Source organism: Oreochromis aureus, linkage group 22, assembly GCF_013358895.1.
Source record: "Oreochromis aureus strain Israel breed Guangdong linkage group 22, ZZ_aureus, whole genome shotgun sequence".
In the NCBI taxonomy this organism is placed as follows: domain Eukaryota; kingdom Metazoa; phylum Chordata; class Actinopteri; order Cichliformes; family Cichlidae; genus Oreochromis; species Oreochromis aureus.
In genome coordinates, this window is record NC_052962.1 from 31,469,205 (window position 1) to 32,037,710 (window position 568,506).

General features: G+C 39.8%; 12 protein-coding genes, 7 long non-coding RNA genes and 3 pseudogenes across 29 annotated transcripts; 18 read left to right on the forward strand and 4 right to left on the reverse strand.

The window, feature by feature from the left end:
• Positions 1 to 9,601: 9,601 nt before the first annotated feature.
• LOC116315411 (class I histocompatibility antigen, F10 alpha chain-like) lies at positions 9,602 to 13,601 on the forward strand. Its single transcript, XM_039605750.1, has 7 exons — positions 9,602 to 9,659; positions 10,663 to 10,923; positions 11,314 to 11,592; positions 12,037 to 12,339; positions 13,069 to 13,164; positions 13,388 to 13,405; positions 13,533 to 13,601. Exons 1-7 carry the CDS (start codon positions 9,602 to 9,604, stop codon positions 13,565 to 13,567), a joined length of 1,050 nt encoding a protein of 349 aa, XP_039461684.1. The 3' UTR covers positions 13,568 to 13,601.
• Positions 13,602 to 32,736: 19,135 nt separating this feature from the next.
• On the forward strand, positions 32,737 to 44,447 carry LOC116315410 (H-2 class I histocompatibility antigen, Q9 alpha chain-like). 2 transcript variants are annotated; one of them, XM_039605657.1, is made up of 9 exons: positions 32,737 to 32,874; positions 33,852 to 34,112; positions 35,232 to 35,510; positions 35,890 to 36,192; positions 36,901 to 36,987; positions 40,307 to 40,357; positions 40,953 to 41,025; positions 42,936 to 42,972; positions 43,147 to 44,447. In XM_039605657.1, the coding sequence occupies exons 1-8, from the start codon at positions 32,817 to 32,819 to the stop codon at positions 42,958 to 42,960; spliced, it is 1,137 nt and encodes a 378-aa protein (XP_039461591.1). In that variant the 5' UTR covers positions 32,737 to 32,816; the 3' UTR covers positions 42,961 to 42,972; positions 43,147 to 44,447. The 2 variants fall into 2 exon arrangements, with proteins under 2 accessions (XP_039461591.1, XP_039461592.1); XM_039605658.1 differs by having other exon boundaries at positions 40,953 to 41,021.
• A 19,587-nt stretch (positions 44,448 to 64,034) lies between these two features.
• LOC116315412 lies at positions 64,035 to 100,772 on the forward strand (annotated as a pseudogene).
• On the forward strand, positions 87,519 to 93,620 carry LOC120435669. Its single transcript, XR_005609814.1, has 4 exons — positions 87,519 to 87,558; positions 88,262 to 88,320; positions 92,838 to 92,872; positions 93,388 to 93,620. It is a non-coding gene; the product is annotated as an uncharacterized LOC120435669 (long non-coding RNA).
• Positions 100,773 to 104,160: 3,388 nt separating the features above from the next.
• On the forward strand, positions 104,161 to 120,753 carry LOC116329369 (class I histocompatibility antigen, F10 alpha chain-like). Of its 2 annotated transcripts, XR_005609811.1 has the most exons (9): positions 104,161 to 104,323; positions 107,538 to 107,798; positions 116,523 to 116,795; positions 117,551 to 117,853; positions 118,336 to 118,431; positions 119,248 to 119,265; positions 119,436 to 119,504; positions 119,831 to 119,952; positions 120,732 to 120,753. XR_005609811.1 is itself a non-coding variant. In XM_039605492.1 (8 exons), the coding sequence occupies exons 1-7, from the start codon at positions 104,257 to 104,259 to the stop codon at positions 119,480 to 119,482; spliced, it is 1,065 nt and encodes a 354-aa protein (XP_039461426.1). In that variant the 5' UTR covers positions 104,161 to 104,256; the 3' UTR covers positions 119,483 to 119,504; positions 119,831 to 120,250. The 2 variants fall into 2 exon arrangements, 1 of the variants encoding a protein (XP_039461426.1); XM_039605492.1 differs by lacking the exon at positions 120,732 to 120,753 and having other exon boundaries at positions 119,831 to 120,250.
• Positions 120,754 to 163,378: 42,625 nt separating this feature from the next.
• On the forward strand, positions 163,379 to 178,279 carry LOC120435542 (class I histocompatibility antigen, F10 alpha chain-like). The gene is made up of 10 exons (XM_039605325.1): positions 163,379 to 163,565; positions 166,502 to 166,780; positions 168,908 to 169,048; positions 174,116 to 174,211; positions 174,811 to 175,128; positions 175,745 to 175,840; positions 176,695 to 176,712; positions 176,883 to 176,951; positions 177,276 to 177,396; positions 178,173 to 178,279. Exons 1-8 carry the CDS (start codon positions 163,379 to 163,381, stop codon positions 176,927 to 176,929), a joined length of 1,182 nt encoding a protein of 393 aa, XP_039461259.1. The 3' UTR covers positions 176,930 to 176,951; positions 177,276 to 177,396; positions 178,173 to 178,279.
• A 3,856-nt stretch (positions 178,280 to 182,135) lies between these two features.
• Positions 182,136 to 184,293, forward strand: LOC120435666 (annotated as a pseudogene).
• Positions 184,294 to 187,220: 2,927 nt separating this feature from the next.
• Positions 187,221 to 188,861, reverse strand: LOC120435673. The gene is made up of 3 exons (XR_005609819.1): positions 188,773 to 188,861; positions 188,623 to 188,672; positions 187,221 to 187,903 (listed from the first exon to the last, which is right to left on the reverse strand). It is a non-coding gene; the product is annotated as an uncharacterized LOC120435673 (long non-coding RNA).
• A 2,989-nt stretch (positions 188,862 to 191,850) lies between these two features.
• LOC116309268 (class I histocompatibility antigen, F10 alpha chain-like) lies at positions 191,851 to 455,740 on the forward strand. Of its 2 annotated transcripts, XM_039605493.1 has the most exons (8): positions 191,851 to 191,981; positions 193,003 to 193,263; positions 195,589 to 195,858; positions 227,055 to 227,357; positions 454,982 to 455,089; positions 455,326 to 455,343; positions 455,487 to 455,538; positions 455,711 to 455,740. In XM_039605493.1, the coding sequence occupies exons 1-7, from the start codon at positions 191,957 to 191,959 to the stop codon at positions 455,504 to 455,506; spliced, it is 1,005 nt and encodes a 334-aa protein (XP_039461427.1). In that variant the 5' UTR covers positions 191,851 to 191,956; the 3' UTR covers positions 455,507 to 455,538; positions 455,711 to 455,740. The 2 variants fall into 2 exon arrangements, with proteins under 2 accessions (XP_039461427.1, XP_039461428.1); XM_039605494.1 differs by lacking the exons at positions 227,055 to 227,357; positions 454,982 to 455,089; positions 455,326 to 455,343; positions 455,487 to 455,538; positions 455,711 to 455,740 and adding an exon at positions 196,891 to 197,234.
• On the forward strand, positions 197,841 to 199,237 carry LOC120435668. The gene is made up of 3 exons (XR_005609813.1): positions 197,841 to 197,975; positions 198,137 to 198,211; positions 198,649 to 199,237. It is a non-coding gene; the product is annotated as an uncharacterized LOC120435668 (long non-coding RNA).
• Positions 228,381 to 229,493, forward strand: LOC120435671. The gene is made up of 3 exons (XR_005609816.1): positions 228,381 to 228,435; positions 228,988 to 229,022; positions 229,191 to 229,493. It is a non-coding gene; the product is annotated as an uncharacterized LOC120435671 (long non-coding RNA).
• LOC116314860 (class I histocompatibility antigen, F10 alpha chain-like) lies at positions 232,682 to 239,760 on the forward strand. The gene is made up of 7 exons (XM_039605497.1): positions 232,682 to 232,787; positions 233,853 to 234,113; positions 235,937 to 236,215; positions 236,342 to 236,644; positions 237,270 to 237,365; positions 238,026 to 238,043; positions 238,170 to 239,760. Exons 1-7 carry the CDS (start codon positions 232,730 to 232,732, stop codon positions 238,217 to 238,219), a joined length of 1,065 nt encoding a protein of 354 aa, XP_039461431.1. The 5' UTR covers positions 232,682 to 232,729; the 3' UTR covers positions 238,220 to 239,760.
• LOC120435672 lies at positions 241,855 to 244,250 on the reverse strand. 2 transcript variants are annotated; one of them, XR_005609818.1, is made up of 4 exons: positions 244,199 to 244,250; positions 243,909 to 243,963; positions 243,769 to 243,818; positions 241,855 to 242,429 (listed from the first exon to the last, which is right to left on the reverse strand). It is a non-coding gene; the product is annotated as an uncharacterized LOC120435672 (long non-coding RNA). The 2 variants fall into 2 exon arrangements; XR_005609817.1 differs by having other exon boundaries at positions 243,909 to 244,244.
• Positions 244,333 to 379,815, forward strand: LOC116330502 (major histocompatibility complex class I-related gene protein-like). Of its 3 annotated transcripts, XM_039605490.1 has the most exons (8): positions 244,333 to 244,456; positions 246,009 to 246,269; positions 250,801 to 251,070; positions 252,172 to 252,489; positions 253,119 to 253,214; positions 254,068 to 254,085; positions 254,257 to 254,325; positions 254,654 to 254,748. In XM_039605490.1, the coding sequence occupies exons 1-7, from the start codon at positions 244,396 to 244,398 to the stop codon at positions 254,301 to 254,303; spliced, it is 1,071 nt and encodes a 356-aa protein (XP_039461424.1). In that variant the 5' UTR covers positions 244,333 to 244,395; the 3' UTR covers positions 254,304 to 254,325; positions 254,654 to 254,748. The 3 variants fall into 3 exon arrangements, with proteins under 3 accessions (XP_039461424.1, XP_039461425.1, XP_031608711.2); XM_039605491.1 differs by lacking the exons at positions 252,172 to 252,489; positions 253,119 to 253,214; positions 254,068 to 254,085; positions 254,257 to 254,325; positions 254,654 to 254,748 and adding exons at positions 376,719 to 377,021; positions 378,981 to 379,076; positions 379,303 to 379,320; positions 379,449 to 379,767; XM_031752851.2 differs by lacking the exons at positions 244,333 to 244,456; positions 246,009 to 246,269; positions 250,801 to 251,070; ... (3 more) ...; positions 254,257 to 254,325; positions 254,654 to 254,748 and adding exons at positions 349,804 to 350,034; positions 373,048 to 373,314; positions 375,672 to 375,950; ... (2 more) ...; positions 379,303 to 379,320; positions 379,449 to 379,815.
• On the forward strand, positions 268,274 to 273,434 carry LOC116334973 (class I histocompatibility antigen, F10 alpha chain-like). 2 transcript variants are annotated; one of them, XM_039605495.1, is made up of 8 exons: positions 268,274 to 269,406; positions 269,794 to 270,096; positions 270,579 to 270,719; positions 270,979 to 270,996; positions 271,191 to 271,235; positions 271,936 to 271,983; positions 272,559 to 272,593; positions 272,754 to 273,434. In XM_039605495.1, exons 2-7 carry the CDS (start codon positions 269,880 to 269,882, stop codon positions 272,561 to 272,563), a joined length of 474 nt encoding a protein of 157 aa, XP_039461429.1. In that variant the 5' UTR covers positions 268,274 to 269,406; positions 269,794 to 269,879; the 3' UTR covers positions 272,564 to 272,593; positions 272,754 to 273,434. The 2 variants fall into 2 exon arrangements, with proteins under 2 accessions (XP_039461429.1, XP_039461430.1); XM_039605496.1 differs by lacking the exon at positions 270,979 to 270,996 and having other exon boundaries at positions 268,277 to 269,406.
• LOC120432707 (class I histocompatibility antigen, F10 alpha chain-like) lies at positions 292,434 to 474,194 on the forward strand. 3 transcript variants are annotated; one of them, XM_039605488.1, is made up of 11 exons: positions 463,227 to 463,355; positions 466,957 to 466,976; positions 467,983 to 468,243; positions 469,765 to 470,043; positions 470,437 to 470,739; positions 471,215 to 471,355; positions 471,621 to 471,638; positions 472,402 to 472,446; positions 473,158 to 473,221; positions 473,794 to 473,823; positions 473,983 to 474,194. In XM_039605488.1, exons 1-10 carry the CDS (start codon positions 463,324 to 463,326, stop codon positions 473,807 to 473,809), a joined length of 1,179 nt encoding a protein of 392 aa, XP_039461422.1. In that variant the 5' UTR covers positions 463,227 to 463,323; the 3' UTR covers positions 473,810 to 473,823; positions 473,983 to 474,194. The 3 variants fall into 3 exon arrangements, with proteins under 3 accessions (XP_039461421.1, XP_039461423.1, XP_039461422.1); XM_039605487.1 differs by lacking the exons at positions 463,227 to 463,355; positions 466,957 to 466,976; positions 467,983 to 468,243; ... (1 more) ...; positions 470,437 to 470,739; positions 471,215 to 471,355 and adding exons at positions 292,434 to 292,583; positions 293,630 to 293,890; positions 295,425 to 295,703; positions 296,092 to 296,394; positions 296,888 to 297,028 and having other exon boundaries at positions 473,983 to 474,193; XM_039605489.1 differs by lacking the exons at positions 463,227 to 463,355; positions 466,957 to 466,976 and adding an exon at positions 429,502 to 429,571 and having other exon boundaries at positions 473,158 to 473,217; positions 473,789 to 473,823; positions 473,983 to 474,193.
• Positions 360,422 to 376,802, reverse strand: LOC120435670. The gene is made up of 4 exons (XR_005609815.1): positions 376,768 to 376,802; positions 375,600 to 375,603; positions 375,409 to 375,411; positions 360,422 to 360,431 (listed from the first exon to the last, which is right to left on the reverse strand). It is a non-coding gene; the product is annotated as an uncharacterized LOC120435670 (long non-coding RNA).
• Positions 474,195 to 481,013: 6,819 nt separating the features above from the next.
• On the forward strand, positions 481,014 to 492,890 carry LOC120435697 (class I histocompatibility antigen, F10 alpha chain-like). The gene is made up of 8 exons (XM_039605596.1): positions 481,014 to 481,135; positions 486,480 to 486,740; positions 489,054 to 489,332; positions 490,083 to 490,385; positions 490,878 to 490,973; positions 491,734 to 491,751; positions 491,923 to 491,991; positions 492,317 to 492,890. Exons 1-7 carry the CDS (start codon positions 481,084 to 481,086, stop codon positions 491,967 to 491,969), a joined length of 1,056 nt encoding a protein of 351 aa, XP_039461530.1. The 5' UTR covers positions 481,014 to 481,083; the 3' UTR covers positions 491,970 to 491,991; positions 492,317 to 492,890.
• Positions 484,190 to 485,989, reverse strand: LOC120435698. 2 transcript variants are annotated; one of them, XR_005609846.1, is made up of 3 exons: positions 485,947 to 485,989; positions 485,399 to 485,567; positions 484,190 to 484,915 (listed from the first exon to the last, which is right to left on the reverse strand). It is a non-coding gene; the product is annotated as an uncharacterized LOC120435698 (long non-coding RNA). The 2 variants fall into 2 exon arrangements; XR_005609847.1 differs by lacking the exon at positions 485,947 to 485,989 and adding an exon at positions 485,670 to 485,736.
• Positions 492,891 to 495,805: 2,915 nt separating the features above from the next.
• LOC120435543 (DLA class I histocompatibility antigen, A9/A9 alpha chain-like) lies at positions 495,806 to 499,882 on the forward strand. Its single transcript, XM_039605326.1, has 5 exons — positions 495,806 to 495,812; positions 496,451 to 496,717; positions 497,701 to 497,979; positions 498,339 to 498,641; positions 499,707 to 499,882. Exons 1-5 carry the CDS (start codon positions 495,806 to 495,808, stop codon positions 499,880 to 499,882), a joined length of 1,032 nt encoding a protein of 343 aa, XP_039461260.1.
• A 9,611-nt stretch (positions 499,883 to 509,493) lies between these two features.
• On the forward strand, positions 509,494 to 512,274 carry LOC120435544 (annotated as a pseudogene).
• A 17,883-nt stretch (positions 512,275 to 530,157) lies between these two features.
• Positions 530,158 to 553,006, forward strand: LOC116317719 (major histocompatibility complex class I-related gene protein-like). The gene is made up of 8 exons (XM_039605382.1): positions 530,158 to 530,306; positions 531,157 to 531,423; positions 549,303 to 549,581; positions 549,837 to 550,139; positions 551,217 to 551,339; positions 551,511 to 551,528; positions 551,688 to 551,734; positions 552,264 to 553,006. The coding sequence occupies exons 1-8, from the start codon at positions 530,255 to 530,257 to the stop codon at positions 552,303 to 552,305; spliced, it is 1,131 nt and encodes a 376-aa protein (XP_039461316.1). The 5' UTR covers positions 530,158 to 530,254; the 3' UTR covers positions 552,306 to 553,006.
• The last annotated feature ends 15,500 nt before the right edge of the window (positions 553,007 to 568,506 follow it).

Here is a 568,506-nt window from a genome sequence, read left to right on the forward strand (position 1 = left end):
GTTGGAGATTGGCCTATAATTAGCTAAGACTGCTGGGTCTAGAGATGGCTTTTTAAGTAAAGGTTTAACTACAGCCAGCTTGAAGGCCTGTGGTACATAGCCGATTATTAGAGATAGATTGATCATATTTAAGATTGAAGAATTAATTAATGGCAGGACTTCTTTGAGCAGTTTTGTAGGAATGGGGTCTAAAAGACACGTTGATGGTTTGGAGGAAGTAATTATTGAAGTTAACTCAGAAAGATCGATTGGAGAAAAGAGTCTAACTTAACATCAATGGTACTAAAAGTAGCTGTAGATAATATTACATCTGTGGGATGATTATTGGTAATTTTTTCTCTAATGATAAAAATTTTATTTCTGAAGAAGTTCATGAAGTCATTACTAGTTAACGTTAAAGGGATTGTTGGCTCAGTAGAGCTCTGACTGTTTGTCAGCCTGGCTACAGTGCTGAAGAGAAACCTGGGGTTGTTCTTATTTTCTTCAATCAGTGACAAATAGTAAGATGTTCTGGCTTTATGGAGGGCTTTCTTATAAAGCAGCAAACTATTTCTCCAGGCTAAATGATGATCCTCTAAATTTGTGACACGCCATTTCCTCTCCAGCTTATGAGTTATCTGCTTTAGGCTACGTGTTTGAGAATTATACCACGGAGTCAGGTACTTCTGATTTGAGGCCTTAGTTTTCACAGGAGCTACAGTATCCAGAGTCGTGCGTAGTGAGGAGGTAAAATTATTAACAAGATAATCGACCTCTGTTGGAGTAGTGTTCAGATAGCTGCTCTGCTCTATGTTGGTACAGGGCATTGAAGATAATAACAGTGGGTGGATTATATTCTTAAACTTAGTTACAGCACTTTCAGAAAGACATCTACTTTGATAAAGTCTACTCTCCACTGCTGTGTAATCAATCATTGTAAATGTAAATGTTATCAGGAAATGATCAGACAGCAGAGGGTTTTCAGGAAACACTGTTAAATGTTCAGTTTCTATGCCATATGTTAAAACAAGATCTAGAGTGTGATTAAAGTGGTGGGTGGGTTCTTTTACATTTTGAGAGAAGCCAATTGAGTCTAATAACAGATTAAATGCAGTGTTGAGGCTGTCATTTTAGCATCTACATGGATGTTAAAATCACCCACAATAATTATTTTATCTGAGCTGAGCACTAAATCAGATAAAAAGTCTGAGAAATCAGAGAGAAACTCTGTGTAAGGCCCAGGTGGACGATAGATGATAACAAGTAAGACTGGTTTCTGAGTTTTACAGCTGGGTTGGACAAGGCTAAGCATCAGGCTTTCAAATGAATTAAAAGTCTATCTTGGTCTTTCGTTAATTAATAGACTGGTGTGAAAAATTGCTGCCACACCCCCCTCGGCCTGTGCTTCGAGGTTTCTGGTAGTTAGAATGACTCGGGGTGTTGATTCATTTAAACTAACATAATCATCCTGCTGCAACCAGGTTTCTGTAAGGCAGAGTAAATCGATTTGTTGGTCAATTATTAAGTCATGTACTAACAGAGACTTGGAGGAGAGACCTAATATTTAATAATCCACATTTCACTGTTTTACTCTTTGGTTCAGATGTGGATTCTGTATTGTTCTTTCTTTGTGATTTTTTATGTTTAAGTTTTTTATTGCTGGTTTTTGGTTTGTTTTTTGTCTGTTTGGGAGCTGACACAGTCTCAATGCAGATGGGTTTTTGGGGGGTAGCAGGAGGAGAGAAGCTGCAGAGAGGCGTGTAAGACTGCAACTCTGCTTCCTGGTCCCAACTCTGGATAGTCATATTTGGGGGTTTAATAAATTGGTCCATATTTCTAGAAATGAGAGCTGCTCCATCCAAAGTGGGATGGATGCCGTCTCTCCTAACAAGACCAGGTTTCCTCCAGAAGGTTTGCCAATTATCTATGAAGCCCACATCGTTTCTGGGACACCACTCAGACAGCCAGCAATTTAAGGAGAACATGCGGCTAAACATGTCACTCCTGGTCTGATTGGGGAGGGACCAGAGAAAACTACAGAGTCCGACATTGTTTTGGCAAAGTTACACACCGATTCAATATTGATTTTAGTGACCTCCGATTGGCGTAACGGGTGTCATTACTGCCGACGTGAATTATGATCTTACTGTATTTACGTTTACCCTTAGCCAGCAGTTTTAAATTTCCTTCAATGTCGCCTGCTCTGGCCCTTGGAAGACAATTGACTATGGTTGCCGGTGTCTCTAGCTTCACATGTCTGAGAACAGAATCACCAATTACCAGAGTTTGACCCCGGGGCGGTGTGTCGCCAAGTGGGGAAAAACAGTTAGACACATGAACAGGTTGGTGGTGTACCTGGGGCTTCTGTTTAAGACTATGCTTCCTCCTCACCGTCACCCAACCACCCTCGTTCCCCAGCTGCTTGGGGTCTGCCGGGGAGAGCTAGCGGGGCCTCACGCTATCGTCGGCTGCACCAGCTACAGGGGCCTGGCTAGCTACGGGTGAATGAAGGGTGCGGCCGAGTCTCCAATTCAGTAATCCTGGCCTCCAGAGCTGCAAATATGCTACATTTGTTACAGGTATCATTACTGCTAAAGGAGGCCGAGGAGTAACTAAACATCTGACACAATGAGCAGGAAAGTGCAACAGGGACAGGTGAAGTAGCCATGGTGCTAACGAGTCGGCTACTGAGCTAAGCTAAGCTAGCGAAACAGTAAAGAGACAGTGAGTGAATACTTTGGCTATAAATTAGGTAGTGAGTACACAGAAAGGGTGAGTCAGATGAAGCACGTTAAGATTATACTATGAAAAAGGGATGTATCAAAAGATTTCAATTAAATTGCTAAGCAGAAAAGCTACTCAGAAACACCACTGTGTTTGAGCAGGAACAGGAAGTGATACTCTACCACAAAGCGAGCGAAAAGGTGGTGACGGCGAGGCTGTGATGGCTTGGACATGTGCATACCTCCACATTGGTGACCCCTGTAGCGAACATGCTCGACGACGAAGCCAGCTCCGGCCTGGAAGCATCGGCTGTCGCCGGACTTTCACCTCCGCCGATGGCTGCGTTTGCTGTGGCGATTAAATTGCCGGATTTTTGGCTTCACGATCCTCCTTCATGGTTCGTGCACGTAGAAGCTCAGCTTGCTCTTCGTGGAGTTTCAGCCGACGATACTAAATACCACCATGTGGTGGCCTCACTTGACCCGCTGTCAACCCGCGCGTGATGACTCTCCTCCGGGACCCCCAGCCCAAGGGCATCGCCGCCCTCAAGGCGCTGCTGCTGCGGCGTTACCCCCTCTGATGCTGAGCGGGCCGAGAAACTCCTTTCCCTCGCGGGCCTGGGCGACGGCACCGCTCTCGAGCTCATGGAGAGCATGCTGTCCTTGCTGGGTGCGGATGACGGAGGATTTCTCTTCACCCACCTCTTTCTCCGACAGCTGCCGGCTCCGGCACGCGCTGGCCTTGCCAACTCCCCCACTATTAGCCACGAAGGATTACCGCTCCCTTGCGGAAGAGGCGGATCGCATCCTCCTGGCTACCAGGAGTTTCGGCGTCCAGGCGATTGTTCAAGACTCACCAGCGTTTTCCCCCGGCCCCTCACCGATGCTCCAGGGGCCCCCCGACTCGTCCACGGTGGCCGGAATCGCTGCACTTCGGCACGGCGGCACGGCAGCACCGCGGAAAAGGGCTTTGCTTTTATCACCAGCGTTTTGGACCGAAGGCACGGCGCTGTCTTCCGCCTTGCAGTTTCCAGACCCAGGAAGCGGGCATGTCAGCGCTCTGTAGCAGCCGCGACCGCTGGCAACAAGGAAAGGCTGCTTTTCTTAGAGGACTCACGCTCGAGGCGTTTCCTGGTGGACTCCGCCTCACAGAAGAGCCTTCTTCCCCGGCTGGCTCGGACAGGCTAGCTGAGGGCTGCGGGCCATTGCTAACAGCGGCTAATGGCTCTCCCATCAAAACCTTCGGTGAAAGGTTGGTGACTGTTTGCTTTCATGACCGTGACTTTCAGTGGAACTTTGTTGTTGCTGCTAGCTCTGTGCCTATAATAGGCGTTGATTTTCTTTGTGCTCACGGACTGCTGGTTGATGTTGCCAACAGACATTTAATTGATGCTGTGTCATTTTCCTCATTACCCTGTTTGACTCGGGGTGCTCAGCCCGTGGTGCATGCTAACTCAGTAGATTCGGGTGACGTTTTTCAGTGTTTGCTTTCTGAGTTTCCCTCACTCACTGTCCCCACTTTCTCGAGCACTGTGACGAAGCATGGGGTGGAGCATTACATAACTACAGTAGGGCCCCGGTGTTGTGCAGCATGGCTCGCCTCGACCCTGCCAAACTGGCTGTAGCTCGGGAGGAATTTGCCACCATGGAGCGTCTGGGCATCGTGCAGCGTTCGAATAGTGCCTGGGCTTCCCCGTTACACATGGTCCCTAAATCTGATGGTCGGTGGCGACCTTGTGGGGATTTCCGCCGTCTTAATAATGTCACAGAGAACGATCGTTATCCCATTCCCCACATCCAAGATTTTTCCGCCCATCTTGCGGGGACCTCGGTTTTTTCAAAGATCGATTTGATACGGGGATATCACCAGGTTCCCGTGCGCGCGGAGGATGTCCCCAAAACCGCCGTAATTACACCTTTCGGCCTTTTCGAGTTTCTGCGCATGCCGTTTGGCCTGAAAGGTGCCGCCCAAACCTTCCAGCGGTTGATGGACTCGGTCTTTTGCGCTGGCTGCCCTTTGTGTTTGTATATCTTGATGATATACTGGTGGCCAGCAGCTCGAAGGAGCAGCACATGTTCCATCTGCGCCAGGTTTTTCAGCGTTTGGCGGAGCATGGACTGATTATTAATCCATCTAAATGCCAGTTTGGGTTGCGGTTCTCGATTTCCTTGGGCACCGTATTTCCGCCGGTAGCGGTTCCGTTGCCTGACAAAGTCCGAGCTGTTTGAATTTCCGCGTCCACGAATGTTAAGGCACTGCAGGAATTTTTGGGGATGGTGAATTTTACAACCGTTTTCTCCCCAGAGCGGCACATCTGCTGAAGCCCCTTTATGGGGCGTTAAAAGGTAAGAAGGCTAATGACTCCGTTGACTGGTTTCCGGAAAGCATCCAAGCGTTTTCTGATGCTAAGTCAGCGTTAGCTAATACTGCCCTTCTGGCCCACCCATCCCCCTCAGCGCCGATTGCGTTGACCACCGATGCATTGGACATAGCGGTGGGTGCGGTGCTGGAACAGCGAATCTTGGGTGTCTGGCAACCGCTCGCCTTTTTCAGCCGTACGCTGCGTGACAGTGAACGCAATTACAGCGTTTTTGACAGGGAGCTGCTGGCGCTCCACCTGGCGACTCGGCATTTCCGTTTTTTTCTCGAGGGTCGTCACTTTATCGCATACGTGGACCACAAACCCTTGACGTTTGCCATGTCCAAGGTTTCTGATCCATGGAGTGCACGCCAGCAGCGCCAGTTGGCAGCCATTTCTGAGTTTACCACAGACATTCGGCACGTGGCTGGTAAATCCAATCATGTGGCTGACTGTTTGTCCCGTGCGCTGGTTTCTCCCGTCTTTCTCGGCATAGACTACTCCGCCATGGCTGCCGATCAGAGCGGTGACCCGGACATCCTCGCGCTTAAATCCACCCAGACGGGCCTCATACTGGAGGACAGACCCGTGCAGGACGGTGGTCCCTCCTGGTCTGTGACGTTTCCACCGCCGCCTCGCCCAGTGGTTCCCGTTTCCTGGCGTCGTCAAGTTTTTGACTCGGTACATGCTCTCTCTCATCCGGGGTCCGGGCCTCTGTTAAACTGGTCAGCTCTAAATTTGTTTGGCCAGGCCTTCGCCAAATCTGTTAAGGAATGGGCGTCGGCGTGCATTCCCTGCCAGCGTGCGAAGGTTCATAAACACACCAAGGCGCCCCTGGAGCAGTTCTTCATACCCGCAAACGTTTCGATCATGTGCATGTCGATCTGGTGGGTCCTCTGCCGCAGTCGCAAGGTTTTACGCACCTTTTGACTGTTGTTGACCGGACCACCAGGTGGCGGAGGCGGTCCCCTGGCATCCACTACCGCAGCAGTGGTGGCCAAGGCGTTTTGTCAACCGGGGTCTCGTGTTTCGCCCACCCGTGGACATTACGTCAGACAGAGGCCCCCAGTTCATTTCCGAGCTTTGGTCGGCCATGGCTGATGGACTGGGGCTAAAGTCCACCGCACAACTGCATACAACCCGCAAGCTAATGGGATGTGCGAACGGTTCCACCGGTCGCTTAAGGCTGCTTTTCGCGCCTCCTTACAGGATGGCAATTGGGTTGACCGCCTCCCGTGGGTTTTGCTTGGGCTGCGCTCTGCGGTTAAGGAGGATCTCGGCGCTTCCCCAGCTGAGCTAGTGTTTGGTCAGCCCCTCCGCGTGCCTGGAGAATTCTTGCCCGAGAATCCTCCTCCTGCTTCGATCCATCGGTGCTACCTCTCAACCCGCTTTTGCACTCGCTTGGGTTCCTGGTCCGGTGCACCATTGCGTGCCTGACACTTTTGTTCGAAGACTTTAGAGACTGCTAAGTTTGTTTTTTGTCAGGCATGATGCCCACAGGACACCGCTATGCCGCTGTATGACGGCCCATTCAGGGTTATCGAACCGGGCCAGAAACATTTTGTTTTGGATTTTGGGGGTAGAAGGGAGACTGTGTGTGTTGACCAGTGTTGGGGAGTAACGGAATACATGTACCGCCGTTACGTATTTAGAATACAAAATATGAGTAACTGTATTCCGTTACAGTTACCGTTTAAAAGGTGGTATTCAGAATACAGTTACTTTGTTGAAATAAATGGATTACACGGCGGTACTTCCCTGTTTCATATTGTCGCGGGTCAGGACTGTTTGGGTTTGTTTGACAGCTACGTAATGTTGTTCCAGGCGGCAGCGTTACGGTTGCCATGGTTACAGGGTGACGCGCTCTCTCTCTGCGTGTTTCCTGGGTGAGAGAGAGCGCTTTTTTGTTGTTGTTGTTGTGCTAAGCTAAAAGGCAGAATGCTACAGGCATGGCCCTAAAGAATGTAGCATCATGGGCAGTGTAGTGTTGCAGCGAGAATGGACTGCCATACACGTTATGTGTCTGTGAGCGAGGGAGGGAGAGAAAGGAAAAGTCCGAGCTGTTACGGAGCAAAAACGGGAGCTGGAAGCATGTAAATATAATAATAACCACTGCAGCCAAGAAGAGTGCCTGACGAGCCCAGTTGTAAGTAAGCTATTAAGACTCAACTGTACACTGTGTTCGTGTTTTCCTCCGGAAAAAATAAGTTCCGTTGGAGCACCCTTTCAACGCTCTCTGTCTCTGGCAAGCAAAGTTGACCCAGACAACAAAGTAAAGCTAGTTTTCGGCTACCAGCCCGACACGGAACCCACCGTATTAGCCAGAGGTCCCTTTACTACTGTTCGGAGCCGCGGACCTTCAGTAACAGTAATAAATCACAGCAATAGTACATTCACGTAGTTGTAAACAGCACGATAATATATTAAGTAATCCAAAGTATTCAGAATACGTTACTCTCATTGAGTAACGTAACGGAATATGTTACAGAATACATTTTGGGGCATGTATTCAGTATTCTGTAATGGAATACATTTTAAAAGTAACCTTCCCAACACTGGTGTTGACAGACTTAAACCTGCACATGTTCTTCCGGGCAGTAATGTAGTGCCGGCCCAGGCCCCTCGCCGTGGCCGCCCTCCTTCGTTGGGGTTGACAGACTCTGGTTTTCCCCCCAGGACTGCCCCCGGACCGCGGGCGTTTGAGCCTCCTTCTGCCTTTCCTGCTCACCTTCACCAGCCCCGTTCACAGGATTGACCTTCCTCTGCCTGTTCTCTCCCTCCCAGGTTCAGTTGTTCGGGCCGTTTGCTTAGGCCCAGGGTTCTGGACTGAATAGAGACCTAACTGTGTGTTCGGGGGGTATGTGTGGCGGACTGCCAGGCGGCTCCGCTCACACCCAAGTGGAAGGAAGTGCTGGGGTGGAGATTTTGGCGCTTACTGTATGTGAGGTTCAGAGAGTCGGTTAATAAAGTTGGAGTGAGACACTGAGACCTCTCCTGTCGTTATTACATACCTCCACAACGTCAGTGACGTTGATTTATAATGAAAAAACCTTATAAATTAGCAAAAAAACCTTAATAAAAAAGGTTTTCAAAAAGCGACTCGGCGTGTAATCTTTAATGAGCACGATAAATGTTTTGCCTCACATTAAAGTTGTCCTATAAAAAAAAAAAGGTAATAGCGTGATTATCCAAAGCGGATGGTAAAATGACTGCATGTAGAAGTTGGACAAAATATGTTAAAGCTGTAGCCGAGTGAATGAAATGTTTTTTTTTTTTTTTTTTTTTTTTAAATGCTAACTATGAAAAGGATCCGAGCAGATTTTATACAGCCAGTTCAGTCAGCCAGCCTCTCTACCCAGCATACATCCAACACGCTCTCACTACGTGTTGTTCTGGTACTTTTAGGGAATATGTTCATACAGTACATTGTGTTAATAAATGCAACAGTTTTTTAAATGTTTGTTTGGGTTTAGCAAATCAATATTGAAATCTACACAAATATTTTTTACGACCTATTTCTGTTACTGTTTCCTCCATCCAGTCTTTAAGGGTCTCAATATTACTACGTGGAGCTGTATAAATACAGCTGATGATTACATTTTTACTTTTTTTCTTTATAGATTTCAACTTTTATTCATTATTATACATTATCAATGACTGTCGTAATATTACCCACCACCTTAAAATTTCAAAGTTTTGTCCACATACAAGGCCACTCCTCCTCCACCTTTGTTTAACGACTTATATATACCTGAATTATTAACCCTTCAGGTCAAAGTCCATTCTTTTATAAATATTAATCCAAGTTTCAGATAAGGAAATGACACTGAATGGATGTGACAACTGGTTTAGATATTCCTTGATATGATAAAATTAGACATCTACTGTTAAAGTGGATAATTGATAATTTACTCTCAGTTTTAATCCCCTGGTTGTGATGCTCATTTGTATAGTAGCAGCAGTTGTTACTGATAGAAAAGAAATTGTTGTCTGGATCTATTTCATATTCTAAGTCCTGTGTATTGTGATCAATATAGTTAAATGTTTTCAGTTCCAGTTAATCATATTCTGCAATTGTCTGACTGATGCAGCTGTCCCCCCCCCAGATGTAGCTGAGCTGTTCCTTTCACTGTATTTCATAAGGGATTATGTGGTTGTTTGTTACCTTTTTATTTTTAGGGATGCTGTGATGAAGTTTAGACCCCTCAAAATAAGGTCCATAGACCATAACCACTACATTAAAACTGCTGCTTAATACGTCGTAAAGCATTGCGTCAACCACCGAAGGAGAGGAGGAGGAGGAGGAGGAGGAAGGAACTGTGACATACTCAAGGGCTCAATGTGAAGACTAAAGAAGAAAAACGGACATTACAAAGAATAACAATGTGTGGTTTTTTGTTTGTTTGTTTGTTGATGTTTTTTTTTTAGAGAAAACAACTGAGGACTTTTTCTTCATTACCAAAGGAAAGACGTTTGGATTATGACGAAATTAAAATACGTACCTGACCTTTTTGTTTCTTCTTCTCAGTTCTACATAAAATGAAAATAAAGAGGATTATATTTCTATTTCTCAGCTACGCAGTGTCTGTGGCTGGAGGTGAGAACCATCTTAACTGTACTTCACAGATGTGTAGACTGAACATTAGAAAACAGTGAAAAACAGCCAACTGTTGGGTTGTATATTTAGAGCAAAGCTTACTGCTGTCAAACCAGCGTCCAGTTCGAGAAGTGCGGTCTAGTGTTTCATATCAAAAGACGCTACTTCAACGGTACTGTATATTTACGTTGTATTTAGAGCTTATTTTACAAATATATGTTGTTTAATTTGACATATCTAATCACTGATAAATCAGCTGGGGCCCACTTTTACTTTTTGGTGACCGTGAAGTTACGTCAGGATGACGTACGTTAAATGTGAAACAAATGCAAATAGAGGTAACATAGTTGTATTAACAGGGGGATGATTTATAGAACTGGGATTTTAATTTCGTAGAATTATGATAAATTATGATAAATATTTTTAAACATATAGATGTTAATAATAACTGTATGTCTGACGTCCGAAGTCCAAAGGTTCATTCAGATTGTCCGTCCGGTTAAGAGATCATTTACATAGAGACATCCAAAACTTCAGGCTACACATTACACTAAGATAATATTCTGAACATAAAGATCAACATAAAGGTCAGAATTTATTTAAAAATTCATAATGACAAAAACATAAATGCCTCCTACTTTGAGAATTATAGAGGCTAGTTATTTACCTTTAAGGATGTATTTCTGATTGCATAAACTGTAGGTACAAAAATAAGAAAAATTAGGAATTTCTTTCGTTTTAATTTAGGAATTTGAATAAATGTATACTGCTTTATGTGTAAAATTACCTGAACTTAACTGAATATTAAGTTGCTGTTTGTTTGTCAATCAAAAATGTTTTTCTAAATAAGCTATAATTAAATAATACGTTTTTTTTCAGCATTATATACTTTATTAGAGTAATTGATTATCTACTATGTACTGCTGTAAAAATATTTGAAACTTAAAAAAAAAACATTTAAAGAATTACGATTTCAAAATGTAACATATTAACTGTTTTCCAGTGAGTAACTCTCTGCAGTATTTTTACACTGGATCTTCCGAGGTACCAAACTTCCCAGAGTTTGTGGTTGTTGGGATGGTTAATGATGTTCAGATGATGCACTATGACAGCAGCATCAGCAGAGCTGTGCCCAAACAGGACTGGATGAAAAAAATCACAGATGCACAGTACTGGGACACTGAGACTGAAGGGTTCAATAATACCCGGCAGTTATTCAGAGACAACATTGAAATTGCACAGTGGCGCTTCATCCAAACTGGAGGTTTGTTTATGATTAATCTTTTTCATATTCCTTGTTATCCATCACCAAATTTGTATCCATTACCATAGTTTTATTTATTTACCAGAAGATATAACACACATGAGTCTGAGCCGATTAGACAGAAATCCTGTTTCAAAAGTCATAAGATCAATGAAATAAATCTTTGATGTTAATGGAACCTTTTAAAAGGTTGTATTAGTTTGTTTCAAACTGCTCTTGCATCTTTTGCTTAATTTGTATTTATGTATATTTTGTGATTTTATTATGTGGCTGTCTACCTTAATCTGACTCTGACAAATAGATAAATAGAGATGAAGTGACATTTTACCTCCACTGTCTCAGTGTATGTTTCCCATGATGATTTCCTGATTCTGTCTCTTTCTTTCTCAGGTGTCCACATAGTCCAGCTGTTTTATGGCTGTGAGTGGGATGATGAGGTTGGAAACATTACAGGATATCATCGGTACGGCTATGATGGAGAAGATTTCATAGTTTTTGATCTGAAGACAGAGACATGGATTGCTCCAAAAGAACAGGCTTTCATCACAAAACTCAACTGGGATCGTGATGCTGATGGGAACACAGAGATAAAAAACTACTTAACTCAGGAGTGTGTTGACTGGCTGAAGAAATATGTGAACTATGGTCGCTATACTCTAATGAGAACAGGTAGAATAATCCCGTTTTGTTTCATGGCACTACTTGTCCAAAAACTGGAAAAAAATGTTTTGTTAATTTGCAAATTTTAGGACACAGACATACAAAACAAACAAAAGCAAATCAAACTTTTCAACCGACCAGATTAGTATCCCAGACATTTAGATAAATTAATTTTAAAAAGTGTTCCTTTAACAGAAGGAAGACAAGAAAACCTTCATCATCCTTCATTCAGTTTTTATGTTCAGCCACTTTTATATAAATAGTGTGCAACTATGGTTTTATGGTGTTGGTGTTGCAGAGTATCTTCTTTAATGAAAATGTGAGCAGTGCCAGAAATTAAAGATATGAATAGAACAACGAATTAGCTTTTAACTGTATGTATTATGTAAAATCTAATCTAATCTAATCTAATCTAATATAAAGACAAGCAGTAACATTTTGCTCTCCCTCCAGATCTTCCTTCAGTGTCTCTCTTGCAGAAGACTCCCTCCTCTCCAGTCAGCTGCCACGCTACAGGTTTCTATCCTAACACAGGCAAGATAGTCTGGAGGAAAGATGGAGAGGAGCTTCATGAAGGTGTAAACAAAGGAGAGATCCTCACCAACAATGATGGGACCTTCCAGATGAGTGCTGATCTGGATCTTTCAGCCATTGCATCTGATGATTGGAAGAGGTACGACTGTGTGTTTCAGCTCTCTGGTGTGAACAAGGACATCATCACCAAAGTGGACAAAGCAGTGATCAAGACCAATGAAAGTAAGATTGGAAGCAGAAGTGATAAGTGTGGGAAACAAACATTTAGTTTATCAAATGAGTTTACTTAATGTTGCTTTATGGTTAGTTTATTTTGCTCTTTAGATCAGTATTACAGAAATATATGTCTCATTTAGGGATCATTGTGTTTTGCTAAAACATATGTACTGTTTTCAATTTAAAGTTTTTAAAGCTCTTTAAAATGATTATTGTTTTCAATCCTAATTTTTTATGTTCACTTTCCACTGCTTTCGTATCTTTGGTGAATACATGAATACTAAATGTCAGGCTTTATTTCAGATTCTATAACTTTGCTAATTTGCCAGTGCATTTTAAAAACTTCTAGACAGTTTTAGACAGTGAAAGAATTATTCACAAAGTACAACTGTATGTACTGACTCTTTAATAAATCAGACTCAAATGTATTTTCCTAGAATGCTCATAGGTGAAAAAAAATCTACATTTACTTTATAGGAATTCTCTTTGTTCTCATATATAGTGTAATAGCAACAAACAACTTAACAAAACAAGGATAAATAAGCACACAGAACACTGCACTCCAATGCTTGGCGAAGTAAGGATTCAATTCATGAATTAATTAAGTACAATAACAAGACAGCACACATTGACTATTACAGGCAAAACTGATTGTCTGTTGTTTCTCAGACTGATGTTCCTGTCTAACCTGGTTTATCTGTTCAGTTTGTGATTTGTTTGATTTTTGAATTACAGGTAATTCTCTCTCCATGATCATCCCTGTCATTGTTGCAGTGGTTGTTCTTGTTGCCACTGCCATTATTGCATTTATTATCTACAAAAAGAGGATAGGTGAGAGACCAAAGCAGACATCTTGTCTTTATTACTTCAGTGTTGATGATTTTTTTTCATGTTACAAAAATGGAACAAACTTAAAATTCCAGCAAAAAGAAAAATCTGTTCTGATCAGCAGCACTTCAAACCTTAGAGCTGTAATTTTTTGAAAATATGAAATAACAGTATCAGAAAGAAATCTTAGGAAAATTAGATTTATTTTTACTTTCTTTCATTACAGACAAACGGCCTCCATGTCGTAAGTAAAACATGTTTCTGTGAGATGTAGATTGAAACTTTTCAGGACTCTTTCCTCAGTTTAAGCTGTTTGTAAAAGTGTAAGATAAGCTCAGGATGTGGACTAATGATGTTTTTCTCACCTACAGCTGTAGAGAACCATGAAGTCCATGAAGTCATTTAAGCTTCCTAAAGCTTAAATGACAGACATCCCTGCACACAGTGAGCTACTTCATACTAAATAGAGCTATGTTAAATATGTTCTATATGTGACAATTTATTTAATTCAATAAAACTTCTTTGAGTCTGTGGAGTTGTAAAAACACCCATTTCTTAGTGGTAAAATATTTTTTATTCTCAGTTACTAAAAGTCATTTTCAAGAGAGGCACAGATGAATGATCTGAATGAAAATCAATGAAAACAAAAGTTTGTTCACCAAAATCAAAGTAGGTAAATACTATTAGTGAATTGTAACCATTTAAAAATTCAACAATACTGTAAATATATTACTTTTCAGAACCAAAGTTGTTAAACATTGTTTTCCATTTTGTGTCATCTTGTTTATTTTTGTCTCTTTGGGTTTATGGAAATACCTGAAACAAGGAGCAGTGCCACCTCATTCTTCCAGATTGAATGTAAATCAATTACAGTATAAAATGGGAATCTGGTTTCAGATCCTTCCAAATTTAAATTGAAAAGAAATAATCTAAATGTCAGTTAGCAAATATTTAACAGATATAGTGTAAATGGCAACATTAAATTATTTTGAGAACTCTTAATTTAAAAAAAGAAGAAGATTTTTTTTAATATAAATAAAACAAAGATGACTGCTTGGAGGGAAGTAAGACATTGTCCGGGTGATCAAAGCAATACAGCAGTCTCCAAACAATTACAGATGAAGATTATGTTCATCTTAAACAAATCCAACATTTTTAAAGTTTAGTATTTCTCTGTTTTTCAGTACGCTAATGAAAATTCTTAAATACTACCTGCTCATATTTCTTGAATGTTCTGTCTTGTGTAAACATTAGAAATTAAACAGATGCTTATAGCAGTTCACAGCAATTTTAGAGAGTGAAACACATTTGACCTTCCTACATTCTTACTTATATTTATGTCAACAACATCAGGCAAATGTTTATCAGTTCAAAAATCAATAGTCAGTTAGTAATCAACAAATTTCTACAAAAAGAATCAATTCAACCACAAAGAAAACACCACACTGCATATGGCCAATAAAATAGCAATTCAAAATCAACAAATCTACACATTAACTGAAAAGAGCTCTCCTCTGAATAAATACAGTAATAGACCAATCAGATAAGTGCCTAAGACTTGCAGCTGAGCATATTTTTTTGGTTTGTATTTTTGTTATTGACCTTATATGAAAGCATTATAATTTCATACAGGTGGTGCACACTTTCATTGTCTTTGTCAGGTGTCTTGCTGTAGCATTTTCAGAGGGAGAAACGTTTCATCACTCATCAAAGTGACTTCTTCAGTCTCAACTGACTGCAGGTTTCCCCAATCTTATAAACAGTACATCTGCACAATAACTGAAACTACCCCACTGAATGAACAATGGGCTGTGAGGTCAGTTCCTTGATCATTAATATGCAAGTTGTCATGACCATTGATAAACAACCACTGATCAAAGACCACTGATCAACGGCCATGAGTACCATTCACAGAGAGTTGGGGAATGGCTGCAATCACAGCGTTGTAAGATGGTGAAAGATGTACCCTTAGGCCCCCTCCTTGATTCATAGATGACCTCAAAGCCCAATGTTCATTCAGCCCATTGTGCATCATTGTTCTGGCTAACAAAATCTTCTACAAAAAAAAAGCAGCTATGTTAGAAATTGCAACATTCATTAAAATCAAAACAAATTTCATTTGTACTCTGAAACAAACTTTTTTAAATTGTTAAAGGAATCTTGTAAAAATTGATGATTTTACAAGTTTCTGTAGATGGATAAATCTACAGTATGCTTAAATGTTTAAATATTCAATGATTATGATCAGTCTATGACAGAGAAGACTTTATAGTACTACATGCAAATACTAATAACTCAAAAACAACAGGCCTTTGAAACTAAAACGAACAGTGACAGAAACAAAGCTTTGTTAGAGCAGCTACATCACCCAGGAGTGGCTAAAGTATTTGAATAGGAGTTATCTACTAAAAACATGTTAGATTAGATGCTGATGTACATTCATTTTGCAGATCTGCCCTTTGTTCTCTCTGTTGTAGTGATGGGATTTCCGGCTCTTTTTAGAGAACTGGCACTAAAAAGAGCCGGCTCTTTCGGCTCCCAACCGGCTCTTCAGGTTGTTTTGTTGCTTTAATTAATTTATTATTAACAACAATAAAAATTATGCACAAAAGGAATTACTAATGTAAAAAAAACGGTGGTTTTATTTATATATGTTTACATATAAATATATACGGTGGCCCCTGACAAAGCACGTACAAACTCCAAAACACATTTCTAGCGTTAACTGAACTTCCAAAACAGAGCTACCTAGATCAGTTAAATTACACAATTGAAAGCATGTGTGTATTGTTTGTGTATTTATACACAAGCACTCATATATATTCGAATAATTTAAAAAAATGTTCATTTACCTCTTACTACCACACACCAAATCCGGTCGTTGGTACTTCCTGGCTTGTGTAGCCACTAGGTAACAAAAGCTCAACACTGCGCCTAGCATTCTGGAGCACTTCTGTTCTGTTTTGTACGTGCGTCAGAGTTTTTATGTGTTTTGGAGTTTGTACGTGCTTTGTCTCTAGGGGCCACCGTAAATATACTTTTATTTATTCACTCCACATATAAATAAATCATATAATACAAAAAACAACTATTTACATTTCAACTTTTAACTATTTAAATTTTGAGCTTTTTCCTTTCACAAATTTAAAGTGAAACAACACAAGACACTGCAAACCACAACACAATTAAATATAAATTAAAATATGAAAACAAAAAGAAGATGCACGTTCTCTGTCATATGGGCCTGCATGAATTTCTGAATCCTTTATCATCCGCAACTGAAAATAGTTGTGGATGATTACTATACCTTTCAAATGTGATGTTGTTGTCCCTGGCTCTCTTTCTCTCTCTTTCCCTCCGGCTCTGTTCCTGTGCTACTGAGAGTGTAACTGCGGGGTACTTCCAGGGCGCAGGGCAAGATGGCGGACTGAGCAGTCGCATCTGTCTGAACTCCTCACTAAAGTCCCGATTTTTTAATCTTGAAGTTATATAATCCACTACTTTGAGTTATATTGACGACGTTTCAGCCCGAACATGAAGAAAAACAACAACACGAAACCTCCGGCAGTGAAAAACCTCCCTTTCACAACCCAGAGAAACAGCAAGCATGACTACTCAGCCCCGATGAAAACGGCTAATTCCAGCAGCAACAAGAGGGACAGAGTGTTAACAACCCCTGATAATACTCCTGAGAAACCACATATGGAGAAAAAAGCAAAAGGTACGGCTAATGATAACGACTCCAACACATCCACTGACAGTACTGAAAGCTATTGAGAGTCTTGGAAAACGTGGTGATGGTCGCATGGACGAAGTTAGCAAACAAATTCAACAACATAGCACCATGCTGGCTTCCATCGCTAAATCACTGCAGTTTAATTCAGAGGAGCTGCAAGAATGCAAAAAGAAAATAAAACACCTGGAAAATGAGATTGAATCACTCCTAAAAAAGATAATGATGACATTAAAGATCGTGTATTGAGCCAGGAAAGATACAAAAGAAGATGGTGTCTCTGTATCAAAGGGAAAAAGGAGAAAATAAATGAAAATATCAGAGAAGAAGTGGTGGAACTTCTAGGAAGGATTGCTCCGGACCTAAAGATGAAGATGGAAGAAGCGGTTGATGTTGTCTACAGAGTGGGAAGAGCGGCGGAGAATAAGCATCGACAAATCATTATTCTGTTTGTGAGACGTGCCGTGAGAGATGACATCTGGAGGCGAACAAAGGCTTCTCCTGTGTGCAAAGAAGAAGGCATCCGCTTTGCTGAAGACCTGACCCCGGAGGACTGGAGATCCAGACAAGCATTGTGGCCAAAAATCGACCAGGCTCGGAAGGAAGGCAAGGCTGCGGGCTTCAGGGGCCCTTTTGGTTTCATAGAAGGCAAACGCATCAGGGAAGAGACTCCAGGTACGGGCTGAAATCTGACTGCGAAAGCAATATACAGTGGAACATTTCGGATGATGGGACTTTTGCCTCAAGACTTTCCTACTCCACCTCCTAAACTTCCTCTTTAAAGCTGTTCATGTGTTCCGTGTTCCAATTGAAAGCTAACATTTCTTTTTTTAACAGGCAAAATGTTTTTTTCTCCAGGAAACTCATTCTGAGGAATCTGATGTGAAGTTTTGGTCACAACAATGGGGAGATAAATTTTTTTTTAGTCATGGTACAAACAGGTCGGCTGGGGTTGCTATTTGTTTCAACAGATGTCCTGGTAGGTTTTTGTGCAACATGGCAGACAAAGGTGGACATTGGGTTGCCTGTGTGTTAAATACTGATAATACTCTGATTATTTTGGTTAATGTTTATGGATACAACAATGATCAAGAAAATAAGAACCTGCTGCATCAAATTTCTACAGTTATAAAGGAACTTAATACCAAATTCCCCACTGATTATATAGTAGTTGGAGGTGATTTCAATGTGACTCCCGATGAATGGTTGGATAGATGGCCTTCAAAATTTTCGAGAGAACATAAAAACCCAATATTTGAAAATTTCGCTAATGATACTAAATTAATAGATGTATGGAGATTGTTAAACAAAGATGTCAAACAATTCCCCTGGCACAAACCTAATGGTCAAAGCAGGTCACGTATTGTCTGTGAAGGTTCTCAGTCATCCAGGTCATCGTAGTCAAAGGAGCTTCTAAAGGATCAGGGGTCCTTTTGTCCCTTTTTTGGGGGGGACACTCCCACTGGGTTTAAATCTGGGACTCTCCGCCATTTGACCTTAGAACTGAAGAAGCTTCTCGGATGAGAGGTGAAACGTCTTCAAGCAACGTAAAGAAGTCCAGATGCTTTTCTTTGCAAGCTCCTTTGACCAGGTCACGTATTGATTATTGGTTGGTATCCAACTCAATTTTACAATATGTTAAGGAAACAGTCATCTCTAATGGTCCCTTAAGTGACCATGACTTATTCTAAGACTACAAAGCAAAGACCAAAACAACACATTTAAGGATTATTGGAAATTTAACTCTCAGATGCTGAGAAATGAGGAGTATTGTAATTCTATTAAAAAATTAATTTTAGATATCCAGAATGATGAAGCCATCAATACACCGATACTCAAATGGGAATATCTTAAATTTAGAATCAGAAAAACCTCAATCGCATTCAGTAAAAAGTTAAACAGACAAAGGAAAGAAGAGGAATCAAATGTAGTAAAAGAACTTATGAATCTTTATGGCAAATTGAATTGGACTGAGGAAGAAAAAGGAAAAATCATCTTTAAAGATTATAACAAATCTGAGATCTCGTTGATCAGAACCAAATATTTAAAATTTCCAATCCCCCCCAAATTTAAAGAACTCCATTTTAAAACTACAAAAACTTTTACCCCTCCAATGAATTTATGAGAGACAGATTTAAATTTGTGTTAGACGACTGTTATATTTGTAAAACAACTTCGGAAACAACAGAGCGCATGTTTTATGGGTGTGAGATAGTCCAGAATTTATGGAAATCTCTCCATGTCCTAATATTGTCCCAGTATGGAAATATTGATTTTTGGTCTTTTCAAAATATTCAAATTGGTGTAATCCTTAAGGACAAAAATAGTGAGTTTTTAGTTAACAATCTCATTATTATAACAAAGTATTACATTCATAAATGCCGATATGCTAAATCCCCCCCTTCATGGCCTGCTCTTAAAAACGAACTCTCCCTGTTCCGTGATCCTCTTAAGCTAATAAATAAGCCCCAAGCAATCAAATTGCATAGATTTTTAGAAGAGTTTGATTTTTCTTAGCCCCTTATTCAAGTTATGTGTCTTGTTTATGGAACCTCACTTTTAGAGATTTTATGATCCCCCTTGTCTCCTTTATTTCTGTTCCTTGTTTTTAATTCTTTTTTATTTTTATTTATTTATTTATTTTATTTTTGTATTGGTTATTCATCTTTTATATTATTATTATTATTATTATGTAGATGTGTGTGTATAAATGTGTATGTATGCATATGTATATGCATATGTATATATGTATGTATGTGTATGTGTATATATATGCGTATGTATGTTTACTTTCAATTATTGTCAATTTCATTGTGGTGTACCAATTGCACTGTGGCAATGATGTGTATTCCTCTGATTGGGAGAAAAGAAAAAGGAGGTGTGATTCTGTTCTGAATGATTCAATATGTCGCTTGTCTCTTTGAGATTGTCATTGTTATTGTTCTAAATAAAGTTCATTAAAAAAAAAAAGAAGAAAAAAGATGGCAACCGGAAGGAGTGTGTTTGGAGGCGTGGTCCCGCTCCTGAAATTCAGATACATAATCTCCAATAGTCAAATTTCAGATTGTCTCAGATTGAGATTTGAAATCACCTGATTAGTGCAAATGATTCTTTAACTGAATCTGATGATAAGCTTTACTTTGCCTTTGGTTTGGTGTCCTGGGATTGACTCTAGTCCTCTGTAGCAATATAGAAATTGTGTTGGAGATTTTTCTCTCTGATCTGTCCACTGATTATCTCAGCTGTCAATATGCTGGGTCTGAAGTGTCTATTTACTCTGAAGGAATTTGTAAAACTGAAAGTGCTGCAGCTTTTCAGCTACAGCCTACACACATCAACAACAACAACAGGACCTAATTCATTCTGTTTTAAGCCATCGAGGTGTGATTGCGGATGCCGCTCAGGTACGTCCACCTCCCCCGTAGCCGCGCCGCAGACCACGCCCCGCCATAGCTCTGCAGTCAAAACAGGCTCACTGCAGCCACTAAGAATAGAATAGAATAGAATAGAATTCAACTTTATTGTCATTGCACATGTCACAGGTACAGGGCAACGAAATGCAGTTTGCATCCATCCAGAAAGTGCTTTAGTCGTGATATAGATATATTACAATATAAATTAGCAATAATAGAGATGTGTAAGTATATTACAGAAATGGGTCTATTATGGTATGTTATAATGTACACAGTGTGAAGTATGTTATGAATATTCTATAACTATAAGTATGTACAGGCTGTAGTGAGTACAAGCTATGTACAGGCTATGAACAGGATATAAATATAAAATAAAAACTATACAGAAATCTGAGATATACAGTTATACAGAATGTGAACTATGTAAGTTATAAACAGTTGTGGGATTAAAAATTATCGTATGTACAGAATGATTATCTACACAGAACTATACAGTAGTGGTAAAGTGCTAGTGGTTGTGGGTGTATGTACAGTATGTTCAGTCAATGAGTTTAACGTGGGTCAGATGTCAGGAGGCAGAGTTCAGGAGTCTGACAGCTGTGGGGAAGAAGCTGTTCCGGTACCTGGTGGTCTTAGTCCGGAGGCTCCTGTAGCGCCTCCCAGAGGGCAGGAGGGTGAAGAGTCCATGTGATGGGTGACTGGGGTCTCTGATGATTTTCCCAGCCCTTTTCAGACACGCTTCCTGTAGATGTCCTTTATGGCAGGAAGTGGTGCTCCGGCGATGCGCTGGGCAGTTTTCACGACCCTATGCAACGCCCTTCCGGTCCGAGGCAGAGCAGTTCCTGTACCAGACTGTTATACAGTTGGTCAGGATGCTCTCGATGGTGCAGCGGTAGAAGTTCACCAGGATGTCTGAGGACAGGTGGTTCTTCCTCAGAGTCCTCAAGAAGAAGAGGCGCTGGTGAGCCTTCTTGACCAGCTTGGAGCAGTTGGTCGTCCAGGTGAGATCTTCAGAGATGTGGACTCCCAGGAACTTGAAGCTGCTCACACGCCCACAGCCGTCCCCTTAATGTGGATGGGTGGATGTGGGTCAGCATTCCTCCTGTAGTCCACGATGAGCTCCTTAGTCTTCTCGGTGTTAAGCAGCAGGTTGTTTGTGTCGCACCACTCAGCCAGACGATCCACCTCCTCCCTGTAGGCGGCCTCGTCGTTGTCACTGATGAGGCCAATCACCGTGGTGTCATCTGCAAACTTAATGATGGTGTTGGAACCATCAGCAGGTCTGCAGTCGTCGGGTGAAGAGGGAGTAGAGGAAAGGGCTCATCACACAGCCTTGTGGTACACCGGTGTTCATTGTGATTGTTGATGAGCAGCGGTTATCCAGTCGGACATGTTGGGGCGGTTGGTCAGGAAGTCCAGTAACCATTTGCAGATGAGGGAACTGATGCCCAGGTCTGTCAGTTTCCTGATGAGTTGTGAGGGGTGGATTGTGTTGAATGCTGAACTGAAGTCTATAAACAGCATTCTGGCGTAGGTGTTGTTGTTGTCCAGGTGTGAGAGGACAGAGTGCAGTGCGATGGAGACTGCATCCTCTGTGCTCCTGTTCTGGCGGTATGCAAATTGGTGGGGTCCAGGGTGGGGGAGACAGGATTTGAAGTGTGCTAAGACCAGCTGCTCTAAGCACTTAGTGATGATGGGGTGAGGGCTACTGGGCGGTAGTCATTGAGGCTAGATGGGTTGGAGTTTTTGGGTATCGGGACGATGGAGGTGGATTTGAAGCAGGCGGTACCACAGCGTGGGCCAAGGACAGGTTGAATATGTCTGTGAGCACTCCTGCAAGCTCCCAGAACACGCTCTGAGAACACGCCGGGGATACCATCAGGACCTGCAGCCTTGTGGACATTGATCCTGCTCAGCACCGCTCCTACATCGGTGGGGAGAGAGTCAGAGGTTGGTGGTCTGGCGTCATGTCTGTTATGGTTGTGGTTGTGGGTTCCCTCGCTCAAAACGAGCATAAAAGTTGTTGAGCTCGTTGAGGAAGGAGGCATCAGAGGATGTGGGGAGGGTTTGGTGGTCCTGTAGTCTGTAATGGTCTGGAGTCCTTGCCACATGCGTCGGGGTTGGAGTTGGAGAAGTGTTCTTCTACCTTCTTTTTGTAATGGTGTTTGGCTTTTTTGATGCCCTTCTTTAGATTAGCCCTGGCTGTACTGTAGGCGTGTGCATCTCCTGACCTAAAGGCGGTGTTGCGGGCCTTCAGGAGGAGACGAACATCCCGGTTCATCCAAGGCTTCTGGTTGGGGTACATGGTGATCCGTTTCTGGGTGGTGACACTGTCTGTGGTTTTGGAGATGTAATCCAGTACAGATGAGGCGTACTGGTCCAGGTCTGTGTGGGTGAACATATTCCAGTCTGTGTTTTTAAATCTTTTAAATCTGTGTGTGAATAGCAGATAGAGTGAATAGCATGTAACACTCACTAAATTATATATTTTTCATCTCTGTTCACAAGTTTTTTTTTAATAAGACTAAGACTGAACTTTATTTTTCCATGTTTGGCAATGTTCACATTCTGTTTAACTTGTTGCTTTTTTGAAGAAGTGGTGCAGACTAATGAAGCAGTCTAGTGACAAAAGTTACAAATACAGGGAGTGCAGAATTATTAGGCAAATGAGTATTTTGTCCACATCATCCTCTTCATGCATGTTGTCTTACTCCAAGCTGTATAGGCTCGAAAGGCTACTACCAATTAAGCATATTAGGTGATGTGCATCTCTGTAATGAGAAGGGGTGTGGTCTAATGACATCAACACCCTATATCAGGTGTGCATAATTATTAGGCAACTTCCTTTCCTTTGGCAAAATGGGTCAAAAGAAGGACTTGACAGGCTCAGAAAAGTCAAAAATAGTGAGATATCTTGCAGAGGGATGCAGCAGTCTTAAAATTGCAAAGCTTCTGAAGCGTGATCATCGAACAATCAAGCGTTTCATTCAAAATAGTCAACAGGGTCGCAAGAAGCGTGTGGAAAAACCAAGGCGCAAAATAACTGCCCATGAACTGAGAAAAGTCAAGCGTGCAGCTGCCAAGATGCCACTTGCCACCAGTTTGGCCATATTTCAGAGCTGCAACATCACTGGAGTGCCCAAAAGCACAAGGTGTGCAATACTCAGAGACATGGCCAAGGTAAGAAAGGCTGAAAGACGACCACCACTGAACAAGACACACAAGCTGAAACATCAAGACTGGGCCAAGAAATATCTCAAGACTGATTTTTCTAAGGTTTTATGGACTGATGAAATGAGAGTGAGTCTTGATGGGCCAGATGGATGGGCCCGTGGCTGGATTGGTAAAGGGCAGAGAGCTCCAGTCCCACTCAGATGCCAGCAAGGTGGAGGTGGAGTGCTGGTTTGGGCTGGTATCATCAAAGATGAGCTTGTGGGGCCTTTTCGGGTTGAGGATGGAGTCAAGCTCAACTCCCAGTTCTACTGCCAGTTTCTGGAAGACACCTTCTTCAAGCAGTGGTACAGGAAGAAGTCTGCATCCTTCAAGAAAAACATGATTTTCATGCAGGACAATGCTCCATCACACGCGTCCAAGTACTCCACAGCGTGGCTGGCAAGAAAGGGTATAAAAGAAGAAAAACTAATGACATGGCCTCCTTGTTCACCTGATCTGAACCCCATTGAGAACCTGTGGTCCATCATCAAATGTGAGATTTACAAGGAGGGAAAACAGTACACCTCTCTGAACAGTGTCTGGGAGGCTGTAGTTGCTGCTGCACATAATGTTGATGGTGAACAGATCAAAACACTGACAGAATCCATGGATGGCAGGCTTTTGAGTGTCCTTGCAAAGAAAAGGTGGCTATATTGGTCGCTGATTTGTTTTTGTTTTGTTTTGAATGTCAGAAATGTATATTTGTGAATGTGGAGATGTTATATTGGTTTCACTGGTAAAAATAAATAATTGAAATGGGTATATATTTGTTTTTGTTACTTTGCCTAATAATTATGCACAGTAATAGTCACCTGCACACACAGATATCCCCTAAAATAGCTAAAACTAAAAACAAACTGAAAACTACTTCCACAAACATTCAGCTTTGATATTAATGAGTTTTTGGGTTCATTGAGAACATGGTTGTTGTTCAATAATAAAATTATTCCTCAAAAATACAACTTGCCTAATAATTCTGCACTCCCTATAGTTGTTTGAAATGAAAGTTGTTTGTTAAAAAAATAACTTAAGGATTCATTGTGAATGAGTTTATTATCTAAATCAGGCGCGTCCAAAGTTTTAATTGGCCCGCAAGTAATCTTATAAATAGAATATGGCCCGCACTTCAACTTTTGCTTGAGTTTATTGCACTTCTTAGTTTTAACACCAGGGGAGCTACTGTTGATCAAGGCAGTTGCTCCACCAAAAGGACAATCACAGAAGAAATTTACCCCAAGTTACTAAACATGGCAGAACCAAAGAAGCGAAAGGTAGAAAGTGAGTGCAGAAAATTTCAGACAAGGTGGGAGAGTGAATATTTCTTCAAAGAATTCAAGGGGACGTGTGTCTGTTTGATCTGCACTGAAACTGTGGCAGTTATGAAAGACCATAATGTACGACGTCATTATGAAACCAAACATCAGGCCTATGCATCCTAGACTGGTGCTGAGCAAGAGCAGAAATTAAAGCAAATGGTAGCTATCGTGCAGGGTCAGCAACAGTATTTTTTTTTTCGTGCTCAAATTGTCCAGAAAAAGGCTCCAATAGCAGCTATGAGGTCGCCCAACTCATCGCAAGACATGGCAAGCCTTTTTCAGATGGCGACCTCATAAAACACGGCCTCGTTAAAGTCACCGAAATACACCGCTGTGCACAGCGCACGCACACGCAAAGTCAGCTGATCTCATCTGATGCAGATTTGCTCCTTGATCAAGTGACATTTGTCCAGATTTTTGGCACGAGTGGTGATCAGCACCACAGCTGGATGGCCTGATTTACATACCCAGCGCAGCTGATACTCACCAGAATAATTGACTAAAATTATATGCACTCCTGTTATTAAGTCCAGTTCAGTCTATTAATGTTGATAATCGTTTCAAACGAACGTTAATAGATGTGTTGCTAAGCCTAATAACTTAAATAACAAGCTTGAAATGTACCCGTCCCATTTTCCCCTTTATTGTTTTTTCTCTGTGCTGTAAATCTTCTGTCCAAGAGGAAATCTGCTGCTGTTCTGAGAATGAGCTACCAAAGCTTTTTCTGAATAAATCAATAAAGATCCATTTATGGAAAACTGTGATGAAGGCAGTTTTGTCTTTAATTATATTCAACAATATAACATATTTGACCACTTTTAAGTGATTTTTAATACAGTAAAGTTAAGGTTATATACCTAATTTCTAGTAAGTGGCCCAGCCCCTCCTATATTTTTATGTATGTGGCCCTCAGCGAAAAAAGTTTAGACACCCCTGATCTAAATAAAGTTGCAGCTAGGCTTTTCTGTCATTGTTTTGTTTATATGGGGCGTGAAAATATTTCTTCTTGCCATGTGGGGAATGATGTAAAAAGTTTGAGAACCACTACATTAAAGAAACTAATGAACATATTAGTTAGTTTACTTTAGAAGCTACTAACATCTTGGTACTTTCTACCAGAAAATGTGGTTGTGTGGTTTTTAGCCAACATGTGACTGGTGCAGGCTGACCCTTTGTACATCAGAATCAGAATAAGAATACTTTATTAATCCTAAGGAAATTATGTGGTTACAGTTGCTCCAGGACAATAAGTGTTTCATCTTGTTCTCTTTATAAACTCCACAAGATGCTTGGTTGAACTTTCCCTCCTCCCAGATAAACTTTATTAAACTCTTAATAAACAGTCATGAGTCTCTTCTTTTCACCAACTCAGCTTGCAGCTGGAACAGAACTTAGACATGACATTTCTTTGTTGGTCACCATTTTCTTCAGAAATAAGAATTTCTTCCTTCCACTTAACTTTTTAGCTTTCTTTCCATTTTCTTTTATTATTATTTTTTATTTATTTGTTTTTCATTGTTTTTCCCAACAAGTAAACAGATCACAAACCTATAACTCAAAATATTACCACAGATGTTTTTTTTCTAACCAGTAAACAAATCACAACATATAACTCAAAATATTATCACAGATATGTCTTTAAGGCTTATCCACCCCTTCACTCACAGATTACCCCTTAATTGCATACATAGTCCTTCAGATATCCAGGTCGTTCTACTACCCGTCCTGACCTGGTAATGTTGTTTTGTGTGTTCTCTTTGAAATCTTCATTGCTCTACAAATATCTAGACATCTGTCTAATGTGAGGTTCTCTTCTCTGAGCAACCTTTCCCTCCAACCAGAGCTTTTAGTGCCACAGACGATCCTGTCTCTGATCAGTGAGTCTTTTAATTGTCCAAAGTTGCAGGTGCTCGCCAGCATTCTCAGGTCCATAACATATTTGTCAATATTTTCTCCAGGAGCCTGATTGCGTGCAAAAAATCTATATCTCTCGACAGTTTCATTAACTTTGGGATTACAGTGTTCGTCCATTTTTCTCATCAGCTCACTTACTGTTACTCTTGCCTCAGATCCGATCAGCGTTCCCTGCTGCCCCGTTCCCCGATCAGATAGTAAAACAGCTTTACTCTCGCCTTTTCCTCAGCATCCGGCAGAGCTAGTTCCGTGTAGAGTGTAAACTAGTGGTGGGCGGATCGATCCAAATTTCGATAGTATCGATCCCAAGTCGGCATCGGTATCGGATTGATACTAGCCTGGTGAGATCGATTCTTTACTTTCAGTCCTACTTGTTTACAACGCTGTGCTTTCGGCAAAAACGAAACAACCAGGTCGCTGGACTCACCGCTCCTGTGTCAGCGGAGAGCAGGCACACTTTGGTCCCTCTCCCCCACTCTTATTTTTCGGTGTTGCGCTGACACGTCACGTGACTTAGACACTTTGGGGGTTGTTAAGTTGTTTGCATATTAATTATATATATATATTTTTTTTGTTTTTGTTGTTGAGAATTTTAATTGTAATTTTTGTATTATAGTTTATCAACAGTATTTGTTTTAATTTGTTTACTGGTTTGCGTGCACTTAAGATTAAAAAAAATAAAATAAAAAGATCGCCACCACGGCAGACCCGATGGCATTTTCATGCTTCGCAGCATCATTTATTCTTACAATAATCACACGGTTGCTGTAACAGTACATTCAACGTCTTCAGCTCTCCCGCTGGCAGCCGTACACATCACCACCACCAAACCTGCAGCGGCATCGCAGAACACGCCCTGCCACATACCCCCCTCGCCCGCTTCACCTCACCCCATGAGCAGGCGAGGGAATCGGCCCGGACCATCGGCGCCCCATGCCCCAGCCCAGCGACGGGGAAGTGTCCACTCTGGCGGTCGCCCGCGCCTCCAGCGGAAGCCCCGGAGCTGGCCTGATGGCCACCCATATGGCAAGCAGCTGTCACGATCCTGGGTCTTATGACCCAGTGTTTTGAGTTTTAGTTTATGTTGATGTTTATAGTATATGGTTAAGCTCATTAGGTTTTCTAGTTCATTTGTTATTAGATTCCCCTTGTGTCTTCCAACCCCTGTTAAGTCTCCCTTGCCCTTCATGTGTTTCATGTCTGTTATGTTGTCAAGTTCATGTAGTCATGTCTACGTTTCATTATGTTTCCTCTTTTATTTTCTAAGAGGTTCGGTTTTGTTTTACTCTTTTCCCTGTGGCGTTGTTATGTCCATGTTGTGTCTACTGTGCCTTTTTGTCCCACGTTTCAGGTCCCTATGTTCTGTCTCTTCAGTTGCTGTTAAGTTTGCATGTCTAGAGTTCAGTCAGTGTGTTTCCTGTTTTACTTTGAAGGTCCGTGTCTCATGTGAGTGATTCTAGTTTTGCTTCCCTTGTCTCGTCCAGCCTGATTACTCCCAGCTGTTTCTCCATGTGTTCCCACTTCCCTCATTATCCTCCTGTGTGTATTTAGTCCGTGTGCTTTCAGTCAGTCCTTGTCAGGTCGTCTGCTCATCCACATCTCAACTTCAGGTATCCATGTTCATGTTTAAGGTTTTTCATGTTTAGTTTTAGTTCTCCCAGTTTAGGTTATTGTTTAGTTTCACCAATGCCCTTTTGTTTGTACCTTTTTGCTAGTGTGAGTACAAGAAAATAATTATTAGAATGTAATGTGTTAAATTTGTTTAGATCACAGTAATAAGGAAGGATTGGTCTGTGTTTTAGTTTGGCTTAGCTGTAGGCTTGAGTGTGTGTAATTGTTTAGAGGAAAGGAATTTATTGACACTGGGGTCTGCTGTCATAAAAGGAGACAGGAAGCTACAGTTGGGGTTGCTGATGCTGATGCTTGTACCTTTAATAAAAACTCATAATGGCCATAACTTAGAAGTAGGCTTGCAGGAGACTCTCCACCTTATCTGTAAATGTAAGACAACAAGAGACCAATGGCCCAGTGGATGCAGAGTGGGGGTCTCAGTGTTTGTAATATGTTAACTCTGTTTTCTATGTTGTGTAGAGGAATTTGGTTTAACCTGGGTGAGGAGATTACTTTTATGACCCCCAGGAAGTCACGTATACAGAGACACACACAAACAGTGCTTTGACTGTTATGACGCACTCACACCTACATGCGCATTCACTCACACTGACATGCACATTCACTCACATGCACAGACATATACACAGGTACGCGTACACAGTCATTCACGTGCACTCACATAGACATACGGGTATGCGCGCACACACAGGCACTCACGTGCTCGTGCACATAGACACAGACACAGAGTTTGCAGCACATTGTGGGGGGTTTTACGATGGGGTCGCTCCTATAAAGCTGCCTGGAACTAACAAAGGGGTGAAGATTGTTTCAGAGGGACACCGGCCTCGTCTTCCCTTCTAGAAGTGCATGCTTAAATAAAGATGAATAAAGATTTTGTAAAATAACTACTGAAGTTCCGGTGCCGTTTCTGGATCCCTCGACGAATCAAAGAACCGGGGCGAAACTGATTTCGTAACACTAGCCACAATAAACGGCTTGTTTTTTTGTTAAATCCACGTCACGTTCAGTTTTTGGTCTGCGTCTGAGTCCTCTTTTGCAAACACATACAGTCTGCCCCAGCCAGACTGTGACAGCAGCGGCGGCGCAGCAGGCGTGGAAGTGAGCTGGGGCTCACAGGCAGCTGGGCAGACAGCCGGCATGCAGGACCATGCAGCCTGCGTGCCGAAGCAGACAGCATGCCGCCCTCAGGCGTGGCAGGACCCCCGCGCAACTCGACCTCCGTCTCCAGCTTGGCAGGTCCCGCTGGCGTGCCAGCCTCCGGCTCACCCCGAGCCGCGCGCTGTCCACCCTTACAGTGATCACACGGTTGCTGTAACAGTAGCCTACATTCAACGGCTGCAGCCCTCCTGCTGCCAGCTGTACACATCAACACCAAAAACAACAACAGCACAAGCAGCGCACAGGTTTTAAGCCGGCGAGGCATCATTGTAGATGCAGTGAAGGCGAGTCCATCTCACCTGCAGCGGCATGGCAGACCACGAGCCACCACAATAATAAAACATTTTTTATTTAATTATAAATAAATTATTTCTCCTAATTATGTCCTGGGTTTTAACTAATTAATAATACCAAAGGAAACATCACAAAAAACACTTAAGGTCATGAAAATTAATTGTGATTTAGCAATTCAATGAGGCATCCACCTTATTTATTGAAAAGTATCGTATCGGTACTGGTATCGGCGATACTGGCCCGAATTTACTTGGTATCGGATCGATACCAAAATATGCAGTATCGATATGCAGTACAATATGCAGTACACCACTAGTGTAAACTCTTCTTTCCATGTTTTCCATGCTTTAGACAGGTTCACTGAATCCATACTCCACTGTGCGGGTGGCTTCAATCCACCCATCATAGCTGCCGCTGCTCTCCTTGTCAGCGTCTCACCTGTTGTCCTGAGCCGTTAGCACCTCCGAGGCTAAGCCTAGCTGTACGAGTTCATACTGTCTGCTCGATCTGTTTTCACCAAAGCGCGGTGTGGATCGTTCGAGACCCGGCTGCCACCATGTTTCATCTTGTTCTCTTTATAAACTCCACAAGATGCTCAGTTGAACTTTCCTTCCTCCGAGGTAAACTTTATCAAACTCTTAATAAACAGTCATGTGTCTCTTCTTTTCATCTTCCGGTGTTACACTCCCTAGACTACGGGCGGAACCCTTAAGTATATACAGTTCCCATTGCTACAATAAAAACAGTAACAGACTAAACTAAATAAAATAATACAATATATTACAATTATATTACAAATTATAATAAATAGCTCTAATATATACAAATAACTCAATTATAAATATGCAGAATATTACAGAGATTGAATATATATGATTGACTGTAAACTGTAAAATTTTGTTATTTTCACTGCAAAAGTGTGCAATTGTTTCACTGTGTACTTCCATTAGATGGAAGAGTTGTACAGAGAGATCTCCACAGGCAGGAATGATTTCCTGTGTCATTCAGTGGTGCATTATGAGTAAATTCAGTCTCACACTGAACGTGCTCCTGTCTCTGGCCAGCAGATCATGGAGTGGGTGGAAGGTATTGCCCAGCATTGTCTTTATCTTGGACAACATCTGCTTCGCTGACACCACCTTAAGGGAGTCCAGCTTCATCCCCACAACATTACTGGCCTTCCAGATCAGTTTATTTAGTTTGCTGGCATCTGCAAGCCTCAACCTGCTGTCACTGTCAAGATGTCACTGTCCACAACAGACTCCACAAAATCCTGATCATTGTCTGACAGATGTTGAAAGACCTCAGCCGCTTCAGAAAATAGACTACTCTGGCCCTTCCTGCAGAGTGCAGTGGTGTTTTTAACCCAGTTCAGTTCATTATCAGGTATTTATAGTCCTCCACAATGTTCAATTTGATACCCTGGATTGAAACAATGTACTAAATCAATTATCTGCTGACCTGGTGATAGGCCAAACAGATCAAACCTGTGACTCAGGCTTAGCTGTCCCACCTCTATCTCTGGACTTCCATACTCCTGACACTGAATGTGCTCCAATGATATCTGAAGAAGTAGGTGAGTTGTTTTACGTCAAACGTGTGTAATTGCAGGTGGCCCCTTGGGAAGAGAATTCTTTCCTACACACTATATATTTTATAATAATAACACAATTATTATAACTCACATAAAACAAAGCATAACTGTTGATAGCTGTGCATATATTTTGCACACTGCCTATGACTGTTGCAGGTGGTGAGAGTTTTCACTGAGCTACTGATACCTATTTGAGTTCCACTCAGTCTCAGGACAAACATATTTTTGTAATAAAAAAACATAGACAAAACAACATATTACACAAGAACATTACCCAAATGCCTATCTAAATAGATGCATTTTCAGCTGTTTTTAAAAAGAAGCCACAGAGTTCATGGTGCGTAGAGGGGGAGGTAAACTGTTCCACAGTATTGGTGCTAGGGTTTGTTTTCAAATAGGTCCGTGGAATAGTCAGAAGACCACTATCAGTGGATCGAAGGATCCGGTTTGGAGACTAAGGGTGAAGAAGGTTGATGATGTAAGTGGGGGTCTCTCCTCATAAAGACATAAACGTATGAGTGAGGATTTTAAACTCATATCTGTACCCAACCAGAAAACCAGCGCAAGAACTTTAACAAGGGAGTGATATGAGAGAATTTATGACTGTGGGTTAAAAGCCTTGCTGTGGCATTTTGGACTGCTTGAAGGTGATTTAAAGAAGCCTTGGACAGACAGGACAAGAGTGTGTTACAATAATCTAATTGGCGGGAGATGAAGGCATGAACAAGCATGTCCAGCTCACCTTTGGTGACAATAGTCCTAAGTTTGGCAATATTTTAAATGAAAAAAGTGAATTTAAATTATATTTGCCAACAATTAATTGTATAAATTAAAACAGTATTTTTTTATACCCTTCTACTACTAATGCATCTACTTTAAATTTACTTCAGTCTAAAAAGTTAACAACTTTGTATCTATTGTAAGGTATCAATCACTGTAAAAATAAAATAAAATTTAAAAAATTCTAATAATAGTTACTCTTCTCATCCTCCATAGAACACGTCTCATTAATATTAAATCTATTTATTTAAGCAGAATATTGATATACGTCCATATAATGTTATAGATTTAGTGTTTGCAATGTTAAAGTGGTAGGACCCAAAGTGATATTTTTTTCACATGGCCCCAAGTCTCTGGAAGCCCCCCTGTACATAGGACAACACTAGCAAAATGTACTTTCAGACGCCTTGTGGGTAAATTCAACCTGGATTTAAGTGACGCTGTGCGCTGCGTAAATTGTTATTGGCTCTTACTGGGGGTTGACACGTTTGAGGCGTTTCTTTCAGTTGGTCGGCGATTGTAGTGTTGGATGTGTCGTTTTTCGCTTTACAGCGTTTATTTTTCCCATTAGCAGTTTACCGCGGCTTCTCGAGCGACAGAAGAAAATGAAGACATTTCTTTGTCTGACTGTGGTATTCCTTGGATTATCCAGGGCAGCAGCTGGTGAGTTATTTATTAATTTATTATTATTATTTTTAAGGCTATGATTAAAGAAAAACAGCTCTGTCGTTCCCCAGGGTATGTGCAGTCTGCTCTGGTCAAAAGTTTGATTTATCGACTGTAAGATTTCAGGAATTTGACGATTACAATATATTTTATATGGACAAATATATTGTAGATGTTTGTAAGTAGCTTTGCATATCTTTTTTCACGGATACAATAAATGTACTCCAGCAGGAACTTAACTGCTTAATTTGACATTCACATTGTATTGTTATAATCACAAATACTTTTAAAATTGAATATGGGCAACTAAGAGCATGCCTGAACTTCAAATTTCGTTATGAGAAACAAAAGGCCATACCTGACCTGAAGGTGAGTCAAGGCACCAGTGTTTATAAAATACAAATAACTCATGCAGATCATTAAGCAGGAACATTTCTTTCTTTCTTTCTTTCTTTCTTTCTTTCTTTCTTTCTTTCTTTCTTTCTTTCTTTTCTTTTTTTTAACTTTATCTGATGTCTTGACAGGAATGCAAGCTTAAGTTAGAAACAAGTTTTTAGTCCGTTTTACATTCACTAGCCACTACTAGTTTACTAAAATAGTGATGGTTATTATAATGATTTACCAATTCTTTATTTTTCGGATGTATACATGTAATTAATTTAGATATTCCCATATCCTCCAATCTTCCTATAGCTTTGTATCACAGTATTGAGTATAAGTATAAGTTTAAAATGAGTTGCCTACAAAGTTAAGTGGTATTAGGAATACTTGCACAAACTGTTATAAAGGCCTTTCAAATACAATTTTTTGTATAAATATAAATAAATAAACATAGTATTTAATGTATAAGTGAGTACAAACTTTAAAGTTTATTAAAAGTAACAAAATTACTGTTTTCTCCAGTTGTTTGCAGTTGGCTGAGTCCCTCTCATGTGTTATTCAAAGAACTGGTGAAGTGCATTTTTGTCTTGCAGTTACACATTCACTACAATACTTCTACACAGCATCATCAGGAATTCCAAGTTTTCCAGAGTTTGTGACTGTGGGCATGGTGGATGGACAGCCATTCACATACTATGACAGTAACATAAGAAAAGAGATTCCCAAGCAGGACTGGATGGCAAAGGCTGAAGGACCTAAGTACTGGGACAGTCAAACGCTGGCGTCCATTGGTGATGAGCAGACCTTCAAAGCCAGCATCAACATTGTGAAGCAGCGCTTCAACCAGACTGGAGGTGAGTAATGAACAGTTATTCAGGAACATTTGACACACAGGACATCATTGCATACAGTCTCTCTTCATCATATTTTTGTCACCTGATATTTATCTTATCTTTAAATGACAGTAAATCAGATTTTCAGTTTATTTTGATTGCTTTTCGGTCCTATAGTTCACATTAAAAGACAAATTAAAAGTCTTAAAAAACCTAGAATTATAATTAAGGAAATTAAGGTCTTAAAATATATTAAATTTCCCATGACTTTGCCAAAGGTATTAAGTTCACAGGTGGTATTTTTAAGACTGTTGAGGGAAAAAAAACCCTTTATTAATTTATATCAGTCTCATAAAAATGTGTTTCATGATCTTAGCCCAACTCCAAACTCCGGCCTTACCTCGCAGCCCTTTTATTAACTTCAGTGGTTACACAAACATCTCATTAATCATGCGACAGATAAAACACCCACATGTAACATGTGTCGTGTGTGTCTGCAACAGTGAACATGTGATGTGTGTGTGTGTGTGTGCACATATGATGTGATCAGTGATATGTGAGTGTATGTGTCTGTGTAGAAAACAGAGGTGAGCATTCATGCTAAAGATCTAATCACCTTGCACAATGACAACCATATTGATCCACAATTCTCTAACAGTAATCTTCTATTAGCAGCTCCTCCTTGACAGCAGTATGTAGCAGATCCGAGCACTCAGCATAATCAATAGACATAAATGATTAGCTGCAGCTTTAAATAAGGAGAACTACAGATTAGGCTAGATTAACCCATACCACATTCATACCGCAGTGTGTTTGTGTAATAATAAACAAAAAAGCCACCTGATATTAAGGTGGAAAAAAAATAAAGAATAAACAAAAACATAATAATATACTTAATCTGTAAATTAAGTATATTATGTCCTGTCCTGAAACCCTCCTTCTGTGAAAGTTGTGGTGAGATGATGAACTGTCTAATTTTTCTATTCCAAGTCTCTATTTCTAAAGTCCACAGTGTGATATCCTACAGTGGGTTCAGGTCAGGTGGCTTAGTCTCTGTTGATTTGTATTTCTCTGTGTTTATATGAGACGATGCTGGATCTTTCTCTGGTTCACTGTTGTCTTCGTCTGTTTTTCTTTCAGGTGTTCACGTTGTCCAGATGATGTACGGCTGTGAATGGGATGATGAGACGAACGAGGTGGATGGATATGAGCACTATGGTTATGATGGAGAAGACTTTGTAACATTTCACCTCAAGACACAGACCTGGGTCGCTCCAAAACAAAAAGCTGTCATGACCAAACACAAGTGGGACAATGACAAAGCTTTTTCAGCCAAAGTGAAGAACTATCACACTCAGATTTGTCCTGCGTGGGTGAAGAAGTATCTGAACTATGGGAGGAGCTCTTTAATGAGAACAGGTACGATCACATGACCAGACTAAGTGTCTAACTTTTTATTAAGTAATACAACTTTTTTTATGACCAAAACAGTTTAGTGTATTTTCTCTCTTCCTCTCTGTCTGCTAATCTCATGTGTTTTTCTTCAATAATCACCATTTATTTCTTTTAAAACCTTCAGCACAGCACTTTATGTGTTTCCCCCTCTCTTCACATATCTCTTCTTATTTCTTTATTTGACTCTGTACTACCCTTCATTTTTTTAATGTATAATAACGTACATACATGGTATGTGCATTAGTGTGCGTGTCTAAGGCATTCAGACTACATCAAACAGAAATGATAAGTTAGCATACTGTAAATACAGAAACACTGAACTGTGTTTCTCTTCATTCTCCAGTTCTTCCCTCAGTGTCTCTCCTCCAGAAGTCTTCCTCCTCTGCCATCAGCTGCCACGCTACAGGTTTCTATCCTGACAGAGTCGAGATGTTCTGGAAAAAAGACGGAGTGGAGTTTCATGAGGGTGTGCACAAAGGAGAGATCCTCACCAACAATGATGGGACCTTCCAGATGAGTGTTGATCTGGATCTGAGATCTGTTCCAGCTGAAGACTGGAGGAGGTACGACTGTGTGTTTCAGTTCTCTGGTGTGAACGAGGACATTATCACCACACTGGACAAAACAGTGATCAGGACAAATGAAGGTAAGAATATAATCAGAAATTATGAAAATGTCAAACCCAGCTATCAGTGGTACTGTGGTTAATATCTGTTGCTGAATACATTTTCTTTTTTTTGTTTTACAACACATTGGACCTCCTGTAAGAACTCATCATACGACACAGATCATATATAAATAATCTAAAAGAAAAAAAAAAACACAAACGCAAACTCTTTTTATTTTTATTACTAATCCACCATGGTTTACGTTCGTGGCACTGACACTTTCAATTTATTTTTTTTAAATAATATTTTTAGTGACACTGATAGTTTGCTGATTATTACATGCCAATGCAACAGTATGCTAGCTAACATGATGATGTCATAATAACCATAATCATAAACACATTCAGGGGCCTACAATGTACCTGTGTGCCAAGTTTGGTTGCTTTGGAGAAGTTGACAGAAACAAAAGAAACACACAGAGATTTCATGTATTATAGTAAGATTCACTGTTCACAGTTTTGTGAATGAAACTTTCCTACAAACCAAGCAGAACGTGATCCAGTTTGGGAGGTTTAAAAAGTTAGAGAACTTAAGGACTTTATCTTTGTTTTTAAAGCAAATTTAACATTTTTATCAGTCATTCAACAAAAATTGTATTTTTTTGTTTTTTACAAAGCTGTAATTTTAAATAAAGAATCAGTCATTTGCTGTTCTTCTTTGTGATTTTTTTGTTTGTTTGCTTTTAGCTTCGGCAGCAGTGCCCAGTACCATGATCATCGCCATTGCCATTGGCATTCTTCTTGCTGCCATTGCACTCGCAAGTAGAAAAACTGGTGAGACAATCAAAATGTCCAAACATAATTTTAGTAATTTTAGTATTTTTAGCCCAAGCGCATGGCTTGGGCTCTGGAACTAGTCTCCTGGAGAGGGGCTGGACTCTGTCTCAGTCTGGAGTTGCCCCTGGTGAGAGGCGGCGGGCTGGGGTGGGTATTCTAATATCCCCCCGGCTTGCTGCCGGTACGTTGGGGTTTTTCCCGGTGGATGAGAGGGTTTGTTCCCTGCGCCTCAGGGTCAGGGAACGGGTCCTGACTGTCATCTGCGCTTATGCGCCGAGTGGCAGTTCAGAGTACCCAGCCTTCTTAGAGTCCCTGGGGGGTGCTGGAAGGTGCCCCACCTGGAGACTCTGTTGTCCTACTGGGAGACTTCAATGCTCACGTGGGTAACGACAGCGAGACCTGGAGGGGCGTGATTGGGAGGAACGGCCTCCCTGATCTGAACCCGAGTGGTGTTTTGTTACTGGACTTCTGTGCAAATCACAGTTTGGCCATAACGAACACCTTGTTCGAACATAAGAGTGTCCATAAGTGCACGTGGCACCAGGATGCTCTAGGCCGCAGGTCGATGATCGATTTTGTAATCGTATCACCAGACCTGCGACCATATGTTCTGGACACTCGGGTAAAGAGAGGGCTGAGCGTGTCAACTGATCACCACCTGGTGGTGAGTTGGATCAGGTGGCGGGGAGGACGCTGGACAGACCCGGTGCACCTAAACGCGTAGTGAGGGTGTGCTGGGAACGTCTAGCAGAGGCCCCAGTCCGCGAGATCTTCAACGCACACCTCCGGCAGAGCTTCAACAACATTCCGAGGGAGACTGGGGACATTGAGTCCGAATGGACCATGTTCAGCGTCTCCATTGCCGAAGCTGCTGCATTGAGCTGCGGCCGCAAGGTGGTTGGTGCCTGCCGTGGTGGTAATCCCCGAACCAAATGGTGGACACCAGAGGTGAAGGGAGCCACCAGGCTGAAGAAGGAGTCCCTATCGGGCTTGGTTAGCCTGTGGGACTCCAGAGGCAGCTGACAGGTATCGACAGGCCAAGCGGAATGCGGCTCGGGCAGTGGCTGAAGCAAAAACTCGGGTGTGGGAGGAGTTCGGAGAGACCATGGAAAAAGACTTTCGGACTGCCTCGAAGAGATTCTGGCAAACCGTCAGGCGCCTCAGGAGGGGAAAGCGGTGCTCTACCTGCACTGTGTATAGTGCTGGCGGTGCGCTGCTGACGTCGACTGAGAAAATTGTCAGACGGTGGAAGGAGTACTTGAGGACCTCCTTAATCCCACTGACACGTCTTCCGAGGAGGAAGCAGAGTCTGGGGATGAGGGAATGACCCGCCAATTTCTGGGGTCGAGGTCACTGAGGCAGTTAAACAACTCCTCGGTGGCAGAGCCCCTGGTGTTGATGAGGTCCGCCCCGAGTTCCTGAAGGCTCTGGACGTTGTAGGGCTGTCCTGGTTGACACGCCTCTACAATGTTGCGTGGAGATCAGGGGCAGTACCCCTGGACTGGCAGACCGGGGTGGTGGTCCCCATCTTTAAGAAGGGAGACCGGAGGGTGTGTTCCAACTACAGGGGGATCACACTCCTCAGCCTCCCTGGGAAAGTCTATGCCAGGGTGCTGGAAAGGAGAGTTCGTCCGTTAGTCGAACCTCGGATACAGGAGGAACAATGCGGTTTTCGTCCTGGTCGCGGAACACTGGACCAGCTCTTTATCCTCTCGAGGATACTTGAGGGTGCATGGGAGTTTGCCCAACCAGTCTACATGTGTTTTGTGGACTTGGAGAAGGCATTCGACCGTGTCCCTCGGGTGTCCTGTGGGAGGTGTTGCGGGAGTATGGGGTGTCTGGCCCACTGTTACGGGCCATTCGATCCCTATACAACCGTTGCAAGAGTTTGGTTCGCATTGCCGGCAATAAGTCGGACTTGTTTCCGGTGGGCGATGGGCTCCGCCAGGGCTGCCCTTTGTCACCGATTCTGTTCATAATTTTTATGGACAGGATTTCTAAAGGCGCAGCCAAGTGGCGGAGGGCTTTCACTTCGGTGGCCTCAGAATCTCATCTCTGCTTTTTGCGGATGATGTGGTTCTGATGGCTTCATCAGTGGGGCCTCCAGCTCGCACTGGAACGGTTCGCAGCCGAGTGTGAAGCAGCGGAATGAGGATCAGCACCTCCAAATCTGAGGCCATGGTTCTCAGCCGGGAAAAGGGTGGAGTGCCCACTCCGGGTCGGGATGAGTTCCTGCCCCAAGTGGAGGAGTTCAAGTATCTCGGGGTCTTGTTCGCGAGTGATGGGAGAAGGGAGCCGGAGATCGACAGACGGATTGGTGCTGCGGCTGCAGTGATGCGGACGCTGCACCGGTCCGTCGTGGTGAAGAGGGAGCTGAGTGTAAAAGCGAAGCTCTCAATTTACCGGTCGATCTACGTCCCGACCCTCACCTATGGCCACGAGCTGTGGGTAGTGACCGAAAAGAACGAGATCGCGGGTACAAGCGGCAGAAATGAGCTTCCTCCGAAGGGTGGCTGGCCTCTCCCTTAGAGATAGGGTGAGAAGTTCGGCCATCCGGGAGGGGCTCAGAGTAGAGCCGCTGCTCCTCCACATCGAAAGGAGCCAGTTGAGGTGGTTCGGGCATCTGACAAGGATGCCCCTGGGCGCCTCCTGGGTGAGGTGTTCGGGCATGTCCCACGAGGAGGCCCAGGGGCAGACCCAGGGCGCGCTGGAGAGATTATATCTCTCGGCTGGCCTGGGAACGCCTTGGTGTTCCCCGGATGAGCTGGAGGAGGTGGCTGGGAGAGGGAGGTCTGGGCTTCTCTGCTTAGGCTGCTGCCCCGCATGACCCGACTTCGGATAAAGCGGATGAGGATGGATGGATGGATGGATAGTGTTTTTCCAGATTGCAAATTAAAACAAGCTTCAGGTTCAAGTACAACAGTGATGTTTAAACCCCTAGTGTCATGATAATATAACATTGTTATCACAGTGATAACAATGTTAAATCAATAGTACCAATAGTAAATAAAGTCAAAAGGTAAAGTAACATAGAGGGCATTGTAAACTAGTTTGAGTTAGGGGTGTCTAGATCAATGTTCTTGTATTTACAGCTATAGCTAATCCCTGACATTTCTTTTTCTTTTTTTTTTACAGCTAAATTTTCTAAACCTTTTAAGTAAATTTTACACTTCGACGTTTTGAGCAGAATCCTGTTCAATGCATGGAAACAAAGCAGATGACTGGCAGTGTGTTGAGGAATTAACATCAGCATCACTAAAGAGCAGCTCAGCTGGGTGTTGAATTTTAGATGTTTTGATTTTTCTTTTTTTTGTAGACATGAAAACTCCACCTGAAAATGATCCTGAGAGAAAAAGGAGCCCTTCAGGTCTGTCTGTAATTGGATTGGATGTTTTGTTTATGTAGTGGTTTTATTTTTTACATTTTGTTAACATCAAAGTAGAATGTTAGCTATTCAAACCATGTCTTCATATAGTTGGTATAAATAGTTGCTGTACACAGTTACACAGCACTAAACAGAAAAAAAATTAGAGCATCAGTCCTAAAAAACAAGTACCTTGGACACAGAAACCGGCCCACTATGTTCAGCAATATTCTACAGTAACAAACTAAATCTGGTAATCACTGCACGTGCCGCTACTTTAATTCATTTGCCTGCAAATGTTTATTAGTCTCTCAGCTGGAGCCTTTCCCTGAACTCCTCAGAATCTTCATTTATTCTGCTGTTTTGGCCATTAAAGTGATTAGTAAACATTTTTAGGAAGAATGATAAATCTTCTTGTTTGAAAGGATTTCACAATTTCCTTGGAAAACATTCAAGAATCGAATCAAAGCAACTGAGAAAACTTTGATTCTCTGTGTTCATTTTGTTTGTATTTAATAATGTCATCAACATCAGCAGATCATATCATTTTTTTTCTTTTAGCTGAACATTTTTAATCATTTGTATTTTTCCTCCTCAGATTCAGATTCAGCAACTTCTTCAGATGGTTCTTATACAGATATAACCAGCACAACTCAACTGGTGACAAGTAGGTACAGGCTCTCTACAACACTATATATACATATAGCCATATTTGTGTGGAACTGCATGCTTTTAATGACTGATCTCATGCTTTTGCATCTTATATTTTGAATTATTAAAAACATTTCTACACTGTTAAGCTAGTCTGACTCACCAGCTGTAGACATTAGGTATAAAGCTGCCATCGCCCATGTATTACATATGATGTTTCTTCTCCTCTGATCCACTGTTTTCAAAATGCCCATATCTAAATGAAACAACAACATCCTCAGAGGTAATGATATACAATACCAGTCAAAATTTTGGACACATCTTCCCATTTAATTGTTTTTCTTTATTTTCATGACTATTTACATTGTAGATTCTCACTGAAGGCGTCAAAACTATGAATGAATACATATGGAATTATGTAGTAAACAAAAAAGTGTGAAATAACTCAAAACAAAACAAAATATCCACCCTTTGCTTTGATTCCTGCTTTGCACACTCTTGGCATGCTCTCGATGAGCTTCATGAGGTCGTCACCTGAAATGGCTTTCCAACACTCTTCTAGGAGTTCCCAGAGATGCTGAGCACCTGTTGGCCCTTTTGCCTTCACTCTGCGCTCCATCTCATCCCAAACCATCTCAATTGGGTTTAGGTCAGGTGACTGTGGAGGCCAGGCCATCTGGCGCAGCACTCCATCACTCTCCTTGTTGGTCAAATAGCCCTTACACAGCCTGGAGGTGTGTTTGGGGTCATTGTCCTGTTGAAAAATAAAATGATGGTCCAACTAAATGCACACCGGATTGGACATATGTCGCTGCAGGATGCTGTGGTAGCCACGCTGGTTCAGTGTGCCTTCAATTTTGAATAAATCCCCAACAGTGTCACAGCAAAGCACCATCACAACTTTACACCTCCTCCTCCATGCTTCACGGTGGGAACCATGCATCTCCTTAGCAGCAGAGATGACTCTTGGTCTTCCTTTCCTGGGAAGGTCCTCGTGTGAGACAGTTTCATTGTAGCACTTGATGGTTTTTTTGACTGCACTTAGGGACACATTTCAAAGTTTTAACAATTTTCCAGACTGACTGACAGTTAGTTCTTAAAGTAATGATGGACTGTCGTTTCTCTGTACTTAGCTGATTGGTTCTTACCATAATATGAATTCTAACAGTTGTTAAATAGGGCTGTCAGCTGTGTACCAACCTGACTTCTGCACAACACAGGGCTCTCAACCCCATTAAGAAGGCAAGAAATTCCACAAATGACCCTGACAAGGCACACGTGTGAAGTGAAAATCATTTCAGGTGACTACATCATGAAGCTCACTGAGAGAAGGCCAAGGGTTTGCAGCACTGTCAACAAAGCAAAGGGTTGCTACTTTGAGGAATCAAAAATATAAAACATATTTAGAGTTATTTATCATTTTTTCTTTGCTACATAATTCCATACATCTTGCTTCGTATATCTGATGTCTTCAGTATGTATCTACAATGTAGAAAGTAGTAAAAATCAAGAAAAACCATTAAATGAGAAGGTGTGTCCAAACCTTTGACTGGCAGTGTACATACTGAACATAGCAACCCTTAGCAAAGATTTAGATGCAGTAAAACAGACCTGTTGGTTATTTTAAGCTAACTATCCATTTGCATGTGCTAGTTCAATTATGTGGTTAGTGCCTCTCCAGTTGCTGTTTCTTGTCTTGGTAAGAAACAGTGGCACAAAGTATGTGACCACAATCATAGCTGCCACTAAAATCTTATATATGATGAATAATGATACCATCTAATTGGTTTTTACTGGGGAATAGCAACTGTAGTGATTTTAAATTGTATAGCTAGTGACATTATAGACTAGGAACGTTTGTGTGGACATCTCTTGTGTATTTTATCAGCATGAGATTTTTACCTGTACTTTGTTGGGTTTTTTTCTTTAGAGTAATTCTGCCAAAGAGAGTGTAATCTGGAACAAAGGTAACTGATGTCTCTGAACACATCACATGTACCACATCCAGTCATATTTGTGTTGTACAGACTGCTTTCAAAGAAATCCTTAATTTTGTGCAGTTTTAACACTGAGTGCATTTGCTGATACATTTTGAATTTTTCATTCACTTCCTATTAATAAATACATTTTGGTCTGAACAGGAGACAGTTTGAATGGGTGGACTAATTTCACTTCATGAGGATTCTGCATCACTGAACTCCTGAGAAAATATTTCTCTGTAATGGAAGTGGACAGTTTTTATTCCAGCCATGACTCAACTTGTCACTGAAACATGCACAAAACACACCAAAAAAACACAACTAAACCAAATATAGAATTTTATGTCACAGAAAAGAAGTGATGTAATTTTCCTGTGAGAAAAATTAATTCTAGCCAAGCCGACTTTATTTATAAAGCACTTTAAAACAGCAAGTCTAGAACAAATTACTTAACATTAATAAAAAATAAAAATAAATGTATTACATATTTGTATAAATTGATTAAAAAATATAGTAATAAAATAAATAAATAAAAATATATAAATACAAACAGAAAAATACAGAATAAGTACAATTAGAATACATTTAAAAGTAAAAATAATTTTAGAATGTAGGTCTTTTGCACAATCATTATGCATTGCCTTTCTTAAAGATGGTCCTGAAAAAGAAAGGTTATATATGTAATTCTTCAGTGTTGGGTCTGAGTGTGTATATTACCATTATTTCTTTTCCATATCAGGTAGTTCTGCATGTTTGATTTGGCAGTTTTGTTTTTGATTTGGAATTGAAGAAGCAACCTTTTGCTTGCTAGCTCAATAAGTTAACCACTATACCTTTGGAGGCATCATTGTTCAAGGTCAGTAAGTTGTCAATAAGTTTAATATTATGAATTAGTTATTTGATTTGCTTTACTATGCTTTGAATTAACTGCAGATGAGTTCATTTACACTCACATTACATTCACTGATTTTTTTTTAAATATAAGCACCAGTATGAGGATTCTTGAAATGCTGAGTTTTCAAGACTTATCAGAGTTTTCAAATCTGTGATAAATAATTTTTCTTGTCTTTAATAAAAGTATGGATATCTTGGAAAGGTGTATAAATAAGTTATTACAAAAAAGCAGCACTTAATTATTGCCACATCTATGTTTTGTCCCACTCCTGGTGTATGTGACAGTGATAAAGTCATAAGTTCAGTGATAAATATTATGTATATAGTAAAAAGACGTGCATATTTTATGTGTATATATTTTTTACTGTTTGTTCCATTAGATGGTTAATGCTGCCATCAAAGTTATAGTGTGTGTGTGTGTGTGTTTGCCCTTTGTAGTGTTTATTGTAAAGATTGTTTTATATTGTATGATGATGTTTCAGATCAGGTGTGTTTTGATTTGATGGACTCAGGATATGAATAATAATTTTTGTTATACTACTAAATGCAAACTTTGATTTGTACCTGTACTTGTACTAAATAAATATTTAATAATATAATGCATGTCTCCTCATTTGTGACTGGACAGTCATATCAATGTAGTACAATTACAGTCGAAATACACATCTTAGATATGCTTTTACTTTAAAGAGAGCAAGGAAGACACCATCCTCCCTATTCTGGTATTTTAAAGAGTACTTAGCGGAAATATTAAGCAACCTAACTAATAGGGTTGCCAACTCCCAACAAAAAAAAAAAAAAGGGAACCACCCCCCACCCTCCACCTCATAATGCTTACTTGACGTAATCGACTTTAATTTAATGCACGTGTAAAAAAACAAAAAAAAATGCACAGAAATCAATAATTTTTCTACAATAATTAAATGGATTCAACATCTTTCGTCACCAGAATTGCAGACTGCAGATGGTATCTTCCCAAAGGAAAAAGTACTATAGCTTACTACGGTATATATTAAGATTCAGATAATTATTTATTAAAAGCTAGACATTTTAAATGAGAATAAGAAAGAAAAGTATGTCTTTGTGCCCCCTTTTCCCTGTTAATGCCCTATCTGCCCCCCTGGCTAAACTTTGCTAGATCCGCCCCTGCACAGTTACCAGCCGTCATCTACGTAGAAAAGGATCCTGGTGTAGAAAGTAATATTAAATAAATTCTAACAACAGCTTATCAAGCTTAAACGTGCTGCTGTTGTTTATCCGCTGGTTTCCTCTTTCTGGCGCAAAGTGGGAGATAAACAAGAGAGACGGGAGTCGCGACAGAAAAGCCGATCAGTTGATCATTGATCAGTTTCATGATTGAAGTAGCAGCAGGAGAGGGGGGGAGAGAGAAGAGGCAGTCGCTCCATATATCGGTTGTTAAGCTTAACGTGGGAATGCTTTACAAACATTCAGAGATGCTTGCTTTACTTCTCTGGGATAGCTTTCTCCGAGATGAAATGCTGGTTTGGAAGCACGTAGCGAGGCTCCAAATGCTCAACCAGGTCTCGCACGCCACAGCCGCTCTATCACGTGACACATACTCCTCTGACGTGCTAAGGTTATGAGCTGGGTTATGCTATGTCGCAAGTTTTGTGAGGTGCTTTTGTGATATTTAATGGATCGGATTACATTTTTTATTTCTCTCCGATATCCGATCCAGTAATTTAGGTCAGTATGGATCGATACAGATACGTAATATCAGATTGGTCCATCTCTACTAATAACCCTCAAATACCTCAACGTGGGACTTGTTATAAAAAGGAGGTTCAACAAACTTAGGCTACGTCCACACGTACACGGGTATTTTTGAAAACGGAGATTTTCCGTTTTCGTTTTAAAAAATAATCCCATCCACACGTAAACACAAAAATGAAGGAAAACGCTGCTAGGAACATGCCAAAGCAACAGGTGGCGATATATTCCTAACCGTGTAGAAATGTTGGCCAATCAGAAGTCTAGAAGCCTGGGTGGGAAATAGTAAACAAAGATGGGGCAAAGGTGCAAACGCATAGAAAAATCTGCGTTTTCAAAAATACCCGGGTACGTGTGGACGTAGCCTTAGAGTCTAACTTTAAAAATTTGTGTTCGAGCTTTAAGGCCACAATTCACCATGGCAACAAATAAAAAGCAGAGCCTCAGTTTTAATATAGTAGACCAAGACAGCTCTATTTGAAAAAAGAGAATAATTTTAATCAGCTTGCTCCACTCAGACATCATTTACCCAACCTACATTTTTAGTAACAGAATAAACTGGAATGTGAACAAATTTTACATTTGATCTTTAAATCCCTTTGTAACCTGTGAGTAGGGTTGCCAGCTTTTTAACTATCAAATAAGGGACACTGTGGTGTGCCAGAAGTACAATGCCAGCTGGGCGTAGTATAAATATGGACTGTATGGATTTAAAATGTTGCAGTAAAATGTTGGTATTCAGTTTAATCAATAACTCATCTATAACAATAGAGAAAACTACAGCAAATGATAACAGAAATCGGATGGGCATTTTCTTTGAAAAATAAGCAAAAAAGATTCATTAAATCCTGAATTGATTTTTAAATATAAATGTATTTTGCCAGAAACCCCAGAATCTCAGGTTAAAGCTCAAAAAAAGTATTTCAGCGACCACCAAACAGCTAAAACTGCAAATGAGAGCAGGTAAACTGATTCTGCATAAAGATGTAAACACAAAGTGTGGATCGTCCTTTCTGATGTTTTTTTTTTTTTAAATATCTAAAGTAAAATGGCTGCTATGAGGCTAACTAGGATCCCTTTGGACCTTGCCCTGCAAATGATCCAGGACGGATGGGATGAAGAGCCCATCGGAGGCACTGACTCAGTATCTGACATCTCAGGACCCAGACCCCCCTCCACTGAACAAGGCCAGTCAGATACAGAGGAGTCCTCTGAAGAGGAAATGGATATTGAGTCTAACAGAATGAGCCCCTTTTACTGCTCTAGCCACTATATTCTGAATAGTCCGCCAGGGCTTGCACCTGGGTTTAGTACTGTCTCCCCAATAGATGCATGGAAACTCTTCATCTCTGATAACAGAAGAGGTGCTGACATGCACAAACATGGAGGCACAAAGAGTAGCCACAGACAAGGGAAAAATGTAATCAAACATAAGCTCCTGGCCTTCATCTGATTGACCATTCTTGCAGGAAGTGAGAAGAACTGGGATGTACCAGTCTGTGTTTTTTTGGGAGTCCTCTGCATAACCCATTGTACAAGGCCACTATGTCAATTCGAAGATTTGAAGATATTCACCGTTTCTTCCACTTTGATGACAAGAGGACCAGAGCCTACCGACTGAAAACAAACCACATGGCAGCTTTCCGTTACATATGGGGCCTGTTCCTGGTCAACTCCAGGCAGAAATTCATCCTCAGTGATTGTGTTACAGTGGATGAACAACCTGTGCCTTTCAGAGGGAAGACCCAGCTTCTGCAGTATATGCAGAGCAAGCATACAAAAGTGATACAAGGGACACAAAAACTGCATTTTCTTAAAATTAATGAAAAAATAAATAAAAATGCAAATGGCCTCATGTCACAAACATGTTTTATGAGGAATACCTGGAATATGAAAATATTACAACTCTTCGTTTTAAAGATTTTGAAGAATAAAAACCGAGTTTGTTGCAAAATGCATTAATTTTATTTGGGGTCATTTTTGAACCCACTCGTGGAAGAGTGTAGGTATTGGTAGGTTGTGCATCCAAGGGTTAAAATGGATTCTTCCTCAAAAATCCCGTACTACACGTGGAATGTTGTCAATATTAAGCTCTATTTACGATCCATTGGGATTACTTGCACCAGTCCTGCTGCCTGCCAAAATGAGCTTTGCAAAAGGAAATTGGGATGGGATGAACCAATACCCCAAAACATGTTGCAAAAGTAGAAAAGTTGGCTCAGTGATTTGCAAATGCTTTCTCCTTTCAAGGTTAAAAGGTGTATACAACCAAGAGAGTTTGGACCTCTCACACGTGCACAACGACACCATTTTTCAGATGCCGATGAATCTGGATATGGGACTGTGTCATATCTGCGCATCGATTCATGGAACATTCTTTACGGGCAAGGCAAGGGTAACACCTCTAAAACCTGTCACTATTCGACGTCTGGAACTTACATCTGCTGTAGTTGCCGTCTGAGTGGACCTTATGTTAAGGGCTCAGTTGAGAATGAAACTCGAGCAATCTGTATTTTGGACAGATAGTACATCTGTACTCAAATACATAATGAATGAGGATAAACGTTTCCTTACCTTTTTGGCAAACAGAGTCTCATTCATTGCAACTGCGACTAAACGATCACAATGGAGATATGTAAGCTCAAAGGAAAATCCAGCAGATGATGCTACAAGAGGGCTCAAGGCTGATAACATTGTTCATAGCAGCCGCTGGATCGAAGGACCAAGCTTTCTGCAGAAGCCAGAAAGTGATTGGCCGACCAATCTAATGGAATGCTCCTTAGAACCAGAGGACCCTGAAGTCAAACGTGAGGCCGCACTGAATGTTACTCAAGTAAAAGACTTGCCTGATGCTACATGTCAATTGATAGTGTCACGGTTCTGGGTCAGTTTCGACCCAGTATTTTGAGTTTTGATTGTTAGTTTATTTTTGAATGATTGTTGTGGTTTTGGGTGCTACGAGTATTATTATTATGATGATGATTATTATTAGAGTTCTATGTTTCTGTTTATTTGTGTTTAGGATTTGTGTTCTCATGTTTTGTGTGGGTTTAGTTCCATGTGTCATTTTCTGTCTGTCTCTCAGTGTCGAGTCTGCGTCTTTGTGTAGTGTTCTTGTTTCCTGTTTTATTGTGAAGGTCTGCGTCTCATGTGAGTGTGTTCAGTTTTACCTCTGTCTCGTCTTGCTGATTACTCCCAGCTGTGTTCCCCACCTGTGTGTAATCTCCCTGTGTTTCTCTGGGTGTATTTAAGTCGCGTCTTCTGTCTTTGTAGTTGCTGGTCCGTCTGTGTATCCACCCTGCTTCATTCTGTGTGTTTCCCTGCTTCTACCATCGTCTGCCTCTGCTCGCCCTCTTTCATGTTCGCGTTCTGGTTTCTGCGCTGTAGTTTAGTTGTTTTCCAGTATAGTTTAGTTTGTCTTCGTTTGCCATTTTCCCTTTGCCGTTTATTCAATAAACCACCCTCACACCTGTACAAGTGCCTGTGTTTGGATCCTCCTTTATTTTCCACACGGCTCATCTCACACGCCGTGACAGATAGCGCACTTCTCATACTGGAGAAGGCTCAAGGTTGCTGTTGCTTGGTTCCTTAGACTGAAGGCAATCCTTCGTTCAATGAGAGATAAGAAAAGAAGACCGCAACCTAACTCAGATAATCAAATTTGTAAAGGTACTACAAAGGAGAAAGTAAAGAAAATGCAACTGTATGGTCTATCCTCAAAAGATCTTCTGGAAGCGGAGCTTGCCATTATCAGATTTTGCCAGCAACAAAGATTTGGAGAGGAGATTGCTATGTTGTCAAGTGGGAAAGGTTCCGTGAGCAGGCACAGCTCAATTTACAGATTAGATCCTTATCTTGATGATGAAGGCCTCTTAAGAGTTGGGGGACGACTGACAAAGGGCTCCTTGCCAGAAGAAATGAAGCATCCCTTTGTTCTTGCAAAAGATCAACATGTAGCAAGTCTCATCCTAAAACACATTCATCAACAGCTTGCTCATAGTGGTATTAACCACACCTTATCCACACTAAGGAGAAAATACTGGATCACAAAGGCCAACTCAGCTGTAGGGAAGGTTATCGCAGAATGACATTTTTGCAGAAAATAACATGGAAAAGCCTTGGAGCAAAAGATGGCAGATCTACCCAAGGAAACAATTTTGCCAGATAACCCACCATTCACCAATGTCGGAGTTGATTATTTTGGACCTATTGAAGTGAAAAGAGGACAAGGTACAGCTAAACGTTATGGAGTCATTTTCACCTGTTTAGCCAGCCGAGCAGTGCACTTGGAAGTGGCTAACTCTCTAAGCACAGATGCCTGCATTAATGCTTTGCGCCGTTTTGTGAGTCGGAGAGGTCAAGTCACTCACATCCAATCAGATAATGGAACCAACTTTGTTGGAGCAGACAGAGAGTTAAGGGAGGCTCTTGAGTCACTGAAACATACCCAAATAGTACATCTCAGATCTTTTTTGGAAACGATGGATATGCGAATACCTGCCTTTGTTACATGAGAGACAGAAATGGAACCAAAAGAAGAAGAATCTAAAACCTGGAGATATAGTCGTTATAATGAATTCCTCTGCACCATGAGGTTCCTGGCCACTTATCCAGGGCCGGGTCTCGGGGGCAGCAGCCCAAGCAGAGAAGCCCAGACCTCCCTCTCCCCAGCCACCTCCACCAGCTTGGAGATACTTAAACTCTTACACTTGGGGCAAGAACTCGTCCCTGACCCGGAGTGGGCACTTCACCCTTTTCTGGCTGAGGACCATGGCCTCAGATTTGGAGGTGCTGATTCTCATTCAAACCGCTTCACACTCGGCTGTGAACCATTCCAAAGTGAGCTGGAGGCCACCACCCAATGAAGCCAACAGAACCACATCATCCGCAAAAAAGCAGAGATGAGATTCTGAGACCACCCAAGTGAAAGCCTTCTGCCACTTGGCTACGCCTAGAAATTCTGTCCATAAAAATTACGAACAGAATCGGTGACAAAGGGCAGCCCTGGCGGAGCACATCACCCACCAGGAACGAGTCAGACTTATTGCCGGCTATGCGGACCAAGCTCTTGCAATGCTTGTATAAGGACTGAATGGCCCGTAGCAATGGGACAGACACCCCATACTCCCGGAGCACCCCCCACAGGACCCCCCGAGGGACACGGTCGAATGCCTTCTCCAAGTCCACAAAACACATGTAGAGTGGTTGGGCAAACTCCCACGCACCCTTAAGTATCCTTGAGAGGATAAAGAGCTGATTCAGTGTTCCACGACCAGGAAGAAAACCGCATTTTCCCTCCTATATCCGAGGTTTGACTAGTGGACGGACTCTCCTTTCCAGCACCCTGGCATAGACCTTATCAGGGAGGCTGAGGAATGTGATTCCCCTGTAATTGGAACACACCCTCTGGTGTCCTTTCTTAAAGATGGGAACCACCAACCCGGTCTGCCAATCCAGGGGTACTGCCCCTGATCTCCATGCAGTATTATAGAGGCGTGTCAACCAAGACAGCCCTACAACATCCAGAGCCTTCTGGAACTCAGGGTGGACCTCATCCACCCCAGGGGCTCTGCCACCAAGGAGTTGTTTAACTGCCTCAGTGGCCTTGCTCCCTGAGATTGGCGGGTCATCCCCTTCGTCCCCAGACTCTGCTTCCTCCATGGAAGACGTGCCAGTGGGATTAATGAGGTCCTCGAAGTATTCCTTCCACCGCCCGACAATTTTCTCAGTTGAAGTTCCCAGCACACCCTCGCTATACGCTTAGGCGCGCCAGGTCTGGCCAGCGTCCTCCCCATGTTCAGGCTGAAGTCCCGCACTTTGTTTACGTAGTTTTTCACATAATTTTGAAGTAAATTATTATATTAATATTTACAGTTCAATTTTTTCGTTTGTATGCAATCGATTTGGCACCACTCTCCTTTGTCTCTTGCGTTTAACGGTTTGTCATATTTTATTTACCTTTGTTCTGTTAGATTGTTACAATGACACCATCAAAATGATAAAGTGTGTGTATAAAGAAATGCTAGATCATAAGTTGTGCCTTTTGTTTATATAAAGGTTCTTTTATCGTGTATGATGGATGTTTCTGTTCAGATGTATTTTGAATTACTGAATCACAGTGAGTCTTTCTAATACTTTTTAGTTCAAAGCTTTTTGTAATATCACTGAATGCCAAATTAAAATGTATCTATGCATGCACAACTACATAAAATATCCAGTTTAATATAAACACATATGTCTCCTCATCTGTGGCAGTAATATAAATGTAGTCTGATTATATTCTCTTAAGGGACTCAAAAAAGCTCCAAGTACATGTGTTAGATATAATTTTACAACAACAACAATACGGACTTATTAAGTTGAGCAAACATTTGCCACTCTATGGGCTTTTAAAATATTTTTTTAACATTAAAATTATGAAAATGATCTGTCTGATCGATAATCAAAGAGCATGATGATGATGGACAGCTCATCAAAAATTATTATTTTCTGCACTTATCTAAATTGTTTCTAAACTTGGTAATGTTTTTTTTTAAGTCAGAAATTAATTTGTCAGGTATTGAGTACTGTCAGTGAGTCCAGCTCACACACTGAAAATGGGGACAAGGTGAGGCAGTAACTTCAAACATAGAAATTTACATAATTATAAGAACAAGTTTATCAGGAAGTCAGCAGGGTAAAAATTTGTATGGATGAATGGAAGTATGTGTGGAAAACAGAGAAAACCCAAAGATCATGTTGAATTTTAGCAACATTAAAGCTAGAAAGGCTTAACTGTGTTTGACTGTACAGTGGAATTCATCCCCAATTGAGGAACATGTGTGTTTGTAACAAATGTCTGTCAAAGGCAGTGAAAAAAAAGGAACACCTATTACACTAAAAACAGTATGAAAGTGTAAATCGGCGTTTGAATGGTCGCCTGTCTCTCTATTTTAGCTCTGTAACAGATTGGTGACCTGTCCAGGGTTTACCCGACCTCTCTCTCTACAAAGCTAATCTATACTGTTGACACATTCAAATACAAACTAACAAACCATCCAGTTTCCAGGCACAGGACCATTTAAAGAGTTATTTACATGAATATTTCAGTAATCTATCTAAACAAGAGTATAAATGAGCTACTCCAAGGCAATCTGAGCAGTCAACAAAGATACTCCCTACTCACACCCTCCCACACAGCCAGATCTGAGATGTTTTTCAGCATAGTTTTGAGAGGATAACCTATTTAAAGTAATTTTAAATAAGGAATCTGTGTGCACATTTCAAAATTTAATCTAAACAGATTACGGTCAGATTGTCTGCTGCATTTAAAAAGTCACTTTAAAAACATGTTGTTCTGTTTTAGAATTTTTAACGTAATTAGCCTCAAATATTTACCTTATCTCCAACTGTGACAGATTTTTACATCACTAAACAAATTAAACATGACACATGACTGAACATTGATGAGTGTGTTCTGTGTCTAAAGCCTTAAACAGATGAGTTGTATGGTATTTATGGCATATTTATGGTAGTTGTATGGTAAACGTTTCAGAGGAACTGCCTGGCTGTTTGACAGCTGCATTACTATCCATAGAATCACGCAGTTAGCAGCATATAGATTTCATTTTGAGCTGATCATATGTACATAATCACCATCACTGTCCTTACATTTGACACATGGTTGAAAAGTGTTCACAGCAAACAAACGTCTCACTGGGATTTCAGTGTTTGTAAAAATTAAAACTACTGCAAATTCATTTGTTCTGTTTTTGTATGGTCATTAATGGTTATTATCACAAACTGTCGACTTAAGAACAAAAAAATCAATTATTTTTTCACAATGTTGATTAAGTAAATTGAAATTATGGGAAAATAACCTTGAATTTTCACTTACAGATGGCAGAAAAAAAATGTTGGCATAATTTAGCTTTGACAGCGACGTTATGAATGAGGAAATGAAATGGAGTGTCAGTCACGCAGTTCAGTTGCGGCAAGAAGGGAGGAGTCAGAGGGAGTTAGTTTAAGAAAATCTGTCCGCTAGCAAGTTTATGACATAAAGTCTGTTACCACTGTAACTAACTCAGTTTTCCCTCATCTCAGAGTTGTTAGCTAAATCTGCTTACTGGAGTACAGCCCACATGAGGTATATTTCTTCATACATTAAAATATCTCCCACATGATGTACGTGCAAAACGTAAACCTGCAAAAACCACACTTGAAAATGTACATGCCCCCCTAAAACAGCTATCTTCTGAGACGACAACTTTTGGCCAATAATTTCTCGATAATGGCAAAGCTACAGTAATTACCAAGCCCGTTTATTTTCTCTTCTCGTTTTTGTTTCACGTTATAAATGAGGGCGATTATTCAGCTGCTCCTCTTCTGCTGCGCCGTGTCTGTGTCTGCAGGTAGGTGTAGCAGGCGTTGGGTGCTGAAGCAGAAAACAGGGTTGTTTAGGCTTCACAGCGAGGTCTTGGCCTAATGTTTCTCAAAGAATAAGAGCAGAGCTTTAGTTTATTACATATTCATTAAGTAACCACGTACTGGATATCTACTGTGTATTTATAGCTTGCTTTGCAAATAAATTTTACCCAAAGTCTCCAAACATTCACAATAGTCTGTACTTTTTGATGTATTTCCACAGGAGAAACATGATGTAGCCCACCTGGTGTAATCTAAAAACAAATGTAGCTCAAATCAAATGATTGTATAAACTACATATATGTTTATTTATCCTCATTACCTTTCTGACCTGTTAAGCACTACTTTTTCTGCCTGCTCACTTCGATCTTCTTCTATCCAGCTTGTTGTGCCTTCCTTCCGCCTCACCACCATGGGAAGCAGAGCTTTTAGCTGCTCTGCTCCCAGGCTGTGGAACTCTCTACCCCCAGATATAAGAAACACTGGTTCTCTCCCCAGTTTAAATCTCAACTCAAAACCCATCTGTTCAAATCTGCATATTCACTGTGAACCCACTGTTTGTTAATTTTATCTTGTGCTTTAGTTTTATTGTTCTTCATTGTGTCATTGTTCTATTATGTGTTTTATCCTATTGTACAGTGTCCTTCGGTGTCTTGAAAGGCACTTTATAAATAAAATGTATTATTATTATAAGGGATTTTGAAAATTTAGTTATAGCCTAAATACTTTGACTCATGTGGAAAAGAAACAGCTTCTGTGTTTCTGTAAATGTTGCTACTGAAACTTTGCAATCCTGGACAAAAACACTCAAACTGAGCTGTTTCCAGTCGTGTTTTAAGTTTTGTTTATATTTATATTTCATACTGAGCTATTAGGAAGAAAGTGCTTATTTTCAGCTTTATATTGTTTATTGGAGTAATTAATTATCTACTGTGTATTGTGTATATACAAAATATTTGAAACATTGGATTTTAAATTGTTAATAACTTTTTTCCAGTCACTCACACTCTGCAGTATTAATACATTGGATCTTCTGAGGTTCCAAACCTCCCAGAGTTTGTGGTTGTTGGGATGGTCGATGACGTTCAGATGGTTCACTATAACAGCAACACCAGGAGAGCTGTGCCCAAACAGGACTGGATGAGCGAAGTCACAGAAGATGATCCACAGTACTGGGACACAGAGACTGAAAGGTTCAGTAATGCTGAGCAGGTGTTCAGAAACAACACTGAAATTGCAAATTGATTTAGTTTTATGCCACGTCTTCTCCAAATTTTGGGAGGGAATATTTAAGTAATGCAGGACAAATTTTAATTAGCTAATTTTGAAAATAGAAGGGAAATTATTTTGTACCAGCTTAATGTGGCTAGAGGCACAGACAGCTATGTTACATTTTTGTAATTATAAAGTGAAATATAATATTTAAATGCATTTAAGAAATATGCAGAAGTAGATGATAGAATACAACTCATCTTAAATCTGTGTTTTGTGAGTAAGAAATGTCTCTTTTATAATATTTTCCTAAATACGGAGAAATATTCTAATGGCTATTATAACATTTTCTTGAGCACAAGCTTGTGGTTGAGTGTTTTTTTTTTTTTTTTTTTTTTTTTTTATGGTTGCACATGATATTCTGTTTTTATCTTTGAAGTTTGAATTTTCTTTGACAACCTGGTCAACTGATGTTGTATTTGAAATTTATTCTGGTTTTATGCACAATGGGTGTGGAAAATTGAAAATATGAAAAAAGGTTATTTTGTTAAATGTAATCATAATACCAGCATGGTACATAATAATAATAATAATAATTATTATTACTATTTAAAAAGAGAATCAGTAAAATTTCTCTGTCTCTCCAGTTCTTCCCTCAGTGTCTCTCCTCCAGAAGTCTTTATCCTCTCCAGTCAGCTGCCACGCTACAGGTTTCTATCCTGACAGAGCCGAGATGGAGTGGAGATTCATGAGGGTGTAGAGAAAGGAGAGATCTTTCCCAACAATGATGGGACCTTCCAGATGAGTGTTGATCTGGACCTCAGATCTGTTATAGCTGAAGACTGGATGAGAATTTACTGTGTTTTAGCTCTTCGGTGTAAATGAGGACATCGTCACCGAACTGGAGATCGCAATGATTAAGACCAGTGAAAGTAAGACTTAATTCTTACTGGTCTGATTCACAAGCTGTAGACTTTGGGTATAAGCCAGTTATCACCCTCAATGTTTTCTCCCCATCTGTCCACTATTTCCACATTCCCATTTTCAAAATGGTCAAAGTTTTATGAATTAAAATTTCCCTCAAGCAGAGCAGAACAGGAAACCCTCTATTATCTCATTCCTCTCAGCAACAGATGGTTTCAACAGGCAAAAAACTGAAACCTTATCCAGTTTAAGAGCAGTAAATCTCATTAGAAAAACTTCATAAGTAAACCTTTCAAAAGAGGGTGGAAATTTAAAGATAACAGTATAAATTTTATTTGACAATTTTCTATTTACTTTTATTTTTTTTATGTGGTAAATATGAACATTTTTATAGCAAATGTCATTTAAAAAAGCAAAAATTTGGCATAACAGAAAACTTTTAAACCAATAATCAATCATTTATGACGCTTCTTTTGAAAAAAGTGAAAAAAATGAAGACGTTTGTCTTTTTCTTTTTTAAAGCCTTACAGCTCATGGTCATGATCATCCTTATTGTCTTTGGAGCATTCCTCTTTGCTGTAACTGGACTCATTATTTATGGAAAGACAACAGGTGAGACAAAAAAGTTCATGGTTTGTGGTAGGACTTGACTTAAGCGGTCAAAGAAGTGCAGGAGACTGATGCTGTCCAGTGTAGCAAGTGATTTATTTACCATTTTGTGACCCAAATAATATTTACAAAAAATAAATAAGAAACTCAACTCCAAATTAACTCAGTTCAAATAAACATAACTGAACTTAAATCAACAGAAATTAAGGTCAAACTGCACACAGCTACACTGACCTAAACCTTTCTTCCCAAACACCTGAGTTCTTCTGCTTAAATAGTCCACTTAACCAAACGATTTCTCCTCTGGACTATTCCATTCAGTAGGTAGGTAAGATGAACATAATTATATTCAAACCTCTACTACTCTTTACTGGCAAATAAACTCTATGGTGTAATCAATACATATTACAACAATAAATCTATTTCTTCATAAACCCTCTAAAATCATCTTAAATTACAAGAGTTCTTCCCCTCCTGCACTTGGTCTCTTCCTGTGACCTCAGATGAACCCAGAAGGTATAAAGCAGGAAGTAAAACTACATTTCCTCCTTTTGTTGCTAGAAGACAGGTAGGTAAGGTAAGTTCTAAGCAATACAAATTAACAGTTGAAGTAACATGTTAACTTAGCAAACTTGTAGGGACTGATTTAAACCAAGATGTTATATTATATAATCTGTAAAAGTGCAAAACATAAACAAACCCGGGATAGTAGATGTTTGCCTATTGCAGATTACATGTGAAATATGGTTAAATCAAAACAAGAATGTTAACTAAGAATATGGACAAACTGTGTTCTCACCCACTTTGTCACATGGTTTAAGCATTTTACTTATTTGTCCAGATTCCAAATTGAAATAAGCTTCAGGTTGAGACACAGCAACATCAGAAGCAACAGTTATGTTTAGAGCACCAGTGTCATGATAATATAATTATTTATAAGGTCAAAGGTAACTAGTAGTGTGGAAAGGATTGGGTAATCAGTATTCTTGTATTCAGAACTGACATGTGTTTTCTTGTTTTTACAGCCAAATGTCCTCAAACTTGTAAGTACATTTTAAATTTCTTTGAACACCTGACTTAATTTAATGACTTTGTGATACTGAAATTTATAATAATGAGTAAATCTCAATTCAGGGTGAAGTCTTTTACCCTGAAAATACCTTCACACTACACTGTGTGCACAATTATTACGCAAGTGAGTATATATATTTTATGTACTAAACCACATCACAGTACTGGACAAGACCTACTTTCAGGATTTACAGTTTTCGAAACACTGTGAAATTGAGGCACACAATGATGGGACCCGCTGGTAAAGTTTCTGGGCTGCCTTTCATAACAGCCATCTCTCAAGATTTTCTCCACTTAAAGCAATGCAGGGATTGTAACATCTGGTCCGTTTACTGAATTTTGGCCATATCATAATTTTTATGCATATTTTCCAACTTCAAGCTGTATAAACTTAAGTGCTTATTGGATTTAAGCATATCAGGTGATGTGTATTTGGCCTAAGGAGATTAACACACTATATAAAGGTGTGCATAATTTTTAGGCAGCTTCTCTTCCTCACTCTTTCAGAGGGATGCAGCACTCTTGAAATTGCGACGCTATTGGGGCCTGACCACAGAACCATCAATCGTTTTATTGCAAATAGGGTCGCAAGAAACGTTTTGAGAAAAAAAGACTCAAATTTGCTGCCAAAGATTTGAGAAGAATCAAACATGAAGCTACCAGGAACCCATTATCCTCCAGCGCTGCCATATTCCAGAACTGCAACCTACCCGGAGTGTCCAGAAGTACAAGGTGTTCAGTGCTCAGAGACATGGCCAAGGTAAGGAAGGATGAAACTTGACCACAACTGAACAAAACACACAAGTTGAAACGTCAAGACGGGCCAAGAAATATCTGAAGACAGATTTTTCAAAGGTTTTATGGACTGATGAGATGAGAGTGACTCTTGATGGACCAGATGGATGGGCCCGTGGCTGGATCAGTAACGAACACAGAGCTCCACTTCAACTCAGACAGCAGCAAGGTGGAGGTGGGGTACTGGTATGGGCTGCTATTATTAAAGATGAGCTAGTTGGACCTTTTCGGGTTGAAGATGGCCTCGAAATCAACTCCAAAACCTCCTGCCAGTTTTTACAAGACACTTTCTTCAAGCAGTGGTAGAGGAAAAAGTCTGCATCTTTCAAGAAGACCGTGATTTTTATGCAGGACAATGCTCCATCACATGCATTGAAGTACTGGCTGCATGGCTAGCCAGTAAAGGCTTTAAGGATGAAAAAATAATGACATGGCCCCCTTCCTCACCTGACCTAAACCCTACGGAGAACCTGTGGGCCCTGCTTAAACGGGAGATTTACAATGTAGGGAAACAGTACACCTCTCTGAACAGTGTCAGGTAGGCTGTGGTTGCTGCTGCACAAAAAGTTGATCGTCATCAGATCAAGAAACTGACAGACTCCATGAATGCAAGGCTTGTGACAGATATTGAAAAGAAGGTTGGCTATGTTGGTCATTAATTATTTTTTTTTGACATGTCAAAAATGTTTATATGTCAATTTTGAGTTGTTTTATTATCTGTCACTCATCACCTCCACTGGGATAGCTAACCTGTAAAAGACAGAAACTTAACCAAACGCATTTTTCAAAAGTTTTAATGCCCCTCAATAAGTCAGACATGAAAAATACATGAACAACAGTCGTGGTCTTTTACTGTTTCTCCCCAGGTTCAAAGACTTCTTCTGATCACCCTTCTAAAGAAAATATAAACAGCAAATCACAAACTATTAAAATTAAGTGTACTTGATCTCTGCTCAGACATTAGCTGTTAACATTACATATAGCCATCTTTCTAAGAATGCTTTTGCATTCTTTTTTCTGTTATATATTTATTAAAAATATTTCTGCATTTTTCACTGGAACTGGTTTGTCTCACCAGCTCTAGACTTCAGGGACACCTCCAGCTGCCAGTTCTTATCTTGCTAAGAAGTACTGGCATAAAGCTCAGGCATTACAGCAGTCACAGTCATGGCTTTAAAGTGAATCCTGTATATCATTATATATGCTACATATTACTAGTGATCAAATACCTGTATCTTTTTATTTATTTATCTTGTCCAGTTTTTTATTTTTAGTTCTTTATCTGAATGTTTTTCTTTTTTTTCTTTAGTGTCCGAGACACCTCGGAATTCTGCTGAAGATATTATCTGTGACAACGGTAAGTGGTACAAGCACTGCATTCAGTCAGGTTTGTGCTGTACTGAGTGCTTTTAAAATGAGCATTAATTATGTGCACGATGAACCAGTTTTACCAGCAGGTTTCACTCATTCCATGATTTATTTTATATTTTCAAAGCCCTCCTCATGAATAAATATTACATTTTTATCTGAACAAAAGACAGAATAAGTTTGAGAACTTTACCAAGGACTCTTCAACATTGCATCTCTGAGAAAAAGTTTCTGCTGCAACAGAATTTAACACGTTACAATTTTTCTTCACTGATTTGACCCAGTATTTTGTGTATTATTATTATTATTATTATTATTATTATTATTATTATTATTATTATTATTATTATTATTATTATTCTGTGATTTCTCCGTTGTATATGACCTTTGGTGTTTTGATTTCTGTTTTTGTATTCTAGTTCTTAGGTTTTGTTCTGGTGCCCTTCTGTTTAGTAGGTTTAGTTCTGTGCCCACTCTGTTTTCTGTTTTACTTTGGTCAATGTATTCTGTTTTGCTTCCTCCCCATCTCATCTTTGTAATTAGTGTCAGCCATGTCTCCCAGGTGTTTGCTCTTTGCCCGTTCCCCTTCTGTATTTAGTGTTTGCGTGTGGTCCTGTTCGTCGTCGCGTCGTCCCTCATACTTGCCTCTGTGTTCTGTTTCAAGCTCAGTTTCTAGCCTTCCCAGTTTAGTTTCTGTTTTGTCTTATGCCAGCAATAAAGCTGAGGTCTTTGAGTTCTAAGTTCTTCCTCCACGAGTTTGCATTTGGGTCCTATTCCTGCCTTCACACAGCCGCTCCATGACAGTTCTTCCATTAGGAGCATCACACCCAGCACTCTTAATGCAGTTCTCAAATCAGTGACGTATTTCCTCATCCACAGCAGACCTTCTCATTGTTTTTGTAAACACCACTTTTGTGTTAATAAATTTTCCATATGAATGTCACAGCTCATCAAAGCAGTTTGTACTTTTGTCAGTCAAAACTGCAGATTTCTCACTTACCTTGATACTGTTAAGCACTGAATCTTGTCTTTTCAATCAGATTAATTCAAACTTTTTGTATGAACCATATGCATTATGTGTAAAAGAACAAGTCCAGTTACACACTGTCAGTGGTTTTAGTGAAATTGGCCTTCAGTTGAAAGTAGATAGAAATACATGCTCACATGGAGTATTGCCAATGGTCTCTCATGGTACTGCTAATTACACGGAAGCATATATTATGCTAATGTGCTGAAAATGGAGCAAGGAGAAGGTGTCATTTACAAGGACCAGGCTATATTTTTGTCATATTTTAAACATTTTGGCACGGTTAGAGCCTTTTGCAAACAAAATGTGGCACTTTTACCATTATCCAACATTGCATTGCTACATTGCTAAAGTTTTTCTGATGCTAATCATTAATCGTTTCATTTCGCCTTTTTAAACATAAACACGAAACCTAACAGAGTCATCATGTGGTTTCTCAGAAAGAAGCAAGATGGATGTGCTGTTTGGTCCAGTGGTGGAGCTCTAACACTGTGAATGATCAGACTTACTGAGTCTTTCCACTGAAGCTTCAACTTATGTCATTTCTTTGTTGTTTGTAAGTCACATCAGAAGAGCATCAGCTGGGTGTGTCACAGTGACAACACACACCAGCATGTATCTGTGTGAGGTTGATGCGGTGTGGGACTATGTTTAGGAAGTCCACAAAGAAACACAACCTGATATTTTAGAAATGTGTCATTTTTATAACCTCTCAAAATAAAAACAGGAAATACATCAGAGCTCTGTCTGATTTTAGGTGGATTCATTTGTTCTGATGTGAAAAATGTGCCATTTTTTAGAAGTACAGAATAATTCTTCACACTTTAAAGACAAATTAAAAGATAAAGAGGAAAATATTAAATTTAAAAGCCGTGATGTTGCTTGAGGCTAAATGGGATCACTCACTTTGCTCATTTGGTTCTTTCACATTTCACTTTCTCTGAATTCATCTTAAAAACCTGCTAATTTTCTCTGCATAATTAAAGCTCTAATTCATCATCATCATGTTATAACACTGAAAACAACCTCTGTAATCTGGTTACACTGGCTACTTTGCTGCTTTTCTGAGATAAAATATGAGAATCTCTGAATATTTACCAACTCTAAATATTGGGCACATTTCTCTGGCTCTGACCGTTTCCTCCTGGCACTGCAGCGTTAGTGTCTAACCTTAGCCACGTTATTAAGTGTATACATTTTTCATCACTACATGTTTTCCATTGGTCTGTCAACAGCAATATCCTAGAAATAAAATTCTTTTCTTTTTTGCTTTGGTGTAATTATTTGACAGTTTTATTGACTTTTCTTTTCTAAAACATATTACAAGCTTATGAAATTCAACTCACTGTTAGAAGCATATTACCCTCATCCAGGGGCGGTCCTAGCCTGTTTGGTGCCGTGGGCGAACACACACACGCACACACACACCATATTAAGGATTGTACATTAACATATGTTATTGTGGAAAACTGTTGTAGGAACCTTACTGAATTTAACAAGATAAATATTTTATATAGAGAGACAGAGAGAGTATGCAAAGTGCTAACAAACAGCCATTATAATTCATCATACTATGAGAATAGCAGACAAATCAGAAATACACCTCTTCCAATTAATGGCTAATTAGTATTATGCTGAACACAGTCCAAAAGATTCAACAAGCCACATCAGTGTCTACTGTCTGTCTACTGTTTACTATTATAGTGCCTAACAAAGGTAAACAGAAGTTTTCCCAATCCCGTATGAATCCCTCATGAATGTTATCTTGTTTCAGGATACATAATACCTGCCATTATCCAAAGACACATCTGCTTACCTTTATCTTTTGTTCGTTTCTCCTCTTCTTTTCTCTTTTTTTCTTAACCGAGGACCTGATGGCTTTGACCTTTTCTTGTCCATTCTTCCATCAGTAATTTTGCCCTCCAGTATCAACACCCACAACATAAACCAATAGACTAATAGACACACACCTTGTTACTGCAGATTTGTCAGCTGCACGTGCGTGATCCACCACATCTCAAAGATACGCTTTTGGACTGAGATCTGATGACTGAGGCTATTTGAGTATAGTGTTTGTCACTGTCATGTTCAAGAAAACAATTTGAGATGATGTGAGCAGTATTGTTTTTTCTCTGTTGTCCACCTATGGTGAACCCATATGAACTGTACCCTCAAGTTTCATGTTCTGGGTTGATAGTAGTAGCACCCAGTGTTACCATCTGTTTTGTTGTGGTTGGATTTATTTTGGCCATTTTTTTCAAAGTGGATAGGACAGTGCATAAAGTGAGAGGAAAGTGGGAAAAGAATGATGACATGCAGAAAGTAGTCTGGGACAGAGTTGAAACTATTTATGTTTAAATAATGCCAAACACTTAAACACATAATTGAATTACTTTGTTTTACATATTTGGCACATTTTAGAAAAAAATCAGGGTAAGTGAAATATGTGGACATGAAATGTTGCTGCAAAAAGAGAATCACCCAGCTGTCTTATATACTTATAGAATGTTTTCATCATTTTCCCCCTTACAGGCGCCCCTCGCCACACATATCGATTTAAAATGAATACCAATCACTCCACTGAGAAACTTAACGAGGTTTTATCCACTGGAGGGAGCTCATGCCACAACCATTCAGTGAAACTGGGTGAAATCATATTTGATATGTACTCTTAATCAGTTGCACAAGGACAAATTTTAAAATTTGTTTTGTGCCTTTAAAGATGCTTTAACCTCACAGAGCCCAGAGGCAATCTGTACCAGACAGCTAACCCCAGATTAAAAATACATAACTAAAGTATACATTGTATACCCAGCATAACATGAACTGGACCTGTCATAACATAAAAAATACTAAAGATCAGATGAACCTAACTTTGACCCTTCCCTTCATCATAAACTGGTTCATATGAAGATATTTTACTTTCAGTTTCGTTGATAACCCTAAAGGATGCGTTTACCCCAGATTTAAGTGACGTTTACTCTCAGAGTGAATTCTTATGGGCTCAGATGGAGCCCAGTGGTGACGTCTCTCCTGGTTCTCCTCCTTTTCTCCTATTTTAGCTTTAGCTTTTTCTGGACAACTGAAACATAAAGTCTGTTAAAGATTTGCATGTTTTAAGGTCACAATGAAGGTCATCATCCTTCTTCTCCTGGGGATACAGGGAGCAGCGGCAGGTCAGTTTGACTGACGATTTCTGTCGAAAAAACTGTTTGACGAGTCCCGTCTTTAAATCGTTCGTGACGCATTTTTTAAGCGTTGTGTCTCTGCTGTCTCTCCAAACGGTCTAACAAATAAAACATCAGGGAGGAGGTCTGATGCTGATCTGGTGACAATAATCAAAACTGTTATTTTAAAAACTGAGAACCATTTTAATTTTCATGAGGAATTAAAACATTTTCACACAACAGCTGATCATTAAAGTTCACTAAAGTTCATTTAACACAAGTATCAGTAAAAAACTTAGAAGTTTAATTAGTTGTTCAGCATCAACTGTATATGAAGAGCCACATGCCATTCGATGGAGTTTATTGTGAATACTTTCTGTATGACAAACATGCGCACGCATATCATAACTAACGAGTTACACCCGGATGTGAAGTTCACTGTTTTTCTGATGCTATTGCCCATTAACAGCGCAATGAGGTGACTTTTGCTGTGAGGTGTATAAATAAAATTGAATCGAATTCAAGTGAACTAAATTGAGATACAAATGAAATAATTATTTCTTTATAATTTAATACAGTTTATGTATGTAAAGTGACAATACACTTTACATACCAGCATGAGCTAATTGTTGTTATCACTGCTGAATGATCAATGAGAAGCTGCAGGTGAGAAATGCCAGAAAGTTTTGCAATTTAAAGACGCTCAACCTCAACCAGTGAGCGCTAATGAGAAGGGTTTTACACTCACAATATGCCTTGGTCACTAACACTAACAGATAAATCCATGTACTCATCTGCAAATTTAATTAATGAATAAAAGATAAAATCCAAAATACTTAAGATAATATTCTCCGAATATCAGTTACTTAACATTAGCTTTTTATTGATAATTATCAATCAAAGATATTGGAAGTAAAGCTTTCTGTAACAATTTTAAGCTTTAACAAAATCTATGAGAAATAAAATAAACAAAGAAGAAGAAGCATCGATATTGATATTTAGAAAACCCAACACTGAAATTGTGAAAAAACAACTACAAAAAAAACAAAGTCTGGACAGTCACATCAAAAGAATTAAATCAGTTCATATAATTTGTAATATAAAAAATGGAAATAGAAAAGAGAACAACTCACTTTAGAAGTCATGCTGCTTGATTCAGAAGAAACTTAATCGAGTTTATGGTTAATTCAGCAGCTAACAAAAGCAAAACAGATTAAAAATAATGTGTACTTTCTTTAACAGTGAAAATGAAAATATAGTCAAATTAAAGTTATAATGAGTTCAAATGATCCACCCATTTGCTTCCGCTTATCCTTTTCAGGGTTGCAGGGGACGCTGGAGCCTATCCCAGCTGTCATAGGGCGAGAGGCGGGGTACACCCTGGACAGGTCGCTAGGTCGCAGGGCTAACACACAGAGACAGACACAACACATTCACACCTATGGGCAATGTGGATTAATTAAAATTAATCTGGCCCCACTAAGTGCATGTCTTTGGACGGTGGGAGGAAGCTAGAGTATCAGGGGAGAACATGCAAACTCCACACAGAAAGACCCCGACCTGATGGGGAATTGAACTCAGGACTTTCTTGCTGTGTGGCAACAGTGCTAACCACCATACCACCATGCTGCCCTGAGTTCAAACCATTAATCATGAAAACTGAATTAAACTAAACTGAAGGATAAACACCAGTTTTAAAACTTCGTTTTGTGAAAATCAGGTTCAAACTAGAATCTGTTACAAAACACAAAATTACAACAAACACTGAATATCTATTCATAAATCTATTTTTCGTTTATTGAAGGGACAGCAGGATTATTACAGGATGTCTTTAACGTGCTGTAGTTTTTCTTATTGTGTTATTTTAAAAAAATAATGTGATTTATAAATCTGTGTTCCTGAGATCTCACAGCATTAACTGTTTCTTACAGTGACCCACTCTCTGAAGTATTTCTACACTGGATCCTCTCAAGTCCCAAACTTCCCAGAGTTTGTGACTGTTGGGATGGTTGATGATGTTCAGATTAATTATTATGACAGCAACACGGAGAGAGAGGTGCCCAAACAGGACTGGGTGAACGATGCAGTAGACCCTCAGTTCTGGGAGAGGAACACTGATATCTCCAGGGCTTCCCAGCAGACGTCCAAAGCCAACATTGAGATTGCAAAGGACCGCTTCAACCAAACTGAAGGTTTGTTCATGTTTCATTTTTTTAATGATACACTTGCTCTTAATGTTTTCAGTGTGTTTTGTTTTCAGTAGTAACAGGTTTGTATACAAATGAAAATGTTTCATTCAGATTACAGATTACAATTATTAACATAATAATTCATAATGAATGTAGAACTACAGTCTGGGAAGCTTTAATTTAATTCAAACAGCTTTAAGGATCATGTTTGTATGAACTGATATAATTTGTCAGTTAACTGGTTAGTTGATCAAAATAATTAAGATAAATTTGCGATATTTGCAGTTTTCTGTTTATATTTAGGATTTTTTTTGTCTCTGAAACCTTGATGATTGTTTTTGATACAATTTCTCAATAATTGATTAATAAGAAAATAATCTCCAGAAAATCAGCAGGATCTGAATAATCAGTCTGAGGTTTGAATATTTTACAATTATTGTGAAGTAGTATTTGACTTTTATTAAAAACAATCCTGGACTGAAAGTCTCCTTCAGTGGAAGCTTCTAGAAAAACCTCCGGACAGTTTGGTGTGTAGTTTCTCACAGTTAGAGGATTTTGTTAGAAGGATAACTGGTTGCAGTTTCAGAGGATGGACACTTAATACCCAGGATCAGGATAAGTGAACCATGTACAAAGGTTAACAAACAAAGTTCAAAGAGGGAGGCGCGAAGGACAAACTGCATGTTTAGTCCTAAGCAGCAGCCACTAAGTGAACGATTTCCATCCTTTTGCAGCCACAGGTGAGTACAATCAACCACTCATTGCTTCTTGGAGCATCACAGGATCCCAGGCAGCCAATTGTCTTTGAGGGTTGACACACTGCAATCTGCATACAGGAGGGCTGGCACGAGTCTCCAGCTAGCCAGTCAGTGAGTACTGACACTCTTGGATTTGCTTGAAGAGAAAAGGGTCCCTCAGTTGCTCCGAGGCACAGGGCCGTAACATGTGTGTTGGTCTTTATGGAGGCTGTTTTTCTTTGATAAAGAGAGTATGTAGAAATGTTTCCCCAGTGTTTATCTCCCTAAGATGCTCACACTGTTCAGTGATGATTATCTGTAAGTGGCTTCCATTGAGCCAAAAACAACAGATGTTAAAATCCTCTCTTAATAAATGACCATGGATCAGTGTTTTCTTGTAAAGATGTTGTCAATTCTTAATCTATGCTGTGTTCTACAATTGTTCCTAATGTAAAGGTTTTTTTTCTGTCAGGTGTTCACATTTTCCAGCAGATGTACGGCTGTGAATGGGATGATGAAACTGGTGAAGTGAACGGATATGAGCAGTTTGGTTATGACGGAGAGGATTTTATAAGCTTTGACCTGAAGACAATGTCATGGGTCGCTCCTGTACCACAGGCTGTCATCACCAAATACAAGTGGGACATGAACAGATTTTACACACAGGCAAAGAACTACCTCACCCAGATTTGTCCTGAGTGGCTGAAGAAGTATGTGAACTATGGGAGGAGCTCTCTGATGAAAACAGGTGAAATCATATAACATGCTGTTTTTTGGCCAGAACAATCTTAATATGTTCCTTTTTCTGACCATTAAAACATAAAAGCATTGACACCCCCGCCCCATCAAAAAAACATCACAGTTAAATTTTCTCTTTCTCTCATTTCCATTCACACATTGACATTTGCCTCTTTCTACCTTTCTCCTGATTTCTCTGTCACTCCTACATATTAATTACAATTGTTTGTTTTTTTTAATCATATTTTCCTTTTGCCCCAATTTTCTCTGGACCAATTTATCCACCATCTACACGCTGACATTTATAACCAGTCTCTCCCAGCCTCCATTTCTTTATCATACATACACATGCTAATAGGCTTTTTAAAAGGCTTAACTAAGGCATTGAAATTACATTACATCCCACAGGAATTACATTAGTATGTACATAATAGTAATATAGCATCTATCTTTCTCTTCTCTCCTTAGTTCTTCCTTCAGTGTCTCTCCTCCAGAAGACTCCCTCCTCTCTGGTCACCTGCCACGCTACAGGTTTCTATCCTAACAGAGCTGAATTGGTTTGGAGGAAAGATGGAGTGGAGCTTCATGAGGGGGTGGAGAAAGGAGAGATCCTCCCCAACAATGATGAGAACTTTCAGATGAGTGTTTATCTGGATGTCTCATCAGTCACACCTGAAGACTGGCAGAGGTTCGACTGTGTGTTTCAGCTCTCTGGTGTGAACGAGGACATCGTCACCAAACTGGACAAAGCAGTGATCAAAACCAACAAGGGTAAAAGTGATGAAGGTAGGAAAGGAATTTAGTTTACTGTAAAAATGGTGCAGTTCATGTGGTTTTATTTGAGTTTGATGAAAAGTTTAATTCTTCCCCCGTTGTATACAGATTTATTAAATTTTTCATACTGATACTGATTTGTTAATTTCTTAATAAATATTAACATTTAAAGTTTTGAGCGCTCTGATTTAAATTATTGTCCACTTTGCTGTCTATCTTTTTTTCGTATTCTTATTTAATCACCAAACTGAAGTTTGTCTCTTTTAACGTGTTTCATTTGTTCAGGTTATGATTTATTTGTTGTTGTGTCATCTACAGGAAATTTCCTCGCCAGGATCTTCGCGACCATGAAACGATGGTTCTCGCAGTGATTGCTGTAATTGGTTTCATTGACTACAATTAGAGAACAGGTGAGAGACAAAAACAGAAATCCCTTTAACTCGATGGTTTATCCAAAACAGAATAAGCTCCACAAGGCCCAGAGTCACAGTTCCAGAAGAATAGGCGCTGCATGACAATGTGAGAAAAGATACGATGTATAACATTTTATAAATGTAACTGAAATTATTTTTTTTTTGTAATTGAGAAAAACGTCCCCCATCTCATGAGTAAAACTTGTTTCTATTCTGTTTTCTCTGATCCCTTATGCCCTGTGTAGAATAAAATGTTTTCTGTATTTTATGTTAAATAACTTTTTCAGGATCATTCTTGAGAAAATGTCAGATCAGAGCAGGATGTGGACTAACAGTGTGTTTGTGATGTGACTTCCTGAGTCTCTAGAGCAAATGATTCCTAAAGCCTAAATGACAAACAGCCCTGCAAACAGTGAGATTACTACATTTACTATTTTACTTCTTTTTTGTGCTTCAAAATCACAAGATGATTGCTTGATTGAACTGGGAATGTTAATATATCTTATTTTGTCTTTTTAGGTTTATGGACAAATTTTGCACTGAAACAAGAAGCATCAACAAGCCTCATTTTCCCCCATAAACTGTGACCTCATTAGTTATTCATCATTCACATCATAAAATGAAGTGTTAAGATCTAGTTATGTTGTTGATTTTTTATGACATATATACCTGTATACACTGGACATATACTCACATATATACTATGTAATCACATATATTTCTATAGACCATACACACCTATACTGTAGTGTTTTATATATTGGAATCACTGTGTTAAGCATTTAACCTACATGCTCAAAATCACAAGACCCATAAATTGAGGTCAAATATTATCTACATTTATATTAATAAAGTTTGTGTATGAGCGTTGTATGAGCTGTTATATGAGCACATGTTGATCAATACTGTTTGAAATGTTATAATTGGGATCAATAAGTAACCTCTGATAGTGTTATGGCCAACCCCATCCAAACATAGGGTTAATTCAACTTGGCACTGCTGAGGATGCACCTGGGACTCTTTTCTCCCAAAGTTGTGAAAAACCTTTCTTTATCAAATATAGTGGCCCACCTCTGGCAAAAAAAACAGAGTTTGCCAAGATTGTCAGGATGATTAACTGTTATCTGTGAGATTTGTAGACTTTTGGACTCACTCTGGCCATAAAACTGACAAAGGGACCCAATTAAAAATGATGGATGCTGGGAATAGGGCTCGGAAAAGTTATGGAGTAGCCCAGAAGGTTAAGTGACACAAGTGTCGGAGATTAAAAAAGCTACAAAGTGCAAGTGGGTTTGACAACTGCTTGGGGGGAAAGGATTGACAAACATATTACATCAATAATTGGGGTAATATTGATATTTATAGAGTTAAGAAAGTACTTATTAGTTTAAAATTAATACGGTCCAAGTAAAAAACATGGAATGGAAAGTCACCAAACAGCAGGAAGAGGGATCACTGATCCCATATAAAGGAAGGTTAGATATGCCCCGGGCAGCTTTTTTTCCTAGCTGTCATTGTATGTGTCTCTGCTGTTTGTGCTTAAAGGCTCTACACCCTGGGGTTCGCTTTGCTGGCTTGCTATATGTTGTTGTCCGGTATTGTACTGTTTTGCTGTGCGTATAACACTGTTTAATAAACTCAGTTTTAAGAATTCTACTCTTTTCCAGAGGATCTAAATTGATGAAATGGTGCAAGTTAAGGTGGTTTTATTTCATGGCTGCCATCAAAGATGAGTTTTGACCTGCTTGATTTTGTTAATCAACCTACTGTTAAAAAGATTGAATTGTGCCATAAAGATGGCCTTTTAGGTGTTGCTGCTCACTATAAACTTTTGGTACCAAAATATGGTGTAAAAAGGGACATTAAGCAGGCATTGCTGGAGGGCTTAATTGAGTTGGGTATCTTAATTAGCCCTACTATGACTGAGGTCCCCTCTCAAGACTCTTTCTGCTTATCCTGTTTTTTCCAGATAGAACGGAAGAACAAGCTATAATTGCTACACCTCCGGGTGCCCAAGTCAAGCCAGATGTAGCTCCACAAAACTCTGTCTCGCTTTAAGCCTTTCTCTCCAGAACCCTAGAAATCTAGCAGTGATGCAAAGCTTAAGGTTCACTTACTTCATTTACAGATGGAGGCCCAGGAGAAGGAGAAGGTGCAAAAAGCAGATTATGATATCCGACTACAGATCCGTAGGCTTGAGATAGAAGCTGAAAAGGAAATAAGGTTAAAGCAGCTTCAAGTAGAAGCATTGAAGATATCCTCAGGGCAGAAGACGCATGCTACTTGAAGAAACCCCAAAAGTCTGACAAAAATTTTGAAGTGAGCAAAAACATTGCATTAGTACCTGCCTTTTTGAGTCTGAGGTAGAGTCATATTTTAATGCTTTTGAAAAGATGGCTACTGCTATGAACTGGCCAATAGACATGAAGTATTTTACTTCAGTGTAAATTAGTGGGCAAAGCTCAGGAGGTGGTAGCTTTACTTTCCTTAGAGCAGAGTATGAAATGTGAAGTGTTGAAAGAAACAATTGTACATTCCTATGAACTGGTACCTGAGGCCTACAGGCAGAAATTTAGGAATCACAAGAAGTCTAGCAGCCAAACATGCATTGATCGAGCGTTAAAAAGCGCCACTCTCAGCGGAGTAGAAGACATATTATTGACAGAAGCGGCCCGATTTAGGGGACGAAGAAACAGAGAGTTGGATGCACGACGTTCATAAATTCCACTCACCGCGGGGATGAAGGGCCAAACAACAGGAGAGTCTGGATGAACACTCCTGAGGTAGCGCCGTCTCATAGATCCAGGCACAGTGAGTCCCTGCTTCCAGAACAGTCTGAGTTTTACCTGGACACCTGCTCTTTTCCCTCTCCTCTTCCGTGACTTGCGCGGACACAGAAAGGCGCCACTGATGACACCTAACGAAGATCCAGACACCGGTGTCGGCAGCGGAGGATGGAAAATACCGCAGGAGGATGAGGCATCTTGACTTATCATAGAGGATCGGATGGATAATAGCGTCAGGCGGTCATACGCAAAGTGCAAACAGCAACTCTCCTCACAAACAAAAGGGGTGGGACTGATTAAAGCTACAGATAATGGAATGACATTGCAGCCTGACTATCACCACCCTGATCCCTGTTTCAAACCCTTCATCCTTGAGTGAGTAGTTTCACTGACTGGGAATCCGAAAGGTTAGCAGCCAGTAAAAATACTGAGACACAGGGGCCTCTCAGTCCATCATTAGAGAAGAGATCTTACCATTTTCAGAGGAGTCATTCTGCCAATCTAGCGTCATTGTCCAGGGAGTAGAACACAGATTCATATCTGCCTCTTTGCACACGGTTCACATCCATTCTTCCTTAGTTAGTGGGATTATTAAAGTTGCTGTTCATTCTGCATTGCCTATGAAAGGTATTAACTTCATCCTAGGTAATGACCTTGCTGGAGGCAAAGTCATGCCCATTCCTGAAGTGTTAGACAGACCGGAGCTGAATCTGGAGTCTACCTCAGCCCATGACCAGCCTGAATTCTCCCAGCTTGTGTAGTTACAAGGGCTCAATCAAAGTAATGTCCTGACTTGGCTGATTTCTTTGAGGTCAGATCTCTCTAGTGATGCTGTCACATTTAAGTCTGGATCTAAGGGTCAGGCCAAAGTTCCACCTGCTGATAAATCACAACCAGCCCTGCATTGCACTGCGGTCGTGAGTTCTCAGAATCGGCTCTTTGACCACAAGAATGACAACACCACGGAACATAAGTTTGGATAACATCATAGAAAGCTCACGGCTCTCCAACGGGAGATTGAGAGACCAGTGTTGGACTGTTAGAACAGCTTTGAAATTCTTATGAGTTGTTCGCACTAAAGTAAAAACCATCATCACTTCATGCGGAGACCCCTTCGGCGCCAGCTGCGGTCTCGAGGCTGGAGCTGAACAAAAACACCCTGATAATGACTGTGTTGAGACTGTTCTTCCCATCCTATGCAAGGCCACCTGGGTTGGCTGGAAGACTGTTTACTTAGCCTGGCAGGGCGAAGGACACTGTCTCAGCTGAACTCTGGACACATACACACACACACAGAGACATATATACACATGCAGACATACACTCATCCCACCTCCCCCTCCAAACGCCTTCGACGCTTATTCCCCTCCGATTCTGACGGTGGATCAAGGAGACCAGCGCCCAGGCTGCAGGCCCGGATGCACTGTCTACATTGGATGTCTCTCACCCTTTACCCATCCCTGTTGATTGTCATGTGTTTCTTTGGTGTATTAAGAGTTTTTTTTCATGTGCTATGTGCAGAGGTGTTTTTGTCTGTTCTCAAACTGATCTCCTGTTGGAGCTCAGTCTGGGGGAGTTATTTTTTCTCCTTATCTTTCCTCATGTTGTGCTTTTCCATGTTATACCCTCTGACCTGTCTCCCCATGTGATGTTTGTGTAATGTATGTATGGTTGGACGGGTAAGACAGCGCTGGCACGGCTGGCAGCCTTAACCCAATTTCCCTCGGGATGAATAAAGTATAATCAATCACTCATTCAATCAATCAATCATTTGCCAGTCTCCCGAGAAGAATTAATTACAGCACAGAAAAATGACGTAACCCTGTCAAAGTGTCACTGTCCTCAGTCAGCAGGATGCCAAGAAGAATGTCCTGACAGGACATTTGGGGATTAACAAAACATAAAGCAGAATTCTGAAACATTTCTTCTGTTAGTCTGGTGACGATAATTTTTAAGGTATGTCAACCATTAAACAGAAGAATACTATAAATGCTATGTAAACGGTTGTTGTCAGTGTAAATGCTTGTTTAGCTGTGTTCATCCAAATGATGAACCTTGGCCTCTGGCCAGATATTATCTGCAGCTCTCAGTGAGATAAAGCACGATAGAAACTGGATGAATGGGCGATTAAATCATTGTGATGAATCTAGTTAGATTTGTCAGTAATGCTATTTTTACATTTCGCTTAAATCTATAAATTGTTTCCAGAACACACATATTGTGTAACCATACAAAATTAGACATCAGTGTGACCCATCATTGTTCACAATGGGTCTATCTATCTATCTATCTATCTATCTATCTATCTATCTATCTATCTATCTATCTATCTATCTATCTATCTATCTATCTATCTATCTATCTATCTATCTATCTATCTATCTATCTTTTTTTTTAAATTCATGATCTGTTATGATCTTTAGTTTGATGTCAGATTTTAGTTTAAGTAATTCTGAAGGTTTTTGTCTGATGTTTTATGTATTTTGGGACTTTATGGGGATTTTCCATTTAGAAATTAAGCAGTGATGCTCAAATCATCTCTGGTGTTGGGTTTGGTCAGTAATATTAGTAAAAATATAACAGAGTACATCCAAAGAGGACTCCTCCAGGCTGGAGAAGCTTATCAGGTGGGCTGGCTCTGTGGTTGGCATGAAGCTTGACTCTGGTGACAGTGGCCAAGAAGAAGTCTGGACAAACTGCATCATAGACGATGTCAGCCACCCTCTGCATACTGTCTTCAACACACAGACATGATGCTCCTGCCCAGGAGTAGAACCAGCACACCCCGAGCTATCAGGAGGAGGGGAGAGGTGGACAATGTCAACACAAACTAAATAAACTGACACTTTGTCACTGTTTACACTTTTATTACTAGACTACTATGGTAAATGGTAAATGGCCTGTATTTATATAGCGCTTTTAATAGTCCCTAAGGACCCCAAAGCGCTTTACATAACAAGTCATTCACCCATTCACACACACATTCACTACTAGATTTCAATAAAATAATAGTGATGATTTTCTTTGTGCTTTTAAGTGGGAAAAAAGCACATTTTCTCAATTTTGTTTTGCAGCTGTCTTTAACAAGATGGAGTATTTGGTCAAATGGTATAGATTCTTTTATACTATTATTGCCTAGTGTTTTTCTTTTTTTTTTCTTTTTTTAAACTTTGCCTTCTTTACCATACGCTTGAAGTAGAACATCAATAATTCAAATAGTATTCAAAACCACAGTTGCATTCCATGTCTACCCATTATTTCACACTGGATGAAGCCAGTCTCAGTGTAATGTCTTTTGTCCTCTGAAGAAGAAAAAACCTAAAAACTGAAATCTGCCTGACAATTGATGATGGGGAAGTTGTCAGGCTAATGTTGGCTAAGTTGCTTGGAAAGAAAAGCGCCTGGACTTCTTTAAGTTGCTTGAAGACGTTTCACCTCTCATCCGAGAAGCCTCTTTAGTTCTAAGATCAAATAGTGGAGAGTCCCAGATTTTAAGCATGGGGGGCAGTGAACCTGCTAGTTTTTGTTTTTTCTGAAATTTTTGTTTCTGTTTGCCAAGTAAAATAACTTAAGCATCTAAAAATAATACTTTTCTTGCTCTGTTTACCAGCAATTTGGAAATACTAAAAGAATTTTTTTTAAAGGGGGCTTAATTCTGTTCTCATTTGTACTCACATCACAGTGAAATACAAGGTGACACCATATCTAATTACCAATACATTTCAAATAGTTGTCAACTGTTGCATGTAACTTTAAAGAATAAACTCTGCCATTCTTGCAAATAGTGATCAATCTCTGAGATCCACAGCCAGTAAAAAGTGCACTCCTGTCTTCAGCACACATGAAACAACACCATCAGAATAATTCATCGTATTTGTTTCTTACTGATAGCTCTAGGACAACATACCGTGCCCAAACTTGACACAGAGATAGAGGACTGTGAGAAACAAGCTACTAAAAAGTGTAATGGATTTAATGAATAGGTTTAAACTAAAAGTCTGTTGTCTTCTTCAGGTATCGGGGGAGCAAGACAGCAGGTGGAAGTCACAAGAGATGTCTTTTTGCAGATAAGAATAGTTATCTGATGGACATCATCCTCTGGGCCCCTAACAGAAAATGCAAGTCAAAGTTAATACCATAGGATTTACACTTCTTCTGGTGTCACGCAGTCACCCATCCTCATCTTCTTCTTGAGTAGAGTGAGGGCTAAAAGTGAGATTTGGCAGGTGGGGGAACCTTCAGATTGGTTGGTGTGGCTCAGTGTGAGGAAATGAATCAAAACTCACAATAATTTCTCTTTTGAGCTCTAGTAGATTTTCTCCATGTACAGGCTGTGATCAGCTGACTTTTGCTGTTGCTCTGAGGTTTACTGCTTTGTATGAATTTAGCCATCTTGGCTTATATCTATTTGTTACTAGTAACTAGTATAAAGGTTGAATTCAGTGAATGAATCTGAGCATCATCAGTTTAAATTCAAATTAATCTCTGCTTAACATGATGTAACATACAGTGGCTTGCAAAAGTATTTGCCCCCTTGAACTTTTCCACATTTTGTCACATTACAGCCACAAACATGAATCAGTTTTATTGAAATTCCACGTGAAAGACCAATACAAAGTGGTGTACACGTGAGAAGTGGAACGAAAATCATACATGATTCCAAACTTTTTTTTTTAACAAATAAATAACTGAAAAGTGGGGTGTGCGTAATTATTCAGCCCCCTGAGTCAATACTTTGTAGAAGCACCTTTTGCTGCAATTACAGCTGCCAGTCTTTTAGGGTATGTCTCTACCAGCTTTGACATCTACAGACTGAAGTCCTTGCCCATTCTTCTTTGCAAAACAGCTCCAGCTCAGTCAGATTAGAGGGACAGCGTTTGTGAACAGCAGTTTTCAGATCTTGCCACAGATTCTCGATTGGATTTAGATCTGGACTTTGACTGGGCCATTCTAACACATGGATACGTTTTGTTTTAATCCATTCCATTGTTGCCCTGGCTTTAGGTTTAGGGTCGTTGTCCTGCTGGAAGGTGAACCTCCGCCCCAGTCTCAAGTCTTTTGCAGACTCCAAGAGGTTTTCTTCCAAGATTGCCCTGTATTTGGCCCCATCCATCTTCCCATCAACTCTGACCAGCTTCCCTGTCCCTGCTGAAGAGAAGCACCCCAGAGCATGATGCTGCCACCACCATATTTGACAGTGGGGATGGTGTGTTCAGAGTGATGTGCAGTGTTAGTTTTCTGCCACACATAGCGTTTTGCATTTTGGCCAAAAGTTCCATTTGGTCTCATCTGACCAGAGCACCTTCTTCCACATGTTTGCTGTGTCCCCCATATGGCTTGTGGCAAACTGCAAACGGGACTTCTTATGGTTTTCTGTTAACAATGGCTTTCTTCTTGCCACTCTTCCATAAAGGCCAACTTTGTGCAGTGCACGACTAATAGTTGTCCTATGGACAGATTCCCCACCTGAGCTGTAGATCTCTGCAGCTCGTCCAGAGTCACCATGGGCCTCTTGGCTGCATTTCTGATCAGCGCCTCCTTGTTCAGCCTGTGAGTTTAGGTGGACGGCCTTGTCTTGGTAGGTTTACAGTTGTGCCACACTCCTTCCACGAATGATTGCTTGAACAGTGCTCCGTGCGATGTTCAAGGCTTGGGAAATGTTTTTGTAGCCTAAGCCTGCTTTAAATTTCTCAATAACTTTTATCCCTGACCTGTCTGGTGTGTTCTTTGGACTTCATGGTGTTGTTGCTCCCAATATTCTCTTAGACAACCTCTGAGGCCGTCACAGACCAGCTGTATTTGTACTGACATTAGATTACACACAGGTGCACTCTATTTAGTCATTAGCACTCATCAGGCAATGTCTATGGGCAACTGACTGCACTCAGACCAAAGGGGGCTGAATAATTACGCACACCCCACTTTGCAGTTATTTATTTGTAAAAAATATTTGGAATCATGTATAATTTTCGTTCCACTTCTCACATGTACACCACTTTGTATTGGTCTTTCACAAAATTGATTCATGTTTGTGGCTGTAATGTGACAAAATGTGGAAAAGTTCAAGGGGGCCGAATACTTTTGCAAGCCACTGTATGTATATCATTTTCATGGTCATTAGAACCATTATTTAATGTAATACAGAGGGTTTACAACATGGTACAAAACACTGGTTACAGTGTTTTTTAGAAAACATCTAAAACGGCATACACAGAAATGTAAAAAATAAAATGAATAAATAAATAAATCATTAGACAGATGAAATAAAGGTTATAACAGAATAATGGGAAATGGAGAGCTTGGAAAAGAGAAACAGCTCACGATTGAAAGCACAGCAACTAGTGCCTCTAGTGTTTACTGATGATGGGACTGCTCACAGAAACAGCACCATTAAATCTGAAGAGTCCAGGTCTATGATCTCTGCTCAGTTCAGCCAAAGGCTGCGAAACTGATTGTGCCTCAATACAAACAGATAATAACCAAATGTTACAGCTCCATAATCCAAACTAGATCTTATCACTGATATATATGCACATACATTTTTTAAAATTAGCTTTTGTGATTCCCATTGTGTTTCCACCAGGTATTATATTTAAACTCTTTTTACATTTTCTTCTCAGTCCGATTAATGTGCTGTGTCCATGTAAGCTTTACATCAAAGTGCACTCCTAAAAATTTAAATGACATACAGATAAATGAAGCAATCTTTGCTTATATGTTTCCTGTTTAAATAAACCGTTTTGTTTTATTTTCCATGGAGAGCTGAAGTCCTCATGCAGTAGCCCATATTTGTACCTACTTAACTGCTTCTTGCAGCTGCTTTTTAACAGTCTGCACACTTCTTCCTCTCTTCCTGATGAATGTATCATCTGCAAAAGCCTATATGCCTAAAGGGATTTGATCAAAGGTATATTTAATCTTAATTAAAATTACTAATGGGTTAAATACTCTGCCTTGAGGAGTTCCATTCTCAACTACACAGCTTCTAGATTCTGCACCATTTATACAAAACCTTATTGATCTTTTGTCCAGAAAGTGTTATGTTACGGCTGTGTGCAGACAGGAAGAGGACCCAAAGTGCAGACTCCGGAGACAAAAAGGTGAACTCAAAACAGCTTTAATGCTGAACTCAAAAAGGGTAACAAAACATACCTGGGAAAATCAAAATAAACTTAAACCAGAGAACTGACAGAACACACAGCTAGGTAAACGGTAGAACGCGACAGAGAGCACAGGAAAACACAGGGCTTAAATACGCAGAGGGAGTAATCAGGGAACGGGCAACAGGAGGGAAACACAGCTGGGGCAAATCAGGACTAACGAGACAAAGAAGCATAAACTGAACACACTGAGAAAAGACAGAGACCTTCAAAGTAAAACAGGAAACACAACACAGACTGAACTTACAGACACAGACTGACTGGACACGGAATATAGCAACTAAGGATACACAGAGACGCCGAACTAGACAAGGGGATACAGCTGACAGGGGAGACAGAGCAACTAGAGATGACAGAGACATAAACCATAAGACAGAACTCAAAGAAACCAAAGACTAGAAATTATAACTAATATAACAAACTCAAAAACCCTGGGTCAACGACCCAGGCCTCCTAACAGTAAGTCTCTGACCCAATTAAACAATCTACCTTTTACACCCATTTTTTAAAGTTTAATAAATAATCATTCTTTCAGACCATGTCATAGGTTTTTGTTCTATATCCAAAAACACTGCTCTCTATTTTTTTATTCATCGGTGCTTTCCTTTTCACCTCTCATCAAAGAGTCTTTTTCAGTTTAAAAACAAGAGGTAGCTCATTCACAGTCCAGAGATAGCCTGTTTCTCTACAAGGAGCTCTGCTAGCAGATGGAGGCAGTTTAATGTTTTTAGTCTTCGCTGACTAAAACTAGTTTGTCCTGTAGCAGCCACCGTACTAGCATTATGCAACTGGATTGGGAGGGGTAAGAAAACACAACTTAGTTGACTGAAAGACAGTTAAAGACAAAGCTTACTTTTATATTCAGCAGTACTACAATCCCATTGCTAGATGGCGCCATCTGACAAACCAAACCCAGCAGCACATTGTGGAGAAACCTAGTCCTGCAGCAGAGCTTAATCATAGTCTTTGATACTTAGACAGGTTTATGTGCAGAATGAGTGGATTATTTATGAACAGTGGGATTATAACTTGAAGTGAGTTCATATGAGAGGCAGCAAGTTATGAGAAAGAGTCTGAGGGCAGAGGTCAGATGAGGACAAGAGAAACAGAAATAACAGAAAGTCTTAAAATCCAACATTATATTTAAATTTTTATATGTAAATACATAATATTCAGTCTGTAGCCCTTTGGTTTAGACAATAATACTTAAATATTGCCTCTTTATTTGTTTGTTTTTTTTAAATAAAATTCAACATTTCTGATTTTAGGAATTGATCGTTTCCTTATTTTATCATTGCAGCAACGTTGCAGAAAGAGAAGGACACACAGCTATTCCAGCTGATTTGGCTGGAGTAGGTTTCCAGATGAATTTGTGGGTGGATGAATAATTGTATCTGGATTACTTGGGGAAGTTATTTGTATATGAGTGTAAACATGAGCATAATTTAAATTACTTTTAAAATGGATTTAGTAAGCATGTGATTAAGTATAAATAACTTCCGAAAATATGTGATAATAGATGTGACACAAATATACATGATTTTGATTAGACAGCCTACAGTGACGTAGTGGTTAAAGACACAGAGCCCACAGACTACACACCACTAGCTCTTTGTTTCTGAGGTCATGAGGAGTTTCACTTTCCAAAGAAAACCTTAGTTCCCTTTTTTTGCCTGGTTACTGTTAAGATGCAGCCAGCTTTGAATTCCTATTGGTCAGAGAGGAGCTACTGCGCATGCCGCAGTTTCATTTTCACTGTGGCGGAGTCTAAACAATAAAGACATATTTTTTTTCCATCTTTGTTACAGTCAGGTGTATTACCACCACCCACTGAATTCTGCTGCTGACCCACATCTCAAAAATCCAAATCTTATTAATGAGGGCGAGAGAGAGATAAATAGAAATGTTTTTTCATTGGATGTTGTGGCAAATCCTACTCAAAAAACAAATGGGTGTGTCGTATCTCTTGTCCCAAATCAGGTGGAACAGGTTGCAAGCTAAATTTGTGGGTGGATGAATAATTGTATCTGGATTGCTCTGGAAACACAAGGTTAATTGCATAGTTGTGTAAACATGAGCATAATTGAAACTACTTTTAAAATGGCATTAGTAAGAATATGATTAAGTACAAATAACTGCAGAAAATATGTGATATCAGAGAGGAGACATGCGGACTCAGAGGCAGTAGTTTCATTTTTTGGCAAAATTAAAACAATAAACGGTTGTATTAATTTTTTTCTTCTTATAATGCGAGTATTGAATTGAAGATGAGGACGTTTATGATGCTGCTTCTTTACTGGGCAGCGTCTGTGTCTGCAGGTAAGCTTCATAAAAATGAAACTGTTCTTTAGAGATAGTGTTGCTCTCAGGTGGCTCATGTGTTACTGTAAATAGATTCTCGGCTTGTATATATTCAAGATTTAAGGTTTATTTTTATTTCGCAGGGTTGTATTTTTTTTCACAGAAATACACAGGCTTCAACAAAATGTTGCTTCTCACCAGCCTCTACAGTACAATGATCAGTAAAACCAAAACTAAAAAAATACAGTAATAACTAAAATAAGGATAAATAGCAATGAAGCCGCAGCTTGCAGAGACGCAGAGCAAACTCAAGTGTAAATTCAGCTAGCAGCAGTCCTCTCACAGAGAGGGATTAAATTAGATCAGATTAAGTGTGTGTTTATGGATTGTAGAGGGAGGGGCCAAAGTCCATTTATCAGTCTCACAGTTAGTGCAGAAAAGTCTTCCAGCATCCTGCTGGTTCTGCAGCTGATGCTCCGTCACCTCTTTCCAGATGCTGGAGGGAGAACAGGCCGTGAGAGGGCTGGTGGGGGTCCCTGATGTTTGTAGCTGTTTGCAGAAAGCCTACAAACATCAAAACCTAAATGAGTGTTGGTTTACAAATTATTTTTTGTTAAAATTAAATTTCTAATTGTAGAAGAAGAAAAATTTAAACTGCTCATAATGTTTTATGGTGTATTAGCAAAAAGGGAAAGAAACAGTTGAAATCTGCACAATACTAAAAAATTAATTCATTGGCAGCCTTTGGTCAATATATAATATAAGATGATCAGAAAAGATAAAACATTGATTCATAAATCTATTTTTGTATTTATAGAGGAGACACTATAGTTTCTTTATTTTGAAAATATGCTGATTTTTAAAGCCGTGTCTCACAACATTAAACATTTCTTCCAGTGAAGCACTCTCTGAAGTATTTCTACACTGCATCCTCTCAAGTTCCAAACTTCCCAGAGTTCGTGGTTGTTGGGATGGTTGATGAAGTTCAGATGGTTCAGTTTGACAGCAACACCATGAAAGCTGTGTCCAAACAGGACTGGATGAACAGAAATATAGATGAGCAGTACTGGGAGAGAGAGACTGGGGGCTTTGTAAGTGCCCAGCAGGTGTTCAAAGCCAACATTATTTTTTATTATTTTTTTTATTTATTTGTTCATTTCAGGCACAACAAAGTACATATATTAAACATAAAGTGCACAAAAACAAAAAACAATTTACCTGAAAAGGAGTGGGACGAAGAAAACTTATTAAATCCCACCCTTATACTCACTCATCAACAAAAACCAATAGCTTCCCACAGCTACGCCCATCATTGCAAACCAAACAACACATCAACAGCCCCGGGCATCTCAACGGCAGCTCACAAACAACAAATAGAACCTTCGTAACTGAATACAAAATATATTAGTTATAAATTGCGTTACCACAGGTAACAGGCAATAATAATTACATAGTAACAAACACACATCTACACACACATGTACATATATGTACATACATACACTTTTCTTTTCCTTTCTTTTTTTGGAATCCATACCAGCAATGGTAAGAGAACAAACATTACAGAGCACACCAAAACCATCATTGAGTATACTGTGACCAGACCAACTGTTTGTAGAGGAGTTTAAATTTATGAATATTTTTGCATTGTTTCAGTTGTAAACTCAGACTGTTCCAGATTTTCACACCACATACAGACACACAAAAACCTTTACGGGTTGTTCGAGTTCTGGGTAATTTAAATTCTCCGAAGCCTCTCACATTATAAGCCCTTTCTCGAATTTCAAATAAAGTTTGTAATTTTGCAGGTAGAAGTTTATTAAAGATTTTGTATAAGATTATAGATGTATTGTAATTAACCAGATCCTGGAATTTAAGTAACTTTGCCTGAAGAAAGAGTTTGTGAGTATGATCTAGATAACCAGCCTTGTGAATAATACGCAGTGCTCGTTTCTGTATACTGTGACTAATGGATTGGTTGTATTTTTATATGTGTTTCCCCACACTTCCACACAATATGTAAGATATGGAAGAACCAGGGTACAGTACAGAGTACGAAGTGCATCTTTATCAAGGTATGGTTTCACTTTGTTCAAAAACTGCGAGGCTTCTGGAAATTTTGGTTTTATGTGTCTGACGTGGGGTTTCCATGAAATTTTGTTATCAATTACGACTCCAAAAATTTGTTTTCACTCACATTATCAATTGGTACACCTTCAATAATAATTGGTAATTTATATTATATTTTAAATTACCAAAAACATTGCTTTAGTTTTATTTATATTTAATGATAATTTATTTATATCCATCCATTTTTTTTATTAATTTTAGCTCCCTGTTTACGGTCATTACAAGATCAGTATAATCATCGCTACTGAAAAATATGTTTGTATCATCTGCGAACAGTATGAGTTTAAGTACTTCAGAAACATCAAAAATATCATTTATGTATACATTGAAAAGTTTTGGTCCCAACACTGACCCTTTGGGGAACACCACATGTAATACCAAGTTTCTCTGAATGATAATGCTCTATGCTAACATATTGTTCCCGACCCGTTAGGTAACTTTTAACCAGTTACCAGCTTTCCTCGAATACCATATCTTTCCAATTTATCCAATAAAATTGAGTGATTGATTGTGTCGAAGGCCTTTTGAGATCAACAAAAATACCAACTGCATATTTATTTTTATCCAGTGCATTAGTAATTTCTTCTACTGCCTCAATTATCGCCATTGAAGTGGTTCTTATGCGTTCTGAAACCATACTGACCAACATGTATTATTTGATGTTTTTCAAGGAATTTTTCTAATCTTGAATTTCAAACTTTTTCTAAACTTTGAAATTGCAAAGCAGCGCTTCAACCAAACTGGAGGTTTGTTTATATTTTCTTGTTTTTTTTACTGATATTTGATGTTAATGTTTTCAGCGTTTATTTTAGTCGTAAACAGATTTGCATACATACACTTTAAAATACTTCATTCAGATTAAAAAGATTTAAATACAGGATGACTCACGATGAATGTAAAGGGCAGATGGAGGGCAGCTAGTGAATCAGGAAGCGCAGAGGATGAGTAAAGAAGACGTGAGGGCAGCTGTAAGAGGATGAAGAGTGAAAAGGCAGTTTGTCCAGATCACATCCCTGTGGAGTTATGAGGATGTTTAGGAGAGGGAGCAGTGGACTTTTTAACCAGACTGCTTAACGTCTGGGGAATGGGGAAGCAGCAGTATGGCTTCATGCTGAGAAAGAGCGCCACAGACGTGATGTGTTGCAAAGAAAGCACATGATAAGATGCCAAAAGGTGAACTGTGGTGCTGCACGAGAAAGTCAGGAATGACAGAGAAGTATGTGAGGGTGGTGCAGGACCTGTATCTGGACAGTAAGACACAGTTGTGTGTGGTTGGAGTGACAAATGGGTTCAAGGTGGGGGTGGGATTACATCATATATCTGCTCTGAGCCTCCTTCATGTTTGTAGTGGGGATGGACAGGTTAAGTGATGATTATTAATTTAAATACCTGGGTCAACCATCCAAAGTAGCAGGCAGTGCACAAGTAAGGTGCAGGGTGTCAGGGTGTGATCTGTTGCATAAAGACAGAAGCAAGAGTGAAAGGGAAGGTTTACAAGATGGTAGTGAGACCTGCTGCGATGCATTGTGTGGAGATGAAGACACCGAGTTGGAGGTAAAAGAGCTGATGATGATTTTATTGGGAGTGACCAAGTGGCAAGGCTGAGATGGTTTGGAAAGAGAAAGACCCTGGGGGAGGTTCATGGATGTAGAGAAGGAGGATCTGCTGTGGCGACTCTTAAAAAGAGTGACCGAAAGAGGAAGAAGAAGAAATAAAGAATTGTGAAGTCAAATGGCATTTTTCTCTCCTTCATTTAACATTTTGAAAACAGCGTTTGTACTGAGCTCACATCTTACATAGCTTGTCTTTCAGGATATTTATTATTATGTTTATTGAAACCAGTTGTAGCAACTCACTGCTGAACAGGCTTCTCTGTCCTGAAACCCTCCTTCTGTGGAAGCTGTGTTGAATCCACACTGTGCTGTCCTGCATCAGTGGGTTTAGGTCAGGTATTTTAGTCTCTGGTGACTGGTGTCTCTGTGTTAATGTGAAATAATGCTGGATCTCACTCTGACTCACTATCGCCTTCGTCTTTGTTCTTCTTTCAGGTGTTCACATTGTCCAGCGGATGTACGGCTGTGAATGGGACGATGTGACGAATGAGGTGGACGGATATGAGCAGTTTGGTTATGATGGAGAAGACTTCATAACATTTGACCTGCAGACAGAGACGTGGGTCGCTCCAAAACAACAGGCTGTGGTGACCAAACACAAGTGGGACAGTAACAAAGCTTTTTTAACCAGTGTGAAGAACTATTACACTCAGATTTGTCCTGAGTGGGTGAAGAAGTATCTGAACTATGGGAGGAGCTCTTTACTGAGAACAGGTACAATCACATGACCAGACTTAGAGTGATAATTTACCTCATTTTTATTAAGTATTACTACTTTTTTATGACCAACACAGTTAAGTTCAGTGTATTTTCTCTCTTCCTCTCTGTCTGCTAATCTCGTGTGGTTTTTTTTAACAATAATCAAAATTTATTTATTCGTTAAATTTCAGAACCATCACTTCAGCCTTTTACAATGTGTTTCCCCCCCTCTTCAAATATTTTTCTTATTTCTTTCTTTCGACTCTGTAATATCCTTCATTTTTTAAACAGACTTTACATGGTACTATATGTACATTAATATGTGTGTCTAAGGCATTCAAACAGACATAATAAGTTAGCATGCTGTTAATACAGAAACTGTGAACAGTGTTTTTCTTTACTCTCCAGTTCTTCCCTCAGTGTCTCTCCTCCAGAAGTCTTCCTCCTCTGCCATCAGCTGCCACGCTACAGGTTTCTACCCTGACAGAGCCGAGATGATGTGGAGGAAAGACGGAGAGGAGACTCATGAGGGTGTGGAGATAGGAGAGATCCTCACCAACAATGATGGGACCTTCCAGATGAGTGTTAACCTGGATCTGAGATCTGTTCCAGCTGAAGACTGGAGGAGGTACGACTGTGTGTTTCAGTTCTCTGGCATCAATGAAAACGTCACCACCACACTGGATAAAACAGCCATCAGGACAAATGAAGGTAAGAAAATAATCAGAAATGATGAAGATGTGTTGTTTGTATTGTTTTGTGTTTGAGCTGATGGGTGTCATAAAATATTGCCTTTATTTTCAAAATGTAATTTTACTCATTTTATAGCCACAATGGACCTCCTCATATGACACATCATATATAAACAGTCTAAAACAGAAAAAAACCCATTAACATAAATAATTTTAATTTATTACTAACTAATCAATCATGGTTTGCAGTTGCAGCACTGACACTTTAAATGTTTGGATTTTTTATAATATTAGTTTAGTATTAGTATAAGTCAAAGAAGTTAAAGACATTAAGGACACACATTTCAGTTTTGTCTTTATCTTTATTTTCATTCAACATTTTTTTATCAATCATTGAACAAATTTTGTTTTTACAAAACAATATTCAAAACAAATAAATCAGTCATTTACTGTTCTTCTTCTTTGTTTTTTTGTTTGTTTGTTTTTAGCCTCGACAGAAGTGCCCAACATCACGATCAGCCCCAGCTCCAGCCCCATTTCCATCCCCATCAGCGTACCCATTGTCACTGCTGCTCTTGTTCTTGCTGTCGTTGCACTAATTGGATTCATTATTTACAAAAAGAAAACTGGTGAGTGAACCAAAGTGTCCAAATATGATTTTAGTATTTTTAGTGTTTTACCAGGTTGCAAATTAAAACAAGCTTCAGGTCAGAGTGATGATACTGTAACAGTGTTATCATAGTGATAGAAGGAACCAATGGTAAATAAAGTAAAAGGTAAAGTAACATAGAGAGCACTGTAAAGCTAGTTAGTGGTGTAGGGATCAGTGTTTTTGTATTTACAGCTATGATGTCTGACATTTGATTCTTTGTTTTTATTTACAGCTAATTCTTCTGAACCTTGTAAGTAAATTTTCCATTTAGGCCTTTTGAGCAGATTTCTGTTCACATAAAAATCTGTTTCACTGAATGTGAATTAGAGACTAAAATTAAATACATGGAAACAAAGCAGTGTGTTGGAAATGAATGACAGCATCACTACAGAGCAGCTCAGCTGGTTTTGATATCTTGATTTTTCTTTTTTTCTTTTTTTCTAGACATGAAGACGTCACCTGAAAATGATCCTGAAAGGAGCCCTTCAGGTGTGTCTGTGTGTACTTGGATTGGAGGATTTGTTTGTGTCCTCATAAAAATTGTAATGTAGTGGCTTTATTTTTTAATATTTGTAAACATCAAAGTAGAACGTGTGTTCATATAGTCCGTTAAAATAGTTGCTGTTCATAGTTACACAGCACTAAACAGAACAAAGCAATTAAAGCATCAGTACTAAAAAACAAGTACCTTGGAAACATAGACGGCCCCACTATGTTCAGTAATATTCTACAGTAACAAACCAGCTCTGTGAATCACTGCAGGTCCTGTTGCTTTAATCTATAATCTTTAATCTGCTGTCTTGGTCGTTTTTCACCACCACACATCTTCGTTCTTCTTCTTCTTCCATGGCCAGGATGTTGCCCCAATAAACTTTTTACCTGAGCAGCTCCTCCATGTTCACTAACTGAGATTTCTGTTGTGCTCACATAAATACATTTTATATGCACTGCAGATTTTCCAAGATAGTTCTGAGCTACACAATGAAACAGTGCTAACATATTTTTCAAAGTTAAACTATTCAAGTGACAGAAACAGAACCATAAACCCTCCTGCAACTGAGAAAACTTTCCCCTCCTGTCTGTGTTTGTGTTCATGCTGTTTGTATTTAACACTATCATCAACATCAACAGATCATATGATTTGTTTCTTTTAGCTTCATATTTTTAATTATTCTGTATTTTTCCTCCTCAGATTCAAAATCTTCTTCAGATGGTTCTTCAGACATAACCTGCAAAACTGAGCTGATGACAGTAAGTACAGGTTCTCTGTGACACACAGTCTTAATCTCTGTGTGGTACTGCATGTTTTTACTCATGGATTTTTATACTTTGATGCATTTTGAATTATTAAAAACATTTCTGCAATGTTCGGCTGTTCTGACTCACTAGCTGTAGATTTCAGGTATAAACCTGCCATCACCATCATATCACACGCTTCTTCTCCTACAGTCGATTGTTTTGGATTTTAAATGCTCTTATCTAAATGAAACAACCAGTGCCGTAGCTCATAAACGCACATAACGCACACCGCGTAGGGCACCAAATGGCGGTAGGGCACCAAAAAAATCAGGGTCGTAAAAAAAAAAAAAAAAGTAAACCATATTAATACTATAAATATCATATGCATTAATATGGTTAAACAATACAAAAGCAACATAAAACAATTTTCCCGAGAAAAGGGGTGAATCTGCTTTGTGCCCTGTCTCCAGTCTCCTCCTGGTGCCCCCCACTCCCAGTGGTCTGTTCTATAATGCCTCAATTCGGTATTGGTAAACACCTGTTTGAACATGGCCTCGAAACGGCAACAGGAGTCGGGAGCGGAGAAAAGAAAGAAGAAGAGGAAGCGTGATGAAACTCAGGCGCCGCTTGCCGGTAAGGCAATGTTTAAATAATAATAATAAAAAGTTCATTATTGTAGCCCTTGCTTGCACGCTCATGTCCGTCAACTCTGTGATAGCTCCTGTTAGCAGTGTTCATACTGTGTTAACAAATGTTGCAAATGATTGATGTTGGGTAGTTTGTTTACGTTGTGGATATGAATATAGAATGGACTACTAAAAGCAACTCATCATGGTCACTCAATTGACGGTTTTCAGATAACGTTAGCAATCGTGAGACTAGCATTTCCCTCCTCAGGTTGCTAGCTGGCTAACGTCATGCATGCTACTGATTAACCTTAACTTTGGGATAGGTCAGTGATGCAGTCAAGTATTATTATCAGATTAGACAAGATTACTTTGTATGTTGCTGCATTTCAGGATATCTATAAAGACGCATATCTTATTTATGCGGCATAAATAAGATATAGGTTTCATATTACAGTGTAATATGAAACCTATATCTTCCAGTAATATAGATTTCCTACTTTGCGCATTTATATCAAATTATGTACAGCATGTTTATATTGCCATTTGCCATTATGAAAATCTATACATGTAAAATATAGTTAGTAATTTTTAAATGTACCAGTGACTTACTTAATTTATTAGTCTTATAATGCAATTTTTCGTAGGGCCTACTGTAGATTCAAAATTGTATTTCTGTAAAATCCCTGAATATTTTCTCTTGTATGCAGGGTCAATGCTTAAATATGTTCAAGGAGGATCTCAAGGACAGGATGAACCATCCAGTAGTAGTGCCATCCCTGGACATCAACCACCAGCCATTGTAGACCCTGCAACAATCCCTAGCCAAGAAGAACAAGAACCATCAACCACCAGTTCAGGTACAGTTCCATACACAAGTACCACTGAGAGTCCTGTCACTGAGAGACTATCAGAAAGTGACACTGTGGAGACATGTGTGCCCCCTTCAACCGATCCTGCTCTTTGGCCAGCTCACATTGTAGATGCTGATCGTGTTGAAATTGTGCTGGAGAGGTCCTTTTAATGTCAGCTCTGATTTTAATTTTCCAAAGGGGCCTGATGGAAGAGCATTTCACACTAGCCTTAAGTTCAAAATTCTTCCCAATGGAGAAAAGGTTCACGGAGCTGGTTAGTGTACTCACCGCAGAACAATGCTGTGTTCTGCTTTGCATGTAAGCTTTTCAGTGTGAAGGATATAAAGCTGAGTACAGAGGGCTTCAGTGACTGGTCGAACATCAACATCCGTTTGAGGGGTCATGAGTGTAGCCAAGACCACATACAGTGCATGCTTAAGTGGAGAGAACTGGACACACGGCTAAAGAAAAGCATGGCAATAGATCAACAGGAGTTGACCTTACTAGAGGCAGAAAGGAAAAAGTGGCGAGAGATTCTCAAACGATTACTCTCAATAACTCTCTCACTGGCTTCCAGAAATTTGTCTTTAGGGGCTCTTCTGACCGTCTTTATGAGCCGGACAATGGCAACTTCTTGAAGGAAGTAGAGCTTATGGCAACATATGACCTTGTAATGGCAAATCACTTGGCCAACATAAAAGATGAAGGTTCCCACACACATTACCTCAGCCCTGAGACACAGAACGAACTAATTCAGATTATCTCTTCAGAAACATTCCGCGCCATTGTGAAGCAAATCCAGTTGGCAAAATACTTCTCCATCATTCTTGACTGTACTCCAGATGTGAGTCACACTGAACAAATGTCAGTCATAGTACGCATTGTTTGTTTCCAAGCACAACCAGATATTAAAGAATACTTTCTTGGCTATATAAATGTGGAGCAAACAACTGGCCTTAACCTGTCCAATGTTGTCCTTGACAAGTTGAAGGAGCTTGGCATTCCATTTGAAAACTGTCGAGGACAGGCCTATGACAATGGGGCCAACATGAAGGGAAGAAGCAAGGTGTTCAGGCCAGACTGCTACAATTAAACCCGAGAGCATTGTTTGTGCCTTGTGGAGCTCACACGATGAATCTGGTCATAGCTGATGCTGCCAAGTCCTCTCCAGATGCAACTGGCTACTTTGGGTATTTGCAGAAGTTGTTCAATTTCTTTTCCAGTGCCACCCAGCGATGGGCCATTTTAACAAAACATGTGAAATTGACACTTAAATCTTGGAGTGACGTTAGATGGGAAAGCAGGCTTCAAAGTGTAACTGCTGTCCGAGTCAGACAAAAGAAGTGAGGGATGCTCTCCTGGAGGCCAGAGAAGCTGTAAGTGATGCAGTCGCAAAGGTGGAGGCTCAAGTGCTTGCTGAGGAAGTAGCCTCATTTCGATTTTGATTTGCTCCATCGTGTGGTGTGAACTTCTTACAATCACAAACCAGGTGAACAAGTTACTACAGTCCAGCTCCATGCAGCTCGATGTTGCTGTCAGGCTCATTGACACTGCCAAAAGTAACCTCTCTAAATACAGACAGTCTGGGTTTGATGAGGCTGTGTCAGCTGCCAAAGAACTCTGTGAGGCCCTGAACATAGAACCACAGTTGAAGGAGAAAAGGCTCAGGAGCACAAAAGGCAGTTTGCATATGAAGTTGTTGATGAGCCCTCCATGATGCCCTTAAAAGCTTGAGGTCACATTTTCAATTGTGTTGTGGACTCTGCTTTAATGTCCCTACAGGAGAGGTTTGAGACCATGAATCAAGTGAAGGAGAAATATGGAGTGCTGCTTGATTTCAGCAAAGTGAATGGGATGTCCAAGGAGGATTTAAAAAACACTGCACTGAAGTACAGAAGACACTGACAGATAAGGGAGTAGCTGACATTGATGGACCTGAGATGATGCAGGAAATCATCAACCTTCCTCAGCTGCCACCACAGACGTCTGCTTTGGAAATGCTGTCATTTTACATGACAATCAGCTTCAAGAGGTATATCCCAATCTGTGGATTGCTCTGCGTATTGCACTGACCCTGCCTGTCACAGTTGCCTCTGCTGAGCGAAGCTTTTCAAAGCTCAAACTCATTAAAACGCATGCCTGCGTTCATCAATGGGGCAGGAACGTTTAAGTGGTCTGGCTGTTATCAGCATCAATGGTGACGTGGCTCAGAAGCTATCATATGATGACCTTATAGCTGATTTTGCAACCAGAAAATGCAGGCGTGTGCCTCTCTAGGGCATACTCTGACAACTAATTGTAAAAATGTTTAACATAGTTACTTAAGGAATGTGGCTTTTGTGTTCAAATTCTTATTTTTCTTATTTAAGTTTCTTATTTAAATTCTATTGTGAAACTATTTGTAAATATATTAATAATAATACTATTATATTATATATATTATTTTTTTATAAAAAAATTACACATTATTGCCAGGCTCTTTGTTCTTGTTCCAATGTTCAATTTTTGTTTCAGTATTTATTTGTAACAGTATTTTTAACCTCCTTTAACCTTATTTATTTGTTTAACTGTCATGTTTGTTGTTATTTAATTAAACAAATTCCACTGAGAAATTCAAAAGTATTAATGTTTTGTTTTTTTTTTTTTCAGTGGCGGGGGGGGGCACCATAAAGCATTTGTGCTTAGGGCACCCAAATGGCTAGCAACGGCCCTGGAAACAACATCCTCAGAGGGAGCAACATACATGCTGAACATGGCAACCACTGGCAAAGATCTAGATATAACAAACTAGACATTTTTATGACAGTGCACATCGCTCCAGTTGCTGTTTCTTATCTTAGTAAGAATCAGTGGCTTCCACTAAAACCTCATATATGACGAATAACAAGGCCATATAACAGATTTTTACAGAGAAATAAGCAACTAGTTAAACTGTATCACTAGTGACATGATGGACGAAGAAAGTGTGTGTGGAGATGGTCATGGCCCAGTGTGTGTGACAGCTCTTCCATCCAGTTTTTGACCTGAATGTTGTTGCTTTTTTCTTTAGAGTAATTCTGACAAAGAGTGAAATCTGGAACAAAGGTAAGTGATGTCTCTGAACACATCACATGTACCACATCTTTGAGTTGTGCTGGATGCATTTAAGAAATCCTTCATTTTTCACACTGACTGCATTTGCTGATGCATGAAGAATTTTTCATTCACTCCTCGTTAATGAATGGTAAATGGTAAATGGCCTGTATTTATATAGCGCTTTCTAGTCCCGAAGGACCCCAAAGCGCTTTACATATCCAGTCATTCACCCATTCACACACACATTCACACACTGGCGATGGCAAGCTACGTTGTAGCCACAGCCACCCTGGGGCGCACTGACAGAGGCGAGGCTGCCGGACACTGGCGCCACCGGGCCCTCTGACCACCACCAGTAGGCAACGGGTGAAGTGTCTTGCCCAAGGACACAACGACCGAGACTGTCCGAGCCGGGGCTCGAACCGTAACCTTCCGATTACAAGGCGAACTCCCAACTCTTGAGCCACGATCGCCCGATAGCCACGATCGCCCGATAAATGAAAGCTGAATCTTTCTCTGAACAGGAGACACTTTGAACACTGGACTAACTTCACTTCATGAGGATTCTGCACCACTGAACTCCTGAGAAAACATTTCTGCTGTAATGGAAGTGGACTTTTTTTATTCCAGCCATGACCAACTTCTGACTGAAACATACACAAAAGACCTCAAACAACACAAAGGAACCACATTTTTACTTTTATGTCATAGAAAAAAAAGAGAATTACTGTTTTTCTGTGCAAAAAGTTACTTTTTAGCCAAAATCACTTTATTTATAAAGTGCATTAAAACAGCAAGTGCTGACCAAAATACTTAACATTAAGAACAGAATTTTAAAAAATTAAATAATTAATTCATTAATAACAACAACCACAACTATAACAATAATAACATAACAATAACATAAACACATGCAAATAAAACTACATAAATAAAAACACTGAAAAATAATAAAAAGAACAATTTAAATTTTTTAAGTATAATTTTATACTGTTGGTCTTTTTTATACAATAATAAGTAAGTAAAGATGATCCTGAAGAAGAAAAGCTACATCTGTAGGAATTATGTGTTTATTTTCCTCAGTGTTGGGTCTGAGTGTATTTTACCATTATTCAGTTTTAATGCTGCTTTTGGCCATTTTGTTGCTACAGCAGTTCTGTTTGATTTTAGTTTAACTCTGGATGACTTTCCTGACACAACCTCAAAGGGGATTTTCACCCAGAATTAAACCATCAACCTTTTGCTTACTAGGTCAGTATGCTAACCACTACACCTTTGGAGACATCATGGTTCAAGGTCAATAATGTGAAAATAATAGTTCTCTGAATTGCTTTGCTCTGCTTTGAATTGACTGCAGATCAGTTCATTTACAATCGCAGTTTGTTTTTTATAAGCACCAACATGAGGCATCTTGAAATACTAAGTATGTGAACAGTGAACAGTCATGACTTTAATGGTAACTGTCCTACGAATATAGTGCAGAGACATGAATGTGCATATTTTATTACTGCTTGTTCTGTTAGACGGTCAATGCTGCTGCCAAAATTATACATCAGGTTTACAGTGTGTGTGTGTGTGTGTGTGTGTGTGTGTGTGTGTGTGTGTGTGTGTGTGCCTCGTGGTGTTTATTGTAAAGATTTTTTTCTGTTGGATGTTTTAGATCAGCTGTGTTTTGATTTATGGAATCAGGGAAATGAGTCTTTGTTTTGTTAGACTACGATACTGTGTCTACATCTAAATAAAAGTTTAACATTGTGGTCGTGCATGATGTCGGCTATTCAGAGTGTGGACAGGAGTGTACAATAACATGAGTGCACAGAAACTTTGTGAAAAGTGAGTCATGCTCCAAACCTGAGACCAAAAATATTGAAATACTGAGTATGTAAAGATGGATGCATCACTACTTTCATGTTAAAGGTGCTGCTTTTATATTTTCTAACATGAAGTGGGATAAAACGTCAGTATCCTGCTGGGGTCAACTCAGAGGCCAGTTTAGAGCGCCCCTAAAAATAACTTTATTAATGGTAGTAATAACAGTGTATTTTAGTATTATTTTCTGTAATTGTCTTCAAATGTTAGATTTTCCTAACTCGTCTATTGACGACAGCACAGGATAGAATGAAAACAGGTTTTATATCCGGTGTTGTTGCTGTCATGATGTTACAGTCGCTCACACAGAGGCTGTTTGTCATTAATAACCTCATTAAGACTTTTGTGTCTGTGGCAGAAAGAAGATGCAGACGTAATTTCATGACACAAATCAGTGATGCAGATTTAAAACACACTTTAACTGAAATACAGCAAAAGAGCAAACTGTTCTGATAGTGCAGCTTAAATCACTGGGATATCGTGAGTTGCAGCCAAGGAGATGATGTACTTTATAATTTTAGTTTGTTAAAGATTTCTGTTCCAATTCTGGTTGAATTGGGCTTCAGCTCTAGATCCAAGTGACAGTAAGTCAAAATGATGTTACCTGTCAGTGTCCAGCATCAGTCTGTATTCAGTTTGAATATTACTATAAACTGATATGGATGAGTTTATGTCTTTTATTCACTGTAACATTTAACTTTTGAGAGAGGAGGACAGAGAGGGAGAGAGCAGGATGAAGACAGCAGAGAGCAAAAATAAACATGGACATGGGGTCAAATTCACCAAACATTATAAAGTTGTAGCTTCTGTTTTACCCACATTCACTGATAAAGATTTCACATAACGAAGCAGTGTGTTATGCTGTTATCAATTATGGATCCTAAACCTGCCCTTATCATAATAATAATAATGATCTTATAATAATTATTCTAAGATTATATATTTTTTTAATTTTCTAGTTCCTAGTTGAGTGAGGACGATGGAGAGAGAGAGGACAGAGAGGTTGTATAAGAATAGGAAGACTGAGGGAGCAGACAGTGAAGTCAGCTGAAAAACAAAAGTAGTTTTTCATGTATTTCATGGAGACTTTGTTTTCCAGTTGCACACGTAAAACCTGTCAGTGGACATTCTAAACAGAGCATATTGGTGTGAATGGCAGCATTTTACAGGATTCACTCTAAACATGGCTGAACAGGATGGCTGCCACTACAACAAGGTGATGGGCTACAAATCTGTTCTCCACTCATAAAACTGGACTACATGATGCCCTGTGCTGTGTTTGCATGACAAAGGGAGGGTTTGATGAATTCAGAAACTTTATTACGAAACAACTCTATTACCGGTTTGTCAATACATCAAATGGAAATGGTAAACTCAGTATGCTGTTATAAGCTGTGATATTTTATTTATTTATTTTATTTTTTAAATTCCTTAGAGCTTCCCTCAGTGTCTCTCCTCCAGAAGACTTCCTCCTCTCCAGTCACCTGCCACCTTGCAACTATGGTTCTGTGGTGGCAGATTTCTTTTCTCATGTATTAATCACATATTTAATTATATCACATTAGTTATAGTAATATCACTTTCTCACTTTACTATAGTAAGAGCACTCCTGTCGCCAGTTTGCATGCATGTGGAAAGTTAACACAGTGAGGCCAGTGAGATAGTGAGACTCCTTCTGCTTATCAGGGATGTAAATCCTTAGGTGACGGCCAAGCAGAAAATAAGGTCATAATTCTCTCTGTGAGGGAGAAGGTATAGCCCCCCCCCCATGAGAGGGGCCAACATGTAATAGTTTGTGGAATGTTCTTTTCTGTGTGTCTGTATATAAGATGTAAGGGCGGTGGGCAAAATTCAGAGATGGTCCTGGTGTTTCACTGGGATGCTCTCTCCACATTGCAATGTGTTTATTAAGCCCACTTCAAATCAAGCTCACTGGGTGTGTTGCAGGTTATTGTTAAAATTTTCCACAACAATTTGGCGTTGTCGGGCAGGATTCCTCCGGTGAGTTTCGCTGAACCACGGGCAAATTTGCCTCAGTTCCACCGTTTGTCATGGCCGTGGGGCATGTGGGCCCAGTATTCTTAGTTTTCATGTATTTTTGTATTTTGTTCCTTATTTAGGCCATGCTTCCTGGGTTGCTCTGTTACGTTGTTCCTTATGTGTTTTCCCCTTGTGACTCTTACCCCCTGTGTGCCCCTCTGTGTATCTGTGAGCCCTCGTCTCTCCTTGTGTTTTATTCCATGTTTTATTCCATGTTTTATTCCATGTTTTCCCCAGCCCGTTATGTCTGTGCTCTCCCCGTGCTCTCTCTCCTCCTGTCTGAACCTCTATGTACTTCCTGTTTTACTTTGACAGTCTCCCGTCAGTGTTGCGTTTACTCCTGCCGTGTCTTGTTATGATTATCAGTGTCACCTGTGTTCCCCGTGTGCTCCCACTCCCCTCGTTAACCCTCTGTGTATTTATGTCTGCGTCTCCCTCAGTTCTGTGTCACGTTCTCCCTCATTCATGGCCGTGTGTTTCTCTGTGTGCTAGTGTATTGTTTCCTGGTGTAGTTTCTTATCAGTTTGTTTTGCCGTTTCCCTCCAGCAATAAAGCTGTGTTTTGAGTTCATTCCTGCCTCTGTGAGCTTGCGTTTGGGTCCACTTCCTGCCTGCCACACAGCCGAATCATGACACCGTTCCCTTGTTTTCAAAAAGGGGGGAACTGGGGGGTGTGCTTCAGCGACTCACACATGCAGGAATTCTTAAAAGAACCAAAAGAGAAACTGCAAAGGATCTGCAACGGTGAGCTGTTTTGATTTGGGAGGATTTTCAATCGGACCGACAGGGAAAGCCTCGCTTCATTACTGCTGCAATTATTGGGTGCAGGTTCCTAGAAACTCAGTTTGGGTGTTCTTGTTGCAGTGGTAAGTGCAGGATCTTAGAAGCTCAACAAGTTGAGTCTTCTAGTGTATGGTGTTTTTTGTTTTTGTTTTTTTTTTTAGCACTTTTGCACCAGCGAAAAAAAGGCAGAAAGGCCGGACAGCGGACGCACTTGTTCGTAAAGTGGAAGCTGGGCCCAGCAAATAGGGGCGTCCCTACAGGTGGTCCGAGTGAAAACCCTTTTATTTTAGTTCTTTGGCCATAGTGTTTGGTCTGGTTAAAAACTCCAAGTGTGTGGAAGAAAGAGAAAAGAGGGTTGTTTTTTTTTATGGACGGACCTGTCATGGTCCTGGGTCAGTGATCCAGTGTTTTTGGTTGTTGTACTTTTACTTTTGATAGTTTTATGTATTATGACTGTGTTTTGGTTACCAGGGTTTAGTTGTGTTCCCTCTGTTTGGTGTTTTCCCTGCCTGTGTATCCCCTTTTGTGTAGTAAGGTCTCTGTGTTTAGTTTTCGTTTCTTAGTCTGTGTCTTTGCGTGTTTGTGTTCCTGTTTTACTTTGAAGGTCCCTGTCTGATGTCAGTGCGTTCTGTTTACGTTCCCCTGCCTCGCCAGCTGTGACTAAAAGTAGAGCAGGTCTGTCTCTGTAATCCAAACTGCGAACGCTCCTATAGTACTGAGGTTAAAGCTCGGCCTGCTACCACAAGTAAGCCTGTAGTGTGAAAAGGACGATAATATGATATGATGATGGCTTTCAGATTTGATGGGGCCTGATCAGGACTTTGGATGTTGTCTTATTATTTGGTTTTTGGTTTGTTATCATTTTTATTTTCACATGTCTGTTTTTAGTAGACAAAAAGTTGAATGGAGGAGTTTCTCTTTGCTTCCCTCCTATTGGTCAAATAAACTGTCAGTCACATCCTTCAGGCAGGTCTGAGATGTGACCACAGACCTCTGTTAGCATTCAGGCAGTAGCTTTCTAAAATAAGTTCCATCATTATGTCTGAAAATGTGGAAAAGTAAGAGCCCAGAAGCAGAGCAGTAACATACAGTATGGACAGGTGTCAGATTAAAGGAAAACAAGATAAAGTGAGTTAGAAAAGTGTTTGACTATCACCTGCTTTCAGAACAGTCTCAGGGTTTCTTTGTATTTATTTAACAAGTCTATGAAACTCTAACAGAGGGATGAAAACCATTTGTTTATATGTTCATAATTGGTGTTTTGATTAAAACATTTCATTTCTGAATAAAAACAAATTAGTAAATAAATAATTGTTACTCCTCAGTCCAGGGGTACAGGAGCACAACATAAGGATTAAGAAAACGGTGTTCCAGTCCCCAAAGCCATACCCAATAGCCAATTTACTGTTACAGGTGCTTTTATTGCAACCAAAAACTGAAAGCATTAACTCCGGGGTGAAAAAAGGCCAAAATAATAAACAAAACAAGCTATTCCAAAAAGGGATGTTCTACCTAAACCCTGCGTGAAACAAAAACCAAACAAAAGACCAGCACTACCCTTAACTCCCTAATTTAATAAACAAGAGATAAAGTACAGAAAACAATAAGGCAGTTCACCCCTCCTGCTTATTTACAAGTGGGAAAGAGTATCTACAACACTATATACAAACCCAACAGTTCACTGAAGACACACATGACAATTTGTCACTAAGGGTTTGGAGGCCAAGGACAGGTACATATACATACATATATTATGTATATAGGCATGCAGCCTGTAGTGCTATTTATATATGTCTATAGAAGTGCAGGTTAGATAAGGACTCAGAGTGTAGCATCTCAGTCTGTTTCTGTTTTCTCTCTGTAAAGTTTAAACTGTGTTGATGAGAGTTTGTTTTAATTAGTTTCCACTGAGCCAGTAAACAGCAGGAGAAACAGTAGATCCTCTGTTTCAGTGACTATTGATTGGTTGATGTGTCTGTATTGAGATGAGACTGTGCTGCAGCTTTGCTCTGGTTCACTGTAGTGTTTCTGTCTTTCAGGTGTGCATGTTTATCAGGAGATGTATGGCTGTGAATGGGACACTGAAATAAATAATGTGACTGGCTGTGATCAGCTGGGTTACGATGGCGAGGACTTTTTGGCGTTTGACCTTAAGACAGAGACGTGGATCGCTCCAAAGCAGCAGGTAGTCATCACTAAACAGAAGTACAACTCTGACAGAGCTCTCTCAGCCAGACAGAAGAACTACTTCACTCACATTTGTCCCGAGTGGCTGAAGAAGTATCTGAACTATTCAGGGAGCTCTCTGAGGAGAACAGGTGCAATAACACTGGATTTTAACTGGACTTGGAAAGACAATCAAACACCTATAGGCTGATGATGGCAACAAACATACAATTTGTAATAATACCAAATAACGAACACTTATATTTTTTCAACAGTTCTTCCCTCAGTCTCTCTCCTCCAGAAGTCTTCCTCCTCTCCAATCACCTGCCACGCTACAGGTTTCTATCCACACAAAGCCAAACTGTTCTGGAGGAAAGATGGGAAAGAGCTTCATGAGGGTGTGAACAGAGGAGAGATCCTGCCCAACAATGATCCAGATTTCTGCTGATCTGGATCTTTCATCAGTCAAACCTGAGGACTGGAGGAGCTACGATTGTGTGTTTCAGCTCTGTGGTGTGAATAAGGACATCATCACCAGACTGGACAGAGCAGTGATCAGAACCAATGAAGGTCAGTCTGCACTCAGAAGGGATGAAGGTCAGAAGCACACATTTAGTTTACTGTAATATAATAGTGCATAGTAAAGGGCAGTTCATGCAGTCTTATGTGTTAAAAATAGAATAACTTTGTCAGTTTATTTCACACTTAAAGTCTAGACTGGGACATGTTTCCCATCTTGAAATAATTATGTGAACCTGCTGAAAATAAAAGTGAGTTGTATTTCCAAACTAAGAACATAAAAGGGATTTAGGACTCTTTACCAAACACTAAACGCTGTTACGACTGGGATTGTAATCATATGCAAATTTGAGTGTGCAGGTGCTCCTCCGTGGTTGGTGCATCCAGGGTGGATGGCTCGCACCGATTGGCTGAGGACCGGGAGGCAGCGGATAAGAAGAGACCGCCAGGGACTGCCATTCATTCATCCTCGGCCCAACCCAACCGGCAGACCGTTCACTATCACTATGTTGATTTGATGTTAGAGCATGTAGGGGTGGACCGCCTTTTTGTTTGATCAGTTTTCTCCTGTTTCTGTTGGGCAGGGAGGAAAGTGGTTGTCGTTTGGTTTAGTTCTTTTGAGTAGGTAAGTTGTGTTTATTCTTGAGGCTACCTTTTGTTTATTGTTTTGGCCTTGGGTTCACCCTGAAGTTATGATATGCTCCCTTCCTTTGTTTAACTGCACTCACTGTAAATAAATCACTGTCACAAAATATTAAGTGTGTGACGTGCTGCTTTGGGTTGGACGGGGATGGATCACCCTTTATGTTGTGGTCTGGCCGCGCCTAGACGGGCCATAACATAATTGGGGGCTCGTTCCGTGTCTTTTCTCGCTTTTTGGTAAGTTGGGTTGGCGTGTCCAGTTCTGGTTAGCAGTTTTAGTTTTTTGTGAGAACGGGTTGCGGTCAGATATCTCAGGGATGGTTTCACTCACAAGGCAGGTCAACGATTTAGAGTTGAGTGACTGTCAGCCACTCAAGAAGGTGGATGATGATCCATAGGTGAGCAGGGCGGGGACTTGGAGTAAATCCCGCCCACAACAATTACACACAGACACAAACCTGCCAGAGTAATATCAAGGCAAGAGAATGACTGACTGGGCAGGACGAAGTTACTGTGTTGTGATTCCCGGTACTTTTAAGACTACATTACTACTGTCCTGTACTGCGTATAATTGAAGTTCATTTTCTGTTAATGTATCACAGAAAATGTCTAAATATTTTGGCCACGCAGTTTTACACAGTATTGGAGGAGTTATTTTATCGTGATTGCACCGACTTGTTCACAGACATTTCAAAATGAATAAAAGTTTTTATTGAGTTACAGGTTTTTTGCATGTTAACTATTGTCTTTTGGAAAACGCTTATTCAGGTTTGAAAACTTCAACTATGTTGTGAGAAAAGTGCCAAACTGAAAAGAAAGCTTTAACAATTATGTGTATATATATATATATATATATATATGACCCCCTCAGTGAGAGGGGTCAGCCACCTCCTGTACATGGATGACATCAAGCTGTATGCCAAGAGTGAACGAGACATCGATTCACTGATACACACTACCAGGCTATACAGCAATGACATTGGAATGTCGTTCGGACTGGAGAAGTGTAGTCGGATGGTAACGAAGAGAGGGAAGGTAGTCAGAACCGAGGGAATTGAACTACCAGAAGGCAACATTGCAGACATAGAGGACAGTTACAAGTACCTGGGGATCCCATGAGGCGAATGGGAACCATGAAGAGGCCGCTAGGAAAGCTGCAACCACCAAGTACCTGCGGAGGGTCAGGCAAGTCCTGAGGAGTCAGCTGAGCGGTAAGAACAAGATCCGGGCCATCAACACCCCACGCCCTGCCCGTGATCAGGTACCCTGCTGGGGTAATAGGCTGGCCAAAGGAGGACATAGAAGCCACTGACATAAAGACAAGAAAGCTCCTTACCATGCATGGAGGGTTTCACCCCAAGTCCAGCACCCTGAGGCTGTACGCTAAGCGGAAGGAAGGGGGCCGGGGACTGGTGAGTGTCAGCACCACAGTCCAGGATGAGACAAGAAACATCCACGAATACATCACGAAGATGGCCCCAACTGACAGCGTACTCAGTGAATACCTCAGGCAGCAGAAACCCAAGAAAGAGGAGGAAGGCGAGGAACCATCATGGAAGGACAGGCCCCTGCACGGTATGTACCACCGGCAGATAGAGGAGGTGGCTGATATCCAGAAATCCTACCAGTGGCTGGACAAAGCTGGACTGAAAGACAGCACAGAGGCACTAATCATGGCAGCACAAGAACAAGCTCTGAGTACAAGATCCATAGAGGCTGGGGTCTATCACACCAGGCAAGACCCCAGGTGCAGGCTGTGTAAAGATGCCCCAGAGACAATCCAGCACATAACAGCAGGGTGCAAGATGCTAGCAGGCAAGGCATACATGGAGCGCCATAACCAAGTGGCCGGCATAGTGTACAGGAACATCTGTGCGAGTATAACCTGGAAGTCCCGAGGTCAAAATGGGAGGCGCCCCCAAGGGTGGTGGAGAATGACCGAGCTAAGATCCTGTGGGACTTCCAGATGCAGACGGAGAAAATGGTGGTGGCTAACCAACCGGACATAGTGGTGGTAGACAAACAGAAGAAGGCGGCCGTAGTGATCGATGTAGCGGTTCGAATGACAGCAACATCAGAAAGAAGGAACACGAAGCTGGAGAAATACCAAGGGCTCAGAGAAGAGCTCGAGAGGATGTGGAGGGTGAAGGTAACGGTGGTCCCAGTGGTAATCGGAGCACTAGGTGCGGTGACTCCCAAGCTAGGCGAGTGGCTCCAGCAGATCCCGGGAACAACATCGGAGATCTCTGTCCAGAAGAGCGCAGTCCTGGGAACAGCTAAGATACTACTTGGGACCCTCAAGCTCCCAGGCCTCTGGTAGAGGACCCGAGCTTGAAGGATAAACCGCCCGCAGAGGCGTGCTGGAGTGTTTATATATATATATATATATATACATGGATTAGTCTCCATCCATATATACAGGTCGCCAGTCTGTCGCAGGGCCAACACAGAGACAGAGAAAACCATTTGCACTCACTTTTACTCACATTCACACCTCTGGGTAGTTTGAAGCCTAACCCCACTGCATGTCTTTGGACAGTGGGAGGAAATGGTAAATGGTAAATGGCCTGCATTTGTATAGCGCTTTACTCAGTCCCGAATAAGGACTCCAAAGCGCTTTACACTACATTCAGTCATTCACCCATTCACACACACATTCACACACTGGCAATGGCAAGCTACATTGTAGCCACAGCTGCCCTGGGGCGCACTGACAGAGGCGACTAGTGATCCTTAATTTTTTAGGGCTGTCATGGTTTTCAGTTGTATTTATACCCAAATATATAAATATATAGGTCCCACCACTTTAACATTGAAAATCATGCCAGCAGTAAAAAAAATTAAGCATCAATATTGTGCTTAGATAAACAATTTTTTTATTTTGTGTATGATTAATTAAATAACTGAAAGCATTTTCTGTTAAATTTTATTATTTTTAGTGATACGGTTATTAGATGTGATGTGATACTGAAAAATGTCACATTGGGTTATAGGGTAAAATTAAGTAAGCTAACCAACACTAGGAAAGTCAAGCAGCTTCTTTCATTTGGACTTTGCTGTGAGTTTAATTACCGTCTGTCTCTGTTCGTTTTTTGAAACCCAGACTTGACTCTTAACATCCCCTCTTAACGCTTCCCTTCATCATTCATATGAAGATATTTTACTTTCAGTTTCGTTGTTAACCCCAAAGGCTGCGTTTACCCCAGATTTAAGTGACGTTTACTGTCAGAGTAAATTCCTATTGGCTCAGATGGAGCCAATCGTTTTCTCCTATTTTATCTTTGATACTTGAGCTCGAAGCATGGAGGCGCTTTTTCTAGACAAGCGAGCAGACAAAGTCTGTTAAAGGTTTGAATGTATATGGTCACAATGTGAATGTTTATGGTCACAATGAAGGCCTTCATCTTCGTTTTTCTCCTGGGAATACAGGGGGCAGTGGCAGGTCAGTTTGACTGTTATATTTGTCTTTTTATATGTCCGATTTATGTAATTTGAAAGACAAATGGACGGACTGTTTGCTCCCCTGAAAGTTCCTGTACGCTGAACATTTGGTTGTAATGGATCCTAGTCAATGTTTAGAAACGATCATGTTATACAGGTAATTAAATCGTCTGTTTATCTCTTCAGTACCTAATAATAAACATTAAAGTTTAGATGAAGGCAAAGATTAAAACAAGGCGACTATTTGATGATTTCCCGGTTTTAACCGTTCGTGATGCATTTTTAAGCGTTGCGACTCTGCTGTGTCTCCAAACAGTCCAACAAATAAAACATCAGTGAGGAGGTCTGATGATAATCTGGTTCAATTCAATTCAATTCAATTTTATTTATATAGCGCCAAATCACAACAAAAGTCGCCTCAAGGCGCTTTATATTGTACAGTAGATCGCACAATAATAAATACAGAGAAAAACCCAACAATCATATGACCCCCTATGAGCAAGCACTTTGGCGACAGTGGGAAGGAAAAACTCCCTTTTAACAGGAAGAAACCTCCAGCAGAACCAGGCTCAGGGAGAGGCGGGGCAAAAAGAAAAGTGTTAAGCCTAATCTTGAAAGTAGAGATAGTGTCTGTCTCCCGAATCCAAATTGGAAGCTGGTTCCACAGAAAAGGGGCCTGAAAACCGAAGGCTCTGCCTCCCATTCTACTTTTAAATACTCTAGGGACAGCAAGTAAGCCTGCAGAGCGAGAGCGAAGTGCTCTAATAGGGTGATATGGTACTACAAGGTCATTAAGATAAGATGGGCCCTGATTATTTAAGACTTTGTATGTGAGGAGCAGGATTTTGAATTCAATTCTGGATTTAACAGGAAGCCAATGAAGGGAAGTCAAAACAGGAGAAATATGCTCTCTCTTTCTAGTCCCCGTCAGTACTCTTGCTGCAGCATTTTGGATTAACTGAAGACTTTTCAGTGAGTTTTTAGGACATCCTGATAATAACGAATTACAGTAGTCCAGCCTGGAAGTAATAAATGCATGAACTAGTTTTTCAGCATCACTCTGAGACAGGATATTTCTAATTTTAGAGATGTTGCGCAAATGGGAGAAAGCAGTCTTAAATATTTGTTTAATATGTGTGTTGAAGGACATGTCCTGGTCAAAAATACCATATTTCTAAGATTTTCAGGGCAGAGTACAATAACCTCAGTTTTATCTGAATTAAGAAGCAGAAAGTTAGCGGGGATCCAGGTCTTTATGTCTTGAAGACATTCCTGCAGTTTAACTAATTGGTGTGTGTTACCTGGCTTCATGGATAGATAGAGCTGCGTGTCATCTGCATAGCAGTGAAAATTTATGCTATGTCTTCTAATGATGCTGCCTAAGGGAAGCATGTATAATGTAAATAGAATTGGTCCTAGCACTGAAACCTGTGGAACTCCATAATTGACCTTAGTGTGTGAAGAGGACTCTTCATTTACTTGAACAGATTGCAGTCTATTATATAGATATGATAAAAACCACTGCAGTGCAGTACCTGTAATACCTACAGCATGTTCTAATCGCTCTAATAGGATATTATGGTCAACAGTATCGAACGCTGCACTGAGGTCTAGCAGGACAAGCACAGAGATGAGTCCACTGTCAGAGGCCATAAGAAGATCATTTGTAACCTTCACTAAAGCTGTTTCTGTGCTGTGATGAGCTCTGAAACCTGACTGAAACTCTTCAAATAAGCCATTCCTCTGCAGATGATCTGTTAGCTGATTTGAGGCCTTAGTTTTCACTGGAGCTACAGTATCCAGAGTCGTACGTAGTGAGGAGGTAAAATTATTAACAAGATAATCGACCTCTGTTGGAGTAGCGTTCAGATAGCTGCTCTGCTCTATGTTGGTACAGGGCACTGAAGATGATAATAGTGGGTGGATTATATTCTTAAACTTAGTTACAGCACTTTCAGAAAGACATCTACTTTGATAAAGTCTACTCTCCACTGCTGTGCAATCAATTATTGTAAATGTAAATGTTATCAGGAAATGATCAGACAGCAGAGGGTGGTGACAGTTATTAAAACGTTTATTTTAAAAACTAACTACCATTTTAATTTTCATGAGGGTTTAAAACATTTTCACACAACAGCTGCTCATTAAAGTTAACTAAAGTTCATTTTAGTATCTTTATAAATATTATTTTTTATTTTGTTATTATTTAAAAATTGTTCAGTTTATGAAGAGCCACATGTCATTTGATGTAGTGACTTTTGTTGTGAGGTGTATAAATAAAATAAAATAGAATTCAATTGAACTGAATTGAGATGCAAATTATATCATTTTTACTTAATAATATCAGATAGTTTATGTATGTAAAGTGCCAATACACTACACATACCATCATGAAATAATTTTATCACAATTGAATGATCAATAAGAAGCTGCAGGTGAGAAATACCAGAAAAGTTTCGCAATTTATAAACAACCTCCACCAGGGAGCGCTCATGAGAAGAGTTTTAAACTAACAAATATTGTTGACTTGATAACTGAAAACTCACCTGAAAACCTGATTACAGAATAAAACATAAAATAACAATTGCTAAGATAATATTCCCCAAATAATAGTTACCTAACATTAGCTTTGGTTTTATTGATAATATTATCGATCAGATATTGGAAGTAAAACTTTCTGTAGCAACAAAGCTAAAAAAAAAAATCTATAAAAATAATATAAACAAAGAAGAAGCATCGATATGCTTCAATCACAATTCATATAATTTGAAATATCAAAAATTGAAATGCAAAAGAGAACAACTCACTTCAGAAGTCACGCTGCGTAACAAAAGCAAAACAGATTAAAAATAATACGTATTTTGTTTAACAATGAAAACAAAATAAAAATATAGTTAAATTAAAACCTATAATGAGTTCAAACCATCAATCATGAAAACTGAATTAAACCAAACTGAAGGACAAACAACAGTTTTAAAACTTTCTGTGAATAATCAGGTTCAAACTAGAATTTGAAGTTTTGAAGAAAAGAGGATCAAAAACATTAACCACTGAATATCTATTCATAAATCTATTTTGTGTTTATTGAAGGGACAGCAGGATTATTACAGGATGTCTTTAATGTGCTGTAGTTTTTCTTATTGTGTTATTTAAAAAATAAAATAATTTAGAAGTCTGTGTTCCTGAGATCTCACAACATTAACTGTTTCTTACAGTGACCCACTCGCTGAAGTATTTCCTTACTGCGTCCTCTCAAGTCCCAAACTTCCCAGAGTTTGTCACTGTTGGGATGGTTGATGATGTTCAGGTTGATTATTATGACAGCAACACGGAGAAAGCTGTGCCCAAACAGGACTGGTTTGCCAGGAACACAGATCAGCAGTACTGGGAGGGGAACACTGATATCTCCAGGGTTCAGCAGCAGCTGTTCAAAGACAACATTGAAACTGCAAAGCAGCGCTTCAACCAAACTGGAGGTTTGTTCATGTTTATTTTTTTTACTAATATTTGTTTTACAATTATTGTGAACTAATATTTGACTTTTAATAAAAACAATCCTGGACTGGAACTCTCCTTCAGTGGAAGCTTCTAGAAAGACCTGAGGACAGTCTGGTGTGTAGTTTTCCTGCAGTTATACGATTTTTTTTTAGAACGATAGGAGGCTGCAGAGTTTCAGAGGATGGAAACTTAAACCCAGGATCAGGATCTGAGTTTGCTGCTCAGGATCCTGTGTTTGTCTCTTCCTGTAGCTCACAGGAAGTCGCTCCGTATCTCAGTTCAGACGTCCCTCACAAATAATCACATGTTGTAATAAATTATAGAAAAAGAAAATATGTCAGACACTAGTGGTGCAACGGATCACGGTTGAGCCGAAATCCGAACCGATCCCACTCCACGGTTCGGTACGCACGTGATCCGAAGATTCGAAAAAAAAAAAAAAGTATGTGTGTGGTGCGCGCGGTCAGTCTGTCAAGCGGTAGTTATGGTCAACGCTAGCGGTCCAAGTGAGGAGCAGAGGAGTTTGCGGCATTTAAGCAGCCCTTTGCTGCCCAGTCCGACCGGGCTAAAGCTATTACAAAAGCTACTGGGGTGTCTGTTGTGCAAAACAAGGAGTTTAAACTGTGATCAACGTGCTTGAGCCGCGCTATGATATCTCGTTGCGCGTCCACTTCAGTGACAAGATCGTTCCAAGCATGTATGAGCAGGAGAAGTTTAAAGTTATGGCTGAACTGTCCCAGGCATCTTCTGTTGCTCTAACTACAAATGGGTGGAGCTCCAGGGCAACGGAAAGCCACGTGACCGTGACCGCTCGTTATAGCACAGCGGAGTGGTAGATACAAAGCCCTGCACTGCCCTATAGATTACATTAGATTAGATGAAACTTTATTTATCCCTCGGGTGGGTTCAAACTGAAATTCAGTTTCCAGTAGCACAGCACCCACAGAAGTTGCAGAATGTGAGCAGAAATATGCCAAATATACACATATATAAATACAGAGAATACAAAAGGGATAAATAGAATAAATAGGAATAAGAATACAAGGGAACGGCACATTTTAAGTATTGTGAGTCTATTACACCGTTGGTTATTAACAAAACTATTGCACAGTGAAAAGGCACTACAGCTTACTTGTTCCCCCCTCCTCTGTCCCCGTTTCCCCTCCAGCGAGGAGTTAAACAGTTTGTTAGGGTGTGGGACAAAGGACTTTTTAAGTCTGCTGGTCCTTGACTTTGGGAGAAGCAACCTCTCACTGAACAGACTCCTCTGGTTGTTTATGGCTGTGTGCAGAGGATGCAGAGGCTGCAGAGGCTGCCCAGCATGGTCCATAATATCCATATTGCACCTTAATTTGTTTTTATATAAGTGCGTGGAATCAGTCTTCAGTTGAATGTTTTTAATAGGCAAAAAATACTTAAATAAGTAAACGGCGAGTGGAATTTATGTCTTTTTTTCTTAATTTTTGCTGATCCGAAAATTGATCCGATCCGTGACTTTAAAACCGTGATCCGATCCGAACCGTGAGATTTTTGATCCGTTGCACCACTATCAGACACCATCAACAGCATCTTAGGATGAAATAATTTATCATCTAGCTGAGATGTTAAATGTGCTCTGATAGAAATGCGGCGCTGAACGAACTGTATCAGGCCATCAGTGAGCAACAAACAACACACCCAGACGGTTTCATCATCCTCGCAGGAGACTTTAATCATGCTGATCTTAAAACTGTTCTCCCAAAGTTTCATCAGCATGTAAAAGTTTCATCAGCATGTACATTTTCCAACAAGGGGAGACAACACATTGGACCTGGTCTACACACAGGAAAAAGGAGCATACAAAGCCATCCCCTCCCCACATCGGCACCTCTGATCACCTCACTGTTATGCTAATGCCAGCATACAGACAGAGAGTGAAAGTCACCAAACCTGTTATGAAAGAGGTAAGAGTGTGGCCACAGGAGGCCACCTCTGCTCTTCAAGACTGCTTTGGGTCAACTGATTGGGATATATTCAAGGAAGCAGCCACCTACAATAACATCATAGACATTGAGGAGTACACAGACACGGTGAGCTCATACATCACCAAATGCATTGATGATGTTACACAAATGAAAAGTATCACAACTCGAGCCAACCGGAAGCCATGGCTAACAGGGGATGTCCACAGGCTGCTGAAGGCCAGAGACAAGGCCTTCAGAGCTGGGGATGAAATAGGCCTGAGAACAGCGAGCCAACCTGTCCCGTGGCATCAGGAAAGCGAAACAGGACTACACACACAAGATAACCTCCCACTTCAATGACAGCAAGGACGCACGAAGCCTATGGCAAGGCATCCAGGCTATTACAGACTACAAGCCTGCAGCGCGTAGCTGTGAGAGCGACACCACTCTGCTCAACAACCTGAACAGCTTCTTTGCACGATTTGAAGCACAGAACAACACACGCCCACAGAAAAAACACCACCACCTCCACACGACCAGCCTCTGTGCCTGTCTGCTGCCAGCATGAAGAGGACACTCATCACCATCAACGCCCGGAAAGCAGCGGGTCCAGATAACATCCCTGGTAGTGTGCTGCTGAAAGACTGCGCAGAGGAGCTGAAGGATGTCTTCACAGACATCTTTAACATCTCCCTGAGGCAAGCCACTGTCCCATCATGCTTCAAGACTGCCACCATCATACCTGTGCCAAAGAAACCATCCCCAGCCTGTTTCAACGACTACCGCCCCGTGGCACTGACACCCATTATCATGAAGTGCTTTGAGCGACTAGTCATGTCACACATCAAATCCACCCTGCCTCCCACCCTGGACCCATACCAGTTTGCATACAGAGCGAAACGATCCACAGAAGATGCAATCTGCTCTGCCCTCCACCCAGCCCTAACTCACCTGGACAAGAAAGACTCATATGTGAGAATGCTATTCATAGACTTCAGCTCAGCATTCAACACCATAATACCACAACAACTCATCTGTAAACTGGACAGACTGGGCCTCAGCACCTCCCTCTGCAACTGGCTGCTGGATTTCCTCAGCCAGAGGCCTCAAGCGGTGCGTGTGGGCAACAAGGTCTCAAACAGCATCACCCTGAGCACGGGGCTCCACAAGGCTGTGTGCTCAGTCCTCTGCTCTTCACCCTGCTGACACATGACTGCACACCAACCTACAGCTCCAACCACCTTGTGAAGTTTGCGGACGACACAACGCTGGTGGGGCTCATCACCAAGGGCGATGAGACCCACTACAGGAAAGAGGTTGAGCTCCTGACCACGTGGTGCAGAGACAACAACCTCCTGCTAAATGTTAGCAAGACCAAGGAGGTTATTGTCAACTTCCAGAGAGACCACACCTGTCACCCCCATTGACCATCGACGGCGCTGCGGTGGAGAGGGTGAGCAGCACCAAGTTCCTGGGGTGCACATCAGTGAGGACCTCTCCTGGACCACCAACACAGCATCACTGGCCAAGAAAGCACAACAGCGCCTCTACTTCCTGCGCAAACTCAAGCGGGCAAGTGCTCCACCACCCATCCTGACCACATTCTACAGAGGAACCATTGAAAGCATCCTTTCCAGCTGCATCACTGTGTGGGGCGGTAGCTGCACTGACTATAACAGAAAAGCTCTACAGCGCATTGTGAGAACAGCTGAGAGGATAGTTGGTGTACCACTCCCCTCCCTGCAAGACATCTACACCACCCGCCTCACCCGCCAAAGCCATCACAATTGTCAACGATGCAACCCACCCGCGCACTGCCTGTTCAGCCTCCTGCCCTCCGGAAAAGATACAGAAGTCTCCGCTCCCGCACTACCAGGCTCACCAACAGCTTCATCCACCAGGCTGTGAGACTGCTGAACTCTCTCTCCTCCCGGCTCCCAGCCAGCAGAACCACCAGACTGGCAGGAGTATGGGAAGACAGACTGGACCCTACCCCACACACACACACACACACACACTCCACAACAAGGAAACACTCTCCACATTCCTGACTGAAAACGACTACCTCTACATTACAACTGCACACACCTGCTGCTATATATTTTTAGTATTTTCTTTAGCACTATTTATATTATTTATATTACTATTACTGCTGCTACAGTCTTATGCTGCATTAAAACAAAAACACTTACCAACCACAACCTGGGACTACGTCAAGTAGACAAGTACACTACTTTCCAGGGCGCACTGTGGAACACTTTATTATATGTTATGTGTAGGTCCTGTCTTGTTATATCCTGTATGTACCTAAATGTTGTGCATCTGCACTTTATTGTTGTCTATGTCTACGCATGGGACAGTGTGAAACGTAATTTCAATTCCTTTGTATGGCAAGTACATCTGAAGAAATTGACAAATAAAACTGACTTTGACTTTGATGTCACAGTTTTGACAGCAGTTTTTCCCGATTCTTGGGCCGATCGTGGCTCAAGAGTTGGGAGTTCGCCTTGTAATCGGAAGGTTGCCGGTTCGAGCCCCGGTTTGGACAGTCTCGGTCGTTGTGTCTTTGGGCAAGACACTTCACCTGTTGCCTACTGGTGGTGGTCAGAGGGCCCGGTGGCGCCAGTGTCCGGCAGCCTCGCCTCTGTCAGTGTGCCCCAGGGTGGCTGTGGCTACAATGTAGCTGCCATCACCAGTGTGTGAATGGGTGGGTGAATGGGTGGATGACTGGATATGTAAAGCGCTTTGGGGTCCTTAGGGACCAGTAAAGCACTATATAAATACAGGCCATTTACCATTAAACACATAATAATAATAATAATGATGATGATGATGTTATATTTAATACAAAAAGTAGAATCAAACAGGGTTGACTTTGTAACAGGCTGAAAGTAGAGACGGCTCAATGACCCGTTCACTGTCCACGGCCCCTTTATGAATGAATTTAACTAAATGCATCAACCATTGTGAAAATGAAACAGACATTCAGCCTGTTTTCATGAGGAAATGTTTTCAGGATTATCTTTCATTAGCAGAGGTTCCATAAATAAATCGGGGACAAACTTAAAGCTACTCTGTGGAAAATAAATAAATATTTAACTTTTAGTTTTACTTCAATAGTACAACAGTTTGGTGAGAAGTAGGTAGACCAAAAATAAGAAACACAAACTAACAGACAGACGTTTAACACTGATTTTTGTCCTATTTAAAAATAAGACAGTAAATATGAGTTTCAGTCGATGTTTAATATTTTTGGTCCCAGAATTAAAATTTAATGGGTTTGTTTTTTACTAATAAACAACAATCTGAAAATATAATCAAGGAAAGTAAAGTGTTAAAATGTCTTTTTTTTTTACTAAAATAATAAAAATACAAATAAGAAAAATGTCTTATTTTTCCCATAAACTGGCTGAAGGTTGATTATTAAGGTGGTGTCGTTAAATTAGGACGCCATAAAATTCAGCAAGAACCCTTTCAGAAAGCCTCCCTATGAGCGGTGAAAAAACCCACGGGTTGTTTTGGTCATTAAACACAGCTTTGGTCACTCATCTACGCAACATTTACGAGCGGCGGAAAATAAGCGTTCTTGGCGGGTCACTGAGCTTGCTTTTTCTGGCGCTCAGTGACTAGTGATGTAATATTCAGGGTGGTATCAACAATACTGATACTTTGTACAAAAACTTAACGTGTTATTGTATTTGAAATTATAGCTTCATAATGATCACAGGACATCAGACTACTTGTTCTTATTGTTTAGTTATGAAGAATTATCATATAGTTTTGAGTTAATTGACGCTATTTGAACACGTATATCTTGTCATTTAACATGTATATACTTGCCTGGACATTTCAACAAAAACGTTCAACATTCACACTTTCAACCAAGTAAATACAGGAGCAGTATTGTCGATATCAGTTCCAATAATTTTAAATTATTCAGGCAGCTAATTGGGGGAGAGTAGTGAGCCAAAACCACTATATCACTGTGTTGTTACTTTCCACAATAATTAGTTGAAACAACAAAACACACTTTTCAGCTTTTCATGCTTTTTGAAACTCAGTTTTTTGGAGACCTATAATGTAAATTCTGTCTCTAAAGCACACAAAAAGGTCTGGACATTTTTCATAGTGCATGTTTGAGGTTTAATTTTCCAAAGAAATTGTTGGAGCTATTTAATTTTTATTTTTATTATTCTGAAATTTGTTGGGGTTTTGTTGTTGGTTTGATAATTGGACTTCTTTTGCCTGCGTACAACACATTACCACAGTGCAGCAGTGGCTTGTGAATTTTAAGCTGTAGGATGTTTGGTTGGACAAAGGGAATCCCCACTATAATAATTAACACAGTTCAGCGGCTACATACTGAACTTGAAGGATAAAAGCAAAGTATCAATCCAGTCATGCTAGTATTGATCCGTAACCAATACTAGTGTTGGTATCAATACTATTGATATTGGATCGATCCGCCCACCTCCATCAGTGACAGCTGTGAGCGTTTTCTTGACTCATGCAGGGCCTCCACATGTTTCTCCTCCACCTAATCTACACTCCAATCAAAGGAGTGCAGACAACACCAGCTCATCTCATATTCACTTTGTTGCCGCCTATAAGGAGGTGTTTTTGCGAGATTTCCATGGACATTCACGGCGTCCTGATTTAGAGCTGGGCGATAAGACCCAAAATTCATATCTCGATATTTTTTAGCTGGATGGCGATATAAGATATATCTCGATATTTTTTTAAAGCCATAAAGTAAGAACAAAAAGAGAGTTCTTAGTCAAAGCCGTGTCCCAGATGTCACACAGGCACTTTTATTAACATACAGCATAGATGTACATGAAAAAATTACTCAAAAATAAATTATGAGCATTTATTAAATAATGACGCTCTATAAATAAAAGAAAACTATGTTGTTTTGTGCATAACAAATAGCTCACAATTGTGCAGTCAAAATGTAAACTAAAAGACGCTGAGCATAATAACAGACAGATTTCACAGCTGCTCTGTTCCCAACTTCTATTGCGTGACTGACAGCCTGGAGTTTGAAATCCGCTTCGTAACCATGTCTCTGAACAGGTGCCATTTATGGTCCTTATACACACACAGTACCGTAATATTACGTTGAAGCACAGTACGTATTACTCCACGAGGCTCCTCGGTAGCCGTAATGCTCCGACATCCATCAAGCGGTGCAGCTCCGTAGCTTACCAAAGTCGAACTAAAACATTTTTTTAAACATTGCTGAGCGCCGTGTACCACATAAAATCGGTTCGCGGTCATCAAGCACAACCACAATTCATACAAAAGGCGCACAGTCAACTTTTGAGAAAATTAAAGGATTTCAGGCAGTGCGGTGGCTAGCTCGTTAACACGTTGACGCCGTCCAGCCCCACGCACGGGGCGATGCGCAGTAACTGGTTAACGGAGATTTGCCGTGTCCATCTTGTCGCTGCCTGCAGGTGAAGCGATGGGGAGGAGGGGGAGTTGTGTTCAGTGAAGGAGAGGCGAGGCCGAGTAACGTTGTGTAGAGACAAAAGAGAGGCAAACTTGCGGCTCCGCAACTATAATTATAACGTAACATAGACTATATCGATATAAAGGATATTGTTACTACTTATATCTCGTATAAAAATATATCGATATTTTTAAAAAACTCGATATATCGCCCAGCTCTATCCTGATTTATTGATTAGCAATTTTAATATAATTTATTAAACAAACGGGCTGGAAAAGTGTGGAATTTGAACCTAGATGGTGTGTAACTCCACATGTTCATATAAAGAAAATACCTGTGATGATGCACGAGGCGTTTCTCGTGGCTTTGAGAGCAGCGATGTTATAAAATCAGGAATGACTCCTCGTGTCGCTGTCACCTGTAGACTGGCTGCTCTCATCACAGCATCAGTGGCGCTCAGGTTCCTACTCAAAGACGCCCACAGATTTCTGTGCTACACATCCAATAATATCATTAACGTGAATGTTTTAATATTTTAAGTGCAAAATCTGATCTGGTCACAGTGCTGAAAAACACCAAAAGTGTCCCAGCATGGAGTCAAATTCAAAGTCTGAATTATTGTTTCAGTCCTCTGCTCTTAGTAAATGTAATAAAAATGACAACATGGTTTTAAAGTCTTAGAGGAACCTTTTTCACCTTTTTGTCAGGTCACAGCACAAGAAATTAACTGATTTATCAAAACTTATTTCTTGCATAGTCATCAATGATGACATGAAGCATTTGCTGGAGCCTGAAATACTGTAAGTAGAACTCCAGATTAGATTAATGTCACATGATCATATTAAACAGATACCTCTAGAAAAACCTCAGGACAGTCTGGTGTTTAGTTTCTCACAGGAAGGATTTTGGTGGACTGATGACGGCTGCAGAGTTTCAGAGGATGGAAAGTAAATCTAGAATCAGGATCTATGTCGGCTGCTCAGGACTCCAGCTTAGTGTGTTTGTCTGATCCTGCAGCTCACAGGAAGTTGCTCCACCTACAACAGCATAGATAAACTGTGCAGTGATATCTCTGCAGGCAGGACGTAGATGTGCTAACGGGAGAAAATAAATTCTGTTTTTTCCCAGTGTCTTTTTCTAAAATCTACATTGTTAATAATGATTTGTTTAAAAATCTTCCACTGAGACAAAAGCAGCCATAAATGTAGATCCTCTATATGTTGATCACGTCTCTGTGTCAGTATAAGACTTTAGTGCAGTCTCTCTCTGGTTCACTGCAGTCTTTGTCTCTGTGTTTCTGTCAGGTGTTCACATTGTCCAGCAGATGTACGGCTGTGAATGGGATGAAGAAACAGGTGAAGTGAATGGATATGAGCAATACGGCTATGATGGAGAGGACTTCATAAGCTTTGAACTGAAGACAGAGACGTGGGTCGCTCCTGTACATGAGGCTCTCATCACCAAACGGAAGTTGGATCATGCTCTGACTGTTCGGAAAAAGAACTACCTCACCCAGATTTGTCCTGAGTCGCTGAAGAAGTATGTGAACTATGGGAGGAGCTCTCTGATGAGGACAGGTAAAATCTATGACCAGAATTAGATTGTTAACCAAAAGTTATATGTCTCAGTTTATTACTTAATATGATATTAAATTAACCTTTTCATGCATGAATTATGAAAACCTCAATCAGGGCTTTTTTTTTCTTGAGTATTTTTATTCATCTTAAGGCATGAAAAAAAGATTTTTAAACTTCATTTTTTTAAACATGTACTTTTCATTTTCAAAGAGTATTTTTACATGTCCACTTAGTTGTACAACAAACATTTTGACTTATGAATTTGACAAATGAATAATTAATATACACTGTGTAAAAACTATAAGATAAAAATATATTTTAAAAATATTTTATCACAGTATAACAATATATGTAACAACTATAACAACTATAACCATGCAAGTCATGGAGTGACTCATCAGTGTCTAATGTAGTGGTTTATGTGCAAGTTTACCATCAACACTGACACAAATACAAGAAGACATGGTTTAAATAATAATAATAATCTTTTAAAGTTGCTCCTGGTCGTCATAGCAGATCATCTTCCACAGTTTTAGCTCTGATATACTCATTTCTAATCCTTCTCACTCCTTATGATAATTTTAATATCATCAGTTCTGTCTCCTGTATTTTTCTCAGTGCCACCATCCTCAGATATTAAATCACAGCAGGTCTCGTCATCCACGCCGTCTCGTCTGCACTGTGCACCTCTCCAGCTTAAATAAAAGTCATAGTAATAATACAGAAAGAATGAACTGTTTCTCTTTACTCCACAGTTCTTCCCTCAGTGTCTCTCCTCCAAAGGTCTTCCTCCTCTCTGGTCACCTGCCACGCTACAGGTTTCTATCCTAACAGAGCCAAGATGGTCTGGAAAAAAGATGGAGTGGAGTTTCATAAGGGTGTGAACAAAGGAGAGATTCTCACCAACAATGACGGGACCTTCCAGATGAGTGTTGACCTGGATGTCTCATCAGTCAAACCTGAAGACTGGCACAGATACAGATGTGTGTTTCAGCTCTCTGGTGTGAACGAGGACATCGTCACCAGACTGGACAAAGCCGTGATCAAGACCAATGAAAGTAAGTTTGGAATCAGGAACAGATGAGTGATAAACATGGGAATCACACACTTGAATTACTGCAATAGCCCTGTGGTTCATGTTGGATGAAAAAGTTTGTTTACTTTGATTTTCTTTCTGTCAGAATAATTTTAAGGCCTAAATCAGTTTAGACCAAGTTGTGTTTTTCCACCACATTTTTTCCTTGCTGAACATTGATGAATATAAAACATGTTCATGTGTGGCCACTGATTATCTGACTAATATACAGCTTTAGAAGATTAAATAGTTAATGGGGGAAAATGTATATTTTGAAACATTGCTATGTTCAAATTTATTGGCAATGTATTGAAATTAAATTTAATGGCAGAACTTTTATTGTTGGAATGAAAACAAACATTAGTGAGACAAATATGTAGTGACCATAAACAATGCTCTTGTACAAGATTGTTATCTGATTGGAAACTTTTTGTTCTCACCTTTTGTTTGTTCTGTGATCCACAGGAAGTTCCTTCTCCCTGATCATCACTGTTGTTGTTACTGTGGTTGTTCTTGCTGCCATCGCTGTGATCGCATTCATTATTTACAAAAAGAGGACAGGTGAGAAACAAACTTCCTGGATTTTTCTTGTATAATGCAACAACAATGATGACATAGTGCAAACAATAATAATGATAGTAAGAGTAATATGACTTAATTGAAGTCATTATTAACAGTTTTCAAAAGAAAACAAACAATGCACACAGGATTAAACAGGTAACAACCAAAAGCAGTGTAAGCTGAGTCTTCAGGTTAATATTAAAGTATTTTAACACTTTCTCTGCCAGCAGGATGATCAGACTCTTTTAAATCCTCAATATATTACAACAATATTCATTAATCATGCTTGTTGTGTTTCATAACTTGCCCTTCATTTCTCTGCATTATCCCACTTGTAGATTTTTGTCCAGTTACTTCACTTTTTCTTCTTGTCTGTTATTTACTTTTTTCTGCATCATTTTTCTTTCTGTCTTTGTGGTTTTTTTGTTTTTTGTTTTTGTTTTGTTTTTTTACACCTGAGCTACAGTTTGGTTGTCAAGGAACAAAATAACCACCAACTCAGTTATTGAAACCCAAACATTGTTTCTCTTTTCTTAACCATCAACTCTGCCAAACAAACACATCCTAAGGTACACCTTTACCTGCATTAGAAATGTGTACGTTCTCTACCTTCAGTCACAACATATCTATAAACACATTAGTGAGTAAGCCCAGTGTCTATGTTTTTAATTTTAAAAAATTAAATTAATGCTTTTGTCCAGATTACAAAATGAAAATATGAAATTATGTTTCCTGCCTTGTATAATACATGAAAAAAATTGTGTTAACATTTATAACAAATTATTAAAAAGATGCATTTTTTCCTTTTTATTTCAGAGAGACCTCCCCCATCTCGTAAGTTAAACTTTGTCCCTTTTCTCTAATCTCTTGTCCACACGAAATTAAAAAGGTTTCTGTACTTTAATCTAAACAGTCTTTCAGGGCTGTTTCCTGTTGTGTTCGATTGTTGTAAAAGTGACAGATGAGAGCAGGATGTGGACTAACATTGTGTTTCTGACCTACAGCTGCAGAGAACCGTGAAGTCCAGGAGCAAATGCTTCCTCAAGACTAAACCACAAACAGCTCTGCACACAGTGAGTTACTTCATATTTGTGTCTCATGTTTTAGCTTTCTTTTAAAACTAATGTAAAATAGTGGCTGTAGTAAAATCTCCTGTTTAAATAGAACCAAAAAAGTGCTTTAGTATAACTTTAAATCATATTAAGAGAGAGATGTTTTCAAAATAACGTTTCATGAAATGATTTAACAAAATTAAAACAAATGTGTTAATTCCATTCAGAAACATATGAAGTAAATACTCGATTGAATCAGAATTTTAGATCTTAATGAAACTGTAAATAGGTTTTTTGTGGATTTGAATAATCCTAACATTTATTTTATTTCTTTTTTATCTCTACAGAGAACCTGACAGAAGACGTGTCAGCTCGTTCTTCTCCATAAACTGGAATTCATTGAATTCGTTGATTGTTCACATCATAAAATCTGTTAAAAAAAGATCTAAAATCTAAAATATAGTTGCAGGTGGTTTGTGAGTCACACAAGAGCAGTTCCACTGCTGGTTCAGATAGAGGGAGAGGAGGTGGAGGCGGTACAAGTACAAGTACCTCGGGCTGTGGGTGGACAACAAGCTGGACTGGTCATGCAACACAGAGAACCTGTATAATAAAGCCCAAAGCCGACTGTACTTCCTGGGGAGGCTGAGGTCTTTTAACATCTGCAGGAAGCTCCTGAGGATGTTTTACCAGTCGGTGGTTGCTGGAGTACTTTTCTATGCTGTGGTGTGCAGGGGGAGCAGCACAGCAAAGAAGGATCATCCAGGCTGGAAAAACTGATCAGGAAGGCTGGCTCTGTGGTCGGCATGAAGCTGGACACTCTGGTGACAGCGGCAGAGAAAAGGACACTAGAGACATTGCTGGACATTATGGACAATCCTCTGCACACGGCCATAAACAACCAGAGAGGAGTTTAACTCTCCAGAGAGGAACTCCTCTCTGAGAGAGAGAGGAGGGAAACAGGAGGATAAAGGAGGGGAACAACTAAGCTGTAGTGCCTCTTCTCTTCACTGTGCAATACTTTTTGTTAATAGTCAACGGTGCAATAGACTTCAATACTTGAAATGTGCAGTTCCCTTGTATTCTTATTCCTATTTATTCTATTTATCCCTTTCGTTGTCTCTGTATTTATGGTATTCTGCTCACATTCTGTAACTTCTGTCGGTGCTGTGCTATTTGGAAACCGAATTTCCCAGAGGAACCCACCCGCGGGATTAATAAAGTTTTATCTTATCTTATCTCTTTTAGATGCTTATTAGTCAAGATTTAAGTTTGAAAATGAGTTGCCAAACATTACATCATTAACATATACATCATAATGGTGGAATTAAATTATTCTGAATATAAATTCAGTATATGAGGCAAAAAGAGAGTCTGTATAATTGTAACAAGCTTGAAAGTGAACATTCGGTATGATCACCTTTATTCTTTAACAAAGACTCTTGGGCAGCTTTCTCATCATTTCTTTTATGAGGTTTTATGAGGACATTAAAAGCTGATTTTTCTGTTCTATGTGAAGATATTACACAGAGACTATAGACCATAAACTATAGACAGTTTTTTAGGCACACTGCACATGATGCTAAGATATTCTGAGATGTAAGTTTTCAGCTAATACGTAGCTCTTTGGGAATAAGAAGAAACATTTTGAAAGACTTTCTAAAAGCCTGGAAAGTTATTGATAAAGACTAGTTTAAAATTAAAACAAAGTCTGGCTCTTTGAAAGGAAAATATAAAGAAATAAGAATAAGGGGCGACTCAAGAATTTAACACAATATTGAAATTTCCTCCTAACTTTAAACTGTGTATCTGTCTCTTGTATAATTTTGTATTGTTTAATAGAGTAGGCTATTGTTCTTTACATTATTTACAAGGACAGTTCACCCTGCAAATTCACCCCAGGGTGAGACCATGCAGTGCTCAGAGAAACTACATGATAAAGAGTAAATAAAATAAAGAGCTATACAAATCTACAGGTATCATTTAGCGTGTTATATGTTAAAGTTTATGAGTACAATTAGAGAAAGACTGAACAAATATGGTATGTTTGGTTAGTTGTCAGGTGAAAGTCTCCTCCTTTCTAAATTCCAGTGCAGATTAAATTTTAAAGTTTCAACAGAAAATACCAAAGTGGAAATGTTTGGCCTTAATGCACAGCACCATGTTGAGGAACAAATAAATAAACACAGCATATCAATTGTCAACATGGTGGTGGAGGAATGATGATGCAAGCTTGTTTTGCAGCCATGGGAACCAGACACGTTGCAGCACAGACAACTATATGTTCACAACCACATCGTGTCCGATTACGAACCACAATTTAACTTCTTTAGACTGTAGAAAGAAAAAAAACACTGAACCAAGGAAAAACCATATAATTAAATCAGGTGATTTGTGCTGACCACTGTACCTCTTTGCTTTCAAACTGGAAAATCACACAAATTTAATAATTTGTTTGTCTTTTGTCTGTGACTGTAAATTTGAGTTACCAGAAAAAGCAATTCATTTAAAAATAATCCTGATGGACAACAACGCAGGATATAATCCAAGCAGCAACGATCCTCCTGTAAGTAGGAAAAACTCCACCTGCTGATGTGACTGTCCAGCGTTTGGCTTGAAAATATTCTCAAAAGAAGTGTTAGCTTTATGTGACTATGCCATGAGGAAAGCATGAATCAAGCTTTATGTTATAACTGCCTGTAGAACAGCTGAAGCTGTTCTTAGATTTTACTGGTCTGTGTACAATCATACAAATTTAGCATTGCCAGCAGATTGTTGTCAGGTTTGTTCCTGGTAGGTATTGGTCTGCAGTGTAACGAAAAGTCAAACTATTATTATTTTTGAATAGCTGTAAAAGAGCTGTAATTTTTTAATATACAGTGGCTTGCAAAAGTATTCTGCCCCCTTGAACTTTTCCACATTTTGTCACATTACAGCCACAAACATGAATCAATTTTATTGGAATTCCACGTGAAAGACCAATACAAAGTGGTGAACACGTGAGAAGTGGAACGAAAATCATACATGATTCCAAACTTTTTTTTACAAATAAATAACTGCAAAGTGGGGTGTGCGTAATTATTCAGCCCCCTGAGTCAATACTTTGTAGAACCACCTTTTGCTGCAATTACAGCTGCCAGTCTTTTAGGGTATGTCTCTACCAGCTTTGCACATCTAGAGACTGAAATCCTTGCCCATTCTTCTTTGCAAAGCAGCTCCAGCTCAGTCAGATTAGATGGACAGCGTTTGTGAACAGCAGTTTTCAGATCTTGCCACAGATTCTCGATTGGATTTAGATCTGGACTTTGACTGGGCCATTCTAACACATGGATGTGTTTTGTTTTAAACCATCCCATTGTTGCCCTGGCTTTATGTTTAGGGTCGTTGTCCTGCTGGAAGGTGAACCTCCGCCCCAGTCTCAAGTCTTTTGCAGACTCCAAGAGGTTTTCTTCCAAGATTGCCCTGTATTTGGCTCCATCCAAGCTGCAGCACAGTCTCATATAAATACAGACACACATACAGTGGCTTGCACAAGTATTCGGCCCCCTTGAACTTTTCCACATTTTGTCACATTACAGCCACAAGCATGAATCAATTTTATTGGAATTCCATGTGAAAGATCAATACAAAGTGGTGAACACGTGAGAAGTGGAGCGAAAATTATACATGATTTCAAACATTTTTTTACAAATAAATAACTCCAAAGTGAGGTGTGCGTAATTATTCACAGTGAGTTCATACATTAAATGGACTTTTTCCTGGGTAGTGTAACAGCCTTCCAATGTATCGGAGGTCAAGGTTCATCAACTTGGGGTCAGCTGGCTGCCTGACTACACTGAATGAACAGATTTTCCCATTAATACATTTTGTCTTCCCTGATGACACGGACAAGATCCTGATGCCAGGAGTCATCAGGCTCAAGTTACTATTGAAGTGGTTCATGAAACATCATTTTCACACATGTGCATTTCACTGAAATAAATATGTGAAACAGTATAAACTTAATGAAGTGAATGCATGCCATCATCAAAGTTAAAGGCAGTTCAGTGAAACATTAGTGTGACTTTTGTTGGCCAGAAACTGTAAAGCTTTCATTAAATGTGTTCAGCTTTCCCCCTTTGTTATGATGATTTTTTGTTTATCTCGTTTTTTGTGTGTGATTTGATGTTAAAAAAATCACAAGGTACTTTTTATTTAGTTTTACAATTGTTGCTGTTTTATGTGAGTTTAGGTGAGATTTTTAAGAGAACAGGACAGATGTTTCACTTCTGTGGTTTGGATAAATATTAACACCAATAAGAATGTTTACAAAAACACCAAGCTGACAAAATTAGAACAAATAGTTTTGCTCTAACAGTATTGTGGGTAAATTCTCAATTTGCAGTTTACAATGTAAATATGCTGATTTGCAGAAATGAAAATGTTTTCTTGTTTTTTCTTTTTAAATTTCTGTGTAAATTTTGCGCTGAAACGAGGACTGTTACCTCGTGACCTCTAAACTGTGAATCATTGTTTTTCCATCATGCTTGTTGACTTTAATTTAAATTAAATATTTCCAGTATCAGTTGTATAAATGTAGATATACATAAAGAGAAACACACAGGTCCACCTACATGCATGACACTTACATACTCACAGGGTTTGGTGATTTATTTCCCTTAATGTAACATTTGTGGATTTTCACATTTTTAACTGGAGACTTTAAACCACCAAATTTATTAGAGTAAACTATTTTTTAACGTATAAATCTGATGATAAAGGTTACTTCGTCTCTGCCCTGGTGTGTGAGGACTGGCTCCACTCTTGTCTTATTTTATCTCAGTGACAACGCAGGACAGGAAATGGATGGATGGAGTTCTTTGTCACTGTGTTTAGTAGCTTTTCAATAATGCTGTGAACACATTTTTCATTCCTTTTGTTCCCTGTGTGCTCACTGACTTTGCCTCCTGTATTGTCTGGTTTTCCTTGTTTTTATTATTTTTTTCTACATTTTTTCTTATTTTGTTGGACAAATTCATCAGCTTTTTATATAAACCTGTTTAGTTTTCTTTCAAATGTCATTTCAAATATTTTGAGACTGAAGTGTGTTTTCAGCACTAATGAATGCTGATGAAATACTTCTCGTACTTCAGAACTTTAAGGGTGTTTTTCTGTCTCTTGTAAACAATTTTTAATATCTGGTGTTTGTTTATTAGATAAATGTAAGTATTGCTGTTAATTTATTTTCTGTTTGTTATGATGACTTTTTAATAAAATCCACAATATTCTTATTTTATGTCCTGTTGTGAATCCACATTGAGTTTATTCTTCCCATGTGACTGTAGCTACAGTTTCATGAATATTTGCTTCAATAATATAAACTATCTTATAAACTAAACTATAAACTATGTAACTAAAGGGGAGATCTGACTTTTCACATGAAAAAAATGATGGAAAAAATGTGATATCAGCTTAGATGAATCTCACTTGGTTTGGTGCAGTCTCTGAGGAGGTAACAGTTACCAGTAATGATCATTCTGGTTATGATGTCATAGCACTGACACAGATCACTCCAAAATAATGTGCCTTTAAAACTAAAATGAAGTGTAACGGAAACACAAAAAATGTTGTTAGAGCAGCTGCTTCACCTCTGTTGGAACTATGGGAACAGCTCTCTCCTAAAAACAGACTGGACGATGCTCTTTCATTTCTATCCTTTGTTCAACTTTTCTTATCTTAAATGCTGCTTTCACTTTAATTCATAAGCAGCTGTAATTTGTCTGTTCAAACACATTTCTATTGTGTTATACTATGTTTTTGGATCCATGTGTTTGATTTGGTTTTTGTGTCACCTTCAAGTCTAAACGTATTGATGTTTTCTGCGTAAAGAAAACGTGTGGACCACTAAACCATGAAGTAACTAGAACTTAAATATTAAAAGTACCAAGAAAAAAGGAAATGAAAAGAACAGCATCAGGTGTTCAAACATCTGCAGAGGTTTTAAATTTCTCTTCAGTCAAACAGTTTTCAGTGTTGAAGCTGCAGATATAAGCTGACAGGAGCTAACTTTTCTGTTTAAGAACATTGTTTGACTCTTTATCCTTTGTTTGTTTGGGTCTCACTTCTGAGAAGTACAGAGGTAACAGCGTGTTACATGAGAATGATAACAGTAGATAGCAGGCTGAGCTGAAAGTAGGTCCAACCTTAGACTTGTACTGAAGTACCTTAAAATGCTAACACATAACTACCACAGAAGACATGGATAAAAGAATATGATGCCTTCGACAATATAATTACATATAATCAATATAATATCACGACTCAATAACTACACAAATTTGTGATCACACAGTTATTGCTCTACCCTCCACAGAGCGCCACATGACAGAAATTCAGTGAATTCATTTTTGATATTTTTGTTTCCAATTCAACATGAGCCACAAAGAACAGATTTTATGATGCCATCAAAAACTGGTTCAATGTGTGAGTTTAAACCAGATATAACTGACGTTTGCTCTCAGGATGAATTCCTATTTGTTCTGATGGACCTTTGACACCTGAGCAGGAAGCACTGAGTCTCGTTTTGTGGACAATAAAACTAATAAAGTCTCTTAACAGTTTACATGTTGATGGTCTTGATGTTCCTGCTTCTCCCGGGAATACAGGAGGTGACGACAGGTTATCTAGGAATTTTATGTTTTTGTCTTTTTATTTGTGGCAGCCTTTTTCTGCATCATTTGATCCCCAGAGAATTGCAGCCTGTTTCAGCTGCAATAAATCCCTGTAGATTATAATTATATTATAACCTTAATGTACTTCTCATCTTATTTCCCGAACGGTCGCCAGTGTGGACTGATCTTCATGCTTTAACTGGTACAGATTTTACACTGAATATCCTTCCTGACACAAGCCTTCCATTTATTCCTGCTTGGACTGAAGGAGTAGACTTTCTCATGACTCCCTGAGTCTGGGTTTGTGTCTCCTCCTGGTCTTGAACTGGGGATTGTTCATGTGTGAGGTGAATACATAAATGCATAAAACAAACAAATCCTGCATTTCATGCTAATTCCCAATAATTAGCATTTAGCATTAGAAGATGAGAAATGATGTTTATATTTTGAACTTAGCTATTTTTTTAAATTGCTCATTGCACATCTTTTTATAAGTGAAGCTGCCATCTTTCTAAACGATCCAACAGCTGTAATTGACATCAGTCAGGGGGTCTGTTGGTAATTTAGTGGCTGTAACCAAAACTTTTTTTTTCGCCACAAAATACCATTTTCATTTTTATGAAGAGTTAAAACCTTTAACCGCTACAGCTTATCAAGTAAAATAATTATACACAAACCCACTCTTTGAAATATTTCTTTACTACGTCTTCTCAAGTCCAAGACTTCCCAGAGTTTGTGGTTGTTGGGATTGTCATGGTTTGCCAGGGCAAGCCGTGGGGATGTGGGGGAAAGGAGGACCCAGAACGCTGGACTCTTCACTGCAAGTGCTGCTGATCTGGGCTCATCGGGGGAGCCCAGATCAGGTGTGTGGCAAGGACTTTGGGTGTTGCCAGTCCCCTAGCAGGGCCACACCCACCAGGCCTGAAGGTGGCTGTGACTTGGCCACAGAAAACACATGCACACACACACACCTGCCTACATACAAATGTGGACAGAGAACAGTAGCAGTGCAGACACAAACACACACCAAATAATAATAATAATAATAGCGCACACTGCTCACGGACCCCGAGTCCCCAGAGCTGGGTCCGTGACTGGGATGACTGATGAAGTTCAGATGATTCGTTATGACAGCAGCATCAGGAGAGCTGAACCCAAACAGCAGTGGATGAACGATGCAGCAGATACACAGTACTGGGAGAGGAACACTGCGTTTTTTCCTCCATTAATAATTTAAAGAAGCGCTTCAACCAAACTGGAGGTTTGTTGATGTTTTTACTGACACATTCTGTTAATGTTTTTTTGTTTGTTTTTGCAGTACATTGAAAATTTGTCATTTAGATCACAGTCCGAACTCTTGTTTAGATGGTATTAACTTGCCTTGACCACAGTGGCTTAGTCTTGAACCAAATACTCAATTAGATGGTCAAAGGAAAATTAATCAACAGCAGGTTTGATGATTAAATCATGATGAAAGTATTTCATCCAACTAAACTCCAAATATTTACAGGTTCCTTTTTTTTGTACAATTTCTCAGTTAATCGATTAAACTCTCATGGACACTGGAAAGGATTGGACTCAAGAGTGTGAGACTTAAAGGTTCGGTGACATTGTGTTTATTTACGGTGAAGGCAAAACAGGGTTACAAACAAAAGGAATGATTGCTAGCGTGTCCAGGGTGCCAGCACAAACAGATCCACAGATAGTTTCTCTCGAGGGAAAACTCTCTTGGAAAGTCACTCAGACAAACTCAGGATTCCTGTGCTGTACTTCTGTCGTGACCTTGTCAGTTACCTGTTAGTTACTGTTCTCAGTACTTTAACTTGTTTGTTACCGTTCCTGTTGCCACCGATTTTCAGTCCACTTCAACAAGCAAATGTGTTTGTTTGTGAGAAGCTGCCAGGAACAAATTTCTCAAAAATACAATTTAAAATGAGTTGTCTCTTTGTTATGACACAATGCGGGTGGACCATGGGAGCAGAACACACAGACATGTTTTGGACTCAGTGCAGGGGGTTATACTTACAGTGACACAAACAACACAATTCTGGCGCCGCGAGGAAGTGCTCGAACGGTCTACAGAAAAAGGAGAGTAGAGATTAGTGTCAGTGTACGGGGAAGCAAAAGCAAGGATAATACGAGGGAGGTGAGAATTGGAGAGCTTACTTGTCATGACCTGATTACTAGCCCGGGCTGACAAGGAGCTGGTGTTCTGGGAATCTATCCTACCTCAAAAAACATCCTACCCGATGTTTCTGTGCAGACGCCGCGCATGCGCAGAAACACCAAACCCAAATTAACTTCTGCAGACAGGAAGATACTGCCAACACCGGGAGCGTGCTCGTCATCTCTGAGCATGACGTGAGGAGAGCCTTCAAGAGAGTGAACACCAGGAAAGCAGCAGGACCAGACGGCATCCCAGGTCGTATCCTCAGAGACTGCGCATACCAGCTAGCTCCTGTGTTCACTGAGATATTCAACATCTCTTTATCTCAGTCGGTGATCCCCACATGCTTCAAGGAGTCCATCATTGTTCCTGTCCCGAAGAAACCCCACCCTGCTTCTTTCAATGACTATCGCCCTGTAGCCCTCACCTCAGTAGTGATGAAGTGCTTTGAACGCCTGGTCAGAGACTTCATCATTTCTTCACTACCAGACACACTGGACCCACTACAGTTCGCTTATCGTCCAAATCGCTCCACAGACGATGCCATCTCTCATCTCCTCCACACATCACTCACTCACTTGGACACTAGAAGGGGAATTATGTTAAAATGCTCTTCGTCGACTACAGCTCTGCATTTAATACCATAATTCCCTCCACACTCACCACCAAGCTGGAGCACCTGGGACTCAGCTCATCTATGCGTCAGTGGATCTCCAACTTCCTAACTGGCAGACCACAGGCAGTTAGGATGGGCGGACATGTCTCAGCCTCCACCACTCTCAGCACTGGAGCCCCCAGGGGTGTGTTCTGAGCCCCTGCTGTACTCTTTGTACACATATGACTGTGTGTACTACCAGCTCCACCACCATCATCAAGTTTGCTGACGACACCGTCATGGTGGGCCTGATCTCTGACAACAACGAGACGGCCTACTTGAAGGAGGTTAGGAATCTGGAGACCTGGTGCCAGAGAAACAACCTCCTTCTAAACGTCAGTAAAACAAAGGAGTTGATAGTGGACTTCAGTACTAAGCAGGAGAGGAACTACCAGACCCCGTCATCAACGAGTGCCCAGTGGAGAGAGTGGACAGCTTCAAATACCTCGGAGTTCACATCACGCAGGACCTGTCATGGTCCTGTCACATCAGCACCGTAGTGAAAAAGGCCCGACAGCGTCTCTACCACCTCAGACGCTTGAGAGACTTCCGACTGCCCTCCAAGGTGCTCAGGAACTTTACTCATGCACCATAGAGAGCATCCTGACGGAAACATCTTAACCTGGTTTGGGAACAGCACCATGCAGGACAGACGAGCTCTACAGAGGGTTGTGCGATCAGCTGAGCGCACCATCCCGCTCCCGAGCTCCCTGACCTGCACTCAATCTACAGCAGGCGGTGCTGGACCAAGGCCAGGAAGATCGTGAAGGACCTCAGCCATCCCAACAATGGACTGTTCTCTCTGTTGAGGTCAGGGAAGCGATTCCGCTCCCTGAAGACCAACACAGAGAGACTGAGGAGGAGCTTCTTCCCGCAGGCGATACGGTCTCTCAACCACACCACCACACAGTACTGACCCACACATATGATTATTACACACACACACTGGACAGTCTGGACTTTGTTTACACTTAATCACTTTAAGCATATTTGCACTGCACAAGACACCTACAATGTGGTTTGCACAACACTGGACATTATATTTCTTCATTTCCATTTAATACTTGTAAAATGCTGCTGTTATTGTACATATATTTATATTTCTTCATACATTCTTATATATTTCTATTCTGTGTATTGTGTATTTTGCTGTACAGTTATTTTATTTTAAACTTTAATCCATATATATTTTATCCTATTCTTTTTCCCAGTTAAATTTGCCCTTCATTCTAATTTGTGTTGTACAGTTATTTTATTTTCAACAAACTCATATATATATTTTATTTTATTCCTTCCTAGTTAAATTTACCCTTTTTAATTTTTCATATTTATTTCCTATCTTATTCATAGCCTTTTCTTTTTTCTTTAGGTCACGAGCAGTTGTATAAGCATTTCACTGCATATCGTACTGTGTATGACTGTGTATGTGACAAATAAAATTTGAATTTGAATTTGAATTTCTTTTTCTCTCACCCATCCGGAATACTTCTTAAGGTTATGGTTATGGATAGGGTTATGTTTAAGGGTAGGGTTAGGTTTAGTCACAAGTCACCGTCAAATCATAATACGGGTAGGATGATTTGTCAAAGTAGGATGGTTTCCCAGAACACCGGCACACCTGCGAAACATCAGGCATCATCAGCTGGGGCTTTTAAGGAAATGCGGGCAGACGTCTGGTGTCGAAGTATTGTTTCACCTACGAGTGGTAACGTGCCAAATGTGCTATATGTTATATTTTCAGCCCAACAAATGTGTGAAGACCGTCCCTCACCTGCATTCCTTCTTACATCCTGCTTCGCCTCTCCGATCGTCAGCCCTGCTTCCTCGGAGGTTCATCTCCAACTGGACTCCAACTTTCCTCCTCTAACTGCGCCACAGCCAGCCCGCACTCAACCCGCTTCTAACATCCGGTGTTCTGGGAATCCATCCTACCTGACAAACCATCCTACCCATTGTTTTTGCGCATGCGCACAACACGAAATTAGGTGCCAAACCATCCTACCTTTATGAATATGAGCTAGAAGCATACGGACACTACCCGACTGAGCACAGCACTTACGCATGTGAGCGAGGGGGGAGAAGCTGCTGCCTGCGAGTTTGCTGTAGGAGAAGCGCAGCCAGGCAGACAGAGGAGAGCTTAAGTTTGACCAGGTACCAAAGCAAATCATTTATACTGTACAAATGATGTAAATATGACGGTGTATCACAAAAGATTGATATCAAACTGATCACTTGACCCATATTACGTTACTTGCTCTTCGATTGGATCAACAACGCTGTTTCTTTAGAGAGTCTTAGCTTACATGTGTGTTTATTTCATACTTTCAGTTGTTTCCCTCCACGGCTAAACAAACTCTCTAAATCGGTTTCAGTTATGTACTGATGAACACAACAATGGACATAAGGAGCTTCTTTCAAAGAAAAAACTCTGGTAGATGTTATTTTATAAATTTTGCTTTGGATGTTGTTCAGTATATTTCTATGCAAAACAAGAGGAATTTCAATACACAGCAGTATATTCACAGTTGAAACCAGATATTTACATACACTTCAGGGGAAAAATAACATTTTTTTAATGTTGAACATCAATTTAAAGTAAACTTGTTTTGGATAAATAAATATTGAAATATATTTTGAATTAGTTAAATGTCAAAATAAAGACAGACAGAGCTGTCTAGTTTTTTATCACTTTCATCAAATTTAGGAGTACATATATACTAAGTTTATTGTTTATTAATAAAAAAACTCCAGACGATTCCATTCTGAGCTTAAGAAGCTTCTGATAGGTTAGTAGAGTCCATGTGAGTAAATTGGTGGCACACCTGTGGATGCATATAAGGCAAAACACAGAGCCTGTTTCTGTGACATGTGAAAATCAAGAGATGTCAACCAAAACACCAGGAAAAGAATTGTGGAGCTCCATAAGTGTGGCTCAATTTTCAATACAATTTGGAGCCATTTACAATTAAGAAATACAGATAGTTTCTCTCTTTACTCTTAAAGTTAACAAATATGTTTTTATATTTATCAATCTAAAAAAACAAACATGTTTAATTGTAAAACATCAAATCAGACTAAAAGTGTTTGTGTTTTTATCTGAAGAGTATGTAAATATCTGGTTTCAACTGTATGTTTGATGATGTTGGTGTTTGGCTTGATTGTCAGCACAAAGAGGGAGAGAGAGGAACAGAGAGGGAGAGAGAGGAGCAGAGAGGGAGAGAGAGGAGCAGTGAGGGAGAGAGAGGAGAATGAGGACAGAACAGAGATGGAACAAGAGCAGGTGAGACACACATGTTAGTCAAATGGTTATTTGCCAAAACTCATCAGAACATGTATCTAGTACCTAGTGTTTCTTTTTAGGTTTGTTATTTTTCAAATTCTATATTTATTAAGTGATGCAGGCTTGTTTACACAACAAGGCTAAATAATTACATAAACTTTTCTGAATCTAAATACTGTACTTTGGTAGAATTAAAAAATAAGTGTAGTGCAGGTCTATGATGATTTTTAGTGCTACTATCATCTAGTTTTGATTCTGGTTCTGTTTTAGTTAAGTCCTAAGTAGTCCTGATTTTCAACTGTTGGAGTCCTGTTTTAATTTCGGGTTAGGTCTGTTACGAGTTCGAAATTGAGGATGAGAGTAAAACAATGATAGTCCAGAAGAGGTCGTTCAAACAATTGATTTTAATGAATGCACGCGTGGAGAGGTGCAAACTGCAAAACAGTTGTACATCTCTACCCAAAATACACTCTAGATTGCTTTTATAACATCAGGGTATTGTAACGCCCTTCTTGCGTTTACAAGCACATAATTTGCATGTACAGAACATTCATGTATTTTAAGAATTAAATGCAAACACAGAAGTTCCTCCTTGTGGCATACTCTTCCGAATATGGTGATCTAAGGCCTTTGAGGTCACCATGGACTGGACATCCTTCCGTCACCTGTAACTAGGCAAACTCAAATACCACACGAAGCTGAATACATTCAGGCCTTTGCTCAGCTACTATTTTACTGTAACAATATACTCAGCCTATGAGTTATGATACATATATTTAACTCAATCATTTTAAAGTAGTTATAACTGCACCTGTAATAAACATGTTAATATTTGATTATGATAACCCCTATAATATAAATTATAACATAATGCCAGCAGCTTCAATAAACACTTTGATGAATGATAATTCATGTAATGTTAAGGATGATGGTTATATACAATTCAGCAGTAAACTAATTTCTTTAAATATTACAATCCCCTCTCTTGACCTCTTGCCCACAAGAGGTCACTATACTGTGTCTTGTGTCACCGCTCGACCCACTCTGTCACCTCTACATCCATTAATGGCACCATGGGCGCCAAAACCACCATTCCCAAGTCCACTGTGTCGCTCTTACCCTCTCTAGTGGAAATCTTCTCCTGTAAGGGATAAAAACAAACAGCCTCTCTCTGCTACTCCTTACTAACCTACTGTGTTCATCTAAGGTTCCTGTCATTATTCAAAGTTGGTTCACAATATCATATCATGCAAAATGATAAACCCTACTGCCACGTCTGCTTTGTTAAGCTCTTCAGTTAGACTCTGTACCGGTTTGCCAATCTGTGTGTACATGCCTCTACACTTTTAATGTCTAAATTCACCTGTGTATGTATGTGCACTTGTATGTCAATCTACATCTATCTGTCAATCATTTTTCAGATATAAGGCGTTAATGTGAGAAATGTTTCCTGACTATTAACTCCTGATACTGTAGGGACTTTCCTGTTTGCCCAACCTCTTGGGTTTGGCCTTTTACACTTTTACTAAAGAAATTTTAACAGAGCCCAAAGAGATTTTTATTTTGCTCCTGTGCTTGACAGGATAAGGGAAGTTGTTTATTGTTTTGTTTTGAAATTTCCCCTTCTGTGTGTGTGTGTACATAAGTAAGGATATGATAATCAACATAAGATCCCTGGTTTGCAAATGATTTTCTGCCCCCGCTACAGGGCAACATCCTACATCATTTTGTGGTGAGTCTATGTTGGCTAGTTTAATACAGATATGTAACAGTTGCTTGATTGCATGGCCCACGGAGAGTTGCACAGTTTTAATGTATGTGGAGAGTTCAATACACATTTCTTGGCTAATTATTTTTAAAAATTATTTATTTTTCAATATTTTGAAACTATTGAGGTGCCATTTAAAATAATTATCAAAACTCCCTATCTCTACATATCTATATCAATATCAAGCGCATATCTACACTTAAACACACACTCAACCATTTCTCCTTCACTTGTTTAAAATACTCGTCCAGTCTCAGCACACACCAACAACAGATCTCTTCATGAGACCATCTTCAGGTTCATTTTCTAACTTGGTCCTCCTGACTTGAGTTCTTGTTTTTTCTACAGTTTTTCTATGGAAATCAACCCACTTTTTCACAGTTTAAACATAGGTTACTCACATTTCTAGCCTGATTGTTTTGAAATCAAACATTACATTTGATTTCACTTATATATTATCATGTTCTGGGCTCTATCCATTATATTAACTTTATTTAATCTCAATACTCTTTATGTGTGTGAGCAACACTTTTAGCTTTATTAAACACAACCTGAGTAAAATACACACCATCCCCCTGTCAGCCTAAATCTCCGCTAAAAAGCACACTTCAAAGTTTTCTATCTGGATTTACGCCTCTTTTGGCTTCAAGCATATACATAACATGCAAAGGTTACTGTTAATGCCCGTTAGACAAGTTTCCATTATCTACAACATTTTGTTTCACCCGGCTCACCTTCACACGTTTCCTGTTTACTTATTGCATATTTATCTTTAACACCTTTTACCTCAGTAGTTGCTAAGCAGAAACAAAGCCACATGTGGTCCACCTTTACCCTGTAAAATAAACCCCTGTCCTATTTGTGTCTGTAAGCATGTTTTGCATTCATTCCTGCAAGTTAGAAGCTGTAAAGTTGAAAGCTGCATCAAGTCCAGGCCTTTGGCCTGGCCTATATTTAAATCATGTGTGTTTGTAAGCGTGCATGCAATTAACCTGCTATGTTCTCATCTTCTCTCAACATGTATCACCTGGACACTCTCACCAGTAAAGCTTAAAACCCTTTTGGACGGAACATCAACTCTAAACAAGCACAGTTACGCATTGTGTATAAAATTAACTCAACCTGTAAATAGAGACATCACTGTTATGACAAACATATTCAATAATACTGTACAACACGTTATTAATACAGTCATCCTAAGGCAGATTATATGATAGCAATAAAAAATCTCTAAATCCCCAATCCCAACAGGTCCTGCTTTTAAATCTTCCCTGACTTTCCCTTCAAGTTCTGCTGTGTTAGTACAATAATTAGGTCCTCCTAATCCCATTAAATCTGCCATATTGATTCCTTCATGTGTAAATGTCAGATTTCGAGCATCTAAAACTTTACTCAGTCTCTGTTGTGCTAATGATGTCATAGTGAACGCCTGCAAGTTCACATAAGCCACCACACTATGTGTAGTCAGAACTTGTAGTGAGTGTTCTCTCCCTACATGTGCTGTTTCGTATATTATTTTGGCAACCCCTGCTGCATGCTGTGCGCATTTAGGGTGCCTTGCTTCTGTTGGACTCAACCTTATGCTAACCTACATAAGTACCTGTCTTAAGAGCGACCTCTGCACAGCTCAGACGCCAGTTGCAAGAGCTCTCTAACATTAGAATCATCATCTGTGACTTATATAGTGTTATTTCGGTACTTTATACTTCACACATTTTTGAATGTTGTTTATATGGGGAGTTCCTCTTTTTGTGTCTATATTTATTAATATGCGTTGTGCACTAAAACTTCCTGTTTTTCAGTCTGGCTGAGCACTTGTTTGTGAGTAAAAACTGGCCTCTACAAGCCTTCATTATTAAAGTACATAAGGCAACATAATGAGCCCATACACATTAAAATATTTCATATATACAAATAAAAACCCAACAATCTTGTGACCCCCTACTGAGCAAGCACCTTGGCAACAGTGGGAAACTCCATTTTAACAGGAAGAAACCTCCGGCAGAACCAGGCTCAGTTACGGGCAGCCCTCTGCTGCGACCGCTTGGCGTCAGCTAACAGAGACTTCTTTTAACAGAGAGACCTAATACTTAATAATCCACATTTCACTATTTTATTCTTCAGTTCAGATTTGGATTCTGTATTGTTCTTTATTTCTTATTCTTTATATTTACATTGTTTTTTGCCAGTCTTGGTTTGTTATTGTCTGTTTGGGAGCTGACATAGTCTCTATAAATAAGCTTCTTTTGGTGGAGTAGCATCAGGAGAGAAGCTCCAGAGAGGCATCTTCCATGTTAAACACTAAAATATAACAAAAGAGATCTCCTCAACGTGTTGTATATTTTTAATATTTCCTTATTATTTTGTCATAAAATAAATCAACCAAATAACTTAAGCTGTGTGACAGCACCTTGCGTTTACGCCGGGCTGTGAGCTGCCCTGAAGCTACACCCCCTTTTACCCCATTTAATTTCTCAATCTTAGTCTAAACTATTCCTGACCTTCTCCTTCTCTCATCTGATCATCTCAAGTACGTCCTGTACCAAATTTGCTTCCTCTTTTCAAGTCCCACATTTAATTACAAGCCCTATATGGCTGTCTCGACGTGTTTCCTGTCAACTTACAAAGATACCAGAGTTATTCTCAAAACTCAGAGCTGAAGTTCCCCTTTCTAAGTCTGTATGTTCTACAAGAGAGCAAGTCGGTAAACAAGTTTATCATCACAAAGGTTGTTAGGTAAAGGTCACGTAGACATTTGCTTAGTAACCCTAAAACATCACATTTCATGTAGCTAATCGCATATATTAACACCCCCCTTTTTTGTGACACATCTCATGTGTTACAAACTCAAAATCCTTCACTCAGGTTAGGCAATTAAAAGAAAAGTTTAGTCCTATCACATTATGTATAAATGCTCCGGAGCTTCAAACCTGTGTTTAAGGAATGAAATCAAATTAATCATCATGTCAAATCCTTTCTTGGCTCCATCCACAGCCTGCATCCTTGAAACGTCCTAGAAACAAAAGCCTGTGTGTTAACCAGAACATCACATTTCATACTCACATTCCCCACTTCATCCAACCTGTAATATAAAAGAAAACTTAAAACAGAACAGTTATCCGTCATGTGTCCAACCTTAGTCCAGTCTTTTGTCAGTTTCCAGTCGGTCCAACCTATGGTCTGCCTGGTCCATCCATTCACCTGTCCATTCCCACACATTCACTCACACGCATTAACATCAGGTAGTGGTAAACGTCCGCACAAATAATCACATTTTCCACTTTCAGTAAACTCAGTTAATTTATATACTCATTTATTTTCTTTTTAGTTGTTTCTAGGAAAATAGTTCTTTATACTTTTGGACTGGATTGGCTCGCTGCAATCCTTTTAGACAGGGACCCACAATCTGATCAGATCCCCCTTTTTGTTCTCCTGAGACTATTGTCAGCGCTGTTATTCATTCTTTTGCAGGCCTGCTTAGAACAAAAATGAGAAAAAAAGAGAGAGCTGAGTATTAGCTCATCAAAGTACAAAACAAAATCACCTGACAGGTTTTTCTTTATAAGTGCACTGTTACAAACCACCCTTAAACATGTCCATGTTTATTAAAACTCCCTCTTTAAAAATAAAACAACAACCTCAAAAATCTTCAACAATCTTAAATTTCACCCATTCAACACACTAAAAACCTCGCCAAAAGCTACACCGTTTCGTACACAACAATAACCCCGGTTAAGCATTTTACCAAACTCACATTCAACCTAACATATAAGCACGTTCTCACAATATGTCAACACTAATTTATAAACCTCTTAATCAAATTTTCAGCTTGTAACAGTCTACTTCTCCTCTAAGGCCTCAAGCACACACACAGCAACCTCCTCTGTCATCAGTCACATAAGCTCCCTAACTAATTTGCATACTGAGTCACATCTCAACAACTTAACTTGGCAAACGAAATACATGATTACACTTCATCACATTATTTAATTATTGTCAATTTCTTCCTATACTAATCCCTTGTTTTGATCAATCAGTGCAAGAGCACTCCTAAGTCACCCTTTTAAACTAGTTTAATCAGTTTATCCAACATTCACACCATTCTATCACTCATACAAGTAGCAAGCCAATCTTCATTGCGTATGTTTGTGTGTGCTATTTTGCATATATGGCTTCACAGTCTCACAGACACTTTCCCATTCTCCAGTTAAAGAATCAGTTTTCTCCGTCCCCCAATCACTAACCCAAATTTTACTTTCCCACCTTAAATCACAGCCCTCCTGATCTTCCGCCACCAGTTAGGGCTTGCTGTCAGGTTCCTGGACACTGTAAACAATTCAACCAGAAACTTGCCTTAACATATCCATTCATGTTAACCTGTAATTTCTTCAGACTCCTGCATCTGGAGAATTGGTCCTTGTCTGCTTTACTCCTGAAAATAACAAACTAAAACATTTTCATTATTATCACGGACGCCTAAACGACCCATTTCTCTTTTTCTAGTCAAAAATACCAATTATGTCATGTATGTAAGCGTGTTCTTCCTTGCGTTATGTGGTCATGTAAATGCAGTGTAAGCTGTTTTCTTCATTGCATGCCAGGTGATCATCTTAATTAAGTGTAAGCAGTTTCTTCATTGCATGAGTGTAAGCTGCTTCTTCATTGCATCCTTATGTATTCATTGCATTTTCATGTATTCATATTTAATTTATGCATCTTTTCGCTGAGCTCAACATTCAATCTCACTTCTGAATCGTTTCAAAAATAATCTCACATGTAACAATTTGTATATGTGTGTTTTCTATTCATTACTATAATTGTCAGTTATTTTGATTATCTTTACCTTTTGTATTGTTTACCTCTTTGTTGTGATGTGGTGGACATCCCTAAACTATCACGAGTTCAGGGTTCAATTTCAGTCCAATCATCTCCTATCTTCTCGCAGTCAAACTCGTCCAGCTTCATCTCTCACTGGTCCTTTTCCATTCACAGTGTCCTGTTCGGGCTTCAGAGCCCCAGCAAACACAGTCTGTTTCTTCTCTGTTTTTATCTTTCAGTATTTCCTCTTCCTTCAGTCTTATTTTCATTTGCTCTGTTTTCTTCTCCATTCATCTTTTCAGTCTTTTCTTCCAAGATTGCTCCAAGCTTGGCAAATATGACAGTCAGTGCCTTCAAGCAGACAAATCACGCTGTTCTTCACCAGCATGCATGTTGCATCACGTGCTTTCTTTCATGCTGCTGGACTCATCAGTCGTTGTCAGTGTTACTGCTTTCACTTGCACTGTCTTTTAGCTTCCGTTACTTCTTCACGTCCACGATGTTCTATCGGTCTTCATCAGGAAATTGACTGTCCTTTGCGTTTCTTCTCGGGGTCAAGGACAAAGTGAGAGCTCAAGCTGCACAATTTCGAGCCAAAGACTGGCTTATTTTCTCCCAATTCTGTTAATCTACTTTTCTGCTGCTGAACTCAAGGTTCCAATGTTGAGAGAGTCCACCTGTATTGGCACACTAAAGCATATAATTAGTATCATATTCATTTTATCTTAAAACCTCCTTTTTGCTTCATCTGCCCAGAGTTAAATCTCTCTCTCTACTCTGGGTGCACACTTGTCACCGTGAGCTTCCCTTTTATGGGCATGCATTTCCTGTCCCAGACACACACACGGTTTCCTGTTTCTACAGCTTCTGCAGAGACTTCCTTTTAATTTCACAGTCTACAAATAATCAGTAATTCTACTAAATCTTTATCTAAAAACAATATGCCTTCATTTCACTCACACACATTTTAATAGCGCTCTTTCACACATCAGGACAACTAACACTTCTCCACACACATCACCATTCTTTAGGTCAGTTTTGTAGCATCAGTCACACAATAATTTCTTGAGTGGGTGTACTAAGTGCATATACTTATGTGTTTTTAAACAGAAAAATAAACTCAACCTCTCATAACATCACTCAAAGTCAAATATCTTCATAGACCCAAAAGTAAGCATATTATTTCCCTAGTCAAAAGTCAAACCGTTACTGACACAGTAATTTTTAATCTAACAGCCTTTGTGTGTTGAAACTAAAAACAGGAAGGAACAGCGCCCAATTTAAACTGCGCATGTTGTCACTCAACAACACACACACAGAAAATGTAACTGTATATATTATCTCCAACTGAAACAAAACCCATCTAAAATCCTAAAACATCTTACTTGACACCCCAAAACACACATCGCTTACAGACATCTTTATTAATTAAATTATCTCAAATTCAATTTCAGTTCTCAGAACCCAGGTAACGGTCTTAAGTATCAACAGTTTATGTATCCTATCTCAAAACCCCGCAAAAAGTCATACAGTCATGGCAAGAAATAAAACTTTACTTACAATATTGTGATAAACAAAACCAGCGTCTTAAATACAGCCATCAGCACTGTCTAGCAGTCTCTATAAACTTCCTCATACTCTATGGACCTCTCAGCTGCCTTATTTGCATTCTCACACACACACACACAATCTAAAAATAATACCAGCCTGACTCACAGACTCAGACAAGTCTCTTAATATATTTACACAGACGTCCTATGATTACAACTGCACAGATTTTAGGCCTCTCATTTCAAAACCTACACAATTTAGACAATTTTTAAATTAACGGTCCGACCGATAAACTCCCTGAGTTTTTGTCATCAATTTAACCAGTCTCGGCCCGGCCGTGGTCACATATCTAAGACCCTACACAATTTAAAAGCGTCAACCAACTCAACCCCTGCCGAAAAGCTCTGTTTTGGGGACACTTCACATCCCAGGCTTCCCCGAAGTTTTAAGTTAAAAGTTACACGCCCGAAACCCGGTTTCTACTGACCAAAAAAGTGCAAACCACCGCCCCGGACGGTAAAGTGGTCCAACCACTAGCTATTTTGGAGGTTCCCAAGTTCTCCATGATCGCCAATCGGACTATCCCTTCCGAAGGAAAATCCCGAGCGTCCCCAGGAAATTTGGAGCGTCACCTCCGAGAAATGCACTTCCTAGAACTCCCAGAGTCCCGTTCTATAAAATTTAATTACTTTGAAGACACCCCACAAAACCACAAAACCAACTATATTGGTGTCCAAGCCCGGCTTTATATTCAATTGAGACCTTAATGTCACAAACTTCACCAATTACCTATTATTCTAAATTCTCTTTATTCTAAATCCTCTTTATTCTTTGCTTAGCAGTCCAACTGCTTTTCCTTTAATCAGTACTGTCACTTAACCTTACATTACCATTACTTCAACTTCAGTTCTCATGAGATTTTCACCAAAATCAAAACAGACCTTTACCAGTAATTTTCAGTGAGTAGACTTTCAATTTTGTCAGAGCCAATTCAGCACTGTTTGGAAATAATTCAACAGGTAGTGCCTTACCTTTGAATAAGCCGGCTTATGTCCACTCACTTCGACCACTGACTCGTGTCTGCCTGTTTGAGCACCTTGGACCCTCTCAGTCTCATTCTCCAACTTTTCTCCCTCAACCCCGGCCAATGCACCAAATGTTACGAGTTCGAAATTGAGGATGAGAGTAAAACAATGATAGTCCAGAAGAGGTCGTTCAAACAATTGATTTTAATGAATGCACGCTGCGTGGAGAGGTGCAAACTGCAAAACAGTTGTACATCTCACCCAAAATACACTCTAGATTGCTTTTATAACATCAGGGTATTGTAACGCCCCTTCTTGCGTTTACAAGCACATAATTTGCATGTACAGAACATTCATGTATTTTAAGAATTAAATGCAAACACAGAAGTTCCTCCTTGTGGCATACTCTTCCGAATATGGTGATCTCAGGCCTTTAAGGTCACCATGGACTGGACATCCTTCCGTCACCTGTAACTAGGCAAACTCAAATACCACACGAAGCTGAATACATTCAGGCCTTTGCTCAGCTACTATTTTACTGTAACAATATACTCAGCCTATGAGTTATGATACATATATTTAACTCAATCATTTTAAAGTAGTTATAACTGCACCTGTAATAAACATGTTAATATTTGATTATGATAACCCCTATAATATAAATTATAACATAATGCCAGCAGCTTCAATAAACACTTTGATGAATGATAATTCATGTAATGTTAAGGATGATGGTTATATACAATTCAGCAGTAAACTAATTTCTTTAAATATTACAGGTCTGGGTCTGGTTGAATTGGGGTTTAGTCCTCGTGTCTTGATACAGCCCTGATTTTGTTCTGCCTTGCTGCTTAATTAAAAAACTAGTTTAAGGTGTCCTGCCTATGTGATATATTTTTTTCCTATATGAAGTCATTCTTTTTTGAACAAAACTCAAAACACAGCCTAATACATCTTTCAGTCTTTCATCTTCAGTAAAAACATTGTACTTTTCCACTGTGTTTACCCATGTTTATGTCACCCTTTTTAACTGAGTAGTCAAAAATCAATCAAATCCACACTAATCTGTCATACAAAGTCAAGGAAAAACAATATTTCAGAATCTACTCTTGTTGGGTTCAGTTAGGATCGTAAGGAGACTGGCAGTGGTAACTCAACTTAAAGAAGGAAAAACCCTCCACTCAGAATGAGACACTGACAACAACTTAAAGGAAAAAAGTGATTTGAGTGCATTCAACATTTAAATGGTCCGACATAGACATGAACAAAACATTTAAATCAATTCAAACATGTAAATATCAACAATGTACAATGTATCACTTCAAGTGTCCATAAATGTATTAGATAGGCTGTCCATTCCAGTTTAGTGCACTTAGTGTTCAGTGTTCTCAGTAAGTGTTAATTGTCTTTAGTCACAGTTTTGCTTTTAGATGCATCAGTTTTTTGTGCTAAGTGGAATCAGATCTGACCCAAAAAAGGAAAAAGTAACAACATAAAGCGTCCTGAGATCTCAGTAAAAAAACGTTAATCCTTAAAAAAAAAATTGCAAATCGTTGTATCCTACCACCCTCCAAGGAAACAGGTGGCCTTCAGATTGAGAATGTCCTTTCTAGGCACCTCCAGTGGCATCCAGTCCTTAGATGGCACCACTCGGTCCTTGCAGCAGATTTCTACCACATAAAAAACCAGCCTGCACACAACGTGCAGAGCAATCACTTCACTTGTAAAATAAAACTTATTTCTCTAGTGTTATCCTTTTTTTCCACACATCACACATCTATACAGTTCTTATTGGCCAATAACAATTTATCAACGACAAAAATACATTTCACTGCAAATCATAACGCATGAAAAGTGTTTCACGTGGTGTGTTAGCTAAAACTTCACATGTAAGCGCGTTAGCCCAGGGAGCACATGTGGGTATGCTAGCATACCTTCCACAGGTTAACATAGCTAAGGAAGCTAAGGAATCGTTAGCAGGTGCTACGACAAACATCACATCTTCGACAAACATAGTATCCCGACTGGTTTTATACTCAAAAACTGGACTATGAATCACAACTTAATATACAACTGTGAGACTCACCAGGATATTCTTCAAAGAAAACAATTCCGTAGCGCAACACGTTACAGGACTGAATCTCCACACAGCTTTGTGCATCTAGCTCCGTGCAGGCGGATGCAGTGAAAGAAAGTCACCACGCACAGCGCTATGGTGCATTCACGGTACATGGGAAAACTCAGCACTTAACAAAACAGTAACACTTAAAATTAGAATAAAAATACAATACAATTGTCAATAAAATAACCATGGGTTACACTCTCCCCTCTAAAGCGGCATGAGTCCTTCATGCATCGTTGACCAACTGGGACCTGGTGGAGGTGACATGACAGTTTTAGAGAATGCAACACCTAAGGTTTGGAAAAAGGAGCTAATAGCCAAGGTCAGCGGCTCCCCTAACTCATCATAAGTGAACTTCTGAGGTGGGCGTCTTTCTCTGTCAGAGCGCCTCAACCTTACTGGTTCTGTAGCACCAGCATCGGTACTAGCAGTATCATCATTAATGACTGCAGGCTCTGGTGGAGTGAGATCTGCATCAGTCATGGTAGGTGTCAAGTCGGGTTCGGGAATGTCAATCACAACATGGTCTGAAGACCTAGCATCGGAAGGAACATAGTCCACACGACTTGTGTTAGAGACTTCAGGTTGCGTCAAGGTAGGTTTTCCAATATCAGGTAAGGACGTTTCCGGTACAACAGTGTCAGGGGATGATACAGGGGGATGACTGTCCATCTGCTGTTGGGCTTTAGGATGAGTTGACTCAGGTTGAAAGTAAGGGCCTTTTGTGATGATCTGTGGATTCCATGTGCCAATACATAATTCCTCTTCATCACTCATCTCATCACTGTACTCTCCTCCATTATCATTGTCATTGCCTTTTGTGCGGTTTGGTTTACTCCTGGTTCTCATTTTCCTTCGATTTCCATTTTGGGAGTCCGATCCAATCTGACCTTCAACAGGTAAGAACCCGCAAGGGAGAAGCAAATCCCTGTGTAATGTACGCTGGGGACCGTCTCCATTTTCCGGTCTGACAACATACACTGGGCTGTCTTTGACACGTTTGACAACAATGTGAATATTTTGTTCCCAACGGTTAGCGAGTTTGTGCTTCCCTCTAACGTTCACGTTCCTTACTAAAACTCTGTCACCTGGAAACAGTTCTGCAGCTTTGATCTTTTTATCAAACCTCATTTTATTTTTCTCACCCATCTTTTGTGAGTGTTCGCTGGCAAGGGTGTAACTCTCTTGGAGGTTTTGGCGAAGACTTTTAACATAGTCAGAGTAAGACTTTGGACTGGTTTTGCCCGGGTGAGTACCAAGGACAAGATCAACAGGCAACCTCGGCTGTCTGCCGAACATGAGTTCGTATGGACAGTACCCTGTTGTGTCATTTCGTGTACAGTTGTAGGCATGTGTTAATGGCCTAACAAAGTCTCTCCAATGGTACTTGTCTTTGTCCTCCAGCGTGCCTAACATGTCTAAGAGAGTCCTATTGTACCTTTCCACCGGGTTTCCCCGTGGATGATAGGGCGTCGTGCAATTTTACTTGTCCCAATCAATGTGCAGAGCTCTTTAACAAGCTTAGATTCAAAATCTCTACCTTGGTCACTAAGCAGACGGCTAGGGATACCATAGGGGATGATAAGGTGATCCCAAAGAGCCTTGGCTATGGTCTTAGCCTTTTGATCTTTTGTCAGGACCGCGACTGCAAACTTTGTGAAATGGTCTGTCAACACTAACACATTTCTGGTGTCCCGACTATCTGGCTCAATAGACAAGTAATCAATGCACACTAGCTCAAGGGGGTAAGTTGCCTGAATATTCTGTAGTGGAGCAGCCTTTTGGGGAAGGGCCTTTCTCATGAGACAACGTGAGCATTTCTTGCACTTCTCTTCAATGGAGTGAGCCATCCGTGGCCAGTAAAACCTTGCCCGAGCGAGATGTAAGGCACGCTCAAACCCGAGGTGACCAACCTCGTCATGTACACCTTTCAGGGCTCTGTCACGGTACTTTTGGGGCAGTACTAACTGGTACACAAGGGAATCTCTGTCATTGAATTTCCTGTAAAGCACGCCATTACTGAGCTCGAGTTTGTTCCATTGTTTCAGAAGGAGTTTAACATCTGACGATTCAAGATTTGTTTCTTTGGGGCTGGGTTTCAAGCCTCTTCCCAACAGGGCTATAACACGAGCGAGAGAAGGATCATCCTTTTGTGCAGCGCACCAATCAGCATCTGTCATTGAGGGTAAGATGTCTTCTCCATAAGCCTCAGTGACTGAGCTGGGGTCAATAGCAAGACTCTCGACAACTGAGAGGGTTTCTGAATGGCATGAAACTGAATGACGCTGACACAAAGCAGAAAACGTTTCATGGTCAAGATTGTTTGGCATGTTAATGAGACGTTCTTTCATGTCATCAATACGAGCTTTTTCTTTGACAAATGCCTCATCTTCACGAGGAGGCTCTGGGGGGCCGCCGAGACAACCCATCAGCATCTTTGTTTGCTTGACCTGCCCTGTACTTAATATTGAAATTGTAAGTAGACAAGGCAGCCAGCCACCTGTGTCCTGCCGCATCTAATTTCGCAGTTGTCAAAACATAAGTTAGCGGGTTATTGTCGGTGAGGACAGTGAAGCTAGAACCGTAAAGGTAGTCATTGAACTTTTCACACACAGCCCACTTGAGGGCTAAGAATTCAAGTTTGTGTGTGGGATAGTTCTGTTCACTCTTAGAAAGCCCCTGCTAGCGTGAGCAATTGCTCTCAGCCTCCCTCTTGCTCCTGATAGGCGCAGCTCCCAACCCATCCCGACAAGCATCCGTGTGCAATACATGGGGAGTTGTGGGTTGGCAAAAGCAAGGTGGTGCAGAAGTCAGTTTTTCGATTATTGTTCGGAAGGAGGTTTCACACTCATGAGTCCATTGTTCCCCGAGAGGCTGAGTGGGACTGTAAGAAAGTCTGGGCGGTTCTCTCTTGTAAATCTTGCCTCTCTTCTTCGGTGGCGGTAACCGGCAGTGAGACGATTCAACGGTTTGGCTATCTTGGAGTACCCTTCGACTAAACGCCTATAGTATCCAGCGAAGCCTAAAAACATTTGAGCTCTTTGAAATTAGATGGGCGCGCCAACTTTTCAGAGCAGAGATCTTTTCGGGATCGGTGTGGACTCCGTGAGCATCCACAACATGCCCTAAATACTTCACAGATGTTTTGAAGAAGTGGCATTTTCTGGGGATAATTTAAGACCGTAGTCTCTCAAGCGAGTAAGAACTTTCATTAGCCTGGATTCGTGCTCTTCTAATGTGTCTGAGAACACAATGAGGTCGTCTAAAAAGACAAGCACTTCAGTGAGGTGGAGATCACCCACACACTTCTCCATCAGGCGTTGGAAGGTGCTTGGGGCATTTGTAACACCCTGTGGCATCCTATTAAATTCATAGAAGCCAAGAGGACACACAAAGGCTGTCTTAGGCTTGTCCTCCTCGGCTACCTCCACCTGATAGTAACCGGACTTAAGGTCCATGACCGAAAACCATTTAGCTCCACTCAGAGCTGTGAATGTCTCCTCAATATTTGGCAGGGCATATGCATCTCGAATAGTTCTTAGATTTAGTTTACGGTAATCTATGCATAGCCTTATCGAGCCATTCTTTTTCCTTACCAATACAATTGGTGAGGCGAAAGGACTTTGTGACTCTCGAATGATGCCTGCATCCAGTAGTTCTCTCAGATGTTGTTTGACAGCTTCTCTGTCACTGGGGTGTATGGGCCTTGGCCGCTCTTTGAAAGGTGTTTCATTGTTCAATTTGATTTGGTGCTTCACAGCTGTGGTGTGGCCATGGGACATGTCATCGAGAGCAAAAACTTCAGGGATGGACCTCAGTTTTCCCAGAATTCGCTCTTTCCATTGCTCTGGGATGGGGAATCATCAAGGTTGAATGTGAGGTTGTCGCTGTCTGGTTCATTTCGACTTGGAGGATTCCGAGTTTGACTCGATGCTAGTGGGGAAACATGTTGGGCTGCACAAGCTTGAGCGACAATGCTATTTGACTGCAACGTAACAGCATGTTCACTAACATTGTGTACAATGACAGGTACTTTACTGCTGGAATTAAAAGGAATGTCTACTAAAGCCGATTCAAGAAGCAATCCACCTGGTAACTTGTATTTCTCAATGCGGCTCAAGGACAAAATTTGTGTTCGGTTGTTCTTTCTTAATCTCACATTTCCCATTAGGCATTGTTTGTGTCTTGCAGGATTGTCACTGCCCCTTTGCTATGCAACGTGACATGGCAGGAATGAGTATCATTTCTTTGTACTTGGGCAACATGTTGAAGGATCGTTGCAAACTGCTTAGAGTGCAGCTTACGAATGAACTTGGGACCATCCTGATGTACTAACTGTCCATAAACCCGTAAAAGCACATTTGTCCCTATCAACAGCGGAATTCTACTGTTAAAGTGACACTCAGGAACAACGAGGGCCAAAACAGCTAATTGTTGTTCTTTGCCTGCAATGCTTTCAGGAAATGTAATGCAAGTCTGAACATAACCCAAGTATGGCACGTTTTGCCCTCCTGCTCCTTCAATTTCAAGAAGAGCATGTATTGGCTGGATGGGAAGGTGGGAAAGGTGCATCTTGTGAAAAGACTCAGAAATGGTCGTAACCTGTGAGCCTGAGTCCATTATGGATTCACAGGGCACCCCGTCAGCAGTACTGACGCTGCACAGCGTGGGCCTATGAGACCTTGAGGCAAGAGGGAGTTAGGATCTAGGCTGTCTATGGGTTGAATGGGTTCTGTGATTTGCACTTCAGGACCACGAGCTAATGTCTCGGGACTGGGGAATCAAGGGTTTCAGCTCCTGGGTGTCCCACGACAGGAGCTGCCACTAGTTTAAAGCAAATGGGGCTGTGGCCTGTCGTGCAGCAAAATCAGCCTGTTTCTTTCTCAACTCTGCATGCTTTTCTCGGACAAGTGTGGGATTAGCGTCATTTGTGCAGCTTACTGCGATATGATTGTCTTCCCCACACTTAAAGCAAAACCATGCCCTAGGTGTGCCAGGGACTTTACCAAAAGCCTGTGGGTTTCTGGTGTTGACAGCTAGAGAATTTTTGGGCTCATATTTCTCAGGTTTGGTTGAATGTCTTTGGCTTTGGACAAGCATTTGGACTTGTTTGGTCAACTCGGCTATTTGACTTTCAAGCTTGGCAGTTTCATTCGGTTTTGGGTTCACAGATTTGGATTTAGTGCTTACAAGAGGTTCAGTACTTGGGGTGGTGATCCTTTGCCTTTGAGTTAAAGTTAACTGCTCAACTTGCTTTGTGAGCTCATTAACTTTCTGTTCGAGTTTCACAGCTTCACTGTCGGTTGGAGTAGGAGTCATGTAAGTGGCGCTTGGTCAAAGGTGGGCATACTAAAACTGAATGTGCATGTGCAGCAGCTTTTGTTGCACCCAAATGTTTCTTCATGCGGTCCAATTTGGCTGAACGACGCTCTTCCTCGGTTCTCAACATGAGGAGAAGCTCTGGAAACGAGGGTGGAAAGCTCTTTTTGCTTCAAGCTGGAGACTTATTATCAAGCTTTGGTCCCAGCAACCTCTAATGAATTGCTTAAGAAGCAGTTCATTTACATTTGCAGGAGGGGCCCCTCTAGAAATGACTCGTGTGAGAAGGCTGTGAAGACGGTTCAAGAAGGCAGATGGGTTTTCTCCGCTGTTTTGATTCGAGCCAAGGAAGGCAGTGAAAAGCTCTTCACCGTCCTCAACAACTCCAAAGGCTGAATCAAGCTGAGTGACATAAGCACTTGGTGATGCAGTGACCCCTAGAGGCTTTACAACTTCAGATGCAGGGCTAAGTAAGCTCTCAAGTATCTTCCTCACTTTGAGGGCATCAGTCAGAAAAGGGTCACTGAGTAGAAGATCGACTTGGGTACGCCATGTCTCATAGTCGACTTCACCGTTGGGCCGTGGAAGTCGGCCTGAGAAGGCACGTATCTTAGCATGAGCAGGGGTGCGTGACTTGGCTCATTACGAATAACATGTTCAACTACTACTTTCTGAATATGCGAAGGGTTGTAGATGCTCTCGTCTACATGTACTGGACCAGCAAAAGCGTCAGAACGTGGGCTGAAAGCACTTGTGGGTTCTACGGGTTCACTTGAATCAGTATTGGGAATGTTGTCAGCTGTCACATTAATGTTATGGTCAATGGGTGATGGTGTCTGAGTATGGGGTGTGGGGCTGGCCTGCAACTCACCTTGGAAAATGCTAAGGAAGCCTGCTCTCCCACTGCCCCCCATAAACTCAAGTTCCTTCAGGTATCTACGGGCCACTTCTTTGCCCATTTCTTCTTGGGTGATATCTCTGACGGTTTTGGAAACCCATTTCACTGTAGGGTCTACAGGGCTGACAACTTCCCCTAAGGTGGAAGGGTCTATCTTTAAGATGGCCTGTTCAGACTCGTACACTATAAGTGTTCTGCCTTCGGGCTGATGTGGCTCATCAGGGACCCTGATGATGTTAGAGATCTTACCATTGACTTCGAAAACATTAGTTATATCATGTTCACTACGGTGTCTTTCAACACCTGTAATAAGCAGGGTTTTCTGGCTATCAACTCTAAAGCGTTCACAAAGGTCAAGTGCCATTTTCAAAAATAAACGTATCACTCAGTGTGTCATATGAGTTGGAGGTAAAACCACTACGCCAATCTCCTGGCTGGCTCGCCACTAGTTGTCACCCTTTTTAACTGAGTAGTCAAAAATCAATCAAATCCACACTAATCTGTCATACAAAGTCAAGGAAAAACAATATTTCAGAATCTACTCTTGTTGGGTTCAGTTAGGATCGTAAGGAGACTGGCAGTGGTAACTCAACTTAAAGAAGGAAAAACCCTCCACTCAGAATGAGACACTGACAACAACTTAAAGGAAAAAAGTGATTTGAGTGCATTCAACATTTAAATGGTCCGACATAGACATGAACAAAACATTTAAATCAATTCAAACATGTAAATATCAACAATGTACAATGTATCACTTCAAGTGTCCATAAATGTATTAGATAGGCTGTCCATTCCAGTTTAGTGCACTTAGTGTTCAGTGTTCTCAGTAAGTGTTAATTGTCTTTAGTCACAGTTTTGCTTTTAGATGCATCAGTTTTTTGTGTTAAGTGGAATCACATCTGACCCAAAAAGGAAAAAAGTAACAACATAAAGCGTCCTGAGATCTCAGTAAAAACGTTAACCCTTAAAAAAAATTGCAAATCGTTGTATCCTACCACCCTCCAAGGAAACAGGTGGCCTTCAGATTGAGAATGTCCTTTCTAGGCACCTCCAGTGGCATCCAGTCCTTAGATGGCACCACTCGGTCCTTGCAGCAGATTTCTACTACAAAAAAACCAGCCTGCACACAACGTGCAGAGCAATCACTTCACTTGTAAAATAAAACTTATTTCTCTAGTGTTATCCTTTTTTTCCACACATCACACATCTATACAGTTCTTATTGGCCAATAACAATTTATCAACGACAAAAATACATTTCACTGCAAATCATGAAGCATGAAAAGTGCCTCACGTGGTGTATTAGCTAAAACTTCCCATGTAAGCGCGTTAGCCCAGGGAGCACATGTAGGTACGCTAGCATACCTTCCACAGGTTAACATAGCGAAGGAAGCTAAGGAATCGTTAGCAGGTGCTACGACAAACATCACATCTTCGACAAACATAGTATCCCGACTGGTTTTATACTCAAAAACTGGACTATGAATCACAACTTAATATACAACTGTGAGACTCACCAGGATATTCTTCAAAGAAAACAATTCCGTAGCGCAACACGTTACAGGACTGAATCTCCACACAGCTTTGTGCATCTAGCTCCGTGCAGGCGGATGCAGTGAAAGAAAGTCACCACGCACAGCGCTATGGTGCATTCACGGTACATGGGAAAACTCAGCACTTAACAAAACAGTAACACTTAAAATTAGAATAAAAATACAATACAATTGTCAATAAAATAACCATGGGTTACATTTAGCTTAACTATTTTCCTCTTTGGCAACTGTGGATAGTTCACTTCAAAGTTAGAAGTAACTAACTGTTTTTGCTGTCTATGTTTTACTTAGATTTTTCATCACGGTCATTTGCTTTAAACTTAATTATTTTAAAATTGTATGGGTCACAGGTCCAAGTCAAGTTTTAAATGCCAAAATAGAAATGTGCCTGTTTGATTGCTTTGTTTAAAAGTCAAATTCTGTAAATCAAATATTATTTAACTAGTGTGTTGTGCCAAGTCTGGTGGTGTTTAAATACTTTGTCTTGTTTTTGCAATTAAATAAACTTGTCTTTTTGTGTATGTATGTGTGTTTTTCAGCACCAGTCACTACTGAAACTGCAGCAGAGATCCAAGTGTAAAATGTCTTCTCTAAATTTAAAAGAAATAGCGCACCTGCAGGAGGAAACAAGAACTGTCTTAAGAGAAATTAGACAAGGACTTCCTGAAAGACAACAATTCTAAAGGTGAAGTTTGTCTTTTGCTTTGCTAATGAGGGCCCTACAACAAATTAGCCCCAGACACTTACAAATACCAGATACTGACAAAAGAAATTTCATTTTCAGATGCTCTTGTTGACTCTCATGTGTTTAAGACTAAACCTACCACTTAAACATGTTGCACACCTCTTTGATATTAGCTGGACAACTACATCCACTGTGTTTAACATTACTGTAAATGTACTGTACGCTCACCTCAGCCCATTGGTGCACTGGCCTAAAAGACATTGCATACATGACAGTATGTTGAGATGTTTGGTGACCGTGTGACAGTTATTAGTGACTGTTTCGTCGTTTTGTCTTTAATCTTTAATGAGGTGAGTCACCGAGTCACTCACTCTACATCACCATTGGACAGCAGAACTTAATTTGATTCGTCACACTCCGTTTTTGCACAAACAGCTTGAATCGTGTTGAATCACCTGCAACCGGAAAGCAAAAGTTTACATTTTGTCCAATCACACCTTTAATTACAGCTCAAATTAGCCTGACAGAGGTGGTTAAAAATGAAATGCGGCATTGTTATGTAACTTGTAATGGTGGTGCAATACGCAAACAGATTGATGACACTATGCCTCACTACTGTTTGTGTGATTTTGGCCTGTGTTCTTTATCCCTTTGCAGTTTGCTGAATCTCGAATCCTGGTGGAAATATTGTCCAGGAATACAAAGAAAAACAAACAGTCTGATCGACTGATGTGATTGCTGCAGACTGCTGTATTAGTATGTTTATGTAAGTAAAGGATCTGCAACTGGTTGAGAAAACACTCAAGAAAACACCAAGTTTGCTTTATCTACTCTTAACTCAGGGTGAAGGTATTCAGAGTTTGAACGAACGCTGCTGTTCTGGTACTGAAAACTGAGTTACTCATCTTAAGGCCTTTGCACAGCAGATGTGTCAAATATGTGCAAATATTTAATATGTAAAAAATATCTTGTGGGTTCACCCATTCTTAATGCAGCTATGCACACCAAATGCATAATTATGCAAGACAGATTTGTGGTTTTTATTTTTTCAGATCAGTTTCGGTTTTTCCACAAATCTAGTGGTGACACAATAAAAGCGTGCACGAAGGTGGAACATTTGACTGTTGTTGTGTCTGGAACAGCTCAAATCAGCTCTCTGAAATTACTTCTCTTCCTCCTCCCAACTCTGCTAACAAGAGCCCAAACTGTCCCTCCGATATCCTGAAATATGTCAGAAAGCAGTCGTCTTATTTATACAAATACTTCAATTCCTGAATTAAACCATGAAATTCTCACTGCTGCTGCCTAATATTGGGAATGAGATGTTTCTTCCTTTTTTTGTTTAGTAAAATCAGGATCAGCTGATCATTGCTTGATGTCATCTCCATTTTTTCAGTGTTTTATCACATGTGTTGAGTTTCTTACACAGCAATTACACATTGTAATAATCCCTGATGAGTGAGACAGCCTAAATTCAATATTACACACTTGCCAGGAGAAATTAGCACAACACCCTGCAGGATTGTACACAGGGGCTTGAGGTACTAGAGGAATTCATGGATAGACCACCATGGCGCCACCATGGAACAACACAGCTCACTGCCATTGCAGTAGACAGTGGACTACAGACTACCATCAACTACATAAGAAGAGGATGGCCCAATTACAGTTGTAATTAACCACTAAACATCAGAACTTACATGAAAGTGAAAAGTTAGCTATCAGAGACTGATGCCTTTTGTCTTACAAGGATGCGGGAGCATCATTCCAAGGACACAGAGAGCAGACATTTTAAATAAAATATGATGGGAAACAATGACTCATCGAGTGCAGAGATGTGACAAATTAATCAGTTTTGTGGCCAAGGTCCCGGTGGAGCTGATTACGTTAAAAGTGATTTAACTGCTGATACGTTATGTTTCATGTTAAGGAAACTGCTCTATAAGTTTTGTAAGTGACTTTGGTTTATAAAACCTCTTTATGTGATAACTTTACTTGCAAATTACATGAAGCTTATAGGTGAGTTCTGTGAGGAAGATCTGTAATCCCTCATCTGCCTGGTTTCCTGTGTGTTCAGGTGCTAATCAGTTCCTTACATTGGTTCCACTTTCCCACACTGTCAAACTCAATGCTGACATCATCGTACATCCAGCTTATTATCAGTGCTCACTTTAAAAGTCTGCATTCTGATGGTACAGTGGTGGCATCAGCACCAGAGAAATTAGCAGCTTGCACATCTGAAAATGGCAACTGTCAGTACTGAAAGGTATATACAGATGTTATAGCAACATATAGTCTCATCCTGAAGTGATATTTTTCATTGAAGACTTTGTTTATTTCAGCAAGACAATGGTAAACAACAAACTGGAGCTATTACAACAGCATTTGCTGTTACCAGGTTAGACTTGTATGAATTATACATGTATTAGTTTCATGTTCTGGGTTGTTAGTAGTTGTACGCAGTGTTATCTTGTTTTGTGTAGTTCATCTGTTTCACGGTTCAGTGTGTTGTTTGAGGATTTATTTCAGGCAATTTATTTTTATTTGGTAGGACAGTGCAGAACATGAGAGGAAAGTAGGACAAGAATGAAGACATGGAGAAAATAGTCTGGGACAGAGTTGAACTGATGTCCCTCCAGAAGGCCTTTGGTAGATGGGTCACCTCTTCTTTGTTTTTTATGTGGTGTCAAAGTCTTAATGTTCAGCTGAGTTTATAAATAACTTGAAGGTGTATACTGTAATAAGGTTATAAATAAATAAAATAATTTATATTTATAAACAATGTGTCTACAAGCGTTCTTGAATTTCACCACACAATGACCCACCCATTAACTTTATTTGGAAGATATATATCAACATCCTTAAAGTCTGACAAACAAACAAACAAGAAAACTCAGACTTTATTATGAAAACTGTTCTGTCTATGGACGGGGTTTTCCACCTACACAATCAAAAGTAAAGATTTGTCTTTTTTTGTTATTGCTGTTCAGTCTTGAGCTGGTGAGCATGACTCGCATCTAAAGATTCAAAGGTTTAGGCAATAAAACAACACCAAATTGATCAGAATGTTAATCCAGAGGGAGGGAAACACAGGAACACTCTGGGCATTCCTTAGGGATGGGACACCAGGGAAGACCTGTGCACAGGGAAACATACAATTAATTGCCAGAAGTCGTAGAGAACACGGTCAGATATCTCAGGGATGGTTTCACTCACAAGGCAGGTCAATGATTTAGAGTTGAGTGACTGTCAGCCACTGCCTCAAGAAGGTGGGTGATGATCCACAGGTGAGCAGGGCGGTGACTTGGAGTAAAGGCCGCCCACAATGATTACACACACACACAAATCCGCCAGAGCAATATTAAGGCAATGTAACCGAGGACAAGGTATGAGTAAACGGGGCAAAGAAATAAATTGATCATTTATTTATTACATTAATTAAACATACAAATTCCCCTTATTTCCAGACAGGACTTACAACACATCCTGCTGCTATCCCAGCTGCACCTGAGACTTACCACACTAACTGTGCTAATAGAACTACACTGCAACCCGTCACACCCCGCTTAGCGACACTGCAACCGTGACACGCACTGCAAACAATGCAGGTCTCAGCGCAGCTGGGAATCAGCGCTATGCATGGCCTGCAATCTGGGAGACAAAGGGAAGTGGCACAAACAATTTAACAAATAAAGCAAAAAAGGGAGGTTAGTCCGCCCTTATACAACTCACTCTCAATCAATAACCGCCTTTACGGCTGGACGGACTAACCAAAAGAAAATTACAAATCAATCAAAAGAACGAAAAAAGGACAGCAGAGACAGCACAGCTACAATATTGATCAGTTTCCCTGCGCGCAGTCGATCTAGGGCTTGATCAATTCTTCTATTAAAATTGGTGGTCACACGACAGTATACCCACTCGCACCCGAGTGAATTAATTGCCTCTGGTTTCTTCCACAGAAGAGCGCTGACTTCACCCCACACACCCACTACCTTTTCACAGCTCTTTCAGCCAATCACCTGGCAGAGAGCAACAAACTGCCAGGTGACAGCAAGATGATGACTGACTGGACAAAGGGGCAGGACGAAGTTACTGTGTTGTGATTCCGGCACATTTAAGACTACATTACTACTGTCCTGTACTGTGTATAATTTAAGTTTATTTTCTGTTAATGTATCTCACAAATGTGTAAATATTTTGACCACGCTGTTTACACAGTATTGAAGGAACTATTTTATCGTGATTGCACCGACTTGTTCACAGATATTTCAAAATGAATAAAGGTTTTTATCGAGTTACAGGATTTTTGCATGTTAAGTACTGTCTTTTGGAAAACGCTTATTCAGGTTTGAAAACTTGAGAAAATATTTTGTAAGAAAAGTGCCAAACTGAAAAGAAAGCTGTAACAATCGCGGAATTGGTCAGCAGGGGGCGCTGTAACACTGTTTATGTCTCTATAACATGGGAGTGAAGTGTCTCTCTCCCCCAGGTGTGACACGGTCTTCAGGTGTGGCCAATCACCTGCCAGGGCAAAATACGGCAGAAGGAAGCAGCCGAAGAGTGAACTGTCAAAAGTACTGAGTATGATGTCACTTATTTATGTGCGAGTGTTTAATAACGAAGAACATTAGAACATTACTGTTGGCCACATGTCGGCAAAGTTATGTGACATTAGTGATGTATATATATGTATATGTATATATATATATATATATATATATATATATATATATATATATATATATATATGTGTGTGTGTGTGTGTGTGAGAGAGAGAGAGAGAGAGAGCTCTGCCCTCCCAGGGTAAGTCTTCTCACTTATCCCACTTTAATGAACGGTAGCCGCTAAAAGTAGTTACTGTCGCTGCCCTTTTTTTTGTTTTTGTTTAGCGCGCCTGAGCTGAGAACACGGACAGGAAGGCGAGGACGCTGCCGGGTTTCCCCTTCTGCACCGCTTGCTTGTATTTTTAATTTTTAGTGACTTTTATACTGTGGCGGACGCAACTGGATTTTTAATGTTGTGTTTTATTGATTTCTATTGTGTTGTTCCCTGGCCAGGGTTGTTTTAATTCATTTTACATTTTAACTGTTTAACTACAATAAACTATATTTTAGACATACAGTTTTTTTGTGTGCATTCCTTCGCTGCTCCACTGCTCTGTCCGTTTTGAGGAAGGTTTCCTCCTTTAATAACACTGTGCAAAAATCACCTTCGCTCTGTTACAAATACATATAATATTAGACATATTATATTTGCATTACCACAGTTAGATGATTTTAGTCTCATGAACAACATGAGCTACTTGTTATTTACTAACTAATCTTAAAATGACTTCAGTACAGAAATTAAGCCCAACAATCATGCAGGGCCGTTGCTAGCCATTTGGGTGCCCTAAGCACAAATGCTTTATGGTGCCCCCGCCACACTGAAAAAAAAAAAAAAAAACATTAATACTTTTGAATTTCTCAGTGGAATTTGTTTAATTAAATAACAACAAACATGACAGTTAAACAAATAAATAAGGTTAAAGGAGGTTAAAAATACTGTTACAAATAAATACTGAAACAAAATTGAACATTGGAACAAGAACAAAGAGCCTGGCAATAATGTGTAATTTTTTTTATAAAAAATAATATATATAATATAATAGTATTATTATTAATATATTTACAAATAGTTTCACAATAGAATTTAAATAAGAAACTTAAATAAGAAAAATAAGAATTTGAACACAAAAGCCACATTCCTTAAGTAACTATGTTAAACATTTTTACAATTAGTTGTCAGAGTATGCCCTAGAGAGGCACACGCCTGCATTTTCTGGTTGCAAAATCAGCTATAAGGTCATCATATGATAGCTTCTGAGCCACGTCACCATTGATGCTGATAACAGCCAGACCACTTAAACGTTCCTGCCCCATTGATGAACGCAGGTACGTTTTAATGAGTTTGAGCTTTGAAAAGCTTCGCTCAGCAGAGGCAACTGTGACAGGCAGGGTCAGTGCAACACGCAGAGCAATCCACAGATTGGGATATACCTCTTGAAGCTGATTGTCATGTAAAATGACAGCATTTCCAAAGCAGACGTCTGTGGTGGCAGCTGAGGAAGGTTGATGATTTCCTGCATCATCTCAGGTCCATCAATGTCAGCTACTCCCTTATCTGTCAGTGTCTTCTGTACTTCAGTGCAGTGTTTTTAAATCCTCCTTGGACATCCCATTCACTTTGCTAAAATCAAGCAGCACTCCATATTTCTCCTTCACTTGATTCATGGTCTCAAACCTCTCCTGTAGGGACATTAAAGCAGAGTCCACAACACAATTGAAAAATGTGACCTCAAGCTTTTTAAGGGCATCATGGAGGGCTCATCAACAGCTTCATATGCAAACTGCCTTTTTGTGCTCCTGAGCCTTTTCTCCTTCAACTGTGGTTCTATGTTCAGGGCCTCACAGAGTTCTTTGGCAGCTGACACAGCCTCATCAAACCCAGACTGTCTGTATTTAGAGAGGTTACTTTTGGCAGTGTCAATGAGCCTGACAGCAACATCGAGCTGCATGGAGCTGGACTGTAGTAACTTGTTCACCTGGTTTGTGATTGTAAGAAGTTCACACCACACGATGGAGCAAATCAAAAATCGAAATGAGGCTACTTCCTCAGCAAGCACTTGAGCCTCCACCTTTGCGACTGCATCACTTACAGCTTCTCTGGCCTCCAGGAGAGCATCCCTCACTTCTTTTGTCTGACTCGGACAGCAGTTACACTTTGAAGCCTGCTTTCCCATCTAACGTCACTCCAAGATTTAACTGTCAATTTCACATGTTTTGTTAAAATGGCCCATCGCTGGGTGGCACTGGAAAAGAAATTGAACAACTTCTGCAAATACCCAAAGTAGCCAGTTGCATCTGGAGAGGACTTGGCAGCATCAGCTATGACCAGATTCATCGTGTAAGCTCCACAAGGCACAAACAATGCTCTCGGGTTTAATTGTAGCAGTCTGGCCTGAACACCTTGCTTCTTCCCCTTCATGTTGGCCCCATTGTCATAGGCCTGTCCTCGACAGTTTTCAAATGGAATGCCAAGCTCCTTCAACTTGTCAAGGACAACATTGGACAGGTTAAGGCCAGTTGTTTGCTCCACATTTATATAGCCAAGAAAGTATTCTTTAATATCTGGTTGTGCTTGAAACAAACAATGCGTACTATGACTGACATTTGTTCAGTGTGACTCACATCTGGAGTACAGTCAAGAATGATGGAGAAGTATTTTGCCAACTGGATTTGCTTCACAATGGCGCGGAATGTTTCTGAAGAGATAATCTGAATTAGTTCGTTCTGTGTCTCAGGGCTGAGGTATGTGTGTGGAACCTTCATCTTTTATGTTGGCCAAGTGATTTGCCATTACAAGGTCATATGTTGCCATAAGCTCTACTTCCTTCAAGAAGTTGCCATTGTCCGGCTCATAAAGACGGTCAGAAGAGCCCCTAAAGACAAATTTCTGGAAGCCAGTGAGAGAGTTATTGAGAGTAATCGTTTGAGAATCTCTGCCACTTTTTCCTTTCTGCCTCTAGTAAGGTCAACTCCTGTTGATCTATTGCCATGCTTTTCTTTAGCCGTGTGTCCAGTTCTCTCCACTTAAGCATGCACTGTATGTGGTCTTGGCTACACTCATGACCCCTCAAACGGATGTTGATGTTCGACCAGTCACTGAAGCCCTCTGTACTCAGCTTTATATCCTTCACACTGAAAAGCTTACATGCAAAGCAGAACACAGCATTGTTCTGCGGTGAGTACACTAACCAGCTCCGGTGAACCTTTTCTCCATTGGGAAGAATTTTGAACTTAAGGCTAGTGTGAAATGCTCTTCCATCAGGCCCCTTTGGAAAATTAAAATCAGAGCTGACATTAAAAGGACCTCTCCGCACAATTTCAACACGATCAGCATCTACAATGTGAGCTGGCCAAAGAGCAGGATCGGTTGAAGGGGCACACATGTCTCCACAGTGTCACTTTCTGATAGTCTCTCAGTGACAGGACTCTCAGTGGTACTTGTGTATGGAACTGTACCTGAACTGGTGGTTGATGGTTCTTGTTCTTCTTGGCTAGGGATTGTTGCAGGGTCTACAATGGCTGGTGGTTGATGTCCAGGGATGGCACTACTACTGGATGGTTCATCCTGTCCTTGAGATCCTCCTTGAACATATTTAAGCATTGACCCTGCATACAAGAGAAAATATTCAGGGATTTTACAGAAATACAATTTTGAATCTACAGTAGGCCTACGAAAAATTGCATTATAAGACTAATAAATTAAGTAAGTCACTGGTACATTTAAAATTACTAACTATATTTTACATGTATAGATTTTCATAATGGCAAATGGCAATATAAACATGCTGTACATAATTTGATATAAATGCGCAAGTAGGAAATCTATATTACTGGAAGATATAGGTTTCATATTACACTGTAATATGAAACCTATATCTTATTTATGCCGCATAAATAAGATATCGTCTTTATAGATATCCTGAAATGCAGCAACATACAAAGTAATCTTGTCTAATCTGATAATAATACTTGACTGCATCACTGACCTATCCCAAAGTTAAGGTTAATCAGTAGCATGCATGACGTTAGCCAGCTAGCAACCTGAGGAGGGAAATGCTAGTCTCACGATTGCTAACGTTATCTGAAAACCGTCAATTGAGTGACCATGATGAGTTGCTTTTAGTAGTCCATTCTATATTCATATCCACAACGTAAACAAACTACCCAACATCAATCATTTGCAACATTTGTTAACACAGTATGAACACTGCTAACAGGAGCTATCACAGAGTTGACGGACATGAGCGTGCAAGCAAGGGCTACAATAATGAACTTTTTATTATTATTATTTAAACATTGCCTTACCGGCAAGCGACGCCTGAGTTTCATCACGCTTCCTCTTCTTCTTTCTTTTCTCCGCTCCCGACTCCTGTTGCCGTTTCGAGGCCATGTTCAAACAGGTGTTTACCAATACCGAATTGAGGCATTATAGAACAGACCACTGGGAGTGGGGGGGGCACCAGGAGGAGACTGGAGACAGGGCACAAAGCAGATTCACCCCTTTTCTCGGAAAATTGTTTTATGTTGCTTTTGTATTGTTTAACCATATTAATGCATATGATATTTATAGTATTAATATGGTTTACTTTTTTTTTTTTACGACCCTGATTTTTTTTGGTGCCCTACCGCCATTTGGTGCCCTACGCGGTGTGCGTTATGTGCGTTTGCGGAGCTACGGCACTGGATGAAGGCAAAGATTAAAACAAGGCGACTTATGTCCCAAACTATTTGATGATTTCCGGGTTTAAACCGTTCGTGACGCATTTTAAGCGTTGTGGCTGTTGCTGTCTCTCCAAACAGTCCAACAAATAAAACATCAGTGAGGAGTTCTGATGATAATCTGGTGACAGTAATTAAAACGTTTATTTTAAAAACTAAGTACCATTTTAATTTTATGAAGGTTTAAAACATTTTCACACAGCAGCTGCTCATTAAAGTTAACTAAAGTTCATTTAAGTATCTTTATAAATATTATTTTCATTTTATTATTATTTAAAAATTATTTGTTCAGTACATGAAGAGCCACATGTCATTTGATGTAGTCTATTAAAAGTTGAAAGACTCCTGCTTTGTATTGTCTTCAGTATTATTCACCAGTGTTATGCTTGTGAATATTTTCTGTTTGACAAACATGCGCACACATATCATAACTAACGAGTAGTTACACCCGGATATGAAGTTCTCTGTTTTTCTGGTGTTATTGCTTAATTAACAGCGCAATGAGGTGACTTTTGTTGTGAGGTGTATAAATAAAATAAAATAGAATTCAATTCAATTCAATTGTGATGCAAATGAAATCATTATTATTTAATAATATCAGATGGTTTATGTATATAAAGTGCGAGTACACTACACATACCAGCATGAGCTAATGTTGTTTTCACTGCTGAATGATCAATAAGAAGCTGCAGGTGAGAAATACCAGAAAAGTTTCGATATTTATGAACAATCTCCTCCAGGGAGCGCTAATGAGAAGAGTTTTAAACTAACAAATATTTTTGACTTTTGATAACTGAAAACTCAACTGAAAACCTGATTACAGAATAAAAGATAAAATAACAATTGCTAACATAATATTCCCCAAATAATAGTTACCTAACATTAGCTTTGGTTTTATTGATAATATTATCGATCAAAGATATTGGAAGTAAAACTTTCTGGAACAATTTTAAGCTTAAAAAAATCTATAAAAATAATATAAACAAAGAAGAAGCATCGATATGCTTCAATCAATTCATATAATTTGATATATCAAAAATTGAAATGCAAAAGAAAACAACTCACTTTAGAAGTCACGCTGCGTAACAAAAGCAAAAGAGATTACAAATATTATGTATTTTGTTTAACAATGAAAACAAAATAAAAATATAGTTATATTAAAACCTATAATGAGTTCAAACCATCAATCATGAAAACTGAATTAAACCAAACTGAAGGATAAACACCAGTTTTAAAACTTTCTGTGAATAATCAGGTTCAAACTAGAATTAGAAGTTTTGTGTCACGACTTCGGCGGCAGCAGCCGCGTCATGTGTGGAAGGAGGACTCAAATGCAGCACTTATTCAGATGTGAGGGTGATTTATTAAGAATACCGAACATAAAGTGGGGATGGCAAAATAGAACCAAGGATGGAGTAAACTGGGAGAAACTAAACCATAGAGCAGCAAACCTGAACACGCAGGGGATTCACGAAGTAATGTAGAGTACGCAGGGTAACACAGAGGATGAACACAGACGACGCGACGAGGAACAGAGGCAACCACACACTATAAATACACAGAGGGACACTGGGAAATCACACACAGGTGGGAGACACAGCTGGACCTGATTAACCTGAAGAGACAGGGGAACACTAACACCAGGGACCAACAAAGGGAGCACAAACCCAGAAACCCAGTATCCAAAACCGCAAAACACAAACCATCCCAAAACAGCCCGAAAAAATAATCATGAAAATAATAACAATAAATACACCAAACACAAAATCATTGAGTCACAGACTCATGATCATGACATTTTGAAGAAAAGAGGATCAGAAAAATGACATTGAATACACTGAATATCTATTCAGAAATCTATTTTGTGTTTATTGAAGGGACAGCAGGATTATTACAGGATGTGATTAATGTGCTGTAGTTTTTCTTATTGTGTTATTAAAAAAATAAAATAATTTATAAATCTGTGTTCCTGAGATCTCACAACATTAACTGTTTCTTACAGTGACCCACTCGCTGAAGTATTTCTACACTGGATCCTCTCAAGTCCCAAACTTCCCAGAGTTTGTGGTTGTTGGGATGGTTGATGATGTTGAGATTGATTATTATGACAGCAACACGGAGAAAAAAGTGCCCAAACAGGACTGGATTGCCAAGAACACAGATCAGCAGTACTGGGAGAGAGGGACTGAAGTAAGAAAGGTTCACCAGCAGGTGTTCAAAGCCAACATTGACACTGCAAAGCAGCGCTTCAACCAAACTGGAGGTTTGTTCATGTTTTATTTTTACTGATATTTGCTGTTAATGTTTTCAGTGTGTTTTGTTTACAGTAGTAAACAGGTTTGCACACATTAAATGTTTCATTCAGATTACAGATTAAAATTATTAACATAATATTTCGTCATAAATGTAGAACTACAGTCTGGGAAACTTTAATTTAATTCAAACAGCTTTAATGATCATGTTTGTATGAACTGGCATAATTTAACTGTTTAGTTGATCAAAATAATCAAATAATAAAGATAAATTCATGATATTTGAAGTTTTTGGTTTATATTTAGGATTTTTTGCCTCTGAAACCTTGATGGTTGTTTTTGCTACAATTTCTTAATAATCGATTATTCAGAAATTAATATCCAGAAAATCAGCAGGATCTAAATAATCAGTCTGAGGTGTATTTGTTTTACAATTATTGTGAACTAATATTTGACTTTTAATAAAAACAATCCTGGACTGAAACTCTCCTTCAGTGGAAGCTTCTAGAAAGATCTCAGGACAGTCTGGTGTGTAGTTTTCCCGCAGTTATACGATTTTCTTTTAGAACGATAGGAGGCTGCAGAGTTTCAGAGGATGGAAACTTAAACCCAGGATCAGGATCTGTGTCTGCTGCTCAGGATCCATCTTAGTGTGTTTGTCTGTTCCTGTAGCTCACAGGAAGTCGCTCCGTGTCTCAGTTCAGACGTCCCTCACAAATAATCACATATTGTAATAAATTATAGAAAAAGAAAATATGTCAGACACCATCAACAGCATCTTAGGATGAAATAATTTATCATCTAGCTGAGATGATAAATGTGCTGTGATGTCACAGTTTTGACAGTGTTTTTTTTTCCAGATTCCATTAAACACATAATAATAATAATAATAATAATGATGATGATGATGTTATATTTAAACAAAAAGTAGAATCAAACAGGGTTGACTTTGTAACAGGCTGAAAGTAGAGACAGCTCAATGACCCGTTCACTGTCCACGGCCTCTTTATGAATGAATTTAACTAAATGCATCAACCATTGTGAAAATGAAACAGACATTCAGCCTGTTTTCATGAGGAAATGTTTTCAGGATTATCTTTCATTAGCAGAGGTTCCATAAATAAATCGGTGACAAACTTAAAGCTACTCTGTGGAAAATAAATAAATATTTAACTTTTAGTTTTATTTCAATAGTACAACAGTTTGGTGAGAAGTAGGTAGACCAAAAATAAGAAACACAAACTAACAGACAGACGTTTAACAGTTAACAGTTTCTCTAAATTTTACAATGATTTTTGTAATATTTGAAAACAAAACAGTAAATATGAGTTTCAGTCTATGTTTAATATTTTTGGTCCCAGATTTAAAATTTAATGTTTTGGTTTTTTTTTTACTAATAAACAACAACCTGAAAATATAATCAAGGAAAGTAAAGTGTTAAAATGTCTCAGTTTTCCCATAAACTGGATGAAGGTTGATTATTAAGGTGGTGTCGATAAAAAATCAGTTCCAATAATTTTAAGTTATTCAGGCAGCTGGGGGAGAGTAGTGTGACAATAAAATGCAACTTTTGAATTTGATAATTGGACGTCTTTTGCCTGCGTACCAAACATTACCACAGTGCAGCAGTGGCTTGTTAAGCTGTAGGATGTTTGGTTGGACAAAGGGAATCCCCACTACAGAAATAATTAACACAGTTCAGCGGGCTACATACTGAACTTGAAGGATAAAAGCAAAGTATCAATCCAGTCATGCTAGTATTGATCCGTAACCAATACTAGTGTTGGTATCAATACTATCGATATTTGGATCGATCCGCCCACCTCTATCAGTGACAGCTGTGAGCGTTTTCTTGACTCATGCAGGGCCTCCCCATGTTTCTCTGTCCAATCAAAGGAGTGCAGACAACACCAGCTCATCCCACATTCACTTTGTTGCCGCCTATAAGGAGGTGTTTTTGCGAGATTGTCATGGACATTCATGGCGTCCTGATTTATTGATTAAAGACAATACCTGTGATGATGCACCGAGGCGTTTCTCGTGGCTTTGAGAGCAGCGATGTTATAAAAGCAGGAATGACTCCTCGTGTCGCTCTCACCTGTAGACTGTCTGCTCTCACTACAGCATCAGGTTCCTACTCAAAGACGCCCACAGATCTCTGTGCTACACATCCAATAATATTATTAATGTGAATGTTTTAATATTTTTAGTGCAAAATCTGATCTGGAAACAGCACTAAAAACACCAAAGTGTCCCAGCATGGAGTCAAATTCAAGGTCTGAATTATTGTTTCAGTCCTCTGCTCTTAGTAAATGTAATAAAAATGACAACATGGTTGTAAAATCTTAGGGGAACCTTTTTCACCTTTTTGTCAGGTCACAGCACAAGAAATTAACTGATTTATCAAAAAGTATTTCTTGCATCGTCATCAATGATGACATGACGCATGAAACACTGTAAGTAGAACTCCAGATTAGATTAACATCACATGATCATATTAAACAGAGACACCTCTAGAAAAACCTCAGGACAGTCTGGTGTTTAGTTTCTCACAGGAAGGATTTTGTTGGACTGATAACGGCTGCAGAGTTTCAGTGGATGGAAACTTAAACCCAGAATCAGGATTTGTGTCGGCTGCTCAGGACTCCAGCTTAGTGTGTTTGTCTGTTCCTGCAGCTCACAGGAAGTTGCTCCACCTACAACAGGATAGATAAACTGTGCAGTGATATCTCTGCAGGCAGGACGTAGATGTGCTAACGGGAGAAAATGAATTCTGTTTTTTTCCCAGTCATTGTTAATGATGATTTGTGTTAAAAATCTTCCACTGAGACAAAAGCAGCCATAAATGTAGATCCTCTATATGTTGATCACGTCTCTGTGTCAGTATAAGACTTTACTGCAGTCTCTCTCTGGTTCACTGCAGTCTTTGTCTCTGTGTTTCTGTCAGGTGTTCACATTTACCAGACGATGTACGGCTGTGAATGGGATGATGAAACAGGTGAAGTGAATGGATATCGCCATTACGGCTATGATGGAGAGGACTTTTTAAGCTTTGACCTGAGGACAGAGACATGGGTCGCTCCAAAAGAACAGGCTGTCATCACCAAAAACAAGTGGGATCATAACTGGGCTCTGACTGCTCAGGAAAAGAACTACCTCAAGCAGGAGTGTCCTGAGTGGCTGAAGAAGTATGTGAACTATGGGAGGAGCTCTCTGATGAGGACAGGTAAAATCTATGACCAGAATTAGATTGTTAACCAAAAGTTATATGTCTCAGTTTATTACTTAATATGATATTAAATTAACCTTTTCATGCATATATATATATAATATATTTTAAAATATATATATGTATATATATATATATATATATATATATATATATATATATATATATTTAAAAATATATTATATATATATATATGCATGAAAAGGTTAATTTGAAAAGGTGTTAACATGAAAAGGTTAATTTAATATCATATATATATATATATATATATACATATACAGTATAACAATATATGTAACAATTATAACAACTATAACCCTGCAAGGCATGGAGTGACACATCAGTGTCCAATGTAGTGGTTTATGTGCAAGTTTACCATCAACACTGACACAAATACAAGAAAACAGCCTTTGAATAGTTGTCCACTGTAGTGACCACTATGTGTGAAAGGGTTAATATAATTGCACTTCGCATGACATTTTGACACATTTTTTTAAATTTAATTTAATTTTATAAACTACATCACATCAAAAGAAATTGGTATGGTTTAAATAATAATAATAATAATGTAAATAACCCTAAGTGCCTTTATTTAGTTCCTTGCACCTTATTTTGACACTCATCGTTGTTTTCTACTACTAACTTCCTGTTTGGGTGTAGAAGCTTTTATTTTGATGGGACGATTTCCTGTAAGACTGTTTTTGGCGCAGTTTTCAGCAGCAGTCGCGGGAATTTGAAATGTCATGGTGTAACGGAGTCTATGGAGATTTCTTTTGTTATTAGCAGCCCCTTGATAGAGGCACAAGGTATGGCAATGACATAAATAAGGACATGTTTAGATGTTTTTGTGACAGAGGCTACATTTGTTAAATGTTACGTTGAACGTATTTTTATGTTATAATGTTTACGATTGTAAGAGTGTGGTTTTTTTTTGCTTACACGCTGTTTCTATGTATACATCCCCAGCTCTTACGGTGAGATTGATGGTTTACTGCCATTAAACCTTCAAAACGTCATCAGTAAAGTGTCATCCTTCATTCGGGGGGGTTCGCTACAGTAAGAGCTTGCCTCCGGGAGAAGAGAGAGAGAGCTTCCTGCGATCGGAACGGTAACGGAACGGCGCGGAGCAGCAAGCTACAGCAACGGCCCGGTAACAAGCAATTGCTCTCAAAATGGAAAATATAGAAGGAGATCAGATAAACCAAAAGGAACAACAAAAGGAATTGACATGCGAAGCCGATGAAACAGCTAATGAAACGTTCATCCAAGGCGATCAGAACGGCCCAGTGTGCCCACAGAGAAAATGCTCTCATATCAAAGGGATGAACAGAATAAAAGAGAGAAGAAACTGCTAACCATTTATGAACATTGGAAAGGCCAGGTCAGAGCATACAGAGAAGACCTGAAAAGTGATTTATCAGATTCACGGTTAGCAGAAATGGCTGATGATATTGAAAGGGCAGTAAATGACATGATGAAAGCATACAGTGAATATAGAGAGCGTAATGAACCATCCCATGTCATAAGGCGCAAAATGGACTCTTGTGAATCAGTGACAAAGGACATTATGAAAATCATATCTGAGCGTTTAGCAGCTATAGATGAGTATGATGTCGATAGAGAAAGGCAGCGCTCCATCAGCTCTTAGCTTATGAACATGCTAAGTCCATATTTGGTACTGCATCACAGTCAAGTTACCAATCTGAAGCAAGCATCGCAGCCAAAAGAATCGATGCAGTTGCAGAATTAGCTGCAAAGGAAGCTCAGTATAAAATCACACAAGAGGAAATAAAACAAAAGCAAAAATAAGAGAAATGGAAGAGAAACACAGGAGGGAATTGGATGCACAAAGGTCTGAACTAGAGCGTTTACAAGCAGAAAAGGAAAGGCAAGCAGCACGTGCAAAATTAGAGATTTATGACAAGGAATTTAAAGTTGATATGGACAGTCAGTTAATGTTACAGAGCAATGGGATGTCTGTTATCAACCAAAGCTTTGCACAACCAGCCTCAGAGCTCTCTACAGGTTCATATCACCCACATGTGGAAAAATATGCATCCATCCCTGTCAATAATCCTCTACAACAACTGCACTCGCAAATTGTCACTCCATCGCCTCCCACAGATGTATTCCAGCTGGCTAAAGCTATTCAAGACAGCATAGCAGTAAGCAGAATTCCAGTGCCAGTGCCCATCGTGTTCAGCGGAGATCCCATCACCTACATCGAATGGAAGGCTTCCTTCATCTCACTGGTGGGCCACAAAGGTATCTCTCCAGCTGAAAAACTGCATTTGTTAAAAAGGTATATCACTGGTCCTGCTCTTAAGTGTCTTGAGGGCACGTTCTACCGCAGTGATGAAGAGGCATACAAAGATGCATGGAAAAGACTTGACCAACGCTACGGCCAGCCATTTGTTGTTCAAAAGGCATTCAGAGACAAACTGTCAAAGTGGCCTAAAATCCACTCAAAAGATGCAGAAGGTCTACGGGCCTTTTCTGATTTTCTCACAACCTGTCTGCAAGCGACACCACATGTAAAGGGCTTAGAGATATTAAGTGACTGTGAGGAAAACCAAAAGTTATTGCAAAAGGTTCCAGAATGGCTCGCAACACGTTGGAATCGTCAAGTCACAGTTGCTCTCATGAAAGGCAAAGATTTTCCCTCTTTCAAGGATTTTGCAGAGTTTGTAGCACTCGAGGCAGAAATTGCATGTAATCCTGTGACTTCTTCATATGCACTCCATTCATGCAGCTCATCCTTGGAGAAAAGATACACAAGGGAGACCAAACCAAGCAGATCTGTGACTCAAGTCTTTACTACACAAGCCACAGTACAAGGAGAAAAAACTAAGTCAAATGACACAAAGTTAAAGGTGGCCTGCATGTTCTGCAAAGATGAAAGTCATCAGTTGTCAAAGTGTCCAAGCTTCTCAGAAAAGTCACTAGACCACAAACGGACATTTGTGAAGGACAATAAACTGTGCTACGGGTGCTTAAAGGTGGGCCACAATGCCAGAGACTGTCGTCATCGCCACAAATGTGACACTTGCAAAGGACGACACCCCACCTGTTTGCACAATGAGAGTCACATGGCAAACGAAAGGCCTCAGAGCTCTACAAACGTCACTTCAACCATGGAAAATGACACCATGGCAGCCACAGCTCTGAATGTGACTAAGGTGGGTCAATCAGGTAGTACCTCCATGATTGTTCCTGTGTGGGTTTCCACTACCCAGAGTCCATCTAAAGAGCAGCTTGTGTACGCTTTATTAGACACACAAAGTGACAACACATTTGTCAGTGAAGAGGTAACTAACCAGTTACAAGCAGTATCCCATCCAGTTAAGCTAAAACTAACCACGATGCTGGGAGTTCACATGACAGTCAAAAGTCAGAGAGTAGCAGGGTTACGTGTGAGAGGTTATAATTCAGATGTTCACATTGACCTTCCACCCTCCTACACAAAGGACTACATCCCATTTAACTATGACAACATACCCACAAATGAAACTGCAAAACAATGGCCCCATCTGTCAGAGATCGTTGATCAGATACCTCCTCTCCTGAGTTGTGATGTTGGACTGCTCATTGGATTTAACTGTCCCAGAACTCTAGCTCCAAAACAGGTTCTACTCGGAAAGGACAATGAGCCATTTGCAATACAGACAGATCTAGGGTGGAGCATCGTTGGTGGCTCTACATCAGAGCCAAATGAAACTGAAGCAAGTCTGTGCCATAGAGTCATGGTAAAGGAAATGCCTGCTGTAACACCAATGGACGTGATCAATGTTCTTGAATCAGATTTCAAGGACACAAAGGCATGTGAAAAACGGTCTCATTAAGAGGATCTCGTTTTTCTGGAAAAACTTAAGGAAGGGATAAAGAAAACGAACAAGGACACTGCGAGATGCCTCTTCCATTCAAGCAAAGGCCAAACTTACCAGACAACAAAAGGCTTGCAGAGATCAGACTGGAACACTTAAAGAGAAGGTTGAACAAGGATCAGAACTACAAAAATGATTATGTTGCATACATGAACGACATAATTGAAAGAGGAGACGTGGAAGAAGTACACAATGAAGGAATACAAGGTGAACAATGGTACATCCCCCATCATGGGATTTACCACCCCAAAAGCCCACAAAACTGCGTGTCGTATTTGACTGTTCAGCCAAACACAATGGAACTAGTCTCAATGATCACCTCCTCCAAGGGCCAGACTTAATAAACAATCTGACTGGCATTCTCTTGAGATTCCGGCAACATCCTATTGCCTTAATGTGTGATATAGAAAAGATGTTCCACCAGTTCCACGTCAGTGAGAGGGACCGGGACTATCTACGCTTCCTCTGGTGGAAAAACGGTGATACAAGCACACAACCTCAAACATACAGAATGAAGGTGCACCTTTTGGTGCAGCATCATCTCCAGGCTGTGCAAATTATGGACTGAAGTACTTAGCCAAAGAGCACTGCCACTCACACCCAGCAGGTTCACAGTTCATTGAGAAAGACTTTTACGCCGATGATGGAGTTACTGAGCACAAACACAGTGAAAGAAGCAATACAGTTGGCACAAGAAGCCAGAGAAATCTGCAGCAAAGGTAATCTGCGTCTCCACAAGTTTGTTTCTAACAATCACACTGTTTTGCAAAGTATACCTGCATCAGAGTGCGCTGTAAACATTAACATAAGAAACTTGACATTCAAAGACATGCCACAAGAAAGAGCACTAGGCATCCAGTGGAACATTGAAAAGGACTGTTTCAAATTTGACAACACACTGAAAGTCCAGCCAGCCACACGCAGAGGCATTCTTTCCACCGTCGCGTCGATCACGACCCACTTGGACTTTTAGCGCCATATGTGCTGAATGGAAAGAAAATCTTGCAAGAAATGTGTCAGCATGGTGTCGGGTGGGACGACCCCATACCTAATGCACTCAAGCCAAGGTGGGTGAGTTGGCAAAGTGACTTTGTAAATCTAGACAAGCTAAACATACCTCGCTGTTACCTGCCTGCTAACTTTGGTGAAACTAAAGAAATAGAGTTGCACCACTTCTCAGATGCGAGCTCAAGTGGTTATGGACAATGTAGCTATCTGAGGGCAAAAAACGCTAAAGGTGAAATTCACTGCTCTCTGGTAATAGCAAAGGCTCGAGTTTCTCCAACTAAACTGACCACAGTCCCCAGACTTGAACTAACAGCAGCTGTAGTTTCAGTCTCAGTCAGCAACATGTTACGGGAAGAACTGTGTTATGGTGCAAAGGAGTATTTCTGGACTGATTCAAAGGTGGTGCTGGGCTACATAAACAATGATGCGCGTCGTTTTCACACCTTTGTAGCTAACAGGGTTCAGAAGATCAGGAAAGTACAAGCCCTCAGCAATGGTTTTACGTGCCATCAGAACTGAATCCAGCTGACAGTGCTTCGAGAGGTGTAACTGTCAAAGAGTTAAATAAGTCTATCTGGTTCACTGGCCCTGCCTTTTTGTGGAAAAAATGAACTGCCCACAGCACAACCTGTCGAGCTGGATCTGACCATAGGAGATCCAGAAGTCAGAAAAGTACAGACAATGTTAACTAAAGTCACAGACACTGTAAGTCTTGCTGAAAGTCTAAGTAAGTTCTCCTCCTGGTCCAAAGCAATTAAGGCTGTAGCACATCTCATAAGAAGGGCTAGACACATCAAGTCAAATGCATCAGCTACGGTGAGTGAACAGAAAAATGCTGAACTTGTGATCATTCGAGATGTACAAAGTCAAACGTATGAACAGGAGATAAGACTGCTGAAGAAAGGAGAACAGCTCCCACATCATAACAAACTGTTTAAACTGGACATTTTCATAGATACAGATGGTCTCCTCAAGGTGGGAGGGAGACTCCAGCATGCAACGAGTGACACCTTCAAACACCCGATCGTGATCCCAAAAGAACATTATGCAGCCAAACTCATAATATCTCACTGTCATGACAAAGTAAAACACCAAGGAAAGGGATTCACAATAATGAAATCAGATCCAGTGGCTACTGGATTCCTGGAATGAGTAAAACAGTTGCCTCATTCATCCGACAATGTGTGATCTGCCGCAGACTCCGCAAAGCTCCAGAGGGTCAGAGGATGAGTGACCTACCTCCACAACGCTTAGAGCCCTCTCCTCCCTTCACACACTGCGGCATGGACTGTTTTGGTCCATTTGTGACAACAGAGGGAAGAAAACAACACAAACGGTATGGACTCCTATTTACTTGCTTTTGTTCTCGTGCCATTCACATCGAGTTCTTAGAGGACTTGTCTACTGATGCATTTATTAATGCATTAAGATGTTTCATTTCAATCAGAGGTGCAGTTCGACACATCCAATGTGACCAGGGAACGAACTTTGTTGGTGCTCAGAATGAGTTTAAAGCAGCTTTAAATGAGCTAGACACTCAGAGACTAAATACATACCTGTCCAAAAAACAATGTGACTTTGTGATGAACGCACCCCACGCTAGTCACGCAGGGGGAGTGTGGGAACGTCAGATAAAGACTGTCAGAAGTGTGCTGAATACCACTCTGTCACTGGCTCATGACAGACTCAATGATGCTTCATTACGGACCTTATTCTACGAAGCCATGGCTATAGTCAATAGCAGACCCTGACTATAGATAACTTGAACAGCCCCGACAGCCTAGAACCACTCACGCCCAATCATCTGCTGCACATGAAATCCAATGCACTGTTGCCCCCACCTGGTGCCTTTTCAAATGAGGACCTGTACAGCAGGAAGAGGTGGTGGCGTGCAGTTCCTTGCAGAGCAGTTCTGGAGCCGCTGGAGACGAGAATACATTCACAACATCATTTCAAGGCAAAAGTGGCACTCACCAAAGAGGAATCTAAAAGTAGGTGATGTTGTGTTGGAAATGGATGAACTGGCACCCAGAGGGAATGGAGACTTGCAAGAGTTGTAGAGACTGTCAGTGGGAAAGATGGACTTGTGCGAAGGGTAAAGATCTCACTTGGAGAAAAGAGACTCAATAACAAAGGTCAACGCTCTACTAAACTATCTGTTGTGGAGCGTCCAGTACAAAAACTTGTGTTGTTGTTAGAAAGTTGTTAAGGTAACTCCTACATGGGTTATTTTGTTTGGGGAAAATTATTCATGGTGGTTCTTATGTAAACCAATTATTCATAATTTTGGTGGGAGTGTAAATAACCCTAAGTGCCTTTATTTAGTTCCTTGCACCTTATTTTGACACTCATCGTTGTTTTCTACTACTAACTTCCTGTTTGGGTGTAGAAGCTTTTATTTTGATGGGACGATTTCCTGTAAGACTGTTTTTTGGCGCAGTTTTCAGCAGCAGTCGCGGGAATTTGAAATGTCATGGTGTAACGGAGTCTATGGAGATTTCTTTTGTTATTAGCAGCCCCTTGATAGAGGCACAAGGTATGGCAATGACATAAATAAGGACATGTTTAGATGTTTTTGTGACAGAGGCTACATTTGTTAAATGTTACGTTGAACGTACTTTATGTTATAATGTTTACGATTGTAAGAGTGTGGTTTTTTTTTGCTTACACGCTGTTTCTATGTATACATCCCCAGCTCTTACGGTGAGATTGATGGTTTACTGCCATTAAACCTTCAAAACGTCATCAGTAAAGTGTCATCCTTCATTCGGGGGGGTTCGCTACAAATAATAATAATAATCTTTTAAAGTTGCTCCTGGTCGGCATAGCAGATCATCTTCCACAGTTTTAGCTCTGATATACTCATTTCTAATCCTTCTCACTCCTTATGATAATTTTAATATCATCAGTTCTGTCTCCTGTATTTTTCTCAGTGCCACCATCCTCAGATATTAAATCACAGCAGGTCTCACTGCCATCTTGTAAACCTTCCTTTCCATTCTTGCTCTTCTCCATCCACTCCACCTTGTCTGTACTCTTTTCTTCACCCCTAGTCTGCACTGTGCACCTCTCCACCTCAAATAAAAGTAATAGTAATAATACAGAAAGAATAAACTGTTTGTATTTACTCCACAGATGTTCCCTCAGTGTCTCTCCTCCAGAAGTCTTCCTCCTCTCTGGTCACCTGCCACGCTACAGATTTCTATCCTAACAGAGCCGAGATGGTCTGGAAAAAAGATGGAGTGGAGTTTCATGAGGGTGTGAACAAAGGAGAGATTCTCACCAACAATGACGGGACCTTCCAGATGAGTGTTGACCTGGATGTCTCATCAGTCAAACCTGAAGACTGGCACAGATACAGATGTGTGTTTCAGCTCTCTGGTGTGAACGAGGGCATCGTCACCAAACTGGACAAAGCAGTGATCAAGACCAACAAGGGTAAAAGTGATGAAGGTAGGAAACATGCATTTAGTTTACTGTAAAAATGGTGCAGTTCATGTGGTTTTATTTGAGTTTGATGAAAAGTTTAATTCCTCCCCCGTTGTATACAGATTTATTAAATATTTTTCATACTGATACTGATTTGTTAAATTCTTAATAAATATTAACATTTAAAGTTTTGAGTGCTCTGATTTAAATTATTGTCCACTTTGCTGTCTTTTCACTGTTTATTTAAATTTGCGAGTATCTTTGATATTCTTTCTGTCAGAATAATTTTAAGGCCTAAATCAGTTTAGACCAAGTTGTGTTTTTCCACCACATTTCTGTTCTTGCTAAACATTGATGAATATATAACATGTTCATGTGTGGCCACTGATTATCTGACTAATGGACAGTTTTAGAAGATTAAATAGTAAATGGGGGAAAATGTATATTTTGAAACATTGCTATGTTCAAATTTATTGGCAATGTATTGAAATTAAATTTAATGGCAGAACTTTTATTGCTGGAATGAAAACAAACATTAGTGAGACAAATATGTAGTGACCATAAACGAAGCTATTGTACATGATTGTTATCTGATTGGAAACTTTTTGTTCTCACCTTTTGTTTGTTCTGTGATCCACAGGAAATTCCTTCTCCCTGATCATCCCTGTTGTTGTTGCTGTGGTTGTTCTTGCTGCCATCGCTGTGATCGCATTCATTATTTACAAAAAGAGGACAGGTGAGAAACAAACTTCCTGGATTTTTCTTGTATAATGCAACAACAATGATGACATAGTGCAAACAATAATAATGATAGTAAGAGTAATACGACTTAATTGAAGTCATTATTAACAGTTTTCAAAAGAAAACAAACAATGCACACAGGATTAAACAGGTAACAACCAAAAGCAGTGTAAGCTGAAGCTTCAGGTTAATATTAAAGTATTTTAACACTTTCTCTGCCAGCAGGATGATCAGACTCTTTTAAATCCTCAATATATTACAACGATATTCATCAATCATGCTTGTTGTGTTTCATAACTTGCCCTTCATTTCTCTGCATTATCCCACTTGTAGATTTTTGTCCAGTTACTTCACTTTTTTTCTTCTTGTCTGTTATTTACTTTTTTTTCTGCATCATTTTTCTTTCTGTCTTTGTGGTTTTTTTTGTTTTGTTTTGTTTTTTACACCTGAGCTACAGTTTGGTTGTCAAGGAACAAAATAACCACCAACTCAGTTATTGAAACCCAAACATTGTTTCTCTTTTCTTAACCATCAACTCTGCCAAACAAACACATCCTAAGGTACACCTTTACCTACATTAGAAATGTGTACGTTCTCTACCTTCAGTCGCTTTACTTATAAGTTTTACACGAGCACATTTTGGGTGCAAGGTCACAACATATCTATAAACATGTTAGTGAGTAAGCCCAGTGTCTGTTTTTAATTTTACAAATTAAATTAATGCTTTTGTCCAGATTACAAAATGAAAATATGAAATTATGTTTCATGCCTTGTATAATACATGAAAAAAATTGTATTAACATTTATAACAAATTACTAACATGATGTATTTTTTCCTTTTTGTTTCAGAGAGACCTCCCCCATCTCGTAAGTTAAACTTTGTCCCTTTTCTCTAATCTCTTGTCCACACGAAATTAAAAAGGTTTCTGTACTTTAATCTAAACAGTCTTTCAGGGCTGTTTCCTGTTGTGTTCGATTGTTGTAAAAGTGACAGATGAGAGCAGGATGTGGACTAACATTGTGTTTCTGACCTACAGCTGTAGAGAACTGTGAAGTCCAGGAGCAAATGCTTCCTCGAGCCTAAACCACAAACAGCTCTGCACACAGTGAGTTACTTCATATTTGTGTCTCATGTTTTAGCTTTCTTTTTAAAACTAATGTAAAATAGTGGCTGTAGTAAAATATCCTGTTTAAATAGAACCAAAAAAGTGCTTTAGTATAACTTTAAATCATATTAAGAGAAAGACGCTTTCAAAATAAAGTTTCATGAAATGATTTAACAAAATTAAAACAAATGTGTTAATTCCATTCAGAAACATATGAAGTAAATACTCGATTGAATCAGAATTTTAGATTTTAATGAAACTGTAAATATGTTATTTGTGGATTTGAATAATCCTAACATTTATTTTATTTCTTTATCTCTACAGACAACCTGACAGAAGACGTGTCAGCTCGTTCTTCTCCATAAACTGGAATTCATTGAATTCGTTGATTGTTCACATCATAAAATCTGTTAAAAAAGATCTAAAATCTAAAATATAGTTGCAGGTGGTTTGTGAGTCACACAAGAGCAGTTCCACTGCTGGTTCAGATAGAGGGAGAGGAGGTGGAGGCGGTACAAGTACAAGTACCTCGGGCTGTGGGTGGACAACAAGCTGGACTGGTCATGCAACACAGAGAACCTGTATAATAAAGCCCAAAGCCGACTGTACTTCCTGGGAGGCTGAGGTCTTTAACATCTGCAGGAAGCTCCTGAGGATGTTTAACCAGTCGGTGGTTGCTGGAGTACTTTTCTATGCTGTGGTGTGCAGGGGGAGCAGCACAGCAAAGAAGGATCATCCAGGCTGGAAAAACTGATCAGGAAGGCTGGCTCTGTGGTCGGCATGAAGCTGGACACTCTGGTGACAGCGGCAGAGAAAAGGACACTAAAGACATTGCTGGACATTATGGACAATCCTCTGCACACGGCCATAAACAACCAGAGAGGAGTTTAACTCTCCAGAGAGGAACTCCTCTCTGGAGGGGAGAGGGAGGGGAAACAGGAGGATAAAGGAGGGGGGAACAACTAAGCTGTAGTGCCTCTTCTCTTCACTGTGCAATACTTTTTGTTAATAGTCAACGGTGCAATAGACTTCAATACTTGAAATGTGCAGTTCCCTTGTATTCTTATTCCTATTTATTCTATTTATCCCTTTCGTTGTCTCTGTATTTATGGTATTCTGCTCACATTCTGTAACTTCTGTCGGTGCTGTGCTATTTGGAAACCGAATTTCCCAGAGGAACCCACCCGCGGGATTAATAAAGTTTTATCTTATCTCTTTTAGATGCTTATTAGTCAAGATTTAATGGAAAGGAGTTTGAAAATGAGTTGCCAAACATTACATCATTAACATATACATCATAATGGTGAAATTAAATTATTCTGAATATAAATTCAGTATATGAGGCAAAAAGAGAGTCTGTATAATTGTAACAAGCTTGAAAGTGAACATTCGGTATGATCACCTTTATTCTTTAACAACGACTCTTGGACAGCTTTCTTGACCATGCAGTGCTCAGAGAAACTACATGATAAAGAGTAAATAAAATAAAGAGCTATATAGATCTACAGGTTTTATATGAATAAAAGTTTATGAGTGCAATTAGAGAAAGACTGAACAAATATGGTATGTTTGGTTAGTTGTCAGGTGAAAGTCTCCTCCTTTCTAAATTCCAGTGCAGATTAAGTTTTAAAGTTTCAACAGAAAATACCAAAGTGGAAATGTTTGGCCTTAATGCACAGCACCATGTTGAGGAACAAATAAATAAACACAGCATATCAATTATCAACATGGTGGTGGAGGAATGATGATGCAAGCTTGTTTTGCAGCCATGGGAACTAGACACGTTGCAGCACAGACAACTTTATGTTCACAACCACATCGTGTCCAATTACGAACCACAATCTAACTTCTTTAGACTGTAGAAAGAAAGAAAAAACACTGAACCAAGGAAAAACCATATAATTAAATCAGTGATTTGAACAAGGAACCTCACAGTCAACAGTGCTGACCACTGTACCTCTGTGCTTTCAAACTGGAAAATCACACAAATTTAATAATTTGTTTGTCTTTTGTCTGTGATTGTAAATGTGAGTTACCAGAAAAAGCAATTCATTTAAAAATAATCCTTGAAGCTATGGGCATTACATTAAAGTCTGTATTACAGTGATTGTTATAACCTCAAATTAATCCTCTATTTACAGGTATCAGAATAATCATATAATCTTTTGTTGCAGGGGTAACCATGATCACCTTTATACACATTGCAGTTCCGTGCTCATTATAGAGTTGTGCTTAAATTAATAAACTTTATTACAATGGCATGTTATACCCCTAATTAAAGATTGTGAAATATTATGCAGTTTTAGTTTGCATTATTCTCCTGAATTAGAAGAAGGTGATAACTATTACATTTGTTAAACTGATTTGCATTACATTAGACTGCTGATTTATTGTGAATGAATGATATTGTTTTATGATGCATTATACGGCTGAGTTATAAGAAATACTGTTTTCAGAGAGTCATGATCTTATTTGTCTGATTAGAAGAGAACAGAACATACCAGAGAGGTTTTCTGCCCCATCTCAACAGGAACAGATAAACAGCCGAGGTTAAGCACCGTGTGAGAGAAAGAATGTGAATATTTAGGCTTTTATGATTAGGTGGGGGCCAATTTGAGTTTGAGCAATGCTCCACCATTTTGAGATCTTATGCTGTCTGCGTGCAGTGTTCATCTCCCACACGTGTGTTCATTAAAATCATTGTTCATCATGACCCGGCCGGACCAGTGTTGTTATTGTGGTTTTCCTCTTGTGTCCATCCCCAATATTTTGAATTCGCAATAGGTGGCAAACAGTCTTGCCCTTTGCCTACAGCAAATTATTGTGCTGATGTACAGATGGTATGTTACTGTTCTTGTGTTATTCGTTTTTCACAAAATTAAGTCAAATCTTTACATAGAGCTGTGATTTTAAGTCGTCATGGTCTTGAACGAGGGAATTTAAAATATATGGGCCTACTGTTCTACTGCATGTTAGTTTGATCAGCTTGCTTCCTGAATATACTGGCTACTTATACTAAACAATATATAGAAAACTTCATGTGTATGCCATGTGGCTAAGAAACCACCTGCGAGCAATATTTTCAAATTGTTGAAGAAAACACAAAATAATTCAAGGATGAGAAAAAGTGAGATGAGAAAAATTAACCCCAGCAAGAAACATGAAGCGCAGACGCTGCAACAACGCAGGATATAATCCAAGCAGCAACGATCCTCCTGTAAGTAGGAAAGTGTTAGCTTTATGTGACTATGCCATGAGGAAAGCATGAATCAAGCTTTATGTTATAACTGCCTGTAGAACAGCTGAAGCTGTTCTTAGATTTTACTGGTCTGTGTACAATCATACAAATTTAGCATTGCCAGCAGATTGTTGTCAGGTTTGTTCCTGGTAGGTGCTGGTCTGCAGTGCAATGAAAAGTCAAACTATTATTATTTTGAATACCTTTTATATAAATATAAGTAAAATAGCTGTAATTTTTTAATATACAGTGGCTTGCAAAAGTATTCGGCCCCTTGAACTTTTCCACATTTTGTCACATTACAGCCACAAACATGAATCAATTTGATTGGAATTCCACGTGAAAGACCAACACAAAGTGGTGAACACGTGAGAAGTGGAACGAAAATCATACATGATTCCAAACATTTTCTACAAATAAATAACTGCAAAGTGGGGTGTGCGTAATTATTCAGCCCCCTTTGGTCTGAGTGCAGTCAGTTGCCCATAGACATTGCCTGATGAGTGCTAATGACTAAATAGAGTGCGCCTGTGTGTAATCTAATGTCAGTACAAATACAGCTGCTCTGTGACGGCCTCGGAGGTTGTTTAAGAGAATATTGGGAGCAACAACACCATGAAGTCCAAAGAACACACCAGACAGGTCAGGGATAAAGTTATTGAGAAATTCAAAGCAGACTTAGGCTACAAAAAGATTTCCCAAGCCCTGAACATCCCACGGAGCACTGTTCAATCCAACATTCAGAAATGGAAAGAGTCTGGCACAACTGTAAACCTGCCAAGACAAGGCCGTCCACCTAAACTCACAGGCCGAACAAGGAGAGCGCTGATCAGAAATGCAGCCAAGAGGCCCATGGTGACTCTGGACGAGCTGCAGAGATCTACAGCTCAGGTGGGGGAATCTGTCCATAGGACAACTATTAGTTGTGCACTGCACAAAGTTGGCCTTTATGGAAGAGTGGCAAGAAGAAAGCCATTGTTAACAGAAAACCATAAGAAGTCCCGTTTGCAGTTTGCCACAAGCCATGTGGGGACACAGCAAACATGTGGAAGAAGGTGCTCTGGTCAGATGAGACCAAAATGGAACTTTTGGCCAAAATGCAAAACGCTATGTGTGGCGGAAAACTAACACTGCACATCACTTTGAACACACCATCCCCACTGTCAAATATGGTGGTGGCAGCATCATGCTCTGAGGGTGCTTCTCTTCAGCAGGGACAGGGAAGCTGGTCAGAGTTGATGGGAAGATGGATGGAGCCAAATACAGGGCAATCTTGGAAGAAAACCTCTTGGAGTCTGCAAAAGACTTGAGACTGGAGCAGAGGTTCACCTTCCAGCAGGACAACGACCCTAAACATAAAGCCAGGGCAACAATGGAATGGTTTAAAACAAAACATATCCATGTGTTAGAATGGCCCAGTCAAAGTCCAGATCTAAATCCAATCAAGAATCTGTGGCAAGATCTGAAAACTGCTGTTCACAAACGCTGTCCATCTAATCTGACTGAGCTGGAGCTGTTTTGCAAAGAAGAATGGGCAAGGATTTCAGTCTGTAGATGTGCAAAGCTGGTAGAGACATACCCTAAAAGACTGGCAGCTGGAATTGCAGCAAAAGGTGGTTCTACAAAGTATTGACTCAGGGGGCTGAATAATTACGCACACCCCACTCTGCAGTTATTTATTTGTAAAAAATGTTTGGAATCATGCATGATTGTGGTTCCACGTGTACACCACTTTGTATTGGTCTTTCACGTGGAATTCCAATAAAATTGATTCATGTTTGTGGCTGAAATGTGACAAAATGTGGAAAAGCTCAAGGGGGCCGAATACTTTTGCAAGCCACTGTGTATATATATAGGCATGTAACCTGTAGTCCTATTTATAGGTCTATAGAAGTGCAGGTTAGATAAGGACTCAGAGTGTAGCATCTCAGTCTGTTTCTGTTTTCTCTCTGTAAAGTTTAAACTGTGTTGATGAGAGTTTGTTTTAATTAGTTTCCACTGAGCCAGTAAACAGCAGGAGAAACAGTAGATCCTCTGTTTCAGTGACTGTTGATTGGTTGATGTGTCTGTATTGAGATGAGACTGTGCTGCAGCTTTGCTCTGGTTCACTGTACTGTTTCTGTCTTTCAGGTGTGCATGTTTATCAGGAGATGTATGGCTGTGAATGGGATACTGAAGCAAATAATGTGACCGGCTGTGATCAGCTGGGTTACGATGGCGAGGACTTTTTGGCGTTTGACCTTAAGACAGAGACGTGGATCGCTCCAAAACAGCAGGCAGTCATCGCTAAACAGAAGTACGACTCTGACAGAGCTCTCTCAGCCAGACAGAAGAACTACTTCACTCACATTTGTCTTGAGTGGCTGAAGAAGTATCTGAACTATTCAGGGAGCTCTCTGAGGAGAACAGGTGCAATAACACAGGATTTTAACTGGACTTGGAAAGACAATCAATCATTTATAGGTTGATTGATTGTCAACAAACATACAATTTGTAATAATAACAATAATGAACACTTATATTTTGTCAACAGTTCTTCCCTCAGTCTCTCTCCTCCAGAAGTCTTCCTCCTCTCCAATCACCTGCCACGCTACAGGTTTCTATCCACACAAAGCCAAACTGTTGTGGAGGAAAGATGGGAAAGAGCTTCATGAGGGTGTGAACAGAGGAGAGATCCTGCCCAACAATGATCCAGATTTCTGCTGATCTGGATCTCTCATCAGTCAAACCTGAGGACTGGAGGAGCTACGATTGTGTGTTTCAGCTCTGTGGTGTGAATAAGGACATCATCACCAGACTGGACAGAGCAGTGATCAGAACCAATGAAGGTCAGTCTGCACTCAGAAGCACACATTTAGTTTACTGTAATATAATAGTGCATAGTAAAGGGCAGTTCATGCAGTTTTATGTGTTAAAAATAGAACAATTTTGTCAGTTTATTTCACACTTAAAGTCTAGACTGGGACATGTTTCCCATCTTGAAATAATTATGCGAACCTGCTGAAAATATTTCCAAACTAAGAACAAAAGGAATTTAAGATTCTTTACCAAACACTAATGCTTTTTCCCAAATCACGTTTTACCTTGTGAATGAGCAGCCACAGTTAACAGAGTATAGTTACTCCACGGTTTTATAAAACGAGTAGAGGTAATGATTTGATTTTGGAATCAAGTTTACTGACTAAATTAAAAAGGATGTTTTTATTCTCAGAAGTTCAGTGGGCCAGAGACACAAAGACATCAGAGTTAAATGTGGGTAAATAAGCACAGACACAGTGAATATATTCAGATATGAACAACAGGTAAAGCATATAGTGACAGACTTATTGTCTATAATCAGAGCTGTTATCTGTTCTGATTGGTGATCTTCTCCATCCTGTTTCATCTGTTCAGGTTCTGATTTGTTTGTCTTTGATCTAAAGGAAATTCCCTCTTCATGATCATCCCCATAATTCTTGCTCTGGGTGTTCTTGCTGTGATCACTGTGATTGGATTCATTATCTACAAAAAGAAGACAGGTGAGAGGACAAAGCAGATTTTGTAGGACTTTGAGTTGATGCTTTCTTTTATTCAGTGTTGTTGTTGGTGTGTATGTTTGCGAGCAACCGGAAAGCCGCAACCGCGTGTTAACAGCAACCGTGTGAATAAAATGATGCTGAAAAGCATCCAGATGTCGTCGAGTCTGTCATTGCTTTATCACACTGTTGCATCCAGCAGTTATTACAGTAAGGCTCAGAGCCAGAGTTTACTGAGAATATGACTGTTGGATAATAAGACAAGATCACAGAGTTAAATACATAATGTTTAACAAACCCTGTTTTTTACTTTCTTTCATTACAGACAAACGACCTCCATCTCGTAAGTGAAATGTTTCTGATCTGTTTTCTTTGAGTTTTATGTGCACTCTGTAGATTAAAACGTTTTTCAGATCTGTCAGCTGTTTGTAAAAGTGTTGTGGACTAATGATGTGTTTCTGACCTACAGCTGTAGAAAACTGTGAGGTCCAAGAGAAAATGATTCCTTGTGAAGCCTAATGACAGACATCACTGCTCACAGTGAGTTCATACATAAAATGGAGTTTTTCTGGGTAGTGTAACAGCCTTCCAATGTATCGGAGGTCAAGGTTCATCAACGTGGGGTCAGCTGGCTACCTGACTACATTGAATGAACAGATTTTTCCATTAATACATTTTGTCTTCCCTGATGACACGGACAAGATCCTGATGCCAGGAGTCATCAGGCTCAAGTTACTATTGAAGTGGTTCATGAAACATCATTTTCAACATGTGCATTTCACTGAAATAAATATGTGAAACAGTATAAGCTTAATGAAGTGAATGCATGTCAGCATCAAAGTTAAAGGCAGTTCAGTGAAACATTAGTGTGACTTTTGTTGATTTGATGTTAAAAAAATCACAAGGTATTTTTTATTTAGTTTTACAATTGTTGCTGTTTTATGTGAGTTTAGGTGAGATTTTTAAGAGAACAGAACAGATGTTTCACTTCTGTGGTTTGGATAAATATTAACACCAATAAGAACGTTTACAAAAACACCAAGCTGACAAAATTAGAACAAATGGTTTTGCTTTAACAGTATTGTGGGTAAATTCTCAATATGCAGTTCTTTTGCTTTAATGACTTTAATGTATTACAATGTAAATATGCTGATTTGTAGAAATGAAAATGATTCTTGTTTATTCTTTTTAAATTTCTGTGTAAATTTTGCGCTGAAACGAGGACTGTTATCTCGTTACCTCTAGACTGTGAATCTTTGTTTTTCCATCATGCTTGTTGACTTTAATTTAAATTAAATATTTCCAGTAGAGTAAACTATTTTTTAACGTATAAATCTGATGATAAAGGTTACTTCGTCTCTGCCCTGGTGTGTGAGGACTGGCTCCACTCTTGTCTTATTTTATCTCAGTGACAACGCAGGACAGGAAATGGATGGATGGAGTTCTCTGTCACTGTGTTTAGTAGCTTTTCAATAATGCTGTGAACACATTTTTCATTCCTTTTGTTCCCTGTGTGCTCACTGACTTTGCCTCCTGTATTGTCTGGTTTTCCTAGTTTTTATTATTTTTTCTACCTTTTTTCTTATTTTGTTGGACAAATTCATCACCTTTTTATATAAACCTGTTTAGTTTTCTTTCAAATGTCATTTCAAATATTTTGAGACTGAAGTGTGTTTTCAGCACTAATGAATGCTGATGAAAATACTTCCTTCTCGTACTTCAGTACTTTAAGGGTGTTTTTCTGTCTCTTGTAAACAATTTTTTATATCTGGTGTTTGTTTATTAGATAAATGTAAATATTGCTGTTAATTTATTTTCTGTTTGTTATGATGACTTTTTAATAAAATCCACAATATTCTTAATTTTTGTCCTGTTGTGAATCCACATTGAGTTTATTCTTCCCATGTGACTGTAGCTACAGTTTCATGAATATTTCCTTCAATAATAGAAACTATTGTATAAACTAAACTATAAACTATAAAGTGATGTAAGTAAAGGGGAGATCTGACTATACACATGAAAAAAATGATGGAAAAAATGTGATATCAGCTTAGATGAATCTCACTTGGTTTGGTGCAGTCTCTGAGGAGGTAACAGTTACCAGTAATGATCATTCTGGTTATGATGTCATAGCACTGACACAGATCACTCCAAAATAATGTGCCTTTAAAACTAAAATTAAGTGTAACGGAAACACAAAAAATGTTGTTAGAGCAGCTGCTTCACCTCTGTTGGAACTATGGGAACAGCTCTCTCCTAAAAACAGACTGGACAATGCTCTTTCATTTCTAGCCTTTGTTCAACTTTTCTTATTTTAAATGCTGCTTTCACTTTAATTTATAAGCAGCTGTAATTTGTCTATGTTTTTTGATCCATGTGTTTGATTTGGTTTTTGTGTCACCTTCAAGTCTAAAAGTATTGATGTTTTCTGTGTAAAGAAAACGTGTTGACCACTAAACCATGAAGTAACTAGAACTTAAATATTAAAAGTACCAAGAAAAAAGGAAATGAAAAGAACAGCATCAGGTGTTCAAACATCTGCAGAGGTTTTAAATTTCTCTTCAGTCAAACAGTTTTCAGTGTTGAAGCTGCAGAAAAAAGCTGACAGGAGCTAACTTTTCTGTTTAAGAACATTGTTTGACTCTTTATCCTTTGTTTGTTTGGGTCTCACTTCCGAGAAGTACAGAGGTAACAGCGTGTTACATGAGAATGATAACAGTAGATAGCAGGCTGAGCTGGAAGTAGGTCCAACGTTAGACTTGTACTGAAACTAAATAAGTACCTCAAAATGCTAACACATAACTACAACAGAAGACATGAAGAAAAGAATATGATGGTTTCGACAATATAATTACATATAATCAATATAATATCACGACTCAATAACTACACAAATTTGTGATCACACAGTTATTGCTCTACCCTCCACAGAGCGCCACATGACAGAAATTCAGTGAATTCATTTTTGATATTTTTGTTTCCAATTCAACATGAGCCACAAAGAACAGATTTTATGATGCCATCAAAAACTGGTTCAATGTGTGAGTTTAAACCAGATATAACTGACGTTTGCTCTCAGGATGAATTCCTATTTGTTCTGATGGACCTTTGACACCTGAGCAGGAAGCACTGAGTCTCTTTTTGTGGACAATAAAACTAATAAAGTTTACATGTTGATGGTCTTGATGTTCCTGCTTCTCCTGGGAATACAGGAGGTGACGACAGGTTATCTAGGAATTTTATGTTTTTGTCTTTTATTTGTGGCAGCCTTTTTCTGCATCATTTGATCCCCAGAGAATTGCAGCCTGTTTCAGCTGCAATAAATCCCTGTAGATTATAATTATGTTATAACCTTAATGTACTTCTCATCTTATTTCCCAAACGGTCGCCAGTGTGGACTGATCTTCATGTTTTAACTGGTACAGATTTTACACTGAATATCCTTCCTGACACAAGCCTCCCATTTATTCCTGCTTGGACTGAAATAAGGAAAAGACTTTCTCATGACTCCCTGAGTCTGGGTTTGTGTCTCCTCCTGGTCTTGAACTGGGGATTGTTCATGTGTGAGGTGAATACATAAATGCATGAAACAAACAAATCCTGCATTTCATGCTAATTCCCAATAATTAGCATTTTGCATTAGAAGATGAGAAATGATGTTTATATTTTGAACTTAGCTATTTTTTTAAATTGCTCATTGCACATCTTTTTATAAGTGAACCTGCCGTCTTTCTAAACGATCCAACAGCTGTAATTGACATCAGTCAGGGGGTCTGTTTGTAATTTAGTGGCTGTAACCAAAACTTTTATTTTCGCCACAAAATACCATTTTCATTTTCATAAAGAGTTAAAACCTTTTATCGCTACAGCTTATCAAGTAAAATAATTATACACAAACTGTTTCTTACAGTGACCCACTCTTTGAAATATTTCTTTACTGCGTCTTCTCAAGTCCAAGACTTCCCAGAGTTTGTGGTTGTTGGGATTGTCACAGTTTGCCAAGGCAAGCCGTGGGGATGTGGGGGAAAGGAGGACCCAGAACGCTGGACTCTTCACTGCAAGCGGTGCGTTTATTTACAGTGCGAAAATGACAAAAAATCCCCGTCCTCTCCCTTTACTCCCGTGTCGTGTCTTCTTCCCAAAAAGTCCCCTGTTGCTCCTGTGTCTCTGCACTCCCTCTCTCTCGTTCCACACTCCTCCTGAGGAAAACAATAGAGACAACATTTAGATCACAGTCCGAACTCTTGTTTAGATGGTATTAACTTGCCTTGACCACAGTGGCTTAGTCTTGAACCAAATACTCAATTAGATGGTCAAAGGAAAATTAATCAACAGCAGGTTTGATGATTAAATCATGATGAAAGTGTTTCATCCAACTAAACTCCAAATATTTACAGGTTCCTGTTTTTTCTACAATTTCTCAGTTAATCGATTAAACTCTCATGGACACTGGAAAGGATTGGACTCAAGAGTGTGAGACTTAAAGGTTAAGAGACATTGTGTTTATTTACGGTGAAGGCAAAACAGGGTTACAAACAAAAGGAATGATTGCTAGCGTGTCCAGGGTGCCAGCACAAACAGATCCACAGATAGTTTCTCTCGAGGGAAAACTCTCTTGGAAAGTCACTCAGACAAACTCAGGATTCCTGTGCTGTACTTCTGTCGTGACCTTGTCAGTTACCTGTTAGTTACTGTTCTCAGTACTTTAACTTGTTTGTTACCGTTCCTGTTGCCACCGATTTTCAGTCCACTTCAACAATTTCAGCAAATGTGTTTGTTTGTGAGAAGCTGCCAGGAACAAATTTCTCAAAAATACAATTTAAAATGAGTTGTCTCTTTGTTATGACACAATGCGGGTGGACCACAGGAACAGAACATACAGACATGTTTTGGACTCAGTGCAGGGGGTTATACTTACAGTGACACAAACAACACAATTCTGGCGCTGTGAGGAAGTGCTTGAAAGGTCTACGGAAAAAGGAGAGTAGAGATTGGTGCCAGTGTACGGGGAAGCAAAAGCAAGGATAATACGAGGGAGGTGAGAATTGGAGAGCTTGTTTGTCACGACCTGATTATTAGTCCGGACTGACGAGGAGCTGGGTGTAGGCAGCGCATCCGGTCCAGCAGCGTGTCTGCGCTGGTCCAGACCCGCTGTCTGTCCCGGGAGGGGACAAGCATCGAAGGCGTATCAGTGTATGTGTATGCGTTTAAAATTAATACAAATCACTCCACTGAGAAACTTAACAAGGTTTTATCAACTGAATAGAAAATAAATTATACAGTGTATACCAAGGGCGTAGATTTGGTTTTGGCATTGGTGGGGACGTATGATTCAACCACCGAACCCTGCCCTGTTTCTTTTTTTTTTTTTCCTTTTTGTCTTTGCTTCTTGATAAAAAGGAGAAATATACTTGCCTACATATGCTATTCTACAGGCTTTTAAACCATTTAAAATTACAATTCATAGTTTTATATGTGATTTACATAATCTTAAATTACTATTAAACAAATGACTGACTAAGTATTTTAGGCTTTAGTTTACTTCAGCCATATTCCATATAAATCAGATATCATACAAAAATATAAATAGCTTCAAATACATGACAATAAAAGAATATGACTTTAAGGACTTAACAACATTACTTCAGTGATAGTACATGTACGGTTTTTACTAAGCTAACTACCTTTAATTTAGCAAACTCCCACCGTAAGGGTGTGTTTTGACTGATGAAACTGTGTCGTACTCAGGCTCTGACATCTGATTGCTGCCTGTTATAAGCTTTATTGTACAAGCATAAGCTAACTACAGTACAGTAACCGTGCCTTTACAGAAGCCAGGTAATCAACTGAAAGACACAAAATAAACAACCATACAACATTAACAAAACAACCCTATTAATGACAGTACAGTTTGGTAACAGTCATATTCATAGCTTTAACATGTCATTTAGTTAACACAGAAACTCACCAGCTCGGCTTCACCAGTCATAACAACAACATCAATGGAAAGAAGATCCGGTAGGTAGGATCTATGAGCGGATGTTAACGCATACTATCACAGACTAACATAAATCACTCCGTCTTAAATAAATTTGTCATTCAAAATAAACCTGGGTCTGATTAATAGCAAATCACAACACAGCAAATTGGCATGTTAAAATATAGGAAAAAACCACACAGTACACCAACATCTCTTACACATTAGCACTAAGGGAACACTGAATGACCTGCTGGGTTTTGTCCATAAAACTACTCATCTAAGATTACCACAAAGTGAAAGATCTCTCAGCAAAATTATGCAACATTTTAGGCACTATTGCCCCGATCAAATCAGTGAGCTGGGATTTTTTATTCTAAACATGAACTACTGTTACAGCAACAGACATGGACTACTGGTGCCCCACACAACAACTCAATGTCCACTATGTGAAGGAGCCAAACACATGCCTTCTCCTCTCGTTAACTGAGATAAACTGCTGGCATATTTGTTTTACATCTATACTGTCCAGTCTCTCCTGGTGGAAATGGCATATAGCAGCATTGTTTAATCTCATTTGAGTCATTGTTGACCTTAGCCATGTTTTTAGTCTTCTGAGAGCACTGAAGCTTCTTTCAGCCTCAGTACATGCGTTTTATCCTCAGATTAAAATTATTATTATGTGCTTGATGTGCCTCACCTTTGGCCCTGGCTCCTCCCCTCTGACTGCACTAGGACATATTGCCACCTGATAAAATAACACATTGATTCATGCCATATAAAAACTGAGACATGTCAATTCAGATTATTTGTCAAATATACAGTAATGAATAAATTTACATCAGCAGCCTAGCAATTGTCATGATAATAAATACTTGTTAATCTATAGCACCAAATCATCAGTCAGTCACCTGTGACCTCGCCTCTTCACCTCTGAGCTACAACATGGCAGAGCTGCCTCTGTCACCTGATAAATAACAGTGAGACAAATACATGCAGTCACACATGTGCTTCAAATACAGTCATGAACCACCAAGTCATCATCCAATTTCACCTGTGGTCTTGTATCACCATTACTCTCTGAGCTTTGTGTTGGTTCTTCTGTCACCTGACAAATAGGACATACATGACAATAAGAATAAAATGTGTAGCTGCTTCAGTGTTTCTGTCACTTTGTGCAGATCTTGACTCATCAGTAATGTTTGTAGGGTGAGTGCATTTTTAAAATTTGTGCAAACTGCACTACAAGGTGGGATATTTGCAAAATCATGACTACCTCATGATATTTTGTCTCAAAAATTAACCCTATGAATATGTCAGTGCCATTAGAATGAAATTATTGTCACCAACATTTTAACGTTAGACATATAATTTTAACAGCCTCTATAAACTAATATCCTGGCTTGCTCGAGGCTGCCGTTTTCTCTGACAGTTTGAATCAAAATCAGAAATGCTACTCTGAGACTGACTAACTAATAGAGCTGCCTGTTGTGCAGTAAGTTTCCAAAACACGTTATTCGTGGTTGAAAAACAATTTTAGACTGATGTGGGCCAAAGCCTAGCATAGCCTGTAACGTTATTATGACGGACACATTTTATGAGTGAACCTGACTTTAAGTGACTTACAGGTTTCTTTGCAAAATACTTTTTAATATCCAGGTTCTTCCTTTTTGCTACCGTCCTCCTCGCAGCGCAGGCTTGCCGCTGCTAAAACTAAACAGAGCTCCCTGAAAGGCACAGCCAATCACATTGGCCATATTTGTCACATGACGTAGGACTCCAGTAAAGATCGTAATTTAACTCTTTCTGCGCCGCTGGGTGAATGAGACGTTGACAGATCGTTTTTTTCTTTCTATCGGGTTTGTTTTTCTTTACTCGAAGAGATAAAAGTATTGGTGGGGACAATTCAATAATCGCTGGATATTGGTGGGGACATGTCCCTTCCGTCCATGCCAAATCTACGCCCTTGGTGTATACCCAACATAACATGAACTAAACCTGTCATAACAAAAAAAATTATAAAGACCAGATGAAACTAACCTTCCATTCGTGATAAACTGGTTCATATGAAGATATTTTACTTTCAGTTTCGTTGATTTAAGTGACGCTTACTCTCAGAGTAAATCCCTATTGGCTCTGATCGAGGCTAATGGTGACGTATCTCCTGGTTCTACATCTTAGCTTTAGCTTTTTCTGGACAAGCGAACGCATAAAGTCTGTTAAAGGTTTGGCTGTTTATGGTCACAATGACGAAGATGAAAAAAGAAGAAAGAAGATGGTAATACAGGGGGCAGCGGCAGGTCAGTTTGACTGTTATATTTCTGTCTTTTTATATGTCAGATTTATGTAATTTGAAAGACAAAAGGACGGACTGTTTGCTCCCCAGAAATTTCCTGTACGCTAAACATTTAGTTATAATGGATCCAAGTAGAAAATGTCAATATTTAGAAATCGATTATATTATACAGGTAATTAAATCGTCTGTTTATCTCTTCAATACCTAATAATAAACATTAAAGTTCAGATGAAGGCAAAGATTAAAACAAGACGGCTTATGTCCCAAACTATTTCATGATTTCCGGGTTTGTGACTCTGCTGTCTCTCCAAACAGTCCAACAAATAAAACATCCGTGAGGAGTCTGATGATAATCTGGTGACAATAATTAAAACGTTTATTTTAAAAACTAAGTACCATTTTAATTTTCATGAGGGTTTAAAACATTTTCACACAACATTATTATTGATAATATTATCGATAAAAGATGTTGGAATTAAAACTTTCTGTAACAATTTTAAGATTTAAAAAATCTATAAAAATAATATAAACAAAGAAGAAGCATCGATATGCTTCAATCAATTCATATAATTTGTAATATCAAAAATTGAAATGCAAAAGAGAACAACTCACTTCAGAAGTCACGCTGCATAACAAAAGCAAAACAGATTAAAAATAATACGTATTTTGTTTAACAATGAAAACAAAATAAAAATATAGTTAAATTAAAACCTATAATGAGTTCAAACCATCAATCATGAAAACTGAATTAAACCAAACTGAAGGATAAACACCAGTTTTAAAACTTTCTGTGAATAATCAGGTTCAAACTAGAATTTGAAGTTTTGAAGAAAAGAGGATCAGAAAAATTACATTAACCACTGAATATCTATTCATAAATCTATTTTGTGTTTATTGAAGGGACAGCAGGATTATTACAGGATGTCCTTAATGTGCTGCAGTTTTTCTTATTGTGTTATTTAAAAAATAAAATAATTTATTAGTCTGTGTTCCTGAGATCTCACAACATTAACTGTTTCTTACAGTGACCCACTCTCTGAAGTATTTCTACACTGCGTCCTCTCAAGTCCCAAACTTCCCAGAGTTTGTGACTGTTGGGATGGTTGATGATGTTCAGGTTGTTCATTATGACAGCAACACACAGAAAGCTGAGCCCAAACAGGACTGGGTGAAGGGTGCAGTAGATCCACAGTTCTGGGAGAGAAACGCTGGGATCACTGTGGGTGCCCAGCAGTGGTTCAAAGCCAACATTGAGACTGCAAAGGCACGCTTCAACCAAACTGGAGGTTTGTTTATATTTTCTCGTTTTTTTTACTGATATTTGCTGTTAATGTTTTCAGTGTGTTTTGTTTACAGTAGTAAACAGGTTTGCACACATTAAATGTTTCATTCAGATTACAGATTAAAATTATTAAAATAACAATTCATAATAAATGTAGAACTACAGTCTGTGAAGCTTTAATTTAATTCAACCAGAATTAATAATCATGTTTGTATGAACTGATATAATTTAACTGTTTAGTTGATCAAAATAATCAAATAATAAAGATAAATTCATGATATTTGAAGATTTGGTTTATATTTAGGATTTTTTGCCTCTGAAACCTTGATGGCTTTTTTTGCTACAATTTCTTAATAATCGATTATTCAGAAATTAATCTCCAGAAAATCAGCAGGATCTAAATAATCAGTCTGAGGTGTATTTGTTTTATTCACAATTATTGTGAACTAATATTTGACTTTTAATAAAAACAATCCTGGACTGAAACTCTCCTTCAGTGGAAGCTTCTAGAAAGACCTGAGGACAGTCTGGTGTGTAGTTTTCCCACAGGAGCAGGAGAAGCAGCGGGGAGGAACAAAGATGGACTTCTTTTGCCTGCGTACAAAACATTACCACAGTGCAGCAGTGGCTTGTGAATTTTAAGCTGTAGGATGTTTGGTTGGACAAAGAGAATCCCCACTATAATAATTAACACAGTTCAGCAGGCTACATACTGAACATGAAGGATAAAAGCAAAGTATCAATCCAGTCATGCTAGTGTTGATCCGTAACCAATACTAGTGTTGGTACCAATATCGATATTTGGATCGATCCGCCCACCTCTATCAGTGACAGCTGTGAGCATTTTCTTGACTCATGCAGGGCCTCCCCATGTTTCTCTGTCCAATCAAAGGAGTGCAGACAACACCAGCTCATCCCACATTCACTTTGTTGCCGCCTATAAGGAGGTGTTTTTGTGAGATTTTCATGGACATTCACAGCGTCCTGATTTATTGATTAGCAATTTTAATATAATTTATTAACCAAACGGGCTGGAAAAGTGTGGAATTTGAACCTAGATGGTGTGTAACTCCACATGTCCATATAAAGAAAATGTGATGATGCACCGAGGCGTTTCTCGTGGCTTTGAGAGCAGCGATGTAATAAAAGCAGGAATGACTCCTCGTGTCGGCCTCACCTGTAGACTGTCGGCTCTCATCACAGCATCAGTGGCGCTCAGGTTCCTACTCAAAGACGCTCACAGATCTCTGTGCTACACATCCAATAATATCATTAACATGAATGTTTTAATATTTTTAGTGCAAAATCTGATCTGGTCACAGCGCTGAAAAACACCAAAAGTGTCCCAGCATGGAGTCAAATTCAAGGTCTGAATGATCGTTGTAGGGGCGATCGTGGCTCAAGAGTTGGGAGTTCGCCTTGTAATCGGAAGGTTGCTGGTTCGAGCCCCGGCTTGGACAGTCTCGGTCATTGTGTTCTTGGGCAAGACACTTCACCCGTTGCCTGGTGGTGGTCAGAGGCCCCTGTGGTGCCAGTGTCTGGCAACCTTGCATCTGTCAGCGGCTGTGGCTACAATGTAGCTTGCCATCACCAGTGTGTGAATGGGTGGATGACTGGTTCTGTAAAGCGAATACAGGCCATTTATTTCAGTCCTCTGCTCTTAGTAAATGTAATGAAAATGAAAACATGGTTGTAAAATCTTAGAGGAACCTTTTTCACCTTTTTGTCAGGTCACATCACAAGAAATTAACTGATTTATCAAAAAGTATTTCTTGCATAATCATCAATGATGACATGAAGCATTTGCTGGAGCCTGAAATACTGTAAGTAGAACTCCAGATTAGATTAACATCACATGATCATGTTAAACAGAGACACCTCTAGAAAAACCTCAGGACAGTCTGGTGTTTAGTTTCTCACAGGAAGGATTTTGTTGGACTGATAACGGCTGCAGAGTTTCAGAGGATGGAAACTTAAACCCAGAATCAGGATTTGTGTCGGCTGCTCAGGACTCAGCTTAGTGTGTTTGTCTGATCCTGCAGCTCACAGGAAGTTGCTCCACCTACAACAGCAGAGATAAACTGTGCAGTGATATCTCTGCAGGCAGGACGTAGATGTGCTAACGGGAGAAAATGAATTCTGTTTTTTCCAGTGTCTTTTTCTAAAATCTACATTGTTAATGATTATTGGTTTTAAAAATCTTCCACTGAGACAAAAGCAGCCATAAATGTAGATCCTCTATATGTTGATCACGTCTCTGTGTCAGTGTAAGACTTTTGTGCAGTCTCTCTCTGGTTCACTGCAGTCTTTGTCTCTGTGTTTCTGTCAGGTGTTCACATTGTCCAGTGGATGTACGGCTGTGAATGGGATGAAGAAACAGGTGAAGTGAATGGATATTTCCAAGAAGGTTATGATGGAGAGGACTTCATAAGCTTTGACCTGAAGACAGAGACATGGGTTGCTGCAAAACAACAGGCTGTTCTGACAAGGATGGAGTTGGACAGGAACAAAGCTCAGTATAAGAACTACCTCACCCAGATTTGTCCTGAGTGGCTGAAGAAGTATGTGAACTATGGGAGGAGCTCTCTGATGAAAACAGGTAAAATCTATGACCAGAATTAGATTGTTAACCAAAAGTTATATGTCTCAGTTTATTACTTAATATGATATTAAATTAACCTTTTCATGCATGAATTATGAAAACCTCAATCAGGGCTTTTTTTTTCTTGAGTATTTTTATTCATCTTAAGGCACGAAAAAAAGATTTTTGAACTTCTTTTTTTTAAACATGTACTTTTCATTTTCAAAGAGTATTTTTACATGTCCACTTAGTTGTACAACAAACATTTTGACTTATGAATTTGACAAATGAATAATTGATATACACTGTGTAAAAACTATAACATAACAAAAATAGATTTTTAAATATATTTTAAAAATATTTTATAACAGTATAACAATATATGTAACAATTATAACCCTGCAAGGCATGGAGTGACACATCAGTGTCCAATGTAGTGGTTTATGTGCAAGTTTACCATCAACACTGACACAAATACAAGAAAACAGCCTTTGAATAGTTGTGCACTGTAGTGACCCCTATGTGTGAAAGGGTTAATATAATTGCACTTCGCGTGGCATTTTGACACATTTTTTAAATGTAATTTAATTTTATAAACTACATCACATCAAAAGAAATTGGTATGGTTTTATTATTATTATTATTAATAATAATAATAATAATAATAATAATAATAATAATAATAATAATAATAATTAATAATACTCTTTTAAAGTTGCTCCTGGTCATCATAGGAGATCATCTTCCACAGTTTTAGCTCTGATATACTCATTTCTAATCCTGTCCATCCTTCTCACTCCTTATGATAATTTTAATATCATCAGTTCTGTCTCCTGTATTTGTCTCAGTGCCACCATCCTCAGATATTAAATCACAGCAGGTCTCACTGCCATCTTGTAAACTTTCCTTTCCACTCTTGCTCCTCTCCATCCACTCCACCTTGTCTGCACTCTCTTCTTCACGTCTCGTCTGCACTGTGCACCTCTCCAGCTCAAATAAAAGTAATAGTAATAATACAGAAAGAATGAACTGTTTGTCTTTACTCCACAGTTCTTCCCTCAGTGTCTCTCCTCCAGAAGTCTTCGTCCTCTCCAGTCACCTGCCACGCTACAGGTTTCTATCCTAACAGAGCTGAGATGATGTGGAGGAAAGATGGAGTGGAGCTTCATGAGGGTGTGAGCAAAGGAGAGATTCTCACCAACAATGATGAGACCTTCCAGATGAGTGTTGACCTGGATCTTTCATCAGTCAAACCTGAAGACTGGGACAGCTACAGATGTGTGTTTCAGCTCTCTGGTGTGAACGAGGACATCGTCACCAGACTGGACAAAGCAGTGATCAGAACCAATGAGTGTAAGACAGGAATCAGAAGTGATTAAAGTGAAAAATATAAATGTTAGGAGTCCTGCAGTTCATGTGGTTTTATCTGTTAAGTTCCTCTTCAGTCTGTAACACTGATATATTATAGAAACATACATGGATCATTGTGTGAGTGCTAGCTTCCTAAAAATATTTTTCCCCATTAAATGTTTTGAAAGTGCTGTAAAGCAGATATTTTTATCTAGCATAGCTCTTTATTGTTGTCCATTCACTGTTTACTGAGCTTTGATGAATACAGAACCTCATCAACATACTTTTTTGTTGAGCTTTGTATTTAAATATTTCTTTACTTTTGTGCTTATAGAGACAAAGTTTGAAAGCCTGTGATATGCTAAAGTGGATTCTGTGTTTGTCGTGCAGCTGCTGGTCTTTTATTTTCTTAATATTTTTTCCATTATTTTTATCTAGTTGAAACTGATAATTCTATTTACTGCTTCAGGTAGTGATTTGTTTGTTGTTGTTGATTTACAGGATCTACAGGAAATAATCTCACCATCATCATTGCCATTGTTGCTGTGGTTGCTGTCCTTGGCGCTGTGATTGGAATCGTTGTCTACAAACTGAAAACAAGTGAGAGACAAAAACTGAAATAAAATCATTTTTAGTTAATGCTCTTATACAAAAGTGTATAAGTAGCACAGGCACGGTGTCATGGAAATATGAATTACATTATAATATGACAAAAGAAACGCATAAAATATTATAACTATAAGAGTTTATTTTCTCTTTTATTTCAGGCAAATGCTTACAGCCTCGTAAGTAAAACTAGTGTCTGTTTTCTCTTATATCTTAAACATTCTGTAGATCACAAAGTATTTTTCTGTATTTTATGGTAAATAACTTTTTCAGGACTGTTTCTAAACAAATGTAAGTTCAGACAGGATGTGGACTAAAACGTGTTTCTGACCTTTTACAGCTATGAAGGATCCTGCGGTCAAGGAGCCACTGAATCCTGCTCCAAAAGTCTAAAGGACAAACAACCTTGCATACAGTGAGTTACTTCACTTTAAACAAAGCTGTTAAACTGTTTCTTTATTTCTGTAAACTGCTGCAACACACTGTAACTCCACCAACACTTTCAGTTACTTTTCATCAAAAGTGTCTAAAAGTTAAATTATAGTAAGTTATATTATTAAAAGGAAGACTCTTTTCTGAAAAATTCACATCTGTTTGCCAGTTAAACTTTAAAGTTTTATCAAGTACAAACAGTGACAGCACAACATTAATGAACTATTTATTAACTAATGTATAATAAAACTGTGCCAGATTAAAACAAATGTTTATGCTCACAAAGTTTTCTAATCAAATATTTGACTGAACCAGAGTTCCTTTATGTGTAAATGATTTTTATCAGTAAATATGTAGCAGATATTTATTCTAAATTACTGTTTTAACAAAATCTTAATGTTGTTTAATTTTTGTCTGCAGGTTTATGGAGATATATTGCATTCAAAAAAGAGACATTGTCACATGATCAGTGGCGGTCCTAGCCTGTTTGGCGCCCCGGGCAAACACTCCCTGTGGCTGATGACGGGGCAGCATGAATACGAGCATTTTTTTTTTTTTTTTTGCAGATGCCCGTGATGCCGCCCCCACCATTATGCCGCCCCGGGCAACCGCCCATGTCGCCCGTATCAAAAACCGCTACTGCTCAGTGATAAAGGAATCATAATAATATATTTCTAAATCTTGTACGTTTACTTAAAATTTGATTTAAAAGACAAACTTGTGTTGAATTCCAGGAGACCTTAAAAGATTTTACTTTGTCTGATTTATTTCTTAATTAATGAAGATTATGTTTATTCTCTGTTGTTTGATTTAAGACAAGTTTTGAGTGTTTTTGATTTTAGAGTTTAGTTCAAGTTGAGATTCTGGAGGTTTGTGTGGGTTATGTTTTTAACACATTGGTGGGTTTGTTTCTGTTTATATATCAGTAAAACTGCATTGCTCTTTCTCTCCTTTTTGTACTTTTGCTTTTCAATAAAGTCCCAAATAATCCAAATTTCTGTGACTTTTTTAAAAATAAGGTGTACACTCGGCTAAGGTTTCATGAATACAGCCCAAATATTAATGGATTAGCTACAATTTAACTTGTGATAGTAGCTCAGTAAGCTTAGGTGTAATGATGCCAGCTCCAGTCCATTAAGTGTCCTTGTGACAAAAGCATTGTGTGTGTGTTGTATTGTGGTTCGATGTTTGCTTTTGTGGATGTTTATTTTTTTCATTTGGTTTACCAACACTAGACTTGACAATTTGCATATGATGAAGGAACTGACCTCACAGCCCAGTGTTCATTCAGTGGACTGGTTTCAGCTATTGTGCAAATGTACTGTTTATAAGGTTGGAGAAACCTGCAGTCAGCTGAGACTGAAGAAGTCACTTGGATGAGTGACGAAATGTTTCTCCCACTGAAAACTCTACGTCCAGATGAACAGAATCAACCTTTTGGGAACACCACACTTTATAGACTTGTGCTATTCCAGAATGGTCGCCTGAATCAGGTAGAGTATAAAAGGAAGCCAGCTGCTTTTAGAGGGGTTTGATGTTCAGTAATGACTCTGGATTCGTGATTACTAGCAAGCTTTGTTTACTGCGTAACTGAGCAGACATTACATGTAAGCAACTTCACTCCCGGGGGGGCAGGTCCCACCTTCGCGCTGTCTCATTGCGTGCGTGCGCAGCGTACTGCTCGGAACAGGTATATGAGAGCAGCATTAACGAACAATATTAGTCAGATGTTCTACAAGAGGGGTTGGGTTCTTTAGGGTGTTGGCACAAACTCAGACTTTATTTACTAAAGACTACCAGTTGATGGCAAAATTTAATTCCAGTCTGATGCCACTTTGTTTGAACTGACACATGACCGCCAGCCAGCTTGACAGAGTTTAAAAGAACTGTTAATGCAGAGATTTTGAAATGATGTTTTCCAAACATTAATAATCAAGGCTTCTTAAAACCAAATGGTGTTACATCTATAGCCACTGTTTGGTGTTTTAACAGTGTAAGGCTTGAGATGCTCTCAGCTACATGTCTCAGATTATTTTAGTAGGCTGATAGTTTAGCAGAAGATCTAAACTTTAAGCCAGTAGAGCCACAGTATGAATAAATATGATTGTAAACAAAAAGCAAACTGATAACAATTTAATGATTCAGATTTAGTCCTGTGAAGTTTACATTTATATGTATTTATGCTTTACATTTATATCACATATATAATTCATTCAGAAACAGACTTTGCACATTCAAAACATGAGAGGACAATAAGTGCTGCGAAATTATTTATATTTTGAGCTAAATGCTCCTTCGTCCTACAAGCAAAACTAATTTCCATGTGCTCTGAACTCCAATGTGAGATTTAAAAGGTGTTTCTTTCAAAATTGTAGTAATATGTTTAATGTTAGTAAAACTGTCAGGTTAGATTAGTATGTGTTTCTGAGTTTAAGGCTGAGGTCCAGGAGAAACTAAATCCAAAAGCTGAATGACAAAAAACCCTGAGCACAGTGAGCTGCACCAAAGCTTTAAAAAAAATCATTCTTAAAGCACTGGAAAACATTTTTACTCTTATTTTTAGTGTCTGTAAACTCTAAATTGTTCTGGCTAACAACATCTTTTGCAACAAAAAAGCAGCTATATTAGAAATTAAAACATTTATTATAATAAAATTTATTTATTTGTACTCTGAAAGAAACTTTTTAAAATTATTTAAGAAAAAATTTCTGTAGATAAATCTACATTATGCTTAAATGTTGAAGTATCCAAAGATGATGACCTTGCCTGGAACAATATTTTAATATTTAAGGAAAAGAAACTAAAAATTTACAAAATTAGAAAGTACTTTATATTCTGAGGTCTCATTTCTCATCTCACATGACTTAATTCAAACACTTTTCATCCAGAATGTCAGGAAGTGTAATAATGTGTCAGTGCTTACTGACAAAACTCTCTGTAAAACCACTCGGGTCAGTTCTGATTGGATAGGATTTTTCAGCCTGAGGTCACTATAAAAAAAAAGCAAAATCTGTGTCTGCTTTAGTACTACATATAGAGCTCGCTTCTTGGTTTAACTCCATCCCAGTGTATTTCTTAGATGCAACAAACTGGGATTAATAAAAAATCAAACCAACAATAAATGTAAATGCCTGATTTTGCTGTCTGTCTAAGTTTATCTGTGGTAAAGATGTGATATTAGCTGTTAGTACAGTGGTATGCAAAAGTTTGGGCACCCCTGATAATTTCCATGATTTTTCTTCATAAATCTTTGGTTGTTTGGATCAGCAATTTCAGTTAAATATATCATACAGCAGACAAACATAATGATATTTGAGAAGTGAAAAGACGTTTATAGGATTTACAGAAAGTGTGCAATAGTTACTTAAACTAAATTAGGCAGGTGTATAAATTTGGGCACCCCAACAGAAATATTACATCAATATTTAGTAGATCCTCCTTTTGCAGAAATAACAGCCTCTAAATGCTTCCTATAGCTTCCAATGAGAGTCTGGATTCTACAAAACATCTCCAGTTCAGTCAGGTTTGATGGTTTCCCAGCATGGACAGTCCGCTTTAAGTCACACCATAGATTTTCAATAATATTCAGGTCTGGGGACTGAGATGGTCGTTCCAGAACATTGTCCTTGTTCCTCTGCATGAATGCCTTAGTAGACTTTGAGCAGTGTTTAGGGTTGTTGTCTTGTTGAAATATCCAGCCCTGGCCAAACTTCAACTTTGTGACTGATTCTTGAACATTGTTCTCAAGAATCTGCTGATACTGACTGGAATCTATGCGACCCTCAACTTTAACAAGATTCCCAGTAACTGCACTGGACACACAGCCCCACAGCATGATGGAACCGTCACCACATTTTACTGTGGGTAGTGTGAGATTATTATATTATGCTATGCCACGTCATACCCCTAATTAAAGATTGTGAAATTATTATGTAGTTTTAGTTTGCATTATTCTCCTGACTTAGAAGAAGGTGATAACTATTACAGTTATTAAACTGATTTGCATTACATTAGATTGCTGATTTATTGTGAATGAATGATATTGTTTTATGATGCATTATACTGCTGAGTTATAATAAATACTGTTTTCAGAGAGTCATGGCCTTCTTTGTCTGATTAGAAGAGAACAGAGCATACCGGAGAGGTTTTCTGCCCCATCCCATCAGGAGGAGATAAAACAGGGAGCCAACCGCCTCTTGTTATGTCTAAATAACTCAATTTTAGTTTCATCAGTCTACAGCACCTTATTCCAAAACGAAGCTGGCTTGTCCAAATGTGCTTTAGCAAACCTCAAACGACTCTGTTTGTGGCATGTGCACAGAAAAGGCTTCTTCTGCATTACTCTCCCATACAGCATCTCCTTGTGCAAAGTGCGCTGAATAGTTGAACGATGCACAGTGACTCCATCTGCAGCAGGATGATGTTGCAGGTCTTTGGAGCTGGTCTGTGGGTTGACTGTGACTGTTCTCACCATCCTTTGCCTCTGCTTATCTAAGATTTTACTTGACCTGTCACTTCGGGCCTTAACTAGAACTGTGCCTGTGGTCTTCCATTTCCTCACTATGTTCCTCACAGTGGAAGCTAACAGCTGAAATCTCAGAGATAGCTTTTTGTATCCTTCCCCTAAACCATGATGTTGAACAATCCTTGTTTTCAGGTCATTTGAGAGTTGTTTTGAGGCTCCCATGTTGCCACTCTTCAGAGAAGATGCAAAGAGGAGAAAAACTTGCAATTGGCCGCCATAAATACCCTCTCTCATGATTGGATTCACCAAACAAACTTTGTGTATGTAGGTCAAGGGTCAATGAGCTTACCAAACAAACTTTGTGTTCCAATAATTAGCGCTAAAGGTATTTAAATCAATAAAACAATAAGGGTGCCCAAATTTATGTACCTGCCTAATTCTGTTTAAGTAACTATTGCACACTTTCTGTAAATCCTAAAAACTTCATTTCACTTCTCAAATATAATTGTGTTATTATGCTGTATGATATATTTAACTGAAATTGCTGATCCAAACAACCAAAGATTTATGAAGAAAAATCATGGAAGTGATCAGGGATGCCCAAACCTTTGCATACCACTGTATGTGACTGTCCTAGATTTCACTCTGTCGACTGCAGTCTGTGTCCCACAGAGACCAGTTGTGAATAGGATGGTGTGAGTGAAGAACTTAACAGTTATGATCAGTCTATGACAGAGAAGACTATATCACTACATGCAAATACTAATAACTCAAGAACAGCAGGCCTTTGAAAGTAAAACGAAGAGTGACAGTAACAAAGCTTTGTTAGAGCAGCTACTTCACCCAGGAGTGGCAAAAATATCTGGAACATATGAGGAGTTATCTGCTAAAAATAGGTTAGATCAGATGCTGATGTACATTCATTTTGCAGATCTGCCCTTTGTTCACTCTCTGTTGTGTTGAATGCTTCATCCACTTTACAAGTAGCTATAATATGCTAGTTCATTATCTGTTTATTTAAAACACCTTTGGTGGCTTTGTCCTTAAAAATAAGAGCAATTTGACAGAAATCACACCGGATATGATTCAATTCAATTTTCAATTCAATTTTATTTATATAGCGCCAAATCACAACAAAAGTCGCCTCAAGGTGCTTTATATTGTACAGTAGATCGCACAATAATAAATACAGAGAAAACCTAACAATCATATGACCCCTATGAGCAAGCACTTTGGCAACAGTGGGAAGGAAAACTCCCTTTAACAGGAAGGAACCTCCGGCAGAACCAGGCTCAGGGAGGGGCGGGGCCATCTGCTGCGACCGGTTGGGGTGAAAGAAGGAAAACAGGATAAAAGACATGCTGTGGAAGAGAGACAGAGGTTAATAACAGATATGATTTGATGCAGAGAGGTCTATTAACACATAGTGAGTGACAAAGGTGACTGGAAAGGAAAAACTCAATGCATCATGGGAATCCCGGCAGCTCACGTCTATTGCAGCATAACTAAGGGAGGATTCAGGGTCACCTGGTCCAGCCCTAACTATATGCTTTAGCAAAAAGGAAAGTTTGAAGCCTAATCTTGAAAGTAGAGATAGTGTCTGTCTCCCGAATCCAAACTGGAAGCTGGTTCCACAGAAGAGGGGCCTGAAAACTGAAGGCTCTCCCTCCCATTCTACTTTTAAATACTCTAGGAACAGCAAGTAAGCCTGCAGAGCGAGAGCGAAGTGCTCTAATAGGGTGATATGGCACTACAAGGTCATTAAGATAAGATGGGGCCTGATTATTTAAGACCTCAATTCTATTTAAGAATTCAATTCTGGATTTAACAGGAAGTCAATGAAGGGAAGCCAAAACAGGAGAAATATGCTCTCTCTTCCTAGTCCCTGTCAGTACTCTTGCTGCAGCATTTTGGATTAGCTGAAGGCTTTTCAGCGAGTTTTTAGGACATCCTGATAATAGTGAATTACAGTAGTCCAGCCTGGAAGTAATAAATGCATGAACTGGTTTTTCAGCGTCACTCTGAGACAGGATATTTCTAATTTTAGAGATGTTGCGCAAATGGAAGAAAGCAGTCCTGCATATTTGTTTAATATGTGCATTGAAGGACATGTCCTGGTCAAAAATGACTCCAAGGTTTCTCACAGCATTACTGGAGGCCAAGGTAATGCCATCCAGAGTAAGAATCTGCTTAGATACCATATTTCTAAGATTTTCAGGGCCGAGTACAATAACCTCAGTTTTATCTGAATTAAGAAGCAGAAAGTTAGCGGCCATCCAGGTCTTTATGTCTTTAAGACATTCCTGCAGTTTAACTAATTGGTGTGTGTTACCTGGCTTCATGGATAGATAGAGCTGCGTGTCATCTGCATAGCAGTGAAAATTTATGCTATGTCTTCTAATGATGCTGCCTAAGGGAAGCATGTATAATGTAAACAGAATTGGTCCTAGCACTGAACCCTGTGGAACTCCATAATTGACCTTAGTGTGTGAAGAGGACTCTCCATTTACATGCACAAATTGGAGTCTATTAGATAGATATGATACAAACCACTGCAGTGCAGTACCTGTAATACCTACAGCATGTTCTAATCGCTCTAATAGGATATTATGGTCAACAGTATCAAACGCAGCACTGAGGTCTAGCAGGACAAGCACAGAGATGAGTCCACTGTCAGAGGCCATAAGAAGATCATTTGTAACCTTCACTAAAGCTGTTTCTGTGCTGTGATGAGCTCTGAAACCTGACTGAAACTCTTCAAATAAGCCATTCCTCTGCAGATGATCTGTTAGCTGTTTGACAACTACTCTTTCAAGGATTTTTGATATAAAAGGAAGGTTGGAGATTGGCCTATAATTAGCTAAGACTGCTGGGTCTAGAGATGGCTTTTAAGTAAAGGTTTAACTACAGCCAGCTTGAAGGCCTGTGGTACATAGCCGATTATTAGAGATAGGTTGATCATATTTAAGATTGAAGCATTAATTAATGGCAGGACTTCTTTGAGCAGTTTTGTAGGAATGGGGTCTAAAAGACACGTTGATGGTTTGGAGGAATTAATTATTGAAATTAACTCAGAAAGATCAATTGGAGAAAAGAGTCTAACTTAACATCAATGGTACTGAGAGTAGCTGTAGATAATATTACATCTGTGGGATGATTATTGGTAATTTTTTCTCTAATGATAAAAATTTTATTTGTGAAGAAGTTCATGAAGTCATTACTAGTTAACGTTAAAGGGATTGTTGGCTCAGTAGAGCTCTGACTTTTTGTCAGCCTGGCTACAGTGCTGAAGAGAAACCTGAGGTTGTTCTTATTTTCTTCAATCAGTGACGAATAGTAAGATGTTCTGGCTTTGCGGAGGGCTTTCTTATAAAGCAGCAAACTCTTTCTCCAGGCTAAATGATGATCCTCTAAATTTGTGACACGCCATTTCCTCTCCAGCTTACGAGTTATCTGCTTTAGGCTACGTGTTTGAGAATTATACCACGGAGTCAGGTACTCGGATTTGAGGCCTTAGTTTTCACAGGAGCTACAGTATCCAGAGTAAATGCGTAGTGAGGAGGTAAAATTATTAACAAGATAATCGACCTCTGTTGGAGTAGCGTTCAGATAGCTGCTCTGCTCTATGTTGGTACAGGGCATTGAAGATGATAACAGTGGGTGGATTATATTCTTAAACTTAGTTACAGCACTTTCAGAAAGACATCTACTTTGATAAAGTCTACTCTCCACTGCTGTGTAATCAATTATTGTAAATGTAAATGTTATCAGGAAATGATCAGACAGCAGAGGGTTTTCAGGAAACACTGTTAAATGTTCAGTTTCTATGTCATATGTTAAAATGAGATCTAGAGTGTGATTAAAGTGGTGGGTGGGTTCTTTTACATTTTGAGAGAAGCCAATTGAGTCTAATAACAGATTAAATGCGATGTTGAGGCTGTCATTTTTAGCATCTACATGGATGTTAAAATCACCCACAATAATTATTTTATCTGAGCTGAGCACTAAATCAGATAAAAAGTCTGAGAAATCAGAGAGAAACTCTGTGTAAGGCCCAGGTGGACGATAGATGATAACAAGTAAGACTGGTTTCTGAGTTTTACAGCTGGGTTGGACAAGGCTAAGCATCAGGCTTTCAAATGAATTAAAAGTCTGTCTTGGTCTTTCGTTAATTAATAGACTGGTGTGAAAATTGCTGCCACACCGCCCCCTCGGCCTGTGCTTCGAGGTTTCTGGTAGTTAGAATGACTCGGGGTGTTGATTCATTTAAACTAACATAATCATCCTGCTGCAACCAGGTTTCTGTAAGGCAGAGTAAATCGATTTGTTGATCAATTATTAAGTCATGTACTAACAGAGACTTGGAGGAGAGAGACCTAATATTTAATAATCCACATTTCACTGTTTTACTCTTTGGTTCAGATGTGGATACTGTATTGTTCTTTCTTTTGTGATTTTTATGTTTAAGTTGTTTATTGCTGGTTTTTGGTTTGTTTTTTGTCTGTTTGGGAGCTGACACAGTCTCAATGGAGATGGGTTTTGGGGGTAGCAGGAGGAGAGAAGCTGCAGAGAGGCGTGTAAGACTGCATCTCTGCTTCCTGGTCCCAACTCTGGATAGTCATATTTTGGGGGTTTAATAAATTGGTCCATATTTCTAGAAATGAGAGCTGCTCCATCCAAAGTGGGATGGATGCCGTCTCTCCTAACAAGACCAGGTTTCCTCCAGAAGGTTTGCCAATTATCTATGAAGCCCACATCGTTTCTGGGACACCACTCAGACAGCCAGCAATTTAAGAAGAACATGCAGCTAAACATGTCACTCCTGGTCTGATTGGGAGGGACCAGAGAAAACTACAGAGTCCGACATTGTTTTGGCAAAGTTACACACCGATTCAATATTGATTTTAGTGACCTCCGATTGGCGTAACGGGTGTCATTACTGCCGGCGTGAATTATGATCTTACTGTATTTACGTTTACCCTTAGCCAGCAGTTTTAAATTTCCTTCAATGTCGCCTGCTCTGGCCCCTGGAAGACAATTGACTATGGTTGCGGTGTCTCTAGCTTCACATGTCTGAGAACAGAATCACCAATTACCAGAGTTTGACCCCGGCGGGTGTGTCGCCGAGTGGGGAAAAACAGTTAACACATGAACAGGTTGGTGGTGTACCTGGGGCTTCAGTTTAAGACTATGCTTCCTCCTCACCGTCACCCAGCCGCCCTCTTTCCCCAGCTGCTTGGGGTCTGCCGGGGAACAGCTAGCAGGGCTCACGCTATCTTCGGCTGCACCAGCTACAGGGGCCTGGCTAGCTACGGGTGAATGAAGGGTGCTGGCCGAGTCTCCAATTCAGTAATCCTGGCCTCCAGAGCTGCAAATATGCTACATTTGTTACAGGTATCATTACTGCTAAAGGAGGCCGAGGAGTAACTAAACATCTCACATTTTATCTCAAAATATAAAGAAGTCTGTAAAAGTCTTGAGCTATCTGTCATTTAAAAAAAAAATACTTATTAGGAATAGGTGCAATGATTTATGGAAAAATGAACAAACATACAAACAAAAGTATAAATTCAGTATATGAGGCAAAAAGAGACTCTGTATAATTCTGACAAGCTTGAAAGTGAACATTCGGTATGATCACCTTTATTCTTTAACAAAGACTCTTGGGCAGCTTTCTTGTCATTTCTTTTATGAGGTTTTATGAGGACGTTCAAAGCTGATTTTTCTGTTCTCTGTGAAGATATTACACAGAGACTATAGACCATAAACTATAGACAGTTTTTTAGGCACACCGCACATGATGCTAAGATATTCTGAGATGTAAGTTTTCAGCTCATAGCTCTTTGGGAATAAGAAGAAACACTTTGAAAGACTTTCTAAAAGCCTGGAGAGCTGGAGCCTGGAGAAAATATAAAGAAATAAGAATAAGGGGCGACTCGTGAATTTAACACAATATTGAAATTTCCTCCTAACTGTGTATCTGTCTCTTGTATAATTTTGTATTGTATAATGCAGTAGGCTATTGTTCTTTACATTATTTACAAGGACAGTTCACCCTGCAAATTCACCCCAGGGTGAGACCATGCAGTGCTCAGAGAAACTACATGATAAAGAGTAAATAAAATAAAGAGCTATACAAATCTACAGGTATCATTTAGCGTGTTATATGTTAAAGTTTATGAGTACAATTAGAGAAAGACTGAACAAATATGGTATGTTTGGTTAGTTGTTAGTTGTCAGGTGAAAGTCTCCTCCGTTCTAAATTCCAGTGCAGATTAAATTTTAAAGTTTCAACAGAAAATACCAAAGTGGAAATGTTTGGCCTTAATGCACAGCACCATGTTGAGGAACAAATAAATAAACACAGCATATCAATTTTCAACATGGTGGTGGAGGAATGATGATGCAAGCTTGTTTTGCAGCCATGGGAACCAGACACGTTGCAGCACAGACAACTATATATTCACAACCACATCGTGTCCGATTACAAACCACAATCTAACTTCTTTAGACTGTAGAAAGAAAAAAAACACTGAACCAAGGAAAAACCATATAATTAAATCAGGTGATTTGTGCTGACCACTGTACCTCTTTGCTTTCAAACTGGAAAATCACACAAATTTAATAATTTGTTTGTCTTTTGTCTGTGACTGTAAATTTGAGTTACCAGAAAAAGCAATTCATTTAAAAATAATCCTGATGGACAACAACGCAGGATATAATCCAAGCAGCAACGATCCTCCTGTAAGTAGGAAAAACTCCACCTGCTGATGTGACTGTCCAGCGTTTGGCTTGAAAATATTCTCAAAAGAAGTGTTAGCTTTATGTGACTATGCCATGAGGAAAGCATGAATGAAGCTTTATGCTATAACTGCCTGTAGAACAGCTGAAGCTGTTCTTAGATTTTACTGGTCTGTGTACAATCATACAAATTTAGCATTGCCAGCAGATTGTTGTCAGGTTTGTTCCTGGTAGGTGCTGGTCTGCAGTGTAATGAAAGTCAAACTATTATTATTTTGAATAGCTTTTATATAAGTATGAGTAAAATAGCTGTAATTTTTTAATATAAAGCCCAAAGTGATTTTAGCGCAAGTTATGGAGAGAAACAACATCATGGAGAATCAACAATCTGGTGCGTTATTAAAAAGAATGAATGCACTGACAAGCTCGTCAACATCAAAAGGCCTGAAAGACCACAGAAGACAACTAAAGTGCATGAATGCAATAACCTCAAAACATCTAACCAAGCCAATAACACTTGATGAGTTAGGTAGATCATTGTCGTGGTCTGCAGTCAAGAGAACCATTAATGTAATTAATTAATGTAAATACAGAGGGTTTACAACAAGGTACAAAACACTAGTTTTACTCAAGAACAGGAAGACTTTCCCAGAAAACATCTAAAACAGCGTGCACAGAAATGTAGAAAATAAAATAAATAAATCATTGGACAGATAAACTAATGGTTATACCAGAATGATGGGAAAGGAACAGAGAAACGGCTCATGATCACAGCACATCATCTAACTAGTGCCACTAGTGACAGATCACAGAAAAAATACTGAAGTGTAGACGTCTATACTCTGCTCAGTTCAGCTAAATGCTGCAAAGCCGATTGTGCCTCAATACAAACTGATAATAACATAATAACATAAACTTGCACATACATTTTTTAGAATTGCCTTTTGTGATTCCCATTGTGTCCCCACCAGGTGCTGCATTATATTTAAATTTTTTTACATTTTCTTCTCAGTCCTGTTAACATGCTGTGTTCATGTAAGCTTTACATCAAAGTGCACGCCTAAAACTTCAAATGACAGATAAAACAATCTTTCCTTATATGTTTCCTGTTTAAATAAACCATTTTGTTTTATTTTCTATGGAGAGCTGAAATCCTCATGTAGTAGTCCATATTTGTACCTGCTTAACTGCTTCTTGCAGCTGCTTTTAAACAGTCTGCACACTTCCTCCTCTCTTACAGATGACTGTATCATCTGCAAAAGCTGACTTTCCTATATGCCTAGGAATTTGATCAAAGAATATTTAACCTTAATTAAAATGACTAATGGCTCAAACACTCTGCCCTGAGGAGTTCCATTCTCAGTTATTAGATTGCGTACCATTTATACAAACTCTTATTCATCTTTTGTCTAGAAGGTCTCTGTCCCAATTAAATAATCTAGCTTTTACACCTATTTTTTAAAGTTTAATAAATAGTCACTATTTCCACAGCATATCATATGTTTTATTTTCTATATCCAAAAACATTGCTGTCTATTTCTTTATTCACTGCTGCTTTCTCTTTTCTCCGATTCTAAGTCTGTGTGAGTTTTTAGTAATTTTAGTCGTTTTCACCCCTTCTTCAGTTCTAACAACAAGAGGCAGCACATTCACAGTCAGAGATAACCTGTTTGTCAGCAGAGAGCTCTGCTGCCAGATGGAGGCAGTTTCATGATTTTAGTCTTCGCTGAATAAAACTTGTTTGTCCTATAACAGCCACTGTACTAGCATTGTGCAATGGGATTGGGAGAGGTAAGAAAACACAACTTAGTTGACTGAAACTTAGACAGTGAAAGACAAAGCTTACTTTTATATTCAGCAGTACTACAATCCCATTGCTAGATGGCGCCATCTGACAAACCAAACCCAGCAGCACATTCTGGAGAAAGCCAGTCCTGCAGCAGAGCTTAATGATAGTCTTTGATGCTTAGACATGTGCAGAATAAGTGCTTTAATCATGAAAAGTGGCATTATAACTTAAAGTAAGTTCATATGAGTGGAAGGTAGAAAGTCATGAGAAAGACGTCAGATGAGGACAGAAATAACAGAAAGTCAACATTTTTATTTTGAATGCAAATACATAATATTCAGTCTGTAGCCCTTCGATTTAGACAATAATACTTAAATGTTGTTTGTTTACGTGTTTTATACGTCCAAAATTTAACATCGCTAATTTTTTTCAGATTTTAATTGTTGATCGTTTCATTATTTTATCATTGCAGCAACGTTGAGAAAGACACAAAGCTTTGACCTCTTGTCCCAAATCAGGTGGAATAGGTTGCCAGTTGAATTTGTGGGTGGATGAATAATTGTATCTAATTGTATCTCGATTGCTTGGGGAAGTTATTTGTCTATGAATGTAAACATGAGCATAATTTAATTTACTTTTAAAATGGCTTTAGTAAGAATGTGATTAAATAACTTCAGAAAATATGTGATAATAGATGTGACACAAATACACGTGATTTTGATTAGACAGCCAACAGTGACGTAGTGGTTAAAGACACAGAGCCCAACGACTACACACCACTAGCTCTTTGTTTCTGAGGTCATTCTGCCCGAGAAGTTTCACTTTCCAAAGAAAACCTTGGTTCCCTTTTTTTTGCCTGGTTACTGTTAAGATGCAGCCAGCTTTGAATTCCTATTGGTCAGAGAGGAGCTACTGCGCATGCGGCAGTTTTATTTTGACTGTGACGAAATCTAAACAATAAACAGATGTATATTTTTTTCCCTTCTTAGTTACAGTCAGTTGTACAACCACCACCCACTGAATTCTGATGCTGACCCACATATTAAAGCTCTATAATCTGAATCTCATTAATGAGATAGAGAGATAGATATACTTTTTTATTCGACACTGTGGCAAATCCTACTCAATAAATAAATAAAAAAGCAAAATGTCAGATGAAACAGAAACAGTGAAAAGTCTTAAAAAACCATAGGTACCCTGCTTGTGTCACTCAAGAATGCGAGTTTGATTGATGACCCTAGCCTTGACCTTTTGACCTTACCATAAGTACTCCGGAAGTGACTAATCGATTCCATATGTGTGACTAATCGCATCCGGCGGGAAAAAAAAATAATGTCCAGAGAGGGGGTCATTCCTGGGGCATGGAGAGTTCAGGGGGGTAACACAGCAGATTTCTGATGAGTCAGTGCTGTATAGAGAGACAGAATGATCGCGACAGTTAGTTTTTTCCACAGACAACAGTTGAACTCATAGTTTGAATTCTGTTTAAATGTTTCAGTATTAGTATCAATATTATGACAGAGATCTTGATAACCATTTTCTTGGTAAAGAGCTATTATTTTTTACAATAGCGGATTTATTTTGCTTTCTTATTACATACGCAATAAAATAAAAACCTTTAAGATTATCCGATATTCTGACCACCCTAATGCCTGTAACCTAGCATTAGGATTTTAAGATTATCTGATTATTCTACTGCTTGTAACTTAGCAAAGTATCGATGCAAAGAATTTGATACACGCCGCCGACTTTTGTACGTGTAAAATAACACTGAGTTAAAAAAAAGCACATCTCTCTATACAGCACAGACTCATCAGAAATCTGCTGTGTTACCCCCCTGCACTCTCCATACCCCTGGAATGACCCCCTCTCTGATCAGAATTATCCCTGAACTTTTCCTCAACCATCCCCCTCCCTCTCCGGACAAAACATAAATTTTTTTTCCCCACCGGATGTGATTAGTCACACATATGGATCATATTACACACATCTGGAATCGATTAGTCACTTCCGGAGTACTTCTGATAAGGTCAAAAGGTCAAGGCAAAGGTCATTGATCAAACTCGCATTCTTGAGTGACACAAGGTGGGGTGTTATGTTTTTTTGTGTAACTTCATGTTTAAATGGAAAAAAACAACAAAAATAACTCCAATAAATATATTGTTTTAAAAAAAAAGATTTAAACCAAGATAAAGCTGTGCCCTTAATACGAACTACTTGATCTAAACTTGATAATAGAATGTTATGATCTACTGTGTCAAACGCAGAAGTCAGATCCAGTGAGACTAAAACCACAGAGCAACCTGAATCAGTGGATAAAAAGAGATCATTAAAAACTCTTAACAAAGCTGTCTCAGTACTATGTCGAGGCTTGAAGCCAGACTGAAACTTTTCAGTAATACCATTGGTATCTAAGAAGGTCTGAAGTTGTTTACAGACCACTTTTTCCAGGATTTTTAACATAAAGGGAAGTTTAGAAATCGGCCTATAATTTGAAAGAACACTGGAGTCAAGATTAGTCTTCTTAATAACAGGTTAAATTTGCGACTTGACAGTTGTAGATGCTTATTAATTGTAATTAATGATCAACAAATCTAACATAATAGTGACACTAAATTATTGCGTTTAGTTTCCAGTTGTAATTAATATAAGGTGTAATGTCTTCTGATAAATCAAAGGGGAGAAGCAGAGCATGTTTAAAAAATATATTTAACACAATGAAGCATCACAACAGTCTTAATACAAAGTCTAAGATTTTTGTGTTCCTCTTAAACAGATCCACTATATTTAGTTTGTGTTGGGTTTTCTTTCACACATAGATATTGAAAATACAAATGTAGATATACACTAAGAGAGAGATTTACATAAATATATGATGATATGTTTTAAGATTTGTCAGCCATTAAAGAGAGCAATACTACACGTTATTTAAACTGATTTTAAATGTAAGCTGTTCTTGTCAGTGTAAATGCTTAATTAACGCTGTTCATCCTAATGATGAAACTCGGCCTCTGGCCAGATGTTATCTGCAGCTCTCAGTGAACTAAAGCATGATAGAAACTGGATGAGTGGGCGATTGAATCAATGTGATGATTAGCTAGATTTGTCAGTAATGCTATTTTTACATTTTGCTTACATCTCTAAATTATTTGTTTCCAGAACACACATATGAAGTAACGATACAAAATCAGATATCAGTGTGACCCATCATTGTTCACAACTATAAATAAATAAATTATTTTTGAAAAATTCTTTACAATTTGCTTGTATATTTCTTTAAAACTGAATGAAAATAAAAATGTGTTGATTTCAACCAGACCTAAGCAGGTAATTCATGTTTTTTTTCTATATTTTTTTTATTCATGATCTGTTATGATCTTTAGTTTGATGTTAGATTTTAGTTTAAGTAGAAATTCTGAAGGTTTTTCTCTGATATTTTATGTATTTTGGGACTTTATGGGGATTTTCCATAGAAATTCAACGGTGATGCTCAAATCACTTCTGGTGTTGGGTTGGTCAGTAATATTAGTAAAAATATCACAGAGTATATCCAAAGAGGACTCCTCCAGGCTGGAGAAGCTTATCAGGTGGGCTGGCTCTATGGTTGGCATGAAGCTTGACTCTGGTGACAGTGGCCGAGAAGAAGTCTGGACAAACTGCATCATGGGCGATATCAGCCACCCTCTGCATACTGTCATCAACGCACAGACAGGCTGCACTTCACCAGGAGTAGAACCAGCAGGACTAAAAAAACCCTTTCACACCCCGAGCCATCAAACTGTATAACATGGGGAGAGGAGGAGGAGTAGCAGGAGGAGGGGAGGGGTGGACAATGTTGACCCAGTGCAATAAACTAAACTAAACTAATTGACACTTTGCCACTGTTTACACTTTTATTCCTGGGCTTCCTTTAATTATTACCTCTTAAATTCTTATTGCTGCGGATATTTTGTTTATACGTATTTGTACCTGCTTGGTTTTTTTTTTTTAAATTTGTATTCCCTGAGGGGACCTTTCCAAGGGATTAATAAAGTTATATTCTATTCTTCAAATCACAACAACAGTTGCCTCAAAGTGCTTTATATTGCAAGTTAAAGACCCTACAGTAAATGTCAAGAATCAGATGGCCCCTATGGCCCCAGCCACAGTAACTTAGTCTTTGACACTCTCACAAAAGACTCTCTTCTCTCGTTTTGGGCTGAACTAATTTGGCCCAAATGGTCAGCAAATCAACACCTGTCATTCACTACTCTTTGAAGATGAATGGTAGATGATGCTACCATACATGGGCTGTGAAAAATAAGCCCATTTAGCTAAATCCTGTATTTTTCTTTTTTTCCCTTTTGACTTTTTGGTGTTGTTGCTGCAGTTAGTCACATCACTGTTTAAGCAATCTGTTCTAAGATGATTTTATATGTATATTTATATATTTATTATTGAAAAGGATAAGGAAGGCCCTATTCAGCCCATTCAGACCAACCGTCCCTGTCTGTTTATTATAAACACCTTTTGTGGCTTTTTACTTAAAAATAACAGCAATTTGAGAGAAATCACACCAGGAATGATGAATGTCACATTTTATCTCAAAATATAAAGAAAAAGTCTTCAGCTATTCTTTGTTTCTTTATACTTCATTGGGAATAGGTGTAATGATTTATGGAAAAACATACAAACATTCAAAAGTACCAATTCAGTATATCAGGCAAAAACAGAGTTTGTACAATTTTAACAAGCTTGAGAGTGAATATTTGGTATAATCATCCTTATTCTTCACTAAAGACTCTTGGGCAGCTTTTCTTGACATTTATTTTAAGATGTCTTCAGGAAGAGTTCCAGACTCCTTAAAGGACATTCAAAACTGTTTTTTTCAGTTCTCTGTGAAGATATTATTATCTTCCCCTAATAATATCTATTGCCACTGCCATTTTCAGTCCAGTTCTTGTGTAATTTCTATGCCCATTTCCCTTTTTTAAGAATGGCTTCCCTTCCACTGACACTATTTCTTCTGAGGCTTCAGTAAACAGTAAATGGATCAACTGAAGGTCCAGATTAGTCTCTCTGGTCCTGTGTCAATTCTTTGCTAGATTTTTTTCTATTTTTTTAAGGACATGACTTTTCGCTTGATCGAAACAAATAATGTTGTTATTCACTGGATCTTTGCTGCTTTTCTGATATAAACTCTAAATACTTGCCACCTTCATTTAGGCTTTGACTGTTTCCTCCTGGCACTGCAGCATTCAGTGTCTGACCTCTGCCCAAGTTCTTAAGTATACACGTTTTTCATCACTATATGTTTTCTTTTTGTCCATCTACCCCAATATTTTAGAAATAAATTTGTTTCTTTTTTGCTTTGGTTTATGTATTTGACAGCTTTATTGACTTTTCAGCAATCTAAGACATATTATAAGCTTATGAAACTGTTGAAAACATATTACACCTGCATCTGAAACCTCTGACCTCTTCTCATGTTTTCAGTGTCAGGCTTTCATGTCACAAACCATCAGGTTACACAGAGGTGGATGACCTCTGTGGTTTGCCAGGCATTGAACTACTGAACTGTATATGATGGAACTCAACTAGTATAAATGCTGCTTACAAATTATCTAATCTAATTAAAACTTCATTTATAATGAACATAAAACTTTTATGTAAGTGTGAGTTTGACTGCAGGACTTTTACCTGTAAACATGTGCTTTTTCTTTGTTATAATTTAGGATAGGGCTGGGCCATATCAGTCCGTTCACAGTAATACCGGTATAATGTTGGGCAACGATAAGAAAGTGAAATATCGCTATAGAATATGGGTAAAATACGGCACACTTAAAATCAATCCTTTGATTTTTCTGAAAATCGACAGTGCCCCTTATAATCCCGTGTGCCTTATGTATGAATTCTGGTTGTGTTTATTGACCTCGAAATGATTTTATGTCGTACACGGCGCTCGAAAATCTGTCAGATGTTTTAGTACGACTTTGCTAAGCTATGAACCCGCACCGCTTGATGGATTGTCGGAGCATTACGGCTATCGCAGGCAGACGCCTCGCGGAGTGATACGTACTGTGCTTCAACATAATATTACTGATCTGTGTGTGTATAACCTCTTTTTAAGTTTTGGGGATATTATACATGGTTATGCTGAGGATATGTCGGCCAATTTCCACAGGAAATGCCTTTTTGGTTAAACTGTCAACAAGGAATTTGCATTTACACTGTAAAATTTTTATCTGCATAATTAAAACAAACAAAAAATTTCTTTTATATAACAGAGGAACTAAATATATATTTATATCATCTTTATGAAAGATGATATAGCTGAATTAACAAAACGGAGGAAAGCAGTTATCGAGTTTCCACCAGACTCCAAATTACATCATCATCATCATCCTAATTACCACCAATAAGCATTAAATAGCAAAACAGCCACCAGGGGAAGTGAATCTGGTCCATGAGCACCAGGGTCGTCACACTACAACAGAAAAGGAATCCCCAGATGCGCTCCAACGTAATGTTTTACATACCTGTGACCACCTCGGCCATCTGCAACCAAAATTAGAAGAAAATGCCTGGAGCAACTTAAAAACAAGCCACGGGTGCCCCTCATAATTAGGTTTTGATCAGGGAACTAGGACATGAGTCAGTGGTGCATTTAAAAGCATTATGCAGGAATAAAATATTTTTTTTATTTTCAGTGAAGACTTTCACTACAGTCTATCATCTGGTTTTGAATTGTCGGCTTGATGATTAATACTTACTACCAGGGTCTAACTTGCTTATGAACATGTTTCATCTGACCAAGGTCATCCACAGTGGTGACTGTATAAACTGATACCCCCCTTTCCTTGGGCTTTAAGCACTTTATAGACTACTGGACTCCAGATATCTTGAATGTTGTGATGGTCTCTAATGCCAACCCTTTAAGGTAAACTGTCTTGCAGGGGAGCTTATATGATTCCTTACATGCTGATCAGCGTTGTTAAAAGGTTTTTATATGTATTATGCTCTATTGTAGTTAAAAATCCCTAGTTGTTTAGCTTCATTTAAACTCCGGCATACATTGTGTTTCATGACAAAGCTTGCATGAGGAAATACCACAGGTGCCTCCACCCTTGCTGAGTTTGCTGAGATAAGCTTGACCAGTTCCTATTTTTAACAGTTTAAATATGTGTCATGCTTGTCACCTTGTAAGGAATTGTTTTACACACAAGGGGCACCGACCTGACATATTTTAGGAAGGAGCAGTGTATAAATACAGAGGGAACTGATGTCTCAGTGTGAGTCTCCACTGAGATCACCCATGTATATACATGTTTGAGTTGTGTCTTTCTTTGCCTGCTGAAACAATTCTTTGACATAATTTTTGGTCCTTCTGAGCCGGATGGGAAATAACAACTGTTTTGTTGTGACTCCAAAGCAGAGATCTACACTGATTCCCGACGCCGTGGGGAGCCCGCACTGAAGTCTGTCGACAGCCCTCTCTAGGTAGAGGTGAAAGCCCAAGAGCGTAAAAAATTCGGGTCTTGGCCAGTGTTTTTATCAGTGGTCCACGGCGGTGGGATTCAGTGGAACGATCTAACGAAACCGGCTGCAGCGACGTTTCAGTAAGGTAAAGAAACCCACACGTATACACTCGCGTAAAAGAGTTCGCCTATAGCACGGGCAGGTAGAATAAAGTGCAAGAGTTCGCCTATAGCACGGGCAGGTAGAATAAAGTGCAGGAGTTCGCCTATCGCACGGGCAGGTAGAATAAAGTGCAAGGATTTGCCCACCTGAAGGGCCGGTAGACTGATCCACTAAAAGGATCTGCGCGACTGTATAATAAATGTTGTGTTTTTTGTGTGTTAAGAGTAAATCATTTTTAACAGCACAGTACGCTGCTGGATTACTCTTTTGTTCTGTCATTTTGTTTCCTGTCAGTAGCCAAAGTACTGGTGAGTAGAGGAGAAAGTTTGTGTTTCATCACGTAAAACTTACACCGCTCCACGAATAGCGTAGGAGTAGAAGGGCGTGTTAGTTACCACTCCTGACTCTAATACCAGAGACGGCTCTGCAGTTTTGTTGTAATGGGTAATAAAGCTACAAAACTCACTGCTGACGAGCAGTGGCTAGAAAAAAAAACTGTCCAGGCGCCGGACAAATTAGTGCATGCAGATGGAGGAATCCCAAGAAAACCAAATGTCCCACGTGGGAAGGCAAATGTAGTCCCTCCGCACTAACGCAACTATAAGAAACCCTCCAAACAGAAATAAATACAAGAGGAATGAAGTAGAATAAACAAAAGGTTAAATTAAATTAGAGCTTATCCAATGTGTTCAAACTAACAACAGGCAGGATAACAACCTGTAAACTGGTATGGACAATGAAATATAGTTGGCATGACGAACGTGCCTAGAATGAATAGAGTAAATGAAACCAGATAATTCACACGAAAGTATATCAAATAAAAAAGAGAGATGTATAAGGTATATTAAGGCTGTGTCATTGTTCAGCCAAAGAAGGTGTGTCTCCAGCTTGGGCAAGGGTGACACTGCAGATCACTCCCAGCCCTGATGGATACATAATAAAATATATATGAAATATTATAATAGACTATTGTATATTTGTAGTATAGTAGTATATTGTAATATACTATTGATGTTATATAGAAATAAGAGAAAATAATTAAGAGATAATAATATCAATAATAATATTAATAATGACATGATATGAGAAGAGGAAAATAAAGAAAATAACTAAACTAATCAGGTGCATAGAGGCGTTTGACCTGATTGAAATTCTGTCTTAAGAGATGAACAAAATTCGGCACCATTATTGGAACAAAAGAAATGGTTGAGGTGCGGAGCAATCCTACAGGATGATCTGATGGTATGTCATGGAACACCAATACTACCGAAGTCTTTACATAAAACAGTAGCTCTTGTGACACATGGAGTTACTCATGTGTCAACAGGAGGGATAGTATAATTAGTTAAAATATATAATATACTTTTCTATACTAAATTTTGACTTCGGCAGACTTCGACAAAAGAATTTATAAGGCCGTGTATGACTTGTCAAAAGCGTAATACACAAGGTAACCTAAGACCAAAAAGAGGTCATTTTCCTGCACCACCTCACTCATTTCATACTATTCACATGGATTTCATTGAGCTAAATGAAAGCCAAGGTTCAAAATACGCATTAGTGATTATAGATGTGTTCTCAAAATGGCCAGAAATTTATCCTGTAAAAAAGGCAGATGCAATCTCTGTAGCAAAATGCCTATGCAACCATTTTGTCCCAACATATGGCATACCGTCCCTAATAAGATCAGACAATGGAACACATTTTGTAAATGATGTGATGAGCAAGGTCTCCGAAGCATTAGGATTTAGTATAAAAAATCACTGTGCCTACCATCCACAAAGTGCAGGGCTAGTGGAAAGAACAAATGGCACTATCAAGCAAAGATTAAGGAAATGCATGGAAGAGACGGGGAGACCGTGGCCTGAATGTATAGGTCTAGTAAAAATGTGGATGAGATTAACACAAGGTTCCCAAAAATTGACGCCGTTTGAAATAATTCATGGAAGACCTTTCCCCCTACCAATAACGAGTGAACCAGTAAACAAATCAGCTAGAGAGACCACTCTAGCAGAGTGGGTGACAAAGCTACTAGAAAATAAAGAAATTGTGTTGAACAACAAATTGCCGTGTGACTCTTCTCCAGTATCTTGCAGGACCATACCAAGTGCTTTTAACCATGCCGACTGCATGCAAGATTTCTGAAAGACCATCCTGGATTCACCACAGCCACTGTAAGAAAGTAAGTGAGAGCATAGACTAACTAGACGCCGACGTCCCTGCCCTCTGGTGATCCGGAAGGTGGAGGAAGGGCTGATTGGGTATATCCCGCCCTTTGCTTCTTGCCTTTGGTCTACTTATCAGAAGGGTCAGGTGCGCCAGGTCACCATGAAGCTGCTCCTGATCTCACTGACCCTGGTAGTACTGGCAGCAGGATGCTTCCTACTATTCAATATGGACCAAAAGCATCACCAGAAGAGAGCTTGGACGCATGACATGGGAAACACCACAAACTGCGTAGGAGTAGTGACACACGCTCCTGGCGGACCAGTGAAAAACAATGAAGTTTCCAATGGCACCTATTGGGTGCAGGGAATGGCCTGGCTATGTGGACAGCGGGCCTATTTCACTCTCCCCCAGAACTGGACGGGTATGTGTGCTCCAATCTTCATATCTGATCACACGTTTAAGATAACTACCGACGATACATCACTTAAAAGAGGGAAAAGATCAGTTGACACTCCAGATCCGAAACCACATGACCCAATATGGGGCTCTGACGTCCCACAGGAATTCAAGCTTTGGACTACAGGACAGAAAGTGCTGCACTCACTCTTTCCGTGGGTGGGCACAAGGAAAATGCGCTGAGGATCGAGACATTGAACTATCGATTTGGATTGTTCCTGGATACATCATGTCGAGTCAATGACCAGCAAAAACGAGGAGATAGATGCCCTGCGAATAATGATCCTGCAACATCAAGTGGCGCTTGATATTGTGCTGGCTGAAAAAGGAGGATTATGTGTGCTTTTTAACACCACCTGTTGCACTTATATACCGGACAACATACATTCTAGTAACATGACGGATGCATTAAAAGTTCTAAAACAGCTTCAGAATGTGCAGTCAAAAGGAATATGTAGACGGAGGTACAGCTTCACAGGTCTTAAAGACGACCTGTGAAGCTAGATTGCAATATAAGTAACACATAATGATGACATGTTTGAAAATGCTAGGAGCAAGAGAACATGTTCTGAAACAAAGTGTGAAACGTGTTTAAATGAGCTAAAACAGGAGGGAATGTTAAAAGGTTTTTATATGTATTATGCTCTATTGTAGTTAAAAATCCCTAGTTGTTTAGCTTCATTTAAACTCCGGCATACATTGTGTTTCATGACAAAGCTTGCATGAGGAAATACCACAGGTGCCTCCACCCTTGCTGAGTTTGCTGAGATAAGCTTGACCAGTTCCTATTTTTAACAGTTTAAATATGTGTCATGCTTGTCGCCTTGTAAGGAATTGTTTTACACACAAGGGGCACCGACCTGACATATTTTAGGAAGGAGCAGTGTATAAATACAGAGGGAACTGATGTCTCAGTGTGAGTCTCCACTGAGATCACCCATGTATATACATGTTTGAGTTGTGTCTTTCTTTGCCTGCTGAAACAATTCTTTGACAAGCGTGTTAGCTGCAGTGTTTTAGTGACACCTTTAAAACCACGGCGTAACTGGGTCTGGTGTTCCACAATCAGTCATGAGTGCTGCCGCCCACAGGCTCATGAATCCTTCGTAACAGGCAATTGATCTAAAAATCAAGAAAAATGGTGACTTATCAGTCGACTGATGTGGTAACCTGTGGTAGAAAACAGGGACAGTCTCTTTTCTCTGTGGAAGGAAGGGTGCATAGTACACTGTGCACAGTGTGATTAAATTGCTCACACTGACCATTACCAACTGGATGGTGAGGGATGGTGTGACTTTTCTCAATGCCACACTTTTGGCAAAGTTGCTGAAACAGGTTGTTCTCAAAATGTCTGCCTTGGTGTGGAACCAGCTCCCAACTTGGATCCAGGAGACAGATCTAATCCTACTTTAGTTATGCAGCAATAGGGTTAAGCTGCTGGGTGCTTCCCATTATGCACTGAGTGTTTCTTCTTCACTTATCTCTTTTCACTCTATGTATTTATACACCTCTCTACATTTATTATCAGTTATTATTAATCTCTGGATCTCTTCCACAGCAATCCTTTGTCCTGTCTCCCTTCCTTCACCCGCAACTGGTCACTGTGGATGGCCAACTGTCCTTGAGCCTTATCAGTAGAACATCAGTCCAGTGATCATAGGATAATAGAGGTGGAGGGGAAATGAAAAAAGTCAAACCCAGATTTATGTTTGTTTTAAACTTCATGCCCTTTTTTGTAAAGGCATCTGCTGGTTCATACTGGTACACAGTCTCCACTGGTGGATGTCTTGGGACACTTGCTCTGTAGCTAAATAGAGAACAGTGAGGAGACAACTGACTGACACCTCAGTTGAGTCCCACCAAAAGCTGACTTAGAGATCTAAAGTGACCTAAAAAATCTCTCAGATTCATCTGTTGGTGTAAGTGTGGCTATCCTCTGGATGTGTTCACTTAATTTTAATGATAATCTCTATCAGTTTTAGTTTATTTTTAGTTTTATTCCACTTGTTTCCCACTGAATTACTGGTTCATTAGTTAGCTAATATAAACTAATGTAAGCAGCAACGACCAACCAACTCAGTGTTGTCACGTTCTGTGCTGGCACAAGATAGAGCTAAACATGATCCAAAAATTTTAACTTTAAGAGCTTATTGCTTAAATCCAGCTCCACAGACGGTTACATCTATGTCAGTTTTTAAGAACTCCGTGATGAAAATTAGCCTTTATAAGTGCAGTTTTATATCCACTTTAACAACAAAAGAATATGTGTGTTGTCTGAAATGTTTCTCAAAGTGTTTGAATGCATCTTGTTGCATTTTTACCAGCTGAATGGTAATTATTAGTCAGAAATATTTAAGTACAAATTTAACTTGAAGGCAACTTGCTTTTTGTTTGTTTGTTTCAGAGCGACACACTATGACATACATTGAGACTGCAGCCACTGGTTGGAATGAATCTCCTGAGTTAACTGAAGTCATATTTGTAAATGGTCAGGAGTTTGTGCATTATAAGAGCAGCTTGAAGAAGATGGTACCCAAGACTGAGTGGATTGAGAAAACTGTAGATCCTGAATATTGGGAAAGAGAGAGCAAGAGAAACACACACAATGAGCAAGCTATCAAAGCACACGTCGTCTGGCTAATGGAGCGTTTGAATCAGACTAGTGGTGAGTAAAAAACACTGAAACCTAAAGATCCTCCTGAGAAAAAAGAATCTTCAAGAACTTTTTTGGTGATTTCCTTTCCCTTTTGGAGCTAAATGAGGCCACTTAAACACATGAGATATCAATGGAAAGCACATGATGTCCTCTATTAAGAGCATCAGGACTTAGTGGGGCAGCTCAAATAAGTAAAAAAATATAGATCAAAAACAAATGTCCATTGGAGAGGACATAAATGGACAGGCTGATTCTCAGGAAGATATAATGTTATGTAGTGCTGATATGTGTGTATGTGTGTGTGTACACAATCCACACTTCCTGATTTTTTTGTTTTGCATATTCTCCACACTTACATGTTTCACATCATCAAACAAATTTCAATTCGCTGATTGTAGCACAAGTGCAAATGAAACCAACAGGCAGGATCAATAGGCAAGCTGACCAACAAATCCAAATTGGATTACTGGGAACCAGTGTTCTTGATTCCCATCCCTACATGACAGCAAGGACTGGAATCAATCATTTGTTTGTTGCTCAGTCACATTGGAGGGGTTTTGAGCACAAATGAACTCTTTAAGCATCTCAATCAGATTTAAGTCCAAACTTTGATTAGACCACTCTAAAACCTTCCTTTAGTTATTTTTGTTTTGTTTTGTTTTATCCATTCAGAGGTAGACTTACTGGTATGTTTTAGATCATTGTCCACCTGTGTAACCCAAGTGTGCTTTCAGGGCATGTTCTATGTTCTATGATTGATGGGTTTGTTGTGAATTTTCACTGGTGCAGCCAAAGCATGAATTTGAAAATTCAGCTAAATTTTGATATTATAATGTTAACACAAAGGTGATGACAGTTAAGGGTCTCTGTGGCAGAGTTAAGTACAGACATTCAGTACTTAAGTAGAAGTACAGATACAAGTGTTAAAAATACTCCAGTAAAAGTAAAAACGTACAGACTGTGAAATGTACTTAAAGTAAGAAAGTAAAAAAGCAGGTCTTTGGAGAACTTTTCTATTTTTGTGCAAAGCTACCTGAACATTGTGTTATATTAATGTAATAATAAAATAATATTAATAAATGAGAAACAAACTTTAGTTTAAATTTTAATTCTAATAAATGCACTTAGCTTGAATGAGTCAAGTAAAAAATGAGCAGAGAAAAAGAAGAAAAATTTAAAAATATCTCTTTTCTGTTCTTACATTGTAGAGGATGACTTTGCCTCCAAGCAGGAAAAAGAGTAGAGACTGGGTTAAAATGGGATTTAGCAGGTGGCAAAACCCTAAAATTGGTTGTGGTGGCTGTAGGAATGCAGCTAAGATAATGATGGGAAAGAAAAATGTTTGCTGCTGGGTTCTTTTGACCCAGACCACAGTGAATAGTCTTTATACACAGTTAATTAAAGCAAGCCCTAAAAAGTTAATTCTGTTCATCTGGAAGAAATGTTTCTTCCACGGAAAACACTGAAATAATTTCATTACCTGTCTGATTGAGTATGCATCAAAACAATTAAAGCAAGCGTTAGTGTGTCCAATTGCCAAGAACATGCTCTCTGAGGTGTTTTGAGTGTCTTGTGGACTAAATAGCAGCTCCAGAAACACTGATTTGATGTGCTGACTTCATAGAAAGGATGTGTTTTGTTGTGTGTCATTGATTATTCCCTACACGGGGTAGCTCAGTGCTTTTTTGTCTATATTAAAAACACTGAGGCTCTCTTAACATTGAATAAAAGGACTGATTCTTTACAACAGTTTGAGGTTTGCTGTCTGCTGAACAGCATCTAAAGATAGAATATCTCTCATTTACTACAATTCTTTATCTTTCAGGTGTTCACATTTTGCAGTGGGTGTACGGCTGTGAGTGGAACGAAGACACAGAAGAGGTGACTGGATTTGAGATACTTGGTTATGATGGGAGAGATTATGTTGCATTTGACCTGAAGACAGAGACATATATTGCTTCAGCACCTCAGGCTGTTATAACCAAACATAACTGGGACAGAGACAAAACTCGCATATCATACAAGAAGTACTTCCTCACACAGGAGTGTGTTGACAAACTGAAGAACTTTGTGAACTCTGGGAGGAAATCTCTGATGAAAACAGGTAAAATTACCTGATTTAGAGCAATGGACACAATATTCATATGACTCAATTTCTGTGTCCATAATAATTAAAAAAAAAAAAAAAAAGAGTTTTCTAATTTTTCTCATCACCTCTCTTCACTCGCATATTTACCACTGTGTTTTGTTTTTTACATTCATGGCTTTTTGTTCTTTGTTTTTCTACTAACTTCATCTTAGTCCTTGCTATTAAGATTCTTAGTTTCATTTTATGCTTTTATTGTCAGTTTCCATCTCTTCCTTATTACTCTGCATTTACATTACTCTCGTGATACACTGGTGACCTGTCCACCTCTTACACATTGACAGCTGGGATCAGCTCCAGGGTTGCAGAGCAGCTTATGTTGGATAAACTGGTCCTGTGTCTTTGACCCAGAAGGTCTTTCAAATTCTGTTTATTATTAAATGTCTTCAGTTTGATTCTTAGTCTGCTTTTTTTTTAAGTTTTCATCTTTGTGTGTTTCCTTCATGTTTTCTAGCCTGAGTTTAGTTCCAGTTGTGTTTATTGTTTATCGTCCAGTACTGTGTTTCTGTGAACTCTTTATTCCTTACGAGGTGTCCTCGTTGTATTCTTAGTACTCTCTTTTTTTGTTCTTCTTAGGCTTTTATCAGCCTAAATAAACAACTTGTCTGAACATTACACTTTTTAGCATGAACTTTGTGGACACACTTGGCTTCTCTTGGACTGGAGGCCTATCTATCCATCATATCTAGGGTGTTCCTTGTCTTTTTCCCTATGACAACAGAAACAGTAATATTAAAGTACAGTTAATAAGACATAACAAACTAAAAACCTCTTTACTCTTTAGTTCCTCCCTCAGTGTCTCTCCTCCAGAAGTCTCCCTCCTCTCCCATCAGCTGCCACGCTACAGGATTTTTTCCTAACGTGGCTGAGATGTTCTGGAGGAAAGATGGAGAGGAGCTTCATGAGGATGTGCACAAAGGAGAGATCCTCCCCAACAATGATGAGACCTTCCAGATGAGTGTTGATCTGAAACTTTCATCAGTCAAACCTGAAGACTGGGAGAGGTACGACTGTGTGTTTCAGTTCAGTGGTGTCAACAAGGAGATCGTCACCAAACTGGACAAAACAAAAATCAAGACCAATACAGGTAAGACTGAATTCAAAGGGAGATTATTAATCTTTAAAAAATATATTTATCTTTCTTCTGGCCTGTTTTGTTATTCCATGTACATTGTAACCTGTCATCACCACAGTGGTTCAGTAAATGGTCACAAAAATTAATCAGCCATTTAATTACAATCTGATTTAAATAAATAATTTCAGAGTTAATGGGACAAAAGGTCAAGATCCACAAATATATACACAGCTTTATTTTTTAATTCTCACTGTACGTTTTGGGAAAAAGTTATTTTTTATTTTTCTATTTTACATTTGTGTATTTTAGTATTTTCACAGTATGTTTCTCATGAAGTTCACAAGAGATCCTAAACCAGGGGTCCCCAATCTCAGTCCACGAGGGCCGGTGTCCCTGCAGGTTTTAGATCTCACCCTGGGTCAACACACCTGAATCACATGATTAGCTCATTACCAGGCCTCTGGAGAACTTCAAGACATGTTGAGAAGGTAATTTATCCATTTAAATCAGCTGTGATGGATCAAGGACACATCTAAAACCTGCAGGGACACCGGCCCTCGTGGACTGAGATTGGGGACCCCTGCTTTAATCTGTTTGGCTGCAAATGCTCATCCGTCTGCTAGCTTCAACGTTTCCCTGAACTCCTCAGGATCTGCATTTATTCTGTTCTCTGTCATTTTTCACCACCACACATCCTCACTCTTCTTCTTCTTCCATGGCCTGGATGTTGCCCAATAAACTTTTCTCCATGTTCACTAACTGAGATTTCTGTAGTGCTCACATAAATACATTTTATAAGCACTGCAGATTTTCCAAAATTGCTCTGACCTACATAATGAAACAGTGCTCACATATTTTAAAAAGTTAAATATTCAAGTGACAGAAACAGAACGATCAATTCTCTTGCAACTGAGAAAACTTTCTCCTCGTGCCTGTTTGTGTTCATGCTGTTTGTATTTAACACTATCATCAACGTCAACCGATCATATTATTTTTTTTAGTTGGATATATTTAATAATCATTTTGTATTTTTCCTCCTCAGATTCAAAATCTTCTTCAGACATAACCATCAAAACTGAGCTGATGACAAGTACGTACAGGCTCTCTGTGACACACAGTCTTAATCTTTGTGTGGTCCTGCATGTTTTTACTCATTAATCTCATGGATCTTTATACTTTGATGCATTTTGAATTATTAAAAACATTTCTGAAATGTTCAGCTGGTCTGACTCACCAGCTGTAGATTTCAGGTATCAACCTGCCATCACCATCATATCACACATTTCTTCTCCTACAGTCGATTGTTTTTGGATTTTAAATGCTCTTATCTAAGTGAAACAACATCCTCAGAGGGAGCAACATACATGCTGATATAACAAACTAGACATTTTTATGACAGTGCACATCTCTCCAGTTGCTGTTTCTTATCTTAGTAAGAATCAGTGGCTTCCACTAAAACCTCATATATGATGAATAACGAGGCCATATAACAGATTTTACTGAGGAATAAGTAACTAGTTAAACTGTATAACTAGTGACATGATAGATGAGGAAAGTGTGTGTGGAGATGGTCATGGCCCAGTGTGTGTGTGACAGCTCTTCCATCATGTTGAGTTTTTCACCTGAATGTTTTTTTCTTTAGAGTAATTCTGACAAAGAGTGAAATCTGCAACAAAGGTAACTGATGTCTCTGAACACATCACATGTGCCACATACAGACATCCATGTGTTTTACTGAATGCATTTAAGGAAATCCGTAACTTTTCACACTGATTGCATTTGCTGATGCATGAAGAATTTTTCATTCACTCCTCGTTAATGAAAGCTGAATCTTTCTTTGAACAGGAGACAGTTTGAACACTGGACTAACTTCACTTCATGAGGATTCTGCATCACTGAACTCCTGAGAAAACATTTCTGCTGTAATGGAAGTGGACTTTTTTTATTCCATGACACAACTTGTGACTGAAACATACACAAACGACCTCAAACAACAAAAATGAATCAAATTTTTACTTTTATGTCATAGAAAAAAAAGAGAATTACTATTTTCTGTGAGAAAAGTTACTTTTTAGCCAAACTAACTTTATTTATAAAGTGCTTTAAAACAGCAAGTCCTGACCAAAATACTTAACATTAAGAACAGAATAAAAATTAAAAATTAAAATAATTAATTCATCAATAACAACAACAACAATTATAATAATAACAATAATAATAACATAACAATAACAATAACAATAACATAAAAATAAAACTACATAAATAAAAACACTGAAAAAAACACAAAAAGAACAATTTTAAATTTTTTAAGTATAATTTTATACTGTAGGTCTTTTTTTTTATATAATAATAAGTAAGTAAAGATGATCCAGAAGAAGAAAAACTACATCTGTAGGAATTATGTGTTTACTTTCCTCAGTGTTTCGTCTGAGTGTGTATTAACATTATTCAGTTTTAATGCTACAGCAGTTCTGCATGTTTGAGTTTAGTTTAACTCTGGATGACTTTCCTGACACAACCTCAAAGGGGACTTGTGTTTTCAGCGGGAATTGAACCATCAACCTTTTGCTTACTAGATCAGAATGCTAACCACTACACCTTTGCAAGCATCGTGATTGAAGGTCAATAAGTTGAAAATAATAGTTCTCTGATTTGCTCTGCTTTGAATTAACTGCAGATCAGTTTATTTACACTCACTTTACAATCACTGTTTTTTTTAATGAGCATCAACATGAGATGTCTTGAAATATTGAGTTTAAGATTTATAAAAGTTGTCATAAATAATTTGTTGTATCTTTAATAAAAATATGAATACTTGATTAAAGCCATAAATAAGGTATTGCAATGAAAAGCTGTACTCTGTTATTGCCACATTTATGTTTTGTTCAAACCCTGGTACATGTGACAGTGATGAACAGTCATGACTTTAATGGTAATTGTATTACGTATATACTACAGAGACATGTATGTGCATATTTTATTACTGTTTGTTGTGTTAGACGGTTAATGCTGCTATCAAAGTTATGATGTGTGTGTCTATGTGTGTGTGTGTGTGTGTACCTAATGTGGTGTTTATTGTAAATGTTATTTATGTTGGATGTTTCAGGTCAGCTGTGTTTTGATTTATGGAATCAGGGAAATGAGTCTTTGTTTTGTTAGACTGTCTCTACACTTGTACATCTGAATAAATGTTTAACATTGTGATTGTGCATAATGTCGAGTATTCAGATGGACAGGAGTGTACAATAACATGAATGAACAGAAACTTTGTGAAAAGTGAGTCATGTTCCAACCTGACACCAAAAATATTGAAATACTGAAATACTGAGTATGTAAAGATGGTTGCATCTCTACTGTTAAAGGTGCTGCCTTTACATTTTACAACATGAAGTGAGATCAAACGCCAGTATCCTGCTGGGGTCAACTCAAAGGCCAGTTTAGCGTTCCCCTAAAAATAACTATATGAATAGTAGTAATAATAGTGTATTTTAGTATTATTTTCTGTAACATTTTCCTAGTTTGTCTATTGACGGCAGCACAGGATAGAATGAAAACAGGTTTTATGTCCAGTGTTGTTGATGTCATGATGTTACAGTCGCTCACACAGAGGCTGTTTGTCATTAATAACCTCATTAGGACTTGTTTCTGTGGCAGAAAGAAGATGCAGACGTAATCACATGACACAAATCAGTGATGCAGACAGTGGCGGTCCTAGCCTTTTTGGCACCCCCAGCGAACCCCCCCCACACACACACACACACACACACACACACACACACGCACACACACACAAAGACATGAAGAGAGAGAGAGAGTATGCATTGTATGCAAACAGCTACCGAACAGCCATCATAATTCATCATACAATGAGAACAGGACAAATCAACAATTGACAATGACTAATTAATATTAAAATTTGTAACATAATGTATTGTTTGGAGTTTAGTCTGTTACTGTTACTATTTTTACCATTTCTTCTTGGAGCAACTGTAACCCACATTATTTCCTTAGGGATTAATAAAGTCTTCTGATTCTGATTTTTCAGGATGACCTGCCATTATCCAATGACACATCTGCTTATGTATCTTTTGCTCGTTTCTCCTCCTCTTCTTTTCTCTTTTTTCTAAACTGAGCCCCTGATGGTTTTGAACTTTTCTTGTCCATCTTCCATTGGTTTTAATTTTGCACTCCAGTATGAACACCCATCCCTCAACCCGAGGATCACCACAACATAACCTAATAGACCTACACCTTAGTTCACAGATTCACTTTGTCAAGGGGTTCATTTCTGGGATTTCGCACAACCCAGGATTCAAATCATGAATACATAATGGGCTTGGATTTACATCATTATGAATGAAATGTGCTCTATTTGGAAGCAGCCGCCCCCTCCCCTTTCGACGGGTTGTGTGTGAGACTTTAAATCATCAAACTGTAAATTATACATTTTAAATTGTTATTGATCCCTTTACTCCGAGTGCTACAGTGTATATTCATTTTCTTACTCTTCTTATATATATTTTTTGTTTACTTGCACTGCTGTAACTGGAGCCTCGTCGTCTCGTCTCTCTATATACTGGACTGTATGTAGCGGAGATGACAATAAAGTTTACTTTGACTTCAGCAGCGAGCAGGCGCACCGAGGGCTCTCGCGCTCACTTTTCGCGTATAGAATTTCGAAAAAACATCAGTGCAAATTATAAGTCTGTATCATGATGTCTGGTGTTTTCGTGTTTGTTGGTTTGTTTTTAATTTGTTTTATTTTGCGAGTTGGTTATTAGATGCCGCTCCAGCCGGTCAGAGAATCCCCGCTGCCCCGGCCGCAAGCAGCAGGCGCACCTTGCAAACGAAGGGCGCCTTACTCCCAGCAAATGGGCGATAGAAAACCGCCTATGCCATTCCCGACGTCAGCATGCTGCCCCGACTCATGCTGACGTCGGGGCAGCATGAGTACGAGCATTTATTTATTTTTTGGCCGATGCCCGTGATGCCGCCCCCCACCACGATGCCGCCCCCGGCAACCGCCCGTGTCGCCCGTATCAAAAACCACTACTGTTTATCAGAACTGTGATAAACATACTGAGATGATGATAAACTACAAACACAAGACCAATAATTTTACAACGTGTGACCTGCGCAAATTGTCACAGATGATAATAACGCCTCAACTGTCTCTGGCCACAAAACGAAAAAAAAAACTACAACAAGCTATAAACTACTTTCATTTTCAGTTTTTATCAACGACCTTCTTGAACACGTTCCCTCTGCATTAAGTGACGCTCCGCTCTGCCTGATTGTTATTGGCTGAGTAGAGGTTGATCTTGGAAGATCGATGCTCTAAGTTATTCCCAATTTGTCCATCTACCAGCTCTTAAGCAGATATGAAGACCTTCCTTGTTCTGAGTGTGATTTTTCTTGGACTATCCGGAGCAGCAGCAGGTGAGTTGACCCATGTAGTGATCTTCTATAATAACAGCCGAACCAGCATTGTGTTTATGTGAAGGGAAAAACCTTCTGAACAGGTGGATAGCAGCGTGTAGCCAAGGAAGCAGAGGCAAGTTAAAACAAAACAACAACAACAACAACTTAAAAATATTTACAATTTAAAAATCTAACAGTAAATATGTAAACACCTCTTCCCAGGGGGTCAAAAAATTGAAGAAAATAACATAATATCAAAATTATATTTAACAAACAAAAAACTAATTCAGCTGTGGGTGAAGTTATAATCCCAAACCATAAAAGTTAGTTTAAGATGAGTGGAACAGCCAGCGTCTTGATTTTGCTGGTAAACTGGTAAACACAGTGAACAGGATTTATGAAGAGGTGCATTTGTGAGTATTTTTATGACTGTTATATAATTATAGTATCTACATTATAGCCTAAAATATCTTTATAGAACTCTAATATTTTAATTCTGCTACATTTTCTGCTGCCCCCAGGGCCAGATCTCTTTAAAATATAGCCATCCCATGACTTGCTCCTCATCCCTCCCGCTACACTCTCTTATTGTTGGTAAGGCTTACCCTGAAAGGTAAAAGCCAGAGTCCTTCTGGGGCATGAACTCTCGCAGGATGGGGCTGTCCTGGGGAATATAAACTGAGTGCAATGCAATGACTGTCACAACTACAGGGATTAAAAACAGAACTATAAAATTATAAAACAACTCATGCAAAACCAAAAATCAAGCATGACATTTACACGATGTGTGTGCACCTGTCCAAAGTCTGCTTTAATGGCTGAAAGATTTCAGGATGTGAACATCATATGCTAATAGTCACCTACATAATATTTCACAGATAAAGTGAATAAAAAGAAATTTTGAAATGGATCTAATTATTATAAATCTGAATATTTGTGAGGTGTTTGCAAAAATGTATTAATGAAAGCAAGTTTTAAGGTTTCTAATAAAAAACATGATGATGGAAAATCTAATGATAATCACAATCATGTTTCTGAAGTTTAACAGTTTGCTCCTCTGTGTGTTATTTTCTTGTGCCACAGTTACACATTCGCTGCAGTACTTCTACACGGCATCATCAGGAATTCCACATTTTCCAGAGTTTGTGACTGTGGGTGTGTTAGATGGGCAGCCATTCACATACTATGACAGTAAAATAAAAAAAGAGAGTCCCAAGCAGGACTGGATGGCAAAGAGTGAAGGAGCTGAGTACTGGGACAGACAGACTCGGGCATCCATCGCAGATGAGCAGATCTTCAAAGGGAACATTGAATTTGTGAAGCAGCGCCTAAATGAAACAGGAGGTGAGTAATGAACAGGTGTTTAGAAACATCTGGGATTTTGTGATTCAGTTTCTATAAAATCCAACTTTCAACCACTAAAACCTAAAGATTTTCCATTCGCACTACTTTAATTGTTTAGCACTCATTCACAGCAGCGGTGACTTTGAGGGATCAAACACACAGAAGGCAGTTTAATGAGGTGCAGAAGTGGTTTATAAAAACAGAGGAAGACTAAACTTAAAAGTAGAGCAGGTCTGTCTCTGCATTCCAAACTGGGAACGCTCCTAGTGAGGTTAAAGCTCGGCCTGCTACCACAAGTAAGCCTGTAGTGTGAGAAGAACAATAATATGATATGATGAGGGCTTTCAGATTTGATGGGGCCTGATTAGGACTTTGGATGCTGTCTTATTATTTGGTTTTTGGTTTTTATCATTTTTATTTTCACATGTCAGTTTTTAGTAGACAAAAAGTTGGATGGAGGAGTTTCTCTCTGCTCCCCTCCTATTGGTCAAATAAACTGTAAGCTCTGAGATTCAAGTCAAGTCAATTCAGTTCAATTCAATGTTATTTATATAGCGCCAAAACACAACAACAGTCGCCTCAAGGCGTTTTATATTGCACAGTAAATCGTACAATAATAGATACATAGAAAAACAATCATAGTCATATGAGCAAGCACTTTGGCGACAGTGGGAAAGAAAAACTCCCTTTTAACAGGAAGAAACCTCCGGCAGAACCAGGCTCAGGGAGGGGCGGGGTCATCTGCTGCGACCGGTTGGGATGAGAGAAGGAAAACAGGACACAGACAAAATGACAAGATGTGACCACAGACCTCTGTTAGCATTCAGGCAGTAGCTTTCACTAAAAGAGTGTCTACAACACTATATACAAACCCAACAGTTCACTGAAGACACACATGACAATTTGTCACTAAGGGTTTGGAGGCCAAGGACAGACAGTTTGCTGCTAATGTCAGTTACTCCCAGGGAACAACTGCTGCAGAGGGTTTTTAAAGCGGCCACTTGATGATGGGAATCAATCAGCAGCTCCCATCTCTCAAATCATAAAGAGCACCTGCAGAGACACTTAAAGGCACAGAAAACACATATGGAACAAAATCCAGACATCTTGATTCAAAATATGGCCAGGGCCGTTACATAATATTCAAAGTCATGATTAGTCCATCCATCCACTTTTCAGGGTCGCAGGGGCTGCTGGAGCCTATCCCAGCTCTCTTAGGGAAAGAGGCAGGGTAAACCCTAGACAGGTTTCCAGTCTGTCGCAGGGCTAACACATAGACACAGACAACCATTTCGCAATTTATGGGCAATTTAGTGTTTCCAATTAACCTATCCCCACTAACTGCATGTCTTTGGACTGTGGGAGGAAGCTGGAGAACCCTGCAAACACGTGGAGAACATGCAAGCTCCACACAGAAAGACCCTGGCCTGATGGTGGAATTAAACTCAAGACCTTCTTTTTGTGAGGCAGTAGTGCTAACCACCGTGCTGTCATGATTAGTTTAAGCTCTAAATACTGTATGTGCCTATATATTATGTATATAGGCGTGTAACCTGTAGTCCTATTTATTTATGTCTATAGAAGTGCAGGTTAGATAAGGACTCAGAGTGTAGCATCTCAGTCTGTTTCTGTTTTTTCTCCTCTGTAAAGTTTAAACTGTTTTGATGAGAGTTTGTTTTAATTAGTTTCCACTGAGCCAGTAAACAGCAGGAGAAACAGTAGATGCTTTGTTTCAGTGACTGTTGATTGGTTGATGTGTCTGTATTGATATGAGACTGTGCTGCAGCTTTGCTCTGGTTCACTGTACTGTTTCTGTCTTTCAGGTGTGCATGTTTATCAGGAGATGTATGGCTGCGAATGGGACACTGAAACAAATAATGTGACCGGCTACGATCAGCTGGGTTACGATGGCGAGGACTTTTTGGCGTTTGACCTTAAGACAGAGACGTGGATCGCTCCAAAGCAGCAGGCAGTCATCGCTAAACAGAAGTGTGACTCTGACAGAGCTCTCTCAGCCAGACAGAAGAACTACTTCACTCACATTTGTCCCGAGTGGCTGAAGAAGTATCTGAACTATTCAGGGAGCTCTCTGAGGGGAACAGGTGCAATAACACAGGATTTTAACTGGACTTGGAAAGACAATCAATCAACTATAGGTTGATTGATTGTCAACAAACATACAATTTGTAATAATAACAATAACGAACACTTTTATATTTTTTCAACAGTTCTTCCCTCAGTGTCTCTCCTCCAGAAGTCTTCCTCCTCTCCAATCACCTGCCACGCTACAGGTTTCTATCCACACAAAGCCAAACTGTTCTGGAGGAAAGATGGGAAACAGCTTCATGAGGGTGTGAACAGAGGAGAGATCCTGCCCAACAATGATGGGACCCTCCAGATTTCTGCTGATCTGGCTCTTTCATCAGTCAAACCTGAGGACTGGAGGAGCTACGATTGTGTGTTTCAGCTCTGTGGTGTCAATAAGGACATCATCACCAGACTGGACAGAGCAGTGATCAGAACCAATGAAGGTCAGTCTGCACTCAGAAGTGATGAAGGTCAGAAGCACACATTTAGTTTACTGTAATATAATAGTGCATAGTAAAGGGCAGTTTGTGCAGTTTTATGTGTTAAAAATAGAACAACTTTGTCAGTTTATTTCACACTTAAAGTCTAGACTGGGACATGTTTCCCATCTTGAAATAATTATGTGAACCTGCTGAAAATAAGAGTGAGTTGTATTTCCAAACTAAGAACATAAAAGGAATTTAAGACTCTTTACCAAACACTAATGCTTTTTCCCAAATCATGTTTTACCTTGTGAATGAGCAGCCACAGTTAACAGAGTATAGTTACTCCACAGTTTTATAAAACGAGTAGAGGTAATGATTTGATTTTAGAATCAAGTTTACTGACTAAATTAAAAAGGATGTTTTTATTCTCAGAAGTTCAGTGGGCCAGAGACACAAAGACATCAGAGTTAAATGTGGATAAATAAGCACAGACACAGTGAATATATTCAGATATGAACAGCAGGTAAAGCATATAGTGACAGACTTATTGTCTATAATCAGAGCTGTTATCTGTTCTGATTGGTGGTCTTCTCTATCCTGTTTCATCAGTTCAGGTTCTGATTTGTTTTTCTTTGATCTAAAGGAAATTCCCTCTTCATGATCATCCCCATGATTCTTGCTCTGGGTGTTCTTGCTGTGATCACTGTGATTGGATTCATTATCTACAAAAAGAAGACAGGTGAGAGGACAAAGCAGATTTTGTAGGACTTTGAGTTGATGCTTTCTTTTATTCACATTGAACACTAAATATATACGTATATACCTTTATATATGGTACATATATTTATTACTTTTTAGATTAACCATTTTTATATTTTGCTTGTTGCACGTTATTGTATTTTGCACAACTCTGTTGCTTGTGAAGCTTGCACACAAGAATTTCACTCGCATGTACTGTACCAGTGTACCTGCACATGTGACGTGACAATAAAGGTGATTTGATTTGATTTGATTTGATTTGATTTAAATCTGTTTGTGGCGGGGTGTGGTTGGTGCTGCTGCAGGGGAGGTGAACGCACCTGCAGGGCATCTGCAATGATGCCTCGCCGGGTTAAAAGTGTCCTGGATTTCAGTGTTGTTGTTGGTGTGTATGTTCGCGAGCAACTGGAAAGCCGCAACTGCGTGTTAACAGCAACCGTGTGAATGAAATGATGCTGAAAAGCATACAGATGTCGTCGAGTCTCTCATCGCTTTATCACACTGTTTCATCCAGCAGTTATTACAGTAAGGCTCAGAGCCAGAGTTTACTGAGAATATGACTGTTGGATAATAAGACAACATCACAGAGTTAAATCCATAATGTTTAACAAACCCTGTTTTTTACTTTCTTTCATTACAGACAAACGACCTCCATCTCGTAAGTGAAATGTTTCTGATCTGTTTTCTTTGAGTTTTATGTGCACTCTGTAGATTAAAAAGTTTTTCAGATCTGTCAGTTGTTTGTAAAAGTGTTGTGGACTAACGATGTGTTTCCGACCTACAGCTGTAGAAAACCGTGAGGTCCAAGAGAAAATGATTCCTTGTGAAGCCTAAATGACAGACATCACTGCTCACAGTGAGTTCATACATTAAATGGACTTTTTCCTGGGTAGTGTAAGAGCCTTCCAATGTATCGGAGGTCAAGGTTCATCAACGTGGGGTCAGCTGGCTGCCTGACTACACTGAATGAACAGATTTTTCCATTAATACATTTTGTCTTCCCTGATGACACGGACAAGATCCTGATGCCAGGAGTCATCAGGCTCAAGTTACTATTGAAGTGGTTCATGAAACATCATTTTCAACATGTGCATTTCACTGAAATAAATATATGAAACAGTATAAGCTTAATGAAGTGAATGCATGTCAGCATCAAAGTTAAAGGCAGTTCAGTGAAACATTAGTGTGACTTTTGTTGGCCAGAAACTGTAAAGCTTTCATAAAATGTGTTTCGCTTTCCCCCCTTTTTTTAATCTCTGTTTTTTGTGTGATTTGATGTTAAAAAAATCACAAGGTATTTTTTATTTAGTTTTACAATTGTTGCTGTTTTATGTGAGTTTAGGTGAGATTTTTAAGAGAACAGGACAGATGTTTCACTTCTGTGGTTTGGATAAATATTAACACCAATAAGAATGTTTACAAAAACACCAAGCTGACAAAATTAGAACAAATAGTTTTGCTCTAACAGTATTGTGGGTAAATTCTCAATTTGCAGTTTACAATGTAAATATGCTGATTTGCAGAAATGAAAATAATGTTTTCTTGTTTTTTCTTTTTAAATTTCTGTGTAAATTTTGCGCTGAAACGAGGACTGTTACCTCGTTACCTCTAAACTGTGAATCATTGTTTTTCCATCATGCTTGTTGACTTTAATTTAAATTAAATATTTCCAGCATCAGTTGTATAAATGTAGATATACATAAACAGAAATACACAGGTCCACCTACATGCATGACACTTATATACTCACAGGGTTTGGTGATTTATTTCCCGTAACGTAACATTTGTGGATTTTCACATTTTTAACTGGAGACTTTAAATCACCGAATTTATTAGAGTAAACTATTTTTTAACTTACAAATCTGATGATAAAGGTTGCTTCGTCTCTGCCCTGGTGTGTGAGGACTGGCTCCACTCTTGTCTTATTTTATCTCAGTGAGAACGCAGGACAGGAAATGGATGGATGGAGTTCTTTGTCACTGTGTTTAGTAGCTTTTCAATAATGCTGTGAACACATTTTTCATTCCTTTTGTTCCCTGTGTGCTCACTGACTTTGCCTCCTGTATTGTCTGGTTTTGCTAGTTTTTATTATTTTGTTCTACCTTTACTCTTATTTTGTTGGACAAATTTATCACCTTTTTATATAAACCTGTTTAGTTTTCTTTCAAATGTCATTTCAAATATTTTGAGACTGAAGTGTGTTTTCAGCACTAATGAATGCTGATGAAAATACTTCCTTCTCGTATTTCAGTACTTTAAGGGTGTTTTTCTCTCTCTTGTAAACATTTTTTTTTATATCTGGTGTTTGTTTATTAGATAAATGTAAGTATTGCTGTTAATTTATTTTCTATGTTTGTTATGATGACTTTTTAATAAAATCCACAATATTCTTATTTTTTGTCCTGTTGTGAATCCACATTGAGTTTATTCTTCCCATGTGACTGTAGCTACAGTTTCATGAATATTTGCTTCAATAATATAAACTATTGTATAAACTAAACTATAAACTATAAAATGATGTAACTAAAGGGGAGATCTGACTTTTCACATGAAAAAAATGATGGAAAAAATGTGATATCAGTTTAGATGAATCTCACTTGGTTTGGTCTCTGAAGAGGTAACAGTTACCAGTAATGATCATTCTGGTTATGTTGGAGAAGACGTCATAGCATTGCATACAAACACTGACATGGATCACTCCAAAATAATGTGCCTTTAAAACTAAAATGAAGTGTAAGAGCAGCTGCTTCACCTCTGTTGGAACTATGGGAACAGCTCTCTCCTAAAAACAGACTGGACGATGCTCTTTCATTTCTATCCTTTGTTCAACTTTTCTTATGTTAAATGCTGCTTTCACTTTAATTCATAAGCAGCTGTAATTTGTCTGTTCAAACACATTTCTATTGTGTTATACTATGTTTTTGGATCCATGTGTTTGATTTGGTTTTTGTGTCACCTTCAAGTCTAAAAGTATTGATGTTTTCTGTGTAAAGAAAACGTGTTGACCACTAAACCATGAAGTAACTAGAACTTAAATATTAAAAGTACCAAGAAAAAAGGAAATGAAAAGAACAGCATCAGGTGTTCAAACATCTGCAGAGGTTTTAAATTTCTCTTCAGTCGAACAGTTTTCAGTGTTGAAGCTGCAGATATAAGCTGACAGGAGCTAACTTTTCAGTTTAAGAACATTGTTTGACTCTTTATCCTTTGTTTGTTTGGGTCTCATTTCCGAGAAGTACAGAGGTAACAGCGTGTTACATGAGAATGATAACAGTAGATAGCAGGCTGAGCTGAAAGTAGGTCCAACGTTAGACTGAAACTAAATAAGTACCTTAAAATGCTAACACATAACTACCACAGAAGACATGAATAAAAGAATATGATGCCTTCGACAATATAATTACATATAATCAATATAATATCACGACTCAATAACTACACAAATTTGTGATCACACAGTTATTGCTCTACCCTCCACAGAGCGCCACATGACAGAGATTCAGTGAATTCATTTTTGATATTTTTGTTTCCAATTCAACATGAGCCACAAAGAACAGATTTTATGATGCCATCAAAAACTGGTTCAATGTGTGAGTTTAAACCAGATATAACTGACGTTTGCTCTCAGGATGAATTCCTATTTGTTCTGATGGACCTTTGACACCTGAGCAGGAAGCACCGAGTCTCTTTTTGTGGACAATAAAACTAATAAAGTCTCTTAAAAGTTTACATGTTGATGGTCTTGATGTTCCTGCTTCTCCTGGGAATACAGGAGGTGACGACAGGTTATCTAGGAATTTTATGTTTTTGTCTTTTTATTTGTGGCAGCCTTTTTCTGCATCATTTGATCCCCAGAGAACTGCAGCCTGTTTCAGCTGCAATAAATCCCTGTAGATTATAATTATATTATAACCTTAATGTACTTCTCATCTTATTTCCCAAACGGTCGCCAATGTGGACCGATCTTCATGCTTTAACTGGTACAGATTTTACACTGAATATCCTTCCTGACACAAGCCTCCCATTTATTCCTGCTTGGACTGAAGGAGTAGACTTTCTCATGACTCCCTGAGTCTGGGTTTGTGTCTCCTCCTGGTCTTGAACTGGGAATTGTTCATGTGTGAGGTGAATACATAAATGCATAAAACAAACAAATCCTGCATTTCATGCTAATTCCCAATAATTAGCATTTAGCATTAGAAGACGAGAAATGATGTTTATATTTTGAACTGTTTTGTTTGTTTGTTTTGTTTGTTTGTTTGTTTGTTTGTTTGTTTTTGCTTTGTTTTATTCTTTGCTTCGAGCCCTGTGTACAGGAGCTGCATGCAAAAGATTTTTTGTTAAAAGGGTTGGCGTAATAAGCAAATGCTTCAGCCAATACCTTTTGATTAGCCTTGTCTCTTGATTTTTTGCTTTGTGGTAATCTTTATTCTGTATTCTGTATTCACTGAGATATTCGAATGCTAATCAATAAAAAAATCAAATCAAAAAAAAAAAATCAAATCAATCAACTTGGCTATTTCTTTAAATTGCTCATTGCACATCTTTTTATAAGTGAACCTGCCGTCTTTCTAAATGATCCAACAGTTGTAATTGACATCAGTCAGGGGGTCTGTTGGTAATTTAGTGGCTGTAACCAAAACTTTTATTTTCGCCACAAAATACCATTTTCATTTTTATAAAGAGTTAAAACCTTTTATCGCTACAGCTTATCAAGTAAAATAATTATACACAAACCCACTCTTTGAAATATTTCTTTACTGCGTCTTCTCAAGTCCCAGACTTCCCAGAGTTTGTGGTTGTTGTGATTGTCATGGTTTGCCAGGGCAAGCCGTGGGGATGTGGGGGAAAGGAGGACCCAGAACGCTGGACTCTTCACTGCAAGTGGTGCGTTTATTTACAGTGCGAAAATGACAATAAATCCCCGTGCTCCCCCTTTACTCCCGTGTCGTGTCTTCTTCCCAAAAAGTCCCTGTTTAGTGCTCTCTGCTCCTGTGTCTCTGCACTCCCCGTGCTCACTGCTCTCTCTCGTTCCACACTCCTCCTGAGGAAAACAATAGAGACAGCCGTAAAAACACTTAATCCCAGCAGGCATACACTCACTGACTTTTAAACCAAACTAGAAGACTGAAGTGAAGTCTAACGCAATAATCCCACGTCGGTGGAAACTCCATCGCTCTCCTAAATAGCTCCCCCGACGAGCCCAGATCAGCAGCAGGTGTGTGGCAAGGACTTTGGGTGTGGCCAGTCCCCTAACAGGGCCACACCCACCAGGCCTGAAGGTGGCTGTGACTTGGCCACAGAAAACACATGCACACACACACACACACACACCTGCCTACATACAAATGTGGACAGAGAACAGTAGCAGTGCAGGCACACACACACCAAATAATAATAATAATAATAGCCCACACTGCTCACGGACCCCGAGCCCCCAGAGCCGGGTCCACAGGGATGATTGATGAAGTTCAGATGATTCGTTATGACAGCAGCACCAGGAGAGCTGAACCCAAACAGCAGTGGATGAACGATGCAGCAGATACACAGTACTGGGAGAGGAACACTGCGTTTTTTCCTAATGCTAATTTAAAGCAGCGCTTCAACCAAACTGGAGGTTTGTTGTTGTTTTTACTGACACATGCTGTTAATGTGTTTTTGTTTTTGCAGTACATTGAAAATTTGTCATTTAGATCACAGTCCGAACTCTTGTTTAGATGGTATTAACTTGCCTTGACCACAGTGGCTTAGTCTTGAACCAAATACACAATTAGATGGTCAAAGGAAAACTAATCAACAGCAGGTTTGATGATTAAATCATGATGAAAGTATTTCATCCAACTAAACTCCAAATATTTACAGGTTCCTGTTTTTTCTACAGTTTCTCAGTTAATCGATTAAACTGTCATGGACACTAGAAAGGATTGGACTCAAGAGTGTGAGACTTAAAGGTTCAGTGACATTGTGTTTATTTACGGTGAAGGCAAAACAGGGTTACAAACAAAAGGAATGATTGCTAGCGTGTCCAGGGTGCCAGCACAAACAGATCCACAGATAATCTCTCTCTCGAGGGAAAACTCTTGGAAAGTCACTCAGACAAACTCAGGATTCCTGTGCTGTACTTCTGTCGTGACCTTGTCAGTTACCTGTTAGTTGCTGTTCTCAGTACTTTAACTTGTTTGTTACCGTTCCTGTTGCCACCGATTTTCAGTCCACTTCAACAATTTCAGCAAATGTGTTTGTTTGTGAGAAGCTGCTAGGAACAAATTTCTCAAAAATACAATTTAAAATGAGTTGTCTCTTTGTTATGACACGATGCGGGTGGACCACGGGAGCAGAACACACAGACATGTTTTGGACACAGTGCAGGGGGTTATACTTACAGTGACACAAGCAACACAATTCTGGCGCCACGAGGAAGTGCTCGAACGGTCTACGGAAAAAGGAGCGTAGAGATTAGTGCCAGTGTACGGGGAAACAAAAGCAAGGATAATACGAGGGAGGTGAGAATTGGAGAGCTTACTTGTCACGACCTGATTACTAGCCGGGCTAGACCGGAAATCAGTTTTTGGCAATCACTTTTTGGCACAACACCGGGAGAGGGACAAGCATCGAAGGCGTTTGGAAAGGGAGGAGGGATAAGTGTGTATCAGTGGATGTGTATCCGTTTAAAATGAATACAAATCACTCCACTGAGAAACTTAACAAGGTTTTATCCACTGAATAGAAAATAAATTATACAGTGTATACCCAACATAACATGAACTACACCTGTCATAACATAAAAATTTATAAAGACCAGATGAAACTAACCTTCCCTTCGTGATAAACTGGTTCATATGAAGATATTTTACTTTCAGTTTCGTTGATTTAAGTGACGTTTACTCTCAGAGTAAATCCCTATTGGCTCTGATCGAGGCTAATGGTGACGTATCTCCTGGTTCTCCATTTTAGCTTTAGCTTTTTCTGGACAAGCGAACGCATAAAGTCTGTTAAAGGTTTGGCTGTTTATGGTCACAATGAAGGCCTTCATCTTCTTTGTTCTCCTGAGAATACAGGGGGCAGCGGCAGGTCAGTTTGACTGTTATATTTTTGTCTTTTTATATGTCAGATTTATGTAATTTGAAAGACAAATGGACGGACTGTTTGCTCCCCTGAAAGTTCCTGTACGCTAAACATTTAGTTGTAATGGATCCTAGTAGATAATGTCAATGTTTAGAAACAATCGATTATATTATACAGGTAATTAAATCGTCTGTTTATCTCTTCAGTACCTAATAATAAACATTAAAGTTTAGATGAAGGCAAAGATTAAAACAAGGCGACTTATGTCCAAAACTATTTGATGATTTCCGGGTTGTGACTGTTGCTGTCTCTCCAAACAGTCCAACAAATAAAACATCAGTGAGGAGGTCTGGTGATAATCTGGTGACAATAATTAAAACGTTTATTTTAAAAACTAAGTACTATTTTCATTTTCATGAGGGTTTAAAACATTTTCAGCTGCTCATTAAAGTTAACTAAAGTTCATTTAAGTATCTTTATAAATATTATTTTTATTTTACTATTATTTAAAAATTATTTGTTCAGTATATGAAGAGTCACATGTCATTTGATGTAGTCTATTAAAAGTTAAAAGACTCCTGCTTTGTATTGTCTTCAGTATTATTCACCAGTGTTATCCTTGTGAATACTTGAATTGAACTGAATTGAGATACAAATTAAATCGTTATTACTTAATAATATCAGATAGTGTATGTATGTAAAGTGCCAATACACTACACATACCAGCATGAACTAATTTTTGTATCACTGCTGTATGATCAATAAGAAGCTGCAGGTGAGAAATACCAGAAAAGTTTTGCAATTTATAAACAATCTCCACCAGGGAGCGCTAATGAGAAGAGTTTTAAACTAACAAATATTGTTGACTTTTGATAAGTGAAAACTCACCTGAAAACCTGATTACAGAATAAAAGATAAAATAACAATTGCTAAGATAATATTCCCCAAATAATAGTTACCTAACATTAGCTTTGGTTTTATTGATAATATTATCGATCAGATATTGGAAGTAAAAATTTCTGTAACAATTTTAAGCTTAAAAAAATCTATAAAAATAATATAAACAAAGAAGAAGCATCGATATGCTTCAATCAATTCATATAATTTGAAATATCAAAAATTGAAATGCAAAAGAGAACAACTCACTTCAGAAGTCATGCTTCGTAACAAAAGCAAAACAGATTAAAAATAATATGTATTTTGTTTAACAATGAAAACAAAATAAAAATATAGTTAAATTAAAACCTATAATGAGTTCAAACCATCAATCATGAAAACTGAATTAAACCAAACTGAAGGATAAACACCAGTTTTAAAACTTTCTGTGAATAATCAGGTTCAAACTAGAATTTGAAGTTTTGAAGAGAAGAGGATCAGAAAAATTACATTAAACACTGAATATCTATTCATAAATCTATTTTGTGTTTATTGAAGGGACAGCAGGATTATTACAGGATGTCTTTAATGTGCTGTAGTTTTTGTTATTGTGTTATTTAAAAATAAAATGATTTATAAATCTGTGTTCCTGAGATCTCACAACATTAACTGTTTCTTACAGTGACCCACTCGCTGAAGTATTTCTACACTGCGTCCTCTCAAGTCCCAAACTTCCCAGAGTTTGTGGTTGTTGGGATGGTTGATGATGTTCAGATTGATTATTATGACAGCAACACGGAGAAAGCTGAGCCCAAACAGGACTGGTTTGCCAGGAACACAGATCAGCAGTACTGGGAGAGTCAGACTGAGGGCTTAAAGGGCACCCAGCAGACGTTCAAAGCCAACATTGAGATTGCAAAGCAGTGCTTCAACCAAACTGGAGGTTTGTTCATGTTTCATTTTTTACTGATATTTGCTGTTAATGTTTTCAGTGTGTTTTGTTTACAGTAGTAATCAGGTTTGCACACATATTAAATGTTTCATTCAGATTACAGATTAAAATTATTAACATAATAATTCATAATGAATGTAGAACTACAGTACAATAATCAAATAATAAAGATAAATTCATGACATTTGAAGTTTTCTGTTTATATTTAGGATTTTTTGCCTCTGAAACCTTGATGGTTGTTTTTGCTACAATTTCTTAATAATCGATTATTCAGAAATTAATCTCCAGAAAATCAGCTGGATCTAAATAATCAGTCTGAGGTGTATTTGTTTTACAATTATTGTGAACTAATATTTGACTTTTATTAAAAACAATCCTGGACTGAAACTCTCCTTCAGTGGAAGCTTCTAGAAAAACCTCAACATAGTCTGGTGTGTAGTTTTCCCACAGTTATATGATTTTTTTTAGAACGATAGGAGGCTGCAGAGTTTCAGAGGATGGAAACTTAAACCCAGGATCAGGATCTGTGTCTGCTGCTCAGGATCCATCTTAATGTGTTTGTCTCTTCCTGTAGCTCACAGGAAGTCGCTCCGTGTCTCAGTTCAGACGACCCTCACAAATAATCACATGTTGTAATAAATTCTAGAAAAAGAAAATATGTCAGACACCATCAACAGCATCTTAGGATGAAATAATTTATCATCTAGCTGAGATGTTAAATGTGCTGTGATGTCACAGTTTTGACAGCAGTTTTTCCAGATTCCATTAAACACATAACAATAATAATAATAACAATAATAATAATAATAATAATAATAATAATGTTATATTTAATACAAAAAGTAGACTCAAACAGGGTTGACTTTGTAACAGGCTGAAAGTAGAGACAGCTCAATGACCCGTTCACTGTCCACGGCCTCTTTATGAATGAATTTAACTAAATGCATCAACCATTGTGAAAATAAAGCAGACATTCAGCCTGTTTTCATGAGGAAATGTTTTCAGGATTATCTTTCATTAGCAGAGGTTCCATAAATAAATCGGGGACAAACTTAAAGCTACTCTGTGGAAAATAAATAAATATTTAACTTTTAGTTTTACTTCAATAGTACAACAGTTTGGTGAGAAGTAGATAGACCAAAAATAAGAAACACAAACTAACAGACAGACGTTTAACAGTTTCTATTTGTCCTATTTAACAATAAGACAGTAAATATGAGTTTCAGTCTATGTTTAATATATTTGGTCCCAGATTTAAAATTTAATGTTTTTTTTGTTTTTTGTTTTTTTTTACTAATAAACAACAATCTGAAAATATAATCAAGGAAAGTAAAGTGTTAAAATGTCTCACTTTTCTCATAAACTGGCTGAAGGTTGATTATTAAGGTGGTGTCGTTAAATCAGGAGGCCGTAAAATTCAGCAAGAACCCTTCCAGAAAGCCTCCCTATGAGCGGTGAAAAAACCCACGGACTGTTTTGGTCATTAAACACAGCTTTGGTCACTCATCTACGCAACATTTACGAGCGGCGGAAAGTTACAGCGTTCTTGGCGGGTCACTGAGCTCAGGGCGGTATCAACAATACTGATACTTTGTACAAAAACTTAACGTGTTATTATATTTCAAATTATAGCTTCATAATGATCACAGGACATCAGACTACTTGTTCTTATTGTTTAGTTATGAAGAATTATCATATAGTTGTGAGTTAATTGACACTATTTGAACACGTATATCTTGTCATTTAACATGTATATACTTGTTGCCGCCTATAAGGAGGTGTTTTTGCGAGATTTTCATGGAGATTCACGGCGTCCTGATTTATTGATTAGCAATTTTAATATAATTTATTAACCAAACAGGCTGGAAAAGTGTGGAATTGAACCTAGATGGTGTGTAACTCCACATGTTCATATAAAGAAAATACCTGTGATGATGCACCGAGGTGTTTCTCGTGGCTTTGAAAGCAGCGATGTTATAAAAGCAGGAATGACTCCTTGTGTCGCTCTCACCTGTAGACTGTCAGCTCTCATCACAGCATCAGTGGCGCTCAGGTTCCTACTCAAAGACGCTCACAGATCTCTGTGCTACACATCCAATAATATCATTAACATGAATGTTTTAATATTTTTAGTGCAAAATCTGATCTGGTCACAGCGCTGAAAAACACCAAAAGTGTCCCGGCATGGAGTCAAATTCAAGGTCTGAATTATTGTTTCAGTCCTCTGGTCTTAGTAAATGTAATAAAAATGACAACATGGTTGTAAAATCTTAGGGGAACCTTTTTCACCTTTTTGTCAGGTCACAGCACAAGAAATTAACTGATTTATCAAAAATTATTTCTTGCATAGTCATCAATGATGACATGAAGCATTTGCTGGAGCCTGAAATACTGTAAGTAGAACTCCAGATTAGATTAACATCACATGATCATATTAAACAGAGACACCTCTAGAAAAACCTCAGGACAATCTGGTGTTTAGTTTCTCACAGGAAGGATTTTGGTGGACTGATGACGGCTGCAGAGTTTCAGAGGATGGAAAGTAAATCTAGAATCAGGATTTGTGTCGGCTGCTCAGGACTCCAGCTTAGTGTGTTTGTCTGATCCTGCAGCTCACAGGAAGTTGCTCCACCTACAACAGCAGAGATAAACTGTGCAGTGATATCTCTGCAGGCAGGACGTAGATGTGCTAACGGGAGAAAATAAATTCTGTTTTGTCCCAGTGTCTTTTTCTAAAATCTACATTGTTAATGATGATTGGTTTTAAAAATCTTCCACTGAGACAAAAGCAGGTATAAATGTAGATCCTCTATACAGTGGCTTGCAAAAAGTATTATTTATGAACTTTTCCACATTTTGTCACATTACAGCCACAAACATGAATCAATTTTATTGGAATTCCACGTGAAAGACCAATACAAAGTGGTGTACATGTGAGAAGTGAACGGAAATCATACATGATTCCAAACATTTTTACAAATAAATAACTGAAAAGTGGGGTGTGCGTAATTATTCAGCCCCTGAGTCAATACTTTGTAGAACCACCTTTTGCTGCAATTCCAGCTGCCAGTCTTTTAGGGTATGTCTCTACCAGCTTTGCACATCTACAGACTGAAATTCTTGCCCATTCTTCTTTGCAAAACAGCTCCACAACTGCCCTGTGACGGCCTCAGAGGTTGTCTAAGAGAATATTGGGAGCAACAACACCATGAAGTCCAAAGAACACACCAGACAGGTCAGGGATAAAGTTATTGAGAAATTTAAAGCAGGCTTAGGCTACAAAAGATTTCCCAAGCCTTGAACATCCCACGGAGCACTGTTCAAGCGATCATTCAGAAATGAAAGGAGTATGGCACAACTGTAAACCTACCAAGACAAGGCCGTCCACCTAAACTCACAGGCCGAACAAGGAGAGCGCTGATCAGAAATGCAGCCAAGAGGCCCATGGTGACTCTGGACGAGCTGCAGAGATCTACAGCTCAGGTGGGGAATCTGTCCATAGGACAACTATTAGTCGTGCACTGCACAAAGTTGGCCTTTATGGAAGAGTGGCAGAAGAAAGCCATTGTTAACAGAAACCATAAGAAGTCCCGTTTGCAGTTTGCCACAAGCCATGTGGGGACACAGCAAACATGTGGAAGAAGGTGCTCTGGTCAGATGAGACCAAAATGGAACTTTTGGCCAAAATGCAAAACGCTATGTGTGGCGGAAAACTAACACTGCACATCACTCTGAACACACCATCCCCACTGTCAAATATGGTGGTGGCAGCATCATGCTCTGGGGGTGCTTCTCTTCAGCAGGGACAGGGAAGCTGGTCAGAGTTGATGGGAAGATGGATGGAGCCAAATACAGGGCAATCTTGGAAGAAAACCTCTTGGAGTCTGCAAAGACTTGAGACTGGGGCGGAGGTTCACCTTCCAGCAGGACAACGACCCTAAACATAAAGCCAGGGCAACAATGGAACGGTTTAAAACAAAACATATCCATGTGTTGGAATGGCCCAGTCAAAGTCCAGATCTAAATCCAATCGAGAATCTGTGGCAAGATCTGAAAACTGCTGTTCTAAACGCTGTCCATCTAATCTGACTGAGCTGGAGCTGTTTTGCAAAGAAGAATGGGCAAGGATTTCAGTCTGTAGATGTGCAAAGCTGGTAGAGACATACCCTAAAAGACTGGCAGCTGTAATTGCAGCAAAAGGTGGTTCTACAAAGTATTGACTCAGGGGCTGAATAATTATGCACACCCACTTTTCAGTTATTTATTTGTAAAAATATTTGGAATCATGTATGATTTCCGTTCCACTTCTCACGTGTACACCACTTTGTATTGGTCTTTCACGTGGAGTTCCAATAAAATTGATTCATTTTTGTGGCTGTAATGTGACAAAATGTGGAAAAGTTCAAGGGGGCCGAATACTTTTGCAAGCCACTGTATGTTGATCACGTCTCTGTGTCAGTGTAAGACTTTAGTGCAGCCTGTCTCTGGTTCACTGCAGTCTTTGTCTCTGTTTTTCTGTCAGGTGTTCACATTTACCAGCGGATGTACGGCTGTGAATGGGATGAAGAAACAGGTGAAGTGAAAGGATATCGCCAAGACGGTTATGATGGAAAGGACTTCATAAGCTTTGACCTGGAGACAGAGACGTGGGTCGCTCCAAATGAACAGGCTGCCCGCATCAGACAGAAGTTGGATCATGACTGGGCTCAGGAAAAGAAGTACCTCAAGCAGGAGTGTCCTGAGTGGCTGAAGAAGTATGTGAACTATGGGAGGAGCTCTCTGATGAAAACAGGTAAAATCTATGACCAGAATTAGATTGTTAACCAAAAGTTATATGTCTCAGTTTATTACTTAATATGATATTAAATTAACCTTTTCATGCATGAATTATGAAAACCTCAATCAGGGCTTTTTTTTTCTTGAGTATTTTTATTCATCTTAAGGCATGAAAAAAAGATTTTTGAACTTCATTTTTTAAACGTACTTTTCATTTTCAAAGAGTATTTTTACATGTCCACTTAGTTGTACAACAAACATTTTGACTTATGAATTTGACAAATGAATAATTTATAGACACTGTGTAAAAACTATAACATAAAAATATATTTTAAAAATATTTTATAACAGTATAACAATATATGTAACAACTATAACCCTGCAAGGCATGGAGTGACACATCAGTGTCCAATGTAGTGGTTTATGTGCAAGTTTACCATCAACACTGACACAAATACAAGAAAACATAGTTTAAATAATAATAATAATGATAATCTTTTAAAGTTGCTCCTGGTCGTCATAGCAGATCATCTTCCACAGTTTTAGCTCTGATATACTCATTTCTAATCCTTCTCACTCCTTATGATAATTTTAATATCATCAGTTCTTAAGTCTTTGTTGTTACATTATCTCTTACCGTACATTACTAAAAATTTGCACTAGTTGCCTATTTGCACTACTCTGCCTGGTTTACACTTAATGTCATTTACCCTTACTTGAATATTGTATATTGTATATTGTATAGCTTTGTTATACGGAAAACTGTATTGTATCTATTTAAATTTTAACTTTTTTTTAATTATTTTACTTGCATTCTTTTTTTAACCACTCTCTTATATCTAAGTGTTCATTTGCTATTCATTGAGGGTTTGAGAGTAACGAAATTTCTATTCTCCGTATGTCCTGTACATGTGGTAGAATTGACAAATAAAGTTGACTTTGACTTTGACTTTGACTTCTGTCTCCTGTATTTTTCTCAGTGCCACCATCCTCAGATATTAAATCACAGCAGGTCTCGTCATCCACTCCGTCTCGTCTGCACTGTGCACCTCTCCAGCTCAAATAAAAGTCATAGTAATAATACAGAAAGAATGAACTGTTTGTCTTTACTCCACAGATCTCCCCTCAGTGTCTCTCCTCCAGAAGTCTTCCTCCTCCTCAGTCACCTGCCACGCTACAGGTTTCTATCCTAACAGAGCCGAGATGGTCTGGAAAAAAGATGGAGTGGAGCTTCATGAGGGTGTGGACAAAGGAGAGATTCTCACCAACAATGACGGGACCTTCCAGATGAGTGTTGACCTGGATGTCTCATCAGTGAAACCTGAAGACTGGCACAGATACAGATGTGTGTTTCAGCTCTCTGGTGTGAACGAGGACATCGTCACCAAACTGGACAAATCAGAGATCAAAACCAACAAGGGTAAAAGTGATGAAGGTAGGAAACATGCATTTAGTTTACTGTAAAATTGGTGCAGTTCATGTGGTTTCATTTGAGTTTGATGAAAAGTTTAATTCCTCCCCCGTTGTATACAGATTTATTAAATATTTAATACTGATACTGATACTGATTTGTTAAATTCTTAATAAATATTAACATTTAAAGTTTTGAGCGCTCTGATTTAAATTATTGTCCACTTTGCTGTCTTTTCACTGTTTATTTAAATTTGTGTGTATCTTTGATCTTCTTTCTGTCAGCTTCTGTCAGAATAATTTTAAGACCTAAATCAGTTTAGACCAAGTTGTGTTTTTCCACCACATTTTTTCCTTGCTGAACATTGATGAATATAAAACATGTTCATGTGTGGCCACTGATTATCTGACTAATGGACAGTTTTAGAAGATTAAATAGTAAATGGGGGAAAATGTATATTCTGAAACATTGCTACACTCAGATTTATTGGCAATGTATTGAAATTAAATTTAATGGCAGAACTTTTATTGTTGGAATGAAAACAAAAATTAGTGAGACAAACATGTAGTGACCATAAACGAAGCTGTTGTACATGATTGTTATCTGATTGGAAACTTTTTGTTCTCACCTTTTGTTTGTTCTGTGATCCACAGGAAGTTCCTTCTCCCTGATCATCCCTGTTGTTGTTGCTGTGGTTGTTCTTGCTGTCATCGCTGTGATCGCATTCATTATTTACAAAAAGAGGACAGGTGAGAAACAAACTTCCTGGATTTTTCTTGTATAATGCAACAACAATGATGACATAGTGCAAACAATAATAATGATAGTAAGAGTAATACGACTTAATTGAAGTCATTATTAACAGTTTTCAAAAGAAAACAAACAATGCACACAGGATTAAACAGGTAACAACCAAAAGCAGTGTAAGCTGAGTCTTCAGGTTAATATTAAAGTATTTTAACACTTTCTCTGCCAGCAGGATGATCAGACTCTTTTAAATCCTCAATATATTACAACGATATTCATTAATCATGCTTGTTGTGTTTCATAACTTGCCCTTCATTTCTCTGCATTATCCCACTTGTAGATTTTTGTCCGGTTACTTCACTTTTTCTTCTTGTCTGTTATTTACTTTTTTTCTGCATCATTTTCTTTCTGTCTTTGTGGTTTTTGTTTTTGTTTTTGTTTGTTTTTTACACCTGAGCTACAGTTTGGTTGTCAAGGAACAAAATAACCACCAACTCAGTTATTGAAACCCAAACATTGTTTCTCTTTTCTTAACCATCAACTCTGCCAAACACACACATCCTAAGGTACACCTTTACCTGCATTAGAAATGTGTACGTTCTCTACCTTCAGTGGCTTTACTTATAAATTTTACATGAGCACATTTTGTGGGAAAAGTCAGAATATATCTATAAACATTAGTGAGTAAGCCCAGTGTCTATGTTTTTAATTTTACAAATTAAATTAATGCTTTTGTCCAGATTACAAAATGAAAATATGAAATTATGTTTCATGCCTTGTATAATACATGAAAAAAATTGTGTTAACATTTATAACAAATTATTAAAATGATGCATTTTTTCCTTTTTATTTCAGACAAACGTCCCCCATCTCGTAAGTTAAACTTTGTCCCTTTTCTCTAATCTCTCGTCCACACTAAATTAAAAAGGGTTTCTGTACTTTAATCTAAACAGTCTTTCAGGGCTGTTTGCTGTTGTGTTCGATTGTTGTAAAAGTGACAGATGAGAGCAGGATGTGGACTAACATTGTGTTTCTGACCTACAGCTGTAGAGAACCGTGAAGTCCAGGAGGTAATGCTTCCTCAAGCCTAAACCACAAACAGCTCTGCACACAGTGAGTTACTTCATATTTGTGTCTCATGTTTTAGCTTTCTTTTTAAAACTAATGTAAAATAGTGGCTGTAGTAAAATCTCCTGTTTAAATATATCCAAAAAAAGTGCTTTAGTATAACTTTAAATCATATTAAGAGAAAGATGCTTTCAAAATAACGTTTCATGAAATGATTTAACAAAATTAAAACAAATGTGTTAATTCCATTCAGAAACACATGAAGTAAATACTCGATTGAATCAGAATTTTAGATCTTTATGAAACTGTAAATAGGTTATTTGTGGATTTGATTAATCCTAACATTTATTTTGTTTCTTTTTTATCTCTACAGACAACCTGGGAGAAGACGTGTCAGCTCGTTCTTCTACATAAACTGGAATTCATTGAATTCGTTGATTGTTCACATCATAAAATCTGTTAAAAAGATCTAAAATCTAAAATATAGTTGCAGGTGGTTTGTGAGTCACACAAACCACCTGCAACTCAACACCTCAAAGACCAAGGAACTGGTTGTGGACTTCGGGAGGTCCAGAGCAGGTCCACTGCCGGTTCAGATAGAGGGCGAGGAGGTGGAGGTGGTCAACAAGTACAAGTACCTCGGGCTGTGGGTGGACAACAAGCTGGACTGGTCATGCAACACAGAGCACCTGTATAAAAAAAGCCCAAAGCCGACTGTACTTCCTGAGGAGGCTGAGGTCTTTTAACATCTGCAGGAAGGTCCTGAGGATGTTTTACCAGTCGGTGGTTGCTGGAGTACTATTCTATGCTGTGGTGTGCTGTAGGAGCAGCACAGCAAAGAAGGACTCATCCAGGATGGAAAAACTGATCAGGAAGGCTGGCTCTATAGGTCGACATGAAGCTGGACACTCTGGTGACAGCGGCAGAGAAAATGACACTGAAGAAACTGCTGGACATTATGGACAATGCTGGGCATCCTCTGCACACAGCCATACACAACCAGAGGAGTCTGTTCAGTGACAGGTTGCTTCTCCCAAAGTCTTTCCAGTCTGTGTTGTCATTGTGTGCTACTGACACATGTGGTTTTGGCATCCTGTTTAGCTCTTGTACCTTTCCTGGCTGTATTACAGAGCACACTGCATTACCGCTTTGGGTAACATAGAGGTGTTGCAGTGTGAGTTTCTGTGGTCCTAGTCTGTGCACTTGTTGGTCATATATGGGGTCATGACCTGGGCTTTGTTTGAACCTTAAGGTGTTGTGGTACTCTGCAAAGTCTAGCTTTCTTGAATGGGTTGGCAAGTAGCGATTTGCTATACACTGCAAGGGTTCTAATGGAGGCAGGTCTAGTGTCCAATAATAATAAGGTTCTCCCTGTCCCTTACACACATTAAGCTGACGGGCCTCAAGACTTTGCTCTTCATGTAACATTAGTTTAGCGTACATGCCTTCTAGCCCTGGCACTACACCGATCCTTAGTTTCTCTAAAGCATCTCTCCCCAGAAGGTTGACTGGGCAGGATGGGTCATATATACATTGATTTTTACAACTTCTGCCGCTTTCACTGTGTACTAGTAACAGTTCTTCTGTTAGTGATTTAACACTGGTGTGGCCTGACGCAGATTTAACTATCAGGGTGTCACTTGAGTATTTTAAATTTTTGGGCTTTTGATTTAGCACGGTTTTACATGCTCCAGTGTCACATAACATGGTCATGAGTTGGCCATTCACATGGATTGGTACTGTAGGTTTGTGTTCAGAACCTAGGAGCAACTGTTCTATGTTGAAAATTTCTGTTTCTTCTTTTGTTTCCTGTTCTAGTCACTTACTCTGACCCTCTCGTGAGTCATCCTCCTTTTTGTACCTACAGTCCCTTGCAAAATGACCTTCTTTTCCGCAAACATAACAGCGATTGTCTCTCTCACCCCTTCGTCCCCTGTCTCCCTTATAACCCTTATAACCACCACATTTCTTTCCCTTTCCTTTCTGCTGTCCTTGTCTCTGTCCTCTGTATCCACCAGCAAATGCTATGAATCCTGTCTCGGGATCCACAGTGAAAACACCTCCTTTCTCTTTCTTTTTTACCACTCGGGTTGCATGTTCTGCATACTGCAGAGCGTCTGCTAGGTTACCAGTGTTCATTGTTACCCAGTGTTTTTCAACATGTGCTCTAACTGGGGGAATGTGTTCTTTAGTTGCTGTTGGTACGGTCTCTCTGGGGCTTCTTCATAATCTAAGCCTGAATGCTGTCTAAAAACCGGGCGTAGCCGGTCCAGAAAATCAGAAGCTGTTTGGCTTCTTTTTTGCTTTACCTCCCCTATTTTTCCATAGTCAGCCCTCGGGGCCAACCGTACTCTAATTCTCTCATATAAATTTGTTAGGTCATTGATTAGGTCGGTGCTTCCTGGTGCATGTGCTACACCCCCGGCGTTTGAGCCGGTATAATCACCTCTAACTGTTCCCATCCTTAAACCTAATAAATCTTGCATTACTTGAAGCATTTCATGACCGTTTAAATACCATTGCCTCCTGATCAGTTCTACAGCATCCCTCCATGGTGTAAAACCTTCATTCAGTGGAGGAACGTCTTTCAGGACATTTTGTCTGTCCGTTTGTGACCACGGACGAAAAACATGTATGTGTGGGCAGTCATCTTGCTCTTCCTGTCCTTCTGGCCCTATTATTAGGCCAAATCTAGGGTTAGCCACTGCTACCAATGGGTAGATACCAGTGGCTGGCGGATCGACTGTGTCTCCTATTTCTTTTTGTGGGCTATCTTTGAGTGAAAGTTTGTTTAGCATTGTCTGTGCTTTCACATAAGGATGTTGATGTGTATGTGACCTAGTTCTTCCTGATATGGGTGAGTGTTTAATGGGTGGTGCTGCGGCTGTGGCTGCAGCCGTGGGAGATGCTGCAGCTGTGGCTGCCGCTGTGGCTGCAGATGTGGGAGGTGGTGGCGCATATGGTGGTGGATTAATACACATATTGCGAGCACCGCACGGTGTCTCGTCTTCTGGTTTTACTAAACTGGCGGTTAAGTTCTGTTTTTCTGACTTTTTATCCTTTTTCTCTTGTCTTTTCTTTTTGTTTTCCTCTCGCCTAGCTGCTTCTACCTTCCAGGCCTTGAAATATTGTAATTCTTCATGAACGTTTCCCTTTCTTTTTTAGGTTTTTTGTTTCTGTTATTTCTTTCAAAAGAGCTTCCCTCAGTTGTGTTAATGCTGATGGGCTACATTTACCTTCCCAAGTGGGACATTTGTTTTCTTAGGATTTCTCCATCTACATGCACTAATTTGTCCGGCGCCTGGACATTTTTTTTCTCTAACCACTGCTCGTCAGCAGTGAGTTTTGAAGCTTCATTACCCATTTTAATCCTTTTAATTTTAATACTTTACAACTACACAACTGCGGCACCTTCTCTGGCACGAGAATCGAGAGAGGTAGTTGACACGACCTTCTACTTTCAAGCTATTCTTGAAAGCGGTGTCACTGCTACGTGATGAAACACGACCTGTCTCTTTTCACCAGTACTTGGGTGGCCAACAGCAAACAAAATAGTGGAATAGTTCAGCCTCCTTATTGTGCTGTAAAATCAACTTATTCCACCAACAAAAATAAAACAACGACAACACCTTTTCAACGCGTACTACGTCTTACGGATGAGGTTTACCTAAAAATGCTTCCAGCCCTTTTCCAGGCGAGCCTTTACTTTTAGGAATGCTACCAACCCCTCTGGGCGAGCCTAAACGTTTTACGCGAGGTGTCTGAGTGTTAATATTCACCTGGTTGCTGCCGGTCTCTCAGGTCTACCTCATCGACCCCCACCGCCGTGGACCACTTATAAAAACGCTGGCCAGAACCCGAATTCACGTCTCTGGACTTTATCCTGTACCTGGACAGGAGCTGTCGACAGACTTCAGCGCGGGCTTCTCACGACGGCAGGACTCGATGAGGCTTTCCTGTGGGGTCACACAAAAGCGCTGTGTCCCATCCGGCTCGAAGGACCAAGAAATGTCAGGAGTTTTCCTGTATTGCAACCCAGGTCGGAATAAAACGCTCAGACAGGTTAACGTGTACATGGGGAGACTCAGAGAGATTCTCCTCGTGCAATAAAATGAAAGAGTCTTTATTCAGAGAGCACATACAGGAAGAGAGAAAATAGAACTGCAGGCTTCCTGTGTAACTTCCCCATTTAGGAGTCTGCACAAAGTGTGACTTACTGAAAGAGCAAACATAAACATAAAGAGCAGAGGATAAAGTAATAAAATAAAATAATAATAAAAATACCAAAATCCTGAAATCTTTTGACAGTCTGGCTCTTTGAAAGAAAAATATGAAGAAATAAGAATAAGGGGCGACTCAAGAATTTTACACAATATTGAAATTTCCTCCTAACTTTAAACTGTGTATCGGTCTCTTGTATAATGTTGTATTGTATAATAGAGTAGGCTATTGTTCTTTACATTATTTACAAGGACAGTTCACCCTGCAAATTCACCCCAGGGTGAGACCATGCAGTGCTCAGAGAAACTACATGATAAAGAGTAAATAAAACTAAAGAGCTATACAAATCTACAGGTATCATTTAGCGTGTTATATGTTAAAGTTTATGAGTACAATTAGAGAAAGACTGAACAAATATGGTATGTTTGGTTAGGTGTTAGTTGTCAGGTGAAAGTCTCCTCCTCCTTTCTAAATTCCAGTGCAGATTAAGTTTTAAAGTTTCAACAGAAAATACCAAAGTGGAAATGTTTGGCCTTAATGCACAGCACCATGTTGAGGAACAAATAAATAAACACAGCATATCAATTGTCAACATGGTGGTGGAGGAATGATGATGCAAGCTTGTTTTGCAGCCATGGAACTAGACACGTTGCAGCACAGACAACTATATGTTCACAAACACATCATGTCCAATTACGAACCACAATCTAACTTCTTTAGACTGTAGAAAGAACAAAAAACACTGAACCAAGGAAAAACCATATAATTAAATCAGGTGATTTGAACAAGGAACCTCACAGTCAACAGTGCTGACCACTGTACCTCTGTGCTTTCAAACTGGAAAATCACACAAATTTAATAATTTGTTTGTCTTTTGTCTGTGATTGTAAATGTGAGTTACCAGAAAAAGCAATCAATTTAAAAATAATCCTGATGGACATTTTTGACAGATATGCTGCAAGAAAAATGCTTTGGGTGCCATACAGTCTTGCCCTTTGCCTACAGCAAATTATTGAGCTGATGTACAGATGGTTACTGTTTTTGTGTTATTTGTTTTTCACAAAATTAAGTCAAATCTTTACATAGAGCTGTGATTTTAAGTCGTCATGGTCTTGAACGAGGGAATTTAAAATATATGGGCCTACTGTTCTACTGCATGTTAGTTTGATCAGCTTGCATCCTTAATATACTGGCTACTTATTCTAAACAATATATAGAAAACTTCATGTGTATGTGTCAATAGAAAATTGTACTGGTAGTCAGTATAAGCTTTTAATGATATAAGTTTGCATATGATAGAATACTGTATGTTGACCTTTTGATGACTTAGACTGTTGTCCACTACAAGACTGTTTTATAAATTCTTTCTCACAGCGATAATAGCTGAACAAGCAGGAAGAGGAGAGCTGGACACTTTTATCTGCTCTCTCTAACAAGAAGAGGGGCTGCGTCCTTCTGAATCTCACAACACACACACATACACTTGAACCACTCTTATCTTCACTCCCTACGCACTAACATTCCTCTGCCTATGAATAGACGTATTCACTGTTGTATTACTTTTGTATATAAATAAAGACAAGTGCAAGAACAGAGCGCGCATCGCAGGGCCCCCACTCTGGTGTGAGCGTTCTGTGATCGCCCTTGTATACAAGTAAATGCTGCAGCGTCTGTGTGTGTTTCTACCCTTAGAGTCTTAGCTGAAGAAGTGTCTTTAGAATAAATCTCTTGACAGTATGCCATATGGCTAAGAAACCACCTGCGAACAATATTTTTAAATTGTTGAAGAAAACACAAAATAATTCAAGGATGAGAAAAAGTGAGATGAGAAAAATTAACCCCAGCAAGAAACATGAAGAGCAGATGCTGCAACGACGCAGGATATAATCCAAGCAGCAATGATCCTCCTGTAAGTAGGAAAAACTCCACCTGCTGATGTGACTGTCCAGCGTTTGGCTTGAAAATATTCTCAAAAGAAGTGTTAGCTTTATGTGACTATGCCATGAGGAAAGCATGAATCAAGCTTTATGCTATAACTGCCTGTAGAACAGCTGAAGCTGTTCTTAGATTTTACTGGTCTGTGTACAATCATACAAATTTAGCATTGCCAGCAGATTGTTGTCAGGTTTGTTCCTGGTAGGTGCTGGTCTGCAGTGCAATGAAAAGTCAAACTATTATTATTTTGAATAGCTTTTATATAAGTATGAGTAAAATAGCTGTAATTTTTTAATATAAAGCCCAAAGCGATGTTAGTGCAAGTTATGGAGAGAAACCCAGATAAACATTTCAGAGAGAGCAACAATGTACAAGTGTCCGAATCAACAATCTGGTGCGTTATTAAAAAGAATGAATGCACTGACCAGCTCGTCAACATCAAAAGGCCTGAAAGACCACAGAAGACAACTAAAGTGCATGAATGCAATAACCTCAAAACATCTAACCAAGCCAATAACACTTGATGAGTTAGGTAGATCATTGTCGTGGTCTGCAGTCAAGAGAACCATTAATGTAATTAATTAATGTAAATACAGAAGGTTTACAACAAGGTACAAAACACTAGTTTTACTCAAGAAAAGGAAGACTTTCCCAGAAAACATCTAAAACAGCGTGCACAGAAATGTAGAAAATAAAATAAATAAATCATTGGACAGATAAACTAATGGTTATACCAGAATGATGGGAAAGGAACAGAGAAACGGCTCATGATCACAGCACATCATCTAACTAGTGCCACTAGTGACAGCTCACAGAAAAAATACTGAAGTGTAGACGTCTATACTCTGGTCAGTTCAGCTAAATGCTGCAAAGCCGATTGTGCCTCAATACAAACTGATAATAACAAAATGCTGACACATATGCTACAGCTCCATGATTCCAAACTTGCACATACATTTTTTAGAATTGCCTTTTGTGATTCCCATTGTGTCCCCACCAGGTGCTGCATTATATTTAAATTCTTTTTACATTTTCTTCTCAGTCCTGTTAACATGCTGTGTTCATGTAAGCTTTACATCAAAGTGCACGCCTAAAACTTTAAATGACAGATAGATAAAACAATCTTTCCTTATATGTTTCCTGTTTAAATAAACCATTTTGTTTTATTTTCTATGGAGAGCTGAAATCCTCATGTAGTAGTCCATATTTGTACCTGCTTAACTGCTTCTTGCAGCTGCTTTTAAACAGTCTGCACACTTCCTCCTCTCTTACAGATGACTGTATCATCTGCAAAAGCTGACTTTCCTATATGCCTAGGAATTTGATCAAAGATATATTTAATCTTAATTAAAATTACTAATGGCTCAAACACTCTGCCCTGAGGAGTTCCATTCTCAGTTATTAGATTGCTTATGTAGGAATGTTTAGCTTATTTTAGAGTTGAGGAATGTGTTAGATAGGATAGAATTATGGTAGAGACACTGACACTGCCCTGGATGTAATAAAGGCCTGATGGTGTCATAAACTTAGGAGTAGATTCTAGGAGACCCTCCCCAGTTGAACTGTGAATGTAAGACAAAGAAGAGTTAATGCTGAGTGGAAATTCCCCAGAGGATACCTGTGTGGGGGTCTCAACATTTGTAACTGGATAACTGTGGTCTGGAAGAGAGATGGGCTTTTATGACCCCCAGGAAGTCACGTACACAGAGACACACATACACAGTGCTTTAACTGTTACACTCCCACACCTACATGCACATGCATTCACACATACACACAGGTACGCGCACACACAGGCACTCACGTTCTCGTGCATACACACACAGACATACAGAGTTTGCACCACACCATGGGGGATTTATGATGGGGTCGCCTCTATAAAGCTGGCTGTAACTAACAAAGGGGTGAAGATTTTTGCAGAGGGACACCGGCCTTGTCTTCCCTTCTAGAAGTGCATGCTTAAATGAAGATGAATAAAGATGAATAAAGGTTTTGTGAAAATAACTACTGAGTTCCGGTGCCATCTCTGGATTCCTCGACAAATAAAAGATCCAGGGTAAAACTGATTTCGCAACACTTACCATTTATACAAACTCTTATTCATCTTTTGTCTAGAAGGTCTCTGTCCCAATTAAATAATCTAGCTTTTACACCTATTTTTTAAAGTTTAATAAATAGTCACTATTTCCACAGCATATCATATATTTTATTTTCTATATCCAAAAACATTGCTGTCTATTTCTTTATTCACTGCTGCTTTCCTTTTTCTCCAAGTCTGTGTGACTTTTTAGTAATTTCAGTCGTTTTCACCTCTTCTTCAGTTCTAACAACAAGAGGCAGCACATTCACAGTCAGAGATGGCCCGTTTGTCAGCAGAGAGCTCTGCTGCCAGATGGAGGCAGTTTCATGATTTTAGTCTTCGCTGACTAAAACTAGTTTGTTCTGTACTTTACCGTACTAGCATTATGCAATTGGATTGGGAGGGGTAAGAAAACACAGACACTTAAAGACAAAGCTTACTTTTATATTCAGCAGTACTACAATCCCATTGCTAGATGGCGCCATCTGACAAACCAAACCCAGCAGCACATTGTGGAGAAAGCTAGTCCTGCAGCAGAGCTTAATGATAGTCTTTGATGCTTAGACAGGTTTATGTGCAGAATGAGTGGATTATTTATGAACAGCAGTGGGATTATAACTTGAAGTGAGTTCATATGAGAGGCAGCAAGTTATGAGAAAGAGTCTGAGGGCAGAGGTCAGATGAGGACAAGAGAAACAGAAATAACAGAAAGTCTTAAAATCCAACATTATATTTTAATTTTTATATGTAAGTACATAATATTCAGTCTGTAGCCCTTCAGTTTAGACAATAATACTTAAATATTGCCTCTTTATTTGTTTGGGTTTTTTTAAATAAAATTCAACATTTCTGATTTTAGGAATTGATCGTTTCATTATTTTATCATTACAGCAACGTTGCAGGAAGAGAAGGACACACAGCTATTCCAGCTGATTTGGCTGGAGTAGGTTTCCAGATGAATTTGTGGTGGTTGAATAATTGTATCTGGATTACTTGGGGAAGTTATTTGTATATGAGTGTAAACATGAGCATAATTTAAATTACTTTTAAAATGGATTTAGTAAGAATGTGATTAAGTATAAATAACTTCCGAAAATATTTGATAATAGATGTGACACAAATATACATGATTTTGATTAGACGGCCCACAGTGACGTAGTGGTTAAAGACACAGAGCCCAGAGAGTACACACCACTGGCTCTTTGTTTCTGAGGTCATGATGAGTTTCACTTTCCAAAGAAAACCTTAGTTCCCTTTTTTTGCCTGGTTACTGTTAAGATGCAGCCAGCTTTGAATTCCTATTGGTCAGAGAGGAGCTACTGCGCATGCGGCAGTTTCATTTTCACTGTGGCGGAGTCTAAACAATAAAGACATATTTTTTTTTCCCATCTTTGTTACAGTCAGGTGTATTACCACCACCCACTGAATTCTGCTGCTGACCCACATCTCAAAATGCCAAATCTTATTAATGAGAGCGAGAGAGAGATAAATATATTGGATATTGTGGCAAATCCTACTCAAAAAACAAATAAAAAAAATGTCAGACGAGGACAAGAGAAACAGAACTAGTAAAAGGTCTTAAAATCCAAAAACATACAACTTTGTTTTTATATTCCAAATGTATAATATTATGTCTGTAACCCTTGGATTCAGACAATAATACTTAAATATTGTGGTTTTATGTGTTTTTATACATACATAGTTCTACATTGCTAAAGTTTTTCTGATGTTAATCATTGATAGCTTCATTTCTTTATCATTGCAGCAATGTTGCAAAACCAGGAAGACAAAAAGCCTTGACGTCCTGGCGCTTAACTTAGATAACAGCCTCTTTGTTTGTGTGCCGGCGCTTGCAAATCAAACCAGATCCAGCTTCATAAACAGAAAAACGAAACCTAACAGAGTCATCACGTGGTTTCTCAGTAAGCGGCACAGATGGAGTGCTGTTTGAGTCCAGTGGCGGCGCTCTAACACCGTGAATGATCAGATTTGCTGAGGCTTTCCGCTGGAGCTTCAACATATGTCATTTGTTGTTTGTAAGTCACATCAGAAGAGCATCAGCTGGGTGTGTCACAGTTGTATTGGAGGAAGGAAGGCTCAGGGTTTAAATAATCAGCATCATGGGCTCATCCGATCAGAATGAGAATAAGCAGTCATCTAATCATTCACAGGGTTCTCCTTTTATTCTCAATTCAATAAAGCAAAGAAGGAAAGACACACATGGACTGCTCTCTCTGAAAGGAAATAGAGTATGATTTAAGTAACTCAAAATAATACATGAACTCAGGAGACTCAAAGAGAAACTCACCTCAGCTGCCGCCCCATGTGGGAGTGAAGGAAGAGTGAGGGGTAGGTGAGTGCAGTCCTTATATAATGAGTGACAGGTGAGTGCAATTAAGGCCAAGCACCACACCCAATTAAAGGTGAGGAAAAGAAACAAGGTGCATCTGGTGAAGTGAATGTGCTAAAAGGTGAGCCTTTACAACAACAGTGACTATACACACCAGCATGTATCTGTGTGAGGGTGATGCTGTTTAGGAAGGTAACAAAGAAACACAACCTGAGGTGTGTTGTGTTTTATAACCTCTCAAAATAAAAACAGGAAATGCATCAGAGCTCTGTCTGATTTTAGGAGGATTCCTTTGTTCTGGTGTGAAAAGCATGTCAGAAGCACAATATACGTCTTTACACTTTAAAGACAGCAGAAATTCTTGAATGACAGAAGTTGTAAGTTTACATATGCAGACAAATTAAAAGATAAAGAGGCAAATCTCAAATTTAAAAGATGTGATGTTGCTGGAAGCTAAATTGGATCATTCACTTAGGATTCACTTGGGATCATTTGTCATTTGTTCTTTGACATTTCACGTTCTCTGAATTCATCTTAAAAACCTGCTCATTTTCTCTACATAATTAAAGCTCTAACTCATCATCGTCACGTTATAACACTGAAAACAACCTCTGTAATCTGGTTAAACTGGTCACTTTGCTGCTTTTCTGAGATAAAATATGAGAATCTCTGAATATTGGGCACCTTTACTCTGACTGCTTTCTCCTCACATTGCAGCATTTAGTGTCTAACCTTACCCAAGTTATTAAGTGTGTACGTTTTTCATCACTGCATGTTTTTCTCTGGTCTGTCTATCCCAATATTTTAGAAATAAAATCTTTTCCTTTTTGCTTTGGTTTTTATATTTGACAGCTTTATTGACTTTTCTGGAATTTAAATCATATTATAATCTCATGAAATACAACAGTTACAAGCACATGACACCTGCACCTGAAACCTCTGAGTATGTTCTAGTTAAAGAGTCAGCAGTATCTGATCTTGACCTCTTCTCATGTTTTCAGTGTGCAGGCTTTCATGTCACAAACTCTCAGGTTACACAGCGGTGGATGACCCTGGTGGTTTGCCAAACTTTAAACTGCTGAACTGTATTTGATGGACCTCAACCACATAACACAGTATTAATACTGCTTACAAATCAATAACCTCTTACAACTTAATTTATGATAAATATAAATCTTTTACTTATGTTGGTGGTTCATGACTTTTATTTAAGTGTGATTTTGACTGCAAGACTTATACCTGTAAAAATGTGTTTTTACTTTGGTATAATGTGGGATACTAGTTTGTGGAACAATTCTTTTACACTTCTTTCACTTTGACTTGATCCCATAGTCCAAAAACGTGCATTTTAGGTTAACTGGTGATTAAATCAAGTGTGGATGTGAGAGTGTGTGGTTTGCTCTTTCTCTCTCTCTGGGCGAGACCTGTTAGGGTGTACCTTATCTCTTGTCCCAAATCAGGTGGAATAGGTTGCAAGCTAAATTTGTGGGTGGATGAATAATTGTATCTGGATTGCTCTGGGAACTCAAGGTTAATTGCATAGTTGTGTAAACATGAGCATAATTTAAACTACTTTCAAAATGGCATTAGTAAGAATATGATTAAGTACAAATAACTCCAGAAAATATGTGATAACAGCTGTGACACAAATATACATGTTTGTATGTGTCTTTTATCCCTACGTCACTTTAGGTCTCTAATCACAGTCACAGATTACGCGCTACTAGCTCTTTGTTTCTGTCATTCTCCACTTTCCAAAATAAATTAGTAAAGGCCTCGGTTCTCTCATTTTGCCTGGTTACTGGTGAGGCGCATCCAGCTTTGAATTCCTATTGGTCAGAGAGGAGTCACTGCGCGCGGACTCAGAGGCAGTAGTTTCATTTTGTGGCAAAATTAAAACAATAAACGGTTGTATTAATTTTTTCTTCTTATAATGCGAGTATTGAATTGAAAATGAGGACGTTTATGATGCTGCTTCTTTACTGGACAGCGTCTCTGTCTGCAGGTAAGCTTCATAAAAAAGAAACTGTTCTTTAGAGATAGTGTTGCTCTCAGGTGGCTCAGGTGTTACTGTAAATAGACTCTCGGCTTGTATATATTCAAGATTCAAGGTTTATTTTTATTTCGCAGGGTTGTTTGTGTTTTTTTTTAACAGAAATACACAGGCTTCAACAAAATGTTGCTTCTCACCAGCCTCTACAGTACAATGATCAGTAAAACAAAAAAAAAATACAGTAATAACAAATCTAAAATAAGGATAAATAGCAATGACGCAGCATCTTGCAGAGACACTGAGCAAACTCAAGTGTAAATAATCACATTGATTCAGCTAGCAGCAGTCCCTTCATGGAGAGGGATTAAATTAGATCAGATTAATTGTGTGTTTATGGATTGTAGAGGGAGGTGCTACAGTCCATTTATCAGTCTCACAGTTTGTACAAAGAAGCCTTCCAGCATCCTGCTGGTTCTGCAGCTGATGCTCCGTCACCTCTTTCCAGATGCTGGAGTGAGAACAGGCCGTGAGAGGGCTGGTGGGGGTCCCTGATGTTTGTAGCTGTTTGCAGAAAGCCTACAAACAGCTACAAACATCAAAACCTAAATGAGTGTTGGTTTACAAATTATTTTTTGTTGAAATTAAATTTCTAATTGTAGAAGAAGAAAAATTTAAGCTGCTCATAATGTTTTATGGTGTAAGGTATAGGAGTGTAATATAAGCAAAAAGGGGGGGAACAGTTGTAATCTGCACAATACTAAAAAAAAAATGAATTCATTGGCAGCCTATGGTCGGGTTAATGCCATAATAAGGACTGTAAATCATTACTGATGCAAAATGAAAATATAATCAAATCAAAATGACCTACAAACACCAGTTTTTACAAAACGAATTGTAAAAGTTTTTAATATAAGATGATCAGAAAAGACAAAACATTGATTTATAAATCTACTTTTGTATTTGTAGTGCAGACACACTATATTTTTTTAAATTTTGAAAATACTGTGATTTTTAAAGCCGTGTCTCACAACATTAAATATTTCTTACAGTGAAGCACTCTCTGAAGTATTTCTACACTGCATCCTCTCAAGTCCCAAACTTCCCAGAGTTCGTGGTTGTTGGGATGGTTGATGAAGTTCAGATTGTTCAGTTTGACAGCAACACCATGAAAACTGTGTCCAAACAGGACTGGATGAACAGAAATATAGATGAGCAGTACTGGGAGAGAGAGACTGGGGGCTTTGTAAGTGCCCAGCAGGTGTTCAAAGCCAACATTGAAATTGCAAAGCAGCGCTTCAACCAAACTGGAGGTTTGTTTATATTTTATTGGTTTTTTACTGATATTTACTGTTAATGTTTTCAGCATTTATTTTAGTCGTAAACAGATTTGCATACATACACTTTAAAAATACTTCATTCAGATTAAAAAGATTTAAATACAGGATGACTCGTAATGAATGTAAAGGGCAGATGGAGGCAGAGTGCAGGGAATGAGTAAAGAAGATGTGAGGGCAGCTGTAAGAGGATGAAGAGTGGAAAGGCAGTTTGTCCAGATAACATCCCTGTGGAGTTATGGGGATGTTTAGGAGAGAGAGCAGTGGACTTTTTAACCAGACTGCTTAACGTCTGGGGAATGGGGAAGAAGCAGCAGTCCGGCTTCATGCTCAGAAAACACCACAGATGTGATGCTTTCTTGCAGTGTTGATGGAAAAGTTTAGAGGAGGTCAGAAGGTGTTGCAAAGAAAGCATATGATAAGATGTCAAAAGGTGAACTGTGGTGCTGCATGAGAAAGTCAGGGATGACAGAGAAGTATGTGAGGGTGGTGCAGGACATGTATCTGTACAGTAAGACACAGTGGTGTGTGTGGTTGGAGTGACAGTTGGGTTCAAGGTGGGGGTGGGATTACATCATGGATCTGCTGTGAACCCCCTCATGTTTGTAATGGGGATGGACAGGTTAACAGATGAGGTCAGACTGAAGTCTCCATGGACTATGATGTTTGCAGACGGTGATGTGATCTGTAGTGAGAGCAGGAAGCAGGTGGAAGGGAAGGGGTTATATGCTGGTGAGAAGAGAAATGAAAATCAGTAGAAGCAACACAGAGTACACGTGTGTGAATGACAGGGAGAACAGTGTTACAGAGAGGATGCAAGAAGCAGAAATAGTGATGATTATTAATTTAAATACCTGAGGTCAACCATCCAAAGTAGCAGGCAGTGCACAAGAGAGGTGCAGGGTGTGATCTGTTGCATAAAGACAGAAGCAAGACTGAAAGGGAAGGTTTACAAGATGGTATTGAGACCTGCTGCGATGCATGGTGTGGAGATGAGGACACCGAGTTGGAGGTAACAGAGCTGATGATGATTTTATTGGGAGTGACCAAGTGGCAAGGCTGAGATGGTTTGGATGTTGAATGTGGAGCTGGGAAGAGAAAGACCTTGGAGGAAGTTCATGGATGTAGAGAAGGAGGATCTGCTGTGGCGACCCTTAAAGAGAGTGACCGAAAGAGGAAGAAGAAATGAAGAATTGTGAAGTCAAATGAACAGGTACAATCACATGACCAGACTTTGTGTGATAATTTACCTCATTTTTATTAAGTAATACAACTTTTTTATGACCAACACAGTTAAGTTCAGTGTATTTTCTCTCTTCCTCTCTGTCTGCTAATCTCATGTGTTTTTTTTAACAATAATCAAAATGTATTTATTCGTTAAATTTCAAAACCATCACTTCAGCCTTATACAATGTGTTTCCACCTCCCTTCAAATATTTTTCTTATTTCATTATTCGACTCTGTAATATCCTTCATTTTTTAAACAGACTTTACATGGTACTGGTACATTAATATGTGTGTCTAAGGCATTCAAACAGAAATGATAAGTTAGCATGCTGTTATATAGAAACAGTGACCTGTGTTTCTCTTTACTCTCCAGTTCTTCCTTCAGTGTCTCTCCTCCAGAAGACTTCCTCCTCTGCCATCAGCTGCCACGCTACAGGTTTCTATCCTGACAGAGCCGAGATGATGTGGAGGAAAGATGGAGAGGAGACTCATGAGGGTGTGGAGATAGGAGAGATCCTCACCAACAATGATGGGACTTTCCAGATGAGAGTTAACCTGGATCTGAGATCTGTTCCAGCTGAAGACTGGAGGAGGTACGACTGTGTGTTTCAGTTCTCTGGTATAAATGAAAACGTCACCACCACACTGGATAAAACAGCCATCAGGACAAATGAAGGTAAGAAAATAATCAGAAATGATGAAGATGTGTTGTTTGTATTGTTTTGTGTTTGAGCTGATGGGTGTCATAAAACATTGACTTTATTTTCAAAATGTCATTTTACTCATTTTATAGCCCACAATGGACCTCCTCATATGACACATCATATATAAACAGTCTAACACAGAAAAAAACCCACAAACACAAATAATTTTTATTTATTACTAACTAATCAATCATGGTTTGCAGTTGTAGCACTGACACTTTAAATGTTTGGATTTTTTTATAATATTAGTTTAGTATTAGTATAAGTCAAAGAAGTTAAAGACGTTAAGGACAAAAATGACAGTTTTGTCTTTATCTTTATTTTCATTCAACATTTTTTTGTCAATCATTGAACAAAATATTTTAGTGTATTTTTTTTACAAAACAATATTTAAAATAAATAAATCAGTCATTTACTGTTCTTCTTCTTTATTTTTTCATTTGTTTGTTTTTAGCCTCGACAGAAGTGCCCAACATCACGATCAGCTCCAGCTTCAGCCCCACTGCCGTCCCCATCAGCGTACCCATTGTCACTGCTGCTCTTGTTCTTGCTGTCGTTGCACTAATCGGATTCATTATTTACAAAAAGAAAACTGGTGAGTGAACCAAAGTATCCAAATATGATCTTAGTATTTTTAGTGTTTTACCAGGTTGCAAATTAAAACAAGCTTCAGGTCAGAGTGATGATACTGTAACAGTATTATCACAGTAATAGAAGGAACCAATGGTAAATAAAGTAAAAGGTAAAGTAACATAGAGAGCACTGTAAAGCAGTTTGAGTTAGTGGTGTAGGGATCAGTGTTTTTGTATTTACAGCTATGATGTCTGACATTTGATTCTTTTTTTTATTTACAGCTAATTCTTCTAAACCTTGTAAGTAAATTTTCCATTTAGGCCTTTTGAGCAGATTTCTGTTCACATAAAAATGTGTTTCACTGAATGTGAGTTAGCTACTAAAATGAAATACATGGAAACAAAGCAGTGTGTTGGAAATGAATGACAGCATCTCTACAGAGCAGCTCAGCTGGTTTTGATGTCTTGATTTTTCTTTTTTTCTTTTTTTCTAGACATGAAGACGTCACCTGAAAATGATCCTGAAAGGAGCCCTTCAGGTGTGTCTGTTTGTACTTGGATTGGAGGATTTGTTTGTGTCCTCATAAAAATTGTAATGTAGTGGCTTTATTTTTTAATATTTGTAAACATCAAAGTAGAACGTGTGTTCATATAGTCCGTTAAAATAGTTGCTGTTCATAGTTACACAGCACTAAACAGAACAAAGCAATTAAAGCATCAGTACTAAAAAACAAGTACCTTGGAAACATAGACGGCCCCACTATGTTCAGTAATATTCTACAGTAACAAACCAGCTCTGTGAATCAATGCACATCCTGTTGCTTTAATCTGTAATCTTTAATCTGCTGTCTTGGCCATTTTTCACCACCACACATCTTCATTCTTCTTCTTCTTCCATGGCCTGGATGTTGCCCCAATAAACTTTTTACCTCAGCAGCTCCTCCATGTTCACTAACTGAGATTTCTGTTGTGCTCACATAAATACATTTTATAAGCACTGCAGATTTTCCAAGATAGTTCTGACCTACATAATGAAACAGTGCTCACATATTTTTCAAAGTTAAACTATTCAAGTGACAGAAACAGAACCATAAACCCTCCTGCAACTGAAAACTTTCCCTCCTGTCTGTGTTTGTGTTCATGCTGTTTGTATTTAACACTATCATCAACATCAACAGATCATATGATTTGTTTCTTTCAGCTTCATATTTTTAATTATTCTGTATTTTTCCTCCTCAGATTCAAAATCTTCTTCAGACATAACCTGCAAAACTGAGCTGATGACAAGTACGTACAGGCTCTCTGTGACACACAGTCTTAATCTTTGTGTGGTCCTGCATGTTTTTACTCATGGATTTTTATACTTTGATGCATTTTGAATTATTAAAAACATTTCTGCAATGTTCAGCTGGTCTGACTCACCAGCTGTAGATTTCAGGTATAAACCTGCCATCACCATCATATCACACGTTTCTTCTCCTACAGTCGATTGTTTTTGGATTTTAAATGCTCTTATCTAAATGAAACAACATCCTCAGAGGGAGCAACATACATGCTGAACATGCAACCACTCACAAAGATTTAGATATAACAAACTAGACATTTTTATGACAGTGCACATCGCTCCAGTTGCTGTTTCTTATCTTAGTAAGAATCAGTGGCTTCCACTAAAACCTCATATATGATGAATAACGAGGCCATATAACAGATTTTACTGAGGAATAAGTAACTAGTTAAACTGTATCACTAGTGACATGATGGACGAAGAATGTTTGTGTGGAGATGGTCATGGCCCAGTGTTTGTGTGACAGCTCTTCCATCATGTTGAGTTTTTGACCTGAATGTTGTTGCTTTTTCTTTAGAGTAATTCTGACAAAGAGTGAAATCTGCAACAAAGGTAAGAGATGTCTCTGAACACATCACATGTACCACATCTTTGTGTTGTACTGGATGCATTTAAAGAAATCCTTCATTTTTCACACTGACTGCATTTGCTGATGCATGAAGAATTTTTCATTCGTTCCTCGTTAATGAAAGCTGAATCTTTCTCTGAACAGGAGACAGTTTGAACACTTGGACTAACTTTACTTCATGAGGATTCTGCATCACTGAACTCCTGAGAAAACATTTCTGCTGTAATGGAAGTGGACTTTTTTTTATTCCAGCCACGACACAACTTGTGACTGAAACATACACAAACGACCTCAAACAACACAAAGGAACCAAATTTTTACTTTTATGTCATAGAAAAAAAAGAGAATTACTATTTTTCTGTGCAAAAAGTTACTTTTTAGCCAAACTAACTTTATTTATAAAGTGCATTAAAACAGCAAGTTCTGACCAAAATACTTAACATTAAGAACAGAATTTTAAAAAATTAAATAATTAATTCATTAATAACAACAACCACAACTATAACAATAATAACATAACAATAACATAAACACATGCAAATAAAACTACATAAATAAAAACACTGAAAAATAATAAAAAGAACAATTTAAATTTTTTAAGTATAATTTTATACTGTTGGTCTTTTTTATACAATAATAAGTAAGTAAAGATGATCCTGAAGAAGAAAAACTACATCTGTAGGAATTTTGTGTTTATTTTCCTCAGTGTTGGGTCTGAGTGTGTTTTACCATTATTCAGTTTTAATGCTGCTTTTGGCCATTTTTTGCTACAGCAGTTCTGTTTGATTTTAGTTTAACTCTGGATGTCTTTCCTGACACAACCTCAAAGGGATTTTCACCGAATTAAACCAACAACCTTTTGCTTACTAGGTCAGTATGCTAACCACTACACCTTTGGAGACATCATGGTTCAAGGTCGATAATGTGAAAATAATCGTTCTCTGAATTGCTCTGCTTTGAATTGACTGCAGATCAGTTCATTTACAATCACTGTTTGTTTTTTATAAGCACCAACATGAGGCATCTTGAAATACTAAGTATGTGAACAGTGAACAGTCATGACTTTAATGGTAACTGTCCTACAAATATAGTGCAGAGACATGAATGTGCATATTTTATTACTGCTTGTTGTGTTAGACGGTCAATGCTGCTGCCAAAGTTATACATCAGGTTTACAGTGTGTGTGTGTGTGTGTGTGTGTGTGTGTGTGTGTGTGTGTGTGTGTGTGTGTGTGTGTGTGTGTGTGTGTGTGTGTGCCTCATGTGGTGTTTATTGTAAAGGTTTTTTTTATGTTGGATGTTTTAGATCAGCTGTGTTTTGATTTATGGAATCAGGGAAATGAGTCTTTGTTTTGTTAGACTACGATGCTGTGTCTACATCTAAATAAAAGTTTAACATTGTGGTCCTGCATGATGTTGGCTATTCAGAGTGTGGACAGGAGTGTACAATAACATGAGTGCACAGAAACTTTGTGAAAAGTGAGTCATGCTCCAAATCTGAGACCAAAAATATTGAAATACTGAGTATGTAAAGATGGATGCATCTCTACTGTTAAAGGTGCTGCTTTTATATTTTCCAACATGAAGTGGGATAAAACGTCAGTATCCTGCTGGGGTCAACTCAGAGGCCAGTTTAGAGCGCCTCTAAAAATAACTTTATTAATGGTAGTAATAACAGTGTATTTTACTATTATTTTCTGTAATTGTCTTCAAATGTTAGATTTTCCTAACTCGTCTACTGACGACAGCACAGGATAGAATGAAAACAGGTTTTATGTCCAGTGTTGTTGCTGTCATGATGTTACAGTCGCTCACACAGAGGCTGTTGGTCATTAATAACCTCATTAAGATTTGTTTCTGTGGCAGAAAGAAGATGCAGATGTAATTTCATGACACAAATCAGTGATGCAGATTTAAAACACACTTTAACTGAAATACAGCAAAAGAGCAAACTGTTCTGATAGTGCAGCTTAAATCACTGGGATATCGTGAGTTGCAGCCAAGGAGATGATGTACTTTATAATTTTAGTTTGTTAAAGATTTCCATTCCAATTCTGGTTGAATTGGGCTTCAGCTCTAGATCCAAGTGACAGTAAGTCAAAATGATGTTACCTGTCAGTGTCCAGCATCAGTCTGTATTCAGTTTGAATATTACTATAAACTGATATGGATGAGTTTATGTCTTTTATTCACTGTAACATTTAACTTTTGAGAGAGGAGGACAGAGAGGGAGAGAGCAGGATGAAGAGCAGAGAGCAAAAATAAACATGGACATGTGGTCAAATTCACCAAACATTATAAAGTTGTAGCTTCTGTTTTACCCACATTCACTGATAAAGATTTCTCATAACGAAGCAGTGTGTTATGCTGTTATCAATTATGGATCCTAAACCTGCCCTTATCATAATAATAATAATGATCTTATAATAATTATTCTAAGATTATATATTTTTTTTAAATTTCTAGTTCCTAGTTGAGTGCAGATGATGGAAAGAGAGGTTGTATAAGAACAGGAAGAATGAGGGAGCAGACAGTAAAGTCAGCTGAAAAACAAAAGTAGTTTTTCATGTGTTTCATGGAGACTTTGTTTTCCAGTAGCACACGTAAAACCTGCCAGTGGACATTCTAAACAGAGCATATTGGTGTGAATGGCAGCATTTTACAGGATTCACTCTAAACATGGCTGAACAGGATGGCTGCCACTACAACAATGTGATGGGCTACAAATCTGTTCTCCACTCATAAAACTGGAGTACATGATGCCCTGTGTTGTGTTTGCATGACAAAGGGAGGGTTTGATGAATTCAGAAACTTTAATACGAAACAACTCTATTACCGGTTTTCTTCATGTACTGGTCTGTGGAGTGGCAGCGTGATTTTCCAGTGTCTGTACTGAATAACGCCACTTAAAGTGCTTGATGATGTGGTGGACTGCCTCTGTGTGGTGAAGAGACTGAAATAATGTTTCTCATCTTATCTTATCTTATTGCTTTGCCACAAATAGTTCTTTAACTTCTTTAACAAGTCTTTGCCTTGGGTTGGGTAATTAAAGGCTCCGCCCTAAAACAGGTGGATGAGATTAAAATCTCTGATTATTCACTCTGATTCATTTTTAAACATTACAATATGTCATCCAACTAATCAGGTTGCTTTTGAAGGTAACGTTTTAATTGAATTGAACCTCAATTCAAATTGAATTGAGGTTTGAAAATGTGAAAATGGTTGATGACATTTGCAAGTAGCATTTTCTCTTAATATTAATGACAAGGCAGTGTATGCGTCCCATTATGATTGGGGGCTGAGCCCCTCTAAAAGTCTGACCCTAGAATCGCCCCTCGGTCTGCTACATGAAGTCTTGTCCCCATAATTTTGATTTGGAGGCTTGTGGACCAACTTTTCCTCTTATTTACTTATTTTGCTCTTTGTGTAAAATAACAGTGGTATTAACTTACTACTGTAATTATGTTAGTCTTCATAAACTTCACATACTCAAAAGAAAAATAAGGTCTCCTGTTTCCTCAAGTGCCATTTATTACAGAGCAACTAAGCTGTGTTGTGAAAGAGAAAATGACACCGCAAATAGAAAAAAGAAACAGTTCCTGTTTTTCTTTTGCTAATGAAATTTTATCTGGAAATTAACAGCCACAGAATGAATGCACAGTTTTGGGGGGTAATTGTGCCGGGTTGAGAAAATGGTGGGCTTCTCTGCTCAGGCTGCTGCCCCCGTGACCTGAACCCGGATAAGTGGAAGAAGCTGGATGTTTGAACTTCAGCAGGGCGTCTCGACCATGTCTACATGCCTGAATGCATCGGATTGCTGCCATGTGACTGGCTGATTAGAAATTTGTGTTAATGAGGTCTTCAATAAGTGTACCTAATAAAGTGTCTGGTCAGTGTATATGTATAACCTGTTTTCCTTTTGAAGCACTGAGGGAAGCACTTCACCACAGTTTTAGTCCTTGTAGCTTCAATAAAACACTCTGTGTTTGTCCTCTGATGACATTTTATTAGGAAATGTTTTCACTCTAAATGTAGCCTAACAACACAGAGACAATAGAAACAATAGAAACTTTAAACTAGACTCTAGACTAGACTCTCAGAATAAAGTTTAACAAAAATACAATCTGATATTTTCTAATTAGGCAACAATGAAATGGTGATAAATGTCATTGAGAATTACATCGGTATAAATACCCAACATTACAACCCACTAATAATTTACATTAGTATTGCATCCAGTAGGAACTAAAAATCTCAGGAAGAACAAAAGTTTAGTAAATAACAGTTTGCAGTGTAAGATGTAAGGTCATGATATGTTTTGGACTAAGAAAATAAAATTCATCTGTTATGTTTACACATTTTGGTCATAATTATGTGTTGTATTATTATTCCCCAACGTCGCCAGTAACTGAAAAGTAAACTGTAGTTTTTCGATCATGTTTACATATCTAGTAATGAAACGGGTGGTGATGTTTTTTATGGAATATACAGGGATTGTAATAGCTAAGTTAAATATATTTTTTTACTTTAAAAAGTACCATTTTAAGACAAAATAATTTGAAACATAAAACAATCTCAGTATCAGTATGCACTGTTTCTGTTGAGTCTAAAAGCTGAAACAGTAATTGTTTCTTACAGTAACTCACTCTCTGAGATATTTCTACTCTTCTTCCTCTGGAGTCTCAAACTTTCCAGAGTTTGTAGCTGTTGGTTTGGTTGATGATGTTCAGATGATTCACTATGACAGCAACACACAGAAAGCAGAGTTTAAGCAGCAGTGGATAGAGAAAGCTGCAGAAGATGATCCAGAGTACTCAGCACGCCAGACCAGTGTTGGGTAAGTTACTTTAAATTAGTAACTTAGTTACATTACTAGTTACTTCTCTAAAAAAGTAACTCAGTTACTTCAAGTTACTCGTTACTTTCAAAGTAACTAGTTACTAGGGAAAGTAACTTTGGTTTTACTCAGAATTCTCTTGTTAATGTGTTGCTTCCGTAACTGGATACCCAGCCAGATTGCCAGTCTTCTAGCTTGCTTACTTGCCACAAGTGCACTGTGCCACCTACCAATAGAAAGGAAAAATAATGTGCACATTTCCACGAGAGAAATCACGCCTGGACCGTCGTTGACCGCCGCCATGATTCTAGCCTGCTTTTTACATCCAACACAAAAACTGCAGTCGTGGTGCTTTTGATTGTACTCAGAACTTGGAAATTCTGCCTTCTGAATAGGAAGATGTAGGTAACACCAGACTGCAGATGAGCTGCATACAGAGCTGGACTGGGACAAAAAAAATTGTCCCGGGCATTTTGACTAGAGACCGCCCGCCATTATAGGAAAAATCATAAAGCCTTTGAATGAAAATAAACACTGTTGTGACAGTGATGTACACTGTTCTGATGGTATATATGTATCAATCTATCAATTGTTTGTTGTAAGACTCAGATAATTATTTTTTTTAAAAGTTAGACATTTTAAATGAGAATAATAAAGAAAAGTATTTCCTTGTCCCCCCTTCCCTGTTAATGCCCTACCTGGCCCCTGGCAACACTTTGCTAGACCCGCCCCTGCACAGTTACCAGCTGTCAGCTACGTAGAAAAGGATCCTGGTGTTATTTGTCTCTCAGAAACAGTTCATAACTTCCTTCAACTCATCCATGTCACCTAAAAGGTAAACCTGTTTCTCCATCACCTGTTCAGCTCTGATGATTCAGTAAGGACATCTCCTGGTTTCATCTGCATGTTTCCCTCTCACCAGATAACCAAACCGATATCATGACCAGCAGCTTTACAGCTGTGGCTCCAGCAAACATCAGCTGATACTAGAAATTAATATTAAATAAATTCTAACAACAGCTGATCAAGCTTAAACTGCTGCTGTTGTTTAACGTGACATCCGCTGGTTTCCTCTTTCTGGCGCAAAGTGGGCGATAAATAAACAAGAGAGAAAAGCCGATCAGCTGATCATTGATCAGTTTTCGTGATTGAAGTAGAAAGCGGAGATAATGAGAGAAGAAGAGGCAGCTGTGCAGCTTCAGCTTTGTGTCTTTTTCATTGTAGCTGAAGTCCGGGACAAACTGTGTTCCTTTTCACCTCAGTACGAAACGCGTAATATTTTCTCTGAATACCAGACGATTCTGTTTTTACGGACGGTTGGCAACTCTAATAATTAACCGTATGAACAAAATAAAGTTAAACATCAGTAACATAGCACCCACCCAGCTGTATAGAAACTCCGTCATGCTAGCTAGCACGCAGTACGAAAATGTCAGCATACCGAAAATAAACTCCACCTAAACTTGGTTTATATCTGACTCCGATAGACTGCAGGTCATAACTTCTTACCTGAAGTTCAGTTCACCTGACACGTGGACCGGCGGCTGCTTCGGCTCTCTCCTCTTGCCTCCACTTTCCCTCATCCACCTGCTGGCCTCCACCACTTGCTAATGTTATTGAATCTGTGGAAGCTCCGCGATATCCACCACACGAGTAACGAGTAACGAGCCTATCTAAATCCCAGTAACGAGTAACGTTCCTGGTTTTGGCATAATAACTAGTTACCGTGCTCGTTACCACAATAATAACGTAGTTACTGTAACGCGTTACTTAATAACGCGTTAGTCCCAACACTGCGCCAGACTAACAGGCTCATGAACACCCAGCAGGTCTTTAAAGGCAACATTGAAGCAGCGATTCAACCAAACTGGAGGTTTGTTTCTCTTTCACTTTTTTATTCATAAAATTAAGCTTTGTATTAACCCAACTGGTGATACTGAATAAAATCTCTCCAGGACTTAAAGACCTTTATTGTTACAGACACAAGCTAGCTTGTTAGCGCCTTTCATGGATGCTTAACTAGCCAAATCTAAAAGGCTGATTATGTGTATTTGTGTAGTTTTTGATGATGCTCTTTAACCAAACTACAATGTCTCATCTGTGGGAAAATATCAAATATTTCCTGCTCCTCTTGGTCTCAGGTGTTCACATTAACCAGCTGATGTACGTCTGTGAATGGGACGATGAAACAGCTGAAGTTAACGGATATCATCAGTATGGCTATGATGGAGAAGACTTCATATCATCTGACCTGCAGACAGAGACATGGATCGCTCCAGTAACGCAGGCTGTAATCACCAAACTCGAGTGGGACAGTGACAGATCTCTTTCAGGTGATCTGAGGAACTATCACACCCAGCTTTGTCCTGAGGGGCTGAAGAAGTACGTGAACTATGGGAGGAGCTCTCTGATGAGCACAGGTAAAATCACATGACCTGATTTATTGTAATTCACAACTTTAATTTAATGTGACTCCATAATGAACAGTCCACTTTGTGTGAGTTTGTATTAATTTGTCTTCTTTCCATCACTATTTCTGTCACTCTCTCATACAATTATCACATTTATCTCTTTTCATTTTTCCTGTCACAGTTTCTGTTTATTTTACTTTTCTAAGACCATCCCAGCAGCTGTTTACAGCACTTCCTTCACTTGTTTACTATTCCCCCATTTGCTTACACTTTAACTGGCATTTATATTAATTTGTGTGACATTCAAAATACATCAAATGGAAATGGTAAACTCAGTATGCTGTTATAAGCTGTGATATTTTATTTATTTATTTTATTTTTTAAATTCCTTAGAGCTTCCCTCAGTGTCTCTCCTCCAGAAGACTTCCTCCTCTCCAGTCACCTGCCACCTTGCAACTATGGTTCTGTGGTGGCAGATTTCTTTTCTCATGTATTAATCACATATTTAATCATATCACATTAGTTATAGTAATAGGGAGGAGGTATAGCCCCCCGTGCGAGGGGCCAATATGTGAGAGTTTGTGGAATGTTCTTTTCTGTGTGTCTGTATATAAGATTTAAGGGCGGTGGGCAAAATTCAGAGATGGTCCTGGTGTTTCACTGGGATGCTCTCTCCACATTGCAATGTGTTTATTAAACCCACTTCAAATCAAGCTCACTGGGTGTGTTGCAGGTTATTGTTAAAATTTTCCACAACAATTTGGCGTTGTCGGGCAGGATTCCTCCGGTGAGTTTCGCTGAACCACGGGCAAATTTGCCTCAGTTCCACCGTTCCTTTGTTTTCAAAAGGGGGGGAACTGCGGGGTGTGCTTCAGCGACTCACACATGCAGGAATTTTTAAAAGAACCAAAAGAGAAACTGCAAAGGATCTGCAACGGTGAGCTGTTTTGATTTGGGAGGATTTTCAATCGGACCGACAGGGAAAGCCTCGCTTCATTACTGCTGCAATTATTGGGTGCAGGTTCCTAGAAACTCAGTTTGGGTATTCTTGTTGCAGTGGTAAGTGCAGTTGTGACCACAGACCTCTGTTAGCATTCAGGCAGTAGCTTTCTAAAATAAGTTTCATCATTATGTCTGAAAATGTGGAAAAGTAAGAGCCCAGAAGCAGAGCAGTAACATACAGTATGGACAGGTGTCAGATTAAAGGAAAACAAGATAAAGTGAGTTAGAAAAGTGTTTGACTATCACCTGCTTTCGGAACAGTCTCAGGGTTTCTCTGTATTTATTTAAGTTTGACCAGGTACCAAAGCCAATCATTCGTACTGTACAAATAATGTAAATATGACGGTGTATCACAAAAGATCGATATCAAACTGATCACTTGACCCATATTACGTTACTTGCTCTTCGAGTGAATCAAGAAATGGCGAAATGAAAAGCCGAACAACAACAATGCTGTTTCTTTAGAGAGTCTTAGCTTACATGTGTGTTTATTTCATATTTTCAGTTGTTACCCTCCACGGCTAAATAAAGCACGAAATCGGTTTCAGTAATGTACTGATGAACACAAGAAAGGACATAAGGAGCTTCTTTCAAAGAAAAAACTCTGGTAGATGTTATTTTATACATTATGCTTTGTATGTTGTTCAGTATATTTCTATGCAAAACAAGAGGAATTTCAATACACAGCAGTATATTCACAGTTGAAACTAGATATTTACATACACTTTATGGAAAACACAAGAAAATTTTTTTACTGTTAAACATCAATTTAGAGTAAACTTGTTTTGTTTTGGATAAATAAATATTGAAATATCTTTTGAATTAGTTAAATGTCAGAATAAAAAGACGGAGCTGTCTATTTTTATCACTTTCATCAAATTTAGGAGTACATATACACTAAGTTTATTGTTAATTAATAAGAAAACTCCAGACGATTCCATTCTGAGCTGAAGAAGCTTCTGATAGGTTCGTAGAGTCCATGTGAGTAAATTGGTGGCACAGCTGTGGATGCATATAAGGCAAAACACAGAGCCTGTTTCTTTGAAATGGGAAAATCAAGAGATGTCAACCAAAACACCAGGAAAAGAACTGTGGAGCTCCATAAGTGTGGCTCAATTTTGAATACAGTTTGGGTAATACAGACAATTTCTCTCTTTACTCTTAAATTTAACAAATATGTTTTTATATTTATCAATCTAAAAAAACAAACATTTTTAATTGTAAAACATCAAATCAGACTAAAAGTGTTTGTTTTTTTTATCTGAAGAGTATGTAAATATCTGGTTTCCACTGTATATTTGATGATGTTGGTGTTTGGCTTGATTGTCAGCACAAAGAGGGAGAGAGAGGAGCAGAGAGGGAGAGAGAGGAACAGAGATGGAGAGAGAGGAGAATGAGGACAGAACAGAGATGGAACAAGAGCAGGTGAGACACACATGTTAGTCAAATGGTTGTTTACCAAAACTCATCAGAACATGTATCTAGTGTAACTTTTTAGGTTTGTTATTTTTCAAATTCTATATTTATTAAGTTATGCAGGCTTGTTTGCACAACAAGGCTAAATAATTATATAACCTTTTCTGAATCTAAATAGTGTACTTTGGTAGAATTAAAAAATAAGTGTAGTGCAGGTCTATGATGATTTTCAGTGTTTTGATTCTGGTTCTGTCTTGGTTAAGTCCTAAGTAGTCCTGATTTTGAACTGTTATAGTCCTGTTTTAATTCCGGGTTAGGTCTGGGTCTGGTTGAATTGGGGTTTAGTCCTCATGTCTTGATACAGCCCTGATTTTGTTCTGCCTTGCTGCTTAATTAAAAAACTAGTTTAAGGTGTCCTGCATATATGATATAATTTTTTTCCTATATGAAGTCATTCTTTTTTGAACAAAACTCAAAACACAGCCTAATAAATCTTTCAGTCTTTCATCTTCAGTAAAAATATTCTACTTGTCCACTGTGTTTACCCATGTTTATCTTAACTATTTTCCTCTTTGGCAACTGTGGATAGTTCACTTCAAAGTAACTTACTGTTTTTGCTGTCTATGTTTTAATTAGATTTTTCATCACGGTCATTTGCTTTAAACGTAATTATTTTAAAATTGTATGGGTCACAGGTCCAAGTCAAGTTTTAAATGCCAAAATAGAAATGTGCCTGTTTGATTACTTTGTGTAAAAGTCAAATTCTGTAAATCAAATATTATTTAACTAGTGTGTTGTGCCAAGTCTGGTGGTGTTTAAATACTTTGTCTTGTTTTTGCAACTAAATAAACTTGTCTTTTTGTGTATGTATGTGTGTTTTTCAGCACCAGTCACTCCTGAAACTGCAGCAGAGATCCAAGTGTAAAATGTGTTCTCTAAGGTTAAAGGAAATAGCTCACCTGCAGGAGGAAACAAGAACTGTCCAAAGAGAAATTAGACAAGGACTTCCTGAAAGACAACAACTCTAAGGTGAAGTTCGTCTTTTGCTTTGCTAATGAGGGCGCTACAACAAATTAGCCCTAGCTTACCAGATACTGACAGAAAAATTTCTCATTTTCAGATGCTCTTGTTGACTCTCATGCGTTTAAAACTAAACCTACCACTTGAACATGTTGCACACCTCTTTGATATTAGCTGGACAACTACATCCACTGTGTTTAACATTACTGTAAATGTACTGTACGCTCACCTAAGCCCATTGGTGCAGTGGCCTAAAAGACATTGCATACATGCCAGTATGCCTCACCAGTATGTTTAGATGTTTGGTGACCGTGTGACAGTTATTATTGACTGTTTCGAACTTTTCTTAGAGAGCACAAATTTTACGTGTTAAGGCAGAGACATATTCCACATACAAAAGTAGGCACACAATGAAATATCTCATAGGCATCACACCACAAGGGACCATCTCTTTCATTTCTAAAGGATGGGGAGGGCGTACTAGTGACAAACGTATAGCTGAAACCAGGGGCAATTCTAGGATCAGAGCTTTGGGGATGCTGAGCACCCAGAGAGCTGCCCATCCAGGCAAGGTAAACTTTACTCATCACGATGAGACTTCTTCCCTGTCTCTGTCAGTCCCTGCATCCTTAAATGTCTCCAGTTGTCCCGAGTTCTCTCTGACTGTCTCCTTGGTGCATTTAAACCCCTGTTCCTCCCTGTTCTCATCGTCTGTTGTCTTCATCTCCATTATCAGTCATCATAATTTTACCGTCTCTGTGCAAGTCTGCAAATTTCTTTATTAAATCATAAGATTCTTAAATTCATCAAGTCTCTCTGTGCCTGGGTCCTCGTCACAAAACATGACATCACTGTTTTGTACATTTTAACACAATTTAATCCCCACTTTGTGAAAGAAAAGCAAAACACTTTTTTGAAAAGTCTGTAACAAAACCATCAAATCTGATAAAGGTTATTTAAATGCTGCCAAATAAGAATGGATTGGAATTAAAAAAAATAAATAAATACATGTCCTAACCTTAATTACTGGGGGAGAATAATGAATGATGCTCACAGTGAGTAAAAAGTAAACTCAGTGCATTGTTTGGACAGAGATTCACTTTTAATGTGTATGTATAATATAATATAGATACATAAAAAATACACTCCAAAAATAGAGGAATTAAAAAATTAGAAAAATTGAGGCACCTCGGTCTATGGTACAATGTATACAGTGTATGAAAAGATCTTTGCTGCAGATACTACTATGGCTCTGCAGATTGTTTCTTTTCTTTTATCCTATGTCACCTCACCTTGAGGTTGGCAAATCTGTCTATCACATTTTGGTGGTCAAGTCTCTCAAGCATCTCTTTCTCAACTGACATCACAGCCAGGTGCTGGAGTCTGCTTTGACCCATGGTCCTTCTCAGCCAGGTATGGAGCTGACTCAAGACACTAAAAGACCTTTCACAGCTACAGCTGCTAACTGGGTTTGTTAGGTCAACCTGAATAACAGTTTTCAGGGTGGGGAAGATCTGATTATCCAGAAGATTGTACAATGTTAACATATCTGGAATGGCACCAGCCTCACTCTTGAGCTTTTTTGGCAACTGTGACTTCCTCTGACTGAAGCTCAATATGGTAATGCAGCCAGGGCTGACAACCCAGTTTTGCAGATTCTGTATAGCAGCTTTAATATAGGGAGAAAACAACTTCCAGATTGTATGAGTAAAATTAGTTGGGGTTTTTTTCTTTGCCAGTTTAACAGTTTGTGTTGTGCCTGTTAGTATTCCCTGTCTGTTTTCTTACCTGGTTCTTCCCGACCTTGTACTTTCTCCTCATGTTCTCCTCTTTCCTCTCAGCATTATGGGCAATGCTGGGCAGCCTCTGCATCCTCTGCACACGGCCATAAACAACCAGAGGAGTCTGTTCAGTGACAGGTTGCTTCTCCTAAAGTCAAGGACCAGCAGACTTAAAAAGTCCTTTGTCCCACACACCATCAAACTGTTTAACTCCTCGCTGGAGGGGAAACGGGGACAGAGGAGGGGGGAACAAGTAAGCTGTAGTGCCTTTTCGCTGTGCAATAGTTTTTGTTAATATCTAACGGTGTAATAGACTCACAATACTTAAAATGTGCCGTTCCCTTGTATTCTTACGGTGTGTTCACACCGAACGCGATAGAGGCGGCCAGAGCGTCAGGTTTACATGTAAAGTCAATGGAAAGAGCGCGATGACACGCGATTGCGCGTCCGGCGAAAATTCGGAAGCAGATTTGCGTCGCGAAAACGCCAAAACTCGTGAAACGCGCGTCAGTGTAGCGCGTGGGGCGCGTTTGACTCGCGGAAAAAACCACGCGCGTGAGTTTTTGTGTTGCATTTTGTGCATACGCGTGTTTCGCCTCTACCGCTCGAGTTGGAAAAATTTGAACTCCAGCGTCAAATCGCGCCGCGTCAACCAATCAGGAGCCTGGTGACGTGGCTGTAACCAGGTCAAAGGGGCAGATCCAGCCAAAGCCTTTCATACTTCACTCAATATGGAGGGAAGGCTAATCAACGCCGTAGCAAACAACCCGGAGCTGTACGACACCAGCTGCTTTGTGTACCGAGACAGGAATATAAAGGACCGAGCTTGGAGGAAGATATGTGAAGAGATCGGGCAACCTGGTAAGTTCATTCATTTCTCTTTTACATTTTCACTGACCGGGAAGCCGCACAAAAGCTAGCAAGCCACCGCTATTTTCCCACTGATGTACAAATACCGTCCTGCTTTTTATGCATGTTGTCATATAGGAATATATTTTGTTTATTAATAAACAGCACATAGTGGTCCCGCTCATCCGTCACTGCCTCGCTTTTTCGCTGTTTTCTTTTTCTTTTTTAGCACAGTACAGCATTGCATTCTGCAGCCTGATTGACAAATCTCCTCCGTGCTGTGTCTCCTGCGCTTGTCAAATTTATCATGTTTGGTTTTGATAACCATCACGTCCAATAGAAAAACAGCACAAAAACACCCATAACTATGACCCTCATTCGAAATAGACACCTGCACCGCGAGAAAAAGGCGCATGAAAGTGGCAGGCAGATGAAGACAAAACACGGCATAATACTTTTACGTTTTGCAATCTACAAAGGTTTGCACTTTGAGAATCACATTGTGAGAACTGTGACTAATGTTCATGTGTGTGGGAAAAAAGTGTATAAAAATTGCGTGGCGAGGGGCTAGTTATTCTGACAACCCCTGCTGCAATAAATGAGGACCACTGTATATACTTCCTCTATGATTATTGTTTAAAACCTGTTAACATTTAATATTGTCTTGATAGAACCAACTGATTCTTCAGCAGAGCATCCCCTGTTGCTCTTCCTGGCTCCCCAGTCCCTGAGCTCCTGCTGCTGCACCCACAGGTATGCAATTGTAGCATCAGATGTACAGCACGCACTGATAGCTTTTTACTCGGTGGGATTCCCTTGTGATCACCTTTACTAAATATATACAACCAATCTGATTATATCCTGTTTTTTTTTTTTTTTCTTTTCAATGTTGAAATGAAAATCTAGCATCAGCCTTCTCTTTTCCTTGTGTTTTGTGCTGTTTTACAGGCCCAGAGAGGAGGACAGCTCCGAGGCAGATGAGGGACGGGTCCCAGGACGGTCCATCGGTGGTGGAGCTGGCCATCCTGGAGTTCCTGAAGAGGCCACGCCAGTCTCCAATGGAGCATTTCCTCCTCAGCCTTGTTCCTGCTCTGGAGAGCAGCTGGGTCCTTTTTATTCCTGTCTCTCTGTAAATACTTATATTTTATATATTTATGTTTAATGTTTTTCTGTTTGAGAATTTTAATATTATTTCAAATAAATTTTTATAATGACTAATGTCTCAGTTCTACTACACAGCAAATGTTGGCACACGACTTGACACATGTAGAATTTATTTCATATTATACTAATGACAGAATATACTAATACAGTGGGATGCAAACGTGTGGGCAACCTTGTTAATAGCCATTATTTTCCTGTATAAATCGTTGGTTGTTACAATAAAAAATGTCAGTTAAATATCATACAGGAGACACACACAGTGATATTTGAGAAGTGAAAAGAAGTTTACTGGAATTACAAAAAGTGTGCAATAATTGTTTAAACAAAATCAAGCAGGTGCATAAATTTGGGCACCACAAAAAAAGACATGAAATAAATATTTAGTGTATATCAATGTGTGTGTCTCCTATATGATATATGGGGGCCTTTGTCTGGACGTGCTTCCCATCCAGAGCTCCACAGCAGAGAGGGAAGTTCCAGCGCTCCTGGAATCCCTCTGTGATGGACCGCCAGTCTCCAGGTGAAGGCACAGCCATGAAGTCGCCCACTAGACAGTCCCAGATGGCCGTCGCTACCTGGAGGGTGATCTGGCACACCGTGGACACACCGACTCTGAAACTGAACGCCATGGTCCTGAAGGAGTCCCCGGTGGCAAGGAAGCTGGACAAAGTTGTTCAAACTTAGTATTATGTGTACTGCAGTTACAAAATACATTATTCAAATTCCAAAATACTTTTGTGATGTCAGATTTAAATTACAAAACTTAAATCTTACATACAACATTTTGTAATTACAAGGATAATTACATAATATATATATTAGATATAATATAAAACAGTTTGTTTTGTTTTAACTTTAACATATCATAATTTGATTGGTAGCAACTTTTACCACTACAGTGAGCCTGTCACTCATAATTCCTAGACATGTCAGTCAGGTAGGAATGAAGTAAGACATTAACAGAAATAAAGAGTTGTATGTTGACATGTGGCCCTTTCCTTGCTTAAATCATTGTTAATATTTTTGAAAAATTAACCTGTGATAAGACAGCTTATCGAGATATGATTCTATCTAGCATATTCTAACTAAAGATGAACCAAACTGTTCACAATTTTATCTAGCTCTCAGTTTTAAGAAAGGCTGGTGACCCCTGTTATAGAGTCTGACAGCTGCAGGGATTATATACAAATATTCAACTATACCAGAATTAAACCAGGTGTAAATAAAAAAAAAAAGGAGCGAGTATCACTACAAAGATTAACCCACAGTGGTCCTCATACCACAGTTTGATATCAGCAAACACCGAGAGAATACACTGATAGACACCACAGCCATGCTATCATTGCTAACACTGATAACAGCATAAATTGAATTAAATCGGGACTTGATGAGACCTTTCAAGTGTCACTAGAAATATTATAAACAGTCGTCTCCGTACCACAGTTTGCTTTCAGTAAACACCGACGGCATTCACTGTTAGCATAGCACATCCATGTTAGCAATGTATAAACGGATGGTTTAGCATATATTAGCACAGGTATCAATAAAGGACTACCGTATTAAACACTTTTACTAACGTCAGGCAGATGGACAGGTGCGCTGCAGGTGGGATTGAGCGCCTGTAGTTGGTGTCTAGGCGGGCGATCCTGGGACCGACGCGGGACAGCAGCTCCTCACACTGGGCGAGGGAAAGACCGTGATATCGCTGTCATCGCCGTCATCCAGGCGCAGCTCTTGGGGCAAGTGGTGAAACTCATCAAACTGCTCATGCCTCTGGAGGACCGGACCCAGGTACGGCGAGGACGTCCTTAACGCCGCTGCTCTGCTCTCCACAGTAAATAGAGAAGGGAGATTCTCTCTTCAAGCGCTAGCTCGGCAGCTGCCATCTAGCAAAGATACCGTCTGGCACAACTTCCTCCCACATTCCTCCCACATTTCCGGTTCACGCGCGTGAGACGATGCAATTTTGAGGCGCGATGGATTTCTGTTGGACACGCGTTGAGGTGCGAATGTGCACGCGTCAAATTAGGGGCGTTTGGGGCGTTTTCGCCCGCGCCTATCGCGTTCGGTGTGAACACACCGTTACCCCTTTCGGCCTGTTTGAATTTTTGCGCATGCCGTTCGGCCTGAAAGGCGCCGCCCAGACTTTTCAGCGGTTGATGGACTCTGTCTTGTGCGGGCTGCCTTTCGTCTTCGTGTACCTTGACGATATATTGGTGGCCAGCTGTTCTGAGAGTCAGCACGCGTCACATTTGCGTCAGGTTTTCCAGTGCTTGGAGGCACGGCTGATCGTCAACCCCTCAAGTGCCAGTTCGGCTTGCCGGTTCTGGATTTCTTGGGCCACCGCATTTCCGCTGGCGGTGTGGTTCCGTTGCGGACAAGGTCCGGGCCGTTCCGCTTTTCGCGTCCCGCGTCCGTTAAAAGCGCTGCAGGAGTTCTTGGGGATGATCAATTTCTACAACCGCTTTCTCCCCAGAGCCGCGCACCTGCTGCAGCCTCTATGCTGCCTTGAAGGGTAAAACTGCTAAGGACCCGATTGATTGGCTCCTGAGCGCATCCAGGCATTTTCTGATGCCAAGGCGCGCGCTGGCAAGCGCCGCCCTGCTTGCCCACCCGTTTCCATCGGCGGAGATCGCGTTGACCACCGGACAGCGTCGGACGTGGCGGTGGGCGCGGCGGTGGGCGCAGTTTTGGAGCAGCGGGTCTCCGGTGTCTGGCAACTGCTTGCCTTTTTCGGTCGCACGCTTAGGGACAGTGGCGCAAATATAGCGTTTTTGACAGGGAGTTGCTGGCCCTGCACCTTGCGACCCGGCATTTTCGTTTTTTTTCTCGAGGGTCGGAGTTTCACCGCGACGTTGATCATAAACCCTTGACATTCGCGATGTCCAAGGTCTCTGACCCGTGGGCGGGCGCCAGCAGCGCCAGCTGGCAGCCATTTCGAGTTCACAACTGACATTCAGCACGTGGTTGGTAAGTCCAACTGCGTGGCTGACTGTCTATCCAGCAGCGCTGGTTTCTCCGTTTATGTTGGCATAGACTTTGGCGCTATGGCCGCTGATCAACGGGCGGACCGGACGTCCTTGCCCTTCGGTCTGAGCAAGCGGGCCTTGTACTGGAGGACAGACCCGTGTGGAGCGGCGGGCCTAGTCTGCTTTGTGGCGTTTCCACCGGCCGACCACGCCCTGTAGTTCCACTTTCGTGGCGTCGTGGCGTTTTCGACTCCGTACACGCCCTCTCTCATCCAGGCGTCCGGGCCTCGGTCAAGCCGGTCAGCTCTAGGTTCGTTTGGCGGGCCTTCGTAAATCGGTGAAAGAATGGGCAGCGGCGTGCATCCCATGCCAACGCGCTAAGATCCATAGGCACACACAGGCGCCCCTCGAATCCTTCCGCGTTCCAGGGGCGTTTTGATCATGTACATGTGGATCTGGTTGGTCCCCTGCCGCAGTCACAAGGTTTCACGCACCTTTTGACTGTGGTGGACCGCGACAACCCGTTGGCCTGAGGCAGTGCCTCTGGCGTCCACTACAGCTGCAGCAGTGGCCAGGGCATTTTGTCAGCGTGGGTTTCGCGTTTGGTCCCCGCCGACATCACCTCAGACAGGGGCCCCAGTTCGTTTCCGAGCTTTGGTCTGCCATGGCTGATGGCCTGGGTGTCAAGGTCCACCGAACCACTGCGTACCACCGCGCAGGCCAACGGGATGTCTGCGGCGTTCCACCGGTCGCTTAAGGCGCGTTCCGTGCTTCTCTCACAGATGGCAACTGGGTTGACCGCCTCCCATGGGTTTTACTGGGGTTGCGCTGCATGCGGTTAAAGAAGACCTCGGGGTTTCCCGGCTGAACTTGTCCTCGGTCAGCCCCTCCGGGTCCCCCGGGGAATTCTTGCCCGAGCCCACCCCGTGCTTCGCTCCCTCTGTGCTGTCTCTCCGTCCCCGAGACTCGTTTTCTCTTCCTGGCCGAGTGCACCATTGTCTGCCCGACACCTTTGTTCCGAGGTCGTTGGACTCTTCGCAGTTTGTTTTCGTCAGGCATGATGCTCATAGGCCTCCGCTGCGTCCACTGTATGACGCCCCTTTAGGGTTATTCAACCGGGCGGAAGCATTTCCTTTTGGACTTTGGGGTCGTCAGGAGACTGTTTCTATTGACACATAAGCGGCACATGTGCTGCAGGATGATCAGTTGGTGCCGGCTCAGGCCCCCGCCGTGGCCGCCCGCCTTCCACTGGACTGGACAACCCTGCTTCTTCCTCTGGGAGCACCCCCACCTGGCAGGGCCCGAGCTATCTTCAGCTTCTCCTGGCCGCCCATGCCAGTCTGGTCGTCAGGCACGTTTCCCCTCAGCCAGCTCTCCACCTCCCCGGTTCAGCCGTTCTGGACGTTTGATTAAGGCAAGGGTTCTGGACTGGGGATGACCCTACTGGGTGTTCGGGGAGGCATGTGTGGTGGACCACTGGAGGCTCCACTCACACCCAGTCCTCAGGAAGTGTTGTTGTTATGTTTTGGGGAAAAGAGTTCAGTTCTGTGGTGATGAGAATAAGCGACGAGTGATAATCGAGAGCTCTCGTGTCGTCTGTGTTTACCTCCACAACTGCAGTATTTATGAATACTGCTTACAAATCAATAATCTCTTAAACTTCAATTATGATAAATATAAATCTTTTACTTATGTTGGTGCTTTGTGACTTTTATTTAAGCGTGATTTTGACTGCAAGACTTTTACCTGTAAAAATGTGTTTTTACTTTGGTATATTGTTGGATGCTAGTTTGTGGAACAATTCTTTTACACTTCTTTCACTTTGACTTGATCCCATAGTCCAAAAACGTGCATTTTAGGTTAACTGAAATTAAATGAAGCATAGGTGTGGATGTGAGAGAATATGGTTTGCTCTTTCTCTCTCTCTGGGCGAGACCTGTTAGGGTGTACCTTATCTCTTGTCCCAAATCAGGTGGAATAGGTTGCAAGCTAAATTTGTGGGTGGATGAATAATTGTATCTGGATTGCTCTGGGAACTCAAGGTTAATTGCATAGTTGTGTAAACATGAGCATAATTTAAAGTACTTTTAAAATGGCATTAGTAAGAATATGATTAAGTACAAATAACTTCAGAAAATATGTGATAACAGCTGTGACACAAATATACATGTTTGTATGTGTCTTTAATCCCTACGTCACTTTAGGTCTCTAATCAAGGTCACAGATTACGCGCTACTAGCTCTTTGTTTCTGTCATACTCCACTTTCCAAAATAAATTAGTAAATAAATAAACCTCGGTTCTCTCATTTTGCCTGGTTACTGGTGAGGCGCATCCAGCTTTGAATTCCTATTGGTCAGAGAGGAGTCACTGCGCGTGCGGACTCAGAGGCAGTAGTTTCATTTTGAGGCAAAATTAAAACAATAAACGGTTGTATTAATTTTTTTCTTCTTATAATTCGAGTATTGAATTGAAGATGAGGACGTTTATGATGCTGCTTCTTTACTGGGCTGCGTCTGTGTCTGCAGGTAAGCTTCATAAAAATGAAACTGTTCTTTAGAGATAGTGTTGCTCCCAGGTGGCTCAGGTGTTGCTGTAAATAGACTCTCGGCTTGCACATATTCAAGATTCAAGTTTATTTTTATTTCGCAGGGTTGTTGTTTTTGTTTTTGTTTTTGTTTTTTAACAGAAATACACAGGCTTCAACAAAATGTTGCTTCTCACCAGCCTCTACAGTACAATGATCAGTAAAACAAATAAAACACAGCGATAACAAATCTAAAATAAGGATAAATAGCAATGAAGCAGCAGCTTGCAGAGACACTGAGCAAACTCAAGTGTAAATAATCACATTGATTCAGCTAGCAGCAGTCCTCTCACAGAGAGGGATTAAATTAGATCAGATTAAGTGTGTGTTTATGGATTGTAGAGGGAGGGGCCAAAGTCCATTTATCAGTCTCACAGTTTGTGCAAAGAAGTCTTCCAGCATCCTGCTGGTTCTGCAGCTGATGCTCCTGCACCTCTTTCCAGATGCTGGAGGGAGAACAGGCCGTGAGAGGGGCGGTTTGGGTCCCTGATGTTTGTTTGTAGCTGTTTGCAGAAAGCCTACAAACAGCTACAAACATCAAAACCTAAATGAGTGTTGGTTTACAAATTATTTTTGTTGAAATTAAATTTCTAATTGTAGAAGAAGAAAAATTTAAGCTGCTCATAATGTTTTATGGTGTTAGGTATAGAAGTGAAATATAAGCAAAAAGGGGGGAAACAGTTGTAATCTGCACAATACTAAAAAAATGAATTCATTGGCAGCCTATGGTCGGGTTAATGCCATAATAAGGACTGTAAATCATTACTGATGCAAAATGAAAATATAATCAAATCAAAATGACCTACAAACACCAGTTTTTACAAAACGAATTGTAAAAGTTTTTAATATAAGATGATCAGAAAAGATAAAACATTGATTCATAAATCTATTTTTGTATTTATAGAGGAGACACTATAGTTTTTTTTTATTTTTGAAAATATGCTGATTTTTAAAGCTGTTTCTCACAACATTAAACATTTCTTACAGTGAAGCACTCTCTGAAGTATTTCTACACTGCGTCCTCTCAAGTCCCAAACTTCCCAGAGTTCGTGGTTGTTGGGATGGTTGATGAAGTTCAGATTCTTCAGTTTGACAGCAACACCATGAAAACTGTGTCCAAACAGGACTGGATGAACAGAAATATAGATGAGCAGTACTGGGAGAGAGAGACTGGGGGCTTTGTAAGTGCCCAGCAGGTGTTCAAAGCCAACATTGAAATTGCAAAGCAGCGCTTCAACCAAACTGGAGGTTTGTTTATATTTTATTGGTTTTTTACTGATATTTACTGTTAATGTTTTCAGCGTTTATTTTAGTCGTAAACAGATTTGCATACATACACTTTAAAAATACTTCATTCAGATTAAAAAGATTTAAATACAGGATGACTCACGATGAATGTAAAGGACAGATGGAGGCAGAGTGCAGGGGATGAGTAAAGAAGACGTGAGGGCAGCTGTAAGAGGATGAAGAGTGAAAAGGCAGTTTGTCCAGATAACATCCCTGTGGAGTTATGAGGATGTTTAGGAGAGAGAGCAGTGGACTTTTTAACCAGACTGCTTAACGTCTGGGGAATGGGGAAGCAGCAGTACGGCTTCATGCTGAGAAAGAGCACCACAGACGTGATGTTTCTTTCAGTGTTGATGGAAAAGTTTAGAGGAGGTCAGAAGGTGTTGCAAAGAAAGCATATGATAAGATGCCAAAAGATGAACTGTGGTGCTGCATGAGAAACTCAGGTATGACAGAGAAGTATGTGAGGGTGGTGCAGGACATGTATCTGGACAGTGGTGTGTGTGGTTGGAGTGACGGATGGGTTCAAGGTGGAGGTGGGATTACATCATAGATCTGCTCTGAGCCTGCTCATGTTTGTAGTGGGGATGGACAGGTTAACAGATGAGGTCAGACTGAAGTCTCCATGGACTATGATGTTTCCAGAAGGTATTGTGATCTGTAGTGAGAGCAGGAAGCAGGTGGAAGGGAAGGGGTTATATGCTGGTGAGAAGAGAAATGAAAATCAGTAGAAGCAACACAGAGTACATGTGTGTATATGACAGGGAGAACAGTGTTACAGAGAAGATGCAAGAAGCAGAAATAGTGATGATTATTAATTTAAATACCTGAGGTCAACCATCCAAAGTAGCAGGCAGTGCACAAGAGAGGTGCAGGGTGTCATCTGTTGCATAAAGACAGAAGCAAGAGTGAAAGGGAAGGTTTACAAGATGGTATTGAGACCTGCTGCGATGCATGGTGTGGAGATGAAGGCACCGAGTTGGAGGTAACAGAGCTGATAAGGATTTTATTGGGAGTGACCAAGTGGCAAGGCTGAGATGGTTTGGATGTTGAATGTGGAGCTGGGAAGAGAAAGACCTTGGAGGAATTTCATGGATGTAGAGAAGGAGGATCTGCTGTGGCGACCCTTAAAGAGAGTGACCGAAAGAGGAAGAAGAAATGAAGAATTGTGAAGTCAAATGACGTTTTTCTCTCTTTCATTTAACATTTTGAAAACAGCATTTGTACTGAGCTCACATCTTACATAGCTTGTCTTTCAGGATATTTATTATTATGTTTATTGAAACCAGTTGTAGCAACTCACTGCTGAACAGGCTTCTCTGTCCTGAAACTCTCCTTCTGTGGAAGCTGTGTTGAATCCACACTGTGTTGTCCTACATCAGTGGGTTCAGGTCAGGTATTTTAGTCTCTGGTGACTGGTGTCTCTGTGTTGATGTGAAACGATGCTGGATCTCACTCTGACTCACTATCGCCTTCGTCTCTGTTCCTCTTTCAGGTGTTCACATTGTCCAGCAGATGTACGGCTGTGAATGGGACGATGAGACGAATGAGGTGGACGGATATGAGCAGTTTGGTTATGATGGAGAAGACTTCATAATATTTGACCTGCAGACAGAGACGTGGGTCGCTCCAAAACGACAGGCTGTCATAACCAAACACAAGTGGGACAGTAACAAAGCTTTTATAACCAGTGTGAAGAATTATTACACTCAGATTTGTCCTGAGTGGCTGAAGAAGTATCTGAACTATGGGAGGAGCTCTTTAATGAGAACAGGTACAATCACATGACCAGACTTTGTGTGATAATTTACCTCATTTTTATGAAGTAATACAACTTTTTTATGACCAACACAGTTAAGTTCAGTGTATTTTCTCTCTTCCTCTCTGTCTGCTAATCTCATGTGTTTTTTCTAACAATAATCAAAATGTATTTATTCGTTAAATTTCAAAACCATCACTTCAGCCTTATACAATGTGTTTCCCCTTCCCATCAAATATTTTTCTTATTTCATTATTCGACTCTGTAATATCCTTCATTTTTTAAACAGACTTTACATGGTACTGGTACATTAATATGTGTGTCTAATGCATTCGAACAGAAATGATAAGTTAGCATGCTGTTAATACAGAAACTGTGAACTGTGTTTCTCTTTACTCTCCAGTTCTTCCTTCAGTGTCTCTCCTCCAGAAGTCTTCCTCCTCTGCCATCAGCTGCCACGCTACAGGTTTCTATCCTGACAGAGCCGAGATGATGTGGAGGAAAGATGGAGAGGAGACTCATGAGGGTGTGGAGATAGGAGAGATCCTCACCAACAATGATGGGACCTTCCAGATGAGAGTTAACCTGGATCTGAGATCTGTTCCAGCTGAAGACTGGAGGAGGTACGACTGTGTGTTTCAGTTCTCTGGTATAAATGAAAACGTCACCACCACACTGGATAAAACAGTGATCAGGACAAATGAAGGTAAGAAAATAATAAGAAATGATGAAGATGTGTTGTTTGTGTTGTTTGGTGTTTGAGCTGATGGATGTCATAAAATACTGACTTTATTTTCAAAATGTAATTTTACTCATTTTATAGCCACAATGGACCTCCTCATATGACACATCATATATAAACAGTCTAACACAGAAAAAACCCACAAACACAAATAACTTTTATTTATTACTAACTAATCAATCATAAACTAATCAATCATGGTTTGCAGTTGTAGCACTGACACTTTAAATGTTTGGATTTTTTATAATATTAGTTTAGTATTAGTGTAAGTCAAAGAAGTTAAAGACATTAAGGACACAAATTTCAGTTTTGTCTTTATCTTTATTTTCATTCAACATTTTTTTGTCAATCATTGAACAAAAATTTTAGTGTATTTGTTTTACAAAACAATATTTAAAATAAATAAATCAGTTGTTTACTCTTCTTCTTCTTTGTTTTTTCGTTTGTTTGTTTTTAGCCTCGACAGAAGTGCCCAACATCACGATCAGCTCCAGCTTCAGCCCCACTGCCGTCCCCATCAGCGTACCCATTGTCACTGCTGCTCTTGTTCTTGCTGTCGTTGCACTAATTGGATTCATTATTTACAAAAAGAAAACTGGTGAGTGAACCAAAGTGTCCAAATATGATCTTAGTATTTTTAGTGTTTTACCAGGTTGCAAATTAAAACAAGCTTCAGGTCAGAGTGATGATACTATAACAGTATTATCATAGTAATAGAAGGAACCAATGGTAAATAAAGTAAAAGGTAAAATAACATAGAGAGCTTTGTAAAGCAGTTTGAGTTAGTGGTGTAGGGATCAGTGTTTTTGTATTTACAGCTATGATGTCTGACATTTGATTCTTTTTTATTTACAGCTAATTCTTCTGAACCTTGTAAGTAAATTTTCCATTTAGGCCTTTTGAGCAGATTTCTGTTCACATAAAAATGTGTTTCACTGAATGTGAATTAGAGACTAAAATTAAATGAATGACAGCATCACTACAGAGCAGCTCAGCTGGTTTTGATATCTTGATTTTTCTTTCTTTCTTTTTTTCTAGACATGAAGACTTCACCAGAAAATGATCCTGAAAGGAGCCCTTCAGGTGTGTCTGTTTGTACTTGGATTGGAGGATTTGTTTGTGTCCTCATAAAAATTGTAATGTAGTGGCTTTATTTTTTAATATTTGTAAACATCAAAGTAGAACGTGTGTTCATATAGTCCGTTAAAATAGCTGCTGTTCATAGTTACACAGCACTAAACAGAACAAAGTAATTAAAGCATCAGTACTAAAAAACAAGTACCTTGGAAACATAGACGGCCCCACTATGTTCAGTAATATTCTACAGTAACAAACCAGCTCTGTGAATCAATGCACATCCTGTTGCTTTAATCTGTAATCTTTAATCTGCTGTCTTGGTCATTTTTCACCACCACACATCTTCGTTCTTCTTCCATGGCCAGGATGTTGCCCAATAAACTTCTTACCTCAGCAGCTCCTCCATGTTCACTAACTGAGATTTCTGTAGTGCTCACATAAGTACATTTTATAAGCACTGTCAGCACTGCAGAATTTCCAAGATAGTTCTGACCTACACAATGAAACAGTGCTAACATATTTTTCAAAGTTAAGCTATTCAAGTGACAGAAACAGAACCATAAACCCTCCTGCAACTGAGAAAACTTTCCCCTCCTGTCTGTGTTTGTGTTCATGCTGTTTGTATTTAACACTATCATCAACATCAACAGATCATATGATTTGTTTCTTTTAGCTTCATATTTTTAATTATTCTGTATTTTTCCTCCTCAGATTCAAAACCTTCTTCAGACATAACCAGCAAAACTGAGCTGATGACAAGTACGTACAGGCTCTCTGTGACACACAGTCTTAATCTTTGTGTGGTCCTGCATGTTTTTACTCATGGATTTTTATACTTTGATGCATTTTGAATTATTAAAAACATTTCTGAACTGTTCAGCTGGTCTGACTCACCAGCTGTAGATTTCAGGTATAAACCTGCCATCACCATCATATCACACGTTTCTTCTCCTACAGTCGATTGTTTTTGGATTTTAAATGCTCTTATCTAAATGAAACAACATCCTCAGAGGGAGCAACATACATGCTGAACATGCAACCACTCGCAAAGATCTAGATATAACAAACTAGACATTTTTATGACAGTGCACATCGCTCCAGTTGCTGTTTCTTATCTTGGGAAGAAACAGTGACTTCCACTAAAGCCTCATATATGATGAATAACAAGGCCGTGTAACAGATTTTTACAGAGAAATAAGTAACTAGTTAAACTGTATCACTAGTGACATGATGGACGAAGAATGTTTGTGTGGAGATGGTCATGGCCCAGTGTTTGTGTGACAGCTCTTCCATCATGTTGAGTTTTTGACCTGAATGTTGTTGCTTTTTTCTTTAGAGTAATTCTGACAAAGAGTGAAATCTGCAACAAAGGTAAGAGATGTCTCTGAACACATCACATGTACCACATCTTTGTGTTGTACTGGATGCATTTAAGAAATCCTTCATTTTTCACACTGATTGCATTTGCTGATGCATGAAGAATTTTTCATTCGTTCCTCGTTAATGAAAGCTGAATCTTTCTCTGAACAGGAGACAGTTTGAACACTTGGACTAACTTTACTTCATGAGGATTCTGCATCACTGAACTCCTGAGAAAACATTTCTGCTGTAATGGAAGTGGACTTTTTTTATTCCAGCCATGACACAACTTGTGACTGAAACATACACAAACGACCTCAAACAACAGAAAGGAACCAAATTTTTACTTTTATGTCATAGAAAAAAAAGAGAATTACTGTTTTTCTGTGCAAAAAGTTACTTTTTAGCCAAACTAACTTTATTTATAAAGTGCATTAAAACAACAAGTTCTGACCAAAATACTTAACATTAAGAACAGAATTTTAAAAATTAAATAATTAATTCATTAATAACAACAACCACAACTATAACAATAATAACATAACAATAACATAAACACATGCAAATAAAACTACATAAATAAAAACACTGAAAAATAATAAAAAGAACAATTTAAATTTTTTAAGTATAATTTTATACTGTTGGTCTTTTTTATACAATAATAAGTAAGTAAAGATGATCCTGAAGAAGAAAAACTACATCTGTAGGAATTATGTGTTTATTTTCCTCAGTGTTGGGTCTGAGTTTGTTTTACCATTATTCAGTTTTAATGCTGCTTTTGGCCATTTTTTTGCTACAGCAGTTCTGTTTGATTTTAGTTTAACTCTGGATGTCTTTCCTGACACAACCTCAAAGGGGATTTTCACCCGGAATTAAACCAACAACCTTTTGCTTACTAGGTCAGTATGCTAACCACTACACCTTTGGAGACATCATGGTTCAAGGTCAATAATGTGAAAATAATAGTTCTCTGAATTGCTCTGCTTTGAATTGACTGCAGATCAGTTCATTTACAATCACTGTTTGTTTTTTATAAGCACCAACATGAGGCATCTTGAAATACTTAGTATGTGAACAGTGAACAGTCATGACTTTAATGGTAACTGTCCTACAAATATAGTGCAGAGACATGAATGTGCATATTTTATTACTGCTTGTTGTGTTAGACGGTCAATGCTGCTGCCAAAATTATACATCAGGTTTACAGTGTGTGTGTGTGTGTGTGTGTGTGTGTGCCTCATGTGGTGTTTATTGTAAAGGTTTTTTTTCGGTTGGATGTTTTAGATCAGCTGTGTTTTGATTTATGGAATCAGGGAAATGAGTCTTTGTTTTGTTAGACTACGATGCTGTGTCTACATCTAAATAAAAGTTTAACATTGTGGTCGTGCATGATGTCGGCTATTCAGAGTGTGGACAGGAGTGTACAATAACATGAGTGCACAGAAACTTTGTGAAAAGTGAGTCATGTTCCAAACCTGAGACAAAAATATTGAAATACTGAGTATGTAAAGATGGATGCATCACTACTTTCATGTTAAAGGTGCTGCATTTATATTTTCCAACATGAAGTGGGATCAAACGTCAGCATCCTGCTGGGGTCAACTCAGAGGCCAGTTTAGAGCGCCTCTAAAAATACCTTTATTAATGGTAGTAATAACAGTGTATTTTAGTATTATTTTCTGTAATTGTCTTCAAATGTTAGATTTTCCTAACTCGTCTACTGACGACAGCACAGGATAGAATGAAAACAGGTTTTATGTCCAGTGTTGTTGATGTCATGATGTAACAGTCGCTCACACAGAGGCTGTTTGTCATTAATAACCTCATTAAGACTTTTGTGTCTGTGGCAGAAAGAAGATGCAGACGTAATTTCATGACACAAATCAGTGATGCAGATTTAAAACACACTTTAACTGAAATACAGCAAAAGAGCAAACTGTTCTGATAGTGCAGCTTAAATCACTGGGATATCGTGAGTTGCCAGCCAAGGAGATGATGTACTTTATCATTTTAGTTTGTTAAAGATTTCCATTCCAATTCTGGTTGAATTGGGCTTCAGCTCTAGATCCAAGTGACAGTAAGTCAAAATGATGTTACCTGTCAGTGTCCAGCATCAGTCTGTATTCAGTTTGAATATTACTATAAACTGATATGGATGAGTTTATGTCTTTTATTCACTGTAACATTTAACTTTTGAGAGAGGAGGACAGAGAGGGAGAGAGCAGGATGAAGAGCAGAGAGCAAAAATAAACATGGACATGTGGTCAAATTCACCAAACAGCATAAAGTTGTAGCTTCTGTTTTACCCACATTCACTGATAAAGATTTCACATAACAAAGCAGTGTGTTATGCTGTTATCAATTATGGATCCTAAACCTGCCCTTATCATCATAATAATAATGATCTTATAATAATTATTCTAAGATTATATTTTTTTTTAATTTTCTAGTTCCTAGTTGAGTGCAGATGATGGAAAGAGAGGTTGTATAAGAATAGGAAGACTGAGGGAGCAGACAGTAAAGTCAGCTGAAAAACAAAAGTAGTTTTTCATGTGTTTCATGGAGACTTTGTTTTCCAGTAGCACACGTAAAACCTGCCAGTGGACATTCTAAACAGAGCATATTGGTGTGAATGGCAGCATTTTACAGGATTCACTCTAAACATGGCTGAACAGGATGGCTGCCACTACAACAATGTGATGGGCTACAAATCTGTTCTCCACTCATAAAACTGGACTACATGGTGCCCTGTGTTGTGTTTGCATGACAAAGGGAGGGTTTGATGAATTCAGAAACTTTAATACGAAACAACTCTATTACCGGTTTTCTTCATGTACTGGTCTGTGGAGTGGCAGCGTGATTTTCCAGTGTCTGTACTGAATAACGCCACTTAAAGTGCTTGATGATGTGGTGGAAGCCTCTGTGTGGTTAAGAGACTGAAATAATGTTTCTCATCTTATCTTATCTTATTGCTTTGCCACAAATAGTTCTTTAACTTCTTTAACAAGTCTTTGCCTTGGGTTGGGTAATTAAAGGCTCCCCCCTAAAACAGGTGGATGAGATTAAAATCTCTGATTATTCACTCTGATTTATTTTTAAACATTACAATACGTCATCCAATGTTGGAGGAAATCTCCCAAATAGAAGGCTGCCAAAGTAAAACAGAGACACAGTGAGACAATATAATCAATCACATGTACATGGGGTGAACGTCTCTAATGAGAGTCACCCAGTACTCTTCTTTATTGCAGGTTATATAGGCACGTGGGTTTACTCAACAGGGCGGAGGCAGTCTCCGCCTGTTCTCAGAATATAGATTGCAAATGCATATCTTGCTAAAGAATATAGATTGCTTAACAGACAAATGCATATCTTGCTAAAACGTTCAGTTCATACTATACTAAACATCTGCTTAAGTGGAACTTTCCGTTCCTCTTTACACAGGAACTTGTCTTCACAGGCATATGATAAGCATAGGCAAGGCTTCATGTTTATCAGAGTGAATCGTCATTCAGAGTTTACACAAACACAAGCAAAGCATATTTGAAGAATAAACAAAATCTTTTCACATTTCCCTCCTGTTGTTTAACTTTCACACTAGTTAAAACACCATTGGTTTATTATCTGTGCATGATTTCTTGCAGCGCATTTTTTAATCAACACGTCATACATTGGTGTATCACAGTATTTCAGTGTCAGGGGATCATCATCATCTTCGTCCATGGGCAGTGTCAGGTATGCCTGCACATGAACTGCAACAACTTTATTAATCATTGATTGTACACATGGAAAAATACAAGTAAAACAACAGAGTAGGAGTAGAAGAACTCCTACAAAAACCAGTCCTTTTATGAAAAGAGATTTCCAGGAACCACTCAACAGCCAGGCAAGCCAATCTTCAGTGTTCGTGGCGTAGTCCTGTTGCTGGCGTCCCTGAGTTGTTTCAGCGCATGCGTGGCGTCGGTCATGTTGGAAGAGTGAACATTATCTGGAATGTATGTACAGCATGTGTTGTTAAAGAGTAAACAGAGTCCTCCTTTTTCAGCCAGAATCATGTCCAGTGCGACTCGGTGTTGCATCACAGTTATGCGCAGGGCATCAATCTCTTCATTTTGTTGATTGTTGATTTTGCACGAGGCATTCAGGAACAGTCCAAAGCGGTAGTCCAAAGTTTCAATTCTTAACATGTTCTTTCCGATGCCCACCCATGGAAACAGTGAGTGGAGGACCTTTTGTCCGGTGGTCCAAAGCTTAAATTCCTCTGGCACATCACTGCCATAGATGGGGTCATGTTGTTGCACTGCGGAGACGTCTCGTCGTCGTCTTGTAGTCTGAGAGCTATTTACGGCTGACATCCTGAAGGTGTGGTCTGAAATGAAGATTGGGGCACAGGTGCCCGTCCATCCGGGTGGCAGTATGAAGTAGGCACGTTGTCCACACAGCCAGGCCATTCCCTGCACCCAATAGTTGCTGGGCGCGGACGTGTTTACAGGTGCGCCCTCTCCGTTGGCAGCGGTTTGGTTACAGTTGGTGGTGTTGCCTAGGGGTCTGTTACCGTTGTCTTGTCGGTAACACATGGAGTGGTTCTTCCCTGGGGTTTGGTCCAAGAACACTGGGAAGTGTATGGACGTGTTCCGATTCGTCACGTTGAAGTTGATCCAGAAGAGTTGGTCACACGTTCCGTTGTCAAGTCCAGCGTTTTCAACGGTGATTATCTCGTATTGGGGTGGTCTCTGGAAGATACTAAAGAGGTTAAGCGAATAGATGATAGAGCTTGTCTCATTAATGATGATTTTCTTATGTTGATAGCCAATGCCCATGAGCTGGCAACGCACTTGGTTTTGCGTTTTATTCATGTAGTTTCCATAAAGGTGGAAATGTCGAGGTGCATGGCATGTGGGAGCAGGCGTAACATGCAGTGTTATTAGGCTCTCCCTTAGTTCTGTCGTGTACGTAGCGGTACCAGGCATTGTTCATCCATGGATGGATATGGTCTTGCGTCATGTCACGGAGGTGTGAGTTGTCGTGTGTCCATCTCGTCTGTAGGTGGTGCTGTTTGTCTTCTTTATTGTCCTCGAAAAGTGCGAGGAGTCCTGCTAGGAGCAGGAGGACAGCTGCTAGGACGGCGAGTGTCTTCATGACAACCAAACACACCTAGGTCCTCAGGTGAGTAGACTACTGGCAAGAAGCAGAGGGCGGGATATACCCAATCAGCCCTCCCTTCACCAGTCAGATCACCTGAGGGTAGGGGTGCCGGAGTCTATGAGTCTGGGCTGTCACTCATTTTCTTGCAGTGGCTTTGGTGAATCCAAGATGGTCTTTCTGCTATCTTACAGGCGGTTGGTGTGGTGATAAGCACTTGGTATGGGCCTTCCCAGCGGGGCGAGCTCCAATTCTTTCTCTGGGGTACTTTGATCAGGATCCATTCGATACATTCGATACTGTTGACCATAATATCCTATTAGAGCGATTAGAACATGCTGTAGGTATTACAGGTACTGCACTGCAGTGGTTTGTATCATATCTATCTAATAGACTCCAATTTGTTCAAGTAAATGGAGAGTCCTCTTCAGACACTAAGGTCAATTATGGTGTTCCACAGGGTTCAGTGCTAGGACCAATTCTATTTACATTATACATGCTTCCCCTAGGCAACATCATTAGAAGACATAGCATAAATTTTCACTGCTATGCAGATGACACGCAGCTCTGTCTATCCATGAAGCCAGGTATCACAGACCAATTAGTTAAACTGCAGGAATGTCTTAAAGACATAAAGACCTGGATGGCCGCTAACTTTCTGCTTCTTAATTCAGATAAAACTGAGGTTATTGTACTCGGCCCTGAAAATCTTAGAAATATGGTATCTAAGCAGATTCTTACTCTGGATAGCATTACCTTGGCCTCCAGTAACACTGTGAGAAACCTTGAGTCATTTTTTGACCAGGACATGTCCTTCAACGCACATATTAAACAAATATGTAAGACTGCTTTCTTCCATTTGCGCAACATCTCTAAAATTAGAAATATCCTGTCTCAGAGTGATGCTGAAAAACTAGTTCATGCATTTATTACTTCCAGGCTGGACTACTGTAATTCACTATTATCAGGAAGTCCTAAAACTCGCTGAAAAGCCTTCAGCTAATCCAAAATGCTGCAGCAAGAGTACTGACAGGGACTAGAAAAGAGAGCATATTTCTCCTGTTTTGGCTTCCTTCATTGGCTTCCTGTTAAATCCAGAATTGAATTCAAAATCCTGCTCCTCACATACAAGGTCTTAAATAATCAGGCCCCATCTTATCTTAATGACCTTGTAGTACCATATCACCCTATTAGAGCACTTCGCTCTTGCACTGCAGGCCTACTTGCTGTTCCTAGAGTATTTAAAAGTAGAATGGGAGGCAGAGCCTTCAGTTTTCAGGCCCCTCTTCTGTGGAACCAACTTCCAGTTTGGATTAGGAGACAGACACTATCTCTACTTTCAAGATTAGGCTTAAAACTTTCCTTTTGCTAAAGCATATAGTTAGGGCTGGACCAGGTGACCCTGAATCCTCCCTTAGTTATGCTGCAATAGGCGAGGCTGCCGGGGATTCCCATGATGCATTGAGTTTTCCTTCCAGTCACCTTTCTCACTCACTATGTGCTAATAGACCTCTCTGCATCGAATCATATCTGTTATTAATCTCTGTCTCTCTTCCACAGCATGTCTTTCATCCTGTTTTCCTTCTTTCACCCCAACCGGTCGCAGCAGATGGCCGCCCCTCCTGAGCCTGGTTCTGCCGGAGGTTTCTTCCTGTTAAAGGGAGTTTTTCCTTCCCACTGTCGCCAAAGTGCTTGCTCATAGGGGTCATATGATTGTTGGGTTTTCTCTGTATTTATTATTGTGCTATCTACTGTACAATATAAAGCGCCTTGAGGCGACTTTTGTTGTGATTTGGCGCTATATAAATAAAATTGAATTGAATTGAATTGAATTGAATTGAATTGAATCCAATCACCTGGTTTCAACCTGCAAGATACTGGAGAGTTGTTTAGAACAATCTCTTTATTTTCAAGTAATTTCAAGTTGTGAGTTTCTGAGAACTTTGTGTCAGTCTCATCCACATTTTTACTAGGCCTATGCACTCTGGCCACGGCCTTCCTGTTTCTTCCATACATTTTCTAAGCCTCTGTTTTATTGTGCCGTTTGTCCTTTCTACTAGGCCGGCACTTTGAGGATGATAAGCACAGTGATATTTGATGTTAAACCCTAGTGCTTCAGAGACTTTGCTGATTACCTCATTGACAAAGTGTGTCCCATTATCTGATCTTATCAGAGTGGGGATTCCATATGTTGGAATAAAATGGTTACATAAGCATTTTGCTACTGAAATGGCATCTGCTTTCTTTACTGGGTAGATTTCTGGCCATTTTGAGAATACGTCTATGATCACTAGAGCGTATTTTGAGCCTTGACATTCATTTAGTTCAATAAAATCCATGTGGATTGTGTGAAAAGGATGAGGTGGTGTGGGAAAATGACCTCTCTTTGGTCTAAGATTCCCTTGTACATTGTGTTTTTGGCAAATCATGCATGTTCTTACAAATTCTTTTGCTGAAGTTTCGAAATTTAGAGTGTAAAAGTGTTTTGGAGATTATATCTCCTATCCCTCCTGTTGACGCATGGAGAGTAACTCCATGTGTCACTAAGGCTGCTGTTTTGTGTGGAGATTTTGGAAGTATTGGTTTTCCTTCACAAATCATCAAGTCATCTCTTAGTTGCGCTCCGCATTTCAGCCATTTCATTTGCTCAGCTGTGGGAGCTGCTTTTTGTTCATGCTTTTAAAACATCAAGTGGTATTTGTGACGGTGATGTTGACATTAGTGTGTCTACAGTTTGTTGTGCCGCTGATTTTGCAGCTTGATCTGCGAAGTTATTGCCTTTTGTTATGCTTGAGTTATCTCTTTGGTGTGCTGCACATTTACATATTGCTAGCTGTCTTGGCAGAGTTATTACTTCCCATAGTGTTTTTAGAAGATTTCTGTGTTGCAGTTGGGTTAGGCACGTATGACAGCTGTGAGTTCTGCACTCTGTGCAGAGTGTGAGGAAGTTAGTGCTTTTGCTTCTAAAATTGTGTCTACTGTGATTACCGCATAACCCACACAGTTCCGCCCAAGGCTACTTTGTTGACATCTACCAAGATATCAATGACACTAGCCTGTGGGGTGCTGTGAAGGTCAGCGCGTGATACAGCATACAGCAATTCTGATGTGTAACAGTGTGAGCAAAATGCCTACATAGGAAAGTTGTCTGGCATGTGTCGAACTTCTGAGGTAGGAAAAATCTTGCATTGCTTACAGTTCATAGCTCACAGCTCTAAAACTAGGCATCAGCAAATCATATGCCCAAATCATTATGTGTCACTGTGATCACAAATATGATCACAAATTTGTTTTCCAAACTTACTAAGCAAACAAACAAAAATAAAACAAATTGCCTATGTCATCATCAAGGCTTTGCGTTCATATTAATTGAGTGTAAGCTGCTTTCTTCATTGCAAGTATTTATTACAATACGGTTTAATTCATGCATCTTAATCTTGTAGCTTTAGCTGTTGTATACATGGTTTGGCTCATTAGTTGTTAGTATAGGTTTGCTCTTCATCTTAACAAAGTCTCATCTACGATGACAGGTTTACAAGCAGGTCAAGTGTCTCTATGCACCTGATTAGTGTAGTTATTTCCTTATTTTCTTCATCTCATATATCATTGTACTGAGTTTGAGCAAACCTTAAGCTTGAATCAGACTACTTTTAACAATCATCCACCTCGCATCATAACTGACTGAGGTGCCTCTTCCTATTAATAGTATGTCATTATTAATGTTATCATTGTATTGTTTTTCCTTTTTATAACAGCAATAGTATATCACAATACACTACTTTACTACTAATATACAATAGTATATTAGTTTATATTTTATTATGTATCCATCACGGGTCTGTGTGAACCTGCAGCTTCACACCTTCCCAAGCTGGAGACATTTTCCTTGGCTGAACAATGACGCAGCCTTAATATGCCTCATGCATCTCTTTTTATTTAATATATTTTGTGTGAATTATCTGGTTTCACGCATTCTATTCATTCAGCTTGGTTGTCTTCCCAATTTTGTTTCATTGCTTTAATTTAAGTTAACCTTAATTTAACCTTTTGTTTATTCCACTTCATTCCACTTTCCATGCTTAAAAATATTACAACTCTTGTGTATGCTTTGATTTCTTTTAGCTTCCTTTTCAGTATTTATTTCTGCTTGGAGGGTTTCTTATAATTTAGTTAATGCATTTTCCTCCCATGTGGGACATTTAGTTTTCTTTGGATTTCTCCATCTATATGCACTAATTTGTCCGGGCGCCTGGACATTTCTTTTCTAGCCACTGCTCGTCAGCAGTGAGTTTTGTTGCTTTATCTCCCATTTTCTTATTTGTTTTATATGTTTATTTCTACTTATTTTATTTATTTCTTTATGTATTTAGCGCTAGTAATACACACACACCTGCGGGCGCTTTCACTGGCACGAGAACAGAGAGAGGTAGCTGACACGCCTTCTACTTTCAAGCTATTCTTGAAAGCGGTGTCGGCTTTTACGTGATGAAACACGACCTTCCTCTCAGTTCACCAGTACTTCAGCAACCGACAGTAAACAAATCAGTGGAATAGTTCAGCCTCCTTATTGTGCTGTAAAATCAACTTATTCCACCACAAAAATAGACAATAAAAGACAGACAGTTTCAACGCGTTCACGCTACCAGCTTCCTTAAAGCGGCGTAGTGCTTCCAGCCTCTGGGCGAGCTTATAGGCCTATTTTTTACCCTTTCGGGGGAGCTACCAATCATTCTAGACGAGCTCAATATTTATTTTACTGCTTCCAACCTCTTTGGGCGAGCTAATTTTACCCTCTCGGGAGCTACCAATCACTCTGGACGAGCTCAATGTTTATTTTACTTCCAGCCCCTCTGGGCGAGCCTAATTTCTTTTAGGTTTCGATTTCGTTTTTACGCAAACCTTTATTATCTCAAAGTAGTCTGTCTTACCTTGGCGCTGGTTTCTTCAGATGCACCTGATCAGCCCCTGACGGTGCGGACCGCTTGTAAAACGTTGACCAAGACCCGAATTCACGCTCTTGGGTTTTATCACACACCTAGTGCGTGAGCTGCCGGCAGACTTCAACGTGGGCTTCTCGCACCGACGGGACCTGGTGAGGCGCTTCTTATGGGAGCTGCTTTAAATAGGCCGTCCCATCCGGCTTCGAAGGACCAAGAAATGTTGGGGGAAAATCCCAAATAGAAGGCTGCCAAGTAAAACAGAGACACAGTGAGACAATATAATCAATCACATGTACATGGGTGAACGTCTCGAGAGAGAGTCACACAGTACTCTTCTTTATTGCAGGTTATATAGGCATATTACACAGCAGACGGAGGCAGTCTCCGCCTGTTCTCAGAATATAGATTGCTTAACTGACAAATGCATATCTTGCTAAACATTCTGTCCATACTATACTAAACGTCTGCTTAAGAGGAACTTTCCGTTCTTCTTTACACAGGAACTTGTCTTCACAGGCATTTGATAAAGCATAGACAAGGCTTCATGTTTATCAGGGTGAATCATCATTCAGAGTTTACACAATTACAAGCAAAGCATATTTGAAGAATAAACAAAATCTTTTCACAACCTCATTAAGACTTTTGGCAGAAAGAAGATGCAGAGGTAAGTTAATTTTATGACATGAATCAGTGATGCACATTTAAAACACACTTTAACTGAAATGCAGCAAAAATTCAAACTGCTGTGATAATGCAGGGACATTAATGTGACTAACAAAGTGTCTGCTTATTTTATTTGTTCTTTAAAAAGCATCAGAATCGTTAGCTAATGTAGCTTAAATCACTGGTATATTGCAAGTTACCAGCCACGAAGATAATGGACTTTATCATTTTACTTTGTTAAAGATTTCTGTTACTATTCTGGTTGAACTTCAGTGTTTGTTTACAGCTACAGATCAAGGTAACAGCAGATCAAAATGATGTTACCTGTCATTGTCCAGCATCAGCCTGTATTCAGTTTGAACACTGGTATAAACTGATATGGATCAGATTATGTCTTCTATTCACTGTATTATTTAACTTTAGAGAGAGGACAGAGAGATCGTACAAGAATGGGAAGACTGAGGGAGCAGACAGTGAAGTTAGCTGGAAAACAAAAGTTATTTTTCACAGAGTAGTTTTTCATGTGTTTCATGGATGCTTTGTTTTCCAGTAGCAAACTTAAAACCTGCCAGTGGACATTCTAAACAGAGCATATTGGTGCGAACAGCAGGATTTTACAGGATTCACTGTAAACTTGGCTGAACAGGATGGCTGCCATTACAATGATGTGATGGAGTACAAATCTGTTCTCCACTCATGAAACTGGGGTCCATGATGCCCTGTGCTGTGTATGCATGATAAAAGGGTTCGATGAATTCAGAGACTTTAATACGAAACAACTCTTTTACCAGTTTGCTTCGTGTACTGGTCTGTGAAGTGGCAATGTGATTTTCCAGTGTCTATACTGAATATTGATACTTTAAGTGTTTGATGATTTGGTGGACTCCCTTTATATGATTAAAAGACTGAAATAATGTTTCTCATCTTATCTGATTTGCCACAAATAGTTCTTTAACTTTGCTAACGAGTCTTTGCCTCGGGTTTGGTAACTAAAGGCTCCACCCTAAAACAGGTGGATTAGATTAAAATCTCTGATTATTCACTCTGATTCACTTTTAGAGACCTAAATACGTCATCCAAGTAATTAATTTGCTTCTGAATGTTACATTTTAATGTGTATCCAACTGAATTGAGGTTTGCAAATGTGATAATGGTTAATGACATTTGCAAGCAGCATATTATCTTAATATTAGTTACAAGGCTCTGTATGTATGCCATTATGACTGGGAGCTGAGCCCCTCTAAAAGTCTAAACCCAGAATCGCCCCTGTTCTACCACATGAAGTCTTGCCTCCATAATTTTGATTTGGAGGCTTGTTGGACCAACGTTTCCTTTTATTTATTTATTTTGCTCTTCGTGTGAAATGACAGTGGCATTAACCTACTACTGTAATTTTGTTAGTCTTCATAAACTTTATATAATCAAAGCAAAAATAAGATCCCCTGTTTCCTGTTTCTCCTGTTTTATTGGAGAACAACTAAGCTGTTTTGTGAAAGAGAGCCTACTGCCCTGTAATCTAAGGATAAGTGGGAGAAGATGGTTGGATGGAAGCTTGCCATGTTTGAACTTCAGCAGTGTGTCTTGACCATTTCTACATGCCTGAATGGATTAGATTGCTGCCATGTGATTGGCTGATTAGGTATTTGCATTAATGAGCCGTTTAACAGGTGTACCTAATAAAGTGTCTGGTCAGTGTATATGTATAACCTGTTTTCCTTTTGAACCACTGAGGGGAGCACTTCACCACAGTTTTAGTCCTTGTAGTGTCAATAAAACACTCTGTGTTTGTGCTCTGGTTACATTTTATTTTATGTTTTCAGTCTAAAGGTAACCAAACAACACAGAGAGACAATAGAAACTTTAACCTACAAAAGATCTGAGCAGCATGATTCATAAACTAAATATACTTCTGTATGGAAACAAAGGCAGAAACACCCAGTCTCTCTCCCCGCCCCCTTACATCATTATTTGGCAGACTTTACTTTCAGTTGTGTTGATAACATCAGTGGGTCATTTTAACCCAGATATTAGTGACGTTGGCACTGAGGATGTTTTTCATTGGCTGGATGATGCAGCTTTGACCTCAGCTTTGGGTCTCCATCCAGACCCACATAGATAATAAGATATTAGCTGTTAGATTATCGAGAGATCACCATGAAACTGTTTATTTTTCTGTTTCTCCTGGAAATACACGGCACGGTGGGACGTGACTTAGACATTTAAATCACTTATAGTAAAGCTTTTTAAACTTTAGTTTGCTAAAAAGGACATATTTAAGATTATTTAAAAAAAAGGCTATTAATAGGTGCGTTTGGTCATTTTTCATTAAAGACCATTAATATCTCTGCTGGTTCTGTGAAAATTGCTTCAGGAGGCATGATTAGCATCACTTTCAAGTCCCAAACACTAAAAAAGGTTTTTTCATTCACACCAATGTGTCAGTGACATCAAAGGACTTCCTGATTCCTGCACAGTTCAGGGTGTGTCAACAACATCACTAACAGTGATGCATCATCTTTTTTTAAATCACATCAATTTAGACTCTCAAAACAAAAATAAAATCTGATATTTTCTAATTTGGCAAAATTTGCAAAGTGTTCCTTTGCTTCCTCCCACCATCCAAAGACATGCACTTAGTGAGGATAGGTTAATTGATTAATCTAAATTGCCCGTAGGTGTGAATGTGGGAGTGAATGTGAGTGTGAATGATTGTCTGTCCCTGTGTGTTAGCCCTGTGGCAGACTGGCGACCTTTTCAGGGTGTACCCTGCCTCTCGCCCTATGACAGCTGGGATAGGCTCCAGCGCTCCCCATGACCCTGAAAAGGATAAGCGGAAGCGAATGGATGGATGGATAGTTGAAAAATGCACTAAAAGCTGAAACAGCAATTTTTTCTTACAGTGACTCACTCTCTGAGATATTTCTACTCTTCTTCCTCTGGAGTCTCAAACCTTCCAGAGTTTGTAGCTGTTGGTTTGGTTGATGATGTTCAGATGATTCACTATGACAGCAACACACAGAAAGCAGAGTTTAAGCAGCAGTGGATGGAGAAAGCTGCAGAAGATGATCCAGAGTACTCAGCACGCCAGACTAACAGGCTCATGAACACCCAGCAGGTCTTTAAAGGCAACATCGACATTTTGAAGCAGCGATTCAACCAAACTGGAGGTTTGATTCTGTTTCACTTTTTTACTCTTAAAATGAAGCTTTTTATTAACCCAGCTGCTGACACTGAATAAAATCTCTCCAGGAATTAAAGATGTTTTTTGTTACAAACATAAGCTAGCTTGTTAGCGTCCTTCATGGATGCTGACCAGCCAAATCTAAAAAGTTGATTATGTGTATTTATGAAGTTTTTGATGAAGATCTTCAACCAAACTGAAATATCCCATCTGTGGGCAAATATCAACTATTTCCTGCCTCTCTTGGTTTCAGGTGTTCACATTAACCAGCTGATGTCACAGCTGAAGTTAACAGATATCATCAGAGGCATGGATCGTTCCAGTAATGCAGGCTGTAATCACCAAACTCCAGTGGGTCAAAGACAGATCTGTTTCAGGTGGTCTGAAGAACTATCACACCAAGCTTTGTCCTGAGTGGCTGAAGAAGTACGTGAACTATGGGAGGAGCTCTCTGATGAGGACAGGTAAAACCACATGACCTGATTTATTGTAATACACCACTTTCATTTCATGTTACTCTCTAATGATGAGGCCACATCCTGATCTTCTCATAAATTTATTACCACTTTATCACATTTATCTTTTTTCCTGTCCCAGTTTCTGTTTATTTTACTTTTCCAAACCATCACCACAGCTGTTTACAGCACTCACTTCACTTGTGTACTATTCCCCCATTCTTTAAACGGCATTTATATTTGTTTGTCTAAGACATTCAAAATACATCAAATGGAAATGGTAAACTTAGCATGCTGTTATGAACTGTGATTTCGATTTATTTTTTTAACTCTCTAGATCAGGGGTCTCAAACTCACGGCCCGCAGGCCATTTGCGGCCCACGTCACCTCTACTTGCAGCCCACATATTGATGTGAAGAAATATTTTTTTTTAATTATTATACAAAAAAATGATTTAATACGACGGCAGAGTGTTACCTTTAAGACTGTAGCCTCATGGGCGGTGTAGTCCTTGCTGCAGGGAGAACGTGTGGGACCGCCCCTCCCGCTGTGTGTGTGTGAGCGTGAGGGAGGGAGAAAAAGGAAAGTCGAAAAGTACGAGCTGTCACCGAGCAGAAACGGGAGCTGGAAGCATGTAAATATAAAAATAACCACTGCAGCCAAAAAGAGTGCCTGACGAGCCCAGTTGTAAGTACGCTATTAAGACTCGGCTGTACACTGTGTTCGTGTTTTCCTCTGAAACAATAAAGTTCTGCTGGAGCAGCCTTTCAACGCCTCTCTGTCTCTCGCTAGCAAAGTTAACCCAAACAGTAAACCTAGTTCCCGGCTACGAGCCCAACACGTATTAGCCAGAGGTCTCCTTACCACGGGTCGGAGCCGCGGACCTGGCCGAGATAACAAGAGAGTGCAAACATGTTGAGGGCTGTGTTAGTTCAGTGAGAGATTTATTTGGAAAGAAAACAATTTTCACTTGCATTTGAAAACTAATGTGTACACTTATGCCTGCATTTTTATTTTGTTAAATACAAACAAAATTGTAGCAAAAGTGCTGGAAAGTATCTGGCCAGAAAGAGCTGTTTATTTGGTAGTTCAATGAAACTACTGTACTATACTGCTGAGTGACTGTCTTCTGCTCGTCAAATACATTTCATTGCAATGTTGACCCTGTGCTAACTTGCATATGACAAATGAAACTGAAAGGCTTCAGATAGTTAAGAGTGAGAAAAATATTGCGTTCATGTTTGCAATTTTGTCTTGTTACACAATATTTGGAATTAAATAAAACAAACAAAACACTACATTTTAGGAAATATTAGAGGGTGTTTTCGTGTTTGTTTTTTTGTACTACTTGGACACAAAAGTGGGCCTCCAATGAGATGACGGTGCCAGAAGTGGCCCGCGGCTCATTTGAGTTTGAGACCCCTGCTGTAGGCACTTACAGAAGTCCATATGACACATTTTATTTTAACATGCAGACATTAATGTAGCACACAGTCCTGATAATTATTGCAGAAAAAAAATAAACAAAAAAACTGTACAACAAAATGCATCTTTGTACTTTCCTACTTCCTCCAAGACTCCATATTAACTTCAGTCCAGTCCTTACCTGTTTTATCAAAATTTCCACATTATTAAGAAGTTGAAATGTGTGGGGTGCGGTCATAAACACTCAGGGACTCAATGCAGAGTTACAGAACTTGCACAGTTTTGGCACACTGTTCACTCACAAGTGCCAAAACTCAGCTTTGCCAGCTACCTGTGCCAATTATTCACTCATTCTGATCTCTCCATCTCATTTGAAATAAAATAAACACAATTTTCAGTAAATTACGTGCTACAAACTTTAACAAATAAAGTTGATGAATTTAAATGGTGCGTTCTCAAGATATTAAACCCTGAAAGGGAAAGGGCTACATATATATGCATATTTCTTTTATTCACTAAATAGACAATGCACATTTTTAGTAAATCCCAACACTTTACATTAAGTTTTTAGAGACATGAGGGTTTTTTTGTTTTGTTTTTTTTACTGGTACTGACTGTTGGTAAGTCTGGTCTGTAGTTATCCATTTTGAGATTCAGAAGACTGAAACACCTTTTGACTGTGTGAGTTTGTGCAACTACAGAAAGTGATCCAGATGCAAAAAATAAAGTAAAAGCTGAGAGACTGCATGATATTAAACTGGCTCAGTATTTCTCTTCTCTTGTTTCGATAGGAGACAAGTGACGAGCAGAAGATAATGAAACTTCAGTATGATATAATAATAATACATTAATATACCATAGAAAACCACTCAAAAATTGTCCAAATGTTTTTAACCCTAGTCTCCAGGATTTCTTTTTATGACAGACAAAGGGAGAGAGAGATGGCTGATGTGATGGAAAGAATGTGCTCAGTGTGAACCTGCATTCATCTGTGAAGAGCACAGGGCGCCACAGTGGCAAAGTTGCCAATTTTGGTGTTCTCTGGCAAATGCCAAATGTCCTGCACCCACCTGTGGATGTCGGGCCCTCATGGAGTCTGACCATTTGAGCATACACATGCACATTTTTGGCCTGCTGGAGGTCATTTTGCAGGGCTCTGGCAGTGTTCCTTCTGTTCCTCCTTTGCACAAAGGCAGAGGTAGCGGTCCTGCTGCTGGGTTGTTGCCCTCCTACGGCCTTCTCCATGTCTCCTGATGTACTGGCCTGTCTCCTGGTAGCGCCTCCATGCTCTGGACACTACACTGACAGACATAGCAAACCTTCTTGCCACAGCTTGCATTGATGTGCCATCCTGGATGAGCTGCACTACCTGAGCCACTTGTGTGGGTTGTAGACTCCGTCTCATGCTACTACTGGAGTGAAACCACAGCCAGCATTCAAAAGTGACCAAAACATCAGACAGAAAGCAAAGGTACTGAGAAGTGGTCTGTGGTCACCACCTGCAGAACCACTCCTTTATTTCCACCTGTTGTCTATTCCATTTGCAACAACATGTGAAATTGATTGTCAATCAGTGTTGCTTCCTAAGTGGACAGTTTGATTTCACAGAAGTGTGATTGACTTGGAGGTACATTGTGTTGTTTAAGTGTTCCCTTTATGTTTTTGAGCAGTGTAGATTAAAAATATATTTTTTTTAAATTTAATATACTAGCTATTTTAAATGAGCAAAACACAACGAAACAGTTCATTAAAACTTTAAGGACAGAGACGATTTCATAGGATGATGGCACTAAAAACAGTACAAACCAGTTAAACAGCAAATATGTGGAATAATGGTGGCAGGTACAGCTAAAGGTTTATAAAAACTTAAGTGGGCCTGTCCATTGTGTTGCATATTCCACATTTCATACTAAATTTTAATTACTAAATACTACATTTGTGTAGCATCATGCTCTGCAAGAAATGCTAAATGCTTAAACTAAACCTGACCTGAAAAAAATGAAAACTGCTGCTGATTTACTCAGCGTGAGTGTGTTTAGTATTAGATGAGTCAGGTAGTACTGAAGGTTCACAGAGTGGAGAAGAAATTTGTCTTTAGGCTCTATGTTAAACCATAAGAATGCTTTTTGGATGGTTTTCATGTGAAAGTGTCTATGTTAACTCTAAAGTTTAATCAACTAACCTAGTGTGAGCACTTCTGTTTGAAAGAGTTTCTGCCAGAAAATTTCTCCCACTGCTGTCTTTTGCAAAGCTGTGACGTCACAACAAGCTGGCTGGTCATTTTCAATGATGGTCATGGAACAAGAGTGATTATTATATTAATTCATTATGATTAATAACACCAACACAGCGATAAATACAGTGTAAGGCTGCATGTATGTGGACAGGTCAGCAGTCCACCACAGGCTGACTCTGTGATAGTTTGATGAGTTTCAGTCAAACAGTAAGTCTGTTACTAAAGCACATTAGATGTAGGTTCTCAGCACCTACATCTAATGTGAGCATATTTCACCAAGTCCAACAAAACCTTTCTGTACTGCTTTAAATGTGTTCCTGCTTATCTGGATGTTCAGTGCTGAGAGTCAGTCACCCAGACTCAGACCTCTGCACCCTCCAAAACAAAAGCAACTTCAGCTGATCCTGCGACTGACTTCAGGGTACAGATCTCTAGTGGTGTGCGGATCGATATTGAAATATCGATTCTTCCGATACGAGTAAATTATGTTCTAGAATCGATTCTCATATTAAAATATCGATATTTTAGCACTTTGGGGTAAATTTGAAGTTTATTATTAACAGGAACACAGTGGAAAGAAACTATATCATTCGGATCGTCTAAATTGGAAGGAACTACTTCCTCTTATGCCTTTCATAGTCATGTGCGAAATACAGCTGTATAAATGTGTCCAGCCCCTTGGCGTGCGCACTCACAACAATGGCTGACCGTAAACGGAGTCATGTGTGGACGTATTTTACATATTCTGTGATATGATTTACAGTGTAAATCATATCACAGAATATGATGAGCTTATGTTAAGGCGAACTGAAGAGGAGGAGAGGGACAGGTGCTGCTAGGGCGAGACTCTCGCAGAGTCCTTTAGTGCTGCAGGCAGGCAACATGTTCAAATAGCGCACAACTTCAGGTTTTCTATTTCTATATGATAATTCTGCATTATTAAGCAATAAGAACAAGTAGTCTGATGTCCTGTAATCATTATGAAGCTATATTATTATATTATTATTACAATTACATAATACAATTATATATTGTATTATGAAATACAATGAAAAATTACGTTTTTGTACAGAGTATCGGTATCTGATCAGTATTGTCGTTACCACCCTGAATTTTACTTGGTATCTGATCGGAAAGCGTTGTACGTTGTAAGCGTTGCGTTGTACCATCATCCTACACTGTATGTTCGGTCCATCAACCTGCCTAATTTATTTGTGTCTTTAGTTTAGTTAGTTTTTTCCTTGTTCATCAATAAAGCTGTTTTTTAAGTTTACGTTTTGTGTCCTGGAGTCTGAATATTGGATCCTTTTCCTGGTTTCCTGCACACAGCACATGACAAGGAATTTAAAAAATGTGGGATTTTATCACAGGACAAAAAGGGCCTGTGTCCGGAGACATCTAGCAGTATACAAATTTGTGAATCTGTCATGTATCAATAATCTTTATGGAGAGAATATGGGGAGTTTAGATCAGTCACAGAACATTATATGGATATTATATGGGAATGAATATTATAAAATATCTTGTAAAATACAAGATATACATCCCAAAGATCACAGATCTGGCAAAAGGTCTTTAAAGATTTGTCTGCAAACATTTTATATAATAAAAGAAAATCTGCTTATAGCTCCAATGGCAAATTGGCAGGCCTTCATGTCAAAATATCAAGGGTCAGACACAGATCCTTCAGTGGAGTGTTTTTTGTTTGTTTGTTTTTTAATCTTGTCCTGCCTGGCAGCTTTTGCAATCAGAATAATGAACTGAATGGTGGTGCCAAACCCATTTTGCTTTTCCAAGGTCAGGTCTACAAACACTCTATTGGCTCCTCTTGTTCATGTGTTTCTTTTATCTGTTTATTTATTCATTTGTATTTGTGTTATTCAGTTATTATATTATATGTGGTATAGTGTGTCTAAGGCACGAGAGAAAAAAAGGAAAGAGGGAAAAATCGAGAAAATATAATAAAAGGGTAGAGTACAAATAGAAAAGCACAATGTACCGCAAGCTGCTGCACCTGTAAAAACCCCCAAAGATACAGCACCTGGAACAAAAAACACTGCAAATGCACAGATAAACAAATCAATAACCTTCTTGTGGTGAGTGTGTGAGAGAGAATACATGTGTCTTTGTCATAAAGGTACTTTAAAGGCACTGGTTTAGCTCAGTGGGATGAGCAGGCGACCCTGTTTTATGGCTGAGAACGGCAGGTCGAGTCCGACCTGTTGCCTCTTGCCACATCTCTCTCTCTCTCCCTGGCTTTTGTTTCAGTCTTAACTGTACCTTAAGGGCGGAACCAGAAAAAGGCCCCAAAAACAAATGTACTTAATTAAATTAAAGTCTGGAAGCCACAATAATGCCCCCAGGAGCCAGAGGCAAACAGAGATGGAACCAGGACAACCGGGCCATCCACAGCCCCAAGAATACTGAAGACCTGAGGCCACACATCTCGGCTACCTGCACGTCCATCACAGAGTAACAGAACCAGCTGACCTCCCTAATATTAGACAAGATCAGGCACCCAAGAACCGCCGGCTTTGCTGGCTAGTCTAACAAAAACAGGGTCTCCTTTCTCATAAGACTCAGGATACAAAGTCAAAAATGCGTTAATCAGTTAGATTTGTAAGAAACATTTACTGGGTATAATATGTTTATTTCTGGCTAGTGAACTAAATTAGGAGTTTTCAAAGTATTTTAGTAGTTATGATAATAGCTTTTCTACTTTTATCAAATGCTTTTGAGAAGTTTAACTAGCGAGTGCTATGGCAGTAATGTTAAGATAAAGTTAAGAAACAGGTGTTATTGAAAATGCACTGACTCAGTTTCTGGAACCAAAACTTGGTATGAAAAAGCTAATGTCAAACTAGGAGACTTCTGACTGGATAAGTGGAAGAAAATTGATGGTGGATAATGATTTTTAAAATAGAAACTGACCTATAACACGTCCCCATTTGCTATTTTATGCCAACAGCAGCTGTTACTGCTGTCAGAATAGCTTATCATTGTAAATGATAAAGCTGATTATGTTGACTACAACCAGAACCAACCAACAAAAATATGTCAAGATGAATGAACTAAGCCTGGATGAATTCTTGAATTCAGATAAGCCATCCCAGAGCATTTGAAATTAATTGTGTAATCAAGTGGACAATGTCACTTTCTAGAAACCACTTTCTAACATGTATGCAGGTACACAGGGATTTTGTTTTTACGTAAAAAACATGTCAGCTTTGACAATTCACTTTTCATATCCTTATAAAGGAATAAGGAAAGGACCACAGAGAGTAGCGTGCTGATCTCAGCAAGTGACTGTAAGAAACATGAGCAATCTGACAGCTCCCCAAAATGAAGCTAAAACATCTCCAAAACGTCCAGGTCATAAGCTCTGATTCCTCCATGTTAGCCAATCCATCTGGGATCAAACCAGGGGCAGATCTTCAGAGTGGGGGCCGCCCATCTGCTGTAGAGCCTCTTCAGTAAACCCGAGAAAAAACCTGAGGCCCCGCCGCACTTTAGTAAATTAAATGTGTTAGTAAGCTGTAACTGACGTCATTAGCTAAGACGAGCTGTTGAGGAAAGCCTTGCTCATTAACTGGTCAATGCATATGAATGAATTTACCCTGACTAGAGAAATCACTGTGAGCTTGAAAGTTAATTAAAATCAGCTGGAATGTAAATGTGTCTGCCTTCTGAGCTTCTGTTGTTTAAATGTGCTATAAACTATAAAGAATCCATTTTTCATAGTACATGTTTGACACATATTTTTTCATTTAAAACAATGATAACATTAATAAATATAATTAACATTACTATATATACTATAAGGATAGAAACAAACCATGGATCCATTTGCATTAGTATTGATCTAATACTGATATCGATCCAAATGTTGATACTATTGACATTTGGATCGACCTGTCCACCTCTAGTGCAAACAGCAGCATGTTTCAGTGTGTCTCCACATCAGTGAGGACAGTAACACCAAATCAAACGACCTTGCCCTTCATTAATCCCTCATTAATGGCACATTTAACAGTTTTAGCTGAAGATGAATTTCTGAGGATTGAAAATGTTAAATGCCCGGATTCTTTCTTTTTTAGTGCTCTTTCAGGCCTTTACTGCAGGAGCTTTTAGGTGTTGTTTGCAGGCCTTTCTGTATGAAGTTTAGTCTTGTTATGGCCCGTCTAGGCACGGCCAGACCACAACATAAAGGGTGATCCATCCCCGTCCAACCCCAAGCAGCACGTCACACATTAATACTTTGTGACAGTGATTTATTTACAGTGAGTGCATTTAAACAAAGGAAGGGAGCATATCATAACTTCAGGGTGAACCCAAGGCCAAAACAACAAACAAAAGGTAGCCTATCTCAGGAATAACCACAACTTACCTACTCAAAAGAACTAAACCAAACGACCATCACTTTCCTCCCTGCCTAACAAAAACAGGAGAAAACTGATCAAAATAAAAGGCGGTCCACCCCTACATGCTCTGGATGCACCAACCACGGAGGAGCACCTGCACACTCAAATTTGCATATGATTACGATCCCAGTCGTAACAGTCTTCAACAAGTGAAATGCATGCTGAGTTGCGTTAAATTCAGGTGACTGACTTGGCCGTTCGAGACTATTCCACTTTGCTTCAAGCCTTGAATGCCATTTGTATCATATTTGATCAAGGGCGTAGATTTGGCATGGACGGAAGGGACATGTCCCCACCAATATCCAGCGATTATTGAATTGTCTCCAACAATAATTTGATCTCTTCGAGTAAAGAAAAACAAACCCGATAGAAAGAAAAAAACGATCTCTCAACGTCTCATTCACCCAGCGGTGCAGAAAGAGTTAAATTACGGTCTCTACTGAAGTCCTACCTCATGTGACAAATATGGCCAATGTGATTGGCTGTGCCTTTCAGGGAGCTCTGTTTAGTTTTAGCAGCAGCAAGCCTGCGCTGCGAGGACCTGCAAGGAGGAGAGGAGGATGGCAGCACAAAGCAAGAACCTGGATATAAGAAAGTATTTTTCAAAGAAGCCTGTAAGTCACTTAAAGTCACGCTCACTCATAAAATGTGTCCATCATAATAACGTTACAAGCTATGCTAGGCTTTGGCCCACATCAGTCTAAAATTGTATGCAAGTATGAATAACGTGTTTTGGAAACTAACTGCACAACAGGCAGCTCTATTAGTTATCTCAGTCTCGGAGTAGCATTTCTAATTTTGATTGAAAGTGTCAGAGAAACCGGCAGCCTCGAGCAAGCCAGGATATTAGTTTACAGAGGCTGTTAAAATTATATGTCTAACGTTAAAATGTTGGTGACACAATAATTTCATCCTAATGGCACTGACATATTCATAGGGTTAATTTTTGAGACAATATATCATGAGGTAGTCATGATTTTGCAAATATTATAATACCTTGTAGTGCAGTTTGCACAAATTGTTTTAAAAATGCACTCACCCTACAAACATTACTGATGAGTCAAGATCTGCACAAATTGACACAAGCACTGAAGCAGCTACACATTTTATTCTTATTGTCATGTATGTCCTATTTGTCAGGTGACAGAAGAACCAACTCAAAGCTCAGAGAGTAATGGTGACACAAGATCACAGGTGAAATTGGATGATGACTTGTTGGTTCATGACTGTATTTGAAGCACGTGTGACTGCATGTATTTGGGATGTCTCACTGTTATTTATCAGGTGACAGAGGCAGCTCTGCCATGTTGTAGCTCAGACAGAGGTGAAGAGGCGAGGTCACAGGTGACTGACTGATGATGTGGTGCTATAGATTAACTAGTATTTATTATCATGACAATTGTTAGGCTGCTGATGTAAACTGATTTATTAGTGTACATTTGACAAAGAATCTGAATTGACATGTCTCACTTTTTATATGGCACGAATCAATGTGTTATTTTATCAGGTGGCAATATGTCCTAGTGCAGTCAGAGGGGAGGAGCCAGGGCCAAAGGTGAAGCACATCAAGCACAGAATAATAATTTTGAACTGAGGATAAAACACAGGTGCTGAGGATGAAAGAAGCTTCAGTGCTCTCAGAAGACTAAAAACATGGCTATGGTCAACAATGACTCCAATGAGATTAAACAATGCTGCTGTATGCCATGTCCACCAGGAGAGACTGGACAGTATCGATGTAAAACAAATATGCCAGCAGCTTATCTGAGTTAACGAGAGGAGAAGGCATGTGTTTGGCTCCTTCACATAGTGGACATTGAGTTGTTGTGTGGGGCACCAGTAGTCCATGTCTGTTGCTGTAACAGTAGTTCATGTTTAGAATAAAAAATCCCAGCTCACTGAGTTAATAGGGGCAATAGTGCCTAAAATGTTGCATAATTTTGCTGAGAGATCTTTTACTTTGTGGTAATCTTAGATGAGTAGTTTTATGGACACCAACCAGCAGGTCATTGTATCAGAGATGTTGGTGTACTATAACTGAAGTAATGTTCTTAAGTCCTTAAAGTCATATTCATTTATTGTCATGACTGTATTTGAAGCTATTTTTATTTTTGTATGAGATCTGATTTATATGGAATATGGCTGAAGTAAACTGAAGCCTAAAATACTTAGTCAGTCATTTGTTTAATAGTAATTTAACATTAAATAATTCACATATAAAACTATGACTTGTAATTTTAAATGGTTTAAAAGCATGTAGAATAGCATATGTAGGCAAGTATATTTCTCCTTTTTTTTTATCAAGAAGCAAAGACAAAAAGGGAAAAAAATAAACAGGGCAGGGTTCAGTGGTTGAATCATCCGTCCCCACCAATGCCAAAACCAAATCTACGCCCTTGTATTTGATGCAAACGTTTCTTAAAGGAAAAACGGTACAAACATGTTCTGTAATTGCAAAATGTTATGGACAAAACTCTTTTGTTATGTAAAATTATTTTTTAACAAAAAAAATAATTGCCAAATGTTTGCCCAAAATGCCCAATGTTTCAAATGTGACAACATATGTAATACACAACATGATATCGCAAGGAAAGTTTTTGTTTGTTTGCTTTGGCTACATGTTTTCCATCTGTATTATCAAATACCAGATTATTGGTTGAGCTGGATTTGAGCAGACAGTGTTTCTCTAAACACCTCAGAAATCATTCGGCTGCTTCTGTCCTGTGTCACATCATCAATAAACACTAGTGTTTACTAGTACACTGCCATAACTGTATAACTTTCTACAGGACTGAATATAACATCAATATGTAAAAGTCCAGAGCCTCTGTGCTTTATCTGAGGACGATGTGTTGTACACAAAGCAAAGGTCTCCATCACACTTTTCATAAACTGTTTGGTTTGTCCATCTTGTCAAACCAATAATGAAATAATAATAATAATAATGATAATAATAATATAATAATAATAATAATAATAATAATAATGATAATAATAAATGTTGATCATTTATGCACAATGTATTAAGTTCAGAAATGAGAAAAATCTCTTTCAAAAACCTTTCTGTGCAAACAAATGTTTAAAATTACCTGTAACTTCTCTCTCTTTCCTTTAAGGATCAAAAACCTTAAATGGGTGTGCACCAGTCACCTCTCATACCCACAGTGAGGTTTTGAGGAAAATTTAACACTGCCAGCTTCACACAGATGTACAAATGTAAGTGTGTTCAAGTCCCAACAAACAAACAAACAAACAAACAAACAAAAAGGCAGGTATAAGGTGGAAACCCAGATGTCCCAGCTCTACACTCATTTCTGTACAATGGGAGGAAGTCGAGCCAAGTCATCCGTCTTTTATATAGTCGTTGATCTCTGCTGAAGCTCTGGAGGCTAAAGGTGTTTATTAGGAAAAGCCATCTAGGGACAACTTTCTATTTTAACTTGATAGATTAAAGTGAGAATACTACTCTGGATATATTTTAATTATTAGCACTTCATAAGAAATGACTCATGCTTGTGTATTTTTTCTTCTTTCCCCATAAGGCTTTATGCAGTCTCAGATCACAGCAAAGAATTCCAAGTCTGTGATTAGAAACTTATGCAGATGTCTTTGCAGTTCGACGCTGGAGTGTTAAGTATCAGTTTTAACAACAACTACATTTGTTCTCTGTGATTTGCCTGTAAGGTATTATTTGTGAAATGTTTAGTAAGACTTGGTTACAATTGGGCTGTAAAAATAAAAAACAGCTAATAGTGGATGTTTATATAACCTGAATTCCAGAAAAGTTTGGACAATCTTTTAATTTGAACAAAATGAAAACTAAAAGACTTTCACAGCCAATATTTTATTCACAACAGACCATAAATGACATAGAGGTTTAGAAACTTTACAGTTTAATTCACAAAATGAGCTCATTTCCAATTTGATACCTGCTACAGGTCTCAAAAAAGTTGGAATGGGTGCAATAAATGACTGAAAAAGCAAGAAATTTCAAAAAGACTCAGCTGGGTGAACATCCAGCAAGTAATTAAGCTAACTGATATCGGGTCTGTAACATGATTAGCTATAAAAGGGAAATCTTAGAGAGCCTCTCCAGTCCAAACAATGTTACTCAATGTTCTAAGACTTTGCAACTCTCATCATCTACAGTGCATAAAATTATCAAAAGATTCAGAGAAGCTGGAGATTGCTCTGTGCGTAATGGAAAAGACCTTTATTGGATGCGCATGGTCTTCGGGCCCTCAGACAACACTGCATTACTCATCAGTATAACTGTGTCGCTGACATTACTAAATGAGCCCAGGAATACCTCCAGAAACCGCTGTCGGTTAACACAATTTGCCTTGCCGTCTGCAGATGGCAGCTAACACTCTATCATGCAAAAAGGAAATATGAAGTGAGAGCACCACTCAATATTCACTATTTTCCATTTCACACCTTGCAGAGCTATATTACTCCTGACACACGCTTACACAAATCTGAATCAAACACTAACAGCTAGTGCTGGGCGATATGACGATATATATCGTGTGGACGATAGAAAAGTGTCTATCGTGCCATTTGTCTTCTATCGCTTATATCGTTTCTAACCCGAATTTTACAAATTATTACATAAAATATATCATTAACCCTTTACAACCGGTCGGAGCAGGCAAACTCCGTTTTCCTAACTATTTTTAAATCCCTGTAGAACTGTAACCACGTAAGGTAGCGCAATAATGTTTTTTTGCATATGAAACCGTAGGAGTTGTACTTACATCTTATTCCATTAGCTTGCTCTAGGTCACGGTTTCCTTCCACATATAGCTTTGCAAAAATTGCATAAAAGCACTTCCAGCAACAAAACATAATATTCCAGACTTGCAGCAACAAAAACACAATATTCCAGAAACAGGCTTTGCCGATCCGATCAGCTGTTCATAACACTTCCTACATTGGAATATAAGTCAGCGCGAACTATCGCATGTCCGCCATTACCTGTCTGAAACCGGAAGTGACGTCATTTTCGCGGAAAATGTAGTTTTTAAGCTTTAAAGTCTATGTTGGTATTTTTAAAAGTCATGTTTGACTTTATGCTTTTCTGTATCGTTTCTGGGATGCTTAGAAGTCAAATTGCACTGTTGTAAATAGTTTATTTTGATGCACATGCTGTGTGTTTGCAAATTTGCATTTATTTATTTTCATTTTCCTGTAGTATATAAAAATTTGTGTATCTCAAAACTAAAACTATGAAGACACTCAAAATAAATAAATGTAAAGATAAGCTCTGGCGGACTTGGTTCTATGGTAGGTCTTAAAGGGTTAAATAGCCTGTGCAAATATATTAGTGTTGTCTTCTCACTATACATACTCTTAACTTTATGCAAGAGAAAATAAAGTATAAAAATGATATTTTTGCAAAGAAACTCTGTCTTGTGGTTTCGCAACATGGTGCTGCTTTACGTGCACCCGGATTTGCGACATGCTTTACAGTAACTCAAAACAAAGACTGCACCCTCTCCACTCGCTGTTTAAAGACTGCATACTTTCCAGATGACCACAGGTCAGGTGGTATATCGTGATATATATCGTTATCGTGATATAAAATAATTCATATCGTGATAAATATTTTTTCCATATCGCCCAGCACTACTAACAGCTATGAAATGAACAGAAAAAGGAATTCATAAGGAGCATTTTGCTTTGCCTCTCCTGCTGGTCCAGTCAAATCTGTATCCAATAAAATCTTTAATGAGGTGAGTCACCGAGTCACTCCCTCTACATCACCTTTGGACACAACGATTCAAACAAACAGTTTGAATCGTGTTGAATCACCTGCAACCGGAAAGCAAAAGTTTGCATTTTGCCCTATCACAGCTATAATTACAGCTCAAATTAGCCTGACAGAAGTTGTTAAAAATGAAATGCGGCATTGTAATGTAACTTGTAATGGTGGTGCAACCTGTAAGTCAAAAAACAAACAGTCTGATTGACTGATGTGATCGCTGCAGACTGCTGTATTAGTATGTTTACATAAGTAAAGAATCTGCAACTGTTTGAGAAAACACTCAAGAAATCACCAAGTTTGCTTTATCTACTCTTAACTCAGGGTGAAGGTATTCAGAGTTTGAACAAACGCTGCTGTTCTAGTTCTGAAAACTGAGTTACCCATCTTAAGGCCTTTGCACAGCAGATGTGTCAAAAATGTGCAAATATTTAATTTGTAAAAAATATCTTGTGGGCTCACCCATTCTTAATGCAGCTATGCACCCCAGATGCATAATTACACAAGACAAATTTGTGGTTTTTATTTTTTCAGATCAGTTTCGGCAGCACGGTGGCACGGTGGTTAGCACTGTTGCTGCACAGCAAGAAGGTCCTGAGTTCAATTCCACCATCAGGCTGGAGTCTTTCTGTGTGGAGTTTGCATGTTCTCCCAGTGTTTGCGTGGGTTCCCACCGGGTACTCCGGCTTCCTCCCACCATCCAAAGACATGCAGCTTGTGGGGATAGGTTAATTGGATAATTCATCAGAATCAGAATACTTTATTGATCCCTAGGGGAAATTATTTTTCGTTACAGTGCTCCATTATAAACAAACATTAACAAAGACAGACAATACACTAACTAAGAATAGCACAATATATACAGGCATATATATACATAAAAGTCACTATATATACATAAAAGTCACTATATATACATAAAAGTCACTTATTAATAAATAGCTGAAAAAGAACATGTGCAAGAAGGGTGTAGCTGTTGCAGTAAACATTGTGTTAAGTGGATGCGTTGTACAGGGAGATGGCCACAGGCAGGAATGATTTCCTGTGTCGTTCAGTGGTGCTTTTCAGTAATCTCAGTCTCTCACTGAACGCGCTCCTGTGACTGACCAGCATGTCATGGAGTGGGTGGGAGGTGTTATCCAACATTGTCTTTATCTTGGACAACATCTGCCTCTCCGACACCACCTTGAGGGAGTCCAGCTCCATCCCCACAACACTACTGGCCTTACGGATCAGTTTATCGACTCTGTTGGCATCTGCGACCCTCAGCCTGCTCCCCCAGCATTCAACGGCATAGAGGATCGCACTGGCCACAACAGACTCATAGAAAATCCTGAGCATTTTCTGGCAGATGTTGAAGGACCTCAGTCGCCTCAAAAAATAGAGATGACTCTGGCCCTTTCTGTAAAGTGCTGTGGTGTTTTTTGTCCAGTTCAGTTTATTGTCAATGTGTACTCCAAGGTATTTATAGTCCTCCACAATGTCAACACTGACCCCCTGGATTGAAACAGGGGTCAAGTGTTTCCTGGTCTTCCTGAAGTCCACGATCAGTTCCTTGGTCTTTGCCACGTTGAGCTGCAGATGATTCTTCTCACACCACGTGACAAAGGAGTCGACCACAGCCCGGTACTCTGTCTCATCATCCCTGCTGATGCATCCAACCACCGCAGAGTCATCAGAAAACTTCTGAAGATGGCAGGTCTCTGTGCAGTGGCTGAAGTCTGTGGTGTAGAGGGTGAAGAGGAAGGGGGAGAGGACAGTCCCCTGTGGTGCCCCTGTGTTGCTGATTACCTTGTCAGACACACACTTTGGGAGACGTACATATTGTGGTCTTCCTGTCAGGTAATCAACAATCCAGGACACCAGAGAAGCATCCACCTGCATCGCTGTTAACTTATCACCCAGGAGGGTCGGCCTGATGGTATTGAAAGCACTGGAAAAGTAAAAAAAACATGACCCTCACAGTGCTCGCCGGCTGGTCCAGATAGGTATAGACACGATTGAGCAGGTAGATGATGGCGTCCTCTGTTCCGAGACGAGGCTGATAGGCAAACTGAAGGGGATCCAGATGTGGTCTGACAATGGGTCGCAGCTGGTCCAGGATGAGTCTTTCCAGGGTCTTCATGATGTGGGAGGTCAGTACCACGGGCCTGTAATCCTGGGGGCCACTGGGATGTGGCGTCTTTGGAATAGGGACGAGGCATGATGTCTTCCACATCACTGGGACCCTCTGCAGACTCAGACTCAGCATAAACAGTTTATGAAAGATTCCACACAGCTGGGGGGCACAGGCCTTGAGGATGCGAGGACTCACTCCATCTGGTCCAGCAGACTTGCCTGAGTGAAGTCTCCTCATTTGCATCTTAACCTGGTATAGGGCTTTGGAGCGTGATGTCACTGGAGGTGGGCCACACCCCCTTTCCGCCACGACAGTAGGCTAAACACAGGATACAGCTTCAGCTATGGTTCGTACGTGTTGTGTTATCAGTTGCAACGTTTGATCACACGATCGTGAAGGCAAGAAGCTGGATAATGGGCTCTCTTTTCATCGTTTTTCAACCTGGAGGCAACGTGAGGGATCCCATGTATCCGATATTACTAAACAAAGACGTCAGGCTTGCATTGCAGCGGTGAGACGAGCGGATCGAGATCTGTGCAATCCCCAGCTTTTTGTTGGTTTGGTCTCCGCATCTTCTTTCCGGTGAGTTCTAAATTAATTCATATCACTATTAAAATGCTTTTAGTGTTATTTTCAATGTGCTAAGGTCATAGATAATGAGATAAAACATGCTAATGTGTGATGCTGCAGAACCACGTCATGTCATCATGTCGACTGAGTAGCTTATGATTTAGCATTATTGCAGGCAAAGCAGCATATGAAATGGATGTAACAAATCCAGACTGGGCACCAACACTGCTCATGGGCCTCTAAAAACATACTAAATTGCTCTCATTCAAGGGCATCGATTTGGCATGGATGGAAGGGACATGTCCCCACCAATATCCAGCGATTATTGAATTGTCCCCACCAATAATTTGATCTCTTCGAGTAAAGAAATACAAACCCGATAGAAAGAAAAAAACGATCTGTCAACGTCTCATTCACCCAGCGGTGCAGAAAGAGTTAAATTACGGTCTCTACTGGAGTCCTACTTCATGTGACAAATATGGCCAATGTGATTGGCTGTGCCTTTCAGCGAGCTCTGTTTAGTTTTAGCAGCGGCAAGCCTGCGCTGCGAGGACCTGCAAGGAGGAGAGGAGGACGGCAGCAAAAAGGAAGTACCTGGATATAAGAAAGTATTTTTCAAAGAAGCCGGTAAGTCACTTAAAGTCACGCTCACTCATAAAATGTGTCCGTCATAATAACGTTACAGGCAATACCAGGCCATACATGCCAACCCTCCCGATTTTTCCGGGAGAATCCCGAATTTCATTGCCCCTCCCGAAAATCTCCCGGAGACACCATTCTCCCAAATTTCTCCCTATTTTCCACCCGGACAACAAAATTGAAAAACCATATCCTAGATTGGCCCAGCCAATTCCAGTTTCCAACAATAGCTGCTACTACTGCAGCTACTTAGTATTAATATTACTCTTATTACTCTTCCTGGGTCGCGAAATAAACTTTTAACATATTTTCAGGCGAGAATGTAGTTGTGTAAACTTCAAATAACTTAAACATGTTATTGTTTGGCCTTTTTCAGTGTTTTATTTGTTCATGAGTAAATCGGTTTGGCTGAGATTAAAGTTATTAGATTAGATTAGATTAGATTAGATTAAATAAAACTTTATTAATCCCTCGGGAGGGTTCCTCCTTGGTTTTCACACAGCTGAATAAATGTCAAACAGAAAACTGATTAAACAGAAGTGTGAGATGGTCGAGAATCTACGCAAGCGTCCGGTTATATTTTATTTTATTTAGACAGCAAGGAGCAGACGGCAGAGGTGACGTAATTATGAAGGCTAGACCCCCCAATTTCACAGTCGCTCATTTCCGGACTACCCGGCTTTCGGAGGACCCGGCCCACTTAGACCTCGAAGGCTGGGTTCTCAGGTGGACGCAGCCTCTGAATTTGGACACCCCCGGAACAGGCTGGTGACATTTAACTTATTTTTTTCCGATAAGTAAACACTGTAAAAACCCCTTTGAATGTCTCCCTAATTCTGAGGTCTCAAGGTTGGCAGGTATGTGCTAGGCTTTGGCCCACATCAGTCTAAAACTGTATGTAACCATGAAAAAAGTGTTGCCATGTCCACCAGGACAGTGTAGTATAGACAGTATAGTATAGACTCCTTCACATAGTGGACATTGAGTTGTTGTGTGGGGCACCAGTAGTCCATGTGTGTTGCTGTAACAGTAGTTCATGTTTAGAATAAAAAATCCCAGCTCACTGATTTGATCGGGGCAATAGTGCCTAAAATGTTGCATAATTTTGCTGAGAGATCTTTTACTTTGTGGTAATCTTAGATGAGTAGTTTTATGGACAAAAACCAGCAGGTCATTCAGTGTTCCCTTAGTACTAATGTATCAGAGATGTTGGTGTACTATAACTGAAGTAATGTTGTTAGGTCCTTAAAGTCATATTCTTTTATTGTCATGACTGTATTTGAAGTTTTTTTTTATTTTTGTATGATACCTGATTTATATGGAATATGGCTGAAGTAAACTAAAGTCTAAAATCAGTCATTTGTTTAATAGTAATTTAACATTATATAATTCACATATAAAACTATGAATTGTAATTTTAAATGGTTTAAAAGCATGTAGAATAGCATATGTAGGCAAGTATATTTCTCCTTTTTTTTATCAAGAAGCAAAGACAAAAAGGAAAAAAAAAAGAAACAGGACAGGGTTCAGTGGTTGAATCAACCGTCCCCACCAATGCCAAAACCAAATCTACGCCCTTGCTCTCATTGTACACTAATCCGCACATAACTTCCAGATGAATCACACACCTGTCATGTGCACTAATTTTATCTTACAGGCTTTTATTATGCAGCTGCAGAGTCTGAAGGTGTGCCCCTTGCAGAAGTAATCGATGAAGATCTGACAGAAGAACAACAACAAAATTACAATGTCATAGCTGTGGACAGCAGTTGTGTTGGACAAGTGGAGGTTGAGGTACCACCTGTAAATGTGGACAGTGGTGATCGGACAGACAGCATCACGGAAGCTAAGCAGACAAAGCATTGTGTGTGCAATGAACAGGGCAGAGCAGAAATAAACACAACACTGCTTGATAAGATTGTTAAGGTTTGCTGTGTTTTGGTGAATATGTGCCCCAGTGTGGTTGTCAAACCAGCGCCAAATGAAACTTGCTCTTGTTGAGTATTCATAAAGCTGTTGTGTTGCATGTGTAGTTCATTGTAAATAATTGTACTTTGTGTGAAGTAGTTTCAATAAAACAGAAAAGAATAGTATACATGTTTTTTTTTTTTTTTATTCTTGATCTGTTCACATGTACTTAGCAAGTACATAAAAATGAAATGCAAACTATTTACATGGCAACACACAGCTGGCATCAATCTTGAACCACAAAATGAAACATTACAGGCTATTTAGAGCAGCACGTTGTTTGGAGAAGTATTTCCCAAGAAGTTCAGGAAGACACACTTTAAGAAAGAAGTCTTGTGCTTGCTTTAAACGTGGTTCCCAGAAATCCACATCAGGGAAGATGCGTATGACAGAAGGTCTCTCTGTGTCCACACAACGAGGTCACAGTGCAGTTTCATTCAGTCGTTGTGAGTGCAGTACCTGAAACACACAAAAACCACTTTTAATAAAAGGTTTGTAATTAACCAAGGCTAATATAGATGGTTTGGCTGTACGTGCAAATCAAAAACTGTAACAAGGAAGTTGTTTAGAAAGTTATCATGTTCAAACCGACTTACCTTTGTCTTAACGACAACGTACTTGCAGCGTGAAGGAATAAAGATGGACAAATCTTGCACCCAGCCGTTCGTGAATTGGATGTGGGCCTCCAGGGATTTATAATTCTTAAACTGGTTTGCTGTGTATGCACTGACTCCACAGACAAGGTATGCGAAGATCGGGATAGGACAAAGGCGGTAGGTCGTCTGGGTTTCCACTCCGCTTCCTTATTTCACACGGGTCCACATTACCGATGCATGCAATTTTTTCAAAGTACCGTCTCTTGGCGTCTGGGCGCAATCGGTCGCAATACAGCCCTTTGTCTGTGGAGTCAGCGCATACACAGCAAACCAGTTTAAGAATTATGCTTATTATTATTAATAAGAACCTTCAGACTCTGCAGCTGCATAATAAAAGCCTGTAAGATAAAATTAGTGCACATGACAGGTGTGTGATTCATCTGGAAGTTATGTGCGGATTAGTGTACAATGAGAGCAATTTAGTATGTTTTAGAGGCCCATGAGCAGTGTTGGTGCCCAGTCTGGATTTGTTACATCCATTTCATATGCTGCTTTGCCTGCAATAATGCTAAATCATAAGCTACTCAGTCGACATGATGACATGACGTGGTTCTGCAGCGTCACACATTAGCATGTTTTATCTCATTATCTATGACCTCAGCGCATTGAAAATAACACTAAAAGCATTTTAATAGTGATATGAATTAATTTAGAACTCACCGGAAAGAAGATGCGGAGACCAAACCAACAAAAAGCTGGGGATTGCACAGAACTCGATCCGCTTTCGTCTCACCGCTGCAATGCAAGCCTGACGTCTTTGTTTAGTAATATCGGATACATGGGATCCCTCACGTTGCCTCCAGGTTGAAAAGCGATGAAAAGAGAGCCCATTATCCAGCTTCTTGCCTTCACGATCGTGTGATCAAACGTTGCAACTGATAACACAACACGTCACGAACCATAGCTGAAGCTGTATCCTGTGTCTAGCCTACTGTCATGGCGGAAGGGGGCGTGGCCCACCTCCAGTGACATCACGCTCCAAAGCCCTATAGGGCTTTGGAGTTGACGTCACGCCGCAGTGCATTGTGGGATCGCGGCGCCATGTCAGTAGGCTAGAAAGCAAAACAAGCGCACAGTGTTGGAGTGTTCGAATCGGAACTGCCAGAACCATGCTCAAAATCAGCGCAAAAGACAAAGGGCTGTATCGCGACCGATTGCGCCCAGACGCCAAGAGACGGTACTTTGAAAAAATTCCGTGCATCGGTAATGTGGACCCGTATGAAATAAGGAAGTGGAGTGGAAACCCAGACGACCTACCGCCTTTGTCCTATCCCGATATCTTCGCATACCTTGTCTGTGGAGTCAGCGCATACACAGCAAACCAGTTTAAGAATGATAAATCCCTGGAGGCCCACATCCAATTCACGAAGGGCTGGGTGCAAGATTTGTCCATCTTTATGCCTCCACGCTGCGAGTACGTTGTTGTTAAGACATAGGTAAGTCGGTTTGAACTTGATAACTTTCTAAACAACTTCCTTGTTACAGTTTCTGATTTGCACGTACAGCCAACCCATCTATATTAGCCTTGGTTCATTACAGACTTTTTATTAAAAGTGGTTTTTGTGTGTTTTAGGTACTGCACTCTCAAAGACTGAATGAAACTGCATTACAGCCATGGGTCATTGTGAGCACCAATGGGAGGGTTGAGGCTGCTCACTGCACATGCATGGCCGGAGTTGCAGAGACCTGCACCCATGTCGCTGCTCTTTTGTTTAAAGTCGAGGCTACAGTGCGTATCAGAGGCACCAGAACTGTAACAGACGAGCCAGCATATTGGGTATTGCCCAGAAATATGACCAGGATACAGCCCGAGGTTGCACATAACATTGACTTCTCCTCAGCAGCTGCCCAAAAACGTGGTCTTGATGAAAACATAAACACACCCTCCTTTTGCCATTGAGAGGCAAAAGGAGGCGATCGCAAAAAAGGCAGATTCCTATTGCAACGCTGGAGGATTTGTCACCATTACTGGATACACTACTGTCAGGTACAAACACAAATCTTTGTTACCGCCGCCAACCACTGTGACCTCGTTGTGTGGACACAGAGAGACCTTGCTGTGATACGCATCTTCCCTGATGTGGATTTCTGGGAACCACGTTTAAAACAAGCACAAGACTTCTTTCTTAAAGTGTGTCTTCCTGAACTTGTTGGGAAATACTTCTCCAAACAACGTGCTGCTCTAAATAGCCTGTAATGTTTCATTTTGTGGTTCAAGATTGATGCCAGCTGTGTGTTGCCATGTAAATAGTTTGCATTTCATTTTTATGTACTTGCTAAGTACATGTGAACAGATCAAGAATAAAAAACAAACAAAGATACTATTCTTTTCTGTTTTATTGAAACTACTTCACACAAAGTACAATTATTTACAATGAACTACACATGCAACACAACAGCTTTATGAATACTCAACAAGAGCAAGTTTCATTTGGCGCTGGTTTGACAACCACACTGGGGCACATATTCACCAAAACACAGCAAACCTTAACAATCTTATCAAGCGGTGTTGTGTTTTTTTCTGCCCTGCCCTGTTCATTGCACACACAATCCTTCGTCTGCCCTTTAGCTTCCGTGATGCTGTCTGTCCGATCGCCACTGTCCACATTTGCAGCTGGTACCTCAACCTCCACTTGTCCAACACAACTGCTGTCCACAGCTATGACATTGTAATTTTGTTGTTGGTCTTCTGTCAGATCTTCATCGATCACTTCTGCACGCGGCACACCTTCAGACTCTGCAGTTGGATAACAAAAGTCTGTAAGATAAAATTAGTGCATACACATAAGGTAAATGTACACCAATATTCCAATGACAGGTGTGTGATTCATTTGGAAGTTATGTAAAGATTAGTGTACAATGAGAGCAATTTAGTATGTTTTTAGAGGCCCATGAGCAGTGTTGGTGCCCAGTCTGGATTTGTTACATCCATTTCATATGCTGCTTTGCCTGCAATAATGCTAAATCATAAGCTACTCAGTCGACATGATGACATGACGTGGTTCTGCAGCGTCACACATTAGCATGTTTTATCTCATTATCTATGACCTCAGCGCATTGAAAAAACACTAAAAGCCTTTTAATAGTGATATGAATTAATTTAGAACTCACCGAAAAGAAAATGCGGAGAGCAAACCAACAAAAAGCTGGGGATTGCACAGAACTCGATCCGCTCGTCTCACCGCTGCATTGCAAGCCTGACGTCTTTGTTTAGTAATATCGGATACATGGGATCCCTCACGTTGCCTCCAGGATGGAAAACGATGAAAAGATAGCCCATTATCCAGCTTCTTGCCTTCACGATCGTGTGATCAAACGTTGCAACTGACAACACAACACGTACGAACCATAGCTGAAGCTGTATCCTGTGTCTTGCCTACTGTCATGGCGGAAGGGGGCGTGGCCCACCTCCCGTGACATCACGCTCCAAAGCCCTATATGTGAACAAGGAGTACCAGTCTCTGCATACGCGTAGGTATCCGTATGTATGTGAATGTGGGTGTGTGTATAGGGCTTTGGAGTTGAAGTCACGCCGCAATGCATTGTGGGAGCGCGGCACCATTTTCGGGGTCAAAATAAACACAGTGTGTTGGAACGACAACTACAAGAAAGATGCTTAAAAGCAGCTTAAAAGAGAATGGACTGTATAGAGACCGATTGCGTCCAGAGGCGAAGCAGCGGTACTTGCAGAAAACAGCGTGCATTGGAAATGTGGACCCGTATGAAACACGGTCGTGGACAGTAGCGGTTTTAGATACGGGCAACACGGGCGGTTGCCCGGGGCGGCATCGTGGTGGGGGCGGCATCACGGGCATCGGCAAAAAAATAAATACAAAATTGCTCGTACTCATGCTGCCAACGACGTCATGCCAGCGCATATTGGGAATGGCATAGGCACCGATCGGTTTTCTATCGCCCATTTGCTGGGAGTAAGGGCGCCCTGCGTTTGCGAGGTGCGCCTGCTGCTTATGCACAGGGAGGAGAGGGCGGGCGGCGGGGATTTTCTGGCTGGCTGGAGCAGCATCTAATAACCAACTCGCAAAATAAAACAAAATAAAAACAAACCAACAAACACGAAAACACCAGACATTATGATACAGACTTATAATTTGCACCGTGTTTTTAGAAATTCTATCTGCGAAAAGTGAGCGCGAGAGCCCTCGAAAGCGCTCTGCGCTGCTGAAGTCAAAGTAAACTTTATTGTCATCTCCGCTACATACAGTCCAGTATATAGAGAGACGAGACGACGAGGCTCCTGTTACAGCAGTGCAAATAAACAAACAATAAATATAAGAAGAGTAAGAAAATAAATATACACTTTAGGACTCAGGGTAAAGGGATCAATAACAATGTAAAATTTATAATTTACAGTTTGATGATTTAAAGTCTCACACACAACCCGTCGAAAGGGGAGGGGGGGCGGCTGCTTCCAAATAGAGCACATTTCATTCATAATGTTGTCAATCCAAGCCCATTATGTATTCATGATCTGAATACTGGGTTGTCCGAAATCCCAGAAATACACCTTAGACAAAGTGAATCTGTGAACTAAGGTGTAGGTCTGTTAGATTATGTTGTGGTGATCCTCGAGTTGAGGGATGAGTGTTCATACTGGAGTGCAAAATTGAAACCAAAGGAAGATGGACAAGAAAAGTTCAAATCCATCAGGTGCTCAGTTTAGAAAAAAGAGAAAAGAAGAGGAGGAGAAACGATCAAAAGATACAGGTAAGCAGATGTGTCATTGGATAATGGCAGGTCATCCTGAAACAATCAGAATACTTTATAATCCCTAAGGAAATTATGTGGGTTACAGTTGCTCCAAGAAGAAATGGTAAAAATAGTAACAGTAACAGACTAAACTCCAAACAATACATTGTGGTACAGATTTTACCCATTTAAGAAATAGCACTAATATATACAGATCACCCAATTATAAATAGGGGATTATAAATAAATAAAATAAAATTAAATAAATAAATAAAATAAATAAAATTGACAAGAATATTACAGAGTAGAAAAGAGTTTGTTTAAAAAGGATGTAACTATTGCAGTGTTTACAGTGTGTTAGATGGAGAAGTTGTACAGGGAGATGGCCAAAGGCTTTTGGATTGTGTTCAGCATAATATTAATTAGCCGTTATCAGTTTATGACGAATTATGATGGCTGTTTGGTAGCCGTTTGCACACTATGCATACTCTCTCTCTCTCTCTTTTCGTATGTGTGTGTGTGTGTTTCTCTGGTGATATTCAGTATCGTTCCGACAACAGTTTTATGTTAATCTACAATCCTTAATATGTTTTACGTGTGTGTGTGGGGGGGGTTGGGGCGGCGGCGCCGGAGGGCGTGTTCGCCCAGGGCGCCAAACAGGCTAGGACCGCCACTGGCCGTGGAGTAGAAACCCTGAAGACCAACCGCTATGGACGTAGCCTGACATATTTTCGTACCTTGTCTGTGGAGTCAGCGCGTACAAGTCGTCATTCAAACAAAGGTAAGTCAGCTCGAGTACTGCGAGTGAAATGTGTTTGAATTTCCCCCGAACATTCAGATTAGTGCAGCATAAATTCATTCATGAGGGGAAATTACAGTGAGAACATGTGGAGGCTGTTAGAGGGATAACACAGTGAGTTCAGTGCATTGATGTGACATTGTCCTGAAGGATTTAGTTATTCTCTATGGTTAAAGAAATTGCAATAATTTATTCATATTTATTATAAATAATTCTAATTATACATCTTGCTTCCATTATTTGTATCCTGTGTCACTAAAAATACATTTTTTAGTTTTATATATTGATTAGTGACCTGCAGAATCTCCTTATCATATGATTCATAGTTGTCCCTTTATGCTTTCTCCATCTTAAAAGTGATGACATCCTTGCATTACATACTTTAGGTAATGCAAGGAGAGAACAGGCAGATTTACACTATAACATGCAGCGTTCTATAGATGGATACATAAAGAAATGAAAAATTACATGTATGTGCTAACTTTCTAAACACTTTGTTACATTTATGATAAAGTAGATAAAACACATTTATGTCGGCCTTGGCTCATAGTTCTTGTCTTTAAATTAACTTTGTCTGTGTGTCGTTCAGGTACTGCACTCTCAAAGACCGAATGAACCAGCATTGCAGCCATGGGTCACTGTGGGCATCACAGGGAAGGTTGAAGGTGCCCACTGCACCTGTATGGCCGGAGTCGCAGAGACCTGCAGCCATGTCCCTGCTCTTCTGTTTAATGTAGAAGCTAAAGTGCGGATCCGAGGCACAAGGACTGTTACAGATGAACCTGCATACTGGGTTTTGCTGGGTAATGTGACCAAGATACAGCCAGAGGTTGTCCATAAGATAGACTTCTCTTCAGCTGCCCAAAAAAAGGCTCTTGATCAAAACATAAACAGACCATCCGTAGTGATAGGTAAAAGGAGCCGTCCTCAAAAAAGAAAAATACACCTGCTACTGTGGAGGAGTTGTCACTGCTATAATGCCATAATGTTTTATCTAGGGGTCTAGATTTATGCCTGAAGTGCACTGCCATGTAAATAATTTGCATTTACTGAATATGTACTGACTGAGTCCCACTGTTCAAAAGTTGAATAAAGAAACAAACTAATTTTTGCCTCTTTTTTTTTTTTATTAAAAACACTTTATAGAACATCACATCAGTTACAGTGTAGAATCCATGTCATTTATAGTTTACAAAAGACAAAATGTTTACACAAAATCATGACAGTGTTTACATGATATCACCCACTACTAACATTATTTACTGTATCTTTTGAAAAAATACAGCAATTTTAACAGCACGAGACTTAATATTTAACAGGAGCAAGTTTCATTTTCCCTGGTTTTACTACCACACTGTTCACCAAACACAGCAAACCTTCACCATCTTATCCAGAAGGGTCACCTCTTCACCCTCACATGGAAGAAGTAATCTGATTGGCATGGTGGTATGTTTGAAGCAGGTCCCTTGTGTAGCGCTGGAACCCAGTCACGATGTTTCATCCATTTCATAGGCTGGTTTGCTGCAATAATGCCAAATAATTAGCAACTCTATAAATAGAAGGTAGTTCTGCAAAATCCCACAGTAGGATGTTTGTTCTAATTTGCTATGACCACAGACTGCATCGCAAATAAAACTAATAGGCTATAAAGAGTGATATGAACATATTTAGAACTTACTGGAATTAAAATGTCTGGAGCACACCAACAGATATTTGGAGATGGAAGAGAACTGGATATCAGCTCGTCTCACAGCTGCTATCCAGGCTAGACGCCTTTGTTTGGTAACATCCGATACACGAGATGCCTCATGTTGCTTCCAGGTTGGGAAAGAATGAAAAGATAAACCATTTTCAAGCTTATTCTCTTGCCGGTCGTGCGATCGAACATTGCAGCGGACCACACAGCAAATACGAACCATGGTGTCATGGCTGTGTGCAGGCAGGCACGGAGAAAGGACCCAAAATGCAGGACTCGGGGGCAGACGTGGACTCAAAACACACAGCTTTATTGCTGGATAGCAACAGAACAGAACTAACCTAAACTGAGAAAATAGAAAATAAACTAAGCAGGCTGGCAGACAGAACACACAGTTAACATGAGGGTTGAAGAGACGTTAACGACGCGACAGAGAACAAAGGAAACACAGGGCTTATATACACATGGCAGTAATCAAGGGATGAGAGACAGGAGGGGAACACACCTGGGAGAAATCAGAGCTGACGAGACAGGGAAACGTAAACTGAACACACTCACATGAGACGGGGACCTTCAGAGTAAAACAGGAAGCACACGACAGACAGAGACACAGACGCAGATTCATAAGCAAGCACAATAACATCACGGACAAACAGAAGACCAAACACAGGCCACCTAAACTAAACATGAGGGCAAGCTAACAAAACCCAAACCAGAAATACTCATCGGCAAAAGAACAGAACACAATTACAATCAAAACAGCATCACCAGAGGATAAGAAATGATCCATAAAGGAAAAACAAACCAAAGCATAAGAAACCCAAAATGCTGGGTCGAACCGACCCAGGACCGTGACACATGGCTGTTGTGTGTGCCTTCGCTCCTTTTTCGCTTGCCCTTTGTTTAGACCCCCAAAATGGCGGATCGGGCCAAAATCCTTTCCACGCCCACCCCCGTGACATCACGCTCCAAAGCCCTATGTATGTACATGGGTGTGTGTGTGTGTCAAGATATGGCCCAGTGAACGCCTCCTTAAAAAGCCAGTGCCAGGAGTCCAGCGGTCCACCTAAACAAAGGGCTCTTATACTTAAACAGATACAGAGTAGGCGTCTTCGCAAGTATAAATCAGAGAGAGAAGGTACGACCTCTCTCATGACCTTAGGATGTGTGTGTATGCCAGAGTGCTCTGGAATGCATACGGAGTCTTAGCAGACTACTAAGGATCAGACATCCTATCCATATGCAATCGATTATATACCTCTAAGCATATATGTGTATATGTTTCTAAGCATAAATGACAATCCAACAATATAAATCTGACAACACCTGAATCCAGGGCTGCACTGGGACAAAGAATCAGCCCGGGCATTTTGACTAGAGACCGGCCCACCAGCTATTATAGGAAAAACCATAAAGCCTTTGAATGAAAACAAACGCTGTTGTGACAGTGATGTACCAACACTGTCTTGTTGATATATATGTATCAATTTATTAAACTTAAACCTACACTATCCTCCCTATTCTGGTATTCTAAACAGGACTTAGCGGAAATATTAAACAACCTAATCAATAATAACATATACCGAACTAATAGGGTTGCCAACTCCTAGCAAAAAAAACAAAAAAAACAATAGGAACCACCCCCCACCTTCCGCCTCATGATGCTTAATCACTGTAATTGCCTTTAATTTAATGCATGTGTAAAACAAATGAACAGAAATCAATGATTTGTCTACAATAATTAAATAGATTCAACATCTTTCTTCAACAGAATTGCAGACTGCACACATGGTACCTTCCCAAAGGAAAAAGTACTGTAGCTTACTAGGGTATATATTAGACTTAATATTTACTACATACAATAATGGATTGATTTTTCATGAGATGAAAACTTTGGTTGTAAGATTCAGATAATTATTTATTAAAAGTTAGACATTTTAAATGAGAATATTTCTTTGTGCCCCCCTTTCCCTGTTAATGCCCTACCTGGCCCCCTGGCAAAAACTTTGCTAGACCCGCCCCTGCACAGTTACCAGCTGTCAGCTACATAGAAAAGGATCCTGGTGTTATTTGTCTCGCAGAAACAGTTCATAACTTCCCTTCAACTCATTCATCTCACCTAAAAGGTAAACCTGTTTCTCCATCACCTGTTCAGCTCTGATGATTCAATAGGGACATCTCCTGGTTTCATCTTGTTTGTTTTGGGTTTTTTGGGGGGTTTTTTGCGCCTGTCCCGTTTGGCTCTTTTGCCATCAGAATTATTGTCTAAAGGCAAAGAATGATGCCCAACGGATTTACTTTACCAAATGGACCATCCCAGCCTTGCCGTAATGGTCTATTTGATTCACCTTTTATTGTTTATTTTATTTTCACTTGCTGAATACAGGACAGACTTGACTGGGGGAAAGAAAGGGGAGAAAGAAAGAGGGAAAGAAAAACAGCTGAGAAGAGAGACGGTGAGAAAAGGCAAAAAACAAAAACTAACAGAATAAGCAGACAAAAAATACATATATCGATCACCTGGATCACCTGTTGAGAAAGAAAAAAGAAAACAAGCAGAAGAAAACGAGAGCAATAGAATAAACAACATCACAATGCTCTATGGGAATATGACAGTAAATACTAAATATTAAACATTATTGTGCAGCACATAAGATCGACAGCGCAGTGTGCTTTGAGGTAGGAGCCAAAAAGGGTGTAGTTTGTGTGTGTGATCACCCGTGTGTACACCTGTGAGCATGGACTCGCTTGTATTTAAAAGGTTCCTACATGTAATGATCTGCTAGAGGGTGTGGGGGGCCACTGCCCCGTCCTCCAGGGCATGAAGCAGGTATGGAGGAGATCAAAACTCCAGACATCCAGAGGCCCCCAGAACACAAGAGACCAAGGAAGACCAACAGAGGGGCAGCCGCGCCACTATCCCAGAAAGAGCTGAGGAGAGTCCCAGATGAGGGGTCACTCAGCAGCCGCGGAGCAGAAGCCGGGGGGGGTTGCAGTGACGTGCCTGTGAGCTCCACCGGCAGCCAGCTGTGCCTGAGTGACCGAGCCCCAGGCCGAGAGGCTGAGGGCACCCCACCCCCGAAGTGGCCCAAGCGAGCCCCAGGCTCGAGGCCCCGATAAGCAGCCACCAAGGAGTGAGCCGGTGTGTACCTGGACGCCCATCCCTAGACACAAAGAACCACCAACGCACCGATGTCTGAGGGCGTCCGCCACCGGCAGGGGAAGTGGTGGGGGGAGATAGGCCTCCAAACCTTGAAGGGCCTGAGATGTCCCCAGAGAGGTGGCGTCTGATACCCAACCTGACATATAGACACAGACATACAGGCACACACAGATACAAACATCCATTCCCACCCTCATGCTCTCATAAGCAATTACTCCACACTCAACCAACGTGGAGACAGACATAAAGAGGCACTGTACACACTCACACTCTCCAAGCGTACTCTAAGAACCGGGTCTAGGTACCCCTGCCCCTGGAGGGGGAAACTGCACCCAGACCCAGGTAGTGTTACCCTTTTTCCTGCGGTGGGGAGAAGCAGACCGCCCCGACTCCGCAGCAGCAGGGAGGCCCCACATTCCAGACCCCAGTCGGACGACCAACTCCTCCTCCTAGCCCCCCGCTCCAGCAGGCCGCAGAGAACGGGGTGTGTGAAGACTCAAACCTCCCTCCGCCTGCTCATATGTAGTGTTGATGCATGTGTGTTCTAAGGTGCATTTAAAACCCAGGAGGGCATGGAGCTACCTGCCAGAGCAGCAGGTAAGCGCATAGCCCCTCCTGCTAGCCCTCAATGTCTACGTGTATTTAAAATTGAGAGGTGGGCAATGACGCCAGGGGTGAGGTGTACACCCTGATGGTAATTTGGAGTCCGTGTTGTGTGCCCACCCCCAAAATCCTATATGTATGTGTTATGAGAGTGTGAGTAATGTGAATGTCTAAGTTGTGGGATAAAATTGAGGCAGAGGCAGCCAGAAGGGGACAGAGGGGGGATGTCTCCTCTGCACCCTGGTGACACACCCTACCCCAAGGCCCTGCATGTGTGGGTGATTGTGGTGGAGCGGGAAGAGGGAGGCAGCTGGAGATGGGGAGGGAAGGAAGGGAGGGGCAAGTGGCCCCTCCCTGGGGCCAGCTCCCCCGCTGACCCCAGTAGTCTAATAGATAATTTCTATATTGGTTAGAATTAAGATTATTTTTATTTTTCCAGTTCATGAGGACTGTTTTCTTGGCTATGCATAGGGCAGTGAAAACCATATGGGCTATATTCTTTTCCGTAGTGACATTATCTAAGCTGCCCAACAAACACACTAAAGGGGAAGTTGGAATGTTACATTTCAGACACTTTGATAAGTCTTCACATATCTCACGCCAAAACTTCTGAACTGGTGGACAGAACCGAAGAGCGTGGATATAATTGTCCGGTGAATTGGTTTGGCAGTGTGAGCAGTTGTTGGTAGACGTAAAGCCCATCTTGAACATCCGATGACCTGTATAGTGCACTCTATGTAGTATTTTGTATTGAATTAATTGAAGACTGGGGTTTCTAATTAGATGAAAGGTTTTTAAGCAAATCTGAGACCAGAAGTTTTGGTCTAAGTTAACTGATAAATCCGCTTCCCATTTTGCAATAGGAAGTGATATTGATTCATCTGTTTTAGAAAGTGTTCTGTATATTTTGGATAGTAATTTGGGGTTTTAAGAGTAAGAAATTGAACCACACTTGGTGGTGTTTGTAGTTCAACTTGACCTGGTTTAAATCTCTTTTTACTATGGATTTAATTTGTTGATATTCTAAAAATCTTTTCTTGTTGATCCCATATTGTGTAACTAGTCTGTCAAATGAAATAAATTCTGTTCCTGCTAGTATATGTTCTAAATATTTGATTCCTTTACCACTCCAATCTGAAAAGTTTATCATATTATTGTTTTGTAATATGTCAGGGTTGTTCCAGATAGGTGTACGTTTGCATGGGATTAATGAAGACTCCGTCAATTTTAGAAACTTCCACCATGCTGTCAGAGAAGAGCTAATGTTGATGCTTTTGAAGCATTCATGTCGTTGGATGTTTGAGCTGATAAATGGTAGATCTGAAATCTCTAGATTATTGCAAAGTGTTTGTTCTACATCTAGCCAAGGTTCATCTAAGAGGGTATGTTTTAGCCATCCTGAGATAAACTGAAGCCTGTTGGCTAAGAAGTAGTGCTGAAAGTTAGGTAGTTCTAATCCTCCTTTATCCTTGGTCTTTGTAGTGTTTTTAAGCTTATACGTGGGGCTTATTTTTCCAAAGGAATTTGGACATATATGAATCTAGAGATCTGAACCAATCTTGTGGTGGTTTAGTTGGGATCATTGAGAATAAATAATTTATTTTTGGTAGGACCATCATTTTTATAGCGGCAACCCTTCCCATGAGCGATATGGGTAGACATTTCCATCTAGCCAGATCGCCTTCTACTTTCTTTAAAAGTGGGATATGGTTTAATTTAGTTAGATCTGCAAGCTTGGGAGAAACATTAATACCTAAATATTTTATATTTCCCGATTGCAGTGGAGTAGAAGAGGAATTATGGAAGGAGCAATTAATCGGAAGGACTGTAGATTTTGACCAGTTAATTGAGTAATCTGATATTCTTCCAAAAGAGTTTATCAATTCAATCACCCCAGAGAGGTTGGTTTGTGAATTTTGGAGAAAGAGTAACACATCATCCGCATAAAGGCTGATTTTATGTTCCACGTTCTTGCATTTTATGCCCTTAATTACTGAATTCTGTCTAATTGCTGCTGCTAGTGGTTCAATAAAAATTGCAAACAGTGAAGGGGAAAGTGGGCATCCCTGCCTGGTGCCCCTCAGGAGACAGAAGCTGGAGGATGTCTGGTCATTTGTTCTGACACAAGCTGTTGGGGAATTATATAATATTTTTAACCAGTTGATGAAAGAAGATCCAAAACTGAATTTGTGTAAAGTTGCAAATAGAAATTTCCAGTTAACTCTGTCAAATGCTTTTTCTGCATCAAGAGACAATATTATGGTTTCAATTTTTTTACTGCATGAGTAGTCTGTTAAATTAAGTAATCTACGTGTATTTGTTGATGAGTGCCTACCTTTTATGAAACCAGTTTGGTCAGGATGAATTAAGAGGGGGCTATTTTTTCTAATCTCTTTGAGAGAGCTTTGCAGATTATTTCAAGGTCTACATTTATAAGGGATATTGGACGATAGCTTGAGGGATATACAGGGTCTTTGCCTAGTTTTAGCAGGAGATTAATGTTTGCAGAATTCATATTTGATGGTAGTCTGCCATTTTCTTTGATTTCCAACAACGTTCTGTAAAAACTGGTGCTAGAATCATCCAGAATTCTTTGTAGAATTCTGCAGGAAAGCCGCCTGGACCTGGAGCCTTATTATTGGGCATACTTATCAGGGCTTCCTGGAGTTCACCTGATGTCAGTGGCGAATCTAGTGCCATTGCTTGAGAGTCTAATAATTTTGGGAGAGTTATGTTGTCTAAAACTGATCAATTTCCTTTTTAGATGGGTTTATTTGTGGTGAATACAACGTTTTATAGAAATCCCTGAAAATGTTGTTTATTTGTTTCGGTTCATATATTGTGTTCCCAGATGAATCTTGAACAGCACATATAGTTGTTTTTTCTTTATTTATTTTTAGCTGGTTTGCTAGAAATTGACCGGATTTATTACTATGTTCATAATTTTGTAAGCGTAGTCTTTGTACTAAGAATTATTTTTTTTTAATCAATTATCTCATTTAATTCTAGTTTTGTTTTGCGTATTTTGTTCAATGTTTCCTGATCTTGGTGGGACGCGTAGGCTTCTTCTAGTGATTTGATGTTTTTTTCTAATTCCTGAATATTTTTTTTTTCTTCTTTCTTTTTATGTGATGAGAAATAAATTATTTTACCTCTCATCACAGCTTTCCCTGCTTCCCATAGAACAGAAGCTGATGTTCCGGGAGTGTCATTAAAGTCTAAATATGAAGTCCACTCTTTTTAAAAATATTTAATAAAGTCTTCATCTTTAAGCAGTGATGTATTAAATCTCCAGTTTTACTTGGCGTAGTATTATTCTTGTGCATTAGTGCTAAAGATACAGGAGCATGATCGCTGACAGCTATAGGGTGAATCTCAGTGTCTGAAATGTCGCTCAGCAGTTAGCTGCTGACCAAAAAATAATCCAGACGAGAGTAGGAGTGATGAACATGTGAGAAAAAAGTATATTCCTTACTGGTGGGGTGAAGGGAGCGCCATGCATCGCAAAGACTAAAGTCGCTCATATACTGTTTGATTATATTTGTGGACTGCCAATTACGCTGAGTTCCTGCTGTATTGAGCCTATCCATTTCTTCATTTAGTCCAAGGTTGAGGTCGCCTCCAAGAACAAGTGTGCCATCTAAGTGTTCAGAGAGTGCACTGAAAAAACCGTGAAAGAATGAGGGATCATCAACATTTGGACCATATACACTTACAATACCTAGCTTTTTATCAAGTATAGATAGTTTAATGATTAAGAATCTGCCCTCTGGATCTATAACTGTATCGAGTACTGGTTTCATCTTCATGTTTCCCTCTCACCAGATATATAAACCGATATCATGACCAGCATTTTTTACAGCTGTGGCTCCAGCAAACCTCAGCTGATACTAGAAATTAATATTAAATAAATTCTAACAACAGGTGATCAAGGTTAAACATGCTGCTGTTGTTTAGCGCGAGAAGAAGAGGCAGCAGCGCAGCGTAAAGACACAGAATAACTCCAGCTTTGTGTCTTTTTCTTTAATTCTAGCTGAAGTATGGGACAAATCGCGTTCTTTTTCACCTCAATACAAAACTTTAAAGTTCGACCTCCTCAGCTGTAATTGGCCTGGCCCAGAGTCGACCAATTGGCCAATCCACTACTTTTCATTTTTTATACTGTTACAAAAAAACAAACAAACAAACAAACAAAAATCGGCCCAGCAGGCGAATGCCCGGTATGCCCAATGGCCAGTCCAGCTGTGCCGTACTTCACAGCGACCTCTTGTATGGGCTCAAAATGTGGTCATAAATATTTTGTACTTGTAAATCAGTTTTGTACTTGTAAATCGGGATTTGTATGTGTAAAAAGAATTTGTGTGTGTGTAAAAAAGATTTGTATGTGTAAAAAGAACCCCTGCAAGTTACAAGTATGAATTTTGACCCTATTTTTCTTCCTTTCATCTGATTGGTCAATGTCATGTCAATCACAAATGTAACAATCCAATCAGAGAACAGATGGGTTTGGCTGTCGGAGGGCACTTTTTGAACTGCAGGTCCTTGAAGGGTAATACAGTTGGAAGCTGGAGGATCTCTATATAAATATCCGATAGCAGCTAGGTCCCCTAACTTTCAGCAGCTGTTGAAAGGATAAAGTTGTGGTATATCAGTGGTTAGAAATACCATTATTACTTTAGGATTAGTTTAACACAAAGTCAGGGCTGACCCGGGACCATTGCTGTGAGTCACAGTGCGCAGCATGCACTTTCACATAGGACGCAGGATGTGCTGCTAATGCTAACTAAAAGCCAAGGATCCAGAATTTGTTGCGCTTGCTGCTGAGCTCTGTGGGTTTTTGCAGCAGCGCTACCTGTACTAGATGCACCTGCTCCTTGTCGTTTCTATCTCTGACTTTATGTCCTCTACAAGAGTTTCTGTTTTTTTTTGCTAGTTCTTCAATTGTTCAATAAAAACATGTATGCTAATTCATAACGAAGAAAGCTTTGTAATGAAGACTGTCATTTCCAAAACACTGCCCCCCCCCGCGGTCCGCAGCGCTGTTGAAAAGGCTGTGGAAGTCCCTGTATTAAACAGGTAGACCTGTGACACAAAAATCACCAAACTCAGACGACCACAGACTGTTTTCCTTCCTGGTGATGAAGGAAAACGATGGGTTGGCATGTAAAAGGGCATTTATTCCCTTCAAAGACCTGCAGTTAAAAAAAAAAGCGCCCCTCCGACAGCCAAACCCATCTGTTCTCTGATTGGATTGTTACATTTGTGATTGACATGACATTGACCAATCAGATGAAAGGAAGAAAAATAGGGTCAAAATTCGTACTTGTAACTTGCAGGGGGGTTTTTTTGTGGCTAAGTCCACACACAAATCTTTTTTACGCACATACAAATCTTTTTTACGCACACACAAATCTTTTTTACACATACAAATCTTTTTTACACACACACAAATTCTTTTTTACACACACACAAATTCTTTTTACACATACAAATCCTGATTTACAAGTACAAAATATTTATGACCACATTTTGAGCCCATACACTCTTGTTACTGCGAGGTACTACTGTTGACGGTGACAGTTAATTTGACACATTTTCCGGCATTTATTTCTAGCTTTTGTTTCTGGATTAGCTTTTCAGCAGCTCCACCCTTTTTTTCACTTTTATTTGTGCAGCTTCTTCCACCCTATTCTACAAGCGCACAGGCAAGGTAGGGGAGGAGCCAGTTAATTTAAGAGATTTGGTTAGGCAATTAAATGTCAGAAACAGAAATGAACTAATGACCTGCTGTAGGTGATTGTAGGCCAGGTGGTGCGTGGCTACTTCAAGCCGTCCTGTAGCCCACATCGACGAGGGAAGAAATATATACATTTATCAACAAGTGTGTCGTCACACCGGGGCAGATTACTAGTTCAGCTGTAAGAGCAGGTCGGAAGAGATAGTTTAACAAAGGTGCCATGATGAGACTTTATATTTTTCTTTTTCTCCTGGATCTCCTGGAAGTAAACCGGACAGTGGGAGGTGAGTTAAATATAGATGTCAGTCAAATGTTTTTAAAAAACCATTTTCAATGCAGGCTACATATTGTATACAATGTGTACATCCGATCTCTCTCTCTCTCGCTATATATATGTGTATGTATGTATATATATATATATATCTATATATATATATATAGATATATATAATGTAATTGTGCTAGACGACATGTCCCTGCTACCAAGCACACTCGACATTGATTTTATAGATCACAGATAGGTTTTACACAAAATTATTGCTTCATGCTCACTGAGGGTGAAGAAACGCTTTTTTTCTCTTTTCTTTTTTTTAGCGTACCGAAACGCACCTCCAGGAATTATTCGAAGATATATATACATATATGTATAAAAAAATTTAATTTAACACTTGACGTTTAGTTCTAGGAATTCCTCGTATAAACCTTAAAAAACTCAACGCGTTACCTAAAAGGCGTTTGTCGTTAATAATCAGTAGTTGATTTGTAATTTTCTTTTGTGTGTGTGTGTGTGGGGGGGGGCTTTAAAAAGGTTATTAAAAGCTGCGTTTGTCCTTTTGAAAATAAAGTCTGTCAACACGAGCAGCAGCCGCTCCCAGTTTAGAGCCCTCCCTCTCAAGTCGCGTCAGGGTTTCGGAATGGGGTTTGTCACCTGGTTCGTGTAACCTTCGAATAGTTCCTGGAGGTGATCGGTGTTTCGGTATGCTAAAAAAAGAGAAAAAAAAAGTTTCTTCACCCTCAAGCATGAGGCAATAATTTTGTGGAAACCTGTCTGTGATATATAACGTCAATGTCGGGTGTGCTTCGTAGCAGGGACGTGTTGTCCAGCAGAATCTGCATGATATTTATTATATTGACGGAGAAAAATACGTGGGGCATCAGCTGTCCTGGAATTTTCACCAAAACGTGACCTTAAAACTCTCGCGTATTCTCAGCAACATAACAGAAAGTGTTTTTTATAAAATAAAATCTTGACAAATGACCAATGAGAGCATTATATGTATAGATATTAAAGAATTTAACACCCCCACACGCACCCACTTTGTCAGCCTCACATACACTCAAAGAAACAATATTTGTCCTTACTATATGTTTACACTCAAAATATACATTTTTCAAACTTCAGTAGCTTCCCTTTTGCTGCTGGCTGTGTGATAACATCAGCCACCATCAGACTTGTCGAACAGTACTCCAAGATCAAATTGCCAGTATTGACTGTTGACCTTACAAAATGACACTTGATATCAATATGCTCACACCTCTGTCTGTTAACAGGATTCTTTGTCAATGTTATAGTTCCTTGATTGTCCTCAAAAATCTTTGGTGGTCCCTTTTGATGCTCATACATGCAACAGTTGTGTCAAATACAAACATTCTTGTGTTGTTGCTGCCAGAGCTATGTACTCTGCCTTACAAGTTGATAAGGCAACAGCTGGCTGCTTCTTCGTTCACCATGAGTGGAGTAACCTGTAGTACTCCTCCTATCAGTTACATCTGCAGCCCAATCAAGGTCATTCTGAGCTTGCACTCTCAGATCTTTGACACTTTTCCTGTAGTACAATTGTTGTACAGTTGATTCTTTCAAGTGCTGTGATGGCTTATTTACAATGAAACTCAAATCTGGTAGTGTGCAAGAGGTCAAGTAAATATATTTAGCCCTATAGGGCTACATACTGCCTCTCTGTCCTGACATTCTTCAAGGTCTCAGCATCATCATTGTAGTTCAACTTTTGTTCACAAGGAATTGATCTTGGTTTACAGTCTTACTTTCGAAATCCCTCAAGTATCTTTTCTACATATCTCTCTTGTGACATTTTCCCACAGTCCTGGGTTTGCTCAAAATCATTCTCTCTGAATCACTCTCTGTGTTCCTGCCCTGCTCTGAGGCTGTGCAAGCTTCATTATTCCATTGTCTCCTCCTGCAGGTTGACTCTCGATGCATGTTTCTTCTACAGTCACTGTACCACTGTTTGTGGGCAGAACTTTGCGCCATCAGAAACTGAACTTGAATAAGTTAAATTCAAATTTGAATTGCTCAGATTGAATCTGAATTGCTCAACTTGAATAAAAGTTTCTAAAACTGAATTTGAATGAACCTAATTTGAAAGTTTGAAAATGATCGTCACTAAAATGAAATTGAATTTTATATTTTGAAAATGAATTAATTTAACTTTAAATTGTATTCCATCCTTCTTTAAATTTAGCTCCTGAATGCTTTCAGTTTCACTACCGCTAACTTAATAACTTTACCTAAAGTGAATAGTTATTGTAATTCATTAGTGCAGCATTACTGGTTCACCTCTTTTTGAAGTGATATGATATATGACTCTCACTGTGTTTAACTACCATAATAATTATTAATAATTCTTGGATTACTGAGTGTATGATTAATTACAGTTTTTTTTTTTTAAACATACATAGTTATGTTTGACAGGCAGAGGTTGTCAGGTCACCAAAACACCTCCTAAATCTACAAACTTTTACAGGTATTTTTGTGCCAGAAATGGAACGTCCACTGAAGACTGAAGATGGTGAATCTCTGAATCTCTACACCTTGCCATTGACCCCCTTGTGCCTTCATCTAGTTTTGAAAAAGACATTTACTTGACCACACTCTCACCTGCTCTGTACCTACATCACCATCCTTGAAAGTCGTAGCTTGGCCCATCAGAATGTGAAACTATAAGTGTGCAAAATATGTTATTTTGCAAAGTGCTCTCTAGGGTTCCTAAATCACGTATGGCATTGAGATAATTTCTTTTGAATTCTTAATAATAATCCCTTCTTCTGAAATATAAGAACCTCTCCTGGTTTTAATGGTACTTTGGATTTCCTTACTTTCTTTTTTTTTTTTTTTTGTCTGTCCCATTTGGTTCTTTAGCCATCAGAATTGTTGTCTGAAGACCAACAAGGATACCAAATGGATTTATTTTGCCAAATGGATCATCATGGCATTGCCGTATTGGTCCATTTGATCAAACTTTGTTATTATTATTTATTTTATTTTTAGTTGTTACAGATGGGACAGACATGACTGGGGGATAGGAAAGGAGAAAGAAAGAGAGGAAGGAAAAGAAAAACAGAAGGGAAAAGGGACAGTGAGAAAGGGCACTTACAAAGACAAAGAGAAAGGAAAAAAAAAAAAAACTCCTGGATCACCTGTTGAGAGAAAAAGGAGAAGACAAGCAAAAAAACCCCCCCCAAAAAACAAAGCAACATACTAAACACAACACCATCACGTTAAACTAGCTAAGTGTGAACAGCAGTAAATACTAAATATTGAAAGTTGTTGTGCAGCACGCAGGACAGACAGCGCACAATGTGCTTTGAAGTACCAGCTAAGAAAGGTGTAGTTTATGTCTACGAACAGTGAACACCCGTGTGCACACCTGTGTGGATCAACGCACTTGTATACAAAAAGTTTCTCCATGTAACGGTCTGCTAGAGGGTGTGGAGGCCCATAGCCCCGTCCCCAGGGCATGAAGCAGGCATGGAGGAGATCCAGGCTCCAGACATCCAGAGGCCCCAGAGTGTGAGAGCCCAAGGAGTACCACCGGAGGGGCATCCGTGCCACCTTCCTGGGAAGGGCTGAGGAGATCCCCAGACGAGGGGGTCACCCAGTAGCCACGGAGCAGAAGCCAGAGGGGGCTGCACTGGCGTACCCGCCGGCTCTGCCAGCAGCCAGCTGTGCCAGAGTGAACCGAGTTGCAGGCCCCGAGGCCGGAGGCCCGAGGGCCCCCTTTGCCCCGGAAGAGGCCTGACCGAGCGACAGGCACCAGGCCCCGCCAAGTAGCCTATTTCCTTACTTTCTGTTGCACTCCCAATTCTTAATAGATGTTGACAAGCTGGCACAGTAACATGGAGGAGGGAAAGAAGTTGGCAAGGACTACTAAAACTCTTAAGGATTTCAGTGGCAGTGAACCTAATGCCTAACAATGAAAATTGTCAAATAAGAATAATAATACTAAAGATAAAAGATGAAGTAACACATGTCTTTAGTTTTTTGTTTATTCCAGATAATCATCCAGATGTTTGGCTGGCTGATCATGCTTCTAAACATGATCACCCAGCCAAACTTGTGAGGACAAAGACCATAATTGAAAGCCATCACATGCTTGAACTCATCATATGTTTTTTGCATTTGCTGAACAGGCAGTCAGACATGCTGTAACTGTTGGGTAGAAAACTGCATGAGCACAATGCGGAATATGACAGGTGTGGGTGAACTGCACGAAGACTCTGAAGTTTCTCTTCTCTTCTGGCAGGACAGGAATGTCGCCTTGTCCTGTGAGCCGCTGTAAGGATATACTTGGAGTAGAACTGGACTGTCACCGGCCTCAGGCTCTTCACCTTTTCAAAGACAAAGCATTTATTTAGATAAAATATTAGATATTGTTTACCTACAACTGCACACAGAGAATTTAGAAATGTAATTATTGACAAGAGTGAACAAGCACTGATAATGTAATCTACAGCTGTGACCAAATGTTCAGAGAATGAGAAGTGTTGGGTTTTTTTCACAAAATTTGCTGTTTCAGTGATAGTCGTATATCATATTATTTCAAACACAGGTGATCTAGTAATGCTGCACTAATGAATTAGACTAACTATTCACTTTAGCTAAAGTTATTAAGTTAGCTAAAGAGTTGGGATGCTGTGTAAGACATAAATAAAGCTCAAATACAAAGGTTTGGACATTCTTTTGCATGTTTCCCTACTGTAGGGGTCTCTGCAAGCATACAGGGCTCTGACAGGGTACAAGATGACAACTTTGGAATTCTACTAGAAACAGTCGATGATATTTGTTTGTCAAAACTGAACCCAGGGCAAACTAAGTGAAATTAGTGTTTTTGGCTAACAGCTACAATAAGCGTAACAGTTACTGTTAGGCTATTATTTGTTAACATGACACTTTTTCTTCTACAGGTAATACATTTTATTACCAACCTGAGAGTTTATCTGCCAGTCATTTGACATGACAAATAACTTCTGAATACTTAATCTGTACCCCGCTCCAGCTCAAGATGCTGTAGGTCTGCTCAGTAACACCGGGTCCACAGGTACAACTTAGCTCCATTAACCGGCGCTCGATTACTCCGCGGCTTTCACAAAGGACCTGATTGTATGACCCCAAAAACTGAATTTAAGAACTGAAATTGAATTGTAGAATTGGTGGGTGGGTTTGTATATCTGGTGAGAGCTTGGTAGTTAAAATATGCATCGGAGGGAGTGGTGAGCACAAAGTACTCTCAAGACTAAACCATGGGGGGTGGGCTCGTTCTGGAGGGACCCCCAGCCCACCCAACTCCACTGGTTGCTGTAGCTTTTTAAGCTTTATTCTAGGACATCTATTATTCCTTATGAATTGGTTGCATAACCTGTCAAATAGATTAAAATATTTTCATGGGATCTGTAGCGGGAATGTTTACAGTAAGTAATAAAATTTTGGAGCACAGTTCATTTTAATGATGCTAACTTGCCCTAAAGGTTGAGAAACAGAGGGGTCCATCTAATTGTGTTGGTTCTGAACTTGTCCAAAAGAGGTTCAAAATTAGCCTGAACTATGTTAGATAACGGGGGGTATAAGGCTCAAGTGTTTAATACCAGTCTGAGGCCAGCTTAAATCCCCTGGCTAGAACAGGGTTTTGGGACAGGAGGTTGTCAGAGGGAGCGCTTTGGACTTTGACCAATTTACTTTATATCCTGATATACTAGAGAACCAGTTAATAATTCTTAAGACAGCAGGTAGAGAGCGTTCTGGCTGCGATATCAGGACTAGAGCATCATCAGCATAGAGCAACAATTTATGATTATTACTGAGAACCTGGATACCTGGAAAATCAGGGTCTCTACGTATTGTCACTGCCAGAGGCTCCAAAGCTAGAGCAAAAAGCAGAAGACTCAATGGGCAGCCCTGTCTTGTGCCTCTGTGGACGTCGAAGGACTGTGATATAACACGATTCATTAGTATTGATGCTCTTGGATTGTTGTAGAGAAGTTTGACCCACCTTATGAATTTTGGGCCAAAGCCAAATGCTTCCATTACACAAAGTATAAAACGCCAATTTCCACTGTCGAATGCTTTCTCTGCATCTAGGGAGAGGGCTACAGGTGGAGAAGAGTCCAACGTAGGTGATTTATTCTGGATTGCCCACATAATATCAATTAGGCATCTAATGTTATTGGCAGAGTTGCGAGTCCGAATAAAACCGATTTGGTCGGAGTTTATTAGGTAAGTCATGACCTTAGCTAATCTGGTTGCTAGTACATTGGCTAAAATTCTGCAATTGCAGTTGATCAAGCTTATTGGTCTGTAACTCTTACAGTCAAGTCCGTCTTTTTTTCCCTTTAAGACAAGGGAAATAAGTGCCTCTGACAATGTTGGTGGCAGGCTGCCCTTATCCAGGGCTTCATCAAACATTTGCACACTCAAAAAAATCTGTTGTTGAATGAACACAATTTAATCATGGCACCTTTTTCCACATGATTTAACCAAGTACAATAACCAATTTTTGACCATGGCAAACCAACACATTTGGCATTTGATGGTTTAATGTAATCAGATTACGTTGGATCAACGTAGTATACTTACATTGACTTGATGTTATTTATGTATGTAAAGTGAAATTTGTTTTAATTCATTCAACACAAGTTCAAAACTTTAGGAAAATAAAAGTAAATCTTGTTGTTTGAACAACTACTTTGTTAATCAAGGCAATTACTGCTAGTCTTGCTTAATGTATACGGAGTTACATTAAGCAATGGGGGTTGATGATTTCATAGAGACAAACAGCCATTTGCACTTACATTCATGGATAATTTAGAATCACCAATTAACCCAACTCTACACACACTGCAAACGAGCCAGATTGTGGATTTGAACCCAGGCCCTTCTTGCGGTGAGGCAACAGCACTTACCATCAAACCAACCAAGCTGTCAGTCCAGGCTTACCAAAACTATGAAAGGTATGATTACAATGCTTGATGCAGACTTCTCTGTACATTTTTGTCCTTAACAGGTTAAACCACAATAAATAGCGATAGCATACACGTGGTGTGAGTGTAGTTGTCTGCCTCTTAAAACTCCAACGATTTTCCTGCAGTTTGACATCTAATGTGATCTTGTGAATGTCGTGAGTCCAGGCAACGAACCACTCTTACTAGATTGTATCATGTCATTTCAACAAGAACAAATTAAGTTGCTGAATTTCATGCAGATGCTACATGATTTAATTATGTTCACCATAGAAACATGAAATTATTTAGTTAAAATTACACGTTTGAATCTTGTACATGTAACAACCACCCAATTTCATTTTTTTGAGTGCAGGAGTAAAGGGGAGATGACCTCCGCAAAGTTCCTGTAAAATTCAACCAGGGGCCTTTTCAGTTGGGAGGTTTTTGATTACCCTTAAAATATCTTCCTTTGAAATTGGGGCGTCCAGCAAGTCCAGTTGTGTCTTGGAGAAAGTTGGGAAGTTGAGGGGGGGAACTGTTAATTTCCTGTGAGCTTGCTTGTACTTCTGAGGAGTAGAGTTTCATATAGAAATCTCTAAAGGCCTCATTCACTTCAGTGGGTTTTGACACCAAAGTGCCATCCCGTGCTCTAGTTTCTTTCTGTTTAATATATCTTGCAAGCAATCTGCCAGGTTTATATCCATCTTCGAAGTATTTTTGCCTAGCCTGAAATAAGGAAAACTCCATTTTCTGAGTCAAAATTGAGTTAAACTCATATTTAAGTCTAGTTAGGTGGGTCAGATTTGCTGAGCTCATATCTGCCTTAAAAGCGGCTTCAGCTATGTAGTGATGGTAAATTTGATTCTTTTTACTGAATCAAGTTTTAATGAGTCACTCACCAAAGTGAATCGGGTTTTTTGAGTCATTTGATTCACTGAGTCAGTTGACCAGAGAGTTTCTAAAAGAAAACAAATATTTTATAGAGTAAAAAAGAGCAAAAAAAAAATTTCTAAAGGGAACATTTATTTTGTTTATTTTTATTTTATTAGTATTTTCCTTAAATGTGTCAAAAATATATTTTCTCATCTAAATGTCCACTGAGCTGTGAGCCAGGGGCGTAATGCGCCTATAACATTGGTTGTCAACCGAGAAGAAGAAGAAGGAGCTGTGAGCCAGGAGGGAGGGGGTGAGTGAGTGAGTGAGTGGCTGTGTCCAAATTCATGGGCTGCATCCTCCTGAGGCCGCATTTGTAGACCGATTACGTCACAGTGACGCGCCGAAGGCTGTCCAAATTCGTGGACTCCTCCGAATGCAGCCGACAAATCGTCCTCCTTTTCCCCGAATTTGAAGGATGGTGTCGCTACCCGATCCGTAGCGGAAACCCGATCGGTACCCCGCATGCGCAAATCTTACGTCACTTCCTTTCTTTGCCAGCATTGCGACATTCAATATATTTGAATGATACGGTTAGCGCCCAGTTAGCTCCTAGCATTTCTCAACAGCTCTGCCTCCTTTTCGACTACCGGGACATTTAAACTATGGATAATCCGTATACAAACAAATTCATGGTTTTCTCCTCAACAGAGAGCGTTCCCTGATTGAACAACAGCGCCGTAAAATAAGAAGAATGGCGCCTAATTACAGAGTTAATAATACAGACTTTGTAATATGTCACGTGAAGATTCAGCAGCCAGATGAAGTGTTTACTGACAATTGTCAGTGATAGCGGACACCATCATCACTATTCCAACAATCCTCGCCACACAGACAAGCATAAAGACACTCGACTATCAATAAATCAAAATTAACACACGTTTGTAATGACGCTAACTCAGTTTACAATAGGGTTCATTCACTCGGTCAGCAGGTGGCAGTATCCTCGAACACTGGGGAGTAAACTGCCATTAAACGAACAGCAGAAGAAGAAAACCCCTGCACAAGCGCGGTACTGATCGGGTAGACCCGATTTGTACGGTCCGACTTTGCACATGCGCAGTAAGGATCGGGGAGTCCTGATCCGCCACTAGCTTTTTATTTTTTTGTTGTTGTCTACATTATATTAAATGTTTCAGTATCGGAAACATTTTAAGAGATACTTATTATTCTTAACATCTTAACAGATACTCTGACCCGTAACTATCGTAAAACGCTTCGACCGGAAGTAGCCACCTTTCACGCATGCGGGGTACCGATCGGGTTTCCGGTACGGATCGGGTAGTGACAGATGGGTCGGGTGTGTCCTTCGTGGCCCACCATATCCCAGAATTCATAGCGCGGCCCAGCCAAACTCCAGTTTCCGGCAATGGCGGCCGCTACTAAGTTTTAAAATTACTTTTATTAATCTTTCTGGGTCACAAAATAAACTTTTAACATATTTTCAGGCGAGAATGTAGCTGTGTAAACTTTAAATATCTGCTCGGTTTATCAAGGTATCGCATATTTGCAAAAGTGCTTCAACGTTTTCAGAGACGTCTGTTACCCACCAGCTCGATAGCTAGCCGGGAGCTCGAGGGTCACTGAAGCCACCGAGAACGGCACAACTCCTGGCACATCATTTTCAGATCACCGCGGACTTTTGCTACTCAGGTTAAACGTAATATATAAGTCACTTAGACAACCTAAAAATGATATTGTTTGGCTTTTTTCAGTGTTTTATTTGTTCGTGAGTAAATCGGTTTGGCTGAGATTAAAGTTATTAGATTAGATTAGATTAGATAAAATAAAACTTTATTAATCGCCCGGGTGGGTTCCTCCTTGGTTTTCACACAGCTGAATAAACGTCAAACAGAAAACTGATTAAACAGAAGTGTGAGATGGTCGAGAATTTACGCCAGTGTCCTGTTATATTTTAGATAGCAAGGAGCAGACGGCTGAGTTTACACCGAGACAGCGGTAAGGCTAATCAGAAGGCTAGACCGTCCAATTTCACAGCCATTTACTTCCGGCCTACCCGACCTTCTGAGGACCCGGCCCACGTAGACCGCGAAGGCCGGGTCCTCAGGAGGATGCAGCCCATGAATTTGGACACGACCAGTGATTCGTTCGCTCTATGATTCAGCACAGGAGGGAGGGGGTGAGCGAGTCCTGAGTGATTCGCTTACCCTACGATTCAGCACAGGAAAGGAGGGGTGAGTAGCTCAAATGTGCTGTTAGCATGTTAGCAGAGTGATGCTACTGTGAACCGAGGAGCTATTGTCTTGATGTGAGCTTCTACTCAGGGTTTTTCTTCCAGTTCAGAGCAGAAATTTTTTGTTAAGATACTGGATGTTGTGTTTTCTCCACAATTTTAATTATAAGCTAGATATATTGCTGCTAACAGCAACAGGGATGAGTCAGTGAGTCAGTTGGGCTTGTGAATCATGATTCATGAGTCAGTAAAGTGATTCTCGAGTATTGAACGATTCGTTCATGATTCGTGCATCACTACAGCTATGGCAATCTTCCTCTCCTGATGTATCTGCTTGGCTAGAGCAGTTCTCTTCACCTATGAGGCATGCTGGATGATGAACCCTCTGATATAAGCTTTAAAGCTTCCCATGCCACACCCGTACTGGGAGCTGTAGAGAGGTTAATTTCTATATAAGAATTAATCTGCTCTCTTAAGAAGTGGAGAAAGTTGGGGTCATGCAAAAGGCTTGAGTTTAGCCTTCATCTGGGAGACTTGAGGGGGCTACCAAATGAGCTCAGATGCAGGAGCACCGAGTTGTGGTCAGATATGTGTATGCTACCAATAGAGCAAGACATTGCTGAGGGCATGATAGAATTTGACATAAGAAAATAATCTATCCTCGACAGAGCGTTGTGGGGGCAGAATAAAAGGTGTAATCTCTTGTGGATGGGTTGAATACTCTCCATACGTCTACCAAACCCAAGGTCCTACACATTTTTAGAGCAACCGAAGCTGATCTAGAGTGTGCTGTGAGGGAGTGCTTCGATCCAGTATATCATCCATGACCAAATTGAAGTCCCCTGCTATCAGGATTGGGTAGTCGCCCATATCACTAATTTTACATTCCAAGTTTCCAAAAAAGGTACAGTTGTCAATGTTTGGTGCATAGATATTGCTTAAAATCATCCTATGGCATTTGAATCTCAGCCAAGAGTAGCAATGTCCACCCATCTTCATCCTTAACCATCCGGGTGCATTTAAACTGTAGCTGCTTATGAATTAAAATTGCTACACCCATACTCTGACTGCTGCCACACGAAAAAAATACCTGACCCACCCAATCATGCAAAGTTTATCTGACTCTTGGGGAGTGACAGGGGATTTCTTTAAATCACTCCGTATTTCTTCAGCTTGAGACACCTGAGTTAGAAAACACAAACACTGCAGATTGTCTTTACTCGCGAGGGCAGTCATGGACGCACGACCTGCGTCTCATCACTGTCTTCGTCCTTTATTTATACTTTTCATGTGTCTGTGTGTGTGTGTGTGTGTGTGTGTGTGTGTGTGTGTACAAAGATAACAGAGTTATTCTAAGAACTCAGAGCTGAGGTTCCCCTTTTCTAAATCTGTATGTTCTAGAACAAAAAGAGGAAGCTGTAAGTTGTTTATCACAGAAGAGTTCATGTCAAAAGTTATTAGGTGAAAGGTCACATAGATGTGTGGATTGCTTAGTAATACATAAAAGAATACATTTCATGTAGCTGATCACATATACACCATTTTCCTTTGACAGGGAGACACGTGACTCTCTTGAAGAAAGACAATGTCAGCTTTTTGTGATTTGATAAATGTCATGATTTTCTTTTTCTTTTTTTTTGATTGGATGGTTAAGGCCCTTTACATTCCAGGTCATTAAGGTAAGGGCCCTTTGCTACTTATTTGCCATCATGCAGTATGTATCAGACATATAACAGTGGGGTAACTTATTATTAAAACCAGGAGTTCAATACCCAGTGGACAATCTTTGGAAGGCTGGCTATAAGTAAAATAGGGAGGCATGGAAGTAAATAAAAAAAACAACTGATAAACATTTAAAAAGATATGTCTGGGGCGACCAAGAACACTAGTCACCCTCAGGTGAGCTATGAGCACCAAAAAGCCAAACATAAACTTTGTGGCCCGTGACTGTAACCAGTCGAACAGTCATGAACAGGACACGTCACCCGCAGCAGCAGCATAACAAGTCAATGTAATGTGAGGAGAGCAGTCATTCCGGGACTTAGCCGCCCAAACTCACCTCTGTGCAGGTTGGTTAGAACTGTCCCTTGACAAACTGAGAAGGGCTTCATGAGGACTGAATTACTAGAAGAGGAATTTAATAGTCTTAGTGAGCAGATTGTGTCGTATTCTCAAAAGTAACACAACTGAATAAATCAAATCAAATCCCGAAGCCCTATAATATTGAAACTTAAACAGTTAGGAGGTGCAAAGTATATCAATAATTTGAAATACTATAACTGAGAAGCAGCCAAGGGCCGCTATTTAATGGCATGTTAATTAATGCTAGGGCAAAAAAAAAAAGGGGGTAGTGTTTAAATCCAAGCCCTTGACTGTAAATAACTCCCTTAAGTTAAAGACAGAATGTAGTCCTGGGCCTTTTTTGGGTCGGTAAACTCACGTCTGCTCTCCGTCATTTTCAGCACAAGCACCGCTGGGAACTTGATCTTCCTTTTGTGTAGCAGAAGTTTACAGGGATTAAATGCCGCTCTTTTGTCCATGACGAGTTTGGGGTATTCATGGAAGATCATGATGCTGTGGCCATTCCAGCTCAGCTGCCCCAGCCGCCGTGCAGCTTCCACGATCCACTCCCCGTCCTGGAATTGTAGAAATCAGGCGATGATGACCCTCGGGGAATGACCGTCAGGTATGCGTCTCACTAGGCTGTGGTGTGCACAGTCAATCTCCAGCCCGCCCGGGAATTCGACGAGTTGTGGGATTGTGTTGCGCATGAAGGTCAAAGTGTCCGAACCCTCGCAGCCCTCTGGAAAGCCAGCAAATTGCAGGTTGTTTCTCCGTCCTCTGTTTTCAAGGTCGTCTAATTTCTGTCGTAGAGCTAGATGACTGCCTTAGCTGCCCAAGTGATGTCAGCCCTTTTATAGCCATAGCCAGTAACTGGTCGTCTTAGCAGTGTTAGCTAATTCTCTTATATCCTGCCGTTCCACCTGTCCTCTGATCCCAGTCTCTCTAAGCAGTTTTGCTCTTGTACTGGCAACAAAGCCCCTGCACTTCCACTTCCACCGGACGCACTTGATCTTCCAGCCAATTTGGCATACTGCAGCTTCTTACGCTCAAATGCTTCCTCAATTGCTTCCTCCCTTTGCTCAATGACGTATGCAAGTGTGGTGGGGCATGGATTGCGTGGTTGCAATCACGCCCACCGTGTTAAAACACGTGGACTCAGGGGTTGGTGTGTGTTGTGGTGAGAAGTGCTGAATAAAGATGGCTCAAATTGAAGATGTGTGGTACCGCTGTGCCTTATTTTCGCCACACTGGTGGAGAAACCCAGGACGTGGCACGACGGGCCCACGACAGAGCCAGGGAAGGGAGGAGCTGTCCCAGATGATGGCTGACTTGGCGGCCATCCAGCACGAGCAGGCGGCAGAGGTGCATTGCCAGCAAGGAGAGCTGCAGGACCAGACCGAGCGCCACCTAGAAAGGATTGGGGATCTGCCGGCGCTGCTCTGGGCCTGGGTGCCACCCCCACAGGTGTGTCTCGATGGTTGTGAAGCGGTGGAGGAGCTACGTGAGGCACCTCAACAGCCGGAGGTGGTAGACAAGGTGGGCAATGGTCCGCGTTGGCCAGAGGAGGGAGAGCAGCCGGGTGAAGGGCTGCTCCTGCCGGGAGCGGTGGAGAAGCCGCTCCAGCCGGAGGCGGCGGACAAGGCACGAGAGAGTCTACACCTGCTGAAGGTAGAGGAGCCGCTGCGGGAAGGGCCGCTTCAGCTGGGAGCGGTTGAGGAGGCGCTCCAGCCGGAGGTGGATGAGGCGCCATGCCATGCCTGCGGGTTGAGGAGCCGCTGCATGAGGGGCTGCTCCAGCCAGGAGCGGTAGAGGAGCCACTACAGCTGGAGAGGCAGGAGGTGCACGAGGGTCCTGTACAGCTGGGAGCAGTGGAGCAGCTGCTCCAGCTGGAGGCGATGGAGGAGCTGCGCGGGTCAGGGGGACCTACGCGACCTGGGGCTGAGAGCGAGACGCGAGTTGTCCCGGAACAACGGACGCTGTTTCAGCTGCCTGTGAGCAGGTGGTCACGGCTGTGCCTGCAGGGTCGTGCCGGTTCGCCAGTTGGCCGACCGCTGGACCAGCGTTACCGGCCTCCAGACCAGCGTTGCCATCACCGCTGGAGACTTTGCGGCCTGCGCAAGAGACACTGCCCTGTTGTCGGGTTGGAAGCCGGTGGGGGGGAGTAGGTTCGGCAGGATGGCTCCCTGGCCTCAATCAGGCGATGGCGGTATGTGGTGGGGCGTGGATTGCATGGTAAATGGACTGATTCTTATATAGCGCTTTTCTACTCTCCCGGAGTACTCAAAGCGCTCTATACAACATGCCTCATTCACCCATTCACACCCACTCGTACAAGCACTTCTATACACAAGTGCAAACTAACCTGCATTCATACGCATTCACACTCTGATGAACGCATCGGAGGGCAATTTGGGGTTAGTATCTTGCCCAAGGATTCTTGGCATGCAGACTGAGGAAGCCAAGGATCGAACCACCGACCTTTTGATCAGTAGCTGATCCAGCCACAGCCACCACAAGGTTGCAATCACGCCCGTGTTAAAACACGGGGACTCAGGGGTTGGTGTGTGTTGTGGTGAGAAGTGCTGAATAAAGATGGCTCAAATTCAAGATCTGTGGTCCCGCTGTGCCTTATTCTCACCACAGCCAGTTTTGGGGAGTTAGACCAAAGGACGGGGTCTGGTCGCAGAGTAGTTGTTACGATCTCTGGGGGAAAAATTAGCCTCTGATCCAAGTCCACTTGCATCTGCCAATCCCTGGCAACCTTCAGCGGGCCCAGGGAAGGGGTTGAGGGGCTTGTCCTCGGCTTGCCCCCCTCCCGGACAAATGCTGATGAAAACTGACGCTCCTCTTGGTTCGTGAAATGTTGACCAGTGATGGATTTTCTTTTGCACTCAACTTTCTCGGCTAGACACCTCAGTGAATTTTGGTCGGAGCGTGGTGAAACTTATTGTTTGGAACTGGTGTTAACTCTCGAAGATATCTAGCCTTTCTTTAGCCGGTTACATGAAGTCTGAAGAATTTCTGGTTCTGGTTTACATAACTGCTCTTTTAATCATGGCTTGTTTTCGTTGTGTTTGGTGGTTGTAAAAATGGGTTATATGAGATTTTAGCTGAGAATCAGAGGTTTCTGTGGATACCATACATGTTGGAACTTATATTTCTGTCCCCACGTTATAACTAGTGGTGCAACGGATCAAAAATCTCACGGTTCGGATCGGATCACGGTTTTAAGTCACGGATCGGATCAATTTTTGGATCAGCAAAAATAGAAAAAAATGACAAAAATTCGACTCGCCATTTACTTATTTAAGTATTTTTTGCCTATTAAAAAACATTCAACTGAAGCCTCATTCCACACACTTATATAAAAACAAATTAAGGTGCAATATGGACATTATGGACCATGCTGGGCATCCTCTGCATCCTCTGCACACGGCCATAAACAACCAGAGGAGTCTGTTCAGTGACAGGTTACTTTTCCCAAAGTCAAGGACCAGCAGACTTAAAAAGTCCTTTGTCCCACACGCCATCAAACTGTTTAACTCCTCGCTGGAGGGGAAAGGGAGGGGAAACGGGGACAAAGGAGGGTGGAACAAGTAAGCTGTAGTGCCTTTTCACTGTGCAATAGTTTTTGTTAATATCCAACAGTGTAATAGACTCACAATACTTGAAACGTGCCGTTCCCTTGTATTCTTATTCCTATTTATTCTTATTTATCCCTTTTGTATTCTCTGTATTTATATATGTGTATATATGGTATATTTCTGCTCACATTCTGCAACTTCTGTTGGTGCTGTGCTACTGGAAACTGAATATCCCGGAGGAACCCACCCAAGGGATAAATAAAGTTTCATCTAATCTAATGTAATCTATAGGGCAGTACAGGGCTTTGTATCTACCACTCCGCTGTGATATAACGAGCGGTCACGGTCACGTGGCCTTCCGTTGCCCTGGAGGTCCACCCATTTGTAGTTAGAGCAACAGAAGATGCCTGGGACAGTTCAGCCATAACTTTAAAGTTTTCCTGCTCATACATGCTTGGAACGATCTTGTCACACTGAAGTGGACGCGCAACGAGATATCATAGCATGGCTCAAGCACGTTCATCACAGTTTAAACCCTTTGTTTTGCACAACGGAATACGGCCTCCCGTCTGCAGCTAAACACCCCAATAGCTTTTGTAATAGCTTTAGCCCGGTCGGATTGGGCAGCAAAGGGCTGCTTAAATGCCGCAAACTCCTCTGCTCCACTACTTGGACCGCTAGCGCTGGCCATAACTACCGCTTGACAGACTGACCACGTGCACCATACACATACTTTTTTTTTTCTTTTTCGAATCTTCGGATCACGTGCGTACTGTTAGGGTTCAAAATATATTGAGGAGGAATCCAAAATAACCACAGATCCGGCCGGGTGCAATTAGACGGCATTTTAATGAATTACACATGCGGAGTCCAACAGCCCAATCAGCGTTGAACTGTCTTACAATAGTCAGACAAAGGCTTTATAGCGTTTCTGTTGTCAGGCAGATCCAGTACAGCATACGTCACTCCAAAACCACAAACGTTCAGTTAACTTTGAACACAGTTTTAAAAACAACATTGTCTTCGGCTCGGTGCTTCCCCTCAGCTCGTCTTCGCTGTCGCTTATCTCTGGGACATCTGGTGTACTTCCTGGAACAAACTAACACGTACGCACCCCCACTTTGCAGTTGCAAGCAAAACATAATTAAACTCTTACCTACTCAAAGGAGTCTATCTAATATGTGTGTATGTATATGTCAGCTTCTGCTGCCCTTTGTTTCACCTCTCAGCTCCCCAGCTAGACCTTGTAACCTTTCCACTAGACAGAAGGCCAGCACAACTGAAACTATGTGTGTGTGTATGTGTGTATGTCTGTACATCCACGCTGCACCTTAATTGACCTCAGCTTAAGCAACCAGGCTAAGGCCATCCTGTGTGTACCTATCTTGACTTATATGTAAAATGTATAAAACAAATGTTTCAATCTAATACAACTACTTAAAGCTTAATCAGAGATATTAATGCATAATAAAACACCCTGCTCTTGGCTTACACTCAGACTCTGTTTTCAGTTTCACTTTTGCAAAGCCTGGCGTTTCCTGTCAGCCTGCAACTCAGTTTCTCCCCCACTGAAGACTTCAGTGTAAAAATATAAAAACATTCAAAAGCCTTTAAAATTATAGATTCACCTCAACAGTCTAAAGTGGTTCTTACTGGACCTGTAATAAAAACTAATATAATACCAATATATTTGAACATCTGAATGCATCTGCATGCAACCTCACTATTAATAATGAAATGTTAATGATGATTATAAAAATAGCCACAAAAATATCTTTCTCTTCCTGACAGTACCGAACCGTGGAGTGGGATCGGTTCGGATTTCGGATCAACCGTGATCCGTTGCACCACTAGTTATAACCGATTAAACGTGATCACCTAATCTCTCGCGTATTCTCAGCAACATAACAGGAAGTGTCTTTATAAAATAAAATCTTGACATATGACAAATAAGACCATATATGTTAAATAACTCAACACTTGGTATAAGTTGAATGTATACGAAACAAGTACAAGTTCATTTGACCAGATTCCATTAAATTTTACATTTTACATTGAACTTTATATATTACATAGAAAATTTACAGTAAGCCTTACCTGCTTTACAGACGTATTTAAAGCTTGTGTAAAATAGTTATGGCACACATCTTTTTGTTCTCTGGGCATGTTTAATTTTTGTAGATAATACTATAACTTGATTTTGTGTACTAGGTTTTGGAATATTATTGTATGAGTTTACACATTTGAGTTCATTAATTACTTTATTATCACTTATCTCACTTTATAATTTTATGTATAACATTTAAATCTGATTTCTTATGGCATTTTGTAAGAACTTTGATTCCTACCTAGTGGTTACTGTGGGACTGTTTTATGGTATGTTGTTTTATAGCTGTTAGGCTGAACGAACGGACTCTATGGCAGAACACACAGAAACGCAGGGAATCCAGAAAGTGCTTTTTATTTACAGTGTCTGGATTATTTACACAGGGTGGGAGATTGTGTACAGAGATAAATAAACGGATGGAAACCAGGGAAGGGGGCTGACATGCACTCGGAGGGAAAGGGGTAATCGGCGCACACAGGGTGGATCTACGAGAAAAAGGAAAACAAAATTTTAGGGGAAGATACCAAACAATCGGTACAAAGCGGCAATAAACATGGGGAGAGTTGGAGAGCTCATCCTGAAATTATCCCGAAAATACGGCTTCACCAGCAGCTGTCAGGCAAGCGGGTGATGGATCCGGCTAAGGATACAAGACAACAGGTAAGCAGACAAAATCTAAAACATGGGTTGGCCGTAGTGCACACCGTGGAGATTAACAAACACGTTACCACTCAGGGAGGCGACAATACTCCAACACCAGATGTCTGTTGCGCTGCTCCTAATTCACGCTCCATCAAATGACGTCTGATGTACCGCCGGTGTGCCAGCATCCCGTGACACACCGCCCCACCTACCTGTGCTGAAAAAGGAAGCAAACCCATGACACCACACAAGAGAAACCCCACCAACTCCTAATAATAGCATGCCGTGAGCCATGTGTATGGTGGCCCTGAGAGGCCAAACAGACGGCAACTTACGAAAACACCAGCAATAACAAAAACGCTGCAAAAGCACACAAAACACAACGGAAATAGGAAAAACTAAAACGGAAATGGGAAAAAAGTAAACAGAAATAGGAAAAATGAAAACAGAAATAGGAAAAAACATTTTTCCAAAAGCACAAGGGAATTGTTTCTGGGGAGACAATAACCCTACGGACCAGTTGCAGGAACCAAAATATGCTAAGAATTGCGCTGGGAGACACTTAAAAGAAGTGGAGGATCTGTCGGTTTTGTCAGGAAAGAAAAGATGAGAGGCAAGTGTGTTAGCCTAACTTTTAGCCTAAAAATCCGTCATCAATATTTTATGACTCATGAGATTAAAACACACTTACCTAGCATGTTTTGGTTCCTGCAACTGGTCCGTCGGGTTATTGTCTCCCCAGAAACACTTCCCTTGTGTTTTTGGAAATCTGTTTTTTCTATTTCCGTTTTGTTTTATGTGCTTTTGGAGTGTTTGGGCGTTTATCAATATGCGTATTTGTGCGTGCTTGCGTTCTCGTCGTACTCGTGATACGTCATCAGTCGGAGACCAAGTACTGTTCCAATTGGCACGCATCACGCCGAGAACGCGAAAAAGTCCCGGATGTGTTCTCGATCCGCCCATTTTATCGAGCATGCATCGGTGTAGACTTGGGACAGCTATATATCCCAGAATGCATTTCGTCCAAAACTCAACAGCGGACTCCCGCACATCGCCCCCCCGCTCGCGGACTTCTCACTACTCAGGTTAAAGAAACCCCAGCAGCTGTTTATAGTATTGAGTGTCCACTAGAATAGAAATAAAAGCGTTCTAACATCTCACCTGCTTGTTTTTATTAAGGTATGTACATGTACACTATTTTTATTATTAGAGGTTTCACTACTGAGGTTAAAAATGATATATCGTCACTTAGATCACTTCTAAATGTTAATGTTTGGTTTATTTCAGTGTTTTATTTGTTCCTGAGTAAACCGGTTTGGCTGTGATTAAAGTTAAGCTTCATAACATGTTACTCACAGTTAAATTAGGAGGGACGGCAGTAAAACTCCGGACCTGTGACATCATCACGCACGCTGGTACAAATCACGAGTCCGTGCTCACAGCATTTGAGAATTGAGAGGCGGCCCACGAGTCCGTGCTCGCGTTCTCGGGCGGGTACGTACTCCCGTGCGTTCTGGCTTAGCACGTACTCACCGAGAACGCGAGTACGCATCGCGTGCATTTGGGCATTGATAAACGGCCTCTCAGGGCCACCGTACATGTGTGTCGGAGAGGCGACGAAGAAAAAAAGCTGAGTGCACCCTGTCCTGCCATGTTGGTGTTTATTATGGAAGATCGTTGTTAGAATCAACTTTGGCCGCAATACACTCATAGCTGAAAGAGACCGAATAATGCTACCCCAACAAGAAATAAGGGTTACATTTGTTTATTTGTCTATTTTTGTCAGCATTGTATGCAGTCACAACTTAATGATTTGTTATGTTTCAATTGAATAGAATAAATATTTCCCAATGAATTCCCACTTTTTTTCAATGTGGTTTCAATAATCCCATTGTAACTCAGTCAGTCTAAGGCTACGTTCACACTGCAGGTCTTAATGCTCAATTCCGATTTTTTGATCAAATCCGATTTTTTTTGTCTGCTTGTTCACACTACAAATAAAATGCGACAGCAAATGCTCTCTCATGTGAACACTCAAAGCGGCCCGCATGCGCAAAACAAGACGTCACACACAACGCGCTCTGTTTAGACCCAGAGCAAACAATATTGTTTGACTGATGGCCCTTAATATAAAGACTTCGGACTTTACGTTTCCCAATTTTTGCTTTAAGTTATTTTGTTATTTACATAATAATGTAAATAACCTAATAATTATCCTTATTGCTGTTTTAGAGAGCGGTGCTTCAAAGGATAGTTGCAGATTTCTGTCAGAATCTGCAGATTATACAGTACAAATAAAATGTTCACGTTTCTCCGACGTTGTCTTCCCAACAGTTTCACCAACATCTACACTGGATGGCCAGGAAGCGTTCGCGATGTCTTCTCAGGCGCTTCTCCGGCGCTGATAATTGGCGTCTGTCTTGTGTCAGTGACGTAAAAGACGGATTTAATGCGACATGACCGTTCAAACAGCAGTCGCTTTCTAAAACATCGGATATGTATCGGATTCAGTACCACATACGAAAGTGACCCAGATCGGATTTGAAAATATCGGATTTGTGCCGTTCACACTGTCATACCATGATCGGATATGGGTCGCATAGGGTTAAAAAAATCGGATTTGATGCGCTTTCGCCTGGAGTGTGAACGTAGCCTTAGTTATTGGTCCTGACGCATTTAAGGGTTTGAGATGGGTAAGTAGAGGTGGGAAGTAACGAAGTACAGATACTTCATTACTATACTGAAGTACAACTTTTAGGTATCTTCACTTTACCTTAGTATTTATTTTCCTGATTACTTTTTACTTTTACTCCCTCAATTTTTAAACAAGTATCTGTACTTTCTACTCCTTACATTTTTAAAACAGGCTCGTTACTTTTGCTTTAACGTATTTGAGGGGAGTTAATATTTAGTTGCTGCAAGCCTCCAAACATAAAACCTGAGCCTAAACAGAAACACATGAAAGGCATTCCTTTTTGTGTATTAATCACCAGAGGATGATCCCACATAAAAAGAGATGACATGCATGCCACGGTCAGTGGTTAAAAATGGGAATGTAGGTTTTGTTGGTGTTGTTGTTCTTGTTTTTGCCACACCAGCGGAACCACTGGTGGTGTCCATATGTTGAGGTTGCAGTACTTCGGCATCTAGCTAGCTCTACAGAAGACAAGCAAGCATAAAGAAAATGACTTTTTTAAGTGTCAGGTAATTTCAAATGCAGTGTTTCTATCAGCTCAACAAATAAACTGTTTGTGTGCAGTTTTTTGTACAGTGTATTGCTACCTAAAGGTTCAGCTACTGTATTTCACATGGAGGGAAAAGAAAGAGAGCAAATTTCAGAGATGGAGAAACAATTTAGGCAACAGATAATACAGACATTTTTTTCTTCTTTTTCTTGAGATTCAAGCTGAGTATAATTTTTAAAGTTAGTCTACAGTTTGTATTCCCATCTACTGATGGAAGTTCAGTCAGCTTTGCACAAAAATAGAAAGGTTCTTTAAAGAGCTACTTTTTTCTTTCTTTTTTACTTTGAGTGCACTTCAGAGCTGGTACTTTTTTACTTTTACTTAACTAAAGAAGTTGAATCACCACTTCAACTTTTACTGGAGTATTTTTTAAATAGTATTTGTACTTCTACTTAAGTACAGAATGTCTGTATTTTTTCCAACTCTGGTACAAAGTATTCTAACAGATTTCTATCAATGATGTCATCTGATAGCATAATAACTCAGTGCACTAGCATGAGAATAATGGTATTTGCTTAGGAAATACTTTGCTTACTTATCAATTTAAACATGAAATATTAAAAATAAAAACAAAGATACTGTCCACTTTTGTTTGACAGGGACAGGAATTTCTCTGTCTTGTATGTGGAGAAATCTGCCATTAAACAGTAAAACATTAACACATCACATTTACAAAGGACAGATTCCATTAAAACATTAACTGTGTGGCATGTGCCTCCACTCATGTTTTTAACAGCTGTTATAAAACACTTATTATTATAAAGCATTTAAGACACAGTGGTTTTAATGCATATTTACACATTTGTCTTTTTTATATTATATTATATAATTATCTATGCTTGTTTTATGTATGTTACATCAAGAAAAATATAAATCAATTATAACATGAACATGAAAAATACAGAATAGCAATTAAAAATGACCCAAAGTTAAGTATCATGAAGAGAACTAGTCTATATTATTGCGGAAAATACTCAGAATTAGTCATTTAGAACTTGGTGAGAACAAACTTTGCCACAAATAATTTGGATATCAGCATGAAAACACTGTTTTAAAATCAGTAGTACTGAAGTGATATTTTGATATTCAAATGTTTGGACTGTAATGTTTTATTTCAGATTAAGAACATTTGTAAATACACAATATTTATATATAATGAAAATAAATCAATATATATCCATTGTTTTGTTTAGTATACAGCAGATTTTATTATTATCATTACTGTGCTCTAGTCTTTTTCTTTTTATTAAATCTGAAAACTGTGATTGTTTTTTTTTTTTTTCCTTTTCTTATAGTGACTCACTCGCTGAAGTATTTCTACACTGCATCTTCTGGAATCCAGACCTTCCCAGAGTTTGTTGCTGTTGGGCTTGTTGATGAGATTGAGATGATTCACTTTGACAGCCTGACAGCAAAAGCTGAACTCAAACATGACTGGGTGCATACCGTCACAAAAGCTCACCCAGAGTATTTGGAATATAACACAGAAAACTTTGTAGTTACTCAAGAAGTCTACAAAACCAACATGGAAGTTGCAAAAGAACGCTTCAACCAAAGTGGAGGTTTGTTTGTGGTTTAGATTTTGCAAATGTTTTTAGAGTCTTCATGCATCAGTTGTTTTATTCATTCATTGATATGATGTGCAGAGATTTTAATAAAAACTAATATCCTCTATGAATTATGATAAATTAAATACAGATTTTATGATTATCTTTAAGAATCTGTTTGGTACACGCGCTTTATTAACCACGTAAAAAGGTCAGTAGTGGCCACTGAAAAAAGAAACTTGATGACACTGATCAACCTTAATACAGTGTTTTGCAGATGAGGATTTGTTTTTGTTCATTCAGTGTGTGATTGGATGCTCAAACTGATCACTCCAGAAAGCTTTCCACCAGTTTTCACAGACCTGGAAATTTTGTTACAGATAAGTGAAGCGTGTGTTACACCCCTGAAAACAGGGGGAAAAGAATCACGAGAGTGATTATGACTTGTGTCTCTCATGCAGTCGTTTATTGCAGTGCAAATGAACAGAAACGTTTCACATTCTGTACTGCTTAATGTCACATGTAGGATGGGTATCGTTTAGGTTTTATCCGATACCAGTGCCAAACCGGTACTTTTGAAACAATGCCGGTGCTTAAACGGTGCTCAAACCGGTGCTTAAAGAATGGAGAACACAAAATTGGTCCAAAAACCTCTCATGTTTAGCTGTTTTTTTGGTCATTTTAGCCTTTTTGGCCAGGGTGAAAGGAGTATCTGCCATCAAACAAGAAGACAGCCGCATGTAACTACGACGGTGTTTGCTAGTTCACCTTACATGCATTAATTTAATAACGTGGTTAGCGTACTCAACGTTAATTACACACGAACAAGATTAAGCTACTCATGCAGAGAAGAACGGCTGCTGCTGCATCATCATCCGTCATCATTTCTGCTACGCTGACAGGGCTAGGGGCCAGGACTCTACTCTTCGGGTTCTTGGGGGATGTTGCTAACTCAGGTCCGATTACAGGCACCACACCCGCCGTAGATGTGCACGGTGTGAGGTCTCGCAGCAAGCTATCAAACACGGCGCATTTCTCGGCTTTAAAAGAAACGCTATGCGTCGCCAGGTGTTTCATCAGATTTGAGGTGTTACCTCCTTTGACAGTATCACAGTATCAGCTTAAAGCACTTGTTGCAGGCTGCTGAGTTTGTATCATTTGCTGTGAAGTACAGCCAGACTTTTGATCGCTTCGCCTTGAGCATTTTTAATCTGTAGCTCTGCTCTAAAAGAACGTACGTACCTGGCCCCGCCTACTATCCTCGGAAACGTAAAATGATTGGTTAGAATTGGCTCAGGAAAAAAAAAGCACCGAAATGTGCGCTGCTTTTCGGTCTGGTTACTACCGTTTATGTCAGAACTGGTGCCATCATGGCACCGGACACCGGTACCCATCCCTAGTCACATGGTGGAAGAAAAACACTAAATAATAAACCAAAATACTAAATTGCTTACTATAAATGCCAGAACAGGTTTCCTGACAAAATGGCTGACAATAGCGGCGTTTTTAACTCCTGCTGTTATCTTACTGGCCATTACACAGTACAAAACTGAGGCTCAAAACCGCCACGTATATGTGCACAAAACTGTAATACAATGCTTTTAAAGCTTACAAACCAATGAAGGATTACCTCTTAAATATCCTAACAGTGTACAAATTGAAAATATATCAACCTTTAAACACTTTTACCTGAAAACAGGGGGAAAAGAATCACGAGAGTGATTATGACTTGCGTCTCTCATGCAGTTGTTTATTGCAGTGAGGAGAACGCGCGAAAGCCCCCCCAGTGGAGAATAGAGACACTGCTAATCGATCCCAGAAAAGGCTTACTAGCCGATCACTGATGTATAGATTGCAGTTCTCTTAAGTAACATGAAAGCCATTAATATAACATGAAAAATAATAAACTCAACCATTTTCTTACCATATTTACATTATTTTTGTCCTTATATCAACTGATATGAATTAGTATTAACTGAACAGTTTTATATGCAGTAGTCCTTCAACAGTAGTCCTTCAACCTGTCACACGTGTTGGCGTGTTTGTGAAGCACCAGCCAGGTGTACAAAATATCTGTTGCAATGGTTACATATTTTTTGTATGATTTACAATCTCTGCTGCCCACTTGGCCAGCTCTCTCTTATTTATTTTGTTTTTATCTCAGTGACACATATCTGATATGATAAAAGCTGGCTCTGTATCACCATACTTTTATTGAAAAAAGCTGTTTAATTATTAGCATCACAGCAATTTTCTCTCTCTTGTACAGTGCAGGTAAAGATGAGATGTCCGCTCAAAACTTCACTTGCTTACTCCCATATGTCTCTCTGTCTCTATCTCGCTCTCTCTCTCCCTCTCTTTCTTTTTTTAAGGTACCCACATTTTACAAATGATGACTGGCTGTGAATGGGATGATGAGACTGAAGAAAGAGATGGTTTTAAACAGTTTGGATATGATGGTGAAGACTTCATAACATTTGACTTGAACACAGCGACATGGGTTTCTCCAAAACCACAGGCTGTCAGGACAAAGATGAAGTGGAACAGTGACTGGCTTGACAATGAATACAGAAAAAGTTATCTTGCTCAGGAATGTGTTAAATGGCTGAACAATTATTTGCGTCATGGGAGGAATCTTCTGCCGAGAACAGGTGGAGTTACATGACTCTTTTTTTTTTAAACATAACAACGTTAAACAAGGGGGGGGCGGATGCTGATTAGTGCGTATGTTCAGAGATGTGGGTTGTCTCATTCTAACTAGTCAATAAGATGTTATCAGAACTGGAAATCACAGTGTTGTCCACTCTCCATCAATTGCAGATTTCAACCTCCGCAGTACAGACAAGTTATCGCATCTACTTGCTGACAGTAGACCTGCTTTGTTCTCTGTTGCGGAGTTAGACATTTCACAGACTTTGTACCACAAAGCTGGCAGGACTTTTCATTTCTGATAAGACTGATATGCATTTATGTTCTCAAATGGATCGCCACTGGGTATAGTCTTAAAATTCATAGTTGAAGAGCATGAATGAAACTGCATATACAACTTTAGTGTCACCAGAAAACAATTTTTATTAGGGGAAATTTGTTTAAAAACAGACCCTGATTGTCATTTAGCTTGGTGTAGAAGTGCATGACAGATATAACAATATTTTGAGAACTCACACTTCACATCATGCCATCAATGATCCAATAATGGTTTATTCTACTACAACATTTTCTCCAGAAATTTGTAGTAAATAAATAAATAAACTATTTTCTACTGTAATTTGCAACTATTTAGAATGCTAATATTTTAAAATGTTGTCCTTTATTTCTTTAGGTACATCACATGATATGTATCTATTATCTTTCTGTGATGTAGTCTAAAAGGTAAATGTGATCACAGTTTTTAGTTATCTTGTTCTTCTGTCTTTCAGTTCGTCCCTCAGTGTCTCTCCTCCAGAAGTCTTCCTCCTCTTCAGTCACCTGCCACGCTACAGGTTTCTATCCTAACAGAGCCGAGATGTTCTGGAGGAAAAATGGGAAGGAGATTCATGACGATGTGGACAAAGGAGAAATTCTCACTAACCATGATGGGACCTTTCAGATGAGTGTTTATCTGGATCTTTCATCAATCAAACCTGACCACTGGCAGAGGTACGACTGTGTGTTTCAGCTCTCTGGTGTGAACGAGGACATCGTCACCAAAGTGGACAAAGCAGTGATCAAGACCAATAAAAGTAAGATTGGAAGCAGAAGTAATAAATGTGGGAAACACACATTTAGTTTATTAAATGAGTTTACTTAATGTTGCTTTATGGTTAGTTTATTTTGCTCTTTAGATCAGTATTGCAGAAATATATGTCTCATTTAGGGATCATCTTGTGTCTGCTAAAACATATGTACTGTTTTCAATTAAAAGTTTTAAAAGCTCTTTAAAATGATTATTGTTTTCAATCCTAATTTTTTATGTTTGCTTTCCACTGCTTTCTTACAGTGGCTTGCAAAAGTATTCGGCCCCCTTGAACTTTTCCACATTTTGTCACATTACAGCCACAAACATGAATCAATTTTATTGGAATTCCAGGTGAAAGACCAATACAAAGTGGTGTACACGTGAGAAGTGGAACGAAAATCATACATGATTCCAAACATTTTTACAAATAAATAACTGAAAAGTGGGGTGTGCATAATTATTCAGCCCCTGAGTCAATACTTTGTAGAACCACCTTTTGCTGCAATTACAGCTGCCAGTCTTTTAGGGTATGTCTCTACCAGCTTTGCACATCTACAGACTGAAATTCTTGCCCATAGGAATTCTCTTTATTCTCAGTGTAATAGCAACAAACAACTTAACAAAAACAAGGATAAATAAGCACACAGAACACTGCACTCCAGTGCTTAGAGAAGTAAGGATTTAATTCATTAATTCAGTGGTTCCCAAAGTGTGGGGCCCGCCCCCTAGGGGGGGGGCGCAGAGTCATTGCAGGGGGGGCGCGGCATGAAAAGGGGGAAAAAAAAAAAACAACGCTTGGACACTGCTAGCACAGGGTGCCCACACAAACGCAAAGCAGCAGATGAAGCATCGCTGAATATGTTTCCAAACCAACTTGATTCTAAGCCAAAGACTAGAAAATATGGTGAAGCATATCCTCCCTTTGGTTTCACCTGCACAAGTGCCAAGGTAGGTCTCCCTGCAGAATTGGTTTTCCCTGTGTCGGGAGCAGCGCTGGGCTGTTCAAATCACGGACAAACAGTATCCCACATTCTTGATTTTTAGTTCACAAACACTTGTTGTAATGACTAACTACTCCTGACATTTTGGACATGTTAGCTCTTTATGCAGTAAAGTTACAGTGGGATACCAATAATATCAGGCTGATCCTGCCACGATTTGTTCCCCCAGTTCAAATCACGGACAAACAGTATCCCACAGCTGTTTATGTTTTTGAACCCATTTTGCAGAGGGATTGAAAAATGTATTGATAGCAATGTTGAACATTATTACACAGGGAAAAAAAAAACTACATGTAAAATAATTACACCGTGACGCCTCTGCCTTTCTAAATGGAGGGACAGTAACCGCGTGTGTATATGTAAACGTGTAAAACCTGCAGACAGTCAGATTAACAGTATTTCGTCTCTATCTGCTATTCTGCAATTCATCTCATGTAAACAATAACGTGGTGCACAGCGTGACGTGAAAAGAGGCACATACCTTTGACGTTGCGTGACGAACTCTGTATTCCTCGTCCACACGTAAACGCAAAAAATGAGTTTTAAAAAATCTCCGTTTTCAAAAATACCCGTGTAGGTGTGGACGTAGCGTAAAAGAGTTAGTAGTTTATTTTCTTATTACCTGTAATTTATTGCAGATAACTTGTATTTGCTTAATTGTTTACTAAATGTTTCAGGTGTGAAATAAACCGCAATGGAGCAAAATATGGGTGTGTGTGGTTGGAGGATGTGTTCGTGCGTGCGCGCGCGCGAGGGGGGGCGCGAACATTTTTCTTGTAAAACAAGGGGGCCCAGCAAAAAAAGTTTGGGAACCACTGCATTAATTAATTAAGTACAATAACAAGACAGCGCACATTGACTATTATAGGCAAAACTGATTGTCTGCTGTTTGTCAGATTGATGTTCCTGTTTAACCTGGTTTATCTGTTCAGGTTGTGATTTGTTTGTTTTTTGAATTACAGGTAATCCCTTCTCCATGACCATCCCTGTCATTGTTGCAGTGGTTGTTCTTGTTGCCATTGCTGTTATTGGATTTATTATCTACAAAAAGAAGACAGGTGAGAGACCAAAGCAGACATCTTGTCTTTATTACTTCAGTGTTGATGATGTTTTTCATGTTACAAAAATGGAATAAACCTAAAATTCCTCCAAAAAGAAAAATCTGTTCTGATCAGCAGTAAGCACTTCAAACCTTAGAGCTGTAATTTTATGAAAATATTAAATAACGGTATCAGAAAGAAATCTTAGGAAAATTACATTTATTTTTATTTTTTTTCATTACAGACAAACGGCCTCCATGTTGTAAGTAAAACATGTTTCTGTGAGATGTAGATTGAAAACTTTTCAGGGCTCGTTCCTCAGTTTAAGCTGTTTGTAAAAGTGTAAAGTAAGCTCAGGATGTGGACTAATGATGTGTTTCTGACCTACAGCTGTAGAGAACCGTGAGGTCCAGGAGCAAATGATTCCTCAAGCTTAAATGACAGACATCCCTGCACACAGTGAGCTACTTCATATTAAATAGAGCTGTCTTAAAATATGTTCTATAGGTGAGAATTTATTTAATTTGATAAAACTTCTTTGAGTCTGTGCAGTTGTAAAAACACAGATTTCTTAGTGGTGAAATTGTTTTAATCTAAGTTATTAAGAGTCATTTTCAAGAGAGGCACAGATGAATGATCTGAATGAAAATCAACGAAAACAAAAGTTTGTTCGCCAAAATCAAAGTATATATATACTTTTAGTGAACTGTAAGCATTTAAAAATTCAACAATACTGTAAATATATTACTTTTCAGAACCAAACTTGTTAAACATTGTTTTCTATTTTGTGTCATCTTGTTTATTTTTGTCTCTTTGGGCTTATGGAAATACCTGAAACAAGGAGCAGCGTCACCTCATTCTTCCAGTAAACTAAGAATTCATTGAATGTAAATCAATCACAGTATAAAATGTGATGGGAAGGTTTCAGATCCTTCCAAATTTAAATTGAAAAGAAATAAGTCTAAAAGTCAGTTAGCAAATATTTAACAAATATAGTGTAAATGGTAACATTAAATTTGGAAAACTCTTAGTTTTTTTTAAAAAAGCGGTTGTAACTACAGGGGTCCAACAAAGAATGGCCACGCATCATACTGATGTCTTCGGAAATTTATTTCTCTCTCTCTCTCACTCTTATTGTCTTCAGACACCGTGAAAACTGAAGAAACACAAAGTTTACAACATAACTGAGCTTATCAGTCTCTCATATCATTGTCCATAAACAGTCTTGTGCAAGCAGAACAGAAAAAATGCACAATAATGTATATCACAAAAATGTCCTCTCATTACCAGTGTAGAACACATATGCAACATTATACAAACATTATACATGAAACCATACCGTGTGCGCCTCTTGGACCAAATGCAGAATAACATTAATGTTGAAGCTGTAGACGCATCTGTAGCCATGTATCCATGCTAGCTCCACCATGCCATGGTTGTGCTCTCAACCAAACTCTGGTCATGTGACCATTGCAAACTCTACCTCATACAAACTTTACAGCACTTTACATATTTAACAAACCCATATTTTGTAATCACATATTTTAGACATGTTTTTTAATCAATGTTACACTTTTATCATCTTATCTTGTAAATAAATGAACCAAATTAAGCATGAATCTATCACAGAAACATATGAAATAAACAACTTTATTTTAACTGTCTCAGGGACAGTTACAGGGGTTTCTAATATAAATAAAACAAACATGACTGCTTGGAGGGAAGTAAAACATTGTCCGGGTGCTCAAATCATCACAGCAGTCTCCAAACAATTACAGATGAAGATTATATTCATCTTAAACAAATCCAACATTTTTTAAGTTTAGTTTTTCTCAGGGTTGTGTTAACAATTTGTTATTTTACAGAAATCACACCAGGAATGATGAATGCCACATTTTATCTCAAAATATAAAGGAAAAAAAGTCTCCAGCTATCCTCCATTTCTTTATACTTTATTAGGAATAGGTGCAATGATTTATGGAAAAATGTACAAACATACAAAATTACAAATTCAGTATATCAGGCAAAAAACAGAGTTTGTACAATTTTAACAAGCTGGAAAGTGAATATTTGGTATTATCACTTTTATTCTTCAACAGACTCATAGGCAACTTTTCTTGTCAGTTTTTTTTAAGTAGTCTTCAGGAAGAGTTCTCCAGACTTTTTAGTGGGCGATCGTGGCTCAAGAGTTGGCAGTTCGTCTTGTAATCGGAAGGTTGCCGGTTCGAGCCCTGGCTCCAACAGTCTCGGTCGTTGTGTCCTTGGGCAAGACACTTCACCCGTTGCCTACTGGTGGTGGTCAGAGGGCCCGGTGGCACCAGTGTCCGGCAGCCTCGCCTCTGTCAGTGCGCCCCAGGGTGGCTGTGGCTACAATGTAGCTGCCATCACGTGTGTGTGAATGGGTGGATGACTGAATGTGTAAAGCGCTTTGGGGTCCTTAGGGACTATGTAAAGTGCTATACAAATAAAGGACATTTAAAGCTGATTTTTCTGTTCTCTGTCAAGATATTATTGACTTGCTTTAATCACAGTGTGAGAACTCAGATATGTTAAAGAAGAAACTCTTGGATCCCATTGTTCATACTAGAAGTCTACATCCAGTGATGATGGAGACGACACTGGATCTATTTGAGACAGTAAAGGCTGCGCTGGATGTCTCATATGAAGAGCAGATGCTGCAGTTTCTAATCCAAGCAGCAATGATCCTCCTGGGAGTTGGAAAAACTCAACCTGCTGATGTGACTGTCCAATGTTGGCTTAAAAATCTTCTCAAAACAAGTGTTAACTTTACATGACCATGCCATGAGGAAAGCATAAGTCAGACTGTATCCTATAACCAGTGTTGGGACTAACGCGTTATTAAGTAACGCGTTACAGTAACTACGTTATTATTGTGGTAACGAGCACGGTAACTAGTTATTATGCCAAAACCAGGAACGCGTTACTCGTTACTGGGATTTAGATAGGCTCGTTACTCGTTACCGTGTGGTGGATATCGCGGAGCTTCCACAGATTCAATAACATTAGCAAGTGGTGGAAGCCAGCAGGTGGATGAAGGAAAAGGGAGGCAAGAGGAGAGACCCAAGCGGCCGCCGGTCCGCGTGTCAGGTGAACTGAACTTCAGGTAAGAAGTTATGACCTGCAGTCTATCGGAGTCAGATATAAACCAAGTTTAGGTGGAGTTTATTTTCGGTATGCTGACATTTTCGTACTGCGTGCTAGCTAGCATGACGGAGTTTCTATACAGCTGGGTGGGTGCTATGTTACTGATGTTGAACTTTATTTTGTTCATACGGTTAATTATTAGAGTTGCCAACCGTCCGTAAAAAAAACAGAATCGCCTCGTATTCAGAGAAAATATTACGCGTTTCGCATTGAGGTGAAAAGGAACACAGTTTGTCCCGGACTTCAGCTACAATGAAAAAGACACAAAGCTGAAGCTGCACAGCTGCCTCTTCTTCTCTCATTCTCTCCTCTCCCGTTTCTACTTCAATCACGAAACTGATCAATGATCAGCTGATCGGCTTTTTCTCTCTTGTTTATTTATCGCCCACTTTGCGCCAGAAAGAGGAAACCAGCGGATGTCGCGTTAAACAACAGCAGCACCTTTAAGCTTGATCAGCTGTTGTTAGAATTTATTTAATATTAATTTCTAGTATCAGCTGATGTTTGCTGGAGCCACAGCTGTGAAGCTGCTGGTCATGATATCGGTTTGGTTATCTGGTGAGAGGGAAACATGCAGATGAAACCAGGAGATGTCCTTACTGAATCATCAGAGCTGAACAGGTGATGGAGAAACAGGTTTACCTTTTAGGTGACATGAATGAGTTGAAGGAAGTTATGAGCTGTTTCTGAGAGACAAATAACACCAGCATCCTTTTTTCACGTAGCTGACAGCTGGTAATTGTGCAGGGGCGGGTCTAGCAAAGTGTTGCCAGGGGCCAGGTAGGGCATTAACAGGGAAACGGGGGACAAGGAAATACTTTTCTTTATTATTCTCATTTAAAATGTCTCGCTTTAAAAAAATAATTATCTGAGTCTTACAACAAACAATTGATAGATTGATACATATATACCATCAGAACAGTGTACATCACTGTCACAACAGTGTTTATTTTCATTCAAAGGCTTTATGATTGAAAAGAATGATACCAAACAAGGCAAAGTAAATCGTTTTTAAAGGTGAAATGTAGAGGGAAAATCAAAAGTAGTTAAAAATGGCTAATTATGCCCTGGACCCCAGAGGGTTAAACTTTTTTTTTTTTAAAGTAACGCAATAGTTACTTTTCAAGTAACTAATTACTTTTAGGATCTTGTAACTCAGTTATTAACTCTTTTTTGAAGAGGCAACTAGTAACTATAATTAATTACCTTTTCAAAATAACTTGCCCAACACTGGTGGCCACTGGTTTGGCTCAGTGGGTGAGCAGGCAACCATATGCTTTATGGCCGAAGAGCAGTAGGCAGTAGGCCCAGGTTCAAGTCTGATCTGTGGCTCTTGGTTATGCCTTCCCCCCTCTCTCGGCCTGATTTCCTGTATATCTACAACATCTTTGTCCAAAAGAGAATCTACCAAAGGCAAAAAAAAACCCCAACTTTATTTATAAAGCGCTTTCCAACAAAGTGCTGAAAAGCTATTTGAAGGTAAAAAAGATCAAGGTAAAAAAGATGAATAAATAAAAACAGTACAGAGAAACCCCTCAAAAAACAACAAAGTTTAAAAACAGAAAAGACAAAGGGGGACAGCAATAAGAACCAGTAAAAACATTAGGCATAGAATTAAGACATGTAGGATAGGGTGAACAAGTGGGTCTTTAACTTAGCTTTGAAAACCTCCACCTGCCTGCCTAATATCTTGAGGGAGGTTGTTCCATAAAGTTGGGGCATGATAAGAAAAAGCGCGCTCCCTAGTAGTTTTTTTTTTTCAGGCTTTAGGAACCTTTAGAATGCAAGTGTGCTGAGACTGAAGAGCACGGGATGGAACATAGAGGTGCAAAGGGTCAGAGAGATATGAGGGCTCCAAACCATTTAAAGCCTTGAAGGTGAGCAACAGGACCTTAAAATCTGCTCAAACCTGACAAGGCAACCAGTGAAGAGTTTTCAGTACTGGGGTAATGTTCTCATATTTCCCAGTTTTGGTTAAAATGTGAGAAGCTGCATTTTGCATCATCTGTAAATCTCTAAATCTGTTCTTCTGTAGCCCAGAAAGAAGAGCGTTACAATAATCAATGCACAAGGGCACAAATGCATGGACGAGAACATCTGCAGTGTCAAGTGATAAAACTCTGATTTTAGCTGTGTTTCTTAGATGATAAAAAGCATCCTTATTGCCTTTTACATGAGACTCAAAGGAGAACTCTGGGTCGAACCACATTGTTTGCCCTGCAGGTTATGACATAGTGATCAATTTTCAAGGTAAAGTTTTGGGACAAGTAATGTAATCCATGATGGTCCAATGACCATCAAATCTGTTTTATCTGCATTAAGAAGCAGGAAATTATCAGATAGGCAGCCCCTAAATGCAGATAGACAAGCTTCTAGTTTGGACAAGTCGGCACAGTTTCCAATGGTTAAAGGAACATATAGCTGCACTGTAGCAGTGAAATTAAAGCCATTTCTGTGGAGTGGTTTGGTCTTAAAGCAGACTGAAATGGCTCAAACAGATTGTTTGTTGACAGACAGTCGGTGAGCTGCTTAAAAACAACTTTTTCAAAGACTTTAGACATAAAAGACAGATGTGAGATCGGTCTATAGTTCGCAACTCTGTCAACATCCAATCCAGGCTTTTTCAAGATCAGTACTACCACTGCTGATTTAAAACAGGCAGGGAAAACTCTGGTTGTCAATTAAGTATTTAATAACTAATACTGACCACAGTTCCTTTATAACCCAAGCTGGCAGAGGGTCCAAAGAACAGGTTGTAGATCGAGCTGTGTTTACAGCCTTAGTTAATACAGGGAAATAACCTTGAATTCAAGGGTTGAAGTCCCAGCCAGAGATTGTGTAACCAATGTAAGATCAATTGCTCCCTTACCTTACAATATCCACTGGTGTACGTGATCCTGATATCTAAAAATACCAACTCCTTATCTTCAATTATCCTTATCCTCATTATTTCTTCTACCTATTACTGTCGTCCTGTCACCCCATAAAGTGCTATGTGAATTAAAGTCCCCACACCAAACTATCTTTCCTCTCAAATTATCTAGGATTGATTGTAGTTTTTCTTTTTTTTTAACTGCTAACACAGGTTTTAAATTTTCTTTATTTTAATACTTCCCTCATTAGCCTACGCTTCTACAGCAATGACCTCAAACTCCTGTGTTGCACTGAGTTGTATATAATTAAAGTTTTGTTTTATGATTATGGCACATCCTCCTCCAATCCCATTCACCCTATCTTTAAGTAAAACTGAGTATTCCTAAATGATGAAATCCAATGATGGTTTGAGCCATGTTTCTTGAATGCATATTATATCTGGTTTTGTATTTAATGTGGTAATAAATCCATTGCATATGTGACTTCCTTGTCTGTTCAATTTCAGCTGCATGTTTCCTTATTACACACACTTCATATGCAGCAGTTACAGCATCTTATAGAACGAGCCCCACATTCACCACAGATATGTTCTCCTCCACATCTACCACACGGCTGTTTTTAATTTGCAAAAGGAGGTTAGTATCTTGCCCCAGGATATTTAGCATGCAGACTAAGGTGGGCCAGGGATCAAACCACAAACCTTCCAGTCAGTAGCTGACCTACTCTACCACCTGAGCTACAGCCACCCCCGGGACAGGACAGGGCGATAGTTTTATTCTATTTAAAGGAAAATGGGTAACACAAAGCACAAAGAGGACCAGGAGACAGGAGACAATAATATCTCAATTCAGATTTGGACACACTGAGTTGAACAGTACACTATTCATTATAGGAAACATCAAACAGTGAAATATAATCACTGTGGAATAAATATAACCATAAAACATCTTCATCATCTTCTGTTACATTATCAGAATGATCAGGAAGAAAGAAGACAACTGATTCAAAACCTGGGAAAAAACAATATTAAGCTAGATATAAAGTTCAGGGCTCTAGAGTGCGACCAATTTGGTCGCAAATGCGACCAAATTTTTCAATGGTGCGACTAAAAAAAATCCTAGGTCGCCCCGGTGCGACCAACTGTTTGAGTAAAGAAAAAAAGAAAGGAAAAGTCTCCGCAACTGCGAAAGTCTCTGTGTGGTCAACAGACATTAGCCTATGCCCCTATCGTGTTCTAAACCAATCAGAGATGGTCAGGGGCGGGACCTCTCTGATTGGCCGTGGTCCAGTTGAAAGTGCAGGTGGATAGAGGGAGGTCAGTAGCTTGAATAAAGCGATAAAGATCACAAAACTATTTCAACAACCACCAAACAGCAAATAAGAGCAGGTACACGGACTCCACACAAAGATGTAAACACAGAGCGAACCCGGCGCATCAGAATCAGCTTTCTATTTCTTGGCTTTCTCACACGACGGCCCGTACACGGACACGCCGTTGGGGCTGAAAGCCGACAGCTCACTGATTCTGATGCGTTGGGTCCATGCTTTGTGTTTACGTCTTTTTTGCGCTGGATTCTGAGCTGCAGGTTTTGTCTCTCTCCGAACAAAATTCACCGAGCCAGCAGCAAAAGAAGCAGCAAACTACGCTTCACATTTGATAAATATTGTCATTAATCTTCTCTTACTTTTGCTGTTTTGCTTCCACCACGATAAAATCACAGTTCATGCACAGCTCTCTCTCTGTCTCTGTGTACTTCAAGAACAGTTTCCCAACTTCAAATCTCAATTTTTGCATTATTCATTCGCTTATTACCCACCAGTCTGCCGTTGTTTACAGCGCTGTCAGACGCTGTCTTTTTTTTTTTTTTAACTTAACCTCGGACAAGAATATACTGAAGAAATTTAAACTTTAAACTTTTTCACAATTACTTTGACACAAAGGCATCTGCTGTGATGCTCACACCTCTGATGAAGTCTCACATGTATCAGTACTGATAAATGATCAGAATTATAATATTTCTGACTGTCTAAGGCAAAATTGAATCGAATTGGGACCTTGTGAATCAGAATCGAATGGATTATAGAAATCAGTGATGATATCCAGCCCTAGTGAGCAGCCTAGGCCTGACAGAAGTGGATGTAGCTGTGGGTAATAAGAAAAGATGAAAAAAACTATTGATAAGTTTTTTGTTAAGGCCTGATCTGTCTGAAATTCATAGCCAGCTCTGACACAGTGCCATCAATCTTTGAACGCTGAAAAAGCAGCAGTGTATCCAGAAAACACATTATATACTGCAATAAATGCACTGCCCAAGTGTCCCCTCTCCCCACTGCCTTTCAGCAGTAGGCAGCAGCAAATGGGTCGTCAGGGGAGCCAATGTGATGATTAAGCTTAACATTGTCTACAATATTGCCAAAGAGTGCACTTTAACCACAAGCAGTCTTTCATTAACTTATCTTTCTTGTAGAACTGTGCTCCAAATAAAGAACTTTGTGTTGACAAGATTGTTAGTTAATCATTTACAAATGATTTTTGTCTGTATTGACAGCAATTTTCCCCCCAAAAAGGTGCACATGTAAAACTCCAAAGAAATGTTAGAAGGAGTCCGAACCGCAAAAGAAGCACGTATTCAAATGATTTTCACGGCATATTCTGCACCACATCTCTGTGCGTTCATCATTTGTTTGAAGCCAGCTCACCTCCTGCAACCACTTTTCCGAGAATATGTGCTTCTTTTGCGGTTCTCCTCCTCCTTCTGACATTTCTTTGGAGGTGGAGGAACACCAAAGTAATTGCTAAAAGGAGCTTGCTTCCACATCTTTAAGAGTTCTAAACAAACGTCTGTTCTCCTCCAGAAAATCTTATGTCCGCAAACGCGTGTTGCAACTTCTTATCTGGTGCGCGTCTTTTATTTTGACAGTGCAGGCCCACCTGCGGACCACTTATGTGCACCCCTGTATATATATATATATATATGGTAGTTTAGTTTAGTTTCACTTTATTAAAGACACACATGGGTCAATAGCAAATAAAATAAATAAATACATACAGAATATATAAAAAGAAAAGGAAATTTTTAAGACAGATTCCACAGTGTCACACATTTACATTGAGGCTAGTACGCCAGTGGTTCCATAACTTCGAAAATAACCTAGCTAAACTTAGTCCAGGGTCAGTCAGAGATGTAATTATACTGTTTTTTAAAGTCCTTTACCCTACACATACAACTGTGCATTAGATTGTGAAATATAGCATTACAGGTAGGTACTCCAACACTATTCAACATTTGGCTTGGACTGCTCCACCTTGGCAACTTGACCATCAACCTCATTCCATCATTGTATGCTACAGTGAGTTTCCGCATGCTGCTTTCTCTGTAGCTCTTCCACAGATGAGCAGTGTACATTGGAGTGCAGAAAGCTTTGGAGAGTCCAACTGGAAGAGCGCACATACCAAACTTACAGCTCAGCATATTTCCATCCATCCATCCATCCATTCGCTTCCGCTTATCCTTTTCAGGGTCGCTGGGGCGCTGGAGCCTATCCCAGCTGTCATAGGGCGAGAGGCGGGGTACGCCCTGGACAGGTCGCCAGTCTGTCGCAGGGCTAACACACAGGGACAGACAACCATTCGCACTCACGTTCACTCGCACATTTACACCTAGTGGCAATTTGGATTATCCAATTAACCTATCGCCACAAGCTGCATGTCTTTGGACGGTGGGAGGAAGCCGGAGTACCCGGAGGGAACCCACGCAAACACGGGAGAACATGCAAACCCACGCAGAAAGACCCCGCCTGATGGTGGAATTGAACTCAGGACCTTCTTGCTGTGCGGCAACAGTGCTAACCACCGTGCCACCGTGCTGCATATTTCCCTCTGGGATTAATAAAGTTTTTCTGATCTGATCTGATTAGCTTGTGCATACATTAAGCAGCACTGAAATCATCCATATCATCAGACAAATCATCAGATATGATAAATGCTGTAGTATTCATTTATTATTATGATTATGATTATTATGATTATTATTATTCGAATTTTGGTATGAGCGAATTCTGGTCCACACTCCAAGCCAGTTGGTGGCGGTAATGCACCACATCGTTGTTTGCCAACCGCCAAAAAATGACGACGAAGAAGACGACTAACTGGTGTCGTGAATTAACTGGTGACGGTCGAACAGATGTGTGGCAGACTTGCTTTTAAGGAGCCGCTACCGACAAACCCGCAAATAAACACTGAATAATTCATCTCTGACATTTGGGAGGTTATCTTAAACACAGTCCATCCGTCTTATTGCTCTTGAACAAAAAAATATAAAAAACTGTTGTGAGTTTACCTGGTGATATTCTCATGCACCAGGCGAACACGAGAATGGCAAACAAATAAACGCCACCACGGCGATGCTGTTCAGGGGACAGCAAAAGTCAACGATCTGGAGAATCTTGTCTTCGTTATCGTTCCTCTCCCATTTCATTAGTGTACTTACTCCAGTTTCAGTGTTTTCGCCTCACAACTACCGCGTGCAGTTTTACTTTGTGTGCACTCAAATGGAGTCGAGTCAACTAGCGCCACCTGTGGCCAAGTGCCAAATTCTACAACCAGATTAATTTGTGACGCACATCTGCACCAGGCTCCATCACTCCTGTTTCATGGACAATACATCTGTAAATTTCAATGTTTTCTGTTCTTGCGTCTTGCACACCTTTAAACTAAATGAAATGGTATTGTCTATTTACTTTCAGCCTAGATTTGTAAAAAATCCCAAATTATACACACAAAGTTCTAGAAATCACCACTTCTATTGTTCATGATGATTTTAATGTTTTTTCCATAACAAAGAAATATGTCTTCAACAAATATTACACATTAATATTTGAGTAGTGTTGTTAATTCGCGACACCAGTTAATCTGAAACACCGCTCTGTAGCCTGTAAAATCATATCAACAAGGGAAAAAAATTATATTGACCCACAATTGTGTCGTCGCAGTAGACTTGTAGTCAAGATTGCCTAAACCAAGACCAAGACAATACCAAGACCAGAGGGTATCGAGACCAAGACAAAACCAAGACCAAGTCGAGACGAGACCAAGACCGAGACAAAAAAGTAATTAAACTGCAGCCAGATGCTGCTTCGTTTACGCATGTCAGGCATATTTATGTGTTTTTGCGATGCACTGTGTTATGATCTAATGTTGGCAGTGTTTGTTTTATGTGTGACTCCTCCCACCAGAGGATGGCTGTGGGTTTTTTCCCCTTTCTCTCTTAGGAGGTGGACACCTGGGCGTGCCTGCTGAGTAGCTGGGTGGAGTCTCTTCCTGTCCTTGGATTGGATAATTGGCTAATCACTTCCAGTATTTAACTACCAGATGACAGCCACCTGGCCCCTCTCTCCTAACCTCCACCATCCAACAAAGAACCTGAGTTTTGATTCGTTGCTATGTAGTGTGTCTTTGCCAAATTGATTTGCAAGTATAACCTTGTGTGTGTGTCTGGCGTTAGTACCTCAATTTTGTAAATAGCTGTAAATAGATTTGTCAAGTAGCAATCGTGTATTTTGTCCCCCTTTTGTATATATTCTTCACTGCAGCAGCCTAGTAGGCGTGAGAAGCCATTTTTGTTGATTACGTTTTCTCCTGTTTTTCATTTAGGAAGTTAGGTAAGTGAATTGTCTTTTGGTTGGTTTTTTATTTGTGTAGGAAAGCATAGGGACCATTAGGGAGTTTTGTTTGTTATTTTTGGCACTGCTCACTGCTGAAGAAAATAAATGGCTGCTTAGCACTTTAAAAAGATATTGTTGTTTGTGTTCTTGCTTGGGTGGTGTGTGAGTGGGCCAACTTCTTGTTGCGTTCAATACTTGCCTAGACTAAGAACGTAACAACTGGCACACCGCTGTCTACTGTCTCACTCACTTACTGAGAGGGTTAGAGACGCATGCTCCACTTGACTGTTGCGTCTCTAACCCTCTGTTTTTCACATAATGATATTATCCTATATCCTCGCATGTGATTGGCCACAATATAGAGGGATTGGAGCATAGCTGAGCCACTGTGAGAGCTGAGCAGTGACAGAAAATAAAGTGAGGAGCCGCTCTCGCTCAATGGGAGTCGACTCTTCTGATTCACTACAAAGCACTCTCTGGCTGTATCCCAATTCAGGGTCTGCAGCCTTAGGCCGCATTTTAAGGCCGATTACGTCACAGCAACACAACGAAGGCTGTCCCAATTCAAAGGCTGCTCGAAATGCGGCCCTCAAATGCGTCCTTCATTTCCCTGAATTTTAGGGTTGTGGCGGTGTAGACTTTGTGGCCCAACATATCCCAGACTGCATAGCGTGGCGGTGGGTGTGGATAATTTTGCCGAAAAAACCGGTGGAAGCGGAGCGACCAAAGAGTAAACTTTTGAAAGTAAGTACTGAATATTATGTAACTTTTTTATGTGCAAATGTTTAGTAACAAAGAACATTAAAACATTACTGTTGGCCATATGTCGGCAAAGTTATGTGACATTAGCGATGTTTGTACTTTCAGCGTCAGCTTGGTTTTAAAGCCTTTACTTTAAAATATACGCCATTCAATAGTCGGCCTTAATCTTATAGAGAATGTGATAATTTTATGGATAATTAAAGTCAGTCATATATCCACAAACACAACAAGCTGAAAGTCAGTGATGCTGCTCGGTTTGCAGTCCTGAATATGACGGCACAAGCAGGATTCACTGCATTGTTAATGTTAGCTATGTTATATTGCTGCCTCTGTTCGGTGGTGTCGAGCCAAACGGACTTTAACGTGTGTTTGAACGAGCTGACGGTTCACTCGTTAAGCTGAAAGAAAGATGCTTTAATCACAGGAGTCACACATGTGTCCACTGGACCATCTGGAACTCTTCTTGTTTAGCACTCGTAATAACACAAACACTAAATCCTCCTTCTCTTGTGCTGTTTTGTAGCAGTGTATACACCTGAGACTGTCACCTGTCTGTCTGTCCTGCACTCTCTGTTTCTTTCTCTCTGATTGTGGAATAAAAGTATGAACATATATTTATAAGTTACACATTTGATTTCCATGTGTGACAACTGCAAGTGTCCAGAGTGAGGACAGACTGAGGGACCCACTGCTGCACATCATCTGTGAGGCTTTGCAGCCCTGATGATCCACCAGGACAAACTCAGCAGTGTGTGAGGAAGAGGAGGAAGAGCCAGCAGCAGCTGACAGATGTTGAGGATAGACAGACTGTTCCCTGTTTGTGAAGGACTGCTAGGAAAGTTTAACATAACTAATTGTCTGTCCTGAATCAGTCTTATTAGGTAATGTTCAAATAATGTCATCATCCCAGTGTTTTCAGTGTGGGAGAAAGTACTCAGGGCCTTCAAGTTACACACTATGAAAGGCAGAAACAAGTTTTAATATTCAGAAACCTAAAGTATGTATCAGCAGCAGAATGGAGCTAAAAATAAATGTTTGTTTCAGTTCTATGAAGCTTTGAGTATTTTGGATTAGTAGCACTGCTGTGTTTGTTGCATCATATTGCTGTAATTGTTTATATGCTTTATATATTCTGAGGTAAGTTGATCTATAGTGTTACATCATATTCTATAAGGATGTTATGTGTTTGTATACTTTCTGCCCAGTTTGACCCATTTAGCAGAAGTCAGCCTGTTTAAGGCTCTGATATCTATTCTGTATGACTTAAAGCAGTTATGACATAGTATGATTTTTCTCACCCAATAAAGGAATATTTCATATATCAGTCTACTCTTCATTCCATCAGACACAGTTATCACAGCTCGTACATTTTCTTTTTACACATATATGTCAGCATTGAGCCAAATTTAGTAATGCCAACATATTAAAAGAACAATATTTGTCTCTTACATATAATACATCTACATATACACTGTCAGAGATACTTGTCTTTGAGTGAAGATTTAAGGTGATAGGAAATATAAATAACTGCAACTTGAATCTTTACTGAAGCTCAGTATTTCAGAGTTCAAACTCACTACTGTAATAACTAATGATTAATATAACTATAATATTGGCCACATTATAGTTACATTACCAAAGTGAGATGACTTTAGTCTCATGAACTAAAATGGAGAGAATGTTGTCTCCAGAAGTTTAGCTGATTTAGAGCGGCAAGGTATGGTGGGTGTGTTCCCGTTAAAGAACACGGAGGCAGCTTCCAAGTTTAGGTGATTTATTCAGCTGTGGTCTGTAGCAATGATACATAAAGCAACTATCAGTACAGCACACATAAAACATTAAACATGCCCAGACATAATTCTAGCACATAGATAGCACTATATATAAACAAACCACAACACTTCAACCAAGCAAATAACGTATAAACAGTGGGCTTTCTAACACAGCCGCCCCCGACTGTCTGCACAGACAGTCGAATCCAAGGTAGAAAGGCCACTCAGGTACGTGGATCCTTATCATCTTCAAGCATAGGGAGCGAGACCAAGCGGGCTACTGGTCGAATATACGTTCGATCTTTGACCTTAACGGCAGCAGTCCGGATGCGTCCATCAGCTCCAGGGTAAGTAGTCGTTACCTTACCAACAGGCCATAAAGCTCTTGGGAGCTGAGGATCAACTATGAGCACCACTTGGTCCTGTTTGAGGCACTCCGCATCCTTCTGCCACTTCTGTCTCTCTTGCAAGATAGGCAGGTAGTGACGGATGAATCGGGACCAGAAATGGTCGACAAGAACTTGACTATGTCTCCATCTGCGACTCCCGATAAGGTTACTGGGATCGTAAACCACTTGAGGGAGTGATGCATCATAGCGTCCCATCAGCAGGATGTTAGGTGTGATGGGGTCTGGATCTGCTATGTCTGATGAGACGAGCCGAGAGGCTTAGCATTTACGATGCCTTCCACTTCCACAAGGACCGTACGAAGCACAGTTTCAGGGACCATCTGCTCCTTGAGTACGACCTTAAGAGCAGTTTTCATGGACCTGACCTCTCTCTCCCAGGCGCCACCGAAGTGAGGAGCACTGGGGGGGTTGAAACGGAAAGCAATCTGCCAAACGCTCCTTCAACTGAGCCGCCATGGTCTCAAAGGCCTCATGGAGCTCTCGGGCTCCACCGACAAAATTTGTCCCGTTGTCACACAGGAGCTCAAAAGGTTTGCCTCTTCTGGCAATAAAGCGCCCTAACGACATCAGAAAGGAGTCAGTGTCAAGACTCTCGAGGAGGTCTAGATGCACACAACGGGTCGTCATGCACTTGAAGACTATGCCCCATGCTTCTCTGTTCGACGTCCAATTTTCACAGTAAAGGGTCCAAAACAATCGACTCCAGTCGAATAAAAGGGTGGTTTATACAGACGCAGACGAGCTGGTGGCAGATCTGCCATCTTCGGGATGGAAGGATTGGCACGCCAAGCCTGACACTCCCTGCAGTTCCTCTGATACCGTCTGACTGCTTCCCTCCCCCGGAGGATCCAGAACCGGCGACGCAGTTCAGCCAACACTCTTTCTGGTCCAGGATGAAGGAGGGTCTCATCAAAATCCTGGATGATGAGCTTAGTCAGAGGATGTTTTGGGTCTAGTACAGGGGTCTGCAACCTTTAACACCCAAAGAGCCACTTGGACCCGGTTTCCACGCAAAAGAAAACACTGGGAGCCGCAAATACTTTTTGAAATCTAAAATGAAGATAACACTGTATATATATATATTTTTTTTACCTTTATGCTTTGTGTGAACAACTAAAGTAAGTAAATAAAGTTTATTTATTAAGCGCTTTTCACAGACAGGCAGTCACAAAGCGCTGTACACAAATATTAAAATAAACAATACAATCAATACACATTATACACAATGTAAAAGATCAAATATAAATAATGTAAAGAATATAAAATATGTAGATCAACAAAAGGCTTGTTTGAACAGAAAGGTTTTTAACTGCTTTTTAAAAGAATCCACAGAGCAACTAAGGTGTGTTGCTTATGTAATCCATGAAGTGCTACAGAGAAAATTACATTTTGTTTATGTAATTAACACATTTTGAACTCTTAAAGAAATATAACAAAAGGAAAGACACCCAGCTGAACTAAAATGATCCATGTAGCAAACAAAAACTGTTGTGAGCCGCCACCCTTTTTTAAAAAAAGTAATTGGGAAAAAAAGCACTATGCCGCTAAAAAAGAAAAAGAAAAAAAGAAAGAAAAAAAAAGATATTTGCAAAATACTGCCTAAATATGTGTTTTACCTGGTTAATGTGTGTGGCGGGGCGTGGTCTGCAGTGCCGCTGCATGGGAGTCAGACGCACCTGAGCGGCACCCGCAATCGCGCCTCACTGCCTTAAAGTCTGTGTTCTCTCTGCTGTTGTGTTGTCGGGCTGTGAGCTGAAAAGCTACAGCCGGCTTTATCGCGCACAGCAACCGTGTGTGAAAAGTGGTCAATAAAGAGATGCTGAAAAGCGCTGCTCATGCAAACATCGCCGGGTCTGCCGTGGTATGTTTACAATGAGACTTCTGGTCCCGAACCTCGGCGCACAACGTCTGCAAATCGGGGCTTTCATCTTTACGCAGGACTGTAAGCTGTCATCTGTGAGGCGTGAGCGGTGTTTGTTTTTAACATAGTTCACGGTGGAGAACAGCTGCCGACATAATGTGGATCCGAAGATCCATAATTGGCCTATCTGGGGTTGAAAGTCTCGATAAATGCACCGCGTTTCAGCGGGTATACCGCTTCCGCGAGTGTGACGCTTAGTTTGAGCGATGAAAAAAATAATAAGATATAATTTTATTTTTATATTTCAAAATCACAATAATCTTCCAATTTAGAACTACAAGTTAAAAAAAGAAGTAAACACAAATAAAATGCACTTCAGCGAAATACTTCTATTTTCCCAAACCACCCTGAGCCGCAAAATAAGGACTAAAGAGCCGCATGCGGCTCCGGAGCCGCGGGTTGCCGACCCCTGGTCTAGTATGATTGGGTGGATGGTGTCTCGCTCCAGCTGCTCAACCCTTCGTAACCTTCCACCAACTCTGATGAGTTCCGTATCCTTATCATATTCGGGTGATAAGGAGTTCAAACGGCTGTTGGTTGGCAATGGTCTGCCAGACCTGAGTGCCTTGGCCTCCTCTGGGAATGACTCTGACTGGGCCTTCATCAGGAGGAGTTTCTCAGCTTTGATGTAATCGTCTGCTTCACTGTGCGAGCTTGAGTTTGGGTCAGCCGCCCCATGTAGGGACTGCGCTGTTGTCTTCATGAGATCCTTCCAGGTGGAGAACATGCTGATTTCAGGAAGTTGAGGGCAGGAGTTGACCCTAACCTGTCCACAGAAATATGATTTCTTCAGCTCACCATCCTCTGGCTCTGGATATGCTGGTGGGCTGATCGGCCAATGCTCCTCGGATCGACGTAAAAACTCAGGGCCTTGGTGCCACCGGTGTGGTCGTGACAGATCCCTCAAGGTCTTGCCCCGGGTAATGTCATCAGCAGGGTTGTTCGCGCTATCCACATATCTCCAGGTACTCCCATCTGTAAGACTCTGGATCTCTGCCACCTGCGTGCCCACAAAAACTTTATAACTGCAAGATTCTGACTTGATCCAGTGGAGAATGGTAGTGGAGTCCGACCAGAGAATAAGATAAGATAAGATAAGATAAGATAACCTTTATTAGTCCCACACGTGGGAAATTTGTTTTGTCACAGCAGGAAGTGGACAGTGCAAAAGTTATGAAGCAAAAATTAGAATAAAATAAAATAAGAATAAATACAGTACACAACTGTACAGAATAGAATAAAATAAAATACTATATACAGTAGAATAAAATAGAATAAAATATACAATAAGATAAAATAGAATACAAATGCTATATACAACTGAGTAAAAATACAACGATGCCAGAAAAGATTATTGCACATTAGTGTTATTGCACATGTGTGGATGTGTGTGTTTGATCAGCTGCAAAAGTCTTTATTGTGGAGTCTGACAGCAGTGGGGAGGAAAGACCTGCGAAATCTCTCCGTCCCACACCGTGGGTGCCGCAGTCTCCCACTGAAGGAGCTGCTCAGTGCTGTCACAGTCTCATGCATGGGGTGGGAGATGTTGTCCAACAGGGATGACAGCTTAGCCGCCATTCTCCTGTCACTCACCACCTCCACTGGGTCCAGAGGGCATCCTAGAACAGAGCTGGCCCTTCGGATCAGCCTGTTCAGTCTCTTCCTGTCCCCAGCAGAGATGTTGCCGCCCAGCAGACCACACCGTAAAAGATGGCTGAGGCCACCACAGAGTCATAGAAGGTCTTCAGGAGTGGGCCTCCACTCCAAACGACCTGAGTCTCCGCAGCAGGTACAGCCTGCTCTGCCCTTTCCTGTAGAGGGCGTCTGAGTTATGAGTCCAGTCCAGTTTGTTGTTCAGATGAACACCAAGGTACCTGTAGCTGTCCACAGCCTCAATGTCCATACCTTGGATGTTCAGTGGTTGCAGTGGAGGATGTTTGTGCTCCTGGAAGTCTACCACCAGCTCCTTGGTTTTACTGGCATTGATCTGGAGGTAGTTCAGCTGGCACCAGTCCACAAAGTCTTGAGTCAGTTCTCTGTACTCCTTGTCGTCCCCATCAGTGATGAGGCCAACTATTGCAGAGTCATCAGAGAACTTCTGCAGGAAGCACTGGGTGGAGTTGTGGGAGAAGTCTGCAGTGTAGATGGTGAAGAGGAACGGAGCCAGAACCGTTCCCTGTGGGCCCCCCGTGCTGCAGACGACCCTGTCCGACACACAGCCCTGAGTCCTCACATACTGTGGTCGGTCGGTGAGGTAGTCCAAAATCCAGGTAGTGAGGTGATGGTCCACCCAGAGTTCTCCAGCTTGTCCTTCAGAACCGAGGGAAGAATGGTGTTAAAGGCACTGGAGAAATCAAAGAACATGATTCTCACAGTGCTCCCAGCAGTCTCCAGGTGAGCGAGGGAACGATGTAGGAGGTGAATTACGGCATCATCCGCTCCAATGCCAGGCTGGTAGGCAAACTGAAGTGGGTCCAGTGATGAGCTCACAAGGCGCCGAAGCTGAGCCAGGACCAACCGCCCAGGGTCTTCATCAGGTGGGATGTCAGAGCCACCGGCCTGTAGCTGTTGAGGTCCTTGGGCGTGAAGTCTTTGGCACTGGTACAACACAGGAGGTTTTCCAGAGCTGTGGGACTCTTCCCAGCCTCAGGCTCAGGTTGAAGAGGTGCTCCATCACCCCACACAGTTGGTCCGCGCAGGACCTGACGCGACCCTTGAGCTGATGCCATCTGGACCCGCTGCCTTCTTGGCTTTAATCCTCCTCAGTTCCTCCTAACCTGGGTGGTTGAGAGAGACCGGCTGGAGCCTTGTGTTGAGTGTGTATTGGATGCTGTTGTTGGGGTGGGAGGGTGAGCAGGGTGAATAGAGGAGGTGTGAAGTGTCTGAGGTGTCAGAGGTGGAACAGCAGCAGTGGGGGTGGGTGAGTCTGCAGCCGATGTTGGAGACTGCCTCATGGCTGAATCAAATCTGTTGAAGAACTGATTCAGTTCATTTGCCCACCTCACATCCCTCCCAGGCAGAGAGTTCTGATGTTTGTGGCCTGAGATGGTTCTGAGGCCTCCAGACTTCACCAACGTTATTTTGCTGAAGCTGGTTCTCCATCTTTGCCTGTAGCTGTCCTTCCCATTCCTTATCAGTCCCCTCAGCTCTCTCTGCACCCTTTTCAACTCCTCTTTGTCTTTGGATTTGAAGGCCCTCCTCTTCTGCTTGAGGACAGCTTTAATTTCTGGGGTAATCCAAGGTTTGTTGTTGGAGAAACACCGTACAGTCCTGGTAGGTACGGTGTTATCCACACAGAAATTAATATAGTCAGTAATGCATGTAGTAAGGCTGTCAATGTCCTCTCCGTGGTCGTCACAGATCACCTCCCACACAGTCGACTCAAAACAATCCTTACCCAGATAGCAAGGAAACATTGAAACAATGTTGAGTCAATATCAGGCGATGTCATTGAATCAACGTTGAGATCTGACGTTGACCCAACATCACTCTTGCACCATTTTTTAACATTGAAACAACGTCAGGTTTTGATGTTGAATCAATGTTGAAACCTGACATTGATGCAACGTTATATTTTCTAATACTGTTGACATTGAAACAATGTCAGATTCTGATATTGAAACACTGTTGAGCTATGGTGTTGATTTTCCACCTCTTTTGGACACCCTTTATAAAAAAAACCAAATGTCTCACAATGTATCATGTCAATATTAATATCCTAAAATAAGAAAGCATTGCATGTGATGTAACAGAGAAAAAAAATTAACAAAAAAGGTCAATAGGCATGTTTCGTTTGCTAAATACTTTATTAAAAGACAGTTTCCTATTTACATTTATATGTTTCACATAAGTTTGTAATTTTTTACTCCAGGATGGGGATGGATGATGTGCGTCCTGCACCACCCATATGATCTGGGGCGTATCGGAGCCATTTCTGCACTGCTTGTGCAAAGACAAACTCAGACATAGAGTTTGCCCCTAACTGCTGCGTCAGGCCATCTAGGACAAAAATAGACACACACACACAAACAAAAAAAGTGAATTAGAGCACACGAATAAGCTCTTGTTAACTGTCTTCAGCAGGGAGAAAGTATGTAAACTCCTAGGCTGATAAACATGAAAGTCACCAGGCGTAAATCTGCAAACTGCCGCATTTGATTCCCAAAGAGCTATGAGCGGAAAAAGTGATAAGTCTTAGCATGGTGTGCCGTGTATCCTTTAAAACAAAATAAACATGGGGTCCTGGGGCTGTACAAACTACAACCCGAGGACTAAACAAGCCAAAGACTCCATCTCCAGATTAACCGGACATGAAAGTCTTGTTATTAAGAAAGACAAAGTAATATAGCAGAAAAACAGTAAAACTTACCAAATATGCATTTGCAGAGCGCTGTATCTTTAAATGCCATTTTTTGCTTTGTCTGGTCCTTGGTTTTTTCCCCTGCCCAGTTTAGTACTGAGGCCAGCTCGTTTGTGATGGCATAAGCCATTACACGGCGGACTCGCACCTCCAGTGTGGTCCCTCCAATCAAGGCAAAGCGTCTCACCTATAGACACATTTTAAGAGATGGAATTAGGGTGTCTCATGTCTTAAATGTGTATGCAAGTGCTTGTGTGTTTAATCAATAGGCCATTGTTATGTATTTAAATCACATCTGACAGCTATTACACTTTATAGTTTCAAAGTGTACATAACCTTTATATACTTACCATTGCCTTATTTGCCTCTTGTGATTGAAGAGCTGCCTCTGCATTGTTTAGCTCCTCAATGTTGTGCAAGGGCAAATCCAGAGACAGTACCCCAGCATCTACCGATTCATTGCAGCCGGTATTGCGGATGGCTCTGACCTCCTCACGGAGTTCGTTAACAGCTCTCGTCAGGTCTGACAGCATAGTTAATATCTTTTGTGAGGTCACATCTGTTTAAAAAAACAATTCCAGAAAGATTAATGGCTTAAGCAGTGAGAGGCGAAAAACTAATATATCCATAAGTGATGGTGTAACATTCTGCATTCAAGTATAAGTTGTTCTAACTGCTAAGAGTTTTTGCTAGTTTTTGCCTGTCACATATATTTGATATTTGTATATGTAGCTTGCCATCACCAGTGCGTGAATTATGTGTGAATGGGTGGATGACTGAATGTGTAAAGCGCTTTGGGGTCCTTAGGGACTAGTCAAAGCGCTGTACAAATATAGGCCATTTACCATTTATACCATGTAAAATCTGCAATTCCAAGATTTTCGAACTTGTCTTGTAATAGTGGCCTCACAGAGTCTCTGGAATCTACAGATAAACAAATCACAACAAGATGACATTCAGGAGTATAAACTGGTGTTTTGAAGATAAGAGTACAATGACATTGTGATTCAGCTTTAAAACAATTTTAAAAGCATACCATCTATAGGAAAGGCCTCGACATTAGACTCTGCATGCTGGGGAGATTGCAAAGCTGTGTCGGTTTGCGTGTTGTGCCGGAGTGGCGGGGCATTATGATGCCTGCTGTCAGTGGACTGGGGGCAAGACTGCGGAGTGGTGAGGGCTGTTTAGAAAAAGATAATTTTTTTTTAAAGTATTTAAGAATACAGACAACTTGTCAAAAGTTTCCTTGTGTCACACACAGATATGTACAAAGACACTAGACAGTGTTTTATTACCTGGTATTTTCACTCGAGGTGCCTGGGGAAACCGTTTTTTTGTGGGCTGCTCATCCTCTGAGTCACTATATGTGTACAGGGGATTTGGTCTAAAGAAAAAAAAGTTGAAAACGGTCATAAGTAATTACAAATGTGCTTTTGGAATATTTTTTCCTAAAGTTACAGTTTAATTTATAACAACTCACACAGGAAACGGAGATGTGCAAGAAGGTACAGTATACAAGGAATTTTTGAAGTGCACAAGTGTACACGGCTTTGCATTTTTAAAAAGTTTACAAGCTTCCACATTTTGGACTATATTATGTGGTGATATTGCAGTATGCAAGCACCACAGATATGTATAAAAGACAAGATCATAAATTCTTAGCAATCAAAGATATGTTTGTGAAATAAAAAAAAGTTTTACTTGTGCTTTCTTTTATGACTGGTCTGGGTTTCAGCTTCGGACTGAAGGTCAGAAGTATCACAGTGTTCACTTAGATATTTCTGAAGACTGCATTCTGCTTCGTGAAATGTGTCTGGAAGTACAAACACAATGTACGGCCAGACATAAAATTAGGACACGAAAAACTTGTTATTGTTACATTTATACAACACCAATCCAGATGATACCCACCATGGCTTATTAGAAGTCGGACTGGTGCATAGGTGAGCCATGTTGCACCAGGATGAACTCTCCTCTTTACTGCGGCGTGGATCCTGAATGTGTCTCGTGGAGGATATGGAGGCCATGACAATTTCTCCCCATTTATCCACGAACTAGGGACCATTTCTGTACCACCAGTGCTGAACTGCACAATGCACCAGTCTTTCATTTTATTTTTTTTTTAATTTGGAGTCCTTTTTGCCCTGTCTAGGATAAACAGGAAACAGATAATTACAATATATTTCATAGTCACTACAAAACTTGATCTATTGATTGAACTAAATAATAAATAATAGCTTAAAATGTATATAGGCAACAATTACAAGCAAACCCGATAAAACAAACTCTTTTTTTTTTTTTTTTACATACACACCTTTGACGCTGCGTTTTCTCCGTTTTCCTCGTCCACACGTAAATGCTAAAACGGAGTTTTCGAAAATACCCACCCTGGCAGGCGTCTTTAAAAATCTCAGTTTTCAGTTAACGAAAACGCAGTTTACGTGTGGACAAAAGGTCCAAACGCAAGGTAGGTGAGCGTGCAGCGTAAAGTTTGAACTGAGTGCGAATCGAAGCGGGTGCTTTCTAATCATTAAAAGTAATAAAGTCATTGAACACATTTATACAGTTACCTTTATGTTTATCAATCATATATCACAGATTTACAATTTTTTGTAGTACTATGCTAAAAAGCAACTACAGAGCGAAAGTCTGGGTCAAGCGCCGAGGGGACGGCAAGAACAAAGGAACCCTCGAAGCGTTAAAGCTAACTTTGTAAGGGATTATAACGGAGAAGTATGAAACGAAAATGTTTTCTTTGTTGATAGACTTTGTTCGCAGTGCAATTTATTTGTTGCCGGATTGTAAGATGAAAGCAGACACAATTTCGGACTCCCACATTTTGTCCGAAACTTACATTAACAAGTTTTTTTTTTTTTTTTTTTTTTTACTGTTATTCAAATGCAACCGTGGAAATAACGAATAGAACAAAAGTCATTCATTCTTACCTTATACTAATCGTGGTGCAGGCCAGTGCAGTGCATGAACTGATGCCTTCTCCGGTCAGTTCCGCTGAGAGTAAATCTAATGTCCCGCTCTACTGTACAAGACAATGGTCACCTGGAGGGATGTACCACTGTGAGAGGGGGTGCTATGGAATAGTCCAAGTGGTAGCAGCTTTAATTTCCCGCTCAACCATAAATCAATGGTTTTTCAACGTGATTGTTGTCACCTTTTCAACTATAAATAGATCAACAATCAACGATGACAGAACAACAGTGAATCAATGTTATTTCAATGTCAGTGTCAGGTTTCATCAGTATTTCAATGTTGTTTCAACATTGGTTTTGTGTTGACATTTCAATCCTGACGATTCTGATGGTTCAGATGGAAAATCAACATCTGTTCAATGTCTCCTTGCTATCTGGGTAAGAGCCTCCTCGCTCTCCTCCGACCATCTCTGCACTGTGCGGGTGGCTGGTGGCTCCCTGCGCACTAAGGGCTCATACACAGGGATGAGGTGCACCAGGTTATGATCAGATCTGCCCAGGGGAGGGAGAGGTGATGAACTGTATGCCTCTTCTGCATTGGCATACAGTAAGTCCAGTGTTTTATTGTCTCTGGTTGGGCAGGTCACATACTGGGTGAAGGTGGGCAGTGTGGAGTCCAGTGAGGCATGATTGAAGTCCCCTGATATTATGAGAAGGGCTCTCGGAGATTGTGTTTGCAGTCTGCTGACCACAGAGTGGAGAGAGTCACATGCTGCATCCGCGTTGGCCGAGGGGGGGACATACGCTGTTATCGCGATAACATGCGAGAATTTCCGGGGCAGGTAGTACGGACGCATGCTAACGGCTAACAGCTCAATGTCTCAATGTCTAACCTTTCGGATGGGCAGCGTGAGCTCAGCTTGAAGGAGACCAGCTAGTTGTGCACCAGTGAGAGCGGCACTCAGTTCCAACCGCGCATGGACAACTGTTTCTTTGGAGCCACCCGGGATCTAGCCATTACAAACGCAACATAGACTTCCTTCTGAGCAGTTTCGGTCCGCAGGTAAGCGACAGACCCATATGCTCTCTCGGAAGCGTCGCAAAAGATGTGAAGCTCTCTACTTGAAGCAGATGAATCTGCAGACGCTGCTGCATAACATCTGGGGATTTCCATTTGGATAAGATCAGGAATCTCCTTTTCCCAGGCAAGCCATCTGTCACGAAGGCTAGGTGGCTGGATCGGGTCGTCCCAGCCGAGCTGCTCCTTCCAAAGATCCTGTACCAGAATCTTGGCCCATGTGGTGAACGGTACTATATAACCTAGCGGATCGTACTGACACGCAAGTGTTTTGTAGACGTTCCTCAGTGTGGGTTCGGTTCTCTCCCCCATTCGATGTCTGTATTTGAAGGAGTCACGAAGGCAATCCCATGTCAGTCCCAGAGTTGGCTCCCAAAGGTCCGTGCTAGACTGAGAGAGCCATAGGTCACTACTCTCAGATCTGACATTGGATGGAAGATGTTCAATGACAGCAGGGATGTTGCTGGCCCATTGACGTATCTCAAAGCCCCCGGTCTGGAGCAGCTGGCGCAGACTGTCGACTAGGACCTTAGCTTCCTCTTGGGAGTGGGTGCTGCGGAGGCAGTTATCCACGTAGAATGACTGCTCTACACAATCGACGAGGTCATGATTGGACCTACAAGTGTCCCGGATGTGCTGCTGCAGTGTATAGATGGCACAGCAGGGGCTGCATGTAGTGCCAAATGGTAGCACTTGCCATTCATAGATCTTCGGCTCTTCATTCCTCTTCATGTCCCGCCAGAGGAAGCGCAGCACTGGTTTGTCTGCTGGCAAAAGGCGTATCTGGTGGAACATACCTTTGATGTCGCCACTCACAGCAACTGGATACTGTCGAAACCGAAGAAGAACTCCTAGCAAAGATGGACCTAGGGCAGGTCCAGGGAGGAGAATAGAGTTGAGGGACTTCCCTTCGTACTGGAAAGAGCAGTTAAAGACGATCCTGTCCTTGTTATTGTGTCGCACCATGTGGTGAGGTATGAACCAGGATTCTGCAGTGGTTCTAGCTATCTCATGTGGCACCACAGCTACATAGCCCAACTTCTCCAGCTTCTGAATCTCCTGACAATATACTTTGGCGTTGTGGGTCTTTGACAAGTCTCTCTCTGTACTGCGCAGACTTGGCAAGACTGCTTCCATAGGAGCTTGAAGCATGGAGGAGTTGGCGCTGACGAAGCAGTGGTGTGGCATACCTCTGTGTCCCATCGACAGTGACCCTGATGGTGGATGTCTGGAGTAGGTTGAGAGCTTGCTGATCTTGCTTCGATCGGGTTACCTGCTTCTCGCTCACATAAGGCAGCGTATCAATCTGCCAGAGACGCTCAACATTCCTGAAAAGCTCACTGGTTGGCACAACTGTTGCTGTGAACAGGCACTGCTGCTCAGTTGCAGGAGTCTGGTCGATACTGATGGGACCTTGGAGCGACCAACCAAGCTTGGTATGGACAGCGATGGGTCCCCCTGTCGGGCCCAGATGGACTGGTTCTGTAGGTGCCAGGAGATGAGGCATGTCAGAGCCGATAAGCAGCAGAGGTTGAACATGGTCTACCAAAGGTAGAGGTACGTCACGCAGGTGTTTATAGCGGCGTTGGAGAATCCTCACCGGATAGGAATGTTCTGAGAGACCAAGGGCATCGGCGGTGAATGCCTTTTGTATATGATACTTCTCCCCAGGTTTGTAGGGGGAGGACACTTGGAAGGAAACTGAGGCGCCACGAAGCTGCACTACCTCTTGGTGGACAGTCCGCAGGGTGAGTGTCTCAGGCTCTGGGGTGAGGTTTAAGCGTCGAACAGCTTGTGGTAAAATGATGCTTCGTTCTGAGCCATCATCAAGTATTGCATGAGTCTCCAATGTTTGGTCCCTGTTGTACAGCAAGCCCTTTACAACCTTCAGCATCACCTTGGGGGAACGGTTTGGCCTATCCAAGTACACTGTTGTAGTCGGAGCAGTCATCATGAGCACACTCTTCTGGATCTGCTGGACTGCATCATGCAGTACGGTCAGGTGTTGCTCTCTGCAGGTATTACAAGGTCGTTTGAGGGTGCAAACCTCCGGCTGGTGAGTTCTTCCACATTTCCAGCACCACTGTTCATCAGTTAACCACCTCACCATCTGGTCGGTGGTCAGTTTCTTAAACTCTATACAAGTGTTCAGGTAATGCTCCTTAGTCTCGCAGCGGGGACAGTATGGTTTTGGTCTGGATGAAGACTTTGGTCGGACAGAGCTCCCTTCTGAGCTGGGGGTTTCCCGGGAAGTCAGGAAGAAGGCTGTCGATTTCTCCTTTGGTTTATTGGGAAGACGCTGGTCTTTCTTTGTCGGCTTATAAGCTTCAGGACTATAGAGTGAAGCAGCTCTACCTGCGATGCGCTTCGCTTGGGATTTCATCTGCAGCCAGGAACTCAGATCAGGCAGGGTATAGGTTTGGTCAGTACCTGTCCGAAGAATGCCTTGGTTCAGGCAATGCTGCCTATCGACGAGCGTGATGCCCTTGTGGACCTGGAGCTGGAGCTCCTCTGGGATGAGCGTGTTTTACCACTATGTGAACACTGGGAAGCGGTAGCCGGTTGCGTGGTTTGGGTTTCTCCCTCAAGAGGGAGTGTTGAAACCTCATAATCGGTCAGGTAAGCAGGTGGCCGTAGCTCTCTCTGCGAAACACGTGGGGGTGCTGAGTCAGCCTGGACATCTGTCTGTTCCATACCTTGATCAGTACTCTAATCCGGCTTGAAGGACCATAAAATGGAGAGAATGTTGTCTCCAGGAGTTTAGTTGATTTAGAGCGGCAAGGTATGATGGATGTGTTCCCGTTAAAGAATACGGAGGCAGCTTCCAAGTTTAGGTGATTTATTCAGCTGTGGTCTGTAGCAATGATACATAAAGCAACTATCAGTACAGCACACATAAAACATTAAACATGCCCAGACATAATTCTAGCACATAGATAGCACTATCTATAAACAAACCACAATACTTCAACCAAGGAAATAACGTATAAACAGTGGGCTTTCTAACACATAAAGTCAGAGATAGAAACGACAAGGAGCAGGTGGATCTAGTACAGGTAGAGCTGCTGCAAAAACCCACAGAGCCCAGCAGCCAGCGCAACAAATTCTGGATCCTTAGCCTTTAGTTAGCATTAGCAGCACATCCTGCGTCCGATGTGAAAGGACCTTTATGCTGCGCGCTGTGACTCACAGCAATGGTCCCAGGTCAGCCCTGACTTTGTGTTAAACTAATCCTAAAGTAACTTTGGTATTTCTAACCACTGACATACCACAACTTTATCCTTTCAACAGCTGCTGAAAGAAAGGGGACCTAGCTTCTATCGGATATTTGTATAGAGATCCTCCAGCTTCAAACTGTATTACCCTTCAAGGACCTGCAGTTCAAAAAAGTGCCCTCCGACAGCCAAACCCATCTGTTCTCTGATTGGATTGTTACATTTGTGATTGACATGAAATTGACCAATCAGATGAAAGGAAGAAAAATAGGGTCAAAATTTGTACTTGTAACTTGCAGGGTTTTTTTTGGCTAAGTCCACACACAAATCTTTTTTACGCACGCACAAATTCTTTTTACACATACAAATCTCTTTTACGCACACACAAAGTCTTTTTACACATACAAATCTTTTTTACACACACACAAATCTTTTTTACACATACAAATCTTTTTTATGCACACACAAATCTTTTTTACGCACACAAATCTTTTTTACACACACACAAATTCTTTTTACACATACAAAACTGATTTACAAGTACAAAATATTTATGACCACATTTTGAGCCCATAGTACTCCCGTGCAGTCTCGGCAAGTCCGGTCTCGCAGAGAACGCGAGTATGTACTTGCGTACTTAGAATTGAGAAAGGGCCCTTGTGTGTTTGAGCAGGAGGGGGGCGTTCCAAGATGGCCGAGTAAGTACACGCTTACTGTCGAGCTTAGCAAATGTAACCCTATAATACGGTAGGAACACTGCGTCAACTCAGACTTCAGAAGCTTTTTCGGTATTTAAGCCAGAAAAGGACTGATTTTGATCAATAAAGCGACAAAATGTCACAGCATGACAATAAAAGACCCTCATCTAGCTCCAGGACGAAGCTACTGCTAAAGGCTAATGCTAGCCAAACAGCCAGGTCGGTAAACCCACTGCTTGACAACTGCCATGACTACACGGCTCTTTCACTACCTCTCCCAATAACTGAGGACGTAATGGACGAGTTTCCACCTCTACCCGTCTCACCCAGCCAGTCCGGCGCCAAAGAAAGCATTGCATTCAAAGGTAGATAGCGTGGATATTGTTGAAACTCTGTCAAAGCTAATAAATGAAAGAATGGATGACCTTGCATTACAGATTGCCGGGATCAGAAAAACTGTAGACTTTGCATGTGAAGAGATAAAAGATGTCAAATGCAGAGTGGGCACTTTGGAGCAGAAAATCTCCAAAGAGGAAGAGCGTATGGATAAAAACCAGTAAAGAATCACAGATCTCGAGCGATACTCCAGATGGTGGAACCTCAGGCTATTTGGTGTCAAAGAAGAGCAACAGGAGGCTACATGGAGAGTTGCTGTTGAGATTTGTCAGGCCGTGTTGCCTGAATGTAAAAATCAACTTTATGACACCATTGACACCGTACATCGGGTCTGCTCCAAACAACACCAGTCCCAGACCTATTATCATTCAGTTCATCTCCCGCAGAACCAGAGATAGCCTGTGGAAAGCAGCCAAGACATCTCCATTCTTAAAGGAGAACCGGGACCTGAAGTTTATTGAGGACCTTTCCAGAGAAGAGAGGGAGCACTGGAGCAATATGTGGCCCATTATTGAGAAGGCTCGCAGAGAAAATAAAAAGGCCTATTACGTCGGATGCCGGGGTTTTGTTAATGGGACGGAAGTTTTCCCGTCTTCAGAATGAGAGGTGAATATGGGGGGAGCTAAGGAATAGAAAAGTCCCTACAATGTTGCACAGTTGCTTGGACTTGGTTGAATGTTTTTCATTGATCCTTCTGGTGTTTTGGATCATTAAGTCTATGCTTCATTTATATTTTGAGGACACTTTAAGTTTCAGCACCTGAGTTGTACTTTAAAAAATATTTCTTGTATTTCTGCCGAGTTATTTTCATCCTTGCAATGCTCGGTCCCTTAGTGAGGTTTATTTTTTTGTTAAGCACACAATATCGGTTCCTTAAATTTCTAGCTGTTTATTTTTTGTTTTCTTAATTGTCATTTTCTATTGTTTCCCTTAATGCCAGGGGGTCGAGACAGATCTGTAAACGTAAAGCCTTATTTGTGTTTGCTAAGAAATATAAAAGTGATTTTTGTTTTTTTCCAAGAAAGCCATTCTGTATCTGTCTGTGAAGGTTCTCAGTCATCCAGGTCATCGTAGTCAAAGGAATTTGCAAAGAAAAGCGTCTGGACTTCTTTGAGTTGCTTGAAGACGTTTCACCTCTCATCCGAGAAGCTTCTTCAGTTCTAAGGGTCAAATGGCCGAGAGTCCCAGATTTAAACCCAGTGGGAGTATCCCCCCAAAGAGGGACAAAGGACCCCATGGTGATCCTCTAATCACATGAGCCAAGGTGTGTACTTCAGACCCAGCAACACACTCAGACAGAAACTGGTTCACCCGAAAGACAAAACTCCAAAACACAGACTTAACAACGTGGTGTATGCTGTACAGTGCAGTGAGGAATGCCCAGACCTCTACATTGGAGAGACCAAACAGCCACTTCACAAGCGCATGGCACAACATAGAAGAGCCACCCCCACAGGACAAGACTCAGCAGTCCATCTGCATCTTAAGGATAAAGGTCACTCTTTCGAGGATGCCAGTGTTCACATTTTGGACAGAGAGGACAGATGGTTTGAAAGAGGAGTGAAAGAGGCCATCTATGTCCACTGTGAGCGCCATCTTTGAACAGAGGTGGTGGTTTACGACACCAACTGTCTGCCATCTATAATCCAGTTTTGAGTTCCCTCCCAGAGGCTTAACGCCCACTCACATCCTGGGCCATCTGACCTCAGGAATTCACATGACAAGGTGGGGCCAGGTTTCACAATGAGCTCACCCGAAACCCTGGCTGATTGGGTCCCACACCCGCTTTCACACCTTGGCTCATGTGATTAGAGGATCACCAGGGGTCCTTTGTCCCTCTTTGGGGATACTCCCACTGGGTTTAAATCTGGGACTCTCGGCCATTTGACCTTAGAACTGAAGAAGCTTCTCGGATGAGAGGTGAAACGTCTTCAAGCAACTCAAAGAAGTCCAGACGCTTTTCTTTGCAAACTCCTTTGACCATTCTGTATCTGCTGATGTGAACTTCTGGAAGTCTCAGTGGGGTAACGATGTTTGGTATTCACACGGCACAGAGAGGTCAGCTGGGGTCACACCTCTCAAAGGTAGCTTCGGAGGTATTGTTCTACATTCATATTGTGACTCTTTGGGTCATTATATTTGTCTGGTAGTAGAATACAATCACTCAATTTTCATAATTTGTCAATTTATATGGCTATAATACCAAACCTGAAAATGATAAATTAATTGACTCTTTAGATACAAGGATTAGTTTTTGGCTCTCTAAATGTCCCAGTTCAAATTTAATAATTGGAGGAGATTTTAATGTTTCACTAAATGACACTATAGATCGATGGCCCCCAGCACAACACTTTAGGAATAATTTGGGATTGGAAACATTTATGGATAAATTTAATGTAACAGATATTTGGAGAGACAAATTTCCTGATGATATATCATTTACCTGGAGTAACCGTTCTGGTTCAAGGAAATCGCGTATTGATTTCTGGTTAATATCAAGTAGTCTATCAAAGGACAGTGTCACGGTTAATATCCTTACAACTCCACTTACGGACCATAGAGCAATATATATTAACCTGCAAATCTTTCCAACTATTGCAATTAATAGATCCTCATATTGGAAATTAAATAGTTCGCTTTTGAGCCATACAATTGTAAAATCTGAAATCACATGACTGTTAAAACATTTTATACACAAGGCTAATATTGAGAATTCCTATGGCACAAACTGGGAAATTTTAAAATTTGAGACGAGTAAAATGTTGAGACAGTATGGGGCAAAAAAAATAGCTAAGTCAAGGGCAGCAGAAGAAGAAAATCTAATTGTTCAAATTTCCGAATATATCAACTCCCACCAGACGAGGTCTCGGAGGAGGATAGATTACATCTTAGGTCCTTTCAATCTAAACTGGATGAGATTTACCGCCAGAAAGCTGAAGGAGCTTTTGTTCGTTCAAGAAAAAAGATGGATAGAGGAGGAGAGCAGAATTCTGCTTATTTTTTCCGCTTAGAAAACATAGATCTAAAGCCAATACTATTCATAAATTGAATATAAATGGTACGGTCAGTGATGATGCAAAATTATCTCTCAATTTTGTTGTAATTTCTACTCAAAGTTGTATGAATCCAATTATAACGCATAAAAGGTCGCTACCCAATTTATTGACTCTGTAAATAATGTTGAAATGATTAAAAGTGCTGATAGGCTTTTTTGTGACAGTCCAATTACTGAAAAGAGATATTGACATCTATTGAATTTCTTAAAAACAACAAATCTCCAGGCACAGATGGGCTGGTGGCTGAATTCTATAAATCATTTTCTTCTCAGCTTGCACCCTTTTGTTGCAGGTTTATAATGAAAGTTTTGAAAGGGGCACTCTTCCCCAGCCTTACTCAAGGACTTATTACTTTAATTCCCAAACCTAAGAAGGACCTACTTTTTATAGACAACTGGAGACCAATAAGCCTCCTAAATAATGATTATAAAATATTAGCTCTAGTGCTAGCTAGAAGAATTAAATATATTTCGGATGACATTGTAGATGAGACACAGTCTGGATTTATGACAAACAGGCACATCTCCAATAATATTAGACTCGTCTTGGATATTCTGGACTACTCAGCATTAATATCTGATGACTCATTTATCCTTCTCCCGGACTTCTATAAAGCCTTTGACTCAATTGAGCATGAATTTATATTTCTTACACTTCAGAAATTTGGTTTTGGTGATATCTTCTGCAAAGCTATCAAAACTCTGTATTCCAATGCTAATAGCTCTATTAGAATGAAAAATGGCACCACTTCTCGTTTTAGTCTTAATTGAGGGGTACGCCAGGGTTGCCCAATTAGCCCTTATCTTTTTTTACTTTGCACCCAAATTCTTGCCTCTCATATTTTGAATAGCACTGTGAAAGGTATAAATATAGCAGACAGAGAGACTGTCATCAGTCAACTGGCAGATGATACCACAATTTTTCTTAAAAATGCCAGCCAAGTGCCAATTGCTTTACATGTAATAGAGGATTTCTCAAAAGGGTCTGGATTGGTGCTAAACTTAAATAAATGTCAATTATTACCTGTCAAAGAGTGTAATGTTCAGAGTATTTGTAATATAACAGTTAAAAATGAAGCAACATATTTAGGTCTGATTAACTGCAAAGATCCAAAAGACAGAATTTCACTAAATTTTCCCCCAATTATTAAAAAATCTCAAACCAAATTAAATCAATGGTTGCAGAGAAGTTTAAGTTTAAGAGGAAGGGTATTGCTCTCAAAAGCAGAAGGTCTGTCTCGACTGACTTATGCATCAATTTCTCTGCATGTGGACGGCAAAACTTGTAAGGATATTGACCGAATGTTCTTCAACTTCCTCTGGAAAAATGGGACACATTACATCAGAAGAAGTGTAGTGATGAATGACTATGAACACGGTGGTCTCAATGTTTTGGATTTTACTACTCTAAACAATACATTTAAGATTAATTGGGCTAAATATTTTCTTAAAAATCTGGTATCCATTTGGAATTTTATTCCTCACCACATTTTCTCTAAGTTTGGTGGTCTAAGTTTTATCTTAGGTTGTGATTATAATATAGATAAGCTTCCAGAAAACCTGTCGATGTTTCACAAACAATTCTATTAGCTTGGTCCCTTATATATAAACACAACTTTACACCCCATATGTATTTAATTTGGAATAATATGAACATAGTGTATAAAAATAAATCATTATTTTTTTCTATGTGGGTTGAGAAACAGATTGTTTTAGTGAATCAGCTGTTTAATCCTAATGGGCAGCTTATGTTCTATTCAGAATTCTTAAACACCTATAAATTTCCAGCCACACCCAAAGAATATGCCATATTATTTGATGCAATATCTACGGGTATTATAATGCTTTTTAAAGATATTCAACCTTGCATATCAGCTGTTTCTCTCCCCAACCCTTTGGATTCACACATAGGAAGAATCTGTCTAACAAACCATAGTAAAAGTAATAAGAATATTCGTGCTTTGTTCCAGACAGAATCTCTAACTATTCCACATGTGGTCTCTTATTGGAATTTCTTTGTCAGTGACATTAACTGGAAAAGAGTATGGACAATTCCTAACAAGTATCTGGTAATGAATAAAGTGAAGGAAGTCTCATTTAAAATACTGCATAAATTTTATCCTGCTAATCATTATATGACAAAGTTCAAAAGGGACATAAATGTGAACTGTGGATTTTGTGGAAGCCATCCTGAGACTGTGCAGCACCTCTTCTGGATCTGTTCATACGCTAGAACATTTTGGAAAGACTTCAGTAGATTCATTGCTGGACATCTCTATAAAGACTTTACTGTGAAATGGGAAAATGTTGTATTTTGTTTCTTTCGAAGGCAAAAAAAAAGATGATGTTTACTTTATAATAAACTTGTTAGTTATCTTAGCTAAATTTTATTTTCACAAATGCAAATACAGTAACCAAAAGCCTAATTTTAAACATTACTATAATGATGTTTTATGTTACATAAAATTGATTTGTGGATCACTTAACCAAAAGGCTATGAAAACTATTACCATTTATAGTAATTACAAATTATTTGAATGTATGTAATTCTTTGTATTACACCCCCTGGCATATGTTAATTTTGCTCTGGTTGTATACACGTTCTGTATACTGTTTCTCAATAAAGTTTAATAATAATTTTTTTAAAAAGTGTGTTTGAGCAGGAACAGGAAGTGATACTCTACCGCAGAGAGAGCGAACACCAAGTGACAGCACCACCAAGAGCCGATGCAGCTGGTATGGGTACACCGTCCAAGTAGTTGGAGGAAAGAGGGTTACTTTATTCTGTAACCCTCTATACTCATTACAGAAGAAAGTGATACGAATGATTCATAATTTTAAATGTAGAGAACATACAAATAAATTGTTTATAAAATCGAAACTATTGAAATTAAAAGATTTTGTGAAACTATGGACACTATTAATTATGTTTAAGGCTAAAAATAATATATTGCCTTTCAAAGTTTATTTTTAATGTGTTCGGGAGGTGAGGACAGCAGAAGGAAATATCTTTTTAAGCATCAGCTAGCTAGGACTACATAAAGATTAATGAGTCCAACGGTTAGGGGTATATGACTGTGGAACTCTCTTTATTATAATCTAAAAAGTTGTACAAATTTACATTGTTTTAAAAAGTGTTACATGTTTAAAACGATAAATCAATATGAAGAATATGTAAGAAATTGGAGTTTTAATTGAAGAAGGGAATTTTTTCCCCTCTTTCTCTCTCCTTATTTTATTCTATTTACTTATTTTTTTTTCCTCCTTGTTATTATGTGATGTGGTATATTGCTGATTGTAATTGTGTTGTAATATTAGTTGGATCGCAGATAGGGCGCAGTGTTTAATAAGAATATTTTCTTCTTCCTGGTCCTTTTCACGCATGGTTGTAGTGTTATATCAAGGGAAAGCATGGTTTCTGTGTATGAAAGAATAAAACTGTTGAAACTGTTGAACCAGGTGTGAAATAAATAAATGAAATAAAATAAACCAGTAAGATGCCAGAACAGCTTATACCTGAAACTACACCTTTACCAAAAACAAACATTGCAAATGCAAAAATGTAGGCTTTTTTAAATAAAATAAAATAAAATAAAATAAAATGATTTAAAACAAACCATTATCATATTTCAGCAGTAACAAGCGAAACAAATCCATACCTTCAGTTTGGTTTAAACGTTGCCTCAACATCTCAATGGTAGCCTTTAAGAATTGATGATCATCCAGAGACTGTAAACTATGCCATTCCAGGTGCTCAGGATGAACCTCAAAGAATTTATTCCAGTCTTTCTTCAGCTGTACTCCCCTTACACTGTTGAAGTCACCTATCTGAATTTCATCAACAAATGCAACAGCCACAAACTCAGGGATGCTCTGAGCTTCAGGGGTTTCAGTGCAGAAATACTTCAAGGAGTGTTTTACTGTAAGATTGGGAGGACTTTGAATTAGGAGACATTTCTATTATATTCTTTTTTGTATGATTTAAGAAGGTTAAATATAAACTAGAAATTGTTTCAGATTCAGCATTGTCTTAAAAAGTATTAGGGTGAAAAGACAAAGAAAACCTGCTTACTGATAAAATACTCTTAGTGTTGTGTAAAATTACATTTCTGCTAATAACTCTTCTGTAACTCTTTATTCTTACTCCAAACATACATTGCCAGTATATACAGAAAATCATACCACATTCTAAAATCCACATCTACAGCAAAGTACATTCACTGATAATATTAATATGTCTCCTACAGAGACTGACGGTGACATTTCAAGGGTGCACACATCTTCCTTTCACCACCAATCACCTTAAGAATAGAACAGAATGTTTTATTGTTATTGCACTAACATACAGCTGCTGTCATAATGAAATTCCTGTGGTGCAGAAGATAAAAAGACAAAATACAACATACATACAGTAATTTGCTTTTAGAATAAGTGAATTCTTATTAAGTGTAAATAAAAAAAGTGCAATCAAAGTATCCTCAATACTAACTTAAATTGTACTTAACTCTGCATATGTCGGTTAGAGGAGCTAGCTGTGTGGGTATAATGTTCTGTACTGATTTAATAACACTCTGTAGTGCTTTCCTGTGACCCACAGTGCTGTTAAAAACACCAGGATGTCACGAGAGACAATACTTTGAACAAAACATCTGTAAAAGCATAGCCACAGCTGCTGATGTAAAGTCACTCTTCTATATGCTTAAATATCTCCCTTTGCCTTTTTGACAAGATAGGTGGCCGTTAGCCGTCCATATCATTTGTTGACACTCTGCACAAACAAATGTGTAAAATAGTGACAGCTCATAGTAAAACTAAGTCTCTTTCGATTCAATTTGCCATTAGTTAACAGAAATATTATTTAAAGAAAAACTTGAAATATGATATCTTACCTGGAGATGCAGCATGACAGCAGAGGAGTAATATGAGCACACACTTCATCTTTTCTTCCATTTTCAAATACATTTTCAAGACCAAAAATAACTGGTAGTGGTAATGTTACCTCTCCAAAGTCCATGTTCTGTTAGGCTGGGCCAAAGTTACCTCCTAGGAAACAATACCGCGGTCAAGTGAGCCATCATTTGTGAGCCGCGGTCAATTGTAAATTGACGCATAAATTTCTTTGCGCTTTTACACCAGTCTTTACGGTAACGCCTTTTCGCTTTATATCCTAGACCCGCGCACACGTGCACGCGCGCGAACAGAAAATTGCACACAAATTGCAATGGAACAGCCAAATACAGCCATCGTGACAGTCTGGTTGTATATTCAAAAATTAATTAAAAATCATTCTTAACAGTTGATGCCAAGCTTTCAACACAATCCTCCTCTGGAACACCTACTTTACCTCCGTGCCAAGTTTCAGCCAGATTTACTGTAAAATTCCTCAGAAATTAAAGGAAACTTGTATTCAATGCAATATAGTCAATACACTACAATTATGTAAATGTCAAAAATTCATTAAAAATCATCCTTAGTAGTTGAGGTCCAACTTTCAACACATTCCTTCTCTGGGACACCTACTGTACCTCTGGGGGAGGTTTCATCTCAATCCGCTGCATCAATAATTGTTTAATATTGATGGATCAAAAGTGCTGCTGAGAGAGTCATGACAGGGACTCTAAAGAGACAGCATATTTCAGCCATATTTGCTTGTCTTCACTGACTCGCTTTGAAATCCAGATTTTAATTTTGGAATATTAGGTGTACTTGTGGTTCCTATAGAATTTTAAGGTTGAACGGGAATCAGAGTCTTCATCTCTCAGGCTTCTCTTCTGTGGATGCAGCTCACAATATTAATTCAAAAGACAAACACCCGTCTCTGGTTTTGAGATTAGCAATAAAACCTTCAGTTTTGACAAATAATACAGTTAGAATGGATCAGGTGACCCTGAATCTTCCCTTATTTGTGCTGCAATAAGCCTAGGCTCTTGCGGGCTTCCCATGGTGTATGAATTTTTTCCTTCTTTGCTCATTCTGTGTTTATCAGTGTTGGGACTAACGCGTTATTAAGTAACGCGTTACAGTAACTACGTTATTATTGTGGTAACGAGCACGGTAACTAGTTATTATGCCAAAACCAGGAACGCGTTACTCGTTACTGGGATTTAGATAGGCTCGTTACTCGTTACTTCGTGTGGTGGATATCGCGAGCTTCCACAGATTCAATAACATTAGCAAGTGGTGGAGGCCAGCAGGTGGATGAAGGAAAAGGGAGGCAAGAGGAGAGCGGCCGCCGTGTCAGGTGAACTGAACTTCAGGTAAGAAGTTATGACCTGCAGTCTATCCGGGTCAGATATAAACCAAGTTTAGGTGGAGTTTATTTTCGGTATGCTGACATTTTCGTACTGCGTGCTAGCTAGCATGACGGAGTTTCTATACAGCTGGTGGGTGCTATGTTACTGATGTTGAACTTTATTTTGTTCATACGGTTAATTATTAGAGTTGCCAACCGTCCCGTAAAAACAGAATCGTCTGGTATTCAGAGAAAATATTACGGCGTTTCGTACTGAGGTGAAAAGGAACACAGTTTGTCCCGGGCTTCAGCTACAATGAAAAAGACACAAAGCTGAAGCTGCACAGCTGCCTCTTCTTCTCTCATTCTCTCCTCTCCCGTTTCTACTTCAATCATGAAACTGATCAATGATCAGCTGATCGGCTTTTCTCTCTTGTTTATTTATCGCCCACTTTGCGCCAGAAAGAGGAAACCAGTGGATGTCGCGTTAAACAACAGCAGCACGTTTAAGCTTGATCAGCTGTTGTTAGAATTTATTTAATATTAATTTCTAGTATCAGCTGATGTTTGCTGGAGCCACAGCTGTAAAGCTGTTGGTCATGATATCGGTTTGGTTATCTGGTGAGAGGAAACATGAAGATGAAACCAGGAGATGTCCTTACTGAATCATCAGAGCTGAACAGGCGATGGAGAAACAGGTTTACCTTTTAGGTGACATGGATGAGTTGAAGGAAGTTATGAACTGTTTCTGAGAGACAAATAACACCAGCATCCTTTTCTAAGTAGCTGACAGCTGGTAACTGTGCAGGGGCGGGTCTAGCAAAGTGTTGCCAGGGGCCAGGTAGGGCATTAACAGGAAAGGGGGCACAAGGAAATACTTTTCTTTATTATTCTCATTTAAAATGTCTAGCTTTTAAAAAATAATTATCTGAGTCTTACAACAAACAATTGATAGATTGATACATATATACCATCAGAACAGTGTACATCACTGTCACAACAGTGTTTGTTTTCATTCAAAGGCTTTATGATTTTTCCTATAATGGTGGGCGGTCTCTAGTCAAAATGCCCGGGACGATTTTTTGTCCCAGTCCAGCTCTGTATGCAGCTCATCTGCAGTCTGGTGTTACCTACATCTTCCTATTCAGAAGGCAGAATTTCCAAGTTCTGACTACAATCAAAAGCACCACGGCTGCAGTTTTTGTGTTGGATGTAAAAGCAGGCTAGAATCATGGCGGCGGTCAATGACGGTCCAGGCGTGATTTCTCTCGTGGAAATGTGCACATTATTTTTCCTTTCTATTGGTAGGTGGCACAGTGCACGTGTGGCAAGTAAGCAAGCTAGAAGACTGGCAATCTTGCTGGGTATCCAGTTACGGAAGCAACACATTAACAAGAGAATTCTGAGTAAAACCAAAGTTACTTTCCTAGTAACTAGTTACTCTGAAAGTAACGAGTAACTTGAAGTAACTGAGTTACTTTTTAGAGAAGTAGCTAGTAATGTAACTAAGTTACTAATTTAAAGTAACTTACCCAACACTGGTGTTTATACACCTCTCTGTATTTAATCATTAGTTAGTATGTATCTCTTGCTCTCTTGCACAGTGTATATGTTGTCCTGTCTCCTTTTCATCAACCTCAGCCAGTCACAGTAGATGGCTGTCTCTCTTTAGCCTGTTTCTGCCAGATGTTTCTATCTCTTCAAATGGAGTTTTTCTTTCCCCTCTCACTAAATGTTAGCTCATATGGGTTAATTAAATTGTTGGGGTTTTCTTGGTATTACTGTTGTGTTTTTAGCCAGCAACATAAAGTGTCTTTAGGTGACTGCTGTTGTGATTTGGTGCTAGATACATAACATTTAACTGCTAACACTGGAATTAATTAAATTGTATAAATTCAAATGATTTATTCATTGTGATATACTCCTTGTCTTTTGAAATACTTTATTTTCTGCTTTTGGACACCTTTTAAAACAACATTCAATATTACAGGAACAGAAGCTCTTCTATTTCATGAACTACCAAACTTACTGCTAGTAACACACACTGCAACTGGGAAACAGCAGGGAACACTTAATTAAGGCACAATACACAATATATAGGTGAATTGATTTTGCCTCTTCACCACAAATGACACTGGATACTGTAGCTCCTGTGAAAATAAGGTCTCGCCGCAGTCTCCCACTGAAGGAGCTGTTCAGTGCTGTTAGAGTTTCCTGCATGGGGTGGGAGGGATGATAGCTTAGCCACCATTCTCCTGTCACTCACCACCTCCACTGGGTTCAGAGGGCATCCTAGAACAGAGCTGGCCCTGCAGATCAGCCTGTTCAGTCTCTTCCTGTCCCCGGCAGAGATGTTGCCACCCCAGCAGACCACATCATAAAAGATGGCCGCAAATCATGCTGTAGGTATTACAGGTGCTGTGCTGCAGTGGTTTGTATCATATCTATCTAATAGACTCCAATTTGTACATGTAAATGGAGAGTCTTCTTCACATGCTGAGGTTAATTATGGAGTTCCACAGGGTTCAGTGCTAGGACCAATTCTGTTTACATTATACATGCTTCCCCTAGGCAGCATCATTAGAAGACATAGCATACATTTCCACTGCTATGCAGATGACACGCAGCTCTATCTGTCCATGAAGCCAGATAACAAACACCAATTAGTTAAACTGCAGGAATGTCTTAAAGACATAAAGACCTGGATGGCCGCTAACTTTCTGCTTCTTAATTTAGACAAAACTGAGGTTATTGTACTCGGCCCTGAAAATCTTAGAAATATGGTATCTAACCAGATTCTTACTCTGGATGGCATTACCTTGGCCTCCAGTAACACTGTGAGGAACCTTGGAGTCATTTTTGACCAGGACATGTCCTTCAACGCACATATTAAACAAATATGTGGGACTGCTTTCTTCCATTTGCGCAACATCTCATAAATTAGAAATATCCTGTCTCAGAGTGACGCTGAAAAACTAGTTCATGCATTCATTACTTCCAGGCTGGACTACTGTAATTCACTATTATCAGGAAGTCCTAAAAACTCCCTGAAAAGCCTTCAGCTAATCCAAAATGCTGCAGCAAGAGTCCTGACAGGGACTAGAAAGAGAGAGCAGATTTCTCCTGTTTTGGCTTCCCTTCATTGGCCTCCTGTTAAATCCAGAATTGAATTCAAAATATAATGTCTTAAATAATCATGGCCCATCCTATCTTTATGACCTTGTAGTACCATATCACCCTATTAGAGCACTTCGCTCTCGCACTGCAGGCTTACTTGTTGTTCCTAGAGTATTTAAAAGTAGAATGGGAGGGAGAGCCCTCAGTTTTCAGGCCCTCTTCTGTGGAACCAGCTTCCAGTTTGGATTCGGGAGACAGACACTATCTCTACTTTCAAGATTAGGCTTAAAACTTTCCTTTTTGCTAAAGCATATAGTTAGGGCTGGACCAGGTGACCCTGAATCCTCCCTTAGTTATGCTGCAATAGACGTAGACTGCCGGGGATTCCCATGATGCATTGAGTATTTCCTTTCCAGTCACCTTTCTCCCTCACTATGTGTTAATAGACCTCTCTGCACTGAATCATACTTGTTATTAATCTCTGGCTCTCTTCCACAGCATGTCTTTATCCTGTCTTCCTTCTCTCACCCCAACTGGTTGCAGCAGATGGCCCTGAGCCTGGTTCTGCCGGAAGTTTCTTCTTGTTAAAGGGGAGTTTTTCCTTAACACTGTCGCTAAAGTGCTTGCTTATATGGAATAATATGTTTGTTGGGTTTTTCTCTGTATGTATAATTGTAAAATCGAACTTACAATATAAAGCGCCTTGAGGTGACTGTTGTTGTGATTTGGCGCTGTATAAATAGAATAGATTAGAATAATGTACTTCAGACCGGGAGATTGGCAAAATGTATAAATAGGATGGCGATTAGGGGAATTGGAGACAGCTGCGTAACACAGCAGGGATACATTGGGAATAAGAAGACAGTGGAAATAAGACTCAACACAAGAAAGAGACAAGAGGCCACTGTTAAAATCTCCCAATTCTTTTAATCTTTGGGCTGAAGGAAGGACAATACTCGGTGTATAAATGCTCAATCAACAATTATTTATTTTCATACAATTCAACACTTTATGAGCATAAACCATCCGGATGGGGAGACATGCATGCAGAGGGTCACAGCAAATCTCCAACTGGTGGAGGGTTACTCAAGCTCTTATAGCCTCTAGTGGCCCCCACCTAGTCGTAAAAGCCTAAACATTCACATTCTTCCTCTCACACGGCGCCTAAGTTATGACCTCGGCTCCTTGTTTTTCTGCTATCAGAACAGAGAGGCCCTGACTCTCTGCACACAGTATTTTCTTCTTAACTCAGCAGTATAATACATCATAAGACAATATCATTCATTCACAATAAATCAGCAGTCTAATTTAATACAAATCAATTTAACAAATATAATAGTTATCACCTTCTTCTAATTCAGGAGAATAATGCAAACTAAAACTACATAATAATTTCACAATCTTTAATTAGGGGTATAACATGGCATAAGATAATATAATAATCTCACACCACCAAACTAAAACACAGACTAAGACACACGAGCTTGACACAGACAAAACCATAAACAGACATGAAGACAAGACTGGCTTTAACACTAGAGTCTTTTCACAAGTGTTCCATCCACTTGTGGAACGCTGAAGAAGAACTACACTAAAAAGCAATATGGAACTGAAAACAAAAGAATACATAATGTATACATATCGACAAATAATCCAGGACTCACAAACAATGATATGATGAACAGAACTATAAAGAACAAAACTGAGAAATGCTTGGTAAACTGACCAAGGACTATGTCATCATGTCATTTTTTTAATATCACAGTTAATGTGTCCTGATTTGTAGATAGTGCCATCTTACAAATACCAGGAAATCCAACTGGGTGACAAGCCAGAGTTGTTTGCCTACACACCCACTGACTAGAAAAAGGGTCCAGGACTCTTCAAGCTGGGATACAGGTATCAAAGAAAAAGGTGTAGACAGATATCTTGATGCATTCTCAATTATCCAGGAAAGTAAATCTCCAAAAGTTGAATCTGTTCATCTGGACGTAGCGTTTTGTGGGAGAAGAAGAAGAAGAAGGAGAAGAAGCGGATGGCACAACACAGAAGAGCTACCTCGTCAGGCCAGGACTTTGCAGTCTATTCACACCTACAGGCCAGTGGACACTCTTTCAACGATGAGGATGTACACATCCTGGACAGGGAGGAACGCTGGTTTGAGCGCTGGAGTCAAGGAGGCCATTTACGTGAAAAGGGAAAGACCATCTCTGAATTGAGGAGGGGCCTAAGGGTACATCTTTCGCCATCTTACAATGCTGTGATTGCAGCCATTCCCCAACTCTCTGTGAATGGTACTCATGGCCATTGATCAGTGGGCTGTGATCAGTGGGTTTTGGTCGGTGATTGTCGATCAATGGTCATGGGAATTTGCATAATTATGATTAAGGAACTGACCTCACAGCCCATTGTTCCTTCAGTGGGCTGGTTTCGGTCATTATGCAAATGTACTGTTTATAAGATTGGGGAAACCTGCAGTCAGCTGAGACTGAAGAAGTCACTTGGATGAGTGACGAAACGTTTCTCCCACAAAACGCTACGTTCAGATGAACAGATTCAACTTTTGGAGGTGTAGACAGATAGAAAGTCATCAGGAAGGCATTGCCTGTTGTTGCTGCTGCTGTCAGACTTTTTAATTCATCCACTTGTGTCAGACACATATTGAACAGGAATAAACATGACTCACTGCACTCTCTCACTTTGTATGCAACAGTGTTTGCTTGGACACCTGTATGCTTATATTGTTTATTATATCCCAGAAACATTAATGTTTAAACTTGTGTTCCTATGTCTCTATATAAGTTTATTTTCATATCTCTATATTAATCTATTTATAGCTCCATTCCCTCACTTCATTTTATACAATTGCTTTGTTCCTGCATGAGAGCTATTTAAAGTGGTTTCACACACAGTGCCTCCAGATGAATACAGAGCAGTTCTGGACAGCAGAGGCTGGAGAATGGTATTGCTCTCTGTGTGAAAAATAACTACTTATTTGAAATGAAGATGAATGTATGTTGTCAAGGCAAAAAAACAGTACATTGCATAATAACTGAAAATGCAATGTACTGTTTATAGGGCGATCATGGCTCAAGAGTTGGCAGTTTGTCTTGTAATTGGAAGGTTGCCGGTTCGAGCCCCGGCTCCCACAGTCTTGGTCGTTGTGTCCTTGGGCAAGGCACTTCACCTGCTGCCTAGTGGTGATGTCCAGAGGGGCTGATGGTGCAATATGGCAGCCTTGCTTTTGTTAGTCTGCCCCAGGGCAGCTGTGGCTACAACTGTAGCTGCCTCCACCTGTGTGTGAATGAATAGTGGAATTGTAAAGTGCTTTGAGGGTCTTGAAAAGCGCTATATAAATGCAATCCATCATTATTATTATTATAAGATTGGGGAAACCTGCAGTCAGCTGAGACCGCAGAAGTCACTTGGATGAGTGACGAAACTTTTCTCCCATTGAAAACACTACGTCCAGATGAACAGAATCAAACTTTAGGGATTTAATTACCTGGATGATTGAGCATGCATCAAGACATTCTCCGTGTTGTTTCTGAATTCTTTGTCACCTTATGAATAATGTATATAATTTTGAATAATTTCGTCTAAATTTAAGTCTTATTAATAGAAACTGAGGAAAGAATGTAATTTGTTTTTACACTTCTTGATACTTGGATATGGGGATTAATAGGTAGTTATTTATATATTTTCATTATGTTCTGTATTTCAAACTGTAAATTAAGCTTGTTTGGTTATATTTTTATTGCATTCTTGTAATTTTTCATCCTTGTACTTTTAATACATTTTTGATAACATAAAAATAAATTCTCAGAGATACCTGCATTTTTCAATACAGAATTCACAGATATTATCAAAATTGATTTGGCATGCAGTGTTACATTGGTAAAGTATAATATATTGCATTAGAAACTTTCACAGGATCAGTACTGGACTATATCAAGTTCTGTATTGCAAATGTGACTGTGGACAAAAGCATTCGGGTTTTCCCAAACCAAAAACCCTGGATGACCAGCGAGGTCTGCACACTCCTCAAAGCCCACGATGCCGACTTTAGGTCAGATGACAGAGCTCTGTACAGGTCTGCTCGAGCTCACCTGAAAAGAGTCCCACCTGTCCAGCAACAACACACGAGAGGTGTGGCAGGGAATAATAGACATCATCAACCACAGAGGCAGAACTGTGAAAACAGAAAACCTGAGTGTGCAGCTAGCAGAGGAAATAAACAGCTGCTTCGCCCGCTTTGAAACACCACAACAGCTGCACTCATCTGCTTCAGCCCTGCTCCCATCTTCATCCTCACCTGGTTCCTGCATTGCTCCACTCACTGTAACGGAGCATGATGTCAGATGTGTGTTCCTAGCAGTGAACCTAGCAGCCCGTCCAGACAGAATACGTGGTAAAGTGCTAAGAGCATGTGCCCACCAGCTCACCCTCATCTTCACCAGACTCTTCAACCTCTCACTGGATCAGGCAGCCATCCCATCCTGTCTAAAATCAGCCACAATCATCCCAGTGCCAAAGAAGTCTCCCATCACCAGCCTGAACTATTATTGCCCTGTGGCCCTCACACACGGTAATCATGAAATGCTTTGAGAGACTAGTCCTTCAGCACACCAAGATTACCTCCCCCAGAATTCGACCCCCCACCAGTTTGCATACCGCGCAAACAGATCCACAGAAGACGCCATCACCCTCCACTCGGTGCTGAGTCACCTAGAACAGCGGCAGAGCTACGCCAGAATGCTCTTCGTGGACTACAGCTCAGCCTTTAATACAATCATCCCGGACATCCTCTGCTAACCTTCCACTACTCGCCCATTCAGAGCCTGCTAACTTACTGCATCACAGTATGGTACGGCAGCTGCACTAAGGCGGATAGAGCCAGCCCCCAGCATGTTTGCAATGAGTAGGAGATGCTCTGTATCTCACTGTACAACTGTATAGTGACAAAGGTATTCGATTCTATTCTAAAATTGCTATAAACAGAGGAATCCAAACTGATGAAAAATGGCGAATATTTTTTTCAAATGACTATTTTTAGTGGATTTTTGATATAGAAGCAGAATGACAGAATGTTAAAAGAAGTTACTTTTAGTCGCTCTAAGCTGGGCATTGCGTTCTCTGGCTGTTCAAAGCCATGGAACTTTAGACTTTCAAGCAAATAATGATGGCCATACTGATGTTCATTTCAGTACATTTTACTTTATGTTCATTTTCATTTTTATGATGTTTCTATTTTTACATAATTCCTCCCACATAGCAAAATTGGTATGGCCCGGATCTGTCCCACACAATGTGCTTACACATGGCCTGCGTACCGCAAAGAATGACGGCCCTTTGGTGGCCCAGATCTGGTTTAGCAGAGGCCAGTTGCAGACACACTGCTGGCCCTGTGGTGGCCCAGAACAGTTTCAGCTCTGGCTCCAGATGTCAGCCTAATGTGTACCTTAATCAAGCCATGTAATAAGAACATGTGCTGGAACATAATAGTGCAAAAGTAACATGACGAAACTCTGTTCAGACAGTGAATGGACGGATTCTTATTTAGCACTTTTTTTATTCTCCCAGATTACTCAAAGTGCTCTATACAACATGTCACATTCACACACACTTTCTCTAAACTGAGTGTTTCCTAACTACATTCACACTTTTGACATGCAGACTGGAGGAGCCAGGGATCGAACCACTAACCTTCCGATCAGTAGGTGACCTGCCCTACCTCCTGAGCTACAGCTACCCAGTGGTAAACGTGAGTAAACCCTCACTAGGTTTTGGATAAAGTGTACACTCACAAACTTGACAAACCTGCATTTGAAACGTTGGCCACCATAGCAGTATAGTATTGCAACATGGCATTTGGATCTTCTAACTAAAATAGGAAATTATGAAGATAAATATTGCCATCATTGCCAGACCTGACCCACATCTGGTTGACATATACCCTGCCATGACACCGGTCAGTCAGAAGTGCCAGCTTGATGCCGAATCCGGGCCAGACCTTTTTTCTATGATCCTGGGCCACATACAGCAAACCACAATCAGGCCATCACATAAACAGCGCCATCTACGCCAGGCCTGGCCCATATCTGGATGACATATCACTTACCGTGCCAGAAGTCAGCCAGCAGTTCCGGCTTGACACCAGATCCAGGCAAGACCCGTCTGCTATGTGGGATGACTTGTTCTTTTGGCGTTTTAGTTGTGGATTATGTTTGGGCTGTGTCTCGTGCCCTTTCAGTATAATATTGTTTTCTTGTGCCTCTAAGTGTCCCTTTGTTTCCACTATGTTTCTTTTTAGGTTGTGTAGTATGGGTTAGGGATATTTTGTATGTTGTTTTTGTTCAATAAAACCGCGTTTTGGATTATTCCCTGATGTGCCTGAGTTCTGTTATTTAGTGTCACTTTGAAAGGCACAGAGCCAGCCTTGACATATAATTGTTCTTTCAATTTTTGATAAAGATTACAGCGAATTGAGATGTAACTTGGCCCAGAGGTACAGTAGATGTCCCACAGGAAGAATGTGTTGAAAGTTGGACCTCAACTACTAAGGATGATTTTTAATGAATTTTTGAAATAGACAAAATTGTAGTGTATTAACTGTATTGCATTGAATACAAGTTTCCTGTAATTTCTGAGGAATATTACAGTAAATCTGGATCAAACCTGGCCCAGAGATAAAGTAGGTGTTCCAGAGGAGGATTGTGTTGAAAAGCTAGGCATCATGGACATGGACATGGACCGATAGAGCTACGTGTCATCTGCATAGCAGTGAAAATGTATGCTATGTCTTCTAATGATGCTGCCTAGGGGAAGCATGTATAATGTAAACAGAATTGGTCCTAGCACTGAACCCTGTGGAACTCCATAATTAACCTCAGCATGTGAAGAAGACTCTCCATTTACATGTACAAATTGGAGTCTATTAGATAGATATGATACAAACCACTGCAGCACAGCACCTGTAATACCTACAGCATGTTTTGCAGCGATCTTTTATGATGTGGTCTGCTGGGGTGGCAACATCTCTGCCGGGGACAGGAAGAGACTGAACAGGCTGATCTGCAGGGCCAGCTCTGTTCTAGGATGCCCTCTGAACCCAGTGGAGAGTGAGTGACAGGAGAATGGTGGCTAAGCTATCATCCCTCCCACCCCATGCAGGAAACTCTAACAGCACTGAACAGCTCCTTCAGTGGGAGACTGTGGCGGAGACCTTATTTTTCACAGGAGCTACAGTATCCAGTGTCATTTGTGGTGAAGAGGCAAAATCAATTCACCTATATATTGTGTATTGTGCCTTAATTAAGTGTTCCCTGCTGTTTCCCAGTTGCAGTGTGTGTTACTAGCAGTAAGTTTGGTAGTTCATGAAATAGAAGAGCTTCTGTTCCTGTAATACTGAATGTTGTTTTAAAAGGTGTCCAAAAGCAGAAAATAAAGTATTTCAAAAGACAAGGAGTATATCACAATGAATAAATCATTTGAATTTATACAATTTAATTAATTCCAGTGTTAGCAGTTAAATGTTATGTATCTAGCACCAAATCACAACAGCAGTCACCTAAAGACACTTTATGTTGCTGGCTAAAAACACAACAGTAATACCAAGAAAACCCCAACAATTTAATTAACCCATATGAGCTAACATTTAGTGAGAGTGGGAAAGAAAAACTCCATTTGAAGAGATAGAAACATCTGGCAGAAACAGGCTAAAAGAGAGACAGCCATCTACTGTGACTGGCTGAGGTTGATGAAAAGGAGACAGGACAACATATACACTGTGCAAGAGAGCAAGAGATACATACTAACTAATGATTAAATACAGAGAGGTGTATAAACACAGAACGAGCAAAGAAGGAAAAGATTCATACACCATGGGAAGCCCGCAAGAGCCTAGGCTTATTGCAGCACAAATAAGGGAAGATTCAGGGTCACCTGATCCATTCTAACTGTATTATTTGTCAAAACTGAAGGTTTTATTGCTAATCTCAAAACCAGAGACGGGTGTTTGTCTTTTGAATTAATATTGTGAGCTGCATCCACAGAAGAGAAGCCTGAGAGATGAAGACTCTGATTCCCGTTCAACCTTAAAATTCTATAGGAACCACAAGTACACCTAATATTCCAAAATTAAAATCTGGATTTCAAAGCGAGTCAGTGAAGACAAGCAAATATGGCTGAAATATGCTGTCTCTTTAGAGTCCCTGTCATGTCTCTCTCAGCAGCACTTTTGATCCATCAATATTAAACAATTATTGATGCAGCGGATTGAGATGAAACCTCCCCAGAGGTACAGTAGGTGTCCCAGAGAAGGAATGTGTTGAAAGTTGGACCTCAACTACTAAGGATGATTTTTAATGAATTTTTGACATTTACATAATTGTAGTGTATTGACTATATTGCATTGAATACAAGTTTCCTTTAATTTCTGAGGAATTTTACAGTAAATCTGGCTGAAACTTGGCACAGAGGTAAAGTAGGTGTTCCAGAGGAGGATTGTGTTGAAAGCTTGGCATCAACTGTTAAGAATGATTTTTAATTAATTTTTGAATATACAACCAGACTGTCACGATGGCTGTATTTGGCTGTTCCATTGCAATTTGTGTGCAATTTTCTGTTCGCGCACGTGCACGTGTGCGCGGGTCTAGGCTTTCAATCGGGATATAAAGCGAAAAGGCGCTACCGTAAAGACTGGTGTAAAAGCGCAAGGAAATTTATGCGGCGGATAAGAAGCGGCTGGCTTGACCGCAGCTCACAAATGACGGCTCACTTGACCGCGGTAAAGGTTTGGGTGTTTATGGTCACAATGAAGGCCTTCATCTTCGTTCTTCTCCTGGGAATACAGGGGGCAGCGGCAGGTCAGTTTGACTGTTATATTTTTGTCTTTTTATATGTCAGATTTATGTAATTTGAAAGACAAATGGACGGACTGTTTGCTCCCCAGAAATACGCTAAACATTTAGTTGTAATGGATCCTAGTAGATAATGTCAGTGTTTATAAACGATCGATTATATTATACAGGTAATTAAATCGTCTGTTTTTCTCTTCAATACCTAATAATAAACATTAAAGTTTAGATGAAGGCAAAAATTAAAACAAGGCGACTTATGTCCCAAACTATTTGATGATTTCCAGGTTTAAACCGTTCGTGACGCATTTTTAAGCGTTGACTCTGCTGTGTTTCCAAACAGTCCAACAAATAAAACATCAGTGAGGAGGTCTGATGATAATCTGGTGACAATAATTAAAACGTCTATTTAAAAAACCAAGTACCATTTTAATTTTCATGAGGGTTTAAAACATTTTCACACAACAGCTGCTTATTAAAGTTAACTAAAGTTCATTTAAATATCTTTATAAATATTATTTTTATTTTACTATTATTTAAAAATTATTTGTTCAGTATATGAAGAGCCACATGTCATTTGATGTAGTCTATTAAAAGTTAAAAGACTCCTGCTTTGTATTGTCTTCAGTATTATTCACCAGTGTTATGCTTGTGAATATTTTCTGTTTGACAAACATGCGCACACATATCGTAACTAACGAGTAGTTACACCCGGATATGAAGTTCACTGTTTTTCTGGTGTTATTGCTTAATTAACAGCGCAATGAGGTGACTTTTGTTGTGAGGTGTATAAATAAAATAAAATAGAATTCAATTGAACTGAATTGAGATACAAATTAAATCATTATTACTTAATAATATCAGATAGTTTGTAAAGTGCGAGTACACTACACATACCAGCATGAGCTAATGTTGTTATCACTGCTGTATGATCAATAAGAAGCTGCAGGTAAGAAATACCAGGGAGCGCTAAAGAGAAGAGTTTTAAACTAACAAATATTGTTGACTTTTGACAACTGAAAACTCAACTGAAAACCTGATTACAGAATAAAAGATAAAATAACAATTGCTAACAATCCCCAAATAATAGTTACCTAACATTAGCTTTGGTTTTATTGATAATATTATCGATCAGATATTGGAAGTAAAACTTTCTGTAACAATTTTAAGCTTAAAAAAATCTATAAAAATAATATAAACAAAGAAGAAGCATCGATATGCTTCAATCAATTCATATAATTTGAAATATCAAAAATTGAAATGCAAAAGAGAACAACTCACTTCAGAAGTCACGCTGCGTAACAAAAGCAAAACAGATTAAAAATAATATGTATTTTGTTTAACAATGAAAACAAAATAAAAATATAGTTAAATTAAAACCTATAATGAGTTCAAACCATCAATCATGAAAACTGAATTAAACCAAACTGAAGGATAAACACCAGTTTTAAAACTTTCTGTGAATAATCAGGTTCAAACTAGAATTTTAAGTTTTGAAGAAAAGAGGATCAGAAACATTAACCACTGAATATCTATTCATAAATCTATTTTGTGTTTATTGAAGGGACAGCAGGATTATTATAGGATGTCCTTAATGTGCTGTAGTTTTTGTTATTGTGTTATTTAAAAAATAAAATAATTTATTAGTCCGTGTTCCTGAGATCTCACAACATTAACTGTTTCTTACAGTGACCCACTCGCTGAAGTATTTCCTTACTGGATCCTCTCAAGTCCCAAACTTCCCAGAGTTTGTGGTTGTTGGGATGGTTGATGATGTTCAGATTGATTATTATGACAGCAACATGGAGAAAGCTGTGCCCAAACAGGACTGGATTGCCAAGAACACAGATCAGCAGTACTGGGAGAGTCAGACTGAGAAAAGGATGGATGCCCAGGAGTCTTTCAAAGCCAACATTGAGATTTTAGAGCAGGCCTTCAAACAAACTGGAGGTTTGTTCATGTTTCATTTTTTACTGATATTTGCTGTTAATGTTTTCAGTGTGTTTTGTTTACAGTAGTAAACAGGTTTGCACACGGGGCTAGTAAAAGCGCTATGCAAATACAGGCCATTTACCATTTACCATTTACATATTAAATGTTTCATTCAGATTACAGATTAAAATTATTAACATAATAATTCGTAATAAATGTAAAACTACAGTCTAGGAAACTTTAATTTAATTCAAACAGCTTTAATGATCATGTTTGTATGAACTGGTATAATTTAACTGTTTAGTTGATCAAAATAATCAAATAATAAAGATAAATTCATGATATTTGAAGTTTTCTGTTTATATTTAGGATTTTTTGCCTCTGAAACCTTGATGGTTGTTTTTGCTACAATTTCTTAATAATCGATTATTCAGAAAATAATCTCCAGAAAATCAGCAGGATCTAAATAATCAGTCTGAGGTGTGTTTGTTTTAAAATTATTGTGAACTAATATTTGACTTTTAATAAAAACAATCCTGGACTGAAACTCTCCTTCAGTGGAAGCTTCTAGAAAGACCTCAGGATAGTCTGGTGTGTAGTTTTCCCGCAGTTATAAGATTTTCTTTTAGAACGATAAGAGGCTGCAGAGTTTCAGAGGATGGAAACTTAAACCCAGGATCAGGATCTGAGTCTGCTGCTCAGGATCCATCTTAATGTGTTTGTCTCTTCCTGTAGCTCACAGGAAGTCGCTCCGTGTCTCAGTTCAGACGTCCCTCACAAATAATCACATATTGTAATAAATTATAGAAAAGAAAATATGTCAGACACCATCAACAGCATCTTAGGATGAAATAATTTATCATCTAGCTGAGATGTTAAATGTGCTGTGATGTCACAGTTTTGACAGCAGTTTTCCAGATTCCATTAAACACATAATAATAATAATAATAATAATAATAATAATGATGTTATATTTAATACAAAAAGTAGAATCAAACAGGGTTGACTTTGTAACAGGCTGAAAGTAGAGACAGCTCAATGACCCGTTCACTGTCCACGGCCTCTTTATGAATGAATTTAACTAAATGCATCAACCATTGTGAAAATGAAACAGACATTCAGCCCGTTTTCATGAGGAAATGTTTTCAGGATTATCTTTCATTAGCAGAGGTTCCATAAATAAATCGGTGACAAACTTAAAGCTACTCTGTGGAAAATAAATAAATATTTAACTTTTAGTTTTACTTCAATAGTACAACAGTTTGGTGAGAAGTAGATAGACCAAAAATAAGAAACACAAACTAACAGACAGACGTTTAACAGTTAACAGTTTCTCTAAATTTTACACTGATTTTTGTCCTATTTAAAAATAAGACAGTAAATATGAGTTTCAGTCTATGTTTAATATTTTTGGTCCCAGATTTAAAATTTAATGTTTTTTTTGTTTTGTTTTGTTTACTAATAAACAACAATCTGAAAATATAATCAAGGAAAGTAAAGTGTTAAAATGTCTCACTTTTCCCATAAACTGGTTGAAGGTTGATTATTAAGGTGGTGTCGTTAAATCAGGACGCCGTAAATTTCAGCAAGAACCCTTTCAGAAAGCCTCCCTATGAGCGGTGAAAAAACCCACGGGTTGTTTTGGTCATTAAACACAGCTTTGGTCACTCATCTACGCAACATTTACGAGCGGCGGAAAATAACAGCGTTCTGGGCGGGTCACTGAGCTTGCTTTTTCCGGCGCTCAGTGATGTGCGATACCACTTATTTCCTTTCCCGAAGTAATATTCAGGGCGGTATCAACAATACTGATCCGATACTTTGTACAAAAACTTAACGTGTTATTGTATTTCAAATTATAACTTCATAATGATCACAGGACATCAGACTACTTGTTCTTATTGTTTAGTTATGAAGAATTATCATATAGTTGTGAGTTAATTGACGCTATTTGAACACGTATATCTTGTCATTTAACATGTATATACTTGCCTGGACATTTCAACAAAAACATTCAACATTCACACTTTCAACCAAGTAAATACAGGCGCAGTATTGTCGATATCAGCTCCAATGATTTTAAGTTATTCAGGCAGCTAATTGGGGGAGAGTAGTGTGCCATGACCACTATATCACTGTGATTGTTACTTTCCACAATAATTAGTTGAAACAACAAAACACACTTTTCAGCTTTTCATGCTTTTTGAAACTCAGTTTTTTGGAGACCTGTGATGTAAATTCTGTCTCTAAAGCACACAAAAAGGTTTGGACATTTTTCATAGTGCATGTTTGAGGTTTATTTTTCCAAAGAAATTGTTGGAGCTATTTATTCTTTATTTTTGTTATTCTGAAATTTGTTGGGGTTTGTTGTTGGTTTGTTTATATTTTTGGGTTGTTTACAAGTTTATTTGTAGGTTAATATTTGCTTTGTTTTGTTGTTTATCTTGTTAAGTCAGCCAGGAAGAACTGTAAGGTCTTTTATGTATATGTATATATATATATATATATATATATATATATATATATATATATATATATATATATATATATATATATATATATATATATATATATATATATATATATATATATATATATATATATATATATATATATATATATATATATATATATATATATATATATATATACATATATATATATATATATATATATATATATATATATATATACATATATATATATATATGAATAAAGGGACTGGTATAGGACCAGAATGCACTGGGGTGAGCCTATGGTTTTTTACCAGAGCAGGAGAAGCAGCGGGTAGGAACAAAGGTGGATCTTTGTTATTGCTTGCCAAACTGGAAAAATAAACAATAAAATGCAACTTTCGAGTTTGATAATTGGACTTCTTTTGCCTGCATACAAAACATTACCACAGTGCAGCAGTGGCTTGTGAATTTTAAGCTGTAGGATGTTTGGTTGGACAAAGGGAATCCCCACTACAGAAATAATTAACACAGTTCAGCAGCTACATACTGAACTTGAAGGATAAAAGCAAAGTATCAATCCAGTCATGCTAGTATTGATCCGTAACCAATACTAGTGTTGGTATCAATACTATCGATATTTGGATCGATCCGCCCACCTCTATCAGTGACAGCTGTGAGCGTTTTCTTGACTCATGCAGGGCCTCCCCATGTTTCTCCTCCACTTAATCTACACTCCAATCAAAGGAGTGCAGACAACACCAGCTCATCCCACATTCACTTTGTTGCCGCCTATAAGGAGGTGTTTTTGCAAGATTTTCATGGACATTCACGGCGTCCTGATTTATTGATTAGCAATTTTAATATAATTTATTAACCAAACGGGCTGGAAAAGTGTGGAATTTGAACCTAGATGGTGTGTAACTCCACATGTTCATATAAAGAAAATACCTGTGATGATGCACCGAGGCATTTCTTGTGGCTTTGAGAGCAGCGATGTTATAAAAGCAGGAATGACTCCTCGTGTCGCTCTCACCTGTAGACTGTCTGCTCTCATCACAGCATCAGTGGCGCTCAGGTTCCTACTCAAAGACGCTCACAGATCTCTGTACTACACATCCAATAATATCATTAACGTGAATGTTTTAATATTTTTAGTGCAAAATCTGATCTGGTCACAGCGCTGAAAAACACCAAAAGTGTCCCAGCATGGAGTCGAATTCAAGGTCTGAATTATTGTTTCAGTCCTCTGCTCTTAGTAAATGTAATAAAAATGACAACGTGGTTGTAAAATCTTAGAGGAACCTTTTTCACCTTTTTGTCAGGTCACAGCACAAGAAATTAACTGATTTATCAAAAATTATTTCTTGCATAATCATCAATGATGACTATGCAACATTTGCTGGAGCCTGAAATACTGTAAGTAGAACTCCAGATTAGATTAACATCACATGATCATATTAAACAGAGACACATCTTGAAAAACCTCAGGAGAGTCTGGTGTTTAGTTTCTCACAGGAAGGATTTTGTTGGACTGATGACGGCTGCAGAGTTTCAGAGGATGGAAAGTAAATCTAGAATCAGGATCTGTGTCGGCTGCTCAGGACTCCAGCTTAGTGTGTTTGTCTGATCCTGCAGCTCACAGGAAGTTGCTCCACCTACAACAGCAGAGATAAACTGTGCAGTGATATCTCTGCAGGCAGGACGTAGATGTGCTAACGGGAGAAAATGAATTCTGTTTTTTCCACTCTCTTTTTCTAAAATCTACATTGTTAATGATGATTGGGTTTAAAAATCTTCCACTGAGACAAAAGCAGCCATAAATGCAGATCCTCTATATGTTGATCACGTCTCTGTGTCAGTATAAGACTTTAGTGCAGCCTCTCTCTGGTTCACTGCAGTCTTTGTCTCTGTGTTTCTGTCAGGTGTTCACATTTTCCAGCGGATGTACGGCTGTGAATGGGATGAAGAAACAGGTGAAGTGAATGGATATGAGCAGTTTGGTTATGATGGAGAGGACTTCATAAGCTTTGACCTGAAGACAGGGACATGGGTCAGTAAAAAACAACAGGCTGCCAGCACCAAAAACAAGTGGGACCATAACAGGGCTCTGACTGCTCAGAAAAAGAATTACCTCACCCAGGAGTGTCCTGAGTGGCTGAAGAAGTATGTGACCTATGGGAGGAGCTCTCTGATGAAAACAGGTAAAATCTATGACCAGAATTAGATTGTTAACCAAAAGTTATATGTCTCAGTTTATTACTTAATATGATATTAAATTAACCTTTTCATGCATGAATTATGAAAACCTCAATCAGGGCTTTTTTTTCTTGAGTATTTTTATTCATCTTAAGGCATGAAAAAAAGATTTTGAACTTCTTTTTAAACATATACTTTTCATTTTCAAAGAGTATTTTACATGTCCACTTAGTTGTACAACAAACATTTTGACTTATGAATTTGACAAATGAATAATTTATATACACTGTGTAAAAACTATAACATAACAAAAATATATTTTTTAAATATATTTTATAACAGTATAACAATATATGTAACAACTATAACAACTATAACCCTGCAAGGCATGGAGTGACTCATCAGTGTCCAATGTAGTGGTTTATGTGCAAGTTTACCATCAACACTGACACAAATACAAGTAAACAGCCTTTGAATAGTTGTCCACTGTAGTGACCCCTACGTGTGAAAGGGTTAATATAATTGCACTTAGCGTGGCATTTTGACACATTTTTTAAATTTAATTTAATTTAATAAACTACATCACATCAAAAGAAATTGGTATGGTTTTAATAATAATAATAATAATAATAATCTTTTAAAGTTGCTCCTGGTCGTCATAGCAGATCATCTTCCACAGTTTTAGCTCTGATATACTCATTTCTAATCCTTCTCACTCCTTATGATAATTTTAATATCTCTCCAGTTCTTCCCTCAGTGTCTCTCCTCCAGAAGTCTTCCTCCTCTCCAGTCACCTGCCACGCTACAGGTTTCTATCCTAACAGAGCCGAGATGGTCTGGAAAAAAGATGGAGTGGAGCTTCATGAGGGTGTGAACAAAGGAGAGATTCTCACCAACAATGACGGGACCTTCCAGATGAGTGTTGACCTGGATGTCTCATCAGTCCATCCTGAAGACTGGCACAGATACAGATGTGTGTTTCAGCTCTCTGGTGTGAACGAGGACATCGTCACCAAACTGGACAAAACAGTGATCAAGACCAACAAGGGTAAAAGTGATGAAGGTAGGAAACATGCATTTAGTTTACTGTAAAAATGGTGCAGTTCATGTGGTTTTATTTGAGTTTGATGAAAAGTTGAATTCCTCCCCCGTTGTATACAGATTTATTAAATTTTTCATACTGATACTGATTTTTTAATTTCTTAATAAATATTAACATTTAAAGTTTTGAGTGCTCTGATTTAAATTATTGTCCACTTTGCTGTCTTTTCACTGTTTAATTAAATTTGCGAGTATCTTTGATATTCTTTCTGTCGGCTTCTGTCAGAATAATTTTAAGGCCTAAATCAGTTTAGATCAAGTTGTGTTTTTCCACCACATTTTTTCCTTGCTGAACATTGATGAATATAAAACATGTTCATGTGTGGCCACTGATTATCTGACTAATGGACAGTTTTAGAAGATTAAATAGTAAATGGGGGAAAATGTATATTTTGAAACATTGCTACGTTCAAATTTATTGGCAATGTATTGAAATTAAATTTAATGGCAGAACTTTTATTGTTGGAATGAAAACAAAAATTAGTGAGACAAATATGTAGTGACCATAAACAAAGCTATTGTACATGATTGTTATCTGATTGGAAACTTTTTGTTCTCACCTTTTGTTTGTTCTGTGATCCACAGGAAATTTCATCTCCCTGATCATCCCTGTTGTTGTTGCTGCTTTGGTTGTTCTTGCTGCCATCGCTGTGATCGCATTCATTATTTGCATTTTTATTTACATTTTTACTCTTATTTTTAGGCTCTGTAAACTCTTACTAATTCTGGCTAACAAAATCTTTTGCAACAAAAAAAGCAGCTGTATTAGAAATTAAAACATTTATTATAATCAAATTTATTTATTTGTACTCTGAAAGAAACTTTTTAAAATTATTTAAGAAAAAAAATTTCTGTAGATAAATCTACATTATGCATAAATGTTGAAGTATCCAAAGATGATGACCTTGCCTGGAACAATATTTTAATATTTAAGGAAAATAAACTGTAAAAATTTACAAAATTAAAATGTACTTTATATTCTGAGGTCTCATTTCTCATCTCACATGACTTAATTCAAACACTTTTCATCCAGAATGTCAGGAAGTGTAATAATGTGTCAGTGCTTACTGACAAAACTCTCTGTAAAACCACTCGGGTCAGTTCTGATTGGATAGGATTTTTCAGCCTGAGGTCACTATTAAAAAAAAGCAAAATCTGTGTCTGCTTTAGTACTACATATAGAGCTCGCTTCTTGGTTTAACTCCATCTCATCCCAGTGTATTTCTCAGATGGAGTTAAACTGGGATTAATAAAAAATCAAACAAACAATACATGTAAATCCCTGATTTTGCTGTCTAAGTTTATCTGTGGTAAAGATGTGATATTAGCTGTTAGTACAGTGGTATGCAAAGGTTTGGGCACCCCTGATAATTTCCATGATTTTTCTTCATAAACCATTGATTGTTTGGATCAGCAATTCCAGTTAAATATATCATACAGCAGACAAACATACAGGGAGTGCAGAATTATTAGGCAAGTTGTATTTTTGAGGAATAATTTGATTATTGAACAACAACCATGTTCTCAATGAACCCAAAAACTCATTAATATCAAAGCTGAATGTTTTTGGAAGTAATTTTTAGTTGTTTTTAGTTTTAGCTATTTTAGGGGGATATCTGTGTGTGCAGGTGACTATTACTGTGCATAATTATTAGGCAACTTAACAAAAACAAATATATACCCATTTCAATTATTTATTTTACCAGTGAAACCAATATAACATCTCCACATTCACAAATATACATTTCTGACATTGAAAACAAAACAAAAACAAATCAGCGACCAATATAGCCACCTTTCTTTGCAAGGACACTCAAAAGCCTGCCATCCATGGATCCTGTCAGTGTTTTGATCTGTTCACCATCAACATTGCGTGCAGCAGCAACCACAGCCTCCACACACTGTTCAGAGAGGTGTACTGTTTTCCCTCCTTGTAAATCTCACATTTGATGATGGACCACAGGTTCTCAATGGGGTTCAGATCAGGTGAACAAGGAGGCCATGTCATTAGTTTTTCTTCTTTTATACCCTTTCTTGCCAGCCACGCTGTGGAGTACTTGGACGCGTGTGATGGAGCATTGTCCTGCATGAAAAAATCATGTTTTTCTTGAAGGATGCAGACTTCTTCCTGTACCACTGCTTGAAGAAGGTGTCTTCCAGAAACTGGCAGTAGGACTGGGAGTTGAGCTTGACTCCATCCTCAACCCGAAAAGGCCCCACAAGCTCATCTTTGATGATACCAGCCCCAAACCAGTACCCCACCTCCACCTTGCTGGCGTCTGAGTCGGACTGGAGCTCTCTGCCCTTTACCAATCCAGCCACGGGCCCATCCATCTGGCCCATCAAGACTCACTCTCATTTCATCAGTCCATAAAACCTTAGAAAAATCAGTCTTGAGATATTTCTTGGCCCAGTCTTGACGTTTCAGCTTGTGTGTCTTGTTCAGTGGTGGTCGTCTTTCAGCCTTTCTTACCTTGGCCATGTCTCTGAGTATTGCACACCTTGTGCTTTTGGGCACTCCAGTGATGTTGCAGCTCTGAAATATGGCCAAACTGGTGGAGGGTGGCATCTTGGCAGCTGCACGCTTGACTTTTCTCAGTTCATGGGCAGTTATTTTGCGCCTTGGTTTTCCACACGCTTCTTGCGACCCTGTTGACTATTTTGAATGAAACGCTTGATTGTTCGATGATCACGCTTCAGAAGCTTTGCAATTTTAAGACTGCTGCATCCCTCTGCAAGATATCTCACTATTTTTGACTTTTCTGAGCCTGTCAAGTCCTTCTTTTGACCCATTTTGCCAAAGGAAAGGAAGTTGCCTAATAATTATGCACACCTGATATAGGGTGTTGATGTCATTAGACCACACCCCTTCTCATTACAGAGATGCACATCACCTAATATGCTTTATTGGTAGTAGGCTTTCGAGCCTATACAGCTTGGAGTAAGACAACATGAATTTAGAGGATGATGTGGACAAAATACTAATTTGCCTAATAATTCTGCACTCCCTGTAATGATATTTGAGAAGTGAAAAGAAGTTTATAGGATTTACACAAAGTGTGCAATAGTTACTTAAACTAAATTAGGCAGGTGCATAAATTTGGGCACCCCAACAGAAATATTACATCAATATTTAGTAGATCCTCCTTTTGCAGAAATAACAGCCTCTAAATGCTTCCTATAGCTTCCAATGAGAGTCTGGATTCTACAAAATATCTCCAGTTCAGTCAGGTTTGATAGTTTCCCAGCATGGACAGCTCTCTTTAACTCACACCACAGATTTTCAATAATATTCAGGTCTGAGGACTGAGATGGCCGTTCTAGAACGTTGTACTTGTTCCTCTGCATGAATGCCTTAGTAGACTTTGAGCAGTGTTTCGGGTCGTTGTCTTGTTGAAATATCCAGCCCTGGCCAAACTTCAACTTTGTGACTGATTCTTGAACATTGTTCTCAAGAATCTGCTGATACTGACTGGAATCCATGCGACCCTCAACTTTAACAAGATTCCCAGTCCCTGCACTGGCCACACAGCCCCACAGCATGATGGAACCACCACCACATTTTACTGTGGGTAGCAAGTGTTTCTCTTGGGATGCTGTGTTCTGTTTCCACCATGCATACCGCCTCTTGTTATGTCTAAATAACTCAATTTTAGTTTCATCAGTCCACAGCACCTTATTCCAAAACGAAGCTGGCTGGCCTTAATGCACAGCACCATGTTGAGGAACAAATAAATAAACACAGCATATCAATTGTCAACATGGTGGTGGAGGAATGATGATGCAAGCTTGTTTTGCAGCCATGGAACTAGACACGTTGCAGCACAGACAACTATATGTTCACAACCACATCATGTCCAATTACGAACCACAATCTAACTTCTTTAGACTGTACAAAGAAAAAAAAAAAAAAAAAAAAAAAACACTGAACCAAGGAAAAACCATAATTAAATCAGGTGATTTGAACAAGGAACCTCACAGTCAACAGTGCTGACCACTGTACCTCTGTGCTTTCAAACTGGAAAATCACACAAATTTAATAATTTGTTTGTCTTTTGTCTGTGATTGTAAATGTGAGTTACCAGAAAAAGCAATCCATTTAAAAATAATCCTGATGGACATTTTTGACAGATATGCTGCAAGCAAAAATGCTTTGGGTGGCAAACAGTAAGTCTTGCCCTTTGCCTACAGCAAATTATTGTGCTGATGTACAGATGGTATGTTACTGTTTTTGTGTTGTTCGTTTTTCACAAAATTAAGTCAAATCTTTACATAGAGCTGTGATTTTAAGTCGTCATGGTCTTGAACGAGGGAATTTAAAATATATGGGCCTACTGTTCTACTGCATGTTAGTTTGATCAGCTTGCATCCTTAATATACTGGCTACTTATTCTAAACAATATATAGAATACTTCATGTGTATGCCATATGGCTAAGAAACCACCTGCGAGCAATATTTTCAAATTGTTGAAGAAAACACAAAATAATTCAAGGATGAGAAAAAGTGAGATGAGAAAAATTAACCCCAGCAAGAAACATGAAGAGCAGATGCTGCAACAACACAGGATATAATCCAAGCAGCAATGATCCTCCTGTAAGTAGGAAAAACTCCACCTGCTGATGTGACTGTCCAGCGTTTGGCTTGAAAATATTCTCAAAAGAAGTGTTAGCTTTATGTGACTATGCCATGAGGAAAGCATGAATGAAGCTTTATGTTATAACTGCCTGTAGAACAGCTGAAGCTGTTCTTAGATTTTACTGGTCTGTGTACAATCATACAAATTTAGCATTGCCAGCAGATTGTTGTCAGGTGTGTTCCTGGTAGGTGCTGGTCTGCAGTGTAATGAAAAGTCCAACTATTATTATTTTGAATAGCTTTTATATAAGTATGAGTAAAATAGCTGTAATTTTTTTAAGATAAAGCCCAAATTGATTTTAGTGCAAGTTATGGAGAGAAACCCAGATAAACATTTCAGAGAGAGCAACAATGTAAAGTGGCCAAATCAACAATCTGGTGCGTTATTAAAAGAATGAATGCACTGACCAGCTCGTCAACATCAAAAGGCCTGAAAGACCACAGAAGACAACTAAAGTGTATGAATGCAATAACCTCAAAACATCTAACCAAGCCAATAACACTTGATGAGTTAGGTAGATCATTGTCGTGGTCTGCAGTCAAGAGAACCATTAATGTAATTAACTAATGTAAATACAGAAGGTTTACAACAAGGTACAAAACACTAGTTTTACTCAAGAAAAGGAAGACTTTCCCAGAAAACATCTAAAACAGTGTGCACAGAAATGTAGAAAATAAAATAAATAAATCATTGGACAGATAAACTAATGGTTATACCAGAATTGTCATGTGCCGCGGCACACGTGCACAAAAGGATCCAGATGCAGACTCAGCACTAGCAGAAAGGACACATTATAATAATGAAAGGCGACCCGGGAAAACCAGAGAGCAAAACGAGGAGTGACGGTTTCCTTGTGGCTGCGTGCAGCAGGGCTAGGGGAGGGTCTGTGCTGACGGACGTGGGTTACTGACCTGGTAGCCTGGCTGTCCCTGGGTGGGTCCGGGACGGGCGTGAGGTTCTGGGGGCGCTCTGTCTCTGGACTGGGGCCCTGGCCGGGGCTCAGGGGCTGGGTCCTGGTTGGTGAGTTGTCGGGGTTGTGGGCGGGTGGGTGTATGGGGGCCCGGCCCTGGCGCAGGGTGCCGCGGTGCATCGAGCCACCTGGGGGCTCTTCAACTGGTGGGGAGGTTGTCACATCTTGCAGGAGCTCTCCTCTCTTCAGGAACTCTCTCTGCAGGAGGGGAGATACAGGAGAGGTGGAGGAAGATCTCAGCCTGGGCGTCTATTGTCTTGTGTAGTCTGGAAGATGAGTGGATGATGGGGTGGGTGCAGTTTTCTCTGTGGTGGGGTCGGGTGGACTGTCCCGGGCTCTGTGGGGCCGGGCAGCGCTGCCGCACTGGGGCCCGGTCCGGATGGGCCTGGGCCCCCTTCCCTGGCGGGTTGCGGAGTATGGGGGTGCCTACTGGGGTCAGTGGGGAGCTGGCCCCAGGGAGGGTTACTGCCCCTCCTTCCTTCCCTCCCCATCTCCAGCTGCCTCCCTCTTCCCGCTCCACCACAATCACCCACACATGCAGGGCCTTGGGGTAGGGGTGTGTCACCAGGGTGCAGGGAGGCATCCCCCCCTCTGTCCCCTTCTGGCTGCCTCTGCCTCAATTTTATCCCACAACTTAGACATTCACATTGCTCACACTCTCATTACACATACATATAGGACCTTGGGGTGGGCACGCCACACAGAATCCAAATTACCATCAGGGTGTACACCTCACCCCTGGTGTCGTTGCCCACCTCTCAATTTTAAATACACGTGAGACATTGAGGGCTAGCAGGAGGGGCTATGCGCTTACCTGCTGCTCTGGCAGGTAGCTCCATGCCCTCCTGGGTTTTAAATGCACCTTAGAACACACATGCATCAACACTACATATGAGCGGGTGGAGGGAGGTTTGAGTCTTCACACACCCCGTTCTCTGCGGCCTGCTGGAGCGGGGGGCTAGGAGGAGGAGTTGGCCGTCCGACTGGGTCTGGAATGTGGGGCCTCCCTGCTGCTGCGGAGTCGGGCGGTCTGCTTCTCCCACCGCAGGAAAAAGGGTAACACCACCTGGGTCTGGGTGCAGTTTCCCCCTCCAGGGGCAAGGGTACCTAGACCCGGTTCTTAGAGTACGCTTGGGGAGAGTGATTGTGTGTACAGCGTCTCTTTATGTCTGTCTCCACGTTGGTTGAGTGTGGAGTAATTGCCTATGAGAGCATGAGGGTGGGAATGGATGTTTGTATCTGTGTGTGCCTGTATGTCTGTGTCTATATGTCAGGTTGGGTATCAGACGCCACCTCTCTGGGGACATCTCAGGCCCTCCAAGGTTTGGAGGTCTATCTCCCCACCACTTCCCCTGCCGGTGGCGGACGCCCTCAGACATCGGGTGCGTTGGTGGTTTCTGTGTCCGGGGTGGGCGCCCAGGTACACACCGGCTCACTCCTTGGCGGCTGCTTATCGGGGCCTGGAGCCTGGGGCTCGCTCGGGCCACTTCGGAGGCGGGGTGCCCTCGGCCTCTCGGCCCGGAGCTCGGTCACTCAGGCACAGCTGGCTGCCGGCGGAGCTCACGGGCACGTCACTGCAACCCCCCCTGGCTTCTGCTCCGCGGCTGCTGAGTGACCCCTCATCTGGGACTCTCCTCAGCTCTTTCTGGGATAGTGACGCAGCTGCCCCTCGGTTGGTCTTCCTTGATCTCTTGTGTTCTGGGGGCCTCTGGACGTCTGGAGTTTTGATCTCCTCCATACCTGCTTCATGCCCTGGAGGACGGGGCAGTGGCCCCCCACACCCTCTAGCAGATCATTACATGAAGGAACCTTTATAAAAAAAAAAAAAAAAAAAAACACAAAGCGTTCATGCTCACAGGTGTACACACAGGTGATCACACACAAACTACACCCTTTTTGGCTCTTACCTCAAAGCACACTGTGCGCTGTCGATCTTACGTGCTGCACAATAATGTTTAATATTTAGTATTTACTGTCATATTCCATAGATCATTGTGATGTTGTTTATTACTCTCGTTTTCTTCTGCTTGCTTTCTTCTTTCTTTCTCAACAGGTGATCCAGGTGATCGATATATGTATTTTTTGTCTGCTTATTCTGTTGGTTTTGTTTTTGCCCTTTTTCCCCGTCCCTCTTCCCCGCTGTTTTTCTTTCCTCTTTCTTTCTCCCTTTCTTTCCCCAGTCAAGTCTGTCCCGTATTCAGCAAGTGAAAATAAAATAAACAATAAAGGTGAATCAAATGGACCATTACGGCAAGGCTGGGATGGTCAATTTGGTAAAGTAAATCCGTTGGGCATCTTTCTTCGCCTTTAGACAATAATTCTGATGGCAAAAGAACCAAACGGGACAGGTTTAAAAAAAAAAACAAAAACAAAAACAAAAAAAAAACAGAGAACCATTAATGTAATTAACTAATGTAAATACAGAGTGTTACGACCCGGCTCAAGGCCATAACATAAAAGAAGATGAATACCAGATTGTGGGATGAGAAGAGGCTTTATCTTAAACTGGACAACCAGGTTGGCTAAAAATGGCTGGTGCCACTAAGGCAAACACAACAAAAGATGGACAAAATGGTGAACGGAGAACTAAACTATACTGGGAAAAACTAAACTACTGACCCTGAACAGAAACACAAACCTGAACACGAATAACAGCCAGCAGAAAACAGATGACGGTTGGGCAGCAGGAAACACACGGATGAGACATGGTGGATACACAGACGGACCAGCCAAACTACAAAGACAGAGGACGCGACTTAAATACACACAGGAAACAGGGAGATTACACACAGGTGGGGAACACAGCTGGGAATAATCAACAAGACGAGACAGAGGTAAACTGAACACACTCACATGAGACGCAGACCTTCACAATAAAACAGGAAACGAGAACAAATCCTTAAACATAACATAAAACAAAACACTGACAACATTAAATCATAACATTTCCCCACCCAAAAATCAAACATTTAACCCCAAATGAAAATGTTTGATTCATGACCTAGAGAGCCATGAATGCTGTAGTCCTGGAGGACCAGCGCACAAGGCACTGGCCGCTATTCTGCAGGCAGACGGAATGCTGAAGCGGTCCCTCGGACCCTCCAGCGACGATGGAAGGCTGAAGCGGTCCCTCGGACCTTCCAGCGAAGACGAATGTTGGCTGGACAGGCCCCTTGGACCTCCAGCGGAAGAACGGAAGGCTGAAGCGGTCCTCGGACCCTCCAGCGAAGACGGACGAATGCTGAAGCGGTCCCTCGGACCCTCCAGCGGAGACAGACGAAGGCTGGACAGGCCCCTCGGACCCTCCAGCGAAGACGAATGTTGGCTGGACAGGCCCCTTGGACCCCTCCAGCGGAGACGAATGAAGGCTGAAGCGGTCCCTCGGACCCCTCCAGCGGAGACGAATGAAGGCTGAAGCGGTCCCTTGGACCCTCCAGCGAAGACAAATGGCTGAAGCGGCCCCTCGGACCCTCCAGCAGAGACGAATGAGGCTGGACAGGTAATGAAAAGTCAAACTATTATTATTTTGAATAGCTTTTATATAAGTATGAGTAAAATAGCTGTAATTTTTTTAAGATAAAGCCCAAATTGATTTTAGTGCAAGTTATGGAGAGAAACCCAGATAAACATTTCAGAGAGAGCAACAATGTAAAAGTGGCCAAATCAACAATCTGGTGCGTTATTAAAAAGAATGAATGCACTGACCAGCTCGTCAACATCAAAAGGCCTGAAAGACCACAGAAGACAACTAAAGTGCATGAATGCAATAACCTCAAAACATCTAACCAAGCCAATAACACTTGATGAGTTAGGTAGATCATTGCCGTGGTCTGCAGTCAAGAGAACCATTAATGTAATTAACTAATGTAAATACAGAGGGTTTACAACAAGGTACAAAACACTAGTTTTACTCAAGAAAAGGAAGACTGTCCCAGAAAACATCTAAAACAGTGTGCACAGAAATGTAGAAAATAAAATAAATAAATCATTGGACAGATAAACTAATGGTTATACCAGAATTGTCATGCGCCGCGGCACACGTGCACAAAAGGATCCAGATGCAGACTCAGCACTAGCAGAAAGGACACATTATAATAATGAAAGGCGACCCGGGAAAACCAGAGAGCAAAACGAGGAACTAAAAACCTGGGGAAACAATGACACGAGGAAGCCGGAATCAGAACCGTGGGAGGCTGCAATAGAAAGGGGAGAGGATTACTAGGGAGCCAGGAAGCGGGGAAAACACATCAGGACTGAGTTAGAGAAGTGGGCTTAAGATAGAGTGGGACCGTGGGAGCTCGGGAGGGAAGTGTGGCTGTCCGTGAGCAGGAAGTCCGTGGAGATAGTGAAAGGGCCAGATGATACACCGAGTGATCCAGTTGAGCAGGAGGACAGGCAGGTGGCAGACGCTGAACGCCAGATCGAAACCACTGTGAGGTGATTAACGGACTGGCGTGGAGCATCCGTCAGCGCCGGGTTAAGTAGCTCTTCATGTAATCACCGCAATGGAGAGCAGGTGTGCCGGTGATGGCCCAGCCCGGGGGTGTAGCTACCCGAGCATCACGCATTCCACAGACACAGGACCACGGACCATGACAAGAATGATGGAAAAGGAAAAGAGAAACAGCTCATGATCACAGCACATCATCTAGTGTCACTAGTGACATATCACAGAAAAAATACTGAAGTGTAGACGTCTATACTCTGCTCAGTTCAGCTAAATGCTGCAAAGCCGATTGAGGAGTTCCACTCTCAGTTATTAGATTGCTTACCATTTATACAAACTCTTATTCATCTTTTGTCTAGAAGGTCTCTGTCCCAATTAAATAATCTAGCTTTTACACCTATTTTTTAAAGTTTAATAAATAGTCACTATTTCCACAGCATATCATATGTTTTATTTTCTATATCCAAAAACATTGCTGTCTATTTCTTTATTCACTGCTGCTTTGCCTTTTCTCCAATTCTAAGTCTGTGTGAGTTTTTAGTAATTTCAGTCGTTTTCACCTCTTCTTCAGTTCTAACAAAAAGAGGCAGCACATTCGCAGTCAGAGATGGCCCGTTTGTCAGCGGAGAGCTCTGCTGCCAGATGGAGGCAGTTTCATGATTTTAGTCTTCGCTGAATAAAACTTGTTTGTCCTATAACAGCCACTGTATGCATTTGGATTGGGAGGGGTAAGAAAACACAACTTAGTTGACTGAAACTTAGACAGTTAAAGATTTAATTAAATCTTACATTAAGGGAAAAAGAAGGAACACACACATGTAAAGGAAGCACTTAAAACATGTGGTTATCCTAATTGGGCGTTTATAAAGTCAGCAAAGATGCACAGAAAAGAAGATCAGACACCAGCGAGGGAGGATAAGAAAGACAGACGCAACAACATTGTCATCCCCTATGTAGCGGTGTATCAGAGAAACTCAGGAGAGTTTTCTCCAAGCACGACATCCCAGTGTACTTCAGACCCAGCAACACACTCAGACACAAACTGGTTCACCCGAAAGACAAAACTCCAAAACACAAACTTAACAATGTGGTGTATGCTGTACAGTGCAGCGAGGAATGCCCAGACCTCTACATTGGAGAGACCAAACAGCCACTTCACAAGCGCATGGCACAACATAGAAGAGCCACCTCCACAGGACAAGACTCAGCAGTCCATCTGCATCTTAAGGATAAAGGTCACTCTTTCGAGGATGCCAACGTTCACATTTTGGACAGAGAGGACAGATGGTTTGAAAGAGGAGTGAAAGAAGCCATTTACGTCCACTGTGAGCGACCATCTTTGAACAGAGGCGGTGGTTTACGACACCAACTGTCTGCCATCTATAATCCAGTTTTGAGATCCCTCCCCAGACGCCTTAACGCCCACTCACACCCTGGACCATCTGACCTCAGGAAATCACATGATAGGGTGGGGCCAGGTTTCACAATGAACTCACCCGAAACCCTGGCTGATTGGGACCCACACCCACTTTCACACCTTGGCTCATGTGATTAGGTAGAGGATCATCAGGGGTCCTTTGTCCTCTTTGGGGATACTCCCACTGGGTTTAAATCTGGGACTCTCCACCTTTTGACCCTTAGAACTGAAGAAGCTTCTCGGATGAGAGGTGAAACGTCTTCAAGCAACTCAAAGAAGTCCAGACGCTTTTCTTTCCAAGCTCCTTAGACTACGATGACCTGGATGACTGAGAACCTTCACAGGCATATTCCACAGCAATCCTTTGTCCTGTCTCCCTTCCTTCACCCGCAACCGGTCACTGCGGATTGCCGCCTGTCCTCGAGTGTTATCAGTAGAACTAGTGATTATAGGGTAATAGAGATGGAGGGGAAATGAAAGGAAGTCAAACCCAGATTTATGTTTGTTTTAAACTTCATGCCCTTTTTTGTAAAGGCAGGTTCATACTGGTACACAGTCTCCACTGGTGGATGTCTTGGGACACTTGCTCTGTAGCTAAATAGAGAGCAATGAGGAGACAACTGACTGACACCTCAGTTGAGTCCCACCAAAAGCTGACTTAGAGATCTAAAGTGACCTAAAAAATCTCTCAGATTCACCTGTTGGTGTAAGTGTGGCTATCCTCTGGATGTGTTCACTTAATTTTAATGATAATCTCTATCAGTTTTATTTTAGTTTTTAGTTTTATTCCACTTGTTTCCCACTGAATTACTGGTTCATTAGTTAGCTAATATAAACTAATGTAAGCAGCAACCGACCAACCAACTCAGTGATGTAACGTTCTGTGCTGGCACAAGATAGAGCTAAACATGATCCAAAAATTTTAACTTTAAGAGCTTATTTCTTATTTCCATGTCCACTTTAATAACAAAAGAATTTGTGTGTTGTCTGAAATGTTTCTCTGGGTGTTTGAATGTATCTTGTTGCCTTTTTACCAGCTGAATGGTAATTATTAGTCAGAAATACGTAAAAATTAAACTTGAAGGCAACTTGTTTTTTGTTTGTTTGTTTCAGAGCGACACACTATGACATACATTGAGACTGCAGCCACTGGTTGGAATGAATCTCCTGAGTTAACTGAAGTCATATTTGTAAATGGTCAGGAGTTTGTGCATTATAAGAGCAGCTTGAAGAAGATGGTACCCAAGACTGAGTGGATTGAGAAAACTGTAGATCCTGAATATTGGGAAAGAGAGAGACAGAGAAACATACACAATGAGCAAGCGATCAAAGCACACGTCGTCTGGCTAATGGAGCGTTTGAATCAGACTAGTGGTGAGTAAAAAACACTGAAACCTAAAGATCCTCCTGAGAAAAAAGAATCTTTAAGAACTTTTTTGGTGATTTCCTTTCCCTTTTGGAGCTAAATGAGGCCACTTAAACACATGAGATATCAATGGAAAGCCCAGGATGTCCTCTATTAAGAGCATCAGGACTTAGTGGGGCAGCTCAAATAAGTCAAAAAATATAGATCAAAAACAAATGTCCATTAGAGCGGACATAAATGGACAGGCTGATATAATGTTATGTAGTGCTGATATGTGTGTATATGTGTGTGTGTACACAATCCACACTTCCTGATTTCTTTTTGTTTTTGCATATTCTTCACACTTACATGTTTCACATCATCAAGCAAATTTCAATATTAAACAAAGATAAGCAGAGCAAATATAACTGCAGTTTTAATGATGATTTTCTTATATTAAGGGGGGGGGAGCTATGACCCTGAAAAAGTCATTGTCTCCTAAACTGGATTGTGCAATCCTTGGCAGGAAGGATGGGAATTGATAAGAATGTAGTGATTCTGATTTTATCATTGATATCACTTATCAGTTCAGTTCCTTATCGATTCTCATTGGGTTCTCAAAGATATTCCATTCATACAAATTCATTGCAGGCTGTGTGGTGAACTGTTTGTGCATGTTTGAGGTATTTGACCTATTTGTTGTGATCAGAGTTGAGGTCGTTATTTAAAAAGTAATTTATTACACATATTACACAGTAATGTAGTATGTTATTTAGTTACTCACAGGAGAAAGTAATTTGTTATACTACTTGTTACATTCCATTTGTGTTACTCTGTAAAATGTTCTGAAACATGCTGTCATATAATAATCAGTTAATAGTATAAGCCTATAGGTTACAGTTATACACACCAACACAAATCCCTATCCGAATGAGAACACACATGTGATCTTTGTCTTAGTAATTTGGGCATGAACACAAAGCAAAGATGAAAACCAGCACGCAGCGACTTCAAAGTGATCGTCACGGTGATTCTGCTGTAGAAAGATGAACAGGTAGAAAACGGGGCTGCAGTCTGACTGCTCACCAGTTTGTTAACTGTTGAAGTTCAGGGTCTGGCTGAGTTCTGCATTCAGCTTTAACATCTTGGGTAGCTTAGCATTAGCATGGTGTCCATGCAGAGGCTTGCAAAGAGCTGAAATTGTGTTAGTAGCATAATGCAGTTATTTCTGTCCTGGAGGCAGTTTGCACTTTACCATCACACACATCCTTTTGTGGAAAAAAAAAAAAAAAAAAAAGATTGTCCATATCCACTCTGCAGGCTGCCATTGTCTTCCTCCTACACACTGAAATCAACTGATTGTAGCACAAGTGCAAATGAAACCAACAGGCAGGATGATTAGGCAAGCTGACCAACAAATCCAAGGAATTGGATTACTGGGAACCAGTGTTATGGTTCTCATCCCTACATGACAGCAAGGACTGGAATCAATCATTTGTTTGTTGCTCAGTCACATTGGAGGGGTTTTGAGCACGAATGACCTCTTTAAGCATCTCAATTAGATTTAAGTCCAAACTTTGATTAGACCACTCCAAATCCTTCTTTTAGTTATTTTTTGTTTTGTTTTAGCCATTCAGATGTAGACTTACTGGTATGTTTTAGATCATTGTCCAGCTGTGTAACCCAAGTGTGCTTTCAGGGCATGTTCTATGTTCTATGTTCTATGATTGGTGGGTTTGTTGTGAATTTTCACTGGTGCAGCCATAGCATGAATTTGAAAATTCAGCAAAATTTTGATATTATAATGTTAACACAAAGGTGATGACAGTTAAGGGTCTCTGTGGCAGAGTTACAGACATTCAGTACTTAAGTAGAAGTACAGATACAAGTGTTAAAAATACTCCAGTAAAAGTAAAAACGTACAGACTGTGAAATGTGCTTAAAGTAAGAAAGTAAAAAAGCAGGTCTTTGGAGAACATTTCTATTTTTGTGCAAAGCTACTTGAACATTGTGTTATATTAATGTAATAATAAAATAATATTAATAAATGAGAAACAAACTTTAGTTTAAATTTTAATTCTAATAAATGCACTTAGCTTGAATGAGTCAAGTAAAAAAAATGAGCAGAGAAAAAGAAGAAAACTTTAAAAAATATCTCTTTTCTGTTCTTACATTGTAGAGGATGAAAAAGCATGAAGCAGGAAAAAGAGTAGAGACTGGGTTAAAATGGGATTTAGCAGGTGGCAAAACCCTAAAATTGGTTGTGGTGGCTGTAGGAATGCAGCTAAGATAATGATGGGAAAGAGAAAGGTTTGCTGCTGGGTTCTTTTGACCCAGACCACAGTGAATAGTCTTTATACACAGTTAATTAAAGCAAGCCCTAAAAAGTTAATTCTGTTCATCTGGAAGAAATGTTTCTTCCACTGAAAACACTGAAATAATTTCATTACCTGTCTGATTGAGTATGCATCAAAACAATTAAAGCAAGCGTTAGTGTGTCCAATTGCCAAGAACATGCTCTCTGAGGTGTTTTGAGTGTCTTGTGGACTAAATAGCAGCTCCAGAAACACTGATTTGATGGGTTGACTTCATAAAAAGGATGTGTTTTGTTGTGTGTCATTGATTATTCCTTACATAGCTCAGTGCTTTTTTGTCTATATTAAAAACACTGAGGCTCTCTTAACATTGAATAAAAAGGACTGATTCTTTACAACAGTTTGAGGTTTGCTGTCTGCTGAACAGCATCTAAAGATAGAATATCTCTCATTTACTACAGTTCTTTATCTTTCAGGTGTTCACATTTTGCAGTGGATGTACGGCTGTGAGTGGAACGAAGACACAGAAGAGGTGACTGGATTTGAGATACTTGGTTATGATGGGAGAGATTATGTTGCATTTGACCTGAAGACAGAGACATATATTGCTTCAGCACCTCAGGCTGTTATAACCAAACATAACTGGGACAGAGACAAAACTCGCATATCATACAAGAAGTACTTCCTCACACAGGAGTGTGTTGACAAACTGAAGAACTTTGTGAACTCTGGGAGGAAATCTCTGATGAAAACAGGTAAAATCACCTGATTTAGAGCAATGGACACAATATTCATATGACTCAATTTCTGTGTCCATAATAATTAAAAAAAAAAAAGAGTTTTCAAATTTTTCTCATCACCTCTCTTCACTCACATATTTACCACTGTGTTTTGTTTTTTACATTCATGGCTTTTTGTTTGTTGTTTTTCTACTAACTTTATCTTAGTCCTTGCTATTAAGATTCTTAGTTTCATTTTATGCTTTTATTGTCAGTTTCCATCTCTTCCTTATTACTCTGCATTTATATTACCCTCGTGATACACTGGTGACCTGTCCACCTCTTACACATTGACAGCTGGGATCGGCTCCAGGGTTGCAGAGCAGCTTATGTTGGATAAACTGTCATGGTCCTGGGTCTTTGACCCAGAAGGTCTTCAAATTCTGTTTATTATTAAATGTCTTCAGTTTGATTCTTAGTCTGCTTTTTTTTTAAGTTTTCATCTTTGTGTGTTTCCTTCATGTTTTCTAGCCTGAGTTTAGTTCCAGTTTCTGTTGTGTTTATTGTTTATCGTCCAGTACTGTGTTTCTGTGAACTCTTTATTCCTTACTAATTTTTGGTGTCCTCGTTGTATTCTTAGTACTCTTTCTTTTTTTGTTCTTCTTAGGCTTTTATCAGCCTAAATAAACAACTTGTCTGAACATTACATTTTTTAGCATGAACTTTGTGGACACACTTGGCTTCTCTTGGACTGGCAGCCTATGTATCCATCATATCTAGGGTGTTCCTTGTCTTTTTCCCTATGACAACAGAAACAGTAATATTAAAGTACAGTTAATAAGACATAACAAACTAAAAACCTCTTTACTCTTTAGTTCCTCCCTCAGTGTCTCTCCTCCAGAAGACTCCCTCCTCTCCCATCAGCTGCCACGCTACAGGATTTTTTCCTAACGTGGCTGAGATGTTCTGGAGGAAAGATGGAGAGGAGCTTCATGAGGATGTGCACAAAGGAGAGATCCTCCCCAACAATGATGAGACCTTCCAGATGAGTGTTGATCTGAAACTTTCATCAGTCAAACCTGAAGACTGGGAGAGGTATGACTGTGTGTTTCAGTTCGGTGGTGTCAACAAGGAGATCGTCACCAAACCGGACAAAACAAAAATCAAGACCAATACAGGTAAGACTGAATTCAAAGGGAGATTATTAATCTTTAAAAAATATATTTATCTTTCTTCTGGTCTGTTTTGTTATTCCATGTACACCGTAACCTGTCATCACCACAGTGGTTCAGTAAATGGTCACAAAAACTAATCAGCCATTTAATTACAATCTGATTTAAATAAATAATTTCAGAGTTAATGGGACAAAATGTCAAGATCCAAAAATGTATACACAGCTTTATTTTTTAATTCTTACTATGCATTTTGGGAAAATGTTATTTTAATTTTTTACATTTGTGTATTTTAGTATTTTCACAGTATGTTTCTCATCAAGTTCACAAGAGATCCTAAACTGTGCACAGGTTAGATCTGATGCTGATATTTTACATAAAGGATCAACTTTCCATGATGTTTATTTATAACTTGCCTTCTCACAGCATGTAAAAACACAAATATATGCAGTATTGTAACACAGTTTTCACTGGGTCAGTCAATATGATGTAGCTGCTGAGAATCAAACAGTAACTGTGATTAAAACAGTTATTCTGACTAAACTCATCCTAAAACTCATTATTCACTGATCTACACTGAGAATGTATCAGGTTGTTTAAGTCCTGCAATACTTTTAAAATAATCAAAGGACTAATGTCATGTAAATGTAATGAACACAGTCTGATTACTCACTGGTCAATGAGAGAAATATTGTAAATATTGTGGTTTCAGGTCCTTCAGGGTTTCATGTTGGTGGTGTTATCGGTGGTGTTATCGGAGGTCTTGCGGTTCTTCTCCTGGCCGTCTGTATCGGAATCTATTTCAAGTTACGAGGAAATGGTAATGAGCAAAATATATTTTTATGCTTTATGAATGATATTCATGTGAAATATTTACTTTTTTGGTGTTAATATTCTAACAAACTAATATAATTCATGACCTGTTCCTATGTTATAATAAAACAATCATAAATTGGGAATTTAATAATTTAGATAGCAATTACTAATGAAATTATATAATATACTTATTGTCTGATTAAGTTCTAAATAAATAACTGTGATAATGTCTGTTTTCAGGGTTTAATCGTGCAAACAGTAAGTATTTTTAAAATGTGTTTAAAGATATTTGGATGTGATTTGTGTGCTGAATGTAAAAAGATTCGTAAAGTCACTGACGTCAGCTTGACAGAAATAACTGATGTTGTTATTCATCTAAAAATATAATTCTTCTTTTTAAGCTTCTGATACTGTGACTTGAAGATTCAGACTCAAAAGTAATTAAATCCTAATGTAAGTACAGCACACCAAACTACACTATTTAATATCATCCCTAAAATATTTTATATATTATTTATTATTATATAAATGTATATACATCTAAAATAAATGTTCCAAATCCAAAAAGTATGAAGTAAAAAATGAATGACTGCATTAAACAGACTCACAATTTCTGTTCTGACAGGAGAGCAGTAAAGAGTAGACAACCATCTCTGAACTGAGGAAGGACCGAAGGGTACAGCTGTGATTGCAGCCCCTGGTACTCATGACTACAGATCAAAGGTCATGACTTAATAACAATCATAAAACTGACCTCGTGGCCCATTGCTAGTCAGTGGTGCTAATTCCAGTCATTATGCAAATGTTCTGTTTATAAGGTTATAAGTTTACAAGTCACTTGAATGAGCGACGAAATGTTTCTCCCACTGAAAACGCTCCGTCCAGATGAACAGAATCAGTGATTTTGTGTTTTTCACTCAGAAATTGCAACAATCACAGATGTAGATCCTAAATTATTTAAACACAAGGACATTTTTGGGACATTTGTCTATGATAAGAAGTTGGTTTCTTTTACCTTTTTATGCTTCTTTTGTCATTTTGTTTTGGATCTGTTATAATTTATAAACTTTATAATGTTATCTTTTATAAGAAGAGTTTCTTTTCAAGAACGTTCTCCTTCAAATTAATTTATTTCACACATTTTGTTAAGCTCTGTGATTACAGACATCATAGAGCTGGAATTATTAATGAAATCCTTGCACAATGTATGATATTCAGAACTTGTACAGATTTTATATATAAAATCATTCATAGAACAGTAAACAGTGGAGGGATTCTATGTTATATTTATTTATTTAATTATTATTATTTAATAATTTTATCAGGCAACTGAGGACATGTTTAAACTGAATCGTACTGACTGATATTCTTCTAGACAACAGTGGTATCATTTTTTGTCATATCTCACAGTTTTTCCCTTTAAAAAAAATCATTACATTTTTTTAATGATTTTGTCACATCATTGTTTTCTGCATCTACTTTGGTTAGTCCTTTAAAAAATATAAAGTTTTTGAGGTCTCTGGGAATTCCAGTCAAAAGCATCCAATTCCACTTGTGCAATTTTAATAAATGAAACCATTCATTCACTTAATATTTGCCATGAGTCCTACGTGAAAGTGATACGTCAGAGGAGTGTGAGAACTCAGACATTTTAAAGAGCAAAACTCTTGGATGCCGTCGTTCATACTAGAAGTTCGGTGGAGACGTCACTGGATCTACTTGAGACAGCTGCTCTGTGTGCTGGATGTTTCACATGAAGAGCAGATGCTGCAACAATGCAGGTTATAATCCAAGAAACATTGATCCTCCTGGAAGTTAGAAAACTCCACCAGCTGATGTGACTTTCCAACGATTTGCTTAAAGGTCTTCTCAAAAGAGGTGTTAACTTTACATGACCATGCCCTGAGGAAAGCACGAATCAAGCTGTATGCTATAACTGCCTGTAGTGTGCGTTTAGCCGCAGCTGTTCTTACTTGTTTCTGCTCCAAACACAATCATGTAGCTTTAGCATTGCCAGCAGATTGTTGTCAGGTTTGTTCCTGGTGGGAGCTGGTCTGCAGTGTACTGAAAAGTCAAACTACTGTTATTTTGATGAGCTTTAATTTAAGTATGGATAATATAACTCCAATTTTAAATGTGAGCACAAAAAGATGTTGGTGCAAGTTATAGAGACTTTACTAGGCTGAGAAACCCAAATAAACATTTCAGAGAGAGCAACACCGTACAAGTGGCCAAATCAACAATCTGGTGCGTTATTAAAAAGAATGAATGCACTGACCAGCTCGGCAACAACAAAAGGCCTGAAAGACCACAGAAGACAACTAAAGTGAATGATGGCAGAATTATTTACATGGTTACAAGAAATAACTTAAAACATTCTGTACAATTTATACAAAACCTTGTTGATCTTTTATCCAGAAAGTCTTTGACCCAATTAAACAATCTACCCTTTACACCCATTTTTTAAAGTTTAATAAATAATCATTCTTTCAGACCACATCATAGGTTTTTGTTCTGTATCCAAAAACACTGCTCTCTATTTCTTCATTCATCGGTGTTTTCCTTCTCACCTCTCATCAAAGAGTCTTTTTCAGTTTAAAAAGAAGAGGCAGCACATTCACAGTCCAGAGAGTTTCTCTACAGGGAGCTCTGCTAGCAGATGGAGGCACTTTAATGTTTTTAGTCTTCGCTGACTAAAACTAGTTTGTCTTGTGGCAGCCACCGTGCTAGCGTTATGCATTTGGATTGGGGGGGGGTAAGAAAACACTTAAAGAGAAAGCTTACTTTTATATTCAGCAGTACTACAATCCCATTGCTAGATGGCGCCATCTGACAAACCAAACCCAGCAGTACATTGTGGAGAAACCTACTCTTAAAAATAAAAGAAGTCCTGCAGCAGAGCTTAATGATAGTCTTTGATGCTTAGACAGGTTTATGTGCAGAATGATGGATTATTTATGAGCAGTGGGATTATAGCTTGAAGTGAGTTCATATGAGAGGCAGCAAGTTATGAGAAAGAGTCTGTGAGGGCAGAGGTCAGATGAGGACAAGAGAAACAGAAATAACAGAAAGTCTTAAAATCCAACATTATATTTTAATTTTTATATGTAAATACATAATATTCAGTCTGTAGCCCTTCGGTTTAGACAATAATACTTAAATATTGCCTCTTTATTTGTTTTATACATAAAAAATTCAACATTTCTGATTTTAGGAATTGATCGTTTCATTATTTTATCATTGCAGCAACATTGCAGAAAGAGAAGGACACACAGCTATTCCAGCTGATTTGGCTGGAGTAAATGAACGTGTGGTGAATGAATAATTGCATCTGGATTACTTGGGGAAGTTATTTGTATATGAGTGTAAACACGAGCATAATTTAAATTACTTTTAAAATGGATTTAGTAAGAATGTGATTAAGTATAAATAACTTCAGAAAATATGTGATAACAGTTGTGTCACAGCTGTAACAAATACGTAGTGGTTAAAGACACAGAGCCCACAGACTACACACCACTAGCTCTTTGTTTCTGAGGTCATTCTGCCTGATAAGTTTCACTTTCGAAAGACAACCTTAGTTCCCTTTTTTTGCCTGGTTACTGTTAAGATGCAGCCAGCTTTGAATTCCTATTGGTCAGAGAGGAGCTACTGCGCATGCGGCAGTTTTATTTTGAGTGTGGCGGAGTCTAAACAACAAACAGACATTTTTTCCTTCTTTGTTACAGTCAGGTGTGTTACCACCACCCACTGAATTCTGCTGCTGACCCACATCTCAAAAATCCAAATCTTATTAATGAGAGCGAGAGAGAGAACAAACAAAAAATGTCAGATGAGCACAAGAGAAACAGAACTAGTAAAAAGTCTTAAAATCCACAAACATACAACATTGTTTTTATATTCCAAATGTATAATATTATGTCTGTAACCCTTGGATTCAGACAATAATACTTAAATATTGTGGTTTTATGTGTTTTTATACATACATAGTTCTACATTGCTAAAGTTTTTCTGATGTTAATCATTATTAGCTTCATTTCTTTATCATTGCAGCAATGTTGCAAAACCAGGAAGACAAAAAGCCTTGACGACCTGGCGCTTAAATTAGATAACAGCCTCTTTGTTTGTGTGCCAACGCTTGCAAATCAAACCAGATCCAGCTTCATAAACACAAAAACGAAACCTAACAGAGTCATCACGTGGTTTCTCAGTAAGCGGCACAGATGGATGTGCTGTTTGAGTCCAGTGGCGGCGCTCTAACACCGTGAATGATCAGATTTGCTGAGGCTTATGTCATTTCTTTGTTGTTTGCAAGTCACAGCCCAGAAGAGCATCAGCTGGGTGTGTCACAGTGACAACACACAGCAGCATGTATCTGTGTGAGGGTGATGCTGTGTGTATCTAAGTTTAGGAAGGTAACAAAGAAACACAAACTCATGCTTCAGAAGGGTGTTGTGTTTTTATAACCTCTCAAAATAAAAACAGCAAATGCATCAGAACTCTGTCTGATTTTAGGTGGATTCCTTTGTTCTGGTTTGAAAACAATATACTTCTTCACACTTTAAAGAATGACAGAAGTTGTAAGTTTACATATGCAGACAAATTAAAAGATAAAGAGGCAAATCTCAAATTTAAAAGATGTGATGTTGCTGGAAGCTAAATGAGATCACTCACTTTCAGGGGCGGATCTAGAAGGGTGGCATGGGGTGGCAACTGCCACCCTAAAATGATCCCTTGCCACCCCAAGTGCCACCCCAGTTTTGCATATGACAGTGTTGTTTATTAAAATAAGATAGCATTAACAGTTTGAGCGTAGTTACAGTCAACAGTGAATATAAATGCTAAAACTGAATATATTGCATAGTGTTCCCCCCCTGCACCATTAACAAATGGTTCAGCCCATAGCAGGACCGGCTTTTTTCTTGTTTTCAGCAGCAAGCGATGCTTATGATTGTGCCAGAGCACATTTTGAACAACACCATGGGAATTTCGGATTTTACACATTTGGTTGGATGTTACACTCTGGAAATAGAAGGAAGGTGAGTGTTATTAACCCTGTGGGGTCCACGGACACGCTGCACCTCCAAATCACATGACTGTTTTAAGCTGACATAGCAACAAGCTGCAGCCACGCTGAGTCTCTATTTCAGCCCATATTGAAAGTTCGGACTTCAAAGTTTTTAAATTTTAATTACAGGCCAGTAAATCCAGAGTTATGATAATATATATATAAGCCACGCTTTTTACTAAATACTGTCGCCACGTTTTTGTTTGTGTGTGTTTTAAGCGTTTTGTAAGGACAGCGCGAAAACAGTAAAGAAAGAAAAAAAGCCACCTCTTTCCTATCGGTGGAAAAATGCACCATGTCGACCAATTAAAAAAAAAAGTCAACACGTGGTATTTGGTTGTTTAGGTCCTAAACAACCAAATACCACGTGTTGACTTTTTTTTTTTTTTTAACTCTCCCCTCTGGGGAGAGTTTTGGGAGTGACGGTAACGACAGCGAGACAGAGCAAGGGAGTGAGAAAGAGAGAGAGTGAGAGAGAGAGTTTTTAGATGTGGGAGATTTGTGACGTTTAGTGTGGAGTGTATACTTAGTGTGTTGTGTTGTCTTGTGTAGTTGTTCTGTTGTGTAGTCGTTTTGTCTTGTGTGTCAGTGAGGGCACTAATGAATGTCACTAAGGCACATTTGTAATGTAAACACTGTCACCAAGTAGAAAACCGGCGGAGTGATACACCTCCTGTTGTCAGGCCTGCAGGTTTATCCCTGTGCTGTTCTCCTCTGTCTTTTGGTGGACAAACTTTTTTTTTACTGGCACACATCATTTGTGGGGCATCTTATTGCGAAACCTGATTGTTCTCTCATTTTAGTTTTAGTAATATTTTTAAATGGTTGTACAAAATGAAAAAAACGGCATTTTTAGATAAATAGCTGTATATGTTTACAAAATGTACAATTTATATTTGCATTTCAAGTTATAAAATTTACTCAACATGTCTGTGGGTTTTTTTAGAGTAAAAAAATACTACTAGGATTTTAAGTTCTTTGTGTGATTTCAGATCAGTAATACTAATGCAGTATGTCAGTGAAAAAAACAACTAAATTCAGTTGAGCTTAAAAGAATGAAACCAAACAAGGCAAGGGGAAAAAAATAAAATGAAACAATTTGAGGGTGAAATACAAACGTAAACTCAAAAGGAGTCAAAAATGGTCGGTTGTATTTCAGACCTCAGTGGGTTAATCCAACAAATCATGAAAAATTAGGTTTAAATTTTTGTTCATGACAGTGCAGATTACTGACATTTTGTGTAATTTAAGCTGTAACAATGTGATTGTTTTCTAACAAAAGACAGTGAAACTTAAGTTAGACTTGTATTTGTAAATGAACCGCCCCATGTTGTGTAGCTTTCTGGATTTTATACTTATTGGGCTACATATTTATTTATTATACAGGTTATACTGTACATAACATCAAAACTCACATGTTTTATGCAACTAAAGTGTGTAATTATGTGGGCTACAGACAATAATTAAGTTATAGACTATATTTATATAAAAACGTGTATACTTACTGCATTTGAATCATTTTAACCATATGTAACCACCTGCATATGTGTTTGGGGAAAAAAAAGGCTTTGATTTTGCCACCCATTTGATTTCTTTGCCACCCTCATGCCACCCTAAGAAAATTTCTCTAGATCCGCCCCTGCTCACTTTGTTCATTTGTTCTTTGACATTTCACGTTCTCTGAATTCATCTTAAAAACCTGCTCATTTTCTCTACATAATTAAAGCTCTAACTCATCATCGACACGTTATAACGCTGAAAACAGCCTCTGTAATCTGGTTAAACTGGTTACTTTGCTGCTTTTCTGAGATAAAATATGAGAATCTCTGAATATTGGGCACCTTTACTCTGACTGCTTTCTCCTCACATTGCAGCATTTAGTGTCTAACCTTACCCGAGTTATTAAGTGTGTACGTTTTTCATCACTGCATGTTTTTCTCTGGTCTGTCAATCCCAATATTTTAGAAATAAAATCTTTTCTTTTTTGCTTTGGTTTTTATATTTGACAGCTTTATTGACTTTTCAGGAATTTAAATCATATTATAAGCTCATGAAATACAACAGTTACAAGCACATGACACCTGCACCTGAAACCTCTGAGTATGTTCTAGTTCAGTGGTTCTCAAACTTTTCACAATGAGTACCACCTCATAAAATATATGGCTCTTGAAGTACGACAATTATGACCATAGTGGTACGCTTACCACTCTTTGAGAAAGACTGTTCTAGTTAAAGAGTCTTCTCATGTTTTCAGTGTCAGGCTTTCATGTCACAAACTCTCAGGTTACACAGAGGTGGATGACCCCGGTGGTTTGCCAAGCTTTAAACTGCTGAACTGTATTTGATGGATCTCAAACAGATAACGCAGTATTAATACTGCTTACAAATCAATAACCTCTTACAACTTAATTTATGATAAATATAAATCTTTTACTTCCGTTGGTGGTTCGTGACTTTTGTTTAAGTGTGATTTTGACTGCAAGACTTTTACCTGTAAAAACGTGTTTTTACTTTGGTATAATGTGGGATACTAGTTTGTAGAACAATTCTTTTACACTTCTTTCACTTTGACTTGATCCCATAGTCCAAAAACGTGCATTTTAGGTTAACTGGTGATTAAATCAAGCATAGGTGTGGATGTGAGAGTGTATGGTTTGCTCTTTCTCTCTCTGGGCGAGACCTGTTAGGGTGTACCTTATCTCTTGTCCCAAATCAGGTGGAATAGGTTGCAAGCTAAATTTGTGGGTGGATGAATAATTGTCTCTGGTTTGCTCTGGGAACTCAAGGTTAATTGCATAGTTGTGTAAACATGAGCATAATTTAAACTACTTTTAAAATGGCATTAGTAAGAATATGATTAAGTACAAATAACTCCAGAAAATATGTGATAACAACTGTGACACAAATATACATGATTTGTATGTGTCTTTAATCCCTACGTCACTTTAGGTCTCTAATCATAGTCACAGATTACGCGCTAAATTAGTAAAGGCCTCGGTTCTCTCATTTTGCCTGGTTACTGGTGAGGCGCATCCAGCTTTGAATTCCTATTGGTCAGAGAGGAGTCACTGCGCGGACTCAGAGGCAGTAGTTTCATTTTGTGGCAAAATTAAAACAATAAACGGTTGTATTAATTTTTTTCTTCTTATAATTCGAGTATTGAATTGAAAATGAGGACGTTTATGATGCTGCTTCTTTACTGGTGTTATGAGTGGCTGTGTGCAGACAGGAAAAGGACCCAAAGTGCAGACTCCGGAGACAAAAGGTGAACTCAAAACAGCTTTAATGCTGAACTCAAAAGGGTAACAAAACATACCTGGGAAAAATCAAAATAAACTTAAACCAGCAAACTGACAGAACACACAGCTTAATAAACGGTAGAATGCGACAGAGCACAGGAAAACACAGGGCTTAAATACGCAGAGGGAGTAATCAGGGAATGGGCAACAGGAGGGAAACACAGCTGGGGCAAATCAGGACTAACGAGACCAAGAAGCGTAAACTGAACACACTGAGAAAAGACAGAGACCTTCAAAGTAAAACAGGAAACACAACACAGACTGAACTTACAGACAGACTGACTGGACACGGGATATAGCAACTAAGGATACACAGAGAAGCGAACTAGACAAGGGGATACAGCTGACAGGGGAGACAGAGCAACTAGAGACGACAGAGACAAAAACCATAAGACAGAACTCAAAGAAACCAAAGACTAGAAATTATAAATAATATAACAAACTCAAAAACCCTGGGTCAACGACCCAGGCCTCCTAACAGTACCCCCTTAAGGGCTGGCTTCCAGACAGCCCAAACCAGAATCACCAAAATGAAAAACAACCCAACCAGGGCGGGCGGTGGGGAAACAGGACGGAGGGCTCGAAACAAACCAAACAAGGAGCCAGAAACAAACAAACAAACAAAAAAAAAAAAAAAGCGCAAACAACGGAGCCCAGAAAGCAACATAACAAAACACACAGGCGGCCAGGAAAAACAATTCACACAAAGTCCAGGGGGCCGGCCCGGAGGACGATGACCCAAGAGTCCAGAAAAAAGTTCAGGAGGCCGGCCGGGCGGGAGGCACCGGCGGCGACGGAGCAGGTCAGGAGGCCGGCCGGGCGGGAGGCACCGGCGGCGACGGAGCAGGTCAGGAGGCCGTCCACGACGGCGAGGATGCCCAATCATCGGCCCGGAAGGAGGCCGTCCACGACGGCGAGGACGCCCAATCATCGGCTTGGAAAGCGGCCAGAAAGGACGAGCAGGCCGGACAGGACGTGCAGGACGAGCAGGCCGGACAGGACGAGCAGGCCCAGGACGTGTAATCAGAGGCCTGGAAGGAGGCCGGCGCTGTAGAGGTGCAGGATGTGGTCCGGACGTCGGCGTGGCCGAGGCAGGACCAAGCGAAGCTGTAGCTGAGGCCAGACCGGGCGAAGGCGAAGACTCGGAGGCCGGACCGGGCGAGGGTGACGCTGCAGGCGACGCTGAAGCTGGACCAGACGACGGCGGAGCTGAAGCCGTAGCTGGACCAGGCGAGGACGAAGCCGTAGCCGGACCAGGTGACGGCGTGGGAGCCGCAGGTGATGGCACTGCAGGTGACGGCGTGGGAGCCGCAGGTGACGGCACTGCAGGCGACGGCGTGGGAGCCACAGGTGGTGGCGATGAAGGCTGGACGGCCGCCGGACCTCCAGCGGAGGCAGAAGACTGGGACGGGCCTCGGACCCTCCAGCGGAACAGAAGGCTGGACGGCCCCTCGGACCCTCCAGCGGAGGCAGAAGGCTGGACGGGCCCTCGGACCTCCAGCGGGAACAACGGCTGAAGCGGTTCCTCGGACCTTCCAGCGGAGACAGAAGGCTGGACGGGCCCCTCGGACCCTCCAGCGGAGACAAACAAAGGCTGGTGCGGTTCTCCAGACCACCCAGCGGAAACAGAAGGCTGGACGGGCCCCTCGGACCCTCCAGCGGAGACGAACAAAGGCTGGTTTGGTTCTCCAGAACCCCAGCGGAACAGAAGGCTGGACGGGCCTCGGACCCTCCAGCGGAGACGAACAAAGGCTGGCGCGGTTCTCCAGAACCCCCAGCGGGAACAGAAGGCTGGACGGGCCCCTCGGACCCTCCAGTGGAGGCAGACGAAGGCTGGACGGGCCCCTCGGACCCTCCGGGCGAGGCAGGTGGTAACTGAGCAGGCGACTGAGCTGAGATGTGAGCTAATGTTCGAGCTATGGATAGAAGTTTAAGTTCTATTGACTGTTGTAACGATGGTAGTAATGGTGGGTTAGGTGGTGGATTAGCAGTAAGCTGAGCTAGTTCCCCTGAGCCTCCAGAACCTGAAGAAAACCACTGGACGGGCTCACCTGAGCCTCCAGCGAGGTCAGAAACAGGTGCAGGTACCTGCCGGATACCGGCCTCTCCCACCCGAGGAGAAGGTACGGGCGCCGCGACAGGCACCGGAGCAGGGACCAGCTGGACCTCAGCCTCCCTCACCTGAAGCACTGAAACAGGTGCAGGGGAATGCTGGGCCCGAGCCGCCCTGGGAGCAGGAACACAACTGGGCTTAAGGAGCAGGGTCAGAAAACACAGAATCCTCCAAAATGTTTTTAGCTTCCTACCACCACCATGTCTAATAGTCTTAACAGTCTCAGTTTTAGCAGTGTTCATATGATTGTCTTTTTCCAGCTCAGAGGAACGAAAGCAGTCTTTATAACTCACCACTGGGAGTTGTTCCACAGAGAAAGAGTGGTGACGGTGTGAGCGCCGCCTCCTCCGGGAAGTGGGAGGTGGCAAACTGGGCTGCAAATCCTCCAGCGGACCGGGCTGCAATGAGGAATCTGAGAGTTTATGAAGCTCAGAACGCTGCAGACCCAAAAACAGAGCGAAGGACTGCAGCGGAGTGAGTCTAGCGTCCGGCGTCACATAATCCTTCTTTCTTCGCTGCTTAACCCTCTTGTTGGACTGGAAATCCGGGGGTGGAGGCGGAGGTGTAGCGACCGGAGAGAATGAGCACGTGCTCAATCTGATCCTCCGAGGCATAGGTGCCGGCTCGGCCGTAGCCATGGCGGTTTGGAGGCAGCGGGGCCCTCCGAAAGCCAAACAAGACCCATAGAAGGGTGACTGGAGCTCCTGGGCATGCTTAGCCTCCTGCCTCACGCTCTCCTTGAGGAAGGCAGAAACCTTGGTCGCCGATACCATACTGAGTCTGCTGGGTCCATGTTCTGGTCGCGTTCTTCTGTTATGAGTGGCTGTGTGCAGACAGGAAAAGGACCCAAAGTGCAGACTCCGGAGACAAAAGGTGAACTCAAAACAGCTTTAATGCTGAACTCAAAAAGGGTAACAAAACATACCTGGGAAAAATCAAAATAAACTTAAACCAGCAAACTGACAGAACACACAGCTTAATAAACGGTAGAATGCGACAGAGCACAGGAAAACACAGGGCTTAAATACGCAGAGGAGTAATCAGGAATGGGCAACAGGAGGGAAACACAGCTGGGGCAAATCAGGACTAACGAGACCAAGAAGCGTAAACTGAACACACTGAGAAAAGACAGAGACCTTCAAAGTAAAACAGGAAACACAACACAGACTGAACTTACAGACAGACTGACTGGACACGGGGATATAGCAACTAAGGATACACAGAGAAGCGAACTAGACAAGGGGATACAGCTGACAGGGGAGACAGAGCAACTAGAGACGACAGAGACAAAAACCATAAGACAGAACTCAAAGAAACCAAAGACTAGAAATTATAAATAATATAACAAACTCAAAAACCCTGGGTCAACGACCCAGGCCTCCTAACAACTGGACAGCGTCTCTGTCTGCAGGTAAGCTTCATAAAAATGAAACTGTTCTTTAGAGATAGTGTTGCTCTCAGGTTTACTGTAAATAGACTTTCGGCTTGTATATATTCAATATTCAAGGTTTATTTTTATTTCGCAGGGTTTTTTTTTTTTTTTTTAACAGAAATACACAGGCTTCAACAAAATGTTGCTTCTCACCAGCCTCTACAGTACAATGATCAGTAAAACAAAAACAAAAAAAAATACAGTAATAACAAATCTAAAATAAGGATAAATAGCAATGAAGCAGCAGCTTGCAGAGACACTGAGCAAACTCAAGTGTAAATAATCACATTGATTCAGCTAGCAGCAGTCCCTTCATGGAGAGGGATTAAATTAGATCAGATTAATTGTGTGTTTATGGATTGTAGAGGGAGGGGCTACAGTCCATTTATCAGTCCCACAGTTTGTGCAAAGAAGTCTTCCAGCATCCTGCTGGTTCTGCAGCTGATGCTCCGTCACCTCTTTCCAGATGCTGGAGGGAGAACAGGCCGTGAGAGGGGTGGTGGGGGTCCCTGATGTTTAAACAGCTACAAACATCAAAACCTAAATGAGTGTTGGTTTACAAATTATTTTTTGTTGAAATTAAATTTCTAATTGTAGAAGAAGAAAAATTTAAGCTGCTCATAATGTTTTATGGTGTAAGGTATAGGAGTGTAATATAAGCAAAAAGGGGGGAAAAAAACTGTTGTAATCTGCACAATACTAAAAAAATGAATTCACTGGCAGCCTTTGGTCGGGTTAATGCCATAATAAGGACTGTAAATCATTACTGATGCAAAATGAAAATATAATCAAATCAAAATGACCTACAAACACCAGTTTTTACAAAATGAATTGTAAAAGTTTTTAATATAAGATGATCAGAAAAGATAAAACCTTGATTCATAAATTTTTTTTTGTATTTATAGAGGAGACACTATAGTTTTTTTATTTTGAAAGTATGCTGATTTTTAAAGCCGTGTCTCACAACATTAAACATTTCTTCCAGTGAAGCACTCTCTGAAGTATTTCTACACTGCTTCCTCTCAAGTCCCAAACTTCCCAGAGTTCGTGGTTGTTGGGATGGTTGATGAAGTTCAGATTCTTCAGTTTGACAGCAACACCATGAAAACTGTGTCCAAACAGGACTGGATGAACAGAAATATAGATGAGCAGTACTGGGAGAGAGAGACTGGGGGCTTTGTAAGTGCCCAGCAGGTGTTCAAAGCCAACATTGAAATTGCAAAGCAGCGCTTCAACCAAACTGGAGGTTTGTTTATATTTTCTTGTTTTTTTACTGATATTTGCTGTTAATGTTTTCAGCATTTATTTTACTCGTAAACAGATTTGCATACATACACTTTAAAAATACTTCATTCAGATTAAAAAGATTTAAATACAGGATGACTCACGATGAATGTAAAGGACAGATGGAGGCAGAGTGCAGGGGATAAGTAAAGAAGACGTGAGGGCAGCTGTGAGAGGATGAAGAGTGAAAAGGCAGTTTGTCCAGATAACATCCCTGTGGAGTTATGGGGATGTTTAGGAGAGACAGCAGTGGACTTTTTAACCAGACTGCTTAACGTCTGGGGAATGGGGAAGCGGCAGTGTGGCTTCATGCTGAGAAAGAGCACCACAGACGTGATGTTTCCTTCAGTGTTGATGGAAAAGTTTAGAGGAGGTCAGAAGGTGTTGCAAAGAAAGCATATGATAAGATGTCAAAAGGTGAACTGTGGTGCTGCACGAGAAAGTCAGGGGTGGCAGAGAAGTATGTGAGGGTGGTGCAGGACCTGTATCTGGACAGTGGTGTGTGTGGTTGGAGTGACAAATGGGTTCAAGGTGGGGGTGGGATTACATCATAGATCTGCTCTGAGCCCCTTCATGTTTGTAATGGGGACGGGCAGGTTAACAGGTCAGACTGAAGTCTCCATGGACTTTGATGTTTCCAGACAGTGATGTGACCTGTAGTGAGAGCAGGAAGCAGGTGGAAGGGAAGGGGTTATATGCTGGTGAGAAGAGAAATGAGAAATCACTAGAAGCAACACAGAGTGCATGTGTGTATATGACAGGGAGAACAGTGTTACAGAGAGGATGCAAGAAGCAGAAATAGTGATGATTATTAATTTAAATACCTGAGGTCAACCTCCATAACTGCAGGCAGTGCACAAGAGAGGTGCAGGGTGTCAGGGTGTGATCTGTTGCATAAAGACAGAAGCAAGAGTGAAAGGGAAGGTTTACAAGATGGTATTGAGACCTGCTGCGATGCATGGTGTGGAGATGAAGGCACCGAGTTGGAGGTAACAGAGCTGATGATGATTTTATTGGGAGTGACCAAGTGGCAAGGCTGAGATGGTTTGGAAAGAGAAAGACCCTGGGGGAGGTTCATGGATGTAGAGAAGGAGGATCTGCTGTGGCGACCCATAAAGAGAGTGACCGAAAGAGGAAGAAGAAGAAATGAAGAATTGTGAAGTCAAATGGTGTTTTTCTCTCTTTCATTTAACATTTTGAAAACAGCATTTGTACTGAGCTCACATCTTACATAGCTTGTCTTTCAGGATATTTATTATTATGTTTATTGAAACCAGTTGTAGCAACTCACTGCTGAACAGGCTTCTCTGTCCTGAAACCCTCCTTCTGTGGAAGCTGTGTTGAATCCACACTGTGTTGTCCTGCAGCAGTGGGTTCAGGTCAGGTATTTTAGTCTCTGGTGACTGGTGTCTCTGTGTTACTGTGAAACAATGTTGGATCTCACTCTGACTCACTATCGCCTTCGTCTCTGTTCTTCTTTCAGGTGTTCACATTGTCCAGCGGATGTACGGCTGTGAATGGGACGATGAGACGAATGAGGTGGACGGATATGAGCAGTTTGGTTATGATGGAGAAGACTTCATAATATTTGACCTGCAGACAGAGACGTGGGTCGCTCCAAAACGACAGGCTGTGGTGACCAAACTCAAGTGGGACAGTAACAAAGCTTTTTTAACCAGTGTGAAGAACTATTACACTCAGATTTGTCCTGAGTGGGTGAAGAAGTATCTGAACTATGGGTGGAGGTCTTTAATGAGAACAGGTACAATCACATGACCAGACTTAGTGTGATAATTTACCTCATTTTTATTAAGTAATACAACTTTTTTATGACCAACACAGTTAAGTTTAGTGTATTTTCTCTCTTCCTCTCTGTCTGCTAATCTCATGGTTTTTTTTTTTAACAATAATCAAAATTTATTTATTCGTTAAATTTCAGAACCATCACTTCAGCCTTATACAATGTGTTTCCCCCTCCCTTCAAATATTTTTCTTATTTCTTTATTCGACTCTGTAATATCCTTCATTTTTTAAATAGACTTTACATGGTACTGTATGTACATTAATATGTGTGTCTAAGGCATTCAAACAGAAATGATAAGTTAGGATGATGTTAATACAGAAACTGTGAACTGTGTTTTTCTTTACTCTCCAGTTCCTCCCTCAGTGTCTCTCCTCCAGAAGACTTCCTCCTCTGCCATCAGCTGCCACGCTACAGGTTTCTATCCTGACAGAGCCGAGATGATGTGGAGGAAAGATGGAGAGGAGACTCATGAGGGTGTGGAGATAGGAGAGATCCTCACCAACAATGATGGGACCTTCCAGATGAGAGTTAACCTGGATCTGAGATCTGTTCCAGCTGAAGACTGGAGGAGGTACGACTGTGTGTTTCAGTTCTCTGGTATAAATGAAAACGTCACCACCACACTGGATAAAACAGCCATCAGGACAAATGAAGGTAAGAAAATAATCAGAAATGATGAAGATGTATTGTTTGTATTGTTTTGTGTTTGAGCTGATGGGTGTCATAAAACATTGACTTTATTTTCAAAATGTAATTTTACTCATTTTATAGCCACAATGGACCTCCTGTATAAACTCATCATATATAAACAGTCTAACACAGAAAAAAACCCACAAACACAAATAATTTTTATTTATTACTAACTAATCAATCATGGTTTGCAGTTGTAGCACTGACACTTTCAATGTTTGGATTTTTTTTATAATATTAGTTTAGTATTAGTATAAGTCAAAGAAGTTAAAGACGTTAAGGACAAAAATGACAGTTTTGTCTTTATTTTTATTCAACATTTTTTGTCAATCATTGAACAAAATATTTTAGTGTATTTTTTTTACAAAACAATATTTAAAATAAATAAATCAGTCATTTTCTGTTCTTCTTCTTTGTTTTTTTGTTTGTTTGTTTTTAGCCTCGACAGAAGTGCCCAACATCACGATCAGCCCCAGCTCCAGCCCCATTTCCATCCCCATCAGCGTACCCATTGTCACTGCTGCTCTTGTTCTTGCTGTTGTTGCACTAATCGGATTCATTATTTACAAAAAGAAAACTGGTGAGTGAACCAAAGTGTCCAAATATGATCTTAGTATTTTTAGTGTTTTACCAGGTTGCAAATTAAAACAAGCTTCAGGTCAGAGTGATGATACTGTAACAGTATTATCACAGTAATAGAAGGAACCAATGGTAAATAAAGGAAAAGGTAAAGTAACATAGAGAGCACTGTAAAGCAGTTTGAGTTAGTGGTGTAGGGATCAGTGTTTTTGTATTTACAGCTATGATGTCTGACATTTGATTCCTTTTTTTTTTTTTATTTACAGCTAATTCTTCTAAACCTTGTAAGTAAATTTTCCATTTAGGCCTTTTGAGCAGATTTCTGTTCACATAAAAATGTGTTTCACTGAATGTGAATTAGAGACTAAAATTAAATACATGGAAACAAAGCAGTGTGTTGGAAATGAATGACAGCTGTCATGGCTGTGTGCAGGCAGGCAGGGAGAAAGGACCCAAAATGCAGGACTCGGAGGCAGATGTAAACTCAAACACTCAGCTTTATTGCTGGGCAAAAAAGGGAACATAAACTTAACTAAACTGGGAATACAGAAATAAACTAAGCAGACAGGCAGGCTAGCAAACGGCACACACAGTTAACGTGAGGGTAGAAGACGTTAACGACGCAACACTGACACAAAAACACACTGGGCTTAAATACACAGAGGGAGTCATCAAGAAATTAGAGACAGAAGGGGAACACAGCTGGAAGGAATAAGACCTAACGAGACAGGGAGCGCAAAGCTGGAACACTGACATCAGACAGGAACAAGAACCTTCAAAGTAAAACAGGAAACAAAACTCACTTTACTAAGACACGGACTAGACATAGAGAGACAGACTTGACACTGACCAAAACCTACTAAATAATGATAATAATTAAAACAGTATCACTGATTAATCAAATCATAAATCATAATCTAGAAAAACTCCAAAACATGAGAAACAGAAAGCTGGGTCAACATGACCCAGAACCGTGACAACAGCATCACTACAGAGCAGCTCAGCTGGTTTTGATGTCTTGATTTTTCTTTCTTTCTTTTTTTCTAGACATGAAGACTTCATCAGAAAATGATCCTGAAAGGAGCCCTTCAGGTGTGTCTGTTTGTACTTGGATTGGAGGATTTGTTTGTGTCCTCATAAAAATTGTAATGTAGTGGCTTTATTTTTTAATATTTGTAAACATCAAAGTAGAACGTGTGTTCATATAGTCCGTTAAAATAGTTGCTGTTCATAGTTACACAGCACTAAACAGAACAAAGTAATTAAAGCATCAGTACTAAAAAACAAGTACCTTGGAAACATAGACGGCCCCACTATGTTCAGTAATATTCTACAGTAACAAACCAGCTCTGTGAATCAGTGCACATCCTGTTGCTTTAATCTGTAATCTTTAATCTGCTGTCTTGGTCATTTTTCACCACCACACATCTTCATTCTTCTTCTTCTTCCATGGCCTGGATGTTGCCCCAATAAACTTTTTACCTGAGCAGCTCCTCCATGTTCACTAACTGAGATTTCTGTATTGCTCACATAAATACATTTTATAAGCACCATCAGCACTGCAGATTTTCCAAGATAGTTCTGACCTACACAATGAAACAGTGCTAACATATTTTTCAAAGTTAAACTATTCAAGTGACAGAAACAGAACCATAAACCTTCTTGCAACTGAGAAAACTTTCCCCTCCTGTCTGTGTTTGTGTTCATGCTGTTTGTATTTAACACTATCATCAACATCAACATATCATATGATTTGTTTCTTTAGCTTAATATTTTTAATTATTCTGTATTTTTCCTCCTCAGATTCAAAATCTTCTTCAGATGGTTCTTCAGACATAACCATCAAAACTGAGCTGATGACAAGTAAGTACAGGCTCTCTGTGACACACAGTCTTAATCTTTGTGTGGTCCTGCATGTTTTTACTCATGGATTTTTATACTTTGATGCATTTTTAATTATTTAAAACATTTCTGCAATGTTCAGCTGGTCTGACTCACCAGTTGTAGATTTCAGGTATAAACCTGCCATCACCATCATATCACACGTTTCTTCTCCTACAGTCGATTGTTTTTGGATTTTAAATGCTCTTATCTAAACGAAACAACATCCTCAGAGGAGCAACATACATGCTGAACATGGCAACCACTGCAAAGATCTAGATATAACAAACTAGACATTTTATGACAGTGCACATCTTCCAGTTGCTGTTTCTTATCTTGGGAAGAAACAGTGGCTTCCACTAAAACATATATGATGAATAACGAGGCCGTGTAACAGATTTTTACAGAGGAATAAGTAACTAGTTAAACTGTATCACTAGTGACATGATGGACGAGGAATGTTTGTGTGGAGATGGTCATGGCCCAGTGTTTGTGTGACAGCTCTTCCATCATGTTGAGTTTTTGACCTGAATGTTGTTGCTTTTTTCTTTAGAGTAATTCTGACAAAGAGTGAAATCTGCAACAAAGGTAAGAGATGTCTCTGAACACATCACATGTACCACATCTTTGTGTTGTACTGGATGCATTTAAGAAATCCTTCATTTTTCACACTGACTGCATTTGCTGATGCATGAAGAATTTTTCATTCGTTCCTCGTTAATGAAAGCTGAATCTTTCTCTGAACAGGAGACAGTTTGAACACTTGGACTAACTTTACTTCATGAGGATTCTGCATCACTGAACTCCTGAGAAAACATTTCTGCTGTAATGGAAGTGGACTTTTTTTATTCCAGCCATGACACAACTTGTGACTGAAACATACACAAAAGACCTCAAACAACACAAAGGAACCAAATTTTTACTTTTATGTCATAGAAAAAAAAGAGAATTACTATTTTTCTGTGCAAAAGTTACTTTTTAGCCAAACTAACTTTATTTATAAAGTGCATTAAAACAGCAAGTTCTGACCAAAATACTTAACATTAAGAACAGAATTTTAAAAAATAAAATAATTAATTCATTAATAACAAAAACCACAATTATAATAATAATAACATAACAATAAGATAAACACATACAAATAAAACTACATAAATAAAAACACTGAAAAATAATAAAAGAACAATTTTAATTTTTAAGTATAATTTTATACTGTTGGTCTTTTTTATACAATAATGAGTAAGTAAAGATGATCCAGAAGAAGAAAAACTACATCTGTAGGAATTATGTGTTTATTTTCCTCAGTGTTGGGTCTGAGTGTGTATTACTGTTACTCAGTTTTAATGCTGCTTTTGGCCATTTTTTTTGCTACAGCAGTTCTGTTTGATTTCAGTTTAACTCTGGATGTCTTTCCTGACACAACCTCAAAGGGGATTTTCACCCGGAATTGAACCAACAACCTTTTGCTTACTAGGTCAGTATGCTAACCACTACACCTTTGGAGACATCATGGTTCAAGGTCGATAATGTGAAAATAATCGTTCTCTGAATTGCTCTGCTTTGAATTGACTGCAGATCAGTTCATTTACAATCACTGTTTGTTTTTTATAAGCACCAACATGAGGCATCTTGAAATACTGTGAACAGTGAACAATCATGACTTTAATGGTAACTGTCCTACGAATATAGTGCAGAGACATGAATGTGCATATTTTATTACTGCTTGTTCTGTTAGACGGTCAATGCTGCTGCCAAAATTATACATCAGGTTTACAGTGTGTGTGTGTGTGTGTGTGTGCGCGCGCGCCTCGTGGTGTTTATTGTAAAGGTTTTTTTATGTTGGATGTTTTAGATCAGCTGTGTTTTGATTTATGGAATCAGGGAAATGAATCTTTGTTTTGTTAGACTACGATACTGTGTCTACATCTAAATAAAAGTTTAACATTGTGGTCGTGCATGATGTCGAGTATTCAGAGTGTGGACAGGAGTGTACAACAACATGAGTGAACAGAAACTTTGTGAAAAGTGAGTCATGTTCCAAACCTGAGACCAAAATATTGAAATACTGAGTATGTAAAGATGGGTGCATCACTACTTTCATGTTAAAGGTGCTGCATTTATATTTTCCAACATCAAGTGGGATCAAACGTCAGTATCCTGCTGGGGTCAACTCAGAGGCCAGTTTAGAGCGCCTCTAAAAATAACTTCATTAATGGTAGTAATAACAGTGTATTTTAGTATTATTTTCTCTAAATGTCTTCAAATGTTAGATTTTCCTAACTCGTCTATTGACGACAGCACAGGATAGAATGAAAACAGGTTTTATGTCCAGTGTTGTTGATGTCATGATGTTACAGTCGCTCACACAGAGGCTGTTGGTCATTAATAACCTCATTAAGACTTTTGTGTCTGTGGCAGAAAGAAGATGCAGACGTAATTTCATGACACAAATCAGTGATGCAGATTTAAAACACTTTAACTGAAATACAGCAAAAGAGCAAACTGTTCTGATAGTGCAGCTTAAATCACTGGGATATCGTGAGTTGCCAGCCAAGGAGATGATGTACTTTATAATTTCAGTTTGTTAAAGATTTCTATTCCAATTCTGGTCGAACTGGGCTTCAGCTCTAGATCCAAGTGACAGTAAGTCAAATGATGTTACCTGTCAGTGTCCAGCATCAGTCTGTATTCAGTTTGAATATTACTATAAACTGATATGGATGGGTTTATGTCTTTTATTCACTGTAACATTTAACTTTTGAGAGAGGAGGACAGAGAGGGACAGAGCCGGATGAAGAGCAGAGAGAAAAGAAACAGAGTGGACATGTGGTCAAATTCACCAAACATTATAAAGTTGTAGCTTCTGTTTTACCCACATTCACTGATAAAGATTTCACATAACGAAGGAGTGTGTTGGATCCTAAACCTGCCCTTATCATAATAATAATAATGATCTTATAATAATTATTCTAAGATGATATTTTTTTTAATTTTCTAGTTCCTAGTTGAGTGAGGACGATGGAGAGAGAGGACAGAGAGGTTGTATAAGAATAGGAAGACTGAGGAGCAGACAGTAAAGTCAGCTGAAAAACAAAAGTAGTTTTTCATGTGTTTCATGGAGACTTTGTTTTCCAGTAGCACACGTAAAACCTGCCAGTGGACATTCTAAACAGAGCATATTGGTGTGAATGGCAGCATTTTACAGGATTCACTCTAAACATGGCTGAACAGGATGGCTGCCACTACAACAATGTGATGGGCTACAAATCTGTTCTCCACTCATAAAACTGGGGTCCATGATGCCCTGTGTTGTGTTTGCATGATAAAAGGAGGGTTTGATGAATTCAGAAACTTTAATACGAAACAACTCTATTACCGGTTTTCTTCATGTACTGGTCTGTGGAGTGGCATTGTGATTTTCCAGTGTCTGTACTGAATAACGCCACTTAAAGTGCTTGATGATGTGGTGGACTGCCTCTGTGCGGTGAAGAGACTGAAATAATGTTTCTCATCTTATCTTATCTTATTGCTTTGCCACAAATAGTTCTTTAACTTCTTTAACAAGTCTTTGCCTTGGGTCGGGTGACTAAAGGCTCCGCCCTAAAACAGGTGGATGAGATTAAAATCTCTGATTATTCACTCTGATTCATTTTTAAACATTACAATATGTCATCCAACTAATCAGGTTGCTTTTGAAGGTAACGTTTTAATGTGTATCAAATTGAATTGAGGTTTGAAAATGTGAAAATGGTTGATGACATTTGCAAGTAGCATATTCTCTTAATATTAGTTACAAGGCAGTGTATGCGTGGCATTATGATTGGGAGCTGAGCCCCTCTAAAAGTCTGAACCTAGAATGGCCCCTCGGTCTGCTACATGAAGTCTTGCCCCCATAATTTTGATTTGGAGGCTTGTGGACCAACTTTTCCTCTTATTTACTTATTTTGCTCTTTATGTAAAATAACAGTGGCATTAACCTACTACTGTAATTATGTTAGTCTTCATAAACTTCACATACTCAAAGCAAAAATAAGGTCTCCTGTTTCCTCAAGTGCCATTTATTACAGAGCAACTAAGCTGTGTTGTGAAGAGAAAATGACACCGCAAATAGAAAAAAGAAACAGTTCCTGTTATAAGATTTTGCTAATGAAATTTTATCTGGAAATTAACTGCCACAGAATGAATGCACAGTTTTTTGGGCTAATTGTGCCGGGTTGAGAAAATGGTGGGCTTCTCTGCTCAGGCTGCTGCCTCCGTGACCTGAATCCGGATATGTGGAAGAAGCTGGATGTTTGAACTTCAGCAGGGCGTCTCGACCATATCTACATGCCTGAATGCATCGGATTGCTGCCATGTGATTGGCTGATTAGAAATTTGTGTTAATGAGGTGTTCAATAAGTGTACCTAATAAAGTGTGTGGTCAGTTTATATGCGTAACCTGTTTTCCTTTTGAACCACCGAGGGGAGCACTTCACCACAGTTTTAGTCCTTGTAGTGTCAATAAAACACTGATTATGTGTCTTTGTGTAGTTTTTGATGAAGCTCTTTAACCAAACTAAAATGTCTCATCTGTGGGAAAATATCAAAATATTTCCTGCCCCTCTTGGACCTCAGGTGTTCACATTAACCAGCTGATGTACGGCTGTGAATGGGACGATGAAACGGCTGAAGGTAACGGATATCATCAGTATGGCTATGATGGAGAAGACTTCATATCATTTGACCTGCAGACAGAGACATGGGTCGCTCCAGTAACGCAGGCTGTAATCACCAAACTCCAGTGGGACAGTGACAGATCTGTTTCAGGTCATCTGAGGAACTATCACACCCAGCTTTGTCCTAAGTGGCTGAAGAAGTACGTGAACTATGGGAGGAGCTCTCTGATGAGGACAGGTAAAATCACATGACCTGATTTATTGTAATTCACAACTTTAATTCCATGTGACTCCATAATAAACAGTCCACTTTGTGTGAGTTTGTATTAATTTGTCTTCTTTCCATCACTATTTACTTCCTTATAACTTCCTTTCCTTTGGCAAAATGGGTCAAAAGAAGGACTTGACAAGCTCAGAAAAGTCAAAAATAGTGAGATATCTTGCAGAGGGATGCAGCAGTCTTAAAATTGCAAAGCTTCTGAAGCGTGATCATCGAACAATCAAGCGTTTCATTCAAAATAGTCAACAGGGTCGCAAGAAGCGTGTGGAAAAACCAAGGCGCAAAATAACTGCCCATGAACTGAGAAAAGTCAAGCGTGCAGCTGCCAAGATGCCACTTGCCACCAGTTTGGCCATAGTTGAGAGCTGCAACATCACTGGAGTGCCCAAAAGCACAAGGTGTGCAATACTCAGAGACATGGCCAAGGTAAGAAAGGCTGAAAGACGACCACCACTGAACAAGACACACAAGCTGAAACGTCAAGACTGGGCCAAGAAATATCTCAAGACTGATTTTTCTAAGGTTTTATGGACTGATGAAATGAGAGTGAGTCTTGATGGGCCAGATGGATGGGCCCGTGGCTGGATTGGTAAAGGGCAGAGAGCTCCAGTCCCACTCAGACGCCAGCAAGGTGGAGGTGGAGTACTGGTTTGGGCTGGTATCATCAAAGATGAGCTTGTGGGGCCTTTTCGGGTTGAGGATGGAGTCAAGCTCAACTCCCAGTCCTACTGCCAGTTTCTGGAAGACACCTTCTTCAAGCAGTGGTACAGGAAGAAGTCTGCATCCTTCAAGAAAACATGATTTTCATGCAGGACAATGCTCCATCACACGCCGTCCAAGTACTCCACAGCGTGGCTGGCAAGAAAGGGTATAAAAGAAGAAAAACTAATGACATGGCCTCCTTGTTCACCTGATCTGAACCCCATTGAGAACCTGTGGTCCATCATCAAATGTGAGATTTACAAGGAGGGAAAACAGTACACCTCTCTGAACAGTGTCTGGGAGGCTGTGGTTGCTGCTGCACGCAATGTTGATGGTGAACAGATCAAAACACTGACAGAATCCATGGATGGCAGGCTTTTGAGTGTCCTTGCAAAGAAAGGTGGCTATATTGGTCGCTGATTTGTTTTTGTTTTGTTTTTGAATGTCAGAAATGTATATTTGTGAATGTGGAGATGTTATATTGGTTTCACTGGTAAAAATAAATAATTGAAATGGGTATATATTTGTTTTTGTTAAGTTGCCTAATAATTATGCACAGTAATAGTCACCTGCACACACAGATATCCCCTAAAATAGCTAAAACTAAAACAAACTAAAACCTACTTCCAAAACATTCAGCTTTGATATTAATGAGTTTTTGGGTTCATTGAGAACATGGTTGTTGTTCAATAATAAAATTATTCCTCAAAAATACAACTTGCCTAATAATTCTGCACTCCCTGTATATTTAATTGTGTTGTGGTTTGCAGTGTTTTGTGTTGTTTCACTATAAATTTGTTTAAAAGGAAAAAGCTGAAAATTTAAATAGTTAAAAGCTGAAATATAAATAGTTGGTTTTTGTATTATATGATTTATTTCTTACATTTTATGTGGAGTGAATAAATAAAAGTATATTTACGGTGGCCCCTAGAGACAAAGCACGTACAAACTCCAAAACACGTAAAAACTCCAAAACACGTACAAAAGATAACAGAAGTGCTCCAGGATGCTAGGCGCAGTGTAGTGGCTACACAAGCCAGGAAGTACCAACGACCGGATTTGGTGTGTGGTAGTAAAAGGTAAATTATTTGAATATTTACAAGTGCTTGTGTATAAATACACAAACAATACACATATGCTTTCAATTGTGTAATTTAAGTGATCTAGGTAGTTCTGTTTTGGAAGTTCAGTTAGCGCTAGAAATGTATTTTGGAGTTTGCACGTGCTTTGTCTCTAGGGGCCACCGCATATATTTATATATAAACATATATAAATAAAACCACTTTTTTTTTACATTAGTAATTCCTTTTATGCATAATTTTATATTATTGTTAATAATAAATTAATTAAAGCAACAAAACAACCTGAGGAGCCGGTTCAGAGTCGAAAGAGCCGGCTCTTTTTAGTGAGCCGAGCTGAAAGAGTCGGTTCTCTAAAAAGAGCTGGAAATCCCATCACTAGCATCCAGCTCCTGGTGTAAAAAGCCTCGTGTTCGCATTAAGGCAGACGGCCAGGTGGCTTTCAGTCCTTGCAAAAGTGCAAAGTAGACCCCGTAGTATCCAAAAATATGAGATGCGCATGCGTGCTCAGGCACAGAAAGGCGCCAACAGCTTCAACTCATGTAAAACTTGAATTCATTCATTTTGCCAGCAATAAATTTCATCTGAGACCAACTTTGCTCCAAAACGTTAAAGGATTAGTTGAAACCCTTAATGTATTTGAGTTTATGGGCAACAGCTTTTATTGTTAAATTGTGAAAGAAATGACTGTAAGCTCAGCAATTGCAAGTTTGATTTTTTACAGTGTATGCGTTTAAAATTAATACAAATCACTCCACTGAGAAACTTAACAAGGTTTTATCCCCTGAATAGAAAATAAATTATACAGTGTATACCCAACATAACATGAACTACACCTGTCATAACATAAAAATTTATAAAGACCAGATGAAACTAACCTTCCCTTCGTGATAAACTGGTTCATATGAAGATATTTTACTTTCATTTTCGTTGATAACCCTAAAGGTTTACCCCAGATTTAAACGACGTTTACTCTCAGAGTAAATCCCTATTGGCTCTGATCGAGGCTAAAGGTGACGTTTCTCCTGGTTCTCCATTTTAGCTTTAGCTTCTTCTGGACAAGCAAATAAAGTCTGTTAAAGGTTTGGCTGTTTATGGTCACAATGTAGAAGATGAAGAAAGAAGAAAGAAGATGAAGGCCTTCATCTTCTTTCTTCTCCTGGGAATACAGGGGGCAGCAGCAGGTCAGTTTGACTGTTATATTTCTGTCTTTTATATGTCAGATTTATGTAATTTGAAAGACAAATGGACGGACTGTTTGCTCCCCAGAAATACGCTAAACATTTAGTTGTAATGGATCCTAGTACACTGTTAAAAAAAAAACATCTTAAAAAACAGTAATATTCCGCAGCTGGGGCGCCAAAATAATACCGTAAAATAACAGAAAATAACTTCCTCATAAAATACGGTTATTTTCAGTAATGAAAATACAATTTGTTGCCCTAATTTTAAATGGGATTTTGCCTTTTTCAAGTGCTTTTAAACATTAAATTAGGAACATTTTAATGTGATTAAACAATGAAATTACCTATAAACAAGGTCAATGAATGTGGCAATATGAATAATAATGCTTAAATTTACAGAAATATACAGTTAACAGTTGGGTTAAATAACATTATTTGATGTAAAAAAAAAAAAAAAGTTGTATATTCAATTATATTTGATGTAATACTACCTTATGCAGCACAAAATAATTTATCTTTCAAAACATGTCAAAAACTAGATATTGGCTTTAAAATTACAATTCACTGTTAATTTGACATAATATCACATGTAAATTTAGATTTGAAGTGTAATTTAACATAAATTTCCTGAATATTTACTGGACTTTCAGTTTGAATTAAGTGTGCTCCCTGTAAGATTGTGGGTTTTATCTGTCACAAAACACCCAAAGAACCCTTATTAAACAAAACCCTGATTATAATGAAATCAAGATTATGTTAATTCTTGATCATATGTTGTGTATGAGCAGTTTGTAGATGTTTATTTTACTTATAACCAAGGGCGTAGATTTGGTTTTGGCATTGGTGGGGACGGATGATTCAACCATCGAACCCTGCCCTGTTTCTTTTTGTCTTTGCTTCTTCATTAAAAAAAAGGAGAAATATACTACCCTACATATGCTATTCTACATGCTTTTAAACCATTTAAAATTACAATTCATAGTTTTATGTGAATTATATAATGTTAAATTACTTAAGTATTTAAGACTTTAGTTTATTTGAGCCATATTCCATATAAATCAGGTATCATACAAAAATAAATAGAGTCATGACAATAAAAGAATATGACTTTAAGGACTTAACAACATTAGTTCAGTTATAGTACACCAACACCTCTGACACATTAGCACTAAGGGAACACTGAATGACCTGGTGGTTTTTGTCCATAAAACTACTCATCTAAGATTACCACAAAAGATCTCTCAGCAAAATTATGCAACATTTTAGGCACACTATTTCCCCTATCAGATCAGTGAGCTGGGATGTTTTATTCTAAACATGAACTACTATTACAGCAACAGGCATGGACTACTGGTGTCCCACACAACAACTCAATGTCCACTATGTCAAGGAGGCAAACACATGCCCTCTCCTCTCGTTAACTGAGATAAATTGCTGGCATGTTTGTTTTACATCTGTACTGTCCAGTGTCTCCTGGTGGAAATACAGCAGCATTGTTTAATCTCATTTGAATCATTGTTGACCATAGCCATGTTTTAGTCTTCTGAGAGCACTGAAGCTTCTTTCAGCCTCAGTACATGCGTTTTATCCTCAGTTTAAAATTATTATTCTGTGCTTGAAGTGCCTCACCTTTGGCCCTGGCTCCTCCCCTCTGACTGCACTAGGACATACTGCCACCTGATAAAATAACACATTGATTCGTGCCATATAAAAAGTGGGACATGTCAATTCAGATTCTTTGTCAAATATACACTAATGAATCAATTTACATCAGCAGCCTAACAACTGTCATGATAATAAAGACTAGTAAATCTATAGCACCGAATCATCAGTCAGTGACCTGTGACCTCGCCTCTTCACCGCTGTCTGAGCTACAACATGGCAGAGCTGCCTCTGTCACCTGATAAATAACAGTGAGACATTCCAAATACATGCAGTCACACATGTGCTTCAAATACAGTCATGAACCAACAAGTCATCATCCAATTCCACCTGTGATCTTGTGTCACCATTACTCTCTGAGCTTTGAGTTGGTTCTTCTGTCACCTGACAAATAGGACATACATGACAATAAGAATAAAATGTGGAGCTGCTTCAGTGCTTCTGTCACTGTGTGCAGATCTTGACTCATCAGTAATGTTTGTAGGGTGAGTGCATTTTTAAAACAATTTGTGCAAACTGCACTACAAGGTGGAATATTTGCAAAATCACGACTACCTCATGATATTTTGTCTCAAAAATTAACCCTATGAATGTCAGTACCATTAGGATGAAATTATTATGTCACCAACATTATAACGTTAGACAAATCATTTTAACTGCCTCTGTAAACTAATATCCTGGATTGCTCGAGGCTGCCGTTTTCTCTGACAGTTACAATCAAAATTAGAAATGCTACTCTGAGACTGAGATAACTAATAGTGCTGCATGTTGTGCAGTTAGTTTCCAAAACACGTTATTCATGGTTACATACAATTTTAGACTGACGTGGACCAAAGCCTAGCGCAGCCTGTAACGTTATTATGACGGACACATTTTATGCGTGAACTTGACTCTAAATGACTTACAGGTTTCTTTGAAAAATACTTTCTTATATCCAGGTTCTTCCTTTTTGCTGCCATCCTCCTCTCCTCCTTGCAGGTCCTAGCAGCGCAGGCTTGCCGCTGCTAAAACTAAACAGAGCTCCCTGAAAGGCACAGCCAATCACATTGGCCATATTTGTCACATGAGGTAGAGAACGTAATTTAACTCTTTCTGCACCGCTGGGTGAATGAGACGTTGAAGGATCGGGTTTTTTTTTTTTTTTTTTTTCCTTTCTATCGGGTTTGTTTTTCTTTACTCAAGAGATCAAATTATTGGTGGGGACAATTCAGTAATCGCTGGATATTGGTGGGGACGTGTCCTTCCGTCCATGCCAAATCGACGCCCTTGCTTATAACACATGAGACATTGTTTCAATCATTAACATGGATTTTATTGACAAAAGATAAGCCTTCCTGGAACAATCCAAGAACAACTAACACTTATGCATAAACAAAGGTACGAGAAAAAGAATGTAATGCAAACGCACATTTGAGCACAAAAGAAGGGGACGATGCCACCTCGAACGTTCATCTGCCTCCCCACATCTGGAGCAACGAAAAGGGGTATATTTGAGGCACATAACCTGCAGGTTTAGAAGTAGCTCTAGCTTTCTGAAAGTCTCACATTCAGGGCTGCTGCTGGCCATTTGGGTTCCCTTGGAGAAATTTGCAAAGTAATCATATGCAAAGAACAACTCGAGTAAAACAAAAGCCTCATTGTTATGCTGATTATACTTAACTGATAAGTATTGATATGTTGTAAGTTGTCACTTTAACACAAACTTTTACCAAAATAACTGAACAAATGGGACTGTGTTTGCAGAGCAAGCACCACAAGTTAAGACAATGCTACACCTAAAGCAGGACAGAGTGACAGAGAGCCTGTCAGCAGACAGTAACATACCAACTGGCTAGCACTAATGCTAGCTAAATGCGAATAGGATTTGCAGCCTATATTTCACTTTTCCCCTATCAAGCAGGCCACCCGTGCTGTTGACATTGACCATGAACCGGAGACCAGTGCTACTGAACAGCAGATTATGTTATCCTCAGGATAAAAATAAGAACTTTTTATGCTCTCCACTCATAGTCCGCAATTTTGGCGATCAACGTCAGAACCTTTGGATTGACTGCAAGGTTTTTCTTAGACGTGTTCCACTCCACTTTGGATCCCTTGTCGGGGTTTATCTTAAGGCATCTGTCGAATGAAAAACAACAACTTCATTAAGAAACTGAGGACTGGACTGTATGTGTTTTTTTACATTTGCAATGAATCTAAGTGTAGATTGAGCTTGCTTTTGAGTGCGTGTTTGGACATACAGGTCATTGTGGAACAGAGGGGTGATGCAAAGATGTTTGGTTAACCTGTGAGTCTATTGCAAATGCTGTTTCAGGTTAGTGAAACATCTGTGAACATCTACTACTCAAAGGTCTCTTTCTATAACTTGACATGAGCGCGAATCAAGGATATTTCAGAGACAGCCATCTGAAACGCAAATATTAGTTATTTGTTGATTTATCAATCTACAAATCATCTCAACACTCAAGCATTGCTCATTCTTATGTGTTTTAGCTGCAAATGAAAGGAGATCTGATGATTTGATTTGGATTGCATAACTTTAGATTTCACTGTCTCATCATTCTTATGTCTCAGTGCATAAAATTGACTGGTGCCGCATACCGTTGCAAGAATTCCAAGGTTGCTGCCTGGGCTACTGGATAAGAAATGTTTGTGCAGTAGTAAGAGCCAAACATCAGGATAAGTGCGTCGCTGAAGATAGTGATATGGCCATTCACAATGGCCTGGTCCACAGATAACATGAAGTGCTCGGCTGCCAAAGTAGAGTTTCCTGTTGTGTACATGAACAAGAGACAAGGGGACAAAAAACAAGTCCACAAATGACTCAAACAACTAACTGCAATGTTACAACTGATGTATATCAATTACATACACTGGCATGCAGTTTGGGCCCCACGGTCAACTACAAGGTGTCCAAACTTTTGCTGTGGGCCTTTTCCTTTTCTGTTTAAAAAATATGAAAATGATTTTATTTAAAATTAAATGTCATCTATAACTTTAAGCCATTTGGAGATTATTTCATCTTCTACTTGCTTAACTGTTCACATGAACTGAAATGTTGACCATGGGTGCCCAAACATTTACATTAAAGCACCACAACTGTGACAGGTGTAATCTTTTGACATCCTTAAATGCAGCACAATACTCACCTTTACAGCTTACTGAATAAATTTGAGAACTCACGCTACTAATCTGCAGGGAAGAAACAAAACCTTATGAATCATGAAACCTGCCAAAATCCAAATACATGTATGCAATGTACGTTTAAATGTAGTCAAATAATTCGCCTCAGCTGTTTTAGCCCTACTTCCTTTCCACAAAATAGAAGGAAATACTTGGCTTACCTGTCCATAACATTTTACAGGGCAAAGCTAGCACAGTGGGCTACTTCTATTTCCTATTTCTCTCACTTCATCACGCAGCACATCTTGGCACGCACGAGCTCTCTACAAGAATGCAGGTGTGTTGCTAGAGTGGAACAGGTCGCCTATTAGCTCTTAAGTTGCATACTTAATTTCACATTAAGACAAATGCATCAGTGGCAGCTGTCATCGCGGCCCCCTAACGGGTATTAGCGGTGCTGTGTTTACACGGTCACAGAAAGCTGGCAGCTAACAAATTAGCGAACAACAACTCTGCTAGCTTGTTCCTGAGATCTCACAACATTAACTGTTTCTTACAGTGACCCACTCGCTGAAGTATTTCCTTACTGGATCCTCTCAAGTCCCAAACTTCCCAGAGTTTGTGGTTGTTGGGATGGTTGATGATGTTCAGATTGATTATTATGACAGCAACACGGAGAAAGCTGAGCCCAAACAGGACTGGATTGCCGAGAACACAGATCAGCAGTACTGGGAGAGAGAGACTGCAAACTGTTGGGGTTCCCAGCAGTCTTTCAAAGCCAACATTGACACTGCAAAGCAGCGCTTCAACCAAACTGGAGGTTTGTTCATGTTTCATTTTTTACTGATATTTGCTGTTAATGTTTTCAGTGTGTTTTGTTTACAGTAGTAATCAGGTTTGCGCACATATTAAATGTTTCATTCAGATTACAGATTAAAATTATTAACATAATAATTCATAATGAATTTAGAACTACAGTACAATAATCAAATAATAAAGATAAATTCATGATATTTGACGTTTTCTATTTATATTTAGGATTTTTTGCCTCTGAAACCTTGATGGTTGTTTTTGCTACAATTTCTTAATAATCGATTATTCAGAAATTAATCTCCAGAAAATCAGCTGGATCTAAATAATCAGTCTGAGGTGTATTTGTTTTACAATTATTGTGAACTAATATTTGACTTTTAATAAAAACAATCCTGGACTGAAACTCTCCTTCAGTGGAAGCTTCTAGAAAGACCTCAGGACAGTCTGGTGTGTAGTTTTCCCGCAGTTATAAGATTTTCTTTTAGAACGATAAGAGGCTGCAGAGTTTCAGAGGATGGAAACTTAAACCCAGGATCAGGATCTGTGTCTGCTGCTCAGGATCCATCTTAGTGTGTTTGTCTCTTCCTGTAGCTCACAGGAAGTCGCTCCGTGTCTCAGTTCAGACGACCCTCACAAATAATCACATGTTGTAATAAATTATAGAAAAAGAAAATATGTCAGACACCATCAACAGCATCTTAGGATGAAATAATTTATCATCTAGCTGAGATGTTAAATGTGCTGTGATGTCACAGTTTTGACAGCAGTTTTTCCAGATTCCATTAAACACATAATAATAATAATAATAATAATAATAATAATAATGTTATATTTAATACAAAAAGTAGAATCAAACAGGGTTGACTTTGTAACAGGCTGAAAGTAGAGACAGCTCAATGACCCGTTCACTGTCCACGGCCTCTTTATGAATGAATTTAACTAAATGCATCAGCCATTGTGAAAATAAAGCAGACATTCAGCCCGTTTTCATGAGGAAATGTTTTCAGGATTGTCTTTCATTAGCAGAGGTTCCATAAATAAATCGGTGACAAACTTAAAGCTACTCTGTGGAAAATAAATAAATATTTAACTTTTAGTTTTACTTCAATAGTACAACAGTTTGGTGAGAAGTAGATAGACCAAAAAAATAAGAAACACAAACTAACAGACAGACGTTTAACAGTTAACAGTTTCTCTAAAATTTACTCTGATTTTTTAAAAATAAGACAGTAAATATGAGTTTCAGTCAATGTTTAATATTTTTGGTCCCAGATTTAAAATTTAATGTTTTTTGTTTTGTTTTGTTTACTAATAAACAACAACCTGAAAATATAATCAAGGAAAGTAAAGTGTTAAAATGTCTCACTTTTCCCATAAACTGGCTGAAGGCTGATTATTAAGGTGATGTCGTTAAATCAGGACGCCGTAAAATTCAGCAAGAACCCTTCCAGAAAGCCTCCCTATGAGCGGTGAAAAAACCCACGGGTTGTTTTGGTCATTAACCCTAGAACACTATCGCTATAAATAGTAACACAATCACTAATGCTGGGTGATTTTTACCCAATATAATATAACCAATAAAAAGTAATCAAATATATCAAAATATGACAACACATGCCAAATTTGAGTGATCTTCTTTCACTTTCAACTGTGCCATGTCTAACAAAATGAAAAAAAAAATCCTAAAACAAAATAATGACTCTGGAAAGCTGGTCTTTGGTCCACCCATTCCTGGGACATTTGAGACTTCCCTGGTGAAAGCACAGGCTCCTCGACACGCAAACAGCTGCAGGAGAGAGAAATCATGTAAATGTATTTGCTCGGGTGTAAATCACCCAGCGATAGTGTTCTAGGGTTAAACAGAGACACCTCTAGAAAAACCTCAGGACATTCTGGTGTTTAGTTTCTCACAGGAAGGATTTTGTTGGACTGATGACGGCTGCAGAGTTTCAGAGGATGGAAAGTAAATCTAGAATCAGGATCTGTGTCGGCTGCTCAGGACTCCAGCTTAGTGTGTTTGTCTGTTCCTGCAGCTCACAGGAAGTTGCTCCACCTACAACAGCATAGATAAACTGTGCAGTGATATCTCTGCAGGCAGGACGTAGATGTGCTAACGGGAGAAAATGAATTCTGTTTTTTCCAGTGTCTTTTTCTAAAATCTACATTGTTAATGATGATTGGTTTTAAAAATCTTCCACTGAGACAAAAGCAGCCATAAATGTAGATCCTCTATATGTTGATCACGTCTCTGTGTCAGTATAAGACTTTAGTGCAGCCTCTCTCTGGTTCACTGCAGTCTTTGTCTCTGTTTTTCTGTCAGGTGTTCACATTGTCCAGCGGATGTACGGCTGTGAATGGGATGATGAAACAGGTGAAGTGAATGGATATCGCCAAGACGGTTATGATGGAGAGGACTTCATAAGCTTTGACCTGAAGACAGAGACGTGGGTCGCTCCAAAACAACAGGCTGTCATCACAAAGACGAAGTGGGACAGTAACAAAGCTACAATCACACAGTATAAGAACTACCTCACCCAGATTTGTCCTGAGTGGCTGAAGAAGTATGTGAACTATGGGAGGAGCTCTCTGATGAAAACAGGTAAAATCTATGACCAGAATTAGATTGTTAACCAAAAGTTATATGTCTCAGTTTATTACTTAATATGATATTAAATTAACCTTTTCATGCATGAATTATGAAAACCTCAATCAGGCTTTTTTTTTCTTGAGTATTTTTATTCATCTTAAGGCATGAAAAAAGATTTTTGAACTTCATTTTTTAAACATATACTTTTCATTTTCAAAGAGTATTTTTACATGTCCACTTAGTTGTACAACAAACATTTTGACTTATGAATTTGACAAATGAATAATTTATATACACTGTGTAAAAACTATTACATAACAAAAATATTTTTTTTTATATATTTTAAAACTATTTTATAACAGTATAACAATATATGTAACAACTATAACAACTATAACCCTGCAAGGCATGGAGTGACTCATCAGTGCCCAATGTAGTGGTTTATGTGCAAGTTTACCATCAACACCGACACAAATACAAGAAAACAGCCTTTGAATAGTTGTGCACTGTAGTGACCCCTATGTGTGAAAGGGGTAATATAATTGCACTTCGCGTGACATTTTGACACATTTTTTAAATTTAATTTAATTTAATAAACTACATCACATCAAAAGAAATTGGTATGGTTTAAATAATAATAATAATAATAATCTTTTAAAGTTGCTCCTGGTCGTCATAGCAGATCATCTTCCACAGTTTTAGCTCTGATATACTCATTTCTAATCCTTCTCACTCCTTATGATAATTTTAATATCTCTCCAGTTCGTCCCTCAGTGTCTCTCCTCCAGAAGTCTTCCTCCTCCTCAGTCACCTGCCACGCTACAGGTTTCTATCCTGACAGAGTCGAGATGGTCTGGAAAAAAGATGGAGTGGAGCTTCATGAGGGTGTGGACAAAGGAGAGATTCTCACCAACAATGACGGGACCTTCCAGATGAGTGTTGACCTGGATGTCTCATCAGTCAAACCTGAAGACTGGCACAGATACAGATGTGTGTTTCAGCTCTCTGGTGTGAACGAGGACATCGTCACCAGACTGGACAAATCAGAGATCAAGACCAATGAAGGTGAGTCTGGAATCAGGATCAGATGAGTGATAAACGTGGGAAACACACACTTGAATTACTGCAATAGCCCTGTGGTTCATGTTGGATGAGAAAGTTTGTTTGCTTTGATATTCTTTCTGTCAGCTTCTGTCAGAATAATTTTAAGGCCTAAATCAGTTTAGACCAAGTTGTGTTTTTCCACCACATTTTTTCCTTGCTGAACATTGATGAATATAAAACATGTTCATGTGTGGCCACTGATTATCTGACTAATGGACAGTTTTAGAAGATTAAATAGTAAATGGGGGAAAATATATATTTTGAAACATTGCCAATAAATTTGAACATAGCAATGTATTGAAATTAAATTTAATGGCAGAACTTTTATTGTTGGAATGAAAACAAAAATTAGTGAGACAAATATGTAGTGACCATAAACAAAGCTTTTGTAGATGATTGTTATCTGATTGGAAACTTTTTGTTCTCACCTTTTGTTTGTTCTGTGATCCACAGGAAATTCCTTCTCCCTGATCATCCCTGTTGTTGTTGCTGTGGTTGTTCTTGCTGTCATCGCTGTGATCGCATTCATTATTTACAAAAAGAAGACAGGTGAGAAACAAACTTCCTGGATTTTTCTTGTATAATGCAACAACAATGATGACATAGTGCAAACAATAATAATGATAGTAAGAGTAATATGACTTAATTGAAGTCATTATTAACAGTTTTCAAAAGAAAACAAACAATGCACACAGGATTAAACAGGTAACAACCAAAAGCAGTGTAAGCTGAGTCTTCAGGTTAATATTAAAGTATTTTAACACTTTCTCTGCCAGCAGGATGATCAGACTCTTTTAAATCCTCAATATATTACAACGATATTCATTAATCATGCTTGTTGTGTTTCATAACTTGCCCCCTTTGTGGGTTTTTTGTTTTTTGTTTTTGTTTTGTTTTTTTACACCTGAGCTACAGTTTGGTTGTCAAGGAACAAAATAACCACCAACTCAGTTATTGAAACCCAAACATTGTTTCTCTTTTCTTAACCATCAACTCTGCCAAACAAACACATCCTAAGGTACACCTTTACCTGCATTAGAAATGTGTACGTTCTCTACCTTCAGTCGCTTTACTTATAAATTTTACACGAGCACATTTTGGGTGCAAGGTCACAACATATCTATAAACACATTAGTGAGTAAGCCCAGTGTCTATGTTTTTAATTTTACAAATTAAATTAATGCTTTTGTCCAGATTACAAAATGAAAATATGAAATTATGTTTCATGCCTTGTATAATACATGAAAAAAATTGTGTTAACATTTATAACAAATTACTAACATGATGTATTTTTTCCTTTTTATTTCAGACAGACGTCCCCCATCTCGTAAGTTAAACTTTGTCCCTTTTCTCTAATCTCTCGTCCACACTAAATTAAAAAGGGTTTCTGTACTTTAATCTAAACAGTCTTTCAGGGCTGTTTCCTGTTGTGTTCGATTGTTGTAAAAGTGACAGATGAGAGCAGGATGTGGACTAACATTGTGTTTCTGACCTACAGCTGTAGAGAACCGTGAAGTCCAGGAGCAAATGCTTCCTCAAGCCTAAACCACAAACAGCTCTGCACACAGTGAGTTACTTCATATTTGTGTCTCATGTTTTAGCTTTCTTTTAAAACTTATGTAAAATAGTGTCTGTAGTAAAATCTCCTGTTTAAACAGAACCAAAAAAGTGCTTTAGTATAACTTTAAATCATATTAAGAGAAAGATGCTTTCAAAATAACATTTCATGAAATGATTTAACAAAATTAAAACAAATGTGTTAATTCCATTCAGAAACACATGAAGTAAATACTCGATTGAATCAGAATTTTAGATCTTAATGAAACTGTAAAAAGGTTATTTGTGGATTTGATTAATCCTTAATTTATTTTATTTCTTTTTTATCTCTACAGAGAACCTGAGAGAAGACGTGTCAGCTCGTTCTTCTCCATAAACTGGAATTCATTGAATTTGTTGACTGTTCACATCATAAAATCTGTTAAAAAGATCTAAAATCTAAAATATAGTTGCAGATGCTTATTAGTCAAGATTTAATGGAAAGGAGTTTGAAAATGAGTTGGCAAACATTACATCATTAACATATACATCATTAAATTATTCTGAATATGTTGTTTTCAGTTTAAAAAAAAAGGCGATTTAAATGAAAAGATCTAATTCTGTTTAAATGTTTCGGTATTAGTATCAATATTATGACAGAGATCTTGATAACCATTTTCTCGGTAAAGAGCTATTATTTTTTACAATAGCGGATTTATTTTGCTTTCTTATTACATACGCAATAAAATAAAAACCTTTAAGATTATCCGATATTCTGACCACCCTGCCTGTAACCTAGCATTGGGATTTAAGATTATCTGATTATCCTACTGCTTGTAACTTAGCAAAGTATCGATGCAAAGAATTTCATACACGCCATCGACTCTTGTACGTGTAAAATAACACTGAGTTAAAAAAAAAAAAAAAAAAGCACCGGGCACATATTCAGAACTCAGTCCCAAATAATTTTATTAAAACACCCTCGGATGAGGTATTTTGGTTTTGTGTGGGAAAGACTTTTCTTTTTTTTAGAGTCACTTTTACATCAGGTTTTCTCATTAGCAGAAAACTCTCGATAGACAGAAAAACAAACCCTAAAAGATAATTACTGTGAGAAACTGCCTTGTTTTGCACAAGGAGTCAACAAAACGTCACCCATAAAAACAGCCCCTCTAATCAATATTAATATTTCTTAATGCTTGTAACCTAGCAAAGTACCGACACCCGTGCAAAGAATTTCATACACATTAAAACAATTTCATCCTCGGATGAGGTATTTTGGTTTTGTGAGGTAAAGAGTTTTTCTTTATTTTTTGAGCTACTTTTACAACAGAGGAGACCGGGCCTCTGCGATTGCTGTGCCTAAACTTTGGAACAGTCTGCCTCTAGAAATTAGGTTCTCTCCAACACTTGACATTTTTAAAACCAGTTTGAAAACACATTTTTACTCTTTAGCTTTTAATTGTAACTGAGTTTTGTTTTGTTCTTTGTCTTTGTTTGAGCTGCTTTTTTTAGTCTGTACAGCACTTTGGTCAGCCTGTGTTGTTTTTAAATGTGGTTATAAATAAAATGATTAAACAGAAAAAACACTCACCTCTAAGCTTTCATCCATGGTGATAACAATCCAACTTTGGGACTAGCGAGTAAATGTCAGAATGAAAAGCATGATGATAAGTTGTTTGTTTCAGCCCCCCCCCCCCAGCAGCAGGATGCACGCAAACTTTCCAAAAAGGTTCGTTATAAATCAAACTTGTGTACTTGTGGTAAAGGGCGTCATCTGTGAAAGGCTGTATTCAAAAAACGTTTGGTTTTACCTGCTACATTAAAAAAAAAATCACGGTATGGGGTCTGTGGTTCGCTGCCCTTCTTTCACTGAATTAATGGTCAGCTTTTGGCAGCCGATGTTCCTTAGTCTAGTTTGCTATTTTGTATTTCAGGCTGACTTTCCATCTTTAATAGGCGGTGACTGAACCTTGGTCCTTTAAACACGGATACTTTGTTATCAGGGCCATGGCTACATTATCAAATTCTACGCTGGAAGGACACATTTTGTATTTGACCATTTCTGACACTCTGCAATATAACAAATTTGAGTTTGGTACTTGGATGCAGAAGAGTACCATTGTTAAGAAAGGCTTGGTTTCCTTGTTCTAACTGCTCCTCATAACTAAACTCGAGTATTTGGAATTTTAGGTGTCAAGGTTGTGATCTCAGTGAAGAATCTGAAGAGGGAGATACACAGAGACAACATGAGTAGAGGGCGTTGCTTGAAGAAATAAGGCTGGGTCTCAGTGGGTATATTACTTCAGAAAATAAAAATACAATACAAGAACATATCTTTAAAAATGGTGTTTTGGGGATGTTACAGTGAAATAAATAAAAAACTTGCATATTGTCCAGCCTCAAAACAGAATATGTAGCCTTTAATAAATCACAAACATTAAGAATTACAGCGTCTTAAACATCTACAGTGAGGCCAAAAAAAAAAGTAGAAAAACTGATTTCATCACACTAGTTGAGCAATGAAAAATCATGCGGCCATTCAGCTAATCTTAAAGGCTCATAAAAGAAAAAGTTTATGACAAAGTTAAATGTATTGAGTCTGTCAAAACTAAAAACAAAACTACGATAAAATAAAAAAGGAAACAAATTGTCCTCGTTTTTTCCAAAAATGGTGACAATTTTTGTTTTGCCCATTCTGCAAATTCTGTGCGCCCATCTGGGTCATCCTCGTTGAGATGCTGCAGTAGCTGGAGTTTGTAAGGGTGCCATTTGTGAGTAGCTAATATCCGCCGAGGGGATGTTCGACTAATGCCACTCTCCAGTGACATGCGGCGAGTGCTACGCTGTGGGCTCTTGCTGAATGAAGCTAGGACAGCCACTGATGTTTCTTCATTAGTGACAGTTTTCTTGCGTCCACATTTTGGCAAATCCAACATTGAACCAGTTTCACGAAACTTAGCAAGCAGTTTGCTAACTGTAGCATGGGAGATGGGTGGTCTCGTAGGGCGTCTTGCATTGAAATCTGCTGCAGTGACCCGGTTACTGCGTTCACCAGATATCAACACAATTTCGATCCGCTCCTCACGTGTTAACCTCGACGTGTCAATGGCTGTTAACACAGAGAAACTTGTAAATAACTCATGAAAGAATAAAGTTACGTTGAAACCAAGCACACCATTGTTTTTCTTGTGACATTACCAATAAGTTTGATGTGTCACATGGCCCTCTTCCTATTGAAAAAACAAAAGTTGTATCCAAGATGGCCGACTTCTAAATGGCCACCATGGTCACCACCATCTTGAGGAGTTTGCCCCTCACATATACTAATGTGCCACAAACAGGACTTTAATATCACCAACCATTCCCATGTTATTACGGTGTATCCATATAAATGGCCCACCCTGTACTCTGTGTTTGTGCTCTGGTGACATTCTATTAGGCAATGTTTTCACTCTAAAGGGAGCCTAACAACACAGAGACACAATAGAAACAATAGAAACTTTAAACTACAAAAAGTCTGAGCAGCATGATTCATAAACTAAACATACTTCTGTGTGGAAGCAAAGGCAGAAACACCCGGCCTCTCTCCTCGCCTCCTTATTTCATCACATTTGGCAGACTTTACTTTCAGCTCTGCTGATAACATCAGTGGGTCGTTTTAACCCAGATATTAGTGACGTTGGCACCGAGGATGGTTTTCATTGGCTCGATGATGATGCTTTGACCTCAGCTTTGGGTCTCCACCCAGACCCACATAGATAATAAGATATTAGCTGTTAGATTATCGAGAGGTCACCATGAAACTGTTTATTTTTCTGTTTCTCCTGGAAATACACGGCACGATGGGATGTGAGTTAGACATTTATATCACTTACAGTAAAGTTTTTTAAACTTTGTTTTGCTAAGAAGGACATATTTAAGATCATTTTTAAAAAGGCTATTAATAGGTGCGTTTGCCCATGTTTAAATAAAAGCCATTAATATCTTATAGTTCTGGGAAAATGCTTCAGGAGGCATGATTAGCATCACTTTGAAGTCACAAACACCAAAAAGGTTTGTGAGTTTTAATCACATCAATGTGTCAGTCACACCAAAGGACTTCCTGATTCCTGCACAGTTCAGGGTGTGCCAGCAACATCACTAACAGTGTAACATGATCCATTACTCATCGTCTGTTATTAATCACATCAATTTAGACTTTTAAAATAAAGTTGAACAAAAATACAATCTGATATTTTCTCATTTTACAACATTTGAAAAGAGCCAATAATGTGTTATTGATTATTTGATTCATAATTACATTGGTATTAGTCTCAAACATAGTAAAAAAACCTTTGTGTTGGACTGTGCCATAGTTTTTGTTTTGTTTATAAAAACTGCCCTTAATTCAGCACTGTCAGAATGATAATAGGATGATTACTGAAATATGAACTGCATGCGCTGTTTCTGTTCAGTCTAAAAGCTGAAACAGTCATTTTTTCTTACAGTGACTCACTCTCTGAGATATTTCTACTCTTCTTCCTCTGGAGTCTCAAACTTTCCAGAGTTTGTAGCTGTTGGTTTGGTTGATGATGTTCAGATGATTCACTATGACAGCAACACACAGAAAGCAGAGTTTAAGCAGCAGTGGATAGAGAAAGCTGCAGAAGATGATCCAGAGTACTCAGCACGCCAGACTAACAGGCTCATGAACACCCAGCAGGTCTTTAAAGGCAACATCGACATTTTGAAGCAGCGATTCAACCAAACTGGAGGTTTGTTTCTGTTTCACTTTTTTACTCTTAAAATGAAGCTTTTTATTAACCTAACTGCTGACACTGAATAAAATCTCTCCAGGTTTTAAAGACCTTTGTTGTTACAGACTAGACTTGTAGTCAAGACCGCCTAAACCAGGGGTGTCAAACTCAAATACACAGTGGGCCAAAATTCAAAACTGGAACAAAGTCGCGGGCCAACATTAATATTTATTGAAAAAAAATCTTCCTCCAGATATAAGAATGAATCTTTTCTTATGGACTCAAACAAGTTTTGCTGAAAAACTGAATATGGAACAAGCAAAGCTTAATACCAAACAATATATATATTAGCTGTATAATACCAGTAGGCCAGCATTAGTAATTTGGTATGGCTTCGCGGGCCAAATGTAATTAGGCTGCGGGCCAAATTTGGCCCGCGGGCCAGAGTTTGACACCTATGGCCTAAACCAAGACCAAGACAAAGTCGAGACCGAGACAAAAAAGTCTTTACACTGTCGCGTCTCTCACCCTCTCTTGTTTTTCACATAATGATATTATCCTATATCCTCGCATGTGATTGGCCACAATATGGAGGGGTTGGAGCATAGCTGAGCCACTGTGTGAGAGCTGAGCAGCGAAAGGAAATTAAGTGAGGAGATGGCTCTCGCTCAATGGGAGTCAACTATTCTGATTCACTACAAAGCACTCTCTAAGCACGACACATTATCGAATGTTACGTTGTGTGTCATGGGTACACAATCACTATGTTGATCTGAGACAGCAAGACAGAGACAGCGAGACCAAGACCACGTAAAAGTGGTCTTGAGACATCCACCTCTATTACAGACACAAGCTAACTTGTTAGCGCCCTAATGGAAGCTTAACCAGCCAAATTAAAAAAGCTGATTATGTGTATTTATGTAGTTTTTATTGAAGCTCTTCAACCAAACTCCCTCATCTGTGGGCAAATATCAACTATTTTCTGCCCCTCTTGGTCTCAGGTGTTCACATTAACCAGCTGATGTACGGCTGTGAATGGGACGATGAAACAGCTGAAGTTAACGGATATCATCAGTATGGCTATGATGGAGAAGACTTCATATCATTTGACCTGAGGACAGAGTCATGGATCGCTCCAGTAATGCAGGCTGTAATCACCAAACACATGTGGGACAGTGACAGATCTCTTTCAGGTGATCTGAGGAACTATCACACCCAGCTTTGTCCTGAGTGGCTGAAGAAGTACTTGAACTATGGGAGGAGCTCTCTGATGAGGACAGGTAAAATCACATGACCTGATTTATTGTAATACACAACTTGTATTTCATGTGACTCTATAATTAACAGGCCACATCCTGATCTTCTCATACATTTATTACCACTTTATCACATTTATGCTTTTCATTTTTCCCAATTTCTGTTTATTTTACTATTCTAATCACCATCACTGCAGCTTTTTACAGCACTCACTTCACTCAGTTGTGTACTTCTTGTAATTCTCCCATTTTCTTAATTATTGTTTAAATGGCATTTATATTAATTTGTGTGTCTAAAACATTCAAAATACATCAAATGGAAATGGTAAACTCAGTATGAACTGTGATTTTTGATTTTTTTTTTTTTTTTTTAAATTCCCTAGAGCTTCCATCAGTGTCTCTCCTCCAGAAGTCTTCCTCCTCTCCAGTCACCTGCCACGCTACAGGTTTCTATCCTAACAGAGCCGAGATGGTTTGGAGGAAAGATGGAGTGGAGCTTCATGAAGGTGTGAACAAAGGAGAGAGCCTCACCAACAATGATGGGACCTTCCAGATGAGTGTTGACCTGGAAGTTTCATCAATCAAATCTGAAGACTGGCACAGATACAGATGTATGTTTCAGCTCTCTGGTGTGAACGAGGAAATCATCACCAAACTGGGTAAAGCAGCGATCAGGACCAATGAGGGTAAGATTGGAAAAAGAGGAGAGTAAAACTTTTATAAATACACCTTTATTTGATCTTATTTGGGTTTTCCATTTGGCTCCACGTGAAAGGAGGAAACTGGAAGAAGTCCTTTTCACACATGCTTAAAACAAACCAGGTGTTTGATAGAGATTAGGGAGCAACAGGACTAATCATTCAGTACTTGATCTTAATAATGGAGGATGTAGGAGTGAAAAAAAACCAACAAAAAAACTTTAATTTTTGGGCTTTAGTACAAAGTTAAACTGCTGATTCAAAACTTTCAACAAAAATCTAAAAAAGGCAACAAACTGGTAAATCTAAAATACTCTAAGAGAAATCACACGAGGGAAGACAAACAGACACTAAAACAAAGACTGAAAGGAGGGAAGAGTGTTTATAAACACATGAGGTAATCAGAGAACGGGAAACAGGAGGGTGATGAGACACAGCTGACGTAAAACTAAATGGATGAAACACTGAGTGAACTTAACAGAGGGGCAGAAACAGAGACCCTTAAAGGACCAATAACACTCTGTGACTACAACACTAACAAGAACTAAAACACAAACAGGTCTGAAGGATCCACTAACAGCACAGATGAAAATAAAGATCAGACAATAAACAGAGCAAAGGGAGCCCTCGGCAATCACACAAGAGCAAATAAAGAAGAAATAAACACAGGAGCAGGCCTGAGGATCACACACAGCTCAGATTACACTGATCTTCATCTTTCATCATCATCACTGGGAGGTAAAAACTAGAAACTTTAATTTTAATGTGGTTTTAGTGACCCTGATTTTTTTTTTCTGGTTTTATGTGGTCTGTTTATAACATGGAAGAATCAAACCTGCTGTGATACTGTGTTCATTCATCTGTTGTTTATAACTGGCTCAGTGTAACTGCTAAACATCGAACTGTAATACAGTTTGGTTATTCACTAATCTACATTAAAACATTGTGTAGTTTAGTTCCTGTGGTGTTCTTTAGATAAAGGACTGTTGTGGTCTTAATGAACGTTGGTCCAACAGTGAGATGAACTACAGTATGGAAATGTGTTGGTTTCAGGTTCTTCAGTCTTCCCTGCTGGTGTTGTTATCCGGATTATGGGAATACTGCTCCTGCTGACACTCTGCTTCTCTGGAATCTTCATCTGGAGGAGAAAATATAAAGGTGAGAAATATGAAACACATTTACCTTCAACATGTTTCCAACATTTTGATGTTCATGGTCTTATAATTTGATGTGTTTCATGTCTGTTACTTCCCATGTGATAAAGTTCATAAAGTGTAAATATTTGATATTTAATGAGCTGAAATGTTTCATGCAAGTGGTGCAAATGGCTACTTTTTTTTTCAAGTGCTTCATATGTTCTGAATAAATAACTGTATTACTGTCTCTGTTTTTACAGAGCTAAGAAAAGATGACCTTTATTAGTCCCACAGGTGGGAAATTTGTTTTGTTACAGCAAAGTGCACTTTTGCTGTACTGAGAGCTGTACTGACAGTAAGTATTTTACATGTTCAAACTGGATTTAAAAAAACAATTCTCAAATTTAAATGCTTATTTGAACTGTTTGAGACTTAAGATGTTTAAAAGATTTCTCTGTGTGTGATTCAGTGCAGCTTTAGAAAGAATTGCTCAACCATCTCTGCTTTGCATGAAGACAGCCTTTCCCAGAATTCACCTGCTTTCTGCATACATGCTACTACTGCACATTCACCTGATGTATATATTATATATAATGTTCTTCCTCTACCTTTCTGCTGCAACAAGATGGAGAAACTGCAAATAATACAAAAAGTTATTTGGTTTTAATTTGAAAGTCAAATTCAGTTTACATAAAGTGTTTGCACTGCGAACCTTTAGTTTTACTGTAGTAGCTCTCAGACAAAGACTTTGAAAAAAATTAGTTTCTCCTCCTCAGTGAAGGTCAAAAAATTCTTGTTTTTAATTAGTATTCAGTTGTAAACACTCTCTCTCTCTCTCACACACACACACACACACACACACTGTGTCATTGAAAAATTAAAGTAATTAAACAAGCAGCAGACTTTGATTTGCTCACATACAATGATGCTGATGTATAACGTAGTGATGGGATTTCCGGCTCTTTTTAGTGAGCCGAGCCGAAAGAGCCGGTTCTCTAAAAAGAACCGGCTCTTTCGGCTCGCAACCGGCTCTTCAGGTTGCTTTGTTGCTTTAATTAATTTATTATTAACAACAATATAAAATTATGCAAAAAAAACCATGGTTTTATTTATATATGTTTATAGATAAATTAGGGGTGGAACAATACACAAAATTCACGGTTCGGTTCGATACTTTGGTGTCACGGTTCGATATTTTTTCGATACAAAAAAATGTTCATGCTTTTTTAATTTGTCACTTATTAAAATTATAAATATATATTTGAACTCAAAAGTACAGTTTTTAAATTGAATGTTGCTGAAACAACAAAGTAATAAAAAAATAAATCTATCTGATCGAGAAATCACTCATCTTTGGAAAAGAGAGTTTATTACAGAGAAATGGCTCTTTCCAAAATAAAAGCTATACTATCCGGTCGTTCAGTGATGACGTGACGAATCCTACTTCCGGGCCTAAAGTAGTCTGCGTTTAATATGGCTTTTATATTGTTAACATGTTTAATGTTTCGTATTTTCTTCTATTTAATCTCAAAAATCTCCTAAAACAGTCAGTGATCACTGTTGACCTCCCTCGGCTGTTATTACCGCTAATCATTTATTTAAGCTCAGTTTTTAAAACCTTAGATGTAACTACAGCCCAGCCCGTGCAGCAGTATATGAATGACTAACCTCGTATTGTGGATGGATTATCTCAGTTGTTCTCCTGCCTGAAGTTTGGTCCTTTTACAGCATCCTGCCATGCGATTACATTTGTTCCTGACCACCGAGAACACTCACGTTAACTTTTATCGAGTGGAAAAAAAGTTAGCTTGTTTTTTTATTATGCTAACATAGCTGTGTCGCTAGCGGTCACGTAGCACATCAACAGCTAGCCAAACTTCAGTAACCCTACAAACGTCACTGCTGTTTAGTTTTCTGTCTTCATTTATGTTGGAAGTGATAACAGAGCTGTACATTTTAACTTGTTTCCAAAACCCCGCAGTCAGGACATGCTATATTGTACTTAGATGGAAGCTAGTGAGCTAACTTCCTGCTAACTTCTAATTCTGTTAAATGTCATAAATTCCGTTTTCATGGATGCCTGGATGTTAAACTCAATTGTTACACCTGGTAGAGCACGACGCTGATCATTTTATTAAAGATGAAAGACTTTAGACAGTTTTTCAACTCCTTGTAATGCCACAGTGATCATTTGATATATGGACCTGCAGCGGAGTTTAGGCCCAGACACGGCTAGTGACGTCAGACTGAACGATCGGATACGCTTCTTCTGGGGTATACTCTCAGCAGCATATTAACATGTAATTTAAAAATGTTATTAAAACTGTGCAGTCATATTCAATGTGTTCCCACTAGTGCTGTCAGCGTTAATCTGAAATGACGTTAACGCCACAACATGGCAAATCTCCGTTAACGAGCTACCGCGGATCGTCCCGTGCGTGGGACTGGACGCGTCAACACCTTAACGAGCAAACTGCGCTAACGCAGTAGTTCCCACCCATGTAATTGAGCATTGCGTGGCACATCCGACATACTGTTTTACTTTTCTCCATGACGGGCTTACCTTCAGGGTCACACTTCACATGAAGACCAAAATAGTTCCAAAGGCCAGATCTGAAAGACGGTGGGGGAGGTTCAATTTGCCATGTTGCAACAAGCTTAGCTTCTGTCTTGCTAGCTTGCGCTGCTCAGTGGATGTGCGCTCGACAGTGCAGCCTAGGCAGAGTAGTCCAACACAGATCCACTGAGCTCTCAACACAAACAGCATCGTCAGAAGAAAAGTTGATAAAATAAATTAGAAATTTTGTATTGTTCGATACATATGCGTACCGAACCGAAAGCACTGTATCGAACGGTTCAATATCGATACGAGTATCGTTGCACCCCTAATATAAATATATACGGTGGCCCCTAGAGACAAAGCACGTACAAACTCCAAAACACATTTCTAGCGTTAACTGAACTTCCAAAACAGAGCTACCTAGATCACTTAAATTACACAATTGAAAGCATATGTGTATTGTTTGTGTATTTATACACAAGCACTCATATATATTCAAAATATTTAAAAAAATGTTCATTTAGCTGTTACTACCAAACACCAAATCCGGTCGTTGGTACTTCCTGGCTTGTGTAGCCACTAGGTAACAAAAGCTCAACACTGCGCCTAGCATTCTGGAGCACTTCTGTTCTGTTTTTGTACATGTTTTGGAGTTCGTACATGTTTTAGAGTTTGTACGTGCTTTGTCTCTAGGGGCCACTGTAAATATACTTTTATTTATTCACTTCACATAAAATGTAATAAATAAATCATATAATATAAAAACCAACTATTTACATTTCAACTTTTAACCATTTAAATTTTCAGCTTTTTCCTTTTAAACAAATTCAAAGTGAAACAACACAAAACACTGCAAACCACAACACAATTAAATATAAATTAAAATATGAAAACAAAAAGAATAGAATAGAATAGAATGCCTTTATTGTCACTATACAGTTGTACAATGAGATACAGAGCATCTCCTACTCAGTGTAAACATGCTGGGGGTACAGTTCTGCAGCGCTATATACATATGGACAGTATTAACATATGGAAGAAGATGTGTATATATATAAAATGTACAATTTACAAGTCGTAAGTAATATGTAATAAATAGTGTTATGTATGTACAGTTGAGTTATTGCACATGGAATTGGTATAAATAGTGTTTATGTATATACAGTTATTGCACATAGAATTGGTATAAATAGTGTTGGTCCATAGAGGAAGTGGGAAGTGGGGGCTGTGTTATCGGTGCATGTGTGAGTTCAGGGTGGTTATGGCTTTGGGGAAGAAACTGTTTTTGAGTCTGTGGGTTTTTGTGCTGATGCACCTGTAGCGCTTCCCTGAGGGAAGCAGGCTGGTATGTTGAAGCCAGGGTGGGAGCTGTCCTTGATAATGTTTGCTGCTCTGCTGAGGCAGCGGGAGGAATAAATGTCCATCAGGGAGGGAGAGGGCAGCCGATGATCTTTTGTGCTGTCTTGACCACACTCTGAAGGCTCACTCTATCCGCCTTGGTGCAGCTGCCGTACCATACCGTGATGCAGTAGGTTAGCAGGCTCTCAATGGACGAGCGGTAGAAGGTCAGCAGCAGGTTGGAGTTCAGCTTGTACTTCCTGAGGACTCTCAGGAAGTGCAGCCGCTGTTGGGCCTTCTTGATGACCGCTGAGATGTTTTCCATCCAGGAGATGTCAGCAGAGATGAGGACACCAAGGAACCGGAAGGTGTGGACCCTCTCCACACACTCCCGTTGATGTGAGGGGGCCAAGTCAGTGCTGTGTCTCCTGAAGTCAACAATGAGCTCTTTGGTTTTCTTGGTGTTCAGTGCCAGGTTGTTTTCTGAACACCATGCTGCCAACTTCAGGACTTCCTCTGCCTCGTCTCCCTTTGAGATGAGTCCGACTACCGTGGTGTCATCAGCAAACTTGATGATGAGAGTGTTGTTGTGAGTCGGACTGCAGTCGTGGGTGTAGAGAGAATACAGGAGGGGCTCAGCACACAGCCCTGTGGGGAGCCGGTGCTCAGTGTGCGAGTGGAGGAGAGATGAGGGCCGAGTCTCACAGTCTGGGGCCGGTTTGTGAGGAAATCCTTTATCCAGGCACATGTGAGAGGAGGGAGGCCAAGAGTGACCAGTTTGTTGATGAGGATGTCCGGGATGATAGTATTAAAGGCTGAGCTGTAGTCCACAAAGAGCATTCGGACGTAGCTCTGCCGCTGCTCTAGGTGACTCAGCACAGCGTGGAGGGTTGTGGCGATGGCGTCTTCTGTGGATCTGTTTGCACGGTATGCAAACTGGTGGGGTCGAATTCTGGGGAGGTAATCCTTGATGTGCTGAAGGACTAGTCTCTCAGCATTTCATGATTACCGGCGTGAGGGCCACAGGGCGGTAATCATTCAGGCTGGAGATGGGAGACTTCTTCGGCACTGGGATGATTGTGGCTGATTTTAGACAGGATGGGATGGCTGCCTGATCCAGTGAGAAGTTGAAGAGTCTGGTGAAGATGAGGGTGAGCTGGTGGGCGCATGCTCTTAGTACCTTGCCAGGTACTCCGTCTGGACCGGCCGCCTTCCTGGGGTTCACTGCTAGGAGCACATGTCTGACATCGTGCTCCGTTACAGTGAGTGGAGCGGTGCAGGAACCAGGTGAGGATGAGGATGGGAGCAGGGCTGAAGCAGATGAGTGTTGCTGTTGTGGTGTTTCAAAGCGGGCGAAGAAGCTGTTTATTTCCTCTGCCAGCTGCACACTCGGATTTTCTGTTTTCGCAGTGCTGCCTCTGTGGTTGATGATGTCTTGCGTTCCCTGCCACACCTCTCGTGTGTTGTTGCTGGACAGGTGGGACTCGATGCACATTCTCTGTCCTACGGGCCTGCATGAATAAACTTCCTGAATCCTTTATCTGAAAATAGTTGTGAATGATTACTATACCTTTCTGATGTGACGTTGTTGTCCCTGGCTCTCTTTCTCTCTCTCTCCCTCCCGCTCTGTTCCTGTGCTACTGCAAGTGTAACTCCCGCCCCTCCCCCCTCTTCCCAGCGCAAAGCACAAGGCTCGTGCGGAGTGAAGCGCGAAAAAAAGTGCGAGAGAGAGGGTGAGAGAAAGAAAAAAAAAATAACCCGACCTCCCAATCCGGTCTTTAAGTGACGAATCCTACTACTAAAGTAGTCTACGTTTAATATGGCCTTTGTGTTGTTAACATGTTTAATGTTTTGTATTTTCTTCTATTTAATCTCAAAAATCTCCTAAAAAAAGTCAGTGATCACTGTTGACCTCCCTCGGCTTTTATTACCGCTAATCATTTTAAGCTCAGTTTTTAAAACCTTAGATGTAACTACAGCCCAGCCCGTGCAGCAGTATATGAATGACTAACGTATTGTGGATGGATTATATCAGTTGTTCTCCTGGCTGAAGTTTGGTCCGTTTACAGCATCCTGCCATGCCATTGCATTTGTTCCTGACCACCGAGATCGATCGAGGGCGATCGTGGCTCAAGAGTTGGGAGTTCGCCTTGTAATCGGAAGGTTGCCGGTTCGAGCCCCGGCTCGGACAGTCTCGGTTGTTGTGTCCTTGGGCAAGACACTTCACCCGTTGCCTACTGGTGGTGGTCAGAGGGCCCGGTGGCGCCAGTGTCCGCAGCCTCGCCTCTGTCAGTGCGCCCAGGGTGGCTGTGGCTACAACGTAGCTTGCCATCACCAGTGTGTGAATGTGTGCGTGAATGGGTGAATGACTGGATATGTAAAGCGCTTTGGGGTCCTTAGGGACTAGTAAAGCGCTATATAAATACAGGCCATTTACCGAGAACACTCACGTTAACTTTTATCGAGTGGAAAAAAGTTAGCTTGTTTATATTATGCTAACATAGCTGTGTCGCTAGCGATCACCCTAGCACATCATTATATACCAGCTAGCCAAACTTCAGTAACCCTACAAACGTCACTGCTGTTTAGTTTTCTGTCTTCGTTTATGTCAGAAGTGATAGCAGAGCTGTACGTTTGAATTTGTTTCCCAAATACCTCAGTCAGGACATGCTATATTGTATTTAGATGGAAGCTAGCGAGCTAACTTCCTGCTAACTTCTAACTCCGTTAAATGTCATAAATTCCGTTTTCATGGATGCCTGGATGTTAAACTCAATTGTTACACCTGGTAGAGCAGAACGCTGATCATTTTACTAAAGATGAAAGACTTTAGACAGTTTTCCAACTCTCGGTACTGCCATAGTGATCATTTGATTTATGGACCTGCAGCGGAGTTTAAGCCCAGACACGGCTAGTGACGTCAGACTTAAAGACCGGATAAGGAGCCTCCATGATTGAGTGTAAATATTCTCATAATAATCTGTAAATATTCAAAAGCTGTCCAGCTGTGAACTTGTAATATAAATGTTTTATGGTTTTCATCTGTTCATCTTAAAGTTTCATAAATAAAATGCTTTTTTAAAGGATTATTAAGTCATAATTTCATATTTTTTTACATAATAACATGACCTGGTTTGCCTTCATGATTTTCTGTCAGAAATGAAATTAGAGGAGAAACAGATCCGAATGGGAACAAGGTTTCTGTTGATGAGTGGACACATGGGACAGAATTCATGTTTCCCTCCCACATAATGACACCAATCATTGAGCCAATCCTCAAGAACTCTATACTTTTATTTTCAGTCATTTCAAATTTATTTCCAGGAATATTTTTTTGAAAAAACATTTCAGTTCTTTTGTGTAGATAAGGTTTACTGGTTACAGTCTTCATAATTTCACTGATAACATCCCCACTGTCCTGGTTTAATTAAGTCAAAATCAATGTCAGTATTTTAAATTCATCCTATTTCATATACAAGAGTAACAGAGAGGGATTTATTGACCTTTGAAGAGATCCTCCTCTTTTCTCTGAGATAAACCACAGATAATAAACTCTCTCCTTACTACGTAAACACTAGCACAGTATGAGGGAAACTTAGATTCTCATACAGGAATGAAAGTGCTTGGAGCAGAGTGTCAACCATCTTGGGTTGTTGGAACAATTGATGTCTGTATATCTTACAGCAGATATCCAAGGGATCCTTAATTTTTGTAACATCAGACACACAACTGCTTTGATTCTGCTTCCAATCTGTCCAAGAGTCAACAAGATATTCAGCATTTTCCTGTCGGTAAGGATGAACTTCGTGGGGCGATTACGTCACTGACATAACTAAGTCAATCAGAAGAAAGTACTACATCCTACCCTCCTACTCCCGATGAAATAACCTCTAAGCTAAGTGGCACAACAGTGTTCTCCTCCCTTGATGCTGCAAGTGAATTCCTCTGATTCCTGACAGCTGTGAACTGACAACATTCATAGCATTGTTTGGCAGGTACTGCTTTAACAGGCTACCTTTCAGCATAACAAGTACATAGAGATCTCCCAGCAGGATATGCTGGAGAATCTAGAGGAGTGTGGCAGGAATAAGGACCCAAACACCTGGTATTGCACCTTGAAAGGTGTTTACTTGCATAGAATCCCACAAGTTTTCTCTGCGTAGCTTTCCAGCTGCATCCATCCACTCTGCACACCGCTCACTCTCCCATCAGGTCCAAGCATCCTACTCAAATAGGGAAGACATGATTAGATGAGGGCCCCTGACACCACACCCTGAACCCACTGCTCCACCCCTCCCCTGCAGCTGACCCACAAACCACACCCTGTTGAAGGAGCTTGAGGTAGTAGAGGGATATGACATCCTGGTTTATGAGGCCACCATAGAACAACATGAGGCCTGACTTGAGAAGGTGCTGCATTGGATTCATAGCAGCCCTAAAGCTCTGTAAACCACCTGTAAATGTCCAGCCACTCAAACAAGTCCTGGACATGGTCAGTGTCCTGGACAGATACATCCCTGCTCTCCCTGCAGTAGATCAGCCCTTTTACAAGCTACTAAAGCTTAAGAGAGTCTGGACCTGGGACATGCCCAGCAGTCAGCTTTTTATTTTACAGGTATTTTTTTTGGGGGGGGGGGGTTTACAGAGAGAGAGAGAGAGAGAGAGAGATATGAGCGAAAGGGGCAGTACCAACTTCATGTTTGTACATCGTGTTGGCAGTTTTACGACTACACTACTACTGTTCTGTACTGTGTATAATTTAAGGTTATTTCCTGTTAATATATCTCACAAAATGTCTAAATATTGTGACCACACTGTTTCACACAGTATTAAAGGAACTATTTTATCGTGATTGCTCCGACTTCTTCACAGACATTTAACTTTTCAAAATGAATAAAGGTTTTGATTGAGTTGCATGTTAACTATAGTTCTAGAAAACCCAAAAAGTTGATTCTGTTCAAGTGGATGTAGCATTTTCAGTTGGAGAAACGTTTCGTCACTCATCAAAGTGACTTCTTCAGATCTTCTTCGAGATGAATGGTCTTTGATCAGTGGTCAAGGAATTGACCTCCCAGCCCATTGTTCATTCAGTGGGCTGGTTTCAGTTATTGTGCAAATGTACTGTTTATAAGATTGGGGAAACCTGCAGTCAGCTGAGACTGAAGAAGTCACTTGGATGAGTGACGAAACGTTTCTCCCACAAAACGCTACGTCCAGATGAACAGAATCAACTTTTGGGATTTGCTTATCTGGATGATTGAGCATGCATCAAGACAGTTTTTGGAAAATGGTTATTCATGTTTGAAAACTTCAAATATGTTGTGAGAAATGTGCCAAACTGAAAAAAGCTGTAACAATCACGGAATTGGTCAGCAGGGGGCGCTGTGACACTGTTTATGCCTCTATAACAGCGACTAACTATCAATGAGCACGAAGTGCTTCATTCAAACACAGTTCAGACTCTAATGTTAACAATAGATGTAAGACAGTGTTGCTTTGTTTTTTCGTAACTGTAACATTCACATTAATTTTAAATTAAACTGTACAAAAATTATAAAATGATTCGGAGCTGATAAATGAGAACTTATAGACTGTACCAAAGAAAAAGCAAATTAAGAATAAAACATAATCAGATGTCAAATATCAACAATGGTTTCAATTATCTTTTCAGTCAAGGAGTTTTCAGCCTGCTCAGCTCTCCAGCATTTCAAACACATCAGCATTAAACCTGCAGGAAAGAGCTGCTGTTTGTGTTTAAGTACATGTTTTGACTCTGTGTTTGGTTTTATGTCTTTGGATTTTAATTAAATTTCTCTGAACAGGTGTTGTTCAGAGAATGTATGGCTGTGAATGGGATAATGAAACTGGAAAGGTTAAAGGTTATGATCAGCATGGCTATGATGGAGAAGACTTTGTGGCGCTTGACCTGGACACAGAGATATGGATCGCTCCAACACCTCAGGCTGTCACCACCAAAATGAAGTGGGATAAGAACAGAGCTCTGATTGCTCAGAAAAAGAACTACCTCACCCAGGAGTGTCCTGAGTGGCTGAAGAAGTATGTGAACTATGGGAGGAGCTCTCTGATGAAAAACAGGTGAAATCATATAACCTGTTGTTTTGTGGCCACTAAACCATCACATAAAAGCATTGCAAACACCCCTCCCTTCAGAAACCATTAATGTGCCTCAGTTGTATTAAACTTGCTCTTTCTCTAATTTCCACTCACACATTGACACTTGCCTCCTACCTTTCTCCTGATTTCTCTGTCACTCTTACATATTAATTACAATTATTTTTCTCATATTTTCCTTTTGCCCCAATTTTGTCTTGCCCAGTTTATCCACCACCTAAACTCTGACCTTTCTAACCAGTCTCTCCCAACCTCCATGTCATGACATTTGTTAATAGGCTTATTAAAAGACTTAACTAAGGCTTTAAAATTAGAGTACAAATACTAATTACAACTAATTACTATTTCTATCGTTACAATGCTGTTGCTGTTACTCTGGAGAAAACGCACTGCGGACACAATCGAAAGAGTGCTGCTGATTGGCTGAGGAAGAATAAACTAATCATGTTCAACTAATCACATGACCAATTTAAGATAACATAGCAACAAGATGCTATATACCATGTTTTATTATGTGTTAATATTCCACGTAAAACCAGAGTCATGATTAAAAAAAACTATACGCAGTTTTTTTCCTGAATAGTTTCGTCACGTTTACTGTGCAGCAAGCATTCTCTGCTTATGACCAAAAAATTAAAAAACAAAACAAAAAACAGCCCTTTCATGTTGGTGGAAAAATGCACCATGTCGACCAATCAAAAATGATATGGCAACATGACATTTGGTTTTTTAGGAAGAGGGGGAAGTTTTAGGAGTGACAGGGAGAGAGTTTTGAGATGGGAGGGATTTGTGACATTGTGCATAAGTTTTTAAAATTTACAATTTATATTTGCATTTCAAGTTGTGAAAATAATTTGTTAATTTGTGGTTGTTACAGTAAAAAATGTAACTTTTTTCCTACTCGGATTTTATGTTTTTGTCTGATTTTTAGGTCAATCGTGTTAATACAGTACAGTGCCAAAATGAAAAGATAACTGTAAATTCAGACACGTGAGGTTGTGCTGAAAAGAATGATACTAAACAAGCCAATCGTTTTTAAAGGTGAAATGTAGAGGAAAAATCAAAAGATGTCAAAAAGTGCCAATTATACCCTGGACCCCAGAGGGTTAAACATGTTGTTTTTAAAGTAACACAATAGTTACTGTGACACTCGACCCACAAACGGACACTTTGGCGTTGCCAGTTCAACAGTGCTTTTATTTATAAGTTTGATTTCTGTGGCTCCTGCCCTGGACGCAGCCACTCCGTCACTTGAGTTGTCTCTCTCAGCTCACTGAAAAACAAAAGGAGATTCCCTATTCGTCAAGCCAGTTCCGTGCACCTGTTCCTCCCCGCCTCCGCGCACGCTGTGAGCTGGCTGGTCCTCCTCTGCAGCAGGACCAAGACCACACCTCCGCCACAGTTACTTTTCCTAGTAGTTAATTACTTTAGAATATTGTAATTCAGTTAATAACTTAGTTACCTTTTTGAAGAAGTAACTAGTAACTATAACTAATTAGTTTTTCAAAGTAACTTGCCCAACACTGCTAAATAGTGATATAGCATCTATCTTCTCTTCTCTCCAGTTCTTCCATCAGTGTCTCTCCTCCAGAAGTCTCCCTCCTCTCGGGTCACCTGCCACGCTACAGGTTTCTATCCTGACAGAGCTGAATTGGTTTGGAGGAAAGATGGAGTGGAGCTTCATGAGGGTGTGGAGAAAGGAGAGATCCTTCCCATCATTGATGGCAACTTTCAGATGAGTGTTGATCTGGATCTTTCATCAGTCAGACCTGAAGACTGGCAGAGGTACGACTGTGTGTTTCAGCTCTCTGGTGTGAACGAGGACATCGTCACCAAACTGGACAAAGCAGCGATCAGGACCAACAAGAGTAAAAGTGATAAAGGTAGGAAACACGCATGTAGTTTACTGTAAAAACAATGAAGTTCATGGGATTTTATTTGAGTTTGATGTAATTCCTCCCCAGTTGTATACAGGGTTATGAAATTTCTCAAACTGATACTGATTTGTTAAATATTGCCATTTAAAGTTTCGAGCACTTTGATTCAAATTATTGTCCAGTTTGCTGTCTTTTCACAGTTTGTTTAAATTTGCGAGCATCTTTTTTTTCTCATATTCTTATCTCATTGGCAAACTGATGTTTGTCTCTTTTAACGCGTTTCATTTGTTCAGGTTATGATTTATTTGTTGTTATCTGCAGGAAAGTCCCTCGCAATCCTGATCATCATTGCAACGCTTGTTCTTGCTGTAATTAGTTTCATTGTCTACAAAAAGAGAACAGGTGAGAGACAAAAACAGAAATCCCTTTTACTTGATACTTTATCCAAAACAGATCCATAAGAATAGGAGCTGCATGACAATGCGAGCAAAGATACGATGTATAACATTTTATAAATGTATCAAGTGAAATTATTTTTTCCTTGTAATTCAGAAAAACATCCCCCATCTCGTAAGTAAAACTTGTTTCTATTCTGTTTTCTAAATAACAATATGTTTGTGACTTCTACAGCTGTAGAGAACGCTGAGGTACAGGAGCAAATGATTCCTAAAGCCTAAATGACAAACTACCCTGCACACAGTGAGTTTTTACTATGTTTACTACATTTACCATTTTACCACGTTTTGTGCTTCAAAAGCACAAAAAGTCATTGCTTGATTGATCTAGGAATGTTAATATATTTTTGTGGTGGGATGTGGTCTGCAGTGCTGCTGCAGGGGAGCTGGACGCACCTGCACAGCATCAGCAATCACACCTTGCCAGCTAAAAGTTTGTGCGGTCTGTTGTTGGTGATGTGTGTGGCTAGCAGCTGTAGAGCTGCAGCTGTTCATGTGTTTGTAACAGCAACAGTGTGAGGAATAAAGCAAAGCTGAAAAACACTGAACTGTCATCGGGTCTGCTGTTGTTTTGTTACAGTGGTGCCGAAACCCAGGAAGGGAGTACGGCTGACTTGGGACGGGGCCAGCGAGGGAAGAAGCTGGCCCGAATGGTGGCCGATCTGGCGGCCACACAGCGGGAGCATGCGGTGGTGTCACAAAGTCAGCAGGGAGAACTTTGCCAACCACACACATCACCAACAACAGATAGAGGTCTGTTGTTGGTGATGTGTGCGGTTGGCAGCTGTAGAGCTGCAGTGGTTTTTGTGTTTTTAACAGCAACCTTGTGCAGAACAAAGAGCTGCTGAAAAGCTGTCACAGTCTGGCAGAGGCAGAATGTATGGAGTTTCGAAAAGGACCCAAAATACAGACACAAAGACCGTGGAAGAAAACTTGAATATTAAGAAAAAGCAAGCAGTCTAATATGGCTGATTTTTTTTTTTTTTTTTTTTTTTAAAAAGCTACAAAAACCAAAAGCAGATGCACACTGGGGAAAAACCAACTAGAACTAAACTGGGAGAAACGAAATGCTAAACACAAAAGACAAAGAATAAAACCTTGATCGTGGTAAAAACCTGAACATGGAAAAAACCCTGGAGACATGGAAACATGGTGAGAAACAACAGATAATGAGGGGATGTGGAACAGGTGGGAACACAGCAGGGACAAATCAGACCTAACGAAACAGGGGGAAGCAAAACTAGACATACTGCATATAGGACAATCTTTCACAATAAAACAGGAAACAGAATGGAAAGCAGATATGACAACATGAACTTGATAACATAAGACGCAGCATGAAACACATAAAGGATGAGGGAAACTTAAGCACAGGGGTAGAAAACACAAGGGAAATCTAATAAACAAATGAACTTAGCTAACTTAAAGAACTTAAACATAAACATCCAAATAAACTAAAACTTAAAACGCAGGGTCAACAGACCCAGGAACGTGACAAAAGCATTGTACTGTCACTGGGTCTGCCGTGGATTTGTTACAATTTTATTGTCTTTTTAAGCTTATAGACAAATTTTGCAATGAAACAGAGCAGTGTCACTTCATTTGCCCCCATAAACTGTGACCTCATTGGTTATTCATGATTCATATCATTAAATGAAGTGTTGAGAATTTAGTTTCAGATAGTGATGGGACGTTCTGTATCAAGGCTTAAAAGCTTGTGTCGAGTAATGGAGGGGGCGTTTCCGCGATGCGCGTATCGAGGCTGTAACATGTTGACCTATGTTTGCATCAGCCGCTAGATGGCACTGTGTTGCGGAAATGTGTGTATTCTACTGGCGAGCAGGAAGCTCCAGAGGAAAAAATGAGAATGGGAAATAAAGTGGAATCGGAGCAGAGATCGGTGTGTGCGTGCATTTAATAAGAAGCTCGGTATACACCCAAAGACAATACATGGTGTCAGAGTAGCGGTTTTCACGCAATCCTCGCCGTCGGAAAGCGCAGACATGGAGGCTACGGCATTCCACACCGCGCATGGATTGGGACTCTAGCAACCTGCCCGAGGCATGGCGGCGTTTTCAGCAGCACGCCGAGCTAATGTTCGCTGGTCCTCTTCGGGGAAGGAGGAGGCAGACAAGTGCAGCTACCTTCTTCTATGGGTCGGTGAGAAAGGACGGACGTCTACAACACGTGGACGCCACTGCAGACGACTCGAAAGCTTCAGACGCACTATGATAAGTACACTGATTACATCACACCGAAAGCTAACCCAATCTACGCCAGATATAAGTTCCATGAAAAGATGCAGGGTGAAAATGAGGCGTTTGAACAGTTTATTACAGAACTGAAACTGCTTGCTAAAGACTGTGGGTACCCAAATACAGATGAAATGGTCAGGATCGCATCGTATTTGCCACTAACTCGCCACACGTCCGAGAAAAGCTACTCAGCCAAGGCGCAGAGCTCACGCTAGAGAAAGCTATAGATATAGCACGATCACATGAGCTAGCAAAGCAACAGCTAAGATCTATGGGCCACCCCAGGGCCAAGAAACTGTGCACGCCATCGGCAGGAAACCGCACAGACAAGAAAATGAAACAAGAAGCGTGAAACCAAAAGGACACGCTAATGTAACGCTAAAACATGCAGCTATTGTGCCGGACAACACACTAATAAAGACATCTGCCCAGCAAAAGGGAAGCAATGTGCAAAATGCAAGAAAATGAACCATTTTGCAAGAGCATGCAGGTCAAAACTCCCTTCGCAGGCAAAAGCCCACCTCAAATCAGTACACACTGTGAGAGAGAACATAGAAATGACAACTAAGGACACAGATGAGGAGCAAGACTGTTTCTACATTGATAGCATCACCATAGAAAATGAAGGAAGACATGATGAGCAAGCATATGCAGACATGCAACTTGGTTTCCCCACAGGCAGTGAGGTTTAAAGTTGACACTGGGGCACAAGCAAACACAATTCCAGCCAACATGTTCCAGACACTCTTCCCACATGTGGCACTGAAGCCTGTCACACACAAGCTCACAGATTACGGGGGACACTCACTCAGCGTGGAAGGAAATGCCAGCTAAAATGCAAACACAAAGACAAAACCCGCACGTTGGAGTTCCATGTTGTTAACACAAGCGCCCACCTGTATTAGCAATGAAAGCTTGCCGTGACCTTAACCTGGTCAGGATCGTGATGGCAGTGACGGAGGAAAGAAACAAGACAACCAACAGTTCGCAGGCAATACTGAGACGAGTATGCTGATGTGTTCAAAGGATAGGAGAATTTCCTGGTGAATGCAGTTTCCATGTAAACCCAGACGTCGCACCCACAGTCAGCCCACCTCGCCGGATTCCCATCGCTTCTGCGAGCCCGACTCAAAGACGAGCTTGACAGCATGGAAAGGAATCAAATCATATGCAAGGTCACAGATCCTACGGACTGGGTGAATGCACTTGTTGTCGTGGAAAAACCCAAGACAGGCAGACTCAGAGTATGTCTGGACCCCAGACCCCTCAACAAGGCTATACAAAGACCCCATTACCCTCTACCCACCTTGGAGGATGTCACCACAAAACTTGCTGGGGCCAAGTATTTCAGTGTTTTGGACGCCAGATCAGGCTACTGGGCCATTAAGCTAAGCCACGAATCATCGTTGTTAACCACATTTAATACTGTGTTTGGCAGGTACCGCTTCCTCAGGCTGCCTTTTCGGCATAATCTCAGCCCAGGATGAATTCCAGCGACGTGTGGATGAGACCCACGAGGGCCTGAGGGCGTGGCAGCCATTGTGGACGATGTGTTGGTCTTCGAGCAACCAAACAGGAGCATGACGACAACTTGAGGGCCATGCTGCAGCGCAGCAGGGAGAGAGGTGTAAAACTGAACCCTGACAAGTGCACCATCTGCGTCAAAGAGGTCAGTTATTTTGGTCACACATTGTCACACGAAGGACTAAAACCAGATCCACAAAAAGTAAAAGCAGTCCAAGACATGGCGCCCCCACAGAACAGGGCAGAACTGGAAACAGTGCTGGGGATGGTTAATTATTTAGCAAGATTTGCCCCACACCTGTCAGAGATAAACGCGCCGCTCCGCCAGCTGTTAAAGCAGGACAGTGAGTTTGTATGGGACAAGAACCATGACAGATCCTTTCAACAAATGAAGGAGCTGATCACCAGAGAACCAGGCCCAGTTCTCTCCTTCTTCAACCCCAAGAAAGCGCCACGACTCCAGGTTGACGCATCCAAAAGTGGCCTCGGTGCTGTGATGCTGCAGGACGGCAAGCCAATCGCCTATGCATCCAAGTCACTTAACAGCACTGAGCAGAACTATGCCCAAATAGAAAAGGAGCTGTATGTTGTTCTCTTCGCTGCAAGCGGTTCCACGAGTACATGTACGGTCGACATGTGACCATTGAATCGGACCACAAGCCACTAGAGTCCATACTCAAAAAACCACTAGCATCAGCACCACCACGGCTACAGAGGATGATACTACAGCTGCAAAAGTACAACATCAGCATCATCCACAAGCCAGGGAAAGACATCCCGGTAGCCGACACGCCTCCCGGAAATCCATAGAGTTCCACGATAAATCACTATGTGACGGGATGGATGCGCAGATCCACTCAGTCCTCAGCAACATGCCTGTCAGCGATCAGAGACTCTCAGAGATAAGAAACGAAACAGCCCAGGACCCTCAGCTCAACACTCTGAGAAGGACCACATTGAGTGGATGGCCGGATAAAAGGTCTCAATGTCCGCCTGACATCCAGGAGTTTTGGAACCACAGGGATGAGATCTCACTGATAGACGGGATCATATTTAAAGGTGAGAAAATGATCATCCCAAAAAGGCTCAGAAAGGACATGATAGATCGGATTCATTCCAGCCATATGGGCATAGAAAAGAGTAAAAACAGAGCCAGAGACCTTCTGTTTTGGCCAGGCATGGGAAAGCAGATTGAGGAAGCAGTCGGAGCCTGCAGCACATGCCAGGAGAGACAAACTGCTAACCCCAAGGAACCCCTTCTGTCACATGCAATACCAGAACGACCGTGGCAGGTCATAGCCACCGATCTGTTCACTTGGAACTCGGAAGACTACATCATCATCGTAGATTACTACAGTAGATTCTTCGAGTTGGAAAGACTGCACAGCTGCACTGCGGAAGCAGTGATCCACAAACTAAAGTCAGCCATGGCCAGGCATGGTATTCCAGAGTCAGTGATTAGTGATAACGGCCCGTGCTATGCTTCAAGTAAGTTCCAACAGTTTGCAAAGTCATGGAGTTTCACCCACACCACTACTAGCCCCCATTACCCACAGAGCAACGGCCTAGCCGAAAAGACAGTCCAGACAGCAAAAAAACTACTGGACAAGGCCAAAGCTGAACATAAGGATCCCTACTTGAGCCTATTAGAATACCGGAACACCCCTGTGGACAACTTAAAGTCGCCTGCACAACTACTCATGAGCCGGAGACTCCGCCCATCCTCCCTGCAACACCAAAACAGCTGGAACCCCAAGTAGTTTGCCAGCAAACAGTGCGTGAGAGGAGAGAAGTCTGCCAGCAGCGCCAGCAGACTTATTTCAACAGAACAGCCCGACCACTGCCTCAACTATATCCTGGCACACCGGTCCGGTTCCGGCAACAAGATGGTTCCTGGAAACCAGCTGTGGTCACACGTTGTGCCGACACATCCAGAAGCTACAACATAACCACAGATACAGGACAAGTTTATCGCCGTAACCGCCGACACCTCCGCGAAAGCAGAAACAGCGTAGGAAGTGAGGAGTTCATTCAACCAACAGTCAACAGCAATGACAGCGCTGTGGTTTCTCAGCCCCCGCCTGTGGAGCCCCCTGATAAAGACATTACAACACCCGGATACACAACTCGATATGGGCGTGTTACTAAACCAAGACAGGTTCTGGACCTGTAATATTGTAAAGGGTGCAGGCGGATCGCTGCCCTAAGAAGAAGAAAAAAAAAGGCTGTTCACATGTTTGTTGTTTCAATGATGTCACTAAATGCATCTGCTTATTATGGTAATGATGTAGCCAGTATTGAGCCGAATGCTATGTTATTAATGGATGTTATTCCCTTAATTTCAGTTGCCTTACAAATTTTACAAGCCTGAGTTGCTTTTTGTTTTTTTTTAAGAAGGAGATGTAACATGTTGACCTATGTTTGCATCAGCCGCTAGATGGCACTGTGTTATGGAAATGTGTGTATTCTACTGGCGAGCAGGAAGCTCCAGAGGAAAAATGAGAATGGGAAATAAAGTGGAATCGGAGCAGAGATCGGTGTGTGTGCGTGCATTTAATAAGAAGCTCGGTATACACCCAAAGACAATACAGAGGCTTGCTTCATTTATGGGAGGAGCTGAAAATGATGACGTCCGAAGCCTCGCTGCCCGGCTGTACCACGTGACTGGTTCAGGAAGTGGTTCGAACTTCGCTGCGAGCTATGACAGCGATATAAACCCCTCAGACTTCATCCAAAATGTGGGTGTTTGATGGAGAGTTGCGGTTAGTGACAGTTTGGAGAGAGTTTGGAGGTTTAGGAGAGAATGGAGCCAGCTAAGAAGAGGAGGATGTCCTCCCCTGTGTGGGAACATTTTGATTTTATTCCTCCCAACAAGGTATGTACATTTCTACAGAAGATGTATTTTCATAATACTGATGGTGCAATACAATTTATGTTAAGCTGTCTTTACTTTTGCACAAGGTGAAGTGTTTGCTATGTGCCAGGGAGCTGGGATATAACAACAACACCTCATCCATGCTTAGGCACTACAGAGCTTTGCATGAGAATAAGGGGAACACCGACTGTGGAGCAAGACCAGGTGAGCCATCAAATGCCATGATAATATAGCATGCAGTAATGTTACTAAATGATATAACAATATTATACAACTGTAATAAGTTACGTGTGTGATATTTATATTTGTGCTTTGTTTTTATTGTCTTTCCTCAGGAGAACAATCTCAAATAGATGAAGACCTGGTTAGCATGGTGATTGAGGACTCCCAGCCATTTAGCATTGTGGAGGACAAAGGATTTAAAAGATCTGTTAAATCATTCAATCCTAGCTATGTTCTCCCCACTAAAAAGGTCATAAAAGCAGTGAAAATTTAGTTTTACAGAATAAAATGTGAAGAGGCAGGACTGAGGCTCAAAGCCCCAGTGTGTAGCTGTCCATACCTCAACGTTACAAAAGCACAACCACTGTCCATACCCCAACCACACCTCACCTCACAGTAAATGATCATTTCCATTTTAAGCATTTCCAAATAATCATTTTCCATACTGCCAGTATAAATATACACAGTATACTGCCATCACTACAATATACATGTTTTACACGCTCCTTTTGTTGTTGACATTTACAGGCTGTGTGCAAAATGCTACACTATTCAAAAGCATGCCAACTAATATTTTTATGTCCTACTAGAGCAAATGAAGCTTCAAGATGCTTTGCGCTGGGGTGAACCAATTGGATGAAAAGCTTCAGTGCTTCATGAAGCTTCATCTGCCCATCACTAACAAAAATAACACTGGCAGTGACAGACGGCAAGCCACACACACCGGCGCCATCTTGAGTTTCCTATATGAAGTCATTCTTTTTTGAACAAAACTCAAAACAGAGCCTAATAATCTTTCAGTCATTTCTACCCTCACTTAATTTCCTTTCGCTGCTCAGCTCTCACACAGTGGCTCAGCTATGCTCCAATCCCTCCATATTGTGGCCAATCACATGCGAGGATATAGGATAATATCATTATGTGAAAAACAGAGGGAGAGAGACGCGACAGTCAAGTGGAGCGTGCGTCTGTCCTCTCAGTAAGGGAGTGAGACAGTAGACAGCGGTGAGGAGGGCTGTGCGAAAGCAAAAACACATAAATATGCCTGACACGCGTAAACGAAGCAGCATCTGGCTGCAGTTTAAAGACTTTTTTGTCTCGGTCTTGGTCTTGTCTTGGTCTCAGATTAGGCGGTCTTGACTACAAGTCTAGGCTATGGCTCCCCACACCTTTTAAATACAAGCGTGTTCATGCTCACAGGTGTACACACGGGTGCTCACACACACTAACTACACCCTTTTTGGCTCCTACCTCAAAGCACACTGTGCGCTGTCGATCTCACGTGCTGCACAATAATATTCAATATTTAGTATTTACTGTTATAGTCAGATAGATCATCGCAATGATGTTGTTTATTATATTGCTCTCATTTTTTTGCTTGTTTTCTCTTTTTTCCTTTCTCAACAGGTGATCCAGGTGATTGATATATGTATTTTTTTGTCTGTTTGTGTTGTTGGTTTTTGTTTTCTGCCCTTTATCACTGTTCATCTTCCCTGCTGTTTTTCTTTCCCCACCTCTCTTTTTTTCTCCCTTTTCTTTCCCCCAGTCATTATTTTCAGTAAGTGAAAATAAAATACAACAAACAATAAAAACAAAGGTGAATCAAATGGACCATTACGGCAAGGCTGGGATGGTCCATTTGGTAAAGTAAATCCGTTGGGCATCTTTCTTTGCCTTTAGACAATAATTCTGATGGCAAAAGAACCAAACGGGACAGGCGAGAAAAAAAAAAAGGTCCCCCCCCCGTCTGGGGCTCTCCTCAGCTCTTTCCTCCAGTGGTCCTCTTCGGGCTCTCACACTCTGGGGCCTCTGGATGTAATAAATATAATAACACAATTCTACAACTAGACACATCTGCTGTGATCACACAGTTATTGCTCTGCCCTCCACGGAGAACCTACACCCAAGGAGAGAGAACCAGGGCATTTCAGTTAATTCATTTTTGATATTTTCATTTCCAGTTCAACATGAAGCACAAAGAAAAGATGTTATGATATCGTCACATCAAGTGGTTCAAATTACAGCATTTTACTTTCACTTTCATTAATAATCTTAATGTGTGAGTTTAACCCAGATTTAGCTGACGTTTTCTATCAGGATGAATTCCTATTGGCTCTCATGGAGCTTTGTTACCTGAGCAGAAAGCACAGAGTGTCTCTTCTGGACAATAAAACTCCTAAAGTATGTTAAAGTTTAGATGTTGCTGGTCACAATGAAGGTCTCGATGACCCTGGTTCTCCTGTGAATACAGGAGGTGATGGCAGGTTAGTTAGAAAGTTTTGTCTTTTTATGTTTAACAGCCTGTTTATATAATTTGATCCCCAGAGAACTGTAGCCTATTTCAGCCACAATAAATCCCTGTAAATTATACAACCTTAATGTGCTTTTTATCTTATTTCCCAAGTGGTTGCCAATGTGAAATGATCCTAATGCTTGAATTGGTACAGATTTTACACTAAGTTTCCTTCCTGACCCCCATCTAACCAGGCTTGAACAGAAAAACAAAAAAACTGTAATGTTTACATTATCCTCCTAATTCCCAATAATTAGCATTTCACATTAGAAGATGAGAAATTATGTTTAAATTGTGCACTTCAGTATTGAATAAACTAGTATTTCCTAACCTTTTGGAGTCACTTTGCCATTAGAAAATTAGAAATTAGAATAATCACAAGGCCAAGCCAAACCAAAAAGTCATATAAAGTATATTTATTGAAATATAATGAAATTCTACTCTCAATTTACTAGTGTGAAACCTGGGCATGTTTAGTTGACCCAGATCAGACTGACTACTTTTTCTATTCAAATTTTCATCCAGTTCTATTACTCTGTTGATTTCTCTCACTTGCATCAGGTACTTATGTGTTTCTTCATTGTCTTCTTTGTCTTTGTCACACTCATGTAAGCCTCTGTAATTCAATTGAAGGTGGTTATTGACTGAACTGAAAGGACAACAAAAGAACATATTATATCATGTTACACCTAATCTTTAGAGTGTAATGCACACCCAGTAAAATTAATGAAATTTAGGATTCTGTACTTTAGTATTAGCATTATCAGCCAGTTAACAGAATCATTATCCTTCTCTTCAATGTTGGTGCCACAAACTCAAATCATATATATGTTTGTAAAAATATGTATGTACATGCAAATATGCACATATATTTACAAAAGTGTACAATTTCACACACAAGCACACATACGTGAACATAAAATATGTGTATACGTATACACATGCAAATATCATCCAATGAGATAAAAGACCAAACTAGCTCAAACAGAATAAAAGTGGTGTTAAAGGGATCCGAAAGCCTTGGAAAATAGGTAGGTCGTCGAATTTGATTTGAAGATTTCCAAAGAGGAAAAGAATTTTATAAAAGAGGGGAAACTGTTCCAGAGTCTCAGGGCGGCAATGGAGAAAGCCTTGTCACCTCTAGATTTTAACTGGGAGTGTGGAACTAATAAAAGCATCTGGCTGGAGGAACGCAGAGTTCGAGTGGGTAGGTGCAGGCTAAGGAGATCTGAAATGTAACCTGGGGCCAAACCATGGCGAACTTTAAAAACATATAATAAAACCTTAAAATCAATTCTATATTTAACTAGCAGCCAATGTAAAGATGTGAGTATTGGAGTAATATTCTCTCTCTTTCTGGTTCCCGTCAGAAGCCTTGGGGCTGCATTTTGAACAAGTTGCAGGCGGGACAGGCTTGAGTGACAGATGCCTAAATAGAGTTACAGTAGTCAAGACGTGAGGATATGAACTCATGGATAACGGTTTCCAGATCTTTAGATGACAGGATATGTTTGAGTTTCAAAATGCTTCTGAGTTGGAAAAACTGCCACAAACAACTGAATTTATTTGTTTGTCCAGCTTGAGGGTAGAATCCAAAATGAAAACAAGATTTTTTACATGGGGGTGTAAATTAGCTGATAATGGGCCCAAGTCGTTTCTTATGAGACTAACAGAGTCTTGCTTACTGAAAATTATAATGTTGGTTTTGTCATGGTTTAATTTGAGAAAGTTCAGAGACATCCAGCAATGTATGTCGCTAAGACAATCTGAAACCTTCTGCAGCTTACTATCAGCACCTGGTTTTAGATAGAGGTAGAACTGTGTATCATCTGCATAAGAGTGATAGGAAATCTGGTGTTTTTAGGAGGAATAAGGCAGGGCCCAGAATAGAGCCCTGTAAGAGGCAAACTATTTTAGAGCAGAGCCTTGAATGCTTACGCGTCTTTAGAAGGTTTAATAGGTTTGTGTGGTCAACAGTGTCAAATGCTGCACTCAGGTCTAAAAGAATTAAAACTGTACTTTATACAGAGTGGCTAAAAGCACATCATCGAACACCTTCAGTAGAGCAGACTCTATGCTGTGGAAGGCTCTGGGACCAGACTGATATTTATCCAGAATATTATGTGTGTCTAAGAATGAGGATAATTGGTGGAGGACAACTTTCTCGAGAACTTTAGACAAAAACAACAGCTTAGAGATTGGTCTAAAATTGCAAAGAACTGATGAAGCGGCTGGACAACAGCTTGTTTAAACGAATGAGGAACAGTTCCATTTGAGATACTGCCATTGACAATAGCGAGGATGTTAGGATCGACTGTCTTCAGCACATCCCTGAGAAATGGTTTAGGTAACACATGCAAGGGGCAAGTAGTTGGTTTCATGTGCATTATTATATCAGTAAGATGGGATAATGAGACTGGTTCAAATTTGGAGAAAAAGAATTAACATGTAGGTGGTTCAGAAGGGTCTTGGGATGGGAGCAGGATATGTGTGCTAATTTTTTCAGTAAAGAACCTTTGAAAATCCTCAGAAGTGTGTGAGGCAGTCTCAGATATGGCTGTAGTCATGGGATGCAGGACAGAGTTGATTGTGTTGAATAGAACTTTAGGATTACCAGAATTCTTAGTAATGACCTTGGAGAAATAATTTTCTCTTTCGACCTTGATGGTGCGCTGATAGCTATTTAAATAATCTCTAAGCACTTGGTAGGAAATGTGGAGCTTATCTTTCTTCGATTTTCGTTCTTGTCAGAACAAAATGCCCAAATGACAAGATGAGGTCTAGAGTGTGGCCCTGTTTGTGTGTGTAATATGTGTTGTTTTTCAGAACGGTGTGTCATGTGGTCTAAATCTGTCAAATTTAAAATAAAAGGTTTTTGAATCTGAGAGGGGGTGGATGATTCTTCCTGTCAGCTAGGATAGGCTCCAGCCGACTGATTGGCTGTGTCCCAATTCAGGGTATGCATGCTTGAAGTACGCATTTTAAGTGCGATTACGTCACCGCCACGCGACGACGGCTCTTGTGGGGGGTGATTCGAAGTGTACTTCAAATGCATACTCCAAATGCGCCGTCGATTTCCCCAAATATCAAGCGTGGTCCGGTGCACGCTTCGTGGTCCCATATATCCCACAATTCATAGCGCGGCGGTGGGTGTGGATAGTTTTGCGCAAAATACGGCAGACGGGAGCGGCCGAACTGTCAGAAGTAAGTACTGAATATGATGTCACTTATTTATGTGCGAATGTTTAATAATGAAGAACATTAGAACATTACTGTTGGCCACATGTCGGCAAAGTTATGTGACATTAGTGATGTTTGTACTTTCAGCGTCAGCTTGGTTTTAAAGCCTCTACTTCTAAATATATATATAGTTGACCTTAATCTTACAGAGAATGTGATGATTTTATGGATAATTAAAGTCAGTCATATATCCACAAACACAACAAGCTGAAAGTCAGTGATGTTGCTCGGTTTGCAGTCCTGAATATGACGGCACAAGCAGGATTCACTGCACTGTTAATGTTAGCTATGTTATATTGCTGCCTCTGTTCGGTGGTGTCGAGCCAAACGGACTTTAACGTGTGTTTGAACGAGCTGACGGTTCACTCGTTAAGCTGAAAGAAAGATGCTTTAATCACAGGAGTCACACATGTGTCCACTGTACCATCTGGGAACTCTTCTTGTTTAGCACTCGTAATAACACAAACACTAAATCCTCCTTCTCTTGTGCTGTTTTGTAGCAGTGTATACACCTGAGACTGTCACCTGTCTGCCTGTCCTGCACTCTCTCTCTGTTTCTTTCTCTCTGATTGTGGAATAAAAGTATGAACATGTATTTATAAGTTACACTTGTGTTTGAATCCTGCAGCTTATCACACATTTGATTTCCATGTGTGACAACTGCAAGTGTCCAGAGTGAGGACAGACTCAGGGACCCACTGCTGCACATCATCTGTGAGGCTTTGCACCCTGATGATCCACCAGGACAAACTCAGCAGTGTGTGAGGAAGAGGAGGAGGAAGAGCCAGCAGCAGCTGACAGATGGAGAGAATAGACAGACTGTTCCCTGTTTGTGAAGGACTGCTAGAAAAGTTTAACATAACTAATTGTCTGTCCTGAATCAGTCTTATTAGGTAATGTTCAAATAATGTCATCATCCCAGTGTTTTCAGTGTGGGAGAAAGTACTCAGGGCCTTCAAGTTACACACTATGAAAGGCAGCAACAAGTTTAATATTCAGAAACCTAAAGTATGTATCAGCAGCAGAATGGAGCTAAAAATAAATGTTTGTTTCAGTTCTATGAAGCTTTGAGTATCTTGGATTAGTAGCACTGCTGTGTTTGTTGCATCATATTGGTGTAATTGTTTATATGCTTTATGTATTCTGAGGTAAGTTGATCTATAGTGTTACATCATATTCTATAAGGATGTTATGTGTTTGTAGACTTTCTGCCCAGTTTGACCCATTTAGCAGAAGTCAGCCTGTTTAAGGCTCTGATATCTATTCTGTATGACTTAAAGCAGTTATGACATGGTCTGATTTTCTCACCCAATAAAGGAATATTTAATATATCAGTCTGATCTTCATTCTATCAGAAACAATTTTCACAGCTCGTACATTTTCCTTTTTACACATATTACATCATATTCTATAAGTAAGCATATATGTATATATATGTAAGCATTGAGCCAAATGTAATGACGCCAACATATTAAATGAACAATATTTGTCTCTTATGTATAATCAGTGTTGGGTAAGTTACTTTATATTAGTAACTTAGTTACATTACTAGTTACTTCTCTAAAAAAGTAACTCAGTTACTTCAAGTTACTCGTTACTTTCAGAGTAACTAGTTACTAGGGAAAGTAACTTTGGTTTTACTCAGAATTCTCTTGTTAATGTGTTGCTTCCGTAACTGGATACCCAGCAAGATTGCCAGTCTTCTATCTTGCTTACTTGCCACAAGTGCACTGTGCCACCTACCAATAGAAAGGAAAAATAATGTGCACATTTCCACGAGAGAAATCCCACGCCTGGACCATCGTTGACCGCCGCCATGATTCTAGCCTGCATTTTACATCCAACACAAAACTGCAGTCGTGGTGCTTTTGATTGTACTCAGAACTTGGAAATTCTGCCTTCTGAATAGGAAGATGTAGGTAACACCAGACTGCAGATGAGCTGCATACAGAGCTGGACTGGGACAAAAAAATCGTCCCGGCATTTTGACTAGAGACCGCCCACCATTATAGGAAAAATCATAAAGCCTTTGAATGAAAACAAACACTGTTGTGACAGTGATGTACACTGTTCTGATGGTATATATGTATCAATCTATCAATTGTTTGTTGTAAGACTCAGATAAATTTTTTTTTTTTTTAAAGCGAGACATTTTAAATGAGAATAATAAAGAAAAGTATTTCCTTGTGCCCCCTTTTCCTGTTAATGCCCTACCTGGGCCCCTGGCAACACTTTGCTAGACCCGCCCCTGCACAGTTACCAGCTGTCAGCTACATAGAAAAGGATCCTGGTGTTATTTGTCTCTCAGAAACAGTTCATAACTTCTCTTCAACTCATTCATGTCACCTAAAAGGTAAACCTGTTTCTACATCACCTGTTCAGCTCTGATGATTCAGTAAGGACATCTCCTGGTTTCATCTTCATGTTTCCTCTCACCAGATAACCAAACCGATATCATGACCAGCAGCTTTACAGCTGTGGCTCCAGCAAACATCAGCTGATACTAGAAATTAATATTAAATAAATTCTAACAACAGCTGATCAAGCTTAAACGTGCTGCTGTTGTTCAGCGCAACATCCGCTGGTTTCCTCTTTCTGGCGCAAAGTGAGCGTTAAATAAACAAGAGAGAAAAGCTGATCAGCTGATCATTGATCAGTTTCGTGATTGAAGTAGAAACGGAGAGAATGAGAGAAGAAGAGGCAGCTGTGCAGCTTCAGCTTTGTGTCTTTTTCATTGTAGCTGAAGTCCGGGACAAACTGTGTTCCTTTTCACCTCAGTACGAAACGCATAATATTTTCTCTGAATACCAGACGATTCTGTTTTTTACGGGACGGTTGGCAACTCTAATAATTAACCGTATGAACAAAATAAAGTTCAACATCAGTAACATAGCACCCACCCAGCTGTATAGACACTCCGTCATGCTAGCTAGCACGCAGTACGAAAATGTCAGCATACCGAAAATAAACTCCACCTAAACTTGGTTTATATCTGACCGATAGACTGCAGGTCATAACTTCTTACCTGAAGTTCAGTTCACCTGACACGCGGACCCGGCGGCTGCTTCGGGTCTCTCCTCTTGCCTCCCCTTTCCTTCATCCACCTGCTGGCCTCCACCACTTGCTAATGCAGAGGTTCCCAAAGTGTGGGGCCCGCCCCCTAGGGGGGGCGCAGAGCCATTGCAGGGGGCGCGGTATGAAAAGAAAAAAAAAAAAAAAGAGCGCTTGGACACTGTGGACAGGTTTTTGACGGGCTCCCACACAAACGCAAAGCAGGAGATGAAGCATCGCCAAATATGTTTCCAAACCAACTTCCTTCCAAGCCAAAGACAGGAAAATATGGTGAAGCATATCTTCCCTTTGGCTTCACCTGCACAAGTGCCAAGGTAGGTCTCCCCTGCAAAATTAGTTTCCCTCAAGGCGGGAGCACGCGCTGTGCTCTCCAAATCACGGACAAACAGTATCCCACATTCTTGATTTTTAGTTCACAAACACTTCTTGTAATAACTAACTACTCCTGACAGCTAACATGATGTTAGCTCTTTTATGCAGTAAAGTTACAGTGGGATACAAAAATATCAGGCTGATCCTGCCGTAATTTGTTCCCCGGTTCAAATCACGGACAAACAGTATCCCACAGCTGTTTATGTGTTTAAACCCATTTTGCACAGAGAGGCATTTTTGAAAAATGTATTGATAGCAATGTTGAATATTATTACACAGGAAAAAAACAACTACACGTAAAAGAATTACACCGTGACGCTCTGCCTTTCTAAATGGAGGGACAGTAACTGCGTGTGTATATGTAAGTGTGTAAAACCTGAAGATAGTCAGATTAACAGTATTTTGTCCCTATCTGCCATTCTGCAATTCATCTCATGTAAACAACAACGTGGCGCACAGCGTGACGTGAAAAAAAAGGCACATACCTTTTGACGTTGCGTGACGAACTCTGTAATCCTCGTCCCACACGTAAACGCAAAAAGGAGTTTTAAATAATCTCCGTTTTCAGTGAATCGCAACGCCGTTTACGTGTTGACGAAAAGCCCAAACGCATAGAAACAGCTGAGTTTTCAAAATACCCGTGTAGTTGTGGACGTAGCGTAAAAGAGTTAGTAGTATATTTTATTACTACCTGTAATTTATTGCCGTTTACTTGTATTTGCTTAATTGTTTACTAAATGTTTGAGGTGTGAAATAAACCGCAATGGAGTTTGTAAACAAAATATGGGTGTGTGTGTTTGGAGGATGTGTTTGTGCGGGGGTGTTAGGTGGTGGGGGGCGCGAACATTTTTCTTGTAAAAAGGGGGGCCTGGCAAAAAAAGTTTGGGAACCACTGTGCTAATGTTACTGAATCTGTGGAAGCTCGCGATATCCACCACACTAAGTAACTAGTAACGAGCCTATCTAAATCCCAGTAACGAGTAGCGCGTTCCTGGTTTTGGCATAATAACTAGTTACCGTGCTCGTTACCACAATAATAACGTAGTTACTTAATAACGCGTTAGTCCCAACACTGTGTATAATACATCTATACACTGTCAAAGATACTTGTCTTTGAGTGAAGATTTAAGGTGATTGGAAATATAAATAACTGCAACTTGAATCTTTGACACAGAGTTCAAGCTCACTGCTGTTATTCATATATATATATATGATAGTCTGATATATAATTATATATCATAATAGTCTGACAATACATATGATATTGACCATATTATATTTACATTACCACAGTGAGATGATTTTAGTCTCATGAACAACATTAGCTAATTGTTATTTACTAACTAATCTTGAAATGACTGTTCAGTACAGAAATGAAGCCCAACAATCATGTTTTACAGTCCTGTGGTCTCAGCCTCAGATATTCAACTAATCAAAGTGAGGTCGTGACAAAAATGAATGACCAACAAAACATTTTTTCTCCTTCATTTCTGTCACACGAAGCTGTATGAAACGTTTCTCGCGGTTGGTATCATGGTTGCTAGGCAACCTGAACAGCGCGACGAAGGCTAGACCGTCCCATTTCACAAGCCTCTCACTTCCGCACTTCTCGTACTTATAGTACGCACCGTACGTAGTACGCGTAGTGTGCGTACTTCAAGCGTGCAGACCCTGAATTGGGACACAGCCATTGTGTGTCTGTGCATGTGTACGTATAAACAGTTCTCCTTTTAAACCACGGGGTGGAGCACTTCACCAGATTTTAATTCACCACTGTATCAACGAAAACACACTTGTTTTTGAATTTGTTGTCTACTGCTTATATTTTTTCGAAACTGTTTTAAATCCAAGCGTGGTCATAACGCACACAGAAACAATTTTAAGACATATAAGATTGCTGTATGCCAACCTGATATAAACAATCAAAAGTTTAGGCTGTTCAAGACCTAGGAAACGTTAATTGTAAAATATGTTTCGATTAGGAATGAAACATGTATACATCAATATCTCCCCGCCTCATACTGAGAAATTAAGCAGATTTTACTTTCACTTTCGTTAATAACCTCAGTGGGTCAGTTTAACCCAGATTTAAGTGACGTTGATAGTAGGGATAAAATCCCATTGGCTAGATGCAGGGTGATATTGACGTTGCTCACTGTTGTACCCTCACTTCAAGTTTGATACTGGAACTGGTAGGAGAGAGTGTAATTCAAGAAACAACTTACCTGCTTGTCTCACAAAGCGGCCACAATGATCCAATTTTTTTTCCTGTCGCTCCTGGGAATACACGGCGCTGTTGGGGGTGAGTTTAAAACTTTATACCAGTTAAAGCTACATTTTATATGGACTACAGTATGTATACATCTGAGTGTCAGTGTTTGATATTTAGTTCTAGGACCTCTTTCTAGATTTCATATTTATATTATGCTAGGGGGGGAAACGCATTACATCAAAGATAAACCAAGTCCTATTATTCACTTGCTATTACTGGCATTGCTATTAGAATCTGAGGTAAGAAGTAAAGCTTTTAGATTTTTTAAAGACAGTTAAGCTCTACAGTTCTTGCTATTCTGAATTTTCAATCATAATATTTGGCACCTAAGTATTTCCTTAAATTATATAGCTTAATATTAATCACAAACTTTAAAACTTTACTTTTTTATTGAAATTGGTAGTTGGGTTAGTGGTTGAGAAGCAACTTTATCATTCATCATTATTTGTCCCGGTAAAAGTTCAGTTTTAAAACCCAACTAAAAATCTGGTCTTGCTCATAAACCATAAAAAAGGGGGGAAACAACGGCAACAAAAAGAAATAAATAGGAGAATTGTTTTACATTGCGATATTATTTGACTGAATAATCCCATTTGCGAAGTGCGAAGTTTTACAATATGATCTTCGTGTATTTTGCCAGCAGAGGGCCTCATTGGGGTCTGAAATTTAAAAAAGATAAGTTTACAGAGACTGCAAAAAGAACAAGGGTACTATAATAAAAATTAATAAAAATAAAGGGAAATAGAATTAGTCGTGTTGGTTATAATACATTAATAAGACAAACATTTTGAAATAGAAAAAAAAAGTTCTAATCTGTGGATAAAATAATGCAATGAAATATGCTTAAATTATTCAACCATTACTTTTTTCTTTTTTACAGTGACTCACTCCCTAAAATATTTCTACACTGCATCTTCCGGAATCCCAGACTTTCCAGCTTATGTGTCTGTCGGGTTGGTTGATGATCTTCAAATAAGTCACTGTGACAGCATCACCAACAAAAATGTTCCAAAACAGGAGTGGATGGAGAGGATAACAGCAGAGGATCCACAGTACTGGGAGAAGCAGACTCAGATCTGTGCGGGTCATCAGCTGAACTTCAAAAACAACATTCAAGTCGCAAAGGAGCGCTTCAACCAAACTGGAGGTTTGTTTTACATTTTAGCAATGACATGGAGCAAGTCTGTAAATATTACTGCTGTTGAAGCAATGTGATGGAGAGGATAGGATGGTAAAAGGGTAACAGTTTCTCCATCTCAAAATAAAAATACAGTGGAGTGTAACAGTTTATCAGTAGATTATCAAATTACAACAGTTTTGAAGTTCAGAAAATATTTGATTGTCACTTTCATTATCGCAAAATGTTCAGCATTTACCTGTCTTAGTATTTTATAAATAACATATTGCTGTTTGTTGTTTATCTCTATTGTATATTGCTTAAAAGTTACATACTGTTGAGAGCTGGCTAGACAAAATTACAAATTTCAATATTTCATTTGTTTTAATTTCCCGTAGACCAAATAAATAGATGGCAGCTCTGCAAATATTTTTGGTCATTTTATTAAGGCAAAAAAATTACCTTTAAACAAAAGGGTGGATGACATTAAATCTGCTGTATTGACTTCAGTTTATTCATCTATCATAGTTATTTGTTGTCTATGCCCTGAAAAGGACAGCTGTCAAAGTTTATCTACATGGTTGTATGTGGAGTGACTTCTTGTGTGCCGCAGGAACAGACAAACACCCAGAGATGTAGTTTGAGCTGCAAACATATGCTCTAAAGCAGCATTTTTGAGCTGATTCTAGAGAATCGATGCAGTTTGTGGTTCACAATGATCAGAAAAGATATATTATGTGACTAAGGAACATTTTTATTTTGTAATATTTTCTGAAATGTGACATTTAATTTGATCATGGTGCTTTTAAAATACAGCTATTTATGTTTCTGATAATATCTGATCTTGCATAGCCTCTCAGTTTACACATCCCTTACAAATAATCACGTGTTGTAATTCCATTTTAGAAAAAAAAATCTGTAAGACACCATGCATTGGAGCTTATGGTGAAATTATTTATCACCCAGCTTAGCATTTTTACTGGAAATGTGCTGGGATGTCACAGCCTTGACATTTCCAATATTTCTAGTTAAATAACAGGCTGAAAAATGTGACAGTGTTGAACTGGTCAGAGTAGTGATGATACAACAGACAAACTAAACAGGGGGATCCAGCTGTTAGCCGTGATGCTGGGATTGTGGATCTCTTTATAAACGAGGACTGAGGGGAGGAGAGAGAGTGAGTAAGACGAACGAGCTGAGCACCGATGCTCCCCCCTCAGGGTTTGATTCTTCCTCCTGGGTGTACAAACCATCCTACCCAGCCTGCTAACAAAGAAGCATCTGTGTGCTGTAATTAGAGGACTGAGCTTTGCAAACAGCAGCAGAACAGATGTGCACGAGCTGCGATCAGCACTATTTTACACAACATTATGGTCATCTCAACACAAGAGGCTGTCGCCTCCTCCACCGCTCACACCCACGCTTTGTTTTTCCTGCCGTCTGGTGTGACGTCAACGCTCACGGAGACGACGCGGTCACTCTGAAAAATTTCCACAGCAGGTTTTCCAACACAATTTCTAAAACAGGAAAAAGGAAATAAGGTTTCCAAAGTAAAAGTATCGCATCTCTTCCCTCGAGGTTCCTGTTTCATCCAGTGCACACATCAATAAATCTTTTATTTTAAACAGCCTTTTTTAAACAAATCAAACCCAAATCAAAGTGTTTGATTGACAGAACTGATGTAAAAAACAGCAAAAATAAAAACAGATTTCTGTGTGAGACTCTAAAACTCCACAATAAGACAACAGCAAAAGAAAGAAAAATGAAAAATACTCAAAACTTCATTATAACAGTAGAATTTAAAATAGAACTTAAAAGTAGAATTTAAAAGTAAAATAAGCGCAGCAGTAAAATGTTGATGAACAGAATAAAATAACTTCTCTTGCCTCACTGCAGAGCCGTAAATGAGGTCTCTGAGGGTTTGATCCTGTGATTGGTGTGAGCCGCACAGCGTGAGATACTGATGAGCTCACTCAGTCTGCGTGATTCTCACGGCCTGCGCTCAAGCGAGAGCGAATCACTGTGCTGAGAATAACCGCACTGCTTGTTCTGTTAAACTTTTATTATTATGGGTACTGTTATTATAACACGTGCAGAACCACAGCGGCTCGAGGGCCACGAGGATGGAGCGCCGCCGGAGTCTGTCAGTCTGGGTCCTCTACATCTGAGATGTCACATTCTGAGTCATTGCCTCCGATGGGCTCTTCATCCCATCTGTCCTAGATCATTTGTAGGTCCAAGGTCCAAAGGGATCCTAGTTGGCCTCCTAGCAGCCATGTTACTTTAGATAAATTTAAAAAAAAAAAAAAACATTAAAAAGGACAAAGTTTGAAATGCACAGAAAACTATCATGTTTAAAAAAAAAAGCTAATGTAACATTAGCACACTTTTGTGCTAACGTTGTTAGCTAACACAATACTGTGTTACCTACCTAAATACAAAACTGTTAGCTAACAACAAAGTAGGCTTTTCTGATCACACATTTCACTCGTCTGATCAGTAATTTGATCACTAATACTTACATGTATGTTGCTGTGTAAAAATGACCTCCTGGGTGGTGAAACTGCTGAGATCAGATGTGTAAGTGGGACAGTCAGAGTTGCTAAGAATTAAAGGTTCATAGAAGCTTCTATACTGCTTGGGGTCATTTTTGAGCCCACTTGTGGAAGAGTGGGGCAGTGATACAACAACTGCAATTTTTTTAAATTAATGAAAAAATAGATAAAAGTGCAAATGGCCTCATGTCACAAAGATGTTTTATGACTAATATCTGGAATATGAAAATATTACAACTTTTCATTTTAAAGATTTTGAAAAAGTAAAAGGTCGGCGAAAACCCCACCAGAACTCCGTATTTACCACCAACGGGTTGCGTTTGAAAGCCTTCTTATGAGCGGCGAAAAAAATAACTATTTTATTTGTTCACCGGCGTGCGCAATGTTTAAGAGCTGAGGAAACAGCAGCGCTCTTGGTCGGTCGCTGAGTTCCTGTGAGTTTTATTAAACTGTGCAGGGCCTCATGTTTCTCATCCACTGTAGTTAAATTCCAATCAGCCAATCACAGAAGGAGCTCAGACTCCTCCCAGACTCACTCTGATGTAAAGTGACTGCTTAAGTTTGACACCAGCACCACTGACTAACACTGGGCTGTGAGGCCGTTCCTCAACTCTGTAAATGTTACACATGGCCATCGATCAATGATCGTGACAGTTTGTGTATTTATGATCAGACACTGACCTCACTGTCAGTCAGTGGTGTTGGCGTCAGTCATTATGCAGATGTGCTGTTTCAAAGCTGGGGAAACCTGCAGTCAGCTGAGGCTGAAGACGTCATTGAACAAGTGATGAAACGTTTCTCCCTCTGAAATTGTGACGTCCAGATGAACACAATCAACCTTTTGGGACATCTCAGTGTTTTTCACAAAGAGCGTTCTGCTTTTGTTCGGGTCACAAACGCTGTTTTCCTTCTCTCTTAAATGTTGCGCAGCCGCGTGACCTACAAAGCGGCATTCAGTGACTGCAAAAAATCCGCTCATAAGGAGGAGTCCTGGTGTGGTTTTCGTTGATTATTAGGGCGTCCTGATTTACTGAACAGCGATTTTTACATCATTTCTTTACCAGAGGGGTTGGAAAAGTGGCAAATTATGGCCTGTGTGGCTCATAACTCTATATGTTCATGTTCGTTTTTTTCCCGCCGTCTGGTGTGACGTCACCACTCGCTGAGACGACGCGGTCACGCTGAAACGTTCCCACAGCAGCTTTGTCGCCACAATTTTTAAAAAAGGAAATAAGGTTTCCAAAAAAGCACATCGCATCTCTTCCCTCAGAGGCTCCTGTTTGTTTCCATCAGCTGCTCACATCAATCGTTTCTTTTTAAACAGCCTTTTTCAAACAAATCAAAGTGTTTTATTGATACAACTGATGTAAATAAAAACAGATGTGAGTGTGTGAGTCTCTAAAACTCCACAAGAAGACGACAGCAACAGAACAAAACATGAAAAACATGAAAACTTCATCAGAACGCTTGAATTTAAACGTAGAATAATCGCAGAGTGAAAACCGCGCTGCTTGTTTCAGTTAAACTTTTATTGTTATCGTTACTGTTATTATAACACGAGCAGAACCACAGCGGCTCGAGGCCGCGAGGACGGAGCGCCGCCGGGAGTCGAGTCTGTGGAGCTTCCTGTTAAAGAGGAGAGAGCGTGGATGTGAACAAACATGGCGTCAAAGGCTCCACTTACACTCTTAGTTTATTTCTAGAAACTCCAGACAGGAAGTGATCGCTGACATGCGCAACAGGAATAGAGAGACGGGGGACATAAGAGGGGGCGGGGCTAACACCTGTCTGTGTGGCTCACCTGAGCAGAGCGAGCACAGACGCCGCCGTCATCAGCTGTGACGTAACCCGAGTCTAAACTCGTCACCAACGAGCCAAGACGACGTCAGTGAAACAAAGTCTGCTTTCTGACTCTGAATATATTCCTGGCTGTGACCTCACGGCTTATCAGCCAACCAGCAGCAGGCGCGTTTGAACGGTCATCAGTGAGCAGCAGCCGTGGACGTGGAGCTCAGCTTAAAATCAGCGACTCATCTTAAATCTCGCTTTGATTCACGTTTCAAACGTCGCCCGTCCGCTTTCAGACGCCGACGTCAAGCTGTCGTCAGCAGACGCCAGAGCGCCCGCTGCCGATTGGTCGCTCCTCCGACACGCCCCTCTCACAGCGAAGCAGCTGATAACAGGCGGTCGCACAGGAAGACCCCGAGCAGCTGATCCACAGCAGCTTCTTGTTTTAGTGCAAAACAAAATATATTTTTGAAAATGAATAAACACAAACAGGGAAACAAACATGTTTGATGTCAGTTATTAAACGTCTAAAAACATTTATTTAAATGAAGAAACGCTGAGAAAGAAACAATCAAACAGATTCTGTTGAACATGTTTATTTGTCACAAACAGCAGAGTTTGAACAGCTTCAGGATCCTTCGAGTCTTTAACTGATCGAACGTTCGGCCTGAATTCACGGCGCACAAAAAGAAAGGAGGGACGTCTCCCAGTGTACTCGCCAGATCTCAGTGAGTATACTGGGATCACAGCGAGCATACTGGGATCGCAGCCAGTACTGGCTGCGATCCCAGTATGCTCGCTGTGATCCCAGTATACTCGCTGTGATGGACGTGAAACTTTGCCCATAAAACAACCAGGTCCATTATATCTCTGCTGGTGCTGTTAGTTTGTTCACGCTCAGTTTGAAGAGCAAATAAAACATCTTTCCAAAATAAAACAAAACCTTTAGAAGATTTTCTGCAACAGAAGCTTCACAGATTCGACCAAAAGCTCTGAACAAAAGTGCAAAAACCAAAACGTGCGACAGATTCTGGGCGACTCTTCCAGAAACTCCAGCTCACATCAGCGTCTGCTTCAATCCAGCTTTGAGCTCGTTTTCACATCAATTCTATCAACGAGTTTAAAGAAACTTTGAACTTTGTTGGTAATCAGATGCTCATCAGGTCGCTGCAGGTTTCATCCACCAAACGGCTCCAAACACAAACTGCATCTGGTGACGTGCTCGTGTTTCTCTGGGATAAAGATCCAATAGATTTGTTGTTATTTTTAGAGCCACCAGAACAAACCAGTTTTCCCAGTGGGAGTGTGTGATGGAGACAACAGGACAGATGTTGAGTCTGAACTGTTGCTGATATTTAAATAGCACCAAACGCTGTGACATCATCTCCTGGAGCCACAGATGATGTTTAACTGGAGTTCTTCACAGAGAGCAGCTCAGCGTCTGTGTGGAGCAGCTGATTTACCAACATCATCATATTATCAAACCAACATTCAGACAAACAGATTTCCTCTTGGACAAATATCCTTGTTGTTCCATAGAAAATAACTGTGAGGCTCAAACTGTGTTTGTAGATGAGAGTCTGTGACGAGGAAGCCTGGCGATGAGAGGCCGACGTGTTCACGGGGATTTTATCCAAAGTTACACACGAGAAAAACTCGATGCGGCGACTCAGAGAGGAAATGAACAGGTGCAGCACTCAGGATGGAGGCGGGGCTTCTGATCAGCTGTTTGAGCCAGTTTATCTTAAATGTGCTGTTTAAAGTGTGGAAATCTGAAACGTTCAGCCCACCGTTTACATCGAGTTCATACGAGCTGTTTTTCTAATGTGACGTCTTCTGTTTGTCCTCATGAAGCTGAAGAGCAGCCTGTCAGTGTCTTTGTTTATTATGGAGGCGTCGAGCCAACGCTGCCTCAGGGACACCAGAGACTCCTGCTGTAGTCAAAACTCTTCCTCTCAGTGAGAGAGACGAATTTATTTTAACTCTTTCTATAGGATCAAACTTTGATTCATTCATTTGATCCTCAGTGATTCATATTCTTAAACATGGAAGCTGTTTTTTCATCGAGATGTTCCAAAGGTCAGATTTGGAGCATCTGTGATGAGTTCACGTTTATTAATATTCAGGTAAAATCTGGAAGCTTTGGAGAAACTGTTCACTGCAGCAGCTCAGACTCCACCTTCATTTGTCTAAATCAGAGCGGTGTCGTCAGCTCGCTGTGATTAACTCTCTGCCAGTGACCGAGATCCTTTTACATCACCTGATTTTACACGTCTGATAAAACACTAACAGGAAGAGGTGCAGAGAGGCGGAGCAGCCTCGTCTTCTTCCTCCATGCAGGTTAAATCTGTGGATGTAGCACCATCAGTTTATTACAGCTGTTACTGTTTGTGTGAAGAGTTTTGACTGAAGCAGAGAAATAATTACTGAAACTAAATTAGTTTAAAGATTGAAAGATGAAACGACGCTCTGCTGTATCAAAGTCTGAAAACAGGATGAATCGTTACTGTTCATCATCTCTGGATAATCCAGATTATCTAGTCTGACACTGATTTTTGTGTCTTTCTGCCTGAAGCCTGATTGTGCTTCATCAATAACTGAGTCCAGCATCATCTTTGTTCTGCAGCTACAATAAGAAACAAACTGGAGGCTAACTGTTGATCAGTAAATGATCTTTGTCAGGTTGAGTCGGTGTAGTTAACCTCTGAGTCACGGTGGTGGCAGCTGCTCGTTTTCTAACCTTCTGTCAGACTTCATGAAATAAAGGAGACAACTGGTTAGAGACGACTTTGTGACGTTCAGAAGTCAGACCGTCAGCACCTGCAGCTTCCTGACAGCAGCTCGACTCGCTCGCCGTCTCCCTGCAGCGTTCACGCATGCGTCAGGTGGTGTCGCTCGCCCTCTCCTCACCTGCTCGCTCCACCTGTTGATCCTCTCAGCTGTTTCCTGTGGTCACTCTCTCTCCTCCTCACTGGCTCCAAAGTGTGAGCTGTAAGGTGTGTGGGCGGGGCATCAAAACAGCTGTCGGCTTCATCTTCCACCATTTTGTAGTGTTTGATGAGCTCATCTCTTCCGCCATTTTGTAGTGTTTGATGAGCTCGCCTCTTCCGCCATTTTGTAGTGTTTGATGAGCTCGCCTCTTCCGCCATTTTGTAGTGTTTGATGAGCTCGCCTCTTCCGCCATTTTGTAGTTTTTGATGAGCTCGTCTCTCCTGGGAGCACCGCCCAACCAGCCGACCTGGTGACGTAATGAGTGCTGTAACGACCACAAATCAGCGAGCAGGAAAATGACTATAAACAAGAATCACTTTGAATCCAACGTTTCTCTCAGAATAAATCACAACGCTCTTAATTTTGTGTCAAAGCTGTAAAATGTGCTGTTTCACGTCCTCTTTAACTCGACATGTTTCCTCACTTTGACCCACAAAACTCACAGCGACTAAATCCTCAATTAAAAAAACTTTAATCAACTTTCAGTCGTACAAAATAAATGAGACGAACTATATTAAAAATACTGACACTCATCTACAAAATGATCCACTGTACAGACGTAATTACATGATCACAGCAGGCCCTGTGGTATCGTCTAGGCCAACATTCGCCACTTTTCCAATTCGTCTGGTTAAGAAATGATGTAAAAATCGCCATTTAATAAATCAGGACGCAGTAAAGGTTGGCGAAAACCCCGCCAGGACACCGTATTTAGCACCAACAGGTGGTGTTTGAAAGCCTTATTACGAGCAGCAAAAAACCCGACTTTTTTGAGGGGGTCTTTGAACGCTGCATTGTACGTCACGGGTATGTGCAACATTTAAGAACTGCGGAAAAAACAGCGCTCTTGCTCGGTCACTGAGCTGCTTTACCCGGCGCTCAGTGACAGCTGTGAGGCGTTTTCTTAAACTATGCGGGGCCTCCTCGTGTTTCTCATCCACTGTAGTTAAACTCCAATCAAAGAAGAAGGAGCGCAGACACCAACTCATCCCTCAGTCCGGTAAAGTGATCGCTTAAATTTACCTATTTGATCACCAGCAGCACTGACTAACTATGGGCTGTGAGGCCGTTCCTCAACTCTCTGTACATGTTACTCAGGGCCACTGATCAATGATCGTGACAGTTTGCATATTTATAATCAGACACTGACCTCACGGCCCGTTGTTAGTCGGTGGTGTTAGCGTCAGTCATTATGCAGATGTCCTGTTTCAACGTTGGGGAAACCTGCAGTCAGCTGAGGCTGAAGAAGTCATTTAGATGAGCGATGAAATGTTTCTCCCACTGAAATCGCGACGTCCAGATGAACAGCATCAACTTTTTTGGAGCTCCCCGTTTGTTCCACGAAGACCATTCTGCGTTTGTTCGGGTCTGAAACGCTGTTTTCCTCCACGCTGAAATGTTGCGCAGCCGCGTGACGTACAAAGTGGCGTTCAATGACCGAAAGAATCCGTCGTTTTTTTCACCGCTCATAAGGAGGAGTCCTGGTGTGGTTTTGGTTTATTAGGGCGTCCTGATTTATTAAACAGCGATTTTTACATCATTCTTTACCAGAGAGGTTGGAAAAGTGGCAAATTTCGGCCTGTGTGGCTCGTAACTCTATATGTCGACATAAAGAAAATATCTGATGATGCACTGAGGCGTTTCTCGTGGCTTTGAGAGCAGCGACGTTATAAAAAAAGGCCTCATATCATCCTCACCTGTAGACTGTCTGCTCTCACCACAGCATCAGCGGCACTCACAGATCTGTGCTGCACATCCAATAATATCATCAGTGTGAATGTTTTAATGTTTTTAGAAGAAAAACTTGATCTGGTCACAGCGCTGAAAAACACCAAAGTGTCCCAGAGTCAAAATCATGGCGCGAATGATTGTTTCAGTGTAAACCCGGATTTCAGCAAATTAAATACATATTATAAATATCTAATGACTGATAACAATAAAACAGTCATGGCAAGAAGCACAAAGACCAACAGTAGGAAACACAAACCAACAATCTGACAGGAAAATCACATTTCTCTTCATTTCACACTCATTTTGTCTCATTTTAAAATGAACGTAAATCTCAGTTTCAATAAATGTTGAATGTTTTTTAGTCCCACACTTGATTAAGTTTTTATTAACAGACAAATTAACTTTAACAGTTCCTGCAGGCTGAAATTATCATCAATGAAATGAAGGTCTTAAAATGCTTTAATTTTCCCATAAACTGGTTGAAAGTATTCAGATTATTTAGGTGGCATTTTTAAGACTAGTATAAAAAAAAATAACCCTTAACATAAATTTTTAAATCACTCTCATAAAATTGTCAGTTTCTTGTCTCTTTATGCCCACCCAGCCTGTTAGCAAAGAAACATCTGCAGCTGTAATTAGATGACTGAGCTTTGCAATCAGCTGCAGAACAGATGTGCATGAGCTGCGATCGGCACTATTTTACACAACATTGAGGTCAAATTTAAGTCTTTCTTTTCCCCAAACACGCCCACCCAGTTTACCAGGTAACAGGTCACTACACGCGCGTCACGCCACGACCACAACTGCGTGTTAGCTTAGTGCGAGCAGGAATCCTCACATCCATCAGCATCACTGCAGAAGAAGCGGTCCGCTCACACCCGTGCTTTATTTTTCCCGCCATCTGGTGTGACGTCACCGCTCACTGAGACGACGCCGTCACTATGAAACATTTCACAGCAGCTTTGCGACGCGATTTCTAAAACAGGAAAAAGGAAATAAGCTGTTCCATAAGATTTTCATCCACTGCACACGTCAATCAACCTTTTTTTAAACGACCTTTTTTAAACAAATCAAACTCAAATCAAAGTGTTTTATTGACAGAACTGATGTGAAAAACTTCAAAAATAAAAACAGATTTTAGTGTGTGAGCCTCTAAAAACTCCACAATAAGACGACAGCAACAGAAAAAACATGACAAACACTCAAACTTCATGGTAACAGTAGAATTTAAAAATAGAATTTAAAGTAAAATAAGCGCAGCTGTAAAATGTTGATGCACAGAATAAAATAACTCCTCCCGCCTCGCTGCAGAGCCGTAAACGAGCTCTCCGAGGGATCGATCACGTGATCGGTGTGAGCCGCACAGCGTGAGAGGCTGATGAGGTCATCAAACAGCTCCCATTGGAGGATTTTAACCGTGTGACGTAATAAAACAACACATGGTTAAAATCCTTATCCAGGCTCTGGTTGGTGCACATCCGTCTTTTCTTCTGTTGTTTCTAAGCCTCCACCCGTCCTCCACTCCACCTCTCTGATCACTACAAGCACTAATTAATTATTATTAATAAAAGCTGGAAAATGAAGTTTGAACGTCGGGCGTGATTCTCACGGCCTGCGCCGCAGCCAGAGCGAACGCTGCGCTGAGAATAACCGCTGCTTGTTTCTGTTAAACTTTTATTATTATGTTACTGTTATTATAACACGAGCAGAACCACAGCGGCTCGAGGCCACGAGGACGGAGCACCGCCGGAGTCGAGTCTGTGGAGCTTCCTGTTAAAGAGGAGAGAGCGTGGATGTGAACAAACATGGCGTCAAAGGCTCCACTTACACTCTTAGTTTATTTCTAGAAGCTCCAGACAGGAAGTGATCGCTGAGATGCACGACAGGGATAGAGAGACGGGGGACATAAGAGGGGGCGGGGCTAACACCTGTCTGTGTGGCTCACCTGAGCAGAGCGAGCACAGACGCGCTCGTCATCAGCTGTGACGTAACCCGAGTCTAAACTCACGTCACCAACGAGCCGAAGACGACGTCAGTGAAACAAAGTCTCTGAATATATTTCTGACCCGCTGTGACCTCACGTCTTATCAGCGGTCATCAGTGGAGCAGCAGCCGTGGACGTGGAGCTCAGCTTAAAATCAGCGGCTCGTCTTAAATCTCGCTTTGATTCACGTTTCAAACGTCGCTCCGTCCGCTTTCAGACGCCGACGTTAAGCTGTCGTCAGCAGACGTCAGAGTGCCCGCTGCCGATTGGTCGCTCCTCCGACACGCCCCTCTCACAGCGAAGCAGCTGATAACAGGCGGTCGCACAGGAAGACCCCGAGCAGCTGATCCACAGCAGCTTCTTGTTTTTTAGTGCAAAACAAAATATATTTTTGAAAATGAATAAACACAAACAGGGAAACAAACATGTTTGATGTCAGTTATTAAACGTCTGAAAACATTTATTTAAATGAAGAAACGCTGAGAAAGAAACAATCAAACAGATTCTGTTGAACATGTTTATTTGTCACAAACAGCAGAGTTTGAACAGCTTCAGGATCCTTCGAGTCTTTAACTGATCGAACGTTCGGCCTGAATTCATGAGCGCACAAAGAAAGGAGGGACGTCTCCCAGTGTACTCGCTGTGATCCCAGTGAGTATACTGGGATCACAGCGAAGCATACTGGGATCGCAGCCAGTACTGGCTGCGATCCCAGTATGCTCGCTGTGATCCCAGTATACTCGCTGTGATGGACGTGAAACTTTGCCCATAAAACAACCAGGTCCATTATATCTCTGCTGCTGCTGTTAGTTTGTTCACGCTCAGTTTGAAGAGCAAATAAAACATCTTTCCAAAATAAAACAAAACCTTTAGAAGATTTTCTGCAACAGAAGCTTCACAGATTCGACCAAAAGCTCTGAACAAAAGTGCAAAACCAAAACGCATGCGACAGATTCTGGGCGACTCTTCCAGAAACTCCAGCTCACATCAGCGTCTGCTTCAATCCAGCTTTGAGCTCGTTTTCACATCAATTCTATCAACGAGTTTAAAGAAACTTCTTGAACTTTGTTGGTAATCAGATGCTCATCAGGTCGCCGCAGGTTTCATCCACCAAACGGCTCCAAACACAAACTGCATCTGGTGACGTGCTCGTGTTTCTCTGGGATAAAGATCCAATAGATTTGTTGTTATTTTTAGAGCCACCAGAACAAACCAGTTTTCCCAGTGGGAGTGTGTGATGGAGACAACAGGACAGATGTTGAGTCTGAACTGTTGCTGATATTTAAATAGCACCAAACGCTGTGACATCATCTCCTGGAGCCACAGATGATGTTTAACTGGAGTTCTTCACAGAGAGCAGCTCAGCGTCTGTGTGGAGCAGCTGATTTACCAACATCATCATATTATCAAACCAACATTCAGACAAACAGATTTCCTCCTGGACAAATATCCTTGTTGTTCCATATAAAATAACTGTGAGGCTCAAACTGTGTTTGTAGATGAGAGTCTGTGACGAGGAAGCCTGGCGATGAGAGGCCGACGTGTTCACAGGGATTTTATCCAAAGTTACACGAGAAAAAACTCGATGCGGCGACTCAGAGAGAAAATGAACAGGTGTAGCGCTCAGGGTGGAGCGCGGGCTTGATCAGCTGTTTGAGCCAGTTTATCTTAAACGTGCTGTTTAAAGTGTGGAAATCTGAAACATTCAGCCCACCGTTTACATCGAGTTCATACGAGCTGTTTTTCTAATGTGACGTCTTCTGTTTGTCCTCATGAAGCTGAAGAGCAGCCTGTCAGTGTCTTTGTTTATTATGGAGGCGTCGAGCCAACGCTGCCTCAGAGACTCCTGCTGTAGTCAAAACTCTTCCTCTCCGTGAAAGAGACGAATTTGTTTCTATAGGAGGGATCAAAGTAAGATTCATTCATTTGAGACATGAGGCCATTTGTATTTTTATTCATTTGTCATTAATTTTAACAAATTGCAGTTTTCGTATCACTGCCCCACCAGAGCGCAAGAAACAGCGAATATCTTCAAATCTTTGAATTGACATATTGTCCTTGTACAATGGGTTATGCAGAGGACTCCCAACAAACACACGGACCAGTACATCCCAGTTCTTATCTGTTCCTACAAGAATGGTCAATCCATTGAAAGCAATGAGCTCATGTTTGGTTACATTTTTCCACTCTTTTCCCTGTCTGTTGGTGCTCTTCATCCCTCCATGTTTGTGCATGTCAGCACCTCCTCTGTTATATTATCAGACATGAAGAGTTTCCATGCATCTATTGAGGAGACAGGACTAAACCCAGGTGCAGGCCCTGGCCCACTATTCAGAATATTGTGGCTTGGTGTTTTAGCCTGACTGGGAGGTAACTCTGCCTAGTAAGAGCCCTTGCGGCTCATTCTGTTGGACACAATGTCCATTTCCTCTTCAGAGGACTTATCAGACTCCTCTGTGTCTGACTGGCCTTGTTCAGTGGGGGGAACAACAGTCTGGGTCCTCTAAATCCGAGATGTCAGATTCTGAGTCAATGCCTCCGATGGGCTCTTCATCCCATCATTCCTGGATCATTTGTAGGTCCAAGGTCCAAAGGGATCCTAGCTGGCCTCCTAGCAGGCATGTTACTTTAGATAAATTTAAAAAACAAAACAAAAACAAAGGCCAGTGTTTGAAATGCACTATAAATCATGTAAAAAAACAACTAGCTAATATAACATTAGCCTACTTTTGAGTTACCTAGGTCAGGTAAAAAGTGTGTGTGTATGCATGTGTGTGTCTGTGTGTTAGCCAACAATACTGTTAGCTACTGTTAGCTAACAACACTGTTAGCTACTGTTAGCTAACACAATACTGTATTGCCTACCTACACACAAAACTGTTAGCTACCAATACTGTTAGTATTGTGTTAGCTAACAGGAGCTGTGTTACCTAAATGCAAAAATGTTAGCTAACAACAAAGTAGGCTAATATGATCACACATTTTACATGTCTGATCACTAATTTGATCACACTTTATAATGTGTCAATGAAAAATAAGTACATAAATGGAGATAATTCTTACAGGTATGTTGCTGTGTAAAAATGACCTCCTGGGTAGTGAAAATGCTGAGATCAGATGTGTAGGTGGGACAGTCAGAGTTGCTAAGAATTAAGGGTTCATAGAAGCTTCTATAGGAACTGCTTGGGGTCAATTTTGACCCCACTTGTTGAAGAGTGGGGTAGTGATACAAAAACTGCAATTTTTTTAAATTAATGAGAAAATAAATAAAAATGCAAATTGCCTCATGCCACAAACATGTTTTATGAATAATATCTGGAATATGAAAATATTACAACTTTTCATTTTAAAGATTTCGGAAAATAAAAACCTGTGGGATCATTTATGATCCCACGTGTGCATCTAAGGCAGGCATGTCCAAAGTCCGGATTGACCCGCGGTCAGATTTCATGTGGCCCGCAGCTTCAGTCTAATTATGTATTATTTATGGCTCACTTTCTAAGTCTGAATAAATAAATCATGACTTTAAAAGTGTAACTCCTTTTTTCACCACATGGTGGCAGCACATTTTTCTCTGCTACCTGCACCTGTGCTTTGAGAATCCGCCCTTCTCTGCTCATTTCTGCCATAGCGACTGTTCAAAAAGAGAGAAAAGTTGACAGTGAGGGCCGCCGCTTTCAGGAGCGGTGGGAATTGCAGTATTTTTTTACTGAAATTCGAGGCAATTGTGTTTGCCTGATTTGTAAAGAGACTGTTGCCTTGTTTAAGGATTTTAACATTAGGAGACACTACGAGACTAAACTTGCTGCAACATATAACAAGCTAACGGGGAGTGAGCGCACTGAAAAAGTGAAGCAACTCCAAGCTGCTCTGGCTTCGCAACAGCGATTTTTCACACTGGCCTGTGAGACACATAAAAATATCACCAAAGCCAGCTACGAAGTGGCTATGTTAATTGCTAAACATGGTAAACCTTTCACTGAAGGTACGTTTGTCAAAGACTGTGTCATTAAAATGGTGGAGAACATTTGCCCCGAGAGGAAGCAAGAATTTCTGAATGTTTGCTTGGCACACAACACTGTGGCACGAAGAGTTGTGGGTATATCGTCAGACGTTCACAGACAGCTGAGGGACAGAGGAGTAGATTTTGATTATTTCTCATTAGCCTGCGATGAAAGCACCGATGCATCTGACACCGCGCAACTGCTGATTTATTTACGAGGAGTCGACGACAAGATGAACGTGACAGAGGAGCTGCTGGATCTCAAAAGCCTTAAGGGTCAAACCAGGGGAATGGATTTATTCATTTCTGTTTGTGAAGCTGTTGATGATATGAAGCTACCATGGAGTAAAGTTTCTGGGATCATTACTGATGGTGCACCTGCCATGGCTGGTGAGCGAAGCAGATTGTCCACACTGATCTGCAATAAAGTCAGCGAAGAAGCAGGTAACGCTGTTAAACTTCACTGTATCATTCATCAACAGGCTCTCTGTGCCAAACATCTCAAATTTGATGATGTTATGAAACCAGTAGCAAAGACAATCAACGGTATTCGCTCTAAAGCTCTGTACCACCGACAGTTTCAGCAGTTTCTGCATGAGATCCAGGCTGAATATGGTGACGTAATTTATTACAATGATGTGAGGTGGCTAAGTCGGGGTCTGCACTACAGCGATTTTTCTCTCTGAGAGGAAATCAGACAGTTTTAGATGAGAAGGGACAACCAATGGAAGAAATGTCTGACCCTGTATGGCTGGCAAATCTGGCTTTTTTGGTTGACATTACGAAGCATCTGAATGCGCTGAATGTTAATCTTCAAGGAAAAGACGCAGTGGTGAGCCAACTATACGCTCACATCAAGGCCTTTGGAACCAAACTGCAACTTTTCCAAAGACACTTGTCCCTAACAGAGCCCTGTACCGCACACTTCCCAGCTTTGAAAGAGGTTATTGACAGTTTCCCAGTGGACATTAATGTCCAAATGAAGAGTTACGCAACAGCTATCGCGTCTCTTTCTGGCGGATTTAACAAACCTTTTCAGCAGCTATTGAAAAAGAGATGCTGCTTTTCTCATCTCCCTTCTCCGTGGACCCTGATGATGCTCCTCCACAACTTCAGCTGGAGCTCCTTGAGCTGCAGTGTGACGATGAGTGCCGCGGAAAACACCAGCAGTGTCCTCTTGTTGACTTTTATCGGCAGCTAGACAAAGACAGGTTTCCTAAAGTACGATCACTTGCTAAGAAAATGCTGAGCTTATTTGGTTCCACATATTTGTGTGAGCAAACATTCTCTGTCATGAACTTAAACAAGAACCGATTGAGACCAAGGATGAGTGACTCCCACTTGCGTGATATTTTACGCATGTCAACCACTGCCCTCAAACCAGACCTGATTGCTTTACTAAAATCTAGATCTCAGTATCACCCCTCTCATTAGTCCAGGGATGTCCAAATTCTGTACTGGAGAGCTGCTATGCATGTTTTAGTTCTTTCTGGTTTAGCACAGTTGAATCAAATGTAGAGCAGCCCTCCAGGAGTGACATCCCTGCATTACTCATGTGTTCCTAAACAGTAAAAAGCATAAAGCACACTAATACAATCCACGAAAGGATACGTATTTTGTTAAACTCTTATGATTTGGTTTTAACTGTTGATGTAATGCTCTTAATTCATAGTTGAGTGTGTTGTGTACATATTGTGTGTATTTAAAAATGTGTTTATTTCTTGTGGCAAGTGAACTTCCAGTTGTGCAATCATCCAGTAGATGTGAAAAACTTTGGCCTCCTGAAAGATCTTGTAAAAGTCAAGGGCAAAAAAAAAACAAAAAACTTTATTTATAGCATAACACTTTTCATTACTTATAACTCCTGTTTAAAATGTTCATTAGGCAAAGATATTGCAAACTCATGGAAATTTAGGGTATTCTATACAGTTTGTTCAATGTTGTCTGACTCTCCAGATATAAATGAAAGGCAGAATTGTGTCTTTAGAGTTGTAAATGCTTGCCTGAGTGTCTTTTATTTAGGTACATTTCCATTTTTAAAAAATAAAGGTAATATGACTATTAAAATTGTTCTTCATTATATTTTCATGTAACTTTGTTATGGAAAAAAAATGTCAAAAGGAACCATTGGCCCCCAGGCATCTTCACTTTATAAATTTTGGCCCTCTTTGCCAAAAGTTTGGACATCCCTGATCTAAGGGTTAAATCAACACGTTTCCTCACTTTAACCCACAAAACTTAAAGCAACTAACTCCTCAAGTAAAAAAAACTTTAATCAACTTTCCCTCGTACAAAATAAATGAGACAGACTAAATTAAAAATACTGGAGCTTATCTCCAAAATCATCCACAGTACAGACATAACTACATGATCACACCAGGCCCTGTGACATGGGAAGCCATGTAAGCCAAAATTCTACACTTTTCCAATTCGTCCTGTAAAGACATGAGGTAAAAATCGACCTTTAATAAATCAGGATGCAGTAAAGCTCGGCGAAAACTCCGCCAGAACACCGTATTTTGCACCAACAGGTGGCGGTTGAACGCCTTCTTAGCGGCAAGAAAACGACAGGGTTGGTTTTTTTTGACCTGCAGTTAGCTGAAGCTAAAGAAATCAGTTGGATGAGTGATGAAAATGTTTCTCCGTAGCTGTAGACATGGAGCTCAGCTTAAAATCAGCAAAGCAACCGTTGTGTTGGATATACTGGGATCCTTAGTGTATTTTTTTTCTGTTCCTGCAGCTCATGGGAAGTTGCTACACCTACAACAATGCAGATAACTATGTGTTAGGCTCTAGAGGCATTAGGCTTCTGTTTAAGTTTTTTAAGGGCTTACAGCAATCTCTGTCTCCCCTTCAGGTACCCACGTCGTCCAGTATATGTATGGCTGTGAATGGGATGATCAGAATGATGAGGTTGGTGGTTATCGGCAGCATGGCTATGATGGAGCAGACTTCTTAGTTTGGGATACGAAAACCAATACATGGGTCGCTGCGAAACAACAGGGTTTTATGACCTCGGCAAGGTGGAACAATGATAAAGCGCAGTTGGCGTTTTATAAGAACTACCTCACCCAGGAGTGTCCTGAGTGGCTGAAGAAGTATGTGAGCTATGGGAGGACTTTTCTGATGAAAACTGGTAAAAACAAAAACACAAAACAGATTTATTGTTTCTCTTTTTTGTTTCATTTTCTCTCATTATCGCTCTGCCTCCCTCCGTCAGTCTCCCGATTTTAGTCACCATTTATCATTTTTCTCAATATTTAATTTTTGCCTGCCTCAATTTGTTTGGTTACAGCAATTAAACTAAATTAATTTATGCAGAAATGCTAATACCATTATGTTTTCAAAAATAATACAGAAACCATTAACTGTGTTTTTTGTCATTCCTCAGTTCTTCCCTCAGTATCTCTCCTCCAGAAGACTCTCTCCTCTCCCATCACATGCCACGCTACAGGTTTCTATCCTAACAGAGCTGAGATGATTTGGAGAAAAAATGGAGTGGAGCTTCATGAGGGTGTGGGAAAAGGAGAGATCCTCACTAACAATGATGGGACCTTCCAGATGAGTGTTGACCTGGATATTAGATCTGTTCCAGCTGAAGACTGGGGAATGTATGACTGTGTGTTTCAGCTCTCTGGTGTGAATGAGGACGTTGTCACCAAACTGGACAAAGCAGTGGTTAAAACCAATGAAGGTAAGAATGGTATCAGAGGAGAATAAACTTTTTTTTAAAGATGGTCTTCCTTGTTGCTCCATAATTTTTCTGATTAGCTCCAATTTGTTTGGAAAAACAAGGAGATCAAAACTGGTTGTTAGTGTAGTTAAGTTACTTTGAAATATAATTGCATTACTAATACTACTGCTTGGCCCTGTTATGTTCTTCAGACTTTCTGAGACTCATTTTCATCATTACTTTCTGAGTTGCTGCTCCAAGGTTAAAAGAAAGATTATCTTTTAATTTCACTACTATCTCTGCTGGGAAGTTCATCCTATTAAAACAAAAAACAAAATAATATATAATAAAAAAAAGTGATCTTAAGACCTGTACAGCTTAGATTTGAGGCTGATATTTTAACCTTTATGTTGTGTTTAACCATTTCATGCATGAATTATGACCTCAATCAGGATTTCTTTCTTATTTTTATTCATTTTTAGGCATGAAAAAAATATTTTTGAACTTCAATTTTTTAAACATTTTACATGTCCAGTGGACAACATATGCTTTGACTTATGAATTTGATAAACAAATAAATAATATACACTGTGTAAAAACTATGATATAACAAATATTTTAATATATTTTATAACACTATAAGAATATATGTAACAAATATAACCCTGCCTATGGAGTGACACATCAGTGTCCAATGTAGTGGTTCATGTGCAAGTATACCAATACTGGCACAAATACAAGAAAACAGCCTTCGAATAGCTGTCCACTTTAGTGACCACTATGCATGAAAGGGTTAATATGAAAAGTGTGGTAAAGGGAAACTGGCCTGTTTGTTATTATTTCTTATTTATGATTTTCTCTCTCAAATCTCAAAATATATTTTGTAATGTATTGTAAACCTAATTTCACTGGGTTAGTTTTTTTATCATGTTACTGCTGAAAATCAAGGGATTCCTATATTCCACTCAATATATCTGAAATTTGTTTGATTTCTGTGATGTTCTTCAAATAATGAAATGACTAAAGTAGTGTTAATGAAGAATCTGATAATTCATTGGTTCAACAGTGAGATAAACAGTGTAAATGTTTTCGATTCAGGTCCTTCAGCATTCCCTATTCCTGCTGTTGTTGGTGGTGTTTTTGGTGGTCTTGTTGGCATAATGGTCATCCTGGGACTCGCTGCTGTAGTCTACAAAAAGTGCCTCAAGAAAGGAAACAATGGTGAGGAGAAAAAGATGTTGTCACACTTCACGATGACCATTTATAATTTCATAAAGTACTAATATTTAATAGTTTAGATAGCAAATAATTGATACATTGTTTTATGATCAATTTTTATTGTGTCCTTTAATAAGTTCTAAATAAATAACTACTATTGTTTCTTGTTTTCAGGATTCAAACCTGCAAACAGTAAGTATTTTATATATCAAAGTTTATACTTTTACAGTTATTTGATTTCTTTTATGATATTTTTATTATTGTTGCTTCATTTAAAGATTTTTACAATCACTTGAGAAATTTAACAGAAATCAGTTTTTCCTTAAAATGTCATTTTAACTTTATTTTTAGATTCAGACACTTCATCTTCATCATCTGATGGTTCAGACACTAAGAAAGTGAGTTCATCATCACATAAATACAGCACAAACTATCATTTCTCACATTTGTTTTTCAAAAAAAAGTCATTTTAAAAGAGTAAGGGCAGATTTACTAAATATACAATAGTAGGAGTAGGGTAAAGCTCTGTAGATAATCTACTACCTAATGAGCTAATGAAAAAAATGACAGCTGCATTTTTGTAGTGTTTCATTCCACTGTATAAACCTGAAACCTGGGTGTAACTGCTGACCTCTATAATATGTAGAACAACATAAAACATTCAGATTCACCATTTTATCCTGATGCATCACTGTGTTAAAGAAATTCTTGTTGTTGTCTCGTGCCTGTGCATCAGTCTTTTTTTGTTGTTGCAGGCTCTCTAGGTACTAATTAAAGTCAGCATTAGATATTTTCAGAACAGATATTACTCTAACACATCTTCTGTAACAAAATAAAAAAAAAGATCTTTGTTAAAATATGAAGTAAAAACAGAGTGACTGCACTGTATTTAATCAATATTTTTTCTGTCATTTTCTGACTTGACAGGTGCCTGCTGAAGAGCAGAAAATGATCAGCTCCACAGCATGAAAATAATTTGAGTCCACCGTAAAAAAAAAAAAAAATACAAAATAAAAAGTCAGATATCAGATAATCTTCTTAAATTAATCTCCAGAAATATTTCTAATTACCAATGAGGACTAAACAAAATATTTAAAGTTAAACTGGGCACATGATTCAGTTTTCTCAATGGGTTTCTGAGATGTTTTGGTGAAATCTGTGGTAGACATGATGATAATATGTAGAAAAAGCTGTTTTTCCTCTTTGTTAAACTTGTTAAAAATGATGTTGAGTTAATACTCTCAACCTTTGTCACAGATAAGTAAAAAGAATTACATTTAATGTCTTACACAGCTCATGTAGAATGTGGGTGTATCGTGGCAGTTTGAATCTCTCTTTGGTGTGTAAATATTCTTAAAAGGCAGGAGTTGTAATTAAATGTATTCTTCTCTTACAAATTGCAATGTGTGTGTATATCCTAAAATGATTTAAAATGACAGTGACATAATCTAGTCTATTAAGATAACTGTTTGAAATAACTTTTTTCCCACCCCATTCCTCTCAGTTATTTTATTGGCTTCTTTTGACATTTTTGCTTAAGATCTGTTAATCAGTTAGTTTGTGTGCTGGGTTAGGATTATTTGATTCTTTGTTGTAGAAAGTATGACATTCCTATTTTGTTGCAACTTGGACAAATTAAGGTCTGATAAATAAAGTGCTTCCTAAAACCAGTTTGAGTTATTTAATTTATATTTTTTCTGCCTAGTGTAAGAGAATACTTGTTCGTGATGCGCAAATCATGAACGAATCGTTCAATACTCGAGAATCACTTTACTGACTCCTGAATCATGATTCACAAGCCCAACTGACTCACTGACTCATCCCTGTTGCTTTTAGCAAACTAATTTCATTAGTAGAAATATATCTAGCTTAAAATTAAAATTGTGGGGAAAAAAACAACAGCCAGTTTCTTAACAAAAACATTTCTGCTCTGAACTGGAAGAAAAAACCCTGAGTAGAAAGATCATTTGTAACCTTCACTAAAGCTGTTTCTGTGCTGTGATGAGCTCTGAAACCTGACTGAAACTCTTCAAATAAGCCATTCCTGTGCAGATGATCTGTTAGCTGTTTGAAAACTACTCTTTCAAGGATTTTTGAAATGAAAGAAAGGTTGGAGATTGGCCTATAATTAGCTAAGACAGCTGGGTCTAGAGATGGCTTTTTAAGTAAAGGTTTAGGTAAGAGATTTACTTTGGTTCTCTTTGGTTTCTTTATATTTTTAGCACTTTTTGCTCATCCTTTAATTTGTGTTTCAGTGAGTTTATCAGTTCAGGGCATGCCAGTGCTTTACATTTTGTCTGTATTAGGAGTTGGTGGGGTTTCTCTGGTGTGTTGTCATGGGTTTGCTTCATTTTTTTAGCACAGGTAGGCGAGGCAGTGTGTCACGGGATGCTGGCACACTGGCGGTACATCAGACATCATTTGATGGAGCGTTATTTAGGAGCAGTGCGACAGATGTCTGGTGTCGGAATAGTGTCGCCTCCCTGAGTGGTAACAAGTTTGTCAGTCTCCGCGGTGTGCAATAAAGCTAACCCATGTTTTGGACAAGAAATCAAAGTTAGCTAGGTAAAGCACAACAAGTGCTTGAAACACGAGAGCCTGCTACCAACATGGATTGATGAATGAATCAATGAAAACCTTTATTTGTCACATATAAAGTTTTACAACCTGCAATGAAATTGGACCCAAAGACCAAACATACACAGCACAAGACATCACATGGGAAGACATGAGGTGACCGGTAGTAGTTTCGAAAAACAATGAAATGTACAACAAGAAGCTTCTCGGATGAGAGGTGAAACATCTTCAAGCAACTTAAAGAAGTCCAGACGCTTTTCTTTCCAAGTACCTTAGACTACGATGACCTGGATGACTGAGAACCTTCACAGATAATGAAATCTGAGCCGATGTAGACACAGCCATCCGCATCTGCTGCCATTCTGCAGTGCTGAGCTGCAGAATGGCATGTAAATGGTAAAGGGCCTGTATTTGTATAGCACTTTACTAATCCCTAAGGTCCCCAAAGCGCTTTACACATTCAGTCATCCACCCATTCACACACACATTCACACACTGGTGATGGCAGCTACATTGTAGCCACAGCCACCCTAGGGTGCACTGACAGAGGCGAGGCTGCCAGACACTGGCGCCACCTCTGATCACCACCAGTAGGCAACGGGTGAAGTGTCTTGCCCAAGGACACAACGACCGAGACTGTCGGAGCCAGGGCTTGAACCGGTAACCTTCCGATTACAAGAAGAACTGCCAACTCTTGAGCCACGATCGCCCCGTCTTTAAAGACAGAACACAAGCAGAATCAGAATACTTTAATAATCTCTAAGGATATTGTATAGAGATATGATGTATTGATACTCAATACTGGAGACAGATGTGGCACTTCAATGTCATCAATCGCTTTCGTGCAACACCATAAGCTGACAGAGGACATACATCACTGAGGCCTTGTTGTTCAACAAGAGTTATGTGGTCTATCTTCTCCAAATAATATCCACGATAGTGTTCAGGATACCCGTGTTCTCAAAATAAAATGTATCCTTTCCCCAAAAAGTGCAATTTAAACAGTGTCTGCAAAATTAGAAAGACCTACAGTAGAAACAATCGCACCACTCAAAATCATGCCTTTAGAGTACCTTGTTCCCTGATAGTTGACTGTGTCAGCCACCTAAACTTGAGACTCAGAAGGAAATAGATGCCTAATTGACCCTTGAACATCTATATGCAGGACATCTAATGGTACTAATTTTACTCTTACAAAACAAAGAGCAGACAAAATTGTTGTAGAATGCAGGTGGTGGCTTATCATAAGCTGTTGCGTTGTAACCAGGGTGCAAAATGGCACTTTCAAGTTCACCACATGTTAGATGTGTGTTAGAAATGAAAACACTGACGCATTCAAAGGGAACAATGCCTTCAAAAATGTTATGCAAAATTTTAAGTGGGTAACCAGTGACACAATGGAAGTAGTTCAGATTTAAGATAACTGAAGATAACTGTGTCATTTTAAACAGTAAATATCATGATATTTACTTTTCGTTCAGCTTTTGTAGAGTCCTGCTCTCTGACTCTCTCCACCTCACTTAACCTTAATTTTTTAATGTGAAGTGGTTGGTCCCAAATTAAAAAATTCTAATGATATTTTTAAGGCTGAAACAGCCAAAGGTGTGGATCATCTGTTTGGTTGTCAGTGTAATAGTGTGTTCCTATGGCATATCAAGTGTTCATGTTAACAGTGTCCATGTTTGTTATTTGAATGTGGTTAATTCCAATCTAATTCTTGTACACATTTTTCAGGTCATGTATGGCTGTGAATTGGATGATGAAACTAAGGAACTCAGTGGATATTTCCAGTTTGGCTACAATAGAGAAGATTTCTTATCCCTTGACCTGCAGACTTGGACTGCTGTAAAACAACAGGCTGTCATCACTAAACACAAGTGGGACAATATCAGTTTGGCAAAATCTGAGAAGAACTACCTCAGCAGAATTTGGCCTGACTGGCTGTAGAAGTACCGTGAACTATGGGAGTAGTTCTCTGAAGAGAACAGGTAAAATCAAATGACCAGGTTCAAATAATACGCTATTTCATGACAATGAATATCTTACTGCTTTAGTTTTTCTGTTGTCCTCTTTTTAAAATTTTCTCTCATAACTCTGTTGGACTCATTTTTTGTCTTTATCCTCACTCCGTTTTAATTACATTTTTGATTGTATGTACATTAATTTATGGTGCCTGTGGCTCGATCGGGCCCCGTCGGAGGGGTGGGGTGCCCTCGGCCTCTCGGCCTGGGGCTCGGTCCACTCTGTCACAGCTGGCTGCCGGCTGAGCTCGAGGGCACGTCACTGCAGCCCCCTCTGGCTTCTGCTCCGTGGCTGCTGGGTGACCCCTTGTCTGGGGCTCTCCTCAGCTCTTTCCGGGAGGGTGGCACGGTTGCCCCTCCGTTGGTCCTCCTTGGGCTCTCGCACTCTGACGGTCTCTGGATGTCTGGAGCCTGGATTTCCTCTATACCTGCTTCATGCCCTGGGGGACGGAGCTATGGCTCCCCACACCCTCTAGCAGATCATTACATGAAGTAACCTTTTGAATACAAGCACACTCATGCTCACAGGTGTACACACCGGTGCTCACAGACACAAACTACACCTTTCTTGGCTCCTACCTCAAAGCAAACTGTGCACTGTCGATCTTACGTGCTGCACAATAATATTCAATATTTAGTATTTATTGTTATATACACATAGATTATCACAATGGTGTAGTTTATTATATTGCTCTTTTTTTGCTTGTTTTCTCTTTTTTTTTCCTCAACAGGTGATCCAGGTGATATTGATATATGTATATATGTATTTTTCGTCCCGCCACCCCACCTTTTTTCTTTCCCTCCCTGTCTTTCTTTCTCCCTTTCCCCCAGTCATGTCTGTCCTGTATGTAACAACTGAAACTAAAATAAAATAAAATAAATAAACAATAAAAACAAAGATCAATGAAATGGACCAATACGGCAAGGCCGGGATGGTCCACTTGGTAAAGTAAATCCGTTGGTCATCTTTCCTGGACTTCAGCCAATAATTCTGATGGCAAAAGAACCAAACAGGACAGGCGGGGGGAAAAAGATTATCAAAACTGAAGACTAGGAAAAGTATCACTGTGTGTTCCAGCTCTTTGGTGACAATGAGGACATCGTCACCAAACTTGACAAAACAGAGATCAAGGCCAATGAAAGTAAGACTGGAATCAGAAGTGATTAAAGTTAAAAAATAATATATACATTTTCTTTATTTTAAGAGTCCTGCAGTTCATGTGTTCTTTTCAGTTAGTTAAGTTCGTCTGCAGTCTATAATATTTCGTCCCATCTTGGATCTCATATGACTGCTAACTTCCTAAAAACATTTTCCCAATTAAATGTTTTGAAAGTGCTGTAATGCAGGTATTGTTATCCACCATGGCTATTCATTGCTGTCCTTTCACTGTTTACGGAGCTTTGATGAATACAGAACCTCATCAACATACTTTTTTGTTGAGCTTTTTATTTAAACATTTCTTTATTTTTGTGTTTATAGAAACAAAGTTTGCAAGCCTGCTTCAATCTTCTATTTTATTTATTATTTTTCCAGTATTTTTATCTAGTTGAAACAGATTATTCTCTTTACTGGTTCAGGTTGTGATTTACTTGTTGCTTATCTACAGAAAGTTACCCCATCATGATCATTGCCATTGTTGTTGTGGTTGTTGTCCTCACCGCCATTCTGTTGGAATCATTGTCTACAAAAAGTAGACAAGTGAGAGACAAAAACAGGAAAATACATTTTTAGTTGATGCTGTCATTTAAAGGTGTATAAACAGCACAAGGCACAGTGTCATGGAAATTTATTTTCTCTTTTTACTTCAGGCAAATGCTCCCAGCCTCATAAGTAAAGCTAGTGTCTGTTTTCTCTCATATCTTATGCATTCTGTAGACCACAAAGTATTTTTCTGTATTTTATGGTAAATAACTTTTCAGAACTGTTTCTGAACAAGTGCCAGTTCAGACAGGATGTGGACTAACAACATGTTTCTGGCCTTTTACAGCTATGAAGGAACCTGAGGTTGTGAAGCCACTGAATCCTCCTCCAACAGTCAAAATGACAAACAACCTTCCATACAGTGAGTTACTTCACTTTAAACAAAGCTGCTTTGAAACGTGTTGAAGTGTTTCTTTATTTCTGTCAACTGCTGCAACACATTGTAGCTGCACCAACACTTTCAGTTACTTTTCATCAAAAGTGTCTAAAAGTCAAATTATAGTATGTTATATTGTTAAAAGGAAGGCTTTTTTTCCCCCTGAAATATTCACATCTGTTTGCCAGTTAAATATTTACTTACATTTTAACAAGTACAAACAGCGACAGCAGTTTATTAATAAACTAATTAACTAATGTATAATAAAACTTTGCCAGATTAAAACAAATGTTTATTCTCACAAAGTTTTCTAATCAAATATTTGACTGAACCAGAGTTCTTTTATGTGTTAATGATTCTGTAAATATGTAGCAGATATTTATTCTAAATCATTGTTTTATAAAATCTTAATGTTGTTTATTTTTTGTCTGCAGGTTTATGGAGATATATTGCACTCAAAAAAGAGGCATTGTCACGTGATTTTCCTCCATAAAGTAGGACTAAATTCTTTAATTCATCAAACTGAAGACTAGGACAAATTTAGCACTACTTGCATTTACTTATTTATTAATTACTTAATTTTAAATTACTTGAAATTTTTTTTAAAGTTCAAGTTAGTAATTAAAAGTAATTAAAATTATTTGAAATTTTAATTACTTTAAATTTGGGGAATTAATATCTGCTCGAATATCTGCCAATTCATTATGAATTCGGAGATATCTAACAAATATAACATAGATGGTGACCTTATTTTGAGACTTTAATTCCCAATTAGGAAGGTGGATTTCTTTAAATAATAAATATAACACCAATGGAGGGAAGTACCACATGTTTTAAAAATCACATCACAGCAGTCTAAAATATTTTTGTTTATTGAAATAAACACAATATATTTTTAGCTTAGTATTCCTGGTGTTGGGGTATTCTGTAAATCAATAAATTACTTTTGATAAAAAATACAAGTGTATTAACAGATGTTTTCCCTTTACATGCTCTTAGAGTTTGGTAATATGATCATATATTTCTTTGAATTTGTCAGCATACAGGACAATTCTGTAAATCAGCCATCAACATTAAAAAACACATTTTGGAAATTATAGATTTTAAACCACGTGAACTTGTGAATGACTCCAGTCCTCTACAACTCTGAGTAATCAGACAGGAAATGGATGGATGGGCGTTGAACTGTTGTCATTAGCAGTATTTGTCAGTAATGCGTTAGACACATTTTACATTATTCTACTACATCTCTTAATTATTTTTTAACTTAATTTCTTGAAAATGTATATCAAGTAGAGGGATAAAATAACACCAGTGTTAGCCATCTGTTAAGAGAAAATTGTACATAGTGTGATCAGCTTCATGAAATGTGCCCTTTTTAGGATCACTAAGCAAACCACATGTCTACGTGACTTTTCATATAACAACTTTTGTGTGATAAACTTATTTTAGCAACTAACAGCTTCCTCTGTTTTGAGAACATACAGATGTAGAAAAGGGGAACCTCAGCTCTGAGTTCTTGGAATAACTTTTTACCTTTGTACCTTTGTGTTTTTTAACTCAATTGTCTTAGGTGAAGAACCGTCGGGAGATTCTTAGGAATCCCCTGTCATTTAAATTGGTCCTCCAAGCCGGATTGGAAACAACAGACATGTTTCTGTGACTCCAATCCAAGGTCTGACTGCTGTATCCTGACGCCGTGGGAAGCCAGCACCGAAGTCTGTCGACAGCCCTCTCTAGGTAAAGGAGAAAGTCCTGGGACGTGAATTCGGGTCCAGGCCGGTGTTTATAGTCTGGTCCACGGCAGTGGGATCCAGCCAGACGACCTGAACAACCAGCAAAAGGACGACTGAGGGTGAGAAAACACTGTTTTGGTCTGAACCGCCGTAAGGTTTTTGCGCAATAGGTCTAACCCGCCGCAATAGGTTGAGTTCGCCAAAAGGAACTAAGTTTAGACTGGTTTCAGAAGTAGCCGCAATTACTTCGTGACAAATTATAAAAAACGCGCGAATGTCTATGTCTATATGTGTTTTGGAAGTAAGTTGATTTTACAGCACAAATAAACTGCTGAACTACTTCCATCTTTGTGTATCCTGCAAAAGCCCACGTACTGGTTACAAAGGAGAAAAGTTGAGTTCCACCTCATAAAACTGACACCGCTCCGTGAATAGCGCGGAGTAGAAAGGCGTGTCAGCCACCACTCCTGAGTCAAGCGTGCCAGAGAAAGCTTTGCAGTTCTGTGAAAATGGGGAATCAGCCCACCAAACTCACTGCTGACGAGCAGTGGCTAGAAAAGAAATGTCCAGGCACTGGACAAATCAGTGGTTGTAGATGGAGAAATCCTAAGAAAATAAAAGTCCCACTTGGGAAGGGAAATGTAGTCCTTCAGCGCTAACACGACTGAAGGAGGCTCTTTAAAAGAATTAGGAGAGACGAAAGACTTAAAAAAAAGAAAGGAAAACGTACTCAAGAATCACAATACTTCCTGGCCTGAAAAAAGAAAAAAGAAAAAAAAAAGAAGCAGATAGGCGAGACGAAAACAAAAAGAAAAAACAAGAGAAAAAAGATAAACAGTCAGAAAAACAGAACTTAACCGCCAGTTTAGTAAAACCAGAAGACGAGACACCGTGCAGTCCTCGCAATCCTTTTATTAATCCACCACCCGTTCCTGCAGCCGCAGCTGCAGCACCACCCTATATACACTCACCCATATCAGGAAGAACATAATAATCCCTCATCAAGTGAAAAATTAGAGATCAAAGTAGAAGTTTAAAAAGGGCTGGATACAGACCCAACTAAATATATATAAATACAAGAGGAATAAAGTGGAATAAACAAAAGGCTAAATTAAATTAGAGCTTATCTCTAATGTATTCAAACTAATAATAGCAAGGATAACAACCTGTAAACTGGTATTAACAATGAAACATAGTTGGGATGACGACCATGCCCAGAATGAATAGAATGAATGAAAGCAGATAATTCACACGAAGCCATATTAAATGAAATAGAGAGATGCATAAGGTATATTAAGGTTGTGTTCATTGTTCAGCCAAGGAAAGTGTGTGAAAAGGAAAATGCCTCCAGCTTGGGACGGGGTGAAACTGCAGATCACCCGCAGCCCTTGGTGGATACAAAATAAAATATAAATAAAATATTATAATAAACTATTGTATATTAGTAGTATAGTAGTATATTGTAATATACTAATAAAATATTGTAATATACTATTGCTGTTATATAAAAAAAAAAGATAACATTAATAATGACATAATATTAATATGAAGAGGCACCTTAGTCAGTTATGATGTGAGGTGGATAATTGTTAAAAGTAGTCTGCATCAAGCTTAAGGTTTGCTCAAATTCAGTATAATGACATATGAGATGAAGAAAATAAAGAAAATATCTAAACTAATTAAGTGCATAGAGGCACTTGACCTGCTTGAAAACCTGTCATCCTAGATGAGACATTGCTGAGATATAGAGCACACCTATACTAATAAGCTAAACCCTGTATACAACAGCTAAAGCTACAAGATTGAGAAGCTGAATTAAATATGTGGACACTGCTAAGCTGATGAGCAAGTTACACATTTTTTTATTTATTTTGTTTAGAGCAGGAGCTGCATGCTATTAAAGCTCACACATGCAGCTGTCTGTGAGCTCAGTTTTTTCCTCACACTTCTGATTTGTTTCTGGCAGCAGCTTTTTTCTTTTTGTGTCCTGAATCATGTGTGTAAAGCGTTCATGCCATCAGCAACTTGTTTTTGTTTTTTGTTTGTTTTGTTTGTTTGTTTGTTTTGTTGGTTTGAAAAACAAATTTGTGATCATACTTGTGGATCACAGTGACACATAATGATTAGGCATATGATTTACTAATGTCTAGTTTTAGAGCTGTGAGCAATGCATCCACATTGAGATTAAAAGCCTGGTGCATACTTTATATGAAGCTGCTATAGAAAGAATGGAACCTTGTGGGAAAAGTTCAAATAAAGAGGTTTTTTAAATCCTAACTTAAAAGTTTGAAATATGTAAGATGTGTGAGATGTGTGAATTCTTTGAAAAAAATAGAAATGACCTAAAATGCCTTAAATAAAAATGTAGTGTTGCATCTACAAAAAAAGAAGCATTCAGTAACTTAAAACTAGCATTACAGACAAATTCAGTTTTAGCATTGCCTGACTATGATAAGCCTTTCTACCTGCATGTAGACGGAGGAGCAGGTTACATGAAAGCAGTTTTAACACAGGCATTTGGAGAAAAACAACGCCCGCTTGCATTCTACTCATGCAAATTAGGCTCAGTTGCATCAGGCCTGCCTACATGTGTGCAAGCCTGTGCAGCCGCAGCAGAGGCAGTAAAAAAGTCAGCTGACATTGTTTTAGGGCACACTCTGATCATCAGAGTACCCCACGCAGTGACTTCAATTTTACTCTAAGCCAATTTGTCTTACCTCACACATGCGAGACAACTCTCATATGTTGTAATTTTACTGTCACAATCGAGAAGTGTGGTCAGCTAAACCCAAGCACACTTTTGGCCACACCCGAAGAAGGTCATCCACACTGCTGTAAGCAAAAATTAAAAGAGGAGACAAAGCCACGTGCTGATATTCACAGCACACCACAACCCGGTTTCGCTGACATTTTTGTAGACGGCTCAGCCTCTAAAAATGGCCTAGGACAAAACTGTGTAGGTTATGCAGTAACCACAACAGACAGAGCTGCACATCAGAAAGACAATTCAGAAATAACTAAAGGCAACAACTTAGCAGACCAAGCAGCTAAGTTAGCCGCATAACAAACTGTAGACACACTAATATCTGCATCCGCAATGCAAATACCACTTGACGTACTAAAAGATGAACAAAAAGCAGCACCAACCACAGAACAAAAGAAATGGTTAAAGTGTGGAGCACAACTAAAAGATGATCTAATGACTTGTGAAGGAAAACCAATACTTCCTAAGTCCCTACACAGAACAGCAGCATTAGTGACCCATGGGGTAACCCATGTGTTCTCAGGAGGGAGGATCCAGATCATTAATACACACTTCTACACTTTAAATTTCGAAACTTCAGCAAAAGAATTTGTGAGAACATGCATGATTTGCCAGAAACAACTCACAGGGAAATCTAAGGCCCAAAAGAGGACATTTCCCCACACCACCTCATCCATTTCACACTATTCACATGGACTTTATTGAATTAAGTGAAAGTCAAGGCTCAAAATACGCTCTAGTGATTATAGACGTATTCTCAAAATGGCCAGAGATTTATCCAGTAAAAAAAGTAGATGCAATCTCGGTTGCAAAATGTTTATGTAACCATTTCAATGCAACATATGGCATCCCTACTCTGATAAGATCAGATAATGGGACACATTTTGTCAATGATGTGACCAGTAGAGTCTCTGAAGCACTAGGATTCAGCATGAGAAACCATTGTGCTTATCACCCACAAAGTGCAGGGTTAGTGGAGAGAACTAACGGCACCATAAAACAGAGACTCAGAAAATGCATGGAAGAAACAGGAAGACCATGGCCTGAATGCACAGGCCTAGTAAAAATGTGGATGAGATTAACACAAGGCTCTCAAAAACTTACACCATTTGAGGTTGTTCACGGGAGACCTTTCCCACTACCAGTAACAAGCGAACCTCTAGACAAATCCGTTAGAGAGACAACTCTGGCAGAATGGATGGCAAAACTACTAGAAAATAAGGATATTGTTTTAAACAATAAACTGCCGTACGACTCTTCTCCAGTCTCTTGCAGGTTGAAACCAGGCGATTGGGTCCTAATATGGGTACTCCAGAGAAAGAATTGGAGTTCGCCCCGTTGGGAAGGCCCCTACCAAGTGTTATTGACCACACCCACAGCCTGTAAAATTGCAGAGACCATCTTGGATTCATCAGAGCCACTGCAAGGAAGTAGAGCTTGAAGCCCAGACCACTAGAGATTCACAAGTGTAAGGGGTATCTCCCCTGGTGTCAGTGGGTTCAGTGGTGAGGGAGGAGTGCTGATTGAGCTCAGCTCGCACTCTCATTCTCTCCAGCCACTGACCAACTTTAGGCTCACTGATACATTTGGGTGAGACCAACCTCAAGCATGAAGTGTTCTCAGGTGGTAACTGGCGTCTTACTACTGGCAACGGCTCTGCTCATCACGCTAGCCGCCCTGGAAGACGGCAGAAAACAATACACGAGCCGAGAAAAGAGATGGACACATGACAACTCACATCTAACGGACATGACACAAGCACATCAGTACACCCAACCATATATGGGAAACATACTGGACCTTATGAAGCATTCTGCATACTGATGAAAGCACTAAACGGCATGTGCTATTAAACCCCGATTCTTTTGTCCCCATGATAGAACAGAGAAAACCGACTCATAGTGTGTTAAAACATTTATATTTCTTTTTATTCAATCATCTTCTGGAAGAGAGAGACCCCTGCACAGCCCAAACGCCAGTTGCAGGATCTCTAACATTAGAATCATAAACTGTGCCTCATATAGGTTTTATTTTGGTACTTTACACGTCACACAGTTTCAAACATTGCTTATATGGCAAAGTTCCTCTTTTCTGTGTCTTATCTATTAATATGCCTGTGCACTAAAACTTCCTGTTTTTCAGTCTGGCTGAGCACTTAGTTTGTGAGTCAAAAGTGGCCTTGCTCTACAAGCCTTCATTATTAAAGTACATAAAACAATATAATGAGAAAATAAGGATATTAATTACATGACAGTGCTCAGAAAGGGACATGGTTATAATTAAACTTTCGGTGGCAACCTTCCAAGAGTACAATATCCCAGCATGCAACTACACATGGAATGGCACCGGATGGTCCGATGGATTTGGCGACTCAGCAACATGGAGGAGGAGATACACACGTTTTCTCATGTACACTGAACTACTCAAAAGTCGACGTGACATGCAAAGAATCCAACTATGTGGACCTGAAAGTCACCAGGAAAAATCAAACCACTCCATTCCCTTTATTCATGGACCCAGGTTACAACCACACCGTATGTTTCAACTTCAAGGGAGGAAACCGGCCCATGGGGAATACAGCGAACTGCGACAGCATAATTCTCATAGGCCCAGGAGGGACATTGAATAACTCAAGGGGCACCTTTTGGGTGCAAGGCACAGCATGGCTGTGCGGACATCAGGCCCTATTCATGCTCCCACCCAACGGAACTGGAACATGTGCACCAATTCTGATCTTTGACCACACTTTGACTTGTGTAAACTGCACATCAACATCACCAATGGGGCGATCGTGGCTCAAGAGTTGGGAGTTCGCCTTGTAATCGGAAGGTTGCTGGTTCGAGCCCCGGCTTGGACAGTCTCGGTCGTTGTGTCCTTGGGCAAGACACTTCACCCGTTGTCTACTGGTGGTGGTCAGAGGGCCCGGTGGCGCCAGTGTCCAGCAGCCTCGCCTCTGTCAGTGCGCCCCAGGGTGGCTGTGGCTACAATGTAGCTTGCCATCACCAGTGTGTGAATGTGTGTGTGAATGGGTGAATGACTGGATATGTAAAGCGCTTTGGGGTCCTTAGGGACTAGTAAAGCGCTATATAAATACAGGCCATTTACCATTTACCATCCTCATCCAAGAAGAAGCGCTCAACTTCAACAGTCAGACCACATGACTCAATCTGGGGAACCGACGTACCTGAAGAATTCAAACTCAAAAGGTACTCAACTCACTCTTCCCGTGGGCAGGAGTTGGAAAACATGCTCTCAGAAGTGAGACACTGGACTATAGATTCGGCTTGTTCCTCAATGCATCCTGCAAGGTTAACGAGGGACAAAACCAAGAAATAGAAGCTCTCAGAATTGCTGTAATGCAACATCGTGTAGCACTGGACATGATCCTGGCTGAGGAAGGAGGATTGTGCATCTTATTCAACACCACATGCTGCACCTACATACCAGATAATATACATTCTTCAAACATGGCTTCAGATTTTAAAGAGACTGTTGATCGGCGTTGGAGTTTCCCTGGTTTTATTTTGCTTTTTCTTTACTTGTGTTATTCCTTGTTTAAAAGCTGTAATTTCAAAGATGATAGGAACATCACTCACAGCATATGCAGATGTACCGCAAACCGATGAAGATCATAAAGACTTCTTTTCCTATTTCTTAGATGAAGATGAAGTGTAACAATGATGTAGTAACTGAACATGTGAAAGACAAGTAGTTACTTACTGATAAATTATACATTTCATTTTCTGATAAACAGGAGGGAATGTTAAGAGAAAATTGTACATAGTGTGATCAGCTTCATGAAATGTGCCCTTTTTAGGATCACTAAGCAAACCACATGTCTACGTGACTTTTCATATAACAACTTGTGTGATAAACTTATTTTAGCAACTAACAGCTTCCTCTGTTTTGAGAACATACAGATGTAGAAAAGGGGAACCTCAGCTCTGAGTTCTTGGAATAACTTTTTACCTTTGTACACACGTGTAACCAGCTTGTATAAATAAAGAATGCAGACAGTGGCAGGGCGCGAGTCTGTGAGTGTCTCTCTGCGTATGAGCGCTCTGTGGCCGCCCCTTGCAAGTGAAATCAACTGCAGTGTGTTTGTGTTTTCTAACTCAATTGTCTTAGCTGAAGAACCGTCGGGAGATTCTTAGGAATCCCCTGTCACCATCCATAAACACATGCCCAAAGTCTCAGATCACAGTAGATTTCCAAATTTTATACATAAACTGTTTGTACATTTCTTTAAAACTATTTTGTTGTTGATTTTAACCAGACCCTAGGCTGGTTATAATTTATGTGTTCTTCATATAAAGAAGATAATTTTGTTGTTTCTTTTGTGTTTTTAGTGTAAAAAGTTTTGATGTTTGGTTTGTTTTCTGATTTAGTTTAAATTGAGCTTTTGATGGCTTGTGTGATATTTTCTGCTCATACTCAGGGATTTTAAAGGGCCTTTTCTCTCTTATGTAAACATTTACAAGTTAAACAGTGATGCTCAGATCACATGTGATGTTGGAATTAGCACTTGTAAAATTGTATTGCTTTTTCCTTTCTCTTTTATACTTTTGCCTTTCAATAAAGTCCCCAATAATACAAATTTCTTTCTTTTTGTGATTCCATACACTATACACTTAGACATAACTCATGTTGTAGCTAAGTGTTAAAAGAGTTTTTCACTAGGCAACATTTTAACTTTTAACAGATCTATTAGGCCTCAGTCACACTGAAAGAAGAATAGGTTGTCAAGCTCCATGTGACCACAAAAGCCTGGTAATGTGATTGCTCTGCTTTTTATTTTTATGTTTTTTTGTTGTCTCAGATAATTGCAGGTCTGTAATTAATCAATGTCTTATTTATTAGCAGCAGAAATATTTGCAACACTTTGCAGTCACTCTGGGTTTCCCTGGATGAACAGCTCATCTGCTCCTTTATTTATTTCTCCAAGTGAGGGTACAATGTAATGAATCGCACATGGGAGTTAGGTTTGTGGCAGGCAATTGGCCTGTTGCCTTGACTTCTCATATGATGAAGACCATGAAAAGGCTCATCCTGCACCACCTTCGGCCACTGGTGGGCTCAGTGATGGACCCCCTGCAGTTCGCCTACCGTTCTGGAATTGGGGTGGATGATGCTGTCATCTACCTGTTACACCGATCCCTCTCTCACCGAGAGCAGGCGGGGAGCACTGTGAGGATCATGTTTTTTGACTTCTCCAGTGCTTTCAACACCATCCAACCTGCACTACTGAGAGGGAAGCTGGAGGGACCCGGAGTAAGCAAACAGCTGACTGCATGGACCATCGACTACCTTACCAACAGACCACAGTATGTGAGGCTCCATGACTGTGTATCCGAGGTGGTAATCTGCAGCACGGGGGCACCACAGGGCACGGTTCTCTCACCTTTCCTGTTCAGCCTTTACACTTCAGACTTCTGTTATAATTCGGACGATTGCCATCTACAGAAGTTCTCAGATGATACAGCCATCATTGGATGTGTATCAGACGGGAATGATCAGGAATACAGGGGGGTCATCAGTGACTTTGTTGGCTGGTGTGAGACCAACGTACTCCAAATCAATGCCGGCAAGACAAAGGAGATGATCATAGACTTCAGGAGGAAGTCACCCCTACAACACGGTGAACATCCAAGGAAAGACATTGAGATAGTGGACTCTTATAAGTACCTGGGTGTTTACCTCAACAATAAACTGGACTGGACTACAAATACAGACATCCCGTATAAGAAGGGCCAGAGTCGACTCCACCTGTTGAGGAGACTGAGGTCCTTCGGAGTCTGAAGGACTCTGTTAAGGACATTCTATGACACTGTGGTAGCATCTGCCCTTTTCTATGCAGTGGCCTGCTGGGGGAGTGGATGCACGGACAGGGACAGGAGCAGGATTGACAAACTGGTGCGAAGGTCTAGCTCCGTGCTGGGATGTCCCCTGAAGCCTGTGGAGGTGGTTGGCGAAAGGAGGATGTTAGTAAAGCTG

Excerpts from the sequence above, each read along its gene's own strand:
- LOC116315411 (XM_039605750.1), top strand. The coding sequence starts at position 9,602 with ATGAAAATAAAGAGGATTATATTTCTATTTCTCAGCTACGCAGTGTCT. Across the intron at positions 10,924-11,313 it reads GCGCTTCATCCAAACTGGAG|GTGTCCACATAGTCCAGCTG; the intron begins GTTTGTTTATGA and ends TTTCTTTCTCAG. Across the intron at positions 12,340-13,068 it reads AGTGATCAAGACCAATGAAA|GTAATTCTCTCTCCATGATC; the intron begins GTAAGATTGGAA and ends TTTGAATTACAG.
- LOC116315410 (XM_039605657.1), top strand. The coding sequence starts at position 32,817 with ATGAAGACATTTCTTTGTCTGACTGTGGTATTCCTTGGATTATCCAGG. Across the intron at positions 34,113-35,231 it reads GCGCTTCAACCAGACTGGAG|GTGTTCACGTTGTCCAGATG; the intron begins GTGAGTAATGAA and ends TTTTTCTTTCAG. Across the intron at positions 36,193-36,900 it reads AGTGATCAGGACAAATGAAG|CTTCGGCAGCAGTGCCCAGT; the intron begins GTAAGAATATAA and ends GTTTGCTTTTAG.
- LOC116329369 (XM_039605492.1), top strand. The coding sequence starts at position 104,257 with ATGTTTATGGTCACAATGAAGGCCTTCATCTTCGTTTTTCTCCTGGGA. Across the intron at positions 104,324-107,537 it reads AATACAGGGGGCAGTGGCAG|TGACCCACTCGCTGAAGTAT; the intron begins GTCAGTTTGACT and ends TGTTTCTTACAG. Across the intron at positions 116,796-117,550 it reads GAGCTCTCTGATGAGGACAG|TTCTTCCCTCAGTGTCTCTC; the intron begins GTAAAATCTATG and ends TTTACTCCACAG.
- LOC120435542 (XM_039605325.1), top strand. The coding sequence starts at position 163,379 with ATGGTTGATGATGTTGAGATTGATTATTATGACAGCAACACGGAGAAA. Across the intron at positions 163,566-166,501 it reads GCGCTTCAACCAAACTGGAG|GTGTTCACATTTACCAGACG; the intron begins GTTTGTTCATGT and ends TGTTTCTGTCAG. Across the intron at positions 166,781-168,907 it reads GAGCTCTCTGATGAGGACAG|ATGTATTCCAGCTGGCTAAA; the intron begins GTAAAATCTATG and ends CGCCTCCCACAG.
- LOC116309268 (XM_039605493.1), top strand. The coding sequence starts at position 191,957 with ATGGTAATACAGGGGGCAGCGGCAG. Across the intron at positions 193,264-195,588 it reads ACGCTTCAACCAAACTGGAG|GTGTTCACATTGTCCAGTGG; the intron begins GTTTGTTTATAT and ends TGTTTCTGTCAG. Across the intron at positions 227,358-454,981 it reads AAAAATCAAGACCAATACAG|GTCCTTCAGGGTTTCATGTT; the intron begins GTAAGACTGAAT and ends TTGTGGTTTCAG.
- LOC116314860 (XM_039605497.1), top strand. The coding sequence starts at position 232,730 with ATGAAGACCTTCCTTGTTCTGAGTGTGATTTTTCTTGGACTATCCGGA. Across the intron at positions 234,114-235,936 it reads GCGCCTAAATGAAACAGGAG|GTGTGCATGTTTATCAGGAG; the intron begins GTGAGTAATGAA and ends TCTGTCTTTCAG. Across the intron at positions 236,645-237,269 it reads AGTGATCAGAACCAATGAAG|GAAATTCCCTCTTCATGATC; the intron begins GTCAGTCTGCAC and ends TTTGATCTAAAG.
- LOC116334973 (XM_039605495.1), top strand. The coding sequence starts at position 269,880 with ATGATGTGGAGGAAAGATGGAGAGGAGACTCATGAGGGTGTGGAGATA. Across the intron at positions 270,097-270,578 it reads AGCCATCAGGACAAATGAAG|CCTCGACAGAAGTGCCCAAC; the intron begins GTAAGAAAATAA and ends GTTTGTTTTTAG. Across the intron at positions 271,236-271,935 it reads TCCTGAAAGGAGCCCTTCAG|ATTCAAAATCTTCTTCAGAC; the intron begins GTGTGTCTGTTT and ends TTTCCTCCTCAG.
- LOC120432707 (XM_039605487.1), top strand. The coding sequence starts at position 292,532 with ATGAGGACGTTTATGATGCTGCTTCTTTACTGGGCTGCGTCTGTGTCT. Across the intron at positions 292,584-293,629 it reads GGCTGCGTCTGTGTCTGCAG|TGAAGCACTCTCTGAAGTAT; the intron begins GTAAGCTTCATA and ends CATTTCTTACAG. Across the intron at positions 296,395-296,887 it reads AGTGATCAGGACAAATGAAG|CCTCGACAGAAGTGCCCAAC; the intron begins GTAAGAAAATAA and ends GTTTGTTTTTAG.
- LOC116330502 (XM_031752851.2), top strand. The coding sequence starts at position 349,971 with ATGATGAGACTTTATATTTTTCTTTTTCTCCTGGATCTCCTGGAAGTA. Across the intron at positions 350,035-373,047 it reads AGTAAACCGGACAGTGGGAG|TGACTCACTCGCTGAAGTAT; the intron begins GTGAGTTAAATA and ends CTTTTCTTATAG. Across the intron at positions 373,315-375,671 it reads ACGCTTCAACCAAAGTGGAG|GTACCCACATTTTACAAATG; the intron begins GTTTGTTTGTGG and ends TCTTTTTTTAAG.
- LOC120435697 (XM_039605596.1), top strand. The coding sequence starts at position 481,084 with ATGAAGGCCTTCATCTTCTTTCTTCTCCTGGGAATACAGGGGGCAGCA. Across the intron at positions 481,136-486,479 it reads AATACAGGGGGCAGCAGCAG|TGACCCACTCGCTGAAGTAT; the intron begins GTCAGTTTGACT and ends TGTTTCTTACAG. Across the intron at positions 486,741-489,053 it reads GCGCTTCAACCAAACTGGAG|GTGTTCACATTGTCCAGCGG; the intron begins GTTTGTTCATGT and ends TTTTTCTGTCAG.
- LOC120435543 (XM_039605326.1), top strand. Across the intron at positions 496,718-497,700 it reads GCGATTCAACCAAACTGGAG|GTGTTCACATTAACCAGCTG; the intron begins GTTTGTTTCTGT and ends TCTTGGTCTCAG. Across the intron at positions 498,642-499,706 it reads AGCGATCAGGACCAATGAGG|GTTCTTCAGTCTTCCCTGCT; the intron begins GTAAGATTGGAA and ends TGTTGGTTTCAG.
- LOC116317719 (XM_039605382.1), top strand. The coding sequence starts at position 530,255 with ATGATCCAATTTTTTTTCCTGTCGCTCCTGGGAATACACGGCGCTGTT. Across the intron at positions 531,424-549,302 it reads GCGCTTCAACCAAACTGGAG|GTACCCACGTCGTCCAGTAT; the intron begins GTTTGTTTTACA and ends TCTCCCCTTCAG. Across the intron at positions 551,735-552,263 it reads ATGGTTCAGACACTAAGAAA|GTGCCTGCTGAAGAGCAGAA; the intron begins GTGAGTTCATCA and ends CTGACTTGACAG.